General features: G+C 44.3%; 7 protein-coding genes, 5 long non-coding RNA genes and 1 pseudogene across 38 annotated transcripts; 7 read left to right on the top strand and 6 right to left on the bottom strand.

Moving 5' to 3' along the window:
* Positions 19851-64292, bottom strand: LOC106507812. 2 transcript variants are annotated; one of them, XR_001304085.2, is made up of 4 exons: positions 64154-64292; positions 23612-23783; positions 22345-22529; positions 19851-20204 (listed from the first exon to the last, which is right to left on the bottom strand). It is a non-coding gene; the product is annotated as an uncharacterized LOC106507812 (long non-coding RNA). The 2 variants fall into 2 exon arrangements; XR_002346882.1 differs by having other exon boundaries at positions 22345-23783.
* Positions 64391-98598, bottom strand: LOC106507813. The gene is made up of 4 exons (XR_002346883.1): positions 98234-98598; positions 71841-71978; positions 65604-65678; positions 64391-64741 (listed from the first exon to the last, which is right to left on the bottom strand). It is a non-coding gene; the product is annotated as an uncharacterized LOC106507813 (long non-coding RNA).
* On the bottom strand, positions 99721-189368 carry GPAT3 (glycerol-3-phosphate acyltransferase 3). Of its 5 annotated transcripts, none has more exons than XM_003129347.5 (13): positions 189069-189368; positions 163947-164233; positions 153713-153779; positions 128564-128834; positions 119442-119516; positions 118689-118778; positions 112998-113091; positions 107783-107898; positions 106053-106108; positions 105107-105192; positions 104479-104607; positions 103895-103974; positions 99721-100961 (listed from the first exon to the last, which is right to left on the bottom strand). In XM_003129347.5, exons 2-13 carry the CDS (start codon positions 164085-164087, stop codon positions 100850-100852), a joined length of 1317 nt encoding a protein of 438 aa, XP_003129395.1. In that variant the 5' UTR covers positions 164088-164233; positions 189069-189368; the 3' UTR covers positions 99721-100849. The 5 variants fall into 5 exon arrangements, with proteins under 5 accessions (XP_003129395.1, XP_020957458.1, XP_005656624.1 ...); XM_021101799.1 differs by lacking the exon at positions 189069-189368 and adding an exon at positions 164600-164745; XM_005656567.3 differs by lacking the exon at positions 189069-189368 and adding an exon at positions 164530-164745.
* On the top strand, positions 158811-159672 carry LOC102158409 (annotated as a pseudogene).
* Positions 189525-208433, top strand: ABRAXAS1 (abraxas 1, BRCA1 A complex subunit). Of its 4 annotated transcripts, none has more exons than XM_003129348.4 (9): positions 189525-189649; positions 192877-192967; positions 194994-195030; positions 198453-198519; positions 200365-200558; positions 201783-201902; positions 203133-203217; positions 204430-204544; positions 204893-208433. In XM_003129348.4, the coding sequence occupies exons 1-9, from the start codon at positions 189563-189565 to the stop codon at positions 205324-205326; spliced, it is 1230 nt and encodes a 409-aa protein (XP_003129396.1). In that variant the 5' UTR covers positions 189525-189562; the 3' UTR covers positions 205327-208433. The 4 variants fall into 4 exon arrangements, with proteins under 4 accessions (XP_003129396.1, XP_005656628.1, XP_005656629.1 ...); XM_005656572.3 differs by lacking the exon at positions 189525-189649 and adding an exon at positions 189852-190087; XM_005656571.3 differs by lacking the exon at positions 201783-201902.
* MRPS18C (mitochondrial ribosomal protein S18C) lies at positions 206930-213947 on the bottom strand. 3 transcript variants are annotated; one of them, XM_003129356.5, is made up of 7 exons: positions 213630-213947; positions 213172-213335; positions 212398-212450; positions 210482-210565; positions 208234-208291; positions 207640-207699; positions 206930-207555 (listed from the first exon to the last, which is right to left on the bottom strand). In XM_003129356.5, exons 2-7 carry the CDS (start codon positions 213269-213271, stop codon positions 207479-207481), a joined length of 432 nt encoding a protein of 143 aa, XP_003129404.4. In that variant the 5' UTR covers positions 213272-213335; positions 213630-213947; the 3' UTR covers positions 206930-207478. The 3 variants fall into 3 exon arrangements, with proteins under 3 accessions (XP_003129404.4, XP_020957463.1, XP_020957464.1); XM_021101804.1 differs by having other exon boundaries at positions 207432-207555; positions 212398-212477; positions 213630-213768; XM_021101805.1 differs by lacking the exon at positions 210482-210565 and having other exon boundaries at positions 207432-207555; positions 213630-213768.
* On the top strand, positions 213345-248279 carry HELQ (helicase, POLQ-like). Of its 12 annotated transcripts, none has more exons than XM_013989414.2 (18): positions 213346-213879; positions 214953-215670; positions 217685-217863; positions 219271-219471; positions 221222-221294; positions 223650-223747; positions 225646-225744; positions 227006-227151; positions 228896-229135; positions 231203-231344; positions 231688-231792; positions 234321-234579; positions 235452-235609; positions 236548-236646; positions 239890-240063; positions 243019-243132; positions 244272-244406; positions 248066-248279. In XM_013989414.2, exons 1-18 carry the CDS (start codon positions 213697-213699, stop codon positions 248171-248173), a joined length of 3231 nt encoding a protein of 1076 aa, XP_013844868.1. In that variant the 5' UTR covers positions 213346-213696; the 3' UTR covers positions 248174-248279. The 12 variants fall into 12 exon arrangements, 11 of the variants coding, with proteins under 11 accessions (XP_013844868.1, XP_013844869.1, XP_013844870.1 ...); XM_013989415.2 differs by having other exon boundaries at positions 239893-240063; XM_003129349.4 differs by having other exon boundaries at positions 213660-213939; positions 214884-215670.
* Positions 222407-317666, bottom strand: LOC102167078. 4 transcript variants are annotated; one of them, XR_001304089.2, is made up of 8 exons: positions 317537-317666; positions 315305-315645; positions 304641-304786; positions 301703-301766; positions 228817-228902; positions 226924-227109; positions 223848-224017; positions 222407-222528 (listed from the first exon to the last, which is right to left on the bottom strand). It is a non-coding gene; the product is annotated as an uncharacterized LOC102167078 (long non-coding RNA). The 4 variants fall into 4 exon arrangements; XR_002346885.1 differs by lacking the exon at positions 222407-222528 and having other exon boundaries at positions 223883-224017; positions 304641-312935; XR_001304094.2 differs by lacking the exons at positions 222407-222528; positions 223848-224017; positions 226924-227109; positions 228817-228902 and adding an exon at positions 282715-282830.
* On the top strand, positions 269427-308115 carry HPSE (heparanase). Its single transcript, NM_001146130.2, is given in 12 exon segments — positions 269427-269715; positions 282572-282717; positions 284953-285078; positions 291191-291364; positions 293002-293170; positions 293482-293529; positions 294057-294150; positions 294562-294668; positions 295827-295941; positions 299580-299698; positions 300866-301012; positions 306555-308115. Coding segments are annotated over 12 exon segments (1629 nt in total). The 5' UTR covers positions 269427-269491; the 3' UTR covers positions 306715-308115.
* Positions 317714-337656, top strand: COQ2 (coenzyme Q2, polyprenyltransferase). The gene is made up of 7 exons (XM_003129357.5): positions 317714-317984; positions 323479-323645; positions 329802-329923; positions 331215-331300; positions 332437-332570; positions 333729-333917; positions 336690-337656. Exons 1-7 carry the CDS (start codon positions 317732-317734, stop codon positions 336852-336854), a joined length of 1116 nt encoding a protein of 371 aa, XP_003129405.2. The 5' UTR covers positions 317714-317731; the 3' UTR covers positions 336855-337656.
* On the top strand, positions 338940-342603 carry LOC106507814. Its single transcript, XR_001304095.2, has 2 exons — positions 338940-339483; positions 341264-342603. It is a non-coding gene; the product is annotated as an uncharacterized LOC106507814 (long non-coding RNA).
* On the bottom strand, positions 374364-401151 carry LOC110262194. The gene is made up of 2 exons (XR_002346886.1): positions 399499-401151; positions 374364-374783 (listed from the first exon to the last, which is right to left on the bottom strand). It is a non-coding gene; the product is annotated as an uncharacterized LOC110262194 (long non-coding RNA).
* Positions 386528-423343, top strand: LOC100524999 (placenta-specific gene 8 protein). 3 transcript variants are annotated; one of them, XM_013989429.2, is made up of 6 exons: positions 386528-386593; positions 388164-388295; positions 415156-415284; positions 417083-417207; positions 421051-421165; positions 423125-423343. In XM_013989429.2, the coding sequence occupies exons 2-5, from the start codon at positions 388241-388243 to the stop codon at positions 421153-421155; spliced, it is 414 nt and encodes a 137-aa protein (XP_013844883.2). In that variant the 5' UTR covers positions 386528-386593; positions 388164-388240; the 3' UTR covers positions 421156-421165; positions 423125-423343. The 3 variants fall into 3 exon arrangements, with proteins under 3 accessions (XP_013844883.2, XP_020957465.1, XP_020957467.1); XM_021101806.1 differs by lacking the exons at positions 386528-386593; positions 388164-388295 and adding exons at positions 391206-391396; positions 393337-397292; XM_021101808.1 differs by lacking the exons at positions 386528-386593; positions 388164-388295 and adding exons at positions 397235-397292; positions 402286-402412.

Consider the following 432788-nt stretch of genomic DNA (forward strand, 5'->3'; position numbering starts at 1 on the left):
TCTTCAGTCCTTCCTGAATGTGTATAAACAGAAGCTCTATGAGAGAAAATGGTTCTGGAAGGATGAAAGACTTTCAACCAAAAGCTGACAATACAATAAAAAATTATTCAGTGAAAAAGAGAAGGTAGCTGAATGAGGAGGGTACACAAACTCAGGTTTCAAACTTCATGTACAAAAAAATGAAAATAAAAAGAGGACATAAAGCCTAGAAGGAATTTTTCTAATTACCCAAAGTTGAAGGAATATTTTTTTGAAAGCTAAAATCTAGAACTGCTTGAGGACTGGGAAACCTTCTGTAAACAAAATGGGCCTTTTTACACTGTCTTTACTGTCCTCAGAACTGAAGAAGTATCGTGGCCCCGACAGTGTGGAGTCCAAGCTATTCGATGCCTATTTTGTTTCAGGATCTCCATCAGAGCAGGACTTTCACTCTAGAGAGGAAAATGCCAGTGTGGTTTAAGAGGAACGAAAGCCCGAGAAAGGTGGAGGACAGTCAGGACACAGCCAGCGGTTTTAAATAAATTCCAGTGTCAGGACCCAAAATAATTACATTCCAGAGTATTGAACAGACAGCAGTGGAGACCCCACACCCACGGACAAAACTTGAGAAACCGAAGGAACAGGAAAGTTCTCAAGTTCAACAACAAAAAAAAAGACTGAATTCAAGAAACATTTTGTATTGAACCTTGGGATAATTTCAGATGATTTGCGAGGATTAGAACATGAAAACGGGGTTCACCTCAATAAACTGGACTAGCCTCCTTTCCTCTGGGATTACTAGACTGGTAAGCAGAAGGGCACCAGAGGTTGATTCTGCATCCGAGCATTTAATAAAATGTCTCAGATCTTTGTACTCAGGATAGAGAAACACAGGCTGAACAACCGAAAACACGCAGGGTCCACAGCTGTGAGCAGTGTTAATTAGGTAACGAAAGGAAGCTGGTTGGGTGCAGGGCAGGCGCAGGAATCTGTGTGCACATTATCTTCTTGAAAAAAGTCCTAGCTCTTGAGCTGCGGGTGGCCCAGGAAGAGAACGGGAGCTAACACCAAAAAAGACTGCCTACTTCATCACATTTACATAAGCTGTGAGCTGCCTCATGTGCCAAAATGAATATGATAAAGTGTATTAGATATAAATATAAAGCCCAACGTCTACACTCAAACAGATGCAGCCCAAAAACCAACCTTAAGCTAATCAGTGACCTAATAAAAGTTCCACTGAATGCAGAAGTAACACAACTATCATTCCATATTTAACAAGTTTCCAGTCAATCCAATAATGCATTAGTAATAAAGAAAAAACTACAAGGAGAGATAAAAGATTTTCGTCCAGGCTGTATTAGATACACAGCAAGTCCAAGAGAGTCAAACTATTAGATTGAGTTTTTCTAAAACCTAATAAAAGTGGTAATACAAGGTGAAGTACAAAACAACATTTTTTTGTGTCTAGAAAAACCACTTCAAAAATATAAATATTTTGGAGTTCCTGTGGTGGCTCAGTGGTTAACGAATCCGACTAGAACCCATGAGGTTGCAGGTTCGATCCCTGGCCTTGCTCAGTGGGTTAAGGATCCGGCGTTGCTGTGAGCTGTGGTATAGGTTGCAGACAAGGCTCGAATCCCACGTTGCTGTGGCTCTGGCGTAGGCCAGTGGCTACAGCTCCGATTTGATCCCTGGCCTGGGAACCTCCATTTGCTGCAGAAGCAGCCCAAGAAAAATGGCAAAAAGACAAAATATATATATATATATATAAACATATATATATAAATATTTTAAAATCTCATGTATAATTTTGAAAAGGGATAAAATATAAAGTATCTAGGAAAAAACAAAAATGTGGCAGGATGCATATGAAAAATCTAGTAAAATTTTACCAAGAGGTTTTTAATGGTTTGAATAAGTAAAGACATATGGCATTTCTGAATATTAATGAAATTCTAATTGAAATTTTGAAATCAGATGTTTTTGAACTTAAAAAGTCTAAATTTTAAAAAAATTATTATAATTGACTTCCAATGTTCTGTCCATTTCTGCTGCGCAGCAAAGCGACCAGCCATACATCCACAGACACTCTCTATCTCACATTATCCTCCATCATGTTCCATCACAAGTGGTCAGATAGAGTTCCCTGTGCAGGATCTCACTGCTTATCCACTCCGAATGCAGTAGTTTGCATGTACTAACCCCAAACTGCCAGTCCCTCCCACTCCCTCTCCCTCCCTCTTGGCAACCACAAGTCTGTTCTCAACATCCCTGAGTTTGTTTCTTTTCTGTAGACAGGTTCATTTGTGCCATATATTAGATTCCAGATATAGGTGATATCATATGGTCTTTGTCTTTCTCCTTCTGATAAGAAGTCTAAATTAATGTGGAAGAAGAAAGGAGGAGGAAAACCTCATTTTAAAAATAAGCACAATGAAGCAGTAGTAGTTCCATTAAATAGTAAAACAAACTGCAGAGCTATAATAAAGAAATCAGTATGGTACCGACTTGAGAGTTATAAGATAGATCAATTGAAAATATTAAAGCTATGGAGTTCCCATGTGGCTCATCAGGTTATAAACCCAACTAGTATCCATGAGGATGTGGGTTTGATCCCTGGCCTTTCTCAGTGGGTTAAGGATCTGGCATTGCCATGAGTTGTGGTATAGGTAGCAGAAGCAAGTCAGATTCCAAGTTGCTGTGGCTGTGGTGTAAGCTGGCAGCTGCAGCTCCTATTTAACCCCTAGCCTGGGAACTTCCATATGTCACAAATATGGCCCTAAAAAGCAAAAAAATAAAAATAAAGAAGAAGATACTAAATGTGTGACATGTAATGAGGACTACTTTTTAAACAAACGGTGCTGCTGAGCGTGGTCAATAGTTTCAAAACTGAAAGCAGCCTTAAAAAGCTAAGGAGAAAGACCTCAGAAGAAACCAAATTACCAGCACATTGATCTTGGACTTCAGGCATCCAGAACTGTTAGAAAATAAATTTCTATTGTTTAAGCCACCTTGTCTGTGATATTTTGTTATGGCAGTCATGGCAAACTAATATAATATGCTATAATGTCAGAAAGAAAAGGAAGAATATATATTTGTATATACATCAGGATCTCAACCAGTTTGAAAATTTTCCTAGACAAAAGACCGAAAGAAAATATATACCATAATGAAAATGGTTGTTGCCTCTGAGTGGTAGAATTATGAGTCGATTTTTTTTTTTTTTTTTGCTTTTTTAGGGCCACATCCGTGGCATATGGAGGTTCCCAGGCTAGGGGTCCAATCAGAGCTATAGCTGTTGGCCTACACCACAACCCACAGCCACACCAGATCAGAGCCATGTCTGCGACCTGCACCACAGCTCATGGCAATGCCAGATCCTTAACCCACTGAGCAAGGCCAGGGATCGAACCTTCATCCTCATGGATACTAGTCAGATTGGTTAACCATTGAGCCACAACGGGAACTCCAATGAGTCAATATTTTTATTCTTCTCTACATTTTACATAATTTCCAAGTGCTCTATGGTGAACCTATGCTCCTGAAATCAGGTGAGAAATGTTGTTTAAATGAAAGTCCAACTGTATAAATAAGTAAAAGACAGGAAAACTCTGACCCAATAGAATTCTTCACAAAAGATATAAGGATTAATGAATCTTGAGGACGTTGTGATAAGCGAAACAAACGAGTCACGAAAAGACAAATACCATAGAGTCCACTCACATGAAGTATCTAAAGTAGTCGAACTCATAGAAACAGGAAGTAGAATGGTGGTTACCAGGGGCTGGGGAGAGAGGGAAAGGGGGATGATATTTGATGTACACAGAGTTTCGGTTGTACAACAATGTGAATATAATTAACACAACTGAATTGTACACTTACAAATAGCTAAACTGGTAAATTTAATACGTTTTTTAACCACAATTAAAATTTAAAATAAACAAGTAAAATACATAAGGATTACAGTTAACCAAAACTCACTATGAACGAACACAGACCTGATTATGGAAAAGCTTATACTGTGTTTTTGGTATTTTGCTATTGAAGGAATAAATGTGCATGGTTACAATGTCAAATAGAACAAAAGGATTATGATTAAAAGTTGCCTATTGTACCCCGTTCGAATCTTTATTGCACTTACTATTCTCTTTGTCATGGCAGAGTTTATAGGCTTTTTATTCTCTTGCTTTAATGGGAACTCCAGAAGGAGAGAAAACATGTGAGTGCTTACGATCTTGAACTAGCAGTCTAGTTCCCTCTTACTCTGTACTCAACAAAGTGTAATATCCAAATGAGGAGATACTGGTACTGCTCTTGACAGAATATGTTTTTAATGCTAGATCAGACTTCAAGTTTTAGTTCTTATATGCTAATAGATATGTAATGTAATCCCTCTAATCTGAGTGTCCCTGTGTGGGAGAAAGAAATTATACTCCTTTGGGTTACTATAAAGATTAATGAATGAATAGCTAGGTCTTGATATGTAGGAGCCTCTCAATAAATGTTAGCTTTTGCTGTCATTTTTGAGATTGTTATTCTAGAGCAAAATGTTTTGCCTACAATGGAGACTTGGTGCATGTGAAAGCTATCTTCAAATACAGATCATTACAGAGACTCAACCTAGAATGTGTGAGTGAAAATCATAGGGAGACAGACCATGGTTCAGTATCAGGACAAACCAACTAATAGAACATTTCAAATGTGTGAGGCTGACATTACCATGTTTGGAAACTTGGAAGGAACGTATATTAATCCAGCATTCTCCAAAGAAACAGAACCAATCTGTGGATAGATTAAAAGGGGAGAGAGAGAGAGGGAAGGAGAGAAAAAGAGATGGGGGGGGATTGATTTACTATAAAGAGTTGACTCATGCAATTATGGAGGCCAAAATCTGCAGGGTGAGTTGGCAAGCTGGAAATCTAGAAGAGTCGATGGTGCAGTTCTAGTCCAGGACGAGCCTGTGTTAGTTCTTGTCCAAAGCAGGAAGAGCTGATGTCCCAGTTTGAAGGGCAATCTGCTTTACTTGGTTCACTGATTTAAACGTTAATCTCAGCCCCCCCAAACCCTCACAAAGATACCTAGGGTAATGACTGCCCTCATGGTTCAGTTAACGTAACCATTGTAGGGAAATTCCAAAATGGGGTGAAAGTTTGATAACCTATGCAATCTTTTTTTTTTAAGACTGATTTTATCTTTTTTTTTTTAATTTAAAAAAATTTTTTTGTCTTTTGTCCTTTTAGGGCCACACCCACGGCATATGGAAGTTCCCAGGCTAGAGGTCTAATTGGAGCTGTAGCTGCCGGCCTACACCACAGCAACACCAGATCAGAGCCTTGTCTTCGACCTACACCACAGCTCACGGCAACGCCAGATCCTTAACCCACTGATCGAGGCCAGGGATCAAACCCACAACCTCATGGTTCCTAGCCAGATTCGTTTCCGCTGCACCACGATGGGAACTCCAACCTATGCTATCTTTTTGCAGTGAGAGTAAAGACACTAGGCCTGCCAACATATTCAGGATTCTTTTCTAGCCCCCAAAGGGTCTCAGTTTCCAGGAAAATTGAGGCCAATAATCAGTTTTAGTATGTTTATATCCAATATCAGTATATCTATGATGCTTGAGAAACTAATGGAAGGATGCAGGCTCAGACAACTCAAAAATGTTGGTGAACTTAAGAAATTGATGAACCGAGCTTTTCTGCTTGCTGTTTTTGTGGACATATACTGATTCTTATTTAAAACAAAAACATAGCAGCAACTAGGAGTGTTCAGAATCCCCTCTGGCATCATAAACATGTTACAAAATACACCAGATTTAGAGCTGTAAGGTCTCAGTTCACATTCCTGCTCTGCCTCTAACACCGTGATTTTGAGCAAGGCCTTCTTTACCTTCAACTCTTTCAAAGTATCATTTTCAAAAGCTAAAAGCACGGTTCTCATACAAATATATAAGAAATAAACATCAAAGGTTTATTTAACTCGTTAATAAGGGACCCAGCAGGATAGTAAAGTTACCACCTGCCCAGGAGGATTAGATAATCCTGTTAAACACTGTGAGATGAAAAGGCATGTGGTCATCTTTTTGCCTACCTCCAAATTTCAAAAACTGTTCTTAACATCTGATTATTGGGAATAACAAAGCCTACTTTCCGGTTGTTATGAGACCTATGAGAAAATGTGCATAGAAATGCTTTGCTGAGAAGAGCACTACCCAAATATAAAATATTGCTATCATTACCACTGGCTTTCTGAACGAAATCTTAGAAAGATCCTGGGCCAGAGATGGGGCCTGAGCCAAGCCGCTGCAGTGACAATTCCAGATCCCTAACCCGCTGCACCACAAGAGACCGCCAACACTCTCAACCTGCTCGCTGGCGTTCCCTCTCCTCCTGCTTCCCCAACTTGTCTGCCAGCCACAAGCCAATGAGCAACTTGAACATGATCTTTACTCTTCTTTCTTCTTCAACACCCCCCATCTCATCAACCGCCAAGCCCTGCCTACTGACCCTCTAAGCATCTCCTGTTCATTCACCTGCTGCCGAACTGCCAAACCTCCACTTAAATGCCACGTGTCCAGGTTTTCCTTCCTGATCTCCAGGAGGCATGTGCCCATCCCGTTACCTACCTGATCCCAGGACACCCTATATATCCCCATTCCTCGAACATCACTATGTGAAGAAATATTTTAAGGGTTTTTTGTCCACATCCCCTATTCTTTGAAGGGATGCCTCCTTTACCGTCTTGTTCAATATCCTGGCATATTATAGGAGCTCAATAAACATTTAAATGTAGAGATGGAATGAAAATGATCCATCTGCCAGAATAAAGTACATATTTTTTAAAAATCAAAAGCTGTCATACAAGGATATAAGGGAAAGAAAATCACAGTTCAGGAAGGAAGGGAGATTAAGGAAAATAAAGGGAGCTGACACATAAGACAGTCATAAAATTTGAGAGCTGCAAAGACCTCGGAAATCATGTCAGTTCCCCTACTCATTTTACACATGAGAGAATCCAAAAAGTTCAAGCAATTTACCCCAAACCGCACAAGTTAGTGGCAAAACAAGGAGAGCGGTCTTGGTGCCATGACCCCCTGGTACGATCCCACCATGCAGTGAATGTCTGCAGAGAACAGGAGGGGCGAGGGGAGCAAACTGAGTCTCTTCTTCCTTCTAAGCAAGGGTGCTGGCACCCAGCCATTTACTGAATTTCAAGGTAACAACAGAGCCCGAGAGACAACACTCTGATTCACCGCTCCCTGGCCCACGGCCATTCACCTTCCATCTGCCTACTAACGACTCCGGTGAGACGGGGCCGTCCTTCTCCTAGGGGTCCTTGAAGACTCTCCACAGTCTTGTGGGAAATGGAAGGTTAGGAGCTGCTTTTCCATGGAAGTCGCAGAGTGGCTAATTTCTTTCTCTCCTCCCCCACACACCCATTTCAAACTCATCCATCAGATCTCGGGAAAGTACAATACATGAAACAACAAGAATAAAAGCCTTTATATTAAATTCCTTGTGGGTGAACTTTGCAGATAAAGCAGAACAATCTGATCTTAGCAAGTTAAATGGTTTGCAAATCACAATGTGCTGCACCCTTCGGATGCATCCTTATGTAAAATAAATCACCTCGTATTATCATAATAGTATTTGGGGAATTTGCAAGAGCAGTGGAGTAAGAGGGGTTTGCTTCAGAAAATGTGTCTCTGTGTGTGTGTGTGTGTGTGTGTATGAATTTATACCTGGGGTCTCAGCATTTGGCAAGAGACAACTAATTTTTCATTCATCTAAAGCCATAACAACTCGATAGGAATATTAAGGCCAGGGAAATGCAAACTAAACTGTGTAGAGGAAGCGAAGGGAAGAATCAAGTCTGTTGTCACTGAGTCCCTGAGTATATAGACTCTGAGACAAGGACAGAAAGGAGATGGCTTGTTGTTTCCCTTATGGAAATCACGGTAAGTTTCGAAGAAAGATCACAGGGCAGGATGAGGCCATAAGATATTCTGGTTGATATCAATCTACTGATCGCAGACTACATATCTCATACATATATTTGCACACATTACACAATTGCATGTGTGCAAATACATACACATTTGTGTACACACACAAACACACATAAAGGCGCCACATGCGAAGCAAACGAAAAGTGTTAGCAATGTGCTGCTGGCAGGACGCCTACGGTCACATGACGCCTTCGGTCACATGACGCCTTGACCCTACCTGATATGTTCCCATCACTGGTGTATGCCTGACAACAACTTGCAGCGTTAGAACGTGAAAGTGCATTAAGAGATGAACACAAAGTCAACTGTATAATGATTAAATCTACAAGCCGTGTGGGTCTGTGGGGGGGGGGTGTTGCACAAATACGACAAACCCACATGTCTTCAATTAAATGAAGGCAGCACTTGCTGCAAACATCACCTGCCGTTATAGCCACCTCACCATCTACGCTACGTCGATCACACCGCCAAACACAAGCGGTAACGGTAAGGAGTTTTTTACACACTCAAACCAGTTCAAGAAAACTTTGGAGTTTTTTAATTATATCATTGTAATAATGCTGCCAGAATTTGGCGTCTGTCTGCCGGTGCCAAATTGAAACGCAGAGACAGAATTTTGGGTAAAGGAGGAAAAAAATAGCTTTATTGCTTTGCCAGGCAAAGGGGGGCAGTGGGGCACAGCAGGCTAATGCCCTAAAGACTGTGCCCCCATTGGAAAGAATTGCAAGGAGTTTTATAGAAAAAGAAGACAAAAAGGTTTTCAGATAGGGATCAGGATTGGGGCAAGCATGCATTCTTCTTTCTTTGGGGGCATCTTAGCCATCAAAGCTGGAGTCAGGCGATCTCGGCCTGATCCCGCCGGTGGTCTTCTGGGTTCTTGCCCAGAACAACAGTACTTGCGTAAAGGGCATATGGATCAGAGATGAGAACAAACTAGGAAAGTTCCTGAAAACACCCCGTGCTAACAATCTTTAAACCACAGGCAGTTGTGCTGGGGTGCCTAATCTTTAGCTGTGGGTGGTTGTGTTTAGGGTGCAATTAAGCCGGGGAGAAGGACAAGGAAGGACTCTAAGCCGTTCAATTTTAACGCATTCTTTTCTAAAAAGAAGCATAGGGAATACAGCTTTTCTCTCTGGTGTATAAGGTGCCTATATGTAGTCTACTGATCGCAGACTACATATCTCATACATACATTTGCACACATTACACAATTGCATGTATGCAAATACATACACATTTGTGTACACACACAAACACACATGCGAAGCAACGAAAAGTGTTAGCAATGTGCTGCTGGCAGGACGCCTACGGTCACATGACGTCAGGATCCTGCCTGAGGCTGCACTGTTGTTCCCTGGCTGTTCCTCTCTGGCCTCAGCATCCCCTTCCTTCCCTGATAAGCAACTGTCTGAACCTGTCCCGGGAACTCCGGGCAGGTCGCAGAGGCTGAATGAGGCCCATTTCCTGAGAACATGAACTGGGGACACAGAGAGGCTTTGGTGCCCAGAAGCCCCTCAGGGCTCGGTTTTAATAATAACAGCTACCATTTAGTAAGTATTTCCTTCTATGCTGGAAACTGATTTAAACAAAGTTCTCTCAAAACAACTCAAGCATAAGCCCTATAAAATACAGTGTGTACATTACGGAATTGAAAACACAATGACCACACATGAAAAATTCCCCCCGTGATAAGGCAGAAGTTGATTTCTTTCATTGAGGCCTGTAACTAGAAAATGATTTGCAACGTGCCACCCTCAGATGGTGCCACTCCCACTACAAAGTCTAATCAGACAGTGTATATCAGAAAAAATTATTCACACGGGTTTTTATGCCATGTTCTCTTAAGGTCTAGAGGGAAAAGTGAATTTTTTTTTTTTAATAAGAGCTAAAAGTTAACTGAGACGGCATTTCTTTCAGACAAATAATTCAAGATTAGCAACATCCATTCTGTAAGACAGAGAGGTTTCTGGAAGGCTGTATGTAAGCTTGGCATCTGGTCGGGAATCTGAAGTCACCAAAGGTCAGTAGGTCAGGCAGCCAAGAAGCCAAGCTGGATGTAAACTGGGAGAAAGCATGGACAAACTGGAACCTGTACATACCTCTCACGGCCCCAAACCCAATAATGAATGTGACTCACTGTCCAGCTTTGAGCCGCACATGGGCCTGGCCTACAGAACAGAAGCAGAAGTTCTGATCAGCTGGAGCTGGAGGAGGACGTGAGCCAGCAGATTAGTCATCTCCACAGGGCCTTCTAGCACATAGCAACCATAGCCAACCTGCAAAGTGCAGAGGCTGCAACCCTCCAACCCTGCTTCTTTCTGCCAACTCTCACCCAGCCTTTTTTTTTGCTTTTTAGAGCCTAACCCTCGACATACGGAGGTTCCCACACTAGGGGTCTAATCGGAGCTACAGCTGCCAGACTACACTCAGCCACAGCAATGCAGGGTCCAAGCTGTGTCTGCAACCTATACCATAGCCCATGGCAACACCGGGCTTAAAAATCCTTAACCCACTGAGCGAGACCAGGGACTGAACTCACAACCTCATGGTTCCCAGTAGGATTCATTTCTGCTGTGCCAAGAAGGGAACTCCTCACCCGGCCCTTTCTACTGATCCATCCTTATCTGGAACCTCAGAGGGAAGGAAATTCTGGCAGACACGGCTCCAACCCAGCTAAGATGACACCATGCCAAACCAACTCTTTGAATTAATGAGATTTTTCTTTCCTTTCTATGATATATTTCTGCTAACTGTGAACCACATCACTAAGCCACTTGGCGATAGATCTTTGTGTGCAGATAAAATTAATGATTTGGATTTCCAAGTCCCAAAACAGATTGAAAAAAAAAAAAAAAGAGGTTCCCGTCATGGCTCAGTGGTTAATGAACCCAACCAGGAGCCATGAGGATGAAGGTTCGATCCCTGGCCTCGCTAAGTGGGTTAAGGATCCGGCATTGCTGTGAGCTGTGGTGTAGGTCACAGACATGGCTAGGATCTGGTGCTGCCGTGGCTGTGGTGTAGGCTGGCAGCTGCAGCTTGGATTCAACCCTAGCCTGGGAACCTCCATATGTCAAGGGTGCGGCCCTAAAAACCGGAAAAAAAAAAAAAAAAAAAAAAAAGTAAAACAGTTTGCTTTTGGTTCATGATTCCACTGCATTTTATCCCCAAAGATATGTTTATCTAATAAAAGATTAGCTATGTATCATCTCACAACCTTGGAAACTCCACTAAGACCAAGTGCACTTTCACATACGCACAGCAAAAAAGGAGAAATTTAGCAGTTAAGATTGGAGCAGCCAGGAAGTCAATGAAAGCCTCCATCTTCGCTCTACAATTAAAAAGTCCATCTTCTTTTAAATGTAGTTACTGTAACATAACTTCATTAGTGTAAAAGATATTAGTTCGTATTAAATGCTGAGGTCTTCTAAATACAGGAGACTCAAAAATAGATGACAGTTTCTTTTTTCAAACACATTACGCCCTTATCTCTATTTGATTTTTCAAAATTGTGAGGCACAAATTGTCCAGAGCAGAACACTCCGAGTCTCTTTCCTGGCCAGTAAAGTCAACAGTTACGGTGCTAAAGTTTAATCAATCCCATAAAATGTTACTCAGAAAGTGACCTGGTGTTATGCCTGAAGTACAGCTCCTACATTAAAAAGCACTTTCAATGCAGCCCGGACAGCCTTAGCGAAAGAGATACTAATAGATACCTGGACGGGGAGGGGGGGAAGAAGGGGGGGTGGAGAGAAAAGTCACACGGGAGAGAAGGCCACGAAAATCCCATTTGCAGCATTTCCCTAAGGAGCTGTGGTTGCATAGATGAATGCCCAGGTTGAATAATAAAGGTCTTTTATAGTATTTCAAGCAGAGAGCTCCATGCATTTCATAGTGAAACCAGACACAGTGTGTCCTTCTGGTACAAACTGGAGATGCCAGCACACAAAGCAGGACGACTGCCTAAACAGAGGTCACCAGTGCCTACTGTGGAAATTTCAGCCCTGCTCATGCCAATTACTTTACATGTATATGTAACAAATAAGGCTTTCAGTAGTCATTGCGCGGACTAGGAATAGACCTCCCTTAGTTCAGAAATCACACCCACTCACTTTTATGTGTGTGGACAATGTTTGCTGGTTTAAATAAGTATACTTATGGGAACTCCTGCTGTGGTGCAGTGGGTTAAGAGTCTCACTGCAGTGGCTCGGGTCTCTGCAGAGGCATGTGTTCGATTCCCAGGTGCAGTGGGTTAAAAGATTCAGCATTGCCACAGCTGTGGTATAGGTCACAGCTGCACCTTGGATTCCATTCTTGGCCCAGGAACTTCCTCCGTATGCCATGGGTGTGACCCAAAATAAATAAATAAATACACTTGCCTAAAAACTTAAAACTTAAATTTTGAAAACGCAAATGTAAAAACATCAAATTAATTCAAATTCCCCCATTTGGGAAGCGACATACACACAGTAAACCTGGAAGAGTTTCTGTTCCCTGTATCTCCAACTCTCCCTCTAAGACGTGACCTCTGGGAACATTGGATGTTTGTTCTTCCAGACATATTTCTATACTTTTACAAATAAATGCAACCAAAAAAAAAGTTCAAATGTGTATTTTGATGTGTCTAAGCAAGGCAATAATCCAAACTTCCATTCTTTTTTTTTGCCATGTCCTCTGCATGTGGAAGTTCCTGAGCCAGGGATCCAACCTGTGCCACAGCCGTGACAGGAGCCACAGCAGTGACAGTGATGGCTCCTTAAACCATTAGGCCACCAGGGAACTCCTAAAAGCTCATTCTTGATGTGAAGTTCAGCTTCTCTCCTCCAGGTAAGTAGATGCTGCTCAGACCCGCCTCAGACAGGACGACTGTACTGGGGGAAGACAGTATGATTGATTTCTTCTCTCCTTCCCCATCGAGGATTTCTACTCATCTTTCCAAACGACACTTTCTGAACCCTCAAGCGTTACTGTGTCAACAGAAGGGAGACCAACACTTTTTTTTTTTTTTTTTGTCTTTTTAGAGCCACACCCACGGCATATGGAGGTTCCCAGGCTAGAGGCCTAATCAGAGCTGCCAGCCTACACCACAGCCACAGCAACTCAGTAATGAAGCTGCACATGCGACCTGCACCACAGCTCACGGCAACACCGGATCCTTAACCCCTGAGAGAGGCCAGGGATCGAACCCACATCCTCATGGTTTCTCGCTGGGTTCATTTCCACTGCACCACGCGCAACGGGAACGCCAACACCTCTTGCTTGCTTATGGTTGTAAGCCGACTGCCGGTTCTTGGGCCTTCAGGAGTCTAAAACGTGTCCCCTTTCCATCTCTGCTGTGGTGGTTCTCTCACCTGGAGTTCCTCAACCTGGTGGCCTCGTGTCTTTCCTGCTGGTTGGGACTTCCTTCTCGGCCCCAGGAATCCAGCGCTGCCTGCAGCTGCAGCCTCCCCTGCTGAGCTCTGGTCCTCCAGGTGTCTCAGGCAGCCTCTGGGGGCTCCATCTGCATGCGTGAGTGTCTGTCTGTCTGTCTCTCTCTCTCGCGCATGAAGATTCGCTTCATCGGAAACACACATGGATGCTCTAGGCACCAAGTCCAGGACTGAGCGTAGCCAAGGCAACCACCTTCCTCGGGGTTTGGCTGGCAGCCTTCGCCCGCCCTTTCTGTTTCTCAGGTGGAGAAACACTCTCCACCGTGCCCACACTCGCAGGCCACATAGACCATACTTTCAGGGGCCCCACTGAAACCCCCCCCCATTCTAGAGGAACTCAGGGCATCAACAGGTCTCCCCCCTCTTCAGAAATCCACCTTCAATTTTCACACCCCTGAATTTTTTACATCCTTGAGTATAGAGAGGTTTAAGAATCATTCATCTGCTCTTCAGCCTATTTTTCTGATTCCTACAGGTTGGGTGGTTTCCCCACACACTTTTTAAAAATTAAGTTCTTTAATAGTATTCATTTAACTGGTTTATTTTTTATTTTATCAATCACTTTAATATCTGATATCTACCAATATAGAATCTTGGTTGAAATTCATATTTTAAAATTATTTATACATATATACATGGATGTGTATGCACATTCATGAATGTATATATGTACCATGGATATAAATAAAATTATTCTTTATATTTATACCCTCAATTTTACAGAATGTTTAGGCATTGGGCATTCTGGCTAATCTGAAACTTATCATTTTGAACACAGTTGTTAAAATATAAGATGTTATAATTATTTAAATTACTGAATTCAAATAAAGTACCTTTTTTATTATTATTAATTTTTTTTTGTCTTTTTAGTGCCACTCCCGCAGCATATGGAAGTTCCCAGGTTAGGGGTCAAATCAGAGATGTAGCCACTGGCCTACACCACAGCCACAGCAACACCAGATCCGAGCCGCATCTGCAACCTACACCACAGCTCATGGCAATGCCAGATCCTTCACCCACTGAGCAAGGCCAGGGATCAAACCTGCGTCCTCATGGTTACTAGTCAGATACTTTTCTGCTCAGCCACATAGGGAACTCCCAAAGTGACTTCTTAGATATGATTTTGATTCATCTATTTATTTTTAAGTTGAGTATAAAACTGGAAAAATCCAGTTAATTCAGAATAGAAATTAGCCAGGTTTCCAGATGACACAGGTTTTGCCCAGTCCTTTTTTTTTTTTTTTTTAATTCTTCCTCCCTACTTTTTCTTTTTTTGGACATGCCTGAAGCATATGAAAGTTCCCAGGGCAGGGATGGAACTCACACCACAGCAGTAACTGGAGCCACAACATTGACAATGCCAGGGCCTTAGTCCAATGAGCCACCAGGGAACTCCTCCCTCCCTCCTTTTCCCAAACATATCAAATGTATGTTCTCTATTACAAAGAGTCAGCAACAGGAGTTCCCATCGTGGCTAAGTGGTTAAGGAATCCAACTAGGAACCATGAGGTTGTGGTTCGATCCCTGGCCTCCATCAGTGGGCTAAGGATCTGGCATTGCCGTGAGCTGTGGTGTAGGTCACAGATGCAACTCGGATCCCGCATTGCTGTGGCTGTGTGGTATAGGCTGGTGGCTACAGCTCCAATTAGACCCCTAGCCTGGGAACCTCCATATGCCACGGGTGCAGCCCTAAAAAGACAAAAAAACAAAGAGTCAGCAACAAACTGCAGATGAGGATCTGATCCACTCAGAAAGCCTCTCGCCAATTTCTGAGTTCCCTGAAATGCTACACAAGAGAGAAAAATATTTTTCTAGCTTTTAAGAAATACCACCTATTGCCATTTCCATAATGGAGATAACTACAGTTCTCTCTCAGGAAAAAAGTAACTCCTGAGCTTTTCAGCTTCTTGGTGTGCTCATTCTCTGTTCCTAACACGAAGGACTAGCAGCTTCTCTCCAGTATCCCCAGGAACAGACGGGATAGATGCTGCCTACACAGCATTCTGCTCGAGAATGCTTTAAGGCATCCTGGAGGAAACATTCTCCCGCAAAGTCTGTTTTGTTGTGTGTTCAATAACCATATGCTCGTTTCCATGTGGATTACATGCAGCGTAACAGACACCAGCAGTGATTCGAGGAGAAGGCAATTATTGACTCAAGGGGCTTTTACTGATTAGACTCTGAATGGCTCAGACATGACCAGAACTCCAATTGGGCATTATTAAAAGTTTGCTTTGATTCTTGGGTATTTGTTCTTTTGTGCATAACCAGCTTCTAAAAAGCATACACACTGCCTCCCAAATTCAATGGATACTACGATTAGTTATGACTCAAAACCACAATGTCATTTTACATTTTGAATAAACTTTACTAAACTTGCTCCCAGCTGAGTACTTTTCACACATGAAATCACAACTTTAATTCAAAATAAATCCTTTGAGGCATTTACAGGACAGTAAATAGGAGTCTAGTGAATAGATATGTGCTAAAATGAACAAGGCAGTCCTACAACGCAGATAGAGGAAAGAAACCTGAAAAGTAAAGTGGGGAAATACATTCCTGGGCAATTCTTCTGCCTCAGAGGAAAAAAAAGGGGGGGGGATTAACCAACAATAATAATCCCATCAACTGTTACAGAAAATTCTAGCTTATCTTGTTCTCACAAAAGCCCATGTGGTGGGTGGGGGTAGATCATTAATCACAGATAAAGCTACTGAGGTTTAGAGAGCTTATCTTCCCCTAAGGTCATGTAATTACTGAGAGGTGTTCATTCAACATATATTTAAGTGCCACGGACCTAGAATTAAAATAATGCGATAGGATGGCGAAGGAGGCGGCAACTGCTGTATATACTGAGCGGTGGTGAAGGACCCTCTAGAGTGATGACATTTAAGCCAAGATCAAAAAAAGAGAAGGTCATCCAAAGAGAGCAAAAGGAAAGGCATCCCAAGGAGAAGCCATGAAAGCAGAGGGGCGACAGAGTTGCTGGGTTTAAGGACAAGAAGAAAGCCAGTGGGCTGGAGAGGCTGCGGAGGGAGCTCTGGGGTACAGCCCGCAGAGTTCCCCACCTCTAAGGGGCTTCATGCCCTGGTCAGTTCTCTCCCACACCGTCTCACCGATGGGACAGCAGAAATGATGGTATGGCATTCCGAAGATCAGGTTATAAAACACTGCAGCTTTGTTTGTTCGTTTTTTGGTTTTTTGTTTTGTCTTTTGTCTTTTTAGGGCTGCTCCTAAGGCATATGGAGGTTCCCAGGGTAGGGTAGGGGTCCAATCAGAGCTGTAGCCACCAGCCTACGCCAGAGCCACAGCAACGCAGGATCCGAGCCGCGTCTGCGACCAACATCACAGCTCACGGCAACGCCAGATCCTTAACCCACTGAGCAAGGCCATGGATCGAACCTGCAACCTCATGGTTCCTAGTTGGATTCATTAACCACTGAGCCACGACGGGAACTCCACACTGCAGCTTTCATCATCCTCTCTCTCTCTCTCGTCATTCACTCTGGGCGAAGCCAGCTGTCACCTCATGAGATCACCCAGGCAGCCTGTGGAGGGGCCTATATGACACGGAACTAAGGCCCCCGATAGCATGTGAGGAGGCTTGGAAGCAGATCTTTCAGCACCAGTCAAGGCCAACGCAGCTGTAACCTCAGCTGACATTTTGACCAAACTAAAACGACCCGGTTTAGCTGCTCTTGGATTCCTGACTCGCAGAACCGGAGAGGTAATAGACGTTTGCTATTTTAAGCTGCCAATTTAGGATAATTTTGTTACACAGCACTAGATACTTGCAAGTCCGACCTCGGTGCATGCCCCACTGTAAACAGCCTTCTTGGGTCCACTCCTGGGGACCAGGGGAAGGTACAAGGGCTGTGTGGTCACCGACAGGAAAATGGAGCCGAGAAGAGGCCAGCAGAAATCCTGCAAGTCGGTTAGGGACTCTGGGTAGGAATCCCCGGGTTCCACGTACCTGGCGCACAGTCTGGAAGAAAAAAGCATGGCTTCTGGGAGCGTATGCATTGATTCTGCTGCCTCTTTACCACACTGAGGAAGATGTAGCTGGAGAAAAGCCTCCTACTGTGTGTGGCCTTGGGGAGGGGCCCTGACGCCTATAGGTCAAAGCGCAGAATCCCTCACACAGGTCAACCTGGTGATTTATCATAAGGTGTCTAGGATAGCTCGCCGAACTCCAAACAAGAAAAATGCAACAGCCATCAAGAAGCCCCTGGAACCCGAGACCGACGTCCCTCTCCGGTGTCTCTCTCCGTCTCTCATCCGCGTGACCTGCTTGCATCTGCTGTATTTATCCCTCGCCCTCTCTCTAGACTCACTTTTTCCACTCTTCTGGTCAACAGAGCAGAAAACAAGGCCACTAGGATGGCCCGCCACCAAAGCGAATGCCCTGACTGGCCCATGTTGGGCCAGATTCCGGCTGCTACGCGAAGGACCAAGTCAGAAGTAGAGTTCTAGAACATTTGGCAACAACGGCTGTAACCTTGAGGACAGCATGGAACAGAATATTTCCTAAAGGAGACGAGTCCATCCTGTATACGTGCTCACCGTGTCGATATAAAGTAGAATCTTAATTATCAAGATCACAAAAACATGGCAAAGTTTAAACAACGGAACGTCTTCACAAATAAAAATTAAAACAAATAAAAAACATCCTAGAATATTGGCAAGAAGTTTTCAGGAGACTAGAGGCATAAAAGAGTAGCGAGCAGGGCTGCGGATGCAGCTTCCCGGGCTGTACGGTACTCACCTTCCAATACGCCTTTCAGAATAACCCTATTTTCCAACCCTGCTCTATAAAATGTTTAGGGCATGCAATTGGCTTTCTGTGGAAGAAACTGCTTGGTTATTGGTCATAAATCTTTAGCATATAAATCATTACATTGTTTAAAGTCTATGCTTTCAAGATTTGTAGTTGTTTAGAGTCTGCATATTCTGGATATATGTACCCAAATGATTGTTATTCATATTATTTGCTAATTTATATTTACATACAGCTGCACACACGTTTTCCATATCAGCCTAAAACAAAACTAGAGTACTAATTTAAATGAGCTTCCGGAAACAACACCAGAATTCCATTTTTGGGGTCTTATTCTGAGACAAGTCATAAATTTCTTTTTTTAGTTTTTTTTTTGGTTTTTTTTTGGGGGGAAAGGCATCCTCTTCAATAAATGGTGCTAGGAAAACTAGACAGCTACATGCAAAAGAATCAAGCTGGACTGCTTTTTCACACTATATACAAAAATAAACATAAAATGAGGTATAGTTGCTGTACAAAGATGTGTTGGTTTCAGGTGTGCAGCAAAGGGATTGAGATCTATCACTTAGATCTATCTATCCATCTATCCTTTTTCAGGTTATTTTCTATTACAGGTTTTGGGTTTTTTTCATTTTTTTTATTACTCAAATGAATTTATCACATCTGTAGTTGTATAATGATCATAACAATCTGATTTCACAGGATTTCCATCCCACAGCCCGAGCACATCCCCCCACCCCCAAACTGTCTCCTCCAGAGACCGTAAGTTTTTCAATGTCTGTGAGTCAGCATCTGTTCTGCAAAGAAGTTCAGTCCGTCCTTTTTTCAGATTCCACATGTCAGTGAAAGCATTGGATGTTGGTGTCTCATTGTATGGCTGACTTCACTTAGCATGATAGTTTCTAGGTCCACCCATGTTGCTAAGAATGCTGGTATTTCGTTCTTTTTGATGGCTGAGTAATATTCCATTGTGTATATGTACCACATCTTCTGGATCCACTCCTCTGTCGATGGACATTTAGGTTGTTTCCATGTCTTGGCTATTGTAAATAGTGCTGCAATGAACACTGGAGTACATGTGTCTTTGTGAGTCATGGTTTTCTCTGGATAGATGCCCAGGAGTGGGATTGCTGGATCCAATGGTAGTTCTATGTTTAGTTTTCTGAGGCATCTCCATTCTGCTTTCCACAGTGGTTGCACCCATTTACAATCCCACCAACAGTGTACCTAGGGTTCCTTTTTCTGCACCCCCTCTCCAGCACTTATTGTTTGTAGACTTTTGGATGATGGCCATTCTGGCTGGTGTAAGGTGGTCCCTCAGAGTGGTTTTGATGTGCATCTCTCTAATAATGAGTGACGCTGAACATCTTTTCATGTGTTTCTTGGCCATCTGTATGTCTTCTTTGGAGAATTGTCTGTTTAGACCTTCTGCCCATTTTTGGATGGGGTTGTTTGTTTTTTTGGTATGGAGCTGCAAAAGTTGTTTATAAATTTTGGAGATTAATCCCTTGTCAGTCGTTTCACTTGCAAAGATTTTCTCCCATTCTGTGGGTTGTCTTTTTGTGTTGTTTAGGGTTTCCTTTGCTGTGCAGAAACTTTGAAGTTTGATTAGGTCCCATTTGTTTATTTTTCTTTTTATTGTCATACTCTGAGAGGTGGATCTGAGAAGATGTTGCTGTCATTTATGTCAGAGAGTGTTTGGCCTATGTTTTCCTCTAGGAGTTTGATAGCGTCATAAATTTCTTGGAAGGAAAAGCCATTGACCCATCTTTGTAATTTGAGCTGCTAAGGGATGAACTTTGTGCATCAAATTCTTCAGAAAGTCAAAATAATTCACAGAAAACATATCAATTCGCCATGAAGTTACAGAGAAAGTTCGTACATTTTTAAGAAGCTTAATTAGTGAACTTGCTTTCCTCCTGGGCAATTTAATCATGTGATCTCAAGTAATTCGCTGGACACCAACTCAGCAGAACACTCAGTGCTTGAAACATTTCCCAATACCAAACTTAACAAGATGAAAAAGGAAAGCTAGTCTTAGGAATATGGAATGTAACAAAGTGTATTCATAAAAATAATTTATTTTCCACTGATTACAACCTCTTATGTAGTCCTCTTATGTACCATGTTTTGAAAGATTTTGTATTCAAAGTTGTAATTACTAAATATTATTTATTTGTTTAAGTACTTACTAACCAGTAGAGGGAGGGAAATAAGTGCTACAATAGACATCGATACAGAGTGGATTAGAGGCACAAGGAAGGGAATAATCAGCAATACTTGCAGTTTTAGGAAATTCATCATGAGGAGGTGATATGAGCTGAGCCTAGAAAAAGTAGAAGATAATAGACACATGGTCTTGGAATAGGCTATTTCTGGTGGTAGGAAAATGGCTAGTGGAGAAACTAAAAGACCATCAGTGGCTGGCATGCTTGGAGAACTACAGGCAAGATATCAGTAATGAGACAGGCCCAGAGATGAGAGCAGGTGAAAGGTACAGCATGGGATTAGAATAGGAAAGCTTACAAAGTAAGGCATACACATTTAAAATTCTGATATAAAGTAAAATATTATCAAAATAAAATTCTGATATATAGTAAAATATTCTCATTATCTAGACTTACTCTCCTAGATAATGGAAATCCACTGTAGACATTTAAATAAGTAACTGCCATGATTGCTATCCTATATTTTCTAATAAAATAAAAATAAATTAAAATGTTTGATGCTAAAACTAGAGAAAGAAAATTAAAAAAAGAAAACCAGAACCAGCTATCCCATGAACACAGACACAAGAATTCTCAAAAAAAAAAATAGTAAATGAACCCTGCAATACATCATACACTAAAACCATGTGGAGTTTATCACAGGAATTCAACACCTAAAAATCAATTAATGTAATCAACCATGTTAACAGTTTAAGGAAAAGAAAAACATAGGATCATATCAATTGATGCAAAAAAACTGACTAAACTCAACATTCATTTATGAAAAAAAACTGCAGCAAACTAAGATTTAGAAAAGAATATCCTCAACCTAAAAAGGGGCATCTACCAAAATAAAAACCTACAGCTAACACCACACTTAATGGTAGGGAACTCAATGCTTTCTCTTAAGATTGGGAGTAAGGCAACAATGTCCAATGTCACCACTCCTATTGAACATCAAACTGAAAGTTCTAGCTAATGCAAAAAGGCAGAAATAAAATCATGTAGATCTTTTAAAGGAAAAATAAACCTCTAGTTACAAACACCATCAGTGCCTGTGTAGAAAATTCTAAAGAATATACCAAAAGAAACAAAAAGCCTCCTACAATGAAAGAGTTTAGCATGATAAAGCATACAAGGTCAACAAACAAAAATTAATCATATTTCCATATATTAACAACTTACTATTAGTAAATGAATTTAAAAGCAATAACGGGAAGTTCCCATCATGGCTCAGTGGAAATGAATCCGACTAGGAACCATGAGGTTTCGGGTTCGATCCCAGACCTTGCTCAGTGGGTTAAGGATCTGGCGTTGCCGTGAGCTGTGATGTTGGTCGCAGACATGGCTCAGCTCTGGCGTTGCTGTGGCTCTGGCACAGGCCGGCAGCAACAGCTCCGTGACCCCTAGCCTGGGAACCTCCATATGCCACGGGTGTGCCCTAAAAGGACAAAAGATAAATAAATAATAAATAAATAAATGCAATACCACTCATAGTAGTAGCACCAAAAGATTAAATATTTATGTATAAATATAGCTAAACATGTATAAGATCTGAGCCCTAGACTTTAAAGAACAGAAATTCCTTTGGGCACCTGGAAAAAGGAGAGAATTACCCCTAAGGGGAAAAAAATCAGACTTTCATCAGACATTTCAACATCAAACTTCATTCTAAAATACTCTGGAGAAATATATTACAATACCTATATTAGCCAGAATTCTTCAGAGAAACAGAACCAATAAGATTTGGGGGGAGGAGAGAGAGAGAAAAAATTATTTTAAGGAATTCGCTCTTGTAAATATGGAGGCTGACAAGTGCAAACTCCGGACTTGTAGGTTGGAAAAGACGAAAGAGTTGGTGTTGCAGTTCAAGTTCAAAGGCTATCAGTCTGGAGAAAAGGGAAGAGAGAAAGCTGTAACTCAAGTAGTAAAAAATTTCACCTGGGAGAATGTCAGCCTTTTGTTCTATTCAAGCCTTCAACGGACTGGGCGAGGTCTACCCACGTTATGGAGAGCAATCTTCGTTACTCAAATCCACCAATGCAAATCATCCAGAGTAATCTTGGACAATATACATGGGCACCACGGCCCAGCTAAACTGACACTTAAATTCATCACCACAATATCTGAGGAAAAAAACAGGTGAATTAAGAATCTTATATCCAAAAAAACTGATTTTCAAGTCTATCAGGGCATAAAAAATCACTGACATCAAAAACTCAGAGATCAATCTGCACGTGAGTCCTTCCTGGGTATCCATGGATAATGAGCTGTAGAAAACCAAGTTAACTAGAGAAACATTAACATAGAACTGAGCACCAGCGGTTTCTAAAATTACCAAAGGGGGCGTTCCCTGGTGGCACAGTGAGTTGGGGATCTGGCATTGTCACGACTGTGGCTCAGGCCACGGCTGTGGCACAGATTCAATCCCTGGCCCGGGAACTTCTGCATGCCATGGGCATGGCTGAAAAAATAAAATAAAATAAAATGACCAAAGGGAAGACGGTCTGGTGTGATGTGCCTCCCAGTGAAGGAAGACCACGCCACCAACAGAACATCACCAAAGGGGTTAGACTCAAGTAAAACCGAGCCTCCGTAGTCACTGACCATTTGCAAAAATACAGAGGACAGAGGAAAACGAAACTGTCCCTTGAGATGCATTCAGCAAGAGCCAAAGAGTGGAAAACTACAGATCAGAGGACTCACATTCTTCAACAGATTGATTTTCAGGCAAAGGAAGGGATGAAGTTATACCCTCCAGAAGAAAAGAAATTTAATTCACAAAAGGTTTTTTAAAGACGAAACTAGTGTTTAAGGATGCATACTTGAGTGATAAAACTGTAAAGAAATGCAATGAGTGATTACACTAAAAATTAGGACAATGATTATTTTCGCAGCTTCAAAGGGAGTTATAACTAGAGTGCTGCGAAGCAGGATGCCAGTGTGACTTTGGTGGGCCTGGGGTACTTCTGCCCTCCTGGTCTTCTATCTCCACAGTAAACTTTTCTAAGTCACAGTTTATGATTGTGTTGGTATAAAGATGAACATACTCATACATTAACTTGTATATCCTGTTTTTCTTGAAAGAAATAAAGGTATTTTATAAGCCTCTAAAATAATTCAAAACACTTTTAAAGAAAAGCAAATGTCTTTATGGCCAGCACGGTCATTCTCTGGTGAGGTCTCTCTTCTTGTTCCCAGCCGGTACCTTCTCTCTGTGTCTTCACATAGTAAAAAGGGCGAGGCATCTTCATGGACCCTCTCATAAAACACCATGTGTGGTGCAGGATCCACCATCATGCCTTTAGCACTTTCCAAAGGTGTTATCTCCTAATACCATCATCTTCGTAGGTCAGGATTTCAGCATATGGACTTGGGGGCTGCAGAGGGGGATGCAAACATTCAGACCTTAGCATAGACCAACAGAATAGAATGGAGAGCTCAGAAATAAATCCATACCCAAAGATAAATTTTTGATCTTTAGCAAGGGTGCCAAAAACACACAATGAGGAATAAATGTTCAATAAAGGCGCTGGGAAAACTGGGTATGCAAATGCAAAAGAATAAACTAGTACCTTTGTCTCAAAATATATATAAAAATCAACTCAAAATGAATTAGACTGGCCAAAAAAAAAAAAAAGAAAGGAGTTCCCTGGTGGCCTAGCTGTTAAGGACTCGGCATTGTCACTGCTGTGACTTGAGTTACAGCTGTGGCTTGGGTTTGATCTCTGGCCCAGGAAGTTCCACATACCATGGGCATGGCCAAAAAAAAGTGGATTAAAGACTAAAACATAAGACCTGAAACTGTAAAACTATTAGAAGGCAACAAAGGAAAAATATTTCTTGAGTTTGGCCTGGGCAATGATTTTTTGGATGTGATCTCAAAAGCACAAGCACCAAAAGCAAAAACAGATGAGTAGGATTGCATCAAACTAAAAAGCTTCTGGGGGAGTTCCTGTCAGGGCTCAGTGGTTAAAGAATCCGACTAGGAACCATGAGATTGCAGGTATGATCCCTGGCCTCGCTCAGCGGTTTAATGATCTGGCATTGCCGTGAGCTGTGGTGTAGGTTGCAGACACGGCTCTGGTCTGGCATTGCTGTGGCTGTGGCGTAGGCCAGCGGCTACAGCTCCGATTAGACCCCTAGCCCAGAAACCTCCATATGCCCCAGATGCAGCCCTAGAAAAGACAAAAAATAATAATAATAATAAATAAATAATTTTTTAAATAAAAAGCTTCTGCACAACAAAGAAAACAATCAATGGAGTGAAAAGGCAACCTATGGAAAGGGAGGAGATATTTGCAAATCATATATCTGATAAAGGGTACTATTCAAAATACCTAAAGAACCCAAATAACTCAATAGCAAGTAAATAAATAACCCAATTTTTAAATAAGCAAAGGATCTAAATAGACATTTCTTGAAAGAAGACGTACAAAAGGCAAACAGATAAATGAAAACGTGCTCGACATCACTAATCAGCTGTCAAAGAAATGCAAGTCGAAACCATAAAGAGGAGTTTCCTCTTGGGTCACTGGGTTAAGGATCCAGTGTTACCACTGCTGTGACTCAGGTTCAGTCCCTGCCCAAGAACTTCTACATGCCACACGCACAGCCAAAAACAAAAAACAGCAGCAACAACAACAAAACCATTAATGATACCTGACACCTTATACCTCACACCTGTTAGAATGGCTGTTACCAAAAAAGGTAAAAGATTATAAAAGTTGGTGAGGATGTAGAGAAAAGGGGATCACTGTACATTGCTACCGAGAATGTGCACTGACACGGTCAGTATGGAAAATAGTATAGAGGTTCCCCCAAAAATTAAAAATAAAATTCCATTCAATCCAACGGTCCCACTTCTAGCTACACCTCCAAGGAAACAAAATCAGTATCTTAAAGAGATGTGTACACTTTCATATTCATTGCAGCATGTTCACAAGAGTCAAAATATGGAAACAATTTATCAATGGATGAATGAAGAAAATGTGAAATAAATATATATTTATTATTCAGCCTTAAAAAAGAAAGCTATCCTGTCATTTCTAACAACATGGACAAAGCTCAGTGGAATACAAGCCAGACACAGAAAGACAAATGCACGACCTCACTTGTGTATGACTCTAAAATAGTCAAACTCATAGAGGCACAGTGCAGAATGGTGGCTGCCAGGGATCGGGGGCAGAGGAGAGCAGATGTATTTGTCACAGTGTGCAAAGGTTCAGGTAAGCAAGACGAGCAAGTCCTGGAGATCTTATCTACGTGTGGTGACCACCTCTAATGACGCAGTGTTGTGCACCTGAAAGTTGGTTCTAGCAAATCTTTTTATTTGTGTATTTGCTTTGAGTCTTTCTCTTGTACACATTTTTCTGCATTTTTAATTCTTTTGTCAAATTATAGTTGATTTACATTTCTTCACCTTCTGCTGTGCAGCAAAGTAGCTCAATCACACACAGTTCCCTGTGTTACACAGTGATAGGAAATCTTGAATGATCTCATCAAACACACACAAAACTGTTGGCTAGATGGGTGATGGATCTGATTAGAGCAATCATTTCAAAATGTATATGTATATCAAATAATGCAACTTAAATACATACAATTTTTATTTGTCAATTATATTTCAATAAAACTGAAAAGAAAAAGGAAAAAGAAAATTACAGAGCCATAGTTGGACTGACAGATGAGCTCTCAATGGAAAGCAGAAGACGACAGAAAGTATTTTCACATTTCTGATGAAAAATAACTTAAAATCTAGGCTTCTACTCACAGCGAAAGTGTTCTTCAAAAATGAAAGTGAAATAAAAATTTTATGCAAATTAATCCATAGTAACAGAAAAAAGACCAGTGGTTGGGGGCTATGGGGTAGAGGAAGGGACTACCAAGGGGCAGGACAAGGAAATTTCATGTTCAGTAAGCGTGTCCACTATTTTTATTCATACAGTTAGTTTCAAAGCTGTAAACACGTGGCAAAACTTATCAAATTGTATACTTTAAATATTTGCTGTTTATTGTATGTCAGCTATACCTCAATAAAAAAACTAATTTTTTTTTTTTGTCTTTTTGCCATTTTCTTGGGCCAATCCCGTGCCATATGGGGGTTCCCAGGCTAGGGGTCTAATGGGAGCTGTAGCCGCCGGACTACACCAGAGCCACAGCAACGCGGGATCTGAGCTGCGTCTGCGACCTACCCCACAGCTCACGGCAACCCGGATCCTTAACCCGCTGAGCAAGGCCAGGGATCGAACCCGCAACCTCATGGTTCCTAGTCGGATTCGTTAACCACTGCGCCACGACGGGAACTCCCAAAGACATTTTTAGACAAAGAGAACTGAGAAAGTTTGTCACCAGTAGACTCAACCTCAATTAAATTCTAAAAGTTTGTCACCACCTTCCTTCCAGATTTGTATGTAAATCTGTTGAAGAGGGGCCCTTCTTGTTCTTGTTCCAACAAGTAAGAGGGGTTTCACTCAAGATGGCAGGAGGGTGAGTTAGTTTTCTGAGAGAGGAAAGTTAAGGTTAGGTAGTTTGCTACACTTTGATTTACAGTCCTGGGCCTCTGATCCAGAGCTCCAGTAACACCTACACATTCAAATAATCATCCTTCTCTGACTAAATGTTTGGGCTGAATTGTAATTTTTCTTGCCAACGATCTACATGGTCGCCTATATCAAAAGCTATTCAGAGTATTACTGTTTTCCCAATTGTAGGACTAAAAATATTTCTATGCCCTGCTTATTTTTTGACATGATTTTCACAAGGCCCTATTAACGTACAGCCAGCATTCTATGCACCAGAGGTTGCAACCTTGGAAATACCAGAAAAGGAAATGGGAATACAGGAAGAAGGAAAATATGAGACAGAGAAAGAGAGGGAGATTGATTATAATTTATCAAGATGTATGTACAGTGAGAAAGACTGTTATTTTAATAGTTGTCACCAGAGTGCTTCTTGAGAAGAAAACTTGTCTTTATACAGAAATACTTGGAAATCCTATTAACATATTAAAAAAATAAGGCCCTGAAGCTAAGGATGGACTAAGGACAATGAAACAATCCTCTCTGCTGGACCAAACAGGCAGGGGCGGGAGGGCTGTAGAGAAGAGAGGAGGGAGTTCCCTGGTGGCCAAGCAGGTTAAGGACCTGGTGTCACTGTTGTGGCTTGGGTCACTGCTGTGGCCAGGGTTTGAGCCCTGGTCAGGAACTTCTGCATGCCACAAGTGCAGCCAAAGGTGGTGGGGCAGGGGGGAGGAGAGGAGGGAAGAGTGAAGGAGAAAGGGAGAGAGACAGGAAGGCTGGGCAAAGTGATGGGTGGCCAGAGACTACATGGGAAGCTGACTGACCAGGATAGCTAAAGGACTTTAAAGAATAGGATATCTATTTAGTTTTACTGTTTATGCCTGAGCTATAAACCCCCTCCGAAATTCTAAAACCTTTAGTATGTTCTGCTATAAACACAAATTCCCTGTGAGAGTGAGTTGAAGCGAAGTCCAGTGAAAGTTCCATATTTGAAACTGGTATAAAAAGGCCGTATGGAGAACAGTATGGAGGTACCTTAGCAAACTATACATAGAACTACCATATGACCCAGCAATCCCACTCTTGGGCATATATCCAGACAAAACATTCCTTGAAAAAGACACATGCACCCACATGTTCATTGCAGCACTATTCACAATAGCCAAGACAAGGAAACAACCCAAATGTCCATCAACAGATGATTGGATTAGGAAGAGGCAGTATATATACACAATGGAATACTACTCAGCCATAAAAAAGACAAAATAATGCCATTTGCAGCAACATGGATGGAACTAGAGGCTCTCATACTGAGTGAAGTAAGTCAGAAAGAGAAAGACAAATACCATATGATAGCATTTATATCTGGAATCTAATATACGGCACAAAGGAATCCCTCCACAGAAAAGAAAACCATGGCCTCGGAGAATAGACTTGTGGTTGCCAAGGGAGGGGGAGGGAGTGGGATGGACTGGGAGCTTGGGGTTAACAGATGCAGACTACTGCCTTTGGAATCGATGAGCAATGAGATCCTGCTGTGCAGCACTGGGAACGATGTCTAGGCACTTACGTTGGAGCCTGATAACAGGAGAAAATAGAATGTGTACATGTATGTGTAACTGGGTCACCATGCGGTACAGTAGAAAGAAAAATGATGTATTGCGGAAATTAAAAACAAACCAAAAAAAGGCCGTAGAAGATGGGATGTTCATGACATTGACAGTTCAGAGAGAACAGGAGCAGAGTCACAAGTGAGCACTGGAAATATAAACTCAGAGGGACTTGCTGAAATCACGACCAAGTGCTGAGCTTCTTACAGGATACTGTGAAGTCTCTATTTTATTTAAATCCCATAGACCCGGTGACTAGAGTTACTTTCTGAATCCCATCTTTTTTGGGTTTTGGTTTTGTTTCATTTTGTTTTGTTTTTCACGTCCCCCTACCAACAAAAGCACTGGGAAGAATATCAGAAACGCAGTCTAACTGAAGATTACAAAGCTATCCTAATGCTAGAAATGATCAAAATAGAATATTCTCGTGAAACAAATCAATATCCAGAAACCTTTAACAAATATCTTCTGGCTACCACATTATTCCCTTGACTCAGCTTTGACTCCAATTCCTGATGCCACGCTTAGCACAGTGTGGGTGACCAAGAAATGACTGTTGAACCAAATGTACCTGCAGACCAAACACCTGTCCTCATTAAGGTCTTACGTGCAAGTTTTCACCTACTAGTGGTGTTCATGAAAGAAGGCACAACCGAGGGACTTTCAAACTTCCCAGGGCATAAAAACACCACTTTAGAAATGACTTGTTCCTGGAATAATCTTTGTTAAGAATCGTCATTGAAAGCTTGAGAAAAAAAAAAAAAGACCTGGCACTGCGGTGCTGTGTCGGGAGCAATGTACTCACCAAAGCTGAGTCTCAGTGCTTCTGCAAACTCACACGTGTGCACAGCGAGAATAGTTCCAGCAATGGTGAATGCTTCTTCGTCTCACCAAATTAACATATTGAATGTAAATCCTTTTTTTTTTTTTTGCTTATTCATGAATCTTTATGGATTTTGTATCAAGTATCTACTACCATGTTGCCTGCCTTCAAGGGGCACCACTCACAATATACCCACATTAATCCCTTCCTCCTACCGTGACAACACAACTGGTGCCCCAGAACTGCACATGCCACACACTCTGTCTACAACCTTACAGATCAGAGCACTCACAAGGACGAGAGGTTGAGTGGGTCATTGCATAGCTGGTACAGCAGCAACAACAACAAAATGAAGAAAATTTTAGAAAAGAACACAAAAAACATTTAAAAAGCTAGAAAAAAAAAAGCTATTTCAATGACGGCTAGAATAATTACATTAGCAGATAAAGCTGCATTCTGCTCCCAATACCTCTTTACTCAAACACTTCTATTATAAAAGAGATAAATGAAAAATCTACAAACTAAGCAATTTCCTTACATAGCAAGAGGAAAAAAATTACACTCTCACACCCTATAAAAAGGAAAGATCATGTTAGTTTAAAACCTTCATTCAACTGAACTCTTCTGTAGAAAAGAGAGAATTTATATCAGGAGAGGAAAGGAAAGGTCAATATTCCAGGAAGGAGGAAATGAGAAAGAAAATTGGGAGGGAGAGGGAGGGAGGAAAAAAGAATAGACGGTAAGAGGCCACATGCTCCTCAGTAACTGCCCGTCTTGAAAAATCTCCCCAAATATTTGGCAAAGGCTCATAAAACTTATCAGATCTCTGCCTCTTTAAGGGGGTAGGTCAGACCACTCTAACAGGGGGAACCTTGTGTATGGGATTTGAAAGTATTCTTTTTGATAGTTTTCAAAACTTTTCAGAGCGTTTCTCATGTTTTTTGTTTTTTGTTTTTAATTCTCATAAAACACAAGTTAATGACTTATTCAATCCTGGGAACAGCCAGATGGAGAGCCGGTCCCAGGAGCACTGGGGGAGTTGAGTGTCTATAATCACATGAAATAACATTTTTTGAGTAGACACAAAGCTAGTTAGTATCCTTCAGGGCAATAAAAGCATAACTTTAGACTAAAAATCATTAGCATTTCTGCTAGGAAAAAAAATCAGACGCTAACATTAACTTCAGTCTAGGCTCTGAATCATAGTAAATAATAAGTCAAAAAAATGATTTCCCCTTTAGGAGGGTTGACAAAATTATGGCCTGCAGTCTTGCCACCTGGTTTTATGAATACACAGGCAAACCTCTGAGATGACGGGGGTCTGGTTCCAGAAACGCCGCAACGAAGTGAACATCGCAATAAAGCAAGTCTCGAGTCTCGCGAATCTTTCTGATTTTCTAGTGCACATAAAACTTACGTTAACACTATACTGTAGCCTATTAAGTGTGTGATAACATCGTGGCTAAAAATCAATGCACACACATTAATTAAAAAATACTTGGAGTTCCCGTCGTGGCGCAGTGGTTAACGAATCCGACTAGGAACCATGAGGTTGCGGGTTCGATCCCTGCCCTTGCTCAGTGGGTTAACGATCCGGCGTTGCCGTGAGCTGTGGTGTAGGTCGCAGACGCGGCTCGGATCCCGCGTTGCTGTGGCTCTGGCGTAGGCCGGTGGCTACAGCTCCAATTCGACCCCTAGCCTGGGAACCTCCATATGCCGTGGGAGCGGCCCAAGAAATAGCAACAACAACAACAACAACAACAAAAAGACAAAAAAAAAAAAAAATACTTTATTGCTAAAAAATGCTAACCATCCTCCGAGCCTTCGGCAAGTAGGAACATCAATGGTCACTGACAGCAGATCACAATAACAGATACAATAGTAACGAAAAGTTTGAAATATTGTGAGAATGGTGAATAAACGCCGCTGGGCAAATGGTGCTGTTGCCACTAACCTTCAATTTATAAAAACGTAGAATCTGCAAAGAGGAATAAAGCGAAGCACAATAAAGCAAGGGGTGCCTATAAAGGTTTTTGGAACACGGCCACATCCATTTCTCTAAATATTTCCTACGGCTGCTTTCAAGCTACAACAACAGTGCAGAGTAGCTGTAACAGAGATTACACGGCCTGCGATTTTAAAACATTTACTGTCTGACCCTTTAAGGAAAAGTTCACCAATCTCTGCCCTAGATGATTAAATATAAATTAGTGAGAAGACCTGCAAAAAATACTACAATAGGACATTGAAAGGACATGCTCTTTGCCTTGTTTTCAATTTTTTGAACAATTTTTCTTAAGAAAATTTAGGTAGTGTAAAAAGCAAAACTTTTTGAAGCAAGGTCCAGACCACAAACCTAAAAATTACCAGATATCAGGAGTTCCCATCATGGCTCAGTGGAAACGAATCTGACTAGGATCCATGAGGACGCAGGTTCAATCCCTGGCCTTGCTCAGTGGGTTAAGGATCTGGCGTTGCCGTGAGCTGTTGTGTGGATGGCAGACACGGCTCGGATCCTGCGTTGCTGTGGCTGTGGCATAGGCTGGCGGCTGCAGCTCCGATTCCACCCCTAGCCTAGTGACAGGCGCGGCCCTAAAAAGACAAAAAAAAATTAGCAGCTATCAGAAAAGAGCTTTGAACTTCACTCAGTGGCACTGACTGGGGCCCTAAGCCAGTTACAGCTGTAAGGGGTAGACGGCTGCAGGTGGTACCCAGGCCATACGGTCACCACGTGGCAGAGCAGGTAGAGAGTCTGCCGACTTCTGCGCTTTCTCCTCCTTATGGACACAGTAGCCACCCTGAGATATAAACAATCCTGAAGTCCCGCAGGGTTTCATGGAAAGGAATTCTCTCTCTTTTTTTTTTTTTTTTTTTTTTTTTTTTTTTGGTCTTTTTTTCAGGGCCACATCCATGGCATATGGAATTTCCCAGACTAGGGGCTGAATCAGAGCTGCAGCTGCCAGCCACAGCCACAGCAATGCCAGATCAGAGCTGCACCAGTAACCTACGCCACAGCTTGTGGCAAAACCAAATCCTTAACCCACTGAGCGAGGCCAGGGATCAAACCTGCATCCTCATGGATACCAGTTGGGTTCTTAACCCGCTGAGCCACAAGCTATCCAAAAAGAGCCAATATGAAATAAGGAGCCAGAATAGTCCCATAATCACTAATTATGGATTCAAAGTTTAAAACTCCCGAAAAACAAAACAAAACATCTCCAGGTCACAATGGTTTCTCTTAGAATTTTACCAAACATTTAAAGAAATATTACCAGTTTAAGACAATCGCCTCCAGAAAACCGAAGAGGAAAGAACACTTTCCAACTTATTTTATGAGGCAAGTATTACCCTGAAAACTACACCAGACAGCAATACAGCATAAAAAGAAAACTTCAGACCAATATCTCTCATGAACTTGGACACCAAAATCCTAATAATATGTCTGTATATTTGTGCCTCAGTATTTGTAGGGGATTGGTTCCAGGACCACCCACAGATACAAAAATCCTTAGATGGTCAAGTTCCTTATATAAAATGGCTTAGTATTTGCACAGAACCTACACACACCCACCCGTACACTTTACTTTAAATCATTACTTGTAATACCTAATACAATGTAAATGCTATGAAAATAACGGCCAGCAGGTGGCAAAATCAAGGTTTACTTTCTGGAACTTTCTGGAATGAGTCTTAAATATTTTTGATCCGTGGTCAGTAATGTCTGCAGGTGCAGAACTTGAGGATATGGAGAGCCAAGAATAAATTAAATCCAAAAAATATCAAACTAATAACACACTATGAAGAGGTGGGATTTATTCCAGGTATACAAGCTGATTCAATATCCAAAACTAAATCAGCAAAATCTACCACATCAGAAGAAGAAAGCTCACAAAGCAAAGCTCACAATGATCAGATGTGCTGACAGAGAAAAAGCATTTCGCACAATTCAACATTCACTCATTATTTTTTGTTAAAAAGGAACACTAGGAATAGAGAGAAACTTTTTCTATTCCACACAGACTGAATCATGTGTCTTGCCTCCATCATAAGTCATGCTTAATGCTGGATTCAAGGAACCAACTCTTAGCCTCCGACCGCTGCTCGTAAAGAGCATCTTAAAAACAACAACAACAAAACCCACCATACCTAACAGTGAAAAACTATTTTCCTTCTAAGACTGGGAACAGGGCAAGGGTGTCCACTCTCACCAAAACATTCAATTCAAAATGTTTGACTCACTGCAATAAGGCAAGAAAGAGAAATAAAAGGCATACAGATTGGAAAAAAACAAAATAAAATGATCTCCATTTGCAAATGACACAATTGCCTATGTAGAAAATCTGAAAGAACCTACAAAAACTAGTAGAATAAATTATTTGAGTGAGGTCACAGGACACAGGATCAACAGGGAGAAATCGACTGCATTTCTATGTACTGACAACAACTAATCGGAAACTGAAATCCGAAACTCAGTACCACTCACAAATTCCCTAAAGAAAATGAAATACTTAGGTATAAATCTAACAAAACATGTTTCATCTGTCTGATGAAAATCATAAACTACCAGTGAAAGAAATCAGAGATCTAAGATACGTGGGAGAATAACTATGCTGGAGTTCCTGCTGTGGTGCAGCAGATCTAGGATCCAGCGTTGTCTCTGTAGAGGTGTGGATTCAATACCTAGCCCAGGGCAGCGGGTTAAGGATCCAGCATTGCTGCAGCAGCTCAGATTTGATCCCTGGCTAGGAACTTCTGTATGCCATGGATGCAGCTGCAAAAGAAAAAAAAAAAGAATACCTGTGTTTATGGATTGGAAGACTCACCATACTAAAGATGTCAATTCTCCTTAATCTGTAGACATAATACAATTCCTATAAAAATCTCAGCAAGGATTTTTGCAGACATCAACAAGCTTATGCTAAAATTTGTATGGAAAGAGAAAGATCTCAGAATAGCCAAAACAATTTTTAAAAAGAATAATAAAGTGGGAGAAAGCGTTTTTCCCAATATCAAGACCACTGTATGGCAACGATAATCAGACCATACAGCATCGGTGGAGGGACAGACACAGAGCAAGGGAACACAACCATGAGTCCAGAAATAGACCCACGCAAACAAAGGAGCAAAATCAATTCAATGGGGGAGAAATAACCCTTTCAACAAATGGTGCTGGACCAGTTGAAAGTCCATAGGCAAAAAAAAAAATTTTTAAAGAAAGTTAACCTAAAGCTCACACCTTCTACAACAATTAACTCAAGTAGATCACAGAATTAAATGAAAAACGTAAAATCATGAAACTTCCAGGAAAAAAAAAGTAGAAAGTCTTCAGGAGCTGAAACTAAGCAAAGAATTGATAGACTTTACATGAAAATCATTCCATAAAAGGAAAAACCTGGTGAATGTGTCCTCACCAATGTGTCAAACACGTGCTTTGTTAAAGCCTCTGCGGGAGCGTGAAAAGCCGAGCCACGGCCTGGGAGAAAATGCTTGCAAACCCCATGTCTAGCAAAGGCCTAGGATCTAAACTATATAAAGAACTCACAAAATTAAACAGTAAGAAATATTCAAACAATCTTTTAATTAGATGGGCCAAAAGACACAAAGATCCATTACACACTGAAGATGAGATAAGACGGCAAATAGGCCCATGAATAGACATTTAATATTATTAGCAATCAGGGACATGGAAATGAAAAACACAATATCACATCATTATATATCTACCAGAAAGATGAAAAGTAAAAATGGTATTACTCCAAATTCTGGAAAGGATGTAGAGAAATTGGATCACTGCTACGTTACTGGGGGACTATACCACGGTTCAGCCACTCTGGTAGGCAGGTGGACGATTTCTCAGGAAAAGTCCTCATGCAATTCCTGTACGACGCAGTGGTTTCATTCTTTGAGATTTATTCCAAAGAAAAGAAAATCTATGTTTGCACAAAATCCTCTACGCAAATGTTCATAGCAGTCTGATTCACAATTTCCAAAAACTGGAATAATCAAATGTCCTTCAAAACAGGCCGTGGAATATACTGCTGAACAGTAAAAAGAAACAGACTATGGATAGACACAACTTGGATGCATCTCCAGGGACAAAGCCAAATGCACCCGCGGCATATGGAGATTCCCAGGCTAGGGGCCAAATCAGAGCAGTAGCCTCCCACCTACACCACGGCCACAGCAATACAGGATCCGAGCCACGACTGCAACCTGCACCACAGCTCATGGCAATGCCAGATCCTTAAACCACTGAGCGAGGCCAGGGATCGAACCCACAACCTCATGGTTACCAGTTGGATTTGTTTCCAATGCGCCACAATGGGAACTCCAACACTTCCCTTCTTAAAAAAAAAAAAAATTAACAGCACCTTAGTCTCCATTTGATGTTACTTGAAGCACTCACCATTCTATTTTCCCAATCAGAGCAATTAGGCCGAACATGCAAGAGGAACTGCTCTGGGGTGGAGGTACCACCGGGGAAATGGGAGCCTGTTAGAGAAAAGGCTATGTCTCCTCCTCCTTTTGCTCAACCCACTCGTTAATTCATTCACAAATCATTTTAAAGTTACTCTACATGTCAGGATTTCTTCTGGGGGCTGGAAGTACAACAAAGAATAACTAAAAAGATGAACTCCCTGCCTTCATGCAGCTCGCAGCCTAGCGGGGAAGGCCCACAACACAGAATTCCACGCTTGCGTGACTCCTGTGACACAGAATTCCACGCTTGTGTGACGCCTGCAAGCAGGGCGGAGAAATACAGTGAAGCAGCACAGGAAGGGAAGCGCTTTACCTTTGCTCTGAGGGTCGGGACGCTTCCTGCAAGCTGAGATCTCTACGCTGAAACTGTGGGTAGAATACAGGGCGTTGGCTGCAAGGCAAGCTGCTTGTACTTAGCATGACCCTCATATTTTAAAATAAGAACATGCTGAAACACTCCCAGGAAGGAATCAATGGAGAGAAGCGGGTTAAAAATGCAGAAGAGAAAGGGGAAAGCCAATAAACTAGCTTCCCCAAAGCAGGAATCGGGGTAACATGCGGGGGACACATGAAGATTCGCCTCAGAAGAGGAGGTGAGAAGTTTTAAAGGGTGGGGGGGACAGCAACACACAATCAATTCCCAGCAACAGAGCGCGCCTTGGGGGCCGCGGAGCAAGGGAAGGGAGACAGCCTCTCCTGCTCTGCGCCCCCATGAAGGGCAAGGGGAGCTCGGATGCGCTTTGCATCTGGAATAGGTTGTTCTTTAAAAACACTTTCAAGAAGCCAGTCTGAAAAGGCTACATACTGTGTGATTCCAATTATATGACATTCTGGAAAAGGCAAAACTATACAGAGTAAAAAGATCAGTGGCTGGAAGGGGTGGGGGGAAATGGATGAACAGGTGCAACAGGGAGGCTTTTCAGGCCAGTGAAACTACTCTGTGTGACACCATGACACGGACACATTTGTCCAGACTCATGGAATGTACAACAGCAAGAACGAACGCTAACATGAACTACAGACTCTGGGTGACAATGATGTGTCAATACAGGTTCACTGATTGTAAGAAAAGTACCACTTGGGTGGTGGATGTTGATAACGGAGGTGATGGCACATGTTTGGGGGCAGAGGGTATACGGAAAATCTCTGTATCTTCCTCTTAATTTTTCTGTGAACCCAAAACCACTCCAAAAAAATTAAAAATTGAAAAAAAAAATACTGGAGTTCCCTTCATGGCTCAGCAGTAAATGAACCCAACCAGGATCCATGAGGATGCGGGTTCCATCCCTGGCCTTGCTCAGTGGGTTAAGGATCTGGTGTTGCCATGAGCTGTGGTGTAGGTCACAGACACGGCTTGAATCCCTTGTTGCTGTGGCTGTGGTGTAGGCCTGCAGCTGTAGCTCCAATTAGATCCCTAGCCTGGAAGCTTCCATTTGCCAAGTGTGCAGCCCTAAAAAGCAAAACAAAACAAAACAAAAAACTTTCAGAGCTTTCGTAGCAATGCATAAATAATGAGAAATTCAAGGGGGGTAGGGTAGGGAACCCTCAACACATCCTGACACTTTTAAAGGAAAAAAAAATCACTAATAAATCATGTGACCTAAATAGCATTAAACAGAAATATAAAATATGACACCTACAAGGCATCTCACTTGCCAGTTGAGGTCCAGAGAGAGGCTCCCTCTCCCCAGGGCCACACGACCCATCAGAACCTGAACACAACCCTGTCTCCTGACTTCATCCTTTTTTTTTCTTCGTTAGATACCTGGCGAGAGGACCTAACTTCCATTTTTCTGTGGTACCACACAGCACCAAAGCCCCCTTGTGAGAGGCTCCAGTTTAGTCAATCGGCCAGTCACCCAGCCCACGGGATGTGGTGAACAGAAGGCTGGTTTTGGTATTGTGCTGACCCAGCCCACGTGCTGGCCAGCAGTGGCTCCTACACACTCCCTAAAATGAAAGCATGACTGTCGTGGGTCTCCCCAGATCCTCTCTGTCAGCATCTGGCTGGAAACCGCACGGGCGGAAGGCCACTGCCTGGTCCACAGGGAGGGCTTCCTTACCAAGCCTGCAGGGCAGCACCTCAGCTCTGAGATGCCTGCGTTCCACGTCCCTGAATTCCTGTCTTCTCCGCCCCTCTTTATTTCGGAATTTACTAGACGGAGTTTTTAAATGGTTCGACTGTTTTCAGGACAATGATCCTGGAAGATGATCGACTGGGCTAGGGACACATTACTGACCGGACGACCAATTAACAAATGGCTGAAATGGTCTAAGAAAGACGTTTCCAAATGCAGTTACCCGTTAGAATGACCTGAAGAGGTATTTTTAAATATAGATTCTTAAGCCCCACCTACATGAGTCACAATCAACAAAGGTGGACTGGGGGATCTGTGTCTGTGTGTGTGTGTCTGTGTGTGTGTGTCTGTGTGTGTGTGTGTTACCCTTCAGCCGACTCTGAAAATGAGCCTGATTGGGGAACCAGTGATGTTCAGAGACCCAGCGAGGCCCAGTGAGAGTCCAGTTAAAATAGGAGCAGGAAAGATAAAAGAGGCTTGACTTAGGACACTATTCTAAGAGTTGTCAGGGTTTTGGGACAAGTGTTGTTGATGCAGGATCCTCTGGTGTGAGTCCCAGGAGACACATCAGACCTGCCTCTAAGGACCCAAGGTAAGACAGAGGGGACAGGCAACCAACACGACATCCCTAAGCTGTCACTGCAACTCTAACGGGACAGACTGAGGACTGCGACGTCCGTGCTGGAAGACGCTCGGCCCTGCCCTGGCCGACACTGCTTCCTCACACCTCCACCCTTTCTCCCCTTCTCTGCTCCTGCTCCAAATCAGCGTCCCTCCTAAGGCCCAAATCTCGTCACATCACCAAGGCTCTTAAAACTTGTTTTTTTCAAGCCTGTCAATTAAAAAAATCCAAGCTGGAACGGGTGTATTGTCCCGGGTAAATTAGCTACTTACTATTCCCTGACCTGTTTTTCCTATCACAGTCTCATCTGATTGTTCCAAGCAGCCGAGTCTATTTTCCTCCTTTGGCAAGCAGACGAGGAAGGCGGGACGGAAGTTATACAAAAAAAAAAAAAAAAAAAGGAAATGCACGATGGTGCATACTTGAAAGCCTTTCTACGATAAAAGGACAAAACTTAGCCTAGGAAAGTCACAGTGTCAAACTTAAATGCTTCGGCGGGTGGAGGTGTCACATAACCGGGAAAGCTGGTCCAGCAATTATATTACTGACGGAGAATTTTATGAGACAATATCAGAGGGGAAGTGCAATGAGGCTGTGTCAACTCACAGGCTACACAAAAAGGAAAAAAATACGGATGGGATTGTAGAAACGGGGACAAATAGAGTTGGCAATGAAGAGGGCATTCATTTAATTGCTTCATCTTTCCTTTCGACTGCATCGTTAGGTGGAGCAAAAGGTCCCCTCCTGTCTCCTGAAGCACCTGATGCTTAAAGGGAGAACCAGGACCCTGGAGCTGACGTCAGGCAGGAGAGGGAGCCAATCTCCCGGGGAGAAGTCAGGACTAGTCAGTAACGGGTGAGATAAAGTGTATAACCCCTCAAATGATGTATTTCAGCCTTCCACTGAGTCCAAAATGGCAGGTGGCAAAGCTTTGACCCCAAAAGAAAACAATTTGCACTGTTTGTGCCGGTGGGAGGATTTATGGAAGAATGGTTACTTTTGCTTTATGCTTTGAAGGCACCATTCACCATCACTGGGAAGAGATGCATGGGAAAAGCAAAGTTGTGTTTGGTGGGCAGCTCGGAGCAGCGGCGCCTTGGGGGCCTGAAGGCTGTGAATTCTGATTCTGGCTCTGCTGCTAATTGCCCATGGGATGTTGAAAGAGGCACTTAATATCTCAGAGCCTCAATTTCCTTCCCAAGAGAGGTGGGCCTGAACCTTATCAATAAATGCTTATGAAGCAAGCATTTCATTCACACACCCCAGAACAGCCTCTCACTGGGGTTATTTCCAAGGGTAGCAAATTAAAATGTTTCTAGCAAAATTAAGCTTAAAAAACCAAAATATTAACATAACGGTTGATACACATTTTACTTAAATATAATCAAAGAGTGGCATTTTCCCCAAAATAATCAAGCATCAAAAGAGATAAAATGTCAAAGCTCTTTGAAGAAACATCCGTCACAATTCAGTTACAAGGCCAATGTCATCACCACCACTGAGGGGAAAAAACGCACGTGTGAAATCCCAAAGGTGCAGCTACTCCAGTCCTCCAACTAAGACTTTCCATCACTCAGTGTGTACTTACCAAGGGCGTTTTTTGGGTTTGACACTCACTAGGCCCTAAGAACGCGCAAGTGAGCAGTAGCCAGACACAACAGAACGAAGAATAGTCTCTGAGTCCATCTACAGAAGGGATCTAGAACAGGCAAATCCCGACAGAAAGCAGAACAGTGCGAACCTGGGCCTGAGGGGAGAGGACTGGAAGTTACTGCGTAATGGTTACAGAGTTTCTGTGTCGGGTTTTTTTGGAAGTGGGTCGTGGAGATGATTACACACTGTGAATGTACCTAACTGCAGGATTATTTCCAGAATAATGAGTACTATCAAAGTTCCACTACCTTGTACACTCAAAACAGTAAACTTCATGTTGTATATATTTTACCACAATTTTTCGGTTCTTTTTTTTTCTTTTTTGGCCTCCCCTCGGCATGTGGAGTTCCCAGCCCAGGGATCAACCCAAGCCGCAGCTGCAGTAACACCGCATCCTTAACCCACTCTGCCGGGCCGGGGATCGAACCAGCGTTCCAGGAGACCCAAAATGCTGCTGATACTGCTGTACCACAGCAGGAACACCATTTCTTATCCTTTTTTTTTTTAAATTTGTTTTATAGTTTTTTAAAACAGGTGAAACAAACACACACAAAAAATTGTGAACGGAACAAGGACTCCTCCTGAGAAAGACAGAACCCTCATCTCCCAGTCAGAAAACCCCACTGATGTGGGCTCTGTTGCTTCCTGCTCCCTAGGAACTTTTCTCAAGGTTCTTTATCATCTTGCATCTTGACACTAAGAACCTACTCGATTCAGGGTTATTTCCCGAATATTGAGTATTATCAAACTTTCATTATCTTGGATGTTCACTGAAGCTCTCCTCTCACAGCTGAGCAAATATTCTTCCAACAGGAAGCCTGACAGATGAATTGTCTTGGCCCCGAAATGTATTTTCACGTCAGAACTCAGACAAGTGTGACAGGTTCTTCCTCTAAGCTCCTCGTTTGAATACTTTGCTGCGACTCGAGCCTCCACCACCCTCCTTCACCTTCGAGATACTCTTTGCCAAGACAATCTGCTGTTAATAGAGACCGTCTCCTTGCAGGAGAGGGAGCAGCGCCCTGGGCTGAAAAGGAGAAGGGGTTTAACTGGAGAATCAAGCGACACTCGGGCAAGCTGAATTCCGGTTCCGGTTCTGTTTCTAATTTAGCCATGAGGCCAAAGCCTACCCTCCAGTTCCCCTCCTGTGGAAAAGCAGCGGTTATAAGACCTCCTAAAAACCCCACTGTCATCTCACACATCGGCTCCTGAGGGAACACAGGACGAAAATGACTTGAACGGAGCAAAATTATTCTGGCACTTCAGGAATTAAATTGCTTTGGTTCAGATCCAAGATGAACCCAATTTATGCCATACCCTACTTAAAGTTATTAGCGTTATTTATAGCGGCGTTGTTGAGTTTGGGGTCCTTTGGCATAGTACTGGCCGATGCGTTCCGGGCCCTTTGAGACGAGTGTTTATTAAGACTTAGTTCTATACGTCAGCCTTGTGCTTGACCTTCAGTCTCACTGTCACCTGGTCACCAAGTTCACCAAGTTGCCGTTCGTTAAATTCTAGGCCAGAGTTTTTCAACCTCATCGCTAATGACATTCTGAACTGGATTAATTCAGATAATTCTTTGGTGTTAGGGGCTGTCCTGTGCCTGCAGGTCATTAAGCAGCATCCCTGGTCTTTTGGTTAAAGCGATTTTGAGGTGGGGCTTACAGATAGGGCACGGATAAAATGAAAACTGCCTAGAAACTTTCACCACCATTAAAATGAATCTTACCAAAGTCCTTTTAGAAAACTATATATATACACACAATCTTATATATATAGTTTTGTAATGTATCCAAAAACTATACATATATACAAATATATAACTATATATATATAGTTTTGTAACATTTTCAGAAAATGTCACTCACTTTATATCATCCTAACTCAATTGCAATGAGAACTAAAGAGCAGGGAAATACTGCTCGTGTGTCAGACCCTATAGCCTTACCCTTCTGAACTTTTTTTTAGCAAAAGGGGATTCTTCTTATAACCACGCCTGACTCTCTGCGACAAACCTCTAATTTCAGTCTGACTGGAAATATTTCCACACACTTTCTCCCAGTTGGTGTGACCCCCACACCAGTTCTGTAAATCTCAGATGGTCCTTGAGAGGCTACAATGTGATTTTAAAATATAGGAGAACTTATTTCAGGAAACTGATGTAAACTGTCTAAGGTTTACCCCGCACTTCCAAATTTCCCAGACTGTCTAATGAGCTTCTCAGGGTGTTTCTTCCAATCACTTGCCAAGGTAAACACGGCTGCGCTGGAGAAGGGAAAGGGAAAGACGTTCCCGCAGCCCTGGGTGCTTCCACCTCTGCCACCTGACCCAGCCTGAAAACGGGGGGGGACCTCCCTCTGGGGGGGAAACGAAGAGAGTTGGAAGCACGGTTTTTCTCTTACGTAAAAACTTAAATTCTGTCCCTTATTTTCATTCAGTTAGTAAGCATCCACTGTGTTTTCCAAGGAAAGATGCAAGCAGACAAAAGTCCAAGGGCTAAAATTTCACTTCTTTGGTCTCAACTACCTATCACAAGGCATTAGCGAACAGGCGCTGAAACCGTGGGCTTGCTCCCAGACGTGTATTGTTAAGTGTGACATGCTCAATTTATCATTAGTTATGAAGTGAAAACGGATGAATACACATTCAATTTAGTTCGGCTGCTTTCTTCATTTATCACACTCTTTCATCATCCATCATCTTCCCCCACCCTTTTGATTTGAACAAATAACACACTTTCATAAGTTTAATCTAATTAATCATAATTGTAAGGTAATGTTCCCTTAATGAACCATACATCTGATTTTATAAAGTTTGCTGCAATTTTAATAAAATGTGTTCCAGATAGAATCTACAAATGTTCTCTTTGAAGCCCAACCGTCTCATCATTCCTGCGCCTAACTCGTGTTTCTCAACTCGGCGTGGATGGGCGGGCACGCACACAAACACACGCCAGCACACTCTTCTTTCGGGGCTGATGAAGATATAACGATACTGAGTCACTGGAGCGCGCTGGTCTTCTACAGAACAACTGTTTCGGTAAATTGGAAAGTGTTCATTGTTGTATGAGGTGAGATAGGAAGTTAAGAAAATTAATGACGGAGTGGAGATGAAAGTAAGGCGGGAGGGAGAGGATTCCTCCTTGATTTTATTAGTATTACAATTATAATGATTATTAACATGAATGCAGACCTGGGCAGCAACTACAGAGACCACAACAGAAACAGAAAGAAGGTGTCACTTGTGAGTGCTAGATTATGCTCCAAATCCTAAAACCCTCTCTCTTTAGTCTAACTCCAAAGAGAATCTCATCAGAGAGACGGCCGTCTGTCAACTGCGGACATCACATATCACCTCCGTACATGAGCAAGGGAAATAAGATGAATCTCCATGTGAACCTGCACAAGCTTTGGTGTAGGTGACAAAGTGTCCAAGAAGAGCTACAGCCAGAAGAAACCCTAAAGCCATTTTGCTCAAATCTTTTGCTTTAAAAATGAGGAGACCGAAGACTCAGCAGGTTAAGGATCCGGCATTGTCACCGCTGTGGCACAAGTTCAATTCCTGGCCTCAGCACTTCCGCATACCCGTGGAGTGGCCAAAAAAAAAAAAAAAAAGAGGAAACTGAAGCCCTGAGAAGTTAAGGGACTTGCCCAAGGTCATGGAAGTAGGTGGCAATAGAATTGTGACTATAACACAAGCCCACTGATCAGCATCCCAGCACCATTTCCCACCTGGTCTGCATTCCTTTCAGAAAACTCACAAGCCTGGTCCCTGATTAATACCACTTGCTTTCTCTTTTGTATGAAAAATCTGGTATATTTTAGAAAGAAAAATAGAATCTCTTTAGAGTCTAGACCATAACATGGCTTAAAAAAAAAAAAAAAGCAGCAATCTCATAGCCCTTTCTAAGCCCAGTGCCCAACGATACGCCATCAGAGAGGAGATGTACTGTTCTCTTGCGGAAGACGGGACTGCTTCGGGTGGGCGTGTTGGCCTCAGGCTCCCACTGCGATCTCCTGCTGGGGAAAGTTCTTCCTGACTGACTGGCTACGCTTTAGTCCTTCTCCGGGTTCGTGGTCTGCTTCTCCTCGGCAATCTCATTAGTGACGTGTGGCACCATCTGCCCTAGCTCTCTCCTTGCGTTCCTGACAGTCTAGGCCAAGGTATGTCTTAAATGCCCTCTCTCCGCGAGATGGCAAGACAACGGCCAAGGTGAAGAATCAATTAACGTAAATATACAGGATAGGGCCTATTAGTCACTCTCTCGCTTTACAGTTTAAGGGCTGCAACCATCCAGCAGCCCTGACACCTGCCTTGGCAAATGCTTCTCTGCCCTAACATGGACTACAACTTTCATTCGTTATCGGCTTTGGAGAGATCACGGCACAAGGAATGATCACACGCTCACAAACAAAAACACTCAAACCAGGTTAATTTCTTTCTAAATGGAAGAAAAAGTGCTGCCCCCAGCTCTCTCCTGTACCTCGAGTAGAAGGGCACTCTGGCAGCCGAGCAGTCCCAACTGGGGAGCCCACGGGGTCATCTTCATTGAAAGCTGTAAATTTCTGCAGACACTTTGATAGAAACAAATCTAATTCCCATAATTATTTTTATTACACAATGAATTTATTACATTTATAGTTGTACAATGATCATCACAATCCAGTTTTATAGGATTTCCATCCCACACCCCCAGCGCATCCTCCCACCCCACCCCCAATAGTTATTTCTAAGTAAATTATCGGTATATTACAGTTTGAACGTTTGGATCACTGTTAAAACAAAAAAAAAGTATTAGGGGCTACTTAAAATGTTATTGTAGAATAATGTTAAAAGACCTAAAGAAATAGGTACAAAATTAAGTCAAAAAGTCAGATCAGAAAACGGTATTATCTTTTTTTTTTTTTAGTTTTATGAATATATTGCTTTTATAGATAGGCTGGATAAATACACACTAAAATGTTAGCATTAGCTAAGCTCATGTGTAAGAATTATGGATATTATAGTCCATTGATTAACCATATAAATTATAGTTATCTATTTAACTCCTCTCTTCTATGAAATCCTGAAAGTAGGACTTGGCCAATCTTGTTTACTGTTACATTTTCACTGCTTTGCATGTAGCTGCAGAGTCGTAAGAGTTCAACAGGTATCTTTTGAGTGAAGGAAAGTGATTTTTATCTTCTTGTTTATGCTCATTTATACTTCCTCAGTTTGTTCCACTGAAGATGCAGTCTCTTACGATGAGAAAAGACCAGCAAGTATTTTTACTGTTGTTTTAGTTCACAGTGCCTACCGTGATTCCCTTCCGAAGTTAAGACTTTGGAACACTCTCATAAGAAGTGGTCAAAGAATGTCCTAAGGAAACCAGGGAAAACTCCATTCATCCAGAAGTTAATGGAAATTAAACAAGAAATGGACACATTTGCAAATCAGATATCAGCACAGATAAGCATGCTTTAAGGTGTCTTTCCTTCAACTGATAATTAATTGAACCACTACTATGTACCAAGCATTCTAAAGTTCCCTGGGATGGTGAGAGGAGATGAATACAGTAAAAAAGAACCTCTTTGCCTCCCAAGAAACTGCAAATTGTGTTGGAAAAACAGAGCCTATAAGCATATAACGCTGTATAAGACGGAATGAAATGTGATACAACAGAGCTATAAATTAAATGCCATGAAAGAAGAGAAGGGAGGGTTAAAATGCATTTGGGTGGTGGTAGGTCAGGGGAGCCTTCAAAGAGGGGCTGACACCCTTAAAAGATCCATAGTGGAATTTTGATAGATGGAGAAGAGGGAGGGCTCGTCTACATTTAACCTTGAATTAGAATAAAACTAATTCCCAATAGCCTGGCATTTAATCACCGCAGAATCAAAAGGCCAAGCCAACTCACTAAACATTCAGGGACGGATTTTGTTCCTAACCCACAGGGCATGCAGCAGCAACACAGCAAATTACTACCTTTGCCCCACAGTCAGATGCTTGTCCAGCCTCACCTGCCCAGCCTGCAGAGGAGCAGCAGCAGGTTGTAGGCACTCAACTTATTTTTTTCCAAAGCATTTTTCACCACTTGGTTATCACATTGTTATGTGCTCATTGTCTGTTTCTCCTGGCTAGAACGAAAAAAAGCAGGGTTTGTTTTTTGGTTTTTGGGGTTTTTTTTGTCTCTTTAGGGCCATACCACGGCATATGGAGGTTCCCAGGCTAGGGGTTAAATCAGAGCTGTAGCCACCGGCCAACGTCACAGCCACAGCCATGCCAGATCCGAGCCACGTCTGCAACCTACACCACAGGTCACGGCAACACCAGATTCTTAACCCCCTGAGTGAGGCCAGGGATCAAACCCACATCGTCATGGATGCTAGTCGGGTTCGATAACTGGTGAGCCACGATGGGAACTCCTTACGCAGTGTCTCTAACTTTAGGAGCCCCGGTTTTCTTGTCTGTAAAATGCGGACAACACCCGATGCCTCACATGCCTCACAAGACTGTTGTAGGAGCTCTCGTGGCACAGCCGGTTAAGGATCTGGCTTTGTCACTGCAGCGGCTTGGGTCACTGATGCAGCACAGGAACTTCCACATGCCATGGGTATGCCTCCCCCCCACCCCGCCCCCGCCAAAAAAACAGATTGTTGTAAAGGAAGCAAAAGCTATTGAAAAGCATGCTCACTGTCAGCTGTGGGTTGTTATTACAATACATACCTAGGAACTACTGCGCTTGAGTTTGTTATTAAAGAAATAGTTATTGCATATCTTATCCACTCATAAAGGCTTCCTACTCTCTGATCAAAATTTATAACATGTATTAAAGGTCAACAGATAAGACTGGACCTGCAATATATTTTGAGAGCTTAGCAAAAAGAAACTCAAGAAGATTTCAGATAGAAACAATTGAGTGAGTCCCTGAGACTTGTCTCCTTTGCTCGGATATTTTAATAAAATTTCCAGAAAAAGTAGAAGCAGGATTAATAACAAGTACACTATATAACGAACAATTTAATATTAATCCTGTATACTTATATAATGCATCACTGTCGCATTTCATGCTGATTAATCTCTTTTCAGCCTCCCAACAATGCTAGGAGGCTTTTTAAATAGGATGCTGTAGATCCAGAGATGCTAATAATTTGCCCAAGGTCACAAAGCTACCAGCAACACCTGAAAATAGCTGATCATGGACAAAAAAGAGCTCATATTTACTGAGGGCTTACGATGGGTCAGACAGCACTCTATGCGTTTCACATAATTAATTTGTCTAATCTTCCCCCAAACCCTATTAGTTCATACTGTTGTATAATTAAGGAACTGTGCTGTCGAGCACAGGGAACTACCTGTAGTCACTAATGATGAAACATGGTGGAGGATAACGTGAGAAAAAGAATGTATATATATATATATGTGTGTGTGTGTGTGTGTGTGTGTGTGTGACTGGGTCACTTTGCTGTATAGTAAAAATTGACAGAACACTGTAAACCAACTATAATCAAAAAGAAATAAAAATCATTAAAAATAATAACAAAGTTAAGGAACTGGAGAAAGAGAGAAGCTGCAAACGTCTTCATAGGCACACACAAATAAATGCTAGCTCTAGAAAAGACATGCTTACCTATCACTAACCCCATCAAATGGGGATAATATCCATTCTGTAGAGTTACTGTAAGAATTTGAAAAGGTAGTTTATGCATAAGTGTGGAATTCCATCAACAGCAGATGACAGATACTAAGCAATGTTAGTTGAATCTGCTCTTGTGGAGCCAGATCTGGTTCCTGACCAGCCTCTTTCTCCGGCATGATGCTCCACCTCATCTTAGGTGGCAGATGAAGTTCTAACGTTCCAAGGAATATGTACCAAATCAGCAGGAAAATCACGGAACCGGAATGTAACAAAAATCTCTAACGAAACCTGAAGCCTAACTGAGCCTACATTATGTACTTAAGAGTTCTCTGATTTGGGGCATATTCACCCACACCTGAGTGGGAATCAAAGTCTCAGGGTAAAACCATGTTACCTGGTCTTGTTCCTGTCAATGCAGGATATCTGGTCAATTTAGGATTAAGAGGCAGTTAGCATCATTCTTTTTCTTTTTTTTTTTTTTTTTTCTTTTTTTGGCAGTGCCCAAAGCATGCAGAAGCTCCTGGGCCACGGATCAAACCCACACCACAGCTGCAACTAAAACCACAGCAGTGACAATGCTGGATCCTTAACCTGCTACACCACAAGGGAACTCCAGCATCATTAGTTTTACAATCTTCTGTTCAATAAAATACACCCAAGTAAAATAATATAGGATCTTGGAATGAAAGAAGAAAAAAATTTAAAGACTCTAAAATGTATTTGCAAGTATATCACCTACAACAATATCTGGAATATCAAAGAGCGGATATGAATGAATAAATGAAAGAATGATACAGACAAAAATTATCATCCTTTATAACTCTCTACTAGTTTTCCTCCTTACATGGAAAATAACTTTTTTTTTTAAGGTGGACTGAATTTTTTAACTTTTAAATATTAGGATATTTAGCATTCGGATGAGCTCAAGTACATATCTGTCAGTGCAAAATTATTATAAACATATAACTAATTTCACTATCTTAGAAAAACATATTATCTTTCCTTTTGGTCCATGCACTTATGTTTTCAGCAAAAGGTCATGTTATAGAAATTATGAGAATTTTATATAATATTAATGCCTAAATATTCTTGAGTCTGAAGTCTACAATTTTATTTCTTCCCACCTAGACATTGTTATTATATAAGTCAATATTTTTTCCTGACATCTGGAAATATAGACATTATCAGTTCTAACAATTATTTCTGGAGGGTGGAATCCATGATTATCTATTATTTTTATTTTGTATTTTTCTGTTTTGCTGGAATTTTATGATGAGTGATTTTATAAAATCAAAAACACGCATTCTTGGAGTTCCCATCGTGGCTCAGCAAAAAACAAATCCAGCTAGGATCCATGAGGTTGTGGGTTCGATCTCTGGCCTCGCTTAGTGGGTTAAGGATCCAGCGTGGCCGTGAGCTGTACTGCAGATCCAAGACACGGCTCGGATCTGGCGTTGCTGTGGCTATGGCTGTGGCTGGCAGCTGTAGCTCAGACTCAAACCCTAGGCTGGGAACCTCCATATGTTGTGGGTGCAGCCCTAAAAGGCAAAAAACAAAAACGAAAACAAAAAAAAAAACCACATGCTTTCTTTTCAATATCTCCCAAATAAGACTATTATTTATTTAATCATTCAAAAATTTATTCCTTGGAGTTTCTGTTGTGGCTCAGCAGATTAGGAACCCAACACAGTGCCTGTGAAGATGCAGGGTTTTTTGTTTGCTTGTTTGTTTGTTTGTTTGTTTGTTTTAAGGGCCACAGCCACAACACATGGAATTTCCCAAGCCAGGGGTTGAATGGGAGCTACAGCTGCTGGCCTACACCACAGCCACAGCAATGTGGGATCTGAATCGCATCTGCAACCTACACCACAGCTCATGGCAAAGCCAGATCACCAATCCACTGAGCAAGGCTAGGGGTCAAACCCAAATCCTCATAGATACTAGTCGGATTTGTTTCCCCTGCACCACATTGGGAACTCCAAGATGCAGGTTTGATCCCTAGCCTGGCTCAGTGGGTTAGGATCTGGTGTTGCCACAAACTGCAGCACAGTTTGCAGATGCAGCTCTGATTCAACAAGAGGAAGCATAGTTACCAAGAAATTGCTATGAAAACATGAAGGAGCCCTTTTTTTTTTTTAATTCTCCAAAAATAATCCGTTACTACCATCAAAAACTGAAGGAGACTTAAGATTTTTATCTTCCAAGTGACGCAGGGCTGTGCAACAAATAAATAAGTCATGGGGAAAGAAGCAAAGAGAACCCAACCCAGCAGAGACAGTGTAACTGAAATGGCACCCTTACCATCTATAGTTATTCTGTTCATAATTTTATCCTCATGAAAAAGGTGCAAAATTTTCCAGTGGCACCTAACAAATAGGAAACAAGCTCAGACTCATCCCAGCCTGAAACCTACTCGTGGAAACATCTACAAAGGGGTCCTTTGTTTCCTATCTAGGCCTTCGGTGGAGGAGTAGGTGTCTGAATGCATTTTTCCCACATAATCACTGCAGTTCGTGGTCATTAGTTACTCTTGGTGTTAGTCTTTAGCAAGGTACATTGCTTCACATGTGTACTAGGTTGAACCATATGAAGAGGGTTTTCTTATAGGACAAAAATGCTGAAACACTGGCAATTTCATGATTCAACCTAATACCTTAATAGATTTTTGTGGTCTAGGATATGAAACATACATATTGTCTATATAGTCCCAAATAACTGACTTAACAAAAGAATTTCTTTTTTGTCTTTTTTAGGGCCACACCTGCAGCATGTGGAGGTTCCCAGGCTAGGCGTCAAATCGGACCTGTAGCTGCTGGCCTATACCACAGCTATAGCAACATGGGATCTGAGCAGCATCTGCAACCTACACCACAGCCCACAGCAATGCCGGATCCTTAACCCACTCAGGGAGACCAGGAATTGAACCTGTGTCCTCACAAGTTGGGTTTGTTACCGCTAAGCCATGAAGAGAACTCCTAGAATTTCTGATCAATATTTTATATTAACTTGTAAGATGCTTCAGAGCAGCTACAGTGTTTCATGTCCTTGTATTCCATACAATACTTACAATAATTCCTGACAGAGTGAGCTTCTCAGTAAATGCTGAATGAAAGAATGTGGCTATTTATATCTCTACTTTGTTCCTCAAAGGATATAAGGTCTCAATTTAGAGACTAGAACTCATTCTAACAAGGACTAATAATATCCCAAAATTAAATACAATAATTTCAAAAAAAAAAATGTTAAGGAGGGATTGACATGGAACCAAATATTTAGAAAAGATATTAGTCGTAATTAGTTCAAAATTCCAAGCAGAATGACCTGTCAAACCCTTCTACTCAGTTTAGCGTCCCAAGTTCCAGGGTAACCAACAAATCAGGCTGAAATTCCCTTGTCTGTTTTCCTAAGGTTAGAGCCAGTCTGGACCAAGCGCCAGGCCTCAGAAACGAAAGACAAAGGTGGAAGGCGTCATTCACCCAGACTGAATTAACTCAGAAAGAACACTGAAAGATGAGTGGACGGATTCAAGGATGCGTGGGTAGGTGGAGGTAGGGGATGAATGATGGATAGACGGAGACAGGGAGGAAAGAAATGAATACTACGCTCATGCGAGGGGTAAGATGAAGAACGGAAAAGTACGATGCCTGTCTCTTGCTCTCCACGTGTGTGTGTGTACACACCGCTGTCTCCAGTCTGCACGGAGATTTCTTTAAAACTAACAGCATTGTGTGCGGTGTGCCTTTGCCTCGCGGAAGAACCCGTATCATGCCTTCCTGGCTTTGCAGCGTCCAATTCTGCTGAGCACATTCTCCTGCTAAGAAACAGGCTGAGCCCTGATGATTACTAAGTAAGAACATAATTAATTATTTCTTCAACTGAATAGTCCTGAATTCTACCACAAATCAATCAGTTCTTCTAGCCTAAGAAGCTCTGACTCTATTTTAGCTCAATGAAAACAAATCAATGAAGGCCAATTATGGCCCATCTCGTTAGAGTATGCAAATGGTGTGCCATACAAATTCCGCAGCCACTGCCTCCAGGGCCTCAGAGGAGACTGGGAAAGCCGCCTGTGGGCTGCTGCTGGCCCCTAGCTGCTCAGGCACCCAGGACGATCACGCCTGGAGTCTCTAAGGAGGAGGCCAAGGAGAAGCCGCCTGCATTTGTTCCTTTCACAAATACGTATTCAAAGTCTTCTATGCAGAAAGCATCGTTGTTTCAGAGTTATCAGGGTACAAGGACAGCCCAATGTTCAGGATATACTCTGCATTCTAGAGTAACAACATTCTGCATATGAATTGGTCTTTCTTGATTTGACCGCGGGTGTCACCTGAAGGTCTACACCCTCTGAGTGCACTGCCTGACCTGGTACACCGGCATCGACGAGGCCACCAACTGTGAGCTGTGTCGCACTGGGAACCATGTCGAGTCACCCGTGATGGAGCCTGATAATGTGAGAAAGAACAATGTAGATGTGTATGTGTAACTGGGTCGCCCTGCTGTACAGCAGAAAATGGACAGAACACTGTAAACCAGCTATAATGGAAAAAATAAAAATCATCATAAATGAGGAAAAAAAAAAGATGACGTCAACAATGCAATGTTTTATGATTCCAGAGAGGGAAGAAAGTGATTATGAAATAGAGTAATTTTTTTTTTTTTTTTTTGTCTTTTTGCCTTTTCTAGGGCCACTCCTGCAGCATATGGAGGTTCCTAGGCTAGGGGTCTAATCAGAGCCACAGCCACTGGCCTACACCACAGCCACAGCAACACCGGATTCTTAACCCGCTGAGCAAGGCCAGGGATTGAACCCGAGACCTCATGGTTCCTAGTTGGATTCGCTAACCACTGCGCCATGACAGGAACTCCTAGAGCAATATTTTTAAGTTAACTCAATTTTCTTACTTAATACACTTCTTTAAAAAAAACAAAAACAGGAGTTCCCATCGTGGCTCAGTGGAAATGAATCTGACTAGTATCCATGAGGACACAGGTTCAATCCCTGGCCTCACTCAGTGGATTAAGGATCCGGTGTTGCCATGAGTTGCAGTGTGGGTCACAGACACAGCTCGGATCTGGAATTGCTGTGGCTGTGGTGCAGGTCAGCAGCTTCAGTTCCAATTCAACCCCTAGCTTGGGGACCTCCATATGCCTCAGATGCACCCCTAAAAACAAAAACAAAAAAACTTTGTTATCACTACCTTAGAAAACCAATATCACTAACATAAATAAAAGGATACTGTGTAGACAAATGCAATAATAATTTGAAAAATAATCTTAAATTCTAGTTAATACAATTAATCAAGTTGTACATTTTTTGCTTATGCTCCTTTCTAGTGTACATATTATACTCCATACAAAACATAAAGTCTAAGAGGAGTTCCCTTGTGGCCTAGCAGGTTGGGGAATCTGGCATATTCACAGCTGTGGCTTGTGTCACTGCTATGGCACAGGTTCAATCCCTGACCTGGGAACTTTCCACATGCCATAGGCCCAGCCAAAAAAAGTCTAAGAAATAATTCTGCTGGAGTTCCAGTTGTGGCTCAGTGGAAACAAATCTAGCTAGTATCTATGAGGACACAGGTTCGATCCCTGGCCTCACTCAGTGGGTTAAGGACCTGGCATTGCCGTGAGCTATTGGGTAGGTCGCAGACATGGCTCGGATCTGGCATTGCTGTGGCTGTGGTGCAGGCCGGCAGCTACAGCTCTGATTCGACCCCTAGCCTGGGAACCTCCACATGCTGTGAAGGTAAAAAAGACAAAAAAAAATTTTTAATAAAATATAAATAAATTCTCCTGATAATTTATGTTAAAAAAAGAAAAAAAGAAAGAAAGAATGCAGGCTTTTAGCCTGAAGACTGTACTTGCTTTGTTAAAGGGGGAGATTAACAACTGTTCAAGATAAAACCTCGTTAAAACCACTGCAATGAAATTGTCTCCTTGCCTTAATTAGAAAGAGTTGAGAAGAAATTGAAAAGGGAGTATTTTTCACTCTGCCTGATTCAATGTTACATAAAGTGGGGTTCATGAGCCACCGAAATGCTCCCTCCTATACCGTTAGCCCCACGCACCACTTGGTAAGGGACATGAAGGGACTGCCATTAACTGTTGAGAAGGGTTACCAGTGCTACTAACCTGTCCACTTAGAAGGGTTACCAGTGCTACTAACCTGTCCACTTAGAGGGGTTACCAGTGCTACTAACCTGTCCACTTAGAAGGGTTACCAGTGCTACTAACCTGTCCACTTAGAGGGGTTACCAGTGCTACTAACCTGTCCACTTAGAGGGGTTACCAGTGCTACTAACCTGTCCATTGAGAAGGGTTACCAGTGCTACTAACCTGTCCATTGAGAAGGGTTACCAGTGCTACTAACCTGTCCACTTAGAGGGGTTACCAGTGCTACTAACCTGTCCACTTAGAGGGGTTACCAGTGCTACTAACCTGTCCACTTAGAGGGGTTACCAGTGCTACTAACCTGTCCACTTAGAGGGGTTACCAGTACTACTAACCTGTCCATTGAGAAGGGTTACCAGTGCTACTAATCTGTCCACTTAGAAGGGTTACCAGTGCTACTAACCTGTCCATTTAGAAAGCCAAGTAAAAGACCTTGACGATGGGACAGAGGAACGAGAAGTTTCGACAGATGTCAGGAAGAAGCCCAAGATGTGAAAAGCCACCACACAGACACGGGTCCAAGGGAAAATACCCATTTGAGTGAGGAGGTGGGTACGGAACTGGCAACGGGTGAGCAAATAAATGCCCTGGGCATTTGGGAAAGAGATGTGCCAGGGTGTGTCCATGGAAAAAGGACACAAAGAGTAATCGGGAGGAATTCAAAGCAAGTCTTGCCAGTTTAGCAATGTCAGCATCATACTAGAATTCCCACTGAAAGAGGCACCTGCTTATCAGTGACTCTGGTCTGATCATTCCTCTTCCGCTGAATCAAGGACGTGAGGGTTCTATGACAACACAAAAGAGCGGGAGAGTCAGCCTCTGTATCCAAAGCTTCCACATTCACAGATTCAGCCCACCACAGATCAAAAACATTCTGGAAAAAAAAAATTCCAGGAAGTTCCAAAAGGCAAAACTTGACCTTGCTGTACACTGGCAACTATTTGCATGGCATTCACATTGTACTAGATATTACAAGTAATCTAGAGATGATTTAAAGTCTACAGAATGACGGGCACAGGTTACATGCAAATACCCTGACTTTTTACATATGGGACTTGAGCATCCATGGATTTCGGTATCTGAGGGAGGGTCCTGGAATGAAGCCCCTTCAGATACCAAGGAACAACTGCATATGCTTAAGGACCATAGTTTTGTTTTGTTTTTGTTTTTGTTTTTTTGTTTTGTTTTGTTTTGCATTTTAGGACGTACTCACAGCCGTACTTTGATTTGACTCCCAGGCTAGGGGTCAAATCAGAGCAGCAGAGGCCAGCCACAGCACAGCCACAGCCACAACAATGCAGGATCCTACACCACAGCTCACAGCAGGGCCAGGTCCTTAACCCACTGAGCAAGGCCAGGGGTTGAACCTGCAACCTCATGGTTCCTAGTCGGATTTGTTTCCGTTGCATCACAACGGGAACTCCATGGACCATGGATTATTATACTAAGGATTTGAGGGGAAATGAGTGCTCCACTCAGATACATAATCACTGTTAGTTCAGCGCTCTTTTGGTCTGACTCTTGTAAGACCTATATGTTTCAAGCCTCTCATGCTCTCCTCTGGAAAACAAGAAAAACAATTAGCCAGAATGGTTTTATAATAAACCCTCTTCTACTTTAGCCATCTCTTTTCTAAACAAAAAACCTCACCGTCTTCACCCGAGACAGGGCTACTGCGAGAACCAACCACTCGAGATGAAAGGCTGGGTGTTCCGAGTCAGCGTGACCTGTTACAAGCCGGGATTCTTAACCAAATTTTGTCAGATTGGAGAATTTAACCTTTTACCACCATTGTTTTTTCTCACTTATTATTTATTCCATTCATCATTTGTGCTTCTTTCCTTGAAGTGAATTTTTCATCTCTTTTAACATACAGTGACCAAAATTGGCAATTATATTCCAAATAATGGTTGATCAATGCCAAGGGTCTCCTCACCCTTTTCATGCCATACTTCTGCTAATATATCTCTCTCTTGTGTTTCCGTTGTTCAATAAGAGCATTACAAATTGCTGACTCATATTCAATTTATGGTCCACAATACTTCAGCCAATTCTTTCAGTATCCTTGGATGCAAAGCACCAAGACCTGCACTTTTAGATACCGCTCGGTTTATGGAAATCACCCTCCTCCAAGCCTTTTGCACTTTCCATTCTCCTCAAGCATGCAGTACCTTTTTTCTAGAAACCCACTCACTCCATCAGGCGGAACTTTTTAAAAAAGGCATCGAATGCCCTGGGGCCCTTTGATGTCACCACTGAGTCTCTTGCTTTCCTATCTAATTAAAGGACAACATTCTCGTCCTTCTTTTCTTGCTCCGGATAGAGTATTTTTTTTTTTTTTAAATAATGTTCTATTTCAACTTCGGAAGCTGCATCTCATTTCCTGCTTTAGTAGCTCTGACCTTACCTCCATGAACATTTTTACAGGTATCTGTCCTTGAAGGTTCAGCTTCCTCCAAAAGTTTTTCTATTTAAGAAGCTTATGTAATTTTTTGATAAATCAGTTAGATTTTATCTTCCCAACTTTTTTAGACATATCTGTAAGCCTGTTCTCCTTGCCCTTGACAAAGTTCTGACAAAGTAGTTCACAAAAATCTAATCTGCTGTTTAAGGAATTAGTTGAAAAAAGAGATGTAAGGAAGGAACCCAAGTGAACAGAAAATTCCTTAAGTAAACATATATTGTTGCTGGGATTTTTTTCGACACTCTAGAAGACACGGTCACTTATTTATTTATTTATTTATTTATTTATTTATTTATTTATTTATTTATTTATTTATTTGCTGTCTTTTTAGGGCCGCATCCATGGCATATGGAGCTTCCCAGGCTGGGGGCTGCATCCAAGCTACAGCCACTGGCCTACACCACAGCCACCACAACGCCTGATCCGAGCCGCTTCTGCAACCTTCACCACAGGTCACGGCAACGCCGGATCCCTAACCCACTGAGCGGGGCCGGGGACCGAACCCGCATCCCCATGGGTTCCTAACCGGCTGAGCCACAACGGGCACTCCATGGTCACTTCATTTTAACTATTTCCTTCCTTTAAATCTTCAGTACATCCCTTTTCTAAAATATCCCAAGAAAGATACTCCACACTACTTCCACTCACCCATCCAACATTTGTGCTGGACACTCTTTTCCCCGCTCTCCGACCAAATGTCTGTCCTCGCCCCCGAGCAGGAGCACGGCGGCGCCTGTGGAGTCCAGAGTCCGGCGGAAAGAACCACTACCCTGACGCCGTTCTCAGCATTGCTGCCACCTGTCGGTCTCCAGCGCTAACCCTCCTCGTGCCCGGGAAGGGGAAGGTCAGCCCGGGTGAAAGTTATTCCTGCCCTTCAGGAAACCACCAGGACCGGTCAGAACTGGCCAAAGCCAAGACGGCGGAAGACCTGCCCGCCCGTGGACCTCGACGCTCCTTATGAGCACATTATAATATATTAGCATGTAAGTGACACGCCCACCAGCGCCAGGCGCCCGCGGCTACCATGGCAACAACCAGCCGTGCCCATACTGGAACTGTGAAGGAATATAGCCTCAGTTCCAAGCAACCCATACCCCTGTTCTCAGACAAATCGTGACTATTCCTCCCTCTCTTTACTCAATTCCCTCCCTTTTACCTGGAGACGCCTACCCCTGCGGTGTCTAAGCCGAAATGGGGGTGAGAAATCGATTTGCGAGCTAAGTACCCGCTTCTCCGTTCTCTGGCCGTTGAATAAAGCTTGTGGTGTTTCAGTCTCAGCATTGGTTTCATTATTGGCTGTGCAGATTCAAACAAAAATGTGCCTTCCCCACCAAGGCAGCGGGGGCTTCTGCCAGGCTAGGGTCCACATGGAAGTTCATTCAACCAATTTAGTAACAATATTATTCCTCATTCTACTGGATAATATTCTGTGACCCAATCTCAACACTCACTGCATACATTAGTCCAAAGCACCCAGCTAACTGCGGTAGCCCCAGTTGTGGGCCTGCAGCCATCCTTACCCCACCCATGGCCTATTCTCCAAGCAGTAGCAGAGGCATCTTTTAAAATGTAAATTACATCATGCTGATCCTTTGCTCTTAGTTTTCTATTGGCTTCCCTTCACACCCAAAATAAAATCCAAACTCCTCATTGTGGGACTTCAAGGCTTCTCCAAGGAAATAAAACTCAATGGCCTCTGGCCAAGATAAGAATTGCCAGACCCTTATCATCCTTCCTGTCTCACTGTCACTGCTGCAGTGTTCCAAGACCTCCCCTGCCCAGCAACTTGGCCTCCTCCTTCCTGCCCCCTACTGGGAAAGGTATATGGCCCACTCCTCATCTCCTCTCCTTGATCAACCAGGCTTACTCCTTCCTGCGACCCCCCCCCCCCCGAAAAGGTATGTAGCCCACTGCTTCCCTGCCCTGTAGGGGCAGCATATGCCCCCAACCAACCAGCAAGTGTATCAGAAGACCCTATTCTTCCCCAACCAATCAGCAGGTCCACGGGTGTATGGCAAGACCACTCCTCACACTCCTTTGTCTTTGGGCTATAAAAACGGACAGGACCACTGGCCCAGAGTCGGCTCTCCCTGCTGATCAGGAAGTCGGCCACTGTGTTAGCAGTCTCCTGCCTCAATAAACTTGTCTTTTCTACACCTTGTTTTAAATCCAGAAAATCTTTTTCCACCCGTGAGCAGAGACCACAGCACTCATCCTGGCCAAGAAGGCCTGCCCTGACCACCTTCTTCCTGGTCATTTGGGTACCGGGGCCTTCGCACCTCCCTGGAACACTCTTTCCCGTCACACTGTTATCTCCTTCAACAGCCTTCATCTTGACCTGCTATATCATTCTTCATTCCAGCGACCGTGCAGCATGGGTGGTATAATGGTGAGCATAGCTGCCTTCCAAAACCACAGCTTAGCACCTTATCTACTACTCAAGTGTACACGGCTTAATATGTCTCCTTACTGGAACGTAAGTTCTGCGAAGGCAGGAAAGGTATTCGTTTTGTTCTTTGTTGGATTTCTATCAGTGGAAACACTATGTGGCAGCCATAGAGCAAGTACTCAAAAATAATTTTGGAATGGTTAAGGATGAAATAATTTCTGATCTTTTCACCAAGAAATTTATCACATTCCCCCCCCCACACACACAAATTAAACACCGTGATGAGAACAGATTGCTTAGAATTCATGCCTCTGCTCTTATCAGAAGTCTCATGCAAAGGAAAAGTATTCGACCTTGTAATGATAATGCAGCTTGAAAATGCCAATTGTGGAACTCTTCTGAGTCATTCTTTGCAAAATAATTTGCAGTTTATCTACAGAGGAAATTTTCTCTTTACCCAATGCTCTTTGCAAAGGTCCAAAAGGCCAGCGCTGATCAGAGTACTGGGCAGTTGGGGGTAAAAGTCCTGAGCACATAGTCATTCTGGGTTGATCTATGAAATCTAGGGAAGCATGAAAAGTATGCAATGTACTGAAAAGAAGGCTACAGTCAGGATGCTACTGGAAGAATTGTGTTCTTTCTCTGGTGTCCACAACTATACCTCCCAGAGAATGAAAAATCCAAAGTATAATCACAAGGTAAATTTCATTTACCATTGCGTCTATTCTGGAATAAAAGCCAAAGGGAGAAAAAAAGTCAGTTATATATGGACAGTTTTCATAATCATTCTTGTTAAAAAAAAAAAAAAATGCTGAACTGTTGAACTGTGAAATCAAAAATACTTCACCAAAGCAGAAAATCTCTATAACAATTTGAAACCAAGATGTGGTCTCTTTAGCCATCTTTTGTTCCCGTATTCTATCATTCAGTTAAGAAACTGTCAACAAATACTTGTTGCACATTTGCTATGTCCATGGTCCCAGGTAAGGAGCATCAATGGCAGTGAAAAGTGAATGACAAGGGAGGTTGAAAGATGTGGCACCTGACCTCATAGAGACTGCAAGCCATAGATAAAAATTTGTGGTTGCCAAGGGGGAGGGGAGAGCCGTGGGATGGACAGGTAGTTTAGGGTTGGTAGATGCAAACTATTACATTTAGGATGGAGAAGCAATGAGGTCCTACAGTACAGCGCAGAGAACCATAACTCATCTCTTGGGATAGAACATGATGGAAGACAGTATGAGAAAAAGAATGTGTATATATGTATGACTGGGTCACTATGCTGTACAGCAGAAATGGACCCAACACTGTAAATTCAACTATTACATATATATATTTTTTTTCTTTTTAGGGCTGTACCCGCAGCATATGGAGGTTCCCAGCCTAGGGGGTCTAACAGAGCTATAGCTGCTGGTCTACATCACAGCCACAGCAACGTGGGATCCAAGCCGAGTCTGCGGCCTATACCACAGCTCAGGACAACACTGTATCCTTAACCCACTGAGCGAGCGAGGCTAGGGATCGAACCCGCAACCTTATGGTTCCTAGTCGGATTGGTTTCCGCTGCGCCATAACGGGAATTCCTATAATTTTTTTTAAAGGAAAATAAAATTTTTAAATTTTAAAAAATAGCGATTACAAGCGATTGTGTTCATCGATCGGGCTCCAAGCACTACTTCCCTATGGAGCACTTGTTAAAAACAGACTTGATTATTATCCACGCGTCCAGGAGTGACCAAAGGGTCTGGAGAGAAATAATTTGGGCACTTCAGCCACTGGAGAAGAGATGGTTTTCCAAGTGTATTACAAAATAAACTGCTCCATTAAATTCATCATTAATAAATATGCTTGTCTGTGTGAGAATTGGCGTTGTTATTTATTTCTTAATGAGATTTTAATGGGTATGGGTTTTTAAAGTAGTTTTAAAGGAGGAGGACCGCTTTTTCCCATGATATTTAAATTGCCTTCTCTCTAAATAGCTCTGGTATTTGCAAAGTGCCGGACCCCAGATAACGCAGGTTTGGTCTTACAGTTGACTGTGATTGGTCCTGGAATCCAGCTTAGAGTTGACGTGATTGGTCCTGGAATCCAGCTTAGAGTTGACGTGATTGGTCCTGGAATCCAGCTTAGAGTTGACTGTGATTGGTCATGGAATCCAGCTAAGGTGACGGTGTGGTTTATGCTTCCACTCACGCGCCATTCTTTCCAAACACAGGCAAAAGCGGGCTTAACGGAGGAGAGAAAACTGCAGCCTTGCCAGGTTGCCTCTTGGAAACCACTGCGGTAGAAACAGCAGATGGCCTTACGCTGCATTCCCTCCAACCTCTGGCTACCACCCGGCCTTCCTGCCCTGCAGAAGCTGGAAGGATGAAAACTCCATCCCTGACTCATTTGAAGACGCATTTGGGGAAGACCTGAATTCAAGCCTGTGTCCAGACGCTCCTGCTGTGGTGCAACAGGATCAGCAGCGTCTTGGGAGCCCTGGGACATGGGTTCAATGCCTGACCCCGCACAGTAGGCTAGGATCCTGGTGGTTTACTTTGGGGCTGCGGCTTGGATCCGATCCCTGACCTGGGATCTCCGTATGCCTCAGGATGGCAAAAACAAACAAACAAACAAACAAACCTGTGTCAGGGAGGGAGATACTCATTTGGCTGGTGGCGAGTTAGCAGAAGATCATGGTCCCAGAGCCAACGATGATGGACCCAACTTCCTGACCCCTGGATTCTGACCCAGCTGGTGTGTTTCTGAACCCACAGAGGGGGCTGTGGTGCCCTGACCCAAGACTCGCAGCTAAGGCAACGGGATCCCAGAACCAGTAATGACCTAGTAGCCTCCCGAGTCCCCAGCTTCCCCATGGTGCCGAAGCCACAGTTCCTTTGCCAGGCCAGCTGGGGTTGTCCTTTCGGTAGTAGGTTCCCAGAGGGCCAGCTGGTGCCTGCCCCTCCCATCCTTTCCATGATTTCATAAGCACGCATTCCCTGCGTTAAACTTCCTTCTGCTTAAAATAACTAAAACGGTTTCTCCATATCCAGCCAAGCTCTGCCTGCTAGAGCCCCTCATGGTAACTCCACCCAGGAATAACTCAGTTAAAAGCACATTGCTGTATGTCAGAAATTGACGCAACATTGTAAATCAATGATACTTTAATAATTTAAAAAGTAATAAAATCAATAAATAGACATGTTTTTTAAAAAACCATAACCTCGGAGTCCCTGCTGTGGCAGGTGGAAGTCTGACTGTAGAAGCTTGGGTCACTGCAGAGGCATGAGTTCGGTCCCTGCCCAGGGCGCTGGGTTAAAGGATCCCCCAAAAAGCACAGAACCTCGCTTTCCCCATCTGTCCATGGAAAACGTTCTCTGGGTCCTACCTAAGCACTACTTTGTGTGGCATTGAAGGATTTTTTTTTTTCTTTTACACTACTTTAACGACTCTAAAAAAAGAACATAAAATCCCTTTTATGTCTCCTTGCCCTCTCTCCTCCTCCACTTTTAGTCAGCCTCCATTTCCTGGGTCAGGGGAAGCTCCTTGAAGTAGATCTGCTAATGCAAAGGTCATAAAAACAAGACGTGCCTTGAGAACATTGGAAGGGGGCTGGGCGGAGCAGGCTGGAAGGCAGAAACGCCATTGTTACTTCGGTACAAAGTACTTTGTTTAAAAACTTGGCCCCTCAGAAACGTGAAAATCTAGGATCCCCTACTTGGTTGTAAAGGGGAGCACTAGGGAGAAGGCAGTCAAGGCTTCCAAAGCTGCAAGGGTGAGGCAGTTCTTCCCAGTTTTTAAATCAAACACCACCTTCCAGCATGTAAAGCAAAATCGTTAATAACAATAGCAATAATAATAATTGCCCCCACCTGCTGAGCATGTATGCCACGCAACAGTCTATGCTAGATCTAGAGAACACACCTGTGGTTGTCAAGAGGTGGCGGGGAGAGAGATGGACTGGGAGTTGGGGGTTAGTAGATGCAAACTATAGCCAGTCTCCTGGGATAAAGCATAAAGCAAAAGAATATTTTTTTAAAAAGAATATATATGTGTATAACTGAGTCACTTTGCTGTACAATAGAAATTAGCACAACCTTGTAAATCAGCCATACTTTAATACAATGCAAAATCAGAAAAAAAAAAAAGACTCTTTGCTAAATCAAAGATTATTTCCAAACCCCTGAGACATCATGTCCTTTCTATAGATGAAAAACTGAGGCATAGAGAGAGTAAGGAAATTGTCCGGGGTTTTAACTCTGTTTAACACTAAAAACAATAATACTTCCAGTACATTCATTCCATCCATCATTGAATACATCTTTTTTGAACACCTCAAATGGACCACGCTTCCCAGGGGGCCACGCCCTTCATGGGCCACACCCAGGAGATGCAGCTGCAGACAAGGCAGACAAAGCTTACTCACTTCTTTCAACAGAAGACGGCCGGTCGTGCTACAGCCATCGCTCAGGAAACCGCATGTGACCAGCTCTCAAAGCACCAGGGACCATTGCTTTTGAACCTCACTTTGGTTCTGACCCTTCCACAGCTGCTCCTCCTGCCTGAGTTTGCAACCCAGCACTGATACTTATTTAAACTCTCTGGGCCCCATCTTTCTCATCCTTAAAGTGAGCATAATAAAATGGCCTACCTGGAACTCCCTGTTGGCTCAGTGGGTTAAGATTTCGGCATTGTCACTACTGTGGCTCAGGTTGCTGCTATGGCTCAGGTTCGGTCTCTGGCCCTGGAACTTCCACATACCACAGGTGCAGCCAAAAAACAATAATAAAAACAGCCCAAACAGCCTACCTTATGGGGTTATCACAAGGATTAAATAGAAGATAGGAACCAGAGCACCTAGAGGAGTGCTGGCACGTCGCAGCATTCAAGCTGTGCCCGTCGTAGCTGTTACCACTGCTGTCATCATTTCCGTGGCACCACGTAACACTAGACTTACACGGAGGACTTACCCTTTACCAGGGTATGGGAATCTCAGCATATGCTCGTCTCAGACTTTGAAGGCCACAGAAAGAGACTGGAGCGCATCCATTTTCATCTGACTTGGTTTAAAGCTTAGTTTAGAGACGCGGTTAGTCCCTGCTCCCCAGATCCCAGGGTTGCCACAGCTTGCTTTGATAGTTCCACACTGACCTCTATCCCCCAAACCAGAAGGACGTCAGTACATTCCACTGGCCCCTCAAAAATTAAGTCCCTTGCTACCTAAATCTCAGCTTTAGGACTGAAGCGTTTATGCCTCCAACTCCAACAACCTTCAGCTCTCAGCCTGTGGGAATCACCCTTAAACTAGCTGAATGCAACCACCTCAACCAAAGCCTTACCTCTTCCCGGAGTCAACGTGCATTCAATGACTGCTTGGTGCAGGGACATGAAAATCCAGCCTCCAAGAGTTCCCACCGTGGCTCAGCAGCAACAAAGCAGACTAGTATGCACGAGGATGAGCAATCCCTGGTCTCGCTCAACAGGTTAACGATCCAGTGCTGCTGTGAGCTGTGGTGTAGGTCGCAGGTAAGGCTCAGGTCCCGTGTTGTTGTGGCTGTGGTGCTGGTTGGCAGGTGCAGCTCCAATTCAACCCCTAGTCTGGGAACTTCCATATGCCACGGGTGTGGCCCTAAAAAAACAAAACAACACAACACACCATCTCAGCAGCTGAATTCAACCACGTGAGGGTGAATTTGGCACCTTTACGAACTGGCCTGTGTACAGTTTCCAGCAGCCAGTAAGGAGGACATGACATAAATTTGCTTCGCTGCCCAGAGCAGGCACTTCAAAGTGTCTCTCTTCTCCTTGAGCGCAAACCTGGCCTTCGTTGTACCTGCTTCCAGCTCGCGCCTCGGCCAGAGCACCTGAGGAGGATTAATCCTTGGCCCCAGGCTGACCTTCCCCGGTGCAGAAAGTCAGCAGAACTGCTGAGAGAAGAGCCAAACACATGGGCTGTAGGTTGTGCAGAGAGAGTTGTCCCCACTGTGGGTCACACGTGTGCCCTGCGCTGCCGGCTACCCCGGATCTCCCTCCTGCTCTCCATCTCGGTCCTCAGCCTTGGAGGGAGGATAAACTCTACCCCAGAGGAGCCCCAGGAAGAGACTTATTTGTTCTGTTGAAACCTTGGATCCACTGGTTTTTAGCACAGGTCAAGCTTTAATCCAAAGGAACGTATCAAACGGATGTGTTGCGCTTTCAGTCTGGGTATCAGCTGGAAGACGGTTCTCATAATTACAGACCCTTTCGGTAAAAGGGTGACTTTAGTTCAGGAAGAAGAAAAGATGGTATAAGCTGATAAGGGAAGCCTCTATCAAGTGTAATTTCATCAAGACAAGTGCCCGAGACGGCTGCCCTCCTGTTAATTAACGACCACGCTCACAGGTGCCATGTACTGGCCACTAACAAGGTACCAGCAAGTGACCTGAATCTCTTGCCTTATCTTGTTTCATCCTAGTGACTAGACTGGCAGGATAGTGCCCTGTTCACAAATACGGGGGACGATTTCGGGGGATTAAGGCGATGGCCCCAAGCTACACCTCCGGGAAGCCACGGGAAAAGGGGTTCTCATACAGAACCACCTTGGCCACTTTTCACGCCTTCAGGACAAAACCCACTCAGCCCTGCCTTCTCCTCCCTCTGTTGGTAAGTACAGCCTGCGCCAGGCCGTCATCCGGGAGCTCACCCGCACACGACCTGGCCGAACCCCCTCCTGTCTGAAGCCCCTCGCCGCCACCCCCCCAACCCCAGCTTGGTTGGACGCCTATCTGATCAAGCTCACAGCTCGCTTACCTCAAGTTCAAGGCTGCTTCAACCTGGACGCAGCTCTTAGAGGTTCCAGGCCTTTTCCTCAGGCTGCTGCTCCGCCTGATATTGGAGACAAACACATAAAAGGTTTCAATGTGATTCCATTTTCAAGGTTTTCAAGAAAGCTCAATAAAGCTTCCAATCGTGTCCAAGTCTCATCTTGAGTTGAGGACAACCTCTTTCAAGGACTTCGCTGGCATACCTTGTATCTTCTCAGCTACTCAGTGACCATCCAGTTCTTTGCATGGCATTTCTGAACTCTAGGGATTTTATTACTTATTTATTTATTTTATTTTTGCTTTTTTTTTTAGGGGCTGCACCTGTGGCATATGGAAGTTTCCGGGCTAGGGGTTGAATCAGAGCTGCAGCTGCCAGCCTATACCACAGCCACAGCAATGCCAGATCCAAGCTTCACCTGCAACCTGTGCCACAGCCTGTGGCAAGGCCAGGGATTAAACCGCACCCTCACAGACACTAGTCAGGTTCTTAACCTGCTGAGCCACAATGGGAACTCCCTCAGTCCGAGGGACTGCGGAGGAAGGAACAGAATTATCATACATCCTCATTTGGACTGTTCCAAAACCCATCAAGTGGAATCTAACGTAACTGTAGACACATAATTTGCTACAAGATAACCTTAAAAAGAAAAGACGTCAGCCCCAAAGATCTTTCTTTTTCTCTTTTAAAGAAGTGATTATAATGATGGCACCGTAACTATTGAAGACACAATACTTGAGACTCGCAGTTGAGGGTGAAATTATGCAGGGTGTAGCTGAGGGGGCGATGATGGCAGAAAGAAGACCCTCAGCCGGTCCCACCGTCACAGAGAACACCAATGGGATGTGAGCGAAATGGCCCCTGTGTGGTTTTAGCAGCATGCTGTGCACATGGTTTAAAAAAATCAATTTTTCTTAAGAGCCAAAGGGTTAAGGAGAGGTCGCAGGCACAATTGGAGAGCCTAAAAGCCAGATATTATTTTTGAGAGACTATAATAGCCTGGTGATCAGTTCAAGAAAATCACAGTCATTCAAGATGATGTCTTACATGGACTGGCTTCTCTGTAAAATGAATTTACCTTTTCATTATTATTTACTGAGTGAGCCAGTATTTCATTTGTATGGATTTTATCCAGCAAGGAGGGGGGAGAAAACACAGAAAATCTAATAAAAAGATGAAGCTGCTGTACGATATTTTGAGTCTGTATCCTGCCTTTTGAGGTCACGTTTCTGTCTTTTTTATGAGGTTCGTTTTAGAAAATGAAAAAAATGTGTACATACGAAGGTATGCATTTCACGTATTACAATTGACAGCAAACTCCACCTGACAAGCTTAGAGACATACTTATCAGGAATGACAGCAACAAAATAGCGGCAAAAATAAAATCAAACGTCACGAGAGTTTATCATTTGAGTAATAATGTAGAATCTTGTCTGTCTGGCATAGGCATGTCAGTTCTACCATCTCGGAATGGGTGGTAGGAATACAATACAGTTAGATTTGGCACCTGGCACCATTGTTCAGATCAAGTTAAACCTCTAGAAGGTACGTTCATTAGCAAGTCCTCTTCTCTTGAAAAGGATCTTCAGTAAACCCCCAACCTTTCCATTTGTCATCATCCACCATTACTTCCTGGATGAGAGAGAGCATCACAATTAAACATCTTGTTTAATTGTGCACCGGGCTGCCATGCAGGTCGGAGTTCACTAAGAAGTCTTCGAAAATCAAAATCTCTCATGCAGCGATGGTCTATCCTGTGCACCCCTAGAGGCTACAGTGTCACTACAAGGGGTCCAGGACTCTATTTTGGACTTTCCCAATTAATAGATACCAAAACTGTAGTGACTAGAAACAACCCCAGTGTCCATCTATTCCTCCATAAGCAAAATGCTTATGGATAAAATGCTAAAAAAAAATAATAATAAATAAAATGCTTGTCCATACAAGCAAAATGTGGTATATACATACAATAGAATATTATTGTCTTTTTTTTTTTTTTTGGCTACGCATGCAGCATGTGGAAATGCCCTGGCCAGGGATCAAATCCATACCACAGCAGCAACCTGAGCCAAAGCAGTCACAACTCAGAATGCTTAAGCCACTGCACCACCAGGGAACTCTTATTCACTCCTAAAAAGGGAGAAAATGATGACACATGCTACAACATGCATGCAACCTGAAGACATTACGCTAAGCAAAATAAATCATTCCCCCACACACAAATACCGTAAGACCCCACTTAGAAGAGGTGCTTAAGAGCAGTGAAATTCATGGAGACAGAGTAGGTGGTGATTCCCAGGGGCAGGGGGATGGACGAATGAGAATCGTTTAAGGGGTACAGAGTTTGAATTTTCCAAGATGAAAAAAGTTCTAGAGATGGATTATGGTGACGGGGTGCCCAACATTATGAGTGTATTTATATATTTATTTTGCTTTTTAGGGCCCCACCTGTGGCACATGGAAGTTCCCAGGCTAGGGGTTGAATCAGAGCTGCAGCTGTGAGCCTGCACCGCAGTCAGAGCAACAGCATATTCAAGCCACGTCTGTGACCTACACCACGGCTCACAGCAATGTCAGATCCTTAAGCCACTGAGCTGGGCCACGGATTGAACCTCAGTCCTCGTGGGTCCTAGTCGGGTTTGCTACTACTGAGCCACCACGGGAATTCCTATGGGTGTGTGTAATACCCTGATCTCTACACTTAAAAATGGTTACCATGAGGAGGCCCACTGTGGCTCAGCAGAAACGAATCTGAGCAACATCCACGAGAACACAGGTTTGGTTCCCGGACTCGCTCAGTGGGTTAAGGATCTGGCATTGCCGTGAGCTGTGGTGTAGGTTGCAGATGTGGCTGGGATCCGGTGTTGCTGTGGCTGTGGTGTAGGCCGGCATCTGCAGCTCCGACTGGACTCCTAGCCTGGGAACCTCCACATGCTGCAAGTGCGGCCCTAAAGAACATATAAATAAATAATGGTTACCATGAAAAAAATTAATTAAAACAATTTTTTAAACGGTGAAGTTGGTAAATTATATGTTGTGTGTATTTTACTGCAATCTGAAAATTGGAAGAATGTATATTTGGCTCTCATCATGCAAGGGTTCAACTCCTTAACGCAACAACAGAGTCCTCATCCTGAAAAAAGGTCAGAACTATTTCTAGTGGGGAAAGCATGCGTGGGAAACACAGAAGCTGGGTTTTAGCCTGTCTCAGACACTAGCCAGCTTTTGGAGCCTGCGTTGGTCATTGTATTCTCTATGCCTCAGTCTCTGTGTGGGACAGCTGAGGAGGGTGGACGGCAGTTTAAAGACATCCTTCAAAGGAAAGCTCTATGACTTATCCAGCCTCCTGCTCCACTGCCAGTAACCATGACCCCAGGGATCAAATCAGCCACGTCGTGTCTCGAGTAAATACCAATTCCGCCTGGAATGATGGTTAGAAACCCCAGATTCGCTGATTAGTGCTATTCATTCCGGTCCCATCGCCAGCTGTCGACACTTGACCACATCGTGGCTGCCTAACGCTTCAGCTCCTTTGCCGAGGTCACCTGCCAAACAACATTGCTTCAGCATCCAAACACCTGAAGTGGAATTCTTCCCTTTTACCCAATGAACTGTCTGGGTGTCTGTACCACCCAGATCCAGAGCCACGAAGGCAGCCAGAGCTACCTTGTGGGTCCATCAGGAGAGAGTCAAGAGTCACTCCATCCTCACAGGCTCACCGAGTAGAGAGAAAAGCAGGGCTGTGGGAAGCTGGGGTGGACAGGCGGGACGGGTGTGGGCTTGCTTCCACGTCGGCTCTGATAAAACCTTGACGTTCATACACCCCTGCTATGTTTCCCTGTTTGAAAACTGAAGTGACATCCCAAATCTTAGCTCAAGCTGAAAATCAAATTTCAAGTTAAAAATCAACAATAAAATCTGCAGTCATTCTGAACAACAGTGATCTCTGAAGCAACATAACACCTGTCCCTATTAAAGATAAGTTTCAGACATTCAAGACTAAAAAGGTATTTGAAACCGCAGCTCTGTGGCCTATCTAGACGGATATAAAATAACATTATTGTTTGTATGAAATAATGTTAAGGAGGAGAAATAGAATATAGAATGATATTTTTAAGAAAAAGCAATTGATTGATGATTCTAACTATGCAAAATGCTTATATGTACGTAAATAGAGATTATTTTGAACAATAAAAATGGATTAGTGTTTATTCCTTTTTGGTAAGAGTGTTTACGTGTGGAAGGAAATTAGAATGGAAGAAAGAAAAGTGTGGAAAGATTCAGTACAACGTAAATGGAGCCAGTTTTAAACATGTGACCCTGTGATACTAACCCATCAAAAGCTCCCTAAAAACCTCTGGCACCTTTAGGGTCAGATGCCTGTAATTCAGGGGCCATCTCACTCTCTAAATGCAGTGGGTGCCAACCCTGTCACCCCCTCCACCACCCCCTCCACCACCACCACCTTTATTTCTGTTACTCTTTCCTCTGCCTGGATCAGAAGCTGCAGGTGGTTGAGAGTCAGAAACGCAGGAGCCCCCCAGCTACTGGGGCAGGCGGTGTTCTCTGCCAGAGCTGCAGGGACACGGGGCCGGTCAGCAGAGAAGGGGCTCTGCCGGGGGGTTAATGCCGACCTTCTCGGGAGCAACGTGCTCTCTTTAGCTTCTACACGTCTAATCACTAGGGATTTGTCCAGCTACACGAATTTTTCACACTTGTCAGCTAAATCGCGCTCCAAATGCACAATGCAGCACTTAGAAACATTATGTGAATTTATTAAATTCTCTGGAGGACTTTGGGTCCATAAAGCAGTACATTGAGGCCATAATATTTTCATCAGCAACACAAGCAGTCGGGCTCCCATATTGCCCGCGGCGTGTGAAGAGAGACGGTTCTTCACTTCACTTGAGCCGGCAGGCTGAGCACCCACAACAAACGCGCAGGCTCTGGGACGGCCCAGCATAAGCGGACATCTCATGGGTCGCTTGTAGAATGCCAGGCTTCCGGGGCACCGGCTACCGGAAAACATGGGAAAACCAGAAGCGCCCTCTGTCCACCCTGGGTTTCCCTGCGAAGGCTTTCAGAACTAGCCCCGCAGATCATCTGCCCACTGCCTTGACCACGCCCTGGTCTAGAGACAATGCCATCAGCATGGGGCCCACTGGCAGCAAACCGAGAGGAGACGCGGGGCCGATGGTGACGCCGTTTAACACGGAACATCCTTAAACACTGTCTCCACCATGTGACGGACCACCTGCGCCCCTTCCAAGGAGCAGAGGCACCATCCGAACATTTACTCGGATGCCTCATGTGCCAGGAATTGCTATAGATCCTTTTCCCAATGTGATCCTATTTCAAGCATTGCAACAACCTTGTGAGCTAGGAATGATAATTCCTGTGTTTAAGGGAGGAGAAAACCAAGGCTTACAGTAGTTAGGTAAATTGCTCCCTGAGTTCCCGCTGTGGTGCAGTGGGTTAAGGATCTGGTGTTGCCACAGCTGTGGTATAGGCAGGAGTTGTGGCTCAGATTCCATCCCTGACCCTGGAACTTCCATATGCTGTGGGTGCAACCGAAAAATAAAAATACGTGTTTTTCATAAATAAATAAATTGTTCCCAATCATTGGTACACGGTTAAGTTGGAATCAAAATCAGGGCTGTGTGTTTTCAAGGATGTTCTTGTTCTGTGACCCATTTCAAAATAATTGATGCTCATTTCTTCTAAAAGCTTTGACTCTTTAAAAAAAGGGGGGAGGGTGGATCATTGTGTGTCACTCAATGTGGCTCAGTGGCTTATGAACCTGACTAGTATCCACGAGGATGTGGGTTCTATCCCTGGCCTCACTCAGTGGGTTAAAGATCCAGCATTGCCATGAGCTGTGGTGTAGACCTCAGACGTGGCTCAGATCTGGTGTTGCTGTGGCTGTGGTGTAGGCCAGCGGCTACAGCTCTGATTCAGTCCCTAGCCTGGGAACCTCCATACGCCACAGGTGCAGCCTTAAAAAGCCAAAAAAAAAAAAAAAAAAAGAATCCCTTTGTGGTACAGCAGGTTAAGGATCAGCGTTGTCACTGCAGTGGCTTGGGTAACTGCTCTGGCGCAGATTCAGTCCCTGGCCCAGGAACTTCCACATGCGGAGGGCACTGCCAAAAAATAAGTAAATAAAAGCTTTGATGCTTGCAAAAAATAATTGGGCATCTTTCTGCTGCTGCATGGGGCAACTTTTACCTGCTTGAATCCTTCTGGATGACGAGGAGAGGGCAAACCTGGGGGCAATCTTGTTACGCTCTTGGTATCACTTTCGAGGCTTCTCCTGGAAGAGGACTTGGACCATTTCACCGTGTCTTTGAAACTTGTACGGGCATCCTGGAAAAGGATACGAGTATAACATTCAGGTATGACGAGTGATCATTTTTTGATGTATTGCTAGATTTTAATAAACATCTAAAATGCCCAGAGTTCTTCCCTATTTGAAGCTTAGTAGCACAAGAGACATAATAATTAGAGAGTGAGCAGTTCTTACTCGTCAGTAGCCTTGGACTAGACAAGGTTTCTGTTTGAGAGAAGCAGGGACCTTATTACAGAAAGGACCTGGATTTAGGGAGTACTGAAGGCTTTCCATGCACCAGGCCTTTGAACCCAGAGCCTCAGAGCTGTTGGAGGAGAAGCAGGGTCTCCATAAAGCCTGAAAACAGCTGGGCTGAAGGCTAACCTGGGAGGAAGGGCTCAGTCTTATTAATCTGTGGATTCCCAGTGCTTGGCAGACTGCCTGGTATGTAGTAGACCCCCGATAAGTGTTTATTAAATTCAATTGAGATATTAAGATAGCTCAGCAGTTTGTCAAGTTATACGTATCAGAGCATTTGAAATTACTGTACGAGTTGTTTTTAAATGTCATAATTTGCCAGCATAAGTGTATTCCATGTGCTGTAATTCACAAAGCTAAGTCCATCACATCCCAGTTCATCTCAAAGCTGTATATTTAAGCAACTCTTGACCCTACAGGCAAAAACTATCCATTAAATCTGAATTTTTCCTGGCACACGTGCCTGTCCAGAACAGTCTTTCAGAACTGGAATTGTCCAGGTCACACAAGAGCATATAATGGACTTGGAAGCAACCATCTTGTTCCAAGGTCCAAAGACTAGTTTTTGTCCATTTCTTCTTCCCCCACGCTGTTGGCTATAATTGAATGAATTGCAGAGTGTATTTTCCTCTGAATTTTTTGCTGATGGAGACGGGTGGCTGGCTTTTCTCCCCTTATTGCTTGTCTGATACTAAAATCCCATCAATCGTTCAGAAACTAATCTAATTCATTTTGAGATTAATATTGTGAACTCAAATACAGTCCAAACCCAAGCTTCCCCGACTGCTTCGTGAAACAGTACCACCTACTGGCAGCATGGTCATATTACACCCCCACATTCTCAGCCCTGGAAAAACTCTTCGTTTGGGAAACTTTGACAAGTAACTTCATAAACAGAACCAATGAGAAAGACTTCACAGTTTTTTTTTTTTTCTCTCCTTTTTAGGGCCACACCCACAGCGTATGGAAGTTCCCAGGCTAGGGGTCTAATCAGAGCTACAGCTGCCAGCCTACACCACAGCCACAGCAAGTTGGGATCCAAGCTGCATCTGTGACCTACACCACAGCTCATGGCAACGCCAGATCCTTAACCCACTGATCGAGGCCAGGGATTGAACCCGCAACCTCATGGTTCCTAGTCGGATCCGTTTCCGCTATGCCACTACAGGAACTCCTGCTTTCATCTTTTTAGACAAACCATTGGCAAGTATCTATAACTCTGAAATTAACCCCAGTAATACCGCTGTTTGAGGTTCCACTACCCCCCATTCTCTGTACCAAAGAGATTCTCTTAATTCCAGTGGTTTTTATTTTCCATGAGCACCACTTGTAAAATATCTACAATTCTGAAAAATGCTACAAGTCATCATGCAATTGCAACCCCTTAGTGCTGTAATTATTTTTCATGTCTTTACATTCAGAGAATTCAGGGACATATTCCTAGGACCTAAAAATGATACTTGACCAATATTAGGGGTTCAAATAACTGTTTATTTGAATAAATGGATGGATGTCTCTAAAATGTCTACCTTAGTTTCTCATATGATTTTTTTTTTTTTTTGGTGGGGTGGGTTTTCAAAGATATGTTAAGTGAGCCCAAAATAGATCAATTCCAGTGAACTGACTTTGTAGTCATGTTTTTTGTTTTTTGTTTTTTTTAATTATTTTCCCCCTCCCCTTTTTGGCATTCCTGCCATGGCTCAGAGGAAATGAATCCAACTAGGAACCATGAGGTTGTGGTTTGATCCCTGGCCTCGCTCAGTGGGTTAAGAATCTAGTGTTGCTGTGATCCCTGGCCTCGCTCAGTGGGTTAAGGATCTGGTGTAGGTCACAGACTCGGCTCGGATCTGGTGTGGCTGTGGCTGCAGTGTAGGCTGGCAGCTGCAGCTCCAATTGGACCCCTAGCCTAGGAACCTCCATATGCCGTGGATGCAGACCTAAAAAAAGAAAAAAAGAAAAGAAAGATTTTTTTCTTAATGGAATAGATTGTTGAACCAAGAGTAGCCGTTCTCTCTAGAACTATGAAGAATGCACACTGTCCAGAAATCCTAAGCTTGGTGTTAAATTCATTCATTAAGTGCATCTGGGAGCTGCCTCCTTTTGAAGAGGGGGTAAGTTTGTGCTGCTGTGTTGCACTCAGGAAAGTTAAAGCATTTGGGGCGTTTCAGAATTGCAGGCACAGGGAACGGGGATGGATGTGTACTGGCGTCCCAGCAGTGCGGTGCAGCAGGTCGAGTTGCTCCTTTACTTCGTGTGTTGGCCCAGCCAGCATGCCCACAGGCCTGTCACTATGGTAACACACCCGAAGGACGGTCCCTTCTCCTCCACCCCACCCACAGGGTGTGCTCTCAGACTCCAGCCAGCCGTTCTCCGTTACCAAACGATTGGTGCAAGATGTGGTACAGGAGCCAGATCAGGCCAGAGTCCTTCCTTTGAGCCTCTTCTATTTGCCCCTGAGTCACAATGCAGAAATGATTTGAAAGCTGGATCTCTGCTCATCCCCTGAGGCAAGAGAGGATAAAACCAAACAGAAATGGATACAGAGGGCCTGGGCCTGGTGACATGGGGTCCTGGATGGAGCCTCCAAGGCTGTGCTCCTTCAGCAACCTTCTCAGTCTGAGGGACACACCTTTTCTTGCTTAAGCTTATTTGAAATGGGTTTCAGTCGCCTGTGTGACAGAAAGGAGACCTGGTGAATATACCAGGGTTTTGCCCTAGCCAGATAATGTGACCTCCCTTTATGATATTATTTCTATGGGGAGAGTTTTCAAGTCCAAATATTCCACAAATCTTTCTCATAAACTTTTTTTTTTTTTGGCCACACCCACAGCATATGGAAGTTCCCAGGCCAGGGATGGAATCCCAGATGCAGCTGCAATCTATGCCACAGCTATGGCAACGCTGGATCCTTAACCCACCGCACCACAGCAGGAATACCTTTTACGAGGTTTTGGGGGTTTTTTTTCTGATAAACTTTTTAAACAATCTGGCAAGTGGAAGGTGAGTTGAAGTCAATGCATTCCTAATGCTGACCACCAGATGGCGCCTAAAGCATTCTTTCAAAGGCTGCTTCTCAACTAGCCACGCAGGATGATTGCCAGTCTAACGTCTTATTTATGCCCCCTGTCGATTCCACTATGTTGCAAAATTGTGCCATTCTAGATGGTTCCATGTGCATTCTGGTAGTTACAGTATACCTCACAGAGTATCTTGCACTTAATGGTCTTCAGCAAATGGTCAAAGGACCAAAATATTGAACAAATGTTAAAAAGGGGAGATTTCGTCTTTTCTTTCAGGATAACAGATATGTTTAGGGAATTCAGCTACATCAACACGTGGTATGACAGTTTAGATCGCCAAAGCCCTATTAGGTGCTCATGAATTAGCCTGGTTATCCGTTCTTTCTGCACCGTCAGACACAACATAATATTATACTTAAATCATTTTCTCTTAAAAATTAATTTATATCCCTGTCTCTAAACTAGATTTAGTGTTCACCAATTGGCCCAAGAAAGCTTGCCTTCAGTTTTCAGTTACAACCTATTACACACAAGTCAACACAAAAATATACTCCATCTTACAGAGTCTGTATTATATTTTAATGTGAGTTCACAAAAATGAAAGACAAAGCCTCTTGGATAAAATGCAAAGGTCCTACCACCAGCATAAGAGTTTGTGAACCCTCTTTATGGGAACAAAATCTTGCTCCATTGCCCCTCCTTGGATAGTAAAACAGCATCGCCAGTTATATCCTGATTGCAGCCTGTAATTTTAGGACTTGGCACAATTTGTGATGACAGGTTTCTGTTTAATTATTTTCTTGATACTGTTCTCCCTCTCTACAGTTACTATCTCCAGGGCAGGAACTGAAACTATTCTGTACCACTAGGTACTCAGCACTCAATAAATACTTATTGAATGAATAAACAAATGAGTGTCACAAATTGAAGTCACTTTCCTGAATACAGAGAGTTACCATTAAACAGGTGCAATTATTTATCAGGACACAATCTGTACCCTGATAAACAGGGCAAGTACACAGAACAATTCCAGAGTCCAGTCAATCCAGGTTGGGAGAAAAGCCTTACACAGGGAGCCTAGGATCTGTACCAGTACCTTTAACCCATTTCCAGCACACACACTCCTCTGCCCCAGGAAGAGGCTAAGAAGTTCTGCATCTATTCCTGTCCCAACTAGAGTTCTCCCTAAACTCTCCTGGCCACAGATGGATCAAACTTAACCTGATCTCCACCCTCCAAAGTGCTTTTGGTCAATTAAGCTTTTTAACCCACCTGCGTTTTCTCTCCTACCTATCTATTGTCTCCTGGTGATCTCGGTCAGATTTCCTACACTTTTACTTTTTTTCTTTTTAGGGCCGCACCCTGGGCATATGGAGGTTCCTAGGCTAGGGGTCCAGTCAGAACTACAGCTGCCAGCCTACATCCCAGCCACAGCAACTCGGTATCCGAGCTGAGTCTGGGACATACATCACAGCTCACGGCAACACCAGATCCTTAACCCACTGAGCAAGGCCAGGGGTCAAACACGCGTCCACACAGATGCTAGTCAGATTCATTAACCACTGAGCCACAAGAACTCCTTCACATTTTTTTTTTTTTTTTCCGCTTTTTAGGGCCACACCTGCAGCACATGGAGGTTCTCAGGCTACAGCTGCCAGCAAACACCACAGCCACAGCAACGCAGGATCCGAGCTGCATCTGCAACCTACACCAGAGCTCACAGCAATGCCAGATCCTTAACCCACTGAGCAAAGCCAGAGATTGAACCTGCATCCTTGAGGATTCTAGTGGGGTTTGTTAACCTCTGAGCTACCAAGGGAACTCCAGATTTTCCACACTTTTTATTACCTGTTGAATCTGACTCCAGTTTGCGTTCAGTCGAAAAAGGGCTTTTTCTCTACAAACAAGCAAATGTACTTTAGTATTTACATAGGATATGAAGACTGCCCAAAAGAAAGAAAATACCAAGCAGCATGGTACTACTGCTGTACCTGGTAGAGCTATTTAGACTAAAGGAACAAAAATTACCTCTGGGTGACTTAAACCAAAAGCAATGTTTTAGAAGGACATGTGGTAGAATGCAAAGACAGGATTCCAAAGAAGGATCAGGCCTTGAGGAGGAAACAGGGCGCTGTGAGCATCTTGGTAGCAGGAAATAATGAACAGATTCCGCTCAAGATGCCGCCCTCAAAGGAACCAATTCAGGGAGTTCCCGTCGTGGCGCAGTGGTTGACGAATCCGACTAAGAACCTAAGAACCATGAGGTTGCGGGTTCGGTCCCTGCGCTTGCTCAGTGGGTTGGCGATCCGGCGTTGCCGTGAGCTGCGGTGTAGGTGCGGATCGGATCCCGCGTTGCTGTGGCTCTGGCGTAGGCCGGTGGCTACAGCTCCGATTGGACCCCTAGCCTGGGAGCCTCCATATGCCGCAGGGAGCGGCCCAAGAAATGGCAAGGAGACCAAAAAAAAAAAAAAAAGGACCCAATTCAGTCTGTGCAAACACACCAGTCCCGATTCCAACTTCAGAGAGGGAATCTGATTGGCCTAGAGTGGGTCATGTGATCAACCTTTTCTTGGAGGAGGGGCACGTTAATTGACAGGCCCACCCAGGATCCATTCCAGGGGGATGCGTCTGCTACCCAAAGAAAAGGAGAGGTCCCTTCGCACTTGTAAACCTAGTGTAGATTCCGTCGGGTCCTAAAGTGTGCCGTGTACAGTAGCAAAATGAAGCCTGATACTCTCAAAGGATCTGAGTGATGGGTCTGAGCTCCGGAGTTTTCCTCCCAGAACTTTTGACCAACAATAGTGACGATATTGGAAGGAAAGTGGGACTCCACGTGGCCGTCACCCAAGCTTGTAAAGCCAGACCCAAGTGACATGTTGAAGCCATCACTGCTTTCCTTCATTCGACTGACTGTGCGGTTTTAATTGACATTCCGTCTAGAAGGACCTACCTCCTCCCCGTTTCCTCACCCTGGGTTCACACAAACCGACCTCTAGGCACTATCTTTCCTGCTCAAAATAGTGTTAGAAAGAGCTTCAGTTTAGAAATCTGAGTCTTTTCTTCTGCGTCTGTAAGAAGCCTGATTCGCCTGAGTCAACTAAGGGAGCATAAGGCAAAGGTGCCTACACGCATAGAAAAAGACAGTGTTTTTATTGCTAATAAAGTATTATTTCGGAATCATTTCCTAATAGTTCATGTTTTTTTTTTCTCCCCTCGCTCCAAGTCCAGCAGCCTGACAACTAAAGGGACTTTGGGAGGTGCGGGGGTGGGGGGGGTTGTTTTGGGTTTGTTTTTGGTTTTTTTTTTGTCTTTTTAGAGCCACACCGGTGGCATATGGAGGTTCCCAGGCTAGGGGTCCAATCAGAGCTACAACTGCATAGATCACAGATGAGGTTCAGATCTGGCATTGCTGTGGCCATGCTGCAGGCCAGCCGGCAGCTACAGCTCCCATTCGACCCCTAGCCTGGGAACCTCTATGTGCCACAGGTACGGCCCTAAAAAGACACAAATAAATAAATAAATAAATCTATAAATAAACAAATAAATAAATGGCAGAGGACATGAGGAAGAGGGGGGATGGTATGTGTCCCTGCTCCCCCCTCCCCAAGACCCCAAAGTGTCCCACTGGGTCTCAACACGTACAGCATGTAACACAGGCCATTCCTAGCACTTGGTCTGTCTCCAGACTAAGCCATAGTGTCTGTGGTCCTGGTGTCCCCAGGAATGCGGTCTGCCAGCCCTTCTTGCTCTCTCCGCTCTCAGGCTGGTTCTGCCGCGTACAGTTCATCCTCTGTCTTTGCTTCACAGTCCCCACTGCCAGTGCAAATGTCCAGTCCCTCCCCACCTTCCGTGGTCACCACGCCACACACGTCATCTAGGCCCTCCGCCCACGTCCAAGGCTTCCCCAAGTCCCTAGCTGGCTCTCAGTCTGCTCCAAGCCTGTAACGGGGCTCATCTCCTAGGCACACAGGCCTTCCTGTGTCCTCCGTTTCTTGTCTTTTTGCTTTTGTCTGTCTTTTCAGGCTTGCACCCACGGCTTATGGAGGCAGAATCGCAGCTGCAGCCACGTCAGACCCGAGCCGTGTCTGCGACCTACACCACAGCTCATGGCAACGCCAGATCCTTACCCACTGAGTGAGGCCAGAGATCGAAGCTGCCCTTGAGGCAGAACAGTAACTCAGGTAGTCGGTGAAGGAGCGTGGACTTCCATGCCTTCTTTAAGACGGCCATTGATTAACATTTGTGGCTTAAGGGCTCTAAGGAGTAACATCGCCACAGGCCTTGTTTCATTATAGGAAATGCACATTCCCCAAGGCTTTGTTTACTATAGAAAATGCGAATCCCTAGCCCACTCCTCCACTGATAGAAAAGGAATGAGAGGAATGGAGAAAGGACAAAGCAAACAAATAAACAAAAAACCCATAGAACTTTCAGGATGTTTCCAACCCCAAAAGCCCTACTGGACAAGGACTGATATAGGTAATTGAATAAGGCCAGGAGGAGAAAACCACATCTTTCTGGACCCCACGTTGGTGCCTCTCCCGACCTTTAAGAGATAAAAACCTCTGTGGGACAACAGAGAAGGGGGGCTTACCCCCCCCCCCCGCCCCAGCAACCCTGGGAGCTGTCTGCTTTCCTTTAATGAAAACCTTGCTTGCTTGCTGCCTGTGTGTTCGAGGAGTTCATTCTCCCGCTGCCGTGAACAGGAACCTGGATTCCGGTGTTATCTTTCCGACATCACCTCATGGATGCTAGACTCGTTTCTGCTGAGCCGTGACGGGAACTCTCTCCATTTCTTTCTTTTAGGGAATAAGCCTCAGCCTCCCTGACCTCCCCTGAGCTCCAAAGGGCAGCTGCTGCTCATCAGGGAAGGGATGGGATGCAGAGACAGAGGGGAGCTGTTAGGAGACCACAGTGAAGCCCTGGGGCCGCGTCCTGGTCAGGAATATACATAACAATACCTTTGAGCCTTTCTGCGTAACTAACACCCCCAACAGAGGGAAGAACTGCTTGATGAAGCATCTTCATCCGGGGAGAAGCAGGATCACCAGAACCAGTCCCAAGGCCGCTAAACACCAGCTTTGAAAGGCAATGCAAGCTTGTCTCTACCCTGATCCTTGTCTGCGGCCCTATTTCCCGCTCCTCTAACCTATAAAACCATCTCCTAATCCCTTCCAAAGGGGACACGGTCTTTCAGGCACTAGCTGCTGTGGCCCCCTCTGCCTGGCAAAGCAATAAAGCTATTTTTTCTCCTTCACCCCAAACTCTGTCTTCAAGTTTCTATTCCGCAATGGCAGACAGAGGCCGGGTTGGTTTTGGCAACAAGACCTGAGTCGTGCGTAACTTCCTGCACGTTTGTGGCTGAGCAGCTGGAGAAGATTCTGCCTACACACGCCACCCCATTGCTGCTCTTCTTCAGCTGTGTCATATTAGCCTGGGGGTCAATCCAAGTTCAGGTGGCTGTCGCACAGAGAGGCCACACACCTCAAAACATCGGCGTTTGGATCAGAGAAATGTTTATCGCAGGGCCATGCAAGGAGACAGGGGGTTCCTGCCCCCAGAATCTCCCAACTCCCCCAAAGGATTTTGTAAAGCATTTGAAAAGTCAAGCATGGGGGTGAGGCTTGCAGAGCAAGTGCTCAGCTCCTGCACTGTTCTCTGACGGCTAATGGGGCGGTAACAGGGAGGTGTCACAGGGGTTGACATTATCAGTCCTCAGGCTCTGGGGACCTGGGGCTTCGTGCTCCAGGTCATCAAATAGTCAACATCTTCCTTTCGATTGGGGTGCGGGGTGCACATGGGTAAAAACAGCTCAGGAAATGTGTATCATACTGTCCTCTGGGTGCTTCGTGCAGGAGCTCAAGCAGAGGAAGTGAGAGAGGGGCCTGCCCCCGGGAAAGTTCCTCGGGGTCCTGTCCAGTTACCTGGGGGCTAGGATGGAAGGACCGCTTTTAAGACTGGCTGCCTTAGGCTTCACCTGGGAAATAAGAGTCTGTTCTCCCTGCCCTGACATCCTCCAGGAACACTTAAACCGTCTCCCTTCTCACCTTCTGCCTCCGCCATGTGGCTCAGTGTCGGAGGCGCATCTACACTCAACAGCATCAAAGCCTCAGCCACGTTCTCTGCGAAGCTTGGCTTCCCACCAGCCTCTTAGACCTTAATGCCCATCTCACAGGCTACGGCTTCCACACCACTTCGCATCCTCTCCAGACTACAATTAGAAAGTGAACTCGGGGACTTCCCGTCGTGGCGCAGTGGTTAACGAATCCGACTAGGAACCATGAAGTTGCGGGTTCGGTCCCTGCCCTTGCTCAGTGGGTTAACGATCCGGCGTTGCCGTGAGCTGTGGTGTAGGTTGCAGACGCGGCTCGGATCCCGTGTTGCTGTGGCTCTGGCGTAGGCTGGTGGCTACGGCTCCGATTGGACCCCTAGCCTGGGAACCTCCATATGCCGCAGGAGCGGCCCAAGAAATAGCAAAAAGACAAAAAAAAAAAAAAAGAAAAAGTGAACTCCGCAGTTGCCCTTGTGGCTCAGCAGAAACGAATCTGACTAGTATCCACGTGGACGCAGGTTTGATGCCTGGCCTCGCTCAGTGGGTTAAGGATCCGATGTTGCCTTGAGCTGTGGTGTAGGGCAGGGTCAGCAGGCTAAGGATCTGGTGTTGCCATGAGCTGTGGTGTAGGTCACAGACACGGCTCAGATCTGGTGTTGCTGTGGCTGTTGCTGTGGCCAGCAGCCGTAGCTCTGATTTGACCCCTAGCCTGGATATTTACATATGCCACAAGAGTGGCTCTAAAGAGCAAAAAAAAAATGTTAACTCAGTGCTTAAGGACTCCTTTTCTCTCTCAAAAATCTGACTCATCCAATAGAAATCCTGGTTTTCAATATAATAATGAATGCTGCCATGTGTTTTTTTAAAATCAATTCAGAAACTCAATTTGTATGCTTTTTAGGATCGAAGCCCATGGAGCAACAAGACAATTGCAAGAAAGAAAAGCTGTGGGAGTTCCCGTCATGGCGCAGCAGAAACAAATCTGACTAGGAACCATGAGGTTGTGGGTTCGATCCCTGGCCTCACTCAGTGGGTTAAGGATCCAGCATAGCTGTGAGTTGTGGTGTAGGTTGCAGACACCGCTCGGATCTGGCATTGCTGTGGCTGTGGTGTAGGCCAGTGGCTGCAGCTCCGATTGGACCCCTAGCCTGGGAACCTCCATATGCTGTGGGTGCAGCCCTAAAAAGACACGCACACACAAAAAGAAAAGAGAATCTTCAGCACCACGTCAAGTCAAGAACTATTGTCAATACACATCTGCAGTCACGCCGCATATTCTCCCACAAAGGTTCTCAAAAGTCTTTATAAATGATTATGTTGGAGTTCTCCTGCGGCACTGTGGATGAAGGATTTGGTGTGTCCATTGTCACTGCAGTGGCTTGGGTCACTGCTCTGGCTTGGCTTTGATCCCTGGACTGGGAACTTCCACATTCTGTAGGATCGCCACCGCCCCCCCCCAAAACAAAGCTTTAGAAATAATTATAATCAGTCTGTGAAAGTTCAGAAAGTCAAGCACAATGCGGTTCATGGTGGGAGAGGAAAGAAGTGGAACGAAAGGAGCCACAGATTCACTGAACAGCATTAGCTGTGCTCGGGCTTGTTGAGCTGATCCGTGGTTCCACAGCACAGTGTGTATTAGCATGCTTCATAATTATCTATGTGGAACAGACATTCCTTCTATGACATCAGCTATTGAACAATAAATGCTCGAATTTTTAACAAAGGAAGGCAGGCATTACTGGAAGACAGCTGTAGAGCAAGAGGTTGGAAATAAGTGGACTCTCTTCAGGGGATCTTTTAGGTTTGGGGTTCTTTGACAGAGGAGACTTAGGATCACACAGATTTTATGGGTGGAGGGGAGATGAAAGCAACATAGCCACCCTACCGATTTCTCCAAACTCAGTCCCACCCTGTGATGGGCTTTGGTGCAGTTGGGTGCCCACGCTCCCCCTGAATGGGCAGAGACCATATCCTCTTCCAAGAAAGAGCTCTCATCCAGTCTAGAGAGATAACACATTTGTCATAACTATAAATTTATTTGGAAGAACAACTGGGCTTTACACAGGCCATCTGTAGAAGACAAATGTTTCGTGTAAGCATGTGGGAAATTTCACGGACAACATATGCAGCTAAATGAACTATCTTTAGCATCGCCAAAAGCAGAAGATTCCATTACACACAAGGAGGGTATTTCAACAATTGCCTCAAAATAAATCCACATCAATCTTTTAATTTAACTAAAACATATGTAAGGTGTAGCTATGTTTCTGTTCAATGTACTGACAACCAAATCTAGAGTCTCTGCAGAGAGATGCACTGTTTGGCTCGGCAGGAACAGCTCTGAAATCACTGCACTCATCTGCTCATTTTTAAAGAAACGTCTTCCTGCAACCCTGCCCCATGCTTTGCACACCTTCCACTCCTCTGAACACTGGACGTGATGTCATGCGAGACATTAGACAAGAAAGCAGAAGTCCTAGCCCTACGCTCACCACTAACGCAGAGCCACCTCGAGTCCTGCTACAACTTGTTTTAGTCTAATCCCTTCAAAAATGAAGACATAGTTGGAGTTCAAACCCACACCACAGTTGTAACCACAGCCAGAGGAGGGACAACACCGGATCCTTAACCCACTGAGTCAGCCAGAGGACAGAGCAAGATACAATGTAATGTAATCATGGCGTAACCTCTCATCACCTTTGCCATAGTCTACTGGTTAGAGGGAAATCCTGGATTCCCCTACATTCAAGAGGAGCGGATTATACAAAACATAAATACCAGGAGAGGGAACATGGGGCTGCCTTAAAGTTCGTCTACCACAAAAAGAAACTCAAATCCAGATTTTCTGACTACAAACCCAGTGCTTCTTCCATTTAATTATTTGTCCAGCTTTGGATTCCACAGTTATTATCTGTGGTAATGGGGATAATATTTGCATGCAACATACCAGTAGTTATAAGGAAAATGAAACAGTGGATGTGACCTCACTCTATAAGCTGTAAGGTGCTCTGTAAATTTAATGCTCGTTTATTATTATTTGATTTCCTTGCCTGTAATGTTTCTTTTCTTTGTCTAAATCCTGCTCTTCCCTCAAGGACTGTCTAAAAGCTGCTTTTCCATAAAGCATGTATATCAGCTGGATTATGTTTGGTGTCATATAACAAAGGAACAAAAATGATGGTTCAAATAACATGGAAAGCAAAGTTCATAATATAGATCAACAAACCCAGATGCCCTCCTGAACTCTAGTCCACCTTGTCTAGCGTGTGACTCTTGTCCTCAAAAGCCAACAACGCTACTAGAGCTCCAGCCATCACATCCACAAACCAGGCAGCCAGAAAGAAAAAAAACCGTTTTTATAGGCACTTCTCAGAAGTCCCATCCAACACTTGGATTGATGTCCTTTTAATAAGAACTTGGTCCCGCAGCTGGACCTGGTTACAATAGAGCCTGGGAAGTATAGTTTTCAGGTGAGTAAGCTGACATCTTAAATAAAAGTGGGTTTCGTTACTAAAAAGGAGGAAGAAAATTAATTTGGGGACAACAAATAGTATCTGCCTTGGGATATTTTGAAAACATCAAGTATACACACCTACCCAGAGGAAAGAAGATAAATAGGAATTTCGGTAGTTTGCAACCATACTGTGGGGAGCCTAGAATTCCAGGCTAAGGAATTGGCCTGTGTTCGGTATCTCATAAGGAACCAAGAAATGATGAAAGGGGCGTTTGGGGAAACTAGATCTAATAGCGGCATCAGATTTAGAGAATTTTAATTCTAAGACTGCTATAATCTAGCAACAGACTGAAAAAGTCTGGATTCTGCCTGAACGGTGACAACTGGGACTAAGAAAATAAGGGATGGAGTTCCCGTCGTGGCGCAGTGGTTAACGAATCCGACTAGGAACCATGAGGTTGCGGGTTCAGTCCCTGCCCTTGCTCAGTGGGTTAACGATCCGGCGTTGCCGTGAGCTGTGGTGTAGGTTGCAGACGCGGCTCGGATCCTGCGTTGCTGTGGCTCTGGTGTAGGCCAGTGGCTACAGCTCCGATTTGACCCCTAGCCTGGGAACCTCCATATGCCGTGGGAGCGGCCCAAAGAAATAGCAAAAAGACAAAAAAAAAAAAAAAGAAAAGAAGGGAGTGGGTTTTTTTTTTTTTTTTTTTTTTTTGTCTTTTTAGGGCCCCACCCATGGCATACCAACGTTCCCAGGCTAGGGGTCCAATTGGAGCTGTGGCTGCTGGCCTACACCACAGCCACAGCAACAAGAATCCAAGCCGTGTCTGCAACCTACACTCCAGCTCACAGCAACGCCAGATCCTTAACCCACTGAGCAAGGCCAGGGATCAAACCTGCAACCTCATGGATACTAGTCGGGTTCATCAACCGCTGAGTCACAATAGGAAATCAAGGGAGTGATTTTAAAGTAAGAATCCAGTTGCGTGGAGGGGGCAGGAGAGGGCAAAGAAGGCTCAGGTGTTGCCAGCCACGCTGATGAGGAGACAAAGTGAGAAAGAAGAACCAAAGGACATACAATGTCCATAAGGTAGGAAAGCAATGAAAACTCCACCGCAAACCACTAGACTCACAGAAAACAAGGGATGAGGAGTGGCAGCACATTTGAAAAATACAGCAGTAAAATATTTATGGGAGAAATGTCTTCAAAGTGTAGCAAGTGTGGCTCCATCTCTCAAACTGTGGGCCTTAGGTGGGCCCCCTCAGCTCCGCGGACCTCACTTCTCTCCATCTGAAAATGAGGATGAGAATTTTTACTGGTAGAGCTGGAGTCCCTGGTACACAGAACACACAGCAGCAATGACTGTTGCACCTCGAAGAGTAAGAAAGGCATACCTGGCTGGTCACCAATTCTTGGTGGTGTGGCTCAAACAGATCCACCTGTTGAAGCCACAGCAGGTCAAGTTCCTTTCCCTTCCAGGAAATTACATGAATCTAGTGGAGGGGGCAGTGAGGAAGGCAAGGAGAAACACCATCTCCCTCACCCTTATTTGAACTCAGGCGTTTCTAAATAATGCCGAGCACTTCTCCTGGCCACTGGCAAATCGGCCAACATGGCAGGGGCCACATCTAGCCCCTCCGCAAGGAGCCCCAGTGGGCAGCCGCAGAACCCAGGGCTCAAAAGCCTGACTCACCAGCCCTGGCCGCCCTCCACCCTCACCACCAAGAGAAGGTAGGGACATCTAGCCTGAGACCAGAGAAAGATCTGCTGGCAACCTTAGCACCTGCACCAAGGACACACCCACAGGCAATCGGCCCACCCAGGTGAAAAATTAACATTTGTTCCTTCCCAATCAGAGGGTCCTGGGGAAAGGTTCTAATTCAGTGACCACTGAAGGAATGAATGAATCAATGTCTCTAAGCTTTTGTTCAGAAAGTTGGGCTACAGATATAGGACAGGTGATTAGCCAGCAAAGTATTTTGAACTATTCCAGAAGATCCACTCTCTTAATTTCATCTGTAAGTATGACAGGAGTAGAACAAAATCTCCTGAATTGGAATTTATCAGGAGCAGAAAGAAGGAAGAACTTTAAAACCTGTGGCCTGGGGGGTGGGGGGATGTGCCTGGGCTGTGGGATGGAAATCCTGTGAAATCAGATTGTTATGATCATTATACAACTACAGATGTGATCAATTCATTTGAGTAATAAAAAAATTTTTTTTAAGTAGAAAAAAAAATAAATAGATAATAAAAAAAATAAAACCTGTGGCCATGTAGCAATTTCCCATTAGTTTAAAAAAAAAAAAAAAGTTGCCAATACGTTATTTACTTTCTTAGCAGATGCAGTTGAACTTTTAGCCTCAGACTTTGGCTTGTGTCTAGGAAACTGAATTTTCTTCTAATGATGCAAGCAATTATTTGAGGAGACCACTTTAGAAGGAAATGAGATCAGTACTAGGAAATAAATGCTTCTTTCTCCAAAGCAAATCTTACCAGAATTCACATAACCACTTGAAATGCTTACACTTAAAAAAAATTCTGATCTGGCGTCACTTCAGTGACTACTATGCCTTTGTTGGCTGAATGGCTTATGCTGCCAAGACACAAGACTTTGATCCAAAACCACCCCAACAACGTGTTAAAAATAGCAAAGCAAAATGAACCGAGCAGAGGCAAAGCCAGGCTGAGTGTTGAAAGAATCACACTATAAATAGAAGAAAATAAAAGATCAAGAGAAAACAAGGTCAGAGAAAAACACCGAAATGTTTTTCTTTAACACAGATGGCAATCCCCAGGGCACAGTGAGAAAATGGGTTACTTTTTACAGGGCTTTATTGCAGGCTGTCATGGTTTATGCATTCTGAGTTTCTGCCGGTTGTTCTTCTGCAAAGCATCGCTCTCTCTCCTGACAACAGGAGTTTGTTTACAGAAGAAAAGCGCTGATACCTGCCTCCTCAGCTCCCCCTCAAAGTCTAACTAGGCACTGCAGAACCGCTAACTCCCAGGATTACTAAGCCCCTTTGAAAGTCTGTTCAATGATCCCCTTTGTGCTGGGAGTCGGAGTGGTGGGTCCACAGCCACGTCTAACATCCGCGGCCTAAGGAAATGCGTGTGTTTGCTGCTGAGGATGGAGGCCTCCTTCAGGCCACAGGGTAGAATCAGGCAAAGGTTACTAAGGAAAGGGCGTTCCCCTGCTGGCTCAGTGGGATAAGAACCCAGCTAGTATCCATGAGGATGCGGGTTCTATCCCTGGCCTCCCTCAGTGGGATCCGGCGTTGCCGTGAGCTGTGGTATAAGTTGAGGATGTGGCTCAGATCCTGAGTTGCTGTGGCTGTGGTGTACGATGGTGGCTGCAACTCCAACTCAACCCCTAGCCTGGGAACTTCCATATGCTGCAAGTATGGCCCTAAAAAGAAAATAATATAATAATAATAAACAATGACAGGGAGTCCTTATTGTGGCACAGTGGAAACAAATCCGACCAGTATCTGTGAGGATACAGGTTTGATCCCTGGCCTTGCTCAGTGGGTTAAGGATCCGGCGTTGCTGCAAGCTGCAGTGTAGGTTGTGGATGCGGCTCAGATCTGGCTTTGCTGTGGCTGCAGCTCTGATTGGATTCCCAGCCTGGGAACTTCCATATGCCATGGGTGCAACCCTAGACAAGACAAAAAACAAAGCAAAACAAAAAAAAGCAAAATACATAAATAAACAATGAGAGAGATTCAGGGCCTCAAATGCTCTTTTTCTCCATCTCACTCTAAAAAGGGAGAGGGAGACTTCTGCAAGTCTCCCTCCAGTTTCTCTGAGTTTGTGCTAACACTGCCCTGCCTCACACCGTCTGGGGCAACACACACACTGCTCTTTCTGCCTCAGACAGGTGTTCTACACCCGGCAGGAAGCTGCCAGAAGCTCCTGGGCACAATCACCTACCTTAGCTGGACTCAGGTTTAATTACACTAATACTTAATTAGCTTAATAGTTGATGCTGTCCAAAAAAGTGTCTGAGGGAGACATTTAAATCCTGTAAACATTCAACAAGGTTTATTGGACTTTCTATTTAAACCTTAAAATTAGGCCTTAATTAACTGAAGGGGGAAATGCCTTTAAAATGCACATTCATTGCTCCAAGGCCAGGCTTTCATTTTTGTCCCACAGGTCCTACGTTTTCACAGGGTTGCCTCAGAGTGACGCAGTGGAGGCTAAGGGAGATGAATGGGCCTCTGGGCCTTCAGAACTCCGTCCCTGATCCAGTGAAAGTATTATGTTTTGGAGTTCTAACAGAAATTTGAGTTGGGGAAAAAAAAATTCCCTAGCTAAAAAAAGTGCTAGTGGAGTTCTCTTGTGGCACATCAGGTTAAGGATCTGGTGTTGTCACTGCAACAGCTCAGGTCACTGCTGTGGGGCAGGTTCGATCCCTGGCCTGGAGACTTCCACGTGCCCAGGGCATGGCTGCAAGATTTTTTTTTTTTTAATAAAATTGAAAAAGTGCTTATATATGTACACATAGTATACACACACATTTACAAAATCATTTGTTTTAGGACTGTTTCATTTTCAACATACTATAGCCGAAAACTTAAACTCTAAATGCAAACCCATCTAGCTTAAGTAAGGGGAAAGGATTTTATCAACTACTGTATCTGTTATTCCATAGGGTTTCCGGCTTCGGGCATTAGTGAATGAAGGGTATCAAACTCTAACATCAGGACAAATCTCCTTCTCTGTCTTCCTCTATGTTGGCTTCATTCCCTGCGGCAGTAGAGACAACCCCCAGGACCTCTAGACTGGCAGGGTTCTTTCCAGTGCAGTCTCAGGAGAAATAAGAAGCTCTCTCTCTGTATCCCTTTTGCTCTTTCAAAAGACTCTACGTGACTCTCTTAGGTCATTGGTCCACCCTGGGAACAAAGATTCCAGTTAGGAAGTCCTCTAACTGGCCAGCCTTGGAGGACTCTACCCACCTGCGGGGCAGGAAGAGTCCTTTGACGAATACGGACACTTGGCACCAACAGGAAAGAAGATGGGCAAAAGGAAAGATAATATTTACCTCCTGCAGATGTAAGCTGGTGCAGCCACTATGGAAAATAGCATAGAGATTCCTCAAAAAAAAACAAAAACAGAGTTACCCCATGATCCCGCAATCCCACTCCTGGCATATATCCAGACAAAAGTATAATTCAAGAAGGTACACACACCCCTATGTTCACAGCAACACCATTTTCTAGCCAAGACATAGAAACGACCTAAATGTCCACCAACAGGGAAACAAAGAAGATGTGGTACATAAATACAATGGAATATTACTTGACCATCAAAAAAGAACAAAATGCCATTTGCAGCAACATGGACGGACCTAGAGATTAAGATACTAAGCAAAGTCAGAAAAAGAAAGGTAAATACCACATGGTACCATTTACATGTGGAATCTAAAACACCACACAAATGAACATATCTATGAAACAGAAACAGACTCACAGACACGGAGACTTGTGGTTGCCAAGGGAGAGGAGCGTGGGGGAGGGAAAGACTAGGAGTTTGGGATTAGCAGATGCAAACCAGTATATACAGGATGGATAAACAACAAGGTCCTACAGGAAAAAATACATTCAGTACCCCATGATGAGCCATAATGAAGAAGAACAGGAAGAAGACTACAGATATAACTCAGTCGCTGTGCTGTACAGCAGAAATTAACACATTGTAAGTCAACTATACTTCAATGAAATGAAAAAAACATTTACTCAAGGTACTACAGTAAAATCAGACTTGCTCATTTCACATAGTATTAGACCTCAGTTTTTAAAAGAAAGCATAGTCCTAGAGTTCCCTGGTGGCCTAGAGGTTAAGGACTCAATGTGGTCACTGCTCTGGCAGGGCTTGATCCCTGGCCTGGGAACTTTTGTATGCTGTGGGCACAGCCAAAAAAAAAAAAAAAAAAAAGCATAGTCCTAAAACATTTTTAATATTCTTTGTCCATTAAAGCCAAATTAGAATTTAAATAACTAGCATTACCTAGTTATTTAAAGAAACTCTATCTTAAATATGTATAGGAATTCCCATCGTGGTTCAGCAGAAACAAATTTGACTAGTATCCATGAGGACATAGGTTCGATCCCTGGCCTCTGTCAGTGGGTTAAGGATCCAGCATTGCCGTGAGCTGTGTTGTAGGCTGCAGACGTGGCTTGGATCTGGTGTTGCTGTGACTGTGGTGTAGGCTGGCAGCTAGAGCTCTGACTCAAGCCCTAGCCTGGGCATCTCCTTATGCCGCAAGTGCAGCCCTAAAAAACAAACAAACAAAAAAAGTGTATTTATTTATACTCAATTTAAAGAAATACCTAAGACTGAAAGTAAAGGTAGAAAAAAGATATACCCTGTAACCAACACACAGCCCCTCCACAAATATACAAAAAACGAGGAATGGCTTTCCTGCCTCCCCCTTCTCTTCTCCCTTCCCTGCAGGATTCAGTCCTAAAACCGCAGGTGGCGCGGAGTAAGACCCCACACTGTTGGTGGGAAGACCAAGACGGACCAGAGCAGGTGCAGGGTCTGTGCAGAGGGTGCGGAGCATCCAGGGAGGAAGGAACCACAGGCTCATTTTAGACGGAAGGGACATGATTCACTTGTGATCCTAGAGGGTCAGACTAGCTGCAGTTCACCAAGTAGACGCTTTGGGGGAGAAGGGCAGAGGCAGACGGAGCAGTTGGAAGATTCTGCCTGTAGCCCAGGGGAGAGGTGATGACGGCTTGGCCTCGGGTAGCAACGGTGGAGGAAGAGTAAATGGCTCCAAAATTAAGAACAGGGAACATTTCAGGGGCAAACAGGTCCCTGATTGTAAATAACCCTCTGCTCTTGGGGTTTTTGTTTTTGTTCTGTTTGGGTGACGGAAGGGAGGACCCGGTGCCATGGGTACGCTGTGGGCCGAGGTCTCCATCCGCCCGCCTTTCCGCTAGTTTCATGAGAGAGATCTTGTCCTCCACAGCTCACTCAAACGTCCTCCCTTCCGCCCCCGGCATCAACCACTTCTTCAGACTCCACCCGGGCCGAAAAGAAAAAAAAAGCCTCTGCCACCTCCTGTCATGGTTAGTGGTGTTCTTCTCACTCCCAGCTTCTAAGCTCCTGCAGGGAAGATGCCAGTCTCGGGCAGCACAGAGCCTCAGGGCGAGCAGAGTCTGAATCAGTGTGCATTCATGACGTATTCAAATTCCAGAGGCTGCCTGGCAAACAAGCCCTAAAACTTCCTTCCAGTTAGAAATCTAGAACTCTTTCACTGGTGCCTGATTTAGCAACAACCAGACGTCAAGGCTGCCTGTGTGGGGGTTGCTATAATAAGCAGGACTTAGCCAAGGTCAAACCTTCAGTCCACTCGGCAATGAGCACTGTCAGGTGTGCATTCCACAGAGAGCAGACGCACCCCCCCACCCCAAGTCAGAGACCTCAATTCCACTGACGCTACACTCTAGCTGTGAGAGGAGCAGCCTGGTCTGCAAACGCCTTCTAAAGAATGCTCAGGCATTTACCAGGCTTAGAAGAAAAAAATTAAAGATCATTCTGCATCTCTCGTGATGGTTTTGTTCAAACATGTTTCTTGATTTTTTGTTTTGCACCTGCTTCAGTAGATTTCCTTAAGTTCAGCAACTTTATCTTTCTCTGTCATTGCTGCGTTCTCACATACAGAACCACGAGGGACATCAAATACATGTGTATTTTACTTTATAAAGCTTTCCCAAGAAAGCTTTCCCAAGAAAGCTCTGGCTCCCAGGTGATTTGTATAATTGACAAGGCTGAAGCTTAAGTCGAGGGATACGATTGTCAAAGCTTCTCAAAAAAAAAAAAAAAAAAATCAATTCATGGAGGTCCCGTCATGGCTCTGCAGAAACGAATCTGACTAGCATCCATGAGGACGCAGGTTCGATCCCTAGCCTCACTCAGTAGGTTAAGATCTGGCATTGCCATGAGCTGTGGTGTAGATTGCAGATGAAGCTCGGATCTGGCGTTGCTGTGGCTTTGGTTTAGGCCAGCGGCACAGGTCCAATTTGACCCCTAGCCTGGGAATCTTCATGTGCCACAGGTGTGGCCCTAAAAAGGCAAAAAAAGACAAAAAAAAGATTAAAGTTACTTATTTTTAAAAGCAGCATCACACTTCACCTTTCGAGGAGGATGACTTTTGGTGCCAGCCCTCTAGGCATCCCACACCCTAATCATAGCTCAGAGCTCAAAGGGATTCCAAATATTTTAGTTCGCCAAGGCGAGACATTAATATTTTCCAGACATAGAGCCAAGAGGCCAGCCAACAAGTAGTCAGAACAGCTATATGCCTCTTACAACAGCAGAGGGCACCCAACGTGGGGATTTTTGACCCCCAGGAGGGGCCATCAAAGGTTCTGCCAGGACCTAAGCCAGGGCTGTAACATGGGCAGTCAGAGAACTTGCCACTCACCCAAAATGCAGAAATTACCACTGAACCTGCTCTTAGCTGCTTTCATGCTGTTAGGTTATCCTATTCAATATGGAGGCTAAAAATCTCATCGCTTTCCCTGTTTTGGTCTGTATCCTCTGTCTATCACTTCATCTTATAAAAAACCTTCAGGGAGCTCCTGTTGTGGCTCGGCGGTAAAGAACCTGACTAGGATCCATGAGGCCAACAAGATCCATCCCTGACCTCGCTTAGTGGGTTAAAGATCTGGTGTTACTGTGAGCTCTGGTGTAGGTTGCAGACATGGCTCAGATCTGGCGTTGCTGTGGCTGTGGAGTAGGCTGGCAGCTGTAGCTTTGATTCGAACCCTAGCCTGGGAACTTCCATATGCTGTGGGGCAGCTCTTAAAAAAAAAAAGAAAAGAAAAGAAAAAAAGAAAAACCTTCAGAGCAGAGTATTTAATTTACAAATTAAGTTCAATTCTAAAGAAGTGTTTCTGATTAAATAATGCCTTAGAGAAACAATTTTTTTATTGTTTATTTTTGCTTTGTAGGGCTGCACCTGCGGCATATGAAAATTCCCAGGCTAGGGGTCAGCCACAGCAACACAGGATCTGAGCTGCATCTGAGATCTACACCACAGCTCACAGCAACGCTGGATCCGTGACCCACTGAGGAAGGCCAGGGATCGAACCAAATCCTCATGGATACTAGTCAGATTCGTTTGCGCTGCACCACAATGGGAACTCCAGAGAAACAATTTTTTTAGAAAGCAGTTGTTTTCTGGAACTTTTATTTTCACCAGCATGTACCCACCCTCTTTCTATACGGTAAAACAAAGCTATGACTACCCAAGCCCAAGACTGAGGGAATATATGTTATCCCAGCGAGATAAGCAGAGAGGAGAGGCCAGCTGTCAGCTTTCACCCTGGGAGTGTTGGATGAACCAAGCAAACTTGAGCAGTGGTTTCCAGAACCTCAAGGGCCTGTAGGACAACAGACACAGTTGAAGGCCAGCCTGAGGTGGGATGTCTAACTAGAAACTCTAACCTGGAAGAATGAGGTCTCAAAAGGCCACATCCTTTAAGTAAGAAGAAAGTGGAAATCACCCATCCTTCACTCCCAGATGCCAACCAGGCAACCTGTCTGTGTCCGACCTTAGCGCTAAGTGAAGGAGAAAAATAATTCCCCCCTAAGGATTTAAAACCACTTGGCAATTAAAAGGAAAGTACTACTTATAAACACAACCACACGGATGACTCTCAAAAACATTACACAGAGAATTCAAAACCATCCGATGGCCCTCACTTGGCTTTACAGGCTAAATTCTCACTGATCGCTTGGTTCAATAAACTTCAAGCCAGTAAGTAACTTTAAAGGTTCTGGACTGGCAGTGCCCTAGAGCAAGGGCAGGCAAACTATTCCAGGTGAAAGGCCAGACAGTAAATACTTTAGGCTTTGTGGGTCATCCAGTCACTCATAACTACTCAACTCTGCTGTGACAGAGTGGAAGCAAACACAGACAGTGTGGGAACAAACAGGTGTGGCTGCCTTCCAATGAGATCTTATTTACAAAGACAGGCAGAAGGCAGGATTTAGCCTGTGGGCTGGAGTTTTCCGATCCCTGACCGAAGCTGAGGGAAGATAAAATTCCAAAGACCTCGACATCATCATGAAAAGTCTCTAAACACACACAGAAATGACTCCATTAATGAGAAGTCAAGGGGAAAAAACTCAGACCTCAAAAGATGTTAAGATTTGGGAATTGTTCGGAAAAAAATATACAATCAATAAGCATAGGATGCCTCGAAACTTACTGAAGAGTAAGCACATTTGAAAAAGAATCAAATACACAGGGAATAATATTTTGTTGTCTTGTAATAGCTATAATGAAAATGAATCTGAGAAAGAATATATTATATATACATAACCAAATTATTTTGCTGTACACTTGAAACTAACACATTGTAAATCAACTATACTGCAATAAAAATCAAATATAACTCATAGAAATGAGAAGAAAAAAACTGAAATTAAGGGACAGAATAGTAGTTACACAAAACTGGTATAACCTAAGACTGTCCAGAAAGAAAAAGTCTAGTTAGAGGCAAAGACATGGAAAATATTAAAAAAAATGTTCTCGAGTGGCTCAGCAGGTTAAGGATCTGGTGTTGTCACTGCTGTGGCTCTGGTTACTGCTATGGCATGGGTTCAGTCCCTGGCTTGGGAACTTCAGCATGCCTCGGATGCAGCCCCCGCCAATAAAAGGGGGAAGGATTAAGAGACATGTAGGATAGAGTGAGAAAGTATAATATTCATTTAATCAGACTTTGAAAAAGACAAGAGAGGGCAAATGGTACAAAGACATTATGGAAAGGGATATATGAGAATTGATGAAAATTCACTTAAACCACAGATAAGAAGCCACCAAGTCACAAGCAAGATAAAAAATAAGAAATCCATACCTAGATACATCAAAGTGTATAAAGTGATAGCGAAGTAATAAAATAACTAAACAAAGAAATGATCTTAAATGTATTTGAAGAAATATTGCCTTTTACTTTTCTATTTTTTTTCTTTTTGGCCTCACCCTCAACATATGAAAGTTCCTGGGCCAGGGATCAAATCTGAGCCACAGCTGTGACTGGCAGCATAGCTATAGCAATGCTGGATCCTTAACCTGCTGCACCGCAGCAGGAACTCTTGAAATACTGCCTTTAAAGAAGTGACAACTGGGCCTGGTAGCTGACTTCTCAGGAGCCACTAGGGAATGCTCTTTAATGTGTTTAGAAAAAAATAACTGTTGTCTGAACATTAAACAGGTCTACTTCCAGTAAAAACTTTTAAGGATGTTTTCAGAAAAACAAAAATTGAATTTGACACTAGCAGACTCTCAATAAGGAAAGTCACCCCGGATGGAAGGATTGAAATAAAAGAGTTAAGAATAACAAACAGTCTACCTGTGAGTAAACATAACAAAAATGATGATGATGACAGAAATGACTATGAAATTGGTGAAGTTATACAAGTAATTAAAATGCATAATATCAGGAGTTCCCGTCGTGGCGCAGTGGTTAACGAATCCGACTAGGAACCATGAGGTTTTGGGTTTGATCCCTGGCCTTGCTCAGTGGGTTAAGGATCTGGCATTGCCGTGAGCTGTGGTGTAGGTGGCAGACTCGGTTTGGATCCCGTGTTGCTGCTGCTGTGGCTCTGACGTAGACCAGAGGCTACAGCTCCGATTCGACCCCTAGCCTGGGAACCTCCATGTGCTGCAGGAGCGGCACTAGAAAAAGGCAAAAAGACAAAAAAAAAAAAAAAAAAAAAAGCATAGTATCATATAAATTGCAAGAGGAATGAATGAGTGGAATTCAAGTTCTGAAGTTCTTGTATCATTCAGGAGTATAAGGATAGTGATTGATTTTAGACTGGTAACTACGCAAGTTGAAATTTATAAAGTAAGCACAGAATAAAAAGAAATAACACCATTAACCTCTAATTTAAATAGAGAAAATGGAAGAAGAAAAATAATCCAAAAGAGGGCAAGGAGAGAGATTTAAAAAACAGATGAAAGGTAAAGCACAAAATAAGATTAAAAATAAATCCAAATACGTTATTACCCTGAATGTAAATGTTGCTCTCACATACTGCTAATGAGTTAGGCAAAATGGTACAAATTTTTTGGAATAGCTTGGCTGTTTCCACACTAAAGCTGAAATGCTCATACCCTATGCTGGAGAAATCCTAATTCCTACTCCACATACAACCAGAGAAACCCTTGTGCATGCTACCGAGAGACATATACAGGCATGTCTACTTCAGCTGAAAAGAACTCTACTGTCCACTGACTGTAAATGGAGGAACAGTCTGTGATTATTTTCATACCCACTAGGAAACAGCCATGTGCTACTTATTGGTCTGGTGACAAGCATGCAGATAACTGTTTTCATCATTGCCTTTTTTTTTTTTGCCTTTTATCCTTTTAGGGCTGCACCTGCAGCATATGGAAGTTCCCAGGCTAGGGGTCGAATCAGAGCTAAGGTTGCCGGCCTACACCACAGTCACAGCAACGCCAGATCTGAGCCTTGTCTGCGACCTACACTACAGCTCATAGCAACACTGGATCCTTAACCCACTGAGCGAGGCCAGGGATCCAACCTGCAACCTCATGGTTCCTAGTCAGATTCATTAACCACTGCGCCACGACGGGAACTCCCTTCATCATTGCCCTCAAAGGGTACCTGCACACTTTCATATACATTTGTAAGTGTGTCTATAATTCCACAATAAATAAAAAGACAAGCGAGAATCACAGAAGTATGTTGCCAAAGGCTGAGAAGACAATAAGTGCTAGAGCCACAATTAGAAAATGCTCTATGACTCTATCTCAACCACTACTCCAAAAAATAACATCAAGTACCAGTAGCATCAATCCAGTGTTAAAAAAAAAATAAATAGAGTTCCCATTGTGGCTCAGTGGAAACAAATCCGACTAGTTACCATGACGTTACGGGTTCCACCCTTGGTCTCGCTCAGTGGGTTAAGGATCCGGTGTTTCTGTGAACTGTGGTGCAGGTCACAGACTTGTCTCAGATCCTACACTGCTGGGCTGTGGTGTAGGCCGGCAGCTGTAGCTCCAATTCAAACACTAGCCTGGGAACCTCCATATGCCGCAAGTGTGGCCCTAAAAAGCAAAAAAAAAAAAAAAAAAAAAAAAAAACAAAACAAAACCGCAAGCACATAGCTTTTGTCAAGTTCCTAAAGGGGCCTCTAGTTTTCAGTACCAATCCCAGATCTCCCATCCCACTCCCCATCACAAGCTACTGAGATGCCACAGCAAGAAAGCAGGTTAGATCTGCAAGAGCACATTTGAGGAAGTGCCACATTTCAGAAAGGACTGAGGGCAACTGAGGTCAAGCGGCGGCCTTAGGAGAGCAGCACATCATCTCAGTCATGGGAAACCAAGACCCTTTTCATCTCCGTTCAGACAGCCAAAGAATATGCCCCAAGGCAGCACATGCACTTAATGCAAAACGGCAAACCGCCCAGACCAAGTTGAAGAGACCCTGGAAAGTCTGCTCTTACAAGACAACTGTCCTCACCACTGTGTGCACCAGGCTGGGGTCCAAGGCCACTCCCTATCCTCTGCCCGTATCTGCTGATTCAGACGCGACTGCTCATCCAGTCTCAGGATGTGCCAGGACATTTCAGGAACTCTTGGCATTCCTGAAACCTGATGTCTATAAACGTTACCAAGACAAAGAGTAGGAATAAAAAAAGGCGACCTCAAGTTTCAGTGAATGAATTTGTGCATTTATCTAAGGCTTATCTAACAGAATTTTTTCTACCAAATTCTGCCTACCCTTGATATCCCAACACAGTTACAGAAGACTTGGGAATACCAAGCTCTGGGCACAGTATTTGTTCATTTTTTTGTCTTTTTGGGCCACACCCACAGCATATGGAGGTTCCCAGGCTAGGGGTCGAACCGGAGCTGTAGCCACCGGCCTACGCCAGAACCACGGCAACTCGGGATCTGAGCCAGGTCTGCAAACTACACCACAGCTCATGGCAATGCTGGATCCTTACCCCACTGAGCGAGGCCAGGGATCGAACCCGCGTCCTCATGGATGCTAGTTGGTTCGTTAACCACTGAGCCATGACAAGAACTCCTGGGCACAGTATTTTTAAAGTCAGTATAAAAATAATATTAGGAAGAGTAAATCCAGAAGAGGAGTTCTGGGGAGCGTAAGATAAATCTGAGCAGTATTTGCTTTCTAAAACCATGTTTTCAGTAACATGGCAATTCCTGAAACAACGTGAAAGACCTCCAAGACAAAGGTTCCAACTCAAACGGCAGTAGGTCTTCCAGTGACTACGCGATAGCATTACTGCTTTCACAGTGCCCCTGGAAAGATACATACTAGGACATCCAAAGAAAACAACTGTTGGTTGTTCTATCGGCTTTTTTGAGAACTGACCTAACTAACAAAATGGATTTATTAATTCAAGCTATATTGACTACAAAAAGTAAAAAGAAAAAAAGAAATCTTCTGCCAAAAAAATAAGACAAAGAGTCACCCCGACATGCGTATTTGGATTTGCTGATTTTCGGTCAAGCTCACTCCCAGAAGAGTCTGCATGGGGGGAAGCGTAAAGCAAGAAGGGAAAAGATGGAAGGGGCGTGAGAGGAGAAGAGCAGCTGACCGTGGAGGTCACCTGTTCGTAACTTTTCCTTTGGGGTCGACTCCATCTAGCTGGAGAAGAATACACGCTGACAGTGCTGTGGCAGACCTACCTGTGCACACGGTCAGTTAAGGCAGAGCTCCTGGGATCACCTGCAAAAGAAGTGAAGTCTGTGCCTTTGCCCAAGACGGAGTCCACAGGGTCAGAGTCCAGGCAACTAGGCTAAAAAAGAAGAAAAAACAAACCAAAAGCAGCGGTTTATGTTTCTCATTTCCCAGCTGTTCCAGTCCAATAAAATCGAACTATGGCACTGAATTGAAAAACAAATGACCCTTGTTGGCAATGAAAGAATTTCAGCTACTTAAGATCAGCAGAGGGTAGAGGTGCAGGGAAAACAATGCGACACGGTTAGAAATATAGACTTTATTTATATTCGACTGTAAGACAGTTTCACATTTTGTAGATGGTTACCTGAAGACATAACACCCCGATGGTATCATATGGGCATCAGACGTCGCTTACGCTACGGAGTCGAGTCGGGAAACACTTACTGTCCCCTTTAAAAGGTTAAGGCTCAGTTTCCAAAAAGTAATTCTACCCTTATTTTCCGGCTGCAGAAACTGGGAAAGTCCTGAAATAAACAGCAAAGGGCGGGGGAGGGGGGAGCCCCACGCCTCACTCCCTTGTTCTTACTCCCGCTTGAGTCGGTATAATCTGTTGTCATTATAAAAGGCTCCTCCCATTTGAAAATAGGTTTGGTTACAAGATCAAACAAATCAGTAGATGGGAAAGGCCTTAGGTATAGATCTTTAGCATACAAACAAGGAAAACTAAAAACTTTACGCCCACCGCTGGCTGACATAGGTTTATCTGCAAGTTGCCAACACACAAATGTGCATACACAGTTAACTCAGACTCGCTTTTCTTTGGCAAAGTTCAAATAGTATGTTTTTTCTAAAGAGCTAGTTAAAAACATTTACGTTTCCTTTCGACTTTCCAATCAAGTGGCCGCAAAGCTGTCCTTTCTTTTCAACCTTGCGTGGCACAAAACCCTGACAGCAACCTGGGAGGGCCCTGTGATCCCGGTGTCAGTGGCTGAAGCGGGTGGGAGGACAGGGCTCAGCACGCTGGCTGTGAGCAAAGAGTCTGGGGTACTCTTGTGAGGCTCACCCTATCAATGAGTGCCAGACACAACCAGCAGTAAAAGTGTTTTAGAGGCACTTCCCACTGCCTGCCCCAATAAAAGATTTCATTCAATCCACAAGACACCATCAAGTTTTACAAAAGGCAGCATCTGTTTAAACTCAGTCAACGGCCTTACAGCTCCGGAGGCTAATGCTCTAACAACAACAAAAGCCAAAAGGGCACCTTGGGTTCTGCCTCTGGCGTAAAGAGGCAGAGACAATCATCCCCCAGTAGAAAAGACTAACAATAAAAACAAAGACGGTAAAACCAAGCGAGGCCCATCCTGCTCCCCCCAACCCCGGCACATTCCTTTTCCAAGGACTGGCTCTGGAAAGCCCCGCGGGCGTTCAGTCCAGTTCGGAGGTGACAGATCCATTGCCCACGATCATCTTGCTGTAATTCTTCTGCTGCTCTTCCTTAAAGGTGTCCTTCACCTTGGCTCTCTTCAGACCTCCATCCCTGAGGACAGGAACACAAATAAGGAAAAGGTCCTCCTAGCAGTGATTTAAAAGGCTTATCTACTGGCATTCCCATCGTGGCTCGGTGGTTAACGAATCCGACTAGGAACCATGGGGTTGTGGTTCGATCCCTGGCCTTGCCCAGCGGGTTGGGGATCCAGTGTTCCCGTGAGCTGTGGTGTAGGCCGCAGATGTGGCTTGGATCCCGCATTGCTGTGACTGTGGCAAAGGCCGGCAGCAACGGCTAGACCCCCAGCTGGGGAACCTCCATAGGTTTAGGGTGCAGCCCTAAAATTTTTGTCTTTTTAAGACAAAAAAAAAAAAAAAAAAAGTCATTCAAATCTAATCTTACGTCTATCACATCACGTTTTCATTCAAAGCACTATCTTTCAGGTGTTTATTTATTTACTTATTTTCCTTTTCTAGGGCCACACCTGTGGCATATGGAGATTCCCAGGTTAGGGGTCAAATCGGAGCTGCAGCTGCTGGCCTACACCACAGCTCACAGCAACGCCGCATCCTTGACCCACTGAGCAAAGCCAGGGATCGAACCCACAACCTCATGGTTCCCAGTCGGATTCGTTAACCACTGAGCCACAACAGGAAGTCCTCTTTCAAGTATTTATAATCTTCCATATTCCAAAACAGACTCGGAATAAAACAAGCAACAAAAACCTAAATTGCATTCAGCCAGTAATAGTGTCTACGTACGCAGGACTCCTTAATTCAGAGCCTGTGAATCTTTCTCTCCAGTGTGGTGACCACAGAGTCCCGCCTGGTTACAAGGGCTCTGCGTGCCTCCCCTTCTTTGGACCACACAGAGGAGGAGGCGGGAAGAGCTGGAAGACAGCTAGGCTCTCAGGGCCACTAGCTCACTCCTAATCCAGGGTTTTAGATTTTAACTCCTAAGAGGGCACAGACCCTGAACTTGCTCATTTCATACTGTTTAATTTTAACCCAGCTGAGCACGAGTGTCTACTAAGCACTCTCTAATGATGATGAACGGATCATAGGTTAGTCAGTGAACTCAATGCCATCAAGAGCTTCACCTACAAGCACACCCCTGCTTGAGCCCACTGCACTGTTCTGGCCTCTAGAGTCAAAACTAAGACACAGCCCGCCAGGAAGTCCTCGGGCTAAAGACAGACTTCGGTCCACAAGTCTTCCAGGGGTCAGCTGTAGGAAAATTCCACGAAGTAAAGTGAAATTCACAGCCAGATTTGTTTGAGCATCCTGACCTCGTTTGTACTCCGTCCTCCTTCCCAAGCCCCAGTGAACCCTGTGCTGCCCTAAGCACCTGTGACTTCAAGTGTTACCCCATCCCCTCTGATGGCCGCACATCTTAATTCTTTTTTTTTAATTTTTAAATATTATTTATTTAGAGTTCCTGTTGTGGCTCAGGGGTAACAAACCTGACTAGTATTCATGAGGACACAGGTTTGATCCTTGGCCTCACTCAGTGGGTTAAGGATCCGGTGTTGCCGTGAGCTGTGGTGTAGGTTGCAAACAAGCTTGGATCCCGAGTTGCTGTGGTTGTAGTGTAGGCCGGCAGCTGTGGCTCTGATTCAACCCCTAGCCTGGGAACCTCTGTATGCGGGGGCGGGGGACGGCCTAAAAATCACACACACAAAAAGAATTTAATCTCCCTTTATAACATAGGTATATTTAACCCTTACTGACACAGACTAAATGTCTGTGTGCCCCTCAAATTTCATATGCTGAAGCCCTGACCCCCAGTCATATGGTACTTGGAGCTGGGGCCTTTGAGAGCTAATTAGGTTTGATGAGGTTATCAGGGTTGGGCTTTCAAGATGGAAATAGTATCCATACAAGAAGACACACCATCCCTGGCCCAGGAACTTCCACATGCTGCAAATGCAGCCAGAAAAAAAGAATCCCCCCTGTAGCACTGTGGGCTAAGAATCTAACTGCAGTGGCTAGGATTCCTGTGGAGGTGTGGGTTCGATCCCCAGCCTGGCACAGTGGGTTAAAGGATCTGATGTTGCCACAGCTGTGGTGTAGGTCACAGATGCAGCTCAGATTCAATCCCTGGCCTGGAACTTCCAAATGCCAGAGGTACAGCCATAAAAACAACAACCAAAAAACCCCAAACAAACAAAAACCCACACCAGAGAGCATCCAGTCTTCAGAGCTGTGACAAAATAAATTTCTATTGTTTAAGCCACTCAGTCTATGATAAATTGTTATCAAATCCTGAGCAGACTCATACTCTCACCTACATTCACTCTTCCTCAAAGAAATAAAAAACTAAAGCCGAAGATATCCATATTTAGGTATTTTAAGTATATAAGACATTTCACTTCTTTCCTGTCAAGTTTTTTAAGTTTTCTTTACTCTAGTTATAGCCAGAGTTACATATGAACACACCTGTAAATTTCCCCTTGCCTCCCAGGGTCCACGCCCCATGCCCAAATCCATTCTCACTTCCTTTTTCAGTGAAAGGACCCTCAATTTTAGCTGGACACATAGCTGGACAAAAACTACATTTCCCAGCCTCCTTTGCAGCCAGGTCTTAGCACATGGCTTGAGTTCTAGTCAACAGCTACAAGTGGAGGGGCCTGACCAGCTTCCAGCCTGTGCTCTTAAAGACACGTGTGCATCCTTCTTGTTTTAGTTTCTCCCTGTGAGGTATTTTGCTGTACTCGCTGGTAGAGCAGGTCCATCTTGGATCATAAAACAGAAGCACACTGAGGACGATGGACCAACCAACACAGAGTGGGCTGTTATACCAGCTAGACTGCCTATGCTTAAGTGAGGGGGATACAATTCTCTCATTTAAGCCATCACTGTGCTCTATAAACCACTGTCGGTGTCAGCTAAACCTCCAGCTACCCAGTATAACACATGACATTATTAAACACTTGGGTTTTTTTAATTTAAAGAAAGTGACAGTACTTATGAAAAATTTCTTACCAGGGAAGCTCAGTCAATCCTCCTTGTACAGCAATAGCAGACTTAACCCTGTTAGCAAAACGGACTGCATCTTCTCCTTCCTGGGGAAAAAAAAAAATACAAGAACATCCTGAGACAGAGTTTTCAAATAATGCTTTCAAGTGTCTCACAGTCATTTAGATTTGTTTTAAAAGACACAATTCACATTTTTGCTCAGATATGCTCTAGTCTGAATCACATCAATTATCATTTTGTCTATCCAGGAAAAGCAGTGCTGTATTATTTAATTTTTTATCACATGTATACATATTTATGATGGGCTTTATCAGTCTTATTCAAGATATGACATTCCACAATATCTATAGGTTCAATAAACCAACAGCAATTGTACAAACTACTACAGAAAAGAGTCTGTGAATATAAAACCAGCTTGATTTTGAAAAGAGATAGCTACTCTTTTCTGTAATGACTCATTTGCTGGGAAAGCAGAAAGTCCACCTCCAGCTGACGTGAGGAAGGGAGACACCCATGTTTGCAGGTAAAGGTTTTCTTGCCTTCGCCTGGCTAGATAAAGCACCAAAGACCAGCTGTTATCTATGGAATACCTCTCTGGTCATGGGAGGCATGTACCATACGTCACAGACAATGGCCCAGCTGGTCATCACTCGAAGCAGGTAGCTCACCATGCTGAACTTACTACTGTTCCAAAATGCGTCACCGAACTGAGGATTATACTGAGAAGAGAGAGAGGAAACGCATGCCAGTTAGTAATTCGGTGGCGGCTCCTCTCACCCATGTCAATGGATGACAGGCCAACCATCACCATCAGACCCTAAGAAAAAGAGAGCAATTTCGCTCATCAGAAATGATGCACAGAATAAGGCAGGCCAGCCAGCGCCTCTGACAAGAGCCAGAGAGCACTGAAACAGACAGGTTATGGACGTGACCCTAAACACCTGTCCCCCGCTTGACTGGAAGGTGGGTGAGGGTGGGAACAGTTTCTGTTTTGTTCATCACTGTGTCCTCAGTACTCTGCCACCCAGTCCCCCCACCGACATCTCTACATGCACATCAGGAGAGAGAAGTGATCCAGGAAGTGGGGCAAAGGCAAACACAGGGTGAATCTAAACAAAAGCACACACAGGGACTCCTGGGGAAGTTGGAGATCACAGCGAGATAAAGCTACCATGTACTGCCCCCTTTGGGGGCGTGGGGGCAAATAATCCATTTTACCTTAATTGCAACTGGATGTATGGTTCCTCCAATTTCAAAGCTTCCCTTTTTAAACATCATTACTGAAGTATTGTTGATGCAAGTTCCTGCAGGAAAACGGTGGGGGGGGGAGGGGTGTGCGTGTGAATACTTTTAAAAGAAGTCCATTTTTACACTAGTTTCTTATTTTTTTTAATTTTTATTTAATTAATGGCTGCCCTGAGGCATATGGAAGATCCAGGCCAGGGACTGAATATGAGTCACAGCTGTGACCTGTGCCTCACCTGCAGCAATGCCAAATTCTTTAACCCACTGTGCCAGGCCAGGGATTGAACCTACTCCTCTGCAGTAACCCGAGCTGGCGCAGTTGGATTTTTAACACACTGTGCCACAGCAAGAACTCCTAAACTAATTTTTTAAAGGAATTATTTTGATATAAAATATTTACCACATCAAAATTTTAGACGTTTCGCTATCATTCACAAATCAATTTCTGCTTAAAGAGTAATTCAACAGTGTTAAGCATTTTTTTTTTTTTTTTGGCTGCAGCATGTGCAAGTTCCAGGGCCAGGGATTGAACCTGTGCCACAGCAGCAACAACAGGAGGTCCTTAACCCACTAAGCCACCAGGGAACTCCCTAAGCATATTTGGTAATGAACTTTTACTTTAATGAATACTCTAAAGATACAATTACTCCACAATGGGTGACAATTTCAATACATTTAAAATAAGGCCCTTTAAAAAATTATGGTCAGTACCTTTCCAAGTTCATTACCCAGAAACAACTTCTAAGATCAAAAAGGTACCATGACTTCCATCAAATCTCAAAAGAAAACAGGGAATGACTAGCTCAGAGGCCCTTCCATTCCTACAGGACAGCAGAGATCTGGACTAAGAAAGCCAGCTCCCCACACACTTGGTACTTTTTGTTATCAACTACAGCTTGCTACGCATCCCCCTTCTTACCTTCAGGAAAGATTAATATGGGTAATTTTTTCTTATCAGCAATATGTTCTTTTAGTCTGTGAAGGAAAAAAAAAGGATCAAAATTCTGCCTTTAAAGAGAAAGAGGTGGGGGTCCTCTTTGGTATTCTCTATTAACACAAATAGACTGTAAAGCAATAGGAGAAAAGAAATGATATAAGTAAGAGAAATAGACTCAGTTTGGTCCCTTTCCCAAAAAGCATTATGATAAGTACACTGTTTCAATTTCTCGCATCTCAAAGTGAGTGATTTTCAGTGCCTGCTGCCTACACTTAAAAAAAAAGATGAAGCAGGGAGTTCCCGTTGTGGTGCAGTGGAAACAAATCTGACTGGGAACCATGAGGTTGGGGGTTCCATCCCTGGGCTCCCTCAGTGGGTTAAGGATCCAGCATTGCTGTGGCTGTGGTGTAGGCCGGCGGCTACAGCTCCGATTAGACCCCTAGCCTGGGAACCTCCGTATGCCGAGGGAGCAGCCCTAAAAAAAGACGAAAGGCAAAAGACAGAAAAAAAAGAAGATGATGAAGCAGGTATGTGAAATGAACTCTGGGCCCTGTGGCACGAACCATGTGCCTGTCTCCTGGTACTTTTACTTCCTCATCTGAAACTCGGGAATACGGGTTGCTGGACCCGTCGGCCTTATGCCGTTCAGCACAAGACGGCTTCTTACGTGAGTCAGGCTGAGCTTTCCTCTGAAACGTGCACCGTAAAGCTGAGCCTGGAGGTCTTCCAGGCCGAGGTCGTGTCCTCCTTGCAGCCAGCCCGACACTCCCAACTGCTCACTGGCAGCTGGTAGAGCTGAGAGGGGATTACACCGGCCAGAGTAATCACCAATCAATCTTGAGAGGGAGCATGGCTTTCTAACCTTGAACACATTTCAGCAGCACTTTCATTTCACTCTTAAAAGCTTGGCCCACCTTCATCTTTACAGAAGCGACGACCAGACTGCCTTCAATTAAAGGCCTCGGGCAAAAAGCCATTTCCAAACGAAGGTTCCTGGAAGCTTATGCCTTCCCCACATCCCAGAAGTTCCTTCTGCTGCTCCACACGGAGCATTGGCTCTGTCTGTCTCTAGATCAGTTTAAGTGATGATGGTCATTCAGCAAACACGTAATTAATCATCTGTTTATTCAGCCAACAGTTACCAATGATTTAACCTTCAAGGTAGTAATTTTTAACTTTAAAAACTTCGGTGACTTAAGTCACAGCAATGTAAAGAATGAGCCTTCTCATCTCATCATGCACCCTGCTATGACTACAGAAGTAAAACTTTTTAAAATCCAACTTTTTAAAGACAGTGATTCATCGGAAAAGGCCAATCACAAATAGAGCTCCAGATGTTTTCGTTTTTTGTTTGTTTGTTTGTTTGTTTTTTCATTTTAGGGCCGAACCTGCGGCATATGGAGGTTCCCAGGCTAGGGGTCTTAATCACAGCTACAGCTGTTGGCCTACACCACAGCCACAGCAGTGTGGGATCCGAGCCACATTTGCAACCTACACCACAGCTCACGGCAATGCCAGATCCTTAACCCACTGAGCGAGGCCAGGGATGAAACCTGCATCCTATGGATACTAGTCAGGTTCTTAACCCGCTGAGCCACAGCAAGAACTCCCCATTTTAGTCTTAAACCTCAGTACTGCTTTGCTCTCCTTGGTAGGAAGGCTGAGACAAAAGATTTTAAGTCCCAAGAGATATCGAGTATGCCACTGCTTACCTCTTAGTAACCAGGTGTCGGTCTTTCATTTCTGAACGTTCGAACCAGACATGTGGACAAGCCTTGACCATAGCTCTCTGAATAATTCCCATCAAGCCACCGTGAACCTGGCCAACCTACAAAGACCACGAGAAAAGGGGAAAATGTAAAGGCATAGCTTCCAAAGAAAACCATTAAAAAAAAAAAAAGTTCCTATGTCCCACTCAGAGAAAAGAGTGTTCTTCCTCCTCTACTGACCATGGTTCTTCATCTATTCAAAGGACACAAGTGGCCAATACAAGCACATGTTCTTTAGAAGCACCTCTGAATTGGGAGATAGGTGGTTACATAGCTTTACTCTCACTTTAAAAAGTAGAAGTCCTTTGACTTGGTCAAGGTAAGGGAAATGGAAATTAAAATTAGACCGAGATATGCTTTCAGATCCATCAGACTGACAAAGATTCAAAAGCCTGACAATGCACTCTGAGCCCAGGCTGTGGGAAATAGGCCCTCTAATACCTGGCTTCGGATGAGGAGTTTAAAACACCCACAGAAAGAAAACCGGCAACATTTATCCAATTACATACACATTGACCCTTCAATTCAATTCCACTTATAGAAATTTACCCCAAAGATACACTTCCAACAAAATGAAAACATATATGCAAAAGGTTTTTGTTTTTGTCTTTTTGCCATTTCTTGGGCCACTCCCGAGGCATACGGAGGTTCCCAGGCTAGGGGTCTAATTGAAGCTGCAGCCGCCGGCCTACGCCACAGCCACAGCAACATGGGATCTGAGCCGCATCTGCGACCTACACCACAGCTCTCGGCAAAGAGAGATCCTTAACCCACTGAGCAAGGCCAGGGATCAAACCTGCAACCTCACAGTTCCTAGTCGGATTTGTTAACCACTCAGTCACAACGGGAACTCCCTACAAAAGATTTTTTCCTTTGTTTGCTTTTGGCCATGCCCACAGCATGTGGAAGTTCCCAGGGCAGGGATCAAACCCACGCCACAGCAGCAACCTGAGCCACTGTAGTGACACCACCAGATCCTTAACCCACTGTGCCACAAGGGAACTCCCATAAGATTTTAATTGCAGCATGATTTCTAACTGTGGGATAATGGAAAATATCTGAATGTTCAAATGTAGGAACTTAGATGAACACACGACGGTGCACAATGGACCGCGTACTATGCAGCGAGGAAAAGAACAAGGTTGATCTCTATGGCCGATAAGGGGTGAAATCCAGGAGACAAGGTTAAGTCATCTTTCGGGAGATACTGTTAAGCAAATTGCACAACAGCAAATATAGCAGCACTACCTTCTGAGTTAGAAAGGGAAATATACACATACATATTTCTAGAAAAAGAAAAAATAACCCAAACCAGTGAGGCTGGAAACCCACGAGGATAGGAGGGAATGGGGCAGGATGAACATGGGAGGAGTGATACTTCAATGAATACAGCTTTTTTGTTTAATTTTGACAACAGAAGAATGTTAATGTCCTTTTACAAATTCAAAAAATAAGCCACCAAGCATGAGACTAGCAAACTAAAAGCGAACTTAAATGAACAAAACAACAACACTGAAGGAGGAAAGAAAAATCCAAGAAAATTTACTGAGACAGTATTAGACCACAGCTCCTCCATCCCAGGTCAGGTACCAAGAAGGACTGTAAAATACCCTGAATTCTTTTTGACAACATTTTTTTTTGTGTGTAGTACAACAGATGAAACAATCTTTTTTTTTTTTTTTTTTTTTTTTTGTCTTTCTCGAGCTGCACTGGTGACACATGGACATTCCCAGGCTAGGGGTCCAATCACAGCAGCAGCAGCTGGCATACTCCACAGCTACAGCAATGCCAGATGCAAGCTGCAACTGTGGCCTACACCACAGCCCATGGCAATGCCGGATCCGCAGCCCACTGAACGAGGCCAGGGATTGAACCTGTGTCCTCATGGGGACTAGTCAGATTCGTTTCCACTGAGCTATGATGGGAACTCTGGGATGAAGCATTCTGAAGCATTATAGGATTTTAGATGCGTTACAGGATTGAGAAAATGAGGAAGCATGTTGACAAAGTTGCGAAACAGGGTATTCTCCAGGAAGAGGGGGCGTTTCAAATACAGCCTGGGGAAGTAAGAAAAACCTCGATGATCTGAACGAATTGTTACAGACTCAGATTTCCAATACTGTATTAGTACTATACATCCATATGAAATATAAACATTTGACACACATTTTTTATGTAGAGAGAGAACACAGCATACGAGAATGCAAATGATAAAGCAAATGGGGCAAATGTTACCAATAGGTGATGTGGCTAAAGGGCATGTGGACGTCCTTAGGTAACATTATTACAATTTCCCCGTAAATTAGAAAATATTTCCAAATTAAAAAAAATAAAGTAGGAGTTCCCGTCGTGGCGCAGTGGTTAACGAATCCGACTAGAAACCATGAGGTTGCGGGTTCGGTCCCTGCCCTTGCTCAGTGGGTTAACGATCCGGCATTGCCATGAGCTGTGGTGTAGGTTGCAGACTCGGCTCAGATCCAGCGTTGCTGTGGCTCTGGCGTAGGCTGGTGGCTACAGCTCCGATTCGAGCTACACCCCTAGCCTGGGAACCTCCATATGCCGAGGGAGCGGCCCTAGAATTGGCAAAAAGACAAAAATAAATAAATAAATAAAGTAGAGGTCTTAGGAGGAAAAAAAGCCACTAAGAAGAGATATTGAATGTTCTTCAGATACATAGTTTATGTTTAGCCAAAAGGGGACAAATGTGACCTCTACAGCTCAGCTGGACAGTTACTCCCACTTCCGCCCTCTATGGCCCCTGATTTAAATCTAGCTGACTGGAGTTCCCGTCGTGGCGCAGTGGTTAACGAATCCGCCTAGGAACCATGAGGTTGCGGGTTCCATCCCTGGCCTTGCTCAGTGGGTTAACGATCCGGCGCTGCCGTGAGCTGTGGTGTAGGTGGCAGACTCAGCTGGGATCCCGCGTTGCTGTGGCTCTGGCGTTGGCCGGCGGCTACAGCTCCCATTCGACCCCTAGCCTGGGAACCTCCACATGCCGCGGGAGCGGCCCTAGAAATGGCAAACACACACACACATGCACAAAAAGGTTAAGAGCGATCAATTCCCGTAAGTCTTTTCAGAGAGGTGGTAAAAGCTTCCTTAGATTCAGAAAGAGCCCCACAATTTAGAGATATTTCACAATATTAAAATGTGGTTGCCCAAGAGTTAGATAACTGAATTTATATCTTAGATTAAATGCCTGGCCATAAGTTAGGAGTTTTCACAAAGGTCTTCAAACCTCCCTCAGTGACTATGTAACCCGCAGACAGTCAACTACGCTCCCCACTCTGCTACTGCAGCAGAGGCTTAAATCCACAGTGCTCCCTTCAAAGGCCTCCCCAGAAACGCGCACCCGAGGGTGACTGTCAGTAGGAGCAGGAGACCAGGAGGTAAAACCACTACCAACAAAATAAAATAAGCTACAAGGATTTATTGTGCAACCCAGGAAACAGAGCCAATATTTTATAATAACCATAAATGGAATATCCACTATTCCTCAATATCACATAAATAAATAAATTTTCAAAAGCTCCCTTCAATGTCTTCCCAGAAAAGCACGTCAGACCAGGACTTATCAGTCACTGGAGCGGACAAGTGAAATAAAACCCCTCTGTTCTCTCTGAAGGCCAAGCCATGACGATGCGGTAGGGAAAGAAGATGCCCAGGAGCCCTCGCCCCCCACTCTCTTCCACACGCCGGCGCGGGGCGTGCATTACCGCCATGCAGGAAGGACAGCTTTAGGGGTCGCCAAAGTCTACCTAACACACATGCAAAAGAGAGGAAGGAAATCTTGACAAGTTCTTCAGGGGGAGAGAAAAGCTGCTTCAAGTTGGAGGAAAAAAAAAAGCCAGAAATGCCACCAAAAGGTCTTCTGGGAGTTCCCATCATGGCTCAGTGGTTAATGAATCTGACTAGGAACCATGAGGTTGCCGGTTCGATCCCTGGTCTTGCTCAGTGGCTTAAGCATCCTGCATTGCCGTGAGCTGTGGTGTAGGTCGCAGATGCGGCTCAGATCCCGCGTTGCTGTGGCCGTGGTGTAGGTTGGCGGCTACAGCTCGGATTCGACCCCTAGCCTGGGAACCTCCATATGCCGGGAGAGTGGCCCAAGAAAATGGCAAAAAGACAAAAAAAAAAAAAAAAAAAAAAAAAAAGGTCTTCTGAAGTGTTTGATTTTACTGTCGGCTTTGTGGTTTGCTGAGGGGTTTTATTTTCTTTTATTTGGGGGCTGTAGGCAAGAAATGAGAAAGGCAATGTGGCATAAATATTTGCCTTTTCTGCTTGACGGTCATTAAAGAGCCAGGTTTTGTTTTTTTAACTGCATACAGCTCCCTGAAGGAAGACAAAACTAATTGGCTGATGAGGGATTTGTACAGCTCAAAGCAGGAAGACTTGAACGTCTCAAAGTGTTATTAAACATGGCAGGGATTTTATTTTATTTATTTATTTACTTTTGCCTTTTCTAGGGCCGCTCCCACGGCATATGGAGGTTCCCAGGATAGGGGTCGAATCAGAGCTGTAGCCGCTGACCTACACCACGGCCACAGCAACGCCGGATCCTTAACCCACTGAGCAAGACCAGGGATCCAACCTGCAACCTCATGGTTCCTAGTCAGATTCCTTAACCACTGCACCACGACGGGAACGCCATGGCAGGGATTTTAGAAACAAGATGGCATCAACTTGGTCAAACAGGTCTGCATTTCACTAAGTTAATTTCTTAACTCCGTAAACATCATGACAATTTTCTTTCTTTTTCTCGCACTAAATATTCCTCATGTAAATATATTACCTAACTTACACAGCTACAGTGGTTTAATCCAGTCACTTTCTTTCCATGTATCTATTTATTTATTTTTTTGCTTTATAGGGCCCCACCTGTGGCATACGGAAGTTCCCAGGCTAGGGGCTGAATCAGAGCTGCAGCTGCCGGCCTACACCACAGCCATAGCAACGAGGGATCCTTAACCCACTGAACGATCAAACCCGCATCCTCATGAACACTAGTCAGATTGGCTTTCACGGAGCTGCAACGGGAACCCCTAACCCAGTCACTTTCTAATATAAAACTAACTTTCTAGGCTGTGGCAAAACAAACTAAAAGTTTGAACAATCCACAAAGCATTGCAACTAACTTGATGTATCAATGAGCTGTCCTTACCATAGCGTAGCATCCATCCGTTGTCAAGATCAAAACGTCTATTGGGGAGGTATGATTGGCAACACAGATGCCTCCCTTCTGGGGTCTGTACTGCCTGCAATTACAAATGATGGTTAATACTAAACCTTGAAAAATGGCCACTATTTTATAGAACAGCATGTAGAAATTCATGCTATTTTGTTTTTAAAAGTACACACAAAAAAATAAAGTTTCAAAGTATCCAGGCCAACCTTAAAAAGGTCTCTAGGCAGTATTATTGGAGTGGGGTAAGAGTACAGAAGGGGCCCCTGATTTCCCCTTTACATACATTTATATTATTTTTCTATAATAATCACATTATCTGCTATTTTTGTGTGTGTCTTTTTAGGGCCTCACCAGAAGCACATGCAAGTTCCCAGGCTAGAGACTGAAACGGAGCTGTAGCTACAGGCCTACACCACAGCCACAGCAACCCAGATCAGAGCCACATTTGTGACTTGTGCCTCAGCATGCAGCAAAGCCGGATCCTTTACCCACTGAGTGAGGCCAAGGATCAAACCCAAATCCTCATGGATATGAGTCAGTTTCTTTACCCACTGAGCCATAACAGGAACTCCCTCATATTGTCTTTTAGGATGAAAAGATAATCTTAAAATATTAGGCTGAATTATAAAGATTCTACAACTTGAATAAACGTGATATGTAAGTTTTACCTTTTTTTTTTTAATGGCCACACCCATGGAAGTTCTCGGGGCTAGGTATTGAGTCCAAGCCACAGCTGGGACCCAAGCCACAGCTGCATAAATGCCAGATCCTTTAACCTGCTGGGCTGGGCCAGGGACTGAACCCGCACCTCCGAAGCAACCTGAGCTGCTATAGTTGGATTTTTAACACACCGCACCACAGCAGGAACTTCCATAAGGTTTATTTACTTTATCATAAGTATGTTCCTGTTATTTCAGTCTTTATAAGCATCACTTTCAGAGTGAACTTTACAGAGTAAATTTACTACAGCTTCCTCCCTCCTTTCCCCTAAAGCAGAGGTTGGTAAACTCTTCCTATCACAGGCCGAAGAGTAAATACTTCAGGCTTTGCAAGCCAGCCAATCCCTATCAAAACTCCTGGACTCTGCTGTTTTGGCACAAAGGCAGCCACAGCTAATACATAAGTGAATAACCATGGCTGTGTTCCAATAAAACTTTATTTACAAAAACTAGATGGTGGGCCACATTTGGCCTACAGGCCCGTAGTTTGCCCCACCTCTGTCTAAAAGTTCACAGCGTATTGGACACGAATGAGACACAGGAGTTTTATTTAAACCTGTACAGAGAAGAAAGGGGACCAGATACACAACAACTTCAGCATGTCTTCCTTAAAATTAGAAGCAATTCTATAATAAGTTGTGCACTCCTGTCTGGGTGATTAAAGCAGTTTTTCTGTAGTGATCACAATTTTTTTAAATGGCCACGCTCTGACATAGGGAAGATCCCGGGCCAGGGACCGAATCCAAGCCATGGCTTCAACCTACACCACAGCTGCAGCAACACCAGATCCTTAACCCACAACGAGAGCCTCCTCCCTGATCACACTTTTTACCAAACCACTTTATTCTACTCCTCACCCCAAAACTCATAGCCCAAACACTGGGTGTAAGACAGGCTCAAGGATGAACTGTACAACCTGAGGAATAGAGCTAGCATGTTGTCATAACCCTCCGTGGAAAGTAACTTCTAAAAAATATCCAGGAGTTCCCACCATGGCTAAGGAGAAACGAATCTGACTAGTATCCATGGGGACGCAGGTTCGATCCCTGACCTCGCTCAGTGGGTTAAGGATCTGGCATTGCTGTGAGCTGTGGTATAGGTCACAGACATGGCTCCGATCTGGCGTAGCTGTGGCTATAGCATAGGCGAGACATTTGTCCTAGAACTTTTAAAATAATGATTTTAAATATAAAAAAATAAAATGGAGTTCAGAGAAAAGTAATTTTCACTGAACTAATAAGTTCACTGAGCTACCTTTATCCTCTCTGATTAGGGATGAGGCAAGCAGAATGCTGGGTTGTTAAGACTCAGTTATGGGATTTCAGAAGTGGCAGGGCTGGGACTCCAGGTCCAGGCCTCCTCCCACCATTCTACAGGCTTGTCAACTTTCACCATTTAAAAAAAATTTTAGCAGAGCCTCCTTGTCTGCTCGCCTGCATCTCTCACAAGCATCCTATCTTAATAAATGTATCTCTTGCCTAAAAAACAAAACACAACAACAAATAAATAAATACATACATTTTATCAAATCAGTTCAAAACCCGACTCTGCCATTTTCTGCCCCATGACCCTCAACAACCCATCCCAGAGCTTCCACCTTTTCACCTGGAAACCAGGATAAAGGCACCTTCTCACAGGGATGAGAAGCAAAGGCCTGGCCTGCACACCATAAAGGCCCAATTATTAGGGTCATTACATGTTCATTAGTGTGTCCCTTCTGCATGTGGGTTGCTTTTCTTCTTCTTTTTAGGGCCACACCTGCAGCATATGGAAGTTCTCAGGCTAGGGGTCAAATCGGAGCTGCAGCTGCCAGCCTACACCACAGCCATAGCAATGCGGGATCGGAGCCGCGTCTGCGACCTATACCACAGCTTGCGGCAATGTGGGATCCTTAACCCACTGAGCAAGGCCACGGATCAAGCCTGTGTCCTCACAGATACTATGTCAGGTTCTTAACCCACTGAGCCACAGTGGGCATTCCTGCAGGCGGACTGCTTTGGAGAAGCGTGTGTGCGCACTGCTCCGTCCAGGCCACTCTAAGTGGTAGGAAGGACACACTGCCGTCCTCTCACCTCACCTGCTTCTTCCCACCCACTACTGTCAACCACCTGAGTCACCCAGGGAAGGGCCCGCAGGAAGCCAGCAGACACTCACTTGTTATGATAACGAATGGTACCAGAGAGGGCCCGGACACAGTCACCCAGGGAAGGGCCCGCAGGAAGCCGGCAGACACTCACTTGTTATGATAACGAATGGTACCGGAGAGGGCCCGGACACAGTCACCCAGGGAGGGCCTGGACACAGTCACCCAGGGAAGGGCCCGCAGGAAGCCGGCAGACACTCACTTGTTATGGTAACGAATGGTACCAAGACACTCACTTGTTATGGTAACGAATGGTACCAAGACACTCACTTGTTATGGTAACGAATGGTACCGGAGAGGGCCCGGACACAGTCACCCAGGGAAGGGCCCGCAGGAAGCCGGCAGACACTCACTTGTTATGGTAACGAATGGTACCGGAGAGGGCCCGGACACAGTCACCCAGGGAAGGGCCCGCAGGAAGCCAGCAGACACTCACTTGTTATGATAACGAATGGTACCAGAGAGGGCCCGGACACAGTCACCCAGGGAAGGGCCCGCAGGAAGCCAGAAGACACTCACTTGTTATGGTAACGAATGGTACCAAGACACTCACTTGTTATGGTAACGAATGGTACCAAGACACTCACTTGTTATGGTAACGAATGGTACCAAGACACTCACTTGTTATGGTAACGAATGGTACCAAGACACTCACTTGTTATGGTAACGAATGGTACCAAGACACTCACTTGTTATGGTAACGAATGGTACCAAGACACTCACTTGTTATGGTAACGAATGGTACCAAGACACTCACTTGTTATGGTAACGAATGGTACCAAGACACTCACTTGTTATGGTAACGAATGGTACCAAGACACTCACTTGTTATGGTAACGAATGGTACCGGAGAGGGCCCGGACACAGTCACCCAGGGAAGGGCCCGCAGGAAGCCGGCAGACACTCACTTGTTATGGTAACGAATGGTACCAGAGAGGGCCCGGACACAGTCACCCAGGGAAGGGCCCGGACACAGTCACCCAGGGAAGGGCCCGCAGGAAGCCGGCAGACACTCACTTGTTATGGTAACGAATGGTACCGGAGACACTCACTTGTTATGGTAACGAATGGTACCGGAGACACTCACTTGTTATGGTAACGAATGGTACCAGAGACACTCACTTGTTATGGTAACGAATGGTACCGGAGAGGGCCCGGACACAGTCACCCAGGGAAGGGCCCGCAGGAAGCCGGCAGACACTCACTTGTTATGATAACGAATGGTACCGGAGAGGGCCCGGACACAGTCACCCAGGGAGGGCCTGGACACAGTCACCCAGGGAAGGGCCCGCAGGAAGCCGGCAGACACTCACTTGTTATGGTAACGAATGGTACCAAGACACTCACTTGTTATGGTAACGAATGGTACCAAGACACTCACTTGTTATGGTAACGAATGGTACCGGAGAGGGCCCGGACACAGTCACCCAGGGAAGGGCCCGCAGGAAGCCGGCAGACACTCACTTGTTATGGTAACGAATGGTACCGGAGAGGGCCCGGACACAGTCACCCAGGGAAGGGCCCGCAGGAAGCCAGCAGACACTCACTTGTTATGATAACGAATGGTACCAGAGAGGGCCCGGACACAGTCACCCAGGGAAGGGCCCGCAGGAAGCCAGAAGACACTCACTTGTTATGGTAACGAATGGTACCAAGACACTCACTTGTTATGGTAACGAATGGTACCAAGACACTCACTTGTTATGGTAACGAATGGTACCAAGACACTCACTTGTTATGGTAACGAATGGTACCAAGACACTCACTTGTTATGGTAACGAATGGTACCAAGACACTCACTTGTTATGGTAACGAATGGTACCAAGACACTCACTTGTTATGGTAACGAATGGTACCAAGACACTCACTTGTTATGGTAACGAATGGTACCGGAGAGGGCCCGGACACAGTCACCCAGGGAAGGGCCCGCAGGAAGCCGGCAGACACTCACTTGTTATGGTAACGAATGGTACCAGAGAGGGCCCGGACACAGTCACCCAGGGAAGGGCCCGGACACAGTCACCCAGGGAAGGGCCCGCAGGAAGCCGGCAGACACTCACTTGTTATGGTAACGAATGGTACCGGAGACACTCACTTGTTATGGTAACGAATGGTACCGGAGACACTCACTTGTTATGGTAACGAATGGTACCAGAGACACTCACTTGTTATGGTAACGAATGGTACCGGAGAGGGCCCGGACACAGTCACCCAGGGAAGGGCCCGCAGGAAGCCAGAAGACACTCACTTGTTATGGTAACGAATGGTACCAAGACACTCACTTGTTATGGTAACGAATGGTACCAAGACACTCACTTGTTATGGTAACGAATGGTACCGGAGAGGGCCCGGACACAGTCACCCAGGGAAGGGCCCGCAGGAAGCCGGCAGACACTCACTTGTTATGGTAACGAATGGTACCAAGACACTCACTTGTTATGGTAACGAATGGTACCGGAGAGGGCCCGGACACAGTCACCCAGGGAAGGGCCCGCAGGAAGCCAGAAGACACTCACTTGTTATGGTAACGAATGGTACCAAGACACTCACTTGTTATGGTAACGAATGGTACCAAGACACTCACTTGTTATGGTAACGAATGGTACCAAGACACTCACTTGTTATGGTAACGAATGGTACCGGAGAGGGCCCGGACACAGTCACCCAGGGAAGGGCCCGCAGGAAGCCGGCAGACACTCACTTGTTATGGTAACGAATGGTACCAAGACACTCACTTGTTATGGTAACGAATGGTACCGGAGACACTCACTTGTTATGGTAACGAATGGTACCGGAGACACTCACTTGTTATGGTAACGAATGGTACCAGAGAGGGCCCGGACACAGATCCGGCAGCAAGTCAGGTGGACCAGTTCACTCAGCCGGCTTTTGAGGCTGAAGAAGAGAGAAAACCTTTCATTGCGCAGTTCTGGGCTCCCAAGGACAACACAATAAAGGCTGCAACGTGCCCCTTCACAGCAGTGCGCTGTTTTCTCAACAACGAGCACAGCTCACTTCTTAGTCTCGCTGAGGCATTCATTTAGGACAACACCTAATGGAAAATAGCTCCCACCCTACCTGACGGACTATCATGACAAATTCCTGACAAAGACAAGCTCGTCTCGCCCTTACAAGCTTGATCAGACTCTAAGATCTTCTTGCTTTCCTCGAGCCCCTCAGTCCACCCGTCATTTCTCAGTCCAAGGGACATTTCCCCTTGGAAAAGCAACTTCTTTCAATTGACATGAACATACGATGGGAAACCAAGTACAACTACGAAGAGGAAGTGACCAACACTTCGCTTTTTCTTTTCTGGCCTGCGGCATGTGAAAGTTCCCGGGCCAGGGATTGAACCTGCGCCACAGCAGCAACACGAGCCACAGCAGTGACAACACCAGATCCTCAACCTACTAGGCCACCAGGAAACTCCTCAGCAGCATTTTAATGTGTGTGCTGAGGCCATAGATATAGTACAAACAGATCAAATAAATGTTTTCTTTGTGGACACAGCTAAGAAAAGGGACAATTCTAAATAAAGTGAGGAAGGAAACACTTCACCTGTTGTCCGGCAACTGTCCAACCAGGGTGGTTCCGATAACCAATAAACTGATCCCAATGAAAGCCAAGGTAACCCTGGAAAAGAAAAGCAAAGGTAATGAAAAAGCTATAGCTGAACAGCTGCAGTTCCCATCATGGCTCAGAGGTTAACGAATCCGACTAGTATGCATGAGGATGTGGGTTCGATCCCTGGCCTCACTCAGTGAGTTAAGGATCAGCACTGCTGTGAGCTGTGGTGTAGGTCACAGATGCGGCTCGGATCTGGCGTGGCTGTGGCTGTGGTGTAGGCTGGCAGCTGTAGCTCCGATTGGACCCCTAGCCTGGGAACCTCCATATGCTGCGGGTAAGGCCCTAAAAAGCAAAAAAATAAAAAATAAAATAAAACAAAATAAAAAATAAGTCAAAAAATCTGTAGTTGAAGAGCCGAGGGAAGGCGGCGCATCCCCAGAAGCAGCTCTTTGCCGGAAACTGCCCTCAGCAGGAAGCCCCTTCCCTGTCATATGGGCAAAGGCACACTGTAACTAACCTCTACCAGGCACCACCGTGCTCTACTCATCTCCACCAAACACAGCTCTCGGCTCTTTCAGTCACGAAGCACCCTGCCTAACCTGTCAGTTCTTTCTGTAGATCAAAGCAGTGGAAACGAAGAATCCGTAACTAACAGGCGAGCGGCTCTCCTCCCAGCTTCCCCTCAGCAACCTCCTGAACAAACTGTGTAGACCAAACCGTGTGAACAAAGTAAGGTCTAGAGGGAGTCACCAGGAGGCGACAAGCCTGCACACAGCGGGGGACAATGATTAACTGAGGTTACTTCCGGTTCCCTTTAAACCTGTCATGGCCAAACAGAATCTCCAGGGGTGGCTCTTTGGGGATGCTGAGCCCACATCTCCCCAGACGGCCGGCACTGTGATGAACGGTAGCCTTCTTTTCTACCCCTTGTGAGTACTGATATCTGTAAGCAGCAAGCAGTGGAGTCTGATTCAGCAGCATCCATGCTGTGGGATATGATGAAGCCATTAAAAGAACTGGCAAAGCTATAGGTTCTGACATAGAAGATTTGCTCTTGGTATATTTTGAGAAGGGAAAAAAAATCAGAGTAAGTTCCAAGATAATGTATAAAGTATGACGTCATTTTTAAAAAATTTAAATACACATATATTAACTTCTTGTATAAGAAAAGAGTTTTATGTTGTATAAAGGAGTCATTTCAGGCTGAAAGTAGTTAACTTATTTTGCTCAGGATGTTTTGGCATGGTATGGTATGACTGTAAAAGAAAAATATCTTTTTTTTTTTTTTTTTGGTCTATTTGCCTTTTCACCTTTTCCAGGGCCGCTCCCTTGGCATATGGAGGTTCCCAGGCCAGGGGTCAAATCAGAGCTATAGCCGCCGGCCTATGCCAGAGCCACAGCAACGCATGATCCGAGCCGTGTCTGCAGCCTACACCACAGCTCACAGCAACACCGGATCATTAACCCACTGAGCAAGGCCAGGGATCAAACCTGCAGCCTCATGGTTCCTAGTCGGATTCGTTAACCACTGTGCCACCATGGGAACTCCAAGAAAAATATCTTTCTTATGATTTTTCTTTTTGGTCTTTTTTTTAGGGCTGCACCCAAGGCATACGTAAGTTTGCAGGCTAGGGATCAAAATGGAGCTGCAGCTACAGGCCTACACCACAGCCACAGCAACACCAGATCGGAGCCGCATCTGTGACTCAGCTTCCTGCAAAGCCAGATCCTTAACCCACTGAGCAAGGCCAGAGATGGAACCTACGTCCTCATGGATACTTAACTCCCTGAGCCACAACAGGAACTCCCAAAAGAAAATATCTCACAAAGGTCTCAAAACAATTTATTTTTCTGTTGTTTTTTTTTCCCCATGCCTGATGTACGTAGAAGTTCCAGGCCCAGGGATTGAACCCACACTACAGCAGTGATCTGAGCCACAGCAGTAACAACGCTGGATCCTTAACCCACTGTGCCACAAAGGGAACTCCTGTTTTCCTGGGTTTTTTTAATAACAAGGTAAACAGATGGAATTCAAATTTTTCTCAAAGAAATTTAAAGTTTATAGCAAATGGCAAGAAAGTTTCACTTAAAGGCTCTTTTGTAGTAAGAACACCAAATTAAACTGCCATGTAGGAATCCTTCCACAAAAATTTAACTGTGGTGTCGCTGCGTGGTTCTAGATAGCTCAGAAGTTAGTAAACATGGTGACGGATAATATGCCTAATCTCCACAGACACTGTCTCATTTTTGAAAAGTGTTTTTAATGTCCATACCCATCACTTCAAAAAGAAAAGTCACTTTTAGGAATGTAAGTAAAATCGCTCAAAAAGAAAAAGCTGAGATTTTAATTCATTCCAAATAAATTGGGCTTCCTTATAAATACCCTAAGGTATTAAATGTTGCTAAAGTCTCAGATTAACATCTTTTGACACAGAAATTTGAAGGTCCGATTCTGGTCCAATTACGGGCCTTAGATGTCATATTTCCATATCAGTCACTAATGCAACAACTAAATGACAATGTAATCTCATTCAACAATTATGCCAAAGTTTGGATTTGGTATCAGGGTGATGGTGGCCTCATAGAATGAGAGGACTCAAATCAATAAAATTAGAAATGAAAAAGGAGAAGTAACAACAGACATCCCAGAAATACAAAGGATCATAAGAGACTACTATATATGCAACTATACACCAAAAAAATGGAAAACCTAGAAGAAATGGACAAATTCTTAGAAAAGTACAATCTGCCAAGACTAAATCAAGATGAAATAGAAAAGATGAACAGACCAATCACAAGTACTGAAATTGCAACTGTGATTAAAAAACTTCCAAAAAACAAAAGGCCAGGACCAGATGGCTTCACAGGTGAATTCTATCAAACATTTAGAGACGAGCTAACACCTCTCCTTCTGAAACTATTCCAAAAAATTGCAGAGGAAGGGACACTCCCAAACTCATTCTATGAGGCCACCATCACCCTGATACCAAAACAAGACAAAGATACCACAAAAAAAGAAAACTACAGACCAATTTCACTGATGAACACAGATGCAAAAATCCTCAACAAAATCCTAGCAAACTGAATCCAACAATACATTAAAAGGATTGTACATCACGATCAAGTGGGATTTATCCCAGGGATGCAATGATTCTTCAATATCCGCAAATCCATCAGTGTGACACACCACATTCACAAACTGAAGAATAAAAACCATACGATCCTCTCAATAGACTCAGAAAAAGCCTTTGACAAAATCCAACACCCATTTCTGATAAAAAACCTTTCAGAAAATGGGCACAGAGGGAACCTACCTCAACATAATAAAGGCCATATGTGAGAAACCCACAGCTAACATCATTCTCAATGGTGAAAAGCTGAAAGAATTCCCGCTGAGATCAGGAACAAGACAAGGATGTCTGCTCTCGCCACTACTAGTCAGCATAGTTTTGGAAGTCCTAGCCACAGCAATCAGAGAAGTAAAAGAAATAAAAGGAATCAAATTGGAAATGGAGAACTAAAACTATCACTATTTGCAGATGACATGATACTATATCTAGAGAACCCTAAAGACTCTACCAGAAAACTGTTAGAGCTGATCCATGAATTCGGCAAAGTCGCAGGATACAAAATTAATACACAGAAATTGACGGCATTTCTATATACTAACAATGAAAGATCAGAAAGAGAAATTAGGGAAGCAATCCCGTTTACCATCGCATCCAAAAGAATAAAATGCCTAGGAGTAAACCTACCTAAAGAGACAAAAGACCTGTACTCTGAAAACTATACGACACTGATGAAAGAAATCAAAGATGACACAAATAGAAGGAAAGACATACATGCTCTTGGATTGGAAGAGGCAATATTATCAAAATGACTATACCACCCAAAGCTATCTACAGATTCAATGCAATCCCTATCAAATTACCAAGGACATTTTTCACAGAACTCGAACAAAATATTTTAAAGTTTGTTTGGAAGCACAAAAGACCCAGAATAGCCAAAGACATCCTGAAAAAGAAAAACGGAGCTGGAGGAATCAGGCTCCCTGACTTTAGACTATACTACAAAGCAACAATCATCAAAACCATATGGTACTGGCACAAAGACAGACATATAGATCAGTTGAACAGGATAGAATGCCCAGAATTAAACCCACGCACCCACAGCCAACTCATCTATGACAAAGGAGGCAAGACTGTACAATGGAGAAAAGACAGCCTGTTCAATAGGTGGTACTGGGAAAACTGGACAGCCACATGGAAAAGAATGAAATTAGAACACTCCCTAACACCATACACAAAAATAAACTCAAAATGGATTAAAGACCTAGATATAAGACCAGACACTACAAAACTCTTAGAGGAAAACACAGGCCAAACCCTCTCTGACATAAACGACAGCAACATCTTCTCAGATCCACCTTTTACAGTAATGACAGTAAAAACAAGAATAAACAAATGGGACCTAATCAAACTGCACAGCAAAGGAAACCCTAAACAACACAAAAAGACAACCCACAGAATGGGAGAAAATCTTTGCAAGTGAATCAACGGACAAGGGATTCATCTCCAAAATTTATAAACACCTGCAGCTCCATACCAAAAAAAACAAACAACCCCATCCAAAAATGGGCAGAAGATCTAAACAGACAGTTCTCCAAAGAAGACATACAGATGGCCAAAAAACACATGAAAAGATGTTCAACATCACTCATTAGTAGAGACATGCAAATCAAAACCACAATGAGCTACCACCGAACACCAGCCAGAATGGCCATCATCCAAAAGTCTACAAACAATAAGTGCTGGAGAGGGTGTGCAGAAAAAGGAACCCTAGTACACTGTTGGTGAAATTGTAAATTGGTGCAATCACTGTGGAAAACAGTATGGAGATTCCTCAGAAAGCAAAAATAGAATTCCCATTTGATCCAGCAATCCTACTCCTGGGCATCTATCCAGAGAAAACCATGACTCAAAAAGACACATGTATTCTGATATTCATTGCAGCACTATTTTCAATAGTCAAGACAGAGAAACCACCTAAATGTCCATTGACAGAGGAGCGGATCAAGAAGATGTGGTACATATACACAATGGAATATTATTCAGTCATTAAAAGGAACGAAATACCAGCACTTTTAGCAACACGGAAGGACCTAGAAATCATCATGTTAAGTGAAGTCAGTCAGACAATGAGACACCAACATCAAAGGCTTTCACTGATATGTGGAATCTGAAAAAAGGATACAATGAACTTCTTTGCAGAACAGATAGATACTGACTCACAGACTTTGAAAAACTTATGGTTGCCAAAGGAGACAGTTTGGGGGGTGGGGAGATGCGTTGGGGTTGTGGGATGGAAATCCTATAAAATTGGATTGTGATGATCATTGTACAACTATAAATATAATAAATTCATTGAGTAATAAAACAATTATGCAAGAGTTTTAAAATAATGTCACATTGGAGTTTCTGTTGTCGCACAGTGGAAATGAATCCGACTAGGAACCACTGGGTTGTGGTTTTGACCCCTGGCCTCGCTCAGTGGGTTAAAGATCTGGTATTGCCATGGGCTGTGGTGTAGGTCACAGACACACCTCGGATCCCCAGTTCCTGTGGCTGTGGTGTAGGCTGGCAGCTGTAACTCCAATTAGACCCCAGCCTGGGAACCTCCATATGCCATGGGTATAGCCCTAAAAAAGACAAAAGACAAAAAAATAATAAATAAATAAAATAATGTCATCTTGCCCTATTGAGAAGCACTTGTTCCTATACCTTAAATCAGAAGAGGTTATATGTTTTATTTTATTTATTCATTTTTGGTCATACCCACAGCATGTGGGAGTTCCTAGGCCAGGGATCAAACAAGAGCCACAGAAGTGACAACACTAGATCCTTAACCATTAGGCCATTTAGGAACTTTCAGGTTATACAGTTTAACATGTTTAATAATTAGGTTCAAAACTACGAAAATGTTTTATTTGCTAAATTAACAGGCCAGAAAATTCCGTTTTCCAGTTTCAGTGAGCCAACAGAAGAATTCTCATAAATGACACAAGTTTTCTGCTACAATCTATTTTGCTTAAGAGCCTTACTGAAATACAATTCATCCACTTAAAGTGTGCAATTTTACGATTTCTGGGATATTCACAGAGGCACAGAACCATCAATACAACCAATTTTAGCACAATCTTTTCTTTAAATATTCCCTTTATATCAGCTGCTTCTTTTAAAAAGCATTTACAGGAGTTCCCTTCATGGCTCAGTGGTTAAAAAATCCAACTAGGAACCACGAAATTGAGGGTTCAATCCCTGGCCTTGCTCAGTGGGTTAAGGATCCGGCGTTGCCGTGAGCTGTGGTGTAGGTCGCAGATGCAGCTTGAATCCCACATTGCTGTGGCTGTGGTGTAGGCTTGAGGCTACAGCTCCAATTACACCCCTAGCCTGGGAACCTCCATATGCCCCAGGAGCGGCCCTAGAAATGGCAAAAAGACAAAAAATAAAAAATAAAAAGCATTTACAAAGCAATTCTTTCAAATAAAAAGTCTGTACTAAGAGTGGGAGCCTCAATTCTGCCATTTTCTTCTTGTTTTTGGGTGCTGACATTACTGGATTATCCTAAATCCATGGTTTCTTTGCAAGAATCTTTTATGTCAGTATCTATTTTGTAAGCATTAATTTATTTTTTTATTTTGATCTTTATTTATTTTTATTTATTTATTTATTTTTGTCTTTTTGCCTTTTCTAGGGCCACTCCCTCGGCATACGGAGATTCCAAGGCTAGGGGTCTAATTGGAGCTGTAGCCTCAAGCCTACACCACAGCCACAGCAACGCCAGAGTCACAGCAATTCGGAATCCAAGCTGCGTCTGCTACCTACACCACAGCTCACAGCAACACCGGATCCTTAACGCACTGAGCAAGGCTAGAGTTCGAACCCAAAACCTCATGGTTCCCAGTCAGATTTGTTAACCACTGAGCCACGATGGGAACTCCTGTAAGCATTAATTTAAACTAGATAATAGAATCATATCATCACTTGCTGGGCACCTAGCAAGTGAAAGCTAACCAACACATGAGGGCATCTCAAGTAGTCTGGGCTATGAAGTCCTCAGTCTTTCCACAGGTTGCCTTGGATACAGCCCTGACCCATGAACCAAGTGAGGGTGTAAGAGCTCGTCTATACACTCAACAGTACTCAAGTTTTATTTCTTAATAAGAATAAAAACAAAATCAATGGAAGCACTAAGAGACTAGAAGTGTCTAAGGAATAAAAGCTGAGGAGTTCCTGTAGTGGAGCAGCGGAAACAAATCCGACTAGGAACCATGAGGATGTGGGTTCCACCCTTGGCCTTGCTCAGTGGGTTAAGGATCTGGCGTTGCTGTGAGCTGTGGTACAGGCTGCACAGTCGGGTCTGGGATCTGGTGTTGCTGTGGCTCTGACATAGGCCGGCAGCTACAGCTCCGATTGGACCCCTAGACTGGGAACCTCCATATGTCGTGGGTATGGTCCTAAAAGGCAAAAAAAAAAAGCTGAAATGTTTCCTTCTTACCCACCAGCAGATAATCTTGTGCATCCCCAGAGTACATGAACCCCACTTTGGGAATACTGGCTTAACGACGAAGCAAAAGTGTATCTGAATTTCACTTCGTTATCACAGCTGAAATAATTCCCCGAAGACCTACTACACCCCAGTATCTATACACTGGCAATATGAGCACAAGAAAACAGACAGTGCTCCTTAGAAATGCGCCTTTGCCTACACTTAAGTAATCTCTCCCCTTGTAATAAATCTGAATGAGGCAAGGATAGGCCACCCTAGGGATGGTACAGAGATTTCAACTCATGTGCTAATTTTAGCGGGCTAGTAACACCTCTCTGGAAAGCTTTATTGAGAGGACACCAAAGCCACGTCCAAGGAAATGAAGCAAGACTGTTATCAGTAACATTGTGATTGGCACACCGACCTTAACCACTTCACCTCGCTGCCTGGGGTCACCTCTTTCACTCACGTTTCATGCTGAGGTTCCAGGAGACCAGGCTTTGAGGCTATGTCCTCATCAGGAGGCACACAAATTTAGAACCAAAAGGGGTTCCTTTTCTACGCAGGAGGCACACAAATTTAGAACCAAAAGGGGTTCCTTTTCTACGCAAAGGGAGTGATCATGATGGAATTGCGTGGAACAAATCCACTCTTCTGAAGAGCTCTCGCCCATGTTTTCTCTTCCTGAGCAGCCACAAATCACTAGACACCAACAAAGAGTAGCAGTCCAGTCACAGTTTGGATGAAACGCTCTTCTTTCTACTTTCTCTTTTCTATCCATTCTTCAATTTTCCATGACTACAAACACAACAGGGATCAAGACCGATATGTACTGAATTCTGAATAAACATGTGCATTTGGGGAAAACGTGAAAGAATAGATATTTAATAATTTGTTGTTGTTGTTTTCTTTTAGGGCCACACCTACACCATAGGAGAGTTGCCCTGCTAGGGGTCAAATGGGAGCTGCAGCTGCCAGCCCACGCCATGACCACAGCAACACCAAATCCTATGTCACAGCTTGAGGCAAGGCTGGATCCTTAACCCACGGAGCAAGGCTGGGAATCAAACACGCATTCTCACGGAGACTATGTCAGTTCTTAACCCAATGAGCCTTAACCCAATACTGAATTCCTTTTTTGTGAGGGTCACGTTTAGTGGTGTTTGCTAGGTGGAAAGGGGTGACATCAGTGCTATTAATAGTCTCATGCGGTCACTACATACATGATTTTTTTTAAAAAGCTGCTCACTTTGCCGTATACCTGGAATGAACACAATGTTGTCAATCAACTACACTTCAATTTTTAAAAAAATTTAGGAGTTCTCGTCGTGGCGCAGTGGAAATGAATCTGACTAGGAGCCATGAGGTTGCAGGTTCGATCCCTGGACTTGCTCCATGGGTTAAGGATCTGGTGTTGCTGTGAGCTGCGGTATAGGCAGCTCCGATTGGACCCCTAGCCTGGGAACCTCCATATGCCGGGGGTACGGCCCTAAAAGGCTAAAAAATTTAAAAAAGTTTAAAAAGCCGACCCAGCGATACCATCACGTGACGGGCAGGAGCCGCACCTGAGAGGCAGGAGGACACAGTAGCGCAGCAGGACGCCCAGCACCCACACGGCGGTGAGCCGCAGGCTGACATAATGGAAGTTGACGTTGGTCCTCGTGAGGAGGTTCCATGACACCAGCTCCTCTGAGGAGAACCTCTGGGTCACTTCGTCTTCCACGATGGCTTCCAATCCCTTCTTGGAGAAATAAAACACGTCAGACAGCTCAAAGTCCCTTCCTCGAAGACCAGACAGCCCTTTTTCCATGGGTGACTCATCTCTTTGGATAATACCTTAAAAGAAAGCATCAGGACATGAGAAAACGCCATAGGACGGAAGAACAACTGATCAACGAGGCTATCTCAACTGTGCAGAAGACAAGCAAACACATTTATTGGGGAGTTCTCGTTGTGCCTCAGCAGTTAACGAACCCGACTAGGATCCATGAGGACCTGGGTTCGATGCCTGGCCTCGCTCAGTGGGTTAAGGATCCATGAGCTGTGGTGCAAGTCGAAGACTCGGCTCGGGCCCCACATTGCTGTGGCTGTGGTGTAGGCTGGTGGCTACAGTTCTGATTGGACCCCTAGCCTGGGAACCTCCATATGCTGCAGGGTGTGGCCCTAAAAAGACAAAAAAAAAAAAAAAATACGTTTAATGGGTAACATGAAACAAATTTCAGAAATAAAAGACAAGCAGTGGGAAAAGAGATAAAATCATTGGGTCTGCATGAAATGGCTTCTACCCAATGATTTCAGTTCATTACAGAGGAATCTGGCTCTCAGCAACCCTCTGGCTTTTGCATTTTTCTCTCTACACACCGTTAGCAAAAGAACTTACAGAAATAACCTCTCCCCAGGTTTAGGAACCTCATATAGAAACAAAGACTTATGTCTTCCCCACAGGAAAACTCTAAAACCAAGAAGCAAGAAAAATGGCAAAAGGTTGATATTTTTAATACATAAAAATTATTTAAAAAGAAAAAAAAGGCTCCAGCAAATATGCAGGCAAAGTTCATGAATGAATCATAGAAACATCATAAATAGCTAATAAATATATCAAAGTCTTTTTACTAATCAAAGAAATGTGACTTAGACAAAGACTGGCCTATTTACCTGATGAAATCAGTAACATGTTTGTTTAATGATAAAGTTCAAAGTCAGAAACAATACAGGTGTTCTCATGCTCTATTTTTATCAGTGCGGAACTAGCAGCAACTTTGTCAAAATCTGTTTGGCATGAAAAGACTAAATATAGTTTTGCTGATGATTTGGTAACTCTAATTCTGGGAATCTCTCTTAAGAAAATAATCAGATATGTAGGCAAGAGTGTTCACTGCAGCATTTTCCATTATAATTGACCTAGACAATGAGATATAGCACATCCACTGATAAACTCTATAATATTAAGTGAAAAAAAATCAGGATCTAGTAGTAAAAATGTCAAGACAGAAACATTAAGTGGTTATCCCTGGGCAGCAGGATTAGATTTTCCCCTTTAAACTGTTATTGTACTTTCCATAAAGAAAATAATTCAAAGATTTTTTAAAAGTAGCATAAGTTCTGTAAATTGAAAAATGACTACTGCCACCCAGTTCTAACCACTAGATAAAAGCCACACATGAGGCAATCTTCGAGAATAAAAAGTAGCCATATACACAGTGAGATGGCTATCCATGTGTCCCCTGGGGCATATCACAAAGGAATTTACTTCCTACATTAGAAAAGACAAGACTTAAGAGGTTGAATTCCGTGAGAGAGGATCCACTTTGATTTTCTCACTGTTCAGTTTACTAGGAAATCAGAGAGGAAAGTGCGAGAACTATGTTATCTATCCTCTGCAGAATCCGGATGTGCATCCAGAGAAGGAGCTGCAATGCACCCATTTTTTGAAGGAACAGTAGCATACTGCACTGGAAAATAAACAGGATCTGGAGTCCAAAGTCAAGATCCTTTAGGACAACCACCAGCTAGTTCTATGACTGTGGGTAACCAGTAAGTCACCTAACGTGGTGTCGTCCTTTGTAAAATGGGGTGGGGCGTGCGCAAGTGTTAGTAGCCTTACAAAGGCTAAAAGTTTCTTCTTTCCTCCCTTCTTTCTTCCTTCCTTCCTCTCTCCCTCCCTCCCTCTCTCCCTCCCTCTCTCTCTCTCTCTCTCTCTCTCTTTCTTTCTTCCTCCCTCCCTCCCTTCCTTCCTTTTCTTTCTTTCACTTTTTTTTTTTTACAACCACATCTGCAGCACATGGAGACTCCGGGCTATGGATCAAACGGGGCTGCAGCTGCCGACCTACACCACAGCCACAGGAAGCCTCATCTTCGACCTTTGCCGAAGATTGCAACAATGCTGGATCCTTAACCTGTTGAGCAAGGCCAGGGATCTAACCCGAATCCTCATGGACATTATATTGGGTTCTTAACCCACTGAGCCACAAAGGGAACTCCCCAAAGCCTAAAGTTGCCTGATTTTACTTTTAGGTTTTTCAGAAGGTTTTCTTTGTTTTTGCTCACTTGCAAAGCTAATACCTAATCACTTTATGAATGAGAGCAATAAAGTAATAAGTTTCTTGAATGATCATTAGATTATGCTTTTCAGCAGTGCAGTCCAAGTGGTTTATTAACCTTTTTTCATCTCTGAAAAGGGTTTAATCAGTATTAGATGATGAAGCAAGTAGTGTTGCTACTGAATTACCCTCTGGCTCTGTAGGTATTGCTGTGCCACTCAGAGCAGGTTACTCAATCCAAGCACTATATTTATCAATACAAGAGTTTCATTATTTAGCAACTTGCACAGATTTTTTTTTTTTTAAGCATAGAAGAAGAGGGATGAATAGTTATTCAGGAAACCTCTGAATGCAACACACTGGAGCTAGCCCTTCTAAAAACAACCTCTTTCAGGGGGACCGGAGGTAAGAACACAAGTTCAAGTTGCCACAGATGATTCAACTGAGCCAGGAGCCCAGGAGAGAAGAGATGTGTAAACAGAAACCAGCTCCTTTGCCCCCACACACTTGATGTGCAATGTTTTCTCTGCCCCCTGACCTACTTTATTCTGTGTAACTGAAATATAACACAAATTTATATTTTCCCTAAGCCTCTTTCGAAAGCATGTGGGTAACCTCAATGCATCTAGCTGACAAAGGATTAATTTCCACAATATATTCAGACGTACAAAAAAAATTAATAAAAAGTCAAAGGCCTCAGTAAAAAAAAAAAAAAAAAAAAAAAGATCACTAAGTATATGGCAAGTAATTCATAAAAAGAGTAAGCCTTGGAGCGCCTGTCATGGCTCAGTGGTTAACGAATTCCACTAGGAACCATGGGATTGTGGGTTCGATCCCTGGCCTTGCTCAGTGGGTTAAGGATCCAGCATTGCTGTGAGCTGTGGTGTAGGTCGCAGACACAGCTCAGATCCCTAGTTACTGTGGCTGTGGTGTAGGCCAGCGGCTACAGCTCCGATTAGACCCCAGCCTGGGAACCTCCATATGCCACTGGTGCAGCCCTAAAAAGACAAAAAGACAAAAAAAAAAGAGTAGGCCTTAACGACTGACCTTTTTTTTTTCTTTTTGGCTGCACCCACAGCATGCGGAAGTTCCCAGGCCAGGGAGCAAACCTGTGCCACAACAGTAACAGCAAAAAAACTTCTTTTTTTTTTTTGCTTTGTTTAGGGCCACATTTGTGACATATGAAGTTCCCAGGCTAAGAGTCAAATTGGTGCTACAGCTGCTGGCCTACACCACAGCCACAGGAACACAGGATCCAAACTGAGCCTGCGACCCACACCACAGCTCATGGCAATGCCAGATCCCCAACCCACTGATCAAGGTCAAGGACGGAACCAGCATCCTCATGGACACTAGTGGGATTGTTTCCAATTCACCACAATGGGAACTCCACAAATAAGCATTTAAGAAGATACTTAGTTTCACTATAATCAGAGAAATGCAAACTGAAACCACTGATATACTATTTCATACCTGTGAAGACTGATTTAAAAAATATAATTAAGGAGTTCCCTTGTGGCTCAGCAGGTTAAGGATCCAGTATTATCACTGCAGCAGTTCGGATCACTGCTGTGATGTGGGTTGATACCTGGCCTAGGAACTTCCACATGCTGCAGGAGCAGCCACAAAAAAAAATTCTTTAATTGAACAATATCAAGCGTTAGAACCACACTAGAAAACAATTTGGCACTGTCTAGTAAATTTAAAGATATTCGCAGCCCCAGACCTAGCAATTCCACTCCCAGGCATAAAACCCAGGAAGATTTTTGTTAAATAATTTCAAATATACAGAAAAGTTGCAACAATAGTTCACTTTACCCAGATCAACGAATTGCCAACACTTTGTCACATTTGCTTTACTGTTGTATAAAATAGTACTTTTTTTGGAAACACTTGAGAATAAATTTCAGACTTCATGCTCTTTGTCCCCAAATATTTCAGCATAGATTTTTCTTGGGACACAGAACTTCACTCATTTAACCACAGTTCAATTATCAAAATCAGGAAAGTGGCCACTACTGCAATACCAGTATCTAATCTACAGACTTTATTTAAATTCTGACAATGGTCCTAATAGCATCCTAGATTTTTTGGGTCCAGGTGTCACCCCAGAATTATGCATTACACGTATCTGCCATCTGTTTCTTTTTTTCTTTTTCAGCCTCACCTTTGGCAGATGGAAGTTCCCAGGCCAGGGATCAAATCCGAGCCACAGTTCCAACCGACGTCACAGCTGCAGCAATGCCAGATCCTTAACCCACTGAGCCACAAAGGGAGCTCCAAGTGTCATCTCTTGAGTCTCCAATTGTATGAAAAGGTTCCTTGGCCTTTTTTTTTTTTTTTCAAGACCCTGGCATTTCTTAAGAGTACCAGCAATTTATTTTGTAGGTCTCTCAGTCTAGGTTGATCTGATGCCTCTTCATGATTGGACGCAGGCAGTGCTGTGGGTGGGAACCCCGTGGAAGCGGTGCTCTTGCCCTCCCACGGGGCCTCAGCAGGCACCGCGAGCTCAGCTGGTCTCATGACCGCTGATGCTCACTGGAGCCCTTGGCTCGAGGCAGTCTGCTGACAAGGCTTCTCCGCTGGGGATGTGTTCTTTTTCTCTTTGATTTTAATAATAATAGATCATTATTACTGAAAAGTGTCTATAAAGGGGAGATCCTGTTTACAAATTTTATTTATTTATTTATTTATTTTTTTTCTTTTTTTTTTTTTTTTTTTTTTTTTTTTTTTTTTTTTTTTTTTTTTTTTTTTTTTTTAATCTTTTTGTCTTTGTTGTTGTTGTTGTTGTTGCTATTTCTTGGGCCGCTCCCGCGGCATATGGAGGTTCCCAGGCTAGGGGTTGAATCGGAGCTGTAGCCACCGGCCTACGCCAGAGCCACAGCAACGCGGGATCCGAGCCGTGTCTGCGACCTACACCACAGCTCACGGCAACGCCGGATCTTTAACCCACTGAGCAAGGGCAGGGATCGAACCCGCAACCTCATGGTTCCTAGTCGGATTCGTTAACCACTGCGCCACGACGGGAACTCCTATTTATTTATTTATTTATGGCTGTGCCCACAGCACGCGAACTTCCCAGGAGAGGGATCAAACTCAAGACACTGCAGTGACAACACCGGATACGTAACCCGCTGAGCCCCACAGGAACTCCATAAAGGGAGATACATGGAGACTACAGAAATATCCTGATCTTCAAACATCTGCCTAGCGGTATTAGCAGCTACTGATGGTTCTTGCCTAAATAAATTGGAACTCTGTGTCTTTTAAAATAGTATTTTCTGGAATTCCTGTCGTGGCGCAGTGGTTAACGAATCCGACTAGGAACCATGAGATTGCAGGTTCGATCTGGTTAACGATCTGGCGTTGCTGTGAGCTGTGGTGTAGGTTGCAGACGCGGCTCGGATCCAGTGTTGCTGTGGCTCTGGTGTAGACTGGCGGCTACAGCTCCCATTCGACCCCTAGCCTGGGAACCTCCATATGCCGCGGGAGCGTCCCAAGAAATAGCAAAAAGACAAAATAAATAAATAAATAAATAAATAATAAAATAAAATAGTATTTTCTGGGAATTCCCTTTGTGGCATAACAGAAAGGAATCCAACCAGGATCCATGAAGATGTGCGTTCGATACCTGGCCTCGCTCAGTGGGTTAAGGATCCCAAGTTACCGTGAGTGGCGGTGTGGGTTGTGGAAGTGCCTAGGATCCAGAGTTGCTGTGGCTGTGGGGTAGGCTGGCAGCTGCAGCTCTGATTCCACCCCTAGCCTGGGAACTTCCTTATGTTGGGAGTGTAGCCTTAAAAAGAAAAAAGCAAGCAAGCAAGCCAAGCCTATGCTATTCCCTCCTAAGTCCAGATATCCTTCCTGATCCATAAATGCGACTGGCCTGATAGGCCAAGGTGAAATAGGTGTAAAGATTGTTTGGGGTTGGGGCTGGGGAGCAGGGTGGGTGAGAGATGCTGAGATGAAAGAGCAGAAATACTCAGTACCAAGCTCCGGAGAGAGAAGACACATGTTCCATCGCTTAGACGTAGTACAAGGTCCTTCTACAATTCTAAGAAGTCAGGGCCAAGGAGAGCTCCCTGAAACAGACCACCAGGCTCTGTCCCCTTTCTCCTCCAATTCGTTAATCACTGCAGATACTAAGACAATAATCAGGGCATCAATGACACAGTCACCCAGCTGCACAGGTTTCCAGTCCACTTTTTGCCATCTTTTTTCAAAATAGTTTAGCTGTAATGCCACAAGGCTACGCTTTAACCGTATCTTATGCAAAAAATTTGCTGGGCCATTAGTCAAGTTACAATTTCCACACGTAAACTAGGTGGTTTGACTGTGCTTACTTCATGGGGGATCTTTTGTGTTCCTGATTACCACTGCTTTCCTTTCTAAGTACTTTTTAAAACCACAGTTTATTGCTGTTATCTTAGTTAAACGTTATAATGGTAGCAGGACTATGTTTTTAAAAAGTTAGGTTTTTGAGGTGTTCCCTTGTGGCGCAGTGGGTAAAAGATCCAGCATTGTCACTTAAGCAGCTCAGATGTGAGTGGCCCAGGTTCGATCCCAAGCCCAGGAACTTCTAGATGCCATGGGGTGTAGCAAAAAAAAAAAAAAAAAAAAAAAAAAAAGTCAAGATTTTGAGATGCACACCAAAGTAATTGGAAGTAAAAGGACCTAATCTAGATTAGTTTTAAAATATTCCCATAAAAGGACATTCATTAAGGTGATAATATGGGAGTTCCCATTGCGGCTCAGTGGTTAATGAATCTGACTAGCATCCATGAGGATGTAAGTTTGATCCCTGGCCTTGCTCAGTGGCTTAAGGATCAGGCATTGCCATGAGCTGTGGTGTAGGTCGCAGATGCGGCTCAGATCCCGCATTGCTATGGCTGTGGTATAGGCCAGCAGCTGTAGCTCCAATTAGACCCATAGCCTGGGAACCTCCTAAAAAGAAAAAAAAAAAAAAAAAATGAGGAGCTTCCTGGTGGCCTAGCAGTTAAGGATCCGGCATTTCACTGCTGAGGCTTGGGTTCCATATGCCGAGGGCACAGCCAAAAAAAAGAGAGAGAGAGAGATGTACTACCACTTACCCACCACAATGGCTGTAACTAAAAGGGCCCAAAATACCAAACCCTGAAGAGGCTATGGAGCAACTGGAAGGCACTGAGACTTAGCTCTGAGCATGTCCCCGCTCTCGAAGGGCACTAAGCAGTTTCCAACAGTTCCAGACACCAGCTTAGCCTATGACCTGGCAAGTCTACTTCACGGTGTTCGCCCACGAGAAATGAGTAAACAGATTCACAGCAAGGGTTATGGCAGCCTCATTCCAAAGAGCTAAACACCGAAAATAACCCAAATGTCAATCAACGTGATGACGGGTAAGCAAATTATTACGTATTTGTATAAAGAAATACTCCACAGCGATTTAAAAAATCCACTGATTCATGCAACGACATGGAGAAATCTCATAAACATTATGCTGGGTGAAAAAAACAGACACAAAAGAGCCCATACTGTATGATTCCATTTACATGCATCTCAAAAAAGGAAAAGAAAAACTAATTGATAAGGACAGAAATCAAGAGGTCACCATGGAGACCGAGGGACGAGGGACGTCTACCAAGTAGGGCGAGAGGACTCTGAACTCATGAGTACGTTCTGTCACTGAATCTGGGTGCAGTCACACTGGTCTATAAATACGTAAAATTTCACCTTGTGGAACAGTTGATATTTGTGTAATTTAATGAATGTTAATTATGCCTCAGTTTTTCTGACCTAGCCTAGACCATGCAGAAGTTCCAGGGCCAGGGATCAAACTGCCACAGCAGTAATCAGAGCCACAGCAGTGACAATGACAGATCCTTAATCTGCTGAGCCACCACTTTTTTTTTAATCAGAAAACTCTTCCAATTAAGAGTTCCCACAACTTCTAGTTATAATCCCAGTTAGGGGCCTAGCCAATCATACGTATCCTTCCATGAATATTTTCTAAGTTTTCCTCTCTAAACGAAAAGACAACTGACATTTATTAAATGCTTCTTGACGTGGCTGTGCTAAACCTCGACACGTACACTCATGTATGTAATCCTCATAATCCTATGAGGTATTGTCCAATTTATTCCCAGTTTTTTTGGCCTTGCGTGGGGCCTGCAGAAGTTCCTGGCCAGGGACTGAACCCACGCCACAGCAGCCAGGGAACTCTTATTATCCCCATTTTTAGACGAGGAAAGTAAGGCTCAGAGGGATTGGGTAACTTGCCTGGGGCCACAGGGAGAAAAAGGAAACCAGGATTTGAAACCAAGTCTGCAACTCCAAAACCAAATACTCCCTCATGTTCTCATATTCCAAATATTCCTTCATATCCTAATCCTCCAATTCCATGTCACTGCTCACCACTGCCTCTGTGGCAAACCTCGAATATGCAAGATCTTCCCCATCAACGCCACAGCAGCCCGTTTCTTCCTTGCTAAAGAGAAGCCCTGAGCAGCAGGGGCTCTAGGACCTCTCCCACCTTGGAAGGGGGAAATGGACTTTGCTAAGCAGCCTCCATCTATCATGAATCTGGGTATGCGCGTGTCACTAACTGACTCAGACTGGATCATCCATCCCAGAAAAAAACCAGAGCTCAAGTCACTTTTTTTTTTTTTTCAAACCGTGGCAGGAATCTTTTACAGCCTGGAGAACATCTGATTAGATTTCCTCAGATAAACCAGCAAAAAGCAGCCCTCGGCAGAGGTCCATCTAATGCTCTCCCGGTTTGGGGTTCAGCCAGGTGTGAACTGTCCCAGGAGGCTGTTCTGCCTGGCTTATGACTCAGCACACAGACGTCCTGCCAATCTCCTTCCCCTTCAAGTCCTCTCTGATGCAGAAGGAGCTGCCCCGTGCATCCTGCAGATCAGTGAAGGTTTAGAAAGGAGAAGCACCCTCGGTGCTGTGCTGCTGTGCTGTTAAGACACACAGATGTCGTCTACCTCTGTTACATCCTCACCAACCTGGAGGGTCGCCCGGCCGACATTTACAGAAAAGAGCCTCTACCTCTTTCGGATCCAACAACCTGCTGTCGCCTCAGCCATGATTCTACCTTTGAGTTCAAGGTCTCTGAACCAAAGACAGACTGACCGTGAAGCTAATAAGGTTAAGCTTCCCTCATCTGCACGGCCCCTTCCAAGTTCCCACACCGAATTCTGTGAATTCTTTTTCTTAAAGAGAGTCTCCAAATTGCATAAGTTTCAGGCTATTGCAAAACCTGGACCAGCCCCACCTCTGATTCATGTTATCATCTTGTTGCCACGAGCAATGGGTCTGTGTTAACCCACTCACCCTACAACCTAAAATGATTTAGAAGAGGAGACTTAGGAGGAGAGAAGCACGTTACTACCCGTAAGGATTAGAACACTGAGAGTTCACAGACACATTAACGCCTTTCTGCTTAATTACTGCCCGTTATTGATAATATTTTATCTATTTGATGGTCAAGTTAGCAGTGTTCTTGTAAGAGGGGTTACTGTGGGCTAGGTCATTTTTTGGTTGTTGTTTTGAAGGTTGGAAGTTTCTCTGTCTTGGAAGTGGAGAGACTAGACAGGAGGGAAAGCAAAAACATGAATACGATGCGAACTGAAAACATTCACTACAGAAAAGTTTTACAAGTGTCCATGAAGCAGCAAAGCTGCTGTAGAACTAGATTCGTATACACCATCAAAAGAAAAGGCAGGACTGCCCATTGCAGCTCGGTAGCTTAAGAACCCAATATAATGTCCATGAGGATGCAGGTTCCATCCCTAGCCTGGCACAGTGGGTTAAGGATCCAGCATCACCGCAGCTGCAGCTTAGGCAGCAACTTTGGCTCAGATCTGATCCTTGGCCTGGGAACTCCATATGCTGAGGGGCAGCCAAAAAAAAAGTTACATTAAAAAAATTTTTTTTATACAAGGGTAAAGTTTACTTTAAACACCTATAGGAGTTCCCATCGTGGCTCAGTGAAAACGAAATCTGACTAGCATTCATGAGGACACAGGTTCAATCCCTGGCCTCGCTCATGGGTTAAGGATCCGGCGTTGCCATGAGCTGTGGTGTAGGTCACAGAAGCAGCTTGGATCCCGCATCGCTGTGGCTGTGGTGTAGGCTGATAGCTGTAGCTTCAATTCGACCCCTAGCCTGGGAATCTCCATATGCCGCAGGTGTGGCCCTAAAGAGACAAAAAAAGAACCACCACAATCTGTTCCCCTCTGTGTACAAGGCCCACTTTGTTACCCTGGCCCTTCATCCTCTTGTTCATTCAAAAAACTTATACTGGAGTTCCCATTCTGGCTCAGCGGTAACAAACCTGACTAGTATCCATGAGGATGCAGATTTGATCCCTGGCCTTGCTCAGTTGTTATGGCTGTGGTGTAGGCTGGCAGCTGCAGCATCAATTCAATCCCTTGCCTAGGAACTTCCATATGCCGCAGGTGTGGCTCTAAAAAAAAAGAGAGAGAGAGAGAGAAAGAAAGAAAAAAGAATTCTGTAAGGAAAAGCAACAAGAACAACAATTCCTAACAGATATGAAAACAATCTATTAAAATATCAATAATTAAAACAACATGATACCAGTGCATGAGAAGACAAAGAGAATAGAAAGTTCAGAAACAGATCCAAAAATATACTAGAATTCAGGGAATTACTAAGGATGCATTGCAAATCAGTCAGGAAGATGCGGTTTTTAACAGGGAGTGTTGCAAAATTTGTATAGCCATCTGGACAAATGAACCGGAATAAGTGGATCAAAGATTTAAATTTTTTTTAAAGACATAAAAGTAATCAAAGAAAATGTTAGAGAATTCCCTTAAGACCCAGCAGAGGGAAAAATTTTTCCACTAAAAACTCAAAACGCAGAAGCTGTGAAAAGAAAACATTGATAAATCTGACTACATAAAAATGAAAACTATCTTCATAGTAAGAAGCACGATATGCAAAGGAAAAAATACAAATTGCAAACTGTAAGAAATACTTGTATCTCAGCACAGATAAAAGCCAATCCCTTTAATATATGAGAGGGTCCTAGAAGTCAAAGGAAAACAGAAACCAAAAGAAATAGAAAAATGGACAAAAGACGTTAAGTAGGTAATTCCTAGGAAAAGCAATACAGATGGCCCTTAAACATAAAATGTTACGAAATTACACAAATTGAGACTAAACCTGAGCTTCCACTTCTCACCTATGAAACTGACACAAACCCAAATTTTTTTTTTTTTTTTTTTTTGCTTTTTAGTGCCACACCTGCGGCATATGGAGGTTCCCAGGCTAGGGGTCTATTTGGAGCTGTGGTGCCAGCCTACACCACAGCGCATGGCAATGCTGGATCCTTAACCCACTGAGGAGGCCAAGGATTGAACCCATAACCTCATGGTTCCTGGTCGGATTTGTTTCCGACGCGCCATGACAAGAACTCCAAACCCAAGAGTTTGAGATACATGAACACCCTCGGTGAAGCTGGGGGGAAGAACAACAGTACAGCCATTAATGAAGGACGAGCTGATGAGAACTACAAATGCTCTCTGACAGGGCGAGCCCGTTCATGTCACAGATTCACGGTAAGTACAACTCACATTACAGAGAGTCTGTATCTCCAAATTTTTTTTTTTTTTTTTTTTTTTTTGCCAGCAAAAGGTGGAGAACTACAGGTAAAAAGCACCATTTGCGTTCATGTAAAGAAATTTCTTGTAGTTGTTAAAAAAGAAACTTTCCACGTCATTACGTAGACAGGACTATAGGATACAGTGAAAACACAGGCTCAGAGTAGTGTTCACTGTATGTCGTTTTTGGTGTTGACAAGTTAAGAAAATAACAAACATCTGCGCTACAACAGCACGTTTGCAACGGCAAAAAGAACCACTGCACCATCCACAGGACACCAATACGGCCTGGAAGTGTCAGTAATGGCTGGAAGCTATATTTATCAAAGCACTTTTTCTTTTCTTGGCCATGCTCATGGCATGCTGAAGTCCCTGGGCCAGGGATCAACCCATGCCATAGCAGTGACAATGCTGGATCCTTAGCCCAGTAGGCCACCAGGGAACTCCAAAAGCACATGTAGGTTTGCTTGTATTTTTCTTTTTTGGCTGTCCAGCAGTCTATGGAGTTCCCAGGCGAGAGCTCAGATCTGAGCCAAAGCTGTGGCAATGCCGGGTCCTTAAACCCACTGTGTTGGACGCGGGTTCCACATCAGGAATGGATGCTGGTGCTGAAGAGACACCGCCAATCCTGTTGTGCCAAGGTGAGAACTCCCAAAAAGCATTTTTTTTTTCTTTTGGTCTTTCTATCTTTTTAGGGCTGTACCTGCGGCATATGGAGGTTCCCAGGCTAGGGGTCTAATTGGAGCTGTAGCCACTGGCCTACACCATAGCTCATGGCAACACCGGATCCTTGACCCACTGAGCAAGGCCAGGGAATCAAACGTGCAACCTCATGGTTCCTAGTTGGATTTGTTTCCACTGAGCCATAACAGGAACTTCCAAAAAGCACGTTTTTAAATTGCTATGATTTCTGTGCCATGCAACTACATTACTTATAGCAAAAACTTTTTAAAAGATGTGTAAACCCAAAATTTAAAATATTTACACAAGAACTGGCACACCTGTACCCTCAGTGTGTTCACCTGCTTGCTCTCCCAGAATCCCATCAGCCTGATGGCTCAGCCTGTCCAGGACTGTAAAGATGCAGCAAAGTGAAACCGTACTGTGACCACTTTCCACATAACCAGTGTCACCCCTGCATTTCAAATATACCGCCAACTACATCATTTCTGGGTTAGCTTTAGAAGTCCCTAGTAACCCCCTCCACCTCGCCTGTGTATATACTCAAGGAAAAGCAGTTTACAGATAAGGTAGTCTCATTGCATTTCTGAAAAGGAGCGGACGGACAACATCTGCGATTCTTGGGAGAAAAATGTAGCACAAAAGAGCATCAGTGGGTGGAGGAAGGAGGAGAAAGAAAAATATAAAGTTAGAATTCCCTCTCCTCTGATCGTCCTATGCCTTCTGCCCCCATCCTCTTCCCTGGCTGATTCTTAGCTGGTTCATTATCTCTTCCTGCCCCTTTCTATGCTTTTTTCCCCCTCTAGCCTCTATCAATGCCTTTCACTCCGAGTTCATTCCAACTACCATTGCAACTTCCACCCTCTGCGAATAACTCCCCAAAACGTGCACCTGTAGTGCTGACTTCCTCCCCAGGGCTCAGGTTTCTAGGTGGCTGCCCAGACGCTCCACCCCTCCACCAGCCCCACGCCTCTGGTTCAAGGCCCCACCACCTCCCAGAACGGCTTTCCACCTACCACCTTCCTTCTCCACGTAGTCTGCCCTCTTCCCATCCGGTCTCGCTTCCACAAAGCTGCTAGATTCAACCTTCCAAAACCTTAAGATCTCACAATGTAATTAAATAATTTCTTGGCCTGGCATCCAAGCCCTTTTAGGATTGAAATATCCAGTCTCAACTCTTTCCACCTCCAACTCATCTTTGTTCATCCTAGCTGCAGCCAGACTAAATCAGTTCTTCGGGCCCTAAAATCTCTTAGGCTCTCCTACCCTCCTGCTTTTGCTTACGACTTCTTCCACCTGATACCTCTTTTCCTAAAATCACTCGAGATTCTTCACATCAGCAGAACTCCACTTTCCCCTTTTTTGTCTTCCTTGAGCCCATGAACCAGCAACCCCATTTAGTATATGACGCAGGGGTTGTTTCTACTGATTATCAGCAAAGATGAAGGAAAAAAAGAACACATTACGTGAAACTTACAAAATCACACAAGTTTCTAAAACTAAGTCAGGCTTGTACTAAAGGACACAATAGGTAACTTCCCGTGCGGATAAGGGTGAAATGCCAAAAGGCAAGGACGTCCCTTTAAAAAAAAAAAAAAGGATGTTACATCCTTTTGTTGATTACAAAATGCCTGCTTTTCTCCCACACACAAACCCTGATACACACGCTTCTCTACTGATCAGCGACCTTGGGCACAGGATAGTTGTAGAGACGCCAAATGAGCATCAGAGGTTGACAGTGTCACATGCTGGGATTTCACAGTGCCTGCTGGCATCACACACCTGACACCTGCTGTAGCGGGGTCCGGGGGGTTGGCCAACGACTGGCAAGGAAACTCACCGTTTTGAATGTACAAGTCTTTGAAAAAGGGACCGTTCATTTATTAGGTAAACTTGTGCCAATCTCATTGCAGAGGCAAAAGAGTGTATTGTTTGCACGATACACTAACAGATATCAACTTAATAAAGGAAAAGTTTACCACACTTGAAAAAAAATACACTTAACCCTTTGCAAAGACTTGGAGTATTTTACAGAGTCTAGCGAGCAGGTTGATGCGCACAGCCAGTGTCTACTCTCTATTGGGTCTGCAGCTCCTATTTTCTCTCTCTTTTTAAGGGGTGGTCTCTGCAATTCATTGTCAATTTCCCCTCTGCCTAAGCCAATGCCACTGGTTCCAAAGGGATACTCGAAGCCACTGCCCCTGACGCTGTTCTCTCCGAGAACGTGCCAAAGGATGTCATTTGCTATGTATATGCACTGTCTCCAGAGTATTTTAACTCTTTTGTAAAGGCCTGAAGCTTCTGTCCTCCACATACAGGGCATTTTTCAGATGTTCATGGATAAAAAGATCAAATGATGTCACCCACACAGCTGGTCCTGAATCCCTGTGCACCAGGGCCCACATCTGCTTCCCAGGTGAAAAGAGCAGGTACAGGCTGCTCAGCACTCAACACGGGAGAAGCGCAGAGGCAAGACCTCTGTTTCCAGAGAGACGCTTCAAGGATGGACAGGAAGAAGGCTCTGAGGCCCTAACAGCAGAGCCTTCTGTCCTCTCCTCTTGTTCACCAGGTGCCCCGGCAGCTACGGGAGACATAAGGGTCTACTGGTTCTGCTCCTTGAGGAACCTTCAAAAAAATGGGCTAGGACTGCAGGGAATGGGAGTTCCTCTCCGGCCAGCACCATGGATTTGTTGACCCCGTTATTGGGATGAAGATGGAATCAAAAGCTTTACAGAAATAAAGCTTCCAGTTTTCTGTTTTCTACATGGTTTGTATATCTATACTAGACTAACTTGCCTTTTTTATTATGAGTAATTTTCTTTTAGTGTCTCAGTTCTCAAGACTCAGAGTACTAAGCTAAGAGTACTGGAGATGTACTTTAGTCTCTTGAGAAAGGTGGGCGAAAAAACCTACCTCCTTTTTCATCCTTATAGATCCCCGAAGTTCTCCAAAAACTTACAAAATAATCAGTGGTGATTATAAAGTGGGAAGATTTTAACTCCAGATATAAATACCATGGAACTAACCATTTGTTTACTCCTAACTTAAAGCATGAGCAGGGTGGAAGTGTGGCCATTGTAATCAGTTGCCAGTCAACACTGCAGACACACCAACGGGCATTTGGAATAACAGGCAGTTTCATTTGAACAACTAACATTTTAACAGCTCGTTCAATATACTGTTGATCCATATCTTGGCTGACAGCCTACATTAACTTTGTTGATCTGGACATAAGCAATCTGATTAAACAAGAAGTCCCACAACATGGGATAAACTTCCATAAAACTTCAACAAACGAACCAACAATTCAATGACCACGTCAGTCTTATCATTTGGCGTTTACCTATGGTATCTTTGATTACAAAGCTGGATATTATTTTTTTTCTTTTTAGGACCACACCTGCAGCACATGTAAGTTACCAGGCTCAGGGTCGAACCAGAGCTGCACTTGCCAGCCTATACCACAGCCACAGCAACACCAGATCCCAGCTGCATCAGAGGCCAACCCACGGAACGAGGCCAAGGATCAAACCCTCATTCTCACAGATACCAGGCAGATTTTGAACCTGCTGAGCCACAACAGGAACTCCCAAGCTGAGAACTCTTAATATAGTTATTTCCTTAAAATTTCTGTTGATCTGACGTTGAAATGTTATGAGTTTGCTAGGATGTGACAAAGCCAACACTCGGCAGAGGAGTTTGCATTTGGGGCTGAGTTACCTCAGCCTTCCAAGGGAGAATCACAAGACACTGACCAGAGGAGCTGGAGAGAAGGCATGGTTTGGGAGGCGGTGGTGGTGGGGATTCTGGGTGAGAAGGACACACTGGGAGTCCTCTTCGGGCTGCCTTTGACTACTGATGTGATCTAAAGCAAGGCGCCTGGCCTCCTTCCATCGCAGCTTCCCCTCGAGTAGAATGAGGATCCACAAGGCGTTATCCTCAAGTGGGCCACGAGAGCCGAGTGTGCACAGCCAGCGGAGTCGGCGTTCAACAAATACTGGTGATCGTTATCATTATCACTGATGCGTTCTACTGACAGGTGTTTCTATAGAATAGGAACAAAATGAAGCAGCTTTGCAGTTTTGATTGGGCTTTTCTCTGTGGGAGAGGGTGGCCCGAAGGGGTGTGGTGGATGGGAGGGAACCTGTCTAAAATCACAACGTGGATTTCGTTTCCTAACCCACTGCGCGAGGCCAGGGATGGAACCTGCATCATCAGGGATGCTAGCCAGAATCGTTTCCGCTGAGCCACAACAGGCCCTCCATGAGCTGAATTTTGAATTTGATGGGTACTGATGAGATCTCCACTCCTCCCAACAGTGAGGAAAACTCCGGATAAGCACAGCGGCCATCTTATTATTCTTAAGTTGACTATCTTATCATCTGATCCCATGATCCTTTCGCTCTCAAAGAATCCTTCAGTCTTAGTTCTCACCCAGCTTATTCAAACCTCCACGATTCTGAGATGCAAGTACCCTCTTCTCAACTGCCGAGGGGGTTGGTATTAAAAGAGGGTGAATCGCCAACAAGATCTCCAATAGCTCGTTAGTGCTGAGGACAGAAACACTGTAAACCTGCTTATAGTATGTTTTTGTTTTTTAACTAATTTCACAGAAAATAGGGACAGGACGAGCCATCTACTTTGTTACAGCTATGTGAAAAGAAAAACAAACCGAAAAAATAAGAGTATGTTTTATGGGCTGAAACGTACTGGGAAAACTGGTTCTTAGGATGGGAACCTTCCTTGCTGTGACCTCTGGCTTCAAGTGCTCTTTTTCTACCCGTGGCTCCCAACACGGTTATAGGACTGTTCCCGTCTTCCTCTTTCCTGCCAGAAACAGCACTCCGCCCCGCTTACTCATTGTGGGCCAGGATTAAATGCTAAGTCATCTGCTTTCAGCGGGGAGAGCATAGGGTCATAGTCGAGTCTCTAACCCACTCTAAAGTAAAGCTTCCCCCAGACGGCAGCGAGGTACTTCTGTCGGATTTCAAGGTGAACTGTGAAGCAAGTCCTTCGCCTCACCTCCGCCTTTCCTTAAGACCACGCCTTCTCACCCACCGCCCAGTGACCCCTGCGAACTCCCTCATTCCCACGCCTTACCTTGCAAAGCAGCCGCCCAAAACTGTGGCAATGAAGTTCTGTTTCTTCAAGGGGCTGTGATTTAGAGAACTAAAATAAGTTATGCTAATGAGACTGGGTACCAATAGATTCATTCACTAAGAGGGGCCTCCCAAAGGACTGGAAGGGGAAAGGAAGGGGGCATTTTGGCCCCAGGAGACACCTGCTACTATCGGACACGGCTGTCACCTATTATCTGGGAGGTAGAGACCCAGGACACGGCTAATCACTTTACATGGCACAGGACTGCTTCTTGTGACAACGAGTTATTCAGCCCAAAATGTCAGTAGTACTGAAGTTGCAAAATCCGGCTAAGAGGTAAGATACTTCAGTGAACAATGCCTTTGTTCCACGGGTTTACATTTAAAGTCCAGGCACTGGTCACACTGACTGGAAATGGATTTTGGACCACGTAACCATCAATCATACCCGCAAGTCAGGTACTTTTTTTTTCTTTCTTTCCTTTCTTTTTTTCTTCTAAATTTAATTTTTTTAACTGACGCACCTGTGGTATAGTATGTATTTTCTTTCTTTTTCTTTTTTCTTTTTGGTCTTTTCAGGGTTGTACCCGTGGCATATGGAGGTTCCCAGGCTAGGGGTCCAATTGGAGGTGTAGGCACCAGCCTACACCACAGCCTCAGCAAGGCCCGATCCGAGCCGCTTCTGCGACCTACACCACAGCTCACAGCAACACCGGATCCTTAATCCACTGAGGGAGGCCAGGGATCGAACCTTCGTCCTCGTGGATGCTAGTCAGATTTGTTTCAGCTGAGCCACGACAGGAACGTCTGTATTTTTCTATTCATACGAAACGTTCTGCTCATCAAACTACAGACTCTAGATGAATGGCTACTGATATTTTATTCGGTTGGGTTTTTTTTAGCGTTTATGTTTAAAATATAAGTTTAAACAAAAATTATGAGTTCAACAAAGAAAAAATACCCATTGTCATATCTGCCCTCAGATATTTTTTAAAGAAAAAACTGCAGGTGCAGTTAAAGCGCACCTGCCCACCTCTTCTCCTCCCTCCTAGCAGGTCACCGCTATCCTGCAGGATCTCATTTTCACATGTATTTCATACTTATTTACACACATTTACAGGACTATATAATATATATTTGAGGTACTAAATTTTAAATAAACGGTTATTCTACACCACCCATCTCCTTTCTCTCGACATCGCTTGAGATTGGGCCATTTCGTTTTCTTCATGTAAATCCAGTTAGTTCATCTCGATTGCTGTCTGGAATACATCAAGCAGCTACATAACTTTCCTCCCGAGGAGCGACTGAGTGGTCCCCACCTTCCCACCGTCTGCGTGCACTTGTAACCTGTCCCCTCACACACAAAAGCTGAGGGTTTGGGGAGCTTCGCTGTCTTAGGAGAAGTAAAACTGTGGGGTGGTGGGTCTTCACCTTTGATAGGAATTTTGCCCAAGTGCTCTCCAGAGTGTTGCTGAACTACCTTTTCATGACAATGCACTTAGAAATGTAAATGACTAACCCTGTGGTTTTCAAACAAATAAAAAAAATCAAACTTTGCCTTCTGCAGAGCTACATTAAGATGTGAGGATTAAAACACATGATAGGCCAGTGATTTCTTTTTCAGAATAACTTGCTATTCAATAAGTTTTGTTCCGAGAAGGAAAACTGTACTCCGTGGGAGTTCCCGTCGTGGCGCAGTGGTTAACGAATCCGACTAGGAACCATGAGGTTGCAGGTTTGATCCCTGGCCTTGCTCAGTGGGTTAAGGATCCGGCATTGCCGTGAGCTGTGGTGTAGGTCGCAGACGCAGATCGGATCCCGTGTTGCTGTGGCTCTGGCGTAGGCCTATGGCCACAGTTCCGATAAGACCACTAGCCTGGAAACCTCCATATGCCGCAGGAAGCAGCCCTAGAAAAGGAAAAACGACAACAAAAAAAAAAAAAAAAGAAAAGAAAGGAAAAACTGGACTTCGTATGTCCAATATAGACAATATCAGTCAATCAGTAAATAAGCAAACCGTATCGGTGAACCATGACTGACTCTGGAGTCAGACAAATCACCCGTCAACCCATTATGAGCTGGTTAGGGAATTTCCATGTGGACTGCATATTAGATGATATTAAGACATTATTAAGTTTCTTAAAGGGATAATAGCATTGTGGTTATTTTTTAAGTCCTTTTGAAAAGAATGCATGAAGGGAGTTCCCATCCTGGCTCAGTGGCTAACAAACCTGACTATTACCCATGATCCCTAGTCTTGCTCAGTGGGTTAAGGATCTGACGTTGCCAGGAGCTGTGGTGTAGGTAGCAGAAGTGCCTCAGATCCCTCACTGCTATGGCTGTGACATAGGCCAGCAGCTACAGCTCCAATTCCACCCCTAGCCTGGGAACCTCCACATGTCATGGGTACAGCCCTAAAAAGACAAAAAAAGAAAAAAAGAAGAAGAAGAAAGAAAGAAAAATGCATGAAAAGATGGAATCTTATATCTGCCTCAAATATTTTAGCAAACACTAAGGAATGATAGATGAACCAAGTGTGGCAAAAACCTTGACAAAAGCTGGATATATGGGCTAAAACACTAAGTCAGATAGAGAAAGACAAATACTATGAGATCACTCATATGTGAAATCTAACAAACTGCACACATGAATTTATTTACAAAACAAAAACAGACACATACATAGAAAACAAACTTATGGTTACCAAAGAAGAAAGGGGGGGAGAGATAAATTAGGAGTATGAAATTGACAGATACACATACGATAAACAACATATCAAATAGATAAACAACAAGGATTTACTGTAAGGCACAGGGTATATTCTATACCTTGTAATTACCTGTAATGGAAAAGAATTTTTAAAAAGGAATATAGATATATATCTGTATAACCAAATGAAGTGTAGTTTGCTGTACACTTGAAACTAAGACAATACTGTAACTCGGCTAATCAATTAAAACAATGAACTGGACTACACGGGTCTCATTACCCTATTTCTCTACTTTTGTATATGTTTGAAAATTGTCATTATCATCATTACCAACAAAGACAGACTAATAAAATCAGGTGGACGTTTGGCCGTGATAAAGAAAAACTCCATTTATAATCCTTCTATATCCTGTAATCGGATTATTTTTCTCTACAGGTATCTAGGCAAGTTTCAGGATTTTATCAGCAAGATAACCCTACTGAAAGCATTACAGTCCACATCCTTGAGGACACTGGATACTATTTTATATTCAGAGAGTTTATGCCACGACTTAGCTGACTTAGACTCTCAAAAATGACCTGCCAAAGTCAAAATTAATATATAAAAATGATACTCCTCAAATGTCTGCTTTAACAAATTATTCCACATTTTCTGTGAATTCAAGAGATCTGATTTTTTTTTTTTTTTTTTTTTTTTTTTGCTGTCCTTGTGGCATATGGAAGTTCCGGGACCAGGGATCCAATCTGAGCCACAGCTGTGACCTACACCACTGCCGCTGCCATGCCAGATCCTTAATCCACTGTACCAGGTTGGGACTGAACCACTGCCACCAGAGGGACAAACTGGATCATTAATCCACTGCACCACAGTGGGAATTCCTACAGTCAGCTTCCTAACCCACTTCACCACAGCTAGAGATCTGATTAATGTTGCTGTAACCAGTGTTGTACAGGTATTGACATGGCAGATCCATTGTCACAGAAAGAATTCCAAGCCTGAGCTCTCTGAACAGGGATAACATCAGACCCTTCACCATAGCCTTTTGACCTCTGTATGTATTTGAGTGGAGGAGCGGGGAGGTGGTGCTGAGGGGCAAGAGACACCGGGCAGAAGAGAAATTCAGCCCAGGCGCTTAATTAACAGCAGGCCGCGTACGCCCAGTCCTTGCTGGAACAGGGGCACGCAGAGGACCTGAGGAGCGAAGTGCGTGCCCACCGCCGGCAGTGCTGAGTCAGGCAGCGGGGACTCTGCCAAAGAGATGGAGCCACCGCCTCTCTTTATCTGTATCGTCTGTGACTCACTCCCCAGGCCTTAACTCCTACCACGTGGTTGGGAGTCATTCAAAACGTCCTCGCTTCAGAATGCAATTACACTGGAATTTATCTTGAGTCAGGAAAATGACATCCTTAATTACATTCATTTCATTCACAATCAAAATCACAAACGTTCCCGTCTGAAAGCACGAGTCCTGGAAACCAGGTCCCCAGAGGGAGGTGAGGACGGCGGCTTCTCAGAGTCAAAGAGCCCCTTGCACTACGTACCGCAGAGGAAAACAAGAGTTGTGAAATTCTCCGTCAGGCCCCGTCCCAGGATCTGAGGAGTCACCTGTGTGCTGCGGCTGGAGAGACCAAAGCGCAGCCAGTGCAGAGGAGCCCAGAGCCAGGGCCCGCCTTTCCGTGGCTTCCCTTCTAGCACGTCAGCTCTCGGGGAACAAAAACTAAGGTAAAGGGTAGCTCTGAGTTCGCCACCGCAGCCGGAAGCTTACCTATGGCCTCATTACTTGAAAGGGGGAGACAATTTACCTTCATCGCATTAACGGGGAAGAAAAGTCCTTAAACCTAGACGGGGAAAGTGCCAAGACAGAGCTTCTTAAAGAGCTCTTATTCACGATCATCTCAGAAACTCAGTGAGCTAAGACGGCGTTTCCACAGAAGACGTGGTAGAGGATGGCCGGACAGCAGGGAAGTATTTAAACACAAAGATCAAACGTCCCTAGGTTCCGCTTTCAAGTGGCTTACTCGATAAAAGCACACACGTACAAGACAAAGAGGGGTTTAACGAGAGTGGGAGATTTGAAACCTGTTTCCAAAAATGTGCTGTATTACCAAGAGAAAGAGAGGCAGAAAGAATTTTTTGCTTGCAGAAAATAAACCTAAGTCTTGTCCCAGTTTGCTCATCTCTCCCTCACGCTCCCCAAACCCCTTATCAGCATTCCGTCACTCAGATGTCTCAAAATCACACCCGTTACCCCTGGGGCCCGTGGCCTGCAGTGACACATCCCTAAACTTGGACCAGCTCAACACTGACTTGTGCTCTGGTCGGCTTTGGTACAGACATGATGCTGTGAAGTCAGGAGACTGCACCAGCCGGGCACCCAGGTGCTTGGCATCTTTCATCAGCATCTACCTCTGTCCAGGATGGTGATACTACCTGTTGGCTGACTCCAAATACCAACAGGTACCAACAGGGTACACACCCTGCAAGAGGGCAACCCAAGCAGGATATAAGTCAGGATGGGAGTGGAGGTGCATGCCCGGCACAGCTGTGGGATTAACAGAGATGAGATCACATCATCCTTTGCTTATGAACCTATTTTAGCATTTATCCCAGTGGCCTGTCGTTGGATGCCTGACTCCCCACAGCAACCCTGTCTTCATCATCTGTGGAGCCCCTGTCAGCCTCACAGGTAGGAAATGCTCAGTAACGGCTGTAGTTAATTCCCAATTTCACAGGACAAAAGGAAGAGCAGCCACTCTGAATGAAATATGACAAATTTTGTAGGCATCAGCCTTACCCCTAAACCAGTATGATTTATATTTTCTCCTCCTGTTGATTTCCACTCCTTCCTGGAAGTACCATAAAAAAGGCAAAAACTGGAAATAGAAAAGAAAGACATAAGAGCAGGAAAAAAAAAAATCAAACAAGTGGAAATATTCACTCCCACGAAGGCTGAAAAAACTAAAACAATGCTCCAAACACCCTCACCTAGTGCCTTTTTAATCCTCTTATCCTTCCAAACTGAAACACTTTGTCGCTTTGTGCCTTTTTAAACTCATGGCCCAAGACATGTGCCACCACCCCAATCTACATAGAATTTCGCCCAAGATCAAAGACAGCCCAAAGTCTCACCAAGTACAACAAAAAATCAGCAATTAATTTTGTTCTCCCCTTAAATCCTAAGAACTCAGAAAATTTAAAAATTAGTAGATCTGCCATAATGGAGAGAAGGTTATCTGGCAATCAAAAGAGGACCAAGCATAGCCAGAAACCTGCACTCTTGGTAAAAATGTTATCGGTGCTAATCCTTTGGTGTTTGGGTAGATACCATGAAGACCCACTGGTTTCTTCAGTCATTTGAACGTAACAATCTAATTACACAAAAATGCATAGACGTTTTCGCTCAAATTCTTTATTTCCAAAATGCACTATAGTATATAATGTCTACAACTCCTCGCAGACAAGCCTCCAGAAGCTAAATTCCTTCCAGTAAAAAGTTTGGCATTTTGACCATCTTTAACCCTAAATTAGATGGGCACAAAATTGTTTCCACATTATTTTGGAAAAACACATAAAGGCTTGATCTTTTAATTAAAGCAAAGATTTGCTTCTTCCCAATTTCACAGCCCTCACTTCTACGGAATTCCACTTGCCGATGAACCCAGTGTCTTTAAAGTCTTAACATTCTTAACAAAGCAAAAGGGTTTCCTGGGTCAAAGGCAAGGCACACAAATAGAGGCAGGAACTAGTTAGCTCAGTTGACTTGTTAACTCACTTCTAACAAAAATTAATCAAGTTTCTTCGCTCAAGACCTTTCTGAGCCTTTGTCACCATACATCATTACTCTCCGAAAGGAATGTGGAGTATGTGGTGGTGTCCAGGCTTATTTCCCCAGGGAGCTGCTTTTCTATTTCACGGATTAACAATTCGTTTTTGGCAGGAAAGAATATTTTGAGGAACATACTTTGAGAACCATAAGTTAGAATAAAGGGCTAATGAAACCTTGAACACAAACTGCACTTAATGCCAGGTAATCTAATTAGCCTCTTTCTTTCTTTCTTTCTTTCTTTCTTTCTTTCTTTCTTTTCTTTTTTGCTTTTTAAGGCCACACCCACGGCATATGGAAGTTCCCAGCCTCGGGGTCCAATTGGAGCCACAGCCACAGCAACAAAGGATATGAGCCGCATCTGCAACCTACACCACAGCTCACAGGAATGCTGGATCCCCAACCCAAAGAGCAAGGCCAGGGATCAAACCGGCATCCTCATGGATACCAGTGGGATTCATTTCCGCTGCACCAGGAAGGGAACTCCCTCTTTTTTTCTTAAGAACATTAACTACAAGGAGCAACCACCTTTAAATGCAAACCTTTAGAAACACCCTGTAAGAATCCACAGATGAACAGGAAAAACTCATTCAAACTCAGATGGCTGCTATTCTGCATAAAGGACAGAATTATGAACAGGCCAAGGACCATAAAATACACTATTCTATGCATATTTCAAGTTCAAATTGGGGAGATGAAAATATACCCAATTTGGATATTTTAACCACCGTAATGAAAAGGAAGACTTACCAACAGAAGCTGAGTTTTTAAGAACTGACTCCTTTGAGGCTCCTTTTTCAATTCGTATTGTGGCCCACTGTTCAAAAACAAGAAGTATTAATGTAAACTGTGCCACAAACAGAATGTAAAATATTTAAGCCATGCCTGTACAGACATGAAATTAATTATTAAGTCCTGGTGCTATGTGAATTGAAGAGATAACCCCACTGAATCTCTGATACAACAGTATTCCAAGTCCCAGGTGTACTCTTATATTAGTTACTGATAATGCCCAAATAAAATGGGGGAAAAAATCAGGTTTACCTTATTAAACCCTCACACACACCTGGAACCCCAATAACTTACTCCTTGGAAAGGTCATGAAGCATGAAGGGCAAGAGCTCAGATTATGGCATCAAGTCTACCTGGGTTTAAAGTTACCAAATCCCCCTCGGTTTCCCCACCTGTAAAATGAGGATAATAGTTCCTATCCCACAGGATTGCTATGAGGATCAAATGAGACCGACACATGCAAAAACATAAACAGAGGTCACAAAGAATACTATTTTCACAACAAATCAGGTATTCAAGGGTGAGACACACTCAAAGATGCCAAATTGCCGACATCTGAAATAATCCTGCAAAAGCTATGCACACTGTGGTATATGGAATGACTGGCCAGCTGGGACAGGCTGTATAGCACAGGGAACTCAAGCCAGTATTCTGTGATGGTCTGTGTGGGGAAAAACCTGAAAGAGAATGGATGTGTGTACATGTATAATTGAATCACTTTGCTGTACAGCAGAAATTATCACAACATTGAAAATCAACTCTATTTCAATAAAATTTTTTTTTAAATGAAAGAAAAAGAATAAAGAAAAGTGTAAGGAAATATACCAAGATGTGCTTTGCTCTTTTCTCCTTTATGTATTTTGCATGCACCTCCAAAATTATCTACCATTCATATCATAGGTCAAAAGCTGCAAGTGACCTCTTTTTACAGCGCTCAGGAAAATCCCAATGTCTATTTTTCTAGCTTAGAAAAGGAACAATTAAAATATTACTTAGACGAGAGATAATATAAGAAAAGGAATGTTGGGAGTTCCCACTGTGGCTCAGTGGTAACAAACCTGACTAGTATCCATGAGGACTCGGGTTCGATCCCAGGCCTCACTCAGAGTGTTAAGGATCTGGCATTGCCATGAGCTGTGCTGTAGGATGCAGATGCAGCTCAGATCTGGCATTGCTGTGGCTGTGGTGTAGGCCAGCAGCTATATACAGCTCCGATTGGACCCCTAGCCCAGAAACTTCATATGCTGCAGGTTGAGCCATAAAAAGACAAAAAAAAAAAAAAAAAGGGAATGTTTACATATGTGTGACTGGATCACTTTACAGCAGAAATAGGTACAACCTTGTAAATCAACCAGACTTTAATAAAAAAAAAAATTTTAACTAAAAAATAAAATATTACTTAGATGATTATAATTCTAGAAGCTAACAATGTTTAAAAAGACTTGATTTGGGGAGGTGGGAGAAGAGTGAAACAAGAGGTAAAGGCATTGTGGTAACTACAATTAGGACTTGGGAACCCCTGAAGGAGCAAAGAGACAGAATTTATTAAATATGTGAAGGCAAAAACCTGTTTCTGCTAAGCTTAGAAAAGATTAAAAAGAGAGGTCAAAAAAATTTTTTTTCAAATAAATAAGGAAGCAAATGATAGAGAATAAAGAACCTAAAACATGTACATGATGGTCAAGGAGTAACACATGATCTGACTACGTCAGGTGCCCACACAACATCCCAAAGATTAAAGTAGGAACATGACGTTATGCTTAGAAAACAGCCTATAAATAGAGGCCTAATCTTCCCAGCTTCGAGTGGCAAATCCCAAATGATAACAGGCTCAGAGTCTTAAACTGGCTGCATTCTTTTCTCTTCCTTGATGAACTGGGGAAGGAATTCTCAAGCTCTAACCTCCCACCTTTTCTCAATAGAGGTAAAGGTTTATTTTCCATAGTTTTTCATTTAAAAGTCTATTATCAGTTGTTAAGTAGACCAACGATACGATGAAAATAAAATTTTGTAAATAATCAATCACCCTTATTCTGGAGTTCACTTTTTTTTTCTATTGTGGGTGTGTGATCTTTATATTTTACAATTTTTTCCCATCTTTTTGCCATTTATTGGGCTGCTCCCGTGGCACATGGAGGTTCCCAGGCTAGGGGTTGAATCAGAGCCTTAGCCACTGGCCTACACCCAGACACGGCAATGTGGGATCCGAGCCACCGCTGTGACCTACACCACAGCTCACAGCAATGCTAGATCCTTAACCCACCGAGCGAGGCCAGGGATCGAATCCCCGACCTCATGGATACTAGTCGGGTTCGTTAACTGCTGAGCCTCGATGGGAACTCCCTGTATTTTATATAAATGATATTTCCCTTAGACGAAGACAATTAGTCCATGCTCATATGATGGAAGATATTGGTATTCTGTGGCTATTACGTGCTTAAGTGTATCCCCCACCCTTCTGAAAGATATTCATGTGTTGAAGCCCTAACCCCAGCCCCCTCTGAATGTGACTCTACTGGAAATTGGCCATTAAAAAGGTGACTAAGTTTAAAATGAGGCCCTTAGGGTGAAGTGTCCTTAGAAGAGGAAGAGAGCCAGGGCCTGTGCAGAGGACACAGCAAGACGGCACCATCTACAAGCCGAGCGGAGAGGCCGAAGCAGAAACCCAACCTGCCAATACCCTGATCTTGGACTTCAGCCTCCAGAGCTGTGAGAAAATAAATGCTCATGGTCTAAGCCGCCCAGTCTGCGGAACTTCCTGGCGGCAGCACACTCATGCCAGGGCCGTCCTCCAAAAGCACGAGGCGCTCCAAAGAGCTCCCTGTCCCATCATCACACACGTTTCAGAAAACAGATCCTCTCCTGAAATGCTAACGCCAAAGTCTGTTGCAGTGCTGGAGACCAGCAGGTTTTAAGTCACCTAGTGCCAAGGGGAATCTGGACAGGAAACCCCAATTTCCGTCTCGGGGGCCGACTCTCCAGTGAAAGTGACCAAAGGCCCACATTCTGAAGCCCAACATGCAGACGTACACACGACCTGCAGCTGTGCCACTGCCTTGCTCTCACCCTTTCAGACAAGATCTCAACCTCCCGTGGCCTCAGTTTCATCATCTCTAAACAGCATCAAGGTGGTTGTAAAGATGAAAGGAGATAGGGAGTTTCCGTCGTGGCGCAGGGGAAACGAATCCGACTAGCATCCCTAAGGACACAGGTTTGATCCTAGGCCTCGCTCAGCAGGTTGGGGATCCAGCATTGCTGTGAGCTGGGTGTGGGTCAAAGATAAAGCCCGTATCCCGCATTGCTGTGGCGTAGGCCGGCAGCTATAGCTCTGATCTGACCCTTAGGCTGGGAACCTCCATATGCTGTGGGTGTGGCCCTGGAAAGCAAAAAAAAAAAAAAAAAGATTAAAGGAGATAACCTAGCCAAGGACCACCACACAATCGGTCATATGGTAGAAAAATGTTGGCGTCCTCCTCCTTCCCCACGTCCCGCTTTATGTGGGCACCAAAATGATCAGTTTTTTCCAGACCATCAGTGCATCTCCCAATTAACAGCTGTTTCTCTTTTACCACACCAGCCTCTCTAGCTGATCAGGTAAGCCCCAACACAGAGGCAGAAGTTCTCTTCAGAGGTTCTAACTCCCTCGAGGTACCACAGGACAGACACATCTGCCTCAAGGTACCATGAAAGCAGCAGCTCTGTCTGCAAAGGGCCCTGAAGATAACAGCTTCTAACACGCCCAGATCCCCCTACCCCATATCACTCCCCTACTAAGGAGAGTGACAGCTTTCATTCAGATTTTCACTCCTCCTAATTTCAGAATCCTCGTGGAAGGAAACAAGTAGCTGTCCACAATTCACTGAGAAGAAAGGGTTTAGTCTAATTTTTAAAGTTTAGGCCAAAAGCTGTCAAAAAAGTGACACTGTCACCTAGACAATTCAACTTTCAGTTTTCATACTAAAAAGACATTTAAGGAGTTCCCATCACGGCGCAGCAGAAACGAATCTGACTAGGAACCATGAGGTTGCAGGTTTGATCCCTGGACCTGCTCAGTGGGTTAAGGATCGGGCATTGCTGTGAGCTGTGGTGTAGGTTGCAGACACTGCTCAGATCTGGCATTGCTGTGGCTGTGATGTAGGCCGGTGGCTACAGCTCCAATTGGACCCCTAGCCTGGGAACCTCCATATGTCATGGGAGCAACCCTAAAAAGACCCTCCCCCCAAAAAAAAAGAAGAATTGACTAAGGAGAGGGAAAGGAAAAATGTATACATTTACATAAAAATTCAAAAGGTAAGGTCTACTCAAACAACCGCTGGCCATCATCTGTAGCAAGAGAGCAAAGGGTCTCTCCCAGACGCTGTCATCCTGACAGCGCAAGAATTCAGACTCTAGATTTAAATTAAAATCCTGATCCTACCACTGGCAGCTGCATGCCACCACCCAGACAAATCACCTCTCTGTCAACAGGAATAGTGACAGACCCATCCCAGAGAGTTGCTATAGAATTAAGTTAACTGAAAAGCATATTGCTTTAGTAGCTTTTCTTTGACTTTCTGTCATAAACAGCCAAGGCCTTCCAGTAGGTTTATTGTATTTCTAACCCCAGGGATAATACCTAAGGGTTATAATAACCGAGGGCTTAACCACCTGAGAATTATTCACACACCTTTTTAAAAAGATGGAAAACTAACTAGTGGATGGAGGAGTCAGTAAGGGGAAGAATAATAATTGAAAAGAAAGGGAGTTCCTGTTTCAGCTCAGAACCTGACACAGTGTCCATGAGGATGCGGGTTTGATCCCTCGCCTCATTCAGTGGGTTAAGGAGCCAGTGTTGCTGTGGCAGTGGCTGTGGCCTGCAGCTGCAGCTCCAATTCAGCCCCTGGCACAGGAAGTTCCATATGCCACAGGTGCATCCATAAAAAGAGAATAAATAAATACATAAAAAGTTTAAATGAAAATGGGAGTAGTCTGCTCTGAGTATGTGCGTTGTGCTGATTCATCAAAGATCTGGAGGTAGGTTAAATCTTAGCCACATAGGCGCAAAAAAATAAATTAAAATCACAACCAAATATATGGGGACTCTAAGAAAAACGATATAACTAAAACAACAAATACATCAGGAAGACTGTGGTCCAAGGCCATTTTTGCTGGTTCTAAGTGGGCTCTCCGGAACCAGAGGGAGCACACAGCTCTTCCTCAATTCGAAGTTGTTTATGACCAAGATGAAACGGAATTTTACCTAGGCAAGAGATGTGCTTATGTGCACAAAGCCAAGAATAACCAGTGACTCCTGGTGGAAAACCTAACAAAACCAGAGTGATCTGGGGAGAGATAATCGTGCTCATGGCAAGAGTGGCATGGTTCATGTCAAATTCTGCGGCAACCTTCCTGCTCAGGCCATTGGACACAGAATCCATGTGAGGCTTCACCCTTCAAGGACTCAAACTTACTGAAAAGTAAACAAATAAAAGTGCATTTGCTCTCTTGTAAATAAAATTTTTTTAAAAAATCAATAAAAATTAAAATTAAAAAGGATACAAATGAATAATTATTTATTCCCCAAACAGGAACAGACCCACAGACATAGAAGACAAACTTATAGTTACCGAAGGAGAAAGGGCATAGAGAAAGGATAAGTCAGGACTTTGGGATTAATGGATACACATACTATATTTAAAACCGATGAACAACAGGGTCCTAATATGCAGTGACAAGAACTATATTCCACATTTTGTAATAACTCATAAAAGAAAAGAATCTGAAAAAGATTGGCTATGGGTATATACGTATACATGAATCGCTTTGCTGCACACCTGAAACTAACACGGCTTTTTTTTTTTAACTTTTTAGGCCTGTACTTGCTGCATATGAAAGTTCCCAGGCAGGCTAGGGGTTGAATTGGAGCTGTAGCTGCAGGCCTACACCACAGCCAGAGCAACACTGGATCCTTAACCCACTGAGCAAGGCCAAGGATCTAACCCACGTCCTCATGAATAATAGCCGGGTTCATAACCTGCTGAGCCACAACAGGAACTCCTAACACAACATTTTAAAACAATACCTCATGAGATTCTGCTGTGTAGCACTGGGAACTATGTCTAGTCACTTATGATAGAGCATGATAATGTGAGAAAAAGAATGTACACATGTGTGTGTTACTGGGTCACCATGCTGTACAGTGGAAAAATAAATTAATAAATAATAAAATAAATACCTCAATTTTAAAAAGTAAAATAAAATAAAATACAACCAGAGAGTGTTCCACTTCAAACTCCACTAAGATTTGAGCACCTCCTATGCTCTACCTCTCCTCATTTAACCTGCACAGTAACTCTGTGAGCACATTCCTACCTACACACACAGAAACTAAAGTGTTAGTGACCTGCCCAAGGGTACAGTGCCAGAAATTTGGAAGAAGCTGTGCATGAATCCAGTTCATTCCTCAAAAGTTGATGGAAAAATTAGTCCGTTAACATACACTATCTCTCGGAGTTCCCATGGTGGCACAGTGGTTAACGAATCCGACTAGGAACCATGAGGTTGCGGGTTCAATCCCTAGCCTTGCTCAGTGGGTTAAGGATCTGGCATGGCCATGAGCTGTGGTGTAGGTTGCAGAGGCAGCTCGGATCCTGCGTTGCTGTGGCTCTGGTATAGGCTGGCGGCTACAGCTCCAATTCGACTCCTAGCCTGGGAACCTCCAAATGCCGTGGGAGCAGCTCAAGAAAACGCAAAAAGACAAAAACAAAAACATTTACTATCTCTCTGTTGCTTGTATTATCCAGTTTGATAATGGACATATTATTCCTCAGCCGCCTTCTTCTCCATCAGTCCTATATTCCCTCCCCATTCTTTATTTCCTTCTAATCATGACCTTAGGCCAATGAATAGCGATCCTTCGCCACCCTCACCTCATCATTAACCTTGCATGACTGAGAGGAGTATATTGCAACCTTTAATCCATGCTCCTGTTTGACAAACATAAAACATTCACAGGCTCCCAGAGATGTGGATACGTACACCCTCCCAGGAAAGAAGAAGATAACCCCTACAATCCTCTCAGCCAAAAGTTTTATTTTTCATTGTCTGTATTGCTAAAATAATTTTCCCCGATATAAAGTTATAACATTGACCTATATATTCCTCAGAAATTATTACATATCCCTTGAAAATGAATGGTTCAGAGAATCACTACACTTACTCTACGCTAAGAATTCAAGCCTTGCCATATCGGGGACTGAGGAAGACAGCTAGAGCTAGTTAGCAGTGCAGAAGGCAGCATTCAGCGGGTGCTCAGTAAGTCATGATTACCTGAACTGGGGGGCCCACCAGGGGCCCAAGAAGAGCAACTGGCTGAGTCACTTGACAATTAGCAATTACCACAGTCAGCTATTCAGAAAGTACCTTACACACATTGCAACTTCTAGAATTTAAGTTAGGAAACCTTATCAAAGTAAACATATAATGTATAAAACTAAATGACCTTTTAAAATGCCATGTAAGGAGTTCCCGCAGAGGCGCAGTGGAAACGAACCCGATTAGTAACCATGAGGTTGCAGGTTTGATCTCTGGCCTCACTCAGTGGGTTAAGGATCCAGTGTTGCTGTGGCTGTGGTGTAGGCTGGCAGCTACAGCTCCAATTCGACATGTAGCCTGGGAACTTCCATATGCCATGGATGTAGCCCCAAAAAGACAAAAGACAAAAAATAAAAAGATAAAATAAAATAAAATGGCATGTGAATTGTAACCAAGGAGACCTGAGAAATATCCAGTTCCAATCAAAGAACCCAAGCAATATTCTTGGGACTGGAATGCAAAAGAAAGAAAGAACAACCCAGTCCGTTGAGACCACGTAAGGAACAGTGAGTAATGGCAGGGCTGGGCCTTGAATGGATGCTGCAAAAAGTCAGAATATTTGTCCAAATCTAAAGGTGTCTAATATTTAAAATTTTTAAGGAAATTTTCCCCACAATGGATAAAAAAGCAATCCACTGCACCAACCCCTGCCTGAGAGAAATGTATGAAACATCTACGCTGTTCTGGTTGGAAGACGAAAAGCCCAAGGTTGCCATCCCCTCTGCCGTGTCTAAAGCAGACACGGCCACAGGTCATACCGCTTTCCTGAGGAGCCCAGCTGCTCCCAAATCCAGGCCTTCCAGGCAGCTACCTCCAAGTCAGAGTGGACTCACAAAATGAATCCCCACTCTAACTCCAAATATGCCAAGCACCCCTCTGACCTACTAACTTTAGTCTTAGCAAAGAGGTGGTCCTTATGCTGCCATCTACGTGGGTTCCGGGCGAGGTGGTTTATCTCCCATGACATCAGAAAGCTGGCCTTCTTCAGATTTTGATTGACAAAGAGAAACTCCAAAAGTCACTCCTCAGATCTAGATGGACAAAAATTAAAACCTGAGGCCCCGCCACGCGGAAGGCCAGACCCTGACTGAAGATATCCCTTCAAAGAATAGCAGTTATTTACCAGGCTAAGAGCAGCGAGAAGGCCTCTCTCCCTGACATCTGTCTAGCTGTACCTTGGCTTACTCAAGCAAGTACGTGGGAGTCAGCACCTAGAAGACCATGATTGATTTACTTCGCTCTCCTCTCGCTTGGAGTATAAATTCCCAAAGACCCTGGTGTCTGTGCGGGAGAACAGTTCAATCGCATCAGAGTTCTGAGAAAGAGTGACCATTAGCTGCTATGGGAAGAGTTTTCTAAGGTGATCTTAACAGAAAAGGCAGCTAAGAAGTTCACAGTGTGACCAAGTTCAGAGTCGGTAAGCAAGGTTCAAGGCTGTGAAATATCTTCCAAGTAGAAACAAGAGAATTTTCAAAACATGAGGGCTGAGGATGAAGAACCAACTATAACTTCAAAGACTAGACAGAAAAATAGCCACAAAGAGAAAGTGCCACAAAAACATGGGGTAAAACAGAAAATAAGCACGTAGAAGAGATGTGCATATGAGTTGGTGGGAGATGACAGGTGATCTCCAGGTAGGAGATTAGAGAGAGAGAAGAGCAAACAAAGCCAAGTCCTCAGGGCAGACAGAGAACACGAGCAGGAAAATCAGAACCCGTATTAGAAGGTCCTGAAGTAGCTAGAGAAACAAGGGTGCTAGAATCTAGGTAATAATGATACTCTTCTTTTAACAGCTGCAAACACATACATAGCACCTAAGGTGTACGGATACCATTCTAGGATACCTGACATATTTTAACTCACTTAAACAACCTTATGGGAAAAGTACTTATTGTAACTCCTACTCCATCGATGAGGAAAATGAAGTAGGGACTTCCCTAAAGTCGCATGTTGAGAAGCAGAGCTGGGACTTTGGAACCAAATCAAAGTGAGTCTGTACCCAAAGTCTGTACTCTTAACCACTCGGCTATAGGGCTCCTGCTCAGTTAAGACTCCTGTCTCCATCACTTAACTCAAGCAAACCACTGAACTCCTTGGAGTTCGTTTTCTTACTGGCAAAGGGGGGGTAACACGAGTTCTCCCTACCTCCCAAGGCTTTGGCAGGCATCTGAGGGTCAACAGGGAACCCTCCGTGATCTAGTAAAGCCCTGCAGTTGTTCCCAACTAGGCCTACTCCCATCTAACACCCTTCTTTGCAAAACTCGGATAGAGGAGTGTAGGAAGAGCTGCCTCAAAGAATACAGACTTTCAAGGATATTTCTTTCAAGTGCCACCAGTTAAACGTTCCATGATGCCTTCCTATCACCAACAATTGGTTTCCTATCTTGAACATAAACTTAGACCTTGATGCCTTTCAGGACAGGATGCCTTAGTCCAAGATAGGGCTTCTGAAACCCTGGGGCTGTAAAATCGAAGGAGGTGACAGCTGCCCTGCATAAAGCATATGAAGAAACTCCGGGATGGAAAAGGAGGTCTAAGTGCTATTCTCATCAGTAAAAATCAGAATAGCAATTAACAGCAGGGGATGGGGCTAGTTCTACCTTCAACCAGAGCAACAACGAGGTTGTCCAGTTGTCTAGGCCCAGATTCCTCCAGCTCTGCGGGAGAAGCCTAGATGTCGCCTAGGAGAAACTAAACCTCACACCGCTCCTGACCACTGACCTTCCGAACCGGCCCCCTTGTGTCTACACGGCTTTTGGCTCTACCCGAGTTTCCCACAGTCCCGGCTTCTCCCGAAAGCCCTTCCAGACGGGGGCGCAGCATCCCTCCAAGCACTCACCTCTAAAGTTTTCACCAGGATCTTCATATAGATCTCGGAGATGCCCAAAGACACCCCAAAGGCCGAAGGCAGCAGTATGAAGCCGAGCACCAGAGTAAGCCAGGTGTAAAAGATCTTCCCGGCCAGCTCTGCGCCATCCATGGCTTGGCGCACCCAGAAGGGGTCCACGGAGAAGGTCCAAGAGCGACAGCGGTCCCTGTCCCCAGGTAGTAGGGAGGCAGCTCCGGAAACAGAGTCGCGGAGCCGGGCTCCCGAGAGTCAGCGTCGCCGCCTCCCGGCCCTCACCTCTGCAGGGAAAGAAGAGAGGAAGGAAAAAACTTTCAGAAGGACAGCAATTTCCTTCCTTCCTCTTTGGGCTCCTCCTAGCCGTGGCCGATTAACTCTTTCTCGGATGGAGGCCCAGCCCCCGCTCAAGCCGCCGCCTCGTGCGCAGACCTGGCAGCGCCCTCCAGACGAAAGGGGCTGGGGGTGAGCACAGGGACACCGCGGCGCGGGCAGGGCGCGCGGGCGCAGCGGGGAATGCGCCCCACCCCGGGCCTGATTTCCGCTGGGAGGCGATTGCGACAACTCAGCGGTGACTCACGCAGGCTCTCCCGGAGCGAGGATCCCTGCGGCGCGCCGCACCGCACAGCAGCCGCCGGCGGAACCAGTACCTGGCCGAGGACTGTGCTGCTGGCAGCTGCGCTCCGACGCGGGCGCCTATTTCTGCGCCCTGCCCCGCCCCACCTCCTCCGCCGCCCAACGGGGAGCTTCCAGGCGGGATCTGCACCAAAGCCGCAGCCCTCTGGGCGGCCTCCCTTCTTCCCCGCGCCACCTCCCCCCAGCGCTCTCAGCAGAGATCCTTTAGGGAGCGGAGTTTTCATCTGCAAAACGTCAGCATTTTCTCACCCCCGAAACGACCTACTGACACGTCCGAGACGCTTCAGAAGGTTCTGTCTGTGTAGGTATAAAACGACCTCTCCGCAGGGCTTTCAAGGAGAAGGAAATGCCCAGAGCGCTGCTGAGCTGCGGGTTCCTCCGTTTCCAGGTCTCCCACACCTCCTTCCCTCCCTCCTTCTAAAGCCTCCTCTACCGAGGTGCCTGGCGAGATCTTGCTCATCCCAAGAGTGGAAAGCTTTCCCTGCTCAGCCGCTGCCTCCCTGGCACAGAAACCCTTCCTCTGAGCGTCGCTTTCTTCCAGGGGCAAGATTCCACCCCCGGCTTCCCCCACCCCCACTCAGCCAACACTCAGCGCATCGAAGCCGCAGAAACGCCAGGCCCGCCCAAGCTTCAGCCAGCAGACCTGCTCCTGGAGTGTTCAGTCCCCGCACCCCTGCCTAGCTAGCCCTTCTTAGAACAACGAAGGGCAAAGCCTTGTGCAAGTATTTGCTTCACTGCAATTCCTGCCTCTTAGAAACCGATGTTTTTAGGAATTAACATGAGAAGGGATGTTGAGATGGTAATAGACAAGAAACTCAGGCTCCCCAGAGTTTCCAGATGTCACTAAATGGAACTAAAATCTCATGTAGGTCTCCCTCGTGTCTAACTGCAAGCTGGAAAAACTGGGAGGGCAAGCAAATGGAATTGAAGCAGTGTGGACAGTAACTACTGCAAAGTAGGCTGCCCCCCGCCAGGGTGTGGAGGAAATGGGGAGCGGAAGAGAAGAGGAGCCCCCTGCAAAGAACGTCAATGTTTGTTCTCTACACCTCCTGCCAGGCAGGTATGGAAACCTCCTCCTCCACTACGAAGGGGAAAAAACTGTAATTCGGTCATAAAAACCAAGTTATGGAGTTCCTGTGGTGGCACAGCAGAAAGGAATCTGACTAGGAACCATGAGGTTGTGGGTTCCATCCCTGGCCTCGCTCAGTGGGTTAAGGATCCAGCGTAGCTGTGAGCTGTGGTGTAGGTCGCAGACGCTGCTTGGATCTGCTCGATTTCTCATCGGTAAAATGGATTCTTTTTAGGGTCAGATGTGACTATGAGTTTGAAATTGCTGAGATGGAAGGGAGCTCGGTGCAAGTGCCAAACCTCTCCATCTTTTTCTCCCCAAAACATGGGAGGGCCAAGATGGGCTCACTTTGGTAGTGATGAGGGAGGGAGAAGAAAGGGAAGAAAAGGTGGGTGATCCCAATGCTCCCTTTCACTCATCTCCTTTCCTTTTTTTTTTTTTTTTTTTTTTTTTGGCCACACCCACGCAAGTTCCAGGGCCAGAACCCACACCACAGCAGGACGATGCCGGATCCTTAACTCACTGAGCCACCAGAAGCCCACCTTTACCCTGCCTTGCCCACCCTTAATCTCTCTCAGTTAAACCTAGAAAGGTTCCTCCCTCCCTTCCTGCACTTAGAACTTCCTGCACGTACTGAATTAATTTCCAGGGCTGCCTTAACAAATTACCATAAACTTAGGGACTTTAAACATCACAAATTTACTCTCTCAGTTCTAGAAGCTGGAAGTCTGAAATTAAGGTGTTTGCAGGGCCAAGCTCCCTCCTAAATCTCTAGGGGCGAATCCAGCCTTGCTTCTTCCAGCTTCTGGTAAATTTAGCCCAGCATTCCTTAGTTTGTGGTAGCCTCTTTACTCACCGGCTCAGTCTTCATGTGGCTTCATGTCACTTCTCCTCACGTATAAAGACGCATCACTCTGGACTTAGGGCCCCTCTAATCCAGGATGATCCAACTTGATTATAACCTAATCTGCAAAGAACTTTTTTTCCCCAAATGAAGCCACATTCACAGGTTAGGATTTGAGCACATTTGGAAGGCTACAGTTCAACCCACTACTCCGACCATATCTTAAACTGAGATAATAACACCACCTGGAGAGTTACTGGGATTTGAGATTATACATTTAAACTCTGATAGTAAATACTCAATAATGAGGTTGATCAGGACAATTCATCTGTTGTTCTAGCATATATTTGTTTTTTTTCTTTTTAGGGCTGCACCCAAGGCCTATGGAAGTTCCCAGGCTAGGGGTCTTATCAGAGCTGCAGCTCCTGGCCTACACCACAGACACAGCAACACCAGATCCAAGCTGTGTCTTTCACCTACACCATAGCTCGTGGCAATGCCAGATCTTTAAGCCACTGAGAGGGGCCAGGAATGGAACACGAAGCCCGATGGATACTAGCCAGGTTCATTTCCACTGAGCCACAATAGGAACTTTTTGTTTGTTTTTGCTTTTTAGGGCCGTACCCTCGGCACATGGAGGTTCCCAGGCTAGGGGTCCAATCGGACGCCAGTCTATGATGCAGCCACAGCAATGCCAGATCCGAGCTGTCTCTGCAACCTACACCACAGCTCACAGCAACGCCAGATCCTTAACCTACTGAGCAAGGCCAGGGATTGAACCCACAATCTCATGGTTCCTAGTCGGATTCGTTTCCGCTGCACCACGATGGGAACTCTCTACAATAGCGATTTTTTAGCGATGCTTCCTTTCACTCTCAAGAATGCCCTGGTTTGAGTGATAAATCATGTTCCCTTATGCTTACATAATTTCTAAGACCCTTTCTAGTCCTAAAAAAATTACCGTCTTTTACAAAATTATGGGGACTGACTAGGCAAACCTGAAATCCATAGGACAGGCTCTCGAGAAGGGCAGGCTGAAATTCTCAGGCACAAGAAGCTACAGTCCACAGATGGAAGGTCTTTTTTTTCCCTTTTTCTTTTTTTATCATTTCTGGACACCCCACAGCATACGGAGTTCCTGGGCCAGGGATCAGATCCCAGCCAGTTTCCACCTAAGCCACAGTGGCAGCAACACCAGATCCCTAACCCACTGCACCAGTTCGGGACTGAAGCTCCCAGTGCTCACAAGACGCCACTGATCCTGCTGAACCACAGCAAGAACTCTGAGAGTTGTCCATCATTTATTTTTCTTTTTTTTAATTCAATTAATTTTTTTTGTCTTTTTTTTTTTTTTTTTTTTTTTTTTTTGCCTTTTCTAGGGCCGATCCCACAGCATATGGAGGTTCCCAGGCTAGGGGTCAAGTCAGAGCTACAGCTACTGGCCTATGCCACAGCCACTGCATCTCGAGATCTGAGACGCATCTGCAATCTATACTGCAACTCACAGCAACGCCAAATCTTTAACCCACTGAACAAGGCCAGGGATCAAACCCGTGTCTTCATGGATGCTAGTTGTGTCGGGTTCGTTACTCCAGAGCCACAACAGGAACTCTCAACTTTGTACTTTAATCACCTACAAAATAACACTACAGCAGCACCTAGATTAGTGTTTGACTGGGTTAACTGAGGAGCCTGGCCACGTGTACATTAAAAAGACGGTCAATCCCACGCACGAGAAAATAAGGGTCAAAAGGGAAAATAACCTCTAAGTATTACTATAACAACAGTTGTGCACCCCCTGAAAGGGTTTCAGAGACCTCCAGGAGTCCCTGGGCTGTCACTGGAGAACTCCTGCCCTACATAAAAGTGCTTCTTCAACAAAAACACAACAGTGCATGAAGGCACGTTACTTATGGCAGAGCTGCCTGATGCCCTGTGCCTCATACTTCATGCCTCATTTCACTGATCTGAATTCAGTTAAATGACTAAATGAAAAGAGCCAACATGGACTTGCAGGCAGCACGTGGCAATGGGGAACATAAACCTGCTTTTCCTTCTGGAGGCTCAGTTCCTGCGAAGGCTCTCAAAGTGTGAACATTTCCCCACGGAATGGGATTCTGGTGTTTACCGCTAGAGTGCATATTTTCAAGAGCTTAGCCCTAAAAGTCAGGCAACTACTTCATCTGCGCTCAGACCAAGATGCAATGGACCGGTTCCAAAATTGAAGGGAGAACTGCCATGGTGAAAGAGCACTGGTCTCCGTGGTGGAGCATTCCCAGGGAACTTTTCGAGGATACGCCTGACATACCCAACTTTTTCTCTATAGATGGGCTTAGAGTCCAATTCCTGGATAGGACGCAACCCCCTGGATTCTAATCTACAGCTGACTGGGAGCCACTATCATAGAACATGATGTCTGACCTATTACATCGAGTGTCAGAGTAGCAGTAAAAACTGGTGGGGAACATCTTCCACCCCGGGGCACAGTGTTCTGATACAGTGACATACTCAAGGCAGACTTGCTAAATTGAACAGAACGCCCCCAAAGTGCCGGCATGCAGCTTCAGGGAGTTTCCAACATGGCACAGAAGAAATGAGTCTGACTAGGAACCATGAGGTTGCAGGTTTGATGCCTGGCCTTGCTTAGAGGGTTAAGGATCCAGCGTTGCTGTGAGCTGTGGTGAAGACGCGGCTCAGATCTGGCGTTGCTGTGGCTGCAGGGTAGGCCGGCAGCTATGGCTCAGATCTGCCCCCTAGCCTGGGACCCTGACGATGCAGGTTGAATTCCTGGCCGTGCTCAGTGGTTAGGGTTCTGGTGTTGCACCAAGCTGTGGTGTCGGTCACGACGCGGCTCAGATCTGATGTTGTGGCTATGGCTAGGCCAGCAGCTACAGCTCCGATTTGACCTCTGGCCCAAGAACACCTCTGTGCCGTAGTACGGCCCTGAAAAGATAAACAAGAAATGGTCTTCTTACTCAGAGAGTCATACCCACTTTCATTCCACTGGTATCCATGACTTGCCAGTCTTCCCCAAATCTCTCTCCAATTTTGAAAAGCCATTACGTTATTATATTAGCTGCTAAAACTCTTAACAGATTTTTTAAAATTGACTTTATATTTCAATTTTCTGGATAATCCCAACATTTTGCTCAGATGCTGATATATCATGTAGCCTCTGACCTTGAGAGTGGGTAAAGTCCTCATCTCCCTGGTGAAAATACTGCAGCATATCTACACACACACACACACACACACACACACACACAGAGTCATAGCTTTTAATGGTTTGCTGATTCCAGGCATGGTTTCTTGATTTATAACTTTCTAATGGTATAATCAATTCCACACAGAAATTCAATCATCATTGGAAAATTTGTCATAGAAATTGATTTTATGCCATTTGTCCTTAAAGTATTCATATTTCAGGGAAAATTAAAAAAAAAACAAAAACGCATATTTTTTTTTAGGGCCGCACCTGCAGCATTTGGAAGTTCCCAGGCTAGGGGTCGAATCAGAGCTGTAGCTGCAGACCTACACCACAGCCACAGCAACAACGGATCTGAGCCGAGTCTTCAACCTACACTACAGTTCACAGCAATGCCAGATCCTTAACCCACTGAGCGAGGCCAGGGATCGAACCCACGTCCTCATGGATACTAGTCAGGTTCATTAACCACTGAGCTATGACAGGAACTCCCTAAAAAAACTTCTTTTTTTTTGCTTTTTAGGGGTGCACCCAAGGCATTTGGAAGTTCCCAGGCCAGAGGTCTAATCAGAGCTACAGCTGCCAGCCACAGCAGCCACACAAGATCCAAGCCATATTTGCGACCTACACCACAGCTCACGGCAACACCGGATCCTTAACCACTGAGTGAGGCCAGGGATCGAACCCATAACCTCATGGTTTCTAGTTGGATTCGTTTCTGCTGTGCCTCAATGGGAACTCCTAAAAAAACTTTTGAAAATAAAATGGTTAAAGACCAAATGCAGCTCTGAATTATATATCTAAATTATATATCTGGACAAGCGGTAATAAAGGAAAATTGGTATTTTAAATATTCAGGCTCATACCTTCCCTCTACCAAGGCAGAATAAAAATAAATAGATTAGTACTTAAAGACCACAGTCATTCTATCCAAGAATTAGTCTTGGAGTCTTCCATTCTGCAAGTTCATTCGTTAACATCGTTTTCAGATCACGGACGTTGTCTTTAAGTAATAGGTTGCTGTCACCACCCAGTAATATACAGTGCTAAAGTGCACTTCAGCCCAGAGGGCAACTGGCTGACAACAATGATTAAAAAGAAAACAACTTGCTGACTAATTAATAGCTTCAATGCACTCTGGCCTCTGTTAAAAATAAAATCTCTTCGACCACCATGACGACTGTTATGATACAGTTCTGTTATTTACAATGCTCTACCATTACTCTGTTTGTCCCCTCCTGTGTCTCCTCCTTGGAGTCCTGAGGAAAAGCACCCCCTTCTCAAACCAGGGTTTAGTTGAGCAAAGCTTCAAATTGATAGCGGTACCAAGCACTTCCCGGCTGATTTCGAAGCTTCAGTTATTTCCATGATTCTTACTGTTATTTTAACAAACAAACAAGTTTTTGTTTTATGTCCATTTAAATCCATCGTGTATTATCGTCATTAAAAGACAAACACCACACTGGGCAGAACCTCAACATAAATTTGCAGAAAGCTAGTAATCCAGCCTTGTTCATGAGTAAACAACCAGCTAAAGACCATCATCTCGGAGTTCCTGCTGTGGCTGCTGGATACTATGTCAGTTAGGAGTCTGACATAGTATCCAGGGGGGATGTGGGTTCCATCCCTGGCCTTGCTCAGTGGATTAAGGACCCGGCCTTGCCAAAAGCTGCGGTGTAGGTCACAGATGGGGCTCAGGTCCCAAGCTGCCGTGGCTATAGAGCAGTCCAATTCGACCCCCAGCCTGGGAACTTCCTTATGCTACAGGTGTGGCCCTAAAAAGAAAGGAAAAAAAAAAGGGACCATCATCTCCCCAGCGCTTCCCGAAACAAGAGTCTCTGGAACTCAAGGGGGACACACACATATTCACAGGGTCCGTAAGTCCTCTGTGAGGAAGTAGTGGCCATCCACTTTTTTATTCAATATTTCTTAAATTAGCATATACATATGTCTCAGAGATCTGAGAATTCTCTGAGTACATATTCTTTGGAACCAGGAAAAGCCCAACCCATGAGTCTGTCATTAAAGACCTTAAAAAGCAGATGGTTCATCTACACACTGGTGTCGAACGAATTAAAGAGAACATCAGGCTGCTTAGTGTTGACGAAAGCTTCAGTCTCTCAGATTTTCCTAATGACCTACCTTTACCAAAGTGTGTCTGGAAATCATTTTCTCCATGACTCCCACCTGAAACAATGTGACCCAGCCTCCCTAGCCCTGCTACAGCCACGCCACGTCAATGACGGCTCAGCACAGATTCGGAAAGCCTGCCTAGGAATGAGCTACCCTGAGGAGGCAGCTTCTTCCTGTAGGATTCCAGTGGGGTTAGAGAGGATGAGACAGAATATCAAACATAAGGAGTAAGTCAGACATTGAGAGACAAACATCATATGATATCCCTTACAGGTGGAATCTAAAAACGGGATGGGATACCAATGAACTTATTCGCAGAGCAGAAACAGACTCACAGACTTGGAAAAACTTACGGCTGCCAAAGGGGACAGGCTGAGGAGGGGAAGGGTGGGCTGGGGTTGGGGAGGGACACGTTCTAAAATTAGGACGTGGAGTTCCTGTTTTGGCTCAGTGGTAAGGACCCTGACTACTTATCCATGAAGATTCGGGTTCGACCCCTGGCGCTGCTCAGTGGGTTAAGGATGCAGTGTTGCTGTGAACTGTGGTGTAGGTCACAGACATGGCTGTGATCCCATGTTGCTGTGGCTGTGGTGTAGGCCGGCAGCTACAGCTCTGATTAGACCCCTAGCCTGAGAACCTCCATATGCCATGGGAGCAGCCCTAGAAAAGGCAAAAAGAGAAGAAAAAAAAAGGAATAAAAAAATTAGGTTGTGATGATGGTGGCACAACCATAAATATAATAAAATTCATTGAATTATTTTTTAAAAATAGGAACCCATCACTACTTTAGTGTGATCATTTGAAAGAGCTAAAATGGCCCTTGGTGTTAAAGCCAAAAACTTGATTTGGTCAGGCTTTTTGAGCCAGTTCATAGTAATTAAATTCACAGGAGACCAAGGTATGAATTAGAATGCCAAGCGCCATGTGTGGTGCTTTTTTTCTTTTTCTAGTAGCCAGGATGTCCTCCAAACATGGTGCCTCTTCCTTCACTGTGTCAAAGGGATGGAAGTCCAAACTCCCAACCAAAAGAAATGGGAGCAAATGGACAATATAATGCAGTAAGTCTTTTCATCCAAGCCCAGGAGAAGCCTGGAGCGGGGTCACTGCTGTGTGGCTGAAAGATGAGGGACCTCCGCCCATTCCCTCCTCTGGTCAAGCTACATGATGACACCCAGGTCAGCCTCTCGGGTTCCTTTGCTTTTCCTGATTCCACCCAAACTCCCTGCCTTCCTTCTTCAAACAGATTTCTCCATCGTCAGCGAGGTCACAGGTTTCTCAATGTTAGTCATACTCGGGTCATCTTCTAGGAAACTGGCTCTAGTCACTTTTATGGGTGTTCCTCACATCTCTTAGGCAACACATGGACCAGTTTTTTTGTTTTTTGTTTTTTTTTCAGTCTTTTGTCTTTTTAGGGCAGCACCCATGGCATATGGAGGTTCCCAGGCTAGGGGTCTAATCGGAGCTGTTGCTGCCGGCCTACACCACAGCCACAGCCACAAGAACGAATCCAAGCCGCATCTTCGATCTACACCACAGCTCACGGCAACACCAGATCCTTAACCTGCTCAGGAACTCTGAGGACCAGTTTTCTCAAATGAGTTTTTTTCCCACTACCAAGGACTCATTATGCATCCCTTATTCATCCCTTCAAACCATTTTTGGGAAAAACTGAGAATTAGTATCAAGAAAAAAATGATGTTGAGTTCCCATCATGGCGCAGCAGAAACAAATCTGACTAGGAACCATGACGTTTCGGGTTCGATCCCTGGCCTCGCTCAGTGGATAAAGGATCCAGCATTGCTGTGAGCTATGGTGTAGGTTGCAGACGCAGCTTGGATGCTGCGTTGCTGTGGCTGTGGCGAAGGCCAGTGGCTGTAGGTCTGATTGGACCCCTAGCCTGGGAAGCTCCAGGCGCAGCCCTAAAAGAAAAAAGGAAAATATGATGAGCAAAGAAATACACACACACACACACACACACACACACACACACATTCTTTTCATTCTCAAAGGATCTTTTTATTTTCAAATTCTGGTGATCTTGGGATATCTTACTATGTATTTCATATAATGACTTTTTAAATAATATCCTAATGAAAAAAATCCATTCATTCAACAAGCAAATATGAAGGACATACTTTGTATATGCCAGATATTATAGGAAATCTTGGAGCTTTAAAGAAGAACAAAATGGTCCAGTGCATGTAAAGAAAGTAATTAAGACCCATAAGTACAAAATAACCTAGAATGAATCCACTTTTGCCCCTTCCAATCCATTTTCCACTCAGCTACTGGAGCAGTCATTTTGAAAGCAAGCATCAGTATGTTTGGGGTTATGCCGTTTTACAGTCATGTGTAAAATATCAACATTCCACCAAAGACTGGGTTGCGCCAATCCCAGTCCTATTCCTCATTACTGGTTTTTCTAGCATAACGTGAAGACTGCCTCCTTGGCTCTAAGGCAAAAGCTCTGGATCTCCAGCAAACAATTCTTGAATAAGCTCACACCCACCTCCCCAAGGGTATGTCCTCTTTGCTGGACTGTGAACTCTAAGTCGAAACAAAGAAACACCTGCCACCACAGAAGCAAATGAGTCTCAGTGTGCAGTAATGAATCAATTATCTACAACTATTTAGAGTCCAAACATACCACTGATTGAGACTTACGTCTAGAAGTCTACATCCTTGTTTTTCTTTTATTTTTCTCCTAAACACGAAGGGTAAGTACTTGCTTAACGTTTTGGGTAAAGAATTCATGCCAGTGATTTCCCAGAACTTTGGGAACAGTTCACAGTTGACTCAAAGCAAGATTACAAAGGAACCTCCTTTAGCACAGCAGGTTAAGGACACAGCACTGGGGGAGTTCCCGTCGTGGTGCAGCAGAAATGAATCCAACTGGGAACCATGAGGTTGCAGGTTCAATCCCTGGCCTTGCTCAGTGGGTTAAGGATCCAGCATTGCCGTGAGCTATGGTATAGGTCACAGATGCAGCTCGGATCCTGCATTGCTGTGGCTCTGGCGTAGGCCAGTGGCTACAGCTCTGATTAGACCCCTAGCCTAGAAACTGCCATATGCCATGGGTGCAACCCTAAAAAGACAAAAAAAAAAAAAAAAAAAAAAAAAGAAAGAAAAAAAGAAAAGAAAAGAAAAAAATTGAAAAACAAGGATATGGCACTGTCACTGCTGTGGCTGGGGTTCATTCTCTGGCCAGCACTTCCACGTTCGGCAGGCATGGCCAAATAATGATAATAACAATAATAAAGATTCTAAAGTTCTGGTCAGGGCTTCCACTCCTGATGCTCCTCTGGCTGGCACTGCTTCTTTCCCCATTCCTTTTCCTCCCCAGCACTGAAATTCTTCGGAAAACCTTTCCTGATGCCAACACTAGAGGCATAGGTACCTTAGTTATCCCTGCTTCTAGCTTTCTATATTTTCCTATAAAGTGCTTATCAGACTTGTAATTATGTCAAACATAAGAGATTATGTCTTTAATGTTTCTGTCTCTAACTAGATTATAACTCTGTTAGAGCAGACACTATATAATTCAATGTATCTTCAGTAGCTTGCATGGGACCTAATTTGAAAAAAAAAAAAAAATCCAAGAAACACCTAACTAGCCCAACCAAAACATATTCACTCCACAAATATTTATTTAGTGTCAATGTGATCTAGGCCTATTCTAGGGATTAAAAATAATGTGGGGGTGGGGGTTGGGCAGACAACTAATCTCTATTCATACAACATTCACATGCTAGCAAAATAGTTGATATTGATTTAAAAATAAATCTATAGGGAGTTCCCGTCATGGCCCAGTGGTTAACGAATCCGACTAGGAACCATGAGGTTGTGGGTTCGATCCCTGGCCTCGCTCAGTGGGTTAAGGATCTGGCGTTGCTGTGGCTGTGGTATAGGCCGGTGGCTACAGCTCTGATTAGACCCCTAGCCTGGGAACCTCCATATGCCGTGAGTGCGGCCCTAGAAAAAGACAAAAATAAATAAATAAATAATAAATCTATAGGAACAAAAATAACTTCCCCATGGACAAAGACTCAAGGAAAGTAGAACCCGAAGAGGTGGGGCGTAGATGCATAGAAGAGAGAGAAGACGTGAAAGGGGCTGCCGTGGTCTGGATGTTTTTGTGCCCCACCTCCATTCATATTTTTAGTCCTAACCCCCAGTGACCGTGTTAAGAGGTGTGGCTGTTGGGAGCTGACAGAGTCACAAGAGCAGAGCCCTCAAGACTGAGATTAACACCCTAACAAAAGAGACCCGAGAGAGCCAGCTCACTGCCATGTGAGGGACAGTGCGAAGAAGCCCCCACCAGATACCACATCTGCTGGGGCCATGAACTTGGACTTCCCAGCCTCCAGAATGGTGAGTGGCAACTGTTTCTTGTTAATACACCACCTAGTTTATGGTACTTTTGTTGTAGGAGCGTAAGCAGACTAAAGCAAGGATATAAGAAAATAAAATTCTGTAGAGAAAGAGCATGAACTTGGCAAGACAGATGAAAGGGGCTGAGACACGCCATGCAGCAAAGAGTTAGTGGCAAAGCAGGAGGATGCAGCTCCATGAACCCCGACGCCTCAGATGGGACATTCTTTCTTCACCCCGATGCCTCAGATGGTACCAGATCCACGGCTTGGTACTGAACTGAATGAATGAGCTGACCCGGTGCAGATGAGAACACTGTGGGGGTGGAAGTTCAACATCTTCACCTCCTGAGGGGGCACCTCTGTCACAGACTGTCATTCCAGGAGTGATGTGAGCTGAGGCCCCACCAGGAGAGGACAGAATGATGCCGGGGACCCTCCTGACTTCCATCAACTAAGACTTGGACTTGGTGGACCTTGGTCCCAATCACATGCTGAATTCTCCTCTGCTTAAGCCCCTTTGTGAATATGCATATACCCCGGGCTTAAAATTCCCCAGCTTTGCTGCTCTGGGATATCCCTGCTGTTCTCCTTACTTGCTGCACATAATAATAAATCCTTCCTTCTCCCAAAAAGAAAAAAAAGTCAAGGACGCTTAGTTCCTCCTCAAAGGTTATCAATAATATCCTAAGCCATATCCTTGAGTTGGTCTACGGATGCCAAAAACCCCACCAGGTAGCAGAAGTTAACTGCATGCTGACTACCAGCACATAGACCCCAGACTGGTTGGACCAGAAAATTGACAACTGAGATTCTCAAAATACCATCCTGTTACCTCACCCCCAATCAATCAGAAGAATGTCCATGAGCCGATCACACACTTGCAACCAACACCCTTAGTTTTTAAAAAAAACCTTTCCAAAAAGCCATCAGGGAGTTTGGGTCTTTTGAGCATGAGCTGCCCGTCCTCCTTGCTTGGCACCCTGCAGATAAATGCCGTCCTTTCCTTCAACACCACCTGATGTCAGGTGATCAGCTCTGCTATGTGACAGGTGAGCAGACTCAAGTTTGGCCCAGTAATAGTCACCTCTAAGCAAACCAGAATGGAGCTCAGCTCCTTCCACTGCTGTCAACTGTTACTAAAGAAAATCTGTTTTCACTGCTTTAATTAATGTCTGGCTTTTTTTTTTTTTTTTTATCTCTGACACTTTGACCACGAAGATCTAATTAAGTCAAAGGTCAAAGATCATTAGTAAATGAAGAATTAAAACAACTAGTATTACTAAGGCAAAGTACTCTGTAACGTAATTTACTAATGTAAAGGTTCTCACTAAAGCCTGATTCATCCCTACCTACCTAGGATACCCAGAATAACACCTGAGGTCTAAACACGCTCGGTAGATCTGTGTTCTGATCAGGCTTCCTAGCATTTCAGAGGAGTTCCCAAGTCCTACTGGTGTAAATGAAATAAACGTTTTCTGAGTTCACCTTTTAGATATTTTATAACTCTATTTTTATACTGTACTATATTCTATGTAGTGGCCTCAAGAATGACTTCATTTTTTAAGAACGTGATGTATATACACAGGGGAATACCATTCAGCTGTAAAAAGCAGGAGATCCTGCCATTTGCAACAACATGGATGAAACTTGAGGGCATTATGTCAAGTGAACTAAGACAGAGAAAGACAAGTACTATGTGATCTCACTAATATGGAGGATCTAAAAAAGTGGAACTCAGAGAAACAAAGAACAGAATGGAGATTATTTGGGGTAGGGTAAAGGAGGAGATATTTGCCAAAATGACAAATTTTCAGCTATAAGATGAAGAATTTCTGGGTCTCTAATATACAACACGATGACTATAATTAACGACACTGTGTTATATACTTGAAATTGCTGAGAGAAGACTTTAAATGCTCTCACACAAGAAAAATAACTACGTGAGGTGATGGATGTGTTAACTCACTTTACTATGGTAATCATTTCACAAGATATATGTATATGAAATCTCACGCTGTACATCTTAAATTTATACAATTTATTTTTCAATCACACCTCAATAAAACCGACGAAAAAACCCAGAATAACTTTGTTTCAAAGGTATAGGTCTGTGTTAGCTCCTCCACCATCTCACCAATTGGCTGGAAGCAGCTGTGGGATGGAGTATGGCCATGGCATCCACACGGGCTGCAGGTGGAGGCTTTCCACCAACTCTGCTCGCCCGGTGGGTTCTCTGGAAGGAGACTTGAGCGGGGCACTTCCCTGGCCATCACACGCTTCATTCACTTTGAAGAAACTATGTAAATAACAATATGCTGTTAAGGTAATTTATCTTTTCTATTATGATATTCATTTACTTTTACATACATTTGTTCAAAATTTGATGTCACAAGTGTAACCACTGCTTTCCATATTCCTGCTTCAGTCTTTTTTTTTTTAGGGCCATACCCATGGCATAAGGAGGTTCCCAGGCTAGGGGCTGAATTGGAGCTGCAGCTGCCCGCCTACCCCACAGCCACAGCAACGTCAGATCTGAGCTGCATCTGTGACCTACACCACAGCTCATGGCAACACTGGATCCTTGACCTACTAAGTGAGGCCAGGGATAGAACCCACCTCCTCATGGCTACTTGTCAGGTTTTTTACCCCTCAGCCACAACAGGAACTCCTGCTACAGTTTTTTCTTTTTTTAAATCAGAAAAATAGGTGTCTAAAAATGCAAATAGAAAAGTAAAAAAAGTAAAAATATGTAGTCTTTCCTTGCATCAACCCATCTATTTAAAAGGTCACAAATACTTAACAGAGGTGAATATTATTGGATCCCAATTTAAGCAAGCAAGCACATCTCTCTGAAGCATCAAACTTATAACTAATATGATTCTAATAACACAACTAAAGTGTTTTCCTACTTTTATTGTTTTCATCTGTCTTTATTTGACTACTAGGTCAATAACCTATATTATTCACACAATTGTTTTATTGTAGTGAGTGTAAGTCCTTCTCTCTTATTCAGGGACGGTACCTGCCAGCTTCCACAGGGAACTCCAAGCAGAATGAGATACACTTCATCACTTATGCCTCTGGTGGAAAAACTGAAATACTACTACTGATTACGACACAGACCAATGCGTACATAGGAGTTTCCTCGACTTCAAAAAAAAAAATACATTAATGGAATTAAAAAGTATTCATCTATTATTTTGTCTTTTTCTGTACTCTAATATTTATCATCAATTTGTTTATTTATTACTTATTTTTCCTGGCATAATTATACATAAAATTCAATAAAAAAGACATTTCAATGTCTGCATTTTTGGCATTTATCATTATTTATTTCTTTCTGTGATTATTACTGAATAAACAAATATATTTTTTTGCATAGAGGAAGGAATGTTAAAAAAAATAATGACATACTTGCTCCAGGAATCAAATATGCAGACTCACTACTGGAAGTTTTCATGCTAGTCCAGGTTATATCATCAGCTTGGCAATCCTAGTTTAGCTCTCTCAAGCTCAAACTAGTAACCTCAGAAAAATTAATAAATAATTTTCTTTTCTTGGGACTAATTCAGAGATCTTTCATTTAGGTAGCATATTAGGAGTTTATTCTTGGTTACAATCAAAGGTAAAAAAATGAGACAAGGAGTTTCCGTTGTGGCTCATCGGTTAACAAACCTGACTAGTATCCGTGAGGATGCGGGTTCGATCCCTGGTCTTGCTCAGTGGGTTAAGGATCCAGCATTGCCGCGAGCTGTGGTGTAGGTCACAGATGTGGCTTGGATCCCACACTGCTGTGGCTGTGGTGTAGGCCGGCAACTACAGCTCCAATTGGACCTCTAGCCTCCATATGCCGCAGGTGCAGCCCTAAACAGACAAAAGACAAAAAAAAAAAAAAAAAGAGAGAGAGAGAGAGAGACAAGAAGGGAGTTCCTGCTGTGGCGCAGGGTTAAGAATTCCACTGTGGTGGCTCAGGTCGCTGAGGAAGTATGAGTTTGATCCCTGGCCCCACTCAGTGGGTTAGGGATCTGGCATCACCTCGAGCTGTGGTATAGGTCAAAGACGCAGCTTGTATCTGGCATTGCTGTGGCTGTGGTGTAGGCTGGCAGCTGCAGCTCTGATTTGACCCCTAGCCTGGGAACTTCCATATGCCACAGGTGCAGCCCTAAAAAGAAAAAATGTATATCATAAGAAATATTTTGAACCTATTTTTATACCCAGGACCAGTCAATTTGGGACATAGTCAGGGTTAAATTACATACCACAGAACTTGTAGTCAGATCAAAAATCCTGGCACAAACCAGTGCAGTGTCTCCAGTCTCTCTGGGTAATTTATCATCCTCATAAAATCAACTGATGGGTTTGTTTTGAATATTTGGAAAGTCCAACTGACGCCTGATGCATGTTAGATTCTTTGAAAGCTACCATTGAGATGGAATTTTACCTTCGGGGCATTTTTGGGGGGACCAGTGAAACCGAGCAGGCCCCTGGGAGGCCTTCTCAGGTGCCAAAGCCCTTCCATGTCCCCCACTTCTTGTTTATAGAAAACATTTAGCCTCCTAGGCCTTCCCTAAGTTCCAAAGAGCTGACTCAAGCAGTTAATAATTAGAGAAGCGAAGAAATACAGATACGAAGGAAAAGCAGTCAAGAAACAACAGTTCAGTCATAAAACAGTCACAGGACTCCTAGCTCCTCCTGAAGAGAGACTGAACTGAGGCATTTCTTTGAGTTGTTCTGAGGAAACCAAGACCCCCCACCGGGAGGATGCTGATTACATGCTGACCACAACCACGCAGACCCCAGACTGAGTGAAACCAGAAGACTAGTGATCAAGATTCCCAAAACATCACCACCAATTAATCAGAAGAGTTCTCGTCGTGGCTCAGTGGTTAACAAACCTGACTAATATCCATGAAGATGCAGGTTCAATCCCTGGCCTTGCTCAGTGGGTTTGGGATCCAGCATTGCGGTGAGCTGTGGTGTACGTCACAGACGAGGCTCCCGCGTTGCTGTGGCTGTGGCATCGGCCAGCAGCTGCATCTTCAGTTCGATCCCTAGCCTGGGAACTTCCACATGCTGTGGGCACGGCCCTAAAAAGACAAAAAACAAACAAACAAAAAAGCCCCAGTAAAGCAAAAGAATGTGCACAAGCACCCTGTGACCCTCATCCCTAATGTTGCCTTTTAAATCCTTCCCTAAAAGCCACTGGGGAGTTTGGGTCTTTGAGAACTAGCTTTCCAGACCCTTGCGTGGTGCCCTGCAAAAGACCCTGTACTTTCCTCCAGCACAGCCCATGTCAGTAGGTTGATTTTGCTGCAGGTCAGGCGAGTGGACCCAAGCTTGGTTGGGAACAGCAACACCTGGGAGGCTGGGTGGGGAACAGGATTAGGCAGAAGGTGAATCCAGCAGCCATTCTGGCCTGGCAAAGCCTTGGCCAAACCAAAGCCAAGGGAAGCTTTGGGGCATATACAACTCACAAGAGTTGTCCCCACTGGACCAAAACGGCCAGGCCTTTATACCCCTGGATGTCCAGTTAGATGCTGGCCCCTCTAGAAAGGGCAGGTCCTTGGACAAGGTGGCTTCCTGGAGCTAAGAGAAACTTTGGCAGCTGAAACAGCAAGTCTTGTTCACCAGAATCGTGCCCAAATTATAAGCTGCATTTTGAGGAGGTAAGCACAGGAAGAAACGTCCCAGGGATTCCCGTTGAGGAGATATAAATGTACAGTTTAAGGTATCAGCTGCTGTCTGAATTTATCTGGTCTGATTTTGGAGAATAAATGCCCTGAATGGCATTAAATAATGGTTTCTGTATGACTTTGTGAGCAAATAATTAGATAATAGCTTCCACTGTGGTGCCTTGTCTCCTTCTATTCCTGATGTCTCTTGGGTCTCTTTAAGGCTCTGGGGGACAAGAGTAACAGCAGCTTATTATTGGAGGCCTAGAGTACACAATGCATGTAGATGTGTTGGGGTTGATAAAATTCTAGACGGTTCCTGGGCCAGTTCACTCAATAGCTGCAAAGTCCAACGGTTGGAAAGTCCAATCCTTGGAAAGATTTGCACCTTGATTGTTGAGCATGATATTTAGGAATTTTAAAGGCCATTGTCGGATCTTGGATATTGATCCAAAGGTCATGGGAGAAAGACGTTTTTGCTGAGAACTGCAGAAAACTCTTGGCACAAAAGACTCCATCCAAATCCATGCACTAAGAGACTTGACCAAACTACATGGCTTCTAGCAGATAGAGGCACATGCTTGGGGTGGCCCTGGGATGAAATTCTGTCTTGAAGATTTTAAGATTGCCAAAAGAATGTGCTGTTTGTTCTAGCCAGTACCTGATGATAGGCCCCTGACTGCCCTTCCTTAGAGCATTTACTTAAAGGGGTTCCAACTATAAATACCTCCTCTGTCCCTTTAGATGCATTTGTAGCACCTACAGTCCAAGTGTGTCTTTCTCGAGGACCTGAAAAACTATTCCTTTGAAGTGTAATCGTCAGGAAGGATAGGGTCTCTGTCTCCCAGTCTCTCTGGAAGGACAGAAGCCTAATTTCAAGAAATGGCAATTAGGCAAACTATGACATTTAGAATGGACGAGATCCTTCTGTAGCGCACAGGGAACTGTGTCCAGTCTCTTGGGACAGACATGATGGGGATGATACGAAAAAAAGAACATATATATGTTGTATGACCTGGTCACTTTGCTGTATAGTGGAAACTGGCACAATATTGTAAATCAGCTATACTTTAATTTTAAAAAATAACTCATTTCATTCAAATGAAGACAGAAAACTCATCCTCAAAAAGAAACTGAAATTTAAAAGGAAAAAAAGACCTGCAATGAGTAAGCACAGACAATCATATTTACACTGACTAGCCTCTCACCCCTTTTTGGTAACTTTTCACTTTCTGCCTCTGCTCAAGCCCCATCTTCCTTCCTGGTCCATTTCTTCCTGAAAGTGTCCAATCATGACTGCACAAACTGGAGTGGAGCTCAGCTCTCTTCGTTATGGTAATTTTTCCTAAATAAAGTCTGTTTTTACCACTTTAACTAAAGGCCAGATCTGTTTATCTTGGACAATACCCAATGCCATCTTCTTGATACACAAAGTTTTTGGAGTGTTGGCCTAAAACAAACTGCCAGGTATTTCTCCAGCAAAGATGAGTTTATTCAGGATCACCAGAGAGTTGCATTTCGAGGTCTGCAACCACGGCAAGCCACATGCAAGTCCCACCCAAGCAAGAGAAGGAGAGCGCTTGTATAGAGGGGACAGGGCTGTTGGGAGGGCTACCGCAAGCAGAGTCCACAGCTTTTCATTGGCTGAGTTCTGGCCGGGAAAGAAGAGCGGTCCGTCTTCTTGTTGGGCTCTGATGTCGTTGCAGGGTGTGAGAGCTCCCCCTTCTGGCCTCCCAACCCTATTTTATTCCGATGTCAGCTTACTAATTTCTTACAGGAGAAAGCTTTCCACTTCTGGAAGTCATCTGCTTATGGAGACCATTTAGTGACCCTCAGGATCAGACCTCCAGCGAATTAGATATCTGGGATCCTAAATGCATCAGGCTAGGGGTATGGACGGAACTGTGCCCCCCACCCCCATGCTTATGCTGAAACCCTAGCCAACAGTCCTTCAAACTGTGGCTGTATTTGGAAATAGGGTCTTCAAGGAGGTAATTAGGTTCAAGTGAGGCCATTAGAGTGGGAACTAATCCAAATGACTGATGTCCTTACAAGAAGAGTCTGCACACCCAAAATATACCAGGGCTGCTCCTGCACAGCACAAGACATAACAAGAAGGCGTCCATCCAGAAGCCAAGAAGAGAGACCTCAGAAAAAAACAATCCTGCTGACACCTTGATCTGGGACATCTAGCCTCCAGAACCAGAAATAAATTTCTATTCTTTTAGCCACCCAGTTTGAAGTATTCTCTTATGATAGCCTTAGCAAACTAATACAGCTGGGAAGCATACTTCCACAAGAAATGGGACGAGGAGTTCCGTGGTGGCCTAGCATGCTAAGGATCCAGCATTGTCACTGCTGTGGCATGAGTTCAATCCCTGGCCTGGGAACTTCTGCATGTCCAGGCCTAAAGGGAGGGGCTGGAGGGGCTCCTGAGCACCGCCGGCATCCCAGGTTCCTCGGGCTTGGCACCACCAGGGAGGCCCACCCAGTTGGCCCTTCCCTCTGCAGTCAGCGCTGCCTCTCCGTGTGGAAGTTTCCAGGCTAGGGGTTGAATCAAAGCTACAGCGGTCTGCCTACATCACCGCCACAGCAATTCGGGAACTGAGCCGCACCTGCCATCTACACCACAGCTCACAGCAGGCAATGCCAGACCCTTCACTCACTGAGAGAGGCTAGGGATCAAACCCGCATCCTCATGGATACTAGTTGGATTCATTTCCACTGCACCCCAACGGGAACGCCCCCACTTCTTAATAATCATCTAGAGATTTCCACGGTAATTTACTGGGAGAGTCCTCTGACTCTTCCTTCTGCCTTTCCTCATTCTCATCGCCCAGCTTCAACAACCGTCACCTATACATTCTTACTCTCAGCCGTCACTCTATTATCCTTTAGTATTGGTTAAATCACTCTTTTTCTTTTAGATTTATTTTAGTTTCCATCCATCACCATACAGTCGAACCCCTTTACCCAGCACCTTACATTCTGATTACCACTACTCTGTCCTCTGAATTTACATGTTTTGTTTGGTTTGTTCATTTACTTTTTTTTATATTCTATGTATGAGTAAAATCACGTGGTATTTATCTTTGACTTATTTCATTTAGCATAGGTCCATCCATGGTGTCAAAAATGGCAAGATTTCATCTTTTTATGGCTCAGTAGTATTCCAGTGTGTGTAGATACAGATACACACAACATCTTTCTCCATTCATCCATTGATGGGCACTTAAGCTGGTTCCATATCTTGGCTATCGTAAATAATGCCACAATGAACCTAGCAGTGCAAATATCTTTTTGACTTAGTGTTTTGGTATTTTTTGGATAAATACCCAGAAGTGGGATAGCTGTGTCATCTGGTAGTTTTTGTTTTTTGGGTTTTTTTTTTTGTTTGTTTTTGTTTGTTTGTTTTTGAGGTTTTCCATAGAGGCTGTACCAATTTATATTTCCGCCAACAGTTCATGAAGGTTCCTTTTTCTCCACATCCTCACCAATGCTTGTTATTTCTTGCCTCTTTTTTTTTTTTTTTTTTTGTCTTTTTGCCTTTTCTAGGACCGCTCCTGCAGCACATGGAGGTTCCCAGGCTAGGGGTCAAATCGGAGCTGTAGCCACCAGCCTCCGCCAGAGCTACAGTGACGGGGGATCCGAGCCGAGTATGCGACCTACACCACAGCTCACAGCAATGCCGGATCCTTAACCCACCGAGCGAGGGATTGAACCTGCAACCTCATGGTTCCTAGTCGGATTCGTTAACCACTGAGCCACAACAGGGACTTTGTCTTTTTTGGGGGGGGGGGTGCACCCTTGGCATGTGGAAGTTCCCAGGTCAGGGGTCAAATCGGAGCTCCAGCTGCCAGCCACAGCTACAGCTACAGCAACTCCAGATCCTTAACCCACTGAGTGAGGCCAGGGATAGAACCCGAGTCCTCATGGATCCTAGTTGGGTTTGTTACTGCTAAGCCATTATGAGAACTCCTTCTTGCCTTTTTGATAATAGCCATTCTAACAGGTATGAGGTGATATCATATTACGATTTTGATTTGCATTTCGCTAGTAATTAGTGATGAACATCTTTTCATGTGCCTGTTAACCATCCCTATGTCTTGCTTGGAAACGTCTATTTAGTTCCTCTGCCCACTTTTTAACTGGGTTGTTTGGGGTTTTTTGTTGTTGAGTTGCATTAGTACTTTATATATTTTAGATATCAACCCCTTACTAGATACCTTATTTGCAAATATCTTTTCCCATTTGGTAGGCTGTCCTTTCATTGTGCTGATGGTTTCCTTTGCTGTGTAGAAGATTTTAGCTTGACATAGTCCTATTTGTTTATTTTTGCTTTCGTTTCCCTTGCCTGAGGAGACATATCTAGAAAGACATTGCTAAGACCAATGTCGAAGTGTGTACTGCTTTATGTTTTCTTCTAGGAGTTCAATGGTTTCAGGTCTAATATTCAAGTCTTTAATCTGGAACCCGATTTTTTTGGCCACACTCAAGTCATGGGCCATGGATCCAACCAACACCATAGTAGTAACCAGAGCCACAGTAGTGACAATGCCAGATCCTTAACCCACTGTGCCACCAGGGAACTCCTAGAACTCTGTTCTTTAAAGGTTTTAATGGAGGTTTCATTACTTAGGCATAACTGATTAAATGATTGGTCATTAGTGATTTAAACTCAGTCTCCAGCCCCTCTCACCTAAGATGTCAGGAGTGGGGCTAAAAATTCTAATCAAGACTTGGTCTTTCTGGAAACTAGCTCCCATCCTTAAGCTACCTAACCCACCATCCCCACTCCCCAGTAGTTGCAATACATATGGAAGAAACTTTTATCACACTGCAGACTCTAAGGGTTTTAGGAACTCTGTTCCTGAATGCAGGAACAAAGACCAAATATAGCTTTTATCATACCACTGCTATCCTAAAGGGTGTGAAGTGGTATGTCACTATGGTTTTGATTTGCATTACCTTAATGATTAAGTATCTTTTCATGTTTTCATCACTTAATGATGTTAAATATCTTTTCATGTTCTTACAGATCTTTTGTATGTCTTCTTTAGAGAAATATCTTTGAATGTTCTTTGCTCATGAGTTGTTTTTCTGTTGTCACTGAATTATTTATATATATTCTGGATATTAATCCCTTATCAGATACATGGTTTGCAAATATTTCTCCCTTTTTGTGCATTTTGTGGGTTGTCTTTTCACTCTCTTCCCCCCCCCCCATCTTTTTTGGGCCACACGCTTGGCATATGGAAGTTCCCAAGCTAGGGGTTGCTTCGGAGCTGTAGTGCCACAGCAACGTCAGATCCAGGCCACATCTTCGACCTACAGTTCACAGCAACACCAGATCCTTAACCCACCGAGTGACGCCAGAGATCAAACCTGCATCCTCATGGATGCTAGTTAGATTTGTTTCTGCTGCGCCATGACAAGAACTCTGCCTTTTCACTCTCTTGCTAGTGTCCTTTAATGGACAAAAGTTTTACTTTTTTTTTTGGTCTTTTTGCCTTTTCTGGGGCCGCTCCTGCAACATATGGAGGTTCCCAGGCTAGGGGTCGAATCGGAGCTGTAGCCGCTGGCCTACGCCACAGCCACAGTGACGCGGGACCCGAGTCGCGTCTGAGACCTACACCACAGCTCATGGCAACGCCGGATCCTTAACCCACTGAGCAAGGGCAGGGATCGAATCTGCAACCTCATGGTTCCCAGTCGGATTTGTTAGCCACTGCGCCATAACGGGAACTCCCAAAAGTTTTAAATTTAATGAAGTAAAATTTATCTATTTTTTTTTCTGTCTATGTCATTGGTGTCACATGGAAGAAATCACTGCCAAATTCAATGTCATGAAGCTTTTCTTCATGCTACCTTCCAGGAGTTTCACAGCTTTAGATCTTACATTTAGGTCTTTCATCTATTTTGAGCTGATTGATTTTGTAAGGTAAGGGTCCAACTTCATTCTTTTACATTTGTTGAAAAGCCTGTCCTTTCCCTAGTGAATGGCCTTGGCAACCACGTTAAAAATCATTTGCCCTTTTATGTGAGAATTTACTTCTGGTGGCCTGGAATACATTACATTTTATTTTTTAATCCTTTAGATCATTAGTATAGTTTTTCTTTCTTTCTTTTTTTTGTCACACCCACAGCACTCAGAAGATTCCTGGGATAGGGATGAAGCCCCATAACAGCAGTGACCCAAGCCCCAGCAGTGACAATCCCAGATCCTTAACTCACTGAGCCGTCAGGGAACTCTAGATCATTACTATCTGCAAAATACAAATTACATGACAATCTTTTCATATTAATAGAATTTTTGCAGAAATGACAGCAAGAAACACTTTTTGGGAATAAATACATAATTTTTAACACTATACGTATGTCTTCAACGTGTTAGTCAAATATGGCTGCTGCACAACAAAACTCAGAAGTATGCACTATTAATTCACTTTAGTGGTCTGATATTAATCCAATTCAGCAGCAGTTCGGGTTAGTCTGATAGTTTGCTGACTTTCGTTTAAAAACCACAGGTTTGGGGAGTTCCCATCCTGGTGCAGCGGTTAACGAATCCGACTAGGAACATGAGGTTGCAGGTTCAACCCCTGGCCTTGCTCAGTGGGTTAAGGATCCAGCGTTGCGGTGAGCTGTGGGGTAGGTCGCAGATGCAGCTCCATCCCGAGTTGCTGTGGCCGTGGTGTAGGCCGGCGGCTACAGCTCCTATCTGACCCCTAGCCTGGGAACCTCCATATGCCGCAGGAGCGGCCCTAGAAAAGGCAAAAAGACAAAAAAAAAAAAAAAGCAAACCACAGGTTTGGGAGCTCCTGCTATGGCTCAGCAGCGACGAACCTGCCTAGCAGCCGAGCGGCCCTGCCCGGTGGGTTAAGGACCCTCACCGCTGTGGCTGTGGCGTCGGCCGGCAGCTGCAGCTCGGATTCAACCCGGAGCCTGGGGACTTCCGTACGCGTGCGCGAGGCCCTAAAAAGCAAATAAAAACAAAATAACATCCGTACTTTAGAATCGTGTGTGGGAAATGGCCAAGCCTCGGTCCCCCACTCCCTCCACGCTTTCACCCTGGGAGCGGGAACAGTCTTTACACCCAACATTAAACCGTCAGAACGAGGTTAACCATCTGCGTGTTCTTCCGTCAACAAGTCCGTGAGTCAATTCTCTAAAAGCAGGAAAACACTCACAGAAACGCGCTCCCCGCCTGCGCTCGGCGGGGTGGACATCACGGGAGGCTCCGGAAGCGCCGTCCTCCGAGGCCGTCGTTAGTATTCCAGAAGTTTCTACGGGTGAAGGGGAGCATCTGGCACTTGGAAAACCACAAAGTGGCATTTCCACCGTGATATTATGTCACTAAACAACGCTTCTATGCTGCCAGCACTGTTCCCTTTTTCCGTTTTGTATATATGACAGGCTCCCTCAGGGGGCAGCGAACCGCCGAAGCGCTGGCCGTCGCCCTGGGCGGAGACGCCCCGACGCCTGAAGGCTCGTCGCAGCGCTGCGCAGCGCCTCACCCACCAGAGGGCGCCCGCGCCGCCTCGCCCGCGCCCTCGCCAGTGCGCGGGCGCAGGCCCCGCCCCCTCGGCTGGCCCCGCCCCATTGTCGCGCGGCCGCGGCCCCCGCTCTTCAGGCCCCGCCTCCGCCCCGCCCCCTTGAGCAGCGCGGCGGCGGCGGCGGCAACATGGAGGGGGAGAGCACGTCGGCGGTGCTCTCTGGTTTTGTGCTCGGCGCTCTCGCCTTCCAGCACCTCAACACCGACTCGGACACGGTGAGCCGAGCGGCGGGGCGGGAGCTGCAGTCGCCTCGGAAGAGGCCCTGCGCGCGGGCCCCTCGTGGCCGCCTTGGCCCGGGTCCCGCCCGCGGGCTCCCCGACGACGGCGACGGGCCGGCCCTCTGCCCCCCGAGCCGCCCTCTCAGCCCCTGGGCGGCCCCGGAGCTGCCGCCCGCCCTCTGACCCTTCCTCTGGTCGCCGGCGTTCATTTCCGCGCCCGACCGCAGCGTCCCGCACGCCCCCTTGCTCTCCTGCCGCAGCTCGCCTTGTCGGGACTCACTCGGTGGAGGAGGAAGAGAGAGGTCGCGGGGGTCCTGTGCCCCGCCGGGAAGGGTGCGGGTTAACGCTCTCCTAAGACCCCCAGGGGTTTTCCCACCACTCTTGTTTTTTTCCTGCAGAACAGCTACTGTGCACGTTTGTTGAAAGGGTCGGCGGGTAAGGGAATGAGAAGCGGTGCATCCAGTGGCTATTTGGGGAGAAGTCTTAGATGAAAAAGATTAACGTGCTTAGAGGGTATCTTTGACTTTTGTTGGCATTGATAGCAAATGTGTTATATTGTGAGGCCTCAGCTAGTTCCTTGTGAGATGCTTTCCGTTAAAATTTAAGTATTTAAGTTTGTCTTCACATATTAGGTATTTAAATGCTTATTCCTTTTGCCCGTTCAAAACCTCTGGATGAAGTAGTGAAGGACTTTTTAAAAACACAGTGCTGGGAGTTCCCGTCGTGGCGCGGTGGTTAACGAATCCGACTAGGAACCATGAGGTTGCGGGTTTGATCTCTGCCCTTGCTCAGTGGGTTAAGGATGCGGCGTTGCCATGAGCTGTGGTGTAGGTTGCAGACGCGGCTGGGACCCCGCATTGCTGTGGCTCTGGCGTAGGCCGGTGGCTACGGCTCCGATTAGACCCCTAGCCTGGGAACCTCCATATGCCGCGGGAGCGGCCCAAGAAATATCAAAAAGACAAAAACAAAACAAAACAAAAAAACCACAGTGCTTATTTTTTAAAGCTTTTGTTTTTACATTTTTCTATCTTTTTTTTTTTCTTTTTTTTTTTAGGGCTGCACCCTTGACGTTTGGAGGCTCCCACGCTAGGGTCAAAACGGATCTGTAGCTCCTGGCCTACGCCACAGTCACAACAACACGGGATCCTCGCTGGTCTGCGACCTGCACCACAGCTCATGGTGATGCTGGATCCTTAACCACTAAGTGAGGCGAGGGATGGAACCTTCGCACTCATGGGTACTAGTCAGATTTGTTTCCACTGAGCCAGGATAGGAGCTCCTTTTATGAAATTTTAGACTGAAACTTTGAGCCTGAGTAGTGTCTTAGAGTGAGTGCTTAGTAATTGGCTGATACAGTTTAGAGAGTCTCATACTGAACAAAGCTGGTCATTTCTTTGTGCCCTTCGTTTTTATAATAAAGGGCTGTCTTACCCAAAATGGGTTGGAATTGATCATTTCCATGTATGTAATTTTAAATAATCTTGTACATTAACACCTAGCAAAGAGCAAACACAGGATAATTTAAAATGTATGTGGGAGTTCCCACCATAACTCAGTGGAACCGAATCTGACCAGTATCCATAAGGACACAGGTTTGACCCCTAGCCTCACTCAGTGGGTTAAGGATCTGGCAGTGCCGTGAGCTGTGGTGTAGGCCAGGGGCTGCAGCTCCAATTCGACCCCTACCCTGGGAACCTACATACACTGCAGGTGCGGCCCATTTAAAAAAAAAAAAAGTATGTGGTTGTGGAAGTTATTTTGGAGTGGCTTAGTGTAACTATAAAGAGAATGGGTCTCTTAGTCTGTAGTTTAAAGGATTAGCAATCCCAAAATGCTTAGTACTAAATGTTAGAGAAGGCTTTGTTTCTTAGATCTTTTTCCTGAAATCTTTGAAAGGTGGTTTTCTAGATGGTTGTTCTTAAAACATTGTCTCCTGTCCAGGGATTTGTTTAAAACACTGTTAGAGTGTAGAGGTCTGGATTGTCCCCCTTCGATCCTAGTAAAGACTGATGTTGTGGAAACATTCCTTTTGTGCTCTTCTGCGAATGAAACTTTTTTTTTAAAGCATTCTAAAGTAATTATAAAGATTAAAAGTTGGAGTTCCCGTCGTGGCTCAGTGGTTAACGAATCCGACTAGGAACCATGAGGTTGCGGGTTCCATCCCTGCCCTCGCTCAGTGGGTTAAGGATCCGGCGTTGCCGTGAGCTGTGGTGTAGGTCGCAGATGCGGCTGGGATCCTGCGTTGCTGTGGCTCTGGCGTCGGCCAGTGGCTACAGCTCCGATTAGACCTCTAGCCTGGGAACCTCCATATGCCTCAGGATTGGCCCTAGAAAAAAGACAAAAAAAAAAAAAAAAAGATTAAAAATTTACTGTCAACCACACTGGGTCTCTAAATGCTGAGAGAAATAACTGAATTCTCTAAAACTCAAAGAAATCACTGACGTTGTGGCAAAATGTCTATATTGTAACAAGAATCAGAGCTCACAGCTACCATTTTAGAAGGCAGACTCTGCAACTCTTGAATATTGTGCACAATTTTTAATCTAAAAATTCACTCTTAGGTTCCTGCTGTGGTGCAGCAGGTTAATAATCCAGCATTGCTCTGTGGCTGTCTGGGTTCAGTTCCCTAGCCTGGCCCAGTGGGTTAAGGATGTGGAGTTTCTACAGCTGTGGTGTAGGTCGCAGCTGTGGCTTGGATTCATTCCCTGCCTCAGGAACTTCCATATGCTACAGATGCTGCTGAAAAAAAAAAATAAAATTTTTTTTGAAATGAAAATAAAAACCCACCCCTGTATCTCTTCATAGTTCAGAAGCCTTCACTGGCTTCCAGAAGCAGGTGCTCTTAATCCAGAGTGCCTGGCCAGTCATTCAGGAGGGTCCATTATTGGGTTATTCTTTTCTGCTTATGATTTCCTAACTCACAAATTCGAGGCTTCTATTCTAAGGCTAACTGCTCTGCTCCTTGCCCCGCAAACATTGTGTGCTTATTTCTGGCTTTAAGCCTTTTATGCTTCCAGGAGTGCCAAAATGTAGTGGTGTTTGCAGTCTCTACAACTTGGGTTTTTTTAACCAAGCTGGAACGCACCTGTCTTTCTTTCGTGTGTCCTCCAGCTGGTAGCACACACTTGTACATAGTGTAAAATACTCGGGAAATACTGGTTTGTTAAGTGGCTGGTAATTCTATCAGTGTATTCCATATCTGATTCTTATTTTTATCCTCATAGGAAGGTTTTCTCCTTGGGGAGGTGAAAGGTGAAGCTAAGAACAGCATAACTGATTCCCAAATGGATGATGTTGAAGTTATTTATACAATTGGTGAGTCACTTATTTATCTCCTATTTTGATAGTTTATGCTAAAACGGATCATCATAAATTACTTTTTAAATTGTTGAGATAGATATGAATTTTTAAAAGCAAGTTTTAAAAAAAATATGTTGCACTCATTTCTCAGTTAAAATGATGGCTATACCCTAGTCTAAAGGAAGAAACAGTATGAGACATAGGAAGTGAATTAAGATTACTGAGGAGGAAACAAGGATGAAATAGCTCCTGCAGATATTTAAGTGGCAGGAAGATGGTGCCGCAAAAGGAACCAGTAAACAAGACCAAGAAAAAAAACAGGTTGGACAGACACATAACATGCTCGAGAAAATTTGGAAGATGAGAACTGAAAAAACTCAGTGGTTTAAGTAATTGAAAACCTTACGTAATTTCTGGAGTTTCATGGGGAAAAGGCCGACTGAATTACTTCTGTAATAGTATAGTATCAGTACTTGATAGATATATATGAGGTTATTGAGATGGTGTCTTCATGTAGTTTTCTCCGTACACATGGCATTTGCAGGTACAAAGATGTCTGTAGCCTTCACATATTTACCTGAAAAGACTCTTCAGCATTTTGGTATTGGGTTTTCTCGTCTAGATGAAGGGTCACAAATTCTCTGTAGTCAAACTGATGTCTTTGATTTAGATGCCTAATGAAATTCCTAACAGTCTGGCTAGGATCTCCCCAAGGAAGGGACTCAAATAGGACCCATCCCAGGAACTGCGATAGGTGATTACTGTTGCAGTGGTCCAGTGCATGCTGTCTGATAAGATTTGCATCTTGACTCGAGGGACATATGTAAAGATGAGATGCCTAGAAGAACTCGTGTTGTCTTGATGTCTTTCTGTGTCATCAGAGGTGACTATTGCCTTTCACTCTTCCGTCCTGAATCATGAGGGATGTGGAAATTTGGAATAATAGAGGAAACACCATATTCATCTTGACACGTCTTACATGATGTTTATTTATTTATTAAAATATTTTTTTTTTTTTTGCTTTTTAGGGCCATACCCATGGCACACGGGAGTTCCCAGGCTGGGGGTCAAGTCAGAGCTGCAGCTGCCAGCCTGTGCCACAGCCACAGCAACTCGGGATCTGAGCCATGTCTGTGACCTACACCACAGCTCATGGCAATGCCAGATCCTTAACCCACTAAGCAAGGCCAGGGATCAAACCCGCAACCTCAAGGTTACTAGTCAGATTCGTTTCTTTCTTTTTTTTTTTTTTTTCTTTTAGACTGCCCTGTAAGAATATGGAGTTCCCAGACCAGGTATCTGGTCCAAGCCACAGTTGTGACCTAAGCCGCAGCTGCAGCAGTGCTGAGGCCAGGGTTAGAACCCGTGTCCCAGCGCTCCCAACTGGCTGTGAATCCCATTGCGCCACAGCAGAAACTCCTAGTCAGATTCGTTTCTGTTGCGCCACAATGGGAACTTCTCTTAAATGATTTTTAATGCTGTCTCGTGATAGAAATTAATCTGTTAGCACACCATCTGCAGCTCCCAGAATTTAGATGTATTTAGGTGTAGTATTTCTATTGACAGGAGGGTAAAACTCACCTCTTTAGAGGTGTTGGACTTTTTTTCTTTAGTCTACAGTTAACATTGACTAATCCTTTATGAAACAACCAGTTGGAATAACAACCAATAATTCCTTTAGCAGCTGTTTTTATCACTTGGGTAAAATTAGAGCATAGCAATTTCAGAGCTCAATGAATATAGCAACTGGGAATTTATCTTTTGTGTGTCTGTTATTAAACCTATTTAGAAGGAATATAGCATTCTAGTTACAAATCAGGCTATAGGTGTGGATTTTGTCTCCTCCACTGGCTTGGGTGAGCCACTTAATCTTTCTGCTTGATACCTCATCTTTAAAATGGAAGGAATGAGAACATCAGTCTCATAGGTTTTGTGGAAATTAAATGAGATACTGGTAATGTACTTTCTGGCATGAAGTCAGTATATGTTATTCAACTGATAATTAATGTTAGCATAACTAAAATTTCTTTTTTTTCCCCAGATGTTCAGAAATACATTCCATGCTATCAGCTCTTTAGGTGAGTACTAAGAGCACGTACATGGTCCATTGTGAAAATTATTATTCTCTGCAGGTGAATTTTTTTCTTTTTAGGGCCATACCCATGGCATATGGAAGTTCCCAGGCTAGGGGCTGAAATGGAGCTGCAGCTGCCAGCCTACACCACATCCACAGCAATGCCAGATCTATAACCCAACTGAGAGGGGCGGGAGATCAAACCTGTGTCCTCATGAATACTAGTTGGGTGCATTACCGCTGAGCCACAATGGGAACTCCTGCAAGAGAATTTTTAAAACTAACTTGGTTACAAGTTATACATGATGGTTAGATTAAAATGAAAACTCTTTTTTTTTTTGGCCATACTCACGGCATGCAGGTTTCCAGGCCAGGGATTGAACCCACCCCACAGCAGCGACCTGAGCTGCAGTGACAGTGCTGGATCCTTAACCCACAGCACCACCAGGGAACTCCAAAAAGACTTAAAAAAAAAAAAAATTATAGTTGATTTACAATGTTCTGTCCATTTCTGCTGTACAGCAGATTGACCTAGTTATTCATACATGTACATTCTTTTTCTCACATTATCCTCCATCGTGTTCCATCACAAGTGACTAGACATGGTTCCCTGTGCTCTATGGCGGGACCTCTTTCTTTGCTTGTCCACTGCAGATGCAGCAGTTTGCATCTACTAATCCCAGACTCTCAGTCCCTCCCCCTCCCCAAAAAGGCTTTTTTTTTCTTTTTTTCCTTTTTCAGTCTTTTTCAAAAAGGTTTTTTTTTTTGCCTGACAATTCACCTGTTCACTTCAACCCTGTCTTCAGTATTTATCGGCCCCATTAGCAGGTCTGCACTCCCTCTTCCAGGGACCAGTTCACCTTGCTTTTCCTTTTCCCACCCGGTCGCCTCATCACGTATGTAAACTCAGTGACACGTTCTCATACATCAACTGCAGCCCTTTTTTCTATCCTTTTTTTTCCCTGGCTTATTATCTGCTTCTTCACTTTTATCTCATTGCTTATGTCTATTAACTGGTTAGGTTCTTCATCTACCAGCTTCCTGTTGCTTTTCCAGGGTGGAAACTTGCACTCTCAGTTCTGCAGATGGTAGTAGTACGGTTAACCCCTGATAGGCTGTGTTGTTGTTAACAGCTTTTTACGGAGGTACCATACACAGAAAAGTGAATTTCCATAAAGCAAACAGCTGTAACCATAGACAACATGGTGTAGCTTTGACGAAATAGCTTTATGATTTATATAAACCATGCATGAAAAATCAGCTTTACGATCTTGTAGTCACGTGGTATGCATGCATTCCTAAAGCTGTGTAGGAGCTGCAGTGGGCATATTGCTAAGGTGAGAAACACCATCGTTCGGCATGACAGACAAAGGCTCAGTGTGTCCATGAACCACTGAGCCAGAAAGGGGCACAGCTCCCCTACTGCCTGATAGACGGTGGGTATAAAAAGTATTTGTTGAGTGAGGGATTCTTGGTGGAAACTCATAAAAAGTACTTCCTTGAGGGACTCTGCACCAGTGATAGATTAACAAGGGAAAGGGGGGGGGGATGATTCACTCTCTTTTGGCAGCCACCTTAACTAACTAGACCAACTTCATGGAGCCTTAGAGCTGAGGCAGCCATGCCTCAGCCTTTTAGCTTTGAAAGTCGGAGGATGAGGAGAAGAACAGGTGGGTGGTAGGCAAACTTAGAAGAATCAGGATTTCTTGGGATCTAATCCAATAGCATACTATGATGTTTCTTTTCCTTGTTTTAAATGATGTAAGTGAACATGTGAAAAAGAAAGTCTTCTAACACCATACTTCTTAGAATCCGAGCTAGATAAGCTTTAATACCCAGCTTTATGTTCTAATACAGAGGACGGCAAAGTCTGGCTCCATGGCCTGTTTTATCTGGTGCTCTATGGATAGTTAGTATTTATTTTTTAAGGGTTGGAGGGGGTGGGGGGGTAAGAACAATGGAGGAATATGTAACAGTAAAGCCTAAGATACTTACTTTGTGGAGCTTTACAGAAAAATTGTCAACCTTGCTCTAATACATTGTTTCTCAAAGTTTTCCTCTGACAAAACACTTATTCCCTTATTTCGGAAATCAGGAGGAAATCTGGAAAACAGCCTACTGAAGCCTAAAACTTAAAGTCACTTTTAAAAAGATTATGCAGTTTAAACGTGAATTCTCCTGCACAAAATATCTATTTCTCCATAAAATTGCCCCCCTTCCCAGAAACGCCACATAAAGCCAGTGCTCGCATGGAAGATGGACACTGCGATCTTACTGTTTCTCTTACACCCTGGTGTACTGCCTTATGCCCGGTTTTTGAGAAGCTCAGAAGTGGACCATCCTAGAGAAATACAGGAGTAAACTCTGGTATTTAGATTTTCCATACTGGAATAAATAGCAAAATGGAGAGATCTGTTTGATGAGCTGAATTAGCCCCTTTGATGGTAAAACACTTTATTTTGTCTATTTTGTAAGTTAGAAAGAAAAAATACATTGCCTATTAGGATTTTTTTTTTCAATTCTATATAACTGAATTTTTTCAGTGTACAGATAGGAATTACCAGTAAAAGCCTATTTCAATGCATGTTATTTGTCAAGGATTTTACATTTGCATAGAAATGAGTGTTAAAGGGAGAAGAGTGTTATTTGCAGTCCCTGGAGGGGAAAGAAAGCTAGAAGTAAATGCTTTAGAATTATTTTCCAATTCTTCCTACATCTTTGACATTTAACTACAGCGCAGAGATCGCTAAACTAAACCTAACCCCTAGCACCCCCAAAAAATAAACTCCTAAAGCATTCCTCTCTTTTTTTTTTTTTTTTTTTTTTTTTCTTTTTCTTTTTGGCTGTGCCCATGGCGTGTGGAAGTTCGTGGACCAGGATCGAACCCACGCCACAGCAGTGACCTGAGCCGGTGCATTGATAACACCAGATCCTTAATCCACTGTGCCACAAGGGAACTCCTAAAGCACTTCTCTTAATTTAAGTACAGCTTTTGGAATTAGCAATGAATAAATTGTCTTTTTGTTATTGTGCTTCATTATTCACATTACACATACTTTTGTATGTGTGATTATTGCAAAAAAATTTTTATTAAGTAAATTGTGAATTAGCTATGCAAACTTATAATACCTATATTTAGTGGATAGTTTTTGTTCTAGGTTTAAAAAAAAATGTGGTACCCAAACTTTTCCTGTGAAGTTTCTCCACTGCTTTTCCTTTCTCATTGCTTATGGACCACATATTTCTACAGTTTTAAGTCTGTTAATTTGAGAATTTCTCTCCTATTTATTTTAGAACTTCATCTAGCAGGTGAGTGGGTGTATGGATCTTGGGTGGTTGGGCTAGGAGTAACTAAAATTAAAAGTGCTGATAAAATCTTCAATGTTTTTAACTTGTTTGAAGTGCCTGTAACTTTGGCTTTTACAGCTTTTACAATTCTTCTGGTGAAGTCAATGAGCAAGCGCTGAAGAAAATATTATCAAGTGTCAAAAAGGTGATTCACTTTTTCTTTTTTAGGGTTTTTGTTTTTTGCTTTTTTTTGTCTTTTTAGGACCATAGCTGCGGCATATGGAACTTCCCAGACTAGGGATTGAGTTGGAGCTGTAGCTGCCGGACACAGCCACAGCCACATCAGATCCTTAACCCACTGGGCGAGGCCAGGGATCAAACCTACATCCTCATGGATACTAGTTGGGTTTGTTACCTCTGAGCCACAACAGGAACTCCTATTTTTTAGTATTATATGTACTTCTCAGCTTCTAAAAACATGGGACACTCTTGACAGAAGTTTCAAGCAGCTTTTGTCTTTACAATGTCCTGTGTAAAACAGGTGAGGAAAGGCTTGTTGTCTCTAGAAATTCAAAGGGGTTTCTCTGAAAGCAAAGCTTATTGTTAAAAAAATCTTCATCTTGGAGTTCCGGTCATGGTGCAGCGGAAACGAATCTGACGAGGTACTATGAGGTTGCAGGTTCGATCCCTGGCCTCAGTGGGTTAAGGACCCGGCATTGCCGTGAACTGTGGTGTAGGTTGCAGACACAGCTTGGATCCCAAGTTGCTGTGGCTGTGGTATAGGCCAGCGGCCGTAGCTTCAATTAGACCCGTAGCCTGGGAACCTCCATCTGCCATGGTGCAGCCCTAAAAAGAGACAAAAAGACAAAAAAATTTTAAAAAATAAAAAATCTTCATCTTGTTCTCATCCTTTTTGACTGCAGCGGGCAGCTGCTTGATATGAAATCTCAATTCCCAGACCAGGGATTGAACCTGGGCCACAGCAGTGAATGTGGCACTGAATCCTAACCACTAGACCACCAGGGAACTCCCTTCTCATCCTTCTCTTGACTGTTGTGATTTACACTGATCGTTCCCTCTCCTGCCTTCCCACCACCCCCCTTTCCAGCACCGCTCACTCTAGGACTCAGTCCCCTGCTGTTATTTGGCCTGGCCGCACCTTCTCTTGTTTACTCTGTGGGGGGTGATTTCCTGTACGGGACCTGATTTGGATCCTCCACAGCCCACTTGGCATTAAAACGTGTTGAATGATTAAAATAGATATTTCTTCCCAATACAGATTTTTTTCTGGGTACTTTTCTCCTCTTAAAACCTTTTGATCTCTTAGTTGAGAATAAAAGTAGATTCAGTAAAAGAAGTTTCTTTCAAAAAACATCTTTTGTTCAAAGTGCTTTCCCCTCAGTTACATGTACGTAAAAATGTACCTGTAGGAGTGAGTGGTTGTTCTTTGTTATAAATTAGTACTGTTTTGAGTCAATGAGATTTATTTTTCCAGGTTAAAAAAAGGTGTAGTAATACTAACAACCCGTTTGTTTAGCATGTTATAGTTTTCAAAACCCCTTCACACATCTTAATCTTGAAACCAGCTTTGTGGGGTTGCTTATATAGGGTAACATTCCCATATGAGTTTCAGTTAAAAGCTACTGTGTTCCATTTACTTACTTAACAAACCAATTATCTGTCCAGGAAGCTAACTAGTTGTCACTGACATTTTCTTCATTTAAATTTGACTAAAGATTAAGATTTTAAGATAGTAAATGCCATAAGGGAAACTAAAGGAAGCTAAGACCTTTTTTCTTTAATCTGTATTAAATAAGATTGTACCCTGGTAACTGAATGGAAAGTAGTTTAAGTCCAAGTCGTTTGCATACTTTACAAAAGGTAAGGCGTATTTGTATGTGTGTGTTTTGTTTACATAGGCCCCGTCTTGCTAATTATTAAGATAGCATCCTTAAGGTCATCAGTCTTACTGCTCGGGTATGACAGCAAGCCCTGTCGTGGTTGTAGTCACTGAGGTACACACCTGATGTTTCTCTGTATATGCTTTCAGGATGTAGTTGGTTGGTACAAATTCCGACGTCATTCAGATCAGGTCATGACATTTAGAGAGAGGCTCCTTCACAGAAATTTACAGAAGCATCTTTCAAGCCAGGAACTTGTTTTTCTGTTATTAACACCGAGTATAATAACAGAAAGCTGCTCTACTCATCGGCTGGAGCATGCCTTGTATAAACCTCAGAAAGGGTGAGTGTTGACCAGTTGCTGGCTGTCCTCAACCAATAGAAAAGTATACTTAACATTTTTACTGTGCTTTTTACTGACTATTTTTGTCACAGTAACGCTTTTTAGTTTGTCTTAGCATTGATTTTTTTTTTTTTTTTAGGGTTGCACTCCAGGCATATGGAAGTTCCCAGGCTAGGGGTCGAATCAGAGCTGCACCTGCCAGCCTACACCACAGCCACAGGAATGTGGGATCCAAGCCGTGTCTGCGACCTACACCACAGTTCACAGTAACGCCAGGTCTTTAACCCAGTGAGCGAGCCCCTGGATCAAACCTGGGTCCTCGTGGATTATGAGTCAGTTTCGTTTCTGCTGAGCCATCATGGGAAGTACCACCACTGATTCTTTATAGATGGGAAAATGAAGGTCAGATGAGGAAATCAGAAGCCCAGTATGGAACAATGGCAAAGTGACTTGTGTTTCTGGTGCTGAGGATTTGCTGTTATTTACCGTAGGGTTAAAAAAATAAGCATGCTTTAGATATTGGTTGCTAATGTACAACTGAAACCTGCATACCTGAGCAGCCTTTTGCTGACCTCTGCCAGGAAGCTGGGTGATTCTTGATGATCCACCAAAATGAGCTAATAACACTCCCCACAGCTGATGTAAACAGCTTTTTCATGAGCATGAGAATAAAGTTAAGAGAGTCCCGGAGAAGAGTAATTTTATCATTTATGGAAGATGGGATGAATCACAGCAAGACGGCTTATTTTACACGTGCTAGTCAGTTAAAATAGCTGTTAAAGCATTTTTCTTTCTTTCTGTTTTTTTATTTTTTATGGCCGCACCCACGGCATATGGAGGTTCCCAGGCTAGGGGTAGAATTGGAGCCGTAGCTGCCAGCCTACACCACAGCCACAGCAGTGTGGGATCTGAGCCAAGTCTGTGACCTACACCACAGCTCACGGCAACACTGGATCCTTAACCCAGTGAGCGAGGCCAGGGATTGAACCTGCATCCTCAGGGATGCTAGTCAGATTCGTTTCCATTGAGCCACAGAGGGAACTCCCTGTTTCACAACTTTTAAAAGCCGTTTGCCTCAAGACAGTAAATTCTGTCTTGGCTAAGTAGTAAGGAATGAATTTTTTGTTTTTTCTTATAAGGGCAAGGTAGTCTATACTAAAAAGTAGATGCTAATCTATCACTTTAAGTTTTTTTTTTTTTGTTTTTCCAATTTTATTTCTTCAGACTTTTTCATAGAATACCTTTAGTGGTGGCCAATCTGGGCATGTCTGAACAACTGGGTTATAAAACTGTATCTGGTTCCTGTATGTCTGCTGGTTTTAGTCGAGCAGTAAAAACACACAGGTGAGATTCCTTAACTGCTTCCCCACTAAACTTAATTCCTATTCATTTTTTGAAATTAATGTTTTAATTACACAAGAGAATAAAAATGAACACTAATGACTACATTACTCAGGTAAACCAGACTGTTTTTAGTTTCTCCATATTTCCTTCTAGCACTTTTGTATGTCCATCTATAAAATCTGAAAGAGAGGGGCTTTGTTTAATAGCCTACATATTTTTACATAGTCTGAGAGTAAGGAGCTAGCCCCAATATAATTTTTTAGGCAGCAGTTCATATTAAAGACAAGAAATTAGACTGGATATTAAATAAAGACAAAAAAAACCAAGATTTACTCACCGGTAGACGGCTGAGCTGTACCTTTTTTGGGGACAATAAAGGAATAGTTAATGTCGGGAATCACAACACTGGTACCACAGATACTTAGTGTAAACTTTATGAGAATAATGAACTAGATTTTATTTATTTTTGTGTTCCCACGGTACTGAACCGTGTCTTATAGAAATGGAATATCACATTTCATTGATTCTAAGATGCACAGTTTTAAATTTATCTGAAATTGGGATTTTTACAGACATGCCTTAGAATTGTTTTTTCTTCGTGATATCTAAAATAACATTGCCTCTTTCAATCAATGATGACTTAAACTCAGTAAAATAATTGATCCCATTGTAAAGAAAAAAGCCCACCCCAACCCCACCCTTAGTTTCAGTCTTTATTTTTTTGGTCTTTTTTTTTGCCATTTCTTGGGCTGCTCCCACAGCATATGGAGGTTCCCAGGCTAGGGGTCTAATCAGAGCTGTAGCCGCCAGCCTACACCAGAGCCACAGTAACGTGGGATCCGAGCCGCGTCTGCAACCTACACCACAGCTCACAGCAACGCCAGATCCTTAACCCACTGAGCGAGGCCAGGGATTGAACCTGCAACCTCATGGTTCCTAGTCAGATTTGTTAACCACTGCGCCACAGCGGGAACTCGAGTCTTTATTTTTAAATACTTCTTTTTTGAGTCCTGGAAGTAGTACTTAGGCTAAAAAAGTTTGCTAAGGTGAAGATAGATGAACTCGTTTTTCTGCTTAGTTTTGCTCTATACAAGTAAGTTGACAAAATTATGGCTCCTACAAGGCCACTAAAAAGAATCTTCTGTTGTTCCTTAACTACAAATAAGTTTTTCATTGTATCATTAAAATGAGTTCCATACATTTGCCTGAGGAAATGGTAATTTTTTACAGCTCTGAATTTTTTAAAGAAGATGGATCTTTAAAGGAGGTACATAAGATAAATGAAATGTATGCTTCTTTACAAGAAGAATTAAAGGTAAGTTAACATTTAAAGACTGCTTACAGAGTTGATATCAAATTGGTCACCAAAATATTTTAGGGATAAACTGACTTGATAAGACATGGATTTTTGTACTAGTTTAGCTTCAGGAACCAAGACCTTCATCTCAGTGGCCTACACAAACAAGTTTAGTCCCACTGACTTAGTGTCTTGGCTGCAACTTTGCTTTTGTTCTAAATGGCATCTTCCTTCTAGGATCTGGCCCTTATTTGATGTGGGACATGCTCTTCTCATGACAGAGGGAAAAGAGCAAGAAAGCTGGTGACAATTCACAGCAGCTCTCAGAACTTCTGCTTAGAGCTGGCATGTCACTGCCACTCACATGTCATTGGCCAGAGGCTGTCATGTCAGTAGTCAGGGATATATAACCCTTTTACAGGATAAAAAAGGAAGCAAATATTTGGGAATAAAACAGTCTGCCACAGTACGTGCTAAGCTCTATCTCATTGTGTCCATTCTGTTCCCTGAGAAGTAGACATAAGATGGGATTAGAGATGCAAGACACTTATTAGGCCTGCGAAGAATAAAGGGAAGGGAGCAGGAGTGGCTGGGGGACCTGCAGTGCAAGTCTGACACCTGAGAAGGGGTCAGGAAAGGAGGAAGGTTGGACAGGAAGAGCTTTAGACTGCAAGACCAGAACATCTCAGCCAGGCTGAGATGGAACGTCTGCAAGCACAGGCGTCCTGTAGGACGACTTGTACTAATAGCCTCTGTGCTCAGTCGCTATCTAGGAAATACCTTGAAAGAAAGCTTGTTTAAGTGGGAAGGTAACACATCTGGGACGCATTTTATAACTATAAAGTACCACGCAAATACTTGCTGATTTCTTCCAGAAAAATAGTAAGATAAAAATTTTATAAAGAAAAATATTATATACCATGAAAGATTTTATGTTATTTGTGAACCTAGACTGTAGTACACAACTTAGAACTTTTATCTATGCCCTTTATTTATTTATTTAATTTATTTTTTGCTTTTTTAGGGCTGCGCTGGTGGCATATGGAGGTTCCCAGGCTAGGGATCAAATTGGAGCTATAGCTGCTGGCCTACACCACAGCCATAGCAATGCAGGATCCCCAACCCACAGAGTGAGGCCGGGGATCAAACCTGAGTCCTCGTGGATGCTGGTCAGGTTTCTTAACTGCTGAGCTACGAAGGGAACTCCTATGCCCTTACTTTATTTTGCAGAGTATATGCAAAAAAGTGGAACACAGTGAGAGAGCAGTAGAGAAACTGCTAAAGGACGTAAACAGATTAAAACAGGAAATTAAAAAAAGAAAACAAGCACAGATTCAAGCAGCACGTAAGTAAAAAGTTCCTGTGCTTTAAAGAAAAATTTTCGGATTGTAATTATCGATGAGCTGGCTGCACTAGCTGATGAATTTGTCTACTTTAGGATTAAAAATAGCTGTTTTATTAATACATTCAAATCCCACTGAACAGAGAACATGGTACTACCGTAGGTATACTATCTTGACATTAAAAAATATAATTTTCTTTTAGGATATATGGCATATAAACTTGGGATTCGTTTTTCTTAATTTAGATAGTTTGCTATAACTCTTTGAAGTTTTTTGCTTTAGTAACAGTTAACTGTGGAAGCTGTGTAGGACAAATACTGTTAACATTGAACTACTTTTTGTTTGTTTAGGAGAGAAGAATGTACAAAAAGACCCTCAGGAGAACGTTTTTCTTTGTCAAGCTTTACGGACCATTTTTCCAGATTGTGAATTTCTTCATTCATGTGTTGTTTCTTTGAAAAATAGGCATATTTCTAAAAGTACTTGTAATACCACCCACCATGTCAGCGTGGATGGCCTGACCCTACTGGTGGAGTACACTGACAGTCCGGAAGCTAGTCCTGCTGGTAGCACACTGCAGACGAGTAAGCGCAAGGCTTCTGATGCAGATGACGGAGGGCGATCCAAGAAGTCACGGCTGTTAGAGCTGCAGAACAAACCATCTAAGGCAGATACTGACAGCAGCGACCAGGAAAAGGCATCCACAATGAGTAGCCCAGAAGCAGATGAAGAGCTTGAGAAAAGGAAGGGCTCTGGTGAATATCCACAGTCTCCGACCTTTTGACTCCGTTAGGCCCAAAGGAGATGCGTGGTCAGCTGAAGGATGAAGCCAGGCTCTTCTCTTGTTTTTACTGTGTTCAGCTCTGTGCAGTAACAAACGGGTGCATCAGTTAATCCGGAGTTTGAGTTACAGAACGAGCCTGGTCATGCAGTGTATTTGGGATCAGCAGTTGGTCAATTAGGTGAAGAGGCCAGTGAAGCCTGGCTCAAATGAGAGCATATACGTACATACACTGCTTATGGTGTCTGTCACAGAGACTTCATTTTCACATACAGCAGAGTGTACATTCATTGTCAAACTTTTGTTGTAGACTAGGGACTTTTCTAAAAATGTCTTGGAATCCCTTTGTTCCATTACTTAACCTTTATAAGACCGCTTTAGTTTCCTTAAAGAAATCTGCAAATTAACCTAAGTACAAAATGCTACTTAGTTTTTTTCATCTCCCATTACCAATCTCATTTAAATGTCCAAACTATACCTAATTTGGCAACTAATTTTTTTAAAGCTAGTTATCTTTACCAAGTCTTCTCAAAATATTTACTTAATATTCATTATAATGGTAATTTTCTTCTTAATGTTCATATTCATCTATACAAAAATACAGCTGACACACATCTGGGAGTAGCCGACTTGGCAATGCAGAACGCAACAGGTTAAGAGAGTCACGTCACGGGCTCCCATGTGACTTTTAAGGATGTAAAGCTCCCGTTTCATCCAGTTTGATGGCTAATAAGTGGAGGTTGGTTAAGAGCTTTTACTGTGTGTTCTTTGTGTTTGCATTTTCCACAGCAGAATTTCCCATGAAGCATACACAGCACTTGACGCCTTCATGTTTTACTCCGAGTGAGATGCTGAACCCACATGTTGACGAATGCTGTCAGTTACTTCCTAAGTGGTAGGGCCAACTCATAGCTAGTAGCAAAAGCGCTCATCTTCTGTGTGTTAACATGCATTGATTCCCGTAGGGTGCTTATAAAGCCCACGTAACACCCGGGATGATTTGTGCAAAGAGTTTCCCATAGGATTGTCGTGCTGATTATATAAGCGCAGGGCAGGAGAGGAAATAGGGTTCAGTGTGAACCCTAATTTAAAAATAATTAGGTTTGCTGTCCCAACTTTCAAGGTGTTCAGTGAAAAGGAGGAAATGAGTCCTTACTGGACATTTTTTCTGCTGCTCCCATCTTTTGGCAGTTAGTTTGTATGAGTGGAGAAAGAGAAGATGAGAGATTGCCTGGACATGAGTTTACACACAGGACACGACCGGTTTCAGGAGAGACGGGTGCAGGAGTAGATGTGACGGGCAGCACCCCTGTTCACCCTCATGTGACGCTCCTCCAGAGGGAAGACCTAGAGTCCTGGCCGGGCTGGCTTATGTGCTTGGTAGAAAATCTTTGTAGCAATTTCAAATCCACACCCTGTCACACGTGATCTGTACATTCTGCAGGCATTTCACTTTCCTGCACCCAAATCCCCACAATCCCATCTGCAAGACAGAACCTGGGCCGAAAGTAAAATTCCAATACAGGTCATCCTTTCCCTGTTTAACGCCCCAGTATCAGTGGTATGTTGTGTGAGCTATTTGGGGACCCGATACAAGTAAAAATCCCACAGTACCAATTTTTTTATTCATATGTAAGTAAAATGTAATGAGTGTCAACATTGTAAATAATCTGATTTATTTAACGAACGTTCTCATATGAAGAGGAAGCTCCATCCCAAACCATTTTCTCCTCATATGATTTCAAGTTATTAACAAACACTTAATACTTTAGGAGTTCTCGTTGTGGCTCAGCAATAACAAACCCAACTAGTATCCATGAGGATACAGGTTCAGTCTCTGGCCTCACTTGGTGGTTAAGGATCTGGCATTGCCATGAGCTGTGCTGTAGGTCTGAGAGGCAGCTTGTATCCTGCTGTGGCTGTGGCTGTGGCATAGGCCAGCAGCTGCAGCTCTGATTCGACCTTTATCCTGGGAACTTCCAAGGGTCACACATGTGGCCCTTAAAAAAAAAAAAAAAAAAAAAAACCTTAATACTTTGTATTTTGGTAAGAATTAACCTATTAATTTTCTGTTCAAAGGTTATTAAATCTTATAGTTTGAGTCAATATTATCATCACACAAATATTGCTAAGTTTATTGATAACTTTATATAATTTACTCCCTGTATTTGATGTTACAAACTTTAGGGTCTTTGAGATATGCAGGATCCTTGTATGTAACTGGCATAAACCCTGTAAAGAGATAATGAAAGTTATTCACAAAAGCTAGTGAGCAAAATTTTGGTTAGCATAATTCAGTTTTTCAGATGTTCTTACCCAGTATTTGAGCTCTCTTAATTGCTTTTGTAATTTCTTTTTGTTTCTTCCCACAAAGACCTGTAAAAGAAAATGTTTTCTTATTCATAAAAAAAAATGCCAATATCCCAAATGCATAACCATTGCCCACATCATGGAAGGGTTGAAACCCCATCAAGAGCCAGTCAGTAAACGTCTTAGGCTTTGTAGGCCACACAGTCTCTGTCCTCATTACTCAGTCCTGTTGTAGCTCAGACTCTATGGAAACTATTTATAAAAACAAGCGGCAGATCTGATGTGGCGTATAGGCAGCAGGACCCTGGTTTAAATGATAGCCTAGGCATGACTAGAGTGTACTCCAAAACAGCAAGGCAATTTTTTTAAGCCCATGTTTTCTACGTGTTGTCAGCCTTTATACAATTAACTGAGTATAAGAAGACATGCAAATTAATAACCCTTTTGGCCTAAGACGAGGCTTTCTCAAAGTACGCATCGTATTTGGTCTAATAGTAATTTGTAGCACTATCTGAAAGTTTGCCAGTTTTCTTAAATAACAGAAGTAGATTTATATAATTCTTATCTATATTTAAGTTGCTATAATAGAAAATAAAATACCTGTTATGTGCCTTCCATAAATGCATCCAGTAAAAGGAGAAATAAACTGGGATAAAAGCTGTTGAGTTTTATTTGGAAAGGAAAAAAATTTTTATATTAATACACTTGTTAGTCAACCTTGATTGTGTAAATTTCAAAAACTTATGTCACCTTCAAGTTATGTAAATGTGTATTAATAAATTTCAGACAAACGTAAAAAATTTGAATGAAAAGTGACTTATGTTCATTCTTCTAAGGGGTGATCTTTTTATTTTTTTATGTTTTGGCTGCACCCACAGCATGCTAAAGTTCCCAGGCCAGAGATCAAACCCCCACCACAACAGTGACTTTTGGGCCACAGCACTGGCAACACTGGGTCCTTAACCTGCTAAGCTACAAGGGAGCTCCAACAGATCATCTTGAATAACTAAACTGAGTTAACATCTTATCCAGTGTGTGTCAGGAAGTATACAACAGGTTAATGAGCATATTCTTTCACTACTAAAGGTGTTTTCTTGACCATTCCTCTCTTCTAAAACAAAGCTGCTTATAATGAACAAAACATTCCAGCTATCACGACAGGCTATCATATATCAGACGACTGTGGGGTCTTCACCGGGTACAGGTACATCAAGCCATTTGCTGACTGATTATTTATTTATTTGTTTTAACTTACGTATTTATTTCGCATTTTAGGTCCGCACCTGCAGCATATGGAGATTCCCAGGCTAGAGGTCGAATCAGAGCTAAGCTGCTGGCCTACGCCACAGCCAGAGCCACATGGGATCCAAGCCGTGCCCGTGACCTACGCCACAGCTCACAGCAACACCAGATCCTTAACCCACTGAGGGAGAACAGACGTCCTCATGGATCCTAGTCAAGTTCATTACCACTGAGCATGATCGGAACTCCCAATTTGCTGTTATTTATGTCTCATTAAATTCTTTAGCACTTTCCAGGGACCAGGCACTGTTCTAGGCACCATGCATAATCCTAATATATTGCATTTTAAAATTTCTCTTTTTTTTTTTAGCTTTCTTTTTTTTCTGCTTTTCAGGGCCACACCTGTAGCATATGGAATTCCCCTTCTAGGGCTGGAATCGGAGATGCAGCTGCTGGCCTATGGCACAGCCAAAACAATGCCTGCCTATCCTTAACCCACTGAGCAAGGCCAAGGATCAAACTTGTGTCCTCATGGATACTACTTGAGCTATTACTGCTGAGCCTCAGCGGGAACTTCCTTTTTATTTTTTTTAACTTTTTTTTTCTTTTGGATTTTAAAATTTCTTGAGTTTTCTCCCATTAAGGCAATTATCACTTCATACTGTTGTAAGTAGACTTAATTTTGGCACCATTCTCTTCCCCAAATTTGCCACTTTTAATTTGCTGAGTGCTTGACAACAGATAAACTATATTTGACACAGTAATACTGGTGGTGAGCTATAAAGATGGACTTCACCAGAGGGGCTTTTCCCCAACGGCTCAACTCCACCAACTGAGAATCACTGTCACAGTGAGTCACGGTGAGATGTTTGAGACAAAGAAAAAAGAGAAATACTGAGCTGCATTAACAGTAAATGAGGAGTTCCCGTCGTGGTGCAGTGGTTAACGAATCCAACTAGAAACCATGAGCTTGCGGGTTCGGTCCCTGCCCTTGCTCAGTGGGTTAACGATCCGGCATTGCCGTGAGCTGTGGTGTAGGTTGCAGACGCGGCTCGGATCCTGCATTGCTGTGGCTCTGGCATAGGCCGGTGGCTACAGCTCCGATTCGACCCCTAGCCTGGGAACCTCCATATGCCGCAGGAGCGGCAACAGTAAATGAGGGGAGTTCCCGTCGTGGTGCAGTGGACACAAATCTGACTGGGAACCATGAGGTTGCAGGTTTGATGCCTGGCCTTGTTCAGTGGGTTAAGGATCCGTGAGCTGTGGTGTAGGCCACAGACATGGCTTGGATCCCACGTTGCTGTGGCTGTGGTGTAGGCCAGCAGCTACAGCTCCTATTGGACCCCTAGCCTGGGAACCTCCATATGCCGCAGGTGCAATCCTAAAAACAAAACAAAACAGAAACAGTAAATGAGGGACAGCGAGGGGGCTCTTATTTGAAGAAAAGAGAGTTGCCTTATACATAGAAGTATATCCAGATTTCAGATTATGAAGTTGCTAAAACAGCAACCCCTACACAAAGCCTGTTATAAAGCTGACTTCTCCATTGTAAATATTAATAAAGGAGCAAAACCAAGTATCATAGTGAAGTAAAACCATATCTCACCTGCACATTCTTATAATCTACATGTTTTTCACACAAGATACATTTTTTCAGAGGCTCCTTATAAGGATTTTCCATTGGAACAGGCTAGGATAAAGAAAAAAAAAAACCTGGTAATACAGTTTGTGTTAATTTTAAATAAAAAAAAAAAAGTCTCAGGTTACTACATTTAAATCTCTCCAAGAGATTAGCTGTATCTTTCTTACTGTGAAAGAGAAATAAATACAACTTGGCTTGTAAAATAAATATCAAGTATTTCTGAAAGATCCTCCATTTTAAAGAGTTTAGTGTACTCATATTTTGTAGAAGCATCTCGTTTTAGTTTGGCTAGGAGGGATTAAGTTAGGAAGGAGAATTCTGGTATAAAATACAATCTTTGGAGAGAAAGGGCTATGGAAGGGGAAAAAATCTGAAATCTTTGATAAGTAACTCTCCTCAAATGCTTTGCCCGGGTGGTAGGTGGCTAAAAATTCTCAACTTAGATTTAAATTAAGAAAAACTTAAGAGCACAACAGTTATATGCAATTCTTAATAATAATCCCTAAATCCATCCCCATATTTCTGTAGATGTCTTGTCACTATTTCTATATTAAAAGACAATATTGGAGTTCCCGTTGTGGCGCAGTGGTTAACGAATCCGACTAGGAACCATGAGGTTGCAGGTTCGGTCCCTGGCCTTGCTCAGTGGGTTAAGGATCCAGCATTGCCGTGAGCTGGATCGTGGCTACCGCTCCGATTAGACCCCTAGCCTGGATATCTCCATATGCCGTGGGAGCAGCCCAAGAAATGGCAAAAAGACCAAAAAAAAAAAAAAAAAGACAATGTCCCCATGGCTTACTATATAATACTCTAAAGTTCTCTGACTACAATTTTATGGTCCCAGACTGTTTTAAAAGTTTGTGTCAACTTTTTTGCTTTTTTCTGTGTTTACTACTGTCTCTTATGCTTCTGTCACAAGGCCTCCCTCCTATAATCAGTATAGATATCTCCAGCCTGGAGATTTTTAATCTAGAAATGGTTTTGAGGTTCCTGAAGCCCAGTAGTTGTATGCAAAATTTCAAATAAATAGGACTCTGTGCCTTTTTCTGAGGGCACATAGCCTCATTAGAGTCTTGGTGGGGTTTATGACCTAAAAAGAAGCTCTGGCAATTTCCTTTACTCTCTTGACTATGGTAGGAATTGATGACCAAGATGGACACTCAAAGGGACTAGATGAGTTCTTTCGTTTTTGTAGAAGGGTTCATTTGCTTTTTCCAACTCCTCAAATTTTCTTTTTTTTTTTTTTCTTTAGGGCCAGAGCCAGGACATACTGTGGTTCCCCCGCTGGGGGTCTAATTGGAGCTGGAGCTGCCGGCCTACACCACAGCTATAGCAACGCCAGATCTGACCCACTTCTATGAGCTACATCACAGCTCATGCCAATGCCAGATCCTTAACCCAATGAGCAAGGCCAAGGACTGAACCTGCGTCCTCATTGTTACTAGTCAGGTTCATTTCCAATGAGCCACAACGCAGGATCCGAGCCGCGTCTGCAACCCACACCATAGCTCATGGCAACACCAGATCGTCAACCCACTGAGCAAAGGCAGGGATTGAACCCGCAACCTCATGGCTCCTAGTCGGATTCGCTAACCACTGCACCACGACGGGAACTCCCAAAACTACCTTTTTTAATTCCTAAAGCACATATCTAGAAAGAAAAATATGGTGTTAGGGAAGCCATCCTTCTTGCTACGAAGCTAGGAATTCTCTTACTTCAAAGTTCACTTAAGTGACTACTCAATAAATTTTAATTTTCAAACTTGACTAATGATTCTCGATTGTTTTTTTCCTTCAGCTGAACATTATTCAAACAGTTAAGATACAAGAATTTGATCATGTTTGCAAGCACCTTATTAAAAGAAAAAAAAAAAACTTACAAGGTCCTCGTTGCTGGCTACCTGTTTATATTGTGAACAACTTCTCCACAGCACTGCAATTGAACAGAAACAGCAACAAACTATTTTTGATAGCTGAGCAGCTAAATATTTTGTTTCTATGGAGGCAAGATGAATTAAGGCATGACATAAAAGAAAGGTTTTTAATTCATTACACTAACAAGGTTAAATATAAGTTTAAAAAAAAAAGCCTTTAGATTTGAGGCAGAGTGGACTTTGTGTGGTTTCTGGGGCATTGGGGAAAGGGCGTATGTATCCCCACCATACAATCTCTTACCTGTTCTCTTCCTGAAATTTATTTCCTCTCTCTCATGGAGTAGAGACAGATTTTAATGCAAAGGAAAAATGAAAACAGACTCCTTACAGAGAGTAGGTTTTGGCAGAGAAGCACAAAGTAGATTAAAGTGCATAAATGGTAGATTCCAGGGCCCATGTCACAATTTCGCCCTGATTTGGGACCTCGGATATCGAATTTGCTGCGGGGTTACTGTGAAGATGCTTCCTATCAAGTTCTACCCGAAGATCGTAAGCATGTCCCTGCCTCCTTTTGAGAACCCCCCCATCACTGTTGTACTGGACGTCCTCTTCAGTCTTAAAAAACTAGTGACAGGCCATGACAGATTCCCACTTACCTTGGAGAAACCTAAGGCCTAGACACCGGCGTCCATTAGCGAACGGTGTCATCTCCACCGACCCAAGCAGGGCTAAGCCAACGGCTGCAAGTCTACAAAGGAGCCTAGGATGTGGAGACTTTACCTGCATGAGTCCCGGGATCCGTAAGGCAGACAGCAGCATTCACGAAGTCTGTCGACTTTCTCCTCCCCAACCGGCTGCAAAGAGACACCACAGCCGCCATGGCCCCTTGCCCCTCCTCTTCCGTTTTCCAAAGCGCCGGACCAGCCCCTTCCGGTGTGCTTCCCCTGTGGGTCCGAGCACTCGGTTCAAAGGTTCCGCAGGCGAACGCGGAGAACCAAGAGCAGCTGAAGTTTTCGATGCGCCTGCGCAGCATCTTCCCGTTCTCCACTCCCACCCGGACTCCGCGCCGCCCGCTGGGGACGTTAACGATTGGACAAGGAGAGGGCGGGCTCTTATGCTTGTGCCTCCGCTTCCGGTTCCAGAGCCCCGATAATTGGTTGGTGGTCTTTCCCAAAGGTGGATGGAGACGCGAGCCCCGTTTCCACCTGCTGCTACCTTTCCCCTGTTGCTGCACTCACCCTTCTACTGGGGTTTGGCGGCTGGGTCACTGGAGACGACGTTCGGGGAGGGCCCTCAGCCCCTGCCATGGATGATGGCGGTTCCCGTATCCGCCGGCGGGTGTCTGTCCGCAAAAGGAACCGATTTAGCACAGAGAGCGTTTTGGCCGCCCCCACCGCAGCCGAGCTTAAGCCCGGTGATGAGAAGGAAGAGGAGGAAATGGTGGCTGGGAGCCGGCGGCGGAAAACCGTGGACGTGCAGCCAGTCGAGGTACAGCCCCATCACCCCTCAAATTCCTCTGAGTTTCTTGTTCCATTTCCCACCCTTGGGATGAGGAGACACCAGGTCTCCCAGTGCGCATGCTCAATGGAAGAGTAGGCGACCAGCTGCAGGGGGCGTGGATCTTGAAACAAAAATTGGCAGATCCATTCCCAGGTGCAAACGCCAGCTGCCCAATTATCTGCCAGCGTTCAGGTGCTCACCTCGTTTTTGTTATCGATGTTAATCTCACTTGTGAGGTATTGCACTGTTGGCCCGTTTTTTATATATACATGTAAATAAAACATAGACCTCAAGACATACAAGTTGTACGCACAGCAAGTGTGGCATGCTGAAATGCATGTGGCATGACTGAAATGCAAACCTAGCCTTTCAAGTTTATGCCACTTAACCTTTCTCCGCCCCCGTTTCTTCATTTGTAAAATGGGAATGATAGTTTCTATTTAAGAGGATGATTTACATTTTGGTCTGTGATACATATATAACCATGTAACGATGTATCTGAGAGAGCCCTTGGCTGAAATTTTTATTCTTTTTTTTTTTTTAATGGTTGCACGCACGGCATATGGAAGTTCCTGGGCCAGGGACTGAATCAAAGCCGCAGTTGTGACAATGTCAGATCCTTTAACCCAGTGGTCCTGGCTGGGGATGGAACCCATGCCTCCGCAGCACCCAGAGTGCTGCAGTCGGATTGGTAACCCATCTGCGCCATATCAGGAACTCCCGAAACCTTTTTTTTTTTTTTTTTTCTTTGTCTTTTTACTATTTCTCTGGCCGCTCCCACGGCATATGGAGGTTCAAATCAGAGCTAGAGGTCAAATCGGAGCTGTAGCCACAGGCTTATGCCAGAGCCACAGCAACGCGGGATCCGAGCCGAGTCTGCTTACCTACACCACAGCTCACGGCAATGCTGGATCCTTAACCCACTGAGCAAGGCCAGGGATCAAAACCGCAACCTCATGGTTCCTAATCGGATTCGTTAACCACTGAGCCACGATGGGAACTCCTCCGGAAACCTATTCATGAAGCTAGAATTGACCACAGATCTTTTGTTTTCTTTCCAGAATATTGACAGTGAAGAGGACATGTTTGGTGACTATGATAGTTTTGCTGAAAACTCTTTTTTAGCTCAAGTTGATGACCTGGAACAAAAATATATGCAAATTCCAGAACAAGAGGAGCATGCTACAGATCATGCCCCTGAAGATCTTTGTTCAGAAAGCATTAAACACAGCATCCTCAGCAGTAACACTGTAGGCGACTTCACTGGAGTAAAAACAGAGGAGCACACAAAGAACCAGAGTGGGCATGAAGATGTCGCTACTGAACCTGAAGCTGATCTTTTGTATGATGTACCTTCTTCACAGATGTTATTCTTTGAACATTTGCACAGCTCTTCAAATAACTTGGGCGATCCATCTCTTAAAGAGAGGGATAGGGGTTCATCCTCTCACAAGACTGTGAATGAGGAATTGCCCGTTAGTAGCATAGAGGAACCGCAGCAAATTGATGACTCCTCTTCTAAAGTCAGAACTAGTTCAGATGGGAACAGGAGACAAAGTCTTAAAGATCATTTAAAAAGCGCCATGGCTGGAAATGCCAGGGCCCACACATCGGTATTTTCCAGGACTAAACAGCTCAAAGAGACTCTTCTATCTGAAGAAATTAATGTTGCCAAGAAAACAATTGCGTCATCCTCGGATGACCTTGGTCCTTTTTATTCTTTACCCAGCAAAGTGAGAGACCTTTATGCTCAGTTCAGGGGAATTGAAAAATTATATGGTAATGCTTTTTGCTGGAATGAGAAAAAGATCTACCATCATTACCATGATGTTGGTGCAAATCATTCGAAAACTGATGCTTCCATAGTCATATTTCTCCCCTTAAAAGAAAACATCCTTCCTCTCTGAGCCTTTCACCCCTGTGCTGCTACTATTGACCTTTTTTCCCTCCCTCCATGATCACACTTCTTCACCTGTTTTCCTTGCTGCCTCCCTTTCCTCACCTCAAATAATTCCCGGCCCATTCCAACTCTGGGTTCTGTGCTGTCACCTAAGATATGATAACCAGGGGGTCTTGATCTGGTGATTTTTTTATTATTTTTTTGGCTGCAGCCATGGTGTATGGAGGTTCCCAGGCCAGGGACTGAATCCAAGCCCCAACTGTGAGCTCCATCACAGCTCCAGCAACACAAGATCCTTAACCTGCTGTGCCACAGCAGGAACTCCCAGTGATGCTTTTAGTTCTTACCTTCACTGACTTCTTAGTTGCTTACCTGACACAATGGGCCAGACCCTTCTTGGAACACCCGCTTCTTGACGTTCCACTCGTGGTTTTTTTTTTTTTCTCTGATTGGCTGGCTGCTCCTCAGTTTTCTTAGCTGATGCATCCTTGACAGGCTCTTTGCTATCAACGTGTAGTTGAAATTCTTTTGACTATTCAGATGTCTTGAGTAAAAGAAGTCAGTATCCATAATGCCATTGATTAAACATCTTTAAAGACACCTGAAGTTAGGAGTTTAAGTGCAAAGAAATAGTAGTAATAATAATTCGTCTTATAACACTTCTCAAAAATCTTGGGTCCTTGCGCATATTTCAGATATCTGTCTTTTAAACAAGGGACACTTGGCTGCCACCCTGGAAAAGAAGCCTATCAATCAATCACTTACAATTCCTTCTGAAGCTCCTATGTTATTATCTTATGAACTGTACGAAAACATGGGTTCTCGGAGTTCCCGTCGTGGCTCAGTGGTTAACAAATCCAGCTAGGAACCATGAGGTTGCCGTTCGATCCCTGGCCTCGCTCAATGGGTTAGGGATCCGGTGTTGCCCTGAGCTGTGGTGTAGGTCGCAGACACGGCTCAGATTCCGCATTGCTGTGGCTGTGGTGTAGGCCGGCAGCTACAGCTCCGATTCGACCCCTAGCCTGGGAACCTCCATGTGCCACAGGTGCGACCCTAGAAAAGGCAAAAAGACAAAAAAAAAAGGAAAGAAAGAAAACATGGGTTCTCACCTGGAGAACACACTTTCAGGTAGGAGAAGTAGGATTACGGGAAACAAGGTCTAAGAGAAGAATTTCCAAGAGTCTGACAAATTCTAAATTGTGAGGTTTGCAGTTGAGGAGCTAAAGGTATTAGTCTCATTGGCGTAGCTGTTAACTTTCCTGCCTCTGCTTTTCTCCTAGCACCTTGTTCTTTGTTTAATCTGCATCTCCTGCCAGAACGAGTACCCTGAGGACAGGCCTCTATCTAACTCCTCTTTTTCTTAGGTAACTAGCACTGAGCCTGAGTCACTGGTAGGTTCTCCACAGCTGGGGGTTGTCAGTCTAGTTATAAATTCTGGCCGTGTCACTTCAACACTAGTTTTGCACTGAGCCTTATTTCCTGATCTATTAAAAAGGGATGATAATAACAGTTGTTTCGCCAGATACGTTCTGTCAAGGACACGTCCAATTAGACTTGAGAAATGTCTGTCAGTAAGTATGTTGAATACATCTAAGTAAGAACCTCAGGTCTTCTGATGTCCCAGGTGACACCTCTTGTCCAGCCAGCATTGCCTGCCCTGTGGAATCTTAGACTTCAGTCTGCAGCTGGCAAATAGTTGCCCTCTCCTCTGACCAGGCCTGAACTAGAACACACCCTGCATTGGGGTTATTTGATGTTTAGCACTGATGTGTAGTTACGTTTATCACCATGAGAAGATGTGACACAGGGTAGGATTTGATTTTTCCTTTTTAGAAAACTTTCTTGAAATTATAGAAAAGGAAAATAAGCCTTTCTTTTTTTTCAATTCCACAGAATGGCAGCATACTTGCTTAACACTGAAATCTGTGCAAGAAAGAAAAAATTTAATATATTCCTTGCCGACAAGTGGTGGAAAAACCCTCGTGGCTGAGATTTTAATGCTGCAAGAACTGCTTTGCCGACGAAAAGATGCTTTAATGATCCTACCATATGTGGCAATCGTTCAAGAAAAGGTGTAATTTTTTTTTCAACAAGTGGCACTTGCTAATGTTATTTTGACCTTCAGATATAAAAACTAGCATAAATGTAACAACTTTTTATTGACTGAGAAGAGGTACCTCTTAACAATGGAGAATTATTTTTAGGATGTGCAAAAAGCAGTGTGGAGTACTTAAGAAAAGCTCTTCTCATGCTACTTACCTGTTTCAGAAAGGGAGTTCTTTTTTTCTAAACTCGTGGATTAAAGTCCATTTTAGGAGTTCCCATCATGGCTCAGTGGTTAATGAATCTGACTAAGAACCATGAGGTCACGGGTTTGATCCCTGGCCTTGCTCAGTGGGTTAAGGATCCAGCATTGTTGTGAGCTGTGGTGTAGTTTGCAGATGTGGCTCGGATCTGGCGTTGCTGTGGCTGTGGTGTAGGCTGGCAGCTACAGCTCCTATTGGATCCCTAGCCTGGGAACCTCCATATGCCATGGGTGCGAACCTAGAAAAGACAAAAAAAAAAAAAATCCATTTTAAATTTTCTGCTGATATTTAGGCTGCTTTTTCAAACTGAAACCTTAAACGATTATCTTATCAAAATAAATAAATTATTCTGATGTTTTTTAACAGGAGACAGTTAAAATTTGATTTTAGGAGTTCCTGTCATGGCTCAGTGGTTAATGAATCTGACTAGGAACCATGAGGTTTCGGGTTGGGTCCCTGGCCTTGCTCAGTGGGTTAAGGATCTGGCATTGTTGTGAGCTGTGGTGTAGGTGGCAGATGTGGCTGGGACCCCGCATTGCTGTGGCTGTGGCATAGGCTGGTGGCTACAGCTCTGATTCAACCCCTAGCCTGGGAACCTCCATATGCCGCACGTGCAGCCCTAGAAAAAAAGACAAAAAAATTTTTTTTGATTTTACATTTATTATGTAATTTAAAGGTGGCATTCATTTGCAAAGATTAATACATTATTGAACATACAATCATTCTCTTAAAATAATTATGATATTTCTTACATATATATGTCTCATCTGTGACCTTGTTCCCATTGATTGTTTTTTTGTTTTTTGTCTTTTTCTGGGCCGCGCCCATGGCATATGGAGGTTCCCGGGCTAGGGGTCCAATAGGAGCTGTGGCCACTGGTCTACACCACAGCTACAACAACGCCAGATCCAAGCCATGTCTGCAACCTACACCGCAGCTCACAGCAACGCCAGATCCTTAACCCACTGAGCAAGGCCAGGAATCAAACCTGGGACCTCATGGTTCTTAGTCAGATTCCTTAACCACTGAGCCACGACGGGAACTCCATTGATTGATATTCAACACTATTTTAGATTTTTAAATCCCTGTGAATGCTTAATAATTAGAGTTCTTCTTTATCTGAATGTTTTTTTTTGGGGGGGGGGCCTTGTTAATTTTACCTGATATTTTTAGATTGCAGGTTTGTCAAGTTTTGGTATAGAACTGGGTTTCTTTGTTGAAGAATATGCTGGAAGCAAAGGAAAATTTCCTCCAATTAAAAGAAGAGAAAAGAAATCACTGTATATTGCCACTATCGAAAAAGGCCACAGTCTGGTGAACTCCTTGATTGAAACCGGCAGGATTGGCGGCCTGGGTCTGGTTGTTGTAGATGAGGTTGGCTACCACTTTGTAATTTATCGACGCTTTTATCGTAGTAACAGTTGTTATTATGTGGGTCTGCTGGTACCTTTATGAGGAGAAGTATTTTAATACAGAGGCAGTACAGATGAAGACATTGCATGCTTGGTAATTTTTTTTTTTTTTTTTTTTTTTTTTTTTGTCTTTTGTCTTTTGTCTTTTTGTTGTTGTTGTTGTTGTTGTTGCTATTTCTTGGGCCGCTCCCGAGGCATATGGAGGTTCCCAGGCTAGGGGTTGAATCGGAGCTGTAGCCACCGGCCTACGCCAGAGCCACAGCAACACGGGATCCGAGCCGCGTCTGCAACCTACACCACAGCTCACGGCAACGCCGGATCGTTAACCCACTGAGCAAGGGCAGGGACCGAACCCGCAACCTCATGGTTCCTAGTCGGATTCGTTAGCCACTGCGCCACGACGGGAACTCCTAAAAAAATTTTTTTTTTTTTTTTTTTGTCTTTTGTCTTTTGTTGTTGCTATTTCTTGGGCCGCTCCCTCAGCATATGGAGATTCCCAGGCTAGGGGTTGAATCGGAGCTGTAGCCACCGGCCTACGCCAGAGCCACAGCAACCATGCTTGGTAATCTTAAATTTGGTTTGGTGTCAAGTGGTTTTCTTTTTAAGTTTTATTTAATTTTTAAGGTTGTGATAATTTCTGCTCTAGCAAATTAATTGTTTGTTTGTTTTTTGTTGTTTTTTGTCTTTGGAGGGCTGTACCCAAGGCATATAGAAATTCCCAGACTAGGGATTGAATCGCAGCTACAGCTGCCGGCCTATGCCACAGCCCCAGCAACATGGGATCCAAGCCGAGTCTGTGACCTACACCACAGCTCACAGCAACGCCAAATCCTTAACCCACAGAGCGAGGCCAGGGATTGAACCCTCATCCTCATGCATGCTAGTCGGATTCATTACCACTGAGCCATGATGGGAACTCCCTCAAATGTTTCTTAAAAAGTGAATTTATGTGTGTGTCCAATTTTATAATAGTACCTGATGTACTATTCCAGACATCAGGATGTTTTCCTGGGGACAATCTCATTAATTTAAAATACCAGGAGTTCCCGTCATGGCTCAGTGGTTAACGAACCCGACTAGGAAACCTGAGGTTGCAGGTTTGATCCCTGACCTCGCTCCTTGGGTTAAGGATCTGGCATTGCCTTGAGCTGTGGTGTAGGTCACAGGCACAACTCAGATCCCACGTTGCTGAGGGTCTGGCGTAAGCCGTCGGCTACAGCTCCAATTAGACCCCTATCCTGGGAACCTCCATGTGCCGCAGGAGCGGCCCTGGAAAAGGCAAAAAAAAAAAAAAAAGACTAAAAAAAAAAAATACCAGTGTACTCTGGTTGCCATAATTAAAAATGCTTAACAGTTATAAAGCAAAGATGGGAGTTCCTGTCATGGTGCAGCGGAAACAAATCCCACTAGGAAACATGAGGTTGCGGGTTCACTTCCTGGCCTTGCTCGGTGGGTGCCATGAGCTGTGGTGTAGCTTGCAGACATGGCTCAGATCCCGTGTTGCTGTGGCTGTGGTGTAGGCCGGCAGCTACAGCTCCAATTGGACCTCTAGCCTGGGAACCTCCATATACTGCGGGTGCGGCCCTAAAAAAAGACAAAAGATTAAAAAAAAAAGCAAAGATGGCTTCTTCATTTCATCAAACATATGCTTATTTTATATACAGATATTATATGCAGATTTATTTGTCTCTCTCCTTTTTTAAATCTCAAAGTTGCACATGATCGGTGAGGGAAGCCGTGGGGCTACACTGGAAATGACTCTGGCAAAAATCCTCTACACTAGCAGTAAGTATTTTTCACATGTGATGTGTCATCCCAAGCCCTACAAAGACACCGGTGTGTCACTAGCTAGATGAGGTAACCTGGGCAAGGAACTTGGGCGTTCTGCCTTGGTTTGTCGTGTCTGAAGTAAGCTTATACATTTTTGTTGGGAGACAAGACACATGAGTAGAACAGTGAGGATAAGTGATGTCAACATGTAAGGACGGCCTCTGTCGTCATCCTCCGCTCTAGCTACGTGTGCTTAGACACGGGACTCGGCCTCTGTGTCTTCATCTATAAACTGAGGATAATGATGGGACTGCGGTGGTGACCGCATGAGCTCGCACCCAGGAAAGCACTCCGCCACACAGCACCGTGAGCGGCTGCCGCTCTTGCCACCCTCGTCGTGCCAGCGAAGCCCTGGAGGTCACGGCCACTTTGAGGCGCTATTTTGCAACATCAGACAGTCTTTATGTGAAATATTTATTCTAAATAGCCTCTCTTTATCAATAGGCTATTGCAATAGCTTATAGTTGTTGTATATTGTAACAGTTTATATATGGAAAATTATTAATCATAAAGGTCAGATCTTAAGAATTATTTTTACAGTTTTGATAACAGTGGTGATTTAGGCAGGTTGTAGCACTTTATGATCATTCATTTAAAAAAAGGTATTAGAGTTCCCCTCATGGCACAGTGGAAACTAATCCGACTAGAGTCCACAAGGATGCGAGCTCAATCCCTGGCCTCACTCAGTGGGTTAAAGATCTGGCGTTGCTGTGAGCTGTGGTGTAGGTTGCAGATGCAACTTGGATCCTGTGTGGCTGTGGCTGTGGCGAAGGCCAGCAGCTGGAGCGCCAACTCAACCCCTAGCCTGGGAATTTCCATATGCTTCAGGTGTGGCCCTAAAAAAGAAAAAGAAAAAAAAAAAAGGTAATGAGTACCTACCATGTGTCAGGCCCTCCCTATTTGAAGTGCTAGGGATACAGCAATGAATAGAACAAGTTCCTGCTTCCTCAAACCTATGTTTTCATGAAAGTGAACAGATAATACACAGATAAACGAGAAAACATGATATTAGATGGTGGCAAGTTCTATGGAGAAACATAAAGCAGAGGAAGAGAGGAAAATGACACCTTCCTGTCAAATCCAAGTTCACTGACGTCCTTGTCCGAAGTTCTCTTCAGCATTCCATCGTTCATCACTCTTTTTTACTTCGGGTGCAGAAGCAGCCGTCTCTCTTGGTTTCCCGCCGTCTCTGTGTAAGAGGGATCCCGTGTCAGCACTGAGAGATTATATAGCACAGGGGCTAAGGACAGACCTGAGCTAGATTCAAATCCTGGCTCCTTTAACTTTGTATGTGATCTTGGCCAAGTTATAATAACTGGGCCCCTTTTGCTTAGGCATCAAAAGTGGATGATAGTAATAGAAGCTTCCTCCCTGAATTGCCGTGGAGACAGTGTGAAGCAGTCTTTGCAAAGCATCTAGCACAGCACCTGCACGTAATGGACACGTGTTTACTGCTGCTACATGCTTACTCGTCTTTTTTTTTTTTTTTCCTCGTCTCTTTAGGGCCCCACCCGAGGCATATGGAGGTTCCCAGGCTAGGGGTCTATTTGGAGCTACAGCTGCTGGCCTACACCACAGCTCACGGCAACACTGGATCCTCAACCCACTGAGCAAGGCCAGGGATCAAACCTGCATCCTCATGGATACCAGTCAGGTCATCACCACTGAGCCACGACGAGAGCTCCCGACCTGCTTTTTTCTGTCACCAATGCCTTACACTTCACAGATATTTGAATGAAAGGAATCTCTTTAGTTTTCTCCTCTTCTCCTCCTTTGTGACACTAATTTCTAAGCATGTTCATCACATACATTGGTGTCCCGTAGACTCACCTTGGACTCTTCTCTGCTTCCTGCTTCATACAGTCTCTGCTAATTCCCATCCGTACTCATGACTTCAAGCACTTCTTGTGTGCCGATGGCTCCCAGTCTCTGTTACCAGCTTATACCTCTCCCCCGAGTCATATCACCTGCCAGGCTAATACTCGGACGGTTGACCCTTGAACAACACAGGTTTGAACCGCATGGGTCCTTACATGTGGATTTGTTTCAGTAGTAAATACTACAGTGCCACACAGGCTGTGGTTGCCTGAATCCAGGGATCTAGAACCAAGGACGTGGAAGGCTGACCTCACAGAGGATCGCTGCCCCCAACTCTCGAGTTGTTCAAATCAGCTGTTTGTATTTTCCTTACCTGCCCCCACTTCCCAGATCACTCAGGAGGAATTAAGAACTCAAAAAAGGTTGATTAAATTGCTGTTATGATACACTAAATAACCCTTTTTCCTCCATACTTTGGATATTTTTTTTTAGAAACGACTCAGATTGTTGGTATGAGTGCAACATTAAACAACGTGGAGGACCTGCAAGCCTTCCTGCGAGCAGAGTATTACAGCAGTTGGTTTAGACCAGTATGTACCTGAGGTTTGATCGTTCTGTACCGTCTGCTGTTTAGAAAGAAAAGGAGCAAACCCATGACATAAAAATTCTAGGAGTAGCGAAGGAGCTTACCGCCACTCAGCAGGGCTAAATGCAAACAAGCGTGTGTAGAGAATGCGGGGTCCAGGATCCTGGCGGGGTCGCTACGGTATCTGTAGCTCCTGAAACAGCGCCTGGCCCGTGGGCCTTCCGTGAAGATTTTACTGAATGAAATTTTTCATTCTGCTTTTCCACTTGATATTCTGTAAGGTACATTTTTTTTTGCATTCAGTGAGAATTTCATGATTCGTTTTTCAAGTTCCTGGCACATACAAAAATTTATCTTAACAGTTATATGTTCAACTGTTTATGCTTTGGTAATTATAAAACTTTTTAAAAATAGGACTTCCCGTGGATTTAAATTTAAATGCCTCAGTAACGGTATTTCCAAAAGGCTTGAAGAAAGTAAATAAATGTACTTCATAGTTATTTGAGAGTAGCTTATAATGTACATGTACTCTGCAGTTTCTGTATCTAAATAGATGTTCAGAGAATAATTTTTTAGACTCACCAAATTTTAATTGGAAATTTGGTGTTTTTACATTTTCACTAAATATGAAATTTTTTGAGAAATATTTTCTAGCCTTAATTGTCAAATTAGGTGCTATTCTTTTAAAATTCAATGAGCTTTATTTACAAACTTTTTTTCCCTACAAATACTTAAGAGTATTACAGTGGTGTTTAGGTTAAAACCAATGACTTATACAGCTTTAAGTTTTGAGGAGTAATACACATAACTCCCTAAGAAAAGACAGTTGGGGAGTTCCCATCGCGTCTCAGCAGAAATGATTCTGACTGGTATGAGGACGCAGGTTTGATCCCTGGCTTTGCTGTGAGCTGCCATGTAGGTTACAAACTCAGCTCAGATCCAGCGTTGCTGTGGCTGTAGTATAGACCAGTAGCTACAGCTCTGATTCAACCCCTAGCCTGAGAACTTCCATATGCCCTGGGCATGGCCCTAAAAAGCAAAAAAAAAAAAAAAAAAAAAAAAAAAGGACATTTGGGAGTTCTTTTATGGCTTGGTTCCTTAAGGATTTGGTGTCACTGCAGTGGCTTGGGTGGCTGCCATAGTACGAGTTCAGCCCCTGGTCTGGCAACTTCTACGTGCTGGGGGGACACGGCCGAAAAATAACAGAAACAAAACAAAGACACTACTGTGGTTTATCTGTGTGTATGTGTTTAAACAAAAAAAAGACACTTGACTCGTTTATACTTGCTCTTGTGACAAATACAAGAGTCTATTTCCTGTTTGTTTGTTTGTTTTGGCCATAGCAGCAGCACCTTGATGGGGGATCTCAGTTCCCAGAACCCAGGCCGCAGCGATGAAAGTGCCAACCACTAGACCACCAGGGAACTCCCTGATTTCCTTTCAGATAGTGTGACTCTTCAAAAGTATTTCTTTTTTTGTTTCCTTAGGGCCGCACCTGTGGCATATGGAGGTTCCCAGGCTACGGGTTGAATCGGCGCTGCAGCTGCTGGCCTACACCACAGCCACAGCCACAGCCACACCAGATCCGAGCCACATCTGTGATGGCAACACCAGATCCTCAACCCACTGAGCAAGGCCAGGGATCAAACCCGCCTCCTCATGGATACTAGTGGGGTTCATTAACTCCTGAGCCACAATGGGAACTCCCATAACCCCTGTTTTGATTTAAAGGAAAAAAGAAACTTAGGAAAGAAATAACTTTTAAGTTGAAGCATTTTACATAGCTTAGAAAAGCTAAAAGTTTTGTATAGCTTTCCTTTTTTACAGTATACTTTACAAAATTTGAAACTGGAAAGAGGAATTGGTAGATGATATTAATTGCAAATGTCTTTTTAATTCAAGGTTGAGTTAAAAGAATATCTGAAAATAAACGACACAATCTATGAGGTGGACAGCAAAGCTGAGAATGGCATGACTTTTTCTCGTCTTCTTAATTATAAGGTAACCTCGATAACCCCTGAGGGTGAGGTCCCCTGACTTTATGCCCAGCTGCCCTGGGGCACTGTGCCAGAGTTGCAAGGTGCCAGGGGAGAGGTTAGACATTTGGGAGAAACAGCTGATGCTTGATATCTGCTGGGCGCCATACAGACTACTGATTCAAGATAGGCAGCTTCCAGAATTATCGTTAGATCCCAGAGCATTCCTTTCTGTGATATTGTATCTTTGCGAAGTCGAGCAGATGCAGTGGGGTGGGGGGTGGGGTTTGTGCTTATTGTAGGCAAATACCATGTGAAAATCAGTCTGAACCAGGAAATAAGCATTTCTGAGGTTTGAAAAACTGCAGGACCCAGTTGGGCGCACTCCCCTTAGGGGGCTGTGATGGTTACTTCGAATGAAAATGTTTTTTTATTCATTGATGGATGTTATTTGTTCAAATAGCTACTAATTTGTGAGGAAATACAAACTTATTAAGCTGTTTGGACCTAACTCTAATAATCAAAACTGTTAGTTATTTCTTTGGCTTTGGGGCTCCAGGAACCTTAGTGCTTATTCATTCGGCAGCAGGAGCAAAACAAGAAATATTTCTGGGCTGTATACTGGGCTCAGATATTGGTGTGTGAGAATGGAGATGTCTGCTGTGTTGTTGTCTGGTGACTTACATGAAAGACATTAAAAAGGGGAGGAAGGGGGTTAACAGCAGTTTTAAAATTCTATGAAGGTATGTTATTCTAAATCTGTGTCTTAATTAGTTTGCAGTCAAGTCAAAGGAAGTAAGATTTTAAATAACCTCACATTTGCCTTCATGTTGTTGGAATTCTTTGTATCCGCCTGATAAATATTTTTTTATTTCTTATTAAGTCCTGTAGTCTGATTGAATCTGTGTTTTAGAACCCTGTTAGTGGTAGCAGGAGATGTGGCTTGTTCGTGCAGCTCTGTGCCCGTTAGTAGGCTCAGTCTGTGGTGGTCTCTGTCGACTTTTTCTGCGTTGGTGGAGAGGGGCGAGCCGGGCGGTAACCATTTTCTCTGCCTTCATTTAAAACAGGGCACCTCACGAACCCTAATCACCTAAGAGAAAAGTGGGACTTCACATTTTGCAGCTTAATATATAGGTTGCATCTTTGCTTTTAAATGATCATATCTATTAAATGAGAAGTTGAAAATTATGGCGGGTTCACTTACCGTTCAAAGTCCTTCACCTTTCTGGCAAGAGGAAAGGCTTTCAGGATGGCTAACCACCTTGTTCCTGCCTCTCGTTGTGCAGTATTCGGACACTCTGAAAAAGCTGGACCCTGATCACTTGGTAGCATTGGTGACAGAAGTCATTCCCAATCATTCCTGCTTAGTTTTTTGTCCCACAAAGAAGAACTGTGAAAATGTAGCAGAAATGATATGCAAAATTTTAAGCAAGTATGTTAATTTTCTTAAAATATTCTGTTTTATTTTATATGATTTATAGGCCATGTATGCTGTTTATTTAACGAGCACTAATCACTTCTGGCAGAACATTCTTTTTTTTTTTTTTTTTTTTTTTTTTTTGTCTTTTGTCTTTTGTTGTTGTTGTTGTTGCTATTTCTTGGGCCGCTCCCGAGGCATATGGAGGTTCCCAGGCTAGGGGTTGAATCGGAGCTGTAGCCACCGGCCTACGCCAGAGCCACAGCAACGCGGGATCCGAGCTGCGTCTGCAACCTACACCACAGCTCACGGCAACGCCGGATCGTTAACCCACTGAGCAAGGGCAGGGACCGAACCCGCAACCTCATGGTTCCTAGTCGGATTCGTTAACCACTGCGCCACGACAGGAACTCCTGGCAGAACATTCTTTTAAGTTGTTATGCTAGATTCTTAAAGGCCCTGACAGTGAAGAAAATTGAACTATGAAATTCACGTATGTGAGATAGCCAGAGAAAAATTGTAAGGCTTCATGTAAGAGAATGCTGACTGATATGATGGTCTGGCTGCACGGTGAATTGGCCTGGGGCCTTTATAAAATGTAGCCCAAGCTACATCCAAGAGTTATGCAGTTACTGGCCCTCTGCGTGCACCAGCAGATCCAAGAGTTATGCAGTTACTGGCCCTCTGCGTGCACCAGCAGCCGGAGGTCTCTTCTTTCCACGAAACATATGCTAACACAACGTGGGGCCGTGTGTATTATATTTATGTCTTAGATGATACTTGTTTGCCACTGGTATTCAGAAGTTGTTGCTTTAAAGTCAATTTGTAGTTCGTTGTGCTTACTCTTCCTTTGCTGTCTCTCTTTTCTAGAGAGGAATTTCAACTAATAGGTGCTTCTAGGTCAGGAGACATTGTAGCATATTACTGAGGCTTCTGAAATGCCAGTGTCTAGACAGTCACTGTTTTACGTACAATAGGTATGATTTAATAATATATGTTTTCATATTCAGAGAATAAAATCATGACTCAAAACAAGTCATCTTCAATAAAGATGTATGCGCCTGTGAAAAACTAACATCTAGAGCAGTGGTTTAAACTTGGTTCCATGGATTCATAGGAAATACAGGAACGAATCTCAGGAATTCCCTGAATCCTCTGAAATTGTTTGCATTGTGTTGTGTTTATATGGATGTTTGGTGTGGTTTGTTTTTTTAGCTTTAGGCACATTCTCACAAGGCTCCATGACCCACAGAAAGGCTGAGAGAGCCTGCCTAATAATTAATATAATCAGAATCAAATTCTAAGAATATTTTATGTACGTATATCAATGAAAGTAATATGTTTTTTGGGTTTTTTTGGTGGGTTTGTTTTTTTTTTTTTTTTTTTTTTTTTTTTTTTGGTCTTCTGTCTTTTTAGGGCTGCACCTGGAGCATATGGAGGTTCCCAGGCTAAGGGGTCCGATTGGAGCTGTTGCTACTGGCCTATGCCAGAGCCACAGCAATGCGGGATCTGAGCTGCGTCTGCAACCTACACCACAGCTCACGGCAACACCAGATCCTTCACCCACTGAGCGAGGCCAGGGATCGAACCCAAAACCTCATGGTTCCTAGTCAGATTCCTTTCCACTGTGCCACTGTGGGAACTCTGAAAGTAGTATGTTTTTAAAAAGAGAATGTTTACCTGCATCTAGTAAAATTTAAATGTGAGGCACTTTGCTGTAAGATCCAGGGTTCATATTTCTAACAGATCTTTTTCCTAGGGAATATCTGAAACACAGAGAGAAAGAAAAACATGAATTGCTTAAGAACTTGAAAGCCATCAGCGGGGGCAGCGTGTGTCCTGTGTTAAAGCACACCATCCCATTTGGCGTTGCTTATCACCACAGTGGTTTGACAAATGACGAAAGGAAGCTCTTGGAGGAAGCCCACTCCGCAGGAGTTCTCTGCCTTTTGACCTGCACATCCACCCTGGCAGCAGGCGTTAACCTACCAGCTCAAAGGCAAGTTTTAAGCAGTTGTTGGCCAGGCCCCAAACTTTCCAATTCCAGGCTTGCCAACAGCTTTATTGTGGTTTTATTCTTTCACTGGAGTGGGTGAGAATTTATCAAAAAATTTTTTAGCATTTGCTGAGTTGATTGATTGATTCCCTTTAATATTTTGATGAAAAATAATATTAAATGGGAGTTCTCTGGTGGCTCAGCAGGTTAGGGATCCAGTGTTGTCACAGCTGTGGCACAGGCTCAGTCCCTGGCCCGGGAACGTCCGCATGCTATAGGCATAGTCCACAGAAAGGAAGGAAGGAAGGAAACAGTAGATTTCTTGCTGTTGGAGTTCCTTCTTTCTTTGGTGCCTTTCCTATCTGTTTTTTGTTATGTTTTGTTTTTGTCTTTTTAGGGCTGCACCTGGAGCATATGGAGGTTCCCAGGCTAGGGGTCGAATCCGGACCCCTACACCAGAGCCACAGCAACTCCAGATCTGAGCTACCTCTGTGACCTACACCACAGCTCATGGCAACACCAGATCCTTAACCCACTGAGCGAGGCCAGGGATCGAACCCGCATCTTCATGGATACTAGTCAGGTTTGTTAACCACTGAGCCACGACGGGAACCCCCCATCTGATTTTGATGCCAGGGTTTATGATCCTCGTTATGTAGAAACAGTAGGCAAGCTTTCCACAAATTTCCGTGATCTGAAAGAGTTTATTTCACACAGGGCTTTCCGTGAAACCTGGAGACTCATCCATATGGTCTTTCAAGTCCAGGACCTTTTTTAAGAGCAGATCCTTGATTTACCTTTGCAGTTGTTACCAAAGCTGCCACAGCCTGTGTAACTCATCTCTACTCTTGGTCATCTGTGACTTTAAAATTTGTAACATTTTTTCAAATAAGTGGTCAATTTTTATAAATCGTCCCTGAGCATTTAAAAATAAGTATTTCCTCTTTGGTATATGGTTTTATATAGCTGCATGCGATCACAGTTACTAATCATTTTATTAATTCTTCTTCTATGTTCTTCCTACCTGTGATTCTTTGATATGTCAATTTCAGAGCATCTTCTGGTGTAACTATGGAGTTGTCAACTTCCCCTTTTTACATTTTTATAAGTTTTTGCTTTGTGTTTCAAAATTATTTAAATATATAAAAGTTTACTCCAAATATCTTATTGCTGAATTATGCCTTTCATCAATAGAATAGGTCCTTGTTTTTCTCATTTAGGGATTTTACTTTGAATACTAGGACTACTTTTTTTTTACCAAGTATATCTTTTTTTTTTTTTTTTTGGCTGTGCCCATGACACACAGAAGTTTCTGGGCCAGGGATTGAACCCACACCACAGCAGTGACCTAAGCCACTGCAATGACAACACTGGATCCTTAACCCACTGAGCCGCAGGAGAACTCTGTTGTTTTTCTTTCGTGTCGTTCGTCGTCTTCATGTACTTGGAGATCTCAGCTGTCCACTGAGATTTATAAATAAAGAAGCAGGGAGATTATCTCAGGTCAGTGACATCTGTTTCCCTCACCTCAGAACAGGAGAGCTGGTCGGAGACTTGTGCGTATGTCAGCAGGATTGAAATCACCGTCTGTAGGTCAAAAACCGTTGGAATATGCAACTTCATCTAGTTGACAGTAATAAAAGTTTATAAACAAATATGCATATGTTGGTGGTCCATGGCAGATTCTTCTTTTACGGAGAATCAAGTCGAAGTCTTTGAGATTATGTCTGCAGTGGGCTGACCGTAGAGGTTTGCAGCTAAGCAGACTTATGTTCAAGTCACGGCTCTGGTCATTACTAATTGTGTAAGTACGCCATTCAGCTGTGCCTCAGTTAGCCCCGGTGTAAAAGAAAGCTTAAATAAACAAAACATTGTCACCCAAAGTTTTGTAAGATCAGAGAACGTACCCAGAGAACCTAGGACATCGTAGAGTAATGGCAAGTAGTAGTTACCTATTATTTTGAGCTAATGTTACTAAATTTAGTATCACATGAAATGAAGAGTTTAAAAAAATAGATGCTATTGCTCTTGATGGACCCTCACTTTTAATTAATTTTCTCAATTCCATAGGGTTATTTTAAGAGCCCCCTATGTTGCTAAGGAATTTCTGAAGAGGAATCAGTATAAACAGATGATTGGCAGAGCTGGCCGTGCTGGAATAGATTCTGTTGGGGAGAGCATCCTTATATTTCAAGAAAAAGACAAGCAACAGGTAATAATCTGATTGTTCTTCTTGTCTTCTCTAGGTCTTTGGCTTAGCCTTTTCATGAGATCCACTTTTAAAAATTATCAATATTCCTTTAAATAACATTTCCTTCTCCTCTATGATTAAGAATTACAAAGAGTAGTTCAGATATTTTTGTATTTTAGGCAAACAATGAAAAATATATCTTCTTCCATTTTCATGAGGGCTGTTAGATCCTTCTTTTTTTGTCTTTATGCTTTTTATCTCCCCCAGCCTCCACAAGATCTATGCTAAATCTAAAATTTTATGTGGAACACCTTTTATTGTTTATAACATAAAACATAATATAATATTGCTTTAACTCATGTAGGTATTGGAGTTAATAAGCAGACCGTTGGAAAACTGTTACAGCCGTCTTGTGCAAGAATTCACCAAGGGAATCCAAACTTTGTTTCTCTCTTTGATTGGCTTGAAGGTATTTTAAAATATTTTTTATATCTTATTACTATTATCCAAGACAGCAAAGGTTAAAAAGTTTTGGAAACTAAAGAAAATGGAAAAAAAAAAAAGTTGGCTTTTAATTCAGTGTGACAAAGAGCAGTCTGTAACACGATACATGTAGATTTATTTGTACATTTTTAACCCTTTGAGTTGTATGGAACAGCTCATAACTGGGCATCCATCACCAGTAAGAGATTTGGGTGGATATTCTGGGGGCTACGAGGAGCTATAAGGACATGGGAGCCAATGTGGGATGATCCAGTATCTCTGCCCTCCAGGGGAAGCTATAGTCCTGGCACCACAAACATTTGTGAGATCAGTATAGCCTTTATCAGGCAGAAACTTTAAAAAAAAAAAAAATTGGATGGGGCACAACAGGAAAACACTCTTTTTCCTAAAATTAGAAATTGGCAGAGTTCCCGTGGCTCAGGAGAAACGAATCTGACTAGCATCCATGAGGACACAGGTTCGATCCCTGGCCTTGCTCAGTGGGTTAAGGATCCTGCGTTGCTGTGGCTGTGGTGTAGGTCGCAGAGGCAGCTCAGATCTGGGATTGCTCTGGCTGTCTGGTTAGCTCCCACTCAGCCCTTAGAGTTTCACTTGGCCTTGCTTCCTCGGGGCAGCCTCCCTGTGCCGCTGAGTCGAGTCAGTCTGTCGTATACTTTATAGAAACACATTCCTTTCCTTTAATAGCATCTATCAGTTTGTAGTTGGAGTCTTGTTACTGCCCTTATTTGGCTAATATTTACCCCCCTGGAATGGAAGCCCTGCGAAAGCAGTATCCACTTTTTTTTTTCTTTTTTTGGCTGTACCTGCAGCATGTGGAAGTTTCCCAGGCCTGGGATCCAACCTGCCCCGCAGTTGCAACCTATACTACAGCTGCAGCAATGCTAGATCCTTAACCCACTGTGCCACACAGGAACTTCTCCCATTTATTTTCAGTTATCACTGAATCCTAGGGCCTAGCACCGTGCCTGGCATGTGCCACAGTGCTTGGCACTCAGTAAATGCTAGAATTAATGAACAGATTGACTTTGGAGTTGTACATGGCTGAAGTTGCAGGTTGGGGCAACAGTGGAGAACCCAGCTTTGGAAAATCGTGGGGGCCGGAGGCAGAGGCTGCCCAGTGGCCTTAAATCACTCCGTCTAAAAGTTTTCACGGAAGGATAGAAAGATGGTATGATAGTAGCTAGAGGGATCAAGTAAAGGGGTTTTTGTTTGTTTTTTATTTTGTTTACCCCCAGCGTTAACTGTAAACAACCAAGTAGAAAACAATATAAAAACTACATACATCAATAATCTCTAAACTGGGCGTCAGTTCTTGAATATCTTAAAAGTACAATTTTAGCCTAAATGAATACGGTATTAAGAATGATCTTTATTGAAAAGAGAAGCTGGAGTTCCGTTGTGGCTCAGTGGTAACAAACCTGACTAGTGTCCATGAGGACGCAGGTTTGATCCCTGACCTCACTCAGTGGATTAAGAATCTGGCGTTGCTGTAAACTGTAGTGAGTGTAGGTCGCAGACCCGGCTCGGATCTGGTGTTGCTGTGGCTGTGGCGTAGGCCGGCAGCTGCAGCTCCAATTCCACCCCTAGCCTGGGAACCTCCACATGCTTCGGGCCTAAGAAAAAGAAAAAAGAAAAAGGGGAGAAGCAATAGGAAATGTCTCTGCCCCACAGTATTTTTTATTATCCCTTATATTGGTTTAACATGAAATTACTACGTAAGCTTTCCAATGGAAATACCCACAGAATTGTAAGAGAAAGCTATATGTTCATTGACCACTACTTTTCAGTATAACATGTTGATCTTACTGAAATTGGTTCATGGAAATGATGCTAATTCAGAGTCAGCTCTACATCTGAATACCGAATGGCGGGTTAAGCATTACTTCTGACTCCGCCGGTTGTAAGTTTTACGTAGTAAGTAAGGGGGAGAAAAAGGCAGCAAAATATGGGGGGGGGAAGATGGGAATAAAAGGGACAAAAAGAGGTAGCAAACTGCTGTTGATCTTTAGGTGACAAGTCGGGAAAGTATGGCCTGATCCTGTTTTAGACTTAGAGTTGTGTTTTCCGTGTGTGTGTGTGTGTGTGTGTGTGTGTGTGATACAATTTTTAAAGCTGAAGAATGTTTTCACAGGTGGCTGGAGAGGGGACGGAAGGAGGATTTCTGAAGGCGGCTGAGCGGGAGTTAGCGATAATTGGTTGGGGAGTAAACAGCACAGCTTTGGAGAAAGATTATTCAAAAACCTAAGGAATCTCGGAATAAGAAATGTGTAGCTGTTTCATTAGAAGTGTGAATCTGACAACCGTCTTCTCCCTTAAGTTGTTTTCCTTGTGATTTTGATGTGTCATTATAAAATTACCTTTGTGCAACTATGTAGATTTTTATAATGTTTATTTAAATAGCTTTGAGGTATGGAGATGAGTCATCATCTTGCTTATTATTCAAACGATGCCTTGAATCAGGGAAGATACTCCAATGATGTCCTACTGTTTCAGATTGCAACGACTCTTGGTGACATATATCACTTTATGAGTGGTACCTTTTTTGGTGTGCAGCAAAAGATCTTGTTGAAAGAAAAAAGTCTATGGGAAATAACTGTCGAGTCCCTTAGATACTTGACAGAAAAAGGACTCCTACAGAAAGACACTGTTTTGACAGAAAAAGGACTTCTGCAAAAAGATACTGTTCAGGGGTCCGAGGAAGAGTTCCAGTATAGCTTTCGTATTACGAAGCTGGGACGAGCTTCTTTTAAGGGTAAGAGTTTCCCTAAATCCCATTACAAATCTAAGGAAATGCACTGGAAAAAATATAAATTATTCTGTGACTTTAAAATGAATGTGTAGTTTCATGTTAGTAATATTAGTCTTCTGTTACTCACTGTCAGCCTACTTCAGCCTTAAAAAGTTGGAAAGTGTTCTGAATCACAAGTGATTTAGACTCTCGCCAAAGTGTCTGGAGAAAAACGTGCCCAGTCCTCAGTGCTCCTCCCCGGGAACACGCACGACGACCCCCTAGCAAGAATGACCCCTTGGACTCCATCGTCCCAGTCATTTCCTGTAACTTTCCTAACAAGCAGATACATGCATCCTTCCTAAGTTTTAGGTGTGTGCATATATGGGGCGGGGGTTGTCTGTGTGTGTGTACATGTACCTGTACACACACACACACACGTTACCTCGGGTGAGTGCCTTCGGGCAGCTTGCTTTTCTCGCTTGTGTGGAGCTTCCTGAACATCTTCCCACCTCAGCCCCTTTAACGCTTCCTCATTGTTCCTTTGGGTCTGTAGTCACCCGTAGTAGGGATGCTGCAATTTATTGAACCATTCTTCTGTGGATGGGCATTGACTGATTTTTCTCACTGTAAACCAGGCTACATGGGCCTCTCTGCTCCTGCATTTTTGGATATGTATGGAAAGGTTTCTCTGGGTGAGAGCCCGGCAATAGAGTAGTTGGGTCAGAAGGTGCGTACTTACGAAACTGCCCTCCAAAATAATTGTGCTGAATTACCGAGTAGGAGACGCCCGCGACTTTCTGCTGCATTTCCATAACTCCTAAACCGGACTTTCTTCAGCATCACCTCTTTCCCTCTTTGGTGTGAAAGAGGAACTGTCTGTGTCTTTCTTTTAGGGACTATAGATCTGGCTTATTGTGACATCCTCTACAGAGACTTGAAAAAAGGTCTCGAAGGGCTTGTGCTTGAAAGCCTGCTTCATCTAATCTACCTGACAACTCCCTATGACATGGCTTCGCGGTGCGACCCTGACTGGATGGTATACTTCAGGCAGGTGAGACGTTAAGACTCTATGATCCAGGCCGCTTGGTGTGTTACTCGTGATACGATTTTTGTCAAGTGGCTACTCACTTTTTTTTTTCTATTAAAACATATTTGAAATTGGGCCCTTTGTTTTTAAAGGAGTGATGTGGCAGTAGCGTTTTTGTTCTGTTTTGCTTAAATATTTTCTGGGAAATATAAACATGTTCATAATCAAAAAGAAAGAAAGAAAGAACGGCGCAGAAAGGAAAAAAGGATCACCCCTGGTCCCATCCGCAGAGATAACTGATTATTCCTGTGGTTTGGTGACCACCGCAGTTTGTAATGCCTGCAATGGGAGGAAGACAGGCAAACCATCCCTGATGACGGAGAGTTAATTGCAGGAGAGCCTGTCAGCGTCACGCGTGATGACAGAGCAAACCCAGTGACGTTAATACCCGAGAAGGAGCGTCACCTTTACCGCCAGTAGCAAGCGTGGAACTGGCCGTACCTGTAACAAAACCAGTGGCAGAGCACAGTCTGTTGTGATTTTGCTGTGAGAGGCTAGATGCGTGAACACATATTAGGGAGAAGCATGTGCAGCTTTTGGCTGCAGAAATTAACTTTCTTTTTCATGTCGTATTTTTTAAATGTTACTCTTAGGTTTTTTGAAGCAGTCCTGTAAAATGTAGTTACTTTTATAAGCTTTTCCTTTTACCCCCCTTCAAACATCTCCCATATTAAACAGAAGCACATAGTCGGTGGTCTTTAAGTCATTCTACTCAAGTATGTATGTTTTAATAATGTATCTTTTAAGCTTGCAATATTTGTAAATACAATTTGTGGGGTTTTTTAATAGCTTGTATAATCATGAAAATGTGACGTCACAGTAAATACTGGATTTGGTTCAAATGGCAGACGTTTTGAACTTACCATTCAATTTTTCAACATATTTACCCTTTTTCTCTATAGTTTAGCCAGCTCAGTCCTGCAGAACAGAATGTAGCTACTCTGGTTGGAGTCTCTGAGAACTTTATTGGGAAGAAAGCATCAGGTCAAGCCATCAAGAAGGTACCGTCGTCTTTTTGACATTCCTAAACAAGTTCATTGAACAGAACTGATGCTGTTGTATCATCTCCTTCACTGACTTGATCTTTTGGTTCACATTTTTTTTTTTTAATATAATTCCCATTTTACTATTTAAAACATCTGAGGACCAGAAATTTAGCTATTTTTTTAAAACAGTGTTTATTTCTGGATGGTGTGATGGCCCTTTTTTGTACCTTTGTATTTCTAAAACAGCCCTGCACATGCGAGGCTTTTATCATGGGAAAAGGTAAACCTTCTTAATACAGTTTTCCTTGGGCTGCTTATGGCTCCATTACAAAGTGTAAAACGTTCTCACAATATTTTAGACTCCTGAAAGAAGTTCAGTTCAGGGAGAAAAAGATATTTTCTAGAGACTTTTTCTTAAGGATTCTCAGGGATTCCGATAGCATGAGTTTGGGATTTTTGTTTTCGTTGTCACTCTTTGTTGTCCACAAAGAGCTCCCAATCTAGTGCTTGATTCATAAAGCATTCTAGAAGATGGAAGTGGAGAAGCCAGTACTCCTATGTGATTTATTTTGGTGTTTTGAAGTTCAGTCAGTAAACAAGAAGCAAGCATCAAATGCATACACGAACTTTACGAGAAGTAGAAGTAATTCTTTGGCAAACATGCCTTCAAATTCCTTAAGTTAATATCATTTCTTATACTTTTTTTCCATTTTTCTTTGGTAATCGACTCTTGTAACTATCTTTCATGTAACTTTCCCATTTATATTTTAAATTTACATAGATATTACTGGTTTCAGTGTTCCCATTGTGGCTCAGTGGAAACGAATCTGACTAGGAACCTCATAGGTTGTGGGTTCGATCCCTGGCCTCATTCAGTGGGTTAAGGATCCGGCATTGCTGTGAGCTGTGGTATAGGTCACAGATGTGGCTTGGATCCTGTGTGGCTGTGGCTGTGGCGTAGGCTGGCAGCTACAGCTCCCATTCGACCCCTAGCCTGGGAACTTCCATATGCCACGGGTGTGGCTCTAAAAAAAAAAAAAATTTTAAGAAAACGTAGATGTTACTGGTTTCATTTTGAAAAATGGAAGATGGTGTTTACTGACATTTTAATTGAATAGTGCAACTGTCCCTTGAATTGCTATATCATAAAATTATATATCGTACTTCAGTATTCATGTTGGCAATATTTAGATTGGGTTTTTTACCTCAGAAATGACTATATTGTTTAGACCTTCAAAATGTTGAATAAAAATATTTCTTAAAACAGGCTTTTATGTCAAACTCTATAAAAATAAAGTAAAAACAAAATCATATTAATTTGGAACTCATTACCAAATAATAAGCTTTTATAAAGTCTTATTAGAATAATACATCTTTTAAAACTTGAATCAGAATTTTTTTGTTACATTTTATGAAATACAGTCAATAAAGTTTGTTTAATTGATAATTAAATATAGAAAGGAGTATGGGCATGAATTTATCTTAATTACAAATAGATTAATTACTAGTTTAATGTTTTTTGTATGATTGTTTTGTTTTCTAGGGCCTCACCTGTGGCCTATGGAGGTTCCCAGGCTAGGGGTCAAATTGGAGCTATAGCTGCCAGCCTACACCACAGCCACAGCCACAGCCACAGCAGCAAGGGATCTGAGCCGCGTCTGTGACTTACGCCACAGCTCACAGCAACACCAGATCCCCAACCCACTGAGTGGGGCCAGGTTCCACATTCTCATGGATACTAGTCGGGTTCATAACCTGCTGAGGCACGATGGGAACCCCTAGTTAAATGTTTTAGAAGTATCCTAGTGTAGAAAAAATTCTACAGAACATCTACTTAAATTGTACTTAAAATCTAATTGATTTCTCCACATTGAAAAAGACCTTTTCTTTAAACATTCCTTGTAAAAGATCTTGAAATTGCTATAATGTGGCTTATCTTGCCACGTGATATTATATCATTTTTCTTGGCTTGGAAAATACATTCTAAGCAAAATCTACCTTGACTCAATTTATCGTTAATAATGAAGATGCACTAAAATTGGGAAATTAAAAAGAGATCTACTCCTACCTGTTACTCAGCTACCATGCTTTTTTCAACTTGGTGCTTTTAAAAGGGTGGATCCAGTGTCAACATGCAGAGTCCATCATCCTTACATCAACAGACCACCCTAAGTTCTCATCTCACATGTTCTTTTACTTTAGTAAAGGATATAATTTTATATTTTGTACTTATTTTACTCCTTCAAGTTCATCCTTTTTCTCCCCCCTTCCGATTGAGTAAATGTGAATTCCTCGATCTATAAGTTAGCTTGATATTAGCTGTGAAATGCTTTACACAAAAAAATAATCACTAGACACTGCAGGCAAAAGCAGTGCACAGCACAGAAATTGACAACTACAGGAAGCATTTTTTTCTCTTGTAGTATTTTAACTTTGGTTAACCATAAGTATTTATTATGACCATGTGGCAATCATCGACCTTAACACTACTCTTAGTTTACAATATAGACGAGCTTGTGAACATATTTGTCTAAACAAATGCGTTTGTCTAATTTATAATCACAATCACACACATATACAGCCCACAAATACTGCAGCAAAATGTAAGGGTGTCCCCAGCTCCTTCACAGCAGAAATGTATTCTGTCACAGCTCAGGAGCCCAGCAGTCTGGAGCCACGATGGTGGTTCCTTCTGGAGGCTGAGGAAGAGCCCATCCGGCCTCCGATAGCTTTCGGTGGTTGCCGGCAGCCCTTAGACGCAGCCCCCCAGCGTCTGCCTCCGTCTTGCCATCACCTCCCTCGGTGTCACTCTGCTCTCTCCTCTCAGAGAGGGGGAGAAGTCATTGGAGAATGGACCCTTCAGGGGCCCCTGCACATCCAGGACGATGGCATCGCCAGATCCCTGACTCACTACGTAGGCAGAGCTCCTGGTGCCAAAGATGGTCCCTTTCAGAGGTAGCAGGGGTTGGGACTTGAACACGGCTTTTGCAGGGAAGACAGTTAAACTCGGACACCGCCTGTCGAAGGAAGTTTAAATTGGAAACCATTTGGCCTGCTTCTCCTTTTATACTTGGAAAAGAGATCACGTGAACCAACAGAAAGTACATACGCTAGAACCTGGTTGTTATTTCCGTGGAACTGTTCCGTCCCGCTTTCCTGGACTCAGCTTCATTCGCTTTACCTTTTGTCCGACTTGAACGTAAAGGACGTTTTTTGCAGAGCTCGTCCCGTCCACAGCATGTGTTTGTGTCTTTCTAGAAGGTGGACAAGACCATCGTCAACAGACTCTACCTGTCTTTTGTCCTGTATACCTTGCTCAAAGAGACCAGCGTGTGGCGTGTGTCTGAAAAATTTAATATGCCTCGAGGACATATACAAAATCTTCTTTCTGGAGCTGCGGCATTCTCCTCGTGCGTGTTGCATTTCTGTGAGGTAATCCCGCTAGATAGATGATGTATGCTCTGCGCATCTCCTGTTTGAACTGTTACTAAACTCAAAAACCAGTTGGTATCATCTCACAGTTGACTTATTACAAAACACTGAAATTTATTTAAATATATCTTTGTTTTTATCCACTTACAAAAATACTATATATATATATACATATAATATACAAAAATGATAGAATCAACTGAAATGTATAATGAATAAGTCAAAAGTACCTATAGTTATCCGTACTCTTAGAACTATCATCAGTAGTTTCAAGTGTTTGGAATCAGCTCTCAAATAACATTTCTCCGTTGGTGTGGCTTCTGCGTGTCTTTCTCCTGAGTGATGACAGTGTAAAGTGTAGGATTAGTATGTTCCTGATGTCCAGCCACCTGCTGATTACCTAGCACCATACTCTCCCTCTCTTTCTTTTTTAGGGACACACCCTCGGCATATGGAAGTTCCCAGGCTAGGGGTCAAATCAGAGCTGCATCTGTGACCTACACCACAGCCATAGCAATGATGGATCCATAACCCACTGACTAAGGCCAGGGAACGAACCTGCATCCTCATGGATACTAGTTGGTTCGTTAACTGCTGAGCCACAGTGGGAACTCCCCATGTACTCTTGATTGCTGTAGTAATTTCCTATTTTTGCTTCCAATGTCAGGCAGCCACTTTAGTTTCTATATCAAATGTGTATTTTATAAAATAAGAAGAAAACTTTATTTAGGCCATATGCATGTGGGACGGATTTATTTAAGACTTTCTAAAAGAGGCTTTCAGAGTTTCCTTAAATAATGCAACAAAGCTTATCAGACTTTTTTACCCAGATAATTTTTGATGAATTTATAATACAAGCTGTTTTTGCTAATTAAATTTATTCTTTTTGGGTGGCATAGTAATGCTTGTTTCTGTACTTCTGTACTCAATTTTTAAAAACTTGGAGTTCCCATCATGGCTCAGTGGAAACCCATTTGACTAGCATCCATGAGAACCCAGGTTTGATCCCTGGCCTTGCTCAGCGGGTTAAGGATCTGGTGTTGCCGTGAGCTGTGGTGTAGGTCGCAGACATGGCTCAGATCTGGCGTTGCTGTGGCTGTGGTGTAGGCCGGCAGCTGTAGCTCCAATTCGACCCCTAGCCTGGGAACCTCCATATCCTGCGAGTGAGATCTTTTTTAAAAAAACCCTTTTTTTTTTTAGCCATGAATTCTACTTTTAAACTTAAAATTGAATTCATGTGTCCTGTCTTATTCTGTGAATGTATATGGCAGTTAATTCTGTCATATGTGCTAATGAAGAGAGTAAATAATCTACAATTACTTGGCTTTGGATTGATTGATAATTATCTTTCTAAATACCTTTGACTTATCTGATTTGTTGTTATTGTTGTTGATTTAAATTTTTTATTGAAGTGTAGTTGCTTTATAATGTTGCACCAATTTCTGCTGTACAGCAAAGTGATCCCGTCATACATGTGCACACATTCCCTTTCTTATGCTGATTTTTAAAGTTTAGCTTCTATTTCCTCATTATGTGCTAGCTAATCAGTAGACCAAAAACATGGATAATAAGGAGAAGCTGGCCTTTATAATGTATTTTCTTAAGTTTTCTGTGTTCTTCATATTTAAAGGTGCATTCTCTAATATTCTCTTTTTACTTAGCCCTACAAGGATGTGAGCCTTACAGAGTTGTTCACGTGAAAGAATTATAGGTGCAACGTGAAAAACAACTATGATTTGATAGGTGAGCCTAGGGTCAGTCTACCTGACAACTCTCATGAATGTATTTTCAGCATTTTAAAGTTTTTTTTAATAAAAGATTATGTAAGCAAGATAAAATAGTATACTAGTCATATTAGTTAAGATGCTTTTAGCTACAAGTAACAGAAAAACCCCATAGAAATTTAAGCCATAAGGAAAAATGATTATCTTATATAGCAGGAAGGCCAGAGCAAAAGCGCTTTGGGATCGATTGACTCAGTCATTCTCCTGAAGGTTTTGTTTCCTTCTTTTTATGCAGCCATCCTTAGCGCATCGACTACTTCTCGTGGTTGCAAAACAGCTAGCTAGTGTTGTTACACGCATCCCAAATGCTCACAGTGGTACTCAAAGGTTAGAAAGGGAACTTAAGAAAAAAAAAAAAAACTGTTATAGAAAATATCAATCATATATTGAAAAGGACAAGATAATATATAAGGAATACCCATTTACCCAGCAGCTTTAAGAATTACCAACTCATGGCTTCTGATATTATTATTATTATTATTGTTATTATTATTATTATTTGTCTTTTTGCCTTTTTCTAGGGCCGCACCCATGGCACATGGAGGTTCCCAGGCTAGGGGTCGAATAGGAGCTACAGCTGCTGGCCTACGCCAGGGCCACAGCAACTCAGGATCCAAGTCGTGTCTGCAACCTACACCACAGCTCACAGCAATGCCGGATCCCTAACCCACTGAGCAAGGCCAGGGACCGAACCCGCAACCTCATGGTCCCTAGTCGGATTTGTTAGCCACTGAGCCACGACGGGAACTCCTGATGTTATTCTTTTAAATATTGCTGTACTGAGCTTTCTCTTGCACCTGAATCCTTCCATATGTAGTGTTTTGTCTTCAGGATAAATTTCCAGATATAGGAATTGTCTCCAGTCATTTGGGGAAGAAAAACTTTGCATCCAGTTGGCCGATGTTTTGATACAAATGAACAGAATTCTTCCCATTGACTTATTTTTCAATTCCCAGCCTGTTTCCTCACCCTAAAGCTGTTTCATCAAATTGCTCAGTCTCTGCCCTGTTTCCTCCTAATATTTTTGCTTGGAGTCTTTGTTCACCTCTGGCTTAACCCAGCTTCCAGAGTTTACCCAAGGGAGAGTCCTCTGTGAGGCCACTACCATGAAAACTAGACTTTGAAATAACTTCCCAAATTTAAAGTCCGCATATTTCTTTGTACTCTGCAGGAACTGGAGGAGTTCTGGGTCTACAGAGCGCTTTTGGTGGAACTGACCAAGAAGCTGACTTACTGTGTAAAGGCGGAGCTGATCCCTCTCATGGAAGTGGCTGGAGTGTTAGAGGTTAGTAGCGCCCGTTTCCTGATGGCGGTGCCGACAGCTAACAGAAAAATCCGGTTTTACTGTCGTGTCACAGTTTAAGTGACAACAATAGCCTTATTGCTCATTTTTCATGGGACTCTTTTTTTTTTTTTTTTTGTCTTTTTAAAAAAATAAATTTCTGCCTTGACCTCCCAGAAATCCCTGTTCCTCCATGAGCAGTTCTGGTGAAAAATCACATTTGTGGGAAAAAATAACAGGGGGGCCAAGGGGGCCTTCCCTACATATGTGTGTGCTACCCTCATTCTTAGCATCCCTTCCTTCCTCCACCCCAGCAAAGAGTCCCGCTTCTGTCAGTGTAGACAGTGCTTGTGGAAGGTAGTGGTAACTAGGTGGATTGTTTACATTTTTTAAGAGAGTGGGAATAAAGTATCTCCAGCTGGTTTCTTTACTTTCTGTTTTGCGCGCGCGTGTGCACACACACACACACACACACACGTGCCCCGAGCAGATGGTGAGAACATTTTCGGGATACTGCACTAAAGCATTTGATTGGGGATCTGAAATAATACCCATAGCCTAAATGCTCTAGTGAGTGTCTCAGTTCCGATTGCAACACACGTCAGTGGACATAAGCTGCACAGAAAGCCAGCTCTCTGCGGTCAGATGGGAACCACCCAAGTGCATCTTTTATTTATTTATTTATTTATTTATTTATTTTGTCTTTTTGTCTTTTTGTTGTTGTTGTTGCTATTTCTTGGGCCGCTCCCGCGGCATATGGAGGTTCCCAGGCTAGGGGTCTGATCGGAGCTGTAGCCACCGGCCTACGCCAGAGCCACAGCAGCGGGGGATCCGAGCCGCGTCTGCAACCTACACCACAGCTCACGGCAACGCCGGATCGTGAACCCACTGAGCAAGGGCAGGGACCGAACCCGCAACCTCATGGTTCCTAGTCGGATTCGTTAACCACTGCGCCACAACGGGAACTCCCCCAAGTGCATCTTTTAAAAATTCTCCGGATGCTAATGTGTTCTCTCTCCATATGTACTTCATTATCTTAGTTTATTCCTGTCTCTTGCATGTGAATGTTTTTCCTTCAATAAGATACTTATTTTTTCCTAAACCCACATTCTGGTCCCAATGATTTTTGTCATACTTCTCAGGGTCGAGCAAAACAGTTATACAATGCTGGTTATAAAAGTCTGGCACACTTAGCTAATGCAGATCCTGAAGTGCTGATAAGGACCATTGATCATTTATCCAGACGCCAGGCCAAGCAAATTGTTTCATCAGCCAAGGTAAGCAAACAAACCATTATTTAATCTTTTGATATTTTGCAGTGTAATCTCCTTATATTTTAGATATAAAAGCAAAAACATTTGACTGTAGATGCAAAAGTGTACACTCAACAATATGTGGTTAAAAACAGTGCATGTCTTAGGACACAAGGCTTGCTAACAAGAGGAAAAGGGGCTCCTAAAAAGTACAGACACCTTCAAGCGTTCATTGAAGCACAAGGAACTCTGGGACACGTTGAATTCTGCCTCTCACCCCTCCTCACAGAAGTCCTTTCCTCAGCATCCCCGACGCCCGGTCTTCCCACCTTTAAATGCCTTCGCTGACCAGGGCCTTACAACCTCCAAAATTAGGTAGTTCTGTGTTTGGACTCAGAGTTTTTACAAAGAGCGTCCCAATAGAATGAGGCTGCCTTAAAATGTCAACCGTGGCACCGTGACATTACCCTGTGGAACCAGGCTCTGCCTCTGTGCGTCTGCTCATTCTTCACATACTTAAAAACAGCTCTTGTTGCCCCCAAGGGTTTCTCTTTTTCTTTTCTAGTTCTTTATCTGTGGTAAGTAATCTGTAGCCTCATCTAGTTGGAGGCTGCTCCCAACCCTGGTGTCCCTCTGCAGGACATGGTCCAGTGGTCATTACCCTCCCGCGCCATGTGGGTAAGTGCGTCACACAGCATCTGGGATTATTTCCTCCTTCTTCTTCTTTTTTGTCTTTTTTTGCCCTTTCTAGGGCTGCACCTGCAGTACATGGAGGTTCCCAGGCTAGGGCTCGAATCAGAACTGTAGCCACCGGCCTACGCCACAGCCATACCAACACGGGATCTGAGCTGCGTCTGCGACCTACACCACAGCTCACGGCAACGCCGGATCCTTAACCCACTGAGTGAGGCCAGGGATCGAACCCCCAACCTCATGGTTCTTAGTCGTATTTGTTAACCACCGCGCCACGACGGGAACTCCGAGATTATTTCCTTCTTGATCTCAACTTTATTTATTTATTTATTTATTTTTTTGTCTTTTTGCTATTTCTTGGGCCGCTCCCGCGGCATATGGAGGTTCCCAGGCTAGGGGTTGAATCGGAGCTGTAGCCACCGGCCTACACCAGAGCCACAGCAACTCGGGATCTGAGCTGCGTCTGCAACCTACACCACAGCTCACGGCAACGCCGGATCGTGAACCCACTGAGCAAGGGCAGGGACCGAACCCGCAACCTCATGGTTCCTAGTCGGATTCACTAACCACTGCGCCACGACGGGAACTCCTTGATCTCAACTTTAGTTCTAGCCTTCTGGTCTGAAATTGCATAGTTTTTTGTTTTTTTTTTTTTAATTTCGTCGTTATGCTGTTGTCATATATAGATCAGAATTAGCTAAAAAGTAAATTTCCATTTTACTTTTTGGGATCCTGCTCACATTGTTTATATTACTTTAATTGACCTTCCAAGAGCCCTTCAAGGTGGCAGAGCTGGTTTTATATTAGGTTACATAGGACACTGTTACGTGTTCCATTAGATTAGTTCTTTGGGTTGGTAGGAATGAAGTTGCAGTTATTTCCATCGCTATAGCACTTAGCACATTTTTCAGCCGGTAGTAGATGTTTAACAAATGTTTGAATAAATAAAGAAATGAGAGTAAAAGAAATTAAGTGATTTACCCAAGGAAACACAGCTCGTCAGTAAGTGGTCGAGCACGACTGTGGAGTTAGACTATTATTAAGGATACAAAGGGAGCTGCCATAATAATGGCCAAAATAAGTGGCTTTCACTGTTTATTAGACAAGTTCAAGCACAGGCAGTTCATGGGTGACACGAGGAATCCGTGGTGTGTCCCAGGACCCACCCTACTTCTGCCTCATTGCTCAGCCAGCCTTACTACCTGGTTTCCATCTTATGGATTAAGGTCCAGCTCTTGTTCCCACTGTCTCTCCTGCTTTCCAGCCGCTTGAAAGAGCAAAGTGGATATGCCGTGCGGGATTTTGAGTAGAAGAGTCGGTTAGAGGTTGCAAATAGGGGAGCCAGAATGGAAATAAAGAAACCAGCTATGATTATATTGAGGTTAAACAGTTTTTTGTAGGAATGCCACGAAAATGATGCGTGTCCTTAGCACATCATATCAGGAACCACAGGATGTCACTTTATCCCATTACTGATAACGTCTTTAATCATTTGGTTAAGGAAGTGTCATCTGGCAAGTTTGTCTACTGTCAAGTTTTTATTTTTCCCTTTGTAATTAGTATTCTGGGAAAGGATACTTTGGGACTATGCAGATGCCTTCGTCTTCATTACGCTTTCACACACTTGTTTTAGCATCCACTGATCGTTTTCGCCTGACTCGCTTATTTCTATATCTGTCAAATGGTGACTTTCTACCTCCGTTATTCCTTCTACATTTATTTATTGGCATTTTACTTTGAGAAAAGACTTCCCTTCCTCATTTATTTCTCCGTTTATTTATATCAGAATGAACCACTGTTTCATACTTATCAAGGCGTTACAACCCATTACTGTCATTAAAGATGGCCTCAGAGTTGGCCAGCAGGTGCCCCTGCCAGCTGGTCCCTGGGCCTTTTTGACCTGTTCCCATTATTACTGGAGTACTTTCTTAATTTCTGGCTCTATCTGTCAAGGCTAGTCATTGGGAACAGACACCACACAGTCATTTGAACAGGAAAGTGTAACGTAAAGAATGAGTCCCTAGTAACAGAGGGTACTAGTTGGCTTCTCAGGGAGAGACAAATTGCTGCAAGTAATTTGCTGTTCATGGCGTCCTCTGTGTTCTAGTGATGCTGACACGTGAGCTTGGGTGGTTTACTTGTTACTCTTGTTGATCCGTGGAGTGTTTACAGGATGTGCTGGGAAGTTCATTTTACATGCTCACCAGCTGCTGGAAAGCTTAGCTAATTACATTATAATTCCCTTTATATAATGCTAGAAAATGCTAGGTTTTATATCGAATTGGTAGAGAGTGGGTTTTTTCTCTATGTGATTTTGTTAAGCTTTTTATTACAGAAATGTTATAAGTAGTATAAGTATTTCATACCAATAATATACACAAAACCAGCCGCAACAAACACCAACATGTTACTTCTAGTGTTTTAAAGGAACAGGAGGAAGATCATTATTCAGCAAATACTCACGGACACCCATTATGCACCGTGTTTAGAAACACTTCCTTTGCTCATTATACTTCTTTCGAAATTAACCATGTTAACTTTAGGAGCTGGAATAAAACTTCTCTTTGAAACTTTGATAGGTTTTTAAAAGATAGCATACTAAACTTTGAGGAGTAATGAAATACATATATAAAGGATAATATTTTCAAGAACTAATTAAATTTTTGCAAAGTTGTCTTGAATTTTATAGATTAAAAGTTAATTTTTAAGTGGTTGACTCTTCAATAAAACAAATCTTTGAGAGTATTAAAGCTCCCTTATTTTTGGTATACCAAGTGCAATGATCAGCTAAAGTGGCTTTAACTAAATGCCTCAGCTTCATATTCTATAATCATTTGTTCTTAAGTGGCTATCTTTCAATCTCATTATCAGTTTTAATGTCTAGATTGCTGATATGTAGGGATTCCGGTATCTAATAGATGATGGTAAAATGTTAGCAGTTCTCTAGCAGTGCGTGTTTTTGCCTCATGTCTTGATTTTTTTCATCATAGATGCTGTTGCATGAAAAAGCAGAGGCTTTGCAAGAAGAAGTGGAAGAGTTATTGAGATTACCTTCTGATTTCCCTAGTATTACGGCCTCTTCCATTGAAAAGGCATGAAGCTGTCCAATGAGCATTTTTATATATGAATTATTTATTATATATATGTTTTATTAAAGACTCCCTCTAATTTATAAACGAAAAAATATATTTTAATTATAAAGAACTATTGATGATGTTTGACTATACCTCTTACCCATAATTGCATAAATAATTACACATTTCTCTGCTTCAAAAGCTGGTATCTGGCACAAAAATGAAATCTAATTTTCTCAACACACCTTTGTAACCAGATCTTTCATTATTCTCTAACACATTTCTTTCATCAAACTGGACTATTGGAAATCCTGGAATTTTCCCTGGGCTTCCCAAACCCACCATTTGCTACTCCCAGTGCGTGGAAAATTATCTTTAAAATGTACTGTATACTTTTAAGTTTCACCTCAAAATGTACGAATACTTTAAATCTCAAATAGAAATGCTTTCTTCTCTGACACTGTCCAGGTTCAGCCCCGCCCCCACCCCACACTTGGGTTCTTTCCCTCCTCTAAGGATTGTGGGCCCCTCATTTAGGCCCGTGTCTTTTTTTGGTCTTTTTTTTTTTTTTTTTGTCTTTGTTGTTGTTGTTGTTGCTATCTCTTGGGCCACTCCCGCGGCATATGGAGGTTCCCAGGCTAGGGGTCTAATCGGAGCTGTAGCCACCGGCCTACGCCAGAGCCACAGCAGCGGGGGATCCGAGCCGCGTCTGCAACCTACACCACAGCTCACAGCAACGCGGGATTGTTAACCCACTGAGCAAGGGCAGGGACCGAACCCGCAACCTCATGGTTCCTAGTCGGATTTGTTAACCACTGCGCCACAACAGGAACTCCGCCCGTGTCTTTTTAATGCCACTAGTCTGAGGTCTCCTGGAGGCCAAGTCCTTCGTTATCATCTCCCTGCCACACAGCACCTACCGCGGCTTTCTGTGCAAAGGAAGGACCTCTATAAAAATGAATTCTGCTCAAATGAATAATTGAAAGGTTCTCTTCAAACACAGCTTAAATATTGCCTTCCCCCCTCCCTTTTCAGATTCATAGGTTAATGTAGATGACCAGTTAAGCTGAGAAAAAGTCATAACTAGCAATATTTATATGTACTGAACTGGCTTAGCTAAAGTTTTCCTCACCTGTGAGGCATCCATTGGAAACTTCACAAATAGATCCACAGTCTAAGTTCTTTGGGCTTTAACATTTTCTTTTCCTCTTTTCTTTCCTTTTTTTTTTTTTTTTTAGGGCCACACCCACAGCATATGGAGGTTCCCAGGCTAGGGGTCGAATCGGAGCTACAGCTGCCAGCCTACACCACAGCCACAGCAATGGGGGATCCGAGCCACATCTGCCACCTACACCACAGCTCACAGCAATGCCAGATGCTTAACTCACTGAGTGAGGCCAGGGATCGAACCTGCAACCTCATGGTTCCTAACCGGATTCGTTTCTGCTGCTCCACGATGGGGACTCCTGCTCTAACGTTTTAGATCATTATAATATGGACGCACCTCGCACCTCGGAGATATTGTGGGTTCAGTTTCAGACCACCATGACAACGCAGCTAAGCAAGTCACATGAGTGCTTTGGCTTCCCAGTGCGTGTAAGGTTACGCTACACTACCCTGCGGTCTGTCATGTGCAATAGCAGTATGTCTAAAACAGTATGTATACACCACAATTAAGAATACTCTGTTAAATACTAACCATCATCGGAGCCCTCAGTAAGTCATAAATCTTTGTGCAGTGGATACATCAAAGCTCACTGATCAAAGAAAGATCACTGTAAGAAATATAATAACAACAAAAAAAGTTTGAAGTATTGCTAGAAATAGCAAAGTGTGATAGAGAGACGTGGAGTGAGCAAATGCTGTCGGAAAAGTGATGTCATTAAAGCAACTTGCCCAAGGTCATGTGAGATTAGTTGCCCAGAGGAGGGATTTAGACCCCGCCAATCCCGGTTCCAAGTCTGTGCCCTTGACTACTATACAATATTGTCTCGGGTGAATTTCCCATTTTGTCCTAAGTTTCCTTTCTCCTGCTGTTGGCTTTGCTCCTAGCGATACACTGCATCCCTCCCACCTCGCCCGTTCGCGTGAGGCGCAGGACGGCATCCTGAGGTCCTGGTAGGAGCCCGGGCTGTACAGCACGTGTTCCATTTGTTGCCGCCGAAAGGATCCTAAAAGAGCAGCTGGCTCGCTTGCGGGCGGCTTGGGTGCAGCCACTGAGGTGTGTTCCAGAGTCCAGTCTTCAGGGTGTTAAAATCTAGAAGCCCCCTCAAAAAACAAAAAACAACCACCACCAAAAAAATCTAGAAGCTGCCGTTTTATTAGTCTGCCCGTGTGGGTAAGGCTCTAAGTCCTGGTTCTTGCGCACCAGTGTATAACAGACCGATTCGTGATCCCGCTTGAATTCGGTTCACTGAAGATGAGAGACGGCAGGGTGGAAGACTATCTTCACAGAAACTCGAAAACCCTGTTCCTGTGGTCTCCCTCAGCCCCGATCAATGTCTCTCGAGGTCTGTCCAACGGAAAGGCTATACCGGGGGAGGGATGGGACATTAGCCCTAAAAGACAAATTTTTTGGCCACACCCGCAGCATGGGGAAATTCCTGGGCCAGGGATCGAACATGCGCCCCAGCAGCGACCCAAGCCGCTGCCATGACATCACCGAACCCTCAACCCTCTATGCCACAAGAAAACTCCAAAAGATATTAAAATGTAAAGAAATTGGAACAGTTCAGCTCTTGAGAAGAATGGAAAGGGAGCCCAGTGGAAACGGTGGAGAATAAAAATAGATTCAAATACATTTAAAAACTTAATGTTTAGTAAATATGCTCTTTTCAGGTTTGATGGTTAGAAACCCAGGTATATCTAGCTTAAGAGAGAAAATTCAGTAGCCAAATTCTCAAACCATGGCAGCGATAGGACGGGAACCAGAAGGCACCTCGGAACCAGCCAGCTCTTCTTTGCCAGGCAGCTCTGGAGGGACTGACCCGACAGCTTCAAGTCAAGGCGAAAAGAGCTCTCCTCGGGCCCTGCATGGAGAGAAGCCCCTGGGGGGATTTCTGATTGGTCAAACTGGTCCTTTGCCCACCTCTGTATCCTGGGTGTCCAGTGTTTTAGTTTTTTCAGAAGTCAGAGGGGAGGGGTGACAAGCAGAGAAATCAATAGCTAGTACAGGTGACACTTGGGTCACAGAGAAGAAGACAGATGACTCAGTGAACGGAGTTCGAGCAACTGCTGCCTCGAGTTTTAGGAAAATGTTAAGCTGAATTTCTACCTGTGTCCTTAAACCAAGTGAAATTTTAGACAAATGAAAGGGTTTGAGAGTGGCCATTCTGATGATGTCAGCTGAATGCACTGAAGCGTTGGGAAGGTACCTGCAGTTCCCTTGTATCAAAAGCTTCAACATGTTAAAATATCAGCAACTCCAATGCGGTGTCAAGCTCCCCTTATTTCTTCCAAGCTATGAGTAAGCTTGCCCATTTCTAGGATGCCTAACTTCACCAAGATCTGTCTTTCTTTTTTTGGAGGAGGGGTGCACCCGCAGCATACAGAAGTTCCCAGGCTAAGGGTCAAATCAGCTGCCGGCCTACACCACAGCCACAGCAACTCGGGATCCAAGCCACATCTGTGACCTACACCACAGCTCATGGCAACGCCGGATCCTTAACCCACTGAGCGAGGCCAGGGATCGAACCTGCAACCTCATGGTTCCCAGTCAGATTTCCTCAACCACTGAGCCACGACAGGAACTCCCAAAAAGAGTAGATTCTAACAGGTGCTGCTGAAACTTCTTGCTTGTCGATGCAGCAGGAGGAAACATCTTTCCCATTGTTTATTCCAAATGCATAAATGGCTAGTGGCTTCATTCACACAGATTCATAATGGCTAGTGGCTTCACTCACAGAGTGGTTACTAGGTTCCTATGTCTACAGGGTGTGAGCAGGCCAAGTTCAAGGCATCCCATCCCAGGCTGCTGTTTCGCTGGAGTGCACTTCAGTGATCTCTGTTGAATGGGGAGCTTGAATTCTGCTCTTGGAAACACGGGCTCTGGCTGGTCTCTGCCGGGATTGTAAGGGAATTTTTCCATCGGTAAATCAAATTGCTTGGAAGAGAATGACCTCCATTCCTTTCATTTCCGAAACCATTTGTCACATCCATATTGCGAGTTAGGAGACTTCTGAGTGCTGGGAGTTCCCACTATGGCGCAACGGAAACAAATCCAACTAGTATCTGTGAGGACGCAGTTTTAATCCCTGGCCTTGCTCAGTGGGTTAAGGATACAGCATTGCCATGAGCTGTGGTGTGAGTCGCAGACACAGTTTGGATCCTGAGTTGCTGTGGCTGTGGTGTAGGCCAGCAGCTGTAGCTCCGATTAGATCCCTAGCCTGTGAACTTCTACATGCCAGGGGTGTGGCCCTAAAAAGCAAAAACAAACAAACAAACAAAAAAACACTTCTGAGTATTATTTGGGTATTTTATTTAAGCACTTCAGTTTCGTGTTGCTTATAAGCCAAACTAAAATCATAGGTTTGTTTGTTTCTTTCTTTTTATGGCTGCACCCAGGGCATATGGAAGCTCCCAGGCTATGGGTCGAATCAAAGCTGCAGCTACCGGCCTACACCGCAGGCACATTAACACTGGATCCAAGCCACATCTGTGACCTGCACCATAGCTTGCAGCAATGCCAGATCCTTAAGCCACTGAGCAAGGCCAACTCGCTCATGGATGCTAGTTGGGTTCTTAACCCCCTGAGCCACAACGAGAACTCCAACCTTCACTTTCTATTGAGGGTCGACACCTGCCCCCTTCTCCCACTCTCCCCCAAGGAGATGGGCCTAATGTCAGCTGTCCCCTGACTGCAAATTGCAAAACCGAACTAACGCCATAGGCTATGAGTGTATGAGGTGGCTTTTCTGTCTCTGCCACTTCTCAGCAGATGGCCTGACATACATATCACATTCTGGTTTATGTTTATTCAATAATACAATTATTGTCTTTCTCTTCTTTGTAGAGAGATTTTCTGGGCTGTGAAGAGATCTTGATTTTAATCACATTTCCCCAACAAACGCCAACTGGTTAGCGGTGTTCAAATGCAAACTCTTTAAAACTCAGAGGTGAGATCCTTAACCCACTGAGAAAGGCCAGGGATCAAACCCACAACCTCATGGTTCCTAGAGGGATTCTCTTCCACTGAGCCATGACAGGAACCCTGGCAAAGGACTTTTTTTAAGGACTGAACTGTGTCCCCCTAAACTTATTTGTTGAAGCCCTCAACCCCCAATACCTCAGATTTTGAGTGTACATGGAGATAGAGTCTTAAAGACATAATGAAGGCAAAATAAGGCCATTAGAGTGGACCTCACTCCAATATGAATGGCGTCCTTCTAAGAGGAGATTAGGACACAGACGCACAGAGGGAAGACCTCTGAATGCACAGCAAGAAGACGGCCGTCTACAAGCCAAGGAGAGAGGCCTCAATACAAACCATTGCTGTCAACAGCTTCATCTCAGGTTTCTAGACTCCAGAATAGTGAGAAAAGAAATTCCTGTTGGTTAAGCCCCCAGTCTGCTGTACTTTTTTATGACAGCCCTTGTAAACTAACGTAGACGTGTACAAATCTTTTACAGAAAATAATACCATTGTTAAAAGTCCTCAAAGCTGCAACGGAAAATCCTCACGAGAGAGATGACTTTTGAGTTTGGTTCTGAAAAACGAAGGGGAACTGTTGGCACCCAGTGAGCTTGTAAGCATTATTTGGAGTTGCTCTGCTTATTTTGAGAAAAAAGCACTTGCCATTTTGCCAAAAAAAAAAAAAAAAAAAGAGTAAATCTGAAACACCAAGCTTAAGGCTATAATTTAGTATCGATGAAATAAACACAAGCAAGAAATTCATTTAAACCTCATTCAAACAGCAATGTGTGCCAGAGACAATGTGGAAGCTGCCTGGATTGCTTTGATAGGGTTTTGTGGTGAGCTAATCTTAGGGCAACAGATGACCAATTAGGCCATTGAATCTATTGGCTGGAATCCATGTTGCTGAGTGTTTGTACCATGGTCAGCCCCGGGGCCTGCAGCTGCCTCGCGGGATGGATGTGGTGCACAGCCACGTGGCACATCCCAGCTGCCTCCTAGTGTGATCTGGAGAGCTGCAGAGGTGGGAAAACCAAAACCCACGCTCTGCTTCCTAGACGTCTTCGCGGCTAGGGCTGCAGACGTGAACGAGCTTACACCAGAAGACGCGCGCCCGCCTCTCCTGCACACCACTCGCCTGCCCTGGAGAGGCTGACTCTCTCTACCTCAGGTTTCTGGGTCTGTAAAACCCAGGCGACAGCATCCACCCAACAGGGTTGCTGGGAGAACTGAGCGGAGTCATACAAACTGCTTGGGATGGCACATGGTATCAGTAAGCGCTGGCTTTATTCTCATCTTGGTTGTGGTGGTTACTTTGAAGGTGGATGTGCAGTGCAGGCCATCTCGATGCTATGTGGCCATCCTCCTCTGCCAAGTGCTGCCCTGGGGTTTTCTACAGCCTGGGTCTGGCACCCATCATCAGCTTCCTGTGTGTCCCGAGGCCGCTGGTCATGGATCAAGGCTGTGCAAGTGTGCCTTTAAGTCCTGCTTCAGCCTCCCATTCCCTGGTGGGCCAATTCTGCGAGATGCCTTTTATTTATTTATTTATTTATTTATTTAGGTCTTTCTAGGGCTGCATGTGCGGCATATGGAGGCTCCCAGGCTAAGGGTCGAAGCAGAGCTACAGCTGCCAGCCTGCGCCACAACCACAGTAACATGGAATCCGAGCCACGTCTGCAACCTACACCATAGCCCACTGCAAAGTTGGATCCTTAACCCACTGAGCGAGGCCAGGGATTGACCCCACATCCTCATGGAGACGAGTCGGATTCATCACTGCTGAGCGGCAATGGGAACTTTTACAACATGCTCTTGAGACTCGGGACAGAGGCCCAGCCTGGAGCGCTCTCTTCCACGCCCTACAGTAATTTTGTTAGGGCTTAATTACGTTTTTAGAAATCCCTTTTTTTTTTTTATTGCAAAAATCTGTTTTTATTTTTGGGCATCACGTTTTTTTCAGAGGTTGACAACAAAAGTGTGTCCTGAATTCAGTTCATGGATTTTTTTTTTTCCCTTTTTAAAAAAATTAATTAATTAATTAGTTTTTAAAAATTATTCAAATGAATTTATCACATCTGTAGTTGTATATTGATCATCACAATCTGATTTCACAGGATTTCCATCCCACAACCCAAGCACATCCCCCCACCCCCCAAACTGTCTCCTCTGGAGACCATAAGTTTTTCAGTGTCTGTGAGTCAGCATCTGTTCTGCAGAGAAATTCAGTGTGTCCTTTCTTCAGATTCCACACATCAGTGAAAGCATTTGATGTTGGTGTCTCATTGTATGGCTGACTTCACTTAGCATGATAGATTCTAGATCCACCCATGTTGCTAAAAGAAATCCCTTTCTTGAGTTCCTGTTGTGGCTCAGTGGTAACAAACCTGAGTAGTACCCATGAGGACACAGGTTTGATCCTCTCTTAGAGGGTTAAGGATCTGGTGTTGCTGTGAGCTGTGGTGAAGGTCACAGACACGTGTTGCTGTGGCTGTGATGTAGGCAGGCAACTGCAGCTCCAATTGGACTCCTAGCTTGGGAACTTCCATTGGTACAGGTGAGGCAAGAGGAGGAGTGGGGAGAGGAAGGAGGAGGGGGAGGAGGGGGAGGGGAGGGGAAGGAGGAGGGGGGGAGAGGAAGGAGGAGGGGGAGGGGGAAGGGGAAGGAGGGGGGAGGGGGAGGGGAGGGGAAGGAGGAGCGGGGAGGGGAGGGGGAGGATGTGCCCTCAGGTTCATGAGATGGAAGCAGGACCAGAACGCCACCAGACATCATCTGTGCCTCTCCCAGGCTGTGTCCACCTTTGCTTTGCTCGGCGCATCTGCATCTCTCTCTCTCTGTCGCTCTGTCTCTGTCTCTCTCTTCCTCTCTCTCTGCAGACAGGCTCCCTGGGCTCTACAGACGTGTGGTGCCAGACGGCTGCCCCACAGCAGTGGCTTCAGAACCCCGTTCACAGGGCCTCCATTTGCAGACCCGAGGGCACCCTCCCGGATCTCTGTCTCACGTTTAGTTTTCATTCCCATCCTTGGTCAGCCAACCGTGGCGGGAAAAAATGGCCATCACACCTCACAAATTTGCTGCACAGAACCAATCCCGTGGACTGAGGAGGAGAAGTCATTTTTAGAGGCAGGAAGAGTAGGCAGAGACACGACGTTGTGTGTATAACAATATCCCAGGGAGCAAGGAAGTGAAATTACTGTAACTCCTAAACTGACTGCAGATAGGAGAATCATGCTTCACATTTTAAACGTATTATAAGCTTTGCCTGTGAATGTGTATTCATGCATAACAACTTAAGACAACCCACATTAGCTCTGTGGCTTTAGTACTTCCCTTATCCAAGCAGGACAGTATGGCTATTCTGAGTATAGTTATCAAAGTAACTAGAAAGCGAACTAATGAGATAAATAAAAACAGAATCCTGGATGTTGCTGGGTATCTAAATCATGCTTGGGATGCAAATTAGACCATTTGGAAGGGGCAGCCATTTATTCAGGCCACCAGGGCACCATTTGAGGAATTATTTATTATTCTGGGAAGTGAGGGCAAATAGGATCCTAGTGACTGAAAAATTTGAGGCTGCTTCCAAAAACTCTAATTTGCGCCAAGGGAGTACAAAGAAGAATCCGGGTAGAATAAACAGCCAGATAAATAACCCAAAAGCAGAGTCTTAGCCAAGGGGGAAGCCATATTTGAGAGCTCAGGTCCTGATGGAAAGACTCAGGGTGTTTTGTAGTAAGGTGACCACAGCAAACTGACCGACCTGAGCTCTGACATTGGGACGTCAGTATCCAGGGCATAAGCCTTCACTGATACGCCGCTGAGCTTGGGGCTGAGGCCCCAAAATGGCAAATAAGTAGGAGGAGCAGACTCCTGCTCTCACTGGGTTGCTGGCATCCACTTTTCACACAGCCCGTTCTGCTCACCACTTACCTGAGGCAGGTTTCCTCCACTGCCACAAGACGGATTGCCAAAGCATTTTTTTTAAAGCCCTCATGGGTAGTTTCCACGCAAAGAAAGTTGTTTTCATTTTCAGAATTAGTATTTCAATGATTTAAAATCTAATTATTTCTTACGCTTTTAAGAAGTCACAGTTTTTTTGGTTGCTTTTTTTTTTTTTTTTTTTTTTTTTTTTGTCTTTTTGCTATTTCTGTGGGCCGCTCCTGCGGCATATGGAGGTTCCCAGGCTAGGGGTCCAATCGGAGCTGTAGCCACCGGCCTACACCAGAGCCACAGCAACACAGGACCCGAGCCACGTCTGCGACCTACACCACAGCTCACGGCAACGCTGGATCGTTAACCCACTGAGCAAGGGCAGGGACCAAACCCTCAACCTCATGGTTCCTAGTCGGATTCGCTAACCACCGTGCCACGACGGGAACTCCAGAAGTCACAGTTTTTAAAGCATATAATTCTCGCTATGTACCTAGGCAATTTTAGCACTCATCTTAAAGATAGATTTTTATTTATTATTATTTTTATTTCTTTGCTTTTTAGGGCCGCACCTGCAGCATACGGAAGTTCCCAGGCTAGGGGTTGAATTGGAGCTACAGCTGCCAGCCTCCGCCACAGCCACAACAACTCGGGATCTGAGCCGTGTCTGTGACATACACCACAGCTCATGGCAATGCCAGATCCTTAACCCACTGAGCGAGGCCAGGGATTGAACCCGCATGCTCATGGATACTAGTCAGATTCGTTTCTGCTGCACCACAACAGGAACTCCAAAGATGAATTTTTAAAGTGAGTGGATTCCCTTAAGTATTTCCAGCTATATTTATACTTTTAGGAGTTCCCATTGTGGCTCAGTAGGTGAAGAGCCCGATTAATATCCATGAGAATGCAGGTTTGATCCCTGGCCTCCCTCAGTGGTTAAAGTTCTGGCATTGCTGCAGGCAGATTTGGCTCAGATCCTGTGTTGCTGTGGCTGTGGCATCAACCTGCAGCTGCAGCTCCCATTTGACCCCTAGCCTGGGAACTTCCATATGCCACAAGTGTGGCCTGAGGAGAAAAGAAAAGAAAATAGAAAAGAGAAAAGAGAAAAGAAAAGAAGAGGAAAAGAAAAGAAATTAGGATATATCTGTTGGCACCTAAAAGTATCACAGACAGGTCCTAGGCACTCTGCACTCTGCTTAATGGATAAATCAGCCCTGTTAAGGACCACACTTTCCTTAGATTATGGCATTAAGAACTGTAGTGATTATATAGGGACTGCAACCTAGGTCAGGATTGTGAGATGCGTTGGTCAGGCTGAAACTTCTGGTTGTTCTCATACCTCTCAAGTATCTAAGAAGATAATTCTCTAAGAGGATGGATAACATCTGGAAATTCCCAGGCTAGGGGTCTGATGGGGCTTGCAGCTACATGGCCAGCAATGCAGGATCCAAGCCATGTCTGGGACCTACACCACGGCTCATGGCAATGCCAGATCCTTAACCCACTGAGGGAGGCCAGGGATTGAAGCCACATGCTCATGGATACTAGTCGGGTTCATTACTGCTACGGCACAATGGGAACTCCCAGATATATCTGAATTTTAATTTCTTTTAAAAATCATAAGAAAAATATTATTATAACAATAATGAATATATAATATCAAATCAATCTTGGGTTATAATTTTTTTGGGGGGGGGTTGCCTTTTCTAGGGCTGCTTTCCGCGGCATATGGAGGTTCCCAGGCTAGGGGCTGAATCAGAGCTGTAGCTGCTGGCCTCCACCAGAGCCACAGCAACGCAGGATCCGGGCCGCGTCTGCAACCTACACCACAGCTCACAGCAACGCCGGATCCTTAACCCACTGAGTGAGGCCAGGGGTAGAACCTACAACCTCATGGTTCCTAGTCAGGTTCATTAACCACTGTACACGACGGGAACTCCGGGTTATACTCATTTTTATTCTCATGAATTAAATACAATTTTTGTTTTTTGTTTTTTTTTGTTTTTGGACCGCCCCCATGGCATGTGGATGTTTCCAGACTACGGGAATCAGAGCTGCAGCAGCCACAGCAACGCAGGATCCGAGCTGCCTCTGTGACCTACACCAGAGCTCATGGCAACACCGGATCCTTAACCCACTGAACAAGGCCAGGGATCGAACCTGGGTTCTTGTAGATGCTAGTCAGATTCGTTTCCACCGGGCCACTACAGGAACCCCCTAAAATACATTCTTAATGTTTTTTTCCCACAAAGGCAGAAGTGGCCAGGGCCTCCGAAAGTCACAAAGTGACCCTGGCCACTCAGCACACATCCTGGGTGTGAGCCCTATCGGACTCTCATTCTTAAATCAACCTAAACAATTCTGACACCCCACCTAGACAAGGCCCCTCTTGACAATGTATTGTACATTTCTTTGGCTCTTCAGATATTTACTATCTGAATGCGGAGAATTCTGCATTTTTTTCATTGGTTTGTTTATACTATCCCCAAAGGCATTCAACCCTTACATAGTTAAAACACCATCTAATTGATAAAAATTTGGAAAGTCAATTTATAAAGGAAGCTTTTCAAAGGGAAGATATGCACAGAAAAATAGCGTTAGTCATCAGAGACATGAACACTGAAACCACAGTGAGACGGGATTTCATGCCCTGTACGGGCGTATGATGGGCATGTTAAATGACAACGCCTGGTGCTGGTGGGGGTGGGGACAACCGGGAGGGACTCCTATGGGAGCGTCGCCCTGTGGGGGTGCAGCCACTTGAGAAGAAAGTGTTGACAGGTTCATAGTGACCCTGTGACCCAACAATTCCACTCCTGGCTACTTATCCCAGAGAAATGAAAATATGTGTCCACAAACAGATTGAGAGAAGGCTCTAAGCAGCTTCATTCGTAATAGCCCCAAATGGGCAACAACCTAAAATACTCATCCATAGAAAATCGATAACCAAGGTGTGATATATTCACGTAATGGAAACCGCTTAGGAACAAGAAAAGAATGAATTCTGATACACACAACAGCCTGAATTAACCAAAAAAAATTACGCTGTGCAGATGGGCAACAGGCCTATGAAAAGATGGTCAACGTTGCTAATTATTAGAGAAATGCAAATTAAAACTACCATGAGGTATCACCTCGCCCTGATTATGTTGCCAGAATTCGGCCTCTGAAACAAACCGAAATGCAGAGACAGAGTTTTGGGTAAAGGAGAAAAAAATAGCTTTATTGCTTTGCCAAGCAAAGGAGGGTCACAGCAGGCTAACGCTTTAAAGACTGCCCCCCCCCCAAAAGAATTGCGAGGAATTTTATAGTAAAAAGGAGAAAAACATGTTTGCAGATAGGAATCGGGATTGGGACAAGCATGCATTCCTCTTCCTTCAAAGCTGGAGTCAGAAACATGATCCCGCTGGGGGTCTCTGGGTTATTGCCGGGAACAACAGAACTTGCGCAAAGGGCATACTGATCAGAGGTTAGAACAATCTAGAAAGCTTCCTGAAAACATCACGCACTAATAATCCTTCATCCACAGGCAATGATGCTGGGGGTGCCTAATCTTTAGCTTGTGGGTGATTGTGTTTAGGGTGTAACCAAGTCAGGGAGAAGGACAAGGAAGGACGCTAAGCTGTTCAAAGCATTCATTTCAAAAAGAAGCGTAAGGACTATAACTTTTCTCTCAGGGTGTGAGGCACCTGTATCAGTTAGAGTGGCCTTCATTTAAAAGTCTACAAATAGCAAATGCTGGAGAGGGTGTAGAGAAAAGGAACCCTCCTACACTCTTAGTGGGAATGTAAGTTGGTACATACACTATGGAAAACAGGACTGGATGTTCTTCGAAAAACTAAAACTGGGAGTTCCCGTCGTGGCTCAGTGGTTAACGAATCCAACTAGGAACCATGAGGTTGCGGGTTCGATCCCTGGCCTCGCTCAGTGGGTTAAGGATCCAGCGTTGCCATTAGTTGTGGTGTAGGTCAAAGACGAGGCTGGGATCCCGAGTTGCTGTGGCTGTGGTGTAGGCCAGCGGCTACAGCTCCAATTCAACCCCTAGCCTGGGAACCTCCATATGCCATGGGTGTGGCCCTAGAAAATACACAAAAAAACCCACAAAACCTAAAACTGGAGTTACTGTGTGAACCAGCAATCCCACTCACGGGCATACATCCAGACAAAACTATAAATCAAAAAAGATACACGCACCCCAGTGTTCATAACACCATTATTCACAATAGCCAAGACCTGGAAACAACCTAAGTGTCCATCAACAGATGAATGGGTAAAGAAAATGCGGTACATACACACAATGGAATATTACTCAGCCATAAAAAATAATGCCACAATGCCAATTGCAGCTACATGGATGGACCTAGAGATTATCATACTAGGTGAAGTCAGAAAGGGAAAGACAAATGCCATGTGATATCATCTAATGTGAAATCTAAAATAGGACACAAATGAACTTATCCATGAAACATAAACATACTCACAGACATAGAGGACAGATTTGTGGTTGCCAAGGGGGATGGGGATAGGAGAAGGATGGATTGGGGTTTGGGACCAGCAGATGCCAAGTATATATAGAACAGATACATAACCAGGTCCTACTGCATAGCACAGGGAACTATAGTCAATAAACCATAATCAAAAAGAAAAAAATTTTAATAAATAAAAACATTATGTTGAGTGAACGAGTATTACACAAGAGTACACAATGTATGATTTTAGTGATTTTTTTAAAGTTCTAGAGCAGGCTAATCTAATATATGGTGAATAAAATTAGAACAGTGATTGCCTTTGTGGCAGAGAGAGGGATTTACCAGGAATGGATTTGAAGGAAATTTAGGAGCGATAGAGGTTTGGTTTCACATATTTGTCAAAACTCAAAACTCATCCAACATTACACTTAGGGTTTGTGCATTTCACTTGTTAAAAAACAAAATTCAACAGAATAGATTGTAAAGATCTTATTGGCTTTCTTCAATGACTCATGAGTCAGACAGCATCCAATCTACGGAACGGAGCTCTGAGGAGCTGCACAAAATGAAACATATTTATAGGCAGAAAGGAGTGAACAAGAAAGTTGTACTAGTCAAAAAAACCAAAAAGGTCGGAGTTCCCATCTTGTCACAGCAGAAACGAATCCGAGTAGGAACCATGAGGTTGCAGGTTCTATCCCTGGCCTGGCTCAGCGGGTTAAGGATCCGGTGTGGTGTGGGTTGCAGATGTGGCTCGGAGCTGGTGTGGTGAAGGGTGGCAGCTGTAGCTCCAATTAGATCCCTAGCCTGGGAACCTCCATATGCCACGGGTGTGGGCCTAAAAAGCAAAAAAAAAAAAGAAAAGAAAAAAAGGTTATTGCAAGGTCACTTCCTTTTAGGGATGGACGGGGTCTAACATGCAGGTTACTTAACTAGCGCTGATCAGGTGATTCCTGACTGACTGGTTTAAGATGTCATTTCTGGGAGATGCGGAAATTGTACCTGTTTCAGTTTAGTGACAAGAGGTTTAGCATAAGTGACTCCTTTTGGGGCCTGCTGTCTTGATTTAAACACACTGTATGTAAATTTTACCTAAAAACAAAAAGAACCATAAACAAATATTGAACTACAGGTAATCATGTGTGTGTTTAAGAGTAACACCGTCTTCCGCTTACACGGCAATAGCAAAACAAACAAACAAAAAGTTGACAGACAGAATTAGACATTTCTCCAAAGAAAATATACAGACGGCGAATAAGAACCCGAAAAAAAGTTGTGTCATTTTTCATTAGAGAAATAGAAATCAAAATCACAATAGAATATCACTTCACACCTACTGGGATAAATACTATAAAAAAGACAATAATAACAAGTGTTTGCAAGGATGTGGAAAAATTAGAAACCTCATGTATTGCTGGTGGGAACATAACATGCTACCGTCACCGTGGAAAAACTTGCTTCAAGACGCTGAACACAGAGTTGTCATATATGACTCAGCAATTCCACTCCTAAGGCACATACCCAGGGGAACTGGAAACATGTGTCCACAAAAAACGTGTGCATGAATGTTCAGAGACGCCTTACACATAACAGCCCCCAAATGGAAAAAACACAAATTTCTGTCAACTGATAAGTGGACAAGTAAGAGGTGCTACATCCACATGATAGCATAGCAGTCAGTGGGAAAACACTCACTTTGTGCCACAGAGATTATCACAGAACACGGACCAGAGTTCCCTGCACTCTACAGCTGGTCCCCACTGGCCAATCATTCCATACACCTCAGTGTGTTTTTAAATAAAGTTTACTTGTTAGGGTTGGGATTGGAATAAGGTTATGTCCAGCATTTTTTCATAGATTATTTTTTAAACATTTTAAAATTGAAGTATTGTTGGTTTACAATGTTGTGTTAATAGGTTCTTTAATATGAGTTTTTCCTTCAGAAGTGGGCATGCCTTTGTCTCATGTGTGTCTAAAGAGCTTCAGATTGAGGATAAGGGCTTGCCTCTATCGGCCACTTACTGAGCTCCCACCTGGTGGCAAATGAAATAAATTAATGGGACCCACGTTTCTCAGCAACAGTATTTTCCATCATCTATCCATTTTATGAAATCATAACAAAGCCTAATACAATATTTAAATAACTGCGCAACGATGCCCAACCCAACTATTCAGTGCAAGTTGTGGGCACCACTGCCAACCCAGCTCACTGAGCTCTCCAACATGCAGCTCGGCCGCAGTCAGGGTGCAAACAGTAGCCATTACAAGGCACAAGTCCCCAGCACTAAATTGGTTCTACCGCCAGGACTGCTTCCTATATAGGCCACCTTCCTCCTTAACTCCTTCTTCGGAGTCAACAAAGCAGGAAATACTTTCATCCCACTTCATAGAACTTCTTTCTTGAGAGGCCTCAACTACCTGACACCTGGTCCCAGGTTAAGAACACAGTAGGGAGTCTGTCCTATATATAATTTTGGGATAGGACACCTCCTCCCTCTCTCCTCAACCACCACCCCATTTCCAATACATTTGCTGGAAATTTCCTTTTCTGCCCAAGTTTGCATTCTTTATACTGTTTCTAGAACCTGGAAGTAACATTATATTATGTCCCACTTAACTCACTTTATTGTGCTTTTTTTGCCATGAATGCAATTAGCCAGTTCCACCAGGGCCTTCGTTATCCCAGAGACAGGTGACCAAAATGGGGTGGTCAGCTCTCCTCTGGGGACTTCTGAATAATCCCTCAGCCTGCACCACAATAACTTATCTGGTTACTCTGTGTGACCTCTGGGACTTAAGAGTCCTCACTCTAGAGACACTTGCTGCTTTCTTTGATACCCCTGGTTCACCTTCTGGCTCCAAGTACCCACTTTCCCACAGACTCGGAAAGAAATACATACTGATGGTATATATAGACATGAGCTTAATAAAAAAAAATTTGAAAATCCATCTAGAGCTACAGAGAAATGCACATACATATTCTATAAACAGGCATCTACACAGAGAGGAAACAGAACTATAGCTTGCCTTTTTAAAATATAAATCTGATCATACATCCTCATTCCAGTTTGAAGGCCTTCTAATGGCCCCCGTTTCTGCAAGGACACTGCAAGACCCCGCGATGCCAGGCCCCTTGCTCTCCATGTCCAGCCATCCCAGCCTTCTCTCCACCCCTCTCCTTTCCCTCATCCTTACACACGCCATCTCCTTGGCCTTGATGCTTCCCACTCTCCAACTTGCTTTTTTAGGGCTGCACCTGCAGCATATGGAAGTCCCCAGGCTAGAGGTCAAACCAGAGTCTACACCACAGCCACAGCAACGTAGGATCTGAGCCACACCTGTGACCTACACCACAGCTCCTGGCAACACTGGATCCTTGACTCACTGAGAGAAGCCAGGGATTGAACTCAAATACTCATGGATACTAGTCAGGTTCTTAACCTCAGGAGACATGATGGGAATTCACCACCACCAGCACCACCAGCACCAAATTTACCCAGTTGTGTACTGACCTTGCAGCTCCTCACTTGTTTTACCACTGGAACTCCCCCACCCACCCAAGTTCAAATCCTCCAACATACGCGGGTACAACACATCATCTTCTCTGGCGCATTGGTCACCACACTTGCAATTTTACTTTCGCATGATTTTATCTTTTTTATTTTTTTTTTCTTCTTTCTAGGGCCGCTTCCCATGGCATATGGAGGTTCCCAGGCTAGGGGTCTAATCGGAGCTGTAGCCACAGCCACAGCAACACCGGATCCGAGCTGCATCTGCAACCTACACCACAGCTCATGGCAACGCCGGATCCTTAACCCACTGAGCAAGGGCAGGGATCGAACCCGCAACGTCATGGTTCCTTCGGATTCGTTAACCACTGCGCCACGACGGGAACTCCTACTCTTGCGTGATTTTTAAAAAACAAAACAAACAACCAAAAAAAAAAACCATCTGAGAGTTTCCACTGTAGCACATTTGGTTGCTGATCCGCTTGTTTCTGTGGAGGTGCCAGTTCAATCCCCGGCCCAGTGCAGTGAGTTAAGGATCCAGTGTTGCTACAGCTGTGGTGGAGACTGCAGCTGAGGCTCAGCAGCAATCCCTGGCCCAGGAACTTCCGCACGCCCTGGGTGCATCCAAGAAAGAAAAAACAAAACTGTCTGACTCCCCAGTGAGTCTGGGAGCCGGAGAGCGCAGGGACCCTCCCGCTTGCTGTCCAGGCCGGTGCTTGGCACATGACAGACCCTGGGACATTTTGAATGTCCAGATGAATGAACAAACATGTGACAGCAACTTGAAGAATGATATACGCTCGATACATGTTAACGTCCTTCTTTCTAGCCTCCAGCATATATTTGCTTTTAGTTTCTCTTCGTTGCAGTGTATAGTTTGATCAACAAAAGAAATTAAAACTATAGTAAAGTCTTACCCCAACAACTGAAAACAGCATAATATCTGTGTACTATTTACACAGCCTGGAGGAGCCACAAATGCCTAAGAAATTGCCCTCCAAATTAGGAAAATCTTAATTTTCTAGACAGACAAGTGAAAAGATGATTATTTTCTGAAGATGCCTTGCAATCAGCTGTTGTCTTACAAGTGTTTGTAGTTGCTGGCCAGGTCAGTCTTCTGTGAGTCCCTAAAAACCCACTGCTGCTCCTGAAAGGCAATCCAAGGCCATATGGAAATGAAGCCACTTCATAATTGCTAAATGGTTGGTATGGACTGGTCCTAGTTCATTTGAAGGTTTTTATTTCTACATCATTATCGTTACATAATTTGTGAGTCACTAAATCTGGGGGAGCTGGTGGAAGACCTCTGGACTTGGAATCAGAAAGCCGGGTCCAAACCTACTTTCCGAGATTAGTGTGAAGGTTAAATGAGTAATAAGAATGACAGAAACGGCTCATCTGTTGAACGAGTACTTCACACTGCATGTGGAGCCAGATGTGCTACATATATTAGGTTAATTGAGTCTCAAAAAAGCACTGTGAAATACGCATTATTATAGCCAGTTTCCAAATGAGGAAATTGAGGCTCTGGGAAGCTGAAAAACTGGCCCAATATTCCACACCCTTCCAAGCTGCAGGGCTAGGATGCATGGAAAAGACCTCTAGCTAAGATGCATATAAGCTGGAACTTACCCCCCAAAATAAGGTGTCTAATTATAAAGTGTCTCTGAAATGACAAATTTTATTAGTATTACCACATATTCCTCCTATGTGCCTCATTTTGCATGTGAGGACCCAAGCTCTGAGACGGACACGTCCAAGTGTAAGAATCGGGATGGAAAGGCAATTATACAACGCAGAGCAGATAACAGCCGGAAATGTAACTTCCTCAAAGAAGTTTTGCCTGAGTCTCCAGGCAGCTGAACTCCCCCACGACACATTCTCACAGCATCCTGGCCTTGCCAGAACATACCACATTCGTTAGTGTTGTATATAGTCTTTTTTGGGTTTTTTTTTGGCCGCACTCACCACATACAGAAGTTCCTGGGCCAGGGACCCAACCCTGGACGTAGCTGCAACCTGCACCACAGCTTCAGCAAAGCTGGAACTTCAACTCTCTGTTTCTTCTTGTACTCTTATCTGGCATAATGGATCAAACCAACTTAGATCCAGGAGCCAGGAACTCATCTGATCTCAACAGTCATCATTTATGCAAGTTGCTTTTCTTGCCTTCCTCATTTATGTCTTCCCAGTTTCTGTATCAGTAATGCTGGTGTGGACTGCACTGACCCACACCGCAGGATGTCACAAGGCTTCACTGTTTAGAAAACTTGCAATGGTCAGTTTTTCAAATCACCCAAAAATTCCAAAGAAAAGGGTGTGACTTTTGCCCCATGGCAGCAGAGGCATGGGTGGGGTGGGGTGGGCTATAGAAGCAAGGTCACGACAAAGGCAGAAAAGAGCCCAGACATCTGCTTTTCCACCTCCCTGTCTATGGCTCTAGGATCTCCCGGTAGCCTGATACTTATACACAAATTTTTTCTTTATGTATAATTGTAGGATTTAAACCTGATTCAGGTGGGAAAATTACTAAGTAACTGGTATACATACACGAAGTCTTTAAACTGTCACCTTCTTCAATTAACTATACATTAAATTTTGTTTTTGCCTCTGGTGTGCATTGGCTTGATGTGGGATCTCAGTTCCCAGACCAGTTGAACCTGGGCCTGCAGCAGTGAAAGCACTGAGTCTTAACCACTAGACCACCAGGAAACTCCCACATTTAACTCTTTAATTGCTTAAGAATAGACAGATCTGGAGTTCTCTTGTGGCACATTGGGTTAAGGGTCTTCAGTGTCACTGTAGCAGCTTGGGTTGCTGTGGCTCAGGTTGGATCCCTGGCCCAGGAACTTCCACATGACAGAAAAAAATAAATAAAAAGGGTAGACGGATCTGTGCAAGTTACATATAAATTTCAAAACAATCCATTTTTATTTACTGCTTTTTGGTGGTACAATCTAAGCAAAAAATCCTAAGGGTTTTGGTGTCACTTGCTTATTCAACATTTACTGGATGCCTCCTAAGTGCCAAGCATGGTGCCATGAGCTTCAGTGAATGCAGCAAACAAGACAAACCCCATCTCGGCTTTCATGGAGTTAATAATCCAGGAGGTGAGGCCAACATGGAGCAATACAACACTAACGAATGTGGTATGTTCTAGCAAGGTCAGGATGCTGTGAGAATGTGTCATGGGGGAGTTCAGCTGCCTGGAGACTCAGGCAAAACTTCTTTGAGGAAGTTACATTTCCGGCTGTTATCTGCTCTGCGTTGTATAATTGCCTTTCCATCCCGATTCTTACACTTGGACGTGTCCGTCTCAGAGCTTGGGTCCTCACATGCAAAATGAGGATAATACCCACTTGCCAGTGCTGTGGGAGGGAGGGAGAGCACAGGTGAAGCACCTCTCCCATCAGGCGCAGAAAAGCCCTAAGTGCATGGTGCTTGTTATAATTACAAATCAGTGAAGGCATCACAGGAAAACTAAAGAAAAATTTGGCCAACGGCTAAAGATAAATATGCAGAGGGGAAACTTGGCAATGGCTCCAAATTCAAGGGACAGTCACAACCCCCACACGTGTATGAAGGCTTTAGGTCCTTGGTTAGAGATGTCAGAGACCCAGTACTTTGAAGCTTTGCTACATACCGTTTTCATGAGAAACTGATAAAGACATTTTTGGGAATGATCTCTGTCTAGATGCCCAGATTCGATTTTTTTCAGGCAAAAGGAAGACCCCTTGGAAACAGCACTCTGGCCTGAGGCCACATCAGGTTTTGGCAAGCTCAAGGGACAGTTCAAAAGCCAGATGGAGGGGGTAAGTGAGGAATGCTCACTAGAGGTTTTCATTTCGATCAGAAGCCCAGGCGCCACTGGCTGGGACCCGGAGGAGGGAACTGCTGGCGGTCTCACCGATGTGCGCTGGGCACTGTGCTTCAAGAAGCCAGCTCTGGGATGCCTAGGGCTCCTCCCGGGCGCTTGGATCCCCATCACGTCCGCACCCTTCAAATGAATGTGGGTGATTTCGTAAGTGGAAAGCGTGCGAGGAAGGAGGAATGAGCGGGGAGGCGGAGCGGGGCGGAGAGGGAGCAGTGGGTGGGATGCGGGCAGGAGTGGGAGGGATGCGGGCAGGAGTGGGAGGGATGCGGGCAGGAGTGGGAGGGATGCAGGGCGCAGTGGGAGGGGTGAGGAGGCGTGAGCGGGTGGGGAAGGAGAAAAGGCCGCTGTGGCGGGTTGGGAGGAAGTGCGCCAGGTCTCGCTGGTCGCCGCGCTGCTGCTCACAGGGGGAGGCAGCCAGGTGAGCCCGAGATGCTGCTGCGCTGGAAGCCCGGGTTGCCGCTGGCGCTGCTGCTCCTCCTGGGACTGCTCAGTCCCTGCTCCCCCGGCCTCTCGGGAAGACCCGCACCAGCTAAGGACGTCGCGGTGCTGGAATTCTCCACCCAGCGGCCAGTGCACCTGCTGAGTCCAGCGTTCCTGTCTGTAACCATAGACGGCAACCTGGCCACGGACCCGCGGTTTCTCACCTTTCTGGGGTAAGTGCGAGCCCTTGGGTCCCTCTCCCAACTCCTGCCGTCCTGACATCCACGCCAGCCCAGTGAGCCGCTCTCCTGGATGCAGGTGCCTCATACCCCTGAGAGAAAAGTTATATTCTTAGGCTTCTCCTTGAAATGCATACTTGGAAATTGAACGGCTTAGAGTCCTTCCTTGTCGTTCTCCCTTAGTTACACCCTAAACACAACCACCCACAGCTAAAGATTAGGCACCCCAGCACAACTGCCTGTGGCTTAAAGATTGTTAGCACGGGGTGTTTTCAGGAACTTTCCTAGTTTGTTCTCATCTCTGATCCATATGCCCTTTACGCAAGTACTGCTGTTCTGGGCAAGAACCCAGAAGACCACCGGCGGGATCAGGCCGAGATCGCCTGACTCCAGCTTTGATGGCTAAGATGCCCCCCAAAAAAGAAGAATGCATGCCTGTCCCAATCCTGATCCCTATCTGAAAACCTTTTTTTCTCCTTTTTACTATAAAACTCCTTGCAAATTCTTTGGGGGGGGGGCACAGTCTTTAATGCATTAGCTTGCTGTGACCCTCCTTTGCCTGGCAAAGCAATAAAGCTATTTTTTTTCTCCTTTACCCAAAACTCTGTCCCTGCATTTCAATTCGGCACCTGCAGACAGAGGCCGAATTCTGGCAACACCCTCTTTACACCTTCTCACAGCTTGCTCTCTCTCTCCCTCCTCATCTCACACCCTGCTGGGGCCCCCAAACCGCTCTTTCCTGCCTCCATTCATTCAGCAAGTGTTGCCTGAGCAGCAGCGAAGGGCCAAGCATTAGGCGGAAATCCTGGAAAGAAACTTCCCATGTGCCCCAGAAACAGGGGACAAGCATCTGGAGTGCTTTGAGTCCGTGACTTTGCTGTAGGATAAGTAACGTTATGCACCAAACTTTCTTCTCTTAAGCTCTCTGCAAGGAAGGTTAAGGGTGTGTGTGTGGGGGGGGGAGAATGGGGAAAATATATGTTGAAACTTTTATGTTGAAACTTTTAAAGAGCAGTTTTAAGTTCCCAGCAAAATGAGTCCAAGATACAGAGATTTCCCACACTGTACTCTTAAAACAATTTTTTCTTAGTATCATATCCATGAGACGTGGGAGACTACTGCAGTGACTTTCAGAGCCTTAATAAAAAGCTGTCTCTCCGAGATGATGTGCTATAAAATGTGGCATGGCTTTATTAGTTGTAATTTTTTTTCTCACCTGAGAAAGACGGAGCCTGGTGCAGGTTCACTGGCCCCTGCCATTAGAGAGCAAGCTGATCCCAAGAAAATGGCACTGCAGGGACAGACCCAGGTCATCCAGGCCACGCACTGAGGTCATGAGAGCCTCTGGAGATGGTCAGACCTCAGCCAACCCAGACAACTGGGATCCTGCCATTCCCAAACACCTACAGGCTGGCCTTCCGGTGCCCACACCTCAGCTGCTCTTGCTAATTTCACTCATGGGTTATGCAAATAAAAGCAGATAGTCTAATGGTTGTGAGACTGGCAATCAGACCACCCTCAACCCTGCCCGAACTGGGTGGTTGGGTTTTAAGGGTTGCTTAGCCAAGCCAAGCCTCCATTTCTTCGCCTGTAGGATGGAAGCTCTAATACCTCCTTGCAGGGTTGTAAGGAGCATTTGATGAGATCATAAATAAGTACTTAGGAGTTCCCGTCACGGCTCAGCCGTTAACGAACCCAACTAGTAAGTTCCATCCCCGGCCTCGCTCAGTGGGTTGAGGATCCGGCGATGCTGTGAGCTGTGGTGTAGGTCACAGACACAGCTCGGATCTGGCATTGCTGTGGCTGTGGTGTAGGCTGGTGGTATAGCTCCGATTTGACCCCTAGCCGGGGAACCTCCATATGCTGTGCGTGCAGCCCTAAAAAAGGCAAAAAGACAAAAAAATAAATAAACAAATAAATAAATACTTCGCAGAGCGTTTGACAGTGCTCAAAATGTAAGGTAATTGCTTCCTCCTGGAAATCAGTGAGTATTTGCTAACCCTTCACCAGTTCTTGGTGTATTTCTTTCCCCATGTGGCAGGAGAGGAAGAACTTCCTTGTGGGAAGGAGTTCCTACTTTTGCCCTTCCCTTAGAGGTAGCAAGCTGATACCAGGCAGCAGCTGGTTGAGAGACAGCAAGATTACTGTGGAGAAATACGGAGCTCCAGGGCTCCAACTCTGAGGACCCCAGGCCTCGATGGGATGTGAAGGAGGTGGTGATAGGGGGAGAGAGGGTGTGAGGTGCCCTACTGCAACCAGAAAGACTGAGCGAATGACCACCTACTTAAACGAGAGAAATTAAGTCCTTTTCTGCTGCTGCCGCCAGCACATACCCTCCGCCTCCCCCTCCCCCAGCAAGAGCACCTGGGCACCCCTTTCTGGAGAAACAAGACCAGAAGAAAACGTGTGTGTGACTTTTGGGGTCCAGGCCTGATCACCCTGCAGTGAAGCTAACCAACTCCCTTGCAGCATCCCCCAGCCTCTCAGACACACAGAACTTCCAGTCTGTGATTTAATGAGTATGATACCTTTGCCTCTTCTCTCTCTTTTTTTTTTTTTTTTGGGCCATGACTGCAACATGCAGAAGTTCCTGGGCCAGGATTGAACCCGAGCCGCAGCAGTGACAACCCTGGAGCCTTAACTCACTTGGCCACCTTTGCCTCTTAAGCCCATCTCTTAATTTCCCATATAGCACTCTTTCTTCCCCTCTGGCCTTCACCTTTTTGTTAAAAGCTAAAGGATAATGACAACCAAAGGGGCGTAGCATGCAATAAATACAACTGGGTTTTGACTGACATGTTCATGTAGGCTTCTCTCCCAACTGGCTCCTGGCCCCTCCAATCCCTTCCCTGAGCCGAAGCTATCATCCACGCCTACCCCTCGAGGCACCAGCAAGCACATTCACACTGTTCTCACCTGAGGCCTTAAAAACTGCAGCTCAAAGAGGCAGCAGCTCCCTCCCCCTCTGGCCTAAGACGGAGCTTCTGAATTAGGGTCCGAGGGCCCACCTCCCCGGGGTGCCTGGCCCCGTGCCCAAAGTGACCTGGCCGTCTCAGAAGACAGAACATTCAGCTTTCCGCTCAAAAGACAATACAGGGCTTCCTCTCTGTTACAGGAATGGAGAATGAGACGGGCATTGTAGTATTTCAGTTCCTCCAAAGTGCGCTGCTTGGGCAACAACAGCAGGAGCTGAGCAGACGAAAGCTGCTGCCCAGCACGGAGGAGAGGATTACAAAACCGGCTGACACTAACTGAGCCGTAGCCACAGGCCAGGCCCTGTTCCCAGCACCTCGTGTGTGTTAATTCAGTTAGTCCTGGATAGGACTGTGAGGTCAGTACCACTACGATGCCCAATTTTAAAATGAAGACACTGAGGCTCAGGGAAATCTAACACCTGGCCTGTGGTCTGCCAGCCATGCCAGGACATGAAGGAGCCGTGTTCGAAGCCAGATGCTAATTTCAGAGACACAAAAAGAAAGTGAGGCAGTGTATATTTTTTAAAGGCAGCAGAGGAGGGATGGAAGGAAAAAAATGTCCGGGATAATCTGAGAAGGCCCATGTGATGAAAAGAAGCACTGACTGAGGAGAGGAGAATCAGTGCCCATACCTTAAAAGAGGCCTAAGCAGGAGTTCCCACGGCAGCGGCTCGGGTCACTGCAGAGGTGTGGGTTCGATCCCTGCCTGGTGAAGTGGATTAAAGGCTCTAGTGCTGCATTAGCCAGGTCAGCAGCTGCCAGCTCCGATTCAGCCCCTGGCCCAGGAACTTCAATATGCCTCGGTGTGGCAATAAAGTGAAAAATAAATACATTTAAAAAAAATTTTAGGAGTTCCTGTCGTGGCACAATGGTTAATGAATCCAACTAGGAACCATGAAGTTGCGGGTTCGGTCCCTGCCCTTGCTCAGTGGGTTAAGGATCCGGCGTTGCCGTGAGCTGTGGTGTAGGTTGCAGACGCGGCTCAGATCCCACGTTGCTGTGGCTCTGGCGTAGGCCGGTGGCTACAGCTCCAATTCTAACCCTAGCCTGGGAACCTCCACATGCCGCAGGAGTGGCCCAAAGAAATAGCAAAAAAAAAAAAAAAAAATTTAAAAGAGGCCTGGAGTTCCCACGGTGGTGCAATGGAATCAGCAGCATCTTGGCAGTGCTGGGACTCAGGTTCAATCCTCCCCCTGGCATAGTGGGTTAAGGATCTTCTGCAGTTTTAGCCTCAGTTGAGACTGTGGCTCAGATCTAAACCCTGGCTCAGGAACTTGGGGCGGCTAAAAAAAAAAAAAAGCCTAAGCAAATTCAATCAGATGCCATGGCTCTGGTTTCCCATGATGGCAGACAAATATGCTTTTGGTTTGGGTGATTTGTTTTGGTTTTTTCCGCACATACACGATTAGAGAACGTGGCACACACGGCAGTTAAGGGCTAGTCAGAGAACAGTCGAGAATCAGAAAAGAGCTCCTTTTCAGGTGCCCTCGTCCACAACCCAGTCAAAACTTTCTAAGCCCGACTGTGTGCAGGCAGGGCTCTCAGAAGCCTCGCCCTCGAAGATGGAAGGATCGAGCCCAGCACGGCTCAACAGAGAGAGAATATGGGCCTCCTGTGCAAGCTACAGAGTGTCAGTTAAAGTTTTCTAGTGGCCATGTTAAAAAAGGTTTAAAAAAAAAGTGAATTAATTTTAATAATATATTCTCCTTAGCACAAAATATTCAAATTATTATCATTTATTATGTAGTCCATGTGAAATACTAACGAGCTATTTCCCATTCTTTTTCGAAGCGTCTACATACTTTATACTCACAGCATATCTCAGCTCCGAGTGGCCACACCTAAGGGCCAGCCACCTGTGGCTAGTGGTCACCATCTTGACAGTCCAGCCATATTTTCATCAAGACACACACACAAGCATGTTCACTAATTCAAGGTAAAAGCTAGAACCCCGGATCAATGGCAGAAGTGGGTACTACAGAGCCGAACCAGGGGTGCCACACGGCAACTTGCAGTAATAATGCGGCTGTGCTCGCCTGTCACGAGGATTTGCCTGTTTCAGTAAAGCTCACCCTTTTTTCAATTCAAAAATATCTATTATTAATAACGTTCAAGAATCAGATTCCTACATCTTCACTGACAAAGTTGCTTTCTATATGGGGAAAAGCACTTATTATCAATGTCAAATGCATGTTTTGGTAACGGACGTTGAAAATCTCTTCAGGCCCTCTGCGGGCCTGTTGCTGAGAGAAAGAACCACAGCCAGAGAAACAGAACTGAGAACGGTCACAAGCCATAGGCTCTGATTTTTTGACCCCTAAGGCCCGCTCTCCCCGATGGAACAGTGTTCACCGTTGCCTTCCCTCCCTCCCTTTCGTTGTGCAGCCTGGAGCCCTTGGCTCGGTACCCGGCTCCATCCCCTCAGAACATTCCTGCCTCCACCGCGTGGAGAGGAGACGTGCCTACTTCTCTGAAGTAGCCCTTTGGAGGAGAAGTTGTGTGCACTGGTCCACACCATAGCCCTTCCTTTCCCCAGAGCAGCTTCTAGATAACTGCCCATGGTTTGAACTCCAGATTGCTGTGGTTCAAATCCCTGTTGGCTTGTTACCTTGGTCAAATTACCTGGCCCCCTTTTGTTCAGGTTCCTTCTCTATAAAATGAGGATAATAATGGTATGTAACCTCATTGGGTCGTCGGGAACCAAGTGAAATAATCCATGCAGTGTCTGAAACTCTGGGTAACTCGGTTTGGATAACCTGGTCCATGCTCGAGATGGCTGTCCCGGCCCATGCGAGGTTCGCTGTCTCCATGCCTGGCTCTTCTCCCCAGCTCCTGCCACCGCCTCTGCTGCCCTCTTACTCCTCCTTACTGACCGGAGACCGGCAGTGACCGCGCCGTTTCCTCTGCACTCCCACGTCCCATCCTCGTCCTAGATGACTCCTAGTCCACTGAATACGCTCTCGTTTCTTCACACCCATATTTCTAATAATCTTCCAGTGTTTTGCTGGAACCAGCTTCCACCAGCTTGGGAACTGTGTGCCCCTCTTCCCAGCTCCGCACTCAGTGACGTCAACACCACTGTCTTGAAATCAGCCTTGATGCAAAAATTTACACCATAGAAATTGGCAAATGCAAAAAATTAGGGTACTTTCTGGGGAGAGCCAGCTTACTCACACACACCATTTCATTCCACATCAGCCACAGGGGCACAGCCATGCCTTGACTTTCTACCACTAAGAAGCTTTCAGCATCTGGTGTCTTAAATTAAAATGTCCCATTCTTGGACTACACTCCTTAGCCTCTTAGCTCTTTTACTCTGTGGATCCCACCACAATGGTTTGTTAAGTCCCTCCACTTCCAGGTTCTTCCTTTTCCCACTTCTCCCACAGCTGATTTGGGCTCTTGATTTATCCCATGACTCTTTCTTATGATAATATCCTCAATCTCCTGCCCCATTTTTCCTTCTTGCTAAAACCCAAACCTAGCTTAGTCTAACTATATTTTCCCTCTTGGGAATTTATAAGGTGGCCACAGTCTGGAAATGGAACACATCATCAAACTGTGAATTGTCAGGCATATTAATAAATCACTTATAGTATTTGCTTCTGCTTCCAGTTGTAGTGGCTGCCCTACATAGCGGGGCTACTACGCTCCTGTGGGTTGAGGGGCCTCTCTCAGCCACACAGACCGATGGTGGACTATAAACTCCTGGCCTCCAGACTTCCTTGGCCCTTAATGCTGTTCACTGCCTCTCTGTAGTCCATTTCCTTCCCGTTCTTCCATCTCCATCACACTCTGATCCCACCTCTACGTCATCACTCTTAGCCTTTGACCCCATTTCTGTTTCCTAAAGAAAATGAAGTCACTAAACAGGAACTTCTTTTTCTTCCTGCCATCAAACCTGCAGACATAGCATGGCTTCTTTTCTCTCTTCTCAGGCCAGTTCTTCTAGCTCTGCTGGGGATCCTGTCCCCTTCTGCCTCCCCAAGGACTTTGCTCTAACAACCATCTCTTCTTGTTCCTGTATCTTTTACTTCTTCCCTGTACTGGCTCCTTCTTCTCAGCGTAGAAACATCCTCGAGTCTTCCCCATTGCAAACACCTCCCAGCTCCTGCGCCTCTGAAATAACTGCCCTCTTTGTCCTCTTCTTTGCAGCCCTGCTTACTGCCCATTCCCTGCGTGTCCCGCCTTTACGACGTCCCTGTCATTGCGTCATAAGATCAATTTCCCCAGCATCATCAGTGACCTTCTTTTATTGTGAAATCCAAGGAATACTTTTCAATCTTTATCTTGTTTGTCTCTATTATGAGTTGAATGTCTCGAGGTCCCCACTGACTCCATATGTTGAAGCCCTAATCCTTGCTACCTCTGTATGACCTCATTTGGAAATGGGGTCATTGCAGACAGTAATTAGTTAAGAATTGGTCATATGGGGCATTTTTAGCAACATGGATGGACCTAGAAATTATCACGCTAAGTAGAGTCAGCCATACAATGAGACACCAACGTCCAATGCTTTCACTGATGTGTGGAATCTGAAAAAAGGACAGACGGAACTTCTTGCAGAACAGATGCTGACTCACAGACTTTGAAAAACTTATGGTCTCCGGAGGAGACAGTTTGGGGGGTGGGGGGATGTGCTTGGGTTGTGGGATGGAAATCCTGTGAAATTGGGTTGTGATGATCATTATACAATTACAGATGTGATAAATGCATTTGAGTAATAATAATAAAACAAAGAATTGGTCATACGGATGGAGCAGGCACCCATCCAATATGACCAATGACCCTATAAGAAGGGGAAATTGGGAGACAAACCTGCACACACAGGGAACGCCGTGTGCAGACTGGAGTTATACCGCTACAAGGAACTGCCAGAATCTAGGACAAAGGCCGGAGCAGACCCTTCCCTGGTACCTGCAGAGGGAGAATGGCCCTGTCAACAAACACCAGATTTCTAGCCTCCAACAAACACCAGAAGTATAAGACAATACGTTTCCATTGTTTAAGCCACCCAGTTTGCGGTACTTTGTGCCTGCACTCCAGCAAACTAACAAAGAGGCATTTGGCAAGGTTGACGACTGAAACACTTTCTCATCCCCTCAGATCTGCGTCACTTCCTTTTCTGGGGCCTTCCCCTACCTCTGTAACGATACTCCATCTCTCCTTCTAGTTTGCCTTCAATGCCGAGGTTCCTCAGACTTCTGACCTAGGCTTTCTTTTTCATTTCACATCATCTCCCAAGTGGTTGGTTGTATCCACTTCCATGGCTTGAATCACTGTTCATGCGGTGGGGCGGGGGCGGGGGCGGGCGGCAGATGCCTCTCACAACTGGTTCTCTGGGAGGAGAGGAGACTGATGGATGCTTTTTTCCTGATTTTTGTAATATAAATACTCCCGCCATGGCTGATTGCCAATTGCCAACAGTTTAACAACTGGTTCTCAAAACGTAGCTGTTGGCTCTCACAAGCTGATGGGAGCCAGTACAAGGCGCTGGCTCCAACACACCTTTGCTTCTGTGTCAGGGATAAGCAGCTTATTTTTACACGTAAGGGAGAATAAAAATACCTGCAGATGTTTCTTTCCCCTGACACACTGTTCTAGAAACAGAATACCTGCAGCTGCTTTTGTGTTCTTTTGTTATTTCCACGTCATTGTGGTGATGGTGGGTGGATACCCCCCTTTTTCCTGTATAAAATAGAAATACTGTACCTTTGATCAGTTTTGTTTTTATGACAAGTTTGCAGCTGCTTTAACCCTGGTTTTTGTCAGAGAGCGTGAATACTGTATTCTCAAAATAAGAAACTAGTCCATCGCAAAGGAGACAAACAAAAAGGTCCTTAATACAAATACTTTGAAAACATGAGATTTCCTTTGCTTGGCAGGAGCCGCAGCATTGGGTTTTAATTTTGTTCCGAAAACAGCCTTTGACGGGCCCCACTTGCCCTTTTGTCAAGCTGGACACGACCGTTCATTCACTTAAGAAATGCTTATTGAGCACCAGCTGTGTGCCAGGCACTCATCCAGGTGTTGAGAAGATGCTGATGAGCCAGACAATCACTGCTTTCACAGAGCTTAGTTCAGGGCTGAGGACTAAGAAGGTAAACCAAGGAAACAAGCAAGGAAGCTGATTTCAGAGAGTGGGGAACGCTTCAAAGAAAATAAAGGCAGCCTAATGTGGTCGAGAGTGCCCTGAGGTGCTGCAGTCACCGCTCCGGGGGAACCGGGCTCTGCTTCTCAGGTATGTGACGTCGTGTGGTACCACAACGCCTTCCTGCTTGTTTTCCCTTCCTCTCCCAGAGAACACCAGCTGCACAGACCTCGGTGAGCTTCCTCTACCATCAAACACAAGCAAAGCCCAAATCAAGGACAAGAGTCAGTGGCTGACGGCGGATCCAAAGCAGGAAGGGGGCCAGCCTGGAGTGACTCAGTTTTAGGGCCGCATCTCTGCACCTGTGGGCTAGGGGTTAACTAGACACTGGCTTGGAGACTGAGGACGCTCCGTTCTACACCTCGCCTTCGTGTGTCTCCTAAGCTCCGGGCACCCACGGCCAAGGGCCCGATGGGCCTGTGTTTTGCTGTTCCACTGGCATCCCAAATTCTATACCCCGCCCTGGCTTCATCCCCATCTCCAGTCTATCACCTGTTCTTCAGCTCAGCAAATGACATCTTCCAAGATGCTTCCCAGGGGTAATCTTAGATTCTTACTGAACATCCAGTTAAACACCTGGTCTGGCCTTTCCATTTCCACGTGTTTGAACTTATCCACCTCTCTTCATCCCCACTCTTGTTACCTTACCTCAGCTCATCACCTTCTGTTTACATTTTAATGTGACCACAGTCTTGGTCCTTCTGTTCAGTTATTCACCTGCAGCCCGAGGTTCTTTTCTTAAATAAAAGTCTGATGAGGTCACTCCACTGCTTTAAATCCTTCTGTGGCTCCCCATTGCCCTCAGAGAAAGCTGGAACTCCTGGACCTGGTGGCGTATAAGCCCCTGTTGATAGGGTCCTGCTTGCTCCCCGGTCTGTCCTCTCCCTGCAAGCCCATGTCCCCAGTCGCTCGGCTCCAGCTATACTCGAGCTCTTCAGGGCTGCCATGTCCCCTTCTTCTGCCTCTAGTGTTTGCACAGACTTTTCCCTACACCTGGAACACTTTCTTTGATCTCGGTAAGATTTATTCCTATTGAATGTCTAACTTCCCTGAAAACCTCTAACCACCCCTACCCCCAGGGCGAAGTCTGGGTTAGGATTCCCTTTGGAATTGCCTACTTACTTGTTCACATATATCACTAGACTATACATTATAAGAGATCAGCAGCTATCTCTGTATTGTTTGCTGTGGTATCCCCAGCAACTCGATGACGCCTGACACAGAGTGGGCCTGCAATAAATATTTATTGGATAAATTAATGGATAGCTATGTCTCTTTTAAGTGAATCTTGGTTTTTCACCTATTCTTAAAAAACTGAAAAAGAAGAGCTCCCACTAGGGCTCAGCGGGTTAAGAACCTCACATAAGGAGTTACCGTTGTGGCACAGCGGAAACAAATCCGACTAGGAACCATGAGGTTGCGGGTTCTATCCCTGGCCTCTCTCAGTGGGTTAAGGATCTGGCATTGCCATGAGCGGTGGTGTAGGTCACAGATGCAGCTCAGGTTCGGTGTGGCTGTGGCTGTGGTTGTAGGCTGGCAGCTGCAGCTCCGATTCATCCCCTAGCCCAGGAACTTCAATATGCCACAGGTGTAGCCATGAAAAAGAAAAAAAAAGAAGAAAAAAAGAAACATGAAATCACCTTGCACGAATTAAAATATTATGTGCTTGTTACAGAAAACATGTAAATACATAAAAGCAATAGAAAAGAGTCTATCTTCCGTCTTGCCACATAAAAATGACTACTGTTGTCTCCTACGTATGTGTGTTACTGTCATCATTGAAATCATAACATGTCTACAGGTTGTTTCTTTCGTTGTGGCAACCACAATATGAGTTGTGGTTATTTAAGATGCAGAGTTCTATGCAGCCATCGCCACCAACCATCTCAGAATTTTTCATCTTGCCAAACTGAAACGCTGTACCCATTAAAGAGTCATGTGCTAGTCCCCCTTCCTAGAGTTTCGTTTTACTTCAGTTTGTAGCAAAGAGGAAAGGGCTTTCTTCTGAAGTCTTATTTGGTCTACGCTGGCATTTCCATTTATTTTCAAGAGGTTCTGAGGATTTCACGGCAGATCTCATCCTTCCCAGTGTCCTTTGGTGCTGTGAGCTATTTCAGTCAAGTCTAAGAGACTTGCGTTTCCTTGTGCCGGGACCCACAATGAGTTCAGGGGCCCTTTCAAGTTCTGGGAGCTCCAAGTGTAGTGCAGCAGAAACAAATCCGACTAGTATCCATGAGGATGCGGGTTTGATCCCTGGCCTCGCCCAGTGGGTTAAGGATCTGGAGTTGCTATGAGCTGTGGTGTAGGTTGCAGATGTGGCTCGGATCCTGCGTTGCTGTGGCTGTGGATAAGGCCAGCAGCTGTAGCTTTGATTAGATCCCTAGCCTGGGAACTTCCATATGCTGTGGGTGGGGCCCTAAAAAAAAAAAAAAAAAAAAAAGTTCTTTTAAGATTCAAAGAAAATGAACTTTTAGGTCAAAGAAAACTTTTAATAGATAATATTAACATATTTTTCCTTACATAAATATCATCATAAAATATAATTTAAATTTTTTATGGAGGAAGAGGCTCATGAAGGCAAAAAATGCCTAGGGAGTATAGAAAAATGCTTTCATGTTACAAACAAAAGAAAAAGTGGTGGGAGGAATTGCTGAAATTTTTAATGCAGGACACATATCTTTTGGTCAATTTCCACCTTTTAATTTCTCCTTCCTAAGCAAAAATAAAGAAGTTTTTCAAAAATTTTGCATGGCACTATACATAGTTAAAACAGGAGCACACATTAAAATTTTAAACTTTAACTCATGTCTTTAATTCCTAGGACGTCAGGAACTATTGGCAATTAGTCCTCCTGGCATAATTTTCCAATTTAAAATAAACTCACACATAAACTAATTAATGGGACCATTTTGAGAACGACACAGCATTGGTTCCATGTGAACCACGGTTTCCTGAGAGTCATGTGGCCAGGATCTCATGTATGAGTCTTCAGAAATACATGGCAGGTGTCCCTGTAACTTGGGTTTTCTGTTTTCTCAGTTTTGCTCATCCATCTGAGAGAAGGAATTACAAGTCATTCTAATTCCATTCTGTAGCATTCCATGTAGCAAATACCATTCCGAGCACACAATAGGCACCTGTCAGGTGCACTTTTGGCTGGATGAGATATGCATTTAGAATTTGCTCTAACTGGAAGTGTCCTAAGCGGGTCGGAATTAGAATTGTGCATCATTCTGAGTCACTTGACTTAAATTTTAAAGGCGGTATTCCTTGGGGTGGGGGTGGGGGTTGATCGGGAAAAGGAGGAAGACTCAAGTCATTTATGAACTTCTCCAGGAACACATATTTTTGAAGCCAATCTATTTTTCAACGAAGCACAGAGTCATCTTTCCTGTAGTTTCCACTCTTACCTCTCTTCCTCTATCCATCACAAAAGGTCGTGAGGTTTTTGAAAGTACGGAACTCGATCCTACTTGTCCAATGGAAATGTAAGCTCTTGCCTGAGTCAGATCGCCAAGGTGCCTTCAGGTGCCCGGAAGAGCGGCCTTGCCAGGAGGAAGATTCTGAGTGACACGTGCTCCCAGAGAGCGCTGTGACTTCTCCCTCCACGGCCTCAACAGCCAGACGCTGAGAAATGGGTCCACCGAGAGACGAGGGGGGAAACCTGTTTGACTGAATCGTCTTGGAAAAAAGGATGTGAATTTCTTGCTTGTCTTCCCAACAGCTCTCCAAAGCTTCGCACTCTGGCCAGAGGTTTGTCTCCCGCATACCTGAGATTTGGCGGCACCAAGTCGGACTTTCTCATTTTTGATCCCAAGAAAGAACCAACCTCTGAGGAGAGACATTACTGGAAATCTGACATCAACTGGGGTGAGACTTCTTAAAGATGAACATTTATCTGAATTAACTTGAGTTGGTCATGAGCATTCTCAGAGAAGTGTTCCCGTCTGACAGTTAGGAACGATGAAGGGTTCCCAGGGGACCTGGTAAGACACGGACACAAAAGGAGGAAGCAGCGGACAGGTTTCCTCCTCCTGACTTTTCATGAATGCGAGGCCTTGCGAGGGACTGGGGGGTGCTGGGCATAACTGAGAGGTAGTTGTACTGTAAACAGAGCGACGACTGTAGCTGAAGGACAGAGCTGCCCTAAAGGGGCCTATGGGTAGAAATGCACCAAACCAAGGAGAGTATTTCCTGCGGAAGACACAGCACTCAATGGAAACCCGTTTGTTCTCAAAACAGAATGTGGCTGAAAGGTACACCAAGGGAACCTGGAGATAAGCTTTGCTTCTACGAATGGGTTTTAAGACTTGATTTGTTGGTGGTTCTCAAACTTTATTGACTATACAAAAGTCAATACTTGGATTCCTGGGCTCCAACCTCGGGTTACAAGTTTACTGAGCTCCTCAGGTGCTTCTGACATTGGGAGTCTGTGGGCTTCATCCAAGAAACATACTAGGGAGTCAAGAGGATTTGACCTATGTCTTTTGTAAATGCTGTACAGACATGAAACAAAAGCTAAATCATTGTCTTAACAAGTATTAAAAATACCATATACATCCCTGAATAACAAAAATGTACGTATGATGTATATATTAATGAACAATATTTCTTTTTTTTTTTTTAGGGCCACATCTGTGGCATATGGGAGTTTCCTGGCTAGGGGTTGAACTGGAGCTGCAGCTGCAGGCCTACACCACAGCCCCAGCAACATGGGGTCTAGCCTCGTCTGCAATCTACACTATAGCTCATGGCAATGCCTGATCCTTAACCCACTGAGTGAGGCCAGGGATTGAACCAAAATCCTCATGGATACTAGTTGGATTCATAACCCAATGAGCCACAGTGGGAACTCCCTCATTATTTTATATATTATGTATTTTCCTTCTGTTTCTTTTCTTTTTTTTTTTTTTTTTCCCACTTTTCAGGACTGCACCTGAGGCACATGGAGGTTCCCAAGCTAGGAGCCTAATCAGAGCTACAGCTGCCAGCCTATACCACAGCCACAGCAACTCAGGATCCGAGCCACAGCCTCAACCTACACCACAGCTCACGGCAACGCTGGATCCTTAACCCACTGAGCGAGGCCAGGGATCAAACCCTTAACCCCATGGTTCTTAGTTGGGTTCGTTTCCACTGAGCCACGACGGGAACTCCCTTTCTGTTCATTTTTGGCAGTTAGGAAGTGTTTAGAACAGTTCATCAGCAACTGGGCCAAAGCTGATAAGACAGTAATTAGAAAAAATGAACAAAAGCCAAGAGGGTTTTCTTGGAATAACACAATGGGATATGTTTAGGCTTGGCCCTTTCTCACCAGTCATATGCGTTCAAAAGGTCCCATAAGTTTAGACAGGAAACTGTCCTTTGCTCACCAGTTTTCTTCCTGCTGGGGGGAGGGGGATCACTGGGACCATCCCAGTGCTTCTGAAACATCCTTTGTGAGCTCTGAGATGGATGAGGCCAGGGAGCCAGAACGTGCCGCTTCCCAGAAAGGAAGTCACTGGGGGGTCAGCCAGTCCCGGCAGCCCGCGCCGGCAGCCCTGCCGCCTTGTGATAAAGAAGCACAGTCCGCCTGACAGGGTTGTGGTGGGCTTGTCCCAGCGTGCATGCTGTGGTCCCAGGAGCTTTGATGATACCAAATTTGAAGGAATCGACCCTCCCTGTCCTGACATTTTGACAAGAGGAAATCACCACAAAGCAGATGCAGTCCGTGCAGAACCACTTTCTACGTATGTTGGAAGCGAACCTCAAGAGAACTGTGTTTTTTGTTTTGTTTTGTTTTCTAGTGAGGTTCTCTAATAATTTCATGTTTCATGCCTTCTGGACTGTTAAATAACTTGAAGTTATAACCAGTGTGTCTGCACCCAGTATATGCCCAATGATTTTTAGGAAATCTGCCTTTTGGTTGTTTTTTGGTGGTGCTTGGTCAGCCAGCAAATTTGACCTGTGTAAAAGAATATACCTTTCTCTGCTCTCACACCTAACAACCAGAAACTCAATTTCCTGCTTTTTAATTAGCTAGTAAATAATAATTAATAATAAGTGCATGGGATTTCAACCTTATCATTGTGAAAATAGACTCTCAATGATTTATTCCATTTGCAGATGTTTGCAAATCTGGATCCATCCCTTCTGACGTGGAAAAGAGGCTGCAGTTGGAATGGCCCTTCCAGGAGCAACTGCTGCTCAGAGAACAGCATCAGAAACAATTCAAGAACAGCACCTACTCAAGTAAGAAATGAAAGGCCCCCTGTGGGGGTGGTCCCAGTCCCTCAAATATTTGGATGGCTTGAACTTGGCCTTGAATCTAATAAGCTCTAGAGCAGTTGTGTAAAGCTGCATAATCCTCAAATGTTAGTCAGGGTTAATGGGCACTCTTGAACCCCAAACTTCGGGGTTTTTTCCCTTCACCTGACTTTGCCCACTAGCCATGAGTAAAGTACAGACTCATTCATTCAAAGATGATAATGACCTTTACTACTTGGAAGAAGGAGGACGGCAAGGAAGGCGTGGATGCCTTCCTTGTGGAAGGGTACAAGACAAAAGGGGGAAGAGTAAGGTGCAAAAGCCACTCGCACCTCATTGTCCACGCCGTCCACGCCGTCTCCCCTCCCAGAAGCAGCCCCTGTGATGGGGTGTAAACCCTGAGGCAGGGCAGTCCTGGGTGTAATAACCACACCGTCTTGGCCATCAAGCCAGTTTTCTCATTTTCTTTCCCCTGTGGCTTTGAAAACACAGGACTAGGCTCAATTAACCAGGAATGTATTTCCATTCACAGAAACTGTTTTCCATTGTTTCAATGGGATATTGTCATGCAGGGTTTTAAAACAACTGAAATAAGCAATCCTTATCTAACAATTAAATATATTTTTATCTGAAAGTCAATGTTTCATACCCAGCTAAGGGATGATACTGCCCCAGATGTCAGTTAAGGAAATAACACACTCAAACACTCTACACTGTCTTCTTTTGACTTTTGAAAAATAAATGATCTTGAAGTTAAATGGGGTGAGTCAACATTTCTAAGAATACATTGACAATAAATTTTTTTTTTTTTTTTTTTTTTTTTTTTTTTTTTGCCAGATCCTTAACCCACTGAGCAAGGCCAGGGATCGAACCTGCGACCTCATGGATGCTAGTCAGCCACAGCATATGGAGGTTCCCAGGCTAGGGGCTGAATTGGAGCTATGGCTGCTGGCCTACACCACAGCCACAGAAACTGCAGATCCAGGCTGCATCTGTGACCTATACCACAGCTCTTGGCAATACTGGATCCTTAATCCACTGAGCAAGGCCAGGGATCAAACCTGCGACTTCATGGATGCTAGTCAGATTCGGTTCTGCTGTGCCACAATGGGAACTCCCAACAGTAAATTATTTATCTTTGTGAGATTTTACTTACATTATCTGAATTTCAGTGTATACAATGGATTTTTATGTTTTTTATTTATAAGGTACAGGGAAAAAGTAACACATAAGATATCAGAAAATAGGTTATGTGCCAAAAGAAAACGTAGTCCTCTAAATTATGTTTCGCTTTTTTTTTTTGGTCTTTTTAGGGTCACATCTACAGCGTATGGAGATTCCCAGGTTAGGGGTTGAATCAGAGCTATATCCACTGGCCTACACCACAGCTTGCGGCAACGCCAGATCCTTAACCCACTGAGCAAGGCCAGGGATCGAACCTTCGACCTCATGGATGCTAGTCAGATTCGTTTCCGCTGAGCCATGACAGGAACTCCTATTTTTTGCATATTAAAGCAGGGAGTGGTGGGGAACTCTCTCACTCTTTAATAATATGATCTGTGTTTGAACAGAATCTGGCAGGACAGGGCCTTCTCGGATCCCATTAAAGGAATAACAGACGTCCAAGACACCCACAGCATAAGGTCCCATTTGTAATACATCATTATAGTACAGGCCTGCTGAGAGAAGACTCTGGCGTCAGGTCATCTATAGATTTCCATTGCTTATTTGGTCATCTTAAACATATGCCAATTTACCTTAAAATTTTTTTCTCAGAATGTTTTTTTTGTTTTTTTGTTTTGTTTTGTTTTGTTTTTTAATTTTTTGGAGTCCCCATAGTAGCTCAGTGGTTAACGAATCTAAGAACCATGAGGTTGTGGGTTGGATCCCTGGCCTTGCTCAGTGGGCTGAGGATCTGGCGTTACTGTGAGTTGTGGTGTAGGTCGCAGACGCGGCTCGGATCTGGTGGTGCTGTGGCTGTGGTGTAGGCTGGCGGCTACAGCTCCGATTAGACCCCTAGTCTGGGAACCTCCATATGCTGCGGGAGTGGCCCTAGAAAAGGCAAAAAGACCAAAAAAAAAAAAAAAATTCTTTTGGAGTTCAGCTGACTCATAATGTTGTGTTAGTTTCAGGTGTACAGCAAAGTAAGTCAATTATACATATATGTACATTTCTTTTGATATTCTTTTCCCATATAGGTTAATTTTTTGGGCTTTTTTTTTTTTTTTTTTTTTTTTTTTTGCCATTTCTTGGGCCGCTCCTGTGGCATATGGAGGTTCCCAGGCTAGGGGTCCAATCTGAACTGTAGCCACTGGCCTACACCACAGCCATGGCAATGCAGGGATCCGAGCCACATCTGCAACCTACACCACAGCTCAGGGCAACGCCAGATCCTCAACCCACTGAGCAAGGCCAGGGATCAAACCCGCAACCTCATGGTTCCTGGTCGGACTCGTTAACAACTGAGCCACAACAGGAACTCCTCCCATATAGGTTATTACAGAATATTGAGTAGGTTTCCCTGTGCTATACAGTAGGTCCTTCTTCTTACTTAGCTATTTCATGTATAGTAGCATGCGTATGTTAATCCCAACCTCCTAATTTTTCTTTAAAAATGTTTGCTACCTCATATGATCTTTCTGGAACCCAGACGATAGGTTTTCAACATCTTTCTCCTGCCTCTAGGACTTGGGCCTTCACAGTTTTCCACACCAGGGGAAAGCCTTTCTTATACTATGTAGCTGGGTCAGTATCATTCCAGCCACCCTGCTGACAAGGCTAAAATGTATGACAAATACAGATGGTTTATCTGTATTTGGAAACATCTGGCATCTGGTCTGAACGTTTCTATTTTAATCTGCATCACTGAGAAACATAGATAGAAATCCACTGCGTTTAGTCTGAGCACCAGCTCATTTGAGGCCTAAGTGTCTAAGAAGCCATGTGTCTCCACAAATGGTTCTGCATCCATGGCTGAGGATGGTAGTGCCTGAGTAACTTGGCGAAGATCATATGATGGACGAGACAGCAAGAGTCTACTGGATTAACGGCTTCGTTAATGGCCTGCCCCTTTAAAACAGGTGTCCTAGAAGGTACAGGTAGGCTTTCTAATTACGAGGCCCATTGGATGGTGAGTTCCTCGTGGGTAGATGACGAAGTATTCGTCATGAGAATGTAAATTCACACTGTAAACCTGTCCAGGCAGGAATAGGATATAATTATGGGTGTGACTGTAGAACAGAGGGCTCCCTTATTAAAACAATCATATTTAAGGAGCTAATTCTTTTCTCTCCTTCTTCCCCACCTTTCTTCATCATTCCACTCCCACAATGGATTTGAACACACTTACATAAACAAAAAACAAAGCGTAAGAGTGCCAATGTTTAATGTGTCATTGAGATTATCTTTCCCAGAGATCTTTCCGCCCTTTCACACACTAAGAGATAAGGAGACTGGATAATGACTGGGAATTGGATAATAAGCTGGGAGTTTTCTTATTTTCATTTTGAGGTGGAATGGGCTGGGTGGGTTTTTTGGTTTTTGTTTTTTTGGCCACCCTGTGGCATACAGACTTCCCAAGCCAGGGATCAGATCTGAGCCGCAATTGTGACCTACACTGCAGCTTCGCCAATGGTGGGTCCTTAACCCACTGTGCCTGGCCGGGGATCGAACCTGTGACCCAGTGCTCCTGCTGCCTATCCCATTGCACCACAGCAGGAACTCCATGCGAGGGTTTTATTTTTAAGAATGGATTTAAACTAAGTGATACACAGCCCTTATTCTAGGAGATGTGACTGTTACATTGTCTTTTTAGAGCCACACCCATGGCATATAATAGAATTTTAAGCTACTTAAATGCCAAGGGTATGTGGAAAATGAGGAAATAGAGAAAACATAAAATATAAGCTGCATAAATACTAAAATGCAAACATTCCAGGTTGTTTGAAAACGCCACCATCTTTGTAGAGGGTCTAGGAAACAAGAATGCTTTACATTTACAGCTCCCATCGTGGCTCAGTGGTTAACGAATCTGACTAGGAACCATGAGGTTGTGGGTTCGATCCCTGCCCTTGCTCAGTGGGTTAAGGATCCAGCGTTGCTGTGGCTGTGGTGTAGGCCGGCGGCTACAGCTCCGATTAGACCCCTAGCCTGGGAATGCCACAGGAGAGAAAGACCAAAAAAAAAAAAAAAAAAAAAAAAAAGAGTGCTTTACATCTGTAAGGATTTTTTTTTTACAGTTAACAAAGGACTTTCACATGTGCTATTTCAGCTCAGTTTTGTGAGGTAGCTGGATGATGGGGTGTAGGTCTGCAGCTGAGGCTCATGAAGGTAGAGGATCACCCCTGATCATTCAGCCTGTAAGCGGGAGCGTGGGGCCCGGAGCTCAGCTCTGTGATTCCTGATGCTTTGCACAACACGCTTTGCAGTATGCGTCTAACACAGAGCTGTGACTAAGGCTCTTTGTAACAGGCCTGGTAATGCGGTACTGTCACCAAAAGCCATGGGATATTGGGCAACGCACTCTATTTCTTTGGATGACAAGTGTTCTCAGAAGAAATGGGGGTGAGGCTTTGGGGAGGACTCCATAATCCCAAAAGTCCACACTGTCCCCTTCTGTGGCTCTAAGATCTCATGGAGCTCTGGGCCCAAGGCTCAGAGAGTTTCTCAGACCTGATGTCTGTAACTCCTTGATGACAGGCAGCAGTTCTGTGGAAGGGGGTGACACAACAAATATTTTAAAACCCCTCAAATGACTTGCTAGTGTGGTTACTGCCTGTACGCCTTGATGGGCAGTATTACATGTAGGGTTTCACGGCTGTGGTGACCAAGTCATTCAGGCTGAAGACTCAGAAACAAAACTGAAACAAAGCTACTTTTAAGGCAAAAGGGTGTAGGTGTGCCAGATAGAGGGTTTTTTTGAAACCTAGGTGAGTTGGAGAATGAATTTCTGTGTAACAGATAATTCTAACATTAAAATCAGCAGGATTTATGCAGGTAATAACTGAATTAAAGGTGATACTCAAAAATACACTGTTGCCACTCTCAAAAAGAATTAGAAAGCTAGTCAATGGTTAAAAGGCTGAGTTCAAGAGTTCCAAAGCTTTAATGGCCCATTCGTGACTCAGTAATTTGTTTTTTCACAGCACATCTAGCCCCAGAGAAATACCTAAGAATTTCAATTAAGCTGTTAGGTCCAAACAACCTCATAGTAATAATTCTCATCATGTGCAACAGATGCTGACGTGTCCTCTGTAAATTTATTTACTTAATTTATCTGTCTTTTTAGGGCTGCACCAGAGGCATATGGAGGTTCCCAGGCTAGGGGTCCAATTGGAGCTGTCGCCGCTGGTCTACACCACAGTTACAGCAACGCCAGATCCGAGCCGCGCCTGCGACCTACACCACAGCTCATGGCAATGCCGGATCCTTAACCCACTGAGCGAGGCCAGGGATCGAACCCATGTCCTCATGGATACTTGTTGGGTTCAGAACTCACCCCTTGCGAATTTAAAAGATCCTGCTGTGTCCCTGAGAGTTACCTGGTTAACATTTAATTTCAAATAAACAATTTCTTTGCTGTAGGTATTTCCCAAATATTGCCTATAAGACACACACTAAAAATTATTTATTATTTATCTGAATTCAAATTTAACTAGGTGTCCTGTATTTTTAATGTGCTAAACCAGACCAGTGAATTCACTCCCTAGGGGGCCTTGGCACAGTTTGGAAACCTCAGCCAACAGAGCCCTAGGCCAGTTTTTTAATGTAAAATTCCACTTATTTTGAATCAATAAATTATGTACATGAATTTTTCAAAAACCTATTTTACATATAATTACATTTGCCCAGTTCTTTTGTGACTGAGTCGGTGAGCAGAGATATTTAGATCATAAAGAGTGGCGTTTGTGTTGACTGATGAAAGTCTGGCCAGTGCATGTGGAGCACTGAGCTGCAACTGAGCTCCTCAGTTCGCCTGAGGTCACCTCAACAAAACCTAAGTGCCAGACCAAAGCCTCTGGTGCCTTCACGGGACTGATTCAAGGGCTGAGCAAAATAAAGGCACATTGTGAGTGAAATGGCAACATTTTTCTTTCAGGAAGCTCAGTGGATATGCTGTACACTTTTGCTAATTGCTCAGGACTGGACTTGATCTTTGGTCTAAATGCTTTACTGCGAACCAGAGATTTGCACTGGGACAGTTCCAACGCTCAGTTGCTCCTGGACTACTGCGCTTCCAAGAATTATAACATTTCTTGGGAACTAGGCAATGGTAAGTATCCCCCCATCCCTGGAACATTTCATTCATAAGATTTCCCCTTGGCATGACTTCTTCCTATTTATGGGCTTCTTTTTAATGTCAGCGAATACACCTTTTGCCTTGGAATATTTGCATAAGTGCTCAACAGTGCGAGTTTGGAATTGCTTGTGGCAGAAAACTCCTCTATGCATCTGAAAACCTATTGCTAATTTCAGCTTCCTTTACATCTGAACACCTCGTTGGCTCCCACTTTCCCTTGGGATCTTTAGGGCCACTTAGGCCTCTCATGCTTGTGGGCTGGACTCAAGCAGGTTGCCTTTACCTTTCCTTCCTTCCTCTCTTCTCAATTTGGTTAATCTCAGCAACCCCACCCCACACTCGGGATAGGTTCGAGCCAGACCTTCTGGCACAGGATCCCCCCCTTGACTGTGTCCTTCCTCACTCTTTCTGGCAAGGAACTTACACACTCCAAGGAAAATGCTAATGATTAGCCACATTCATTCAAAGACATTTACAGGGCTTTGTTCACACATCAGCCAACGGGACCGAAGACAAAATGAGACGTGAGATGTAGCAACCTGATGAGCATGTGCTCTATTCCGGGCACTGTTGTGAACATTTAGGAAATATTAGCTTCGTTATCTTTATAGTCCCCCTGAGGTGAACACAGGTACGGTCTTCATTTCATAGGTGACCAAAGAGGCACAAAGGTCTTAGCTAAGTAGCTGTGTGATGCTGGGCAATTATTTGTTAGAGGACCTCAGAGGAGTTCGGATTGGAACCCAGGCCATCTGGCTCAAGCAGGAGGTCCCTGCTCTCTTGAGACTTCTGCTCTAGAGGTAGGGAGCAAGCAAGGAACTGATGCATGTCTATGCTGGTATTTATTCTGAGAAAGTCCAGCGGCAGGTTTGGGGATGGGCTTGCTGAGGATAACTGGCAAGGTGAAGGACTGAAAATAGAGCAGAAGGAAGGGCAGAGGCAACCATATCTTAGCTAAGCTGCTCAACAACTTCACTGCAGCAACTAAGGGAACCAATTCTTACCCTCCCTGCTTTTCTACTCTCCTCATTCCCACTTCCTTCTGCTCTGCAAAGGAAGATAAAAGGGTGATGTCATCCTGTGTCCCCCTTCTGCGGGCCCCGTTTTGCAAAGAGAAGGTCTGGTTTCCGGGGAGGAGGAGGAGGGTAAGGTAACCCGGCAAGAGGGGCGGACCCACTCCATGTCTCTCTCCCATCCCTTCAGCTTTGCTACCTCCAGACTCACTGGCACATATACTCTGTGAGTAAATATTCTCAATGAGACTTTTAATTACACTGTAGAAATAAGTTTTTAATGTCTTCTCCCCACACAGTCCCTTTTTTAAGTAAGCTGGGTTATTAAATACCGGATACAGATTATTTCTTGAATATTCTTTCGTTTAATATCCCCCTTATTCGTTTCAAACTGTTTTATTACTTCCTCATACCTCAGTTACATACCTTCTGGGAATATATTCTTTATAACTAGAGATTTTTACTTTCCTTGACTTTCAATTCTAAGTTTTGTAATTTAAAAAATGCTCTGTTGCTTTTATAGGCTGCTTTTATGTTTGCTTTTAAATAAAAAAAATTTCTAGGTAAGCAATTATTTTGAGAATTGCTGTCTTTCAGAACCTAACAGTTTCCGGATGAAGGCTGGTATTTACATTGATGGATTTCAGTTAGGAGAAGATTTTATTGACTTGCACAAACTTCTAAGAAAATCAGCTTTCAAAAATGCAAAACTCTATGGTCCTGATATTAGCCAGCCTCGACGAAAGAATGCTGAGATGCTGAAGAGGTAAGAGTGAGAGGAAGCAGAACCACTTTTCTTAAAAATAATATTTTCCTGTGGTGGAGACTCCTCAACAAACCACCTAATATTAAACGATTTGCTGCCTGACTTGAAGGTTTACCAAAAGAGGAAACAGTGATTGGCTCAGAAGACCAAAGATTTTGTGACAAATGGCACCATGATAAAATTTGTTTCAGAATTAGGAAGTCTGTATTGCCTTATCCCAAAGTAATCACCAGTACTCGGAAAAGTAACTCTTATGCATATGTTGTGCATGTAAGGATTAAGTGATAATATAACAATTTTTTTTCCCCTAGTTTCCTGAAGACTGGGGGAAAAGTGATTGATTCTGTCACATGGCATCAGTAAGTATGTCTCCTACTGTTCATACTAAGAAAGTAAGTACTAAGTTACATACTAAGTAAGTATGTCTCCTACTGTTCATACTACTCTGACTTATTACCTAATTTTGAAAATTTTTCATTTTAGTGTTAATTGGCTTTATAGTGCAGATAAGAAACAAACAGTGTCTCAAGCAGCATTGTCCTGGGATTTTAATATTAATAAAGCAAAAAGTTAAACATTTTAAATAATGTGGGGGTTTCTGTAAGATCGAGGCACACTATCATTTAAGTCATGGAACAGATAAGTAGCTAAAACCAATCCGCTTGCCAAAGAAGAGATGAGCCACGGGTACCTGTATTTGGGACTGTGTCTTCTCAAAACAGAGTAACTGGTCCCCTTCCATTTTGTCCTCTCCATAGTAGAAGTTCTGCCTTTAAAAATATTTTTTTAATAGCATAGGGGTAGGAAGAGGTAGAAAGAAGGCAAGGGTGGTCAATTAACTTAGAAGCAGAAAGTAAAGTTTGTTATTTTCTTCTGAATAATTTAGCTACTACTTGAATGGGCAAGATGCCACCAAAGAAGATTTTCTAAATCCGGACGTAATGGACACTTTTATTTCATCTGCACAAAAAATTTTCCAGGTAATAATATTTTTTTCTTTTTAAGGTAAAACCAGAGTCCTTATTTTGTAGTCCAGTTAGTCCTAAGTTCTATAGGTATATGGAAGTTTATGTGTTTTTCCAATTTTTAGAACTCAGGCACTAGGTCCTATTCACCTTCGATTCCCCTAACATCAGGTCTTACCTATGTACGCTGCGTAGAAATTTAAAAGTATTTCCAATAGTCTTTCGGTAGAACGAACCCTTTACAGCCCATAAGAATGGGACTCTTTACATTCCTTCCACACCCAGACCGAAAAGACTGCGCACGTGTTTTGTAACTATGTTGGGCAGATGGTCCAGGTATAAACGGTTTGAATGCTGCTCATCTTCAACACCATCCTTGGTCAGCTTGCTTGCAGTTACCTTGGAGACTTTCCTGTTCCTCCGTAGGTTGTTGAAGAGACCAGACCCCACAAGAAGGTGTGGTTGGGGGAGACCAGCTCTGCATACGGGGGTGGAGCCCCCTCGCTGTCCAACACCTTTATTGCTGGCTTTATGTGAGTGACGTTTCACTTGGCTTAGGGACCAGATTGCAGCAGTCTCCCGTTCTTCTATTCAGTTGAAATAGCGTAGCCAGAAATCTGGTCAAAGACAGTTCCTGTGGCTTAGCCCCCAAATCTGCGCCAGATTTCACAAGAAAATGATTCACCAAAGCTAGTCGGGCATCTTTAATGTGTCCCAAATTAATCATTGTTATGAACTGCTTTGGAAGTTTTAAGTTCCTTAATTGTGGCCCATAAATATGTCAAAGATTCCTTTCCCTAAAGAAGTACATTGTAGAAGAGGGTATCAAGAGCCTTGACTCTGAGAAGGATATTCAGTACCCACAGCTCTCCGCAGAGAGTCCCAAGGAGATCAGACCCTGGCAGCATGAGGTCACACCAGACCATAAAGACCATCCAATACCCCTTATCCGCCACCACAAACTGGACTGCTTTAAACCAACTGATTTACTTCCATTCTGTAACTCTGTTAACGCTCTTAGTCTATGGCTCTATATCCTCACATCGGACTTTCTTTTCTTTCCTCTCCTACCCTCATTCTTAAAAGCCCCAAATAAGGCACGCATCCTTTATGCCTGTGGGGGCATGAGGATCAGAGAAAAGAATGGAGATGGTTGTTGTGCCACTAGCCAGAGATGGGGGTGGAGGGGGAGGTGTCCTTATAAAAGCTGAGATGTGATTCTACTTTTATTTCTTTACTATTTATTTATAAAATATAAATGTATTTACTGTATACTTGTTTTTAATGTACTCATTTATTACTGCTAATCACAAGCAACCTTTTCTTCAGACCTCACGTGGGAATAGGGTGCGGAGGTGGCAGAGGGGATCCCACAGGATGCAGAATAGTTGTCTGCGGGGGCAGACAACTGTCTGTCGTCTCCTCTGCTTCGTGGACGCTGTCCTGCCCTGCCAGGGACTCCGGTGGCATACTCACGGTCTCCTGGGACTCGTTATTTTGCGCAAGTGTGGGAACATGCGGAGGGCACGAGCATCTCCGTTTCATCTGAATGCCTTATTTATAATGAATACCTCTTTTCTGGTTTCCTGTCAATTCTTCCCACACAGGGAATAAATCAGAATAGCATATAATTAAAATGGAGTTATTCTGCGTTCCAAACATGAACACAGCGGGGTCTCACTCTGTTCCAGGTGGCTGGATAAACTGGGCCTGTCAGCCAAACTGGGCATAGAGGTGGTGATGAGGCAAGTGCTCTTTGGAGCTGGAACCTACCACTTAGTAGATAGAAACTTTGAACCTTTGCCTGTAAGTAACCACTATTTTCCTGTGTCTGTGAGTGGGTTGGAGTCTGTACCGAGGGCCCTCTGTAGTAGCCTTTTATGAATAGCCAATTCTCTTGGTAAATTCAGCGCTCTCAATGAGTAGCCAAACCAAGGAAAGATGAATTGGAAAGTATCTTTTTTTTCTTTTTAGGGCCGCACTTGTGGCATATGGAAGTTCCCAGGCTAGGGGTCTAACCAGAGCTGCAGCTGCCAGCTTACACCACATCCACAGCAATGCTGGATCCGAGCCATGTCTACAACCTACACCACAGCTCACGGCAACGCCGGATCCTTAACCCACCGAGTGAGGCCAGGGATTGAACCCACGTCCTCATGGATACCAGATGGGTTTGTTACCACTGAGCTACAACAGGAACCCTTGAATTGGAAAGTATCTTAAGACATCACCCATTCTAACATTTTTGGTTTTCAAGAGAAGAAATTGAGGCCCAGAAATAGTGTTTTTAACGTGGGCTATTTGGCATGTTGTGTGGGATTTTTTTTTTAAGGCATTTTAGTGGTTCCTACCATGGCACAGTGGGTTAAGAATCCAACTGCAGTGGCTCAGGTTGCTGCAGAGACACAGGTTCTATCTCTGGCCCAGTGCAGTGGGTTAAAGCATCTGGCATTGCTGCAGCTGTGATGTAGGTCTTAGCTGTGGCTGAGATTCAGTCCCTGGCCTGGGGAACGTCCCTATGCTGTGCGTGTGGCCATTAAAATTCTTTAAAAGGGGGGGCTGTACTTTGAAATTTTATGACTCCAGTTTCCAAGACAACAAACTAAAATCAAAAAAATATTTTTCAAGGTAAATCAAAGTTAAAATTGCCGATAGTATCCAAAGTTTCAAAACCCTTTTATGCCGTGAAATAATTTATTTAACTTATCACCCTAAGTTTGTTAATAATTATTATTTTGTTAATAATCTTTAAGATATTTGTTAACAAATTTTCATTTCCACCCTACTTCCAAATACATCTGTTGCTAAATCAGGAAATGGTGACCTTTCTATCTAAAAAGCCACTCGGAAGATATATATGTCTCAAAATTGGGATAGCATAGATGTAGTCTTGAGAAGTATGATCTTGATTTTTATAGTCTCAAATAGCACTTGAGACTATCTATTTTCTAAGAATAATTCCTAAGGGAATTATTTGAACACTGCAGGAAAGCTAGGAAAGTTTGCAAAAGGCACATGCTGAGAAACAAGCTAGGCTTTTGTGGTTTGTAGATAGATTTCATTGCTTTAAATCTATAGTGGCCCAAGATTATGGAGCATACTGTTCAAAACTAAAAAAAGTACTTAGCAAAATGGCTTTGCACCAAAGGGAATCTATCTTCCCGAAGTACATTGTGAGTCATTTGTAAAATGAGTTAAACCAAATGTGACAGAATTTCATCAGACAAATATCCAGAATCTACTACTGCCTCACTCTTTCTTTCTTTCTTAGAATTATAAAAAACTTCATTATAGTTGACTTACAATTTGCGTTAATTTCAGTTGTTCAGCAAAGTGATTCCGTTATACATACATACATTCTTTTTCATCTTCTTTTCCATGATGGTTTATTACCGGCTACTGCATACAGTTCCCTGTGCTCTACAGTAGGACCTTGCTGTTTATTCATCCTGTGTATAATAGTTTGCATCTGCTAATCCTCAACTCCCGATCTCCCCAGCAATCCTACATTTGTTCTCTATGTCTGTGAGTCTGTTTCTCTTTCATAGATAGGTTCATGTTTGTCGTATTTTACATTCCAGATATATGTGATACCATATGGTATTTGTCTTTCTCTTTCTGACTTACTTTACTTAGTATGAGAACCTCGAGGTCCATCCATGTTGCTGCAAATGGCATTATTTCCTTCTCTTTTAAGGCTGAGTGTCAACCCACATCTTCCTTGTCCATTCATCTGTCAGTGGACATTTGGGTTGTTTCCATGTCTTGCCTATTGTAAACAGTGCTTCCACAAACATTGGGGTGCATATATATTTTTTTGTTTTTTGTTTGTTTGTTTGTTTTGCTTTTTAGGGCCACACCCACCGCATATGGAGGTTCCCAGGCTAGGGGTCTAATCGGAGCTGAAGCTGCTGGCCTACACCACAGCCATGGCAAGGTAAAACATTTTTAGTTTATTTTTGAGGGTGTGCTCTAACTTCACTGATTTGCATGCATCTCTCCAACTTCCCAATACCAGGAGCTGAAGAGACTGACTTTTATTCATTGTAAATCCTTGCCTCCTTTGTCAAGATTAATTGACCATAGGTGTGTTGGTTTATTTGGGGGCTCTCTGTTCTATTCCATTGACACTGGTTCTTTCCTAAATGGACCTTGAACAAGGAAGGGAAATAAATAGTTTCTTCACAATTTGCTCTGAGTACAGTGTCTAGAAGGTGGCCAGCTTATCCTGTCCCTCTTTGTAAATAGGACCAACTATTTATTATGTTATCTAACTCTTCTCAGCCATACAGAAACTTTTGGCTTAAGAATCCTTTTTATAGGCAGGAAACATACTTCTTCCTCAAGGTTCACAAATCAGCGAGAAAAACTTGCAAGAGTAAATGATACTCTTGACATCTACAGGATCCAAGGGACTCAGCCTTAAACTCATAGTACATGTCTGTTTTCTTATTCGATTTGCACTACATTCCTGGAAGGTGGCAGAGTAGGTATTTTCCACCCATTTTTCCAAACCAAGATGAGGCAGTGTGACCTGCTGGAGGTCATAACACTGTCGCCTGGTTACTCTGAAGAATCCTGTGCAAATCCTGGCTCTGAGCCTGCTTGCTTTCTATTCCCAAGTCACTGAACCATACCAAAGTCAAGTTTCCTTTGAAAACATTTGATTCGCCTCTTGTCTCCAGTGAAAAATTTGAATTTAAGCAGAGAACCTGGGAGTTCCCATCGTGACTCAGTGGTTAACAAATCTGACTAGCATCCATGAGGATGCGGGTTCGATTCCTGGCCTTGCTCAGTGGGTTAAGGATCTGGCGTTGCCGTAAGCTGTGGTGCAGGCCGGGAGCTACAGCTCCGACTCGACCCCTAGCCTGGGAACCTCCATATGCCTCCATGGGTGCGGCCCTAAAAAGCAAAAAAAAAAAGAGAGAGAGAGAGTCAGAGAGACACGTAGCATCTGGCTGTCTTTTTTTGACCAGTGATAATCACTGCCTAATGCATTACTTTACTGGGGGGAGTGGTTATAAGGTTCTAGAGAAAATGGTTTTAATCTCTTAAACAGAAATTTTATTTTAAAAACTTTGTATGTGTGTGTTTGTGTGTGTATCTAAAAGTTTTGCTTTGAGCTTTGCTTTGACATCTTGGACGATAGACAACAAAAAACATTTAGACTGTCTCTGAGCAATGAGTTGCATTCTCGAGAATCATCTCCTAGCAGGCACAGCCCTCCGAATTGCAGAAACATAATTCTCCAGGGATAAAAAGCAGCAGACAAGATACTGCCTTCAGACATGGTGTTAACACAGACCAAAAGATGACCCCTTTTCAAATAGCTCTAGGACAGCAGTCACACTCTTCGTAGGGGAACTCTTTGCTTGACACTGTTTTTGTTAAAGAAACAAGTTAAAATTGATTTTTGTTCCTCCCTCCCCAACCGCCACAACCAGGATTACTGGCTCTCTCTTCTGTTCAAGAAACTGGTGGGCACCAAAGTGTTAACAGCAAGTGTGAGAGGTCCAGAAAGAAGCAAACTCCGGGTATACCTTCACTGCACAAACAACAACCAGTAAGTGTGGAACACACCCTTTGCCAATGAACACGTTCGAATTAGTAAGCAGGCAACTTCCTATGCCCACGCCCTGTCGCCTTCTGTCTACACAGGGGTCTAAGGTCGTCATCCTTCCTTATTTCTTTCCATTCTCTTAGTGATATGGTGCCAGAGTCTAGCTAAGAAAAGCAGGTTTAATGCAGGCATTTGCAGTCCAGCAAAGATTTGTACAATGATTTAATGATCATAATCCATAATGAGACTATATCCCAAATTTCAATAAACAATAGTACAAATGTAAGAACATGTAGCGCATTTTTTATGAATGATTCATTAACTGAATGACTATGCACGAATAGAATATGAATATGAACTCATAGGAAAGAATAATTATTTGAATATACTTATCCCTTTGCACCATGGCTGGTAAATTTAATATGGAAGAAGAATTAAAAGGAGTACAATACCCCCTCATGTTTTCAAAAGTTTTAACCCAGTTTCTGGAGTTGAGAGGCCAGAGATTTCTGTACTCCAGGACTCTGACCTTAGATGGCAAAAAATTGTCATAAATCTCAGAGATTTTTCTCCTCTTAGTTTCAGTCTTTCTTGACAGATTGAGGAATGATACTAAAAGATTAATTCTAGTGAGAAAAGCTTCTCCCTGTTTCCAATTCAAGCGCGTGGGAACTCTATGTCTGGTGAGTGAGCCGCAGTAGGAAGAAGTGGGAGAATGGTGTCGGTGGATTAAATTTATGGAAAAGTGTCAACAGATTTCATTTCCTTGTTGGTTTAAGTCTTTTCATAAGGCTAGATAAAGCCTCTGTCTATACGGTTTACAGTTTGAGGTCACAAGAACTCACGAAATTTCCTTTTTACCATTTCACTTGCCTATGTTTGAACATATAAGGGTTGACTGGCTTCCTCACAGCTCCGTCTGACACAGCAGCAAAGATCTCAAAGGCACAAACCCAGAAAATGGTCGTGTGCACAGCACGACTGTTACCATGTTTGCAAAGCAGGACCACGTCAGTGGCCTCCTATCATCATAGACGGAAGGATACCGAGAGGACCCATCATCATTATAGATGCTAATATTTAGTATCATCCATAATTACATCCGTAATCAACTACTTAATTGCTCGAATTAGGTAAAGGTTTTTACTGAGTTAATCCATTTGCTTTTAGCCCGCAGTATAAAGAGGGAGCTCTAACTCTGTATGCCTTAAACCTCCATAACGTCACCAAGCGCTTGCAGTTACCACGCCACTTAGGTGACAAGCAAGTGGACAAATACCTCATGCAACCTTCAGGACCAGATGGGCTGCTTTCCAAGTGAGTAATTTTCCTGGTTCATTTCAAATTTTCAACAAAAGTGAATTTTACTGGTGTGTATCCCAAGACAGAGTGTTAATAAGGAGCAAAAAAAAGAAAAAAAGGTCAAACAATTCTTAATATTTAGGAATTTTATACCTGACTACATACTAATACAGATGTAACTCGCTCTGAGAGTCCAAAGCAGGAGAATAGGAAGGCAAACCAGCAGTTATCTTAGGGGAATGTTTTCATTTCAAAACAATTTGATATGTCAGGATCAACTCATCATATTTAGATTATTTGCTCCAAAAAGACATCATTCTTAGTAGCAAGTCATTAAAGCAAAAATAACTATATATAATTGCTATATGAAGGCATAGGGGTTGGTGTAAAATATCATATATACCACGTGAGTTGGGTGTGATTCTCTTGCAGTATTAGTTTTTTTATTAGTTAGAGTAAGGAAAAAAAAGTGGTTGGAAATGTGTCTTTTAGGTGGGTTACTTAAAGCTAGTTCTAATACATTTAAGTTTTAAAATCCCATCACTGAATATGTCTTACAAAAGGGCAGCTTCAACAGAATACCCAAGAATGACCATATGCCTTAAAGAGTTAGGCGCGCAAACGCTGTAAGATTTCTGTCCGACGTGTGTTAGAGGCACGCTTTTCATCACGACTATTCTCACATTAGAGCAGAAAAATTCTTACCATCTCCTCCCATCTTTGCAAATGCTCTGTGATTGATGTTTTCAGTGACAATTAGCATCAGAACCTGAAAAGGTGATAATTAGCATCAGAGCAGGCTTTCTCCAAAGCCCTATCCCCACAGAGAAGCATTAATCCTTTATTAAGCATTATTAAAGGTCTCATTCCTTTACTTTTTTCCCTGTGCTTTATTTTACTCTAGCTGTAATCACACAACCTCTAATCGGAAAAAGGGAGAGGGAATCCACACGTTTTCCCAAGTGTTTTTCCATACATAGCCTTTGTAGGCTTTTTTTTTTTTTTTTTTGGCTGCACCCACCAGCATGAGGAGGTTCCTGGGCCAGGGGTTGAACCCTCCGCCTCACAGCAGTGACAACTCTGGATCTTTAACCTGCTGAGCCACCAGCAAATCCTTGTAGACTTTTTAATGGGCTGCATGTCTTATGAAATGCCATGGTTTGCCTACCCGTTTTCCTACTGTTTAAACCTTTTTTTCCCTGTTGTAAATAATGCATATTTGGATAATACTTATCTCTGTTTGGGTGTTGACAGTTTTTGAAATGGGTATTTTTAGCAGATTTGTGTCTGAGGCTGATAAGGGAAAAGCTTTTCTGAAGTAAATGAAGAATAGTTGTAGAGTTAGATCATTTCGGGCCAGCCCCAGACGGGGCATCAGTGGCCATTCAGCTCTGATTCTTCTTCTGCTGGATCTCAAGGCCGCACCTGGCGACTGCTCCTTGTGGCCTCCAAGCCTTTTACCTGCTGCTCTTAGCTCCCTTCTCTAGAGCAGAGGATGGAAACTACATGCCTGAGGACAAATGGGTTCAGAGAATTTTTTTTCTCTCTCTCTTTTTCTGGTAGAGGAGGTAGGCCTCACTTTGTGTTAATTTTTATTAATTAGCTGTCAATGTTTAAAAAATGACAATGACTGAAACCACGTGAATTTCTATCTTTTCTTTGAAATTGGGTGCTCTGGCTCCTTGGGGCTGTTTTTCTCCATTCGGTGGAGTTGAACTGGGGTTGTTTACTTTGGATGGGTAATTCCACTTTCATCCCCTTAGTCCCCGTGTGACCTGGCTGTCTGAGGCCTGTGCTACTGCACTGGCCCTGGTGGGCGTCTGAGTTCGCTGCTCTTCATCTGGAACAATGCCGAATATCTCATTTTCTCCAGAATAACTCTCAAATATTTGAAGGACAACTGGATTGTCTTCTCTCCAGGCTAAAGTTGCCCAGTTTTTTCAGTGATTCTTCTATTTGTGTATTAGACCAACCCTGTTGCATTCTGAGCACATATTTCAGGTTTTATAATTGGAAAATTGGTGAAATTGTAGATACTGTTTTATTATCCTTAGTTCTCTTTGATGAGTATATACTACTTATGTTTTTCTCTCTTTAAAATGCTGCAAAAGTACCCCAGATAAGTACGATCAGTGCACAGTCTGGACTCTTGCTCATGCTAATGATCTCAGAGGCTAAATAATGATCTCCTTAAATATTTTTAATGGAATGACTCGTAGAGTACCCATAGAAGGTCCTGCATAGTAAGTATTTCATAAATATTTGAAGCGAATATATTTTAAAAGCAGTATCTTATAGCTATCTCAGATAAATTTTGTCTAGCATCCCCAATTCTGCCGAATCTGTTGCTTACTAATTCCTTCCAGCTCTATATCATCTGAAATTTGACAAGCATGTCTTCTACTTCTTATCATCATGTTACTGACTTCAGAGTAAGAAACAAGATACCACACTCAAATAAAACCCTATCCTCACCGCCCAGCCTGATGAGGAAGTACTCAGCACGCCTTGATAAAGCTTACACGTAGTCTATTGATGGCATCCTTCAGCTATATTCATAGCTGATTAAACAGTGTGGCCGGATGGATCAGGTATTATCTTGCGCGTGTTTTATCATCTTAACACACAGAGGTCTTCATCTGCAGTGATCAGATTTACCTTCAGTGCTAGGGCCTCTCCTAAAGCGTTTCTGAAACATTTTTGTGTACCCTTATAAATGGCCCTCGACTTCATGCAGAAGCGCTCTTACTACCAGCATGTCAAGAAGCTTTGGAGGCCTGTTTTGTTTGTGGTTTCCTGGTGATGGCCTTGGTGTTTCCTCCCCACCTGGCTAGGGGCGGCTGCGACACAGGTGCTACGCGGGGGAGGGTAACCGCAGCGCAGACTTACGAGCCTCCAGCACACTCGTGGTTACCTTATTACAACCCAGAGCTGGGCATTTAACCAAGACTGAATGCGAACCAGTTTTTCTGCTGACTGATACTTAGTGGAGACAGAGTTGGAGAGATCTTTAAAAATGAAAACTTTATAATAATGCTAAATTGGAAATAACCAAATGTCTAACAGTAGACAATTAAGTGAATAAACTCATATGCTCAGAATCCCGTGCAGCCATTAAGATGACATAGTAGATAAATGTTTAATGGTGTGAGCAAATGTTAGGATGTGTAAAGGGAAAACGAGTCAAGTTTTAAGAGACGAGGTCTTGTACGCTCGCTTCTGTGTAAATGAAAATGTGTATGTAATTTTTACATAGAAAAGAGATAAGGAATAGACATCAAAATACTAAAATGGTTATGACAAGTTAACAGGCTACTTTTGCTATATTTATTTATCTGAATATAATGATGATGACAGATAATATTTTACACTGCTTACTGTATGCAAGGCACTGTTATAAGTGTTCTGCAGAGTACATGTGTTACACACATGACAAATAAACTCTTGACATTAATTAATCCAAATTTCCAACAACAAAAACTTGTTTTCATATTATAAAAATTTCACGATATAAATCTTTTTTTAAGAAATCTTTTTTTTTTTTTAAAGAAAAAGATAAAAGAGATAATAAGCATCAGTTCTTCCATGCATCCTGGTACCAGCAGTACCACTCTCATCAGTACCACTTTCCTAAACTTCCTACCTCCTCTGGCTGCTTCTCTTCCATGTATCTTGACACAGAAGATGCTGGGCCTGCAAGCTGAATGCTCACTCTGCTGTGCAGTAGAACCATGACTTTCGAAGACTCTTAGGCCTGTGGAGTTTGTTTTCTCCCGTCTGGGGAAGGCACTGTAATGGAAGAATTATGCAATGTAACCTGTTCCTATGTAATCTACCTTTATTTCCAAATTACAACTTTACAGTTGAACCTTAAAAAAAAGAGAGATATAAGGATCATTTAGAATTATGGAAGTAACTATCAGTAGAACTAAAGGCAGACTAAAGCTTTGCGTTTGGGGTGGGGGGCCACTCCCACAGCATGCAGAAGTTCCTGGGCCAGTAATCAAACCTCCACCCGGACTTGAGCCACAGCAGTGACAACACTGGATCCTCAACCTGCTAAGCCACCAGGGAACTCCTTCAGTAATTACTTTGGCATGATATATGCCAGTAGCCTCATTCCTATGGTTGTACAGAATGAAAAACTGACCAGGACATGTAAACCCCCAAATTAAGAAAGTATGTGCCTCTGGGCACAAATTAAGGTATCCCAATCGGGTCAGTGAGACAGAGAAATGCCTTTAGCATGCATCTCCCACTGCCCTACCCTTCCAGCTACACACAAACCCCACAGCTGCAGTTGTTAAGCATCATATAATTTTACCTCACAGCCATGCCTTATATCTGCTGTTCCCTCTGCTACAGCAAACTGCTAGGCCACCAGGGAATTCCCTAAAGCTGTTTTTTGTTTTGTTTTGTTTTGTTTTTTGTCTTTTTGCATTTTCTAGGGTTCTCCCTCAGCATATGGAGGTTCCCAGGCTACGGGTCGAATCGGAGCTGTAGCTGCTGGCCTCCACCACAGCCACAGCAACTCGGGATCTGAGCTGCGTCTTTGACATACACCACAGCTCACAGCAACACCGGATCCTTAACCCACTGAGCGAGGCCAGGGATCAAACCTGTAACCTCATGGTTCCTAGTCAGATTTGTTAACCACTGAGCCACAACGGGAACTCCCCTAAAGCTGTTCTTTATGAACTCTTATTTATATGAGATTTGATGCTGTGAGCATAGATTAATATGATTTAAATAAAAATAAATATGCATAAGAAATAACGCTTGTCCTTAACTTTTTTCCATTCTTTCATTCAGTATTGAATTTAAATTCCAACAGTGAAATGCAAAGAAAACATATGGTTTAGCTAAACAAAATCATTTTTGTTTCACCACAGCAATACACATTCTACCAAAAGAGTTTAATGACAACAGGAAAATGAATGCATGCCTTCTAAGGGAAGAGGAGTGGAGGGTGTATGGACACAGTTACAAATAGGAAATTTCATTGACTGTATTTTTATGTTACATTAATGAAATCCGCATTGCATTCTATATGTTTGTTTGCTTTATATAAAATGTTTCTGGAGTCCCCTGGTGGCCTAGGCCATTCAGGGCCCACCCTAGGGTCACCGCTGTGCCTTGGGTCATTGCTGTGGTTTGGGGTCAATCCCTGGCCTGGAAACTTTCGCATGCCACAAAAAAAATGTTTTTTAATTCCTTACTGTCCATCACCAAAAGCCACCAACCCAGAAATACGTTATTCGAATCCTTTTTATGTCTCCAACATCTTGCTTAGTGTGTGCTGCATTTTCTGTAAAGGGCCAGAGAGTAAATATTTCAGGCTTTGCAGGCCATATGGCTTCTGTCACAACTACTCAACTCTACCAGGGTGGCTTAATGATCTGCTAGGTCAAACTCGTGCTACAGCAATGAAATACAAGTTATATCAGAAAGGCTGCCACAGAAAATATTTTTGGTCTTAAAAAGATCTCATGACTTTTATAGAGCAGGTGAAAGACATACAACTCGGCTAACTTGGATGTATCCTTCCCCTTTGCAGATCTGTCCAGCTTAATGGTCAGACACTGAAGATGGTGAATGACCAAACCTTGCCAGCTTTGACAGAAAAACCCCTCCGGCCAGGAAGTGCACTGGGCCTGCCACCTTTCTCCTATGGTTTTTTTGTGATAAGAAATGCCAAAGTTGCTGCTTGCATTTAACTACGAAAGACATCGACGAGCCCAGAGATTTCACACGTATCGATGAAAGACCAAAGCAAAACTCAAGCTGTAGGAACACGAGCAGATGCAGAACAGATCAACTGGCTGGAGCTTTAGAGCCGCTGGGACGCTGAGTGCTAGATTCAGCAGAGTATTTTGTTCTAAGTAGACCACTGTTAGTGACAGTACCCAGTGTCAAACACTAGCTTGGACTTTGCATGTACTATTTTTATTTGAGATTATTAAAAATGCATTATAAGTGCTCCCACATACAGCCAGGAGGCAAGTAAGTAAAGGGTATATTATTCATTTTAAGAAAGTGCTTAGTTGTTTCTATTTTTAAAAAGACAATTCTTGGAAGATCGTCCCATTCTTTCCTCCATATGCTGTCGCTATGGGCTGCTGTCAGAAAAAGTTCACTACCACAACCTTCAAATCATCTCTAAAAGACAGACACTTCTCTTTGCAGCTTAACAGCTATTAAATTCAGCTGCTACTTTTCGTCCCTCTGTTCTGTTTGTCTTAGTCAGTGACACTATGCGAGAGGAAGACGGGTAATGTGATAGTATAAAGAAGAGCGATTAATGACAGTTCAGAGGGAGGGGACTATGGAAACCTCAAATGAAATAAAAAACGACTGTAAGTGAAACGGACTTACCCAGAGAAAATTTAATTCAATGCATTACAACCACCTGTTAATGTTTAATCTACCTTCAATTCTTGCTTTAGTTGGCTGTAACAGAAAACCCTGATTCCAATGGCTTAAAGCACAAGATAGTTACAATCCCACATATTGAGAAGTCCCGGTAGCGTGAGCTCCACAGCCCAGGATGTCACCAAGGAGTCGGGTTTCTTCATCCTTCTGCTCTGCTGCCTTTAGTGGTGGCTCTGTTCTCCAGCTGGCGGCACGATGGCTGTTCCACGGGCCCATCCAGACCTGGCAGCACAGGGAAAGCCGCGCAGCCTTCTTCCTCTCTCCTTCACGGGCCTTGAGGACCCTCCTCGAGGGTTTCTCACCAAACTCTCCTCCGCCTCCTCAGGTCTTCTTGGCCAGGAATGGGTTGCACGGCCACTCTCCACAATCCCTGCCAACCTCGTGAGATTCCTACAATTGTCTCCTAGTACTCTTTTGGATGGAGAGGGTGTCGGGAAGTCTGTGACACCGACCACCACAGCTCTGTGCTTTTATCAGTAACAGAATGTATTCTTTTCTCTGATGTCTTCATTCTCGGAAGTATAATTCTCTTTATATTTATGCCCACTCTAACTAATTGTCTCAATTAAATGTAAGCACATTTATAAGGAGCTAAAGTTGGCACAAGGTTTGGATGTTTTAAAATCCTTAAGTTTTATATGTAAGTGGTTTTTGTATTTTCACATTTGAAATAAATCTTTGCAACCTCAATATTGCATGTTTTCTTTTTTTAACTTTTAAAAGGCCTGATTGCAACAACCATGTCTTCTATTGTTATTATTATTATTATTATTTTGCTTTTTAGGGCCACACCTGTGGCATGTGGAAGTTCCCTAGCTAGGGGTTGAATCAGAGCTACAACTTCTGGCCTACACCACAGCCATAGCCACATGGGATCTGAGCCTCGTCTGCGATCTACACCACAGCTCACAGCGACAATCGATCCTTAACCCACTAAGCAAGGCCAGGGATCAAGCCCTCGTCCTCATGGATACCAGTTGGGCTCGTTACCACTAAGCCACAACGGGAACTTCTTGGGTGATTTTCTCGTCATAAAGTTTAAGCCTACGGGTCCCTTTTTCCCTTCACCACTTTGTTTACACCTCCTACCTTTCTCTGACCTTCCAGCCTCCCCCACACCAAGAGCTGACCTTGAAGAAAAGAGGTCATCAGACACAAATGCGATTCCCTCCCTCATCATGTAGATTCAATCGAGATCATAGCTCAGTCCTGCCTGTTTCTTACCCGTCCCCTGCCACTTGATAAATTCAAAGCCTAATTTCTCACTGTCTTATGACAGTGATCCCGTAATTGTCACCTGTGACTCTGCTTAAAACTCCTAAATGGCTCTCCCTTTCCCACAGCATGTCAAGTTTTCCATAACCTGGCACCTACCTTCTCCAGCCTCAGCTCTTGTGAACCTTCCCCAAGAATTCTGCTGTCCGCCCCACACTCTGGTGGAGAAATCTGGACATACAGCCTCTTTCACCTTTTGCTCCTGTACCTCTGGTGCTGCTCCTTCTGCTCTCCATCTGCAGTATTCATCTAACTCGCCTCTCTGTGGCAAACTTTCATGTGTTAAGATGCAGCTCGGACAGCAGTTTCAGTGCCTCCTCTATCATTCCAGTAGCTTTAGTCATATTTCTTTGCTCCTATAGCAGTTTGAACATTTGCTGTGGCACTTAGGATGCATCTTAATTGCGTCTATATATCTTTCTAACTTGACTCTATGGTTTTAAGAAAGAAGTTGTGTATCCCTTAGCGTGTGGCCTGGCACAGAGGAGCCTTTCAGATGTTTCCTTAAGGACAGGGAAGAACATTCCCATTTGAAGCGAGCTTAGATATTTTAACTTTAAATGTACAGAAAAATGTAGTAATGTTTCAAACCTGAAAAGGTATGGTCTAGCTTCAAAAACTCTTTTTAAAACTATCACCAGAGGGCTCTTACTAGCGCTGGGCAGTTGTGCGAAGGAAGGCTGCCTAGGACTGACCATTGAGTGCATTATTATTAAGCTGTTCTCCAACTTTTTCTAGAGGAAGCTTCTTGCCTGTCACGCCAGGGAGACTTTTGGAGCCTGCATGCTTCCACTTGACTTGATCAAATACATTTATTTTCTGCAACTTGTTATACTGCCTCAAAATGATTTCTGTCCTTTATTTTGGCCCTTGCGGCTCACTTCGTCTCTATGACAATGAGGATTCTCAAGTTCTGCCGTGAAATTTGTGTGTTCAAGCCTTGTCAGCTCTGTAATCGCACTCACTTTCAGTTTCTTTTTTAAAACTTTTGATGTGTCTCATCAACCTACTGAAACACCTCATGGTTGATAAGCCTTTTGTGTGTGTGTGTGTTTTATGGCCATATCCATGGCACGGGAAGGCTCCCAGGCTAGGAATCCAATCAGACAAGGACGAGGGGTCTCGTAGTTTATTTGGGAGACGATCCCAGGAAGCAGGCATGAGAGATCAGGAGACGGAGCAGAAGGAAAAACCAATATTGACGTTTGCTGCTGAGCTTGCTGCAGTAAGGCAATGAGAGCTCAGTTCCCCCAGCAACATCAGGAAGCGTATGGATGCTTCTCCTAATGTTACTCTTATTAGTCTCGTATTTCTTAGCAGCTACCATTTTATAGTCACTTTATTGCCAATTACAATTCCCATAAAGTACATGAACTTCATATAAAATCTTTTTAAGGCCTGAAGCATTAGAGTCATTGATTCTATTATTTAAATTCCAAAGTCCCTTTTACAAATTTAACATCCATTTTGGAAGTCAAATGATACTTTTTAAAAATCTAAAACACCTCTATGACTCAACTCTAAAATCAGATGAAATAAGAACTTTAAAAACAAAAGAAAAAAAAGAATAAAAAAATCAATGAACTACATAATAGAGAAAATTCGTCCTGAAGATTGATATTATGATGAATGGAAAATTCCTTTAAAATGTATCTCTGTATAATAAATGGTGTACATGGAGTGAAATGTTTGGTTGATTCATCATTTAGAAAAACATGTGTGGAATGAATGGATTTATTCACCATCTCCTAGGTGCTATGTTCCTGTATGAGGCAGGTCTCTCCAGAAACCTAGTCAGGTTCGTGACCACTGATCAGGAGCTCCCAAAGTCCACTGTTTTAAACGTTAACATCATCCAAAAATACCCTCATGAAAACGCCCAGAATGATATTTAACCAAATATCTGGGCACCATGACTCAGCCAAGTCTACACATAAAATTAACTACCCTCTGGAGTTCCCATGGTGGCTCAGTGGGTTAAGAGCCTGACTAGTATCCCAGAAGATTTGGGTTCCACCCCTGGCCTCACTCAGTGGGTTAAAAATCCAGTGTTGCTGCAAGCTGTGGCACAGGTCGCAGATGAGGCTCGAATCTGGCGTTGCTGTGGCTGTGGGAGAGGCCAGTAACTACAGCTACAATATGACCCCTAGCCTGGGAACCTCCATAAGCCATAGGTACGGCTGGAAAAAGAAGAAAAAAAAATTAACCACCCTGGTTCCTACAGGTAATAAGTTTAAAAAAACAGAGTTCTCTTGCCCAGATACTCACAATCCAAATGGAGAGATCAGAACCTGCAGGGTTTTTTAGAGATAATCTAGTCGCTAATATTTGAAGAGTTTATAGCAGTTGAGTGCCTTGTCTGAGAGCTTACACACTTTGGCAATAAAGTCTAGAGGCGACCCCATATGTTGGGGCTCCACTCTACGTGCTGTTCTATTGTCCTATAAGTTAAAAGAGTGATATATGGGTACCTCCCTCAGTCTCCTGCACATTTTATTTTATTTTATTTGGCTGCACGCAAGGCACATGGAAATTCCTAGGCTGCGGATCGAACTTGCACCACAGCAGTGACCCAAGCTGTTGTAGTGGCAATGCCAGATCCTTAACCTGCTGTGCCACAAGGGAACTCCTCCTGTACATTTTAATTGGCCCGCAACTTGGGGGGACCCCATAACCTCTGGGCAAGGCCAGTATCATAGGTGTGACCTATGAAGTCGCTCAAGACCTTCTCCTTAGAAGGACCTTGGTTTCATGTCTCTCTTATTGCCATTTTGAAAGTCGTAATAATTTTTGAAAAGGCACTCTGCGTTTCTGTTTCCCACTGAGCCCCACAAGTTATGTAGCTAGTCTAGTCTCTGGGTGCTGGGTGAAGAATAAATCACCGCACCTTCAGATCTGAAGTTCATACCCGTCCGGTCCTCCCAGCATCTCTATTCTCTACTAAATTTACTTCTGCTCTCATTCTCAACCAATGTTTTTTTTCCGTCTTTTTAGGGCCGCACCCACGACACATGGAAGTTCTCAGGCTAGGGGTCAAATAGGAGCCGCAGCTACAACCTACACTGCAGCTCACGACAACACGGGATCCATAACCCACTGAGCGAGGCCAGGGATCGAACCCTCATACTCATGGATACTAGTTGAGTTTCTTACTGCTAAGCCACAACAGGAACTCCTCTACCGATTTTTAGAACACTTACCTTCACGCCTTTCTTATGCCATTTGGAACTTTTCTGCCATCCTTACAGCATTTATGAAAATGAACTATATAAGTGAGTAAAAACAGAAATAAGCAATGCTATTTTAGGAATCTAGCCCAAGGAAATAGTGTGGCTGAAGAGTTACCTAAAAGCATAGTTAGGGGGGAAAGTTATTATAGTAGTGAAACATTAAAAACTGTCTAAATCCCCAAGAGAATGGCTAAATAAATCATGGTACTTCCAAATAAGGGAATATTTTGCAGTCATTAACAGTCGTTTTTGGAACAACATGTAACAACAGGGAAGATGCTCCCGGTGCTTAAGGAAAGCTGAGAAAATGTTCCAAGTGGAGGCTACACTCAGAAGTCATGGGAAAGATTTAAATTTCTACAGTTTGGAACAGATGATCTGCTGAACAGTAGCGTTAGTAACAAAGTTCAGATGTTCCTGTCTTCCTTCTTGTTCTCTATACTTCAGCTCAATAAATACATCGTTTCCTACCATGTAAACGAGACTGTGCCAGATGCTGCCAGAGATTCAAGTATGTCCCATGGACTTTTCCATTCTTGCTTTATCAGAAGCATTCGAAACTACCGACCACTTCTTGAAATAATCTCTCTTGGTTCCTAGGACACCATCTCTCTTTACACATATGTCTTTGGCCGCCCCTTCTCTGTAGCTTTCTCGCGTTTCTGTTCGTCTGCCTTAGAGGATGGAGGTTCTTACGTGATGGATAGATGAGTCAATCTGAGTCCTCTTGTCTTGTTTCACAACACATTATTCCTGGGTGAAATCAAGTACCATCATCCTATCGCGATAGGAATGGGCCATTGTCTCTTTTGCGCTTTGTCGAATTTTCTTATTTATCTTTTTTTGGGGGAGGAGGCATGTAAAAGTTCCTGGGCCAGGGATCGAACCTGCATGACAGCAGCGACCCAAGCCACTGCAGTGACAGTGCCAGATCCTTAACCAGCTGCACCACAGGAGAACTCCTATGGTGTCCTTATGAATTCTATCCTGAATGTGAACACCTGGGTGTTTAGATCAGAGACAGAGCATCATTATTCAGTTAGAAAGCAAATACTGAAGGGTAGTTCTGCACACCCCAGTTCTTACTCCTAGCATGGCACAACAAAAGCCAGATCAAATGCCCTATGCACCCAAGCCTTGAAGTCTGCATCACAAGAAAAGAGAGAGAAAAACCTTTGCTCATTGGGGACAGAATGGAAAGGATTAAGGACTCTCACAGTTTTTGGAATGTAAATAAAATCTCTCCAGGGCCAGCGAGACCCATGTGTGACCAGCTTTTTTGTTTGTTTTTCAGGGCCACACCCAATCAGACGGAGGTTCCAGGCTAAGGGTTGAATTGGAGATGCAGCTGCCGGCTGGCACCACAGCCATAGCAATGCCAGATCTGAGCTGCATCTGAGACCTACACTGCAGCTCACGGCAACACCGGATCCTTAACCCACTGAGTGAGGCCAGGGATCAAACCCACGTCCTCTCGGATACTAGTCGGGGTTGTTACCACTAAGTCACAACAGGAACTCCCATAGCTTTTACAATTTATAGTTGTCTCCATGCTTTCAAGTCTCATCTTCTTTGAAATGTTAACTCCTAGGAAGTTAGGAGTGATAGAGGCCAGAGGTACTAGTCTAAGAACACACCCAAAGTTCTGAGCTTAGGGAAATAAACCTTCCTGGATTTCTCAGTGTTCCTGTAAACAGCCCTGGCCTCCTGGGCTACAGAGATATATTTGGTATAAAGACAAAGAAAGTTGGCCTTGGAGTTACCATTGTGGCGCAGTGGTTAACAAATACGACTAGGAACCATGGGGTTGCGGGTTCGATCCCTGGCCTTGCTCAGTGGGTTAAGAATCCAGCGTTGCCCTGAGCTGTGGTGTAGGTTGCAGATGAGGCTCGGATCTAGGGTTGCTGTGGCTGTGGTGTAGGCCAGCAGCTACAGCTCTGATCAGATCCCTAGCCTAGGAACCTTCATATGCTGTGGGAGCGGCCCTACAAAAGGCAAAAAGACAAAAAAACCAAAAAACAAAAACAGTGCTTTCAATAAATATCTTGTTAAATTATTTATAATCTCTGACTTTAAGGAGTATATAATCAAAATGAGAAAAACATACAAATTAGTATAATACAGAGGGAAATTAACTTAAATTTCATAAAAGAAATAAAGCTCCACCAGTGTTTAAGGAAAGAGAACAATTTTACGTAGTTGAAGGACTATGCCTACAATTCCCAATGCCATGGCAGTGAGAGCAGGCAGACGCTGCTCTCAGGTCTAAGTTTCTGCAGTAGAGAGTATGGCCAAACAAACAACAAACTCAGAAACTCAGCTTTCATCTTCATGCCCCAAACATTCTGTCTCTGAGGCTCTTTCCCCCACCACACACCAAAAAACACTCTGATGGCAAGTCTAATGATTGCTCTCAAGTAACAAGCCCAGCAAGGGAGCTAGAAGAGGCCATCCAGATCAGGGCACTCCCACTGATGGTGACAACTGCAGGACCAGGTCTGGGACAAGTACTTCTGCATCAAGCTGCAGCAGAAGGGCTGACTACTCTGGAAGGTCCAGTTTTCTCTGTGTCTCCCCTGAGTTCTTTTCATCTGAGATAGGGCAACACTCAGCATTCTTACTCCACATTTAAATCTTAAAATGATGAAAAGCTAAGGAAAGGATGGGATCTTTCCCTCACAGGTGGACTCTTTCTCTTGAATGGACAGTGTGTGTCACTGAGAGGCGTCCAAGAAGTATAACTAAGAATCACGTGACATAGATAATTTCTATTTGGGGGACAATCTAAGTGCTTGTTATGCCTACAGAAACACATCTTTCCAAAGGCCAAGGCAGTGTCTATTGAATTTGAGTTTAAGATGGCTTTGTTGAGTCTGAAAATCCAGATGGAAAGGCATGAAACTGTTAAAGGGGAAAACTGAGGCATATTAAAAATGTTAAGGGTTTATTTGAACATTTATCTATTCAAACAGCGCAGAACCAAACTGAAAGTGGTTAATACTCCCCCAATAGGATCCAGGGGAAAGACATATGAAGAAAGTACGGAAGCAAAGAAAAAGAAATGATTTAATTGGCTACAGCTTAAAACCTAGTTGGCTCTTTGTGACTGGTTATCCTTACCGTTTTGATTTCCTAACCTCGAGCTATTTACAGGTTTACACTTGGGTTTGCTTATTTAGGCCACCAGAGCATAGAAGCCCATCAGTCTAACGGCCTGCTTCAATTAATTTAACAAAACACATGGAGCAGGATGGCTGCATGGTCACCAGGGCCCCTCCAGCCATGCTAACCTTTGGCCTAAACATCTTACCTGTCCCCCAGCCACGTAAGATACCCTATGAAGACAAATATCCCCAAATAGTACCCTTACCTTAATATCCAATGAAGCCTCAGAAGCTCTCTAATGTCCTCCATTGAATCAGGGTTTCAAGGACTTCCCCTCTGCAGCAGATCCCATCCAGAAAACTATGACAACTTTTATTAGTGGGGGAGGATAGGCAGGAAGAGCTCAGGCCAGATGGCTGGATCAGCAAAAGCTGACACTTTAGAACTTTCCACCTCCCTGAAAGCGAGCATACAAGTCTTTAATTGAAGTGCTTATCTGATATGAGTCTATTTGCTTTGGCTGCAGAAGAGTGGCCGTCTCTGGCTTACTGTTCATCACTGCCTTCCAGTTATGTGTCTTCAGAAGTGAGCTCATCTTTCCAACTGCTGAAAGAGTAAGTTGCAACGTCAGCTGGCACAAGTAAGCTTCAAGGTGCTATTGCTCTGACTCCTTGAAACATGTCTTTTATTTTCACATGAAATATGCTAATATCCTAAACTGTGTTTAGTGACCTGATTGCAAAAATTTGCCTGTCAATCTGTTACTTTAAGGAAGGAAGAAGTTTATGCAGGTCAAGTTTCTATTAAGGCTAGAATTGCTATAGCTTTAAGTCCCCTTCTGACTTCTATATACGCATACATATACATGTATATATAATATGTGTATGTGGAATATATATTATGGATATTTGTATATATCTGACTGTTCCTGCGTTATGACCTTTTATAATAAACTGGTGATTTGGTAAGTACAATGTTTTCCTAAGTTCTGTCAATCCCTCTAGCACATTCACCAAAACTAAAGAAGGGGTCTTGGGAACCTCCCATCTATAGCCAGTGTATGGGAGCCAGTGTATGGGAGAGTCACCCTCAAATGTGCCTCTTTGGCATGGGTTCTATTTTAGGCTGGTTGTTTTTTAAGAAACAAATGGGTCAGGAAGAGCTTTAACCTCCTTCCCTCTCCAACTGCCTAAAACATTTAAGAAAGAGGACATGTTCCAGGAAAGGAGCTATCAACATTTAAAACCACAGTACAGTGTGAGCTAGTGTGACACTTTAGAACTTTCCACCTCCCTGATAGACAGGGCGAAAAACCTAGCAGAATCTATTTGTTAAGATTCTCTGTGTCCTACTGTTTCTGTTTAGCCCAGCAAACATTTGTTTACCAAACGTTTGCTCCTTTCATTCTTTCTGTGAATGGTCTTCTATCTCTTTGAAGTCCCAAACCCCTTCCCCCTTCTCCTTAGTCCAGAAGGCCATATATAATGCATTTTTACCTTTGAGTGTTCTCATATTTGGAATCCCTATACATATGTAATGAAACTTTACTTTCTCCTCTCAATCTGTCTGCAATTATTTTTGAGACCAGCCAGAAGAAACTAGAAGGGCAGAGGAAAACTTTTTTCCTCCCCAACAGAGGTAGGTCAGACGCGGAAGTAACAACCTGGACTTTTGACTTTGGGGGGAGGGGCAGTCTTCCAGGACTGAGCCAGCAACCTGCAGAAATCTGATGCAAACTCCAGATGGATAGTGCCAGAACTATGTAAAATTATAGGACACTCAGGTATTGCAGAATTGCTTGATGTGTGGAAAACACATACATCTGGGGTCTCAAGTCAAGCAGTGTTGTAGTATTGAGAGTAAACACACACAGGAGGAAGTGTGTTTTTTCCTTTACAATTATGTAATAAAATTTCCCAGTGTCTTGAAATCTGTCTTCAATTGAACAAATTGTGAGTTTTGTAAATTTATTAAGGGCCACCCCCTTAACACCACCACTGGAGACTCAAGATATCACAGAATCACTGTTCAGGTTTCAAAGGAAGCCACTTAAAGCCTCTATACAAAAAAAAAAAAAAAAAAAAAAAACCATTCCCTAGAATATAAGAATTCCAATGAGCAACTTGACCACGGTCACTCACTAAGTGGTTAAATGGGACAATACATATACAGTGCCTGTAACAGTGCCTGGCACCCCGCGCTGCCCAATAGCTGGCTATGATCATGCAGCTCAAACCAAATGTTCTCGCTGCAGTCTCTTGGCATCCCACACACTCGCTGCCTCTGGATTACACTAACCCCTTTGAAATGATTACCAAATTTAAGATTTTCACTTGCATAATGAACGACCCTCACCTCAGCAGGGTTTTAATTTACATTCTTGGTTTGGCCTCTTCGTGCTCTTTCAAGCTTTGCAAATGTAACGCCTGACTGCGAATACTGGGTTCAGCAGGAGGTTTTGTTCTATTACACATTTTGATGACAGGAATTTCTTTACCTGAAGAACCCCCTCACAGGGCAAGGTGACCACGATAATTTCCACTTCACCTTACTCAAAAAGCTCGCGCCACCCAGCCGCCGGGACTGGACAGGCACGGACGGTCCCGCCGGCGGACGCCACCGCGCATGCCTGCGGGGACGCGGACGCGCGGGAGTGACGTCAGGCCAGCGCGCCGGAGCTCTCCCGAGCGCCATGCTAGGCGCGGGCGGCGCGGGGCTCGCGCGGGCGTTGCGGGCCAGGACGCAGGCGTGGCTGTGGGGTTGGCGTGGCCGCTCGCTGGCCTTGGCGCGCGCGGCCGGCGGCCTCCACGCGTGGGGCCGGCAGCCCTCGGCCGGGCGCGAGCCGCGCGGGCGGCGGCGGAGTCTGTCGGCGGCGGCAGTCGTGAACGCGGCGCCCCGCCCGCTGCAGCCCTACCTGCGCCTCATGCGGTTGGACAAGCCCATAGGTGAGTGCGGACGCGCGCGGCGGGCCGGGCGCTGCCGGCGCCGCAGTGGGAGTGACTCCCGGAAGCCGACTACCCCCAAGACACCCGAACGGGGCGAGCTCCCAAGCGACCAGGCGGCTTCCACGCCCCTCTGAGTCCTAAGCAAAAAATTCGCTTATCACAAAGCCTAGTTCACGTGGTGAGTCGCGCGGAAATTCCGTGCCCGTATCCCTGCGTCTGCGCGGATTTCCAGAATGGAAGCGCTTCCACATTCGTTGTGGTTCATTCTTCCCAGGATCCAGTGAGGCTCCCGAGCAAGTGTTTGAGATGATAAAGACGCTGAGGCAACTAGGGCTTTTTGGCAGAGCGGGCTTTTTGGATGCTGAGTGTTTTAGTACTCTGCCTGCGCCACGAAGATTTAATTCATTCAAATGCAGCGGGTACAGCACTTAGGGACTACTTACTAGTTCACCATCTCCTCTTAAGGGAGGGTTTCCCTGATCTTCCCATGTAGAATATCACCTCCCTCTATCTTTGTACCCTCCCGTTTTTCTTCTTAGCACTGGCCACTAAGTAACCTCACGCATTTATTGTTTGATAAATGTGTCCACTACAGAATAAGCCTCCCTTATATGGTACATTTATAACTAGTGTCTAGAACAGAGCCTGGCAGTAGCACTGAATGAATTAGTTCCTTCAACATCGCTTAGCCTTGGGTTTAGAAAAAGCGATGGAAACGCTGCATTTTCAAAGAACCCCCGGTCTAGTTAAAAAAGACAAAGTATTGGGTGAGGTGGGAAAGTATGGGATCAAATATAAGTGATACAGATAAGAGATGCAGCAGGGAAAAGAGTAATTATTGTGATTCTCCATTGCTGGAAAAAAAAAATCAAGTAGAATGTGCACCTCAGGACAAGTAGATTTTGTAGAGAAGGAAAGAGCTCTTAATTGGTGAGGGAAATATTTTTGCCAAGACCCAAGGGTGGAGTGTTGGAACGCTAAGGATACAAGCTGATGTGGAACCGCAGGTGGGCAGAGGATATAGTGGGAGTCAAGGCCAGATAAGAGCTGGACTGAAGAAGGATGGACAGACAGTTGGTAGGGAGGGTAGAGGCTGAACTCCAGGTGATCTGGATGATGGCATTTACGTTGCAGTGAGTTGAAATACATCCAAATGCCTAGATAAAGTCGCTCCACCTTTGCCCAGCCAAGACCCCAAATTAGGCCTTGGTTTTGGTGTTCTAGCTTTATGCACTGCCAACTTGGGATCAGAGCGCTAAGAATTTATAACAGTCAGCAATTAAAGCATAAAAGCCAATTTTTTAAAGCGTATAAAAGCTAAACAATAGGCACAGTCTTGCCATCACGACCCCTTTCAATTTTGGGGAGAGATAACAAGTAGATAGCATGAATTTCCAAGTGCCGTTCTGATCTGGAGCCTCTTCTGTTCTTGGGATCCGTGTGGCAGAGCTGTGGTGTAGGCCTGCAGGGATCCAAGATCACCGTTTCCTTAAATCTCTGGCTTCTCCCTTAAGGGGCTAGACCCTCCCACCACTTAATTAGCAACAATAAAGGGATTATAGGTGAGTAAAGCTGTTATTGTTAGAATAGTACTGATAGAATTCGTTCAGCGAACATTTTTTGAGCCCCTCCTGTATGTTAGAAACAATAAATTGAGGTGGTAGAAGTCCAGGTTTGATATTTCTTTACATAAATTCTTCTTTTGTGGAGTAATTTCGTATTTATTGTTTGGTTTTGTTAAAAAGTGGGTTTTATTGTTTTTCAGAAAGGATTGCAACTTCTACAACCCTGACCCTGTCACTAACTACAGTAATTCAGGAAGTTTCAGCAGGTGGCACTCTTTCCACTGAATTGGTGGTGTAACTGGTTTTACTGCATTTATGGCTGATTATGTTGTCCTGAAAATAATGTGTCATTAGTGAATGAATTCTAGAGTCAATGTACACGGGCTCTTTGGTCTGCCCCTTAGCTCTCAGAATGCTTGTTCACTTTACTCTCTCAGTTTTTACTTTTTCTATCATGAACATTTCTTTCTGAAACCTATTCATTTTTTGTTTTTTTATTATTACTCAATGATTTTTTTTTACATTTATAGTTGTACAATGATCAGCATAACCCAATTTTATAGCATTTCCATCCCAAACCCCCAGCACATTCCTCCACCCGCCAGCCTGTCTCCTTTGGAAACAGTAAGTTTTTCGAAGGCTGTGAGTCAGTATCTCTTCTGCAAAGAAGTTCATTGTGTCCTTTTTTCAGATTCCACGTCAGTGAAAGCATTTGATGTTGGTGTCTCATTGTCTGACTGACTTTACTTAGCATGATCATTTCTATTTCTAGGTCCATCCGTGTTGCTAAAAATGCTGGTATTTCTTTCCTTTTAATGGCTGAGTAGTATTCCATTGTGTAAATGGACCACATCTTCTGGATCCACTCCTCTGTCGAAGGACATTTAGGTTGTCTCCGTGTCTTGGCTGTTGTATATAGTGCCTCAGTGAACACTGGAGTACATGTGTCTTTGCAAGTCACGGTTTTCTCTGGGTAGATGCCCAGGAGTGGGATTGCTGGATCCAATGGTAGTTCTGTGTTTAGTTTTCTGAGTGACCTCCGTACTGCTTTCCACAGAGGTTGCACCAGTTTGCATTCCCACCAACAGTGCCATAGGGTCCTCTTTTCTCCACACCCCTTCTCTAATGATGAGTGATGTCAAACATCTCTTTATGTGTTTTTGGCCATCTGTATGTCTTCTTTGGAGAACTGTCTGTTTAGATTTTCTGCCTTTTTTTTTTTTTTTTGTCTTTTTGTCTCTCTGCCTTTTCTAGGGCCGCACCTGCGGCATGTGGAGGTTCCCAGGGCTAGGGGTCGAATCAGAGCTGTAGCCGCCAGCATACGCCAGAACCACAGCAACGTGGGATCCAAGCTGTGTCTTCGACCTACACCACAGCTTGCGGCAATGCAGGATCCTTAGTCCACTGAGCAAGGCCAGGGATCGAACCCACAACCTCATGATTCCTAGTCGGATTCGTTAACCACTGAGCCACGAAGGGAACTCCCTTCTGCTCTTTTTTTTTTTTTGGTCTTTTTTGCTATTTCTTTGGGCTGCTCCCGCGGCATATGGAGGTTCCCAGGCTAGGGGTCGAATCAGAGCTGCAAGCCCTGGCCTGCGCCAGAGCCACAGCAACGCGGGATCCGAGCCGCGTCTGCAACCTACACCACAGCTCACGGCAACGCCGGATTATTAACCCACTGAGCAAGGGCAGGGATCAAACCCGCGACCTCATGGTTCCTAGTCAGATTCATTAACCACTGCGCCACGACGGGAATTCCTTCTGCTCATTTTTTGATGCACCTCCCTGTGCATCTGTTTCCCCATCTGTAAAATAGGAATAATAATAGTAGTACCTACTTTACAAGGGTATTTTTGAGGATTAAAGTGTTTATGTGTATAAAGCATTTAGAACACTGGCTGGTATTTCACAAACACTTAGTGAATGTTAATTGTTTTGAACGCACTGACTATGAGTCTGTCCAGGACAATCTGAATTCAGGTCTGGCCTGTTCATTTCTCATTTTTAGTCTCTCCTTTTCTACAGTGTAATTTTAACCCCCTTTTGGAAAAAGCCTTTCTGACTTTTCCTCACTCCCTCCCCAGTTAACATGGGTGACACCGTTTTATGCCTTCTTAGGATCCTGTACTTTCCCAGTTGTTGAATTGAGCTATTTTATTGCTACTGTTAGTTGAACTCTGTTTCTTCCCTTTGACTTAAAAGCTGTGAGATGGCAGCAACCGGCTCTCACAGTCTCCATTGTATTTCCAGTGCCTGGCACAGCTCTGGTACAAAGTATGTGCTTTATAAATATTTGCAAATGAACAAAGCTTAAGCTTAATGAAATTTAAACATGATTATAAGAATTTTCTCATTTGACATTTTGTACAGGATCTGGTCTTTCTTTATGTGCGTATCCTATTCCTCTTTCAAGTGAACTCTAAGCGTTAAATTTAAATTAACATGAGATAGGTTAACAGGGAAAAAAAATCAAACAAAAGTGTGGTTTGGGGTTTTTTTTTCAGCTGTATCTGCAGCATGTGGAAGTTCTGGGGCCAGAGATCAAACCCAAGCCATAGCAGTGACAATGCCAGTTTCTTAACCTACTGAGCCACCAGGGCTCAGTTTAATGACACTGTATGCATGGGAGAGACCCAGGAAGACTCAGTAACTTGCCAAAATACTTTCACCTTAAATATCATCTTTAGCTAAAGACACAGTAGGGTTTTCAGGGTAATGGCTTGGGACTTCAGAGGGGAGAAGGGTGGTTCATATGAAGACAGAAAAGCAAATGTTTGGTAAACAGTCTGATCTCTAGGCCCTGCCCAGTTTCCCCCATCACACCTGGCCCATATTTTTTGCAGATATCTGATGACAGCTCTACTCTGGTAACGGGCCTATTATCTAAATTTTTTTATGCAGTTAAGGGGGTGTTTCTGTTCCTTAAAATTAATCAACCTAAAATAATCCTCAGCCAAAGGGACTCATTTGGGGGTGGCACATTTTGCTTCCCTACACTCCTACATTGCCAAATAGGAAAGGAAAACTCAGAGTTTATCTAGCAGGTGCAATATCCAAACATTTGTTGAAAGATTTTCTTTTGAAAATTGGATATCTACTAAATTCACATGTGGAGTCTCCTATCCTTACCGTCTGTTTGGTTTTAGCTTAATTTCATCTAGTTTACAGGCTGAGTACCTAATCCCATTTGTGCAGAATATTAAATAAGTAAATACCTGCCTTCCCCAAGACCACTTTTTTATATTGTATTAACAACAATGAGGTTTACTGTTTTTTGAGCAGATAATTCATGCATTAGATACAGAATTCAGAAGGTACTAGGGTGTAGAGTAAAAGCTTAAGTCTGTCAACCAACCAGTTCTCCCCAAAGGCAACTATTAGTGTCAGTTTCTAATATATCCTTCCTGCTGGTCTGTGAACATACACATTCAAATGTATGTATTTGTTTTATATATGTATGCATGTACATATGTATACACACACATGTACATGTATATGGTAACAGTTTTCAGCGTGCCTTCCATAGGAGTTGGATGTTTGTAACCTTATCAGAAATACATGGAAGTATCCAGCTCCCCAGGGTATGTAATCAGACTTTGGGTCTTGCTAATCTGGTAGGTGAGAAATATTATCTCAGTGTAATTTTAATGAGTATTTCTCAAAGTCGAGTATCATTTCATTGGTATAAGAGCCATTGGTAATTTTCTGTTATGTTTTTTGTCCATTTTTCCGTTGGGCTCTTGATCTCCAGCTTCTGGAAATGCTACGTATTTGGGAGAATAGTCCTTTGTTCCATGAGTTGCAAGTTTATTTTCCCAGTTTTGTCATGTGTTTTTGACTTTGTGTCCCTTCTTTGGGATGCAGTGCTCAAATGAAGAGGGTTAACTAACTTTAATTGTTACCTTTTTTGTGTTTTTGTTTTTGTTCAGGAACCTGGCTGCTGTATCTGCCGTGTACCTGGAGCATTGGTTTGGCGGCTGAACCAGGTTGTTTTCCAGATTGGTGCATGTTATCCCTCTTTGGCACTGGAGCTGTTCTGATGCGTGGAGCAGGCTGTACTATTAATGACATGTGGGACCAGGACTACGATAAAAAGGTAGATTTGTCCTGGAAAGGCACAGAGAGGCTCCTCTCAGTTCTCCAGTGTAGGCCTGTGGCATCACTTTTACACCACATAAAGCAACAGGATCGTTTCATGTCCTCACTGAAATCCAGCATGAGACGTGCCGGTATCAGTTGAAAAGCTGATGTTGCGAAGTGCAGTGTACTTCCTTTCTCGGCACGGATGGCCATGGGGGTAAGGTGTGTACTTCATTTTCACAAAATGAGTTAGAATTTGAAAGGCCAGGGGTGTTAGGAGTGAAGGTCAAAATTCCATCCTGAATCTTTAGGTGTCGCAAAAAACTGTCATTCCTTCCTTAGTGTTTTATGTTGAAGCTGTGACTATTCATATATGTAAGTCACGTCTTAATTTAAATGAACCAGGGTTGCCCTATTAGCATTTGCTATAATCATTTCTTAGAAAAAAAAATAAGTGTATTCTCGTTTTCTCCTTGGAAAAATAACACCTGTGTGTTCTGAGAAACTCGGACAGTACAGAAGTAGAAAGGATAGAAAGTGCGGGTCGTCCTTAGCTCCTCTCCCAGACCCCAGAGAAACCTTCAGTTAAGGTTTGATACATTCTGTTTCTCTGGATTGTTTTCTCTGCATGTTCTTATGCGTATGTGTAATTATTTCTTTGTTCGTCAGCAGACCCTTATTTTCTCAAGGGAGAGATCTGTCTTGTTTGCTTTTTAGTCCAGCAGCTATACTATAGCAAGTACAAGATCATTAAATGCTTGAGTAAATAATCAAGTAAATAAACTTTCTTTAAAAAAAAAAAAGGATGAGGTTTTTTTTAAGATTTTAATTTTTTCCATTATAGTTGATTTATAGTATTCTGTCAGTTTCTACTGTACAGCAAAGTGACCCAGTCATACATATATATATTCCTTTTTTCACATTATCCTCCATCATGTTCCCTCACAAGTAACTAGATCTAGGTCCCTGTGCCATACAGCAGGATCTCATTGCTCATCCACTCCAAATACAATAGTTTGTATCTATTAACCCCAAGCTCCCAGTCCCTCCCACTCCCACCTCTTCCCCCTTGGCAACCACAAGTCTGTTCTCCAGGTCCTTGAGTTGCTTTCCTGTGGAAACGTTCATTTGTGCTGTATATGAGATTCCATATAAGGGCTATCGTATGGTATTTGTCTTTGTCTTTCTTTTTTTTTTAATTAATGAATTTTATTACATTTATAGGTGGACAGCAGTCATCACAACCAAATTTTATAGCGTTTCCATCCCAAACCCTCGGTGCATCCCTGTCTTTCTCTTTCTGACTTACTTCACTTAGCGTGAGAGTCTCTAGTTCCATCCATGTTGCTGCAAGTGGCATTATTTTGTTCTTTTTTATGGCTGAGTAGTATTCCATTGTGTATATATACCACACCTTCCTAATTCAATCATCTGTTGATGGACATTTAGGTTGTTTCCATGTCTTGGCTGTTGTGAATAGTGCTGCAGTGAACATAGGGGTACGTGTATATCTTTTTCAAGAAAAGTTTTGTCTGATATATGCCCAAGAGTGGGATTGCTGGGTCATATGGTAGATCTATATTTAGTTTTCTGAGGTACCTCCATACTACCTGGGCTGGAAGGTGAAGGTCACTCTAGGCAAAGAGAATAGCAGATAGAGAGGCATGGCTGTGAGATAAAGTATATGATGCTTGACAACTGCAGCTGTGGAGTTTGTGTGTGGCTGGAGGTAGTGGGAGATGCCTAGAGTAAAGGCATTTCTCTGTCTCAGTGACCTGATGAGGATGCCTTGGTCCGCGCCTGGAGGCGCATGCTTTCTTGATTTTGTGGTTCGCGCATCCTGGTCAGTTTTTCATTCTGCACAACCATAGGAGTGATTGGCATGTCACGTCAACGTAATTGTTGAACACATTTAGAACAGCCCAATGTCAGAGTCCTGATTGTGATGATGTGCTGTGAAGTGCTACAAGATGCTTCCCTTTGGGGAAACCGGAAAAAGAATAACAGGAGAGACGTCTTTAAAAATTGCATGTGAATCTACAATTACCTCAAAAGAAAAAGTTTAAAAAGAGCATCATAGGGAGTCTGTTCTTGGTTCAGTGAGTCAAGACCCTGACAGGGTATTCATGAGGATGCAGGTTTGATCCATGGCCTCGCTCAGTAGGTCAAGGATCTGGTGTTGCCATAAGCTGCAGCGTAGGTCTTAGATGCAGTTTATATCTGGCATTGCTTTGGCTGTAGTGTAGGCTGGCAGCTCTGGCTCCAATTTGACCCCTAGCCTAAGAACTTCCATAGGCTGCAGATGCAGCCCTAAAAAGACCAAAAAAAGAAACCAACCAACTTTTTCTACTTTTTAAAAATTTTTCATTATTATTATTTTTATTTCCCCAATATATTTTTTTCTACTGTACATCATGGTGACCCAGTTAGACATACATGTATACATCCTTTTTTCTCACATGATCAGGCTCCATCATAAGTGACTAGACATAGTTCCCAGTGCTACACAGCAGGGTATCATTGCTAATCCATCCCGAAGGCAATAGTCTGCATCTATTAACCCCAAGCTCCCCATCCATCTCACTCCCTCCCTCTTGGCAACCACAGGTCTATTCTCCAAGTCCATGATTTTCTTTTCTGTGGAAAAGTTCATTTTTGTCTTATATTAGATTCCAGATATAAGTGATATCATATGGTATTTGTCTTTCTCCTTCTGACTCCCTTTGCTCAGTATGAGAGCCTCTAGTTCCATCCATGTTGCTGCAAATGGCATTATTTGTTCTTTTTTATGGCTGAGTAGAACTCCATTGTGTATATATACCACATCTTCCTAATCCAGTCATCTGTCAATGGACATTTGGGTTGTTTTCATGTTTTGGCTGTTGTGAATAGTGCTGCAATGAACATGCGGTGCATGTGTCTTTTTAAAGGAAAGTTTTGTCCAGAGAGATGCCCAAGAGTGGGATTGCTGGGTCATATGGTAGTTCTATGTATAGATTTCTAAGGCACCTCCATACTGTTCTCCATAGTGGTTGTACCAGCTTACGTTCCCACCAACAGTTCAGGAGGGTTCCCTTTTCTCCACACCCCATCCGACATTTGTTATTTGTGGACTTATTAATGATGGCCATTCTGACTGGTGTGAGGTGGTATGTCGTGGTAGTTTTGGTTTGTATTTCTCTAATAATCAGGGATGTTGAGCATTTTTTCATGTGCTTGTTGGCCATCTGCATATCTTCCTTGGAGAAATGTCTATTCAGGTCTTTTGCCCATTTTTCAGTTGGGTTGTTGGCTTTTTTGCTGTTGAGTTGTATAAATTGTGTGTATATTTTAGAGATTAAGCCCTTATCAGTTATATCATTTGAAACTATTTTCTCCCACTCTGTAAGTTGTCTTTTTGTTTTCTTTTTTGTTTCCTTTGCTGTGTAAAAGCTTGTCAGTTTAATTAGGTCCCATTGCTCTATTTTTGCTTTTGTTTCTGTTGCTTTGGGAGACTGACCTGGGAAAACATTTGTAAGGTTGATGTCAGAGAATGTTTTGCCTGTGTTCTCTTCCACGAGTTTGATGGTGTCTTGTCTTATGTTTAAGTCTTTAAGCCGTTTTGAGTTTATTTTCGTGCATGGTGTGAGGGTGTGTTCTAGTTTCATTGATTTGCATGCAGCTGTTCAGGTTTTACCAGCGATACTTGCTGAAAAGACTGTCTTTTTCCAATTTTATGTTCTTGCCTCCTTTGTCAAAGATTAATTGACCGTAGGTGTCTGGTTTCTTTTTTTACTTTTTAAACAAAATACAGCCATTTTAGCTTTCTCTGATTTTTTTTCCTCCATAGATAAAAGGGAATTGATTAGATAGTTTACACCTCCCACATGCCATTTTTCTCTGATTAGAAGAATCCAGATTCTGTGTTGACATACAACAGAACACTTAAATAAGTGTTTTATAGCTGCTGAGATGGTTTTGCCAACATGGATTTTAAAATGTTATGTGCATGTCTTTTGAAGGATGGCTTAAAAAGCTTTGTCAAATTGTAAAGCTTACCTTACAATTTGTTAAAGGCTGTATATTGTTAAGGATATGTTTTGGCTCAGGGTTTTGCTTAATATGTTAGATGACTAAATAAATTGCCAATACCTTAATAATGAATTAATTGCTACTAGGGTATATGGGTAATGTGTTTTGATGATGTATGTAATCTGCTAGCCATGCAACGAACATTAGGTCCAGTCACATTGAAACAATGTTAATGAGCTGATTTTGTAAGCCCTGAGCATTCCAGTTTCATACAGACCAGTCTGCTTTTTAATCATCATGGTACCTCATTTTTAGCCTTTTGATGGAGTAGTTATTTTCAGCTCTCAAGTTTAGTCGGGTAATTCCCGTTGTACTGGAGGGGCCGTGCGATATTGTGGTTAGTACTGTGGGTGGTGGGACTGGACTGACGGCTCCCTTAGTGTCTGTGACCCTAGAAAGTTGTTGAGCCGCTCTGCCTCAGCTTCCTAAAACTTAGGAATGCCAAGAACTTGGGAGTGGCTAAAAGATGGTTGTTAAAGCAATTCAATGATGCAATTCAATGATGTGTATATAGCTCTTAGAATAGTAGCACGCTGTAAACCTTCAGATACTTGCACGACTAATCATACACTAAAGCAAACATAAGAACACAAAGACTACTTCCACTTGAAACCGCAGGGATCCAGTCAAGGACAGGGTAACCAGTTCTGGCACTAACCGAGAGGAGTCCTTCTAGTTTTTGTCAAACTGCCGTACTGTACGGTGAAGCAGGCTGTAAATTGGGTCAGCAAATTTTTCTGTGAAAGGACTAGATAGTAAATATTTTAGGCTTTTTGGGCCATACAGTCTTTGTGGCAATTACTTCACTCTGTTGCAGTGTGAAGGTGGCCACATAAAATTTGTAAACAAATGAGTGTTTCTCAGTTTCAGTAAGATCTTATTTATGGACACTGAAATTTGAAGTTTACATTTTCATGTGGCACAATATGTTACTCTTCTTAAAATTTATTTTCAACCACCAAAAAAAAAAATCCATTCTTTTTTTTAAATTTTTTTATTACTCAATGAATTTATTACATTTATAGTTGTACAGTGATCATCACAATCCATTTTTATAGGAGGAAAATCCATTCTTAGCTCATGGCTCTACACAGACAGAGCTGCATTTGGATCACAGGCTGTAGTTTGCCAACCTTTGATGTAAATGGTACAAAACTATGTTATAGTTGACTTTAGTTGCAACAGACACTGCATCTGCTCTGTGAGGTCGCTGCTCTTATTACCTCTCTCCCTCATTCTGTTTCTCTTTGAACGGGGAAGTAACCTAAGCCTCAGAGAGGTTAAGTAATTTGTCAGAATTCACACTGCCAAGAAGTGATGGAATTGGATTCAAAGGCTGGGCTCTCTGATCCCAAATCCTGAGTTCTTAGATTCCGGCAATGCTGAAAATTGTGGTTATGCTCTGTGTGTGTGTGTGTGTGTGTGTGTGTGTGTGTGTGTGGTTGATGTAGAATAGTCAGACTTTATGATCCCTTGGAAAGAAAAGAACAATATGCGTATAATTTGTTCACATAATTGCTCTGTTCATATTCTTCGAGTGAGTTTGCCCTTTGTATTTGGGTACAGTTCATGCAAGATCACAGCCCCATTCCTACATATTGGCAAAAGCGCTTCCACTTTCAGATTCAGATAATCTGTCTTCTCTCTTCACATCTGATTTCCTATTGCAGTGCTTCTCATACTGAAAGTGTTCACGTGATAGCAGCCTTAGCTAACATGCTCTGTGATTTCCTCTTTCCTGAGAATTCTCATTATTATCGTCCCTCTTTTCTCTATGGAGATTGAACATATACTTGCTAAGCCGGGTAACTAAATACATAAGGGAGTTGTTCTGTTTTGTTTGTCTGGAGATGGGGATGGGAGATGGAAGGAAAAGAGAATGAGTGGTGGGAATTTCTAGTTCTTTTCAAAGCTATTTTAAATGTGAAGTTTTGATTCTTGGCAGTATTTCCAGCATTTGCCTTTTATTCATATTTCTGCCTTAGTGCCTACCATGGGCCAATCTGTTGGAATAATGTTTAAATAAATGATTGAGCTGTTTCCAGAGGCTAAAGTGTATCTCTCTCTCTCTCTCTCTCTCTCTTTTTTTTAATGTGTTAAGGTTACAAGAACAGCAAGTCGCCCAATAGCTGCTGGAGACATTTCAACTTTTCAATCCTTTGTTTTTCTCGGGGCACAACTGACCTTGGCCTTGGGTGTTCTTCTGTGTCTGAATCACTATAGGTATAGTAAATGTGGTTTTCATAATTATGTATAAAAATCTTTCCTTTACAATGAAAGCAGGTATCAAATAAAATTGAAACATCTATGTCACAAAATTATTTATTACCTATCAATTATCTATAAAGTAAGCAATATAAAAAAGTCACCATATTGTAAAGTCAAGGACGCTTTTAGCCAAAGGAACGAGGTCAGCCTTTTGTTTGTTCTGCGCCACCTTCAGCACTTGCACTGCATGTTCCCTCCAGGACTGATAGCCCTTTGCTCGGTTTTCTAGGTGCCTACATGGGAGTGTGTGTATTGACCCATGTGTATAATTGTCTTTATCCTGATAATATCTCTGAAGTGAGTAGAGGCAGGAGTAATTATGCTGACTTCGCAAAAAGAGGAACTGGCTCTTTCCTGGAGTCACGTTCTTAATCAGTGACGGAAAGCAAAGTGGACGACTTATTCCCATACTTTTTAAAGAGAGAGAGAATTAAACTTCCGTGCCTCAGAGGGGCTGTTTACATAGTGCTTTAATCAGACGAGAGAGAGAGGTTTGGCAGGTAAGCAGTACTTCCTAGAGACTCAACTGATTGTCTTGTCCTATCACTTCAGTCAGGTGAAAGCACTCTGAAGGGTTGTTCCTGGAGGGTAGTGTGAGGCGAGCCGTGAGGCTCCTCAGAATACCTTACGTCGTCATCCTTTCATAGGTGCTTTGTGATCTTCCAGAGAGACAGTACCCTGTCACGCACATAGAGAGGCTGTCTTGACTCTAGTTCTCTGTCAGAATGTCTCAGTTTACTAGCTGTCCTAATGTTTGAAAGCAAAATTTAGAGAGGCCGTAGCATATGGTGGGTAGTATGTTGGACTCTGGGGCAAGCTGCCTTAGGTTTGCATCTTGGCGCTGCTACTGACTAGCTCTTTGACAGTGGGCAGATTATTTTATCTCTTTGTGCTTTGGTTTCTTCATCTGCAAAAAAACAAGTGGAATAAAACTCTCTGCCTCTTAGAGTTGTGGTGAGGATTATAATGAGCTGACATATGTAGAGCAGTTAGAACAGTCCTGGTACATGAAAGTAGTATATGTGTTAGCTACTATATTTTGTCTGGTTGTTCGTAACATTTAAAATGTTTTCTGATTATCCTTTATACTAATTAAAGTCCAGGAATCAAAGTCTAGGAAGAGAATTTTACATGATGAAAAATACAGTTTAAGGTAGATCATTTCCTAATTAGTGTTACTGTTGTTGTCTTAGCAGTTTTTGCGAGCTGGTGATATTAATCTTTGTAATGTTTTTCTTGGTTTCAGTATAGCTCTTGGAGCATCATCCCTGCTTCTTGTCATCACCTACCCGCTAATGAAAAGAATTACCTACTGGCCTCAATTAGCCTTGGGTGAGCTTGAAGTAACTATAAGTCCAATGCTTTCCTTCAATACCCTCAAGCTGTACTTTTACATGTAATACACACACGCGTGTGTGGAATGTGGCAGAGATAAAATGTCAAGTCTGTCATGAAATTTTCTGTTTCATGAATAGATTTTCACAAAGGATGACGATTAGCCATTTTTATTGGCTAAGATATCTTGCACATTTGCTGAGATTGTCATCATTATTATATTCTGAAATGCTCTCAGGTATGTCATGAAGAAGAAAATTCGCTGCCTCGACCCTGCCCTTCTCCTTCGGTGGTTGATCTAGATGCCCTGAAGACGTTGGGGGTTGGAGTAGAAGCACAGTGAGGCAGGAGAACAAGAGTTAAAGTGTGTCAGAGCTTAGCTCCCTGTCTGTGCAGCCTTCCTCAGACTTCTCAGGGAGAAGTTAGCCCCTCAGTACCTCAAACTCAGTGGGTCCCAAACATCTTTTCTCAGAAACCCTTTTTTCCTCCTGCATTGCCTGCTCTTCCTCTCAGAATCCCTCCTCCTCAGCTGATGAAGTGCTTCTCCTCTGTGGTCCCCAGAGCATGCATGGCAGTGCGGCTGCGGGCCTGGCAGTCCAGTACCCCGTCTGAAGCGTAGGGAAGTGGTTAGGTTCACACATGGAGACAGTCAGCTTGTGGATGTTTGTTCAGAGTCTCCAGAGAGGGTGGGCTTGAAGAACAGGTGTTCTTGTCTGTATTCTTGTTTCTGCAATTTGAAGGGGAAGTAGCAGAAAGGACACAGGGCTTTGACTCAGATAGGTCTGCTTGCAAACCCCAGGGTCAGCTATTTATTGGCTATGCCAGGCCGCATACTGGGTAGGATTGAAGTTGTTGTCATGAAACTTCCTGTTTATCGGGGAGATACTATGCTTTCTGTTGGCTATGTTATTTTAATTGTTAATTAGCCTCTCTGGTTTTGTGTTTCTTTTTTGGTAACATGTAGCTCACAACTACCACAGAGACTTGAGAGAATTTAAGAAAGAAACATGAGAAAACAGCATACACCAAACCTAAAGCGTAAAAGCATTTAATACATGCCGATGGCTCTCTCCTTCCCTTTGGAATTCTAAAGTACATCTAGACGTTTCTTCTCTCTGTTTCACTAATTGTAGGATTGACTTTTAATTGGGGAGCATTGCTTGGATGGTCTGCTATCAAGGGCTCCTGTGAGCCATCTGTTTGCCTTCCTCTTTATTTTTCTGGAATTATGTGGACTCTGATATATGATACTATCTATGCCCATCAGGTAAAAAAATATCCTTTTTTCTAACTTCGGTGTAATTATTGTTGTTTTTTAAGAACTTTAAAATAAGAACCAAATTAAAGGAAAAGTTTTTTTCATTAGACTTTTTTAAAAAGAAGTAACAGTGGTTACATTGTGTAACAGTGGTAACATTGTATAATCGTTAATATAACATTGTAATTTTTTATGTAAGTTTCATGTATATAGGGAATTATTGAGATTTGAGAACTCCACAGTAAAGAGGAGCTATGTGAAGAGTTTGACTGCAAATTTAGTAAAAGTATAGTTAAAAGTCACAGGATTCAGTTCCTGCCTGCCCTTGCTCAGTGGGTTAAGGATCTAGTGTGGCTGTGGCTGTGGTGTAGGCTGGCAGCTGCAGCTCCCGTTCAACCCCTAGCCTGGCAACTTCCATTATGCCCCAGGTGCAGCCCTAAAAAGCAAAAAAAAAAAAAAAAAAAAAAAAATGCATAGGGTTATAAAAGTACAATGATATGTACAAATAGATCTGCAAGATAATTTTAACAGTAACATTTAACTTTGATTTGGCCTACACATTCATTTTTGATTGACTATGATTCTGAGTTACTGTTGTTACTATTGGCTATGCCAGGCCGCATATTGGGTAGGATTGAAGTTGTTGTCATGAAACTTCGGATGTTTCCTCCTCGGATTCATTTCTGCTGCTCCATGATGGGAACTCCTGCATGTACTTTAAAAGATAGTTTCTGGAGTTCCCATCGTGGCCCAGTGGAAATGAATCCAACTAGGAACCATGAGGTTTCAGGTTCGATCCCTGGCCTTGCTCGGTGGGTTAAGGATCCAGCGTTGCTGTGAATTGTGGGGAAGGTGGCAGACGCTGCTCCGATCCCATGTTGATGTGGCTGTGGTGTAGGCCGGCAGCAACAGCTCCGATTAGACCCCTAGCGCCTGGGAACCTCCATATGCTGTAGGTGTGGCCTTAAAAAGACAGAAGACCCAAAAAAATAAATAAATAAATAAAAGAGGCAGTTTCTTTTTGGAATTAGATGGTAGTGATGGTTGCACAACCTTGTGAAATATACTAAAACCACTAAATTACCTACTTAAAAATGGTGAATTGTATGGCATATGAATTAAATCTCAATAAAGTCCAGACAATTTCTTACTACTTTCTAATGTTAGGACAAGAAAGATGATGCTTTGATTGGGCTTAAGTCCACGGCACTGCGGTTCCGGGAAGACACCAAGCAGTGGCTCAGTGGCTTCAGTGTGGCGATGCTGGGGGCCCTGAGCCTGGTGGGAGTGAACAGTGATCAGACTGCACCTTACTACATCGCCCTGGCTGCTGTGGGAGCCCATCTGGCTCACCAGGTTTGATCTTTTCCTTGTCTTTCCCTCATTTTTCCTTGGTGTAAATGTAAAAATTGTTTAAACCAAAGGCCCACTGTGTTTGCCAAGCAGGGTACTTCCTACAACAACCACGTGGCTTGTACTGCCTCGAACCACCCCTTCCCTGCCCCAATATGTCATACGGAAAAGCTGGCTGTATTATTTTAGAGGAGTAATATAAACCTAAACCTAGATTTTTTTCCTTCTGATTTTCCTGGAAGTGTTTCTGATGCTTATTTAGAAAAATTTGAGCAGTGTCTTTTTTCAATTGAAACGTAGTGGGTTTACAGTGTTGTATTGGTTTCTGCTGTACAGTAAAGTGATCCGGGGGGGCGGGGTGTAGCCTTCGTATTTTCCATCATGGTTTATCACAGGGTATTGAGTGCAGTTCCCTAAACTATCCTGTAGGACCTTATTGAACAATGTCTTAAGGTTGTGGATTGAGTTAAATTACCCTGAAAGCAAACGGATCGACACAACCTCATTTTTTAAATGTGGGCTTCTGTTGATGGTTAGCAGATGAATCATTCATATGTTTGGGTTCCACTGGCGTAGAGAGCAAGGCCAGATAAGACATGAAATGCTAACATGTCAGAGTTCTGACTACAATGTAGGAAACAGGATCTTCACCCAGCACCCCAGCCCCCACATGTTTATATGGCAGATCTGCATTACTGGCTTTTGTAAAGTGAATGAATTAGATAGAATTTTAATTAAAGAGATTGCTTATAAATGGACTGCATTTTTGCATCAGCATTGCTGTTATTTTCTTTAAACAGAATTGAAAAGATGTTAGTGAACCGGTATTTAGATCACCTGTTTTATAGAGATTGGTGTAAGTATGAGCAGAACTTGCATAACATGGTTTGAAGGAAGCTAAAATCTGACATCCGTAAAGTAAACCACATGCCCTGTCACCTTCAGTGCTTTCTTTACTAGGAAAGCTAAAGGGTATGAGTTACCGATTCTCTGGGATTCTCCAGATAGCACCCCCCCCCTTTTTTTTTTTTTTTTTTTTTTTTTTTGTCTTTTAGGGCCACATCTGTGGCATATGGAGGTTCCCAGGCTAGGAATCCAATCAAAGCTGTAGCTGCCGGCCCACGCCAAAGCCACAGCAAGTTGGAATCCGAGCCACATGAGTGGTCTATACCACAGCTCACAGCAGCGCCGGATTCTTAACCCACTGAGTGAGGCCAGGGATCGAACCTGCATCCTCATGGATACTAGTCAGTTTCCTTAACCACTGAGCCACAGCGGGAACTCCCTCACCATTTTCTTCTTCAGAATTTCTCAGCATCCCCTTTTGGTCTTTACTCAGCTCTGTGGGATTGGTCGTCACTTGTTCGTCTGGTCAGGATAATGCATGTTTAGCAATGTTTAAGCACCTGGCTATTAACAGAGGAAGGCAAAAATTATGAGGATAATCACATATGTTATAGGAACTATTTGGAGCCCACTCTATATTCTAAGTTGTATTTGCGGTCCTCTGTCCAGTACTTAACATAGTACTTTAAGATGGACATAGTGTTCTAATATTTGAAGAGAAAGGAAATTATGATGATTTTAAGTCTGCAGACAATAAAATAAAGAATAGTTGAGGAATTCCCATCATGGCTCAGTGGCAGTGAACCCAACTAGGATCCATGAGGATACGGGTTCGATCCCTGGCCTCACTCAGTGGGTTTAGGATCCGGTGTGCTGTGAGCTGTGGTGTAGGCCTGCAGCTGTAGCTCCGATTAGATCCCTAGCCTGGGAACTTCCATGTGCCGTACGTGCAGCCCTTAAAAAAGCAAAAAAAAAAAAAAAAAAAAAAAGGTTGAAAATGAGGGGTGCTAATTCTTAAAACAGGCCATGAGACTTTCCAGATAAAATTAGAGGCCAACCATGGAGAAAAGTGTGTTTGTTGTGGGTCGCTAGCTGTAGATCTGGGCTTATGTGGGGATGGGAGGGAGATTTTCATATATATGGGGATATTTTGGGTTATGATAAATAAGTTAGAGCCACTGTAAGCATTTAGTGGGTGAGGGCAAGGTATATTAAATATGTCTTAATATACTAGACAGCCCTACACAACAGACAGTTGTCCTGCCCAAATGTAACTTGTTGAGAAACGTTCTCCAAACAATGAAACTAAACTGGAGGTAGGCATTGTAGGAAGCAGATGTTAGGTCAGTCAGTGTAAGGGAGAATTCTTTCTCTCTCTTTTTTTTTTTTTTTTTTTTTTTTTTTTTTGGTCTTTCTAGGGCTGCATCTGAGGCATGTGGAGGTTCCCAGGCTACGGGTCTAGTCAGAGGTGTAGCTGCTGGCTACACCACAGCCGTAGCAACATGGGATCTGAGGCGAGTCTGCGACCTACACCACAGCTCACGGCAATGCCGGATCCTTAACCCACTGAGCAGGGTCATGGATCAAACCCACATCCTCATGGATACTAGTCACATTTGTTTCCGCTGCACCACGATGGGAACTCCAAGGGAGAGCTTTCTAAGTAGAATTAAGAATAATATGTGTTGCCTCTCAGAGTGTTCTGCACCTGTCAAGTGCAAGGTTCTAGGACACAGCTTACATGATACCCACTGAGAGGTAGGGTAGATGTGTTTGACATTGGGAAACAGTCTGGGGTGCGTACGTTAAGGGCTTCTCATCGCCTGAAACTGCAGCGGAGTGCTCTTGTCTCCTTCGTGTCGATGTGCTTATTTGTGATGCGAAGAAGCCCCCCCGAGTCCCCACCCAGCGTGTGTTCTTTCCTTGCAGGTTTACACTCTGGACATCCACAGACCGGAAGATTGTTGGGATAAATTCACCTCCAACAGAACAGTAGGACTGATGCTTTTTGCAGGGATTGTCCTTGGGAATTTGTGGAAAGAAAAGGAGACAGGTGAAACAAAGAAACTTACGGATAATAGAATCGAAAGTTAGCAGATTGCGTTTGTTTAGGGATGTTTTAAAGCAGACTTTTACAGAAGAACACTCTCACGTCTTTTCACCATATAATTAGATTTGAATAAACAGTCTTAAAATATGTTGAAGGATTGCAGACCAGAAGATGAAGACCTAGAGCGTATGTGCCTAGATTTTCGAGAGTGTCCTAGGCACCTTCTCCCCCGTCGCAGAAACCAGGGACTCCAGGATTTGAGAGGACCTGGAGTGTTTAAGTTAATGCATTCTTCTCGTTGTCATTCTCGCCTGCAGTTATGGGAATTATGTGAGCTTTGGCACTTTAGAAAAAGCCTGAGGTATGTCTCATCTAAATGAATGTCTGTAGGGAAATGGACTCTCTTTAGGGGAAAATAAAAGCTGCTCCAGAAAGTTGGGGCTTATTGTTCTTTGTTGTGACCTTTACTTGCTGCCAAAAGCTGTAACTCAGGAAACCACTCTTTTTTATATTTTAGGGGAGTTTAAGTAAGTAAATAAACTTTTTTACCTACTGTACCCGTACACACTGCCGTTGTTACCAGCCCTGACATTGATTTGAGAGGTCTCTGCAACCAAAGTGACCAGAAGGAGCGGGCAGTCACCAGGGACTGTTTTAATTTCTATTTATTTTTTATCTCATCTGATTGTAATTTATAGGATAGTGGCATGTTGGTTAAGCGTACAGTTTCTGCCCTTACCCCCTTTAGAATATTCTCAACACAGCAGCCAGAGGGATTTTTTTCCCCAGACCCCTCTAAGATTTTTTTTTTTTTTTTTTTTTTTTTTTTTGTCTTTTTGCTATTTCTTTGGGCCGCTCCCGCGGCATATGGAGGTCAAATCAGAGCTGCAGCCACCGGCCTACGCCAGAGCCACAGCAACGCGTCTGCAACCTACACCACAGCTCACAGCAACGCCGGATCGTTAACCCACTGAGCAAGGGCAGGGACCGAACCCGCAACCTCATGGTTCCTAGTTGGATTCGTTAACCACTGCGCCACGACGGGAACTCCCTCTCTAAGATTATGTCATTCCTTTGCTCAGAACCCCCCAGGGTCTCCCCAGGTCACCCAGTATGAACTAAAAGTCTTGTCACCGGCTTGGTCCCTCCTGATCTGGCCTTGTCTGCAGCTGTCCTCACACCCTCTCCAGCCCTGCTGGCCTCCCACTGCTCCCCGTAGGCTGGACAGACTCCTGGCCCGGGGCCTTTACATGTACAGTTGCCTTTGACTAGAACCCCCGGATTATGTCTTAGTCCGTCACTGCAAGTCTTTTCCTAAATGTCACTTTCTCAGAGGCCTTTTCTTGGCCCCTGTTGCTGAGATTTCACACACAGATGCGACCTGCACTTCCTGCTCTGTTGGCTTTTTCCTCTTCAGAACTGAGCAGCAGCAGCCTAAAGTATACTTCACTCCATTTAAGGGGCTGTCATGGACAGTGGGGTAGTGGGCGGCAGTTGGCTGGCTGCGTATGTGGATTGTGGGCAGCAGTAAATACAAAGTTGCCTAATAATGACGTTCGTGACAGGATGACGGTACAGCTGGTGCAGAGCGCTGACGCCTGCCCGGCCCTGGTAAGTCAGCTCAGGAAAAGTGTGCCCGACCGTGTCCAGCAAGTACCAAAGCACGGAAAGTGAGTGTCTAGACTCAGGGCGGCGGCGTCAGGCTGTGCTGTCCTCCGCTCCAGCAGCAAAGCAGTCGAAGGGGAGAAGAAATAGAAACACCGCCCTATTTTGGGGGAAATATGGTTACTTTTCTGTCTAATTCTGACACTGTACCAGGATAGATAAATTAAAATTTTAATTTAAATCTTGGTTGATTGCTGTTTTCTTACAAATATTAGCCAACACCCACCCCCAGAAAAGATTTGCTTAGCAAAATTTTACACAGTTTTCCTAGAAAATAGATTAATAATAAAAATACAGAGTTTTGGGGTTCCCTTTGTGGCTCAGTCATTAACGAATCCGACTAGGAACCATGAGGTTGCAGGTTCGATCCCTGGCCTCACTCAGTGGGTTAAGGATCCGGCGTTGCCGTGAGCTGTGGTGTAGGTTGCAGACATGGCTCGGATCCCACGTTGCTGTGGCTCTGGCGTAGGCCAGTGGCTACAGCTCTGATTAGACCCCTAGCCTGGGAACCTCCATATGCTGCGGGTGCAGCCCTGAAAAGATGAAAAAAATGACAGAGTTTAGCAGACAGGGGAATATCTTCAACAATGAATGAAATGAGAACCATGAAAAAAAATTGAGCTTAGGAAAGGGTTGTGTCTCTTAAAAATACACCACTTGTCATAGCAGGAAAATGTTGATCTCTGAATGCCTCTTTGCAGGTGTGTGCTCTGGAAGAATATCGGCCAGGCTAAGTGGCAGAGGAGCAGAGCCAAAAGAATCGGGTTAACACAGAGGCCTGCTGTGGCATCACAGTTTGACCTTGGAGGAAACTTTGGGGCAGAATGGCTTTCCCACTCAGGGAAAAAGCTCCAGTGTCTAAAAAGGCAATGATTCTGTTGAGGACTGGCTCTGTAATTTGCCAAAATCTACACAATTTATTCAGGACTGGCGACATAATTTGCACATCACTTTATATTTTAAAATACTTAAAATATTACCCCAAGCACTGGTGCCAATTAGAAGAGGGTAAGTGCAATGTTTTTCAAATTCGTTTGATTTTCCTAAATCAGTTGAAAGTTAATACGGAACAAATCTTAAAGTTGATGAAGCTCCATTTGTGATAAATGGGGACAGGAGAATCTAGGTTAAAACTCCAAAGATGTTCTTGCTCTCAAAAAGCTACTTAAGCTTAATTGAATTATTTTAGTTGCTTTTCATTCCTCTCTCCAGGTAGAAAGGCTGCAAAAGTCATGTTAATGGTAAGGCACATATAAGGGGGAAAAATGAAATAGATTATTTGCCTCGAAAATCATGGACTTGAAACAGTCCAGAGGGGGGAGAAGTGCAGCCGTCGTCCACCTGCCGTCAGAGTTGTCTGTCCCCCACATGGCTGAGACGGGTACCACGACTCAAGTAAACTCACCAGTCCTGTCTTGGGAAGGAGGGCCCTTGTCCTAGTTTTCTGCTGTGGCGTCACCTTGAGGTTGAAAATAGAAAGCATGTGAAAGAACTTGGAAACACTTACCAAGTATAAGTTTATGGCGAGGGTGGAGATGGACTGGGAGCTCAGGGAATCTGGCTTACAGAGTCAGAAAATTACGTCTCAAGTTCTGCCTCTCCTGCTTCCTGTACTTCTTTGTATAAATAGCCTTATACCACTTCCACATTGTAAAGGCCTCCACAATTAGGCCCGACCATTCCCCCAAATCGGCATACCTTCTCGCCCTTGGGCTGGTCTTTGTCAGCAAGTCTTCTGCCACCACGACTGTCCTGGCAGCTGGTAGGAAGATGAAGGCCTGGCCTTTGGAGCAAACAGGCCTATCTGAAATTTCCCTCTAACATCTGCCAGCGGGAGATTTCAGACCCGTGATGAACTTCCCTCAGCCCCCACGTCATCTGCCAAACCTGAGCCTCTGTAAGCATTAAAGAGTGGTGTATCTCAAAGCCTGTTGTGGTGCCGGTCAGGTTCAATCCCTCGCCCCTGGAAGTTTTCATTATGGGTGCAGCCATTTAAAACAAAAAACTCAGTGTTCTCGTGGCTCAGTGGGTTAAGAATCTGACTAGTGTTCATGAGGGTGCAAGTTCCATCCCTGGCCTCGCTCAGTGGGTTAAGGATCCAGCGTTGCCATGAGCTGTGGTGTGGGTCACAGACACAGCTTGGAGCTGGCGGGGCTGTGGTGTAGGCTGGCAGCTTCAGCTCTGATGTGAGCCCTAGCCTGGGAACCTCTGCGTGCCGTAGGTGCAGCCCTAAAAACAAACAAAAAAGTGAATAACTGCAGAAAACAAACATTGATATAAATCAGTATATCAGTTCCTTTAAAGTTCATGTTACCAATGGTATTATCTTTCTATCTGGATGTTCTTTCATGAATAAGTTGAGATGATGATAAACAGATGGTGAAGAATGGATGAATGGACAGATCATAGCCAATTAATACAGAGATACCCAGTTATACCTCCCCATCCTGTCATTTTAACCAGAAAATGGGAAGCTTCCCAGCTTTCCTTCTCTTCTCAACATTGAGCTAGAATCCTAAGAGCAGGGCCCAGTGCCTGGAACAGTATGAGCATGCACGAATTGTTTGTTGAATGAATAACTGGAACTGTTGGAATAGGTAGGGACCATATCGACCACTCAGTGCAGTGAATTTCTCTAACTTCTGTTAAATAGGCAACAGAAACCAATTTTTCCAATAAAATCTTAAAGCCCCACTATATAAATTGTAGATTAAAACAGAGACTTGACCCTTTAACGTGTGAAGGTGCCTCAGTTCTTCCTTCTGAGCCTCTGTTTCTTATTTGACAGGGCCCCTGCTGGACTTCGGGGGAGCCTTGGGATTCTCACACAATCCAGTTTGAAAACCATTTATCCCCTAATTTTGCATGAAAGGAAACTAAGGCCTAGAGAAACAATTTACCTGTAATTAGAACAAGTTATTGATAGATGAAATTGATATAAGAATGAACATTTATGTCCATCCAGTTACTAAGAGCCAACTAAAAACCTTCCACTTTTGGTTTCTCTATATCTAAAAGGGGGATTAAAATAATACCTACCTCATTGGCCGTGGTGTAAGGATTGCCCAAGAAAATGATCTCATCTAGTCTCTTGACTGTAAATGACTTGTACATCGCTTACTCCGGAGTGTGTTCCTACAGCCTAAACGTGAACTTGAACTGAACAGAATTGAATATCGAACTCCTTGCTTAACATTTCCCCTTGAAAGCCAGATAGCCACCTCCAACGTAACATGTTCAAAACTGAGCCCCCCGTCTTCCCACTCAAGCCTCCCCCACCCTCTGTGCCACGTCAGTGATGGCACCCACGCTTTCTGTTGGTCTGGCCAAAACCCTGGGACTGTCCATGCCTTCTGTCTTTCTCTCACATTCCACATCCAAGACCTGAGAAGAGACTCTGGGCTTTGCCTTCAAAATACATGCAGAATCCCACCTTTTCTCTCCACTGCTACCATCCTGGTCCAGTGCTGACTGGTCTCCCTTCTTTTCCTTTTTGCCCCCTTTCATTCTGGTCTCACCAAAGCGCCTGAGGGACATGTTAAAACACAGGCCAGCACCTGTCACGCCTCTCCTCAGTACCTCCCGGGGCGCCAGGGTTCTCTCCGAGTAAAGCCAAGGTCCTAAGCATGGCCTTCAGGTCCTGTGTGATACGGCTGTTGTCTCCTGACTCTTCCCCCCACCCTCTCCCTTGCCACACGGCTCCCACTCTAGAGGCTTCTGTATGGTTCCCCGAATGCTTCCTCCAGGCTCCATCAAGGCTGCTCCTTCACCTCCTTCAGTCTTTGCCCAAATATCACCATCTCAGGGAAACCTAAATCCTGTCTTCCCTTTCTCAAACTGCGCAGTCACCACAAACTTCCTTTTCTCTTTTTCTGCTTTATTTTCCTCCATAGTGAAACATGATAGAATTTATTTTGCTTATTTCCTGTATTGTCTCTCCTCACGATCTAGAATCTAAGTGCCATGAGGATGCGGCTGATTCCTCAAGTATGGATCAGTACTTATCTCCGGAGCCTGGAAAAGTGTCTAACACTGAGTAAGCTTTCAATAAATATTTTTTGAATGAATCATGTGCATAATGCTTTTTACAGCACAGAATGTGCTTATTAAATATTGTGAATGTCTGTAGACATTTTAAGCTTCCTTTCTCTGCTCCAAACTCTTTTTCTAGAAACCATCTAAGAGGATCTATTCACTTAGAGACAGCTAATTTTAAGGGGGTTTTTTTAGGAGAATGATTTTAACATTCAGTTTCTGGGAGTTCCCTTCTTGGCTCAGTGGAAATGAATCTAACTAGAATCCATGAGGACTCAGATTTGATCCCCGGGCTCGCTCAGTGGGTTGAGGATCTGGCATTACTGTGAAGTGTGGTGTAGGCTGCAGATGCGGCTCAGATCTGGCATTGCTATGGCTGTGGTGTAGGCCAGCGGCTACAGCTGATTTGACCCCTAGCCTGGGAACTTACATATGCCGCGGGTTCAGCCCTAAAAAGACAAAAAAACAAAACAAAACGAAAAACACCCAAAACAAAAAGCATTCAGTTCCTGGGCTTGAGTTTCTTTTTTTTAAAATTTTGGTGGCGCTCTCTGCATGTGGAAGTTCTAAGGCCAGGCATTGAACCACGTGACACAGCAGTGACAATGATGGATCTTTAACCCTCTGAGCCACAAGTGAACTCCAGGGCCTGAGTTTCTTAAATGGTTTGACTTACCTAGGGTGAGAGAATGTGGAACAGAAAATAGAGAAAGTGTTAAAATTATGGATGAACTTTAAAAGAAATATCCTACGCACTAATATAGTACAAGTTCAACATATAGAAATGGAAAGTAATTACACAAATGCTGATTAGATTTCTATTTGTTTACTTACCAGTTTAAAAGTCTAAGAATCTTCTTTTAAAAATTAAAGTGATTATTATTTGTTAAAAAATATTAGCTCTACAACTATAAATGGACAGTAATCTTCCAGTCTTTTGTATACAAAAATTTTAAAAATTAAGTTAAAAATTAAAATTAAAGTTTTTTTTTTCTCTAAGTAGCACTGAGCACTGTACCAAAAGCAGATTATCATGAGTCCTACTTTATTGCTTAGGCAAAAGAAATGCTAGCACACTATCAGTGAGAATTACTGGGATCCAAGGTGACGTTTTGTTTCAGGAATGCCTCATAAACACTTAATTGTCTTTAGTTTACATGATTTCCTTGAGAGATAAGGACAAATTTAACATTTTAGCATTAGGAATGAGTTTATGTGTCTCTGACATGACGTAATATAATCAATGAATACTTTTTTTTTTTTTTTTAAATGCTTAAAAAGCTGCACCCATAGCATATGGAGGTTCCCAGGCCAGGGGTCCAATTGGAGCTACAGCTGCCGGTCTACACCACAACCACAGCAACATCAGATCCGAGCCACATCTGTGACCTACACCACAGCTCGTGACACTGCCGGATCCTTCAGCAAGGCCTGGGCGTAGGCTGAATATTTCTAAAAATTCACTCGGAAACATATTACAGATAAGAGTTTTTAGCACAAATGAATTAATTGAATTAATTGAAAACTGTTAGGATCTCAGTATAAGCAGAAGAATGTAAGAAAAAGGTATTGGGGTTTCATAATTGTCCCCCATTCCCATGCTCAGTTTCCGAGCGTCTTCCTTTGTTTCTGGCTGGTCTTCGTTGTGTGTGCAGGTTAGCCTTCCTCCAAAGCCAGATGTGAATGAAGTTACAGTAGCAGGTGTGGACATGCTCCAGGAAGAAGGGACAGCAAGTATAAAGCCTGGAAATAGGGATAATCCAAGCAAATTCGAGAAAGAAGGTGAGATTTCTGATTTAGTTGCAGAGCTGTGCCACATACATCATGTGGTGATGAGGCTGTTGGTGGCGAAGCAAACGGCGTTGTCACTCTGGGCCTCAGCTCGGTGGTTTCTCGCGGTTAACTCTGCCTTTACTCCTGCCCCGGCAATCCTCTGCCCAGTTACCTACCCGAGAGAAAGGGGGACGGGCCCACACCAAAGCCCGCCCGTGAATGTTTGCAATAGCTCAGTTTATAATCACCCCAACTGGGAAAAAACCAAGGGTCCTTCCCCTGGTGAAGGGTAGACAAACTATGGTGCACATGCAAGATGGAACACGACTGAGTAACAGAAAGGCAAAAGTTACTGCTCCAGGCAGCCATGTGCGTGGCTCTCACCTGCATTGTGCCAAGGGAAAGAAGCCAGACTCCACAAGCAGTGTATTGTAAGATTCCATTTATGTGATATTCTGGTAAATGTAGCACAGTGGGGCCAGAAAACAGATCAGTGGTTGCTAGAAACTGGAGATTGGGAGAGGTTGACTATGAAAAGGCATGAGGGGAGTTCTTGTGGTGCAGCGGAAACGAATCCAACTAGGAACCATGAGGTTGCAGGTTTGATCCCTGGCCTCGCTCAGTGGGTTAAGGATCTAGCATTGCCATGAGCTGTTGAATAGATCACAGACACGGCTTGGATCTGGCATTGCTGTGGCTCTGGAACAGGCCGGCAGCAACAGCTCCAATTAGACCCCTAGCCTGAGAACTTCCATATGCCGAGGGTGCGGTCCTCATAAGACAGTAGACAAAAATAAATAAATAAAAATGCATGAGGGAGTTTGGAGGGATGCTGAAACTATTCTAGATCTCGATTGCAGTGATTTACACAATTGTATATATATATATATATATCTGTCAAAACTCAGAAAAGTTGCACATACACAAAGGTGAATTTTACTGTATGTTAATTAAACCACACAAATGTTAATGAAAGTCTTTTTCATCAAGTTGCGAGAACAATGCAAATGCAAGTAATCGTTGTTATGCTAATTAAATTAGAGGCTAAAGTTCTGTCGTCTGCACCTAGGTTCCAGAAGAACCGCTTCTTTTCCAACTAGAGTCATTCGTATAATCAATATATTTATCAAATGCCTGTGTATGCTATGCACTGTTCTATATTCTGAGGATACCTCAGTGAATGAAATATATCCCTGTCTTCCTAGAGCTTGCACTTTTTTTTTTTTTTTTTTTTTTTTTGTCTTTTTGTCTTTTTGCTGTTTCTTGGGCCACTCCCGCGGCACATGGAGGTTCCCAGGCTAGGGGTCCAGTCGGAGCTGTAGCCACCGGCCCACGCCAGAGCCACAGCCACGCGGGATCCGAGCTGCATCTGCAACCTACACCACAGCTCACGGCAATGCCGGATCCTTAACCCACTGAGCAAGGGCAGGGACCGAACCCGCAACTTCATGGTTCCTAGTCGGATTCGTGAACCACTGCGCCACGACAGGAACTCCTAGAGCTTGCACTTTTAATAACAACAAAATAAGTGAATAAACACATCAGTAAGTACATAAATGTACTATTTAAAATAATGTTATTTGACATGGGGTGAGTGTTATAAAGAAAAAATAAAGCTTGGTAAAGGGAAAGAGAGTTCTGGGGAAGGAAGCTCTTTCTGATACAGTGCCAGGGAAGCCGTCCTGAGTGGCGGTTGGACGGAGGGTAAACGGTGGGATGGAGGCCTGTGTAAGAGCTGGGGCAAGACTGTTCCAGGAAGAGGGGCCAGCAAGAGAACCAGCCCCGGAACAGGGGTGAAGCAAGCAGATTGCAGGGTCTCTGGTTTTGTTTCCGTAGTCCGAAACCATGCCACAGTATGAATTCAGATCCGTGTAGTTTATACTTATCAAAATTGTCATATACTGGGGAAAATTTAGTTGGTGTTTCCCAAATGATGACTCAAAGGCACAGTCACGTACCACTCCTGTCAAAAGAAAAAGTGAGAAGCCGAGCAGAACAGGTGTGTGAGTGCTCTTGGCTGCAAGCTGGTCAGTCCTGGCAGTTTAGGAAGAGAACATCGGAAATCTCACAGAACGAAGATCTAGTGTTGTAGTTATCAAGTTACTGCCTCTCTGCTCTAACTTTAACCTCCTTATCTGCTCTACAGTGATGGAGCTGGACCCGGTAGGCATTTCCCCTCGGCAGTGAGCTCAGTCCGAAGCTTTGTCGGTAGAGGGTACTGCAGGGACTCTGCAGGAGGAAGGGGTGCCCTTTCCTGTTTCAGGTGTGTTTCTCTTTGCTTCCTGCTTCTCCTCGGGGCTGTCAGCAGCCTGTGGTCAGGATCTCAGCAATGCTCCTCTCCCGTCAGCGTGGCTGAATTGTGTCCCCTGCAGTTCGCGTGCTGAAGTCCTAAATCCCCAGGGCCTTGGAACGTGATGGTGTTTGGAGATAGGGTCTTTGTTAAGATTAAATGAGCTTGGAGTTCCGGTCCTGGCTCAGCAGTTAATGAACCCAACTAGTATCCATGAGATTGCGGGTTTGATTCCAGGCCTAGCTCAGTGGGTTAAGGATCCGGCATTGCCATGAGTGGTGGTGTAGGTCGCAGACGAGGCTCAGGTACCGTGTTGCTGTGGCTGTGGTGTAGGTCACAGATGTGGCTTGGATCTGGCATTTCTGGCTGTGGTGTAGGCTGGCAGTTGTAGCTCCCATTAGACCCCTAGCCTAGGAATCTCCGTATGCCGTGGGTACGGCCCTAAAAAGACAAAATAAGATTACCTGCGCCATGAGGAGGGTCCTAATCTGAAACAAAAGGTGCCTGTATGAGAAGAGACCACGCAGAGGGAGCCCCTGTGAAGACACTGGAAGAAGGCATCTACCGGCCAAGGAGGAAGGTCTCAGGAGAAACCAACCCTGACGACACTTCTTTCCTGGACTTCTAGCCTCCAGGATGCTAAGGAAATCGATTTCTGTTGCTTTAGCCACCCGGTCTGTGGTGCTTTGCTAGGGCAGCCCTGGTAAACCAATGCACCAGCTGTACACGTAAAGGCAACTCGCAGCCCCAACACAGCCCAGTAACCATCTTGCTGCCGCCCTCCTGACGTCAGGCCTCGTGAAGGCCAGCCGGAAAATGGGTTCCTGTTCCCTGAATCCCTGCGCAGGCCCAGGAGCCAGCCTCCTCCTCCTGCACTCCTTGCCTGCATGCACCCCAGAGGATGTTTCCTCTTGCCAGTCCTGGTCAGGTTCAGCCCTCCTCCCCCTGCTTGTCTAGTGTCTACAGACCAGCTGGCAGAGGGCCACCCAGCAGCGTGGTCATCATCCAGTGGGCAGCAACCGCTCCTCCCACAGGTTCAAATCCCAGCTCAAGGACGGGGACCCATTCCAAGTGTGTTCCTTTGTTAGGCACGTTTCTCAACCCTGGGATATTCTTCAGAGTTCTCTTTACCTCTCATAGCCTGCACCTGTTACAGTTACTAATTCTTTATAGTAAACTTCCCCATTCATGCTGTGCTTGGACTCTCATTGCTGCAGTCTGACTGGTACAGATCAGAATCGGGCACAGCCCTAAGAGGTAGACCTAAAGAGACGGGATTTGGAAGTTCGTTTGCTTATCCCTTTTGCATCTGAGCCCAGTGTTGAGCTCCTTGCCAGGGGGATGTAGGAAGCTAGTAATCCCTGGTGTACTGGGACTTCACAATCAAACTCTTACCTGCGGTTGATTGTAACAAAGAAACTGAAGCAAAAATCTTGGCATCCCAAGTGGCGGCTGCCCCTGACCGTTAGGGCAGTCAGCAGTGACAGCAGGATGTGGCAGGAGATCCGTGGTCCTGAGTGCACTTGAGTATGTACAAGGAGCAAATGGCAAACTCTAATCTTTGAACCCTCAGCTCAAGTCACAGCTGGAGAACCAGTAAGCTTCCATGACAGCCTTAAAAGAATCTTTTCCTTTTTCCCAGAGGGCTGGTACTACTGAAAATTAAATTTCATTGTTTGGGTTGCTGAATTAAAACAATGATAGAACTAATTGTTTTTGAGCCTTTCTTTCCTATGACGGCAGCTTACAAAGTCCAAGCAAATTCACCTTCCTTTGCTTAAATACCTGTGAAAAGCTCATCAGGGGGGTATGCGTCTTGAAAGGGGTCTTTCATGCGCCTCGAGACCCAGCCCAGCATTGTGACTAGATGCGTAATTACGGTTAAACCTCAGCATGTTCCCACAGGAGAAATCATTTATGTGCCAAAAGAACTGCCACATTTTTCTAACAGATCTCATCAAAACCTGAGGAACGTGTGTGGGAGTTTATTATTCTAAAGGTGTTAAAACAAGACTAGGGACTGTAACACAAGGTCGGGCCACATTTACTGATGTGAGTGCACTTACGGGAAAGCTTTCCTGGCATGGTGCAGAGGGAGGAAGGCAAAGGCTTAGGGAGATAAGAAGGTTGGACCTGGTTTATCATGCGTGGTCTGCACATCCACCTCCCGGTTATGTTCCAGGAAAAGGCCCAGAAGACACCTTCCTTCATGGAGCCACATATATCCTTGGAAAGCCTTGTGGTCGCTCCCTTTTATAGGCTAGGCGTGATGGCAGAGGGTGTCCCACTGATGTCATAGGGGATGATGGGACCCTGGGGTCGCAGGGGCCAAGTGGCAGCATGTAGCTGTCAAAGGCAAGGTGTGCGGCCACATCTGCTGTAAAGCAGCAGGGACACATCCCCACTCGGAATGCTTTGGCTCACAAAGATCTTTTTTTTTTTTTTTTTTTGGTCTTTTTGCTATTTCTTTGGGCCACTCCCTCGGCATATGGAGGTTCCCAGGCTGGGGTCTAATTGGAGCTGCAGCCGCCGGCCTATGCCAAGCCACAGCAACTCGGGATCCGAGCCGCGTCTGCAACCTACACCACAGCTCACGGCAACGCCGGATTGTTAACCCACTGAGCAAGGGCAGGGGCCGAACCCGCAACCTCATGGTTCCCAGTCGGAGTCGTCAACCACTGCGCCACGATGGGAACTCCCCACAAAGATCTTTGGCAGTGGTCACTGATCAGCCTTTTTTCTGTATATTACAGAGAAAACTCTAGGACTCGTAGCTAAAAGCTTCCCTTGAGTTGTCTTTGTGGCAAGTTACTGCCTTTCACTTTGGGTTTCTTGACCAGAACTTACAGACTCAGAGGTCCTTGAATGAAGAGTTTTGCTTATGGCCCATCCTAACCAGAACCTCACAGAGAGAGACCCTCTGGGCCATCATATCTAATAAGGGGCAGGCGGAAGAGGGGTTTGAGTTCCAGCCCCTACGCTTAACCGTTACCCTCTTTTATCTCTACTTGGGGCCCGAGGTGATGAAACCGCCCACCTTGGTCTGAGCATGTGAGCCCCGCTGAAGCTCGCCCCTCGCTGTGAGTGCTGAGGGCACACAGGCCGTTCTGGATCCCAAGCGGCAAATCTGTGGTTGGGGGCGGGTGGGGGAAGATTACGGCTGCTTCTCCTGTTTTCTTCTTTGAGAGGAACAGGCTCCTAGGAACCTGTAAATTGAGGTGCATACCTGGTTCCTGTTTGTTCATGGTGCCATTGTACTAATAAACTCAGACCTTTCTAGGCTGGCATGTAAGACTTCTCTAACTCCCAGGTAGGGCGACCAAACATCCTGCTTTGCCCAGAAGGAACACAAATGACTTGGGACTTTCTGTGCTACAACTAGGGAAATCCTGGGAAAAGCAGAACCCTCATATTCCAGTAATCCAGCCATCATTCCAGCAGCTGCATTGCCTAAGAATACAGGAAGACAGGTGAATTCCTCAGATCTTACCTGATTTTGGCTCCACTTCATGACAGAATCAAGTGGGGGTTTTTTTGTTTTGTTTTGTTTTGTTTTTAGGGCCACACCCTTGGCAAATGGAGGTTCCCAAGCCAGGGGTCGAATTGGAGCTGTAGCTGCCAGCCTACACCACAGCCACAGCAGCTGCGACCTACAGCACAACTCACGGCCATGCCGAATCCTTAACCCCCTGAGCGAGGTCAAGGATTGAACCTGCGTCCTCATGGATACTAGTCAGATTCGTTTCCACTGCTCCACGGTTGGAACTCCAAGTGTGTTTTAATCTATGTGTAATTTTTGATGAGGTATCCTCCAAATCGTATTCATCTTTTAGCCATTTTATAGATCTTTTAACCGCAGATAGTATGTAGATAAATTTAGTGCATGGGTGGTGTGAAAACTTTTTTAGGCTTTCTTTCAGCAGCTGCCTGCTGCTGACCTTTTTTCTTTAAAAAAATTATTTCACTTCTCTTTTTTAAAATCTCTTTATGCCTTCATATAGAAAGACTGATAATCAGTTAAGTGTCTAAAAGAGAGACAGCTGATAAAGGACAAAGAAAAGGTAATTTTTTCTATCCCAGAATCACAGTCTTAAGCAACTTAAATTTCAAAACAACCCCAGCAACTCTCTGACCCTGTATCTGCAATTGCCCAGTGGAGAAACAGTGTGTGATGTGCTAAGAATGATAGTTAAAGTATAAAAGTATGTGTTACTGATTTACTTCTCAAAATAAAAAACCCTAAAATGGATGAGTCAGTCTACAGGTCTGTCTGGAGAAACTTATAGTAGCCAACACCTGTTTGGTGCTACTGTGTCCAGGTATTGCTCCAAGCACTTTGCACCTATTCACTTATTTTATAGGAAGGAAATGGAGGAAGAGGAAGGCTGGGTAATGAGGACAGTGTCACACAGGAGGTGTGTCATGACCTGGGAGTCAGCCCCGTCTTATCCATCCAGAGCCCTTGCTTTAACCACCCGTTGTATTGCCCCTTCACAGGCAGTAACACAATCATGGGCAAAGGAATTGAGAAGGACTATATCACTGGTTGAAAACTATATTTTGCGCCAAGACTGAAGTAAAAAAATGAGAACCACTTTCCTGGAGTTCCCATTGTGGCGCAGCGGAAACGAATCCGACTAGGAACCATGAGGTTGCCCGTTCGATCCTTGGCCTCGCTCAGTGGGTTAAGGATCTGGTGTTGCCATGAGCTGTGGTATAGGTCACAGATGCGGCTCAGATCCCGAGTGGCTGTGGCTGTGGCAAAGGCCAGCAGCTGTAGCTCTGATCCAATCCCTAGCCTGGGAACTTCCATATGCCGTGGGTGTGGCCCTAAAAAGCTAAAATAAAATAAAATAAAAATAATGAAGACCTAGAAAGAGGAAATGAATGTCTCCAACTGGTGTAAGATGAGAGCAGTGTGGAACCCCAAAAAGAGGATCCAAGCCATCACTGAAATACTCCCCTGGGCACAGAGGTGAGCTGTTATGGCCAGTTCCTTAGAGGGGAGGAAGTGGAAATGACATGAGGGCTTTTAGAATTTTGTAAAGGAGTCCCCTTTGTGGCTCAGAGGTTAGCGAATCCGACTAGGAACCATGAGGTTGCAGGTTCCATCCCTGGGCTCGATCAGTGGGTTAAGGATCTGGTGTTGCTGTGAGCTATGGTGTAGGCCACAGACATGGCTCGGATCCCAAGCTGCTATGGCTGTGGTGTAAGCTGGCAGCTACAGCTCCAATTCCACCCCTAGCCTGGGAACCTACATATGCTGAGAGTGCGGCCCTAAAAAATAGAATTGTGTAAACTGCAGAATGGATTAGTCATTCTTTTTTTTTTTTTTTTTTTTTTTTTTTTGCTTTTTAGGGCCACATGCATAGCATATGTAAGTTCCAGGGCTAGGGACTGAATCAGCTGCTGGCCTGCACCACAGCCACAGCAACATGGGATCTGAGCCATATCTGTGACCTCTACCATAGCTCAAGGCAGCACCAGATCCTTAATCCACTGAGCAAGGCCAGGGGTCGAACCTGCATCCTCATGGTTCCTAGTCGGATTCGCTTCCGCTGCGCTATGACGGGAACTCCGATTTAGTCATTCTTAAATCCCTTTGTTTTCTTCATCATAAGATCCTGAATTACATATTCTCTCTGGGAATATATGTATATTGACAACTGAACAGAATGACCCCTACCTGGTAATTACCATCTGTATTCTGATAGCTAGTCTCTGTGTTTATGTTTATGTGTATGTGTAATGTGCTCAGTCTGATTCCAGGGCCTGAGCAATGTGATATGCCTGTGTTTGTTAGTTTTAATCTGGAGATTATAATAAGCATGTGAAATCCCCTTATCGGGAATTTACTCTCCAGGGCATATTTGAAATGGCTTTGTCAGGTCTTCATGTTCCAGAATACTTATTACAAGCAGTTCACCTATTTCCATTTCACTGTGCTAAGTGTTAGGCTCGCTCACTAGCCAAAGAAAAGGCAGACATAATTTTAATGGGCAAAATGAGCAGTGTTCCAGGACCTGTTTTAACTACCAGCATTGCAGAGGCACCTCTGCCTCTTGTCTGTGTAGGACTGTGTGGGTGTACGAGCCCTGCAGATCGCAGCCTTCTGCGCAGTCTCCGTGGCTCCGGCTGTGGACTAAAACCGAAGATTCTGCTACCTGTTCTCACTATGAGGAGTGAGCTGAACCTGCCTCTAGAATATTTTTGTATCTGCCTTGATCAACTCTTTCATGAAAGATATTTGGCAATATGCCAGTGGTCGTGTCAACTGGTCATCCACCAAAAAAAAATCCATTCTGCCCTTCTTCCTAGGTGCATGGCTGCACCAAACTTAGAGCCCACCTGGTGGATAGATATGGCCACATGGCTGTGTTTTGTCTGATGGAATGTCGGAGTATGTGCACTTAGGTTTGGGGGCCTAAGCCTTGAGACCAAGCAGCGAAAGCCCTGGAGGTGGTGGGGTATCGGGTGGTTAGAAGGAACCTGAGTGCCCAGGTAACTGCATGGAATAGAGGCCACCTGCTGACTTGAAATGTCCCCTTTAGACTCTTGCCAAACTATTGTCCTGCTGTCGGATCTCTTTGCTGCATCAGCTCTGCCCCACCTCAGCGAACACAGTACCCAGTGGATTGAGCTGAGTTTACTGGAACAGGGTCCTGCTTGCTGATCATGAGGCAGAGCAGAGTGTAATCTGAGGCTTGACTCTAGAGTGACCTGCCAACATTTCATGAATCTTGGGTTCAGCAACTTGAAGTCTCCACCCACCTCTAACTGCTGGAGGCTCTCGCCCAGTAAGGATCTCCCAGTAAGCATCTAACAGTTGTTAACAGTCAGTTCGACTTGGGTCAGTTTGCAACATGCTTAGCTGAGCTCCGGGAGAGAGGCAGAAACACCAAGAATAACTCAGGTGTCTGGCTTGGGCAGCTGGGGGACAGAATGGCATTTTCTTTTTTTTAAATAATTTTATTGGAGTAGAGTTGACTTACAGTGTTGTATTCGTTTCAGGTGTACAGCAAAGTGAATCAGTCCTACCTAGAAAATCTATTCAGTAGTTTGTAATAACCTGTATGGGAAAACGTTTTCCCAGAGAACACTCGTGTCTTCTCCAGTTTCCAGAGGGAAACGCCTCGTAACCCAGGCATTTCGAGATTTTACAGAATTTGCTTGGAATCTGGAGGATCCCGAGAGGGGGCCATGGTGCAAGCCAGCACAATGGTATATCCTTAGCCCTGCAGGAAGAGCGCCTGTGCTAAGCGCCCTGCTCTGGAGAGCCCGATTCTGACCTCCTCTGGCTACACGCTCCCACGGGGCAAGGGGTCCGTGGGGCCCAGAAGGCCTGCTCACCTGTGTCCTGCACCACTTTCTTCTACACCATGCTCAGGGTGCCTGTGAGCCAGAAACATCTACCCAAACAGCCCCGAGCCTACCTCAGGACTCGCAGAGCCTGCTTGCTGGTTCAGTCCTAGGGCAGACAGCCCACCTGGAGTCCACAGCCACAGTCCCCAAGGGCCCCAGAGGGACACAGGTTTACAAAGAGGTGTAGGTGTGAGTGGACGTGCATTTTAGGCTGGCCGCACGTGCACACAGGGCCTTTGCCCTGTGGAGTGAGCCGATGGGTAGGATTGGAAGGGGAGCTGCCTCTAGCCCAGGGTTGGGGGGCCCCGCAGCCAAGCAGCCAGCTGTCTCTCCACGTTCCCTCGTGGAGCCCCAAGGGTCTGAGAAAGCGAAATCTGAAACAACCTTTTCGAGTCATTCTAACCGTGTACTGGTCAGAGGAGGAGGGTCAAGCCTCTTTCACGTAATCGCTCATCACCCAACTTAGAGCTGTCAGTATTTAGATGTGTTACGCTGGCTTCTATTTACAGGCATACCTTATTTTATTGTACTTTGCTTTATAGACTTCACAGGTACTGCTTTTTATTCATTTTTTAACCAGCGGAAGGTTTGTGGGTTGTCAGATGATGGTTACGTTTTTTAGCAACCAAGTGTTTTAAAATCGAGGTGTGTGTATTTTTTAGACATAGTGCTATTGCACACTTAATGGACTACAGTATAATGTAAATGTAACTTTTATATACACTGAAAACCAGAACTGTGTGACTCACTTTTTTCCGTATTTGCTTTACTGCGGCGGTCTGCAGCCTAACCTTCGATATCTCTCAGGTGTGCCCGTGGACTCTTGCCCCGGATCCAGAGGGGTTCTGGGAAATGGGCTTTCTGAGGAAGGGTGGGGCTGGTGACTTCAGTTTGTGATAGTCACCACTTTCCTTGGTATAAATACTCCGACCCTGGGTTATTTTGAGCTAGTAATGTGATATCACTGCTGGAGTTGCACAGCTGGCTCCCCTGAGGCAGTCTGGGCAGGCCGCGTCCCAGTCCAAATCCACCAGGATTCGAGGCCGGGCTGGGCGGCATGGTGCCGTCTGGCTTGCCTCTCTTCTTCTGATCTCACTCTTTCTTCCACTCTCTTCCTCCCTTTTCCCTCTTAGAAGCAACATAGCTTCTCCTCTGTAATAATGTTACAGTCATTATGCCACAGGTGCGGCCCTAAAAAGACAAAAGACAAAAAGAAGGGAGGAGGGGTCCTGTCTTGGCACAGTGGAAACGAATCTAACTAGGAACCATGCGGTTGCAGGTTCGATCCCTGGCCTCAGTCAGTGGGTTAAGGATCCAGCATTGCCGTGAGCTGTGGTATAGGTCAAAGACGCGGCTCAGATCTGGCGTTGTTGTGGCTGTGGTGTAGGCCGGCAGCAACAGCTCCAATTTGCCCCCTAGCCTGGGAACCTTCATATGCCATGGGTGCAGCCCTAAAAAGAAAAAAACAAAACAAAACTTTACAGCCATCTTCTGTTGGTTGAGTCTGGCCTTGGGTCTGACCCTTCATCCTCACGAGACTTTCAAAGTATTCCTTTTCCCTTTTTTTTTTTTAACTTTGCTTTGTATGGCCGCACCCACAGCATGTGGAAGTTCCAGGCTAGGGGTCAAATCCGAGCTATAGCTGCCAGTCTACACCTCAGCCACAGCAACACCAGATCCTTAACCCACAGAGCACCAGGGACTGAATCCACATCCTCAGGTCAGGTGGGCATAAATTTTTAAAATAGTCCCTTGCTCTTAATGGATCTTTACATTCATATCATTTCTAATAGGGTAGGTGCCACTTTAGATGCTCAATGTCAGTCTCTTCTGATCATTACCAAATCAACTTATACGATACCTAACATTGATACTGGAATAGCAATGTGAGATTGTCAATGCTTTCTTAGAAGTAGTAAAAAAATCTAGGAGTTGGTTCACATTGTCAGTACTTATAATTTTGAAAGAAAGTGAAGAATGTTCTATTTCTGCCAATCGGTATAGTCTTTAGCCTGATAAACTGTTTCAGTATGCATTATGATTCTAATTATAAACTCCCTGGCGGCAGCAGCCGTGTTTATAATTTTACCTGAACTTGTGCCTAGTAGGATATTCCAAAGCACCCTATGCTCTTTTTTTTTTTTTAGGGCTGCACCTGCAACATATGGAAGTTCCCAAGCTAGGGGTCGAATACAAGCTACAGATGCCAGCCTATACCACAGCCACAGCAACCTGGGATCTGAGCCCCGTCTGTGACCTACACCACAGCTCATGGCAACACCAGATTCTTAACCCACTGAGCAAGGCCAGGGCTTGAACCCTCATTCTCGTGGATATAGTTGGCTTTGTTACCACCAAGCCACAATGGGAACGCCTCTTGCTTTTTCTGAGAAAGGTTAAAAAGGAAGCTTTTTTTTTTTTCTTCTGCTTTTTAGGGCTGCACCTCGAGGCATGTGGAAGTTCCCAAGCTAGGGGTGGAATAGGAACTACAGCTGCCGGCCACAGCCACAGCCACAGCAACACCAGATCCAAGCCGCATCTGCAACCTACACCACAGCCTACATGACGCAGGATCCTTAACCCACTGATTGAGGCCAGGGATCGAACCCACAACCTCATGGTTCCTAGTCGGATTCATTTCCGCTGTGCCACAAAAGGAAGCTTTTTCTCTTGAAGGTTTGTGTGCTGCGAAGATAGCTGATGGTACAAAAACCCCATTTTTATTGTGGATCAAGGAAAGGAGGTAGTACATAGAAGTCTTAATGGAAAAATTAACAGACGAAATAGGGAACAGTCTTTCATAGCATCAAAATAGTCCTCAAATCATAGCCTAGTAGAATCCCTACCTTGTTTCCAAGAAAAATTTTAACTAATGCTGAAGACGTGGGGTTCTAGGGAAAACATTGTGTTTTCCCTGCTGAACACTCTTATGCACATGTAAGTACTTGCTGGAGGAGAAAACTTTCTACCCAAGGACAGTTTGGAGATGCTCATTTTCCAGTCATTATATTCTATTACATCTCTTAATGACCAGTGCAGAGGTGGGTCTGGGTCCCTAGGCAGGAGGGTATCCAGATAACTCAGGACGGCTCGCCCACCATGTCCTCAATGACGCGTTCCTCAACCACACTCTTCACATCAGACGCACAGTGAGAGGAGGGCTCCACGTCTCCTGATCTCAAAACAGTCTTGAGGAAGTTGAGAAAATGGCGGCGACACTTCTGTGAATCCCTGGGTGCCTGTTCATTGTTCTCCTCCAAGGAAAACATTCTAATGCCTTGTATAGAATATTTGGAATATCTTGGACCTTGTCCTTGAAGATTTCTTTGGCTTTTTCAATGGCAAATCTTATATGAGGCTTGTGGTCCTGAGCTCAGGAGCAAGGGAGCCCCTGTTCCACCACACGAGGCAGTAGTGGTTGTTTCACTGAATTTCACATCCATAGCCTTTGAAGCTCTTAAGGAAGGTCCGAGATGCTTTGCTCCGTCCGCCATCCTCCCCGTGCAGAGCATACCTTAGATTTTCCAGCCCTCAGTGTGCTTGTGCTCAGGACAGGGCACACAGTGCAAGGTCTCTTTCCAGCTTCTTAGGACATGCTCCTAGCAAAATGTGTCCATCTTCAGCTGCAGTTGGTTTTGTCATAGCGTGTAAACGAAGAGCATCAACAGAGCAGGTCTGGTCTCCTTGAAATCTGGTGGCTAGGAGGCGGCCGTCTTCCTTATGTGATGTCTGTAGTCAGAGCTCTCAGACCAGCCCCCAGAGGCCAGCTTCAGTAGATCCACACTGTTTTTTCAATAACTTCCCCCTTATTTGTGAAGTTTATGTGGCTGAGACCATAGGCCGATGAGGTTTTATGAGACGGAACACACACCGATTTTAATATCTATGGGCTTTGCACACACGATCCCAAAAGTGTACCTTCATTGCAGGCAGGATGTTTATTCTAGCCCAAGATAGAGGAATTCCACATACACTTGTTGATTAACTCAGGATCCTTGACTCCAAGGGACAAACTCTGCTCTTTGTTTGCTCTCAGTTCTTTTGACATTATTCTAAGAAATCACAAGGGTGGATCCAGACTGTATGAGTCTATGTATATGAAGTTCTAGAATCAGCAAAATGGATCTATTGTGCTAGAAATCAGATCAGTGGACAGGCTGGGGGAGGACTGACTACAGTGGCACACAGGGACCTTCTAAGGTTGTTGAAAACATTCTTGACAGATGTATACATTCATCAGAGCGCAGCAAACTGTCCAGTTAAATGTATGCATTATATTGTATGTAAATAACATATCAATTATAAATTTGATTTTTTTTCTTTTTACAGCTGTACCTGTGGCACATGGAAATTCCCAGGCTAGGGTCAAATCAGAGATGCAGCTACCAGCCTACACCAGAGCCACAACAACGCCAGATCCCAGCCACATCTGCAACCTACACTGCACCTTGCAGCAACACCAGATCCTTAGCCCACTGAAGGGGGGCTAGGGATCGAACCCACACCCTCGGGGAGACTGTCGGGTTCTTAACCCACTGAGCGAAAACAGGAACTCCAGATTTGATTTTTAATCTTTTTTATTGCCTTTGAAATTTTTCACAAGTGTCATATCATTCTAAGGGTTGAATATCCTGAACATTGCCTTTCAATCCATGACCTCACTTGAAATTTAATCCCTTCCAACTTTTGTGCATATCCTTTCATATCTGAGTTTACTAGAGAATTTTATTCAGCTGCCAAGTGGGTCTCTTTAGATAATTCTCCTTTATTTCCTATCCAAAACCATCCATGTGTGCAAGATGTAGAATTCCACTTAAAGTACTTCTCCCAAACACGTATCATCTTCCCTTTGCGGGGGCGGGGGGAGGGTTCTATCCAGCGAGTCCTTTTTATCAAAAAATTTTAGATCTGTCCTACCAAAGTCTAGATGTATGTCTGCTCCCATGCAGCTGCCCCTACCACGAACTCTAGAGTAACTTGATCATTCTCTTCCCACAGTTCCTGTCACTTCCACTTCTCAGACCAGTTCCTTCTTGTGGCCGGCATTCGGTTCTTTCTTCCTCTACTTTCTGAGAAAACTCCAGTTTGAAAAAAATTGGTGACCCCTGGAACATGGTGTTTTTAGATAAAAAGGATATCACAGCTCAGTAATGACCCGATCACTTGTTGTATGAGATGTCTAAGGTTTTTTGGTTTTGTTTTGTTTTGTTTTTCCTTTTTTAGGGCCGCTCCTGTGGCATATGGAGGTTTGCAGGCTAGGGGTCTAATCGGAACTGTAGCTACTGGCCTACACCACAGCCACAGCCACAGCAACACCAGATCCAAGCCGCGTCTGACCTGCACCACAGCTCACGGCAGTGCTGTATCGTTAACCCACTGAGCAAGGCCAGGAATCGAACCCGCAACCTCATGGTTCCTAGTCGGATTCGTTAACCACTGAGCCATGACGGGAACTCCGAGATGTCTAAGGTTTTAAGGGCTGAGCTGTTTGCCCAAAGTCAGTTAATAAAACTCTGCACTGAAACAGCATCTCCCTCAGGCCTCTGCGTACTGTTGGGCAGGTTGTTTATTTCCCAAGGTCAGCCAGCTGCAGGCTGAGCGGGGACTAAATTTAGTCTGTGCTCTGTTTCCTTTGCCAAAGCCATGAGTCCTGCACCCCTCCTTAGAAGAGAGAGCCTCTCTCCAGTTTTCATAAAACTATCCTTTGGCTAATAGTGGCTCTGATCTATAAGTTAATTTTCTTCCAAATTATTTCAAATTTAAATGTTATTAGAATAATCTTCATTAGGAAGAAATTTCGAATTTTTATTTTAAAAGAATTAGTACCCTATAACTTTTACATTCTTCATAATTCTTATCCCATCTTTTCCAAATGCTGTTTTGTGAATTTTTAAGCAATAGGATATGCCCAGATTTGATGGGTTTTTTGTTTGTTTTTGCTTTTTAGGGCTACACCCGAGGCATATGGAAGTTTCCAGGCTAGGGGCTGAAATCAGAGCTACAGCTGCCAGCCTACACCACAGCCATAGCAACGCCAGATCCTTAACCCACTGAGCGAGGCCGGGGATCGAATCCTTATCCTCATGGGTACTAGTCAGATTTGTTTCTGCGGAGCCATGACGGGAACTCCTAGGTTTTTTGGGGTTTTCTCCCCCGACTTTTTAGGGATTTGATGTATTTTGCTTCAACTCTTTAAGAAACAGGAGCCCAGCTGCAGATCCAGTCCAGGGTCACAGGATCCAAGACTCAGCTTGGGGATGAGACGTCCTGGCCTAGGACTGCAGGGGAGGAGCAAGGGAAGGCTGAGGTCCCTACCATGTAGGGCAGGTCTCGGTCTGACATAAAGGACCTGAGCCCAGGGAGACCGGACCTTAATCCTGAGGAGAAGACAAGCAGGTCAGAGAGCTCAGTTCAGAGACAGAGCCTGGAAAGGCTCCCGGAGACAGTGAGTGGGAGGTATCCTTACGCAGGGTGCCTCCTCGTGCCTCGATGAGTCTGGAATAGAGCAGAAGGCCTAGCGGACCTGTCAAGTCGTTGTAAAAATGCCCCTGGAGGTCAGGACTGAGCACTTACCCAAGAGAGACTGGATTAACCCAGAAGTCGTCCCTGGTTACCTTTCATTGGAAAATCGGTATTTGGGGATCTCTCCCTCACTCTACCACCCCATCTGCCCACCAGAGGAAATAGAACTCTCAGAACAAGAAGGGAACAGTTATAGAGAAGAAACGCTGCATTTTTCTCGACCTTTGATGCAATTTAACGTTCTTGCCCTGGTCTTTCTGATTCCAGAAGGCACGCTGTGCACCAGATCCAGGAGTCACAGAGTTGAAATATTAACTCAGTGTCTTTGGAGGCCCCTGAGGTTGGCTTTTGTGCATAGACAAAGATCATTCTGAGGTTACTGTGTTTTTAAAATGAATATTTAATTTACCAAATTTGCAGTCTAAAAATTTATGTTAAGATTTTAAGTTCAACTTAGAATTCTTATTCTTTTAAAAATAGAGCAAATTCTGGAGTTCCCGTCGTGGCGCAGTGGTTAACGAATCCGACTAGGAACCATGAGGTTGCGGGTTCGGTCCCTGCCCTTGCTCAGCGGGTTAACCATCCGGCGTTGCCGTGAGCTGCAGTGTAGGTTGCAGACGCGGCTCGGATCCAGCGTCGCTGTAGCTCTGGTGTAGACCGGCGCCTACAGCTCCGATTCAACCCCTGGCCTGGGAACCTCCATATGCCATGGGAGCGGCCCAAGAAATAGCAACAACAACAACAACAACAAAAGACAAAAAAAAAAAAAATAGAGCAAATTTTAAAAACCACTTTGAGGAGTTCCCTCATGGCTCAGTGGGTTAAGGATCTGGTGTTGTCACTGCTGTGGCTCTAGGTTCGATCCCTGGCCCAGGAGCTTACACATGCCATGGGCATGGCCAAAAAAAAAAAAAAACTTTGAAAAGCCTTAAATATTATTTGGTGCTATTTACAAATGTTATATAAGTAAACTTTCTAGAAACTTTTTTTTTTAATTTTAGGGCTACACCCATGGCATATGGAGGTTCCCAGGCTAGGGGTCGAATCAGAGCTGCAGCCACCAGCCTACGCCAGAGCCACAGCAATGACAGATCCAAGCCACGTCCTCGACCTACACCACAGCTCAAGGCAACACCGGATCCTTACCCATTGAGCGAGATCAGGGATCAAACCTACAACCTCATGGCTCCTAGTCAGATTCGTTAACCACCAAGCCACAACGGGAACTCCACCTTCTAGAAACTTTTAAAGTACATTTATAAATTTAATATATATTATCTTCTTCATAAATGTATAATTATTTGATTTAATGTCAAAACTTCCCTGGGGATCTACATAATGCGTAGAAATCTAATAAATCAAACGTGAAAAATAGGGATTTTTAAGTTCTTAAATGATTCCGTAAAAATGTGACTTAAAAGCAAAAGAGTAAGTCACTACTCCTTTTGACATTTAATTTTTTTATTATTTTATTTTATTTTCCTTTCTTGGCTGCCCCATGGTATATGGAATTCCCTGGGACCTAAGCCACAGCAGCAATGCCAGATCCTTGACCCACTTTGGCCGGGCTAGGGATTGAACCTGTGGCCCAGGGCTCCCAAGACGCTGCCAATCCCACTGCACCACAAGGGAACCTCTATCCCTTTGACATTTTAAAATGAAATCACAAGACCGATCTCTTGTTCCAACAGGACAAATTCTCTTAAACATCACAACTACTTAAAACACTCAGTATGCATAGGTTCTCCGTTAACACAAAAATATTAATACCACAGGTGTTATCCTCATAAACATTTCTATTTTTAAATCTAAATCTTCCCAGGGTTGAAAGATGACTTGTACTCTATCATTGTGCGCATGCAGCCATAACAAAATACTACAGACTGGGTGGCTTAAACAACAGAAATTTATTTTCTCACAGTTCCGGGGGCTTGAAGTCCAAGATCAAGGTGTCTGCTGAGGCCACGGTGTCTTCTGATGGTCTCCTTCTCTCTGGGTCCTCGTGCGCTCTCCCCTGTCAGCATGCATCCCTCAGGTTCCTTGTTTGTCCAGATTTCCTTTTATAAGGATACTAGCCCTAGTGGAGGTTAAAACTGCAACCCGAGGCTTTGGTGGTCGGGGGACCGTTCGGCCCATACCACCAGCCAAAGACACCTGTGCCAACCCGAGCAATTTGGGGGACGGCTTTTCAAGGCTGGGTTCTTTGTGGTGACCCTGATGCAGGGCCCTGTTTGGGGTGACTGGGAGGAGGTGATTCTGAGGCCAGTAGAATGCACATCGTCTCCCTCCCTGACCAGGTCCGTCTTCGCCTTGCCCTGGAGGACTGCACCCTACCCGGGCTGCTTGAGCAGAGTTTGTATTTCTTCAGTTCTTAAGGTTAATAGACAGTTGACCCGTGAAGAACCCGGGGGTTAGAGGTGTCGTGACATTGAGTATAATTTGTAGTTGGCCCTCCCTACCCCCAGTTCCTCCATATAGGCAGGTCCTCATCCACGGAATCAACCAGTCTCGGATCATGTGGTGCAGTAGTATTTACTATCGGAAAAACCCCATGTGTAAGCGGATCTTCACAGTTCAACCCTGTGTTCAAAGGTTCACTCTAGTATCTCCTACTCAGCACCAAAGCCTGTGAACCAGGTGAGAACCTTGCGGTCTTTCTGTATTCTTCTTTTTTGGTATCGCAAAACTCTTTCAAAATTATTAAAAGAGTTAAAATTGTTTTAAAGATGTTAACATTCTTTCTCTCTTTTTCTTTCTTTTTTTTTTTTTTTTTTTTTTTTTTCCTTTTTAGGACCACACCTGCAGCTTATGGAGGTTCCCAGGCTAGGGGTCTAATCAGAGCTGCAGTCTCTGGCCTACACCACAGCCACAGCAACGCGGAATCCAAACCGCATCTGTGACCTACCCCACAGCTCACAGCAACACCGGATCCTTAACCCACTGAGCAAGGCCAGGGATCAAACCCACACACCTCATGGTTACTAGTCAGATTTGCTTCCACTGAGCCACAGTGGGAACTCCTGAAAATTATTTCTTTCAAACTTTTTATTGTACTAGTTTTCAAATATCCGGAAATTTTGAAAAAATAAGTAAAAATCCCATATATCCTCCACTTTTTGCCATATTTGCTTTTTTTCTCACTCTCTCTTTATGTATGTGTTTGGCTGAGCTTTTTGAAAATGAGTGGTAGAGAGGAGTTCCCATCGTGGCTCAGTGGTTAACGAATCTGACTAGGAACCATGAGGTTGCAGGTTCGATCCCTGGCCTTGCTCAGTGGGTTAAGGATCCAGCATTGCCTTGAGCCATGGTGTAGGTCGCAGATGAAGCTTGGATCCCACGTTGCTGTGGCTGTGGCATAGGCTGGTGGCTACAGCTCCAATTCGCCCCCTAGCCTGGGAACCTCCATATACCTTGGGAGTGGCCCTAGAAAAGGCAAAAAGACACATACAAAAAAAGAAAATGAGTGGTAGAGAGAAAATGGATGTATATACATTGGATGTATATACATGTATGACTGGGTCACTGTTGTACAGCAGACATTGGCACAACACAGTGAATCAGCTATACTTCAATAAAAATAAAAAATTTTTAATTAAAAAAAGAAAATGACATGTAAGGATAACCTGACCCCCTTGCTGTACAGTGGGAAAATAAAAAAATTATTAAAAAAAAAAAAAAAAGAGAGGATTAAGATGACGGAATAGAAGGACTGGAGCTCAACTTCTCTCCTAAAAACAACAAAATTCACAACTAAAAGCTGAGCAATCCCCACTCAAATGGACCAGAGACCTTAAAAAAGATACCCAACTCCCGAAGAAAAAGAGGAGGCCACATCAAGAGGTAGGAGGGGCGATTTTGCAGTATAAACATCCCCATACCTCCTGGGTGGGAAGCTCCACAGACTGAAAACTAACTGGCTCACAGAGAGGGATTCACCTACCAGAGTGAGAGTTCTGAGCCCCACATCAAACTCTCACGTGTGGGGATCTGGCACTGGGAGAAAGAGCCCCTGGAGCATCTGGCATTGAAGGCCAGCGGGGCTTGTGCGCAGGAGCTCCACAGGACTGGGGAAAATGGAGACCCCATTCTTGAAAGGCACGTACTGACTTTCACGTGCACTGGGTCCCAGGGCAGAGCGAGGTCTCCACGGGAACCTAGGTCAAACCTGACTGCAGTTCTTGGAGGACATCCTGGGAAAACAGGGGTGAATGTGGCTTGTTGTGAAGGAGGGACATTGAAGGCAAAGGTCTTGGGAATATTCAGCAGCTGCCTTTCTCTGGAGGGAGCCATTTGGGGAAAATCTGGCCCCACCCATCAGTGCTGAGAAGCCCCAGGGCAAACAACCATCACAGCCCCACCCCTCAGTAAACAGGCTACCTAAAGACCCCTCAGGCACACAGCTGCCTCTAATCCCATCCAGAGACTAAGCCCCACCCACCAGAGGGATAGGAATCAGCTCCACCTACCAGTGGGCAGGCATCAGCCCCTCCCATCAGGAAGCCTACACCAAGCCCCCCATACCGACTTCAGCCACAAGGGGCGCAGACACCAGAAGTAAGAGAAGCTACAGCTCTATTATCTGTAAAAAGGTCACCACACCAATAACCTATAAAAATGAAAAGACAGAGAACTATAACTCAGATGAGGGAGAAAGTAAAAACCCCAGAAAAACAGCTAAGTGATGAGGAGATTCTCAGCCTCCAGGAAAAAGACTTTAGATTGTTGATGCTGAAGATGATGCAAGACATTGGAAATAAACTGGAGGCAAAGATGGATAACTTACAGGAAACACTGACCAAAGAGATACAAGATATCAAACTTAAGAAGAGATGCAAAATACAATAACTGAAATAAAAAACTCACTAGAAGCAGCTAACAGCAGAATACAGGAGGCAGAAGAACGAATAAGCGAGGTGGAGGACAGATTAGTGGAAATTACGGAAGCAGAACAGAAAAGAGAAAAAAGATTGAAAACAAATGAAGAGAGTCTCAGAGAACTCTGGGACAACGTGAAACGCACCAACATCCGTATTATAGGGGTGCCAGAAGGAGAAGAGAGAGAGAAGGAGACAAAAAATATTCCAAGAGATAATAGCCGAAAACTTCCCTAACATGGGAAAGGAACCACTTACTCCAATCCAAGAAGCACAACGAGTACCATATAAAATAAACCCAAGGAGGAATATACTGAGACATATATTAATCAAACTAACCAAAATTAAAGATGAAGAGATAATCTTGAAAGCAGCTAGGGAAAAGAAACAAGTAACATATAGGGGAACCCCAATAAGGTTATCGGCAGATTTTTTTCGGCAGAAACTCTGCAGGCCAGAAGGGAGTGGCATGATGTACTTAATGTGATGAAAGGAAAAAGCCTCCAACCAAGATTACTTTACCCAGCAAGGCTCTCATTCAGATTTGAAGGAGAAATCAAAACCTTCACAGATAAGCAAAAGTTGACAGAATTCAACAATACTAAACCAGCCTTACAACAAATACTAAAGGAACTTCTCTAGGCAGAAAAGACAAGACAGCAACAGGAAACAAAAATTCCACAAATGACAAGGCTCACCAGTAAAGGTATATATACAGTAAAGATATGAAATCATCCATGCACAATTATACCACCAAAATCAGAAATCATGAGAAGAGGTGGGTACAAATGCAGGAAACTGGAGATGAACTTGCAATTAAGAGAACAACAACTTAAAACGATCTCATATACATACAGACTCTTATATCAAAACTTCCGTATAACTGCAAACCAAAAATCCACAATTGATACACAAACAAGGAATCTCTGGAGAAGAAATATATCTCACAGTAAATAAGTGCATAACCCACCATGAAGGGGGTCATTTGACATCATTCTTGGAATGCTGAAGTATTCTTACATCTGATTCTGATTTCCTCTCCATCAAAGAATTTATGATAATTATAATTAAATAATGCAACTGTACAATTAAATAATATAGTTCTACAATTGTATTTTTTTTTTTTTTTGTCTTTTTGCCATTTCTTGGACTGCTCCCGTGGCATATGGAGGTTCCCAGGCTAGGGGTCCAATCGGAGCTGTAGCTGCCGGCCTACGCCAGAGCCACAGCAACGCCAGATCCAAGCCACATCTGCAGCCTACACCACAGCTCATGGCAGCGCCGGGTCCTTAACCCACTGAGCAAGGGCAGGGATCGAACCCGAAACCTCATGGTTCCTAGTCGGATTCATTAACCACTGTGCCACGACGGGAACTCCTAATTGTATTATTAGTAACCATTTCTCTCCATGGTACAATGTAAAGTCTATAATGTCTTTTTTATCACATCACCTAGAATGGTGTAATGCCTTTATTGAAGAATCAATAAGATGTAACAAATTGTGAGGACATATTTATATAGATACACTATTTCTTAACCAATTTATGCATTTTATGTTTTACTTATTTTCAGAGGGTGTATTATTTTTGCTATTCTTACCAGTTAGGTTATTCTTTTTATTATGCTATTAAAATACTTAATGGTATATAAGGCTTTCTTTATAAATTTTAGTTTATTATAATATACACAATTTTGATATAATGCTAATTTTTAAAGAAAAATTAAAATGTAATAGATAATACTAAATAGTAAAGATGAAAGCCATACAAAATGGGATAAAGTATAGAATAAATTTCCTATTTGTCTCAGCGTATTTTCCATTCCACTTCTCCAGAGGGAGTCACTTAATCTGTTTCTTAAGATCCATGATATAATAATCTGTGTGAATGTAATTGTGTTTAAATCTATGTATTTTATTTTGTAAAAAAAAAAAAGAAAAAAGAACCCCCCCAAAAAAAGAAAATGAGTGGCAGACATCATGACTTTTCACTGTCGTGTGTCCTGACCTCCTAGAAACAAAGGCAGTCTCTTTGGTCTACACACCTAATACTATTGTCATACCTAAGAAAATCAGTAATAATGCCACAGTACAATCTAATATACCATTTATATTTGAATTTTACCAATCCCAAGGATTTTTTGGTAAGATTTTAATTTTTTTCTATTATAGTTGATATACGATGTTCTGACCATTTCTGCTGTACAGCAAAGTGACCCAGTCACACACGCACATACACGCACACACACACACGCGCACACATATATACGTTCTTTTTCTCACATTATCTTCCATCATGTTCCATCACAAGTGACTAGCCAAGGATGTTTTGATAGCCGCTTCTTTTAAGCGAGCATCCTACGTTGCATTTACATTTGGTTATTTTGTATCCCTAGTTTCTCTACCTCCTCGCCACCCAAAATCGACTTTCTTAAGAATTTAGGTCGGTGGTCTATAGCATGGCTTGAATTCTGGGTTTGTCTGACTATTTCTTCATAGTCACTTAACTAACTTCTCTATCCCTGCCTTTCCCATAAATTTCAAACTAGAAGTTAGGTCTTAAGGCTTAATTCAATCTGATCCAAGTTACACACTATGTGAGGAAATAGTGAAGCTGATGCTTCGTGCTGCACCTCAGCAGAAGGCTTATGAGGTCAGAATGCCCCATTACTCATGGTGTTTGGTCACCTGGCTACGGTGGTAATTGCCAGGTTTCTCTGTGGTAACAGCTTTCCCCCTTTGCGTCAGTAAACACTCTGTGGGCTAAGTCTTGGGCACCATGGGGGTGTTCCATTCCCTAAAAGACTTTCACCGAATTCATCAGTGGCCGTGGTCTAAGTCTCTTATTACCCTGGAGGACACAACAGTTTTTCAATTCTATGATTCTTTCTCTGTTATTAACTGCCATTCTTTTTCGTTATTAACACCCTCCTCTTTTTCTTCTTTTACTTTTTCTCTTTCCCTACCATCCTCTATTTCTTCCTCTTTTTCAAAGTGACACTATAGATTCATGGGTTGTTACTTATCCAATGTGTTGTAATTCATTTATTCATTATTTTCTTTTCTAATGCTTAAGTTATCCAAAATCTGGCCAACAGAAGCCCATTCACGCTCACTCTCATGGACTTTTAAATTTTCCATCATTTGTTTCAAACACTTGCTCATGTTCTGGTGCACAGAATATTCCAGGTTCACTTTATGCCGTCCTTGTCTCAGATGTGGAATCTGCCATTTCTCAAAGATATTCCAATCCTTTATACTGAGGAGTGTTTCCTAGAAACCAAGATGTGGGTGTTAGCCAAATGTGTTGCTGGGATGTCATTGTTTCTAGACTCTTTCAGTGGAGAGAACTAGGGAATATACTTGCAGTAAGTACATGGTGATATTTTCAATTCAAATCTAAATTTAAAGAATTTGGGGGGAGTTCCCTTCCGTGGCTCAGCTGTTAACAAACCCAACTAGTATCCGTGAGGATGCAGGTTCAATCCCTGGCCTCACTCAGTGGGTTAAGGATCCAGTGTTGCCACGAGCTGTGATGTAGGTTGTAGACGCAGCTCGGATCCCAAGTTACTGTGGTGTGGCCTAGGCCAGTGGCTGTAGCTCTGATTTGACCCCTAGCCGGGGAGTTTCCTCATGCTGCAAGTGTGGCCCTAAAAAGTAAAATAATAATAATTTCTAAATGGTTTTATTTCATGTTTATATTTGTTTTCTCTTACACTGAAAATCATGATCCAAAGAACATTAATGTATTTACCTATTTGATTGATTTGTGTAAGTAAATATTAGGGTAACTCTTTCTTTCCCCAGGGATATACAGTAGCAGGCTAAGGTGGGCAAAGTGCATGGGAAAGGTCAGATCTTATAGGTACGATTTTACATGGTGGCTTGCAAAGTGAAAACACCTTACCCTGAGTCAACAGTGGCTGTGTTCATGGAGTAAAATGGAAGATCCACACATATTTTTAAAGTCAAGCATGCAACTTCAGAGGAATGTTTAACTCAGGGAGTTCAAGTTAGGCTGCTTCAGCTTATTTCCTCTAACCTCCCAGAGGTGTCTCCCTCCTTCTCCGTCCTTCATGGATCCTCAGCCAGAAAGTCTGAGAAGTGCTGGCCTTAGAGCACAAATCTGTATTTCGTCCATGAGGGCTGGGTGGGAACCTTTCTTCTTAGTTGTCTGCAGGGTCTGTTCTCGTGTAAACCATTCCAGTTCTGCTGACCGCCCTCCCAGTTTTGAGGGGGGAGTTTGCCAAGCTAGTCTAGGCTCATGGCAAATGCACTGGGGTGGGCTTCCTTGGTTCATAGTTCTTACGACTATTTGCAGATTTTCTTGGGTTTTTTTTTTTTTTTTTTTTTTTTGGTCTCTTTTTTTTTTACTTTTCTAGGGCCACTCCCACGGCATATGGAGGTTCCCAGGCTAGGGGTCCAATCGGAGCTGTAGCTGCTGGCCTACACCAGAGCCACAGCAACGCCAGATCCAAGCCACATCTGCAGCCTACACAACAGCTCATGGCAGCGCCGGGTCCTTAACCCACTGAGCAAGGGCAGGGATCGAACATGCAACCTCATGGTCCCTAGTCGGATTCGTCAACCACTGCGCCACTACGGGAACTCCATCTTCTTTAATGCGATGGTTCAAAGTTCGACTTTACCATTTATTTATCTGTGGCTTCTACAAAGCCGGTGCCCTTCGACCGTGCCTGGGAAATGCAGGTCCTGTTGTCCTCGTTAAGCAGGAATGGCACCTCACAGTAACGTGTGCTCTTCCTGGATCAGCCCTCCCCTTCCTGGCAACTCAGCAAATCATGGCGCCAGGAAAAGGACACATCACAGCCAGGTGCTAGCACTAGGACCATCTGCTCCTTTGGGGAGAGAGCTTGAATGGGCTCCAAGATGAAAATGGACTTCCCTCACTTGCAGTATACCAACCCGTGTTGAGTTACCCAATAGACAAAGTATGCATTTTTGACAACTACTAAAGCAGAGGCATTCAGAAATGTTTCTGGAAAGCTACTTAGATATTTTCCTCAACACATCAAATTTGTCACCGGAGGAAAAACCAAACCTTATTTTATGATTTGGTTTGGTTTTACATGTTAATTACAGAGAAGGGGAAAAAGAGAGAAATCATCTCCTTACTGTTCAAGAGCCCTTTGTGGTTTCCATGGGAACAAACAGGTAGGGGAGGAGGAACAGGGTGAGGATTGGCTAATAGTGAATTCAGCAGGCTCTGGACTGTAGGGTCTGTCCCTAGCTGTCTGGTACCCGGCCCTGAAGCGACTAGGGCAGGTGGACCGTGGCCCAGTGTATAGCAGCTGGGCAGAGGATATGGACTCTGGGCAGATTGGTTCACATATGAAGGCATGTCACATACCATCTCTAGAGCAGGGCACCTTGGAGCGGCAGTCTCCCCAGGGTTAGTGAGGCTTCGGATATCAAAGCATCAAATACAGAAACCAGATAATGTGGTTATTACACTTGTCAGTGTTTGTCCTACTTTTTAATGTCAAGCTAAAAAACAATAACCTTCACACTGATGTGTCTTAAAATATACATCTACCTTTAATTTTGCCTAAATTTTAAGCCTACTTTCTTATTACTAAGTACCACACACGTCCCCAGTATATTTTATTTCAGTGTGGTTTGTTTCATTTGATGTGTTACTTATTGCTGCGTACCCCAAAATTTGTGACTGAAAACATCAAGCGCTTATTATTTCACAGTATATGTGGTCAGGAATTCTGGTGTGACTTAGCCAGTGGTTCTGTTTGAGATCCATCGGGGCCTCTGTGCTGTCGAGGCTGGACAGGGAAGGATCTGAGCCCACTTGTGGCTGTGAGAAGGCCTCAGTTTCTTGCCACATGGGTCTCTTCACAGAGTTACTACAGGATAGGGCAGTTGACTCCCAAGAAAGAGGGAGAGGAAGCCCCAAGAAGCCACAGTCTTTTTATAACCCAATCTTGGAAATGACATCCCAATTTCTGCCATATTCTGTTCATTAGAAGGTAGTTACTAGGTCAACCCCAAACCTAAGGGGAAAGGGCATGAATTCCAACGGTGAATCACTGGGGATTGTCCTCAAGTCTGCCTGCCACAATTCATAACTTTATTTCAACACAATTGCTTTTCTTTGTAATTTGATGTATTTTTTTTGGCATTTAAATCATTATTCTAAAAAAGGGCTCAAAGGCTTCTCTAGCTGTACACAGCAAATATAGCTTAAGAGACTCTGCTCTAGTGACAGACAGATCAGGGTTCAAACCCTGCCACACCTACCAGCCATATGTACCTTCAGCAATTGCTTCATCTTTGCATCCACTGTTGTTCCAACAATAAGATAAAGGTGATAATAATAATATGCATCACAGACAGGTTGTAGGGATTAAACGAGACTGTGCATATAAAGTATTAACATTCTGCTGAGTATATTAAGTACCCAATAAATGCCAGCTATTTATCAATACAGAAGAGAATGTGTATGAATCTCACACACACGCACAGTTGTCTGTTTCACATAATTACAAACCCCGGGGTCATGTTTGTTGATGGTTGTTTTCCATATTTTCCTCCCTGTTGTATACCTTAAATGTCTTAGGGAACATATGTGATGAAGCCCAATGTTTGTACCTGCTCCTACACCAAAAAGGCCCATGTAAAATCTAAGTATTATTGTACCCAGCAGTAAAAATATAAATCACATCAGCAGAAGGACCAAACGATGAGCCCAAATGGTCCATGGAGAGGGGATGCATCGATCAGGGAGCTTCTCATTGACAGAATCTCAAGCCTGACAGTTTGCATTTGCAACCAGTAGAACACCTGCTGGGCAGAAGTCAGCTAAGTAGTGGAAGAGGAATCGGGGCAAGATCAGTCTTTCCCATTAGTCGTTGCAGTTGAGAAAGGAGGAGGCGGAGAAGGGATCCCAGCTACCCTGTTGCCGCGTAACCTGTTCGCCAAGCCCTTTTAACAGAGGGAGCTGGAAACCCAAGGGAGTCAAGAATGGCTCGCTGCCTCCATGTGTTCATTCCTGTGCGTCTGAACACCAGGAAGATGGGACGTGAAAGAGGCAGGCCAACTCTGGGTGCAGCTGGAAACGGCTGGCTCACCCACTCTGCAGAAGCCTCTGGCTGGCGTTCCTCCGCTGCTGTGGGCCTGCCTCCGTAGCAGGCACTCGGATCATGTCACAAAGGGGGCGCCTGTCACCGTGGAGCAGTAAGCATGACAGGTCAGTTCTGATTTCCCAGCAACCACGAGGGGAAACTGAAAATTCTTTGTTCCTCTGCGCTCCCCGCCCCCCCTGCCAGCTCACTTTCATTTCGCGGGCACAGCTGTTCGAAACCGTACCAGAGAATTGGACTTGAAGTATCTTGATTAGCACTCGAATTAAAATTAAAGCACTCAAGCAAAGGGTACCTGGGGATCTCTCTGTATTATCTCCTACACCTGCATGTGACTCTGTAATTATCTCAAAAAGTATAATTTAAAAAATCAAGCTAGAGTGTACCGTGACAGGAGGAAAGAACACCACCTGCCCCTCCAAAAAAAAAAAAAAAAAAAGCCCCATCCTGAAAATCACCTTTTTGTTGATTTTGTTAGATGACCCTCCTCAGCCAAGCTACGCCCACGTAGATACTGTTCTTTGTCAAGTGGAAGGTCATGCATCAGAAAATGACACCTGCTCCTCTTTCTTTCTCCTCGCCAGTCTAAGTTCCTCAGTAGCAACTGTAAAGAATACCTCTGGTGGAGAGTTCCCATGGTGGCTCAGCAGTTAATGAACCCAGTTAGTATCCACGAGGATGCAGGTTCTATCCTGGGCTCCCTCGGTGGGTTAAGGATCCAGTGTTGCCGTGACCTGTGGTGTAGGTCGCAGACGCAGCTCGGATCCCGGGTTGCTGAGGCTGTGGCTGTGGTGCAGACCGGCAGCTCCAGCTCCGATTAGACCCCTAGCCTGGGAACCTCCATCTCCCTCAGGTGTGGCCATAAAAAACAAAAAACCAAGGAAAACAAAAAAACAACAACCACCCACCTCTGGTGGTATAAACAAGGACTGCTAAGAGTATTTGCCCCGGAGAGGAGGGACCAGGAGAGAAAAGAAGATACACCTGTCAAGATCCTTTCGGACTTTTAAATTTCATATCATGTGTGCCTGATACCTTGTCCAAAGATATTACCCCCCAATCTCGCACAGCCTTCGAGGGTCCAGCACAAACGTGACCAAGTCTGTGAGCCTCTCCATCCTACTAGGGTGAACTCACCATTCCCTCCTGTGTGCGTCATAGCCCAGTGACAATCAAGCCTGGCTGAAAAACCTGAGAGCTTTTTGAAAAATGCCTATGCTCCGGCCGCACCCCAGGCCCGCTGAGTGAGAATCTCCGCGAGAGGAAGTCAGTAGGTCATGGTAATGTGTGCTCAGGATTAAGACCTTCTGCCCTGGCACTTTATGGAGCCAAGATTCAAGCACTCACCCTAAAAGTAAACGCTGAATAAATGGGTTACAAAAATTCAACACACTTGCACACCTTTTATCGCCTTCTGGCTCCAGAGCAGCCCTGTGAGCCGTGCGCTGTTGCTCAGAAGGGGAGAGGAAGAGGAGGGGTGCTGGACGTCCCCAAGGGCCCCTCCGAGCTTTCGGTTCTACACGTCTTTGGGTTGACTCCCCTGAGATTACAACTGGGTTTGGTGTTCCTCACCCAAATTGCAGCACCTGACACACAGGCGGTGTTTAACCAGTTTATCAGCAAAGAGAAAATGAGTAGTCCAGCAGAGCAGCAGGAAGTGTCTCCTAGGCATCCAGAGCCCCACCGGCGGCTCACCCGAGAGGCTTCCCAGATTATGAGTAAGCATTTTATCTTCCTGCATCTCTAACTGCTGATTGACCCTCATCAAATCACCACACTTGCACGTTCAAAATGCATAGCTCCAGGCTCAGACCTGCTGAACCAGGATTTGGAGGGATGATATTCAGGAATATCTGTTTTTTCAAATGAATTGTTCTTTGTGTGTGTGGAAATACACGTAACACAAAATTCACCATTTGGACCATTTTTAAGCATGCCGTTCTGTGGCATTAGGTATATTCACATTGTTGTGCAGCCATCAATCACCCACCCATCTCCAGAAATTTTTCATCTTCCCAAACTGAAATCCTGTGCCCACCAAACGGTAACTCCCCATTCTCATCTCCCCCAGCCCCTGGCAACCTCCGTCTTACTTTCTGTCTCTGTGGCTTTGACCGCATCATAGGTCTCACATAAGTAGAATCATGCAGCATTTGTCTTTTAGTAGCTGGCTTATTTCATTAGCATAATATCTTCAAAGCTCATATTGTACCTCATGACAGGATGTCCTTGTTTTTAAAGACTGAGTGGTATTTCATTTTACGTGACGCGTTTCTTTTATGCATTCACCCATCGGAGGACATCTAGTCTGCTTCCACTTCTTGGTTATTGTGAATCGTCTGCAATGAACATGTAAATATCTCTTTGAGTTCCTGTCTCCTCTTTGAGAAGGGGAATTACTGTGTCACATGGTAATTCTATTTTTAATTTGGGGGGGAACCTCCATACTCTTTCCATGGTGGCTGTACCATTTTAGATCCCTGTTAACCATGTGCAAGAGTCCCAATTTCTCCACATCCTTGCCAGCACTTGGAATTTTTCCTTCCTTTCTCTCCTTCCTTCTTTCTTTCTTTCTCCCCTCCCTTCCCCTTTCTTTTCTTTTCTTTCTCTTTCTCTTACTCTCTTTCTCTCTTTCTTTTCTTCCTTTCTTTCTCCCTTCTTTTCCTTTCCTTCTTTTTTCTGGTAGTGGCTCTCCTAATGGGTGTGAAGTGATATCTCATTGTGGTTTATATTTGCATTTCCATGATCATTAGTGATGTTAAGTATCTTTTCATATACTTTTACCTTCTTTGGAGAAATGTCTATTCAAGTCTTTTGCCCACTTTTGAAATTTATTTTCTGAGCTGTAGGAGTTCTCTGTATGTTCTGGATATTAACTCTGTATTAGATATGTGATTCCCAGATATTTCCTCCCAATTCTGTATGTTGTCCTTTTACTCCGTTGGTTGTTTTACTCTGTTGATTCCTTTGCTGAACAGAAATTTTAAAGTTTGATGTATTCATATTTGTCTCTGTTTACTTTTGTTGCCTGTGCTTTCAGCATCACATCAAAACATCATTCCCAAATACAATATCATAATGTATCACCTGTTTCCTTCTGGGATGTTTATAATTTCAGATCTTACACTTGTGTCTTTACTCCCTTTTGAGTTAATTTTTGTATATGGTGTAAGGTAAGGGTCCACCTCATTCTTTTGCATGTAGATATCTAGTTTTCTCAGCACATTTATTGAAGAGACTCTCCTTTTGCCATTGTGGGGTTGAAGATTATTTGACCATGTATTTGAGAGCTTGTTTTTGAGCACTCTATTCTGTTCCATTAGTCTATATGGCGTTAAGCCAGTACTATATGATTTTGATTACTGTAGCTTTGTAATATGTTTTGAAAGCAGAATGTATAAGGACTACAACTTTGATTTTCTTTCTCAAGTTTTTTTGGGTTTTTTTTTTTTTTTTTTTTTTTTTGCTTTTTTAGGGCCACGCCCTCAGCATATGGAGGTTCCCAGGCTAGGGATCTAATCGGAAATGTAGTTGCCAGCCTATGCCAGAGCTACAGCAATGCCAGATCCAAGCCGCATCTGCAACCTGCACCACAGCTCGTGGCAACACCAGATCCTTAACCCACTGAGCGAGGCCAGGGATCAAACCCACAACCTCATGGTTCCTAGACAGATTTGTTTCTGCTGTGCCAAGATGGGAACTCCCAAGATTTTTTGACTATTCAAGGGGATTTGAGAGTCCATATGAATTTTAGACTGGATTTTTCTATTTCTGCAAAAATGCCATTGTGTTTTTGACGACGATTATATTAAATCTGTAGGTTGCTTTGAGTAATATTAAATTTTATTTTATTTTCCTTTTTCATTTTAGGGCCATACCTGTGGTATATGGAAGGTCCCAGGCTAGGGGTCAAATCAGAGCTGCAGCTGTCAGCCTTCACCACAGCAACATGGGATCTAAGCCACATCTGCAACCTTTGCTCAGCTTAAGGCAACACTGGATCCTTAGCCCACTGAGAGAGGTCAGGGATTGAACCCACACCCACTGAGCCACAACAGGAACTACTGTGTAACGTTAAGTTTTAACAATATTAGGTCTTCCAATCTAAGTACATGAGATATTTTTTTATTTATTTATGTTATTTTAAGTTTCAGCAGTGTTTTGTAGTTTACAGTAAGACTTTTGACTTCTTGGTTAAGTTTATTTCTAAGTATTTTATTGTTTTTGATGCTATTTAAGTGAGATTATTTCTTTAAATTTAATTTTCAGATTATTAGTGTATAGAAATGCAGCTGTTATTTGTGTGTTGATTTTGTGTCCTGCAACTTTGCTGAATTTGTTAGATTTAACAGTTTTTTTTTTTTTTTGGTGGCGTCTTTAGAGTTTTCTATGTATATGTCATCTGCAAATAGAAATATTTTTTTTCCTTCCCAATTTGAATGCCTTTTATTTCTTTATCCTGCTTAATTGTCTGTCTAGAACATTCAGTGCTATATTAAATAGAAGTAGTAATAGTAGGTATTTTTGCCTTGTTCCTCATTTTAGAGGGAAAGCTTTCGGTTTTTCACCATTGAGTCGAATGCTAGCTGTGGGATTTCCACATGTGGCCTTTATTATGTCTTTCTAATCCTAATTTTTTGAACAAAAGGGTATTGAATTTTGTCCAATGCTTTTTCCACATTAACTAAGGTTATCTTGTGATTTTTTCCCTTCATTCTATTAATATAGTGTATTACATTGACTGATTTTTGTGTATTTAACCATCCTTGATTTCAGAGATAAATCCCACTTAGACATGGTGTATAGACCTTTTAATTGTTGTTTAATTCAAATTGCTAGTATTTCGTTCAGGATTTTTACTTCAACACTCTTCAGGGATATTGGTCTGTAATTTTTTTTTTCTTTTAGTGTCTGTCTCATTTGGGTATCAGGGTAATGCTGAACTCATATAATGAATTTGGTAGTGTTCCCATCTCTTTCTTTTTAGGAAGAATTTGAGAACAATTGGTGTTAATTCTTCTTTAAATGTTTGGTAGGTAGAATTCTCCAGTGAAGCCATTTAGTCCTGGGCTTTTCTTTGTTGGGAGGTTTCTGATTACTAATTCATTCTTCTTGCTAATTATAGGTCTGTTTAGTTTTTTATTTCTTCATTATTCAGTCTCGTTGGATTATGTATTTCTAGAAATTTATTTCTTTTAGGTGATCCAGCTTGTTAGCAAGTAATTGTTGAAAGTAGTCTCTTCCAATCCATTTTATTTCTGTGGTACCAGTTGTATAAATGTCTCCATGTTCATTTCTGATTTTTGTTTTTTGAGTCTTCTCTTAGTATAGGTAAGGGCTTGCCAATTTTGTGGCTCTTTTAAAAAAACTAATTCTAAAAAAACAAACAAACAAACAAACAAACAAAAAAAAAACTAATTCTTAGAGTACAAAGAAAAAAATTTCTCCCTGACCCTCTCAAAAGGAAGCTACAGACATAATGCCCCACCACATTGTTCGGAGGCATCTAAATAGAAAAAATGTGTGTGTGTGCTTTAAAAAATCTGATTTATGGAGTTCTTGCATTTTATGCTTTAAATAAAAAGCAATTGCTTTATTTTGTAAAAAAAAAAACTAATTCTTAATTTTGTTGATTTTTTTCCTATTGTTTTTAATATTCCCTATTTCATTGTTTTTTCTTTTTTCTCTAATTTTTTTTAAAAGATCACAAATATTTCCTCCTCCTGCACTAGTATTTATTAGTCCTTCCTTCTGATAACTCTGGATTTTGTTTGTTCTTTTTCTAGTTCCTTGAGGTGTAAATTTAGATTGTTAATTTGAGATCTTCCTTCATTTTTAAAATACAGGTATTTCCCTCTTAGTTGTGATTTGCTACATGCCGTAAGTTTTAGTATGTTGTGCTTTTGTTTTCATTTACCTCAAGATATTTCCTAATTTCCTTTGTGATGTGTTCTTGACCCATTGGTCCAAGAGTTAACTTCCTAGGTTTAGAGGGGAAAGTCTGTATCTAAATGAGGCTGAAGAACAGGTGCACAGCGGGGCAGGGCTCTCTTTGTGCAGTGAATGGACGTGGAAGCTCAGGCAGGGAGATGCCCACAGTCTGGAGAAGGGTCGTCGGAAACATCTGTGGAGACTCTGGGACGCGCTGAGCATCTTAATCATTACATCCGCCTGAGGCTTTGTGTGTATTTGTGGTTCCGTCCAGACAGGTCTTTGGTTTGTGGTGTGGTGACTATCCCCAGGCCCAGCACAGTTGTGTCTGTACCTAATCTTGTTCCCATGCTCAGAGAGAACCAACCGCAGGCAGAGAGGTGGTCTGGAGACAGGCCCATCAAACAACTCAGAGGCTTCAGACGTTTCTAACGCTGAGTGGTAAACTGGCCTCCTGGTCTCCTCTACCTACCTCTTCCTTGGATACCACTGCTCTCCCTTCGTATCTCCTCTCTCTCCCCTCATCCAAAAGGATGGGAAGAGAGTGAACAATACACCATGTGCTTTATAAGCATTCTCTCATTGAAGTCTTACCAGGTATTACTATCCCCACAAAGCTCACCGAGGTTCAGTAATTTGCTTAACCAATATTGAGTAAGTGAACAGTTAGGAAGAGGAAGAGACTGGACCTCAAAATAGACCTTTCTGGATCTAACACCCAAGCTCCTCTCATTGTAGCTACCTCTCTTATTTATTCAACAGATACCTGTGTTTCCCTGTGCTAGGAGCTCAGAAAGCTATAAAGAAAAACAAGATATAGTTCCTGACATCCAAGAAAACCACTGCTAACAGAAGAGATAGATACCAAACCTGTAATTATAACGGGTTAAAAAAAAGTACTACAGGAGTTCCCATCGTGGCTCAGTGGTTAACGCATCCGACTAGGAACCATGGGGTTGTGGGTTCGATCCCTGGCCTTGCTCAGTGGGTTAAGGATCCGGCGTTGCTGTGAGCTGTGGTGTAGGTTGCAGATACGGCTCGGATCCCGCGTTGCTGTGGCTGTGGTGTAGGCCGGCGGCTACAGCTCCAATTAGACCCCTAGCCTGGGAACCTCCATATGCCACAGAAGTGGCCCAAGAAATGCCAAAACAAACAAACAAACAAAAAGTACCACAGATGTAAACTATTGTGGGAGCACAAAGAAGCAGGGATTCTAGGGTATATGTAGAGAGAGTTAACTCACATTTAGGGTAGGATTTCACCAGGAAGAAAGGAGGAGGGGAAGTTTGGGAAATTTTATATTTAATAAAATGCCAGATAATAAATATTTTAGGCTCTGCAGGCCAGACAGTCTGTTGCAGCTCCTCAACTCTGCCAGTGTAGCACAAAAGCAGACACAGTCAAAATGAAAATGAATGAACATGGCTTGTTCCAATAAAACTTAATTTACAAAACAAGAAGGCAGCTGGATTTTGCCTGGGTACCACGCCTTACAGAGCCCTGCAAAATCAATGATTAAAGCAGGGACGTGATCAAATCTTTGTTCTAGAAAGACCACTCTGGGCGAATGTAAAAGAAAGAGTTTACGTTCTCACTATCCTTTTCCTTAGAGAATGTCAGACCAATTCGTACCATGATAGGCCTGTGGGCCCTGGATTTTTATAAGATGAGGAAAGTAATAAGTCTGGATATTTTCATGCAACGCTCCAATTCCCTGTCACTTGCCTTCCCAATTCCATTTCCATATATATATATATATATACACATACCTACTTTTTTTTGGCTGCCCCATGACATATGGAGTTCCTGGGCCAGGGCTCAGATCTGGACTGCAGTTGCAAGCTATACCCCAACTGCGGGAACACAAGATCCTTAACCCACTGCACCAGGCCTGTCCAGGGATCAAACCTGCATCCCAGTGCTCCAGAAAATTTAATCAATAAAAAGCAGGAAACCCTTAAATTTGAATTTCAGATAAACACTAAATAATTGTTTAGTATAAGTGTGTTGCATGCAGCCTTTGGCACATACTTGTATTAAAAAAATGTATTCATTGTTTATCTGAAATTCAAACTTAACTGGGCACCCTGTGCTTTCTCTGGCAGTGCTACTGAGACCTCTTCAGTCCGAGTTCCTCAAAATTTTAAGGAAATATAAGAGGACAAGGGTGAGGGTAACCTGATGTCCAGATTGGGTTGTGGCTGATGGGCCTGTGGGCAGCAGGTGGGTGCGTGGGGGACAGTGGAGTAAGGCCTAGTAAGGGCGTTCCCGTCATGGCGCAGTGGAAACGAATCCGGCTAGGAACCCTGAGTAAGACCTAGTAAATGAGTATCAAGGTGGGTGAGGTCGGAGGAAGGGGATGCTGGCGAGAGGTTACTGAAAGGCCAGTGAAATGTAGGCAGGGCAGGAAGGGAAGGAAGGGTAGGTGTGGTGCCTTATATAATCCCTTACATTTGAATAGAGCTTTACAACTGCACAAAAGTGTCTCCACTGACTCTTACAGAAGCCTCTCAGGGAGAGGGCCTGAGTCACTGATCTCATTTAAAAAGGAGGAAACAGGAGACTCAATAGAGGTCTGGCAAGTTCCTTTGGATAACCCAAGCGAAGGGGCCTGCGGAGACGCCAAGAAGGCCTTGACCTCGCTTGACCTGCTCTGCTTCCTAAAGGTCCGCTCTGCGGTCACAGGAGTTAGTCCTGGGGGTGAAGAGAAGCAGCACCAGCATCCGCAGCTAACATTTGCGCCAGGCCCTGGTCTGCGTGCGTTGTGTCTGTAATCACGTGTTTGTCACAGTGTCCCCACGAGGTAGGTATCACCTTTATCCCTATGTGACGGGCACAGAGAGGCCAAGCAACTAGCTCAAGATGATACAGAATGAGAAGGCAGAGCCAGGCATTCCAGGTCAGGAGCCCGAGCGCCTGGTCACAGCTCCGTCCTCCGTAACCAGACTTTGGTGCGGCTCCTCTGAGCCGTCTTCTCGACCAGGCCTCAACCTCGTCCCCATCCTGACCTTGCTGAGTCCTGCTGTAACAGCAATCCTGCTGCGTCGGTTGAGAGAACCCCTGGGTGTCTGATAAAATTCCTCCCCCTCCCACTGGTCCCCCCGCCACCCTGGCCTGTCTTCAGCAAGAGTCCTTTTAGGTCCGTTGAGCAAGAACCCCCTGCCCTTGGTGTCTTCTCAGCGAGGCAGAGTCCTAACTCCGTCAAGGGAGGAGCATGGGCTGCGAGGCCGTCTTTGATGGGGCGGTCGATCAACGTGTGCGGCTTAAGGGCTCCAAGGAGCAACATCCCCACAGGCCTTGTTTACTGTAGGGAGTGGACCTACGCCCAGAGGGACATTAATCTCTAACCCCTGTGACTCAGTCTGCCGGACGAGAAGGGCAAAGAAACCCTGAGACCGAGGGGACATTTCCACCCCTAAGGCCCTTATTGGACAAGGACTGACATAGGTAACTGGGCAAAAGGCCAATGGGAGAAACCACATCCTTCTGGGACCCCCCACCCCCGGCCCTCGTACTCTCCCATCTTTAAGGGATAAAACCCGTATAAGAAAATAGAGTCTGGGGGGGGGGATTAAAAAAAAAAGAAAGAAAATAGAGTTCTCATCGTGGCTCAGCGGTTAACAAATCTGACTAGCATCTATGAGGACGCAGGTTCGATCCCTGGCCTAGATCAGTGGGTTAAGGATCTGGCATTGATTGCCTTGAGCTGTGGTGCAGGTCTCAGACGAGGCTTGAATCCTGCTTTGCTGTGGCTGTGGTGTAGGCCAGAAGCTACAGCTCTGATTCAACCCTAGCCTGGGAACCTCCAGGTGTGGCCCTAAAAAGCAAAAGAAGAAAAGAAAAAAAGAAAGAAAAGAAAATAGGAGTTCCCGTTGTGGCGCAGTGGTCAACAAATCTGACTAGAAACCATGAGGCTGCGGGTTCAATCCCGGCCTTGCTCAGTGGGTTAAGGATCCTGCGTTGCTGTGGCTGTGGTGAAGGCCAGTGACTACTGCTCCGATTAGACCCGTAGCCTGGAAACCTCCATATGCCGCCAGAGCGGCCCTAGAAAAGGCAAAAAGACAAAAAAGAAAAAGAAAATGGGGGGGGGGGGGCTCTTCTCCCCTCCTCCCAGCTGTGTTGGGAGCTGTTTGCTTTCCTGTAATAAAGACCTTGCTTGCTTGCTGCCTGCGTGTTCACGACGTTCATTCTATAGCTGCGTGAACAAGAACCCAGATTTTGGCAACATCTTTCCGGCATCATTAGTACTTTTCCACTTATCCACTGACCTCCTCAGACTGCTTATTGACTATAAATCCCCAGCTGTGTTTTCTGCATTCAGAGTTGAGCCTCATCTCTCATCCCAGTTGTGATAGTTTGGACAGCTATCCCAAGAGTCCTGGATAAAGTCCTCCTTACAGTTGGAACAAGGGTCAGAGCACCTTTTTCTTTAACATCCCCAACCGCGGGAGTTCCTGTCGGGGCGCAGCAGAAACAAATTGACTAGGAACCACGAGGTTGTGGGTTGGATCCCTGGCCTCGCTCAACGGTTAATGACCCAGTGTTGCCGTGAGCTGTGGTGTAGGTCGCAGACACAGCTCAGATCTGGCCTTGCTGTGGCTGTGGTGTAGGCCGGCGGCTACAGCTCCAATTGGACCCCTAGCCTGGGAACCTCTGTATGCAGCGGGTGCGGCCCTAGAAAGACAAAAAAAAGACAAGACCAAAAAAAAAAAAAAAAAACTAAACATCCCTAACCGGGGAGTATACTGCCTTCTCAGGTCAGAAGCTGAAGGCATGAGGCAGGTGTGTGGGGAAGGAAAGCAGGAGTGAGCACAAAAGGAGATGGACTGGAGTTCCCATCGTGGCGCAGCAGAAGCGAATCCGACTAGGAACCATGAGGTTGTGGGTTCGATCCCTGGCCTTGCTTGGTGGGTTAAGGAGATGCAGCTCGGATCTGGTGTTGCTATGGCTCTGACTTGGGCCAGCAGCTACAGCTCTGATTGGATCCCTAGCCCTGGGAGCTTCCATATGCCATGGGTGCGGCCCTAAGAAGACAAAAAAACAAAAGCAAACAGAGATGGACTGGATGAGAGAAGACCTCATCTGCCCCAGACGCCTCTGCCTTTCGTGCCTTTGCCCCAACTGTGGCTGGATGGCCCCGCTGCTCTTCCCCGGACCTTCTCACCACAGACTCCTCTGCACCGCCGTCTCCCTATTCAGACGTCATCGGGTAGTGTGACTCCACTTCCTAGTTTAATGGAACTCCTTCTGGTAAGAGCAGGCTTCGCTCTTGGCGCCTTTATCAGAGGATTGCTTCGTATACGTCTGCCTCCCCGCGTAGACGGGGTGCTCTTCTGTGTGAAGGCCATGCCACCTTCACCCCTAAATTCAAGACTTTCAAAACAATGCCTGACTCTCAGCGGCTCGCATAATAGAAGCTTACGTAAATTCCAAGTGACAGTTCCTGATCTGCAGCAGGGCTTCCACGTGACCAATTAAACACCCAGGCTCCTTTCATCTTGGGGCTCCATCTTCTCCTAGGACCTTAAAGTTCACTGCACTCAGCTGGAAGATGAGGGAAGGGAATAAAGGATTGCATGCAGAAGCCGACAGAACACGCGTCCCTTCTGCTCTTATCCCATTGGCTACAACCCTATCACATGGCCACAACCTAACCAGCAAGCGAGGCTGGAAAATGCAGTCTCACTGTGTGTCCTGGAAAAGGAAATGGGCCCCGGCCAAACTGCCTGGGTTTGAATTGAGTGAGTCTCATTAGGTTGTGTGACCACAGAGAGATGGCTCGGTTTTTTAGAACCACAGTTTCCTCATTTGTGTAAACGAGACTGAGACTTATCTCATGAAGCTGATATAGGAAATAAATGAGTAAATATACCAAAAGTACTTAGAATAGTGCTCACGTCTAATAAATGTTATATAAAGGTTGAGTTTCCCATGTGGTTCAGTGGGTTAAGTATCTGATGTTGTCACTGCAATGGCTCGGGTGGCTGCTGTGGTGCAGGTCCAGTCCCTGGCCTGGGAACTTCTGCATGCTGCTAGTGTGGCCAAAAAAAAAGGGATTAGGAGTTCCCACTGTGGCTCCATGGATATGAACCCCAGCTAGTAACCATGAGGATGCTGGTTCAACCCCTGGCCTTGCTCAGAGGGTTAAAGATCTGGTGTTGTCGTGAGCTGTGGTGTAGGTCATAGATGCGGCTCGGATCCTGCGTTGCCGTGGCTGTGGTGTAGGCCAGTGTGCAGCTCTGATTCTACCCCCACTCTGGGGAAGACCTGTGAAACCCTTACAGGATCTGTTCCCACTTATCTCCTGCTCTTCTCACTGCTCAAGCCACCCTGACCTCTTTGCCCTTCTTCAAAAGTGCCAGGCACAACCCCACCTTGAACCTGCAGTCTGTCTGCCCCGAAGGCTCCCTCCAAAACTACTTGAGATGTCTGCTCAAAAATACCTGCCCTGAGGACTCTGTCCAAAACCGAAAACAGACCCCTCCAATACTTCCTAGCCCCCTCCACTACTTAATTTTTTCTCATATCGTCTCCTTCTATCTATTATACCATGTGCTTAGTTTTCATATGTCTCTGTCCTGCCTGCTGGACAGGGCTGCACAGGCTCTACAAGGGCAGGAATTTTTGCCTGTTTTCTCCATGTCTGTATCCAGGGCACCAGCAATAGTAGGGGGCACCCAAGAGTATTCACCAACTGTTGATGCAGGGTATCAGTGGGTTAGCAAATGAATGAAGCGGAGATTCTTCACGGACACTCCAGCATCTCTGGCTTTGCTAAATGTCTCTCACCGCTGTGGTGACCATGATTTCTGTACTGTCAGACGTACAACCAGGACTCCCCAAAATGTGCCCCTCTGGCATGTGGATTATTTTAAGCTGAAGACAATCCAGACCCAGCAGACTCAAGAGGAAATTTTACCTCCCCATTAAAAGAATTTAGTTAGGGAGCCTGGTCCAGACAAAGAGTTATTATCAAAGGTGACTTTTATGACATACATCTAATGACCAAACATCTGCTCTCACCATCCTGTGAGTGACCGTCTCCCCTTTGAAGCGCCAGGCCCCATCCCATTCCTTAGCTCAGGATGACACATAAGCCGAGGTTGCCTGGCTTGTCCTTGGGGCTCACTGTCTTTGTCAGGCTCCTGTACAAATATAATTAGATTTGTTTTTTTCCTGTTAATCTGTCTTAGGTCAATTTAATTAGTAGACTGGCCAAAAGAACCTAGAAGAGTAGAGGAAAGTATTTCCTCCTCTACATAAATAATCTGCTAATTATGTGCAACATGCAAACACTCCATTGGAGACAGATACACAGCAACATATGAGACAAGGGGGGTCCCTTGTCTCTGAGGAGCTGTGGTTTGAGCAGGAACTGAATTATCCAAAATTGAGGCAGCCCCAGAAAGTCCAGAAAGCAAGATTCTTGGAGTCTTAGGCTACAATCTGTAGAAGCACGGCAAGAATAAAGTCTCTGTTGCATCCTTATTATCTCGGAGTCGGTGGCGTGAACCACCCTGGGTGTCTAGCATATTCTGAGCCTGGCAAATGTCCAGTGACAATGGTTAAAGGTCATACCGTGTATTAAAATGAACATTGAGGAACTACATCCAGAATGCAAATAGTTGAAGAAACATGTCCCCACCCCTTTTTTTAAAACACAAGTGAATTCCTTCTAGTGCTACTATTGACTTTTGCAACGGTTTCCTGGTAATACTTTCCTGTCAACTTGTCCTTTGATTGTGTTAACGTGAGGGAAGAGAGCAATGCAGAGGTCAGTTTTTCAAGACTTGCATCAGGTCAAACAGCAGTTTTTTCCCCACAAAGAGGAAATGTCTTTCCCTTGCTTAAAGTGGCACTAACAGAATAGGTGATGGGTCAAGTGCCACTTTCTCACCGGAGCTCATTTTCATTTTTTTTTCTCCAAAATGAGAGTATTTAAACAGATATCTCACAGGGTGTTTATTTCACAGGATGTGAAAACCCTAAAACCAGTTTCACTGGTCTGGGTGGGGTTGGTTTTACTACCCACAATTCAGTTGAACCCACCTGGGTAGTAACTGGATTCGCCCACAAAACAAAACAAGCGTGAATGTGTCTGGTTGCAGCCAACAGCAGTTAAGGGCAGGGTCTGAAGCTTTGTTTTCAGAAAGAAAGTACTTGTCTGTGACTCCTGCCCACGCATGACTCCCCCACCTCCTGCCCTACCCCAGCCTAGGTGAGATTTCTTGCGGTTTACTCTCCCAAAGCACCCGCTTTGCAATGCTTAGCATTTGGGGTTGTCTGTCATTGTCTTCTCCGGCCATGATATGAGCTGAGGACAGGACTGGCTCGCTTGGATCACATTCGCTGCACTATCCCAGACGCCTGGCACAGCAAGGGCTCCATAAATATCTGAATTGATGCCCACCTGCTGACAGCCTTCCAGCTGTGCTTAAGGTACAGGGAGTCAAGAGAGCACTGCGTTTCATCAGAGCAACTGAGTCCCATCTTGACTCTACTTGTTCTAGCTTTGTGACTCTGGAAGTCACCCAGGCTTTCTGAGCTTCTGCAAAATAAGAGTGATAATAGTAATAGCCTCCTCCGGGGCGTTTCTAAGGAGCAAACGTGATTGTGGATTTGTAAGTGCTTAGTAGACATTCAGAGCACATCAGCCAAACTCAGTTAAGTGGTGAACGTTTCAGCATTGATGCAAAAAAGACAGTGGAAAACGAGAAATTGTGTTTATTTATTCATTTATTTTTTTGCTTTTTAGGGTTGCATCTGAGGCATGTGGAAGTTCCCAGGCTAGGGGTCGAATCGGAGCTGTAGCTGCTGGCCTACGCCATAGACACAGCAACTTGGGATCCGAGCCATGTCTGTGGCCTACATACACCACAGCTCACAGCAACACCAGATCCTTAACCCACTGAGTGAGGCCAGGGATCGAACCCGCATCCTCATGTATATTGTTGGGTTCGTTACCGCTGAGCCACAACAGGAACTCCAAAAAAGTAATTTTTAAATTACAGACACGGCTATCTCCAGGTTTGCCATCAAACTCAGTTTATTCGAGGTAAAAAGGATATCCGTAGCATGTGGGAATACATGGAAGGGGCAGCAAATAAACACATGCTTATTACCTGCCTTCTCTTGTCCAGACTACTTGACTGCAAGCTGCTTGAGGCCAGGGAGCTCACTCAGTGCCAAGTGCGAGGTCAGGGTCGGGCCTCACTGTTTTGAATACATCTTTGCTGAATGAGTGACTGCCTGACCTGAATGACCTCTACGCGTCCTCCAGCTGTTGAACCCATTCACTCCTTCATGCACAAGGCATGTGACTAATGCCCGGGAATTAAATTGCTTTGCCTGTATCCCAACTCTGTCTGCCTTTTAGTGTTTATGAATCCACCCTTGAATTTTCTTTCCTCTTGGCATAGAATTATATCTAATCACTAATCCTCTGAATTAGCCAAATGACACCCTAATTTCCATGGGTAAATAGATTCCGATTTCCCAGGGATGTGATAAGCACAGCTGCTCAGGCAGAACTTCTAGGAAACTGGCCCAATAAGAAAAGTTATCCTCAGGGTGGTTGCCAGGGGCTGAGGAGGAGGGGGAACGGGGAGTCGTCGCTTGATGGGTATAGAGCTTCAGTTTTGTGCGATGAAAAATTCTGGAGATTGATGGCACAAAATGTGAATAGATCTGATTCTCCTGTACCGTGCACTTAATAATAGGTGAGTTGGTAAGTTTTAAGTTATCTGTATTTTTACCGTAATATTTATTTATTTATTTTTGCTTTTTAGGGAGGCCAGGGATTGAACCCCCATCCTCATGGATACTAGTCGGATTCATTTCCACTGAGCCGCGACAGGAACTCCCCATGATATTTAAAAATGTAATCACTGGAAGTCTCCACCATACACTAAAGAAAGAGGGTAAGACCCCCCCAAGAGATAAAGATACTGCATTTTAGTTTATGACAGATTGTATATAAAGCTTAGTTGCTCTTACCTCTGGAATTCTTAGGATACATATAAGCACTGATCCATAGAGTCTAATAGGAATAAAATATCCAAATATTTCATATTCCCCAACTGAAAGCTAAGCTTAGAAAAATGAGAGCACACACTATGAAATAGTGTGTGAACATGATTAAATGCACAAAAATGCATGGACCCAAATTAACTCTGACAGTTTCTCCGGAGACAAATCAAAGAAACTGAACCGAGATTCATTACAGCACTGAGGACTTGTTTTTTTTTCCCCAGCTTTATTGAGATATAACCGACATCTGACACTGTGTGTGTTGAAAGTGTACAACCTGTTGATTTGATACGCTTATGTAGTGGAAAGGACTGCCACCTGTAGCTAACCTTTCCATCAGATCACATGATTACCGTTTCTTGTTGTTGGTGAAAACATTTAAGATCTAGTCTCTTAGCAACGTTCAAGGATATAATTCAGTGTTATTAACAGTGCTTGGGTTTTGAACAAAAGTTTAGTAACTGGAAACTTCTCTAGCAACGACTGCAGACCTGTGGGGTAGAATACACACACGTGGCTTTCTGTGATAAGGTTTTTCAGCTCCATTCAAGTTACTCTGCTGGATTCACATGCCTTTTGTCTTCTTGCTTCACGGGGCAAGGGGACCTAGAGCCAAACCCCTAACAGAAATAGCAAGGGTTTCAGTATTTACAGTTCCCTCCTTTAGAAACCCAGAGACTATTTTTTTTTCATCTTTTTTTTTATTACTCAAATGAATTTATCACATCTGTAGTTGTATAATGATCATCACAATCCAATTTCACAAGATTTCCATCCCATAACCCAAGCACATCCTCCCACCCCCCAAACCTTTCTCCTCCGGAGACCCTAAATTTTTCAATGTCTGTGAGTCAGCATCTGTTCTGCAAAGAAGTTCCATCTGTCCTTTTTTCAGATTCCACACGTCAGTGAAAGCATTGGATGTTGGTGTCTCATTGTATGGCTGACTTCACTTAGCATGATAATTTCTAGGTCCATTCATGCTGCAAAGAATGCTGGTATTTCGTTCCCTTTAATGGCTGAGTAATATTCCATTGTGTATATGTACCACATCTTCTTGATCCACTCCTCTGTCGATGGACATTTAGGTTGTTTCCATGTCTTGGCTACTGCAAATAGTGCTGCAATGAACATTGGAGTGTATGTGTCTTTGTGAGTCGTGCTTTTCTCTGGGTAGATGCCCAGGAGTGGGATTGCTGGATCCAATGGTAGTTCTATGTTTAGTTTTCTGAGGAATCTCCACCCTGCTTTCCACAGTGGTTGCACCAATTTACAATCCCACCCACAGTGTCATAGGGTTCCTTTTTCTCCACACCCTCTCCAGCACTTACTGTTTGTAGACTTTTGGATGATGGCCATTCTGGCAGGTGTAAGGTTGTCCCTCAGAGTGGTTTTGATTTGCATGTCTCTACTAATGAGTGATGTTGAACATCCTTTCATGTGTTTCTCGGCCATCTGTATGTCTTCTTTGGAGAACTGTCTGTTTAGATCTTGTGCCCATTTTTTGATAGGCTTGTTTGTTTTTTTGGTATGGAGCTGCAGAACGTGTTTATAGATTTTGGAGATTAGTCCCTTGTCAGTTGATTCACTTGCAAAGATTTTCTCCCATTCTGTGGGTTGTCTTTTCGTTTTGTTTATGGTTTCCTTTGCTGTTCAGAAACTTTGAAGTTTGATTAGGTCCCATTTGTTTATTTTTGTTTTTATTGTCATACTCTGACAGGTGGATCTGAGAAGATGTTGCTGTCGTTTATGTCAGAGAGGGTTTGGCCTGTGTTTTCCTCTAGGAGTTTGGTAGTGTCTGGTCTTATATCTAGGTCTTTAATCCATTTGGAGTTTATTTTTGTGTATGGTGTTAGAGAGTGTTCTAATTTCATTCTTTTCCATGTGGCTGTCCAGCTTTCCCAACACCACTTATTGAACAAGCTGTCCTTTCTCCCTTGTATATTCTTGCCTCCTTTGTCATAGATGAGTTGGACCCAGAGACTATTTTTATCCAACACCTTTGCCGCTTGTCATTTAAACCTCTGTTGAAACGGCAGCAACCTTCTAGTCACAGCAGAGTAGAGTCAATCTGGGGCTTCTTCGAATTCCTCCTCAATTTTGCTTCGTAAAGCATTCAGCATCGCAGCCCCACCTCTTTTCCAAAAATCTCTCTACGGCTTTGTGGTTTTCTGTTTTTCCTGCTCCCTCGGGTCTCCTGGCTTCCCCCTCGATTCACCAGCGACTGCTTCTGGAGAGACTGCAGTGTCCCCGGTAGCACGCTCCCAGCAGGGAGCAAAATGGATGTGGAGCCCGCTCCCCTGGGGTGCCCCCGAGAGCAGAGGCGAGTGCAGATCAAATCAACACAGTAACAAGTGTGGGCTTGCCATGACAGCTGCGACGGTGGCACTGGGCCACGGGCACATCAGGGAAGGCCCTGGGGCTGAGATCTGAAGGACGAGGTAAGAGGTGAGGCTGGCACCCAATGTTGGAGCCCAGGCAGCTCCATCTTCACCAAAATCCCTGATCTGCATAGTGCCTGCTGGCCGCCAGCCACCTCCACACACACGGCGCACATCACACTGATGTTCCGTGGAGGGGGGCACTGCAGCTCTTCGGGAACTGAGGACGCAAGGTCAGAGCCCTCAAGTGGTGCGGCCAGAATCACGTGGTCAGTCAGTAGCGCCACTGGACCAACCCCAGGTTCCCAAGCTGAAGTTCTGGGAATACGTCTTCTCTTCCTTGGTGACGTATTCACTCACGCACGTGACCTCAGCAGAACGTTCTCGGACCCACTTCTCTGGTCCCACCTTCTCTTCCGACACATGTTTCCCATTAGCGGCTGAGTATTTCTTCTTGGGCATCCCAGTAATGTCACTCAAACGAAATACCAAAAATGATTCCCCTTCTACAAAAAACCAGTCTCGCTTTTAAAGTTTCTTACATTGGCTCTAATAACAAGTGTTCTGCCAGCAGCTTGGATTCATCCTCTTCTTCTTTGCCTTGGATTCTGGTGAGTCGCCCGGTCCTGCGAGGGTGTGTAGCTAACTTCCTCAGCACGGGAATTCTTGGAGCCTTAGAGGCAAACTAAAACTCAGCTGTGAGGCCGCCTGGCCCTAAAGTCTTCTCCCCACTGACCTCCAAGCACCGTACGCTCGGTCTTTTTGCTTTTTCCCTCTCTTCCTGGCTCTGTTATAGTTTGTATTTTGCCAGGAAATCACACATTTCCTGTAGGCTTTCATAGTCATTGCTGTAGAGTTGCCTGTAGTGTGTCTCAAATTCTGAAATTTCTCGCATACCAGGGTTATGACTCTTTTTTCATTCCTAACCTCTACTGCTTTTTTCTCTCTCCCTATTTAGCTTGCAAGTTTTTTTTTTTTTTTTTTGGTCTGTTTCATATGAATATATAGTTTATTAGTCTAGTCAATAAACTTTTGGACTTTTTGGAATTATTTTCAATAGATGTTGCCTTACTTATTCTTCTTACTATTGTATCCTTTCTATTATTTTTTCTATATCATTAATTTCACCTTTCACCTTTATTGAGTTCTTTTTCTAAACTTTTAGGAAGAACATTTGGTTCCTTTATTTCTTTTGGTTTTACTTCTAAATCGCGAAGGCATTTTGGAGTTCTAAACATTCCTCTTAGCGCTGTTTTCAGGGTCCTATGAATCTCAGTAGAATTAAATTCCTTTCCACTGGTTTCTAGAGAGTTATGCGTCCCCTTTTATTTCCACTTTGATCCAAGACTTAGCAAGGAGTTTTCCCCTTAATTTTTAACTATTGATAATTTTTTTTTGGCCTTTTTGCCTTTTCTAGGGCCGCTCCCACGGCACATGGAGGTTCCCAGGCCAGGGGTCCAATTGGAGCTGTAGCCACAGCCCTACACCACAGCCACGGCAACGCGGGATCCAAGCTGGGTCTGCGACCTACACCACAGCTCACGCAATGCTGGATCCTTAACCCACTGAGCAAGGCCAGGAATTGAACCTGCAACCTCATGGTTCCTAGTCAGATTTGTTAACCACTGCACCACGACAGGAACTCCGATAATTTTTTTATATATAATGATTTTTATTTTTTTCCATTGTAGCTGGTTTACAGGGTTCTGTCAATTTTCTACTGTACAGCAAAGTGACCCAGTAGAAAATTTCTCACATTATCAACTATTGGTAATTTTTAAGTTGCCTTTTCTTTTTTTTCTTTTTATGGCCACACCTACCATATGTGGATTTTTCCAGGTCAGGGATCCAACCTGCGATGCAGTTGAGGCAACACGAGATCCTTAACCTGCCTCACCACAACAGAACTTCCTATAATTTTTCATTTTTATGAAAAAAAAATTTTCTTTATTTGTAGGATGGAAGAAGCCCTTATATGTACTATATTTTACTTGGTATAACAATAGTCTGATCATCTGAATAATGTTTTGACCAGTAAAACACTGTATTACTGTGTTGGACTGAGTGATTTTTTTTCTCCAGTTTTACTGAGATAAGATTGACAAACAACACTGGATAAGTTGAAGGCCTACAGCATAAGGAGTCACTTTTTGACTACTAATTCTGGCTAATTGTGAGAGGTATTTTGAATTCTCTCATTATAACGCTGTACGTTTTCCTTGCCTAAATGTATTTAGCCTCTAAGTTCTTTGCTGTCTACTTTTAGACGGTTACATCTTTCTTATTTGCGTTGTTTTTCACTCTATAAGGATGTTCTCCATACTCTAAGTGCTTTTAGCCTGCAGAGTTTTCATTGTCATTTGCCCAGTAGTTCTCTGCTATCATTTTATTTTCAGCTTTTTATTATCATCTTGTTCCAAGGGTCAATCAAGATGTCCAAGGAGCCGCACATGCACACTGATGCTTTTCTCGCCCGTCAAACTTTAGCTCTCTGATACTGACCGCATCATTTCCCCCCAAAGCCTTTCCTCTTCTTTATTTTCTCTCTCAGTTGTGACGGAGAGCTCTTGTGTCGCTGTCTGTTCTCAAGAGAGTATCGATATCCTTTCGCTGGGCTGTTCCCCACCCCCACCCCCACCCCCCCAGCCCCGGAGTTCTGGAATCCACTTCTGCGTGCCCACCTCCGGATGGGCATGTGACTTCAGCCTGGACAATTAGGCATCGCCCTCTTCCAGCCTCAGGAGCCCAGAACGAACGCACTGCAACTCGAACCGCCAAGACGGTGGCTGTCTTCCAGAAGCGGCACTTCTCTGTGCTTCGGATCCCCCGCAGGTTACTGTCAGGAGCACCGACTTCGAAACCAGACCACTGGCACTCAGATCCCGCTCTGTCTCTCCTTTGCAACTTTGGGCTAGTACTTAATCTGCCTCAGTTTTCCTACCTGTGTCACTCTTATGGAAATTGCAAGTGTCAGTACCTGCCGAAAGGAAGAGCGGTTGCCTAGGATGGAAGCAAAGGTGGCTATGAATGTTATTGTTATTTACCTATTTATTGCACCGGATCTGGGAGGACAAGCCTGGCGCTACAGGGCACGTGAAGTCTGAGACGGTGAGGCATCAGCATGAAGCAGAGCAGAGCCAAGAGGAGGCGGACGTGGGCCCTGGCCATGGGTTGGGCCCTGGAGCGAGTTGGCCCCAAAGCCAGTTGTACCCAGGGTTTTTCAGACATGAGGCAATAAACCCCTTTTTTTGCCTAATGTTCTGTGACTCGAGTCAGAAAGTGTCTTCAATGATAGCGCCAAGCAGCGTCCCAGGCTAGCAACGTGGGACCCATTTCAGTTTTCCCCCCATGGTCCGCATTCCACATGGCAAGTCTGAAGATTTCGCTTCCTCAATTTCTTTTCATTATGAGTCCTTTTTTCCACTTCCCTAACCCAAGGGAGAAAAGAAAAAAAAAGCAACATTTGCTGAGTGGCTATTATGTACTTCTATCCTGCTCACACATGTGGACTTTTTAACCCTGACAGTCACCCTAGGAGGAATTTGAAGCACAGAGATGGTAACTAGTCCAGAAGAAGAGATGTAACTAACTAGTCCAAGGTCACGCAGTGAGCCAGTGGTGATTCCAAGTCCAGAGGCCACAGGTGGCCCTGCTATGCCATCCTGGCTGGCATATGAGAGACGTTTACTCAATGGCTAACCCCAAAAGTGGTATCTCCAAAACTCACTCCCGGCAGTACCCATGTGACACAGGCCAGTGGCTACTTAGTCCTCTTTGAAAATGGCAAGGACCCTCTAAAGCAGTCTGGTCAGTATCAGGAGTCACACACACCCAACCTGAACGCTTTTCTCAAGAAACTGGTCAACAACCACTAAATCTACCCATTCTCAGCCCCAATGCTTGTGGCACCTGTTTGCAAAGAAAAGAGTATTACTAGCTAGGTTGTGGCCGTGCCACGTCTTTCAATCATGAAAAGACAAACAAATGGCCTGATGATTTTCCCAGCTCCAGTGTACACACACACACACAGAGCAGTGTGCCAGTCTGTCTCCTTAAAGATATAGCTCTTCTTGGGGTCGTCCCTGAGTGGTCCTATAAAGCTCTTCCTGCCACCTAAAGGGCTCCCCTCGTAGTCCACTGGAAAGCACACAGCTTCTTCTAGAGAGCCCCCCTTTCAGTTCTTCAAAGCGCTGAGCTCACGCCGGGACTTTGCTCTCTGCAGGGAGGCTCATCCTCCACCCCGTTCCCACTCGGCCGCCCGGCTCTTCCCCGGTGCCTGCTCCAGGGAGGCCTTTCCTGCCAGCCCTGCCCAAGGTCGGTCTCTCCTTCCCGCCACCCTCTTCTTCCGAATCTCAGCCCTTTGATGACTTTCTTCGAAACCCTTAACACAGCAGGCAACTGTTTCGTCACTGCTGTGTTGACTTGGGGTTTGTGTTTGCATGAGTTTTCTTTTGTCCTCTCCTTTACTGGGACGAAATCGCGTAGGCATCATGACCGCAGGAAACCTGTTTGTCGCCATCGTCCCCTAGCACCTCGCACAGGCCTGATGTACGGCGAGTGCTCAGTAGGGATAGGTTTGTTGAGTGAATGAAGGAAAGAACCAGAGACGGGAACATGGGAGGTGCTGACCTCACTCCCATCCTAGGTGACCCGGTGGCCCTTGAGAATGCTGGACTGGTGTAAGTGGATGGAAGTCCCCAAACCTTGGATCCTTCTCCATTTGACAGAATTCGCTTGATCTCTGAATGACTCTTCCTAGACTTGTGCGACCGGCTTAGACCATAACTCTAAAGACGTTTTTATAGGATCCCGCAAATCCCTGAGTTTCCTCTCATGCCTTCGGGCCCAGCTTTAAAAGCATGCTAATGACAGGGACCGCCACCTGTCCTTCAGAGGGCTCAGCGTCCAGCTGCAGAATGAGGCAGGTGAGAGGGGACGGGACGCAGAAGACTCCGCTGTGAGCCCCAAGGGAAGCCCGTCCCAGAGGACTCTGGAAGGACCGAAGACAGAGCCTCATCCTGGGGAAGAGCAGGGCTGACAGCGAGGCAGAGCACGACTCTGTCGCCCATCCTGCATGGGTCCAGGCGCGCTGTGACATCTCATTCAGCCCTCACCACGTCCCCAGAGGCCGGGGCTGTCCCTGCCATTTTGGAGTTGAGAATCGGGAGGGGAAACATGGGCTTCTGTGCTGATAAGCCTGGGTTCAAACGTCCCCCTCCCAGACTAGCTGCTGTAGGGCTCTGGGCTCTGTTCCTTTATTTTTATTATGTGGATATTGACATGTAGGGTTGCTATGAATATCACATGGTGAATTTGTTTGCTGATGCATGTATCAAAACGAGTTTGAGCTCAACACATACTAGACGTGCAGCAAATCACAGCCTCTTTTTTTTTTTTTTTTTGGCCGCATATGGTATTTGGTATTCCTGGGCCTGGGATCTGATGCTGAACCCACTATGCCGGGCTGGGGATCGAACCCACGTCCCAGTGCTCCCAAGAGGCCGTCGATCCCATTGTGCCACAGCTTTAGTGAGGTGACTCATTCAGGTTTTCTGTTCAGACACCACGTGAAAGAAAATATGATTTGTCAGAGTCACACCGAGAGGAATGAAGGACATTTTAACCTGTGCTAAACTAACAATTTTTTAATCAGCAACCCGGAAACAATCGAGGTTTTTTTGTACAAAGTGTTGTGTACCTCTGTGCCCACCTGCTGATTCATGACGTGACTCATCCCCTCTGCCATCCCTCTGCCCAGCCCCTAAGAACTGCCGTTCCTGTTGGAGTTTCTGTTCAAGCCATCCTTTTGAGCAGCCATCCACCCCTGCTCAAGCCCTCTGCATCCATTTTTCTCCATAAAGCTGCCCCTTCAGTGGCTCCCTGATGACAGGCTTGCCCTGGCACCAGACAGATGGCTCTAAAATGCCACTGACTGTCCCACTCTGCCCCTACCCTTCCATACAGCCCCTTGTCTCCACCGTACAGCTCTTTGGCTTAGATTATGAACTGTTTCAGCAACCTGACAAGAAGGAAAGTCGAATATGTCTTTAGCATTTCTGAGACCTAAGACCAGCTGCCCAGTTCATGTTGTTAAACATGTTTCAAGACCCATAAATGCCTTTAGGAAGTAAATGAATTAGAGAAATCCTAAATAAATTAAGCCTTGGACCTTCATAAAATGTGTTGTTGCCCAGTCATAAATAAATATTGCTGTCTAAGGGAACAGGTTGTCAGGCAAATGTCACATAAAATAGATGGAACGAGATAAAATCCAGTGCCCACTTTCTTAAACAGAGGAACAAGGACTCCCACCCCGCCCCACCTCTGCTAGTAAAGGCAGCCCCGGCTTGAGTGTTTTTTTTTTTCCTCCAGTCCCACCTCCTGCCTTTCCACACCCCCAACCCCACCCTTGGTATTACAGCCCTAGGCTGCAGGATCAAAACCAGAGTGCCCCAGGCTTCTCCTGGTGGACCTGAGCTGCTGTCCTCTGTAGTTTACCTCCGTGTGGTAAGTATTTTTGCAATAATTTCAGTGTTGTAAACCTCTTGTCTCTCTCTCATCCTCTTTCAAAAGAAGAAAAATTATTTAAAAAATCAAAAATTATGGAGCCAGTGAAATCTTCCATGTAACTAACATAAGGCAGAATGAATAGTAGGTATGAATCATTTGCCTCAGTGAATTTTCACTAAGTTAAAATCCACATGTCTCCAACATGTATTTGTCTTTTCAATTAAATTTGAGAGTGGGGATTCTGAAGAGCCTGTGTATATCATCTTTCTTTAAAAATGAAGATACATTTTTCTAAGAGAAAAAAGTGTCCTTAATCATGAAAGAAATGATCGTATCCTCAAGACTCATGTATTTGAACAGAATCTTCTAAATTCCTTCTAGGAAATTTCTCTTATTTTGCATTTGCTTTCAAGATTTGCTATTGGAATTACTTTTCCTAGTTGGGGGCAGGGCGGGGCGGAAAATACATGTCTGCTTCTGTCCCTTCGAGGTTTATTGTTATTTTATGGTCCGAAGTTAATGCTGTTTTAATATAGCAAAAAACGATCTCTTGAAATCATCACAGTCTGGTCGCTCGTTGCCTTTCCTGACGTGCATCCCTGTTACTAGCGAATATTACCAAGGCGTGTCTCAGTATTTTCACTGTTGAGGCCATGATTAGCTTCTCTCTCTTGCATGATTTAAAGAAAGGAGGAAACAAGAAGCCTTTTTTTCCCTCTCTCTTACTTCCAGGTCCCTAAGGCAAAGGCATTCCTTAAAGATGGTTGATAAAAGGCAAGTGGGGGTTGGGAAGTAGCATTTCTGACGCCTAGATGGATATCTAGCCTGGAGATGCTGAAATTGTGTGTGTGAGGCTTACAATGTCTATGCTCATACATTTGTTCTTTCATTGATTTTTCAAAAGTACGTCTTGAACGTCTGCGCTGCTCCAGGCGCTGTGTCAGGGTAAAAAGATAAGAGGCCAGTCCCGGTGGAGCCCAGACCCTGGGAGAGGCAAGGGGCCTGGAAACAGCTGATCAGGGCCAGACAGGCGTCTCGAGAGGCCTGGGACGCAGGGAACTGTATGGGGTGCTGCCCTTGTACCCCCTGCGTGTGTAAAGGGGTGGGGCCTAAATAGTTTTCCAAAGTTTTCCCTCTTTTATTTCACTTTATTGCCCCTGAGGATGTGCTTAGTTCACCTCTGGACAGGTGAGCAACCCAAAGATGCGCCTTGCACCAGCCTTGGGTATATTAGCCACACGCGGAGGAAGCCTGGAGCACTGAGCCGGCCTGGCTGGTTAGCCATCGGCTTCACCGAGAAATTGGCACTGCAGGCTACCTGGGCACTCGTTTAGGTTGGGTGGGGACAGGAGGTGAAAATGGAGACATACACATGTGAATTTAATGGCCGCCCCCTTCGCACATAGATTATGCTCTAGGAAAATACATCCGGAGGCTTTTGGGAGAAAGAAATATTTTATTTGATTTTATTTTATTATGGCCACACCTGCGGCATATGGAGGTTCCCAGGCTAGGGGCCGAATCGGAGCTACAGCCGCTGGCCTACACCACAGCCACAGCAATGCAGGATCTGAGCCGCATCTGAGACCCACAACACAGCTCACGCCAGATCCTTAACTCACTGAGCGAGGCCAGGGATCGAACCTGCGTCCTCATGGGTCCTCGTCAGGTTTGTTCACCACTGAGCCATGAAGGGAACGCCAAGAAATATTTTATAAACAAGTGTTTGTATAGGCTGCTGCCTTTTTCTTAAAGTAAATGTATCAACACAGGTGTTTCATAGCCACCAGATAATTTCCACTGAAGTTTTGATATCCATGTATCCTGACCAGAGCACTCACAAATGGCTTTGTCATCTTCTTAGAAAGCATTGGAGAGATGGGACTTGCTCAAGTTACAGAGTCCCGACACCCCCCAAATCACCCTTCTGTAACATTGGACCTTTGATTCATGACTAAGAACCAGCACCAGTTTAACCCTCTTTACCTCCGTCACCCGTACACTTTGTTGGCTCTGGGTGGGGGCGTGGACCTTTCTCCTCACCCCTGCTGCCAGTAAAACAAAAGCTAAAATCACTTAACAAGGGTGATGTCTACCAAAACAGTTTTTTAAAAAGATCAACCCAGTCCCTTCAGGACGTTTGTGCTGAGGAGGGCACAGGTATTAGCAGCCTTGGCTCACCAGGTAAGTCATCTCCACCCACCTGATTCAAAGGACCGCGATTCCAGTTCAGATCGGAGTCGAAGCAAGATGTAAACGTCAGTGCTCGCCTTCATGGGTCTTCGGGTTCTTTTAGCCATGATGTTAATTCCGAGGCACTTACAGGATTAGTGCACTGCTACGGGGAGACACTAGACGGCCGAGCCTGGGCGGAGCCAAGGCTTCTGCAAGTCGAGGAGCTGTGTTACTTCTTCTTTTGGAGGGATTCCTCCCGCTGAGTTCCTCCTGGGGACAAAGAGTCCCAAGAAAGATGTGAAGAGAGGAACATGGAGAATAAAGCCAAGACATGAGTCTGGGGGAAAAAAGAATTGCCTCAGTGAGGAATCTGACTTAGGTGAGGGTTCTCATGAGAGCTGCACTAGAACTGGGGCTTCCAAGGTAACACAAAGATGTGTTCACTCAGCCAGTGAGACGGAAATAAGCTGTGAGGTGAGCTCGAAGGACTCAAACTCTTTCTTGGACAGACTCCTGCTGCTTTCCACCAACTCGAGTCACGGCAGGGTCTTACCTGATTAAACGGTAATTCTGAGCTAGAGCACCATGATTGGATCCCCCCGAAGATGAGGGCCTGCTCCCCAGTTATAACAGAGGGGAAGGAGCCGTCTCTTCACTGCAGAAGGGGTTTTACTGCCACCTTTGGGAATATCCTCATTAGGGCGTGTTCCCGCGCACAAAATTATTTGTATTGGAGTCGGTGGAAGGACATTCATCACAAATGTCAATAGCGCTTGGCCGTGTATGGAGGCAGAGCAAACTTTTCGACATTTTTGTGATTTTTAGATTTGCCTTCATTGATCATATTATTTGAGCGAAGTTTTAAAGTGTACACATGTTCGGGCTAAAAATGAAGTGGCGGGGAGATCTGAAATTTGAGGGTAGATGGGTGTTTTGTTTTTGTGTGAAAGACGCAAGCGCCCTGCTTCAGTACCCCGACCATTTTGGATAGACTTCATTTGATACAGTGACTGCCAAAGCCACACGCACCTTGGGATCACCTGGGCAGCCTTAAAAACATCAATTCCAAGGCCACTGACCCCCTCCACAGACCAATGTGCCGGAATCAGAAAAGAGCCAAGTGGGTGGTATTTTTAAAAGGTCATCTCTTTATATAACCTAAGGTTCCATATTGTAATTTCTTTGTCTCACAGGCCTGACCAGGAAGCAACATTACTTAAAATTAGGCGCCAAGAGCCTAATTTTATTGCTTTTTTTTAATCGTCACAGTGGGTGGGTTTTGGTAACACCCGCTATAAAAGTTTTCCAGGTTCTATGATGTAGAACTTTGGGACTCTGACGGGCCATGTAGTCACAAAACAATCAGTGTATTTTAAATGGATCATTTAAATACAAGTTGTAGCCTGTGTTGGCCAATTCTCCTTTCTAAACTTCCCCACTGGGAGTTCCCATCGTGGAGCAGTGGTTAACGAATCCGACTAGGAACCATGAGGTTGCGGGTTCGGTCCCTGCCCTTGCTCAGTGGGTTAACGATCCGGCGTTGCTGTGAGCTGTGGTGTACGTTGCAGACGCGGCTCAGATCCTGCATTGCTGTGGCTCTGGCGTAGGCCAGTGGCTACAGCTCCGATTCGACCCCTAGCCTGGGAACCTCCATATGCCGCGGAAGCAGCCCAAAGAAATAGCAAAAAGACAAAAAAATAAAAAATAAAAAATAAATAAATAAATAAACTTCCCCACTGGTGGGAGATCCCATCGTGACTCAGCAGTTAACAAACCCGACTAGAATCCATGAGGACTCGGGTTTGATCCCCGACCTCGCTCAGTGGGTTAAGGATCCGACGTCGCCATGAGCGTGGTGTAGGCTGGCGGCTGTAGCTCTGACTGGACCCTTAGCCTGGGAACCTCCATATGCCACGGGTGCGGCCCTAAGAGGACCAAAGACAAATATATACCTATGGTTTTTAATCTTGAATCGTCCCAGAGTATCAGAGAGGTAACTAATTCATATGGGATCATTTTCTCTTCTCAGTGATTGCTTTCAGGGATTCCACCGCAGCGTGGTGCTGTGACCCTTTATCAGGGAATCGGTCCAGGAAAGTCGTCGTTCTGTTTGCAGTGGAGACAATGATAAAAGCTTTAGACACTGCGTGTCACATATTATTTCCTTTTCGGGGAGGCTGATAAGAAATTTCTCTAGATCTCAGTCTGCTTTTGTTTTATGGATATAATTAATTTGCTAGATGTTTGTGTTCCCTCTTCGCTTTGCCTGGCAGGAGGCTCAGAGTCTAATGTGCAGCCCATGTCAGGCACCATACAGGAACCTTAGAGTAAGAGCTAAATTTGCTCCAGGCTTTATTTGCGCCTAGTTTCTTCATTGTTGTATCTTGTTATGTATATAAGCTTGTAAACTGCTCAAATCTTCGTACAAACAAGAATCCGAATTTCTCAGCCTCACTAGCAGGCCAAGTAATTCCTTGTTGGTGGGGATGGGGTGGTGGGAGGGGCGAGAAGGGACGGGGAGGGGCACCCCTGGCCTCTATCTACTAGAACACCGGTAGCAGCTATCCTCCCACCCTGACACGTGACAACCAGACTGTCACCGGACGTTGCCCAGTGTCCCCTTAGAGCAAAATCGCCCCTGACTGAAACACTGGTGCAAGGAAATAAATGAACTGCTATTGAGCATGTAGGGAGGAAAAGCGTTTCTCAACCCTTTCGGGATCCCCGGCTGGGTCTGAAAATAACTTGAGACAGTTTGACAGGGGAAACAATGCAAGTTTTATTCCGTTCTTAACATGTCCACGGGAACTTTCAGACGAGAGTTAAAGACCCAGAGAAGCGACCCGAGCAGGAGGCTTGTCGACGTTTAAGACAAAACAATGAATTTGTGAAGCGTGGACAAGACAAGGGGGCCAGCTCCAGGGGTACTGAATGGTGAAAAGGTAACGAAGGGGGTTATTCTTGGCCCTGAACTCCGTCTCTGGGAGGCCAGCGTGTCTGCTGGCCTCCTGGTACAGGAGGGTACCTTTCACATGAGAGACTTATCTCCGGCTTTCGAGGGAGACGGGCGAAGGGAGGCACCTTCCTGCTTGTGCCATGTTCTCAAACTCCTTCAGCTTAAGATATCCGACGTGCCATAGTGTAGGGCAGCGGGTCCAGACCCCCTCAGGCACCTAGTATTTTCAAGGCTCTAAGGAGGCACTGTCTTCGGCGGACACAAGGATCACGGGAGCCCAGTGACCGCCCTCAGAAATGCCTGCAAACAAGCCCCCTGCCAAAAGGAAGAAAATGTGAGTTCTCAGAAGGCACAGAATTAGACAGATCTCGTATCTGAAGCCAGTATAGCTTCTTGTAACTTTCTTTCTTAATGACCCTGGGACGAAGGAAGGGAAGATCCTATCATTGTCATTTAGAGAAAAGTCACAGACGTCGCCACGTTTCGATGCTCTGGTTAGAGCCCCATGTTCTGACCCCCAAGTCCAGTGGGCTCTTCACCATCCAAGTGCTGAGCAAGTGCAAAGGAGGGAGAGAGGCAGACCCAACTTGGAGGGTTAGGAGTCGCTTCGTGGAGGAGGCGGCATCTGGGAGGAGATGCTGACAGGAAGGTAGAGGACGCGGAGACGAGAACACCTAGCAGGAAGAGTAGAGAAGGAAAGCCGGCAGAGGGGGGCGGAATCTGGCCGGACTGGACGTGGGAAAGAAACGGTCATGGGGAGTGTCTGGCCTGGCGCAGTGGTTAACGAATCCAACTAGGAACCACGAGGTCGCAGGTTCGATCCCCGGCCTTGCTCAGTGGGTTAAGGATCCTGAGTTGCTGTGGCTGTGGTGTAGGCCAGTGGCTACAGCTCTAATTCCACCCCTGGCCTGGGAACCTCCGTATGCCACAGGTGAGGCCCCAAAAAGCAAAAAAAAAAAAAAAAAAAGAAAGAAAGAAAAAGTCATGGAAGTATTGGGAAAACCAGGTTGGGCGGGGGGTCTTCATGCTGTGAAGAGCCTCCAGGGGCAGGCTCACAGGGTTTGGGTACGAAAAGGTTTCCCTAGAACCATGTGTACCTGACACCACTTAACAAATTATAAAAGTAGCGAAGAAGCTTAAGGACCGAGGTCCCCAGAGAGAGTAGCAATGGCATAGTGACAGAGGAGGTGAGGGGGGAACCAATTTGTGGGGTGTTCCTTACCCCCACCCTCTCCCCAAATTAACCGTTGGCATGAGCCAAGTCCCCTCACTGTCCGATGAAAGGAGCGTAGCTGCTGTCCTGGGGTCAGAAACGTTCCCAGTCTGGCCCTTTCAAAAATACAAGAGTGCCCCGAATTGGAGCACCATCGGGCGTGAGCAGCATTTTAACCATGAGGGGACATGTTTCCGAGTGGCATTTTTAATAGAAATGATTTAGCTTCACTTAGAAAATGCCGTGCCTTCAATTATGCATAATCATTTTAACATTTCCTTACAGCTGGGAGTTTTCATTGTTTTGGCTAAAATTCCAGAAATGACATAAACGGTGGTACCTGAGGCAGAATCCCGCGGATAGAGACAACGCCGGATTCTGTATCAGATCCGGTTCCTGACTCCAGGCACAGACTCAGACCCAGGACTAAACGGCAGGCCTGCTGTGAAGTGTCTGGGTGCTGGACGAGGTCAGGAAAATTCCGTGAGAGGTGCAGGGTCCGCGTCTATCTGGGAGACAAGGCTGCCGGAGGATGGAAGCCAGTTACTGGTGCGTGACTAGTCTTTCTTCACTCCCGGTCCGTTTCCTCAGCTACGCCCTGGCATAGGGCTTTCTTAGGTTGGGCAGGAAGCTGTCCTCCCACCCCCAGCTAGTGACCAGAGGGCTTTTCTTCGTAGAAATAATTTAGTTTAAATTTGGAAATGCCATACCTTCAACTATACAGCATCCTTTTTTTTTTTTGGCTGTGTCTGAGACATACACAAGTTTCCAGGGATTGAACCATGCCATAGCAGTAGCCAGGGCTACATCAGGGACAACACCAGATCCTTAACCCACTGAGCCACCAGGGAACTCCCCAAATCATTTTTTAATTTCCTGATAACTGAGAGTTTTCATCGTTTTGACTAAAATTTCAGAAATGGCATTGCTGGAGAGGAAAAGTAGTTTTACCCTTCTGTGTCCTCAACTGGGACCCCTGTAAAAAAAGATAATTAAGAAGCGAAAAACAGAAAAGTTTTAACATTCATATCTTATATACATAAGAGCTATCCAGGGATCCGTGCAGCTCTCAGAGGTGGCTTAGAACTCAGGCTTCAATACCATCTTCAGCTAAAAGCAAAAGCGAAGGTGGGGGAGGCAGGCTCTGGGGAGGTGAGGTTGGTTATGGAGAAAGGTGTCCTCTCCTTTGAAGAGTTTCTTGTGATTCAGTGGCATCCGTTTTTTCCCTCTGTAGGAATGACACCCTTACAAATGGCGATTTCCTTTATAAGTATACATTTCCCATAAAGGATGACTTAGACTGTTTTCTGGGCTTCTCCCCATCTGCTGTTTCTCAAAACAGTCCACTCAGAATAACCGTTCTCTTAAGGAGGCCTATTTTGGGGATGGCATTTTCTGGTCTATGACAGCTGGTCTAAGCGGGACGCGGAAGCTGCAGAATGCTGCTTGAGACAGGTGCTGCGAATGGAGAGGGTCAACCTGCCGCAGAGGCAGAGGCAGACCTGGACTAGAAGACCGGCCTGCTGTGGGGAGTTGGGGGCTGCACAAGCTCAAAGCGATAAAAAGCAGGACTATCTCAACTGGCCTAATTTCACTTTCTTGTTCTAGAAATGGGTTGCATGCAACCCGTGGAGTTACTTGGTAGGAAGCTGAAAGCCAGAAGGAGGTGGACAGAGGAGAAAGGGGGGAATGGAGATGGAGGGAATAAAGAAGCCTGGGAGCCCAAGCGAGTGGGCGTCGGCGGTCCTGCCCGACCCCATCAGGGTAGCTCAGACTGGCTGAGAGAAATAGAGCCCGTGCAGGACCGGGCCAGTCAATGAAACGCCTTCCAGGAGGCAGAGGACTTGGTGGCCTGGAAGAGCCCTGACTTTGGCCTGAGCTTGCCTGGCTTTGATCCAGGCTGAGCTGCTTCACTTCTCCAAGTATCAGATATCGAAATAGGAAGCAAGGTTGTTACAGGACTAGAATCCAAGAGCGGTGTACAAGATTGCTCAACACAGAAACTGGCAATAGAAACTGCTCAATAAATTTCAGTTTTCCTTCCTTTATCCGTGAATAAACAATGGTGTGTTCCCACAAGAGAAGCTCTTATAGAATTTAGACAGAAATCAAATAAAGCACTGCCACCTTCAGTGTCCTCTGGGACACTGGGGTGGGGGGAGGGTGGGGAGAAGGGCCTCCCTCAAAACCTAGGAGAGGCCCTTGATTTTGCGTCCTCCCCCCACTTCCCATGCCTGTCTATGTGGGGAGCAGCAACTGCCCCCACATTTGTGTTATCTAATACCAAAAGTCATTTTCCCCAAGCCTCCAGATGAGATACAGGATGTGCCCAGTTAAATCTGAATTTCAAGTTAGGAACAAATAATTTTCTAGTGTAAGTATGTCTCAAATATTGCTTGGGACATAATTACTCAGATTTAATATCCTGTATTTTCCCCTAAATGTTAACAATTCTATGTAATCATTTAACCATAATTTCTGTTTTTCCTCAATTTTAAACCTAGGCTCCTGCTTCCCAGATTCTTTAGCAACCTATGAGTAAAAAGAAAGACAGAGACTTTACCAGGTATTAGCTAGTTTGTGGAGCGTCTGGAGCACTCATACATTACTGATGGAGGGTCAGCAGTATCACCACCTCGAAATTCTGTTTACACTACATACTAATCCCAGGACCCAGCGATTCCACTCCTGGGTACAGACGTAAAGGAAATACACTCACGGTCCATCTAAAGATATGTGCAAGAATGCTCATAGCAGCGCTGTACCATAGACAGTACAGAGGTGGCAGGGACAGATATATTGTGGGGTATCCACGCAATGGAATATTACAAGACAATGAGAATGAATGAGTGATTGGTGCACACAATGTGGTTGAATTCAAAATCATAAATTTGAGCAAAAGAAGCCAGGAACAGAAGAATAAATAGTGTACACAATTCAATAGACGTTAGGCTCAAGCACCAGCAAAAGGAGCCTCTGGTGTTAGAAGACAGGGTCTCAGTTGCCTCTAGGTGGAGGGTTCGACTCCCTGTGAGAGTAAAGAGGGCTTCTGGAGAGCTGTACTGCCTTAATTCTTGAATCAAGAAGTAGTTACGAAGTTCCCGTCGTGGCGCAGTGGTTGACGAATCCGACTAGGAACCATGAGGTTGCGGGTTCGGTCCCTGCCCTTGCTCAGTGGGTTAACGATCCGGCGTTGCCGTGAGCTGTGGTGTAGGTTGCAGACGCGGCTCGGATCCCGAGTTGCTGTGGCTCTGGCGTAGGCCGGTGGCTACAGCTCCGATTCAACCCCTAGCCTGGGAACCTCCATATGCCGCGGGAGCGGCCCAAGAAATAGCAACAACAACAACAACAACAACAACAACAAAAAAAGACAAAAGACAAAAAAGAAGTAGTTACAAGAATTGTTCACTTGGTGAAAATTCACCGATCATGCTTTACAATTTCTGCACTGTGTATATATTGCATTTCAATTAAAAGTTCATTCAGGAGTTCCCACTGTGGTGGAGTGGGTTAAGAACCTGACTGCAACGGTTCAGGTCACTGTGGAGGCACAGGTTAAATCCTTGGCCCGGCACCGTGGGTTAAAGTACTCAGCATTGCTCCAGCTTTGGTGTAGGTTGAAGCCACAGGTAAGATTCCATCCCTGGCCTGGGAACTTCCATATGCTGTAGGTATAGTTATTAAAAAAAAAAAAAAAGAATTTAGTTTAAAGAAAAAAAAAAAAAAACAGTAGAACTAGAGAGGTTAAACTGTCAACTGAGGAACAATAAGCAGAAGGAAGAGAGGAGGCAAGTCTGGGGGCAGAGGGATCCCGGCAGGACTTGCCACACAAAAGAGGCATTTCAGAATGGGATGTGAGCAAATCTGCTGGGGGGACCGGAGTCGAGTCACAGTCCCAAGTTCCAGCACTTGCCCTGGGAACAGTGGTGAGCTCCGAGGTACGTGTTAGGTGTCCTTCCTCACAAGGGGGGTGGCCTGTCGAGCCTCCTGCAGACAGGACACCTGCACCTGCTGGAAACCACCCTAGCCAGTCTTCAGGATCCCTCCTGATGCTCCTGTGGCGGCTGCTAGTGATGCCTAAACCACGGTTTCTCAGCACAACACACACGGGTGATAGAAAATCCTTTTCTTGGAGCTCCCATCGTGGCGGAGTGGTTAACCATGAGGTTGCGGGTTCGATCCCTGGCCTTGCTCAGTGGGTTAAGGATCTGGGCTTGCCGTGAGCTGTGGTGTAGGTCGCAGATGCGGCTCGGATCCTGCGTGGCTGTGGCTGTGGTGTAGGCCGGCAGCTACAGCTCCAATTGGACCCCTAGCCTGGGAACCTCCGTATGCCGCGGGAGTGGCCCTAGAAAAGGCAAAAAAAGAAAAGAAAAAAAGAAAATTCTTTTCTAAGAAAAAAGTCCTTTGCTTTTTAGGATGTTTAGAAACATCCTTGGCTTCCACCCACTAGGTAGTCCTCACCCTCAGTTATGACAGCCAAGAATGTCTCCAGACATTGTCAAATGTCCTTAGGAGGTGAAATAATCTCTGGTTGAGAACCAGTTCTCTAAACATGTATTGTGGAACTCCAGGGCAGGTTGTTTTTTTCCACTGGTTTCAAGATACTAAAAATACATACATGAGGAAGTTCCCATCGTGGCTCAGTGATTAACGAACCTGACTAGCATCCATGAGGACACGGGTTTGATCCCGGGACTCGCTCAGTGGGTTAAGGATCCAGCGTAGCCGTGAACTGTGGTGCAGGTCGCAGACACAGCTCGGATCCCCCCTTGCCGTGGCTGTGGTGTAGGCTGGCAGCTCCGATTGGACCCCTAGCCTGGGAACCTCCACATGCCACAGGTGTGGCCCTAAAAAGACAAAAGATGGGGGGGAAAAAAGCCCGGTATACATGCGTATGTACAAAGAAAGCAACTGGTCCCAAACTGTCCATCTCCCTGCAGTCCCAAAATTTAGCTGCAAAGGGAGACTCTTATTCCTGAGCAGGGCTTGCTCCTGGAAGCTGGCCGAGACTTACAGTCCCTTACTGGGAGAGCTCACGGAAAGAATGAAGGCTTTGATGTCCAATCCCAGCCCTGCCACTCTGTCACTTTGGACATGCGGCTTATTTTCTGTTTCTCTCCCTTTCTTCTGTAGCCTTGTGGGAGAAATACCCACATCTTACAAGTTCTATATGTTCTTTTATTTAACTAACATTCGTGAAGTACCTGCCCTCTGCCAGGAACCACTCGAAGGGCTTTTCCAATGTTAACTCCTTGAATCCCCCTGACACCTTGGTAAGCAAGGTCCTGTTAGCATCCCCATTTCACAAAGGAGCAAACTGAGGCACATAGAGGAGAAGCACTGGCCCAAAGTCCAGGAGCCAGAGCCTAGGACCAGACCACCTGATCGTGCTGTTTGGTCCACTTTCTCATCTTTTGGCTCCTGTAACATTTCCTGGGAGGTGTTTGCCATGTCTTTTTTTCCCAGAGAGACTAGGAAGAAGATGCGGGGCCAGCACCCAGTCTTTGAGCTGAGTCCCATCTTCTCATCTATAAATTAAAGAGGTTGGGAGTTCCCGTTGTGGTGCAGTGGTTAACGAATCCGACTAGGAACCATGAGGTTGCGGGTTCTGTCCCTGCCCTTGCTCAGTGGGTTAACGATCCGGCGTTGCCGTGAGCTGTGGTGTAGGTTGCAGACGCGGCTCGGATCCCGAGTTGCTGTGGCTCTGGCGTAGGCCGGTGGCTATAGCTCCGATTCAACCCCTAGCCTGGGAACCTCCATATGCCGCGGGAGCGGCCCAAGAAATAGCAACAACAACAACAAAAGACAAAAAGACAAAGAAGAAAAAAAAAAAATTAAAGAGGTTGGGCCATGATTTTTCCTTGGCCTTGGCACTGGATCCTTCATCCACTGAGTGAGGCCAGGGATCAAACCCGCAACCTCATGGCTCCTGGTGAAATTTGTTCCCCCTGAGCCACAACAGAAACTCCTCTTTGCCTTGATATTGTCAACAGTTTTGTCAGCTGTACTTCCCTGCGCGCTCTGGCCCACTGTGGCTATTAAATAGGAACCACTGTTAACTAGAGAGGAGGCGTGAAAAGCATGAGTCTATAGAAATGTAATCCATTGTCGTGTTGGCAACACATCACCCTCAGCTTTCTTCCATCACCTTCGACTCTCTCTCAAGCATATGGTGATTTGCAGTTTTCAAAATGTCTTCACATATCTGATCTGATTTGAGCGTCTCAATTCTAGCAATGACTAAAGTCTAAGTCTTCTGATTCCTAACCCGATGGTCAGCTTATCACCACAGGGCCGGGAGCTCTGTTTCCAGGCGCCTTTCCATTCTAGACCCTGAAATCATGCCTGGGCCCTACTACTTAGTATTTAGTTTGAAATACACAGTGCACTGTGCATGGTGACCCACAGGGAACACCGCGGCTCACAGACATACAGGCTCATCACACGAACACCAGAACCCAAGGAGAAAAGGCACGTTATGCATATTTTAAAGATGTTAACATTGAGGCTCAGAGAAGTTAGTTTACTTGTCCAAGGATACACAGAGGGGGGCAAATAGATTTGAATCCAGGCTCATCTGTCTCCACAGTTCCTAATCACAGTCCAGAGTCTGGCCAGGTAAGGTGTGGGCCAGACACCAGCAGCCTTGGCACCACCTACAGGCTTATTAAAAAGGCAAGTCTCGGGCCCACTCAGGTCAGGACACGCTTTCTAAAAGGGCACCTGGGAGAGCCCTGTGTGCGTGACCATTTCCTGTCGGCGTAGATGGCCACGATATATATAAGTATAAGATTTATAAATAAACACATATGCATAGCCACACACACACATATATCTTAGAGTGTTTTTAAAGCATGCTTTAAAAAATTCTGCTTTAATCGCTTCTCGGCCTTTTGGCTAAGATCAAGTGTAAAAAATTCTACTCTAAGAAAGGGAATTTAGGGATTTTAAAGCAAGTGGCCTGAATCCCTGTGTTCGATTGGGAATTGAATTAATCGAATTAGTAGATGCACAATACCAACTAGGATAGAGAGGATTTGCCTATATAGCAGTGGCAGCATATGTCCATTCCAAGATTGATATCTGAACTTATTTTTGAAACTTACTGGTATCTTTTTTCACGTCAAACACAGAAAATGTTCTCCTTACTTTAAGCTACTCGATACAAAAAATATGTGTCCAGTGCCATTCGAAGAGTCATGGAACTCTAGGAGAATATTTAAGGTGTAGTCTTTGCCCTGGAGTAATCTTTAGCTTTGGGGTCTCTTAGGAAGAACTTCAGCATAGTTTTCCTTTTTGATATATTGACTATACAGATTTTGATTGGCCATGCTGATTTTTCCCTTAAAGTATTGTTTCTGTTAAAGAGCAGTTTTCTGTCAAGATAGAGTCTCTCTTTATTAGTACACACACAGCCTGTGTATTTTAACTAGACTGATTTTCCTTGTATGCATTTTCTAAAGTAATGGATGATTGGCCTTGAGGCCAGGGATACAGCCGTAACATTCAGAGCTGAGCCACACATTTCCCTGTTCAATTGATTCTTATTTGTAACGATTTCTCCGATAGTAGATGGAGGTCACATGATGTGCCAACGGTAGTAGCATCCTGCACCTTGTCCTGGGAAGGATGCTAAGAGATGTCCAGGGGGGATATTCTGGGATCTATTAGCAATGTCTGGAGTTCCCTTCATGGCTCAATGGTAACAACCCGACTAATATCCATGAGGTTGCAGGTTCGATCCCTGGCCTCACTCCGTGGGTTAAGAATCTGGCGTTGTTGTGAGCTGTGGTACAGGTCACAGATGAGACTCGGATCTGGTGTTGCTGTGGCTGTGGTGTAGGCCAGCAAATGTAGCTCTGATTGGACCCCTAGCCTGGGAACTCCTATATGCTGCCAGAGCGGCCCTAAAAAGACCAAAAAATAAAATAAAATAAAATAAAAAATAAATCATGTCTGCTACTGTTGTGGGAAGGCGACCTTGAGGTACCCCAGCCATGCATCGCATCCCTACCTGCAGCTCTGCTTCTGGTTCTGGACTGTTCCGCATGCTCCACACTCTTGCTCCCCTAAGATTCTCTTCACACTGGCCACTGCCGAGACGGTCCGCTGTCTCTGCCCGGGCAGGGATCCCACGTCCTTCAATCCATCACCCTCAGCGTCTCCAGAATGAATGATAATTCTATTTCTGTTACTTTGAGGGGGGGGAAGCAAAAAACAAAACACTTGTTCCCAGATCACATGTTTGGACTTCTCCAGCTCAGGGTCCTGGGCCAAAGAAATGAGCAGAACAGACTTGTTTTGATTGAAATTAAACACCACCACTTCCTCTGCAAATTACGCCTGTCCTTCCAGGGCGAAGCAAGTGTCTCTGCAGTTTTGGGTCTTTTATTTTCCTACTGGAGATGTTGTAAAACCACCTGATGTGTTTTCCTCTTAGTTTCTCCTCCTTATTCAAAGTCCTGTTAAATCCTCTCTGGCTTTGTAACGATACCTAATACCCCAAATGAAGCCAGGCTTGCTGGATAAAAAGATTTTGAATAAATTATGCTTTTCTCTTCTTGTCCTCTTTTGATTTGGTACTCAGAGGAATCAGTGGCTGGGGAAGGACTCAAGTAAATACAATTTAGATTTAAAAGCAGCCCGATTAGGCAGTAATACAGCTGTGGTTCCCTTCACCACTCTTACTTTTTTATCAACCCCTCTCCCTTAAGAAGCAGTTGACTCCTTATTAAACATACAGATTCTCCAATCCCTTTGCAGACCTTTGAAATGAAATCCAAATTTCCAAAGAGGTCTCATTCTTTTTAAAAATGTATTTCATTTTAGGTGATTTACGATGTTGTATGCGTTTCTACTCTACAACACAATGATTCAGTTATAGAGCTATATCTTTTTTTTAATTTTATGGCTGCATCCATGGCATATGGAAGGTCCTGGGCCAGGAATTGAAAATCCAAGCCACAGCTGCAACCCGTGCCACAGCTGTTGGAACTGCAGATCCTTTAACCCATTGTGCCAGAGATCGAGTGCACCTCTGCAGAGACCCATGTCTCTACAGTCAGATTCTTAACCCACTGCACCATGGCAGGGAGTCTGTATCTATCGTTCTTGTTTTGTTTTGTTTTGTTTGCTTTTGCATTTTTTTTTTTTAGGGCCACACCTGTGGCATATGGAGATTCCCAGGCTAGGGGTCCAATCAGAGCTGTAGCCACTGGCCTATGCCACAGCCATAGCCACATCAGATCCTAGCCGTGTCCGAGACGTACACCACAGCTCACGGCAGCACTGGCTCCTTAACCCACTGAACGAGGCCAGGGATCAAACCCACGTCCTCATGGATGCTAGTCAGGTTCGTTAACTGCTGAGCCATGATAGTGGCTATCGTTCTTTTTTTTTTTTTTTTTTTTTTTTTTTTTTTTTTTTTTTTTTTTTGTCTTTTTGCTGCTGTTGTTGTTGTTGCTATTTCTTGGGCCGCTCCCGCGGCACATGGAGGTTCCCAGGCTAGGGGCTGAATCGGAGCTGTAGCCACCGGCCTACGCCAGAGCCCAGCAACGCGGGATCCGAGCCGCGTCTGCAACCTACACCACAGCTCACAGCAACGCCGGATCGTTAACCCACTGAGCAAGGACAGGGACCGAACCCGCAACCCCATGGTTCCTAGTCGGATTCATTAACCACTGCGTGGCTATCGTTCTTAAAAACCCCATCAAGTGATTCCTACCTCCACTAAAGTTTAAAAAATAAAAGGAAAATTTGCGGGAGTTCCCACTGTGGCTCAGTGCTAACAAACCCAACTAGTGTCCATTAGGATGCGGATTCCATCCCTGGCCTCCTTCAGTGGGTTAAGGATCAGGCGTGGCCAGGAGCTGTGGCGTAGGTCACAGATGTGGCTCAGATCTGGCGTTGCTGTGGCTGTGGTGTAGGCTGGCAGCTGCGGCTCCAATTCGACCCCTGGCCTGGGAACATCCATATGCCACAGGTGCGGCCCTAAAAAGCAAAAAAAAAATTTTTTTAATTTTTAAAAAAAGATGATTTGTCAGTTATAAGCAAGTTTTCTATTGTATTTCAATGAGTTACATCACACATATCAGCTAAGAATATGACAGTGGTTTTCTAAGGCAGAACCCGTGGAAAATAACTGCTCTGTAGAATATTCCAACTAATAAGACGCCGTCATAGTGAAAACTACAAAACATCTCTATGCAGAAACTGAAAATGTGTGTCTTACCTTGCACAGGCTTAAATTCACTCTGTTGGGCAAGCGACGCCTGTCCATTTTCCTGACCTCGACTGTCACCCCTCTGCTGATTCATCCTTTCAGCAACATCCCATTGCATGTCTACCGCGTGCCAGGCACTGCTGGGAGACTCCCCACCAGCCCTTCATTGCGTGCGCCTGCTCAGTTATGGTCTGCCCAACCACGCGGCCGCAGCGTGTCCTGTAGTATCGGCAAAGATGTCACTATCTTCCCTGTTAGTCAAAGAGAGAGACCCTCTGATTCTAGTTAAATATTCAGCACCTTGCCTTTTCAAACATGGTTCTTGGTATGATTTGGCCATAATTATCTAGCCTTCTCCATCTGGGTGGTTTTCTGTCTGTGTCACAAGGCAAGTTCTTGATAATAAGCATTAGAGGCCCGTGTCTGTGCGGTTCAAAGTGCCCTGGCATTTATCATTCTGTGAACGTCCGTTGTACGGGCACTCAGCTGTTGGTGGGAACCAGCTGACAACGGGCAGGGATCTGAGAGCAGACCATCAGGAGGAGCAGGCAAAGCGAAGAGCTGAGAGGCTGCATTAGGAAGGACGGAGGAAGTTCGATATGACCCGTACACAGAAGTCTCCAGAACCAGCTGTATCCGAATTGCCCCTGAAAAATTTTACACACCGAGGGTCCACCCTAGGCTACTGCATCTGCATCCAGTATCTGCATTTTTAACCAAGCACTCAGGATTAAAGCAGTGCACACTCAGAACTGGGAAGCAGTATGGCAGGTCCTTGGATTGGGGCCTTCTCTGGAAACGTGGCGGAGGAAGACTGAAGAGGACAGAGCCGAAAGATAATGGGAGTGGGTGCTGCCCTGCCCCTAGTCAAGGGGGGGGTGTTAAAAATGATCAGGGAAGTTCCTGTTGTGGTTGAGGGGTTAAGCCCCCGACCGGTATCCTTGAGGACGGGGATTTGATCCCTGGCCGCGCTCAGTGGCTTAAGGATCTGGCATTGCCGAGAGCTGCGGTGTAGGTTGCAGACGTGGCTTGGATCTGGCCTTGCTGCGGTGTAGACCGGCAGCTGCAGCTCCAATTTCCCTAGCCTGGGATCTTCCACATGCCACGGATGTGGCCCTAAAAAGACCAAGCAAACAAACAAACGCCAATAGTCTGGCAATGTTACGCTAAGCTAGTTGAGTGTGACAGCCCTTAACCGGGAGAAGTGCGGTGAAACGTCCTCCGAAGTGATATCTACATGATATCCAACCTGCTGAGTTGGGTGTTTCACACATTTTTGGTTTTGTTTTCACAGGTCGCGCCCCTTCGAACTCAGTCTTAAAAATGAATCCAGTTGTTTCGCAGCCAAGATACGGCGCCGGGGGCACAGCGGTTAGTGACTGGCAGAGCGGCGTCTTTGACTGCTGTGATGACATGGGGATTTGTAAGTTCACACAGTTGTTGCTTTCTCCTGGGCTGCCATCATGCAAATTGCTGACATGACAAAATTCCTTCGCTTACCCTCTCCCTGGGTCGCATGTTCTATCTGGAACTGAGAAGTCACAAGCTAGAACCCCTGGGCGGATGTGGCCACCAGATGTGTTTTGTTTGTCTCATAGACAATGACCCCTCTTGCTGTGTTAGTTTTGAAATCATGGGACCCATACAAAAATCAGACTCCACCTCAAAACCTCACTTCCCAATCTAAATTTCTAATTTCTCTTGATACTTTGGGAAATGTGGGAAGAGGAGTCCTCGGTCCCCTCTGGCAGAGGTCAGCTGGAGCCGAGCAGTAGCTATAATCCTATTAAAGGGACCCGCCCGCTGCAATTCACCGTAGTTATGCCCATCATCCACGATGGCCTCTTTCGTGGTTTTTTCCAACCCATTTTCCTCATTTCTTTCACCTGCCTGGCCTTGAGTTTGTGGTCCTTGTCCAGGTCAATCCTCTTTTCACCTACCTCTTTGGGACATTGCCCATTCTGGGTGCGTTTCTCCATTCTTCTCTTTACCTCATCCATTCCCTATAGTGCAGGGCCAGTGTTTCCAGTTTTCAACATTCCTGTGATCTTGCAGCCATCCCATTTGAGGAAGCTTTCAGGGTTTTAGCTTTCCTGACTTCTAATTCTTTCACACGACCCAACACACTTTTCTGTGAGACAGTTTCCTATTGCCATGTCTGTCCATTGCCAAAGGAGTTGCAGACATTCCTTCCGAGGTTAAGAAAGAGACCCTTTTTTTGCATATGATGTAAGTTCCAAGTTCCACGGAGATAGTCTTTTGCTTACAAGAATCAATCAAAAACCAAGGGTTTTCTTATCTAGGATACAGCCACATCAAAACTCCACCCCAGGAGTCCCCGTTGTGGCGCAGCGGGAACGAATCTGACTAGGAACCACGAGGTTGCAGGTTTGATCCCTGGCCTCACTCAATGGGTTAAGTCATGTGAGCTGTGGTGTAGGTCGCAGATCCAGCTCAGATCCAGCGTTGCTGTGGCTGTGGTGTAGGCCAGCAGCTGTAGCTCTGATTAGACCCCTAACCTGGGAACCTTCACATGCTGCAGGTGCAGCTCTAAAAAAGAAAAAACAAAAAAACAAAAAAACCCTCCACCCCAGAACTTTTCAAAATAAACGTATACTGAGCATGTTTGAGAACAGTTTCCTGTTTGTTGCTATTTTTCTTAAGCCCTTTTGTCGTCTTATGCAGACTTTAAAGAGAAATTTCAGTACATTTTTTTAAGCTTTTGATACCACTATGCCTTGCCATCTACTTGAGTCTCATAACCCTAATAGGTCTCTCGTCTTTGCCAGAATAACCATCTGGAATTTATTTCCTACTGCTTGTCTCATTTTCCTAATTATCTCTTCGCTGAACATCTTCGGCCCTTAAACACCCTCCCACAGTCTTCAGAGGCTTCGGCAGACATTCTGACTCCACGGCCTCCTGGGCAGGCGGGATCCCCGCGGAAGGGCGCGGAAGAGGGGCCCTTTGGTCATGCTCGGGTCAGCAGGACAGGAGCTGCCGCAGTTAAACCCGACCTGCCATGGGACACGCGGATGTCCCCCCGTCTCCGGGAGTGCGGGGCCCGGAAGCAGGACACCAAGATCCGGGCGACCTACAGTTTTCTCAGAGGGTCGGTGGAGGCCGTTTCCGGAGGGAGCATCTTTTTGAGAGCGGGGCGATGACGGCCAGCCCCTGGTGACCCTGACGAACTCCTCTGTGCGATCTCGCCCTCCTCGCAGGCATCTGTGGGACTTTCTTCCCCCTGTGCCTGTCGTGTCAGATCGCCTCTGACATGAACGAATGCTGCCTGTGCGGAGCCAGCGTCGCCATGAGGACCATGTACCGGACCCGGTACGGCATCCCGGTGAGTCCCCGTCCGCCCCCGCCGGCGGCAGCGGCCCCGCAGCCCGCGGGCCCTCCTTCCGCCCCGCGGCGCCTCCGTGACTGGCCCCCACGGCGTGCCTTGACCCTAGACTTTTCCCCACCACCCTCCGAAGGGCTTAACGCGATGTACAGGGCCATGTGGCCAAATGCCCGTTGCAGTAATAAAATCTTTGGAGTTCCCGTCGCGGCTCAGTGGTTAAGGAATCCACGAGGAACCATGAGGTTGCAGGTTCGATCCCTGGCCTCACTCAGTGGGTTAAGGATCCAGCGTTGCCGCGAGCTGTGGTGTAGGTTGCAGACGCGGCTCGGATCCCGCGTTGCTGTGGCTGTGGCGTAGGCCAGTGGCTACAGCTCCGATTGGACCCCTAGCCTGGAAACCTCCATATGCCGCAGGAGCGGCCCTAGAGAAGGCAAAAAGACAAAATAATAATAATAAAATCTTTTATTGCTCCAATAGATGTGTCTCTGAAAAAGTTGCTGGAGGTGAGCAAGTGAGGCTGGAGATCAGCACAGGGTCCTTGGTCTTGCCTGGTTTTACTCGGAGTCAGACAGAGGACCCTGCGGGATGGGCACAGTTGCTTTGAAAGCCTTGGGTAAAAATAGGTGTGCCCTGGATCCCCTCAGAGCTGGCACATTTGCGCCACTGGGAACCCATAAGCCAGTGTTCATTCATTCAAGAGGAACTACTGAGTGCCTAGAACCTTATTAGGGTGCTGCTAGGCAAAGCCAAGTACTCTTACAGATGCTAGAGACACATCTGTCTTCACTGAGCTCATATTCTTTTTGTCTGTTTATTCTGAGATTTTTATTTTAACATAATTGCAGACTTAATAGTTGCAAAAATGGTGCAAAGACCTCCTGAAGACCCTTTACGCAGATTCCCCAATATTAAAAATTTGCCACATTCACTTTATTTTCTCTTTTTCCTCTATTCTGTTTTTTTCTGAATCGTTTGAGAGTACATTATAAACTTGATGCCCTGTTATCTCTGTTTCAGTGTGTATTTCTTTTTGCTTTTTAGGGCCGCACTCTCGGCATATGGAGGTTCCCAGGCTAGGGGTCTAATCGGAGCTGTAGCCACTGGCCTACACCACAGCCACAGCAATGCCAGATCTGAGCTGCGTCTGCAACCTACACCACAGCTCCCCACAACACCGGAACCCGAAACCTCATGGATACCAGTCGGATTCGTTTCCAATGCACCACGACGGGAACTCCCTCAGTGGGTGTTTCTTAAAAACACGTTCTCTTACATTATCACAATACAATGATCACAATCAGGGACTATTAGCTAATCAATGAATATCAGTTAAACCTTACCAATTATCCCAAAAACATTCTTCAGATGAGCACGCAATCAACCTGGGATCACACACCGTGCGCAGTTGTCATGCTCCTTTAGTCTTCGACAATATGGAAGAGTTTCTCAGTCCTCATGGGTTTTATTGTTGTTTTTTAATGAATACAGACCCGTTATTTTGTAGACTCTCCCTCCGTTTGGCTTGTCAGATGGCTCCTCGTGATGGGACTTAGGTTACACACTTTTGGCAGCAACTCCACAGAAGCGACGCTGTCTGTGCCATGGATTATATCAGGAAGCACGTGGGGTCGATTCTTCCCATTGGGGTAACTTTAATTTTGATTCCTTGGTAAAGGTAGTGCCTGCCAAGATTCTCACCACACAGTTGCCATTGTCCCCTTTACAATGGATGGGGACCTTGCAGAGAGAGGGAGAGTCCCGGTTCCTCATTAAGCCTTCGCCCGCCACAACGTCCGTCGGAGACTCTTGCCTTCCTCGGTTATTACCCTGACGGTCGGTGGTGATAGAGCTCAAACCCTAACGGATGGAGATACTGCCATATACTAAGTGAGAGCGTAACCTCAGGACGGCGATATGTGCAACGGAAAAAAATAAAGCAGGGAGAGGAATCGAGGGCTGAAGGCTTCCAATTACAACCACGGTTACCAGGAACGACCTGAGAGGAGTTCCCTTCGTGGCTCAGCGGTAATGAACCTTCAGTACTCAGCAAGTATCCAAGAGGATGCAGGTTCAATCCCTGGCCTCCCTCAAGGATCCGGCATTGCTGTGAGCTGTAGTGTAGGCCGGCAGCTACAGCTCCAATCAACCCCTAGCCTGGGAACCTCCATATGCAGCGGGAGTAGCCCTAGAAAAGGCAAAAAAAAAAAAAAAAAAGGAAGGAAGAAAGGAAGGAAAGAAAGAAAGAGAAAGAAAGAAAGAGAGAAAGGAAGGAAGACAGACCTCCGAAAGAAGGACCTAAAAGCAGGCAAAGCTGACGCATGCGGGGAAGGTCCAGGCAGCAGAAAGTGCTAGAGCTGAGGTCGCCCAGTGGCTCTTACCTGGGTGTTGCAGACCCAGCAAGCAGCCCGAGAGGCAGAAATAGAGTGTATGGGGGGTGGGGGGTTACAGAAGAAGATGACATCAGAGCCTTAGACTAAGACCTTATCATGGCCTTGCCGACCATTATAAGAACTTCAGTTTTTACCCTGAGGGAGCTGGGAAGCCACTAAAATGTTTTTCAATGGAGAAGTGACATGATGGATTTGTGTTGCTGGCAACTGGGCCTCTGCAGCTCTAGGATTCTATGCTATGCTAGGTCTCCTTGGCACACATTAAATAAGTGTATTTATAGACAGTTTATCTCTATTTTTCATCCTTAGAACAGACTCTAAAGTGCCTAGAAAGTCCTGAGACTGATTTGTGTAGCTGGCTCTCTGCTTTGTTTCCACTTTACGCTCTGCAAACCGAGACTCGGCTGTCCCAATACTGCCTCTCTGGCCTGCCCCTCCCTTCATGCAAAAGAGAATCCCTTTGGCCAGGGCCACTCCTTCAGCAGGTAAGAGAGAGAAAGAAAAGAAACAACCACTGCAGTTTCTGTTGTGGCTCAGCAGGTGGAGAAGCCGACTGGTATCCACGAGGATTCTGGTTTGATCCCTGGCCTTCATCAGTGGGTTAAGGATCCAGCATTGCCACAAGCTTCAGTGTAGGTCACAGATGCGGCTTTGATCCAGTGTTGCCATGGCTGTGGTGTAGGTCGGCAGCTGCAGCTCTGACTGAACCCCCCACCTGGGAACTTCTGTATGCCAGAGGTGTGGCCCTGAAAAAAAAGAAGGAAAGAAAGAAAGGAAAAAAGAAAAATAAGTAAAGGGAACCATTCCACCTCCATAAGAATGAATGAATGAACACACATTTGCAAACATAAATAAATAAGAAAATAAATCAATAAATATTTTAAAATATTTAAATAAATCAATAAATATTTTAAAAGTCAGTTAGCAAAGAAAAAAAGGGAACCACTCCAGAGAGAGGACTCAGGCTGTCATCATAACCTGCAGATCATTTGAAATGATGTGACCGTGTGCAAAGGGTCCTGGCTGGAGAAGAACAAGACCAGCCACTGTCACTGATGTGTCATGTGATCTTAGCACGGCAGTTGACTTGGTCATCGGAAAAACAGAAATACCGTCACAGAATTCTCATGATAAACAAGTGACCTAAAATGCAGTTTGAAAGAGCTTTGAGGAGTTCCCGTCATGGCACAGTGGTTAACGAATCCGACTAGGAACCATGGGTTGAGGGTTTGATCCCTGGCCTCACTCAGTGGGTGAAGGATCCGGCGTTGCCGTGAGCTGTGGTGTAGGCCGGCGGCTACAGCTCCGATTCGACCCCTAGCCTGGGCACTTCCATATGCAGCCCTAGAAAAGACAAAAAAAAAAAAAAATCTCTGAAAAGCTATACAACTGGAAGGAATTTTGTGACTGTATTTACAGGCTACAGGCTGATGCGTTTGTTTGCCTTTAACAGGGATCCATCATGAGTGACTTCCTGTGGCTGTACTGTTTCCCTAACTGCACCCTCTGTCAACTCAAGCGGGATATTGAGAAAAGAAAAGCGATGAATGCTTTCTAAAGGGCGCTGGGTACGTTGGCAGGACGCCCTTGATTTATGAACGACGTCTGGTTTCTCTGATACGCCCTCTCACAGATGCATGAGCCGGCCCTTCCCAGCTGGAGAGCAAATGACCATAAGTGGCCAGCTTAGACCCATCAGTTGGGAGTCAGCGTCCCAGGCTCTGGGTGGAAGGAAAGGGCTAACCCTGACTGGGTGGGAAGCAGTTCTGGGATTTGGTACACGCCTGCCGCACGTCTTCCTTGCCTGCCTTTCTTACATCACATGCCTGGAGGTAGTCGAGATACCTGGGCAACAGGCCATTCACTTCCCTGGAAAGCTGTCTTAGTCTCCATCAATTAAGGGTGCACCATTGACCCAGTTTTCCCAAACGCCAAAGCTCCCGTTTGGGAAGAAGAGCAGCAACGTTTTGGTGGCAATACTGTCACAGTTGGGCAGCCACTCATTCACCTAGTTTCCGAAGCTTTCCTGGTCACATTTTTAATCTTTTCAGTTCTTCCTCCTTCTCTCGGGCAAGAGGGCTGTGGCTTACCCAATTTTGTCTTTCTACCTCTTGCTGCCAATCCCAGGGAATTTGTAGTCTAAGTTTCATTTTCACCTGGAAATGGCTATTCTCTGTACAAGTCCTGTCTCCCAAGAGATCTCGGAGAGCGTTTGACCGGGATGCTGTCTTCCTCTGGCTGCCCAGTGATGAATGGTTGCCCTGGCACCATCTGTCTCTCTCTTAGTTGTCCTGCCGCATGCAGCACAAAATAATGTCCTCTGCACAAGCGTTTTAGTTCATTTCAGGTCGCATTTTGGTACCATTTTAGTGTCCTAGTATTTGTCTTCTGATTGTTTTCCTCAATGACTGAGGCACTTTCCTCACTCTCAAGCAGAGTCAAGACGGTGAGTTTTCTTAAGCTTCCTCCTCCTTGGACTCTACCTCCTGAGAATCGGCTGCTGTTTCTCTTCCAGTCAGTGATGTTTCTTTAAAGCCCTTAGCAACCAACGTGACTCAGAATTTGAGGCCAAAGTAGCTCTAGTCCCCTACTTAGAATGGGGCAGTTTCCTGGTCATCCAGGCGGTAAAAAAAGATGTTTTGGGCTGTCTGCTTTTTGGCGTCTCTTACCTTAGCATGTCTGCTGCTTTACTGAGTTTGATAGGAGAAGTTAGCTCTGGCAATCCACAGAGCATTCTTTGGTTTGCCCAACCACCTAGCAACAGTGCTGACACATGGTAGGCACTTAATGAATATTGTGGACAAATAAATGAACACAACTTTCAAATAAGGAAACATAATAAGACTATAACTTGGGAGATTCATCCGAATCTTAACTAGTGGTTCTGACTCTTCCAAATACATTGTACTGGCCCATTACTTGATAATAGATTTTAAATATGTAGCAATTTGGCAGTAGGGTAGCAGTGGAATGGAATAATTTAGGGGGTTATTTTTGGCTGTGGCTGCAGCACACAGAATTTCCTGGGCCAGGAATTGAACCCAGAGCCAAAGCAATGACAACACTGAATCCTAAACCACTAGGCCACCAGGAAACTCAGGAATAGAAGTTTTGATAGTTGGAAGAAGATAATGTAAAAAAAAAAAAAAAAAAAAAAAGAGGGGAATGGAGTTCCCATTGCGGCTCAGCAGATTAAGGACCTGATGTGGTCTGTACGGATGCCAGTCTTATCTCTGGCCCTGCTCATTGGGCTAAGGATCAGGCGTTGCCACAAACTGTGATGCAGTTTGCAGATGTGGTGCAGATGTGGCTCAGATATGGTGTTGCCATAGCTGTGGTGTAGCCCAGCAGCTGTAGCTCTGATTTGACCCCTAGCCTGGGAACCTCCATATGCTGTAGGTGCGGCCATAAAAAGAAAAAAAAAAAAAAAAAGACAGAAATGATGAGTTCTAATTCATTCATTCATTTATTCTTTCTTTTCTTTCCTTTTCTTCTTTTTTTTTTTTTTTTTTTCCTGCTTTCTATAGGTCAGATTCACACTGCATTGGAAGAAAATGCTGAAATGAAATGCTGCATTTATTCAGTGCTGGCTATCTCCCCTCAAGTCTTAGAAACTAATTCAGCTCATCATATGGTTTCAAATGGCTTTCAAGTATTTTTATTTTTCTGGCTTATTTTGAAAGAAATATCTTTCCAGTGCTATTCGCTAAGCTGACTGCCATTAAAAAATTAATCTCCTCAACCATTCTTGTGTCTTTAGATGCTGCTTCATGGAGTATTATGTTTCTTTTAAAAATGAGCACAGGTTTGTCAAAATGTCGAGGTGGGATGATGGCTGTGTAGAGATTCTGCCTTCTGCTTTTCGACCTTTATAGGAGTCGGAAAATACCCAGAATAAGGAGTTTGTCAAATGTTGTTAAATAAAAGCTTTTGTCATTTGGATTGTCCCTGCACTGGGAGACCAGATGCTACCCTGTGCCCCCCCCCCCGCCCCAGGAAAGTGTGTGGTTTCCTCCCTCAGGCCCGCATGGCCTTTGGCACATCTTCGCAGCCCCACAGAGTCAACCCTCCAGGGATTAAATGCCTGGCGGTGCAGAGGTGGCTGTGGATTTGATGCACAAGGGAAGGATTCCTGCCGTGAGCTGCACAGCGAACCCCTCGTCACCACTGCGCATCTCCCCAAAGCCACCCCTGCAGCAAGACCGCCTCGGGCCTCTGCATACCTTTTTTTTTCTTTTGGTCTTTTTAGGACCAAACCCGAGGCACATGGAGGTTCCCAGGCTAGGGACTGAATTGGAACTGTAGCCACTGGCCTACACCACAGCCACAGCAATGAGGGATCCAAGCCACATCTGCAGCCTACACCACAGCTCACGGCAATGCCGGATCCTTAACCTACTGAGCGAGGCCAGGGATCGAACCCACGTCCACATGGGTGCTAGTCAGATTCCTTTCTGCTGAGCCTTGATGGGAACTTCACCTTTTTTTTTTTTCCTTTTGTTAACTTGGTATTTTATTTCATTCTTTTAATTGAGATATAGCTGACATTGCATTAGTTTTTGGACACAATGCAATGACTTGATACATGTCTATATTGCAAGGTATGGAATGATTGTCCATACATGTCTTTCTCTCTCTCTCTCTCTCTTTTTTTGCATTTTAGGGCCACATGCATGGCATATGGAGGTTCCCAGGCTAGGGGTCAAATTGGGGCTACGGCTACTGGTCTATACCGCAACCATAGCAACATGGGATCCAAGACATATTTGTAACTTACAGCACAGCTCACAGCAACACTGGATCCTTAACCCACTGAGCAAGGCCAGAGATCAGACCTATATCCTCATGGTTCCTAGTCAGGTTCATTTCTGCTGCGCCACAGGGGGAGCTCCTGTCAACATTTCACCCCCACAGATGCCCTATCAGAGTTGGCTGTTGCTGTTTACTGACTTAAACAACCCATCACTTCTGCTCCAGGGCGAGATTGTCTGTCTGTGCTCATGCAGTGTGAACTGGAGTCGCTCAACCCAGGCCGGAGGACAGCTGGTGCTGCCTCTTGGCTCTGGGCTTGAGCTTGAGGGCCTAGGGTCCTCTCCACATCAACCAGGCCTCACAGGATGGTTGCTGGGTGTCCAGGGCCAGCATCTCAAGAGAACATGAAAGGGTGTGACATCCTTATGATCCAACTTCAGAAGTCACAGCATCACCTCTGCTGAACTCTCCTGGCTGAGGCAGCGACAAGGTCCACCCACTTTCAAGAGGGAGGGGACACAGAGTCTAGCTCTCAATGGGAAGCAGTAAGGTGCTTGGAGAGCGTAAGGGACCAGAGCTGTTGTCGCAGCTGTCTTTGGAACATACCACCTGCCAGACACAACGAGGCACTCCGGGTTGTGTCTTTGGGGATCAGAGCTGCCGTTTGTCTGTTCTCAATAAAGCTCCTCGCAGAGGGTTGCAGAGTGACGGCCTGCCCCCAGCCCAGCCCAGGGGGTCTGTTACGGTGGTGTAAATTCTGTAATATCAGCTAAGTCTTTCTGGTGACTCTGAAAAGAGCTGAAGCCTGGTTGAAGTTTGTAACAACAGCCTGTTCTTCCAGAGATTCTGATGCAGACCTATGGTGGGATCCAGGAGTCTGGGTTTTTAAAAGGATCGTTAGGTGGAGTTTCCACTGTGGCTCAGCGGGTTAAGAACCTGACTCGTATCCATGAGGATGTGGGTTTGATCCCTGGCCTTCCTCAGTGGGTTAAGGATCCAGTGTTGCCATAAGCTGTGGTGTAGGTCTCAGATATGGCTCAGATCTGGTGCGGCTGTGGCTGTGGTGTAGGCCAGTAGCTGCAGCTCCAATTTGACCCCCATCCCAGGAACTTCCCATGCTGCCTTAAAAAGACCAAAAAAAAAAAAAAGGAACGCAATTGTTTCTGATGCAGGTTGTCCGCCTGCTGGGAGACCAGCAATTGAAGGAGCTCTAATGCAGTACTCAGATACGCACCACACTCACAGCCCTGGGGCTTAAACTGGGTGCTTCGGTACCCTGCTCTACGTGCTTCCTCTCCCTCTCCACCGTATTTTTTTTTTTTCTTCTTCTGCTCTGACTCCTGCATTCTGGTTCTCTCTGTAGGGACACAGCCTCTCTTTTCTGTTGGAAAATGGGTATAACACAGTATAAGTAATTCTTTGATTTCCCACAATCTCGGTCTCCTGTTAATCAGTCTAATTCTCTCCACCACCTACAGAATGTCAAGGTTTTCATTCTCCAGTAGCTGCTTTCTGGTCTGGATTGTGGGGGGTCTTCTGAGGAAGGTATTTTTGCAGCATCCTCCTAGTGGAGAACGCCCCTCAAAAACCTACCAACCCTCGTCATCTCATTTCCTTTGGATAATAGCTAGACCCGACCCACGACGGTGACAACACAGGATCCTTAACTGCTAGGCCACCAAGGACCTCCCCTAAGGTGTAAAAGAACATATGCTGGCACAGGAACAGGGTTTGCCAACTACAAAGGGTAGCACCCATAAGCATCCGTCCTTTCTCGGGCCCAAAATTTAGCCTGAGTTGGGTCCCACACCCTGTGGGACCACGCTCTAGAAGGTCAGTCCTTAAAACACAGCATTGCAGAAAAGCCTCCGTGAGCATTGATTTTATTTGTTTGCCAAAAGGAGAAAGAAAACAGCAATAACATAGCCACATATGTAGACCAAAGATCTGTTTATCATCTGGAGTGGAAACAAATAACAAGCAATATCTCCAGGAAGCTGTGAAGCTGCAAAACAATTGACTGGGTGGGATCCTTTGTTGGTTTCAAGAATTTGGGGCCAATAGCAAGGAAGGAAAATAAATTGCAAAAGCTTATCAGAGTGAGGACTGAGTGTTTGCATCTGGAGGAGAATCCAGGCTACTGCCTTCCTCATAAAGAAAGCCACAGCCCTCAGAGAGGGTCCAGCCGCAGAGCTAGGTACAAGGGCTGTTGGGTGTGACACCTGCTCCCTCTCCCTCTCTTTTTTTGATTGCACCTATGGCTCGTGGAAACTCCCAGACCAGGAATCGAACCCATGCCACAGCAGGGACCCAAGCCACAGCAGGGACAATGCCCGATCCTTAACCCACAGCACCACAAAACTCCTTTTCTCTTTCTTTCTTTCCTTCTTCCTTCCTTTCTTTTTCTTCCTTCCTTCCTTATTTCCTTCCTTCCTTCCTTCCTTCCTTTCTTTCATTCTTTCTTTCTTGCTTGCTCCTGCTCTCAAAGCCACACAGTCTAAGCTGAAGGATGAGCAAAGACACTTAGAATAAGTCATTCGGTGGCAGGTCCTTGCAGAAATAAACCTCAACACAAGACTGTTTAGTGAAAAATGGAAGCAGGCCCCCAGCAAGCCCACAGCATGCAGATGTTCCCAGGCCAGGGATCAAACCCACGCCCACTGCAGGGACAACACGGGATCCTTAACCTGCTAGGCCTCCAGGGCACTCCCTCCAAGCATCTTACCCGATGATAATTTTTTTTTTTTTTTTGTCTTTTGTCTTTTTGTCTGTTGTTGTTGTTGATGTTGTTGTTGCTGTTGTTGCTATTTCTTGGGCCGCTCCCGTGGCATATGGAGGTTCCCAGGCTAGGGGTCGAATCAGAGCTGCAGCCACCAGCCTACGCCAGAGCCACAGCAATGCGGGATCCGAGCCGCGTCTGCAACCTACACCACAGCTCACGGCAACGCCGGATCGTTAACCCACTGAGCAAGGGCAGGGACCGAACCCGCAACCTCATGGTTCCTAGTCGGATTCGTTAACCACTGCGCCACGACGGGAACTCCCGTTACCCGATGATAATTTTTAATTGTCACTTCATGAAGTACGTCCGAAAGAGAAAGACAAATACCACATATCACTTATATGTGGAATATAAAATATGCCACAGATGAACCTGTGTACAGAACAGAAAGAGACTCACAGACATAGAGAACAGACGCGGGGCTGCCAAGGGGGCGGGGAGGAAGTGGGATGGACCGGGACTGCGGGGTTAGTGGATGCAAACTATTGCACTGAGAGTGGATGAGCAATGAGGTCCTGCTGTACAGCACAGGGAACCACATCCAATCACTTTAACCGGACGTAACGGAAGATAAGCTGAGAAAAGTGTGCATGTGTGATGAGGTCACTTGGCTGTTCTGCAGACACTGACAGAATGTTGTAAGTCAATTACACTTTAGTAAGTTTAAAATTTTTTTTAAACAAATGATGCATAACGTATATAGCACGCTACACTGAATAAAACTTTACTAAAAAGGGAGTTCCCGTCGTGGCTCAGTGGTTAACGAATCCGACTAGGAACCATGAGGTTGCGGGTTCGGTCCCTGCCCTTGCTCAGTGGGTTGACGATCCGGCGTTGCCGTGAGCTGTGGTGTAGGTCGCAGACGCGGCTCAGATCCCGCGTTGCTGTGGCTCTGGCGTAGGCTGGTGGCTACAGCTCCAATTAGACCCCTAGCCTGGGGACCTCCATATGCCGCGGAAGCGGCCCAAAGAAATAGCAAAAAAAAAAAAAAGACAAAAAAAAAAAAACTTTACTAAAAAGACTGTTGTCACATCATCAACGTTCACATAAAAAGTATTGTGTTTGAATTTTTTGCAAATTATAGCGATTACTATGTTCACCGTCCTCCCAATTTCTACATCTTTCTAGAAAAAGAAAGAAACGTCCTTCTAAACAGCTTTGCGCACTATCTTATTTACATCTTCATGCATAACAAATTTCCCTGTACTGAGCGGCTTAAAGATCGTGTGTCATCGCAGGTTTTCTCTGAGCCAGGAATTCGGCAGAATCAACAGCAACAGCTTGTCTTTGGTCCATTGTACCTGCCCCTCAGCTGAAGGACTCAAAGGCCAGGATTTCTGTCTGGACTTCATTCATTCACATGACTGGTGGTTGATACCGGCTCGTTGGCCGAGGACTTTGGCCAAACACCGACAGGTGGCCGCTCCACGCAGTGTGACCTTCATGAACCTATCGCGTTGGGTTTCAAGGACAAGTGTGGGGGTTTGGGGAGTCTTGGTATGACTACGCTTGGAAGTTACACAGCATCACTTTCATTGCTGCTCTGTTGGTTGGGCAGCAGAGACTTTGACACGTGAGAGTATCAGTCACACTGTAAGAAGATTTGTGGGGTGGGATAGACACGAGGCCGGCCATTTGAAAACGCAGTCTGCTAGATGCATGCAGTTGGTAACAGGAACTTGAGATAAGATACCCCCAGTACATGTGGATAAAATTACCCTCAGAGTTCCTGTTGTGGCTCAGCAGGTTAAGAACCCGACTAGTATCCATGAGGATGCGGGTTCGATCCCTGGCCTCGCTCAATGGGTTAAGGATCCAGCATTGCCATGAGCTGTGGTATAGGTCACAGATGTGACTTGGCTCCCTTGTTGCTGTGGCTGTGGCGTAGGCTGGAAGCTGCAGCTCCAATTCGACTCCTAGCCTGAGAACTTCCATATGCCGTACAAGTGGCCTTGAAAAGCAAAAAAAAAAAAAAAAAAAAAAAAAAAAAAAAAAAAAAACCACAATAAAAAAACCCCACCTTGAGCACTGACACATAATTAACGAGGCGGTTAGTGATCTAGAAATATATAACTGAAACTAACTTAGATCCCACCTTGGTTAAGACCCGTCCGGTGTGTATCAGAGCATCCTGTCGCACTTAACTAAGTGGAACTGAAATTGTCCTGCTGTGTGTCTCCCCTGAGAGAGTAACCTAAAGTCAGGGGGTGCGTCTTGCCCGTCTTGGGTGCCCAGTGCTCAGCAATGCCGGGCTGCACGCCTTGAGCTGATCATCCCGCCAGTGCTGGGCAACCCAAGAAGCTGACCAAGCGTGTGCACAGGGACCCAGCAAATCAGGGACAGAGAGAGAAAAGAGAGGAAACAAGGTGCTTCTCATCGTTTATCTAGGATTCGGCAAAGTAAAAATGCATCTGGGAGTTCAGATGGAGCAGGGCTTTAAGGACCCAGCATTGTCACTGCTGTGGCTCAGGTCGCTGCTATGGCACAGCTTCGATCCCCAGTGCAGGAACTTCGGCATGCCCCCGGTGCAGCCAAAAGGAAAAAAGAAGCACGAGTGTCTAGGTGGACACTCGTGCAGGACATCTGATATCACTGAAGATGCAAAAGAAACTGGCATCCGCGCACACCCTCATCCATGGGAGAGGGTGACCGGGGCACCGAGAGGGAAGGAGATGTGCTTTTCGCCATGGGCTCTTTGACAGCTTTTGATGTTCGTACACTTGTATTATCCTCTCCAAGTAAATGGCACAGTATTTATAAAGAAAAATAATGAAAGAGGTCAGTAAACAATAGTAGAAGAGAAATAGAATTCACTTAATCAGTAGAACCAAACAAACAGGGCTTTGTCAGCAAGGAAGCAGTGCCTGGGTCAGCAGGACGCAAGGAAATACGGGGCGGTTTGACATTATTGAGATGAGAGGCAAGACGGGGGGCCTAGGGTTGGGGGTGGATGAAGGAGAAATCGGTGCGGAGGTCAGATAATGAAACCCTCTGAAGTGGTCTCCTGGGAGATGCTGCATTAACAGGAAAGAACACACAGGAATTCCCATGGTGGCTCAGCGGTAGCAAACCCAACTAGTATCCATGACGATGCAGGTTCGATCCCTGTCCTCGCTCAGGATCTGGCGTTGCCGTGAGCTGTGGTGTAGGCTGCAGACGCAGCTCAGATCCTGTAGCTCCGAGTGGACCCCTAGCCTGAGAACCTCCGTATGCTTCAGGTGCAGCCCTAAAAAGCAAAAAATAAAATAAAATAAAACAAGAGGGACAGGCAGGGCAGGGCAGGCAGTGAGTGAAAGAGCATGTGCAAAGGCCCTGTGGGCAGAGAGCACAGACTTAATCCACACCTGGCGCCCACACACGAGGCTACCCACTGCCACCAGTTTATCCTGATTTAGCGGTTGGAATCCTCACTCCTCCTCCCCTCCTTAGAGCTAAATCATGATGGGGGGGTGCCAGTCTGCGTGTCTGGAGGAAGCCGGGAAGTCAGTATCCCTGACCCACTTGAGGCCCCGCCCCGATCTTGCTCTTGTAATCTGCATTTCCCACTAATCACTTCCTCGATGTCCTTTATGGTTCCCCACATACACCTGTGTCACTGACCAATATGCTTTTGGCTTGGAAATACACATTATGAAACATATATGCCTTATACGAAACTTCTATAAATATCTTGCTTCTACGTGTATTCCCCGACTTGCTTCTTTCCCTTGCGTTTTTGAGCTCACCCATGTGGGTGCAGACAGCTGAGGTCCATGCACTTTGACTGCATGATAGCATCATTTGTCTCATAGTAGCAGTGACATTAGCTTGTTTGGGGCTAGTTGCCCGGTAGACTTTTATCCATCCTTTGACTTTTAACGTCTCTCTGTGTATTATGCTCCTGTCACACGATGCCTCGAGTCTGGTGGATTCTCATCAGACGGATGGACGAAGAGAAAGGGGCACAGACAAGACCAAGGGCCCCGTTGCGTAGGCGCCAGCAGGTGGGCCTCTGACTGCATGGATGACGATTTAGCTGGTGACCGACCCCAGCCACTCTGGTTCTCTTCTTGTCACCAGAGCCCCTGTTTGGAAATCGATTTTTTTTTTTTTAAAGCCACGCCCATAGCATGTAGAAGTTCCCAGGCTAGGGGTCAAATCAGAGCTGCAGCTGCCAGCCTACACCACAGCCACAGCAATGCCAGATCTGAGCCATAGCTTGCGGCAACACCAGACACTTTAACCCACTGAGTGAGGCCAGGGGTAGAACCAGCATCCTCATGGGTACTCGTCGGATTCTTAACCTGCAGAGCCGCAAAGGGAACTCCTGCGCCTGCAAATCTTGATAAGAATGTGTGGCTGAACTTATTTATTTTAAAAATCTGATCTGAGAACTTTGCATTTTAATTGAGGTATTTAAAGTGATGAATGCATCTTGAGGGGAAAGAAATCTATCGTATTTTTTGCTTTCTATTTCTTTTTTTTTTTTCTGTTTGTTTGTTTGTTTCTATCTCTCTCTCCCCTCCCTTTTCTTTCTTGCTTTCTTTTGGATCGAGGTTCCCCCGCCCCATCTCATTCTTCTCTCCCATAAGGGAATTTATTTTAAACATAGAATTCTATATCTAATTAAACTGCAAATGTGAGGGAAGAATAAGAAATTTGTCAGACATGGAAAGGCTCAAAAAATGCACCTCCCAGGCTCCTGTCTTAGGAAGTCACAGTCAGCGTCATCTATGAGAGAATGAAGCACAAAAAGGGTGACACGCGGGCTCCCTCGGGGTTTAGCGTGTTAAGGATCTGGTGTCACCTCTGCTGCGGCCCGGGTTCAATCTCTGGCCTGGGAACTTCCACATGCCTAGAGCACAGCCCAGAAGGAAGGAAGAGGATGACTCGGAATCTGAAAAACCCTTGGAACAACCAACGGTTTCGAGTAGCTAGAAACACAGCGGGCCTGGAGAACAATGGGTCCACATTGGAGCCAAAAGATGGAAGTTGCAAGAAGGAGCAGCCCGGGGAAAACAGAATCCACAAGATTCGAAACTGGCTTCGAGAAGACGATTAAAGCACAGAAGAAAGAAGTGAATCGAAACGTCAGAGAGAAACAAAAATCCTGACCCTTCAGTTAATTACCTCTGGGATCTTTGCTGGCTGGGTAACTTTTCGTCACTATAAAATAAGGGTAACCACAGCCCTTTCTCAGGGGCTGTCGAAGATGGAAGTTAGTTAAAAATCGCAGAGCGGTTAAAAAGGGCCCACCGTGAGGAAGGAAGGGGGTGTCAACCGGATGAAGGAAAATGAAGCTGGAGGGTTCCCTTGCGTCGTGACGGGGTAAGGATCCGGCCATCCGTTTTTCTAAAAAAGAAAAGAAAAATGAATCTTGGCCCTACTCTTAACAGTAATACTAACATTGCTTTAAAAAAAAAAAAAAGCTATTTAGATTCAGCAGTTGGGCAGTGTACACATTTTCTTACTTATGGGCACAGAGCAGGCTGGGAGTCTTATCAACATCAAAAACAGAAAAGTCAAACCAGAAATAACAGGAGGTGGGAGGCAGAATGAGGAAGAGAGCAGAGGGCACACGCGTCTCACAAAACACCAGATGAGTCCAGAGATACTGTGTGAAGCAGAAACGAAAGCAGAGGTTGGGAGGGAGCCCTTAAAGCTACGAAGGGATCAAA

Source organism: Sus scrofa, chromosome 8, assembly GCF_000003025.6.
Source record: "Sus scrofa isolate TJ Tabasco breed Duroc chromosome 8, Sscrofa11.1, whole genome shotgun sequence".
In the NCBI taxonomy this organism is placed as follows: Eukaryota; Metazoa; Chordata; class Mammalia; order Artiodactyla; family Suidae; genus Sus; species Sus scrofa.

Bases quoted from the DNA above. Each gene is read 5' to 3' on its own strand.
- COQ2 (XM_003129357.5), top strand. From the start codon at position 317,732: ATGCTAGGCGCGGGCGGCGCGGGGCTCGCGCGGGCGTTGCGGGCCAGG. The intron at 323,646-329,801 runs GTAGATTTGTCC...TAATGTGTTAAG, and splicing joins ACCAGGACTACGATAAAAAG to GTTACAAGAACAGCAAGTCG. The intron at 333,918-336,689 runs GTTTGATCTTTT...CTTTCCTTGCAG, and splicing joins GAGCCCATCTGGCTCACCAG to GTTTACACTCTGGACATCCA.
- MRPS18C (XM_021101804.1), bottom strand. From the start codon at position 213,271: ATGGCGGCTGTGGTGTCTCTTTGCAGCCGGTTGGGGAGGAGAAAGTCG. The intron at 207,700-208,233 runs GTATTTTATTTT...TTTCTTTTACAG, and splicing joins TTATGGAAGGCACATAACAG to GTCTTTGTGGGAAGAAACAA. The intron at 207,556-207,639 runs GTAAGAACATCT...ATCTCTTTACAG, and splicing joins TAAGAGAGCTCAAATACTGG to GGTTTATGCCAGTTACATAC.
- LOC100524999 (XM_013989429.2), top strand. From the start codon at position 388,241: ATGATATTTAAAAATGTAATCACTGGAAGTCTCCACCATACACTAAAG. The intron at 415,285-417,082 runs GTAAGTTCACAC...CCCTCCTCGCAG, and splicing joins CTGTGATGACATGGGGATTT to GCATCTGTGGGACTTTCTTC. The intron at 417,208-421,050 runs GTGAGTCCCCGT...TGCCTTTAACAG, and splicing joins GGACCCGGTACGGCATCCCG to GGATCCATCATGAGTGACTT.
- GPAT3 (XM_003129347.5), bottom strand. From the start codon at position 164,087: ATGGATGGCGCAGAGCTGGCCGGGAAGATCTTTTACACCTGGCTTACT. The intron at 118,779-119,441 runs GTGAAGTGTTTC...TCTCTTCTTCAG, and splicing joins GGACAGTTGCCGGACAACAG to CCTCAAAAGCCGGCTGAGTG. The intron at 103,975-104,478 runs GTATTCCATAGA...TTTTTTCCCCAG, and splicing joins TGCCTCCCATGACCAGAGAG to GAAGGAGAAGATGCAGTCCG.
- ABRAXAS1 (XM_003129348.4), top strand. From the start codon at position 189,563: ATGGAGGGGGAGAGCACGTCGGCGGTGCTCTCTGGTTTTGTGCTCGGC. The intron at 198,520-200,364 runs GTGATTCACTTT...ATATGCTTTCAG, and splicing joins TATTATCAAGTGTCAAAAAG to GATGTAGTTGGTTGGTACAA. The intron at 203,218-204,429 runs GTAAGTTAACAT...TTTATTTTGCAG, and splicing joins CTTTACAAGAAGAATTAAAG to AGTATATGCAAAAAAGTGGA.
- HELQ (XM_003129349.4), top strand. From the start codon at position 213,697: ATGGATGATGGCGGTTCCCGTATCCGCCGGCGGGTGTCTGTCCGCAAA. The intron at 213,940-214,883 runs ATGAGGAGACAC...CCACTGAGCCAC, and splicing joins TTCCATTTCCCACCCTTGGG to GATGGGAACTCCTCCGGAAA. The intron at 229,136-231,202 runs GCAAGTTTTAAG...TCAATTCCATAG, and splicing joins GTTAACCTACCAGCTCAAAG to GGTTATTTTAAGAGCCCCCT.